The sequence below is a fragment of the Oryctolagus cuniculus genome, chromosome 6, assembly GCF_964237555.1.
Source record: "Oryctolagus cuniculus chromosome 6, mOryCun1.1, whole genome shotgun sequence".
NCBI lineage: Eukaryota > Metazoa > Chordata > Mammalia > Lagomorpha > Leporidae > Oryctolagus > Oryctolagus cuniculus.
The window spans coordinates 167,916,028-168,439,755 of NC_091437.1; the positions used below are offsets into that span (position 1 = coordinate 167,916,028).

General features: G+C 61.2%; 37 protein-coding genes, 2 long non-coding RNA genes, 1 other non-coding gene and 1 pseudogene across 103 annotated transcripts; 18 read left to right on the forward strand and 23 right to left on the reverse strand.

Annotated features, from left to right (window-relative positions):
* The first annotated feature begins 6,382 nt into the window (after nucleotides 1-6,382).
* CYC1 (cytochrome c1) lies at nucleotides 6,383-8,601 on the forward strand. The gene is made up of 7 exons (XM_051831303.2): nucleotides 6,383-6,564; nucleotides 7,077-7,273; nucleotides 7,358-7,484; nucleotides 7,570-7,727; nucleotides 7,810-7,970; nucleotides 8,110-8,210; nucleotides 8,297-8,601. Exons 1-7 carry the CDS (start codon nucleotides 6,436-6,438, stop codon nucleotides 8,399-8,401), a joined length of 978 nt encoding a protein of 325 aa, XP_051687263.1. The 5' UTR covers nucleotides 6,383-6,435; the 3' UTR covers nucleotides 8,402-8,601.
* A 378-nt stretch (nucleotides 8,602-8,979) lies between these two features.
* On the reverse strand, nucleotides 8,980-15,329 carry SHARPIN (SHANK associated RH domain interactor). 4 transcript variants are annotated; one of them, XM_070075664.1, is made up of 9 exons: nucleotides 14,784-15,252; nucleotides 14,416-14,590; nucleotides 10,989-11,126; nucleotides 10,770-10,911; nucleotides 10,562-10,670; nucleotides 10,337-10,490; nucleotides 10,143-10,261; nucleotides 9,913-10,040; nucleotides 8,980-9,844 (listed from the first exon to the last, which is right to left on the reverse strand). In XM_070075664.1, the coding sequence occupies exons 1-8, from the start codon at nucleotides 14,982-14,984 to the stop codon at nucleotides 9,924-9,926; spliced, it is 1,155 nt and encodes a 384-aa protein (XP_069931765.1). In that variant the 5' UTR covers nucleotides 14,985-15,252; the 3' UTR covers nucleotides 8,980-9,844; nucleotides 9,913-9,923. The 4 variants fall into 4 exon arrangements, with proteins under 4 accessions (XP_069931765.1, XP_051687267.2, XP_069931764.1 ...); XM_051831307.2 differs by having other exon boundaries at nucleotides 8,980-9,406; nucleotides 14,784-15,251; XM_070075663.1 differs by lacking the exon at nucleotides 14,416-14,590 and having other exon boundaries at nucleotides 8,980-9,406; nucleotides 14,591-15,329.
* LOC138850033 (SUMO-interacting motif-containing protein 1-like) lies at nucleotides 11,079-14,388 on the reverse strand. Its single transcript, XM_070075730.1, has 3 exons — nucleotides 14,383-14,388; nucleotides 14,026-14,299; nucleotides 11,079-13,866 (listed from the first exon to the last, which is right to left on the reverse strand). The coding sequence occupies exons 1-3, from the start codon at nucleotides 14,386-14,388 to the stop codon at nucleotides 13,205-13,207; spliced, it is 942 nt and encodes a 313-aa protein (XP_069931831.1). The 3' UTR covers nucleotides 11,079-13,204.
* A 233-nt stretch (nucleotides 15,330-15,562) lies between the features above and the next one.
* MAF1 (MAF1 homolog, negative regulator of RNA polymerase III) lies at nucleotides 15,563-18,230 on the forward strand. 2 transcript variants are annotated; one of them, XM_051831305.2, is made up of 8 exons: nucleotides 15,563-15,922; nucleotides 16,466-16,587; nucleotides 16,681-16,809; nucleotides 16,916-17,081; nucleotides 17,171-17,292; nucleotides 17,369-17,488; nucleotides 17,566-17,682; nucleotides 17,808-18,230. In XM_051831305.2, exons 2-8 carry the CDS (start codon nucleotides 16,505-16,507, stop codon nucleotides 17,827-17,829), a joined length of 759 nt encoding a protein of 252 aa, XP_051687265.1. In that variant the 5' UTR covers nucleotides 15,563-15,922; nucleotides 16,466-16,504; the 3' UTR covers nucleotides 17,830-18,230. The 2 variants fall into 2 exon arrangements, with proteins under 2 accessions (XP_051687265.1, XP_051687266.1); XM_051831306.2 differs by having other exon boundaries at nucleotides 16,470-16,587.
* A 120-nt stretch (nucleotides 18,231-18,350) lies between these two features.
* Nucleotides 18,351-29,876, forward strand: WDR97 (WD repeat domain 97). Of its 4 annotated transcripts, none has more exons than XR_007913494.2 (26): nucleotides 18,351-18,486; nucleotides 18,557-18,693; nucleotides 18,802-19,430; nucleotides 19,546-19,667; nucleotides 19,786-20,485; nucleotides 20,566-20,708; nucleotides 20,797-21,033; nucleotides 21,106-21,196; nucleotides 21,334-21,466; nucleotides 21,558-21,679; nucleotides 21,877-21,937; nucleotides 22,107-22,256; nucleotides 22,344-22,565; nucleotides 22,641-22,763; nucleotides 22,845-22,928; nucleotides 23,523-23,654; nucleotides 23,747-24,061; nucleotides 24,186-24,380; nucleotides 24,458-24,655; nucleotides 24,744-24,865; nucleotides 24,935-25,097; nucleotides 25,336-25,781; nucleotides 25,861-25,925; nucleotides 26,010-26,098; nucleotides 29,134-29,202; nucleotides 29,306-29,876. XR_007913494.2 is itself a non-coding variant. In XM_051831215.2 (26 exons), exons 1-26 carry the CDS (start codon nucleotides 18,357-18,359, stop codon nucleotides 29,428-29,430), a joined length of 5,100 nt encoding a protein of 1,699 aa, XP_051687175.2. In that variant the 5' UTR covers nucleotides 18,351-18,356; the 3' UTR covers nucleotides 29,431-29,876. The 4 variants fall into 4 exon arrangements, 3 of the variants coding, with proteins under 3 accessions (XP_051687175.2, XP_051687176.2, XP_051687178.2); XM_051831215.2 differs by having other exon boundaries at nucleotides 29,037-29,202; XM_051831216.2 differs by lacking the exons at nucleotides 29,134-29,202; nucleotides 29,306-29,876 and having other exon boundaries at nucleotides 26,010-26,391.
* A 7,032-nt stretch (nucleotides 29,877-36,908) lies between these two features.
* On the forward strand, nucleotides 36,909-38,991 carry HGH1 (HGH1 homolog). 2 transcript variants are annotated; one of them, XM_008253451.4, is made up of 6 exons: nucleotides 36,909-37,564; nucleotides 37,641-37,741; nucleotides 37,840-37,938; nucleotides 38,134-38,225; nucleotides 38,307-38,429; nucleotides 38,503-38,991. In XM_008253451.4, the coding sequence occupies exons 1-6, from the start codon at nucleotides 36,963-36,965 to the stop codon at nucleotides 38,641-38,643; spliced, it is 1,158 nt and encodes a 385-aa protein (XP_008251673.3). In that variant the 5' UTR covers nucleotides 36,909-36,962; the 3' UTR covers nucleotides 38,644-38,991. The 2 variants fall into 2 exon arrangements, with proteins under 2 accessions (XP_008251673.3, XP_051687160.1); XM_051831200.2 differs by having other exon boundaries at nucleotides 38,134-38,429.
* Nucleotides 37,121-43,645, reverse strand: LOC127486936 (uncharacterized). The gene is made up of 2 exons (XR_011389372.1): nucleotides 42,860-43,645; nucleotides 37,121-42,747 (listed from the first exon to the last, which is right to left on the reverse strand). It is a non-coding gene; the product is annotated as an uncharacterized protein (transcript).
* Nucleotides 43,502-118,246, forward strand: MROH1 (maestro heat like repeat family member 1). Of its 7 annotated transcripts, none has more exons than XM_051831188.2 (44): nucleotides 43,502-43,611; nucleotides 56,868-56,954; nucleotides 59,264-59,333; nucleotides 61,093-61,238; nucleotides 65,049-65,180; nucleotides 65,359-65,521; nucleotides 67,676-67,774; nucleotides 77,207-77,358; nucleotides 77,838-77,978; nucleotides 78,284-78,376; nucleotides 82,860-82,938; nucleotides 83,664-83,777; nucleotides 89,256-89,329; nucleotides 90,627-90,749; nucleotides 96,387-96,485; nucleotides 96,778-96,922; nucleotides 97,003-97,043; nucleotides 97,294-97,435; nucleotides 97,705-97,757; nucleotides 98,035-98,142; nucleotides 98,390-98,509; nucleotides 98,741-98,863; nucleotides 99,528-99,674; nucleotides 99,765-99,791; nucleotides 100,436-100,558; nucleotides 100,676-100,755; nucleotides 100,910-101,024; nucleotides 101,131-101,226; nucleotides 101,486-101,590; nucleotides 102,422-102,557; nucleotides 102,640-102,752; nucleotides 104,118-104,270; nucleotides 111,601-111,755; nucleotides 113,914-114,079; nucleotides 114,344-114,534; nucleotides 115,818-115,955; nucleotides 116,172-116,286; nucleotides 116,500-116,646; nucleotides 116,721-116,909; nucleotides 117,048-117,203; nucleotides 117,280-117,414; nucleotides 117,532-117,634; nucleotides 117,704-117,769; nucleotides 118,091-118,246. In XM_051831188.2, the coding sequence occupies exons 3-44, from the start codon at nucleotides 59,312-59,314 to the stop codon at nucleotides 118,174-118,176; spliced, it is 4,911 nt and encodes a 1,636-aa protein (XP_051687148.2). In that variant the 5' UTR covers nucleotides 43,502-43,611; nucleotides 56,868-56,954; nucleotides 59,264-59,311; the 3' UTR covers nucleotides 118,177-118,246. The 7 variants fall into 7 exon arrangements, with proteins under 7 accessions (XP_051687148.2, XP_051687149.2, XP_051687152.2 ...); XM_051831185.2 differs by having other exon boundaries at nucleotides 43,503-43,611; nucleotides 114,344-114,528; nucleotides 115,812-115,955; XM_051831186.2 differs by lacking the exon at nucleotides 43,502-43,611 and adding an exon at nucleotides 43,754-44,031 and having other exon boundaries at nucleotides 114,344-114,528; nucleotides 115,812-115,955.
* Nucleotides 118,247-118,300: 54 nt separating this feature from the next.
* On the reverse strand, nucleotides 118,301-138,734 carry BOP1 (BOP1 ribosomal biogenesis factor). The gene is made up of 16 exons (XM_051831194.2): nucleotides 138,602-138,734; nucleotides 137,507-137,677; nucleotides 129,591-129,668; nucleotides 121,172-121,326; nucleotides 120,984-121,101; nucleotides 120,744-120,845; nucleotides 120,455-120,667; nucleotides 120,207-120,368; nucleotides 120,059-120,139; nucleotides 119,919-119,988; nucleotides 119,706-119,838; nucleotides 119,451-119,631; nucleotides 119,081-119,369; nucleotides 118,768-118,852; nucleotides 118,574-118,681; nucleotides 118,301-118,493 (listed from the first exon to the last, which is right to left on the reverse strand). Exons 1-16 carry the CDS (start codon nucleotides 138,701-138,703, stop codon nucleotides 118,340-118,342), a joined length of 2,202 nt encoding a protein of 733 aa, XP_051687154.2. The 5' UTR covers nucleotides 138,704-138,734; the 3' UTR covers nucleotides 118,301-118,339.
* SCX (scleraxis bHLH transcription factor) lies at nucleotides 122,547-124,171 on the forward strand. The gene is made up of 2 exons (XM_051831203.2): nucleotides 122,547-123,255; nucleotides 123,865-124,171. The coding sequence occupies exons 1-2, from the start codon at nucleotides 122,710-122,712 to the stop codon at nucleotides 123,901-123,903; spliced, it is 585 nt and encodes a 194-aa protein (XP_051687163.1). The 5' UTR covers nucleotides 122,547-122,709; the 3' UTR covers nucleotides 123,904-124,171.
* Nucleotides 138,735-138,901: 167 nt separating the features above from the next.
* Nucleotides 138,902-156,666, forward strand: HSF1 (heat shock transcription factor 1). 5 transcript variants are annotated; one of them, XM_051831198.2, is made up of 15 exons: nucleotides 138,903-139,206; nucleotides 147,879-147,949; nucleotides 152,147-152,255; nucleotides 152,488-152,624; nucleotides 152,731-152,855; nucleotides 153,692-153,767; nucleotides 153,847-153,908; nucleotides 153,997-154,093; nucleotides 154,182-154,318; nucleotides 154,404-154,673; nucleotides 154,992-155,078; nucleotides 155,642-155,747; nucleotides 155,819-155,884; nucleotides 155,975-156,044; nucleotides 156,143-156,666. In XM_051831198.2, exons 2-15 carry the CDS (start codon nucleotides 147,926-147,928, stop codon nucleotides 156,346-156,348), a joined length of 1,572 nt encoding a protein of 523 aa, XP_051687158.1. In that variant the 5' UTR covers nucleotides 138,903-139,206; nucleotides 147,879-147,925; the 3' UTR covers nucleotides 156,349-156,666. The 5 variants fall into 5 exon arrangements, with proteins under 5 accessions (XP_051687156.1, XP_051687158.1, XP_051687155.1 ...); XM_051831195.2 differs by lacking the exon at nucleotides 147,879-147,949; XM_051831196.2 differs by lacking the exons at nucleotides 147,879-147,949; nucleotides 155,819-155,884 and having other exon boundaries at nucleotides 138,902-139,206.
* Nucleotides 156,667-157,329: 663 nt separating this feature from the next.
* Nucleotides 157,330-165,994, reverse strand: DGAT1 (diacylglycerol O-acyltransferase 1). The gene is made up of 17 exons (XM_051831193.2): nucleotides 165,654-165,994; nucleotides 161,678-161,765; nucleotides 159,851-159,891; nucleotides 159,659-159,744; nucleotides 159,523-159,575; nucleotides 159,293-159,398; nucleotides 159,112-159,213; nucleotides 158,958-159,029; nucleotides 158,759-158,862; nucleotides 158,639-158,677; nucleotides 158,529-158,570; nucleotides 158,416-158,460; nucleotides 158,232-158,344; nucleotides 158,089-158,154; nucleotides 157,922-158,009; nucleotides 157,775-157,837; nucleotides 157,330-157,685 (listed from the first exon to the last, which is right to left on the reverse strand). Exons 1-17 carry the CDS (start codon nucleotides 165,854-165,856, stop codon nucleotides 157,530-157,532), a joined length of 1,467 nt encoding a protein of 488 aa, XP_051687153.1. The 5' UTR covers nucleotides 165,857-165,994; the 3' UTR covers nucleotides 157,330-157,529.
* A 1,475-nt stretch (nucleotides 165,995-167,469) lies between these two features.
* On the reverse strand, nucleotides 167,470-173,272 carry SCRT1 (scratch family transcriptional repressor 1). 2 transcript variants are annotated; one of them, XM_051831201.2, is made up of 2 exons: nucleotides 172,350-173,272; nucleotides 167,470-170,780 (listed from the first exon to the last, which is right to left on the reverse strand). In XM_051831201.2, exons 1-2 carry the CDS (start codon nucleotides 172,462-172,464, stop codon nucleotides 169,840-169,842), a joined length of 1,056 nt encoding a protein of 351 aa, XP_051687161.1. In that variant the 5' UTR covers nucleotides 172,465-173,272; the 3' UTR covers nucleotides 167,470-169,839. The 2 variants fall into 2 exon arrangements, with proteins under 2 accessions (XP_051687161.1, XP_069931777.1); XM_070075676.1 differs by lacking the exon at nucleotides 172,350-173,272 and adding an exon at nucleotides 171,576-172,190.
* Nucleotides 173,273-179,304: 6,032 nt separating this feature from the next.
* Nucleotides 179,305-180,938, reverse strand: TMEM249 (transmembrane protein 249). The gene is made up of 6 exons (XM_008254024.2): nucleotides 180,909-180,938; nucleotides 180,436-180,736; nucleotides 180,253-180,347; nucleotides 179,979-180,174; nucleotides 179,708-179,793; nucleotides 179,305-179,589 (listed from the first exon to the last, which is right to left on the reverse strand). The coding sequence occupies exons 1-6, from the start codon at nucleotides 180,936-180,938 to the stop codon at nucleotides 179,407-179,409; spliced, it is 891 nt and encodes a 296-aa protein (XP_008252246.2). The 3' UTR covers nucleotides 179,305-179,406.
* A 162-nt stretch (nucleotides 180,939-181,100) lies between these two features.
* Nucleotides 181,101-183,552, reverse strand: FBXL6 (F-box and leucine rich repeat protein 6). 3 transcript variants are annotated; one of them, XM_051831179.2, is made up of 9 exons: nucleotides 183,201-183,552; nucleotides 182,965-183,123; nucleotides 182,780-182,843; nucleotides 182,515-182,646; nucleotides 182,333-182,440; nucleotides 182,145-182,258; nucleotides 181,765-181,996; nucleotides 181,426-181,672; nucleotides 181,101-181,296 (listed from the first exon to the last, which is right to left on the reverse strand). In XM_051831179.2, exons 1-9 carry the CDS (start codon nucleotides 183,536-183,538, stop codon nucleotides 181,146-181,148), a joined length of 1,545 nt encoding a protein of 514 aa, XP_051687139.2. In that variant the 5' UTR covers nucleotides 183,539-183,552; the 3' UTR covers nucleotides 181,101-181,145. The 3 variants fall into 3 exon arrangements, with proteins under 3 accessions (XP_051687139.2, XP_069931775.1, XP_069931774.1); XM_070075674.1 differs by having other exon boundaries at nucleotides 181,765-182,030; XM_070075673.1 differs by having other exon boundaries at nucleotides 181,765-182,030; nucleotides 182,515-182,667; nucleotides 183,201-183,538.
* Nucleotides 183,553-183,624: 72 nt separating this feature from the next.
* Nucleotides 183,625-185,889, forward strand: SLC52A2 (solute carrier family 52 member 2). Its single transcript, XM_051831180.2, has 4 exons — nucleotides 183,625-184,237; nucleotides 184,335-185,196; nucleotides 185,277-185,400; nucleotides 185,487-185,889. The coding sequence occupies exons 1-4, from the start codon at nucleotides 184,108-184,110 to the stop codon at nucleotides 185,697-185,699; spliced, it is 1,329 nt and encodes a 442-aa protein (XP_051687140.1). The 5' UTR covers nucleotides 183,625-184,107; the 3' UTR covers nucleotides 185,700-185,889.
* Nucleotides 185,890-193,831: 7,942 nt separating this feature from the next.
* ADCK5 (aarF domain containing kinase 5) lies at nucleotides 193,832-203,658 on the forward strand. Of its 5 annotated transcripts, none has more exons than XM_070075667.1 (15): nucleotides 193,832-193,923; nucleotides 197,617-197,720; nucleotides 198,723-198,872; nucleotides 201,173-201,248; nucleotides 201,352-201,552; nucleotides 201,637-201,777; nucleotides 201,849-201,962; nucleotides 202,047-202,178; nucleotides 202,250-202,333; nucleotides 202,414-202,495; nucleotides 202,564-202,642; nucleotides 202,716-202,807; nucleotides 202,888-203,140; nucleotides 203,219-203,335; nucleotides 203,421-203,658. In XM_070075667.1, the coding sequence occupies exons 1-15, from the start codon at nucleotides 193,912-193,914 to the stop codon at nucleotides 203,524-203,526; spliced, it is 1,743 nt and encodes a 580-aa protein (XP_069931768.1). In that variant the 5' UTR covers nucleotides 193,832-193,911; the 3' UTR covers nucleotides 203,527-203,658. The 5 variants fall into 5 exon arrangements, with proteins under 5 accessions (XP_069931768.1, XP_069931771.1, XP_069931770.1 ...); XM_070075670.1 differs by having other exon boundaries at nucleotides 193,868-193,923; nucleotides 201,357-201,552; XM_070075669.1 differs by lacking the exon at nucleotides 193,832-193,923 and adding an exon at nucleotides 194,272-194,560.
* Nucleotides 203,650-215,267, reverse strand: CPSF1 (cleavage and polyadenylation specific factor 1). Of its 2 annotated transcripts, none has more exons than XM_051828727.2 (37): nucleotides 215,030-215,267; nucleotides 212,646-212,673; nucleotides 212,435-212,568; nucleotides 212,281-212,361; nucleotides 211,674-211,825; nucleotides 211,139-211,285; nucleotides 210,920-211,059; nucleotides 210,724-210,834; nucleotides 210,552-210,645; nucleotides 210,161-210,248; nucleotides 209,987-210,094; nucleotides 209,858-209,909; nucleotides 209,686-209,780; nucleotides 209,546-209,620; nucleotides 209,392-209,472; nucleotides 209,224-209,313; nucleotides 209,021-209,131; nucleotides 208,163-208,304; nucleotides 207,775-207,953; nucleotides 207,561-207,697; nucleotides 207,321-207,495; nucleotides 206,999-207,208; nucleotides 206,824-206,913; nucleotides 206,601-206,744; nucleotides 206,375-206,527; nucleotides 205,825-205,941; nucleotides 205,637-205,727; nucleotides 205,484-205,568; nucleotides 205,271-205,412; nucleotides 205,044-205,196; nucleotides 204,792-204,968; nucleotides 204,619-204,685; nucleotides 204,502-204,549; nucleotides 204,266-204,421; nucleotides 204,055-204,184; nucleotides 203,841-203,979; nucleotides 203,650-203,761 (listed from the first exon to the last, which is right to left on the reverse strand). In XM_051828727.2, the coding sequence occupies exons 1-37, from the start codon at nucleotides 215,171-215,173 to the stop codon at nucleotides 203,714-203,716; spliced, it is 4,314 nt and encodes a 1,437-aa protein (XP_051684687.1). In that variant the 5' UTR covers nucleotides 215,174-215,267; the 3' UTR covers nucleotides 203,650-203,713. The 2 variants fall into 2 exon arrangements, with proteins under 2 accessions (XP_051684687.1, XP_051684688.1); XM_051828728.2 differs by lacking the exon at nucleotides 215,030-215,267 and adding an exon at nucleotides 214,712-214,838.
* Nucleotides 215,268-216,897: 1,630 nt separating this feature from the next.
* SLC39A4 (solute carrier family 39 member 4) lies at nucleotides 216,898-221,301 on the reverse strand. The gene is made up of 12 exons (XM_051828702.2): nucleotides 220,431-221,301; nucleotides 219,825-220,097; nucleotides 219,350-219,545; nucleotides 219,146-219,273; nucleotides 218,891-219,062; nucleotides 218,598-218,770; nucleotides 218,345-218,515; nucleotides 218,142-218,267; nucleotides 217,979-218,033; nucleotides 217,740-217,892; nucleotides 217,471-217,658; nucleotides 216,898-217,385 (listed from the first exon to the last, which is right to left on the reverse strand). The coding sequence occupies exons 1-12, from the start codon at nucleotides 220,779-220,781 to the stop codon at nucleotides 217,257-217,259; spliced, it is 2,115 nt and encodes a 704-aa protein (XP_051684662.2). The 5' UTR covers nucleotides 220,782-221,301; the 3' UTR covers nucleotides 216,898-217,256.
* A 3,930-nt stretch (nucleotides 221,302-225,231) lies between these two features.
* Nucleotides 225,232-228,855, reverse strand: VPS28 (VPS28 subunit of ESCRT-I). Of its 5 annotated transcripts, none has more exons than XM_051828721.2 (10): nucleotides 228,709-228,855; nucleotides 228,110-228,179; nucleotides 227,818-227,846; nucleotides 227,682-227,719; nucleotides 226,583-226,672; nucleotides 226,220-226,325; nucleotides 226,033-226,134; nucleotides 225,729-225,782; nucleotides 225,561-225,652; nucleotides 225,232-225,477 (listed from the first exon to the last, which is right to left on the reverse strand). In XM_051828721.2, exons 2-10 carry the CDS (start codon nucleotides 228,144-228,146, stop codon nucleotides 225,360-225,362), a joined length of 666 nt encoding a protein of 221 aa, XP_051684681.1. In that variant the 5' UTR covers nucleotides 228,147-228,179; nucleotides 228,709-228,855; the 3' UTR covers nucleotides 225,232-225,359. The 5 variants fall into 5 exon arrangements, with proteins under 5 accessions (XP_051684681.1, XP_069931787.1, XP_051684683.1 ...); XM_070075686.1 differs by having other exon boundaries at nucleotides 226,583-226,683; nucleotides 228,709-228,839; XM_051828723.2 differs by lacking the exon at nucleotides 226,033-226,134 and having other exon boundaries at nucleotides 228,709-228,843.
* A 77-nt stretch (nucleotides 228,856-228,932) lies between these two features.
* TONSL (tonsoku like, DNA repair protein) lies at nucleotides 228,933-238,984 on the reverse strand. 2 transcript variants are annotated; one of them, XM_051828693.2, is made up of 26 exons: nucleotides 238,473-238,984; nucleotides 238,286-238,381; nucleotides 238,067-238,209; nucleotides 237,671-237,854; nucleotides 237,427-237,556; nucleotides 237,164-237,335; nucleotides 236,960-237,074; nucleotides 236,465-236,610; nucleotides 236,230-236,382; nucleotides 235,903-236,028; nucleotides 235,598-235,781; nucleotides 234,616-234,695; nucleotides 234,448-234,537; nucleotides 234,040-234,112; nucleotides 233,789-233,952; nucleotides 233,553-233,673; nucleotides 232,768-233,450; nucleotides 232,595-232,671; nucleotides 232,096-232,246; nucleotides 231,544-231,622; nucleotides 230,954-231,255; nucleotides 230,662-230,833; nucleotides 230,370-230,545; nucleotides 230,113-230,186; nucleotides 229,714-229,847; nucleotides 228,933-229,152 (listed from the first exon to the last, which is right to left on the reverse strand). In XM_051828693.2, the coding sequence occupies exons 1-26, from the start codon at nucleotides 238,495-238,497 to the stop codon at nucleotides 228,974-228,976; spliced, it is 4,029 nt and encodes a 1,342-aa protein (XP_051684653.2). In that variant the 5' UTR covers nucleotides 238,498-238,984; the 3' UTR covers nucleotides 228,933-228,973. The 2 variants fall into 2 exon arrangements, with proteins under 2 accessions (XP_051684653.2, XP_051684651.2); XM_051828691.2 differs by having other exon boundaries at nucleotides 232,096-232,249.
* Nucleotides 238,985-240,718: 1,734 nt separating this feature from the next.
* On the reverse strand, nucleotides 240,719-250,654 carry ZFTRAF1 (zinc finger TRAF-type containing 1). The gene is made up of 4 exons (XM_051828714.2): nucleotides 250,067-250,654; nucleotides 244,938-245,176; nucleotides 244,357-244,568; nucleotides 240,719-242,978 (listed from the first exon to the last, which is right to left on the reverse strand). Exons 1-4 carry the CDS (start codon nucleotides 250,436-250,438, stop codon nucleotides 242,587-242,589), a joined length of 1,215 nt encoding a protein of 404 aa, XP_051684674.1. The 5' UTR covers nucleotides 250,439-250,654; the 3' UTR covers nucleotides 240,719-242,586.
* Nucleotides 242,985-244,184, reverse strand: LOC138850034 (collagen alpha-1(I) chain-like; annotated as a pseudogene).
* Nucleotides 250,655-251,359: 705 nt separating the features above from the next.
* TMEM276 (transmembrane protein 276) lies at nucleotides 251,360-252,663 on the reverse strand. Its single transcript, XM_051828719.2, has 2 exons — nucleotides 252,228-252,663; nucleotides 251,360-252,098 (listed from the first exon to the last, which is right to left on the reverse strand). The coding sequence occupies exons 1-2, from the start codon at nucleotides 252,324-252,326 to the stop codon at nucleotides 251,610-251,612; spliced, it is 588 nt and encodes a 195-aa protein (XP_051684679.2). The 5' UTR covers nucleotides 252,327-252,663; the 3' UTR covers nucleotides 251,360-251,609.
* A 198-nt stretch (nucleotides 252,664-252,861) lies between these two features.
* Nucleotides 252,862-259,201, forward strand: KIFC2 (kinesin family member C2). 2 transcript variants are annotated; one of them, XM_070075677.1, is made up of 17 exons: nucleotides 252,862-253,293; nucleotides 253,451-253,532; nucleotides 253,628-253,779; nucleotides 253,867-254,005; nucleotides 254,132-254,235; nucleotides 254,402-254,530; nucleotides 254,762-254,839; nucleotides 254,934-255,048; nucleotides 255,120-255,229; nucleotides 255,608-255,716; nucleotides 255,797-255,954; nucleotides 257,244-257,348; nucleotides 257,431-257,552; nucleotides 257,636-257,759; nucleotides 257,849-257,969; nucleotides 258,058-258,314; nucleotides 258,389-259,201. In XM_070075677.1, exons 1-17 carry the CDS (start codon nucleotides 253,201-253,203, stop codon nucleotides 258,626-258,628), a joined length of 2,238 nt encoding a protein of 745 aa, XP_069931778.1. In that variant the 5' UTR covers nucleotides 252,862-253,200; the 3' UTR covers nucleotides 258,629-259,201. The 2 variants fall into 2 exon arrangements, with proteins under 2 accessions (XP_069931778.1, XP_051684661.2); XM_051828701.2 differs by having other exon boundaries at nucleotides 252,863-253,293; nucleotides 254,090-254,235.
* A 106-nt stretch (nucleotides 259,202-259,307) lies between these two features.
* Nucleotides 259,308-262,500, reverse strand: FOXH1 (forkhead box H1). Its single transcript, XM_008253676.4, has 3 exons — nucleotides 260,521-262,500; nucleotides 260,267-260,371; nucleotides 259,308-260,161 (listed from the first exon to the last, which is right to left on the reverse strand). Exons 1-3 carry the CDS (start codon nucleotides 260,677-260,679, stop codon nucleotides 259,319-259,321), a joined length of 1,107 nt encoding a protein of 368 aa, XP_008251898.4. The 5' UTR covers nucleotides 260,680-262,500; the 3' UTR covers nucleotides 259,308-259,318.
* Nucleotides 262,501-262,547: 47 nt separating this feature from the next.
* Nucleotides 262,548-283,906, forward strand: PPP1R16A (protein phosphatase 1 regulatory subunit 16A). Of its 4 annotated transcripts, none has more exons than XM_051828703.2 (11): nucleotides 262,548-262,704; nucleotides 279,857-280,755; nucleotides 281,303-281,373; nucleotides 281,455-281,600; nucleotides 282,187-282,290; nucleotides 282,368-282,492; nucleotides 282,576-282,701; nucleotides 282,782-282,857; nucleotides 282,927-283,056; nucleotides 283,145-283,295; nucleotides 283,405-283,906. In XM_051828703.2, exons 2-11 carry the CDS (start codon nucleotides 280,497-280,499, stop codon nucleotides 283,792-283,794), a joined length of 1,578 nt encoding a protein of 525 aa, XP_051684663.2. In that variant the 5' UTR covers nucleotides 262,548-262,704; nucleotides 279,857-280,496; the 3' UTR covers nucleotides 283,795-283,906. The 4 variants fall into 4 exon arrangements, with proteins under 4 accessions (XP_051684663.2, XP_051684664.2, XP_069931783.1 ...); XM_051828704.2 differs by having other exon boundaries at nucleotides 279,857-280,595; XM_070075682.1 differs by lacking the exon at nucleotides 262,548-262,704 and adding an exon at nucleotides 279,328-279,350.
* A 140-nt stretch (nucleotides 283,907-284,046) lies between these two features.
* Nucleotides 284,047-288,196, forward strand: GPT (glutamic--pyruvic transaminase). 4 transcript variants are annotated; one of them, XM_051828705.2, is made up of 12 exons: nucleotides 284,047-285,320; nucleotides 285,695-285,860; nucleotides 285,972-286,061; nucleotides 286,143-286,251; nucleotides 286,346-286,479; nucleotides 286,576-286,819; nucleotides 286,950-287,029; nucleotides 287,101-287,237; nucleotides 287,315-287,489; nucleotides 287,579-287,734; nucleotides 287,819-287,931; nucleotides 288,020-288,196. In XM_051828705.2, exons 1-12 carry the CDS (start codon nucleotides 285,277-285,279, stop codon nucleotides 288,108-288,110), a joined length of 1,539 nt encoding a protein of 512 aa, XP_051684665.2. In that variant the 5' UTR covers nucleotides 284,047-285,276; the 3' UTR covers nucleotides 288,111-288,196. The 4 variants fall into 4 exon arrangements, with proteins under 4 accessions (XP_051684665.2, XP_051684666.2, XP_069931784.1 ...); XM_051828706.2 differs by having other exon boundaries at nucleotides 284,047-284,841; XM_070075683.1 differs by lacking the exon at nucleotides 286,143-286,251.
* Nucleotides 288,197-288,352: 156 nt separating this feature from the next.
* MFSD3 (major facilitator superfamily domain containing 3) lies at nucleotides 288,353-291,513 on the forward strand. The gene is made up of 5 exons (XM_051828713.2): nucleotides 288,353-290,606; nucleotides 290,684-290,831; nucleotides 290,918-291,042; nucleotides 291,110-291,219; nucleotides 291,296-291,513. Exons 1-5 carry the CDS (start codon nucleotides 289,916-289,918, stop codon nucleotides 291,467-291,469), a joined length of 1,248 nt encoding a protein of 415 aa, XP_051684673.1. The 5' UTR covers nucleotides 288,353-289,915; the 3' UTR covers nucleotides 291,470-291,513.
* RECQL4 (RecQ like helicase 4) lies at nucleotides 291,108-297,249 on the reverse strand. The gene is made up of 22 exons (XM_070075689.1): nucleotides 297,007-297,249; nucleotides 296,908-296,941; nucleotides 296,724-296,821; nucleotides 296,381-296,566; nucleotides 295,663-296,289; nucleotides 295,443-295,590; nucleotides 295,261-295,359; nucleotides 295,073-295,165; nucleotides 294,897-294,989; nucleotides 294,689-294,825; nucleotides 294,405-294,488; nucleotides 294,155-294,337; nucleotides 293,901-294,080; nucleotides 293,691-293,832; nucleotides 293,354-293,604; nucleotides 292,995-293,286; nucleotides 292,789-292,918; nucleotides 292,531-292,700; nucleotides 292,275-292,455; nucleotides 292,044-292,203; nucleotides 291,820-291,928; nucleotides 291,108-291,737 (listed from the first exon to the last, which is right to left on the reverse strand). The coding sequence occupies exons 1-22, from the start codon at nucleotides 297,247-297,249 to the stop codon at nucleotides 291,613-291,615; spliced, it is 3,765 nt and encodes a 1,254-aa protein (XP_069931790.1). The 3' UTR covers nucleotides 291,108-291,612.
* Nucleotides 297,250-297,253: 4 nt separating this feature from the next.
* LRRC14 (leucine rich repeat containing 14) lies at nucleotides 297,254-300,395 on the forward strand. The gene is made up of 4 exons (XM_051828707.2): nucleotides 297,254-297,332; nucleotides 298,448-298,800; nucleotides 298,890-299,474; nucleotides 299,564-300,395. The coding sequence occupies exons 2-4, from the start codon at nucleotides 298,472-298,474 to the stop codon at nucleotides 300,129-300,131; spliced, it is 1,482 nt and encodes a 493-aa protein (XP_051684667.2). The 5' UTR covers nucleotides 297,254-297,332; nucleotides 298,448-298,471; the 3' UTR covers nucleotides 300,132-300,395.
* A 131-nt stretch (nucleotides 300,396-300,526) lies between these two features.
* Nucleotides 300,527-303,601, reverse strand: LRRC24 (leucine rich repeat containing 24). 5 transcript variants are annotated; one of them, XM_051828709.2, is made up of 5 exons: nucleotides 303,469-303,601; nucleotides 302,310-302,641; nucleotides 301,918-302,196; nucleotides 301,633-301,801; nucleotides 300,527-301,471 (listed from the first exon to the last, which is right to left on the reverse strand). In XM_051828709.2, exons 2-5 carry the CDS (start codon nucleotides 302,499-302,501, stop codon nucleotides 300,573-300,575), a joined length of 1,539 nt encoding a protein of 512 aa, XP_051684669.2. In that variant the 5' UTR covers nucleotides 302,502-302,641; nucleotides 303,469-303,601; the 3' UTR covers nucleotides 300,527-300,572. The 5 variants fall into 5 exon arrangements, with proteins under 5 accessions (XP_051684669.2, XP_051684670.2, XP_051684668.2 ...); XM_051828710.2 differs by having other exon boundaries at nucleotides 302,310-302,564; nucleotides 303,469-303,600; XM_051828708.2 differs by having other exon boundaries at nucleotides 302,310-302,677; nucleotides 303,469-303,600.
* On the reverse strand, nucleotides 303,158-304,838 carry C6H8orf82 (chromosome 6 C8orf82 homolog). Its single transcript, XM_051828720.2, has 3 exons — nucleotides 304,555-304,838; nucleotides 304,315-304,363; nucleotides 303,158-304,231 (listed from the first exon to the last, which is right to left on the reverse strand). Exons 1-3 carry the CDS (start codon nucleotides 304,726-304,728, stop codon nucleotides 303,786-303,788), a joined length of 669 nt encoding a protein of 222 aa, XP_051684680.2. The 5' UTR covers nucleotides 304,729-304,838; the 3' UTR covers nucleotides 303,158-303,785.
* Nucleotides 304,839-304,900: 62 nt separating this feature from the next.
* On the reverse strand, nucleotides 304,901-373,171 carry ARHGAP39 (Rho GTPase activating protein 39). Of its 3 annotated transcripts, XM_051828697.2 has the most exons (13): nucleotides 372,974-373,171; nucleotides 341,940-342,017; nucleotides 339,725-339,862; nucleotides 333,313-333,744; nucleotides 319,943-320,023; nucleotides 317,384-318,722; nucleotides 315,914-316,475; nucleotides 308,732-308,824; nucleotides 306,792-306,865; nucleotides 306,146-306,345; nucleotides 305,752-305,843; nucleotides 305,351-305,520; nucleotides 304,901-305,283 (listed from the first exon to the last, which is right to left on the reverse strand). In XM_051828697.2, exons 3-13 carry the CDS (start codon nucleotides 339,802-339,804, stop codon nucleotides 305,089-305,091), a joined length of 3,318 nt encoding a protein of 1,105 aa, XP_051684657.2. In that variant the 5' UTR covers nucleotides 339,805-339,862; nucleotides 341,940-342,017; nucleotides 372,974-373,171; the 3' UTR covers nucleotides 304,901-305,088. The 3 variants fall into 3 exon arrangements, with proteins under 3 accessions (XP_051684657.2, XP_051684656.2, XP_051684658.2); XM_051828696.2 differs by lacking the exon at nucleotides 341,940-342,017; XM_051828698.2 differs by lacking the exons at nucleotides 308,732-308,824; nucleotides 341,940-342,017.
* A 57-nt stretch (nucleotides 373,172-373,228) lies between these two features.
* LOC103346185 (uncharacterized) lies at nucleotides 373,229-389,158 on the forward strand. Of its 4 annotated transcripts, XR_011389375.1 has the most exons (5): nucleotides 374,321-374,643; nucleotides 375,464-375,733; nucleotides 376,675-377,430; nucleotides 379,146-382,967; nucleotides 385,486-389,158. It is a non-coding gene; the product is annotated as an uncharacterized lncRNA (long non-coding RNA). The 4 variants fall into 4 exon arrangements; XR_011389376.1 differs by lacking the exons at nucleotides 374,321-374,643; nucleotides 385,486-389,158 and adding an exon at nucleotides 373,229-373,395 and having other exon boundaries at nucleotides 379,146-385,468; XR_011389374.1 differs by lacking the exon at nucleotides 385,486-389,158 and having other exon boundaries at nucleotides 374,328-374,643; nucleotides 379,146-385,468.
* On the reverse strand, nucleotides 378,081-410,419 carry ZNF251 (zinc finger protein 251). Of its 4 annotated transcripts, none has more exons than XR_011389373.1 (4): nucleotides 410,126-410,355; nucleotides 409,809-409,919; nucleotides 386,643-389,177; nucleotides 378,081-380,797 (listed from the first exon to the last, which is right to left on the reverse strand). XR_011389373.1 is itself a non-coding variant. In XM_070075678.1 (4 exons), exons 2-4 carry the CDS (start codon nucleotides 410,250-410,252, stop codon nucleotides 387,538-387,540), a joined length of 1,878 nt encoding a protein of 625 aa, XP_069931779.1. In that variant the 5' UTR covers nucleotides 410,253-410,286; nucleotides 410,404-410,419; the 3' UTR covers nucleotides 385,648-387,537. The 4 variants fall into 4 exon arrangements, 3 of the variants coding, with proteins under 3 accessions (XP_069931779.1, XP_069931780.1, XP_069931781.1); XM_070075678.1 differs by lacking the exon at nucleotides 378,081-380,797 and adding an exon at nucleotides 410,404-410,419 and having other exon boundaries at nucleotides 385,648-389,177; nucleotides 410,126-410,286; XM_070075679.1 differs by lacking the exon at nucleotides 378,081-380,797 and having other exon boundaries at nucleotides 385,648-386,889; nucleotides 387,537-389,177.
* A 30,504-nt stretch (nucleotides 410,420-440,923) lies between these two features.
* On the forward strand, nucleotides 440,924-442,581 carry COMMD5 (COMM domain containing 5). Its single transcript, XM_002723470.5, has 2 exons — nucleotides 440,924-441,077; nucleotides 441,690-442,581. The coding sequence occupies exon 2, from the start codon at nucleotides 441,747-441,749 to the stop codon at nucleotides 442,404-442,406; it is 660 nt and encodes a 219-aa protein (XP_002723516.2). The 5' UTR covers nucleotides 440,924-441,077; nucleotides 441,690-441,746; the 3' UTR covers nucleotides 442,407-442,581.
* Nucleotides 442,582-452,828: 10,247 nt separating this feature from the next.
* On the reverse strand, nucleotides 452,829-469,998 carry ZNF7 (zinc finger protein 7). Of its 12 annotated transcripts, none has more exons than XM_070075691.1 (5): nucleotides 469,766-469,837; nucleotides 468,591-468,631; nucleotides 468,075-468,201; nucleotides 461,916-462,029; nucleotides 452,829-457,071 (listed from the first exon to the last, which is right to left on the reverse strand). In XM_070075691.1, the coding sequence occupies exons 2-5, from the start codon at nucleotides 468,591-468,593 to the stop codon at nucleotides 455,255-455,257; spliced, it is 2,061 nt and encodes a 686-aa protein (XP_069931792.1). In that variant the 5' UTR covers nucleotides 468,594-468,631; nucleotides 469,766-469,837; the 3' UTR covers nucleotides 452,829-455,254. The 12 variants fall into 12 exon arrangements, with proteins under 12 accessions (XP_069931792.1, XP_008250139.1, XP_008250138.3 ...); XM_008251917.4 differs by having other exon boundaries at nucleotides 461,916-462,032; XM_008251916.4 differs by having other exon boundaries at nucleotides 468,075-468,234; nucleotides 469,766-469,826.
* A 7,620-nt stretch (nucleotides 469,999-477,618) lies between these two features.
* LOC138849998 (uncharacterized) lies at nucleotides 477,619-481,751 on the reverse strand. Its single transcript, XR_011389380.1, has 2 exons — nucleotides 481,237-481,751; nucleotides 477,619-479,699 (listed from the first exon to the last, which is right to left on the reverse strand). It is a non-coding gene; the product is annotated as an uncharacterized lncRNA (long non-coding RNA).
* A 15,076-nt stretch (nucleotides 481,752-496,827) lies between these two features.
* RPL8 (ribosomal protein L8) lies at nucleotides 496,828-500,574 on the forward strand. Its single transcript, XM_002723469.5, has 6 exons — nucleotides 496,828-497,835; nucleotides 498,020-498,167; nucleotides 498,239-498,380; nucleotides 498,461-498,679; nucleotides 500,128-500,243; nucleotides 500,381-500,574. Exons 2-6 carry the CDS (start codon nucleotides 498,030-498,032, stop codon nucleotides 500,537-500,539), a joined length of 774 nt encoding a protein of 257 aa, XP_002723515.1. The 5' UTR covers nucleotides 496,828-497,835; nucleotides 498,020-498,029; the 3' UTR covers nucleotides 500,540-500,574.
* Nucleotides 500,575-502,137: 1,563 nt separating this feature from the next.
* On the forward strand, nucleotides 502,138-519,803 carry ZNF34 (zinc finger protein 34). Of its 3 annotated transcripts, XM_008251911.4 has the most exons (6): nucleotides 502,138-502,469; nucleotides 509,085-509,137; nucleotides 511,290-511,394; nucleotides 511,548-511,674; nucleotides 512,004-512,126; nucleotides 514,609-519,803. In XM_008251911.4, exons 3-6 carry the CDS (start codon nucleotides 511,362-511,364, stop codon nucleotides 515,997-515,999), a joined length of 1,674 nt encoding a protein of 557 aa, XP_008250133.2. In that variant the 5' UTR covers nucleotides 502,138-502,469; nucleotides 509,085-509,137; nucleotides 511,290-511,361; the 3' UTR covers nucleotides 516,000-519,803. The 3 variants fall into 3 exon arrangements, with proteins under 3 accessions (XP_008250133.2, XP_051685498.2, XP_069931805.1); XM_051829538.2 differs by lacking the exon at nucleotides 509,085-509,137 and having other exon boundaries at nucleotides 502,267-502,469; XM_070075704.1 differs by lacking the exons at nucleotides 502,138-502,469; nucleotides 509,085-509,137; nucleotides 511,290-511,394; nucleotides 511,548-511,674; nucleotides 512,004-512,126 and adding an exon at nucleotides 512,134-513,451.
* Nucleotides 519,804-523,728: the final 3,925 nt, after the last annotated feature.

Below are 523,728 nucleotides of genomic sequence, written 5' to 3' on the forward strand. Positions count from 1 at the left end.
GCTGGACTGGGGGACCGGGCTGCAGCCCCCGTAGATGACATGGTCTGTCACTGCTGGACTGGGGGACCGGGCCGCAGCCAGAGCCTGCAGGAGGTGCAGGACAGGACCACAGCGCTGCACGTGGGCAGAGGTGCTCACAGCCCAGCCGGCACTGGAGCACAGGGGACGGCAGGGAGAGGCTGACGCAGAGACCTGCTTTGTGAAATGCTGTGTGTTTGAAAGGCGGAGAGAGGATCTGTGTCCACTGATTTACTCTCCAGATGGTGGCACCAGCGTCCCTGGGCCGTGCTGGAGCCTGGAGTCGGGACACCATCCCCGTCTCCCAGGTGGGTAAGAGCAGCTCAAGCGCCTGGCACCGGGTCCACGGCTCCCCGGGAGCGCTAGCAGGGACAGACCGCAGTGCTGGAAGGGGTGCAGGCAGGGCCAGCGTCGAGGCGCAGCAGTGCTGATTCAAGTCCTGGCTGCTCCCTGCTAGGCGCCGTGGCTCGAGCGCTTGGCCCCTGCCCCCCCCCCCCCCCCCCCCCCGCAGGGGAGACAGGATGAAGCGCCAGTTCTCCGCTGTGGCTGGAGAAGCCAAAGCGATTGTTAGAGTTGGCCTAGGGGCAGCGTCCAGTGCCGTGTCCAAGTGCTGTGATGAGGGAGGGCACCTGCCCTGTCCCGGGCCCTGCTGCCTCCTGGTGGGGCTTGGCTCCCCATGGCAGGGTCCAGGGCCTCGGGAGCTTTGTGTGTTTGTTTAAATTCTCAGTTTTGTTCTAACTTGTCCTTTTTACTTTTTTTTTAAAGACCATTTGAGAGGCAGAGTCATAGAGAGAGACAGAAAAGTCTGCCATTGGCTGGTTCACCCCCCAAGTGGCCGCAACAGCCGGAGCTGAGCCAATCAACAGCCAGGAACTTCTTGAAGTTTTCGTTTTACGTACAAAGAGCTAGCATGATTTTCATGTTGTTAATGTCTTTGAGGAAGCGGTTCTCGGAACATCATTTAGTCCAACTTAATGAAGTCTGAAGCCTTCCCACACGGAAGGGAGCTCGTGGCACTGGGACGGTAGCTAGGTCGGCCTGCGCTGGCTGCTCGTCTGGCAGGAGCTCTGCACGGTTGAGCGCGTGGGCCCCTGTGACGCGGCGGCCTCACCAGCCTGCCCGTGTTCACCTGCCGTCCCGGGGCTGGGACTTGGGTCACGTTCTGTGACGAGCATTTCCCTGACCCAGCTGCCTCCCACACGAGGAGCACGTCCCAGCTGTCAGTCAGGCCTGGAACCTGGGCTGCTGTGTGGGAAACAGTTGTAGTTTTGGTCTTTTGTTTGTTTTTGGTTGATTTGAAAGGTAGAGAGGTAGGGAAAGAAAGAGCTTCCATGCATGGCTTGCTCCCCAAGTACTGACAGGCAGGCAGGGCCAGGGCAGGATGAAGGCAAGAGCCAGACTTCCAGCTGGGTCTCCCGTGTGGGTGGCAGGGACTTGGGCCAGGGGCCAGCGCTGTGGTGTAGCGGGTAAAGCCGCCACCTGCAGTGCCGGCATCCCATATGGGCGCCGGTTCAAGTCCCGGCTGCTCCTCTCTGATCCTGCTCTCTGCTGTGGCTTGGGAAAGCAGTAGAAGATGGCCCAAGTGCTTGGGCCCCTGCACCTGCATGGGAGACCCGGAAGAAGCTCCTGGCTCCTGGCTTCAGATTGGCACAGCCCCAACCGTTGCGGCCAAGTGGGGAGTGAACCAGCAGATGGAAGACCTTTCTGTCTCTCCCTCTCTCTGTGGCTCTACCTCTCAAATAAATAAAATCTTTTAAAAAAATTCAAAAGACTTAGACCAATACCCCACTCCCAGGCTTACTAGTAGGAAGCTGCATTGGAAGCACGGGGTAGCTGGGAACAGCAATGTCCTGCTGCCTTGGAAAGTCTGATGTCTTTTCACGGTGTTAAGCTGATTCTCTGTGACCCAGTAAATTAGCTCCAGGGTGGGGCGTGGACATCCCCAAGCAGAGGCTCAGTCTGTGCCGCAGTCCGAGTGCCTCCCAGGACAGGCATCTTCACCTGTCCTGAGCGGGGCTTTGGTGGTAACAAAGCGTAATTCAGGGAGTCAATACGTGGGAGAAACTCTGGGAGAGCACCCGTTCTGAGCATGCCTGCAGAGTATCTCGTTTGCTCCCCAAATGCCCACAATAGCCAGGGTAGTGCCAGGCCAGCCAGGAGCCAGTCCTGCTCTCAGGATGCACATGGGTAGGAGCTGGAATCCAGCGCTCGCTGTGGGATGCGGGGACTTGAACCAGGCCTCGCTGTGGGATGCAGGGACTTGAACCAGCGCTCACTGTGGGATGCGGAGACTTGAACCAGCCCTCGCTGTGGGACGCGCGTGTCCCGGGTGGTAACCGCTGCAGCACACCCCTGTCCAAAGCCCCAGGTTAGACCTGAGCACTGGCCACCTCACATGGAGGCGGCCCAGGTCTGCTGTGGCCCTCGGGGCGGATTCCAGCTGCTGCCCGGCTGCTCAGCACACCGCTGCCCCACCCCACAGTAATCTGCTTCCCGGCTCCCGGGTAGCCTGCTCTGTGCCGGGCTGCTCCACTCGGCAGTTCTCAAGGCTCGTCGAGCTGTAGCAGGCTGAGGACGGGTTCGCGCACCTCGTGGGTGTCTGCCCGCTCCTCAGCTCTGGCTGTCAGTGCTGCTAGAAGATTCACGAACAAGTGTGTGGGGCGCACTTTCAGTTCTGGAGTGGATTTACTGGGTCACAGAGAATCAGCTTAACACCGTGAAGACATCAGACTTTCCAAGGCAGCAGGACATTGCTGTTCCCGGCAGACACATGAGGGTCCCAGGCTGCCCGTGTGTCCTAGCACTGGTCACTCCCCGGCTGCCCGTGTGTCCTAGCACTGGTCACTCCCTGGCTATCCGTGTGCCCCAGCACTGGTCACTCCCAGGCTGCCCGTGTGTCCCCAGCACCGGCCACTCCCAGGCTGTCCGTGTCCCCTCCAGCACTGGTCACTCCCATTCTGTCCATGTGTCCTAGCACTGGCCACTCCCAGGCTGTCCATGTCCCCTCCAGCACTGGTCACTCCCAGGCTGTCTGCCCAGCACTGGTCATTCCCAGGCTGTCCGTGTGTCCCAGCACTGGTCACTCCCAGGCTGTCCATGTGTCCCCAGCACCGGCCACTCCCATTCTGTCCATGTGTGTCCTATCACTGGTCACTCCCATTCTGTCCGTGTGTCCCCAGCACTGGTCACTCCCAGGCTGTCCGTGTGTCCTAGCACTGGCCACTCCCATTCTGTCCGTGTCCCCTCCAGCACTGGTCACTCCCAGGCTGTTCGTGTGTCCTAGCACTGGCCACTCCCATTCTGTCCGTGTGTCCTAGCACTGGTCACTCCCTGGCTATCTGTGTGTCCTAGCACTGGTCACTCCCAGGCTGTCCATGTGTCCCCAGCACTGGCCACTCCCAGGCTGTCCGTGTCCCCTCCAGCACTGGTCACTCCCTGGCTATCCGTGTGTCCTAACACTGGTCACTCCCAGGCTGTCCATGTGTCCCCAGCACTGGTCACTCCCAGGCTGTCCATGTGTCCCCAGCACTGGCCACTCCCAGGCTGTCCGTGTGCTCCCAGCACTGGTCACTCCCAGGCTGTCCGTGTGCTCCCAGCACTGGTCACTCCCAGGCTGTCCATGTGTCCCCAGCACTGGCCACTCCCAGGCTGTCCATGTGTCCCCAGCACTGGCCACTCCCAGGCTGTCCGTGTGCTCCCAGCACTGGTCACTCCCAGGCTGTCCATGTGTCCCCAGCACTGGCCACTCCCAGGCTGTCCGTGTGTCCCCAGCCCTGGTCACTCCCAGGCTGCCCATGTGTCCTAGCACTGGTCACTCCCCGGCTGTCCATGTGTCCTAGCACTGGTCACTCCCAGGCTGTCCGTGTGTCCTAGCACTGGTCACTCCCAGGCTGTCCATGTGTCCTAGCACTGGTCACTCCCCGGCTGTCCATGTGTCCTAGCACTGGTCACTCCCAGGCTGTCCGTGTGCCCCAGCACTGGTCACTCCCATTCTGTCCGTGTCCCCTCCAGCACTGGTCACTCCCAGGCTGTCCGTGTGCCCCAGCACTGGTCACTCCCAGGCTGTCCGTGTGTCCCCAGCACTGGCCACTCCGACTGTTTCTGTGCCGAGTGTGCACCTCACACCAGGGCTGTTGCGGACTTCGCAATATGACGTCTCCCGGTCTGTGAACCTACCCATTTTTCTCGTTAGTTTCTTCCCATCGCCAGTGTATGTATGCGTTTTTATTTACTGTGGATACTGGACCACTTTTTTTTTTTTAACAACTTAGATTTTTTATTGACTTTATTGATTTAAAAGGCAATGGTCAGGGCTGGGCGAGACACACACCAAGATCCTGAACTTTCTTCTGATTCTAGTAACACTGAATTAATTCCAACAGAATCACAAGAACTTGCTGCTCCGTCATGTCTGCCCCTCCCTCCCCGCCGTTGTCACCAATGCACCCTCACACATTCTGTACCATCCAGATGGGCCTCTGTGGTTTTTTCACAGATGTTTATTTTCTTCTAAAAGATTTATTAGTCTGAAAGGCAGAGCACCAGAGAGGGGGAGACACACACACAGAGTTCCTCCGTCTGCTGGTTCAGTCCCCAAACGCGCACAACAGGCGCAAGCCGGGAACCGAGCTCCGTCAGGTGTCACTGGAGTGGAGCAGAGCAGCGGGGACGGACCCGCTGGGATAGGGGAGGCTGGCACTGCGAGCCACGGCTTAGCCCCTGTGCCACAGTGCCAGCCTACACGGATCAGGTGGGGGAGAACTGGAAACGGAAATGCATTCGTGCTGCTGTGTGTGGTGGTCGCTTCTCTCCAACAACGTGTGATGCGTCCGGGCACGTAGGTGAATGTTCATAAACCTTGGCATTGTTTCTTTAAATAGTCTCCTCCCCTCCCCCTCCCCCCTCTGCACGTCCTGTGTCCTGCAGCTCGCGGGCGCTGTTCCTCCTCCCCTCCACGTCCCTTCCTCGGACCAGACGACCTGGCTGACCTAACTTCCTTTCGCTGGTTCTTTTCAATCTGCCAGTAATCGTGTCCCTTTGTACTTCTCAGCTCCAGGCTCTGTCTAGTACACACTCTCTCCCGTTTATTTGAAAGGCAGAGATACAGGGATGGAGCTGGTTGGCTCCCAGTGGCCATCCAGCCCGACCTGAAGCCGGGAGCCGGGAGCTTCATCAGGTCCGGTGGGTGCAGGGGCTCCAGCACTCGGGCCATCTGCTGCTGCTTTCCCAGGACGGCAGAGAGCTGGAGCCTCCGGGACTCGAACCAGCACCACACGGAGGCTCAGCCCACTGCACAGCGCCAGCCCCCACCTTGCTCTCCCAGGCACACCAGCGGGAGCTGGAGCCGAGCGCCGGTCTGGGCTGGGGGCGCTGCAGGCAGGGCTTCCCCAGGCCCCTGTTCTGAGCAACAGTCTAAGCAGCTTGGCAGTGCTTGGGGGATGCCCAAGGCCGCCGTAGGAGACAGCCTGCCAGGCAACCTCACCGAGTGGTCCCCGGGCAGGTCACGGAGAGGGAGAGGAGAGGCAGTGGGGACCCCAGGCGGGACCTGGAGAGAGGCAGCGGGAACCCTGGGCGGGACGCGGAGCGAGGCTCGGGCCGTTCTGGACACGACAGCCTCAGCACAGCCCGGCGGCGTCTTTTTTTTTTTTTTTTTTTTTTGCCAGACAGAGTTAGACAGTGAGAGAGAGACAGAGAGAGAGGTCTTCCACCCGCTGCTTCACTTCCCAATTGGCCACAACTGCCGGATCCCGAGCCAGGAGCTTCCTCCAGGTCTCCCACGTGGGTGCAGGGGCCCAAGCACTTGGTCATCTTCCCCTGCTTTCCCAGGGCACAGCAGGGAGCTGGCTCGGAAGTGGAGCAGCCGGGACTCGAACCGGTGCCCACACAGGATGCCGGCAGTGCAGGCGGAGGCTTTACCCGCTACTCCACAGCGCCGGCCCTCCGCGATTCCTGCGTCCTTGTCCGTGCGGGCTCCTGGGCTTGGCGGTCAGCTGGCCGTGGACAAAGTCCCGCCGATGCCCGGGGCGCCCCCGACAGCCGAGTGGCCACCCCGCGTCCGCAGCCGGCGGGGACGCTCCGAGCAGCTGCAGAGCCGCAGCCCGTCCAGCGCCGCGGCCTCGGGGTCCACCGGACAGAGGCGGTCGTGCCGGGTCTCGCTTTCCTGGGCCCCGGCCGCGCAAGGGTCAAGGGGCGTTGTCACAGCAACAGGGGACGCCACGGCGTGCGCCCACCCTCCAGTTTCCTAGACGACCGAGGAGCCCGGGGAGGCGGAGCCGTCGGCCCTGACGGACAGATCCCGGCCCGCCCACCTGCGTCGCGGTCAGCCCCGCAGCCCCGCCTCGCGGGATCTCGCGAGGTTTGAGCTCGCGTGGCGCCGCAGGGGCCGACGGTTCGGCGGCCGCGCTGCAGAGGGCCAAGATGGCGGCGGCGGCGGCCTCGCTTCGCGGAGCGGTGCTGGGCCCGCGGGGCGCGGGTCTCCCGGGCGCGCGTGCCCGGGGCCTGCTCTGCGGCGCGCGGCCCGCGCAGCTCCCGCTGCGGACGCCTCAGGTGAGCGCTGGCCGGGGCCTCGGCCGCCGCGCGGCTCCGCATCCCGGTGAAGGTCACGGCGGGGAGGCTCCGGGCGCGCGCCGGGGCGGGCATCAGGGGGCGCAGCCTGGCTCCCAGCGCCCCCGGCCCGGCCCGGCCCCTGCCGCCCGCCGACTTTGGCGCCCGCGAGCCGGGCCGGGCGCCGCCTCTTCCCTCCGGCGAGGCGCCCGGTCCGAGCGTGGGGGCGGCGGGCGGGCTCGCTGCCGGGCGGGCTGGGGGCTTCCTCCGAGGGGGCGCCCTGGGCGGCTCCCGCCGCCGGCTGTGCAGACGGGGCTCGCGTCCCTAAGTGACCCCAGCCTGACCTCGGCCAGCTGCTGTGACCTTGGCCTGCCCCGGGATCTCTGGTCGCCTCGGCCGGACCCCCAGCTCGGAGCCGAATCGCGGCCTGGGGGTTAGCAGCGGCGGGGGCCGGGCGTCCCGGGGAGGGCGTCGGTGCCCTGCTGTCCGGCAGGCGCTGAGCGGAGCTCTTGCAGGCAGTGTCCTTGTCGTCGAAGGCTGGCGCTTCCCGCGGCCGAAAGGTGATGCTGTCCGCGCTGGGCGTGCTGGCGGCAGGGGGTGCGGGGCTGGCCGTGGCTCTGCACTCGGCCGTGAGCGCCACTGACCTGGAGCTGCATCCCCCCAGCTTCCCGTGGTCTCACCGCGGCCTGCTGTCTTCCTTGGACCACACCAGGTGTGCGGCAGGCGGGCTGGGGTGCTCTCTGGGCGGACCGAGGCGGCGGGCTCTGGCGCCCCTAACGCTCTCCCCCCTCTCCAGCATCCGGAGGGGCTTCCAGGTGTACAAGCAGGTGTGCTCGTCCTGCCACAGCATGGACTACGTGGCCTACCGCCACCTGGTGGGCGTGTGCTACACGGAGGAGGAAGCCAAGGCGCTGGCCGAGGAGGTGTGGGGCCGGGCGGGGGCCGGGCGGGGGCCGGGCGGGGGCCGGGGCCGGGCGGCCGCAGGGTAGTGACAGCTGTCGGCGGCAGGTGGAGGTCCAGGACGGCCCCAACGAGGACGGGGAGATGTTCACGCGGCCCGGGAAGCTGTCGGACTACTTCCCCAAGCCGTACCCCAACCCCGAGGCTGCCAGAGCCGCCAACAACGGAGCCTTGCCCCCCGACCTCAGCTACATCGTGCGCGCCAGGTCTGGGGGTGCTCGCGGGGGCCGGGGGGGGGGCGGGAGTGCGGCCCCGCGCGGTGGCTGAGCAGCTGCGGTCTGGTTCCAGGCACGGCGGGGAGGACTACGTCTTCTCCTTGCTCACGGGCTACTGCGAGCCGCCCACGGGGGTGTCGCTGAGAGAAGGCCTCTACTTCAACCCCTACTTCCCTGGCCAGGCCATCGGCATGGCCCCGCCCATCTACACGGAAGTCCTGGAGTTTGACGACGGTGAGACCCCCTCCCCAACCCCAGGGGGCACCCCGTGGGCTCCCTGGCTGGGCATTCCGGAGCCATTCGTGCTCTGGGACGTGTCAGGGCTGGGGCAGCAGCTCCCAAGGATAACTCCCACCACTTGTCCTTGGCCTAGGCACCCCGGCCACCATGTCCCAGGTAGCCAAGGACGTGTGCACCTTCCTGCGCTGGGCGTCTGAGCCGGAACACGACCACCGCAAACGCATGGGGCTCAAGGTGAAAGGGCGGAGCCAGGGCCGCGGTGGGGGGCCGCGGAGGGGCCAGGCGCTCCCCTCCCTCCCCTGAGCCCGCTCTCTCCGCAGATGTTGATGATGGTGGGCTTGCTGCTGCCCCTCTTGTACGCCATGAAGCGGCACAAGTGGTCAGTCCTCAAGAGTCGGAAGCTGGCATATCGGCCACCCAAGTGACCTGTCCGGTGTGTGCTTGTCATCTTGCCTGAAGAGGCCCTCGGGCCCAGGAGCTGTCCCCAGCCTGAGGAGGCTTCAGCTGGCCCCCCCGGCCACGCCCTCTTCATCTGGGACAAGAGGGGAGGGGCGGGAGACCAGGGTGCAGCCTGGGGTCCTCGCGTCAGCCCCGTCACGGGAATAAATTAAAACTTGTCAGCGTATTCGATGGCGCTGTTCTGTGAAAGGCCTCTGTCCTCACAGGGCACTCTGGGACGAGACCGCCCCACCAGAGCTCCCAGGATGCCTTGGGCCCTGCGGCCAGCCCCGCCCTCCACCGGGTGGTACCTGGGTGGGTATGGGAGTGGGAGGGAGTGGCAGTATGTAGCAGGGTGGGTGTGCCCTGGCACAGGCTGGCCCTGGTCCAGGAGCCCAGCGACCTGCCAGCAGCAGCAGCCAGACACCGAGGAGCGGGGCCCCTGGGAAGGGTCTGGGGGGCGGGGGGCAGGGAACAGCCAGCCCCCTGCCGCATAAGCCATCAGCAAGAGTGCACTCCAGGGTCCCTTGGTTTCAACTGCACAGCTGTGGGAGGGAACAAGGAGTTTGTTTTTTAGGATTTATTTATGTGACAGAGTTACGCAGAGAGAGAGAGGTCTTCCATCCGCTGGTTCACTCCCCAGTTGGCCGCAATGGCCGGAGCTGTACCGGGGATCGAGGGATTTCTGACAGGACAGTGTCCTGGCCACCATGGCCGCTGGGTGGCCCAGGCCAGACTGCTGTTAGTGGCTGGGTTTAGACAGCAGCACGTCAGTGACAAGGGGGTTGTGTGACCTCAGTGGTAGCACAGGCTTGAAGACACCCCGGGTGGGTGGGCGGGCGGGCTGAGCTCCTCTGGGGTGCCTGCGTCCCGGGTGAAGTCCTGCCTCTGCTTTGCTTCCAGCTTCCGCTGCTCCCGGAAGGCAGGCGTTGGCCCAAGGGCTTGGGGTGCTGCGCCTGACTCTGGCTCTGGCGTGGCACTTGGGGAGGCAGCTGGCAGGCAGAGATCCCTCAGCCTTAAAAACTTTTTATACTCTTACCCGAAAACATCCCAAAGCCCACTGCTGCTGCTGCTGGTCTGTCATCCTGCCTGGAGCAGGAACGAGCGGAAGAGGACGGTGTGCCTAGGGGCCCAGAGGGCCTGCATGGGCGCCCCAGCCCCAGCCCGGTGGTCGGCAGCAGCCAGGGAGGCCCCTGGAGGCCCGGGGTCTGCTCCTCCGGGACTGGGGGCCCACGTCTGGGCTCCAGCAGTGAGGGCCTGCCCTGCCCCTCCTGCAGCTCTGGCTCCTCACACAGGTGGGGAAGGGGACACAGGCGCTGCTAAGTGTTTTTAATGACTGGCTGCGCTCCCTTCCCCCGAACCCCGAGTCTCCATCCCCTGAGAAGTTCACGCAGCAATCCAGGGCCCTGGGCCTTCAAGGACGTTGTCACCTGGGAGGAGAGACCAGTCATTCCTGCTGTGCTGCGGCCCCGCCCCCACCCCACCGCACCCCCAGTACCTGTGGTGGGTCTAGGTGGAGGCTGGGGGCGGGGGGTCCCAAACACAGGGCCGCTGGGTGCTGCACATCTCACAGCCAGGGCGGCTCAGCGCGTTGATGAAGGTGCAGGACGGACAGGGCCAGCCGGGCTGGGGAGGCGGGGACACAGCGGCTGCTTCCTGTTCCTCCCAGTGCCCACAGCTGCCCAGGCTCGGCCCATTCCCACCTTGCCCACTCAGGTCCCTGCCCACCTGAAGAGGGCTGGGGAGGCTGGAGCTGGCCAGCTGAGGAGCCCGGGGCGGCGCCAGTGGCTGAGGACACAAGTGTCCCGTGTCCCCACCTGTCTTCAGGGGGCGCTGAGGGCTGCATCCTGCAACAGGAGGTGGGGCTCAGGGCCGCCCCAGGCTGTAGCCCACCACCCGCCCCACCCACATCAGGGACTGGCCTGGGGCCTCTCGAGGGGCTGAGAGCAGGTAGAGGAAGGCGGGGTCCCCGTCCTGCCGGACGCCGTAGGAGGCCAGGCTGCGCTCAGGCACGCAGAGGCATCGCCCGATGACCCAGCGCTGCACCGCGGGCGGGAAGCCAAACTCCGAGAACACCTAGGAGCAAAGCGTCACGGCTGGGCGTGTCCCCGGGTGGCCTCCCCAGCGGCAGCCCTGGTTGTGCCCACCTGCTCCTGGAGCGCTGCGACGGTGCAGTGGGGGTGCACCTGCAGCGAGACGTGGGCCGAAGACGCCGTGGACGCGGCCGACGCAGCATCCTCGACCGTGACCTGCAGCCTGACCAGAACCAGAATCGGGATGGCCCGGGCCCTCGGGAGGGGCGGGGCTGGGTGACGGGAGGGGCGGGCTGGGTGACAGCGGCGTCTCGGGCCTCACCTGAGCGGACCAGGCGGAAAGCAGGACTCCTGGAGCTGAACGCTGAGGGCCGCGTGATGCTGGGCCAGGGCGGCGGCCGTCTGGGCCGCCCCCTCCTCATCCCCGTCTGCGATGGCCCTGGCCAGGCGTCCTACCAGCTCTTCTGCAGGGCGAGGGAGGACAGCTGTCCCAGCCGGGCACTCGCTGCTCCCCCAACCCTGCCTGGCTTCCTGCCCTTACCTTTCTCCATCAGGGCTCCAGGGCTCCAGGGCGGATCCGCCTCGGGTTGGGGGGCTTTGGGCGCGAGGGCCACAGGGGGACTGGGTGGGGAAACAGGGCACGTCCCTGGGCTCTGGGCTGGGGGTGGGCTGCCACTGCCTGGGAGGAAAGATGGCAATGGGCGGGGCCTCTGGCCAGGCCTTTGTCTTCTCACCTCACCTTCCCAAGTCGTCCCCTGCCTGACCCTTGCGGATGCTAGAAGTGAACTCGTGTGGTCTTTGGGACCTGGACACCTTCAGACCCCTTCTGCTGTTGGGCCCGCGTGCCAGCCCCACTCCACACAGGACGGCCAAAGCTGTCGGGGGCCCCCCTCTCCCCACAGCACTGCACACGCCCGGCCCAGTCCATGGCAGCTCTGGTGGCCTCGGCCCTCCCAGCCGCCAGTGCTGTGCCTGTGCGTCCAGGGCCCTGCAGAGCCCCTTATGGCTCTCGGCCACACGGCTCCTGCCAGGAATCTCGAATCTCACTGGTCTCACCCGCTCAGCAAGGCCCCTTCCAGCTCCCGCGCGCCCATTCTGTTCACAGCTAATGGGAGTTTGTTTACACTCTGTCCTCGATGTCTGCTTCCCTTCTAGTTGGTTTGTTTTAGACTTTATTTATCTGAAAGACAGAGGCAGAGAGAGGGGGCCACAACAGCCAGAGTGTGCCGATCCGAAGCCAGGAGCCAGGAGCTTCTTCCAGGCCTCCCACACGGGTGCAGGGTTCCAAGCACTTGGGCCATCTTCCACTGCTTTCCCAGGCCATAGCAGAGAGCTGGATCAGAACTGGAGTAGCCGGGACTAGAACCGGCGCCCATATGGGACACCGGTACTGCAGGTGCAGCTTTTACCTGCTACACCACAGTGCCTGCCCCCCTTCTAGTTTTTTGACAAGTGTGGGGAGGCAGAGGAAGCTTCAGGAGGGTGGGAGCTTGAGGCCTTATTCATGCTAAAGGGGCATCTGCAAAGACTTATGGTCTTGAGAGAAGTTTGTGTAAAATTTGCATGGATTCAAAAAATTTGGGGTGGGGCTACCACCTACAACACCGGCATCCCACATGCGTGCCAGTTCGCAGCCCAGCTACTCCATTTCTGATCCAGCTCCCTGCTAATGGCCTGGGAAAAGCAGTGGAAGATGGCCCAAGTGCTTGGGCCCCTGCACCCACGTGGGAAACCTGGAGGAGTCTACTAGCTTCAGCCTGGCCCAGTCCTGGCCACTGAAGCCAATGGGGGGCAAACTGGCAGATGGAAGATGGGTATCTCTCTCTCTCCCTCCTCTTTATAACTCTGGCTTTAAGACAAGATTTTATATATATATATGGCCAGCACTGTGGCGTGGCGGGTTACGCTTTGCCTGCGACATCAGCACCCGATGCTAGCACTGGTTCCAGACCAGCGGACCTGGCTCTCTGCTGGATCGGCGGGAGATAGCCAAGGGCTTGGGCCCCTGCACCCATGGGGGAGACCTGGAAGAAGCTCCTGGCTCCGGGCTTCAGCCTGGGACGACCTGTATGGCCATCTAAGGAGTGACCCAGCGGACGGGAGATTCTCTCACTCTGCCTTTCAAATAAACTAAAACAAAAAAAAGATATTTTGTACCAAATAAGCTTCTCTTTTAATTTCAATTTTTCTACGAATTTTTTAGTGCCCTCGTATCTGGTGGGTGACTGACTGCCTGGGCCTCTGGCACATCACTTGTCTGGTCTGCTTTGTGTGTCCTCCTTCCCTCCCTGGTGTACGCCAGGGGCCTGGCCCTCTCCTCTCTCCTGATGATCTTGGATGACTGCTACTCCCAGATGCCTCGGACCAACCCCCTGCCGTCCTCTCACACAGGCCCTCTACCCAGGAACTCTGCACTGCCACTGAAACAGCGGGAACCCAACTCACTTCGCCACCCAATCATCTCACACCCTTCCTCCCCGCCATCTGCACCAGCCAGTACCACACAGGGCCTCACTGAGTCAGAGCAGTGTGAATCTAAGCCGGTCACTCCACCACCCGACACCACCGCGCTCTCCAGGGGACACCCGTCACTCCACCACCCGACACCACCGCGCTCTCCAGGGGACACCCATCACTCCACCACCCTACAGCACTGCGCTCTCCAGGGGACACCTGTCACTCCACCACCTGATACCACCACTGAGGGGACACCCGTCACTCCACCACCAGACACCACCACACTCCAGGGGACACCTGTCACTCCACCACCCGACACCACCACTGAGGGACACCTGTCACTCCACCACCTGACACCACCACACTCCTGGGGACACCTGTCACTCCACCACCCGACACCACCACGCTCCTGGGGACACCTGTCCCTCCACCACCCGACACCACCACACTCCTGGGGACACCTGTCACTCCACCACCCGACACCACCACACTCCAGGGGACACCTGTCCCTCCACCACCCGACACCACCACACTCCTGGGGACACCTGTCCCTCCACCACCCGACACCACCACACTCCAGGGGACACCTGTCACTCCACCACCTGACACCACCACACTCCTGGGGACACCTGTCACTCCACCACCCGACACCACCACGCTCCTGGGGACACCTGTCACTCCACCACCCGACACCACCACACTCCTGGGGACACCTGTCACTCCACCACCCGACACCACCACACTCCTGGGGACACCTGTCACTCCACCACCCGACACCACCACGCTCCTGGGGACACCTGTCCCTCCACCACCCGACACCACCACACTCCTGGGGACACCTGTCACTCCACCACCCGACACCACCACTGAGGGGACACCTGTCACTCCACCACCTGACACCACCACACTCCTGGGGACACCTGTCACTCCACCACCCGACACCACCACACTCCAGGGGACACCTGTCCCTCCACCACCCGACACCACACTGCTGAGGGACACCTGTCACTCACCACCCGACACCACCACACTCCTGGGGACACCTGTCACTCCACCACCCGACACCACCACTGAGGGGACACCTGTCACTCCACCACCCGACACCACCACTGAGGGGACACCTGTCCCTCCACCACCCGACACCACCACACTCCTGGGGACACCTGTCACTCCACCACCCGACACCACCACACTCCAGGGGACACCTGTCCCTCCACCACCCGACACCACCACACTCCAGGGGACACCTGTCCCTCCACCACCCGACACCACCACACTCCTGGGGACACCTGTCCCTCCACCACCCGACACCACACTGCTGAGGGACACTCCACCACGCCCAGGCCCTGTGTGCTCTGCCTCTCCACACCTGCGTGGTTCAGTGCCGCTCAGCCTCTACCTCTGACCCTGTCTCCATCTGCTCCCTCCTGGACCCTCCGCAGGCCCCTGCTGAGGGGAGGGCGGGCCCAGCCCCCCACTCTCATCCGGGGCTGGGAGGCCGGGCCACCTACCATTCTGGCCCTCCATGGCGGCGCCCTGGACCAGGGCTGCCCACCGCTGAGCTTCCTGAGGGTTGAGGAAACGCAGGCTCATGGTGCCCGGCCCTCCTGGGGGGGGCTGCAGCTCATGCTGGCCGGGGCCTCGGACGGTGTAGCAGACGGAGTCCAGGGGCCACTGCCAACTGACCTGAGGAGGAGAGTCCAGGCTCAGGGCCTCCCACCCGGGCCCCGCTCATCACGACGCCGAAGGACCGGAAGTGACAGCGGGAGGCCACCTGCACGGTTCCCTCCTTTCCGCGAGTCGGGACGCGGGTACCCGCACGACCCCCGGGTTCCAGTGAGAAAACACAAACTGGGCAAAGCATGCCGCCCTCACTCACCGCCCCCGGCCCCGCGCCCTGCAGCTCCAGCCTGAAGCGGCCAGGCCGCGCGGGGTCCGCGCTCAGCTGCAGCCTCCGCAGCTGCGCCTCGGCGTCGGGCGCGGCGCCCAGCGGCCTCACGGCGGCGTGCACGGCCAGGAGCGCCGCGGCCGAGCCCGGCTCAGAGGACGCCACCACCGCCCCGCCGGCCGGCGGCGCCATCTCCAGTCCGGCTGGGCCGCGGCGCTCCGAGTCCGCTTCCGGGTGATCGGGCCGCCAAGCGCCCGCACCGGCCAGAAACGCGAGCCGCGGGCCCGGGGTTCCGGGGCGGCCAGCTGACCCGCCCGCTTGGCCTGGCACGCACACGGTCCGGGCGAGGCCAGCGGCCGGTCCGAGGCCTGAGCGGGACAGCCGAGGAGGCTACGTCTGAGCTGGGGGCCGAGGCACCGGCCACAACTGGAAGACAGGGTCGGACGGGCGGGACGCCGGCCTGGCGGCGAGTACCTGCCAGCGCCGCTCCGAACACCTCCCTTCCCACCGGCGCCCGGCAGCCGGGCAGGGGCCCCGCCTACACCGCGCGCTCGCGGGGCCGCGGCCCCTGGGAACTGGGTCGGCGACCCCCTCCCTTCAGGGGCGGAACGGGGGAAGCCGCGACCAATGAGTGCCAGCGAGGAAGGCGGGTTCGTAGGGCCAGGGGAGTGACAGGCAGGTCCTCTAGCCAGTAGCAATGCAAGTAGGACTGAGCGGCGGGCAAGCCCACCAATGGCTATTCGAGCTTTGGATCCCGGAGGCTGGAGCGGGCCATTCACAGGCGTGAGGCCGGGCCTGACGGACGCTTGTTGTTGTCCGGCTGGGGGAGGCGGAGGTCGCTGGTTCGCTCGCTCGCTGGGCCGATCTGTGGCGGTCGGCGGCAGGTCGGTCGCGAGAGCGGGCGCTGTGCAGCGGGGTGAGGCTATGTCGCGGTGGCAACCCGGATGGGCCGGCAGGGCCGGGAGTAACGGGACGTCGCCGCGGAGCTTCCCCCGGATACAGTGCGGCCTGCGCGCGGGCCACGGCGCCGCCCTCCGGTCCTGAGGCGCCCTCGCCGCGCGGAGCCTGTCGCGCCTTCGCACCGTCCCCCGCGCCTAGCGGCCCGGCACGGCCCGGCCCAGCCCAGGCAGGTGGGTGTCCGCCCTGTGCCCCTCAGCCCCCGGCGGCCGCGCCCGGCGCCCGGCGCACTGCCTCCTGGGACTTGAAGTCCGGCCGCGCCGGCGCACTGCCTCCTGGGACTCGGAGTCCCGGCCGCGGCAGGTGCGCCGTGCACGGGGCCGGGGTCTCCACGCCCGCGGGGCTTCTCCCGCTCCCTGCCGGACGGCAGCGCGCAGGAGGGCCCCTTGGCGGGGCCCCTAGGTTCCTGACCGGCGTGCAGGTTCTTGCCTGCGTTGGGGAGCCGCAGCCCGTGGTGGGGGGCCGCGGCTTTTTGTGGATGGGGAGGGAGAAACTGAACCAGCAGCTCCAGGGTGAACAAGACCCCCAGTGGGCTCCCAGCCTGACCCCGGAAATGGCGGGGCAGCGCAGGGGTGTGGCGGAACGGGGGCCGGGGGCTGCCACCCCCGGGCGACGGGACATCCCCGCTGCTCTGGCTGCTCGGAGGCAGGCTGGGGACAGGCCACAGCGGCTCCTCCTAGCGGGAAGGTGTCCATGGCCGCGCCTGCTCGCCCTAGGCAGCACCGGCCCCTCCGGGGCACCGCCCCTCCCAGGACATGAAGCTGCTGGAGAACTCCAGCTTCGAGGCCATCAACTCGCAGCTGACTGTGGAGACCGGGGACGCGCACATCATCGGCAGGTGAGGCCAGCGTCTCCGGGCCCCCGGGCCCCCTGCCCCGGCCCGAGCTGGGCCTGGAGGCCCGGTGCTCCATGGTCCCGCCCGCGCCCCTAGGATCGAGAGCTACTCGTGTAAGATGGCGGGAGACGACAAGCACATGTTCAAGCAGTTCTGCCAGGACGGGCAGCCCCACGTGCTGGAGGCGCTGTCCCCACCCCAGACCTCGGGCCTCAGCCCCAGCAGGTGAGCGGCGCGGGGTGGGGGTAGGGGGCAGCCTGGGACGGAGGCTGGGCGGGGGCTGGGCTGGGGAGCGTGGGACGAGGGTGGGACAAGGCTTTGCCTGTTGCAGGCTGAGCAAGAGCCAAGGAGGTGAGGACGAGGGCCCGCTGAGCGACAAGTGCAGCCGCAAGACCCTCTTCTACCTGATCGCCACGCTCAACGAGTCCTTTAGGCCCGACTACGACTTCAGCACCGCCCGCAGCCACGAGTTCAGCAGGGAGCCCAGCCTGAGCTGGGTGAGGGTCGGGTCCCCCAGGCCGCCCCCGCCCCCGCCGCCCACCCGTGCCGCCCCGGGCCCCCGTCAGCTGTGCTGTGCCCGCCCCAGGTGGTGAACGCCGTCAACTGCAGCCTGTTCTCGGCCGTGCGGGAGGACTTCAGGGCCCTGAAGCCGCAGCTGTGGAACGCGGTGGACGAGGAGATCTGCCTGGCCGAGTGTGACATCTACAGGTGGGCCGGCTGCCCGCAGGTGGGGCCCGTGCCCGCGCCCCGGGGCCTCACGCCGCCCCTCGCCCTCACCCCGCAGCTACAACCCAGACCTGGACTCGGACCCGTTCGGGGAGGACGGCAGCCTCTGGTCCTTCAACTACTTCTTCTACAACAAGCGGCTCAAGCGCATCGTCTTCTTCAGCTGCCGCTCCATCAGGTTGGTCCGCCCGGCCCGGCCCGCGGCAGAGCAGGGGGAGGGGAGGAGGGGCTGAGAGCGCCCCCGTGTCTCCGCAGCGGCTCCACCTACACCCCCTCGGAGGCCGGCCACGAGCTGGACATGGACCTGGGGGAGGAGAGCGGGGGTGGAGGCAGTGAGGCCGCGGCCGAGGAGACCAGTGCCATGGAGGACAGGTGTGTGACGGGGGCTGCGGCTCAGGTCCCCAGGGCCTGGGACGGGTGGGACGGGGGCGGGGGTCCTGTGCCCGGCCTCCTGCGTGGTGGCCCCTCAAGGCTTGCCGTGTGCCGACCTCTGCCAGAGTCCCGGTGATTTGTATGTGACGAGGAGGAGAGCAGAGGCCCCAGCTTCATCCAGCTTCAACCAAGCCTGGACCTGCTCCGCTGAGGGTCCCAGGGCCGTCCCAGCTGCTGGCCAGACCCTGCACTGCCCAAGGCCACTCCTGCCTAGCCCTTTGGCTGCAGCCTGTGGACTCCACTCAGCCACAGGCTCCTGCTGCCCACACAACCGCCACAGGCAGGGGCGGCTGCACCACAGAGTTTATTTTTGTACTTCCTTCTGGGCCGACGGTCGCAGACCCCTGCCAGCGGGACCCAGCGGTCACCGGCTTTGACCTTGGGTGGCCCGTGGCGCCCACCTGTGCCCCCCACCTCGCCCGTCGGGCCGCGTGCACTGAGTGTCACTTCGCTGCAGCTCATTTGTTTCAAATAAAAGTTTGCGTGACTCGGTGTGGACCTCATTGCGGCGCGGGGGCGGGGCCTGCGTGGGGGCGGGGCCTGCGTCCGCTGGAATCCTAGCAACGGCCCCTGCCCGGGCGGCTCCCAGGGCTGTTGGACCCTCGGCTGCCAAGATGGAGGGGGAGGCCCTGGACGCGAGCAACCCTCTATCAGCCGAAGGCGACAGCCTGGTCTTGGACGTGGACCTGTACGACACGGACACCTACGACGTCCCAGACCCCGGGCTGCTCTCAGAAGAGGACGGTGAGGCCCTGCCGGGGAGCGGGGCCCGCGGGGGCTGGGCCCCCGGGCTGACGGCGCCTGCCGCCCACAGAGCTGTACTTCACCGAGCCGGAGCGCAACCTGCAGTTTTTTGCCAGCAACCAGAGGTGGCAAAACCTGACCTTGCGCGCCCGCGCCCGCCAGCTGTGGCTGCTTCTACGCACGGGCCTTCGCGACATCGTGGAGAAGGTGCAGCCTGTCCCAGCGCGTGCGGGGGCCCCCAGCGCAGACTCCCCAAAACCCCGGGCAGCCGCGCTCCTCCCGTCGTGACCGCAGGCCTGCCGTCCCCGCCCGCAGGAAAAGAGGGCCGAGCTGCGCGTGGCGCGCCTGACGCACGGCTTGGAGCCCCTGCGCTGCCTGGAGGTCGCAGCCGGGCCGCGCTCCGTGGCGCTGGACCCCGTGGGAGGACGCTTGGTGGTGCTGGACGGCGAGTGCCGCCTGCACCTGCACAGAAAAGACGGCTGGGCGCAGGGCAAGCTGCTGGCCCCCGTGGCTCTTACGGGGCTGGTGGCCGTGCTGGGCCCTCTGGGTGCGGTGGGCTGCTTTGTAGGCTGGGGTCCCCAGGGGCTGGCCATCCTACGGCCTGACCTCAGTCTGCTATGGCTGAGCAAGCCTGGGGCAGACAGACCGCCGAGCGACGAGACCACTTGCTGCCTGCCGGTGCCCGACCTGGGGCTACTGCTGGTGGCCCAGGCGAGCGGCGGCCTGGCGCTTTGGAAGTTCCGCTCAGGCGGTCGCCGCCTGGTGCCGCGAGGGTCACCCCTGCAGCCACCGGCCGGCCTGGAGGGGCCGCTCCAGCGCCTAGCTCTGTGGCCTGCGCCACCCCACTGCGTCCCGCGCTGTGTGGCCGCCTACGGCTCTGCTGCTCTCACCTTGGACCTTCAGGAGTGGGCGCTAGTGGACGTGCGCCGGGATCTGCACAAAACGTGAGGACGCCTGGGCGCAAGCGGCCGTGAGATGGGGCCTCTGGGGAGAGCCACGGGCGGGGCAGGGGGCGCGCCAGGCACGCACGCCACCACGCCGCATCTCCCGCGCCCACAGCACCATCTCAGACCTGGCGTATTGCGAGGATGCGGAGGTCATGGTGACGGCCTCGCGGGACACCACAGTGAAGGTGTGGGAAGCCGACTGGCAGATCCGGATGGTGTTCGTGGGCCACACAGGTGGGGTGCGGCGTCTCCGCCAGCCCTGGCCAGGCTTTGCTGCACTCGCCACAGCCAGGCCGACGACGCCCTAACCCTCCGGGCGGATGCGCCCGAGTGACCCGCGCCCCTCCCGCAGGCCCAGTGACTGCTATGACCGTGCTCCCGAACACAACGCTGGTAGTGTCCGCCTCGCAGGACGGCACGCTGCGCACGTGGGACCTGCAGGCGGCGGCGCAAGTGGGCGAAGTGTCTCTGTGCTACTGGTGTCAGGATGCGCTGTCCGCGCGCGTGAACCGCCTGCTGGCCCCGGCTGGCCCCGGCTGGCCCGTGCTGTCGCTGTGCGCCACCGGCGTGGGGCTGTGGTGCCTGCGAGAGCTCCACTCACCGCTGGCACAGCTGCCCGCACCTGTGCTGCACCTGCAGGTGGCGCCCCCGCTGCCCGCGCCTGAATACCCGTCGCTGCCCACGCGCCTCGTGTGTGCGTGCGCGGACGGCTCGGTCTACCTGGTGTCGGCAGTGACCGGGCGCTTAGTGAGCGCACTGCTGCTGGAGCCCGAGGACCTGGCGGCCAGCGTGGCCTACTGCCTGCCCCGCGAGGCACTGTGGCTGCTGACGCGCGCCGGGCACCTGGTGCTCGCCAACGCCGCGCGCTGCCCCATGCGCGTGCTGTACCGCTCGCGCCCGCCGCCGCCCCCGGCGCCGCAGCCCTGCTGCCTGCACCTTTACAGCCACCTCACGGACCCCAGAGCCGCGTTCGCCTCCTGGGAGGCCGTGCGCGAGCGCGGGGGCGAGCCGCGCCACAGCGCCGCGTCCTGGGCCTGGAAGAACAAGAACCGGTGGGCGCCGGAGCTGGCCTGAGGGCTGGGAGGGCGGCCGGGGACCGGGCCCGCGCCAACACGCCCTGTGGCCACCGCAGGTACCTGCTGGTGGTCGGGTACTCGGACGGCTCGCTGTCGGTCCTCGAAGGGCCCACGTCCAAGGCCGCCTTCCACACGGAGGCACACAGCCCGGGCCCGGTCACAGCCATCGCATCCACCTGCAGCAGCATCGTGACTTCCGGTCAGTCCCTGCTGTCCCGCCCCAGGGCGGGTCTTGGCCTGGGAGACCCCCGGGGGCCCAGCCCCGGCTCCCGACACCCGTCCCACAGGCGGAGACCTGACGGTGAAGATGTGGCGCGTCTTCCCCTACGCCGAAGAGAGCCTGAGCCTGCTGCGGACTTTCTCCTGTTGCCACCCCGGCGCCTGGCTCTGCGCGCTGGGCAGACGCATCACCGTGGGCTTCGAGGCCCCGGAGAGCGCCACCTACGGCCTGGTGCAGTTCGGCCTGGGCAGTGAGCGGCGCTGCGACCACCGGCCCCAGGATGACCCCCTGGACCACATCACGGGTGAGGGCGCGAGCCAGTGGCCAGGCCTGGGCCGCCGTGCTGGCCTGCGTGCTGACCTGGAGCCCCCCGCAGGCCTGTGCTGCTGCCCCACACTCAAGCTCTACGCCTGCTCCAGCCTGGACTGCACCGTCCGCATCTGGACCGCCGACAACCGCCTGCTGCGGTGGGCAGGGCGCGGGGCCGGGCTGGGGCGTCCGGGTGGAGCACAGCTGCTGGGCTCCACTGGGGGGGCAGGTCCCGGCCCTGCTGCTGCCTCAGTTTCCCTCTCTGACTGGACTCTGGCCCCTGGGCACCCTGCAGGCTCCTGCAGCTGGGCGGTGCCCCGCAGGCCCTGGCCTTTTGCAGCAACAGTGGAGACCTGGTGCTGGCGCTGGGCTCCCACCTCTGCCTGGTGTCCCACAAGCTGTACCTGCCCACGTCCTACCTGGTTAAGGTGTGCGGGGAGGGAGGAGTTGACAGGGGGGCTGCTGCAGGTACTTGTCCCCCACCCAGGCCAGGAATCTGGGTTTCTCGCCCCTGTTCAGAAGCTGTGCATGAAGGAACCTGACGTGGTGGACGACCCCCCGCTGCCACTGACCAGCAAGGAGCTGCTGACTTCCGCCCAGCTGCAAAGGCTCGCTACCCTGCACGGGGTGGCCAGCCTCAGGTCTGCCCGCGGCTCTGCCCGGCCCTCCTGGAGGCTCCCCCCAGCCCTGTGGGGGCAGGAGCTGTGTGCCCCCAGCACCAGGGCCCCTCGGGGCTGGCTGCGAGCCAGCCCAGCCCAGTCCCTGCACCTCGCTTGCTCCTCCCCCCGCCCCGGGATGCCCCCAGCACCCATCCCCCTCTGCCTGTCCCTGTCTGCAGTGTGGCCTTGACCTTCGTCCGTCACCAGTCATCAGTGCCCCAGGAGCCGGTGTTGAAGGAGGTGGGGTGGGCCCTAAGACCCCTGACTCCCCAGGGCCCAGCTGTGACCCCTGCCCAGGCTTAGGCCACAACCCTTGGTCCCTGGGGCTGGCCCTGGGTCCTGGCACGTGCCCGGGTAGCTGTGGGCCAGGCTCGAGAGAGGACAGTCTGACCCCTGTCCACCTCCTCAGGACTTGGAGCCCCTCGTGGCCCGGGACAGAGACCTAAAGCAGCTGAGGCTGGGGCTGGTGGTCCCTGAAGCCCCGCCCCCACTTTCCAGGCAGCAGCGCCAGGACGCCTTTGACCGTTACCTCCGTTTGATCCACAGCCCCGGCCTGCTGGTGGGTGTGGGGCCACCTCCAGCCACCCCTGACCCGGGGCTTCCCTCTGCCCCGAGACAACTCAGCCCGCCTGCTCTGTCACCCCAGGACTTCCAGTCTGCAAGGGCATCCCAGGAGTGGGCCACTGCGGCCTTCGGCCTGGAGAGAGAGGCCGGGGACACTGTGTCGCCCAGCGCCAGTGTCCAGACAGCGCCAACAGCTCTGCCCCCACAGGCCCTGGAAGCCCGGGCCCGGCGCTTCGCCCGCCCTCCCCGAGTCGCCCTGCCCCTGCTACCCACCCAGCACAAGGTGCACAGCAAGGTGTCCCAGGTGAGGCCCCGCCACTCCCCACCCAGCCTGACCCCGCGCCGGCCTCCCTGCCCCGTGACTCTTGTGTTGTCCCAGCTTCTAGTCCGCTCCTCCCTGAGCTACGAGCTGGGCCTCGGGCTGGACATGCTGCTGGAGTCGGAGCAGGTCCGGCGGGAGATGACCGTGGGCCCTGACTCACTGTCCTACCTGCAGCACAGGGTAAGGGGCCTGGCGGGTGAAGGTACCCGGGGCGTCGGGGGCCGCGCTGTGTGCTGAGCCCGTTCCAATCCCCCTCCCCAGATCCCACTGCTGCTGAGGCGACGGCCCAGGGAGCCCCTGTCCAAGCTCAGGGGCTTCTTTCCTGCCACCCCATACCCCCACAAGGTGAGGCCAGGACCCCCTCTGCCACACAGCTTCCTGTCCCTGTCTGGCCCGCCTTCGGCCCAGCTCAGGAGCCTGCACCAGAGTCTGGGGGCTGCCAGCAGGAGCCTCCGCTGGCTGGGTGTGGGCATCCCCTTCGGCTCCTCCTGGGTGACCTGAGGCCCCACCCTTCAGGGGAGCAAGGCTGAGCGGAGCTGGCCCTCCAAACCCGCCAGGCTCCTGGGCAGGCCTCGGCGCCTCTCCTGCACCTGCCTGGGGCATGACTGGCCCTTCCCTGGGAGGGGACCACTGTCCGCTCCTGCCCTGCCCCCACCAGCCATGGTTCTGAGACTTCCCCCTTCCAGGGCTCAGGGCTGAACCCTGCGGGGGGGACTCTCAGAACCAGCACCCGCTGGCCCCACAGGACTCTGTCTTCATGTACCACAGCTGACGGCACACTGACGCCCCTCCACCTGGCCTGCCTGTCTATGGGCTGACGGGGGGGGGGGGCACTTTGGCTGGTGGAGCTGGACTGGGGGCTGAGTGGGGTCGTGTGGGTGACTAGCGTGGGCTGGGGGACCTCGGGGCCTCAGCCCACCCTCCTCTGCCTGCCCCCAGGGCTGCCCGCTGCCCATCAGCTTCCCAGGTTTTGTGCCCAACTCCATGCTGCTGCAGCAGATGTGGCTGCCTGCCGAGGTCAGCTGCCTGGGATCCCTGGCCCAGCTCGCCTCCCGGTTCCGGAGACGCAAGGCAAGGGGCAGGGCGGGGGGCTCGCCGGCCCGGGGAGGGCTCTGCCGTGCCCACCGCCCGACGGACGCCGCCTCTCGCCCTCGGCTTTGCAGCCAGGTGGGAGCCGCGGCGACGACCTGTGGCTGCATCACCCCCGGCGGTCCAGCGCCAGGTGGAAGGGGCGGTGGCTGCAGTGGCTGCGCGGGAAGGCCAGGGCCAAGGAGGAGGAGGAGGAGGAGGAGAAGGTGGTGATTTTTCTGGAGGAGGATGAGGAAGAGAAACCGGAGGAGGAGGAAGAAGGGGAGGAGGAGGAGGAGGAGGAGGAGGAGGAGGAGGAGGACTTGAGAGTGGTGTGCTCCTCGGCGACCCTGAGCCCACAGAGGCTGTGCTCTGAGCAGCGGCTGGAGTCCTTGGAGCCCAAGCTTTCGGTACAGGCCCCAGGCTGCCACGGGAGGCGTGGGTTCGGTACAGGCCCCAGGCTGCCACGGGAGGCGTGGGTTCGGCATCCCCGGCGCCAAGAAATGGGGCCTGCAGCGACCCTGCCTCCCCCAGAGCACCGCAGAGCTGACCCCGGAAGCCCTGAGCTCCCAGCAGACCACCAGGACCAAGACGGGCGCCTACCCTCAGTCCCAGTACCCCCGCACCCGCACACTGTGGGAGGAGCGCTACGGGCACCTGCCCAAGTTTCTGCACTTCTTCGTCAGCCAGAACTGGTTCAAAAAGCTGTTCCCCGTCATCACCCTAGAGGTAGGAGGAGCCCGGGATGGGTGGGCAGCAAGGCTGGGGCGGGGCACGAGCTGGGGCCCAGCACGCCCCCACCGCAGGCGTATCCAGAGATGGGCACTGTGGAGGGACTGGCCTCGGTGCTGCTGGACATGCTGCCCACGTCCTCCTGGGCAGACCGCGTGCACATGCTGCACGCTCTGCTGACCCTGCTGCCGGACCTGGGCCACGGCCTCCGCAGCCAGCTGCGGGACCTCCTCCTGCATCTGCTTAACTTGGACCAGCCCCCCAGCTTCCAGGTGACCGCAGGGCTCGCCACGCCCCCAGCCTGCCCCGCCCCAGGCCCCCTCCTCCTCCAACCGCAGCCCGGCTTCCGGCTTCGCCCAGGACCCCACTCAGAAGCAGTTCGTGATGCTGGCACTGCAGCTGCTGCTGGCCTGCTTCCTGGAGTCGAACGACACGGTGCTGGAGCTCATGTCCTACTTCCTCTACTCGCCAGACCCCTGCCGGTGCGTCCCGCCCCCGCCCCCCCCCCCAGCCCTGCCCGGGCCCTGCCGTACCACCTGTCCTTGCCCCAGGCCAGAACTCAAGAAGCTGATGGACAGGCTGGGCCTGCAAGACCCGCAGGGCTTCCTGTTCAAGGAGATGCTGACCTGGGTCCAGGGTGCCCAGCTCAGCTCCAAGTCCACGCTGCGCACACTGTGCTGTCAGAAGCTGGAGGGCATGATCCAGCAGCTGCAGGTCCTGCTCACCCCCCTCCCAGGCTCCTCCAGGACGTGGGGGCAGAGCTGGGGGGGGTGGCACAGGCGCTGCCCGTCCAGGGCATCCTTCAGGATCTCCCTGGGCAGCTGCAAGCCTGCGGCGGGGGGGGGGGGGGGGGGTGCGGGGCGGGGCGGCTTAGAGGCAGGGAGGCGCGGTCAGGGGGTCAGGGGCGGGGCACCCATCCCCGCAGCTCTGAGCGCTTCTCCGATTCCTGCAGACAAGAATCACGAAGGCGCAGGGGGCCAGGCCAGAGCCCTCAGCGCCCCCCACTCCTCCCAAGGAGGCCCCCTTGAAGGCTGCGCCGCCGGTGTCCCCCGTGCCCTGGCGGCACCTCCTGGAGCCGCCCTTGCCGGCGGGTGCGGGTGCGGGTGCGGAGCTGCAGGCCCAGCCGGTGCGCAGCCGGTGGACCAAGCGCGCGCTCTCCGAGACGCTGCAGAACTTCTGCGGGACGCCCAGGCCCAGCTGGCGCTCGCCCGCGTCCCCGGCGCTGCCGGAGAGGCCGCAGCTGCCCCACGGGCAGATGCTGGACCTCGGCTGCATCGACGCGCTCAACTACTTCTGCGAGCAGCAGCGGGCGCAGCAGCTCATCCTGCTCTGGGAGGAGGCGCAGCGCCTGCGCTCGCCCGAGCCCAACACCGTGGTGCGGCCGCCGCACGACCGCAGGTGCGGGGCGCGGCCCGGGCGGCGGGGGCGGGCGGCCACGGGGCCGGCCCGGCTGACCGGCTGCCCCCGCCGTCCCCAGGCGCTGCCCCATCCTCCGGCTCCAGGAGGCCGAGGTCCACAGCTCCGAGGAGCGGCCGCCGAGGGGTGAGTGCGCGGGGCGGAGGCGGGACCGCCACCCCCACCCTCATGCCTGCCGGCACCCTCACCGCCCTGCCCCTGCCCCCGCAGGCCGGATGCCCCCCGCGCTCCGCACTGGCCGCACCCGCCCCCTCGACGGCTCCATCCGGGCGCTGAAGCTGCCGCTGCCGCGGGTGGAGGTACAGCCGTTCCCGGCGGGGTGGCCACAGCCCGCACGCCCGCGGTGCCCGCTGCCCCTGCAGCCCGGGCTGCAGCGCTACTTCGTGCCGGGGCGCGCAGACCCGGACGGCCTGGGCTGACCGCCTGGCCGACCCCTGCCTGCCCCCTCGCGTCTGGAATAAAGCCCAGGGCCACAGCCAGCAGATGGGGCGTTGCCTCCACCTTTGCGGCCCGGGCTCGGGGTGGGTGGCCTGGCGGGGAGGCAGGCAGCTCCAGGGCTGCCAGGGTCACGCCCGTGGCTGGATGTCAGTGGGAGAGGCTGGCTGTGGGGAGGGGTCACCGGGCGGGCCAGGGGAGGCAGCAGGTGTGTGTGGGGTAGGCGGCAGCTGGCTGCGTCTTGGGCACTCTCCCAGCAGTCCCTGGAGATGGGTGCTGTTGTGGGGTACAGGGTCACACACGCCTTCTGAGGGGACCCCCAAGACTGCACGCACACCTTGGGTGCCCTGCCTTGGGCTCTCAGCAGTGACTTCCTGTAAATTTCCTGCCTCTGGCTATGGTTAGGGGCCTGCTCCTTCCCTGTGGGCCTCAAGCCCACCGCCAGGTGAGCTGACCCCACCCCCACCGCGCCTCCCTGTTCCGGGATGAGAGCAAACCCTTTCTAAGGTATGGCACAGGCAAGCACAGCAAGTTTGAAACATCACACACCCACAAAGCAGTCATAAAGGAAACAATGTATCTACACAGGAATTTTTAATTTTTTATTTCTTTTTCTTTTTCTTTTCTTTTTTTTTTTTTTTTGACAGGCAGAGTGGACAGTGAGAGAGACAGAAAGGTCTTCCTTTGCCGTTGGTTCACCTTCCAATGGCCGCCGCGGCCGGCGCACCGCGCTGATCCGATGGCAGGAGCCAGGTGTTTCTCCTGGTCTCCCATGGGGTGCAGGGCCCAAGGACCTGGGCCATCCTCCACTGCACTCCCGGGCCACAGCAGGGAGCTGGCCTGGAAGAGGGGCAACCGGGACAGAATCCGGTGCCCCGACCAGGACTAGAACCGGGTGTGCCGGCCCCGCAAGGCGGAGGATTAGCCTATTGAGCCATGGCGTTGGCGGAATTTTTAATTTTTAAAAATTTATTTATTTATTTACTTTTGGACAGGCAGAGTGGACATTGAGATAGAGAGAGAGACAGAGAGAAAGGTCTTCCTTTCCGTTGGTTCACCCCTCAATGGCCACTGCGGCTGGTGCGCTGCGGCCGGCGCACTGTGCTGATCCGAAGCCAGGAGCCAGGTGCTTCCTCCTGGTCTCCCCTGCAGGTGCAGGGCCCAAGCACCTGGGCCTTCCTCCACTGCACTCCTGGGCCACAGCAGAGAGCTGGACTGGAAGAGGAGCAACTGGGACAGAATCCGGCACCCTAACTGGGACTAGAACCCCGGGTGCCAGCGCCGCAGGCGGAGGATTAGCCTAGTGAGCATTAAGGGAGTAGGAAGGGGGGCTCTGCCATCCGTCCAGAGCGAGTAGGCAGTCCCGCAGTTGACAGCAAAACCCACACAGCCCTGAAGGAAAACGCACAAGAAGTCCAAGAGGCACATGGAAACATTACAGACACATCAGGGCCCACGCTGTGGCCTAGTGGGCTAAGCCTCCGCCTGTGGCGCTAGCATCCCATATGAGCTCCACTTCCAATCCAGTGCCCTGCTAATGCGCCTGGGAAAGCAGCAGATGATGGCCCAAGTGCTTGGGCCCCTGCACCCACGTGGGAGACCTGGAAGAAGCTCCTGGCCTGGGATCGGCCCAGCTCCAGCTGTTGCAGCCATCTGGGTAGTGAACCAGTAGATGGAAGACCTCTCTCTCTCTCTGTAACGCTGTCTCTCAGATTTATTTGTTTGTTTGAGAGGCAGAGTTACAGAGAAGCAGAGCCTGAGCCGATCCCAAGCCAAGAGCTTCTTCTGGGTCTCCCACGTGGGTGCAGGGGCCCAAGCACTTGGACCATCTTCTGCTACTTTCCCAGGTGCATTAGCAAGGAGTGGGATCAGAAGAGGAGCAGGTGGGACTCGAACCAGCACCCATATGGGATGCCGGCACTGCAGGCGGTGGCTTTACCTTCCGTGCTACAGCTCAGGCCCCAGTGAATGAAACATTAAAAAAAAGACAGACCCGGGCCGGCGCCGCGGCTCACTAGGCTAATCCTCCGCCTAGCGGCGCCGGCACACAGGGTTCTAGTCCCGGTCGGGGCACCGGATTCTGTCCCGGTTGCCCCTCTTCCAAGCCAGCCCTCTGCTGTGGCCAGGGAGTGCAGTGGAGGATGGCCCAGGTGCTTGGGCCCTGCACCCCATGGGAGACCAGGAAAAGCACCTGGCTCCTGGCTCCTGCCATCGGATCAGCGCGGTGCGCCGGCCGCAGCGCGCCAGCCGCGGCGGCCATTGGAGGGTGAACCAACGGCAAAGGAAGACCTTTCTTTTTGTCTCTCTCTCTCACTGTCCACTCTGCCTGTCAAGAAAAAATAAAAAAAAAATAAAAAAAATAAAAATAAAAAAAAAAAAAGACAGACCCATGTCTGGGTGTACACACACGTGCACACACGCACACGTGCACACACACATACACACACATGGCTTCACCCTCAGCAACTGAGAACCGCTGTGACAAACGGCCATTGCTCACTGGGCTGCCTACACGTGAGAACCTGAGACTCACCAGGCTGGAGGCCTGCCGTGGGCTCGCAGTCTCTGCACGGGTGGGGCAGCCCAGGAGGTCGGAAGTGACCCCGCCGTCACTCGGGAGAAATGCATCAGGCTCCGCCAACAAGACTGCAAATCAGCCTCAAAGTAGCGCCCCAGGGTGTGGGTTAAGGCACCACCTGGGACACCCACACCCCGTCCTGCAGTGCCCGATACTACGGGGCTACCAGGCTGGGCTGAGGTCAGGGGCCAGGAACTCAACCACCTCTCCCCCATGGCTGGCAGGAGCCCAGCTCCTGGGGCCGGCACCGGCTGGCTCCGAGCTGGAGTCGGGAGTGCACTGGTCGTCCTAACCGCGAGACTAAATCCCGCTCCTCCCCAGACTTCCTGAAGTACCCTTGCAGAGCCTCGTGTTCCACTTCTAGAACATTCTCGAAACAACAGTGTGCAGGTGAGAATAGATGGCCAGGGCGCAGGATGGGACGGGGGGTCCTGCACGAGGGGAGCTCTATGACCAGCTTTTTAAAGGGATCCATTTCCTCATTTGAACGCAGAGCGACAGAGCGAGGAGGAGCAGGGACAGAGCTTTCCCACCCGCTGGTTCACTTGGGCCATCACTGCTGCCTGCCAGGATGTGCGTTGTCAGGACGCTGCGTCCGGAGCAGTAGCTGGGACCTGAACCCCTGCTCTCCCAACATGGGACACAGGCCTCCCAAGCAGCGACTTAACTGCTGAGCCAATGGCCACACACCAGAGGCTGCGATCTGCCCATCTGTCTTGGGACTCTGGGGGGTGCCCGTCCTGGTGACCACATGGTGGTACTATATATAGGCCTCCCATGGCATCAAAGCAAGCATGGGCCTGTGGGAGCCAGAGGGCCTGACCTGCACATCTTGGGCGCAAACAAAAGTGCCCACCAGAGGGCGCCATTTGCCCAGATTGTCCGCCTGGCGCCCCCTTTTCCTCCCTTTCGGTGGGACACAAGGTCAGGTCTGGATGAGACCATAAAGTGCCCGCCCAAGGGGCCACCCTGGGCAAGTGCCAGTTCTGGGAGTTTGTGGGGGCTCTCCTGGGCATTTGTGCCCTTGATGTAAAAGAATTAAATAATTACATCCGCCTGTTAAAGGGGTTTATGCAACGTGCAATCCACAAGGCAGGACAGGCCCTTGGCCTAGTGGTGAAGGTGCCTGCGTCGCGTGTGGGAGTGCCTGGGCTGGCGTCCCAGCCCTGCTCCCGACTCCAGCTTCCTGCTGTGTGAACCCTGGGAGGCGCTGGTGATGGCTCAAGCACCTGGATCCCTGACACCCAGGTGGGAGACCTGGGTGGAGTTCCCAGCCCTGGCTGTTGTGGGCATGTGGGGACTGAACTGGAGTGTAGTTTATCCGCTTCTTCATCTCTGTGCTCTGATACCCATCCATCCGTCCAAGAAACAAGTGGTCAAAATGACCCTTCGAGGTCTCAAACCAGCGATGTCAGCCCTCTCGGCCCACGGCCCTCTTCGTAAAGGCTCACTTCTGAACACTGTTCCTCTGGGGATCACGTTATCACGTTTCCGAGACTGTGTTGCTCAAACCACAGACGTTACCAAGAGGCCCCCAGGAAGGAGGCAACAACCCGCACAGCCGTGCGCCCGTGCACCGAGTCGAACCTGTGCTTGAAAACCTGAGACCCCGCTGGGTTTGCCACGAGGTTCTACCCGGGAGAGTCGAGGGAGCCCTCCCCCAGGCCCCCTGAAGTCACCCTCACGCCGGTCCAGGCAGCCGTGACGCCGAGGAGTGAGAACACAGCGCCAGTAGGCGGGGTTCTCAGGGGCACCGGGCCGGCTGAAGTCACTCAGCGTGGGCCAGGTGTGCCCTGTCCAGGTGGGCTAGATGGCATGTGCAGCCACAGCCGGCGGGATGTCCCCCGTGTCACTCTTGGTGAAAGGCAAGACCACACGGCTGAGTCTGTGTGGGGCATCCATGCCTGCCACTGTGGCCACCCCGCTCCCCACAAAGCAGGCTCTGGGGATCTGGGCAGAGGGGCTGACTGCAAGCCACGGCGCGTGCCATCCCGTGTACCTGATCCTTGAGAGCCGAAGACGCCCTGTTTCCAGGTGCCCAGGAATCTGTGGCATCTGGGCCCCTGCCATGGCCCTGTACCGACCTCAGCTCCAGCTCCTGCAAGGGCCCAGGCTCCCCGCTCCCCAGGCTGCAGCTGTCCACGTGCGGTTGTGCCAGCAACCATGAGGATGTGCTTGAAAACCAGGTCCACCTTTGCTCTGCCTCTGACAACTGGCTGGGAGGACTCTCCAAGAGCCATGCTCACAGAGGCTGCCCCCCAACTTACTGGTACCTTAAGACCCTGTGGGGCTCAGCCTCTCACCTGTCATCTCCGCTGGCAACCAGCACAGCCGCACACATCTAAACTGCACAAAGGTCAGCCAACACTGGTTCCGAAACAGAAGCACAGGATGCATGCCCCGCCCCCTTCACATCCCATAGTTAGGAACTTACCCTGCCGTGGCTCAACCCAGCTGCACCTGCCACTCAATACAACCCCACCTGTGCTCAACCCAGACCCTCCCCCACTCAACCCAGCCCCCCTACACTCAGCCCAGCCCCCCCACTCAACCCAGCCTTAACTACTCAGCCCAGCCTCCCCTCAACCCAGTCCCCCACTCAACCCAGTCCCCCACTCAACCCAGCCCCCCCACTCAACCCAGCCTTAACTACACTCAGCCCAGCCCCCCCACTCCACCCAGCCCCCCCCTCAACCCAGCCCCCCTACACTCAACCAAGTTTCCCTACACTCAACCCAGCCCCCCTACACTCAGCTCAGCCCCCCTACACTGAACCCAGCCCCCCTACACTCAGCCCAGTCCCTCCTACACTCAGCCCAGTCCCCCCACACTCAGCCCAGCCTTACCCAATACTCCACTCAACCTCAACCAACACTGAATGAAAGGAACTAGAATCAAGAGTCCATTACAATATTCCTTTATACAGGGTTTAGAAAATTCAAACTGACCTATAATGACAGAAAACATGTCAGTGTTTGCTAAGAAATGGGAGAGGGAGAGAGGGGAGAAGTAGGGTTACAAAGGAATGTGTGGAGCCTTTGGGGTGACAGGTGCCTCTGTTCTCTTGATGGGGATGGCAGTTTTATGGGGAGATATATATGTATATATATAAAATATCAAACCCAACAAAGTGTATATTTTACTTTTTAAAAACATTTATTTATTTACTTGAAAGAGTCGGTGACAGAGAAAGGGAGGGCACAGAGATCTATCTGCTGGTTCATTGCCCAGATGGCTGCAACAGGCAGGCTTGTGCGGGCCAAAGCCAAGAGCCAGGATCCTCACCCATGAGGGTGGCAGGGGCCCAAGCACTCGGGCCATTAGGTGCTGCCTCCCAGGCACATTCGCAGGAAGCCGAGACTCCAACCAGGCCCTCCAGAGTGGGATGTGGGTGCCTGAGCACCTGCTCGCCTGCTGCACGCAGCACCAGCCCCTGTGCGCTTGAAATACGCGCATTTCTAGTGTGTGCTAAGTGTCTCTCGGGAAAGCTGCAAGAAACCTCAACATTCACTGTAGGGACTGTTGATAGAATTTGACACGGTTATAAAGGACAAACTATATAAATACCAACCGCACTGCTTCATGCAAGCAACAATGAGAAAATGGAATCTTTATTTTTAGATTTTTATTTATTTGAAAAGCAGGTGACAGAGAGAATTTTCCATCTGCTGCTTCATTCCCCCAAACGGCCACAAAGGCTCGGGCTGGTCCATCCGGGTCTCCCCAAGCGCTTGGGCCCTCTGCTACAGGGTCCGGCTTAACCTCCTGTATCACAACACCCGCCCCTGTGTTTATGCTATTTGCTTATTTGAGAGATAAATAAATAGAGCTCCCGCTCGCTGGTTTATGCGAAATACTGTTGTGGTCAGAGCTGAGCCAAGGCTCAAGCCAGGAGCCTGAAACAAAGTGCAGGTCTCTGAGTTGGGCAGCAGGAAACCAAGTGTGAGAGACACCGCCGCCGGCCGCAGGCCAGGAGCCTGGCGCAGCAGGTGTCCAGGGACTCCAGCACGGGAGGCAGGCGTCTTAGCTGCCAGGCTAAACACTCGCTCCCAGAAGATGACGGTTAATAAGCATTTTAGAACACACTGATAACAGCATCACAAACACCAGGTATCCAGGAAGTAATTCAGGTGAAGACATGCAAGATGGAAACAAGGCATGTTAAAAAAACCTTCCTGGCCGGCGCCGCGGCTCACTAGGCTAATCCTCCGCCTGAGGCACCAGCACACCAGGTTCTAGTCCCGGTCGGGGTGCCGGATTCTGTCCCGGTGGCTCCTCTTCCAGGCCAGCTCTCTGCTGTGGCCTGGGAAGGCAGTGGAGGATGGCCCAAGTGCTTGGGTCCCTGCACCCGCGTGGGAGACTGGGAGGAGGCACCTGGCTCCTGCTTCGGATTGGCGCAGTGCCAGCCGTGGCGGCCATTAGGGGAGTGAACCGGCGGAGGGGAGACCTTTCTCTCTGTCTCTCTCTCTCTCTCTCTCTAACTCTGCCTGTCAAAAAATAAATTAAAAAAAAGAAAAGAAAAGAAACCTCTCACTGGAAGCATAAAATCCAACATCACAGCACGTGCATCAGGGCCGGTGCCGTGGGGCATCGGCAGGAAGCTGGGACTGGGAGCCTGAGCCAGGAATTGAGCCCAGTCCCTCCAGTGTGGGACACGGGTAACCTAACCACAAGCGCCCGCTCCCCAGTTTACACATTTGTTTTTAAAGGCAGAGTGACGGCGAGGCGGGGGAGACAGAGAGCCCTTCTATCCATTCGGTTCGCTCCCCAAATGCTTGGCTGTGACGGTCAGCACTGGGTCACGATGAAGCCAGGAGCCTGGAACTCCATCCAGGTCTCCCAAGGGGGTGGCAGGGGCCCAGGGACCTGCACCATCTCCCACTGCTTCTCCAGGACCTTAGAAGGGAACTGGATCGGCAGCGGAGCAGCCGGGACTCGGACGTCGCTTGTCCCTGTCCAGATGCAGCTCGCTCCACTGTGCCCATCGTTGGCCCCAGTTTAGAAGTTAGATGCTCTTAGTCGCAATTCTGGAATTGGGTGACGCTCCAACGTGCAGAGATTGGCTCTTAGGGATAAAAGCGCAGAAGAAGGGGCCGGTGTAGTGGCACAGTAGGTTAAGCTGCTGCCTCTGACACCGGCATTCCCTATTGGCACCGGTTCGAGTCCTGGCCGCTCCACTTCTGATCTAGCTCCCTTCTGATGCACCTGGGAAAGCAGCGGATGATGGCCCAAGCACTTAGGCCCCTGCCCTGGAAGGAGCTCCTGGCTCTTGGCTTCCGTCTTAGCCCGGCGCTGGCTGTGGTGGCCATTTGGCAAGTGAACCAGCAGACGGAAGATCTGTGTGCAGCACTGCCTTTCAAGTGGAAGGAAAGCAGAGGCAGAACAAGAAGAGATGGGCTCTCTTGAAGTCACTCTCCGTGTAAAGCTAAAAACAGAGGGGACCCGTGAAGGCTTCCGGCTACATCGCCCGGGCAGAAGCTGGAGGAGCAAAGAGGGCAAACGTCTCTAACAGTAAGGCCCCTCTGAACACCCCCACTCCTGACGTGGGCCCACCCGCGAGCAGCGCCTCGCGAGCTGACCACGTCTCGGTGGGCCCTGTCTCCCAACACTGCTGCACTGGGCCTGGGATGGAGTTTGGGTTTGGGGGGCACCTTCAAACCATGGCCCATGCGGCAGGAGTTTGGGGTCCGCTCGGTGTTATGCTAAAGCCACACACACACACACACACACACGCTGCCCTGGGGAAGGCGTTAGCTCCGGAGCTGGCTCCCCGACTTCAACCTCCTGCCGTGTGTTGCTGCTTTTTGTTTCTTGTTGCTGAAGCTGAGCTGAGGTCTCTCTCTGGAGAGAGGGCTCCAGGAGAGGTGGCTGTGGGTGTTCACAGCATCGGCTCCTCCTCCATGCCGGGATGGCCCAGTGTGTAGGTGTCCAGCCCTGAGCGGGGGGTCCTCGCTCAGGAAGCTTGTTTGTACAGGAGACGCCATTGGGTCTCTTGTCCGGCCACTCTGGAGAGGGCCCTGGCCGGCAGGAAGCAGGAAGGAAAGCTTGGGGGTGGGGGTCAGGTGAGACGCGGGGGTGCCACTCCATGGAGCACAGCAAGTGACAGGTCCAGAGAGGACAGGGCGGCTGCCTCCCTGGGCCAGTGGGAAGGGGGGCTCAGCCAGCTGGTGTGGGAGGAGACAGAGAGAGATGCCATCTCCTGGCTCCCTCAGATGTCCACAACAGCCGGGGCTGGGCCAGGCTGGGCCAGGAGCCAGGAACGCGGTGGCAGAGACCCAACACCTGGGCTGTCACTGCTGCCTCCCAGGGTGTGCGCTGGCAGGAAGCTGGAACCTGGAGCCGGGCACTCCCAGTCCTGGCCTGAACCACCGTTTCGTATTTGAAAAGCAAAGCCTGCACTTGCCGTCTTAGCTCGGCTGCTACATGAAGACACCGCAGACCGGGGGGGTTCGGACCACAGAGGTCTCCTCATGGTTCTGGAGCCTGGAGACCCCAGGTGTGGCTCCGGGGAGGGCGCCCAGCTCCCTGTGTCCTCCGGTGGAGCCAGGGCCAGCGGGCACTCTGGTGCACGTGTGCAGAGACCCCGGCCCTGTGTGTGGCCTCTCAACCTTGATCTGGAAGGCCAGTCCCGCTAGGGCCTGGACCCCAGCGTTTGCTCCATCCACAGCACCCACCAACGGTATCTCCGGCTGCCTGCTCCCTGTCCACCGGCTTGTGACGACCTCTGAGGTCCTTGGTCTGTGGATTAGTCTGTTCCGGAAGTGTCTTATAGACGGGATCGCACAAGATGCGGTCTCTGTGACTTGCTCCATTTGCTGACTGCTGACTGGGGGGCACATCCACCTAGGGCATCAGGAGCCCGCCGCCTCTTACAGCGCAGTGAGACCCCTACCAAGGGCCCACCCTCCCCCGGTGGACGTTTGGGCTGTCCCCACCTTCTGGCTGCCGTGGGTAATGCAGCCTGCACACACAGGTTTCTCCCACCCGTACCCAGGAGCAGAGAGCTGGGTTGTCACTTCTCTGTTTAACTTTTTGAAGAACTGACACTGTTTTCCATGGCGGCCACGCCTTTTAAATATTATTTATGTATTTGCGTTTTTATTTATTTCACCACTCCCTGAACGACCTCAACAGCCCGGACTGGGCCGGTGGAAGCGGGAGCCAGGAACTCCGTCCAGGTCTCCGGCGGGGTGGCAGGGACCCAAGCACTTGGCCACCATCTGGTGCCTCCCACCGTGTGCATTATCAGCGTGGGACATAAAGCCGCCTCCCACCCCCGCCCCCGCCCAGGATGGACACAGAAGCCTGAAGAAGGCAGGGCCAGCGGCGTTTACTGAGTGACCAGCAGGTGGAAGCAGCCGCCCAGCCTCCTTTATCCCTGCCAGAGGTCACTCACTGGGTGAGCAACGTGCGAGGCATGCCAAGTGTGTGTGGACACGGGGTGGGCACTGCCGGGCAGACCTGGGGCAGGGCAGGGAGTCACGTCGGGCCGGCACCAGGGCTCCGGGAACTGAGACGCAAGAGCAGTGTGCACCAGGCATCCGGCGGTTTGATGACAGAACCGCGGAGGGTCACAGGACAGGAAGGGCCGCAGGGTTTGCCCACAACTGACCTACTTCCGGTGTGCAACCTTGCATCCTGCGCGCTACCACGGCTGCACCGCGGCCAGGTCCTGTGGAAACGCGCCACGACAGTTGTGGGTCTGGCACCAATAACATGCGCTGTGTCTCACTTTCCAACCTGGCCAGCAGCTGCCCGCAGTGCCGAGCTGGACCTGCCTTGAGGCCCTCGGCGTCCCGGACAGGTGCCGGAAGACCCCACGCAGGGAAGGGCCTTCCTTGCCCCCGCGTCCGCCCAGGAGGGCACGCTTGGTGCTCGGCCTGAGCGGCCTGGGAGCGGGGACCCGGCGGGCCCGACACCAGCAGAGCCCGCAGCCAGCGACCCTGCAGACGTGCCAGTCACGCGCACCCGGCGCCCACAATGCCGCGCGCCCCGGCCCCGCCCCGGCCCCGCCCCGGCCCCGCCCCGGCCCCGCCCCGGCCCCGCCCCGGCCCCGCCCCAGCGTGGAGTCCGCGGCCTCGGATTGGCCTCCGCGACTTCCGTCTCCGCGGCGGGTGGGGCCGGCTCCTCGCGGCGTGCTGGCCGTGGCCATGGGGGAGACCGGCGCGAGTGGGGCGGGTGAGCGCGCGCCGGGACGGCCCGAAGCGCAGGCGGAGGCGGCCGAGCTGCTGCCCTTCCTGGCGCCGGGTGCCCGGGCCGACCTGCAGGCGGCGGCGGTGCGGCACGTGCTGGCTCTGACCGGCTCCGAGCCGGGCCGCTCGCTGCTGGCCGGGCAGGCGGCGCTGCTGCGGGCGCTGGTCCAGCTGGCGGGCGCCCCGGCCCCGGCCCCCGCCCGCGACGCGGCGCGCGCACTCGTGAACCTGGCTGCCGACCCCGGCCTGCACGAGCCGCTGCTGGCGGCCGACCCCGGGCTGCCGGCCCGCCTGCTCGGCCTCGCCCTGGACCCGCAGTGGCCCTGGGCCGACGAGGCGGCCGCCGCACTGGCCAACTTGAGCCGCGAGCCCGCGCCGTGCGCCGCGTTGTCAGAGGCGCTGGCGAGCGCCGACCCCGAGGGCTCGGGCCTGGAGCGGATAGTGCGCGCCTTGTGCACCCCCGGCTACAACGCGCGCGCACCCTTGCACTACCTGGGGCCGCTGCTCTCCAACCTCAGCCAGCGGCCGGCGGCGCGCGCCTTCCTGCTGGACCCCGACAGGTGAAACCCAGGGCGCGCGTGCGGGCCGGAGCGGGTGGAAGGGTACAGGGCCGCAACGAGAGATCCCTCCCTGCAGGTGCGTGGTGCAGCGGCTGCTGCCTCTTACCCAGCATCCGGACTCCTCGGTGCGCAGGGGCGGTGTGGTGGGGACGCTGCGGAACTGCTGCTTCGAGCACCGTGAGTGATGGGGAGGGCGGCTGGGGCGTTGGCGGCGCGGAGAATGTACTCGGCGGAGGCGGGGCGCTCGGGGCCGACCCCTGTCCCTGCCCCCCCAGGACACCACGAGTGGCTGCTTGGTCCCGAGGTGGACATCCTCCCCTTCCTGTTGCTGCCTCTGGCCGGGCCTGAGGATTTCTCCGAGGAAGAGATGGACCGTGAGTGGCTTGGGTGGACGTGTGGGGTTCGGCTGGCAGGAGGGAACCCACCAGGGAAGTCGCAGGAGAAGGTGTCCCAGTCCCAGGCCCCTTCTGAAACCTTGCAGGGAGCTGAGCACGGATGGGGCTGAAGTGGGCAGAGCCTGGCCCCGCCACCCAGCTCAGGGACCCAGGGGCTCCCACCTTCACCGCTAGGGCTGCCCGTGGACCTGCAGTACCTGCCGCCCGACAAGCAGCGGGAGCCTGATGCCGACATCCGCAAGATGCTGGTGGAAGCCATCATGCTGGTGCGTGGGGGTCCTGCCGTGGCTGTGCCGCCCCGGCACACGAGCACAGTGACATCTGGGCACCCCCTCCCCTCCCCTCAGCTGACAGCCACCGCACCTGGCCGGAAGCTGGTGCGGGACCAGGGAGCCTACCTGATCCTCCGAGAGCTGCACAGCTGGGAGCCGGAGCCCGCCGTGCAGGCAGCTTGTGAGAAGCTCATTCAGGTAGGTGCGGGGCCGCAGAGGCTGGGACGGGGTGCCCACCGCTGGCCAGCGGCTCACTGCCCCCCCCCCCCAGGTGCTCATCGGGGATGAGCCGGAGCGAGGCATGGAAAACCTGCTGGAGGTCCAGGTGCCTGAGGACGTGGAACGGCGGCTGCAGCAGCTGGACCGTGAGGAGCAGGAGCAGCTGCAGCGGGAGCGGGCCCCTGCGTCCTGAGCCAGCCGCAGGCCCACCTCGGCCACGAGTTCCTGAGGAGGCCTGCTGTGGCCTGGCGGCCCCTCCAGTCCTGCTGCTCAGAGGCTGCAGAGTGGAGGGCAGCCCTGTGCCCTGTGCTGCCAGCGAGAGTACAGGTTGCTCTGCGTGGTTCCAGGGAGCGTGGGGACGAGGAGGAAGTGGGGAGCAGGGGGGGTGGAAAAAACACATATTGGTGCCCCCCCGTGGGGGAGCAAGGTGGGGACGGCCGCGCACCCAGCCGTGGGCTCTCCAGTGGAAGCAGCGTGGCTGCGGCAGCCCCACGGGATCATGGGTGAAATAAATCATGGTTTTCAAGTTCTTGCTGTAGAACCTCTGAGAATGGGAGAGATCTGTGTTTTGTTTCTTAAGACTGATTGAGTTGATAGGCAGAGTGACAGGAAGAGACAGAGACAAAGAGATCTTCCATCCGTTGATTCGCTCCCCAGATGTCCATAACTGGGCTGGGGCTGGGCCAGCTGGAGCCGGGAGCCTGGGACTCCATCTGGGCCTCCCACGTGGGTGCCAGGTGCCCAAGAACTTGGGCTGTCATCCATTGCCTCCCTGGGGCGCACGCTAGCAGGAAGCTGGATCTGACGCGGAGCGGCCGGACTGCAACCAGACTCTAGGAGATGGGACGTCAGCATCCCAAGCCGTGGCCTGACCTGCGCCACAGCCAGCCCCAGGACAGATGTAGTCTGAGGACTAAGGAGGGTAAGACCGGTTTGGGAAGAGCACCTGTCGGAGTGATCCGAGGACACGAGGTGTGCTGAGACTGAAGCCAGAACCCCGAACTTAGGGCAGAGCTTGGGTGGTGTCCTTCGTGCTTACGGAAAGCTGACGGGGCCCATCCCAAGGAATCAGCAACTCCTGGAGAGGAGGGCCGAGCCCGTGAAGACGAGGCCCGGAGCTGCAGGTCGTCCACGTCCGCTCGCGAGGGAAAGGGTGACCTTAGCTGCCCGTGACCGGAGAGGGCCGGCAGCCGCAGCCCTGGCCTGAGCCGGTGCGCCCGGTCACCCTCTGCTGGGCGCTCCTGCTCCTGGGCTCCCGTGGGGTGACCCCGCCCCCGCACAGTACTTCTGTGGCTGCCACGCCCTGAAGGCTGTCACGGTGGCTCTCACCCCAGGGTGCTCTTCCCAAGCCTCTGGGCAGAGGGCTTCCTGCCTGTGCCCACCCTGGCCCTGCGGAGCGGGCTCAGCTCGTCCTTGGGGCGTTCTCAGCTCCTCATTTGAGAACCTCCAAGATGTGTGGCCCAGCGTTCTCCCTGCACTGGAGCTGACGCTCTCCAGCTCCAAGACCTCTGCACCGCCTGCTGCACAAACAAGCACTCTGGCTCGCACTGCCCGCCTGTCCTCCGTGGACCCCGTGGGGCCCAGGCGAGTTGCTGATGTCCGGCATGCCTGCAGGTGTTCACCCAAGGCTGGCTGGTGCCGGGGCCCCAGCCTAGCAGCGCCTGCATCTTGCCTGGGGCAGGCAGTGCTGCCTGTGGGCTGCCCCGTGCCTGGGGACGCCACAGCTGCAGAACTGGCCACAGGGATCCCAGGTCCACAGCGTGCTGCCATCCAGGGGCAGGGACGCTGGGAGCTCTGGGAAGCCATGCAGCAGGGGCCAGGTGGTGCTGAGGGCCTGGCAGAGGAGCACCCAGTGCTGCGTGGCTGCCCGCTGCAGGCCCGGGCTTGTCGGGGCAGGTCCTGGCTGCAGCCTCCTGCCCTCTCCCTGTGCCCCCGGTGCCCTGGCCTGTGCCCATCACTGGCAGTTGCTGGCAGCTCACCTGGGACAGTGCAGAGCTCCGGCTGCAGCATGTGGGAGCCGCTGTCTTTTCTTGACTTCAAGTTGGGCGTGTGGGCCGATTTTCCCAGCCTGGGCAGGGCAGATGCCACATCGGGCTTCCCTGTGTCCACCCCACAGGCGACCCTTCCTGGGGCCTGGGTCTTAGCTGGTCTGCTCCCTGTTGTACATGCACGCATGAGGCTCTTGGGGGCTCAGCAGTGAGTTCTCAAGCCCTGTGTAGCTGGCAAAGCCAGTGTCTGCATAGGGAGGGCAGGGGTGTGGGGTCATGGAGTGTGTGATGGCAAGCGTGCTGCGGGGCGGGGGCAGGGGGTCTTGCCCAGGACCAGAGTGGAGGTGACAGTTGGGGTGGGCTTGGGGGCTCAGTGGTTGGCGTCAGAAGCCCTGGCCATCCGGCACTCACACTAAGGCTCCTCTGTGGGGAGCGAGGAGGGCCTAGCCTGGGCTCAAGTGGTCAGCCAGGTGGCTCTCTCCATGTGGCAGTAGCAGGACAGCGGTGGGCTGGTGTGGTGTTGTGTCCAGCAGGTCTCCCTGGGTTGCCCACTCCGGCACAGGTTGGATCGCTGGCTGCTCTGTACCTGCCAGACCCCCGCCCACCTACCTGCTGTCACGTGAGCGGCTGGGCCATGGGTGTGCCGGGACAGTTGCCCTGAGACTAAGGGCCAATGGGAGGTCCCAGGTCTGGGGCGGTGGCAGGTGTAGTGAGGATTGGCCTCGGGGTGTGTGCACGCATGGGACGGGCTGTGTTGAAGCCACTGCCTGCCATGTTCAGGAGTTGGTAGGTGCTGGTGAATGATCTCTTCACCGGGCAGGGACTTGCAGAAGGAATCCACAGGGGCATTGGCTGTGGACAGCATTGTGACGGCCAGCTGGGGGAGGTGATGTCGGTCACATGCAGGCCACAGCCCCTTGGGCTGCCTGTTCTCTGCACATCCGTGACTTCTGTAGGGGCACTGCTGGGCAGTGTTGACCACCTTCCCCTGCCTCCTGTCCCGTGGGAACAGGGACTGGAGGAGCTGGGGGTGGCGGGAAGATACCTGAGCGGTTCGGCACAGCGAACCCCCGCCCCATCCAGCTGTGGCACTCGGGTTGCACCGCGTGCTCGCGTGTGTGTAGGCAAGGGACACCTCGGGAAGGCACAGCGCTGGTCTTCGAGGCTGGCAGCTGTGGTCCCTGCATTGCCACAGCCGGTCTGTGACGGTGCCCTGGTCTAACTCGCGCCTGCCACTGTCTTTCACAGAGGGCAGGGTCCAGGTGGCCTGCAGCCCCCGCGAGGGCACGGGAGCTTGGCTGAGGCCCGGCTTGCTTCGAGAGCTGCTTCCCCTGCCAGGCAGCGGGGGCTGGGTCAGGGAACAGGCTCTGGAAAGTGGGGGCAGATTCTAGAAGGCTCTGGAGCTGCACCTGCGTCACCCCCTCAGATCTGGGGTGTGTGTCCTCCGGCTCTCCGGGACCTGCCTGCTCTGAAGACCCCTCGAGGGGCCAGCCCAGCCCTGTGTGGGGCCCACTGTCGGGGTGGAGACTCCGGGCGACCCCCCACAGCAATCCTGCCCCCTTGGCAGAACACACTGGAGGTGCCCATCACCTGGACCCATCATCCTCGCATCCAGTCTCAGACGCACGAAAACAGTGCCTCGCAGGTGATGGGATTCAGGCCCAGGCCCAGACGTGTGCTCCCTGCACAGGCGCTGAGGGCCTGCAGGGAGACGGGCGGGCTGTGGTGTGGCCTAGGCACAGGCGCACGCGCGCACACACACACACACACACACAGAGTTTCATCCCTGCTGGGCCGCAGCCTGTTGGTGCAAGACTTGTGTTTCTTGTTCCGTTGCGCAATCACGGCCCTAACCGGCAAGCTGCGGTCCCGAGGGCGGGCTCACTGGTCTGTGGCTGACCAGGGCCGAGGTGAAGAGCCGCTCCCTGTTCAGGAGATGCAAGCATCTGATTTTACGTGGGACTGGTCACTCGGGCATTCCAAGGGGCGAGGCTGGTGGAAGCTGCTGCCTGTGGACCCAGAGCAGCCCGGGGACGCCAGAGTCCAGCTCTCACCTTTGCAGGTGACACAGAGCGTCCTGCTGGAGCCCTGGGGGCACAGCGTGGGCTCAGGCCTGCCCCTCAGAGGCCAGCTCTTGGGAGGGGTGGTTGGTGTTGACGTGAAGCTGTGATGTTTGCTGGCCACTGCGGCTGGGCAGGGGCTCGCTGGGCGTTGGCCACGGCGAAGGAACCCTCCACGGGCCTCCCGCTCCTGTTTGCCCTGGCAGTGTCCCGTCTGTCCCTCCAACACAAAGGCTCAGGCCGCTGGGGCTGGGGGAGAAGCACACCCCCCCGGTGCTGTTCCGCTGCCATCCCGGCCCAGGGTTTCCAAGGCGCCCACTCGGCAGCCTGCAATCCCCACCCACCCCGTGCAGGGCCGCACCTGCGCTTGACCCGCACTGCCCGGCCTCGGATGCAGCGCTGCCCACAGCTTCCTGGTTCTCCAACGGCTCTCTTCATTTGACCTCTTGAACACCTCTTTCCGACGCCTGTCCCAAAGCAGACGGCCCAGACGGCCGGGCCCCGCAGCGCGCGACGTGAGCGGCCATCTGTCTCGCACCCCGGGGCTCCGCCTGCCCTCGAGTTTGGGGCCTCCACGCAGGGTGTGGACAGGCCTGCGGGTGACCCACCGACTTTGCGTGTTTGTTGGGTGTCGCATGTGTGTGTTAACGTCCTGGAGGGTGTACCTGGACAGGTGTTTGCGAGCAGAGCTGCACTCAGTGCTATCCGGCGCGTGGAGGACGCCGTCCGGGCGCGGGCGTCCGCAGGGAGCGGTGTGCGTCTCACCGCGACACGAAAGCATGCTGTCCAGCTGGGGGCCGGCGCCGGCGCCTGCGCAGCAACAGTCAGGTGCGCCGGTCACGGGGAGGCGGGGGCGGGACCGAGTGCGAAGCGGAGTCTGCGCAGTCCGCGGTCGCGGGGGCGGGGCAGGAGGCGGAGCGAGCCTGAAGGACGTGCCTCCAGCCAGTGAACGCAGCCATCGCGTGGGGGCGTGGCCGGGCCGCCGCGCGCCAGGTCGCGGTTGGCCAGAGGGCGGCGGGGGTGGGCACGGCGAGCTCGGCTCCGCCCGCGCCGGGTGGCTGCGGCGGCTGAGGCGGCGGCGGCGGCGGCTGAGGCGGCGGCGGCCCCCCTCAGGTAGGCGGTGAGCTGAGCTGCGCCTTCCGCGGCGCGGGGGACGCGTCTGTGAGGAAGCCTGGGCGGGAGGGCCCGGCGCCCGCCCCGGCCGAGTGTGCCCCGCGCCCCGCTGTCCCGACCCCGCCGCGTCCCACCCGGAAGAGACCCGCGCGGCGCGGCCGTCCGCGTCCCTGGCCCCGTGCTGCGCCACGGGGTCCCGAGGGCCTGGCTGGGGAGCCGCGCCCACGCCGTGCTCTCCCCGCGTTGCGCGGCGGGGCCGCCGCGAGGGGCGCGGGCAGGGTCCGCGCACAGCCGGCCGGCTCGGAGTTCGGATCCCGCTCGTCCTGCAGCGTCCGCGTAGCTGTCGTGCGGGGCCCGGCTGGAGGAGAGCGCTCCGTTCTCCCCACTCGCTGGACGGACCCCAAACTCACGTGCAACGAGGTCTGCGCACAGGGCTTGCAGGAGGGGCAGAGGGCACTGGGTCGGGGACCTGGGCGTGTGACCCTGGAGGCAGGTGGCCCCGCGCACCGTGGTGTAGCAGAGGGACGAGGTGTGCGAAGGGCGGGAGCTTCGTCGAGGACTGTTGGGTCTGAGTGGTGGTGACCATCCGGAGGGGGATGCTCGGAGCGCCTGGGCTCTCTGGGAGCCACTGGCTGTGACTGGCTCCCCGGTCGGCCCTGTTGGCCGGGGGCCTGTGTTCTGGGCTGGGTGGGCCCACGGCTCCGTCTCTGGGTTCCAGAGAGGCCCAGGTGGTCAGCAGTCCCAGGCCGCCGACCCTCTCCCAGGCTGAGCTGCCCGGGGTGAAAGGCGTCGTCTCTCAGCACGACTCACACGGCTCCATCGCCTGCCGCTTCTCCCAGGAGCCCCTGGCCAGTGCTCGGAGAATGCTGGCTGCTGGACCTCATGCAAACCTGCTTGTAAACGGCTGGAGGAGCTCCTTGTTGTGCGCGGCTTTGCAGCCTGATTTCGCCAGAGGAGGCGCGGTCTCGGGCCAGTGGGCAGCGAGCAGCAGGCCTGGTTTCCTGGGTCACCAGCCCACATTTTTCTGGGGACTCCGGAAGCTGATTTTCTCTGGCTCGTGGAGCAGCTGGGAGAGTCCCTTGTGCTCTGTGTGTGGGTGAACCCCCCCCCCCCCCCGCATACACTGGACCCTCCGGGCTGCCCGTCAGTGCCTCTAGGCCTGGTGCTTGGCCCACCCCGCTTCCCACACCCACCTGACCCCTTCGGGCTCAGTGCAGGCTGTAACACTTGTGGCAGAGAGCCTCACGCAGGGACGGTGGGCCTGGGACGTCTGGAGGGCATTTCCTAGCTGCGGAACAAGGAGGCAGCAGCTTCTCTGTTCGGGTAACGTGAGTTCTGTCTACTACCACCTTCTCCCGTTAGGTTTTCTTTTTTTAATTTAACCGGATCCTGACTTGTTCTTGGGCTGTTTCCTCTAGTACCACGTTCATTATTTTCTGTGCACCACTGGTGTGGACAGGGGCAGGAAGTGGAGGTTGGCTTATTCGGGCTCCAGGTAGCTGCTCCCCAAGCCCCAGCGCCAGCACCCAGCACCCAGCACCAGGCAGCTGTGTCTGAGGCGCAAAGCTTGGCTGCCCGGCCCTGCCCTGAGTCACAGCGTGGGGCTGGAGGTGCTGAGTCACGGTTTATAGACGCTGGAGCGGGAGGTGCCACACCTGCTCCAGGCTGTGCAGGAGCACACGCTGGGGGCCGCTGGGCATCTGGCTCTGGCACTCAGTCCCTGTGACCTCTGGGCCTCATCACCCATGACTCTGGAGAGGCAGGAGACCGTACCTGCTCATCCTGAGGGCTGGCCAGCACAGCCATCTTGTGTCTGTGAGAATTCATGTGCGACCTTTGTCCTCCTTCTTTGTCTTAGTTGCACATTAATATTACGCAAGTTAGCCTATTGTCATATTGTAACTTGCCCTTGTGGTGTCTTTTTCTTCTATAGTTATTTAATTTATGTCAGGGGAACACATCTCACGTATTTCCTAGATACAGATTGAGGAGCATTAGTGGTACTTCCCTCCTGCCCATGCTCCCACCCTCTTTCCTCCCTTATTCTTTCTTATCATTTAAAACACGATTTATTTATTTGTTTGAAAGAATTGCAGAGAGGCAGAGAGAGAGAGGTCTTCCATCTGCTGGTTCACTCCCTAGTTGGCTGCAGGGGTTGGCATGGTGCCAATCTGAAGACAGGAGCCAGGAGCTTCTTCCGTGTCTTCCTCGTGGGTGCAGGGGCCCAAGCACTTGGCCATCTTCTACTGCTTTCCTAGGCCATAGCAGGGAGCTGGATCAGAAGTGGAGCAGCCGGGACTCAAACCAATGCCCATATGGGATGCCGGCACTGCAGGCGGTGGGTTTACCTGCTATGCCACAGAGCTGGCCACTCTTTCTTATAATTTTTATAATGACATATTTTATTTGATAGTAATAAGCTTAACCCTCCACTAAATAAAGAGTTCAACAAATAGTAAGAAGGAAAAAAAAATAAAAACCACTGTTCTTCAACAGTAGAGACAAGGGCTGTAAACAATCATTGAATCTCAGAATGTCAATATGTGTTATTTTTTTGTACTCTGTTACAACAAATCAGGGAAAACATGATATTTATTTGGGGGCTGGTATAAACCACTAAGTACAATCGTTTCCAGTTGCATCCATTTTGTTGTAAAAGACAGGACATCATTATGTTTTATGGCTGAGTAGTATTCCATTGTGTGTTTGTATCAGTTTCTTTATCCAGTCATTGGTTGGTGGACATCTGAGTCGATTCCTTATCTGAGCTATTTTGAATTCAGCTGCAGTAAACTTGGGGGAACAGATCACTCTTTCATACGCATCATGATTTCCTTTCGTCTGGGTAAATTCCCAGGAGTGGGTGGCTGGGTCATACGGTACCTCTGTTTTCAGATTTCTGAGGAGTGTCCACACTGTCTTCCACAGTGGTTGCACCAGTTTACATTCCCACCAACAGTGGATTAGTGCACCTTTTCCCCCACATCCTCGCCAGCATTTGTTGTTTGTTGATTTCTGTATGAGAGCCATTCTAACTGGGGTGAGGTGGAACCTCATTGTTTTGTGTTGCACTTCCTTCGATGGCTAGTGATCCTGAACATTTTTTCATGTGTCTGTTGGCCATTTGAATTTCATCTTTTGAAAAATGTCTGTTCAAGTCCTTTGACAATTGCTTAACTAGATTATTTCTGTTGTTGTTGTTGTATTTCTTGAATTCTTTGTAGGTTGTGGATATTAATCCTTTATCAGTTGCATGGTTTGCAAATATGTTCTCTCATTCTGTCGGTTGCCTCTTCACCTTGTTGAGTGTTTCCTTTGCAGTGCAGAAGTTTCTCAGCTTAATGTAATTCCACTTGTCAATTTTGAGTTTGATTGCCTGTGCTTCTGGAGTCTTTTCCAAGAAGTCTTTGCCTATGCCAATGTCTTTTTTTTTTAAAGATTTATTTATTTATCAGGGAGAAAGTTCTTCCATCCACTGGTTCACTCCCCAAATGGCTGCAGTGGCCAGAGCTGGGCCAATCCAGAGCCAGGAGCTTCTTATGGTTCTCCCATATGGGTGCAGGGCCCAAGCACTTGGGCTATTTTCCACTGTTTTCCCAGGCCATCAGCAGGGAGCTGGATTGGAAATGGAACAGCTGGGACTTGAACTGGAGCCTGTGTGGGTTGCCGGTGTCTCAGGTGGAGGCTTACCTTACCACAGTGGTGGACCTAAAAGTAGAGCACTGGGACTTGAGCCAGCGCTGGTATGGGACACTGGCATCTCATGCAGTGGTTTAACCTGCCGTGCCACAATGCCAGCTATGCCAATGTCTTGCAGAGTTCCCCCAATATTCTCCTCTAGTAATTTGATTGTATCAGGTCATCGATTTAGATCCTTGATCCATTGTGAGTTGATTTTTGTATAAAGTGTAAGGTGGGGGTCCTGTTTCATACTTCTGCCTACAGAGACCCAGTTTTCCCAGCATCACTTGTTGAAGAGACCGTCCTTGCTCCAGGGATTGGTTGAGCTCTTTGTCAAAGATAAGTTAGTTATAGATGCCTGGATTGATTTGTGCAGTTTCTTTTCTGTTCTGTTGGTCTACATGTCTGCTTTTGTGTCAGTAACAGGAAGATTTTTCCATTTTTTTCTGTGTCTCTTTTAATGTTTTCTTTTTTTTTTTTAATTTTTTTTTTTTTTTGACAGGCAGAGTGGACAGTGAGAGAGAGAGACAGAGAGAAAGGTCTTCCTTTTTGCCGTTGGTTCACCCTCCAATGGCCGCCGCAGCCGGCGCACCGCGCTGATCCGCTGATCCAATGGCAGGAGCCAGGTGCTTCTCCTGGTCTCCCATGGGGTGCAGGGCCCAAGCACTTGGGCCATCCTCCACCGCACTCCCTGGCCACAGCAGAGAGCTGGCCTGGAAGAGGGGCAACCGGGACAGAATCCGGCACCCTGACCGGGACTAGAACCCGATGTGCCAGCGCCGCAAGGCGGAGAGGATTAGCCTAGTGAGCCGCGGCACCGGCTTTTTTAATGTTTTCATTGTAGACATTGTTCACCTCCTTAGTTACATTGATTTCCAAGTATTTAAAAACTTTTATAGCTATTGTGATATTACAAGTTCTTTCTCAGTCATGGCATTGTCTTTGTATACAAAGGCCATTGATTTTTGTGTGTTGATTTTATATCCTGCATCTTTACCCAGCTCTTCTTTGAGTTCCAGTAGTCTCTTAGTGGAGTCTTTCGGTTCCCCTATGTATAGAATCATGTCATCTACAAACAGGGATAGTTTGACTTTCTCCTTTCCAATTTGTATCCCTTTGATGTCTTTTTCTTGCCTAATGGCTTTGGCTGAAACTTCCAGAACTGTATTGAATAGCAGTGGTGAAAGTGGGCATCTTTGGTTCTGGATCTTAGTGGAAATGCTTCCAACTTTACCCCATTCAGTATGATGCTGGCTGTGGGTTGTTATATAGTGCCTTCATTGTATTGAGGATTGTTCTTTCTATACCCAATTTGCTTAAGAGTTTTTATCATGAAAGGATGTTTTAGTTTATCAATGCTATCTCAATCTATTGAGATAATAATTTGGTTTTTGTTCTTCGGTTTGTTTTTCTCTTTAAAGATTTATTTATTTATTTAGAGAGGCAGAGTTACGGACAATGAGAAGTCTTCCACTCGATGACTCACTCCCCAAATGGCTGCAACAGCCAGGGCTGGGTCATTCTGGAGCCAGGAGCCAGGAGCTTCTTCCGGATCTCCCATGTGGGTGCAGGGGTCTGTTGCTTTTCTCAGGAGCAGTAGCAGGGAGCTAGATTGGAAATGGAGCAGATGGGACTCGGACTGGCGCCCTTACGGGACGCTGGCATTGCAGGTGGAAGCTTGACTTTCTGTGCCACAGTGCTGGACTCTGCTGTTGGTTTTTAAGGATGTATTTATTTATCTGAAAGAGAGAGAAAGGGAGAGACAGATCCTCTGTCTGCTGGTTTAGTTCCCATATGTCTGCAATGGCCACTGCTGGGCCAAGCCAAAGACAAGAGCTAGGAGTTTTCTCTAGGTCTCCCACATGGGTGACAAGGGCCCAAACACTTGGGACATTTTCCGCTGCCTTTCCCAGGCCACCAGCAGGGAGCTAGACTGGAAGTGGATCAGCCAGGACTGATAGGGGATGCAGGTGTTGTAGGTGGTGGCTTTACCCACTATGCCACAACCCTGGTCGCTTTTTTCTAGGTCCTTGAGATGCATTGATAAATCATTTATTTGATGTATTTGCAATTTCTTGATGTAGGCACCAGTTATTATAAACTTCCCTCTTAAGACTGCTTTTACTGTATCCTGTAAGTTTTGATATGTTGTGTTGTCATCTTCATTTGTTTACAGGAAATTTTTGCTTTCCCCTTTGATTTCTTCTGTAACCCACTGTTCATTCAGGAGTGTGTGGTTTAGTCTCCATGTGTTTGTATATTTTCTAGAGTTTCTTAAGTTGTTAATTTCCAGCTTCATTCCATTGTGGTCAGAAAAGATACAGGGTATGATTTCAATTTTTTTTTTAATTTTCTGAGACTACATTATGGCCTAGCATATGGTCTATCCTGGAGAAGTTCCCTGTACTGATTAAAAGAATGTATATTCTACAACTGTGGGAAGAAATGTTCTGTAGATATCAGTTAGGTCCATTTGGTCCATAGTGTAGATTAGCTCTGTTTCTTGGTTGATTTGCTGTCTATTTGATCTGTCCATTGAGGAAAGTGGGGGTGTTGGAGTCCCCCATTACTGTTGGATTCTGTGTCTCTCTTAGATCCATGAACATAGGTTTTAAACAGCCAGGCACCCTAGCATTGAGTGCGTATACATTTACTATAGTCACATCTTCCTGTTGACTTGATCCCTTAATCATTACATAATGCCCTTCTTTGTGTCTTTTAACAGTTTCTGTGTTAAAATCTATTTTGTCTGATATTAGAATGGCTACCCCTGCTCATATTGCTTTCCATTAGCATGGAATATCTTTCTTTATCCTTTGATTTTAAGTCTGTATCTTTGTTGGTGAGGCATATTTCTTGTAGGCAGCAGATAGATGGGTCTTTTTTTTTTTTTTTTAAAGATTTATTCATTTATTTGAAAGGCAGAGTTGGAGAGAGGTCTTCCATCTACTGGTTCACTCCCCAGATGGTTGCGATGGTTGGAGTTGGGCCGATCAGAAGCCAGGAGCCAGGAGCTTCTTCCTGGTCTCTCAGGCAGGTGCAGGGGCCTAAGGACTTGGACAGTCTCCTGCTCTCCCAGGCCGCAGCAGAGAGCTGGATTGGAAGTGGAGCATCCGGGACAGGAACTAGCACCCACATAGGATGCCGGCATTGCAGACGACGGCTTTACCCTCTGTGCCACAGTGCAGGCCCCAGTGGATCTTGTTTTTTAATCCATTCAGCTAATCTGTATCTTTTAATTGGAGGATTTAGGGTATTTTCATCCAAGGTTATTATTGGTGTGGAACTTTCTCTAGGATAGACCATAATAATAACTTATGGGATACATAGACCGAGTAATGATTTGGTCTACCATTCTATTAATGCTTCTATTGTTTGCTTTGGGTTTCCTTTTTCCTTTTACTAGATTTTCTGCCTTCACATTCTTTCATAATTATGACTATTGTTCTCTGTTTCATCCTGCAGAATTATTTGTTGGGGCAGTGCTGTAGCGTAGAAAGTTAAGCCTCTGCCTGTAGCACCAGCATCCCATGTGGGTGCTGGTTTGAGTCCCAGCTGCTCCACTTCCAATCCAGCCTCCTGCTAATGCACCTGGGAAAGCATTGGAAGACGGCCCAAGTGCTTGGGCCCCTGCACATGTGGGAGGCCCAGAAGAAGCTCTTGGCTCCTGGCTTCCATCTGGCCCAGCCCCAGCCATAGCAGCCATTTGGGGAGTGACCAGTGGATCAAAGAACTCTCTTTCCTTCTCTCTCTCTCTGCCTTTCAAATAAATACATAAATAAATCTTTTAAAAATCACTTGTTGTGAGGAGCTTGCTGGAGGAAGGAGTGTGGTGCCCAGGCTTCAGAGCACACCCCAAATAAGCGCACACAACCAGCATACATCCCAGTACACACACCCCAACACACACACACACTCCAACACACAAAAAAGAAAAAAAATATAGAAAAGGAATCATTTGTAAGGCTTGACAAATGGTGACAAATTATTTGAACTGTCTGTTTTTAAGATCTTTAGATCACCTTCACTTATTAGTGAGAGCTTTGCTGGGCACAGCATTCTGGGTTAACAGTTCCTCGTAGGACTTGGACTGTATCTCCGTTCTCTCCTAGCCTGTAGGGTTTCTCTGATAAGCCAGTTGCTAGTCTCATTGGGGCTCCTCTGAGGGAACCTGGCATTGAGAATTTGCTGTGGAAGGTTTGGCTGAGGTGTGTTGTGTTGAGATCCTTTCTGGCCCAGCAGGACCGTGTGCTGCCTGCCTCCCTTCTCCAGCTCAGGGCCGTCTCCTGCTGCTACTTCACTGCATCGGCCTTCTGGTCCGTCCTCTCTCTCCACACCTCCAGGAACTCCTGAGACACGTTTGGTCACTTGATAGCTCCCGTAAATCTTGAGCACTGTTTTCTTTTTCTGATTTTTTGTCTGAGATATTTCCAAGGATTTGTCTTCCACCCGGATATTCTTTCTTCTGTTGTGTTGCTGAGGCTTCCAGTGTACTTTCTGTTTGACATACTGAGTTATTCTTTTCTAATATTTCTGTTTGATGTGCCTTCAGTATCTCAATTGCTCGGCAAAATTTTTCATCCATATAGTGTATGGATTTCCTTATCTCATGAATTGGTTTCTCTGTGTTTCTGAGTAATTTTGTGGTCATTCGTTTGAGTTCATCCCAGGCATTTCACCAGCCTCTTTGTCTTCACACTCTGATTTGGAGCGCTATGCTGCTTTTGGGGAGTCATGCTGTCTGCCTTGTTTCTTGTGTTTCTGCATTTATTCTTAGGCGTTCGTGGAAACACTTGTTGGATTTCTCCTCTAATGGGTTTTGTCCTTGAACTGTGCCTCTGTGGCTTAGTGGAGTGTCTGCGCCTTCAGTGGGTTTCGGGGCACGTGTGGGTGGGGCCAGGGAGCTCTGGTCGGTCTTGAGGATGGGGTGAGAACTCCAGGGGGCAGATCTGCTCTGTTGTCAGCGGGCGTGAAGGAATGATCCTGCCTGTTGGCCTCACCTCCTCTTTCTGAGGTGATGCATGCCGGGGTTAGCCCAGGGTGGGTGCAGCCCCCCACCCACACAGGTGCATACACTGCACAAAGGATCGGGGTGGGTCTCTGTGAGCACGGAGCCCTCTGCAGTGACCCTCGGCGGTCAGGAGCTCTGAGCCTCTGATGCCAGACACAGTGACTGCCCGGAGAGCCAGCTACTCCCCACACTCACAGAATCGCCACAGTCAGCCTGCAGAGGATCCACTGGCAGCCCTGTGGGCCTCCCTCATCCACGGAGGGAGCAGAGACATTCCCAGAGCCCTCTGCCTGTGGGCGCACCTCCTTGGCAGTGAGCCCCAGAGCCTGTGATAGGCTGAGGGGACGGTGGCTCCTCACAGTCCTGAGTGGATGCCCAGCCCCTGCCAACCCTCTAAGCCAGACTCAAAGTCAGCAGGGAGCGTGGATTTCCCCTCTGGCAAAACCCCCGGTCACGCTGCAGCCTCTATTGGCGTCGAGATGGCACCCATGTCGGGGGCGGGGGGAAAGAAACGTGTGTTCCCCTCACTGGATTGGGGGTACCCTGCCCCCCACGAGGGCTCCAGGCCAGACTCAAAGTCAGCGTGGTCTGCAGGTTCTCCCTCAGGCAGGATCCCCCCTGGCACGGGCCGCCCTGACTGCTCCCCTGCTCAGAAACCCCAGCTGCGGGAGATGGTGTCCCCACTCACTGCCACGCGTCTGCTCTGCCCACGCCGCTCCCGTGCCGTCCTCTCTCTTCCGTGGAGCTCCCACCGCAGGCTCCTGTCCAGCTGTCCCTGGAATGCGCTTCCTCCCTTCCTTCTGCTGTCTTTTCCCTTTTTTTTTTTTTTTTTTTTTTTGACAGGCAGAGTGGACAGTGAGAGAGAGAGACAGAGAGAAAGGTCTTCCTTTGCAGTTGGTTCACCCTCCAATGGCCGCCGCGGCCGGTGCGCTGCAGCCGGCGCACCGTGCTGATCCGAAGGCAGGAGCCAGGTGCTTCTCCTGGTCTCCCATGGGGTGCAGGACCCAAGCACTTGGGCCATCCTCCACTGCACTCCCGGGCCACAGCAGAGAGCTGGCCTGGAAGAGGGGCAACTGGGACAGAATCCGGTGCCCCAACCGGGACTAGAACCCGGTGTGCTGGCGCCGCAAGGCGGAGGATTAGCCTAGTGAGCCACAGCGCCAGCTTCCCTTTTCTTTTTTAAAAATGCTTTTTAAATTTGATGACAGTTGTATGTATTTATGGTGTACAACATGTTTTGAAATATGGATAAAAGGGAGCTTCAAAAAGTTTATAGAAAAACACAATTAAAAAAGAATGGAGGGGCCGGTGCTTTGGCGCAGTGGGTTAATCCTGTGCCTGTAGCGCCGGCATCCTGTATGGTGCTGGTTCGAGTCCTGGCTGCTCCTCTTCCGGTCCAGCTCTCTACTAAGGCCTGGGAAAGCAGCAGAAGACGGCCCAAGTGCTTGGGTCCCTGCAAATGCACAGGTCACTCCCCAGATGCTGGTTCAGCCCCCAGATGCCTGCAGCTGCCAGAGCTGGGCTGTGGTCGAAGCCAAGAACAGGAGCCCAGTGCAGTTTCCCACGTGGGTGCAGGGCCCCGACCACCTGAGCCGTCACGGCTGCCTCCCAGGGTGCACAGCAGCAGGAAGCTAGAATCAAGAGTGGAGCCTGAAGCAAACCTAGGCACCCTGGCCAGGACTGAGCAAGGCTGAAGCCGGGAGCTTCATCCAGGCCTACCACATGGGTGGCAGGGGCCCAAGCTCTGGGCCATCTTCTCTTGCTTTTCCCAGGCCCTTATCAGGGAGCTGGATGGGAAGTGGAGCAGCCGGGACGTGAACTGGTGCCCACATGGGATGTAGGTGTTGTAGGCAGCAGCTTTATCTGCTATACCACAACGCTGGACCCATCTCTCGTTCTCAAACTGGTGGATTTGCCACATTTATCTTTATTGTTATTGCTGATCCACATGGATTTGTGGGTTGATTTTCAGCCCTTTGCTCTGTGCTCTGTGTTTGGCTTCTATCACTGTTTTCTCGTTCTCTCTCCCTTCCCTAGCTGTACCCAGAAAGAGAAGGATATGTGAAGAATGACTCCCATGACTCCAATGACTTCCAGCCTGCCACATGGAAGTACCTGGTCCCTGCCACCACATGGGCGACTTGGAAGCAGCTCCAGACCCCCTAGCTTTGGGCAGGCCCAGCCCTGGCCCCTGTGGGTGTCTGGATAGTGAACCAGTGACTGGAGATCTCTGTTTCTGTCTCTGTGTCTCTGCCTTCTAAGTAAAATGAAAATAAAGAAATCAAACATTGATCATGAACTACCTGGAGCCTAATTGCTTTAATTATCTCGGTTGAGTTCTATTCTTGTGGCTTGGGAAGCGGTATATATTCTGTCACAGAATGGAGTTTCTGTAACCACTTCGTAGCTCAAGTTGGTTGACAGTGGTTTTTATTGTTTTTTTTTTTTTTAAAGATTTATTTAGTTGAAATAAGTAAATAATTTATTTATTTCAGAGTTATAGAGAGGCAGAGGCAGAGAGAGCGAGCGCGAGATCTTCCGTCCACTGTTTGATTCCCCAGATGGCTGCAGTGGCTATAGCTGAGCTGATCTAAGGCCAGGAGGGGGGGGAGGACTTGGGCCATCTTCCACTGCTTTCCCAGGTCATAGCAGAGAGCTGGATCAGAAGTGGAGCAGCTGGGACTCGAACCAGCGCCCACATGGGATGCCAGCACTGCAGGTGGTGGCTTTACCCACCACAACACAGCACTGGCCCCAACAGTGTTCTTACAGATTTTCTGTCTATTTTTTCTGTCAATCATGGAGAGGTGTTAGAATCTCCATTATAATTTGGATTTGTCTGTTTTCTCTCATTTATATTAGAGTTGGCTTTGTAGATTTTGAAGCTCTGTTGTTAGGGGATAAATGTTTAGGATTGCTATGTTTGGGAAACCTGTTTCGTCCAGTGTAGTTTCCACAACTTTCCATGACTAATGTTAGCCCTGTTTTTCTTTCCTCATTCTTTGACTAAGCACATTCAGCCGTTCCGTCATTTCTTAGATGTATGAATTGTAGTTACTCTAACTGTCTAGACGTTATCTCCCGATTCCTTCTTCTGCGTCGTTTCCAGGTCAGTTTGTATCGATTGAGCCAGCCTCATTGTAAGTTGAAATTTCTTGCTTCTTTGCATCTAGAAATCTTTTTTTTAAGATTCATTTTATTTTTATTTGGAAGGCAGAGTAACAGAGAAATCTTCCATCTGCTAACTCACTCCCCAGTTGGCCCCAGTGTTAGGGCGAGGCCAGACCAAAGCCCGGAGCCAGAGCTTCATCTGGTCCCCCTATGTGGGTGACAGGCCCAAGCACCTGGGCCATTTTCTGCTGCTTTCCAGGCTCATCAGCAGGGAGCTGGGACTTGAATAGGAACACTGATGAGAGATGCGGGCATCGCAGGTGGGGCCTACCCCACTGTGCCACTGTGCAGGCCGGGCCTGGACCTGTGACTGGACCCAGGGGCTGCCCTCTTGCCGTGTTGATACAGACGTTACCACCTCGTCAGTCTTGAGCTCTGTGCTGCTGCGATGCCAGGTGACTCGGGCACGCCTCCTGGTGCCTTGGCTGCCGGGAGCGGGCACGCCTCCTGGTGCCTTGGCTGCCGGGAGCGGGCACGCCTCCTGGTGCCTTGGCTGCCGGGAGCGGGCGTGGTTCCTGGTGCCTTGGCTGCCGGGAGCGGGCGTGGTTCCTGGCTGAGTGGAACTGCAGATGCCGCTGCTGCCAGCCCCTTCTGGTGGCCCTTTCCCCAGTCCTGGCCAGTTTCTTCTCACATGTGGCCCTTGCATCGCTCTAGCAAATCACCACAAACCTCTCTAAGTTCTCGGGGTGAGCAGCCTGATGTGGCGTTCACCCGGCTGCCGTCCTCCAGCCGTCTGCCGGCTCTAGTGCTCTGGTGCTGCTCCTGCTCTTCAGTTCGTTTGCGGATTTTGGTTCTTGGCTTCTGTGGGACCAAAGTCCAGCTTCAGTTTCCCTGTCCCAGAGCCGCCTCCGTCTTCACAGCCGGCTGCAGTGGATGGAGTCCTCCCTCTGCCTCGCTTCACTTTAAAGGTTATTTATTTATGTGAAAGGCAGAGTTACAGAGAGGCAGAGAGAGAGATCCGTCAATTGCTCTTCCATCCACTGCCTCACTCCCCAAATAGCTGCAGCGACCAGGGCTGAGCCAGGCCCACGCCAGGCCCACGCCAGGCCCAAGCCAGGAGCCAGGGGCTTCTTCCAGGTCTCCCACGTGGGTGCAGGGGCCAGAGGACTTGGGCCGTCTTCCGCCTCTTTCCCAGGCACGTTGGCACGGAGCTGGATCAGAAACGGAGCAGTGTCTCCACCTGGTGCCCATATGGGATGCCAGCGCTGCAGGCAGAGGCTCAGCCCGCCCGACCACAGGGAGGCCTGGCCCTGGAGACACATGCTGTGCCGGCTCCTGGTGTCTGCCAGACTCCCTTCCCTGCTGGCAGCCACTTGACCCTTCGCCCTTCCTGCCTCCTGGCGGTGCGCTCAGAGGGTGCGCGTTCACGTCTGGTTTCTCTTGCTGCTTGCAGATGCTCCTCAGGAAGAAAGAGGCCATGTGTTTCCAAGCCAGGGCGCTCCCTCTGCCTGCAGTCTCCTGAGACTCCTGCCGGCCTCGGGTTTGTCCATTTTTCTTTCCTGTTGATTGTGCTCGTGTGGGCTCTATCTTATTTACTTATTCTTTAAAATATTGATTTAATTATTTGAAAGGGAGCGTGAGAGACAGAGAGAGAGAGCTCTTCCATCTGCTGGTTCACTCCCCAAATGACAGCAATAGCCAGGGCTGGGCCAGGCCAAAGTCGGGAGCTAGGAATTCCCTCTGGCTCTCCAGCAGAAGTGGCAGGGGCCAAGCACTTGGGCTTTCTTCCCCTGTTTCCCAGGCACATTGGCAGGGGCTGGATCAGGAGCAGAGCAGCTGGGACTCGTACCAGTGCTTTGATACGGGATGCTGGCATTGCAGGCGACAGCTTAGCTCGCCGCGCCACAATGCTGGCCCCATGGGCTGCTATTTCAAAACCTGTCACCCTAGAAAGTGGGTTAAAGCTCCAGCCTGCAGAGCCGGCATCCCATATGGGTGCCAGTTCGAGTCCTGGCTATTCTACTTCCGATCCAGCTCCCTGCTGATGTACAGGGGAAAGCAGTAGAAGATGGCCTAAGTCCTTGGGCCCCTACGCCCACATGGGAGACCTGAAAGAAGCTCCTGGCTTCAGATCAGCTCAACTGTGGCCATTGCAGTCATTTGGACAGTGAACCAGCAGATGGAAGACCTCTCTCTCCCTCTGGCTCTACCTCGCTATAACTCCTGTCTTTCAAATAAATAAATTTATTTGCATGACACAGCTGCAGAGAGAGATTCGTCTTCCATCCGTTGGTTTATTCCCTAGATGGTCTCAATAGTCTGGGCTGAGCCAGGCCAATACCAGAAGCTTCATCTGGGTCTCCACGTGGGTGCAGGGGCCCAAGAGCTTGGGCCATCTTCTGCTGCTTTCCCCAGGCCATTAGCAGGGAGCTGGATCAGTAGTGTAACGAGCCGGCGCCGCGGCTCACTAGGCTAATCCTCCGCCTTGCTGCGCCGGCACACCGGTTTCTAGTCCCGGTCGGGGCACCGGATTCTGTCCCAGTTGCCCCTCTTCCAGGCCAGCTCTCTGCTGTGGCCCGGGAGTGCAGTGGAGCATGGCCCAAGTGCTTGGGCCCTGCACCCCATGGGAGACCAGGAGAAGCACCTGGCTCCTGCCTTCGGATCAGCGTGGTGCGCCGGCCACGGCGGCCATTGGAGGGTGAACCAACGGCAAAGGAAGACCTTTCTCTCTGTCTCTCTCTCTCACTGTCCACTCTGCCTGTCCAAAAAAAAAAAAAAAAAAGTGTAACGGGGGCTGCAGCTGTGGTGTGGCGGGTAAGGCTGACGTCTGCAGCGCTGGCATCCCATATGGGCGTTGGTTCGCGTCCCAGCTGCTCCACTTGTGATCCAGTTCTCTGCTATGGTCTGGGAAAGCAGCAGAAGATGGCCCACGTCCCTGGGCTCCTGTAACTGTGTGGAGACCTGGAGGAAGCTCCTGGTTCCTGGCTCCTGGCTTCAGGCACAGCTCTGGCTGTTGTGGCCATCTGGGGAGTGAACCAGTGGGTGGCAGACCTCTCTCTCTCTGCCTCTTTGTAACTCTGCTTTTCAAATAAATAAATAAATCTTTAAAAAGAAATGAAAAGGAAATGGAGCAGCCAGGACATGAACTGATGCCCGTGTGGGATGCCGGTGTTGCAGGTGGCGGCTTTACCTGCTGTACCTCACTGGGCTTTTGGATGTGGGCGGATGCTTGAGATGAGTCTGCCTTCCTGGCCTGGATTCTTACTCCCTAACTCCCAGGATTTGCATGACCTCTCACCCTGCCTGTCCCCCTCACCCCCAGCTCAGGGTGGGCGCTGTGTCTTCCCATTTTCCTGATGTTTTAGGGAGGAGTGATGGCAGAGAGGTGATGCAGAGGTTGAAGGAACTGTCAGAGAATGGAGGACGCAGGAGTCAGTGAAGCCAGCCTCCTTGTCGGGGCAGGGTGCAGGGTGCAGGGTGCAGGGGTGGGGGACCCTGACAGGGCCTGGGCGCGTGCCCACAGGCAGAGGCAGAGGCAGAGGGCTGTGTGTGTTGATGCCTGTCTGCGGGAGGCACTCCGAGGTGTTCACAGGGTGAGCAGGGAGCTGCTTGTCTAGGCTGACGGTGGTGGACAAGCCCTGCTGGCCAGTTCACGGGCAGGGCTGCCAGGTGCTGAGGGACAGAGCAGAGCCGGAGTCTGAGGAGAAGGGGTCCTTTCCCCTCGAACAGCTCAACTGAAATGTGGCAGAGAGATTTCCCGTAGAAGAAATTCACGTTCCACAGGAAGTAGTAACTTTTGGAAGAATTAGGTGTTGTGGGGGCTCATGGATGAATGTTTTGTTATTCTAGGTTGGAGAAGCTGCCCCGTCCCCACTGGGTGAAGCCAGGACCTCAGAAATGACCGAGTCCTATGTGAAGAGTGAGTGTGCGGTGTGGGCGGGACCCAAGTGCCTCCAGGCCCCCACAGATGGGGCTGCCCCTTGCTGGGGCCGGTGGGATTGACTCGGCTCTGGGATGCCTGGCGTCCCCATCAGGGCTCTGAGCCTGCCGGGTTCTGGTGTAGAGCAGCCACGGTGCCAGGCAGCTGTGGCTTGAAGGAGTCTGTCTTGAAGAAGCTGCTTTCTCCAGTAAGCAAAGTGCTGTCTCAGGCCATTTGGATTGCTGTAATGAAATGCCGTAGACGGGGCGGTTTACAGACTGACTTACAGAAGGAGAATGGCAGAGAGAGGCAGAGACCGATTTGCTGTCTGCTCGTTCACTCTTGAAATGCCCACGACAGCTGGGCCTTGGTCAGGCCAAGGCAGGACCTCCATCCATGGGAGGCGGATCCATCATCTGCTGCCTTCCAGGGTGTGCATGAGCAGGAGCTGGGCCAGAAGTGGAGCAGCTGGGACTCAAACCAGACACTCGCACACGAGCTACAGCAAACGCCTGCTCCCGCGGGGCCCGCCGTGGAGTGAAGTCCAGCGTGTGCACTCCGAAGGGGGCCAGCATTCAGGCTGTGTCGGGCTGGTCCGGAACAGCCGCTGAAGCCGAGCACACAGCTTTTCCTTCGGGCTCGGCCCGACCGCTCTGAATGGGAGGGGTCCTTGGGTCGCTGTGCCTTCCCCGCCTTGACGCAGCCTTGGCATGGAGCTGGTGCCTGCCTCACTGGCCCTGCCTCCCCCACAAAGTCCCACAGCCCCCCTGAGGTGGAAACCCCCCACATGCTCCACCTCCTCCCTCCTGTGCCGCGCCTGGGGGTTCTGTCGGTGCCACTGCGGCACAGCTGAGGCTGAGGGCCACTGAGAGACCTGAGGAGTCTGGGTGCAGGCAAGGGCTGGGCAGAGGAGAGGCGGGAGCATGCACTGCCCACAGATGGCCCGAGCCGTGTGAGGGCCCGAGATCAGCGGGAGGGCCCTGCATGGAGGGGTGGGTGCAGACCACAGGACGGGCCAGCTTTGTTAAACTTAGATATGAGTGGATCTCCTTAATTTGGGCGGCCTATTTGCTGAACTATTAAGTGTGGAGGTGGGGGCTGTTCAGATGCAATGTCCTGCTCATGGCGGACTCCTGCTGGTGGAGCAGAGGGCGTGGCCAGCCCCGCAGGGTCTTGTCTCTGCCTGGGGCAGTGCTTATGGCTGGCTGAGGCCTGGCCTGGCCTGTGAGCACTGCCTTCTTTCAGTGTCGTGAGGCAGGGTCTGGCTTTATTCCTTCCTTGCTCTCCGTGGGTTCTGCTCGTTAGGTGCCTGTCCACCCCCAGGTGACACAGTATGAGATGGAGATGTCCACACCTGTCCTGGGACGTGAGGGGTGTGGTCCTGCACATGGACCCTGAGGAACCTGTCCGGCCGAGCCCAGCCGGGCAGTGAGCCCAAGGCCTCATGATCATGACTGGCAGAACCTCTTGTGTGGGGAGGGCAGCTGGGCCTGTCTTCTGAAGGCCTAACCCATGTATCCCAGGCAGGCAGCGGCCCCTGGTGCTCCCGACCCCAAGGGGTGGCAGGCAGGCACACTGTGCGTAGCTGCAGGTGCCAGTAGGCATGGCCGTTCTGTGGGGTGGCCCTAAGGCTTCGGGCGTGGTGCCGGAATGTGCCACCCCACACGGGGCCCCAGGCTGACGGCATCTGCCTGGGGTGGCAGTTTGCCACAGTAAAGAGGCTGCTGGACCGCGTTTGGTGACAGGCTTGTTTCCACAGAGCTGTCCTATCCCCTGCTGGAGGCTGTCACGGACAAGGACCCCGCTGTGCAGGAGCAGGTGTGCAGGGCCCTGTGCTCCCTTGGGGAGGTGCGGCCGGGGGAGATGCTGCGTGCCTGTGAGGAGTTCCTGCGGCACCGGGACAAGGTATGTCTGCCTGCCCGGATGGGGACACCCTCGGGGCACCCTGTGCTGGGCCTTCCTGGCTTGGGGGCGCACAGCCCGGTCGGAAGCAGTGGGCTGCATGTGTGCTGGCTGTTGGCAGAGAGCTGCCCCTGGGCTCCCTCAAGGTCTGGCGTCTCAGGATAGAGGGCCCCCTCGTCCTGTGCCTGGAGTGTGACTGTGCCCCAACAGGCTCACTGGCCTGTCTGGAGACTGGCCATCCCCACTGCAGCTCTGGGGCTGGTGAGCAGGGGCTGCCTGCCATTCCCTTTGCTCCAGGTGGCGGACCAAGCTCCTGCCCCAGGGAGGGAAGGTTGTCTCTGTCCCCTTGGTGCCGGTGTCTGGGAAGACTTAGCAGGGCCGTGGAGAGCTGGTCTGAGGTTTCAGGCTGCATTGCCCCCAAGGCGGGAGCTGCCCCGGGGAGGGGGCTCTGGAGCGCACTGTCCGCCCCCTGCGTTGCTAACTTGGCAGAATTGTGAGATGGGTATGCTCCCTCTGCCCGCGGGTGTCAGGTTGCCGGTTCAAGCCCCCGTGGGAGTGAGCGACTCAGCTGTTGCAGCTCACTGGACTTCTGCCTCTGCTGGGCCTTGGCAGAGCCTGAAATTGTTGGGTTCTTGTTTCTCTTGGTGCAGGGTTTTGTAGTCTCAGAGGCCCCTCATTCTTTTTGTTTTATTTGATATTTTGATATGTAAAAGGGGGCCTCATCAGGTGAGTGTTTCTCCAGGAAATGGCCTGGTTCCGAGAGGATACCTAGAACTGTGCTATGGTCTGGTTCCGAGAGGATACCTAGAACTGTGCTGTGGCCTGGTGAGGCCGCCTGTGCTTTCTCCCCCTGGGCATGGGGGGCTGTGCTTTCTCTCCCTGGGCATGGGGGGCCATCCTTACTCCCCCTGGGCATGGGGGGCCATCCTTACTCCCCCTGGGCATGGGGGGCCATCCTTACTCCCCTGGGCATGGGGGGCTGTGCTTACTCCCCTGGGCATGGGGGGCCGTCCTTACTCCCCTGGACATGGTGGGCTGTCCTTACTCCCCCTGGGCATGGGGGGGCCGTCCTTACTCCCCTGGGCATGGGGGGCTGTCCTTACTCCCCCTGGGCATGGGGGGCCATCCTTACTCCCCTGGGCATGGGGGGCCATCCTTACTCCCCTGGGCATGGGGGGCCATCCTTACTCCCCTGGGCATGGGGGGCTGTCCTTACTCCCCCTGGGCATGGGGGGCCATCCTTACTCCCCTGGGCATGGGGGGCTGTCCTTACTCCCCCTGGGCATGGGGGGCCGTCCTTACTCCCCTGGACATGGTGGGCTGTCCTTACTCCCCCTGCAGTGGGTTTGTGGTTCCAACAGGACAGTGGCTGGAGGTTGATGGCAGTGTGCTGTCTGCAAGGTGCATATGTGTGTAGTGCGTGTGCAGTGTGGTGTGTGTGTGTGCCTGTAGGTGACTCCTGCAGACTCTCTGGGCTCACCCTTCCTTGGGTGGCTGAAAGGCTCCCTTGCCCTTGACAGACGCTGGGGCTGACCCTGCTGTTAGAGGAAGTCACCAGAACGCACCACAGATAACAAGAGACTGTTACGTTTAGTAATTTGTAGCCAAAAATGTTTAAGATGTTTACTTGTTTTTATTAATTTGAAAAGCAGAGCGACAGAGATAGAGACGCAGAGACAGAGATCTTGCGTCTGCTGGCTCACTTTCCAGATGCCCGCAGCAGTGGCAGCTGGGCCAAGCTGAAGCCAGGGGCCAGGAACTCCATTTGGGTCTCCCAGGTGGGTGGCAGGGGTGCGTGTACTTGAGCCACCATCACTTGCTGCCTCCCCGGGTGTGGGGTGTGTGTTAGCAGGAAGCTGGAGTCCGGGCAGAGCCGGGGAGTGGACTCAGGCACTGCAGTGGGTTGCAGTTGTGTCCGTTCACGTCCTAGGCCAGATGCCCACTCCTGCAGCGGAGCATAAGTGTGCTTCATCGTGTGTGCCGCTTCCTGGTTTGTGTCTGATTTTGCCTCTTTTCTAACGGTTTTAGCTGCTTTTTTTTTTTTTTTTTCAAGATTCATTTATTTATTTGAGAGGCAGAGTTACTGACAGAGAGAGAGTCTTCCATCCTCTGGTTCACTCCCCAAATGGCCACAACAGCTGGAGCTGGATGATCCGAAGCCAGGAGCCAGGGTGCAGGGGCACAAGCAGTAGGGCCATCTTCCACTGCTTTCCCAGGCCATTAGCGAAGTGGAGCAGCTGGGACTCGAACTGGCGCCCACATCCCATGACAGACAAAGGCTTAACCTGCTACACCACAGCCCTGGCCCCCATTTAGCTTATTAAAATGGCTTCAAAGTAAAACGACTTTCCCATCAGTGGCCGGATGTGTACATGTTTTGAGTCGGGAGCTCTGCTCCTCCGGGGTGGACGCCTCGTCTGTCTCCTGTCAGCCACTTGCAGGTGTGGGCACAAGACCCTCGGCCTTGCTGGTGTGTGTGTGTGTTCCTGGCTGCCCTGTCTGGCTGCGTCTGCATAGACAACACGCGTGTTTCAGGCCTGCAGCATCCTGCTCTGAGGACCGGGATGCTGGGAGCGACTCCGTCCAGCGTTCAGGGCACACGGGTGCTTTCTAGGAGTCGGCTCCTGTCTGGCAGCTGAGCACAAACCTGGAGGCCCACGACGTTGCAGAAGTGAGGAATGACTTACTAGCTAACTTAGAAGTGCAAACAAGTGGCCCCCAGGAAGGAAGGCAGGTGCCGGCTGGCTGGCTGACTGCGCCTCAGGAGATGGCCTTCAGGGCCAAAGGGTCTCACGCGGAGCAGACCACCCAGAACTGAAGCTCCCCGGGGAAACTGGCAGTGTGTGTGAACTCTCAGCGTCCCTGGGGTGCTCGTGATACACACGGGCTCATCTCTGGGAAAGTCACGGCCCCTCCGCAGCCCCATATCTGTCTCTGCAGTGCTGGGACACTCACAGTCCCCCAAGTTCCAGACGGTGGCCACTGCTCCATAACCCACCCAGCCGTGTGGGCAGCAGCCACAGTCAGGCCAAGTCTGTGTCTGTTAAGTGACCCCGTGCCAACTCCCTTCCAGTGGTGTCTAAGCAAAACCAAGCCTTTCCTGGCTGGCTGACTGCCATTTCTCTTCCCAAAGCTGTCTTGTGACTGTCGCCTGCAAGCCTGCTTAACTTCAGTTCACCCGGGAAACCTTGTTTCTCCCCCACGGGGCTGGGCTGATGTGTCCGTCCCCGCTGTGCGGGCAGTGTTCTGCGGACATGAGCCGTCTCCCGTGGCAGCTGCTCTCGGGAGGAGTGCCGGGGATGTCACTCAGGCTAACTGGGTGTCTCCAGTGGCAGACACCCGGTGCCCTGTTTGGGACTGGGCAGTGGCAGCTCTGATGTGTGCTGTGGCTGGTCCTGGCTGTCCAGTGGTGTGGCCAGCCCATGCCGTTGTCCCCTGTGCTTATTTGAGACAAAAACTGTGCTGGAGTGGCCTGGTGTAGGAGGAAGAGGGGGCAGGACTGTGTGCGGGGTCAGCCGAGGGCCGGAGGAGGCGTGGCTGATGGATGGGGGTCGTGTTTCATGTTGGAGTCTGGTGCCTGGAGCTTGTCACAGCCTGGGGTGGGGCCTTGGAGCCCAGGTTGGGGAGCAGGGGCCTGGGAGCTCCAGCTGGGCTGCTTGCTGCCCGTCACATGCAGAAGACTGGACGTGCCCTCTCCTGTGTAGGGGCAGGGGGGTGGCCTTGTGTGGGCGGACCCCTGTAGCGCAGCTCTGGGCACACGGAGTCTGGGTGTGCTGCTGCACGCCCCACAGCCTTCCCCGCTGCCCTCCTCAGTTGGCGCACCCATACCGCGCGATGGTCCTGAGGGTTATGGAGACGGTCCTGAGCAGTCACACCTGCAGGCTGGACAAGGACACGGCCAGCGCTGTCCTCCTCCTGGCCTCCAGCGAGATGACCAAGACCAAGGTGCGTGGGCTCGGCCCTGCTCGGGAGGGCGGCTTCCTTTCTGGGCCTTGCTGCCCCGGGTGTTAGGAGTGGGTTGTGTCCGGCTGAGGTCTCGTGCCTACAGCTTTCCCCGGGGGACACTGGAGACAGGCTCGTTCTGCCACCTGTGCGAGAAGTTCTCCCTCTGGGTCTTGGGCAGGAGCTGTTCTCTGAGTGGCAGCAGGCGGCGAGCAGCGTGCTGGTGGCCGTGGGGAAGCACTGCATCAACCCCGTGATGGAGGAGCTGCTGAGCCAGTTCCAGCCGGGGGTCCTGCCGCACCCCCTCGTGCTGCAGACGCTGGCCGGCCTCGCTGTGTCCAACGGTAGGTGGTGGCCTGGCCCGCTCTGTGCTCTGGCCTCATGGCCCAGCTCCTGTGCCTGCACCCGCCTCGGGCTGTCAGGAGCTCAGGCCATGTAGGGGCTGTGTGTGTGTGCTGGGCGGTGGGGGCTGTGTGTGTGTGTGCTGGGCGGTGGGGGCTGTGTGTGTGTGCTGAGCGGTGGGGGCTGTGTGTGTGTGTGTGCTGAGCGGTGGGGGCTGTGTGTGTGTGCTGAGCGGTGGGGGCTGTGTGTGTGTGTGTGCTGGGCGGTGGGGGCTGTGTGTGTGTGTGCTGAGCGGTGGGGGCTGTGTGTGTCCCTGTGCTGAGTGGTGGGGGCTGTGTGTGTGTGCTGGGCGGTGGGGGCTGTGTGTGTGTGTGCTGAGTGGTGGGGGCTGTGTGTGTGTGTGCTGAGTGGTGGGGGCTGTGTGTGTCCCTGTGCTGAGTGGTGGGGGCTGTGTGTGTGTGTGCTGAGCGGTAGGGGCTGTGTGTGTGTGTGCTGAGCGGTGGGGGCTGTGTGTGTGTGTGCTGGGCGGTGAGGGCTGTGTGTGTGTGTGCTGGGCGGTGAGGGCTGTGTGTGTGTGTGCTGGGCGGTGGGGGCTGTGTGTGTGTGTGCTGGGCGGTGGGGGCTGTGTGTGTGTGTGTGCTGGGCGGTGGGGGCTGTGTGTGTGTGTGTGCTGGGCGGTGGGGGCTGTGTGTGTGTGTGTGCTGGGCGGTGGGGGCTGTGTGTGTGTGTGCTGAGCGGTGGGGGCTGTGTGTGTGTGTGTGCTGAGTGGTGGGGGCTGTGTGTGTGTGTGCTGGGCGGTGGGGGCTGTGTGTGTGTGTGCTGAGTGGTGGGGGCTGTGTGTGTCCTGTGCTGAGTGGTGGGGGCTGTGTGTGTCCTGTGTGGAGCTGTGGGGACTGTGTGTGTCCTGTGCTGAGTGGTGGGGGCTGTGTGTGTCCTGTGCTGAGTGGTGGGGGCTGTGTGTGTCCTGTGCGGAGCGGTGGGGGCTGTGTGTGTCCTGTGCTGAGTGATGGGGACTGTGTGTGTGTGTGCTGAGTGGTGGGGGCTGTGTGTGTCCTGTGCTGAGTGGTGGGGGCTGTGTGTGTCCTGTGCTGAGCGGTGGGGACTGTGTGTGTCCTGTGCTGAGCGGTGGGGACTGTGTGTGTCCTGTGCTGAGCGGTGGGGACTGTGTGTGTCCTGTGCTGAGCGGTGGGGGCTGTGTGTGTCCTGTGCTGAGCGGTGGGGGCTGTGTGTGTCCTGTGCTGAGCGGTGGGGGCTGTGTGTGTCCTGTGCTGAGCGGTGGGGACTGTGTGTGTCCTGTGCTGAGCGGTGGGGGCTGTGTGTGTCCTGTGCTGAGCGGTGGGGGCTGTGTGTGTCCTGTGCTGAGTGGTGGGGGCTGTGTGTGTGTGTGTCCTGTGCTGAGTGGTGGGGGCTGTGTGTGTCCTGTGCTGAGCGGTGGGGACTGTGTGTGTCCTGTGCTGAGCGGTGGGGACTGTGTGTGTCCTGTGCTGAGCGGTGGGGGCTGTGTGTGTGTGTGCTGAGCGGTGGGGGCTGTGTGTGTCCTGTGCTGAGTGGTGAGGGCTGTGTGTGTGTGTGCTGAGTGGTGGGGGCTGTGTGTGTGTGTGCTGAGTGGTGGGGGCTGTGTGTGTCCTGTGCTGAGCGGTGGGGGCTGTGTGTGTCCTGTGCGGAGCGGTGGGGACTGTGTGTGTCCTGTGCTGAGTGGTGGGGACTGTGTGTGTCCTGTGCTGAGCGGTGGGGGCTGTGTGTGTCCTGTGCTGAGTGGTGGGGGCTGTGTGTGTCCTGTGCTGAGTAGTGGGGACTGTGTGTGTCCTGTGTGGAGCTGTGGGGACTGTGTGTGTCCTGTGCGGAGCGGTGGGGGCTGTGTGTGTCCTGTGCTGAGTGGTGGGGACTGTGTGTGTCCTGTGCTGAGCGGTGGGGACTGTGTGTGTCCTGTGCTGAGTGGTGGGGGCTGTGTGTGTCCTGTGCTGAGCGGTGGGGGCTGTGTGTGTGTGTGCTGAGTGGTGGGGGCTGTGTGTGTGTGTGCTGGGCGGTGGGGGCTGTGTGTGTCCTGTGCGGAGCGGTGGGGGCTGTGTGTGTCCTGTGCTGAGTGGTGGGGGCTGTGCTCGCTCTGCTGAGCGCTGGGGGCTATGATGCCACCCTGAGCACCCTCTGCCCCACAGTGTTCGGCACCGTCCCTTTCCTGCCGTCCGTGCTGAGCACCATGCTGCCCATGCTGGGGATGGCCAGGCAGGACACCATGCGGGCTGTGCTCTGCTGCGGTAAGATGGTTGGTACGGCTGCACCTGTCTGCCCTGTGTCTCGGGGCTGCTGTGGGACCTGGCTGACGTGCCGCTGTCAGCTGGCACAGGTCCTTGGGGCTGCAGGGAGGCAGGCAGGAGCCAGAGGGAGGGCCTTGGCTGAGCTGCTCCTGGGGGCTGGGTGGGCCTGCCCTTGTGTTGCAGCCTGTGCCCTCGCTGCTTCTCTGTGCTGCTGAGATCCTCACACCAAGGGTCTGTAGTGACCTGGACACGGGTAGGAGGACACATCCTTAAATCACAGCTTTGCACGTCTGTTCTGTTCTCCATGCTGCTGCTTGCAGAGTGGCCTCTCCCTGGGCATCTCAGAGCAGCCAGAGGGGTGCTCCCTGCTCTCAAACCTGTGTCTGATCAGGCCGTAGGAGTGGCTTGGGCATGGCCTCTGGGAACATGGTGTTCCTGTAGGGAGCTGCGCTAACTTAGCCAAAGTTGGAGACCCTGGACGCTGTGGGCCTGGGGACCCAGCCACCCTTGGTAGCAGCCTTGAAGCCCCTGCAAGACTGCAGCTCTGGAACCTGGTGGGCAGGGCACCTGTGTCATTCCAGGCTCCCAGGAGGCAGCAGCTCCTTAAATGTTGACCCCTTGTTGACCGCTGGCCCTCCCAGGATTGGGATGTCCGGGCTTTTCCCCTGGTGGGTTGTCGTCACAGCAGGCAGGGCCTGGTGCCCAGGGGCATGGTTTGGTGGGGAAGGACATGGTGACGGAGTGAGGAATACGTTTTACATGTTGGGCCCATTCCTGGTGACTTTGGGTCTGGGGTCCTGGGGCTCTTAGGGCCCTGCCTCCCGTGCATCCGCAGAGCCCTGCCACTCCTTGCAGCCCCTGGCCTCCTGTCTCCTTGCCCAGCTTCTTCATGCTTTCATTTCTGGGGTTTTCCTTCCTGCCTGGGGACGAGGCCTCTGGCTGAGCTGATGCAGACCTCACTTCCTGATGTTTGAGGCTGAGATTTGACACAGGGTCCCAGAGAACCACACGCTGAGCTGGGGTGGAGAGAGGGCCTCGGGGGTGCCTGCATGGCGTGGGCTGTGGGTAAACCTTCCCGACGTGAAAGCATGGCAGGGAGAGCGTAGGACAGGGCCTTGTCCAGGTGGCGGCGACCAGGGACCGTGACGGCTGCTGGGTCTGTGCTGAGCTCACCCTGTGTCACCCCTATGGTGCTGAGAGCCACGACCCCAGGTCTTGCAGCTGCCACAGCCCTGGTGCTGTGGTTCCTCTCCTCCAGTCTCTGCCGTGGGGGTGAGGCCACTCCCCACGTGAAGGGAGGCTTCACTGGCAGTCAGTGAGTGGCACGGGGCAGCCTTGTGTGCACCGCTGGACGTGCCATGCAGGGGAATGGGCACAGCCTGACACTGCCCAGGAGTACAGCAGGGGCAGCGGTCTTCCTGGCACCCCGCATTGCCTGCATAGGAAGGCAGCCTCAGAAGAGACAAAGATGGACTCAGGGTGCAGTATGTCCAGGAAGAAGAAGACGGCCAAAAGAGAGCCGTGACTGAGGCTCCAGGGAGAAGACAGCCGAGAGAGCTGTGACCGAGGTCCCCAGGAGAAGACAGCCGAGAGAGAGCTGTGACCTAGGTCCCCAGGAGAAGACAGCCGAGAGAGCTGTGACCGAGACCCCAGGAGAAGACAGCCGAGAGAGAGCCGTGACCGAGGTCCCCAGGGAGAAGACAGCCGAGAGAGCCGTGACCGAGGTCCCCAGGAGAAGACAGCCGAGAGAGAGCTGTGACCGAGGTCCCCAGGAGAAGACAGCCGAGAGAGCTGTGACCGAGACCCCAGGAGAAGACAGCCGAGAGAGCTGTGACCGAGACCCCAGGAGAAGACAGCCGAGAGAGCCGTGACCGAGGTCCCCAGGGAGAAGACAGTCGAGAGAGCCGTGACCGAGGTCCCCAGGGAGAAGACGGCCGAGAGAGCCGTGACCGAGACCCCAGGAGAAGACAGCCGAGAGAGAGCTGTGACCGAGACCCCAGGAGAAGACAGCCGAGAGAGCCGTGACTGAGGTCCCCAGGAGAAGACAGCCGAGAGAGAGCCGTGACCGAGGCCCCAGGAGAAGACAGCCGAGAGAGAGCCGTGACCGAGGTCCCCAGGAGAAGACAGCCGAGAGAGAGCCGTGACCGAGGCCCCAGGAGAAGACAGCCGAGAGAGAGCCGTGACCGAGGTCCCCAGGAGAAGACAGCCGAGAGAGAGCCGTGACCGAGGCCCCAGGAGAAGACAGCCGAGAGAGAGCCGTGACCGAGGCCCCAGGAGAAGACGGCCGAGAGAGAGCTGTGACCGAGACCCCAGGGAGAAGACAGCCGAGAGAGCCGTGACCGAGGCCCCAGGAGAAGACAGCCAAGAGAGCCGTGACCGAGGTCCCCGGGAGATGCGAGGAGATGGTGGATCCGTGAAGCAGGCATGTTGTCGCGAGGAAGCCACATCCAGAGAGTACAGCGGAGCTTTGAGAGTGAAGTCATGGTGATAGAAATAAAAACCACAGCCGGCACCGCAGCTCACTAGGCTAATCCTCCGCCTGCAGCGCCGGCACACCGGGTTCTAGTCCCGGTCGGGGCGCCAGATTCTGTCCTGGTTGCTCCTCTTCCAGTCCAGCTCTCTGCTGTGGCTTGGGAGTGCAGTGGAGGATGGCCCAAGTGCTTGGGCCCTGCACCCGCATGGAAGACCAGGAGAAGCACCTGGCTCCTGGCTTCGGATCAGCGTGGTAGGCCGCAGCGTACCAGCCGCAGTGGCCATTGGGGGGCGAACCAACGGAAAAGGAAGACCTTTCTCTCTGTCTCTCTCTCTCTCTCTCACTGTCCACTCTGCCTGTCAAAAAAAAAAAAAAAAAAAAAAAAAAAAAAAAAAGAAAGAAAGAAAGGAAAAAACACAATAGAGTTGAGGAAAGAGTAGAAATCTTCCGCAAAACAGCCACAATGCAAAAGTGGCAGAGAAGACAGAGAGAATTAGCATGTTGGGGCACGGAACCAGGACCCCGGTACCAGGCACCTTAGAAAGAGCCGACAGTGGTTGTGAGTCTGCCCAGGAGGCTGGACAGGCAGATCCTCTGGGGGCACGCAGGGTGTTCTTGTGGGGAAGATGGTCGAGGAGGAGGGTGAGGGGCGGGTGGCCTGTGGGCAGCTCTGGCAGCAGTGCCACGCAGGCCTCTCCAGCCTGGAGGGGAGCCCACCCCAAGCACCTTGCGAGTGTCAGGGTGGAATAAAGACTTTAGGGAAAGCAAGCCTCAAGACAAACCTCCAGCCATGCTTCCCGGAGGTGAATGGAGGATGTGTTCCACCATGACACTGCTCTGACCATGTGGGCACCCAAGAGACTGGGGGACAGCAGGCGCCTGGGCCTCTTGGAGGAGGTGCAGGCCCAGGACAAGTGGCTGCTGCTGTCTTCCCCTTGGGGAGGGGGGCTGTGTTTGTAATGGAGAACCAGGCAGATACACACAGGAGATGACCCCTAACTCACGCCCAGCAAAGCTGTGCAGGAAGGAGAACTGGGGCGAGGAGACAGGGGAGACTCCTGCCTGGCCACCCTGGAAAGGGCCACTCGGGGTGGGCAGGGCCATGCAGATGAGGCACGGAGAGGATAGGGGTCCGAGCCAGCACCTGTCTGCTTGCAGCGTGCTGGGGAGGGAGGGTGAGAACCCTCCCTTAACCTTTGTGTGACTCGGATGAAGGTGAGGAGCAGCCTGTTACCTTGAGAACCCTTCCTGCTGCAGGACACCCAGAAATGCCAATGGGCTTGCCGTCCGTCCTGCGGCTGGGAACGGGAGGCAGGCGTGGGAGACAGGCACGGCCCATCTTCCGCGAGAGGGTGACGAGGGGACGCCCTTGGTGCCAAGGGCCCTGGGAAGTGGGTTTTCTTCTGTTGTTTTCCCCGCTGAGGTTGTGTAACTGCCTGGCTTTCAGCTAGGTGTCGCTGCGGTCTACACCTCCTGTTGAGGCACAGGCTTGAGTCAGCAGCTCACTGGTTCCCTGCAGTGAGGATCTCAGCCTGGGCCTGGGGCCGTGTCAGTTACAGCCAGAAATCCCGCAGCAGCAGAGTAGGATTAGAGCAGAAGACAGCGTATCTGATGTTCATGAGGTCACAGCGTAGCAGCAGAGGGGTGGGCGCGGCACCACCTGGGGCACCGTATCCCCTATCTGAGTCTGGGTTCCAGCCCCAGCTGCTGCACTTCTGCCAGTGCGCCCTGGGAGGCAGCAGATGATGGCCCAAGCACTTGAATCCCACCACCCAAGTGGGAGACCTGGATGGAGGTCCTGGCTCCTGGCTTAGGCCTTGCCTAGTGCTGGTGGTTGTGGGCATTTTGGGAATGAACCATGGGGGGAAGATTCATTCTCTCTCTCTCTCTCTCTCTCTCTGCCTTTCAAGTAAAAGTAAACAGTTCTTAAAGATGGAGAAAAAAAAAAAAACAAAACAGGGTAAGGAAGCAAAAGCAGGAACAAGTTGGGAGAAATTGTGTTTCTGTGCCCTTGAGGCCGGTTTGGAGAGGGACAGGTAGAGCGTTTAGACAGGAAGCCGGTGCTCTCCATGAAGGGCGGAGGGTTGGCCACTTGGAGAAGCTGGGCCTGGAGCTGAGGACTGCCCAGCGCTGCTCTGAGTGGGCTGAGCTTTGGGGACTGCAGGAGCAGCGTGAAGGAAGGGCTGAGGGGAGGGGCAGGGCTTAGAGTGGCTGCTTGCTCCAGAAAGCAAAGGAGGTGACTGAGCAGTTGTCCACAGCTGGGTGCATCCTCTGAGGTCATGGGTGCCAGGAAGCAGCTGCTGGGAAGGCTGTGCCCTGTCGGGCCCCAGGGGCCACCTCCCACACCGACCCGTCCAGCTGAAGCCAGGAGCCTGCAACCGCCAGAGGGGGAGGCAGAGGAGGCAGGAGTGGCTGGGGCAGAGCCGATTCCAGGAGCCCACATTGCAGGGTGGAGTGTGACCCGCTGTGTGGGGCACATACGCCAGCACGGCAGTAGCAGCTGTTGATCACCTGTGCATGGCCAGGGCTTTCCAGGGAGCCGCTACAGCCTGGAGTCCAGTGTTTCTCTCTGCAGCCCCCCCCACCACCACCACCACACAGATGGACAGGCGGCTCTTGTTCTGGCCATGGTGCCTCGGAGCTGTGCCCGCTGTGTGGTCGGTGAGCCACCCAGGCCTTGCTGGAGCAGGGTTCTCCCTTGTTATTATTGACAGTGCTGCTGCTGGTCGTCCCTCCTGCCCTGACTGGAACGGGGCAGAAAATGGACAGACAGACATCTGGGAAAATATAACACTGCACTCGCTTCGGCAGCCACGTCCTAAAACTGCAGTGTCAGAGAGATGAGTGTGGGCCTGTGCAGAGATGGTGTGCAGATGCCTGGGCGTCCTCGTGTTCTGAGGCAGGGTCAGGCGCGCTTCCCCGAGGATCCACACCCCTCAGAAGTGTTGAGGGCATCAGCAGGGTCAGAGAGCGAAGAGAAACACGAAGCAGCCAGTAGTCCCCACCTGACCCTGTCACCCAGGGGCTCCCCACCTGACCCTGTCACCCAGGGGCTCCCCACCTGACCCTGTCACCCAGGGGCTCCCCACCTGACCCTGTCACCCAGGGGCTCCCCCAGGCCCTGTCACCCAGGGGCTCCCACCTGACCCTGTCACCCAGGGGCTCCCCCCAGGCCCTGTCACCCAGGGGCTCCCCACCTGACCCTGTCACCCAGGGGCTCCCCCCAGGCCCTGTCACCCAGGGGCTCCCCACCTGACCCTGTCACCCATGGGCTCCCCACCTGACCCTGTCACCCAGGGGCTCCCCCAGGCCCTGTCACCCAGGGGCTCCCACCTGACCCTGTCACCCAGGGGCTCCCCCAGGCCCTGTCACCCAGGGGCTCCCCCCAGGCCCTGTCACCCAGGGGCTCCCACCTGACCCTGTCACCCCGGGGCTCCCCACCTGACCCTGTCACCCAGGGGCTCCCCCCAGGCCCTGTTACCCAAGGGCTCCCACCTGACCCTGTCACCCAGGGCCAAATTCATTCATTTATTCCTTCCTTCCTTCCTTTTTTTTTTTTTTTTTTAAGATTGATTTATTTGCAAGCAGAAATACAGAGAGGTGGAGGAAGAGAGGTCTTGCACCTGACAGTTCACTCCCCAAATGCCCATTGCTGGGACTGGGCTGATCTGAAGCCAGGAACTTCCTCCAGGTCTCTCACGTGGGTACAGAGGCCCACAGCACTTGGGCCATCTTCTACTGCTCTCCCAGGGCATAGCAGAGAGCTGGATGGGAAGTGGAGCAGCGGGGACTAGAACTAGCACCGGATGGGATGCCAGCGCTGCAGGCGGCAGTTTTACCTGCTATGCCACAGTGCCCACCCCACCAAATTCTCTCTATGAGCTGGGTAGTGCCTTCACACTGAGAGGACACACAATACACCCCCTCCAGCCACGCACTGTGCCGCTCCCAGGGCGGGGGTGCCTTTGGATGCCTGTGTCCGTCTGTAGCCTGTGATGTGTTGGTTCAGTCCCCAAACCCGGGAACATGGAGATTAGCATCCCTGGTGACGACGAGGCCCAGGGACAGAGTCACAGCTGACATGGAGCTGAGATGTGTCCCATCTGGGTCAGTGCCGGCAGGTGCAGAAGAAACCTGCAGACCCACTTCTGTGGCTGTTGATTCTGAATCCATCGTAAATACAAGTGAGTGGGCGTCTGTTACAGGATAAGAAAAACAGAGTTAGCTCAGCCCAAAGAGAGCCCCTTGTCCCGGAGAGCTCTGCGGTCCGGCAGTGTCGCAGCACCACATGTGCTCTTTCCACTTAACACCAGAACCCTGAGAACATGCAGCGAAAGCGCATCCGCAGCTTAGCGTGGGGGCTGAGCTCCAGGTGAGCCAGTGGGAGTGGGGCAGGCTGGCCCCGGGGGCACAGGTGCTGAAAACCCTGAGGGCCTGGCTGCCGGGCAGCAGAACTGCCCGTGGCGTTGAAGGCATTTTGTCCTGCAGACCAGAAGCAGGGGGGGTTGGCTTGGCCTTGCACGTGAGCTGGTCGTGGGAACACCTGGTGCTGTTCTGTGTCCCACCTGTGAGCTCGGCAGTTCTCTGTTTACACCTGGGGAGACAGAGGCCCGGAGAGGTAAGTGGCCCACGTGGAGTCACGTGCATCGCTCGCCTGTCCGGAAGCCGTTAGTGCCCCGCCTGGAGTCGGGAGAGGGGCAGGAGGCCCGATGGCAGCGTCCTTGGGCAGCAGTTGCTGGAGCTCAGTAGCCCAGGAGGACCACAGCAAACCAGACTTTTGTGGTCTCTAAAACGTCCAGCACATTCTACAAACCGCCAAGGTGATGAGTGACAGCAGCAGAGTGCTGCTGGAGCGTCAGGGCGGGCTGCCTGCGCCCTAGAGAGCAGCCCCCGAGCTGGTGGCCTCTGCATCAGTGAGTGGCGGCCAGGTCCCAGGGAGAGTTCCACAGCCCCTCTACCGATGGCTGCCAGCCCCTGGGAGGCTGTGGCCCTGAGGGCAGAGCGGCAGAGCTGCAGAGCCGGCCCGGCCCTTGTGCAGGCAGCGTGGAGCAGTGGAGATGGGTGTCGGGGTGAGGCTTCTGGGCCTGGCAGGGTGCAGAACACAGCTGTGGGTTCAGGAGGGGTCAGGGTCCCCTTCAGTGAGCTGGATGTCGGGGGCTGTGGAAGGGAGAGGGTGAGACGGATGTGAGACGGGTGAGCCTGGGCACTGTCAGTGGCAGCCACCGTGTGGTTCTCTGTTGGAAGTGATTTTTTTCTTAATATTTACGTAATAGAGAAAAGAGGTTGGTCTTCCATCTACTGTTTACCCTCTAAAGGCCAAAATGGCTGATGCTGGGCCAGGCCAAATCCAGGAGCCCAGGACTCTATCTGGGTCTCCCCTTGGCAGGGGCCCACGTCCTTGAGCCGTCACCTGCTGCCTTCTAGGGTGTGTGTTAGCAGGAAGCTGGCTTGGAAGCGGTTCTGGCGCCCATGTGGGACTTTGGCACCATGCACGGCAGCACAGCCGCGCCACCACGGTGACCCCTGAAGCTTCTCAAGGGAAAGGAAGTGCAGATCCAGCGTACAGATGCGTGCCGTGCACGTCGAGGCTTGAGGAGCTGTGCTCATCAGGAGATGCTGTGAAGATTAGAGGGTACCACTGCTTTATGAGGTGTGGGAAGGCCTAGCTGTGGCTGTGAAGAAGTGGACGGCAAGGAGGCTCAGTCCCATGCCCCAGGTCATAGCCAGGATTGCAAACCCTCCAAGAAGAAGGGGAAGACGACCCAGAGGACGCAGAGGAAGAATGCAGCCCCGGGGTCAGGCGGTTGGGCGTGGGCAGGAGGGGCGGCGCTTGGCCAGTCTGGACAGCACTGGGTTGTCGGACTCGAAGTGGCGGCTGAGGTTTGCACCAGGAGCCCACAGCCCCAGCTGTTGGGACCCACCATGCCCGCTGCTTTGTGGAGCACATGGACCCTGCCTGGTGTCCTGAGCACCCATTTGCGCCCCGGGAGGTCTCGGGAGGCCTGATCCAGGCATGCGGCACCTCCTGGCTGCTCCTGTCCTGCTGCGCTTCCTTCCGCAGCTCCTCTGACTGCACCCTCAGGGCGGTGCAGGAGGGTCCTGCCTCAGTCACTCCCTTTGGGGTCCTCTTTCTTCCCTTGACCCAGGGCCCAGCCCCACCAGCCACTTCCAGATCTGCACCTACCCACCACCAAGTTTTGAACTCCAGGCCCCAGACTTCCCACCTAGATGGCCACGGCCACTTGAAGCTCAGGTGGACGTAAGGAGAGCCCTGGCCCTGGCCCTGGCCCTGTCCACTCCTGGCTGCGTGCCCAGTCAGCCCCCAGGCAGGGGCCAAGTCCCCTTCTCCAGCCCCGTGTGCTGGGGTTCTGGAGTTCACAGGCCACCGCTGTGCCCCTTCGTCTCCCCTACCTGGGGCCACACTCTGCACTGTCCCTGCATAGCTGCCCTTGGGAAGTGTGTTGAGGGGCATAGTGCCTCCTGCTGGCGCTATGGCCAGGGGCCGCTGCGGGAGGGCTGCCCTGATCAACCACGGGTGCAGCTCAAATAGCAGACCCTTGGTCCGTAGGGGCCTGGGGCCGTGTGTGGACCCGGCTGGTTCTTGTGTGCTCAGAGGGACGATCTGCTCCTGCCCCAGCTCCTGGGCGTGGCTGTCCCCCCTTGGCACCCTTGGTGGGCCCCCCACCCCAGTCTCTGCCTCTGCCGTGTGCCTGCCTCTGTGCCTGCTCCCTTTCTTCTGTTGGGTTGGGGCCTCCACTGTTCTGCCGTGGCCTCTGACGAGCAGTTTCATCTGCAGCCGGTCCATTGTCACCTAAAGTCCCTCTCAGGTTCTGGAGTGATGTGGGATTGGGGGCTGAGCTCACCTGGTGTGGTGCTGGAGTCTGCTTGGCCGGTGTGCCAGGGTGGGCAGCAGTACCACCCGCAGGGCGTCAGGTGAGTCTCTCCATGGGCCGTTGCAGCCCTGCAGCGCTTCAGCGAGAGTGCCCTGGAATACCTTGCCAACCTGGACCAGGCCCCAGACCCCACGGTCAGGAAGGACACCTTCGCCGCTGACCTCTCCAGTGCCTATGACATTCTCTTCCACCACTGGCTGCAGAGTCGAGAAGCCAAGGTACAGCCCCTGGGCCTGCCAGGAGCCTGGACCTGGTCCTGACCTGGCTGCCCACCTTGAGGGCCCCTCTGCCTCCGTGGGCTCTGGGAAAGGGCGTGGGGAAGTTGTCTGTCTACACCTGTTGTCGGGTGCTCTCCGTCTCCTGTGCCCTGCCCACAGTTGGTGCTCGGGGCTGGCGGACCTCTGCGGGGCCACACCTTTGCTCAGCCTCACCTGTGAGTGGTCCAGCCTGCGGTGCAGCTTGTCCTCCTCTCCTTGGGGGCACGTGTTCCTGAAGCCCTGGCACTGAGACGCCCCTCTGGCCCCAGGCCCCAGGCCCCAGTGCTCCCAGAGCCAGCACTGAACATCCCATGCCTCTGAGCTGGCTGCCAGCCCCCTGACCAGGGCCACTTCACAGCTGTACTCGGACCGCAGCTGCTGTGCTGGCCTGGTGCTGGGTGATGGGGAGCAGCACCGGTGCCCTGTCACTGTCTCCTCAGCTCCGGCTCGCGGTGGTAGAGGCTCTGGGGCCCATGAGCCACCTGCTGCCCGGGGATAAGCTGGAGGAGCAACTCCCCAAACTCCTGCCTGGGGTCCTCGCCCTCTACAAGAAGCATGCAGAAGCTTTCCACGTGTCCAAGGTACCCACCGGCCAGGCAGTCCTCAAGGACCCCCCTCAAACTGGCCTCCCCTGGGGGTGGCCTCGGTGCTCTGTTGGGATGCAGAACTGGGCTGTGAAGGACCGGGCCTCTCCCAGCCCTGCGCTGGATATGGGAACTCTAGGACGTCTGGCCCAGAGCCCCAGCTGTAAACGCCAGATGAGGAGGCCGAGCTTGCCCTTGAGGCTCAGGGCAGGGCCTGTGCCCCCTGGATCTCTTGTGCCTGGGGTCTTGGTTGACCGCATGATCTGGAGGTGAACTCACAGCCCCTCTCCTGCCCTGAGCAGAGCCTGGGCCAGATCCTAGAGGCGGCCGTGAGTGTGGGCAGCCGCTCACTGGAGGTCCAGCTCGACACCCTCCTGGCCGCTCTGCACGCACAGGTAGGCTTGGGGGTGCTGGGGGCAGGTGTCGATCGGGTGGGTGGCTCTGCCATGCAGGGCTGGGGAGTGGGTGTCTTTGAGAGCTGCTAGGGTGAGGACCTTGGAGACGTGGCCACACTCAGGGCCTGCCCAGCAGTGATGCATGCAGGTGGTAGAGGCAGCTGGGCAGGTGCTGAAGGCCACCAAGGTGCTCTTGGAGAGAGCTCAGGTGACTGCTGTGTAGGGGCAGGCAAGAGAGTCCCTCAGGGCCTGAGCAGAGGCCCAGGGATGCTGTGAGCTAGAGCCAGCAGAGTGGCCACAGGGAGGTGGGGGCAGGGGAAGTGCCGTGAGGAGTTGGTCGGTTGGACACCTGACAGAGGCCTGCGGTCGGCTGGTGAGTGCCATGTGTGGAGGACACCTGTGACCTAGGGGTGGGGACTTGAGTCCCTGGGACTTTCTGGGAGAGACAGGACAGGAGGCAAGAGAGCAAGAGCTGAGTCTCTCCCAGGAGACCCTGCAAAAGAAGCAAGGAAGTGGACCTTCAAGTCTCCGCTCCGTCCCCCACCCTTGGGCTCCTCGGGGAGGGCAGTGAGCAGAGGTATTCAGAAGCAGGTGCAGCCCCTGTCAGAGTGCCTGGCTCTGCCTCCCGCAGGTGACGGCACAGGCAGCTGGGGCTCTGCCGACCACATGCGGTACTTGAACGGAGTTTGTGGCCTGGCCCAGCCCCAGCTGTTGTGGGCATTTGGGGAGTGAACGAGAGATCTCTGTCTGTCTCTGTCTGTCTCTGCATCTGTCTCTGCCTTTCAAATAAAATGAAAAATTTTTAAATTACCTTTAAAAGTAAATTAAAATTGTATAAAAGGGTAGAGTCCTAGAAAAATAAACAGTGTCAGCATTGATAGAAGTAGAGAACTTGAATAAATCTTCTAAAACCTTCCTTTAAAAAAAATATTTATTTGAAAGGTAGAGTTACAGAGAGGAGAGGCAGAGAGAGAGAGAGGTCTTCATCCAGTGGTTCATTCCCCAAACAGCCACAATGGCTGGAGCTGGGCCAATCCGAAGCCAGGAGCCAGGAGCTTCCTCTGGGTCTCCCACGTGGGTGCAGGGGCCCAAGGACTTGGGTCATCTTCCACTGCTTTCCCAGACCTTAGCAGAGAGTTGGATTGAAAGTGGAGCATCCAGGACTTGAACCAGTGCCCACGTGGGATGCTGGCTGAAGGTGACGATTTTACCTGCTACGCCACAGCACCGGCCCCAAAGACCTCCGTGCTCTGAGTCTGGGCTCTACCCAGATCTAGGGTAGCAGTTCTGTCTGGAGCTGAGAGTTGTGTGAGGCAGAATGGGATCCCAGGTCCAGACAAGAACATGCAGGAGGATGCCCGTGTCCTGGCAGATGCAGCGTAGTTATCAAAATTCCCGGGGGGTGGGCTCGGTCCAGGAACAGAAGACCCGTCTGTCGTCATGTGCCTCGCTCGTCACATGGCAGTCAGGTCACATGAGGCTGGCATGTGCAGTGCGTCAGGCTGTGGCCTGCAGCACCACTATCCCACATTGGAGTGCCGGATTGTGTCCCAGCTTCTCCACTTCCAACCCCTGTTCCTGCAAATGCTCCTGGGAAAACAGCGGTTAACGGCCCAGGTACTTGGGCCCCTGCCACCCGCATGCAAGACCCAGGTGGAGCTCCTGGGTCTTGACTTCGGCCTGGCCCAGCCTGGCTGTAACGGCCATTTGGGGAGTGAACCAGCAGATGAAAAATCTCTGTCTCTACCTGTGTCTCTTCTCTCTTTGTTACTCTGCCTTTCAAATAAATAAGTAGGTTTTTTTTTTTTTTAAGATGTATTTATTTATTTGAAAGGCAGAGATAGAGAGAGACAGAGAGGTCTTCCACTGGTTCACTCCCCAAATGGCCTCAGTGGCTAGAGCTGGGCTGATCTGTAGCCAGGAGCAAGGAGCTTCTCCTGGGTCTCCCACGTGGGTGCGGGGGTCCAAGGACTTGGGCCATCTTCTGCTTTTCGAGGCCATAGCAGAAAGCTGGATCAGAAGTGGAGCAGCTGGGACTTGAACTGGCACCCATATGGGATGCTGGCACTGCGGGTGGTAGCTTTACCCGCTATGCCACAGCACCAGCCCCAAATAAGTACATCTTAAAAAAGCAAAAAGAAATCATTTGCATTCAGTTGATGCAGAAAAAAACTTTTTTTTAAAGATGTACTTATTAATTGAAAGGCAGAGTGACACACAGAGGTTTTATCCGCTGGTTCATTCCCCAGTGGCATCAGCTGGCCAGGCCCAGGCCAAACCAGGAGCCTGGAACTCCATCAGGGCTCCCACGTGGGTGCGGGGCCCAGGTCCTTGGGCCATCACCTGCTACCTTTCCAGGCGCATTAGCAGGAACATTGATTGGAAGTGGAGTAGCCTAGACTCGAGGTTGTACTTGGGAATTAACCAAGAAGGCCCACAACCTCTGTGGGGAAGCTGACAGTTCAGAAAATGCAACACCAAGACAAGGTGAGAAGTGCGACCCTCTGAAGCGAGCACGACAGGTGAGGGCGCTCACCACCCTGAGTGACCAGGACAGGTCCCACCTCCAGCTCCAGTCCGACTGTGCTGCTGCACCCTCCGGAGCTCGCCTGTCTGGGTCCCTGCCACCCATCTGAGGTTGCTGGCTCCTGGCTCTGGCCTGGCCTAGCCCCAACTCTTACAGGCATTTGGGGATGAACCAGCTGATGGGAGGTATCTCTCTCTCTGTCTCTCTGTCTCTCTGATACTCTGACTTCCAAATAAATAAAAACTTTTTTGAAAAGTTATTTCCTATTTGACATCTATGCCTGTCATTTTTCTGGTGGGCTTTGGGCTTTCGTGGTGTTAATGGGTAGCAGTTCTTCCCAACCTCATACTACATAAGAGGTCTCCTAAGAGTTCATGGAAAATGCATATTATTGGAAAACTACAAATGCAACAGCCAGGGCTGAGCCAGGCCAGCGCAGGAGCCAAGAATTCCATCCAGATCGCCCGTGGGGTGCGTGGGGTGGGTGGAGCCCAAGCTCTTAGCCACCACCTGCTGCCTGTGTGCATTAGCAGGAAGTGGAGTCAGCGCGGGAGCGGGGACGGAGCCAGCATCTCAGCTGGTCCTGTCTGCTGCCCGTGACTCCACTGTGCCTGTTTGTACTGTGCAGAACTGACTGTTGTGTCCATCATGTATCTTTGCATATGAAGTGTATGTGCATATGTACGTATGTATATATATATATAAAGATTTATTCATTTGGAAGTCAGAGTTAGAGAGATCTGCCATCCATTGGTTCATTCCCCCAGTGGCCACAATGGCCAGGTTGGACCACCCAAAGCCAGAGCCAGGAGCTTCCTCCAGGTCTCCCACATGGGTGCAGGGGCCCAAGCACTTGAGCCATCTTCCACTGCTTTCCCAGGCCATCAGCAGAGAGCTGGCTCAGAGGTGGAGCAGCTGGGACTAGAGCTGGCGCCCATATGGGATGCCGGCGCTGCAGGCGGAGGCTTAGCCTACTACCCCACAGTGCCAGCTGCCTCCTTTGTCCTTTACGTCACAGCCAGGTTTGTCCTATGTGGAAAACCTTTGAAGTGCAGCGACTGCTTTTCAAGTTCTCCCAGTTAATTTACGTGGGGGAGGGTCCAGCTTGATCCTTTTGGACTTGTGACCGTTTGCGTCTGGCATCTGCGCTGCGGCAGCCTCAGCCACGAGTGTCACCATGCAGTCGCAGGCTGCTCCCCCAGGCGGTCTGGCTCAGGGTTCCAGGGCTGCAGTCTCGCCCAGGTTGTGCCAGCTGAAGGCTCCCCTGGGGCTGCAGGACCACTGTGGTCAGCGTTGGACGTTACAGGGGAGCAACGCGGCCCCCTGAGCCTAGAGGTCAGCACTGTGTGCTTGCCCAGCATCCTAAGTTCCAGCAGGCCCCAGGCAGGGGCGCCCCGCTGTGCCCACTCTTCTGTCTCCAGGCAGGGGCGCCCCGCTGTGCGCACTCTCCTGCCTCACGGGGGGCCCTGCGGAGTCCCGGCCCCCGACAGTGTCCTTTGCCAGGAGGCCGAGGTGTGAGCTGGCACCTGGAGGCATCACCGAGGTGCGGTGGAGCTCACTGCCTGGCTTTTGCCTTCCACCCGTGCCACTTTGTGCCTTGGAAGGCCTGGCCTGCGGTGTTTTGGTTCCAGTCTCTGGCCTGTGGCTGGGAGCGTGTGTCTGGGCGGGAACGCTCGCCTTTCTAGTAAGAATTTGTTCTGCTGCTGGCAGAAGTGGTGCAAGCGGACAGGCCAGGTGTCCATGCACTGATGTGTCCACCTGTCTCCCTCCTCATCCCCAGCTGCTGCGGGTGGGCTGTCCCTGGCACACCTTGGGTGACGCAGGGCCAGTGCATCCTGAGCTAGGCCTGGCCATCCCTGCTTCTGGCTGAGAAGGGCCTGGAGGGTGGTCTGTGGCCCTGGGCCCTGGGCCCCGTCGCTGGGCTCAGGGTGACTGTGCCGCCTCCTGCCTGGGCAGATCTGTGTGCCCGTGGAGTCCTCCAGCCCCCTGGTGCAGAGCAACCAGAAGGAGGTGCTGCGCTGCTTCACTGTGCTGGGTAAGCAGACACGCGTGGGCCATGCTGCCGCCCAGGCTCCGCCCTGCCCTGTCACACCCACACCCGGGAGTGGCGCTGTGGTCAGCATGGGCCTTACACAGCCTCGTCTAGTGGCGCTGTCCTCATGTGCTTCATGGGACACACGGAGGTGTGAGGTCTGTCACTCTGTCTCCCTGGAGCTGTCCCCCTCCCCCATATCTCAGCATCTGCCTCTGCTCGTGCACCTCAAGACTGGGGTCCCCTAGGAGCCTGGAGGGGGAGGTGGTGGGGAGGCTGATCTCTTCCGGGCCAGGGGGTGGGAGGATGGCCAGCCTGGTGTCCAGGTGGAGCAGGGTAACTGTCAGTGACTCTGGTTCATCGCCAGAAGGGTCCCACTGCAGGGCCTGGCACGCAAGGCTGCAGCTGGGCTGCTTTGGCCCCTTGTGGGCTGGGGGTCCAAGCAGTCAGGAGTCAGCCCACCCTGCTGCAGAGTGGCCAAGGGGCAGGAGGCGGCCTCGCATGCCCTGGTGCGGCTGCCCCTGCTGGGCCTCGGCCTCCCCTTGGATGGGATCCATCAGGCAGCTGCAGCTCCCCACGGGCCACACGCGGCTCTTCACTGGCCTGGGCCCCTTGCGTGCAGGGAAGGGACACAGACCCTGACTCCAGGGCTGGAAGGTCCAGGCATTGTGCAAGCAGCGAAGGAGACGGCATCGCGAATGGCGCCTGATGCGTGCTTTGCTCTCTAGCCTGCTGCTCGCCTGACCGCCTGCTGGCCTTCCTGCTGCCTAAGCTGGACACCAACAACGAGAGGCTCCGTGTGGGCAGTCTGCAGATCCTGAGGCACGTCATCAACTCGGCGGGTGAGTGTCCCTTGCCTCAGGCAGCCAGTGCGCCCGTGCCCTTGCAGGAACAGGGCTGAGGAAGGCACACTGCGCACCTTTCAGCTGAACAGTAGCGTTCCTGCTTTGAATATTTAGAGTTTCCAACTTTACATCTTGCAAGACTCCAGCCTTTCTGAAAAGGTACAAGAATAGTTCCTTTGTGCGCCGTACCAGGTGCAGCTCGCAGACTTGTGCCCCACTCAGCCGCACCCGCGACCGCTCCCAGCACGGGCTGGCCAGCCGGCTGGTGTGTTCAGCCGCACCCGCGACAGCTCCCAGCACACTGCTCCCAGCACGGGCTGGCCAGCCGGCTGGTGTGTTCAGCCGCACCCGCGACAGCTCCCAGCACACTGCTCCCAGCACGGGCTGGCCAGCCGGCTGGTGTGTTCAGCCGCACCCGCGACAGCTCCCAGCACACTGCTCCCAGCACGGGCTGGCCAGCCGGCTGGTGTGTTCAGCCGCACCCGTGACGGCTCCCAGCACACTGCTCCCAGCACGGGCTGGCCAGCCGGCTGGTGTGTTCAGCCGCACCCGCGACGGCGCCCCGGCACACCGCTCCCAGCAAGGCTGGCCAGCCGGCTGGTGTGTTCAGCCGCACCCGCGACGGCTCCCCGGCACACCGCTCGCAGCACGGGCTGGCTGGTGTCTGGTGTGTTCGTCTCTTGGTTTGCAGGTGCCGTCCCCGCCTGTTCCCGCCCCACTAGGTGGAAGGGTTCCCAGTTCCTTCTCTCAAGGCTGGTGCAGTGGGCCAGTAGTAAGCTTGTGTAGTCTCACCCCGTCCTGTCACAGGGTCAGGGCACAGGAGCTGTGGCCACCTTGGGCCCATGACCTGCTCTTGAGCGTCCTGCGAACTAAGCAGCTGTTACCGTTTCAGAGTACGTGACAGCAACCACCTGTGGCCGCAAGGCCTAGGCACTCTTTGTGGCCACTTAGGGAGCACGTGTGCTGGCCCTGACCTGCGTGGTGTGCTCTCTGGACTCAGGGCCGTGGAGGGAGAGATGAAGGCAGTGTGGGAGCAGCTTGAGAGGGGCAGGCACCGGGGGCCATGGCCGTCTGCATTGGAACCAAAGCGTCAGAACAGCTGTGCTTGCCCCGCCAGAGACAGCCTGAGGCCGGTGGTTGGGCCGCCCAGTGCAAGGCAGTGGAGGGTCAGCGCCTGAGACTTCTGCGCCTGGATGGACTGCCTCTGCTCTGCGCTTCCTAGGGGAGGGGGCATCTGAGACAGAGGGGGGGCAGCCAGACAGGAGGGCAAGCTGTTCCCGCCCGCAGCATTGCCTCGGCCCCCGGAACCCTGGGACAGAGGTGCCCTGTGTGTGTGTGTGTGTCTTTTTTTAAGATTTATTTCATTTATTTTCAAATCAGGGTGACAGAGATATTCCGTGTGCTGGTTTACTCCCCAGGGGGCTGCAGCACGTGGGGCTGGCTCAAGCCAAAACCAGGAGCCTGGTGCTGTGTCCAGGTCTCCCACACAGATGGCAGGGATCCAAGCACGTGGGCCGTCTTTTTTTTTTTTTTTTTTTTTTTTTGACAGGCAGAGTTAGAGAGAGAGACAGAGAGAAAGGTCTTCCTTCCGCTGCTTCACCCCCAAAATGGCTGCTACAGTCGGAGCGCTGCGCCAATCCGAAGCCAGGAGCCAGGTGCTTCCTCCTGGTCTCCCATGCCGGTGCAGGGCCCAAGCACTTGGGCCATCCTCCACTGCCCTCCCGGGCCACAGCAGAGAGCTGGACTAGAAGAGGAACAACCGGGACAGAACCCGGCGCCCCAACCAGGACTAGAACCTGGGGTGCCGGTGCCACAGGCGGAGGATTAGCCAAGTGAGCCGCGGCGCCGGCTGGGCCTTCTTCGGCAGCTTTCCTAGGCACATGATCAGAGAGCTGGGTTGGAGGCAGAGCGCATGGCTCTGATACGGATGCCAGCATTCAGCTGGCGGCTTAGCCCACCGCACCGCAGTGCCGGCCTGAGGGTCCATTTCACAGAGGAGGTGAGTGGTGTGCCTGGACTCTCCATGTCCCTAGCCAGGCGGCCCTTTCTCTTGGCTCTGAATGGTCTCCTGCTCTCAGAAGCTGCTCGGTCTTTAGCTGTGGTTCACTTTTCCCTTTGAGTTCTTTTCTCCTGGGGCCCGTGTTGTGGCATAGCGTGTTAAGCCTCTGCCTGTGATGCCGGCACCTCCACTTCTGGTCCAGCTCCCTGCTAATGCACCTGGAGAGCAGCAGCAGATGGCCCAGGTGCTTGGGCCGCTGCATCCACATGGGAGACCCAAAAGAAGCTCCTGGCTCCTGGCTTCAGCCTGGCCCAGCCGTGGCCATGCAGGCATTTGGGGAGTGAACCAGCAAATCGAAGATCTCTCTCTCTCTCTCTCTCTCTCTCTCTCTGTGACTCTGCCTTTTAAATAAAACAAATCTTTAAAAAAAAAATAAAAGGCGAAAGTCTAGAGTTCCATCTATGTCTCCCACGCACGGGGGAGCCAAGCACGTGGGGTGTCTTGTGCCGCTTTCCCAGGCATACTAGCCAGGGAGTATAACTGTTATAGCTGAGGGACCCTCCGGACTTGCTCTGTCCACAATGAAGTGCAAGGAGAGGCACAAAGCGAGGAGGCAGTTTTTAGCAGAGTGTTAGGTGAACAGGCAGGTGGCAGCCAAGCGGCTCAGCGAGAGGAGCCTTCTGCAGCCGGAAGGCCTTTCTGAAGGGGCAGAGGGAAGACTCCTGGGACAGCAGGTGGTCTGGGGTCTCACACTCTCGGTCCTCTGAGACACGTGTCCGTCGTGTGCTGAGCTCATCCTGCCTTCCCACCTCCTGCTCCCCCCGGTGGTCAGTCTCTGGTCCCAGGTGTGTGAGCTGTGGGGTGAGCCAGTGCCTCCGTCGTGCTGGTAGCCTTGGGCTCGTTAGCTTACAATCACAGGTTTTTCTCTTTTACCCTGTCCATCTCCAATCTTCAGGCTTTTCTCGTTCACCTGCCCTGTTTAGGTTTTGCCAAGTGTATCTCTTGAGTGCACGCCCTCGTGCTGCTTACAACCCAGGGGCTGCCCCGTCCTTTGCCGTCCGCCTGGGTCTGACCTAACCTTGCTTGCTTTCTCCTGCCTATATGAGCTGGACCGGAAGTGGAGCTGCTGGGATGGCGTGCCAGCCAGCGTCACAGCAGTGGGCTGGCCCGCGGGCCACACGCTGGGCCCCATGCTGCCTTCTTCGGGTCCTGCTCCCTGTCACTGTCCAGTAGCCCCTACACTGAATACCTCCCCAGACTGGAGGCCCTGCCTCTGGCCCGTGTTGTGTTGTTAAGGACACGGCAGGTGGTTGGCTTTGACACAGACTTGAGTGAATGACAGATTGCAAGTAAAATACAGCCTGTGTCCAGCGCCACACCTGCAGGACAAGGTGGCACCTTTCTGTGTGTGTGTGTGTGGGGGGGGGTGTTTCTCTTGCGTCTCTGTGTTTTGAACCTCAGGGCCAGGGGCTGGACGGGTGTGAGTCCTTGACCGGGTGCAGCTGTGTTCTGCTGAGCCCTGGGCCCTTGTGGCCCTCGTCTCCTCCTCTGCCGGGCACGTGCCTAGGGCTCATCTCCGTTTTCCTACTGGGGTGTTGATATTCTTCTCTTTTTCATAGCCTTTTACTAGGAAATGCAAACTGTGATCCCAGGACACACGCGTGTGGTTTAGGAGGGCGCAGCAGTGCTGCCTGCCGCCTGCAGGGCCACGCCCCGTTTCCAGTCGACTCTACGGCGAGGGGGCGGGGCTCATGGGTTTCTGACCCTGGTGTGAGTGGAGTGGCGGGCAGCAGCTTCTGTATGGGATAGGTGTTCCTGGCCCTGCCCAGGGCGCGGGCTACATTCCTCCCCCCGCAGGACTCGGTTCTCTCTAGAACTGTGCTGCTTTTTTTTTTTTTTTTCCCCCTATATACAGGTTCAGGAACAGTGACATCCCCACCCCACCCTCCGTCCTGCCCAGCTCTCACCCTTCCTCCTCCTCCCTCTCCCAATCCCACTCAGTTTTTACAAAGATCTGTATTCAGTTTACTTTATACTCATAAGGTTAACCCTACACTCAGTATGAAGACAAAGCCCTGCTCCTCAACAGTCGAGACGAGGGCTGTAAACAATCATGGAGTCTCAGAATGTCCGTTTCTCTCCAACACGTTGCATTCCAGGTACTCTGTTAGTTACCACAGCTGGGGAAGCGTACAGCGTCTGTCTGTCTGGGCCTGGCGTGTTCCACTGGTTGTAGCCATCTCCTTGCGAAAGGCAGGATTTCGTTTCTGCCTGCAGCTGAGTAGCATTCCACAGTGTATGTCTACCGGAATTCATTGTGTCCAGTCATCAGTGATGGACATCTGGGTTGATTCCATATCTTAGCTATTGTGCATTGAGCTGTAGTGAACTTGGAGGTCCAGATAACTCTGTCCCTCTTTTTTTTTTTTTTTTTTTTTTTTTTTTTTTTGACAGGCAGAGTGGACAGTGAGAGAGAGAGAGACAGAGAGAAAGGTCTTCCTTTTGCCGTTGGTTCACCCTCCAATGGCCACCGTGGCCGGCGCACCGCGCTGATCCGATGGCAGGAGCCAGGAGCCAGGTACTTTTCCTGGTCTCCCATGGGGTGCAGGGCCCAAGCACCTGGGCCATCCTCCACTGCACTCCCTGGCCACAGCAGAGAGCTGGCCTGGAAGAGGGGCAACCGGGACAGAATCCAGCGCCCCGACCGGGACTAGAACCCGGTGTGCCGGCGCCGCTAGGCGGAGGATTAGCCTAGTGAGCCGCGGCGCCGGCCTCTGTCCCTCTTTTTGCTGTGGGTTTATCCAGGCTTTGTCTTGGCCTTGGCCTAGGGGAGGGTCTGTAGGTGGGGCATCGGGGGCGGGGCATGGGAAGGGCGGGTTGGTGGGCTAGGCAGAGCCTGGTGGGCTGCAGGCCTGGATTGGCTGCGTGGGCTCCGCCTTTGGCTGCTCCCAGACCTGGCGGTTCCCTGAGTGACGTCGGGGTCTTTGCCATACCTGTCGGTGGCACTGCCCCTGTGCCACAGAGGGCACTGTGCTGTGCTCTGGGCCTTGTCTTTAGTAACCTCGGAACTGCTTTTTGATGGACGTATGTTGTCCCCACTTGAGCGTCAGGCAGTGAAGAAGACTTGTATTTCCAGTTCTTGGGGGCTCACAGACCGCCTGGGAGCTGAGAACTGGACACTGGAGCCCCCAGTCACAGTGGTCAGGTGGAGCGCTCCCTCGGAGACTCCCAGAGCCGTGTCTGAACCTGGGCTGCCTGGCTCAGGCCGTCTCTTACCTGCCTCCCCAAACTGCCAACTTTCCAGCCTTTTCATTGGGTAAAATAATGTCTTTGGGGGCCGTAGTTTGGCCCCAGAGAGAAGTGGGTGTGCTCCTGCCCCCACCATCCTCCTCTGCTCGGAGGCCAGGAGGCAGGCCCCGGAGTGTGCCGGGACAGGCGCTGGCTCGGGCGCTGAGACATCTCTCTGTTTCTTGCAGCTGCTCAGATGGAAGCTAACAAGCCGTTCATTCTCTCTTCCATGAGGCTCCCTCTTCTTGACACCAACAACAAGGTAAAGCAGGCAGGTCCCCGGAGCTGCAGCAGGAGCCGCAGCAGGGAGCGGCCTGGGGGGACCTGAAGCCCCTGCCCCTTTCCAGCCGGCAGCCAGCCCAGGATGGGACCCTGTAGTGTGTGTGGCCAGAGCAGCCGACCCCAGGCACCGCCCTGGGTTCCTGACTCACTGGAAACGGGGCACTGCTGACTTCGGCAAAGGCATATGATGAAAGCTGCCTCCTGAGGAGGGTGCCAGACTGTCCGGCAGGCTCCGGGGCGCAGGTCCTGCCTTGCAGCCACCCTGCCCCACCACACAGAGCAGCCCTGTACCAGGGCTCTTGTCATGTGACCTGGTGACCTCTGGAGGCAGGGCTGACGCCATGTTGCCTGAAGCTCCCACCCACATCACTGATAGACCACCTGGTCAGTGCCCAGACCCCAGGCAGGACTTCCAGGAGCCAACGGCAGAGACCAGACCCATCTCTGGGAAGGTGGGCCCTTGACCGCATCCTGGTTACAGGGGCTGCTGCCTTCACAGGAGGCCGCCTCAGCCTCCATGCTGGTCCTGGCTTGTTCCTTGAGACCGTGTGGGGGAGTCTCACTGTGTTTCCCCAAGAGCTTCTCGAACGGACCCCACACCAGCTGTGGCAGGGTCCCCCTTCACATTCGGCGTGTGCTCTCCTGGCATGCCCCAAGTCCCGCAGCTCATCCCAGGGACCTGGCCCAGGCCCAGCGGCCAGCTGCTTGCTCCCTATGGGCCCATCGCCCATGCTGCAGAGTAGGAGGGTCCAAGGAGGCCCCTGACCTCAGGTCTCTGGGAAGCATCATTGGATGCAGGAAGGGAGCAGGCTCTGTGCAGCAGGGGTCACAGTCCTGACTCCAGGAAGGGGTGACTGCAGCCGTCTTGGACTGGACGTGCTGACTGGGAAGTCCGACTGTTGGAGGAACAGCTGCAGGCCAGGGTCTGCCACCTGAAGGGATTGGTGTCCCACAAGAGAAGCCGGTTCTGAGGATGCCGCCCCACAGAAGCTGTGGCCAGTACTGGACGGAGGGCAGGGCAGTGGGGGTGGGGCCTTCCTAGAGTTGGGGGTGAAACTTGGTGGAAGAGGACGCAGGAAGGAGAGGAGTGAGACACGGCGGCTCGTGGGGAGCTGGCGTCGGGACAGCCTTCCCTGGCAGACCGAGTCACCTACACACCGGCAGGAACGCCACTGGTGGGGCGCTCAGAGAGCCTCCAGCACCAAGGGACCAAGAAGACGGCAGGTGCGGGTGGTCTCCATCTGCGGCCCTCGCTGATTCCCCTTGGTTCTGGGCAGGTGAAGCGGGCTGTGGTGCAGGTGATCAGCGCCATGGCCCACCACGGCTACCTGGAGCAGCCTGGAGGCGAGGCAATGATTGAGTACATCGTGCAGCAGTGCGCTCTGCCCCCCGAGCAGGAGGTAAGGGGCTGCCCCGTCACCCGGTCACCCGCCGCCTCTGAGCAGGGGCCTTGTTGGAGCCGGGGCTGTGTGCCAGGGCGCCCTCTGGTGTCTGAAACAAGGTCTGCACCACGTACATCCACCTGGCTGCTCCCAGGACGCAGAAAGCAGAGGCAGAAGACAGGGCGTGGTCTCTCTGGGTCTTTTCTCTATAACGTTCCTAAGTAAATGCTGATCTCTCCTTGAAGATCAAAGCAGAGGTGGTAGACAGCAGTCTGGGCACCACCTCGAGCTGCTGCCTCGGAGCCTGCTAGCGGGTGTGTCAGTGCTCGGCTGGGGCTGACGGCTCGGTCAGCTCAGCAGAGGCGTGGCCTCTTCTCGGACGCTCGTGAGCGACCCAGGAGCTGGCGGTACAGGGTAAAGCCCACTTGGTCTGGCTGTCCCCAGTCTGGCTGTGGGTGGTGTTAGCCCGTGTCTCGCAGGGATACTCTTGTCATCATCAAGTGAATCTGGTTCCCTCCGCTCATTTCTGGAAGAGTTGGTGGAAAATTGACATCATTTCTCCTTACACACTTGGCAGAGTTCCTGAGAGGAGCCCCTTGGGGCCTGTGGGGGGTCTGGGTTGGGGGAGTTCCATCATGAATTCCCCCCTTTGATGGACAGGACTATCGGGGGGTCTGTTTCTCCTGTGTAAGCCTTGGCAGTGGATCTCGGGGCCGAGGGTCGTGTTGGGACCCAGAAAATGTCCTCCCGGCTGTGGCGTGTGGAAGGCCCGCTGTGTGCCTTCTTGCCGCTGTGAGACACAGGCACACGGATGGGCCCTGCTGGGGGAAGGCTTTGGGCGGCTGGTCAAGGCTACCTCCAAGGTCCCAGCCTCGCAGTAGGAAAGCAGGCGTAGTGCCGCAGGCGCCCGGATGACCTGGTCGCTAGGGATGCTCCAGTATTGAGGTGCTGTCCTGTGGAATGCTGTAGGCGTTAAGGAAGGTGGACGCAGGCTTTTCAAAATATTAAACGGGGGGTGGTGTTGAGCCAAGTGGTTGAGATGCCTGTGTCCCATGTGCTAGTACCTGGGTACAATACCTGGATCTGGCTCTTTTTTAAATTTATTTATTTATTTGACAGGTAGAGTTATAGACAGAGAGAGACAGAGAGAAAGGTCTTCCTTCCGTTGGTTCACTCCCCAAATGACCGCTACAGTCGGAACTGCACCAATCCAAAGCCAGGAGCCAGGTGCTTCTTCCTGGTCTCCCATGGGGTGCAGGGGCCCAAGCACTTGGGCCATCCTCCCCTGCCCTCCCGGGCCACAGCAGAGAGCTGGCCTGGAAGAGGAGCAGCTGGGACTAGAACCTGGCGCCCACATGAGATGTTGGTGCCGCAGGCGGAGGATTAAACCAAGTGAGCCACGGTGCCGGCCCCTGGATCTGATCTGGCTCTTGACTCTAGCTTGCTTCCTGCCAGTGCAGACCCTGAGAGGCAGCGGTGATGTGGAAAGTGACTGGGTCCCTGCCACATACCTGGGAGACCTGGATGGAGTTCTGAGCTCCCAGCTTTGTGCCCCTCCCACCCTGGCCCCTTTAGGCATTTGCCTAGAATGGAAGACGGGAGTGGAGAGAGGATCCCGGGATGTTCTCGCACTCACGTTCCTAGCAGTGTTAGTCACAGTAGCTGAGGGGGGCAATCCTGGAGGGAGGGGCGGGTGAGCAGAGCGGGCCCTGCTCTCAGCCCCGCTGCCATGTGTGTGAACCCGAGGCCGCTGTGCCCAGGGAAGCCAGCCAGTTGCGAGAGGACAGACGCTGGTTCCACTGGAATGGGCCCTACAGTGGTCAGGCCCCCACGGACAGGAAGTGGAAGGGGCGGGGAACAGGGAGTCAGAGTTGAGTGCGAGCCGAGTTTCAGTTTGGGAGACAGGAGACTCTGGAAGACAGTGGTGGTGAGGGTTGCGCGGCACTGTGGGTGCACCTAACACAGCTGAGCTGATCATTTGAAAGTTGTTGAGATGTGAATTTTGTGTTCTGTGGATTTTGCCGTGGCTAGAAACAAAAGTCCAAGTTTGCAGAGAACAACCAGGGAGCAGCCCCCGGCCGCCGCGGCCCTTCCCCGTGGGTGCATCACTCCAGCAATGCGGCGAGCCAGGAGGTGGGGAGTGTGCGGTGCGTCCTCCAGCTTTGCTCTGGCTGTTCTGGGTCCCCTGGATTCTCACAGGGATTTATCCTAGGGTCAGCTTGTCCATGTCTACAAAGGAGCCAGCTGGGGCGCTGATAGCCAGTGCTTCTGTCTTAGCAGCGCTGGGTCTCCAGACCACGGCTGGGGTGTGCTCCCAGTTGTGTAGGTCGCTGGTTCCTGCTGACCGGGTTTGGCTTTCCCAGTGCAGCTCTGAGCCTCTTTGTTCATGTGCTCAGGAGCACTGCGTCGTCTTGGCGCTGTTCTTAACGGGGTAGTCTTAATTTAGCTGCACTTTGTGATCGCGCCTGTGGAGAAGTACGGTGCAGTGCTTTGTCCGTGTTCTTCTGTGCCTGCAGCCTGATGGATTCGCCTGCTGGTTCTGATCGATTGTCAGTGGGTTTTCTGCAGACGAGATCATGTCTTCTGCAAACAGAGGCGCCTTTTCCAGTTTGGGTGCCCTTTGTTTAGTTTTCTTGGCAAAGTGCCATGACCAGAACCCCCATGTGAGGTTGGACCAGGGGGTTAGAGGCCCCCTGGCCTCAATCTTTCACCACTCAGTGTGGCACGTGCTGTGAGCGCTTCAGCCGATGAGATTGTTCTTTCTGCTCCTGCATGAAGGGTGTTGAATTTTTAAAATAGATTTATTTATTTTATTTGAAAGGCAGAGTTACAGAGAAAGAGAGAGAGAGATCTTCCACCTGCTGGAGCTGAGCTGATCTGAAGCCAGGAGCCAGGAGCTTCTTCCAGGTCTCCCACATGGGTGCAGGGGCCCAAGGACTTGGGCCATTGTCCACTGCTTTCCCAGGCACATTAGCAGGGAGCTGGATTGGAAGTGGAGCAGTCAGGTCTCAAACCGGCATCCATATGGGATGCCGGCACTGCAGGTGGTGGCTTTACCTGCTATACCACAGAGACACAGAGAGAAGTCTTCCATCTGCTGGTTAACTTCACAGATGGCCACAACGGCCAGAGCTGGGCTGATCCAAAGCCAAGACCTTCTTCTGGGTCTCCCACATGGGTACAGGGACCCAAACACTTGGGCCATCTTCCTCTGTTTTCCCAGGCCATAGCAGAGAGCTGGATCAGAAGTGGAGCAGCTAGGATTCGAACTGGTGCCCATATGGGATGCACTGGCCCTGGGCATCAAATTTTACAAATTTTACAGTGTGCTCATTAAGATGAACATGTGGTGGGCAGTTTGTTGTTTTTAGATTTTGTGTATTTTTTTTAAAAGATTTATTTATTTATTTGAAAGAGAGGCAGAGAGAGAGAGAGAGAGGTCTTCCATCTGCTGGTTCACTCCCCAATTGGCAGCAATGGACAGAGCTGTGCTGATCCAAAGCCAGGAGCCAGGAGTTTCCTCTGGTTCTTCCCATGCGGGTGCAGGGGCCCAAGGACTTGGGTCATCTTCTGCTCTCCCAGGCCATAGCAGAGAGCTAGATTGGAAGTGGACAGCTGGGTCTTGAATCAGTGCCCATTTGGGATGTCAGCACTGCAGACGGCAACTTTACCCACTACGTCTCAGCACCAGCCCCTCGTGTATTTGAAAGGCAGAGGGAGAGGGAGAAACAGAGAGCTTCCATCCATTGGTTCACTTCCAAAATGGCAGAGCAACCGGGCCTGGGCAGGCCAAAGCCAGGAACCCAGAACTCCATCCTGAGTCTCCCACTTTACGGGCAGGGACCCAAGTAGCTAGGCCATCTTCTTCCACTGCTTTCCCAGGTGTATTAGCAGGGAGATGATTGGAAGTGGAGCTGCTGGGGCTCAAACCAGGGTTCCAATGCAGAATGCCTCTGTCACAAGCTACAGCTTAACCCACCGTGCAACAAGGCTGGCCTTAAGCATGTGGTTTTTGTTATCGATGCTAGTGCTACAGTATATTTCAGTAAAGATTTTCCACTGTTAAACCAACCTTGCATTCCCAGGTGAGTCCAGCTTAGTCATGATAAAGAATCCTTTTGTATGTATTGTTGGATTCAGTTTGCTGGTATTTCGTTGAGGATTTCCATGGCTATATTGGTCTGTAGTTTTCTTGTTATATCTTTTATATGCTTCATATATTTTATATACATACACCTGTGAATGCACATTGCTTTCCTAACTCATTTGAGAGAAAAAGATTATATTGAAATTCACAGAGGGGGGAGAGAGAGACCATCTATCTCCTGGTTTACTCCTCAAGTACCTGCAAAAGCTGGGGCTGGGCCAGGCTCGAGCCAGGAGCCAGGGGCCCTGTCAGGCTCTCCCATGTGGTGTAGGGACCCAGGTGCCTGAGCTGTCACTGCTGCCCCCAGGGTGCACATTAGCAGGGAGCTGGGAATCCAGCCCAGGCTCCGGTACTGGACCTGGGAATCCCAAGCGGTAGCTTCACCATCGTGCCAGACACCGCCCCTGCTTGGTTTCTTCGTTAAGGTAACTCAAGTCATTTAAAATCATCTTGGAGCGTCTCCAGGCAGACAGGTGCTGTGACTATCGTAGAGTGGAAGGTGCGCTGCGTTGTGACACTGGATCTGGCCAGAGTGTGTTGAGATACTCTTGTTTTGCCTAATGGTCAGTCTTTTTAAAGTTGTCTGTGGGGCTGTCGCTCGTTTGGTGCAGTAGTCAATCACCATGACCCCAATCTGAGCTCTGCTCCCGTTCCTGCTTCCTGCCTATGTGCACCCTGGGGGGCAGCGGTCAGCGATGGCTCAAGTGGCTGAGTCCTTGCCACCCTCATAGGAGACCCGGATTCTAGGTCCTGGGTCCTGACTTTGGCCTGGCCCAGCTGTCTGTTGTGGGCATTTGGGAAAAGAACCAGCAGATACAAGATCCATGGGTCAATCTCTCTCCCTCTGTCTCTCTGCCTTATAATTAAAATGACAATAAATAAAAACATAAAAATAATGTCTGTGCATGTTCGGTATAAAATTCTGTCTATATTTTTAGAACTTCCTTTGAACATTTAAGGTCTTCACTATTTTTCTTTTCTACTTTTGCTTTCTCGTAGAGGCATTGAGAGTCTCCTGTAATCCTTGTACTTTGCCACTGTCTCCTGTCCCTCAGTTTTGCTCTGTGGTTTCAGGCATGAATGGAGGCTCCCCAGGGAGCCTTGCGGTGTCCCCAGATCCAGAGAGCAGCAGGCACCCCAGGGAACAGCCGCAGGTGTGCCCAGGCTGCCGAGGTCGTGGTATTGCCTTGATGGAATAAGTATGACCATGATTTCCACAGAGGTGGTTTCACTTCTGCCCGTGGTAGGTTGCACAGCTCTGTCCCTGCAGAGCCGCTCTTTAAGTGGGATCAGTGCATCACAGGGAAAGTCTAATTTTCTTTTCTTTTGGAAATGAGCGCTTAGCCAGGTGAACCTGTCTTCGTGGGTGATTGTAGCACAGTACCCCCTGTCTGTTCCCATATGTGGGGCTGGCCAGGCCCTGCCTTGCCCCGTGCAGCTGAGTCTGCACACCCGAAACCTGCAGCTGTGGCGCTGTGGTGCATGTGCGGCTGCCTTGTCCCCCACAGCTGGACCCTGGCTCTGCGGATGCCCCGGCCGACAGTGTGCGGGCAGTCAGCGTGCGCACCCTCTACCTGGTCAGCACCACCGTGGACAGGATGAGCGACGTGAGTGAGCAGGGCCGCCCGACCCCACTGCTGCGGCTCAGCAGGGCTCTTCCAGCTCGAGGCCGCTGCCCCGCTGCATGGGAGGTTTCCCGCCCTGCCCTCCTGGGCAGCAGTTGAACAGTGCTGTGGGCAGTGGCCAGGGGTGCCTGGAGGCTGCCTTGGCTGCAGCAGGACGAGCAAAGGGTCTGCCCGGGTCACTCCCACCTCCCTGGTCCCCTGGAGCGTGCCAGGAGTGCTGCAGCCTCCTGTGGAAGCTGCCGCGTGCAGCCTGCGCCCCGTCCTCTGCTCCCAGGTTCTCTGGCCGCACCTGCTCCAGTTCCTCACCCCTGTCCGCTTCACCGGGGCCCTGACTCCCCTCTGCAGAAGCCTTGTGCATCTGGCCCTGAAGAGGCAGGAGGCGGGGGCCGATGCCTTCCTCATCCAGTTCGATGCCCACGGTGGGTACACAGGATGCCCCGCCCACTCCTGCGGGCCGTCCTGGGGGCTGAGTGACGGTTTCTTCGTTTCTTTCCTGCAGTGAACCTCCCGTCTCCCTATGCCATCACCACGAGACTCCTGGTAAGCGCCATCTCTCTACAGCTCGCCGGGCTGGGGAACAGACTCAGGCTAACTGCACCCCCGCCCTCTGAAGACCTCTGGGGAGGAGGGGCTCTCCTCGCTGTCTCCCGCCCCATCTCTGTGGCCCTTGCTGCCTTTTTGGTGCAGAGCCGCCTGGCCGGTGCTCAGGGCAGGGTCTCCCTCTGCCCCCGGGTGGCCGTTGAGGCCCTGGGAGCTCCATGCTCAGACCCTGTTCTCCCTACCTCCCCAGGCTGTGTCTTGCAACCCCTACCTGGGGGATGGGCGTGGGGTGGCCTCACTGCGCCTCCTGCACGTGCTGCACCCCAACATCCACCCTCTGCTGGGTCAGTACTGGGAGAGTGCCGTGCCCCTGCTGCTGAAGCACCTGGACGGTGAGGCCCGGGGCCAGGGGCCACGGCTGGGGGAGGGCTGCTGCCAGGGGAGCCTGCTCTGGGGTCACTGTCACCGGTAGCATCAGGGCTTGGCAGGGGTGACAAGAAAGGGTCTGGGCTGGACGGTGGCTCCTTCCTGGAGCCACCTGGAGCAGATGGATGCGGGGTTGGCCGCCACTGGGTCCTCGCTAGGAGCCCTGAAGTGGGGTGGGGCCTGAGCCAGGAGAGGTGCTGGGCTCTGAGGACCCCGCGGGCGACTGTGGTTTCAGAACACACGGAGGAGACTCTGTCCCCGAAGGAGTGGGAGGCGAGGCTGCTGATGGTGAGATGGGCGGGCCGGTCCTAGGCACTGAGACGTCTTCTGTGTTCCGTGGTGGGAGAGGGGCCGGGGGTGGCACAGGCCAGGACCTGCGCCTTCCAGGGCCATGGGGCGGCCCCAGCCCCGTGGTGCCGCTGCACTGAGCCTCTGGCAGCCAAGGCCAGATTCCAGGCCTGTGAGCCACCTGGCCGTGGGAGCCTTTCTCCCACCCGCCCGCCGCCCGCTGCCTCAGCTCAGGCCAAGCGCTCGGGCTCCTGAGCCCCACGGTGTCCTCGTCCAGTTTCTGCAGGACACTCTGGCTGTTGTTTCTGACAACACGTGGATTTGCCAGCTGAGCCTGGAGATGTGCAAACAGCTGCCCTGCTACAATGGTGCGCCCCGGGAGAAGGTGAGAGCCGCCTGCAGAGGGCTGGCAGGGTCCTGAGGCCCCGAATGCCTGCGGCTCGCACCCGTCCCTCGCTGTCCGCTCTCGGCAGAGCCTGGGAGAAGGCCCGGGCGCCTCCTCCCGTGCCTGATGGCTGGGAGATGGGGAGCCCAGCACTTGCCTGGTCCGTGCTCCCTGCAGCTCCACATCAGGCTGGCAGGATGGCACCCAGGAGCAGCCGTGGCAGCACCGCGTTCTCTGTCTGTTGCAGAACTTCTTGTATAAGTGCATAGGAGCCACCCTGCGTGCTGCTTCAAGTAGGGAGGTGGTGAGGAAGCACCTGCGTGAGCTGCTGGAGACGGCCAGATACCAGGAGGAGGCAGAGCACGAGGTGCCACCCCCGCCCGCCGGCCCGCGTGTGTGCGTGGCATCCCCGTGTGTGCATAGCACACGTCTACATGCGTGCTGTGGACATAGGTGTATGTGCATAGCGCTGTGTGGCTGCACCTGTGAGCTGTACCGTCTACATACATGTGTGTGTGCAGTGTGTGTGCTCCCCCTGTACACAGGTGAAGGCGCGTCCTCCTGGCCCGGCTGTGAGTGCACCTGTGTATCTTCCCAGGGCCTCGCCTGTTGCTTTGGAATCTGTGCCGTTTCCCACCTCGAGGACACCCTGGCCCAGCTGGAGGACTTCGTCAGGTCAGATATGTCTCGGAAGTCCATCGGCATTTTCAACATATTTAAGGTATAGGGACCATGTTGGACCCTGGGCTGGGAGGGCCGTCCTGTCAGCCCCTGCACTCCATCCGGTGGCCCTGAGGGCTGGGGGTCCTGCCCTTCGCAAGCTTGCACTGGGGCAGGAAGCCACGTCAAGCTCCTGGGGCCCTTCTGGCTCCCTACAGCCCTCCTGGGGGCGTGGGCCGTCACCCAGCTGAAGGGGCAGCAGGACCTCCCAGAGGCAAACCCTGGCGGGGCTGGGGGCCGGGAAGGGAAGGGCCACCTGCTGCCCTCTGGTGGCCGGCAGGGGCTGTGTTCTGAGTTAGGGAAGGTGTGGATGCCCAGACGGCAGCGGTGGTGCCTGCTTCCTCTTAGGTGACTCTCAGGGCTGCCCCGGGCGTGCAGAGGTGGGACAGGCTTGAGGGCAGAGGGCTGCTGGGAGCCACGCACCGTGGCCCAATTTCCCCTGTCTCTTGGTCCCCTGGGGGCCTGTGCCTGGCCAGCCGTCCTCCTGCCGTCCCTACACCATCCTCAGGGACACAGGCCTCTGGCTCGGTCCTAACTCTGCCATTGCCGGCTGGCTCTGGCCCCTTTTCTGAGAAAACTTCAAGATGTTGGGAGCTTGTGGGTCTGTGTCCAAGGCTCCCTTTCGGTGAGTCAAGTGAGTTCCTGCCACTACCTCTGCCCGCCAGGATCGAAGCGAGAGTGAGGCGGACAGGGTGAGGAGTGCGCTGGTGCTGTGCTACGGGCACGTGGCCTCGCAGGCCCCCCGTGAGCTGCTGCTGGCCAAGGTGGAGTCCGACATCCTCCGGAACATGTTCCAGGTCTTCAGCACCAAGGTGGGCACCATGGCTGCGTGGGGCGGGCAGGCGAGGGGCCTGCCGACAGCAGTGTCTCACGTCTTACTGCTTCCACTTTCTGTCACTCAGGTTCTGGGAATAAAGATAGAGAGCAAGGTACAGTGGGGACGGAGCGGGCTCTTCCTCACTGTCTCCTCTGCCTGGCTCAGACTCGCTGGGGCTCCTGGGCGCAGGCCCTGAGCGGGACTGGGGAGCGGGGAGGCATCGGCATCTCCTGGCAGCCGGATCCTGGGCTTGCACCCCAGGGGGGCCGAGCCCCAGGCAGTCCAGGGACAGGCTCTGCTCCCTGCTGCTGTCGGGCGCTGCCCCTGTTTGGACCCCTCCTGGCCCCCCTGAGGCCCAGCCCCAACCTCACTAACCTTCTCCAGCACTAACCGACGAGTTGGTTGGGCACCTTTTGAAGAGCAGACTCTTCTGTGTCTTGCAGGGTGGCTGGGAGGGTGATCTTTGGCCCTCCATGCCCTCAGGACCCTGCCCGACCCCTTCTCCAGGGCCTGCAGGTGGGGAGCAGCCATCCAGGGCCCCTGGCCGTGGACATGGCATCTGCCCTGTGGCCTGTCTGCCCAGGACTGACATGGGGCCCTGGGCTCCACCTTGGAGAGCCAGGAAGAAGGGGGGACGTTGGCTGTGCGGGGAAGAGAGGCGTGTCCACAGCCTGTGCTGGTGGCCACCGCCCAGGGGCTGAACCACCCTGGGGCAGGTGTTGGCGGCCCCTGCAGCCCCTGTGGCTGTGCCCTCAGGACCCCACCCTGAAGCAGTGCCTGGTCCAGGGCCTGTGCATGGTGAGCCAGGCTATTCACAGCAGCGTGCAGGCCGACAGCTTCCAGTTCTCCAAAAAGGCAGAGCTGGTGGCGCAGCTGATGGTGAGTGCTGGGGGGCGGGGGTGGGGGCCACCACAGCCGTGGGAGGAGGGGAAGGGGCCAAACAGGGAGGAAAGCTGGAACCCCCCCATGGGCTGAGTCCCGCGGCTGCCTCCCCAGGAGTTCATCAGGGCAGAGCCCCCAGACTCCCTGAGAACACCCATTCGGAACACAGCCATGCTTACCTGTGCCTGCCTGGTGTATCCTTCCTGTGTGTGCCCGTGTATGTGTGTGCACATGCCTGTGGGGGGCAGCCTTGGACCTGGAGCACACTGAGCACGTGGCCCCTGTGCTGTGCACATGGGCTCAGAGGTGTGCGGGGGTCTCTGCGGGAGACCTTAACCTGCTGCTCAGCTCCCTGGAGCCGGCACTGGAGGAGCAGGCTCAGGCAGACGTGGTCCACGGCTGCCTGCACAGTGTCATGGCCCTGCCGCCGGAGCCCCAGGAGGAGGGTGCTGACTGCCAGGAGGTATGGCTGTGGGTCCTCACCAAGGGCCAGCGTCTGCACGGGCAGCGGGAATGCCTTGTGGGCGGCAGGGTCACCGAGGGGGCTGGCAGCCTGGCTCTGCTTCCAGCTCCTGTATCTGGACACCATGCGTGCCCTGGAGAACTTGCTGACGAGCCTGCTGCGGAGAAACATGACGCCCCAGGGCCTGCAGGTCATGGTCGAGGTGTGTCGGGGCCTCTGCTGGGGGCGGGGCCTGGTGACCGGCTGCTCGCCTGTCTTCCTGTCCTCTCTTCCCATGGGGGCACCACGATGCCCCTTGCCGATGTGGGGAGCAGGGCATTGTGGACCGAGTGATGGGCAGGCCCTGGCCTTGAAGCCACACAGGTGCCCTGCTTGGCCCTGCAGCCTGGGAAAGGTGGCCTGGCGGGCGGCCTCTGGGGTTGCCCCGAGCCAGCACCTGTGTGAAGCCCCCTCTCCCCCAGCACCTGAGCCCGTGGATCAAGTCCCCGAGGGCCCATGAGCGGGCACGTGCACTCACCCTGAGCGCCAGCCTGCTGCGCTACTTCCTGGAGCACCTGCGTGTCAGCGTGAGTCCCCGGGCCCGGCTTTCTGGCTGCCTTCTGCGGCAGTGTTGCCCCCCCCCCCCCCCCCCCGGTTGAGAGGTGGGTTGAGGAGTTTCTCAGGCTCGGCACAGAGTTGAGCCAGGTGGTCCCAGGCCTGCAGAGCCCCGGCTGAGGGCACTGCTGGGACTGGGTTCCAGAAACACCCGCCCGTGAGATGCTGGACTTTGTCCTTTGCCAGATTATTGCAGGCTTTTTCCCGGCGGCAGAGCTCTCATCCTCTGGTGTGTTTCTGGAAGCCGCTCCTGTGCATGCGAGCGGGGCTCTCCCTCCCGCTGGAGCCTCTGAGTCCCGCGCGCGAGTGCCCTCACTGAGGGCAGCGGTGCCTCCCTCCCATCAGGCTGCTTTGGGCAGAGGCCAGGTTTCTCCCAGACAAGGGCAGCAGGGTTAAGAGCCTGTGCTGGCTGAGGGCCACTTCCCTGGGGGCCCAGTGGGAGTGGAGGGGCAGGGCCCTGGGCAGTGGGAGGCGAAGAGGGCAGGGGAAGGATCAGGTGCAGGGAGGTGGGCCCGGGCCAGTCCACAGGGGAGTGACCTTCCGGGGCACATGCAAGGGCGTCGGCCACGCGGTGCCTGCGTGGCTGTCCTTGTGTGTCCCGCCCCCGGCGGCCATTCGGGGCTGGCTCTCCGTCTGCGCACACCAGCGCTCCAGCAGCACCGTGTGGACTGGATGCCAGGGCTGAGCTGAGGATGCGCTGGGCCGCGGGTCTGGGGAGAAGGAACTCACCACACAGGGCCGTGTGACGCCGGGGGCCCAGGGCTTGGGTGCAGGCTCCTGGCCCCACGCCGGTCTTCCCCCAGGCCTTGGTGCCCTTCCACAACCTGGGCCTCCTTGTCGGCCTCTTCTCGCCACGATGCGCAGACCTGTGGCCTGCCAGCCGCCAGGAGGCTGTGGACTGCGTGCACTCCCTGCTCTATCTCCAGCTGGCCTATGAGGGTGCGGTCTTGGGGGGGGCCGGGAGGGATGAGGTGTGGAGCTGGGGCCCCTCAGCCTGACCCCTGTTCCTGCCTCACCCCAGGCTTCTCTCGAGACCACCAGGATGACGTGGCGGAGCAGCTCCCCCCACTCAAAGACGGCCTTGTGCACCCAGACCCTGCCACCCTCTTCCACAGCTGCCACAGCATAGCCCAGGTGCCTGCCCGCACGACAGAGCGGGGGAGGGCTGTGCCGGGCTGGGAGGGCCTCCCGCAGCCTCTGCACTTGCCCTCATTGGAGCCATCCCGTCTGGCGCTGGCCCTGTGTCCTGTGCCTGCCGGCCCTGGTTCTCTGCCTGGTGAGGCCTGGCCGTCACCAGCCCGCACACTGCAGATGTGGGTCCCTGGAGCAGACTCGGAACCATGGTGCCAGTGTCGGTGCGCACAGGCCGCCTGTGCTGCTGCCTGCCTGCCTGCCTGAGAGCCACGGGGGCTGTGGGGGCACCAGGCCAGGTAAGTGGGGAGCAGCAGGTGCTTCTCCCACTGCAGTGTGGGAGGCGGCCCCGTGGCTCCCCGCTGCCTTCCCTGGGCCCCAGGCTGGCCCTGAGCTGTCCTGCCCCCCAGGCCCAGTAAGGCCCAAGATTCCTTTCTCCCAGGCCCCCCTAAGGGCCACGAGAAGTCAGGACATGGCTGCACTCCCGTTTGGGAGTAGCCCCTGGGGTCTTGAGGCGTTGTCTCCAGCAGAGGACAGAGGGAGGAAGGGGTCCCCTGGGTTGGGGGCTCAGCCCTGGGGAGCAGAGACCACCCGGGGCCAGTCAGGCTCGGGTGGGACTTGGTCGTCTTGGGGTCAGGCCTCAGTTGCCTCCACCTTCCCTTGGCTCCACACTGCCACGGTTGCTGGAACTCCTGGCCCTTCGCTGCTTTGTCCCTTGCCGACCTGGTCGTCTTGGGGTCAGGCCTCAGTTGCCTCCACCTTCCCTTGGCTCCACACTGCCACGTTTGCTTGAACTCCTGGCCCTTCTCTGCTTTGTCCCTTGCCGACCTGGTCGTCTTGGGGTCAGGCCTCAGTTGCCTCCACCTTCCCTTGGCTCCACACTGCCACGTTTGCTTGAACTCCTGGCCCTTCTCTGCTTTGTCCCTTGCCGACCTGGTCGTCTTGGGGTCAGGCCTCAGTTGCCTCCACCTTCCCTTGGCTCCACACTGCCACGTTTGCTTGAACTCCTGGCCCTTCTCTGCTTTGTCCCTTGCCGACCTGGTCGTCTTGGGGTCAGGCCTCAGTTGCCTCCACCTTCCCTTGGCTCCACACTGCCACGTTTGCTTGAACTCCTGGCCCTTCGCTGCTTTGTCCCTTGCTGACCTGGAGGAGAGCCAGGGCCCCCGTGGTGGCACAGGCTGCTGAGCGGCCTCCTCCTTGTTCTGGAGAGTTCCAAGGTGGCTGCACAGGGCCTCCCCCAGCTCGCCCTGCTCAGGAGGGGCCCTGGGAGGGCACCTCAGCTGCCCAGTGCTTCTCCAGGAGTGCCAGCCCGAGGTTGGAGGGCCACACGGGGCGCGTCTGACGGTGCCCCCCTCTCCGCTCACCTAGATCATTGCCAAGCGCCTCCCACCAGACCAGCTCATCAGCCTCTTGCTGACCATGTTCGAGGGCCTGGGAGACCCGGACAAGAACTGCTCTCGAGCCGCCACGGTCATGATCAACTGCCTGCTGCAGGAGCGGGGCAGCGCGCTGTTGGAGAAGGTGAGGGCGGGGCGGGCGGGACCCGGATGGGGCCAGGCTGGGGGCGCTGTTGGAGGTGGGGCCGGGGCGGGGTCAGAGAGGGGCGGTGCCCTGCTGGAGGTGAGGGCGGGGCCAGGCTGTGGCAGGGCAGTGCAGTGCTGGAGGTGAGGGCAGGGCCAGGGATGGGGAGGGGCCAGGCTGGGGCGGAGCAGCACGCTGTTGGAGGTGGGGCCGGGGCGGGGTCAGAGCGGGGCGGTGCCCTGCTGGAGGTGAGGGCGGGGCCAGGCTGGGGCAGGGCAGTGCACTGCTGGAGGTGAGGGCGGGGCCAGGCTGGGGCAGGGCTGTGCACTACTGGAGGTGAGGGCGGGGCCAGGCTGGGGCAGGGCGGTGCACTGCTGGAGGTGAGGGCGGGGCCAGGCTGGGGCAGGGCGGTGTACTACTGGAGGTGAGGGTGGGGCCAGGCTGGAACAGGGAGGTGTACTACTGGAGGTGAGGGCGGGGCCAGGCTGGGGCAGGGAGGTGTACTACTGGAGGTGAGGGTGGGGCCAGGCTGGGGCAGGGCTGTGCACTACTGGAGGTGAGGGCGGGGCCAGGCTGGGGCAGGGCGGTGCACTGCTGGAGGTGAGGGCGGGGCCAGGCTGGGACAGGGCTGTGTACTACTGGAGGTGAGGGCGGGGCCAGGCTGGGGCAGGGCTGTGCACTACTGGAGGTGAGGGTGGGGCCAGGCTGGAACAGGGAGGTGTACTACTGGAGGTGAGGGCGGGGCCAGGCTGGGACAGGGCTGTGTACTACTGGAGGTGAGGGCGGGGCCAGGCTGGGGCAGTGCACTGCTGGAGGTGAGGGCGGGGCCAGGCTGGGGCGGGGCAGGGCACTGCTGGAGGTGAGGGCGGGGCCAGGCTGGGGCAGGGCTGTGCACTACTGGAGGTGAGGGTGGGGCCAGGCTGGGGCAGGGCGGTGCACTGCTGGAGGTGAGGGCGGGGCCAGGCTGGGGCAGGGCAGTGCACTGCTGGAGGTGAGGGCGGGGCCAGGCTGGGGCAGGGCGGTGCACTGCTGGAGGTGAGGCCGGGGCCAGGCTGGGGCAGGGCACTGCTGGAGGTGAGAGCGGGGCCAGGCTGGGGCAGGGCGGTGTACTACTGGAGGTGAGGGCGGGGCCAGGCTGGGACAGGGCACTGCTGGAGGTGAGGGCGGGGCCAGGCTGGGGCAGGGCTGTGCACTACTGGAGGTGAGGGCGGGGCCAGGCTGGGACAGGGAGGTGTACTACTGGAGGTGAGGGCGGGGCCAGGCTGGGGCAGGGCAGTGCACTACTGGAGGTGAGGCCAGGGCCAGGCTGGGGCAGGGCAGGGCACTGCTGGAGGTGAGGGTGGGGCCAGGCTGGGGCAGGGCTGTGCACTGCTGGAGGTGAGGGCGGGGCCAGGCTGGGGCGGGGCAGTGCACTGCTGGAGGTGAGGGCAGGGCCAGGCTGGGGCAGGGCACTGCTGGAGGTGAGGGCGGGGCCAGGCTGGGGCAGGGCACTGCTGGAGGTGAGGGCGGGGCCAGGCTGGGGCAGGGCGGTGTACTACTGGAGGTGAGGGCGGGGCCAGGCTGGGACAGGGCAGTGCACTACTGGAGGTGAGGCCAGGGCCAGGCTGGGGCGGGGCAGGGCACTGCTGGAGGTGAGGGTGGGGCCAGGCTGGGACAGGGCGGTGTACTACTGGAGGTGAGGGCGGGGCCAGGCTGGGGCAGGGCAGTGCACTGCTGGAGGTGAGGGTGGGGCCAGGCTGGGGCAGGGCGGTGCACTGCTGGAGGTGAGGGCGGGGCCAGGCTGGGGCAGGGCAGTGCACTGCTGGAGGTGAGGGTGGGGCCAGGCTGGGACAGGGCGGTGTACTACTGGAGGTGAGGGCGGGGCCAGGCTGGGACAGGGCAGTGCACTACTGGAGGTGAGGCCAGGGCCAGGCTGGGGCGGGGCAGGGCACTGCTGGAGGTGAGGGCGGGGCCAGGCTGGGGCAGGGCAGTGCACTGCTGGAGGTGAGGGTGGGGCCAGGCTGGGGCAGGGCGGTGCACTGCTGGAGGTGAGGGCGGGGCCAGGCTGGGGCAGGGCAGTGCACTGCTGGAGGTGAGGGTGGGGCCAGGCTGGGGCAGGGCTGTGCACTGCTGGAGGTGAGGGCGGGGCCAGGCTGGGGCGGGGCAGTGCACTGCTGGAGGTGAGGGCGGGGCCGGGGATGGGGCGGGGCCAGGCTGGGGCGGGGCAGGGCACTGCTGGAGGTGAGGGCGGGGCCGGGCTGGGACAAAGTGGCTGTGCACCTACACCTGGCCGCCCCCAATATGACCTTTGTTGCTCTGCCCTCTCTCCTGTGGGCCAGTTAAGGACAAATATTTGTGTTAATCCGAAGACAGATTCGTCAAAACCAGCCATGCCTAGAATCACAGGGAAGAGCAGTCCAGAGGGAGCACTGGGAGTGGGCCGTGGCTCTGGCTGAGCTGGGCTCACGGGGCTGTCCCACCTGCCTCTTCTGGGCTGACTTGCGTGTCTCTGTGCCCAGCACCTTCCAGTCTGCTGGGCACCCGTGGGCCAGGTGGCTACTAGAATGCAGCTGGAGGGTTTGGGCTTGGCCCGTTTCCCTGGGGGGGTGTTGAAGCCAAGACTTTGGGCAGAGAAGCGGAGGCGTTGGAGTTGGCGCAGACAGCCACGGCAGAGCCTCCTGCCAGCTCCCAGGCCTCACCCCAGCTGCTGCCCTGTATCACAGGCGAGGGGAGCTGGTGTGTGGGTGCAGGGTGGGCTTAGTGCCCTTCTGCTTCTCGGCTGGGTGTGTGGGTCACTGACCCGGGCTGTGTCCCACTGCCCTTCCTGCAGCCTCAGTGAGGTCTTGGGCACGTCCCAGCTGGCCGTCAGGCAGAGGCCCCGAGGGCCCACCCGGGCACCGTGGCCAGGTTCAGCTTGCACTTCTCTGCCGACGGCGCATCTGCGCCTCCTTGGCAGTCTTCCACGGGGACCCCTTAGAGCAAGGCTCACGTGTGTGTTGGTTTTGGGGAGCTTTGTACCTTTCGGGTACAGGTCATCTGTTGGGTTTGTATGTTGCACACATTGTCCTAGGGAGGGGTGTGTCCAGCAGGAGCCCCGAGCAGGGGAGCCTGTGTGTGTCGTAGTGTCTGTGCCATCATGGGCAGGTGAAAGAGACTGGCGGGGGAGGGGGGGAGGCCACAATCGAGACAGCTGGCTTAGCAGGCTGAGGGGCTCTCCAGGTCAGATGGAGGGCTGGGCGGGGCTGGGAGGGGTGGCCGCTGGGCGTTGCGTGTGGTCCCAGGTGTGTGGACCACGCTTTGTTATCCGTCACACGTGGGCATATCCCCAGAAGCGAGATTGTGGAGTCATGAGGTGATTCTATGTTTAAATTTATTTTAATAGGTTTTTTTTTTTTTTTTTTTTTTTTTTGCATAGTGAGAGGGAGAGACAGGAAGAGAAATCTTCTACCCGCTAGTTCAGTCCCCAAATGACTGCAACGGCCAGGGTGAAGTCAGGAGCCAGGCGCTCCATCCGGGTCTCCCACATGGGTGGCAGGGGCCCAAGCACTTGGTCTGCCTTCTGCTGCCTCCCCAGGCAGGTGAGCAGGGAACTGGGCTGGAAGTGGAGCAGCTGGGACTGGAGCTGGAGCTCGGATGTGGGCTGCTGGCATGGCAGCTGGTGGGTCACGTGCACCACGCAGCCGGTCCACGTTTCTGAGGAAGCGCCCAGCTGCTTTCCCCCGTGGCGCACAGGCGTCCACGTCACTCTCCGCCTGCTCTCAGTGGCAGTCCTGACACTGCAAGGTGCTGTCTCCTTGTGGTTCTCTGGGCTTTTTTTTTCTCTCCCATTTGTATGTCTTCTCTGTTCAAGTTCTTTGCCCTTTAAAAACTACTAGTTAACAGGAAGGGAGACAGGCAGAGAAAGCTCCAGTCTGCTGGTAAACGCTCCCAAATGCATACAACAGCTGGGGCTGGGCCAGGTTGAAGCCAGGAGCCAGGAACTCCATCCAGGTCTCGCGTGTGGGTGGCAGGGACCCGACAGGGAGCCATTACTGCTGCCTTCCAGGAGGCGGGAGCCAGAGCCAGACTTCAGACCCAGGTGCCCTGAAGGGTGCTGGGTGTCTTCATGGGTACCTTTACTGGCATCCTAACTCTGAGGCCAAATTCCCACCCTTGCCCATTTGTTTTTTAAATTTGTTTGAAAATCAGAGATACAGAGAGAGAGAGAACCACCATCTGCTGGTTCACTCCCCAGATGGCCACGGTGGCCAGGGCTGGGCCCGGCTGAAGCCAGGAGCTTCATCCGGGTCTCCTACATGGGTGGCAGGGGTTCAAGCACTTGGGCCACCTTCTCCTGCTTTTCCTAGGCCATTAACAGGAAGCCTGATTGGAAGTGGAGCAGCTGGGATGTGAACCGGTGCCCAGATGGGATGCCGATGTTGTAGGCAGCAGCTCTGCCGGCTACACCACAGCTCCACCGGCTGTGCCACAATGCGTGCCCCTTGTGCCCATTTTTAAATCAGATTATTGGGGCAGATGCTGTGGCGTAGCGGGTAAAGCCGCCGCCTGCAGTGCCCGCATCCCATATGGGCGCCGGTTCTAGTCCTGGCTGCTCCACTTCTAATCCAGCTCTCTGCTGTGGCCTGGGAAAGCAGGGGAAGATGGCCCGAGTCCTTGGGCCCCTGCGTCCATGTGGGAGACCCAGAAGAAGCTCCTGGCTCCTGGCTTCGGATCAGCGCATCTCCAGGCATCGCAGCCATTTGGGGAGTGAACCAGCGGATGGAAGACCTCTCTCTCTCTCTCTCTGCCTCTCCTTCTCTGTGTAAGTGACTTTCAAATAAATAATAATAAATAAATATATATATATAAATCAGATTATTTAATGTTTTTGTTGTTGAGTTGTCAGAATTTTTTAAGATTTGTTTATTTGAAAGAGAGAAAGAGAGTGAGAGATCCTGCCGGCCCTCTCGGGCATCTTCTGACAGCAGCCCCCTTCACTCCCCAGATGGCCACAATGGCCTGGGCTGGGCCAGGACAAAGCCAGGATCCAGGAGCTTCGTCCGGGTCTTCCCTGTGGGCACAGCAGCCCCAGCACTTGGGCCGCCTTCCTCTGCTTTCCTAGGCGCATTAGCTGGGAGCTGGATTGGAAGTGGAGCAGACGAGACTTGAACCGGTGCCCCTTTGGGGTGCTGGCGTCACAGGCAGCAGCTTCACCCGCTGCACCACAGCCCTGGCCCCCAGAATGCTCCGTGCATTTTGCACAGTAGACGCTGTTGGAGTGGCGACTTGCTAAGGTAGTCTCCTTTTATCCGTGGACTTTTCAGCATGGATTGTCTTATGCACAAAAGGTTTTCGGTCAAACAGCTCTTCATTTGTGTTTTTCTTTGGCTGTGTTGTTGCATCACGTCTGAGAGATCATTGCCTGGTCGACTGTCACGAAACTTCCCTGTTGTCTTCTGGGAATGTTGCAACTCTGGGCCCATTGTTGGTAAAGCGGATGTCCCCCTGGGCACAGCGCCCTGGGCAGGCTGCCTCCTCCAGCCCAGGTTTGCCCCCGTGCCCTGGGGTCCCAGGAGCCTCCCCCTCTGCGGGGTCCTCGCAGCCATGAGTTTCCTGGCGCTGATGCAGAAAACCTGGTCCTGTGCCAGCCTGAGCCCCGCCCACAGGGTGATCACGGCAGAACATGGTGCAGGCCCTGGTGTCGCCGGAGCTGCCGAGTGGGGAGGGGTCTTCATGGGTCGAACAGGATGTGCAGGTGAAACTAAGGGAAGAAGAGGCGCCACTTGAAATCGACAGGCAGAAGCGGGGGTGCAGCCCCCGTGGAAGCAGCCTGGAGGGTGTTTCAGATGGCTGGGCCCAGAGCAGCCCCCAGCACGGCGCACGCCACACACAGACTGCAGTGCAGAGCCTGCAGTCCACTGGGGGGAACGCGTCCGTCCACTGGTCTGCAAGAAAATGTGCCCCTTGATGGGCACTTGGCACGCGGTCGAGCTGCTGCCTGGGACACCCGCAGTCCACCGTGGACTGCCTGGCTTCACGTCGCAGCCGCACTCCGGCCTCGACTTCTGCCAGTGCATCCCGGGAGGCAGCAGTTGACAGCCCAAGGATGGGAGGCCCAGAGGAAGTCCCTGGCTCCTGGCTTTGTCCTGGCCCAACCTTGGCTGTTGCAGGCATTTGGGAAGTGATCAGTGGATGCAAGACCTCATTCCCTGTCTGCCTTTCAAATAAGTTCAAAAAGAAGCAAAGGATGGGTTCCATCATGCAGCCCGTGGACACACAACAGAACATACATGCCCATAGACAGGAGCGCAGCATGGAGTGAGCTGGTGAGCGTGTGAACCGTGGAAGCATCACACTCCTGAAAGAAGCCAGCCCAAAGGCCATCACTCCCAGAAGAGCAGCCCATGTGGGCAGGAAGGGGGTCCGAGGTCAGAGGGGAGGGGTGAGGGAAGGCTCCAGCCCTCGGGGGCCGCTGCCGAGACCCCTGAGCTGCGTGCTTGACCGTGTGCCTGACTCCATCCCAGGGAAGCCCCAGGAGCACACCGTGCCGAGGGCAGGGCATGCCAGGTGCTGAGCCTAGAAGAGCCTGGAAGGTGTGGCGGCGCTGAGTGCAGAGCCCGCAGTGTAGCTGCCCCTGTGAGGGAGGCCTTCCCGAAAGCTGGGAGAGCGGGAAGCAGCTGGAGGAGCACAGTCCAGAGACTGGCCAACAGGGAGGGGGTGCAGGTGGAGCAAGGAGATGAGCCCAGGACTGGGGCTGCGCATGCGGCCGTGCTGTGCCCTGAGCGGGGGTCAGCAGCTCTCTGTTCCCGGCCTGCCCTGAGCGGGCAGTGGTGATGCAGGAGCTGCCCGCAGCCGCCTGCCAGTGGCTCCCTGCGCCGGCACGCGCGGACCTGGCCCTGCTGGCTGTGCCGTCTGCTGTGGCACTCAGCGCGGCCCTGTTTACCACGCCGGTCCTGTCTCGGGTTCCTGGCTGCCCAGGCCGTCTGGTGGGTCCTGTGGCCATGTCCAGGAAGTTTGGCATCAGCTCTTGCCTGAGAATGCGTGGTAGGTGGAGCCCCAGTCTGCCGCCGTCCCCAGGGGTGAGGCGAGTGTGCGCCCACCTTGGGCCGTGCTCAGTGGAGACTCCGGGCCAGTGCCTTGGGCACAGGGACCCAGTAATGAGGTGGTGTCCAGAATGAAGCCATTGGGGTCCCACAGCAGAGGGCTCCCTGCCCACTGCCCACGTCCTCTGCCCTTCCGTCACTGCTGTCAGGCAGGTGTGTCGTCCTCTGCCCCACCCTGCCGTCTCCAAGACTGGCCTGGAGACTGGTGCCCCGTCTCCATCCGGGTGCCTCCTGGCGCCCGGGCCTGAGCACCGCTGTCTTGTCCGCAGGTCCCCGAGATCGTGAGCGTGCTGCGTTGCAAGCTGCGGGAGACGCAGGAGGAGCACGTCCTGCCGGCCGCCCAGCACAGCGTGTACCTGCTGGCCACCCAGCACTGCGCCGCCGTGGTGTCCAGCCTCCTGGGCAGCCCCTTGCCCTTTGACAGGTACCAGCGCTGCGAGCTGTGTGCGTCCCCACGGCTGCTTGCTGCCCCCGCCGCATGACGGCGTCTCCCCAGAGGGCAGTGCCTGCTCCCGCCAGCACCCCTGGGGCTGCACGGGGAGCTCAGCATTTGGGGCGCCTGCCCTGCCCTGGCCCCGTAGCGTGGGTTCCTGCAGGCTTGGGGACCGTGCTGTCGGGGCGTCCCTCGGAAGGCACTGTTTTCACTCGATGGTGCCTTTTACATCAAGGTGCGCGTGCCTGGTGCCCCTCCCCTGTTGCCATGGCTTCTGGCCTGCTTGCTTCTCTGTGCCTGTGTGTCCCACGGGCTGTTTCCAGAAGCCCTGCCCTGTGCCTGGTCCTCCCATGGTCCCCTTGAACTGGATGAAGTCCAGCTTGTCTCAGACTAGACAGGGGTCCTGAGACCTCTCAGCTGATGTTCACTGGTGCCCGCATCTGTTAGCTTTCTTAAAAAGAATTGTTTGATTTATTTGAAAGGTAGAGAGAGTGAAGTCTTCCATCTGCTGGTCATTGCCCAGATGGCTGCAGTAGCCAGGGCTGGCCCAGGCCAAAGCCAGGAGCTTCATCCAGGTGTCCCTCGTGGGTGCAGGGGCCCAAGCATGTGGGCCGTCTTTCACTGCTTTCCCAGGCTCGTTAGCAGAGAGCTGGATCCATAGTGGAGCAGCCAGGACTCGAACCAGCACCCGTATGGGATGCTGGCGCTGCACGTGGCGGCTCTACCCGCTACGCCACAGCACCGGCCCTGGAGCCTACCTTTGGGAGGCCCCTCCAGCTGCTGTCACCAGAGGTATTAATCCGGTCTTGAGCTTTGTGTCAGTGCTGCCCAGTATTTTTTCTTTGTAAAGATTTGGTGGTTTGAATGGCAGAATTAGAGATGAATTTCCATCCTCTGGTACACTTCCCAAATGGCCACAGTAGCCAGGGCCAGGCTGAAGCCAGGAGCCTGGGACTCCATCCTAGGACACTCGGGCCACCTTCCGCTGGTTCCCAGGCGCATCAGCAGGGAGCCGACGACCTGGCGCCCTGGCTGTGGTGGAGACCCAGGCGGTGCTGCAGGGCTACTCTGCTCCACCCGTTTCTGTTCTGTGTGCGCGCCTGGGAGGAGATGCCAGGTGTTGTACACGCAGGGAGGAGACCAGAGTGACAGCAAGGGGCACGGGATGCAGATCCGTGTTCACAGCCACCACCACCACCCCCCCGCAGCCCTGGGGTCGCCGTGGTCTGCAGAGCTCAGACCGTTCCCTGGCCCTGCCCTGGGCACAGGTGCTGCCAGGCAGAGCCCACCCTCCCACTGTCTGGGCCTGGGCCCGGAGGCCACGCCCCTCACTGCTGCGGCCCTGGTGGCCACTGTGCCTGCAGGGGGTCACTTGTGTCCGCCCAGCCTGTAACTCACTTGGCATTCAGCACGGGTCTCGGGTGGTCCTCTTCCCCTGCTCTCGAGAGCCAGCTTTGCCCCTGGTGCCCGGCTCTCCCTGGAGACACCCACTGTCCGCCCCCCATAATCTGCTATGCCTTCCGGTTTCCACCATGTTCTGTGCTGGGTTCTGGGAGTTGTCTCCCAGTTCAGTTTCTCTTCTGTATCCAGGCTGCCGTTTCTCTGAGGCAGAGAGACAGGAACCACTGTCCACTCTGCAGATACCCGCAACAGCCAGGGCCAAAGCCTGGAGCTGGGGCAGTCAGTCCAAGCATCTGAGCACTGCGGGCCCAACGCTGGGGAGCTGGTGGGAGGAGCAGAGCTGGGACTGGAACCCAGGCACTGAGCTAGACAGCTGTCTCCAGGCCTCGCTCCCGTGGTAGCTCAAGGCTGGCGGCCAGCGTGGCTGCTCGGCGGTCCCCAAGGCCTCAGCTGCACCCCTCTTGCACAGGCCTCCTGCATGCCTGCTTCTTTCTGGGCTGCTCTGGGCCAGGCATGGACGCTGCTTCCTCCAGGGGCCCCTCCCAGCCCCTGTGTCCCAGCCCTGCTCCCCTAGGGCCCTGGGGTCAGAGGCAAGGGAGCTCGGACCTGAGGTCAGGAGTCCACCTTCCGCCCAGCTGGGGCTGAGTCTGAGCCCTCCAGGGCCATGGCTGAGGGGGCAGAGACAGTCGGGCCTTGGGGTACCGTGGTCAGTGGTGGCTCAAGGCCCCTCCCCTCCCTCCTGCTTCAGCCACACCTGTGCCTTGTGGCGGGCACTGGCTGTGGAGCCCAGCCTCAGCGCCCAGGTCCTGAGACTGCTCCTGGACAAGATGAGCAAGGACGTGCCCTTCAAGGAGAGCCGGACCTTCCTGCCAGGCACCGCCCCTGACCGTGTGGCCACACTGCTGCCCCTTGCGGTAAGTAGGGGCTGCACTGGGGCACGGGAGCCTCGGCTCACAAGGCCCTCACGGGTGTTGGCCCCAGGGGTGGCCACTTTCACTTTATCCTGCGGAAGAAAACTAAACGCAGCTTGGCAAGGCCCTAAAGCAGCTGTGAGGGCTTCCTTGGAACAGATGTCCCCCATCCCCGCCCGAGGCCGTGACCTCGACTGCCCACGGTGTGCTGGCCAAGGGCTCTTGGATGGTCGGGGGGCTGCAGCCCAGCCCTGCGGTGCCCCCCAGGCCACCTGCGCGCTCCGTGAGGTCGTGTCCGCCCCAGCGTCAGCGCCCGCGGTGCTGGAGCTCTACCCACAGCTGTTTGCGGCCCTCCTGCTGCGGGTCAGCAGCACCGTGGGTGTCCAGCTGCCTCGGAACCTGCAGGCCAAGGAGAGGAGGGGCGCCGGTACGGCTCCAGGGAGCCTCGAGCCCTGCAGGTAACAGGGTCCTTCCTTCCACTCCCAGTGCGGATGGACACATGTGGGTGCGGCGTGCACGCGTGGCCAACACGCTCTGGATGGGAGACTGGGGGGAGCGGCTCTGGAAGGAAGCCATCCACAGAGTGGCCTGGGTGTGCCACACATGGCCGTGGTGCCTCCACCTCTGCGAGGGGCTCCACGCCTTCCCCTGGGGACCTCGTGGTCCCCGCCAGATGCGCCCTGGGTTCTGGTCCAGGAGGCTGGCGGCCAGGCCGGGCCGCCTCCCAAACCTCAGGCCCTGACCTCTTTGGCCACCCCTGGGTTGCATGGTGGCACTTCAGGGCCCCTCCTGGCTTCCACAGGCCTAACAGTGACAGCTGGGGCTGCTGGCTCTGGGTTTGGGTGGGCCCTTTGGCCACCCCACGTGGCACTGCCTTGCCCCAGGACTGGCTCAAACCCCAGCAAAGGTTAGTGCCAGGACCGACCCAGCCTTGTGCAGACTGAGTGGGGGGCCGCTGTCCTGTGGAAGCCCATGGGTCTTTGGCTGGGCTCCCTGTCTCGCCCTTAGGGGGAACCCTGCTGTCCAGTCCCCATAGGGGCTGGTGCAGTTCTCCCCTCCACTGGCATCATGGGCCTCATGTGATCTGCTGTCCAGTGTCTCTCGCAGGGGTTGGGGTGTGTTAGAGTGTCGGATGTGGAGGGCTAGTGTGGGCAGTGCTACCCTGGGAGGCCACTGGGGCTCCCAGACCCCTCGGGCCACTTGGCTCCTGCAACCTATTCGCCCGCACTCAGGCCTTCTCCCCAGGGGTCAGCTCTTCCACTCACTCCACGGTGGGCTGAGGACTAGACCTGGACATCAGCAGGCTGGCCAGGGCCCAGTATGTGAGGTGGCCACCGCTGGTGTGGGCAGCTCGACAGGGACAGAGAACCCAGACTTCTCTGAGGGGCCTTACCCGCACCACAAGTGCGCATGTGCACACACCCCTGAGGCCGGGCCACAGGGCATGCCTCCCACCCACCCCAGCCAGTCACCCGCCTGGCAGCTGCACCCAACACTGGGGAGGGGGTGTGGGCCCAGCCACTGTCAGACTAAAGGTGGGCACGCTTGGGGGATGGGACCCTGCAGGCACCCCCAGCCAGGACCAGTGCTGTGCCTGCAGTCGCAGGGCTCCAGGCCGTGTGGCTGAACGGCTCCTCCCCTTGGTGCTGGCTGGCTGGCCTGGCTCCGGGGTCTCTGCCCTGGGTGGGGTTGCACCTGGTCAGCCACTTCCCCTTGGCCACCGAGCCCCGTGCACCTGCAGCTCTGCGGTGGACGCCCTGCGGGCCGTGCTGCTCCGAGCGGGCAGCGAGGACGTGGAGCAGTGTGTGGAGCTGGAGGGAGGCTGGGCGCTGCTCAGCGCTTCCGCAGGGCACGAGGAGGGGGTCACCCGGCTGGCCAGGTAAGCGGCTGCAGCGCTGGCGGGGGCCCATGGGGCACTGTGGGGCTGGGCTGCTGGAGACCGGGGGACCCAGGGAGCAGCGGGCTCCAGCTTCCTGCAGCTGGGGGAGTGGGGGGGGGGGGTTAGCCTAGTGGGCAGGCTGGGAGGCGGAAGTACCCCGTAGACCCCCTCCGGGTGGGGAGCACCTGCAGCCCCCACACCTCTTGGCCTCCCCAGTGCCATGGCCAAGCACGCAGGCCCCCGGCTGCCCCTGGTGATGAAGTCCCTGGCATGCATGCAGGGCAGCCTGTACGAGGTGCAGCGGGTCACCTCCACCGCCTTCCTGGCCGAGGTAGGACCCTCGTGGGCCGTCCCTCCCCCACAGCCTCCCAGACCCTCCCTTCGCTGCGCCTGGACTGCTGGCCCCAAGCTCTGCCAGGCACCTTCTGAGGTTCCTTTGGTGGCCAGTGCTCCACCCCCGGGGGCCGACCTGGAGGCCCAGGCTGCCCTCGGCCAGCTGTCCGGGGGTGGGGGCACCCAGTGGACACGGCGCCTCTGCCCCCAGCTGCTGAGGAGCAGCGTGGCGGACGACCTGACGCTCCTCGAGTCGCTGCTGGACAGCCTGGCAGCCAGGCAGCAGGACCCCTGTGCCGGTGTGCGGCGGCTGGTGCTCCGCGGGATGTCCAACGTCGCCTCGGGCTCCCCTGACAAGGTGACGCGGGGGCCCAGCGGTGGGCTCGGGGTGGCCCCCGCGGGCAGCCTGTGCCAGAGTGTGGGGGTCTCCAGGTGCGGGCTCACGGCCCCCAGCTGCTCACAGCCATGGTCGGCGGGCTGGACGACGGGGACCACGCACACAGCCCGGTTGCCCTGGAGGCCATGGCGGGCCTGGCGCGGCTGGTGGAGCTGGTGGAGGCGCGGGAGCTGCGCGCCGTGCTGCTGCACGTGGCCATCCGGACCCGGCCCTTCTTCGACAGCGTACGCAGCCCTGAGCCCCTCCCCCGTGCGCCGCACACCCCGAAGAGGGACCCCGGCTGCCCCACCGGCTCGCCAGCCTTGCCCACCCCTAGGCAGAGGCAGGAGGGTGGGCACCCCGAGTGATGGCCACACCCGCAGGACAAGACGGAGTTCCGGACCGCGTCCATCCGCCTCTTCGGCCACCTCAATAAGGCGTGCCACGGGGCCTGCGAGGACGTCTTCCTGGACCAGGTGGTGGGTGGGCTGGCGCCCCTCCTGCTGCACCTGCAGGACCCTCAAGCCCCGGTGGCTGGTGTGAGTGGCTGGGGGGGAGAGGGGCCTCGGGCTGGGGGGCTGGGCCCGGGGCCGGGGCTGAGCGCATGCGCCACAGGCCTGCAGGTTCGCTCTGCGCATGTGCGCCCGCAACCTGGAGTGCGAGGAGCTGGAGAACGTCTTCCGGCAGCACCTGCAGGAGGGGCGCGGCCTGCACTTCGGGGAGTTCCTCAACGCCGCCTGCCGGCCCCTGGTGAGGCGGGGCGGGGCGGGCCGGGCCGGGCCGGGCCGGGCCGGGCCGGGCCGGGCCGGGCCGACCCCGCTCGCGTGCCCAAGCCCGGCAGGGCTGACCCCGCTCCCGCTCCCGCAGATGCGCGGCTTCCCGGACCTGCTGGGTCGCCTGGTGAGCACGAGCCTGTTCTACTTCAAGAGCAGCTGGGAGGGCGTGCGCGCTGCAGCCCCGATGTTCACAGGTGGGCGCCCAGCCCCGCCCCGCCCCGCCCCGGTGCCCGCCCCCGCGCCTAACCCCGCCCCGCCCGCAGGGTTCCTGGTGCTGCATGCCGAGCGCGAGTACCTCCCGCAGGTGGACCTGGAGCAGCTCCTGGCGGGTGAGCCCCCTGCCCGACCTTCGCCCCCCTCCCCCCCCCCACCGAGTCCCCAACCTGCCTGGCCCGGCTGACCCCGTGGGCGCCCACGGGGACCAAGCGATTTTCCTGGATTTCAGGATTTTTTCCCTGTCACTGGTGACCTCATCGTCTCTAGTAATTCACGGAAACTTCTTAACTGTTCCAAAAGAGCTTAAAAAACACTAAAAAAGGAAAAACTATCTTTCCGTTGGCTCCTCGGCCCTCCCCGCAGAGGCCTGTCAGGAGGGCGGTGGGCGAGGCCCCGCCGCAGGCCCCGCACAGCACGGCCTCTCCCCTCCCCAGCGCTGCGGCTGCTGCTCCAGGACCCTGCCCCCCGCGTGCGGGCGAGCGCCGCCGAGACGCTGGGCCGCCTGGGGAAGTTCGCCTGAGCCCGGGCACCGCGGGAGCGCGCGCTGTGCCCACCCTGTTCTGCAATAAAGCGCTGCCCTCGGCGGGTGACGCGTGCCCCGTTCTGCAACGCTCGGCGCCGTGGCGGGAGGAACGAGGCAGGGCGGCAGGCACACGGCTGTATTGACCCGCGCCCGCCGCGGCCTAGGTGAAGAGGCGGACCGTGCCGTCCGCGCCCGCCGAGAACACCCAGGGCTGAGTGGGGTGGAAGGCGACGTCCAGCACGCCCAGGTCCCGGCTCAGCGCGTGGCCCTTCAGCACCTTCACGGGCACCAGCAGCGGGTTCTGCAGCAGGTCGCTGTGGGGAGGAGGGGCTCGCTGCAGACCGGGCCGGCGCGGGGGGCGCGGGCGCGCGGGCGGGCGGGGCTCGGCACTCACTTGTACACCATGCCGTGGCACACGATGACGCTGCCGTCGTCGGAGCCGGATGCGAAGAGCGGGTACCGGGAGTGGAAGGCCACGGCCCGCAGGGCCTTCTTGTGGTGCCTGCGAGGGCGGGGCTGCTCAGGCGCAGGCGCGGGACGGGCCCAGCAGGCGCGCCCCACTGGCCGCGCCCCACTCGCCCGCCTCACCTCAGCACTTTGTAGGGCTTGGTGGAAAGGTCCAGGTCGAACCACACCAGCTTGCTGTCGTAGCTGCCACAGATGACGTTGTCCCCTGGGGGCCGGGACCCGCAGGGTGAGCGCTCCACCAGCAGGGCGCACACCCCAGGGGGCAGACACACCGCTCCCCTCACCCCAGGGGGTGCACACCCCCACACCGCTCACCCCAGGGTGCGCACACACACCTCTCCCCTCACCCCAGGGTGTGCACACACACCTCTCCCCTCACCCCAGGGGGCACACCCCCACACCCTCACCCGCAGGGGCACCCCCACACCCTCACCTGCAGGGTGCACAGCCATGCTGGACACCCACTTGCAGTTGGGCATCAGCTTCTTGGTGAGCTCCTGCCGCAGCAGGTGGTAGACGCGGACGCTGCGCTGGGAAGCCACCAGCAGGAAGGGCCGGCTGGGGTGGAAGGCCACACGCTGCACCTGCCCGTGGCTCCGGCGGAATGGACTCTGGCTGCGGCGCCGGCTCAGCTGGTGGAGCAGCACCTGGGTGTGGCCTGGGGTGGCCAGCACCACAGCCAAGTAGTCCCCACGTGCGTGCCACGTCACCTGTGTCACTGGCTGCAGGAAGACAGGGCTGGTGGCCGCGGGCTGGGGCCGGCACCCCCACCACACTCCCTCCCCGCCCCTGGCGCCCCACACCTTGTCGTGGCAGATGCGCAGCCGCAGGCCCCACTGGCGCTCCTCCTCGGAGACCTCCAGCCAGCGGGCGGGCTGCACGGCCGGCTCCTCGGCCGGGGAGAAGGCGCCCAGCAGCTGGTCCGTGCTGCCCACCACCAGCCGATCTCCCAGTAGCGGGTTCAGCAGCAGCACGCAGTCCTCCCTGGGGGCGGGGGCGGGGCCGGCCTTCAGCACTGCCCTCCCCTCCCAGCCCCCCCCCAGGACCTGCCCACTCACGTGGCTGCAGCCACCAGGCAGATGGTGGGGTTGGGGTTCCAGGCGACGCTCCTGACCACACCCCCCACAGACACGGTCCTCATGCAGCGGGCAGTGGCCACCTCCCAGAGCCGCAGCGAGCCATCGTCCGAGCCTGGACCGGCAGAGGGGTCCTCAGCACCCAGCCCTCCCACCCTGCCACCCGACGCGGGGCTGTCCCCGCCACAGGCCCACCTGAAGCCAGCCACTGGCCCCCCGGGGAGACGCTGAGGCAGCGGACGAGGTCGCTGTGGCCCCTGTACACCTGCAGAGGAGGGGCCGTGAGCACAGACCTGCGGCTGCTGGGAGCCCCGGCCGTCACCGCCCCCACTCACCAGGGCCTGGCACGTGGGGAAAGGCTGCAGGTCCCTCGGCCGGGGCAGTTTAGGGATCAGGTCTTCAGGGTCCACGTTCACCTGGGAGACAGGCACCCGATCATTGTGGCCCCCGCCCAGAGACGCCCCCCGGGCGCCCCCCACGCACCCTCATCTTGCGCTGCCGGGGGCACAGGTACAGGTCGAGGCAGCGCTCGAAGCGCTCGTGGATGAAGCGGCCGTAGGAAGGCACGGCCCGGAGGCTGGGGAACTTGCGGGGCAGGAAGCTGAGCCTCCGCTCACCGGGCTCCTGCTGCTCCCACGTCAGGCGCTGTGCAGACAGGAGACAGGGTTGGGGGCACAGGTGGACGGGGCAGAGGGTGCAGCCCAGGCGCCCCCCCCCCCCGACAGGCTCACCTCCTCCTCGCTGAGCAGGTACTCGGGAGGGGGGTTGTAGGACTCAGCATGGCCGGGCAGCGCCAGCTTGGGTGCCGGCACGTGCATCTTGTGGCGCCCCAGCACGGCGTTGGGGTCCTCCTGCGCCCACAGATCGTAGAAGCTGGGGGTGGGGTCCCGGGGCCGGCGAGGCTGAATCCAGCCCATCTTGATGGCATGCACCATGCGGGAGACCTGCAGAGGGGGCTGGGTGAGGGTGGGCAGGGCAGGGCGGGCCGGGGGCCGGGGCCGGGGCCGGGGCCGCTCGCACCTTCTCCTTCTCCACCAGGGAGGGGATGAAGCTGCGTTTGTCTGCCGGGCGGTTGGTCACTGGGTGGATCATGACGTCCCCGCTGAAGAAGTCCACAGCCGGCTGGGGAGACGGGCACAGGCGTTTGAGCTCGGGACTTGCGCCCCCCACCCCGGGCCAGCTGCTGCCGCCTACCTCATAGGGGTCGGAGCCCAGGTCCGGGACTTGCGCCCCCCACCCAGGCCAGCTGCTGCCACCTACCTCATAGGGGTCGAAGCTCATGTCCCCAAACTGGCCCCTCTGCAGCCGCCGCACGAGGGCCACCTGCTCGTCCGTCAGCCGCACGTCTCGTCCTGTCAGCCGGTCCTGCACGGTGCGCCTGGGGGGCTTCCAGTCAGAGACCCTCCAGCCTGCAGGCCCAGCCCCTGCCGGCAGGCCCCTCTGCTTACCAATAGTCGGGGTCGTCCATCTTATCCAGGAACTGGTCCAGCTCATCCCGCGTCCGCAGGGGCTTGTAGATGCGCCTGCCGTCCAGGTCGTAGCCCACGTGGGGGAAGTCGGCGTACCACTCCAGGGGCACGTTGCCCACGGTGTTCCGGATATCCTGCGGCCACCAGCCACAGCGGCATCAGCACCTGACCACGTACCCTTCCCCTGGCCCTGGGGTCTGACGTGGCACTGTGGCCGGCGCTGCCCCCCCCCCCCGGCGCCGGAGCTGCACCTTCACATTTTCCACTGAAGTGGTGCCAACCCCAGAGCTCCCCCCGCCTCGGATTCCTTGGCCAGGGCTCTGGGCAGCCACAGACAGGGATGACCTCATCGCCCGTGGGCTCCCTCCCCTGGCAGGGGCCTGAGGAAGAAGTGGGCAGCTACAAGGCAGGGAGCAGGGGAGACCCCACCGGCCTACTCCACAGGGAGCCCGAGGCCACTGCGTTCTGCCAGGAGGTGGCCGGTGCCCCCAGCCGCCTCCCTGGGGTGGGCCCTGCAACCACATTCCCGGACACATTCCTGGTTGCAGCCCCTGCCAGCCACCACCCTCACTCCTCCCAGCATGGGCACTGCTGCCCAGGCGGCCACTTCCTGCAACAGTAGTGCGAAGGGGGAGGGCAGCCCCTCTGAGGCCGTCGGGGACCCCAGGGCTCAGCCCCCATGCACCCCTCGCAGAGAATGTCCTTCCCTCTCCCCTGGGGCAGGAGCCTGCAGCACCCTCCATGGCTCCGGGGCCCCACCCAGAGCAGACAGACCCCGGGAGTGCATGTGTATTCCAAGGGGGCTGGCCCGGCCCAGGCGGGTGGGGAAGGGTCTGTGACGTGGGAAGCAGAAAGGAGAGGGGCAGTGAGTTCTAGGAAGCCGGGGCTGGCCCGGCCCGCAGGGGCAGGTGCAATACAGGCTGTGCCCGCCCCCCAGGCTCGAGCCTCTGGGCTGCAGCCGCCAGGGCTGGGGCCGAATCCCTCCCCTTCGTCGTGGCAGAAGGCCTGAGTGCCCAGGCAGGGGGAGACAGGCAGGCCGGGTGCGGCCAGGGCCTGGATCAGGGCAGCTGTGCTAGCTCTGTGGGGCCGGGGTCCTCATGGACCCTCCCCCGCCCCCGGGGGGAGGGGGGAGGGGCAGGCGCTGCGCCGTCTTGGGGACTCCCACCTCCCCCCACCTGGAGACTGGAAGGCGCCCCCAAGACCTGCGCCCCAGAAGTGTGGCCTCGGGGAGGCACAGGGACAGCGGCCCCGCCGGCCTCCAGGGGCTGGGGGAGGGGCGGGGCGGGGCGGGCGGCCGGCGCGGGGGAGGGGCCCTGCCGCTATAAAGGCGCGGCTCACCGCCCCGCTCCAGCCCGGGACGCACGTGTGCGCGCGGCCCGGCAGCCGCCACCGCGGGGCGCAGCCGAGACCCCGCGCCTCCCCGGCCCCGGGCGGCCCGCGAGGCCCGCGGCGGCCGCAGGCGGCGGCATGCGCGGCGCGCGGCGGAGCTGACGCCGGCCCCCGGCCCAGCCCTCGCCATGCTGCGCTCGGCGCCGCCGGGCCGCTACCTGTACCCCGAGGTGAGCCCGCTGTCGGAGGACGAGGACCGCGGCAGCGAGAGCTCGGGATCCGACGAGAAACCCTGCCGCGTGCACGCGGCGCGCTGCGGCCTCCAGGGCACCCGGCGCAGGCCCGGGGGCCGGCGGGCAGGGGCCGGCGGGCCGGGGGCCGGGGGCCGGCCGGGCCGCGAGCCCCGGCAGCGGCACACGGCGAACGCGCGCGAGCGGGACCGCACCAACAGCGTGAACACGGCCTTCACGGCGCTGCGCACGCTCATCCCCACCGAGCCGGCCGACCGCAAGCTGTCCAAGATCGAGACGCTGCGCCTGGCCTCCAGCTACATCTCGCACCTGGGCAACGTGCTGCTGGCCGGCGAGGCCTGCGGCGACGGGCAGCCGTGCCACGCGGGGCCTGCCTTCTTCCACGCAGCGCGCGCGGGCAGCCCGCCGCCCCCCGCTCGCGACGCCGAGAACGCGCAGCCCAAACAGATCTGCACCTTCTGCCTGAGCAGCCAGAGGAAGCTGGTGAGCGCGGCGGGGGCCTGGCAGGTGCCCGCGGCCGGGGAGGGCGGGCAGGGCAGGTCGGCGGGTCCTGGGGACCTGCAGACGGAGGGCTGAGGGAGGACGAGGGGCCGGGCCCTGCAATTCAGCTGCCTCCCCAGGGCGAGCCGTCCTGCAGTGAGCGAGCGGCTGGAAGCAGCCCTCCCGGCCCCACGGGAAGGGGCTGCCCACACCCCACAGCCCTGTGGCCATCGGCTTGGGTGCCCAGGGCACCTGCCGGCCCTGCCCCCCGACGCCAGGGCCTGCAGGGGGGGCAGCGGGGTGGGCTGCAGGGCACCGGGAGCCCTGGGGGCTGGGGCCCACTGTGATTTACGGCCCCTGCTGTGCTTGGTGGCACCGGAAAAGCAGGGTGAGTGGGGAGCAATCCCCGCTTCCTCTCCAGACAGCGCGCGAGCTCCTGGGGCCCGAACATCTGGGAAATTTAATTTTACAATTTCGGCTGCAGCAACGTGCTCCCCTCCCCAGAACGCACAGGGGAAGCTGGGAGCCTGGCAGGGGTGGTCAGCGCCAAGCTGAAGGCCTGGGCTAGTGCTGGGCCCCTGCCCAGGCCTGACCCCTCCCTGCCCTCCGCAGAGCAAGGACCGAGACAGGAAGACTGCGATACGGAGTTAGGAGGAGGGCGCAGCAGCACGGGGGACCCTGGCGATCCTCAGCCTGGACCTGCCCCTGGCTCTGAGCGGGGCCGATGGACAGATGGACAGATGGACAGACAGCACTGGCGGCAGCACTCAGAGCGGCTCCAGCACCTGCCCAGGCCCACAGAACTTCCTGCCGTGGCCTCCGACCTGGGCTTGCCTCGGGGGCGACATGCTGCCTGTCTTTGATATAATATAAAGTCTGGAAATTTTGTATAAGTAAAAATGAAACCGTATCTTCCAAACGTGGAGGCCGATTGTCCACTTCAGCTGACACCCACACTCCAGCCCGGGCGGTGGGACTGTTTTCTGATGAGGCCGCTCACCTTCCCTCCCTGGGCTGCCCACCAGGAGCCTCGTGTGTGTTAGAGGGACAGCGCGCCTGCCCCCGCCGGCCCGAGGCCACAGCCTGCGGCGTGCGCAGATGTGGGTCGCCCTAGTGCAGCCCCGCTCCCCTGCCTGGACAAGCCAGACCTGGAGACACCGCATGGGTCCACTGCTGAGGAAGGGCCCACAGCCCCCAACCCCCGCAAAACCCCACCCACCCGCCCACGAGGCCGTCCATCGGCCCCCTCCACGCTGGGCACAGCTGGCCGACCGTTAAAATCCTGCAGGTGACGATTACAGTTTAGTGCCGTCAGTTCAGCGGGCAGAGCGGAGAAGAAAGGGCCACCTCCCCCACCGCCCCACAGGGCCAGCGGCCCGACTTCCGGCAGGGTGGGCGGGCGGGGCCTGGCCCAGGGCACCAGGTGCGGGCGGCCGCTGGCCTGGGCCTTCCCCACCGGCACCAGACAATGGCACCTCCCCCAGGCTCCAGGGGAGACCAGGTGCTGAGGCCCACGTGGGCATCCTCGCAGGGCAGGGCCACAGCTGCCCGCTCTGCAGGGACGGGCTCCAGGGACCCTTGGGCAGGAAGTGGTGCTGTAATTTTGGAGGAAATTCTCCAAGCCAGAGCCATTAGGGCTGGAGGGCTGTGTCCAATCTGATAGAAATATAACAGGACAAAAAGTCACGGCGGCAGCTTTCGTTCAGAGAGAAACCCAACCCCAAATTTCCTCTCCTTAATCCTGCAGGAGCCTCCAGCTGGCCGAGGCTGGGGGTGGGGGGCGCAGTCGCTGCAGGAGCCCCCGCCCTTCGGGAAGCCAGGACCTGGGGGGTGTGGGGCTCGTTCTCAGGGCCTGCACGGCACCCTCCCAGGAAGCAAGGTCACTGGGTGCGACACAGGGCAGGGCGCAGCCCAGCCCTGGTCCTGTGGCCTGGTCACCCTACTCCCCTGCCTGGACAAGCCCTATCTGGAGACTGCATAGACCCAGGGACCCTGGCCACCTCCCCTTATCCACCGGCCCTGCACACGCCAGGGCAGGCGCTAACCATGGGACACCCACTTCGAGGTTCAGAACTGCCCCAGGAGTGTGCCTGGAACAGAGGGAGATGGGGTCACGAGCCAACTCCGGGGTGTCCAAGGCGGCTGGGTCAGAGGGGACAGGGACAAAACAGCCCCTGGGCCGGCAGGATCCCCAGGCGCCTGGCTGGTCGGGCGCGGCACGCGCTGGCCGAGCCCTCCGCCGCAGGGCCTGACTCCGACAGGCTGCAGCTTGGCCAGCCGCAGGCCTGGGCAGCCGGCCCGGCAGCTCCCCGAGCTGCACCGGTAGCAGCAGCAGCAGCGGGCCGAGGCCTCAGCCAACAGGAGGAGGGAGGGCGGGAGGAGCACTCCGTCACCCTCACTGCTCCAGAAATTCAAACCAGACCGGGGGCGGTGTGGGCCGGCCCCTGCCCCGAGGTCCCAGCGCACCCCCGAGGCTGCTCACAGCCCATGGCCAGGGGGTGGCAGGTGCACCCCGCCCACCCCAGCCCCCACTTCCCCAGCCAGAAAGCTGCGGGACAAAGACCCAGGGCCCCCTCTGCGTGTGCCCCACGGAGGCAGCTGGGAAGGGGGGCCCAGCAGGCGCCCTGCTGCCGGGTGGGACTGGAAACGCTGGGCCCAGCCTCGGCTGTCAGCCCCCTGTCCCCAGCCTGGGGAGCCGGCTGCTGGCGGCAGCACGTGATCCGTCACCAGGCGGCCGGCACCCCAGGCCGGCAGCCCCGCCCTGCTCAGCACCTGCGGGCTGCCAGGAAACACATGTGACCCCTGCAGGTCAGGCACCACACTCCAGAGCCCAGGCCCGGCTGGCCGAGGGCACCCACAGGCCCAGAACCGGAACCCCCCGGGAGCCGCTGGCCCCAAGGACGGCCTGTGGGCCGGGCCGGGCCGAGCAGCCCCCCCCGCCCTGCACAGGACACCGCAGCCGCTGCGGGGTCGGCTGGGATTTTTCCGCTTCAGGAGCCCCCTCCCCCTCCCCCTCCCCAAAGTGGCTGCAGCTGTCAGGACCACAGATTGGAACTGCAGGTACGGGGCTGGCCGGCTGCCCACCTCCCTCCCGTGTCTGTCTGCGAGAGAGGAAGCCGGCCCACCTCTGGAATCCTTCACTCTCTCCTCGTTCTGCCGCTCCCACCTGTCCCCCGGGAGCTGGGGGTCAGCCGCCCTCGCTCTGTCTCTCTCCTCCCCAGCCCCTCTCCGATTACAATGGGGCAGTGTTCAGTGCGCGGTGCTCGCCGGCTCCCCCGCACCAGACCCCGCCTGTCTCGGACACCACCGGGCCTTCCTGCGCCGCCTCCTCCTCGGGGTGGGTGTTTTATCTCTGTCAGTGTGCTCAGGTGGGGAGGGGCTGCCCGCCGGCCTCACCTGCTGCCTCGGACCGACCGGCTCCGGGAACCTCCCCCCGGACGCCCCTCAAGAGGCCACCCCCAGCCCAATCTGGGGCCATCGGGCAGGTCGGCCTCCTGCGAGGGCCCCCACCCCCGTCACCTCCACGGGGCCTGCGGCGTGGGGGGGGGCCCAGGATCAGGCAGGGGATTCCAGAAGCTACAGTCCTCAGCTCAGCCCCGGCGGCTCTGTGCCCCACGAGCTGAGTGGCGGCGCCTGCTCCCAGCCTCTCCCCAGGCAGCCGCTGCTCCTGCTCAGCTCAGCTCCAGGGACCTCCAAGCACTAGCCTTCGCCTGCTGGTCCCACAGGCCTGCCCTGCCACGGCAAAGCCCTCCTCCTGGGGAGCCCTGCCCCGCCCCCAGCAAGGATGAGGGCAGCTCCGAAGGCCACCAGGCCATTAGGGCCGCACAGGGCACTCAGCGACCCTCAGCACAGTGGACGACCCCTACCCTGCCCTTCCAAGGGGAGCGCCCTGGCTGGCAGTCGGCCGCACAGCACGCCACCAGCCGAGGGCGACGGTGGTGCTGGGCACAGGAGCGGACTCGGGCCAAGAGCACAGAGCGGTCACAGCTGCAAAGGCCCACTCACGCCCAGCGGCCACGGGCGAGGCCCCACAGCCAGCAGTGGGAAAGAACCAGACCGGAGGGCCAGGATGAGCCCGTCCAGCTACCCCGTCCGAGACAGGCACGCAGGCTGGCCGGGGTGGACGGCCGCCAGGGCGGTCTGCAGGCCGCGCACCCTCCACACACGGGGCGGGGAGCGCTGCTCGCTCCTGCTGGAAACCTGAGCCGCCAGGCGCTGCTGCCAGCAGCGACGCAAGCGAGTGAGTGTGCGGGGCGGCGGCCAGGACGCGGGCGGGCGGGCGGGGGCGGGGGCCCGGAGGAGCCGGAGGCCGCCAGCGCTGGAGGCAGCTGCCGGTTCAGTAGCTGGGAGAAGCCATTAACGGCGTTTGGCGAGAGAGCAGAGGGGATCGCGGGCTCTGGATGCAGACAGGCCGGGCCGCGTCCCTGCGGGAGCCGAGTTACAGCCCGGGCGGAGTGAGGGGCAGGGGGTGGGGTGTGGCAGGCCAGCCCCGGCCCCACAGAGGTCTCCCAGGGCCTGAAGGCAGGCCAGCCCCTCAGCGGCGCCCAGGGCCTCTCAGCCCGGCACGCTGGCCGCTCTCCACCTGCGCGGCCTCAGTTTCTCCCAGCTGCCCCACAGAAGCAGGAGGGGCCGCTGCGCCCCGGGCCCGCCCCTCCCCCAGCCCACCTCCCCGGGCGGCTGGATGAGATCACGTCTGTGACGCCTGGGTGCTGTGGGGAGGGCTGGGGGCGGGGCGGCCGCAGCGCAGCCGCTCCTGGGGGCTCCCGCTCCGCACAGCCAGGACACCCCCAACCCCTGCTCTGCCTGGAGTCTGGGGGAGAGAGTGAGGGGGCCTAGTGCATGGGGGACCACTGCTCCTCGAGGGGCTGGGCAGGTTGAGGAGTCCGGTAAGGGGTGCCCAAAGCAAGTCCCTCTGGATCCAGGCTCTGGGTGGGGGCTGGAGAGGAGGAGACCAAGGAGGGGTCCTGGCAGCCCCCCACCCCCAGCAGGGCCCACCCCTGCCTGGGGCCCCGGCTAGCACCCTCGGGGGCACCACCGCTCAGTCTGCCTGGCCAGGCCCCCTCCAGGACCCTGTGAGAAGGGGCTTCAGCCCCTCAGCCTTGGAGGGCACCTGCCGACCCAGGACCCCCCCCCCCCCGGGCAGGAGCTTGGGGCAGCTTAGGGGGGCCAAGTTCTCACGAGGGTGAGGGGACCTGGCGCGACCTCCGGGTGGGGGAACCGGCAGGCGCCCCACACAGACCTCGCAGGAAGGGACGCGTCCCTGCTCTGCCGCCCCCTCGAGCCGCTGGCCGGCTGTGCTGGCAGAAGCTCCCGGGCGGGCACCTCTGCTCCCGCGCTGTCACTCAGCCCTACAGATGGGATAGTCATCACGGCCGGCTCCTCCCGCACGGCAGGGTCTTCCCGGGCCTGGCCCCTGGCGGCCCCTGGCGAGGAGCGCCTCCCTGTGGGCAGGCAGGCCCCGCCCTGGCCTCTGCGCTCCACTTACAATCACCATCGATTTCTCAAAATACCAAATATAAAAAGTAGCCGACAGGATGTGGCTGCCGACAGCCAGAGCCCCTGGGGGGGAGGGGAGACGGGCCGGGAGCCGCGCTGCGTGGCCCCCCTCGCCGAGCGCGCCCGCTGCTCCGGCCAGGAAACCAATTTATTTTGTTTTGTCTCTGTTCTCCGGATCGGGCGGGCGGCCAAGGCTCCCCCAGCCGCTGCCAAGACAGCGCGGGGAGGGGAGGAAGCCCAACTGGGGAGGGGCGTGTGTCCCCAGGCCCGGGGACAGCCCCGACAGGCAGGCAGAGCGGCCAGGCAGAGCGGCCGAGGCCTCAGCCTGCGAGTTCTCAGAACCAGGGCGCACGCCAGCCCCTCGGCCTCCTGGGCCACAGCTCCCCGGGGGGCAGACCCAGCCTGCCGTCCACAGCGCGGGCTCCTCCAGGGAGGAACTCCCACTCTGGTCCCTCCTGGGCGAGGACCCCTGGAGCTCTAGGGGAGGCCCGCACTGGGGATGCCAGGGAGAGAGCGTGGAGCCGCCGCCCTGCCCCAGGCTGCCCAGGCACCGCTCCTGGCCGCCCCAGCCTCTCCACGCCAACCAGAGGCACTTGGGGCCCAGGCTGTACTCTCTGCGAAGATGCCCCGGGGCCCCAGGGTCCTCCCCCAACCCCGGGGCCCCAGACCACGCCCAGCCTCCCCCGCAACCTTGGCCATGACACAAGCAGACCCCAAAATGGCTCTTCCAGACGGGAACAGGGAGCCACGCCAAGACGCACACACAGGCCCCGCACTCTCCTCTGCCCCAGGGCAGCACAGCCCGCACAGCCCCCACAGCCCCCACACCCGGCCTGGCCCACCTCCTCATCAGAGCTGTCTTCCGCATATTCGTCTCCGCTATGCGTCCTTGCCTCTGTCTTCAGGCCAGGGGTGCCAGGCTGTGGAGAGAGGCGCACGGTCACTTCAGGGGACTTGGCGGGGGGGACCTCGGGCAGATCCCAGGCCCAGGGTCCTGGCACAAGCCTGAGGACACCTCTCTCTGTGAGCCTCCGCAGCCCCACCCCAGACCCCCAGGTCCTCACCCACCCTTGCCATCGGGGCCTCGGGGGAACACCCTCTGAGAAGCACTGACGCACAGACCCCCAGAGCCACCAGCAGGGGACTCAAGCCCCCTACTCCTGGCCGCCCTACCCCCTACTGATGTCAAAACCAGCTGTGGGGGGTAGAGGTCCTCGCAGTCACCGCTGTTGCAGGGGCCACAGCCGCCTGCCCACCCTCAGGTGGCCTGGCCAGCACCAGCAGCTGCGGTGAGCCACGTCCATCCCAGCTGGCCAAGGCCCAGGGAGATGCCCTGAACCCTCAGAATGCCACGGGCGGCAGCAGGGCCCAATCCCAGCCCCTGGGCTGACCCCGTCTCGCCAGGTCAGAGCGTGGGCGTTTGCGACCGGATCAAGTTTGCTGGCGGAACCAGGCCTGATGGGGAAAACAGGCCCCTCACCCGGGGCAGGAGGCGCTCGGGAGCAGCAGCCCCGCGTGAGGGCACCCCCGCCCAGGGCCCCCTCCCCCGACCCAGGCAGCAGCCAAGGCCCAGCTCTTCCTCGGGCCTGTTTTTCCCCTCAGGAGGAAGAGGATGGGGGCTAAGTTCTTCTGCAGGCCAGGAACCAGGGATTCGGTTTCCACGTCTCCCCGCTCCCCGCTCCCCGCCGGTCAGCACGGGAGCGGGGGCCGTGGCGGGGGAGCCCAACTCCTGCCCCTGCCAGGGCACACAGCCCCTCCCCAACACCTGAGAGGCCCCAGGCCCAGGGCAGATAGACTCCAGGCCCAGAGGAGGCTCCCAGAGGCTACAGCCCTGGCTGCCAGCTGGGCTCTGGCCTCTCGGTCTGCCCTGGGGTGGCTTGGGGAAGATGCTGTCAGCCAGGCGCTGGGAGCCGCAAGCCACGGCCACAGGGTCCTTGCTGGCCCCGGGAAAGGAGAGGCACCCCAATGACGGGGCCAAAGCCCCCTACCAATGTGCTCCATAGGGGGCACCCGGGGCTCTGGGGCAGCTGCAGGGCACTCAGTGTCCACCAGAGGGCAGCAGCACAGCTCCGGGACTGGCCCTTCCTGTCCCAAGGGCGAGGCTTTGCAGGTGAGCACTGGACGTTTTTGAAAGTAAAACATACGAGACCAAGAGGAGTGCTCCTGGTCAGACACAGGGAGGCTGGGGTCACCCCTGCTGGGAGCTGTGGAGGGAGCCCACGGGCAGGGCCTGGCTCCGGGCCCTCAGCAGTGCAGAGTGGGGGGATTCCTGGGGGGACTCCGGGTGCTGCTTTGTCTCCTTCTTTAGTTTATTCGAAAGGCAGAGCAAGAGGGAGAGAACTCATCCACTGGTTCACCCCCAAAAGCTGGCAACTGCCAGAGCTGGACCAGGCCGAAGCCCCACGTGGGTCCTCCCAGGGTGGCCACAGCAGGTGTCTGGGACTGAACCGGGCACTCTGGTCCAGGCTGCGGGCCCCCCAGGCAGGGTCTGAAGGACCACACCAAGCCCCCACCCCGGGGCTCAGAGTTCTGTCAGCAGACCCTGGGCCAGGCATCAGGCAGGCACACGTGGCTGCACGAGGGCGAGTCAGGACACCACCGTTCACAGGGCCGGGTGGCATCAGCAGCAGGCAGTGGGGCTCCAGGACACAGGGCAGAGGCTGCACTGACCATGAAGGACGGGGCGACCGTGCCAGGAGCTGAGCAGCAACCCAGCACCACCACGCGGGCGCCGGTTCGAGTCCCAGCTGCTCCACTTCCTATCCAGCTCTCTGCTGTGGCCTGGGAAAGCAGCGGAAGATGCCCAAGTGCTTGGGCCCTGGATCTGCATGGGAGACCCGGAAGCAGCTCCTGGCTCCTGACTTCGGATCGGCCCAGCTCCAGCCATCGCAGCCATTTGGGGAGTGAACCAGCAGCTGAAGACCTAACTCTGCCTCTCAAATAAATACAATAAATCTAAAAATGAGAAGAAGACAAGAGATGCCCACCAAGGAGCAGGCGAGGCACTCCCAGGACCCTGTCGGGGCTGCGCCTGACTTCTTGCCTGTCCTCCCTGTAAGTGACCCAGAGCAGCAGACGGGCAGCAGCCCGGCCACCTCCCACACAGGCAAACACACACACACACACACACGCATACACACATGCACGCATGCACAATACACACATGTACAGACACACAATACACACACATGCACGCACGCACAATACACACGTACACACACAATACAGACACGCATACACACATGCACTCACGCACAATACACACATGTACACACGCACACACAATACACAGACACGCATACACACATGCACGCACGCACAATACACACAACACACAGAGACACACATACACACATGCACAATACACACATGTACAGACACACAATAGACACATACACACATGCACGCATGCACAATACACACATGTACAGACACACATATATACACACAATACACACAGACACGCATACACACATGCACGCACGCACAATACACACGCACATACACAATACACAGACACGCATACACACATGCACGCACGCACAATACACACATAATACACAGACTCACATACACACATGCACAATACACACATGTACAGACACACATACACACAATACACAGACACGCATACACACATGCACACACGCACAATACACACGTACACACAATACACAGACACACATACACACATGCACAATACACACATGTACAGACACACACAATACACATAGACACGCATACACACATGCACACACTCATACGCACAACACACATGCATCCACACAAATGCATTCACAAACACACGAGCACACACACACAGGTCCAAGGGGCCGTGGGCTGGTGGCAACCGAGCCAGGCTCTGACACGTCCAGGAAGGGACGCTGTGGCCGCGGAAGCACAGCCAACCCTTGACGCTGCCCTCCAGAGGCCTCGACCCTCACCCCAAATTCCCACTGCAAAGCCACAGGGCCGTGAAAGACCTGGGTCCACACTGCAAGGTCCACACAGCTCCGCCCGGCATCCTACAAGCTTATGCCAAGCCCGGCTCCCTCCAGGGGCACAGACAGACATCCTGTGGCCACCAGACCATTAGAGGACAGGCCCCAGCTCTCGCACCTGGGACCCTCCCAAGCCCCACAACACAGCCTGTGGGCGGGGAGCAGACACAATGGCCCTGTGGGGTGCCTGAACCCCGATCCTCCAGAGGCAGAGCGCGGTCGGATGCTGCCTGCAGCCCGTGCACCCACGCCATCGAGACCGGCCCCCGCTCCCACGGCAGGGCCCTGGGAAACGCGAGCGGCCTCACGCCAGCCAAGTGCTGCCTGGCATTTTCTCACCCTCCAAAGTGAGCAAAGGCCCTACTGCAAACAAGACAAGGTAAGCACCAGCAAAGGAAAACCGACCAAAATGGGCACGAAGGGAGGAAGGGCCGCGGTGGGTGGGGGTGGGGGCCTGGCTGGACAGGCAGGAAGGGGGCTGGGGAGGCCGGGGGCACTGCGCTCACCAGGGTGCCTGGCAGACAGCAGTGGGTGCTAGGAGCGGAGGCAGAGGGCACAGCCCTGCAGTGAAGCACACAGGAGGAGACTCTGGGGCCTGCCCGGTGGGGCAGGGGCTGCCTTCCCGACACCACCACAAAAGCCCTCAGTGGCAGCTCAGGTCCCTCTGTGAGAACACGGGCCCTGCCACAAACCCAGCGCCAGGCACCACCATGGCCAGACAGCGGCTAAGGCCTGGGTGACCCCGTGACACCGGGCAGACACAGCCAGAGCTCCCGGGTGGGGCCGCAGACCCAACGACAGGGACGCCAGCTCTCCTGGGCTCAGCAGCAGTCCGCGGGCAAAGGTGCAGTCGGCCCGAACAAGAGGAGACACGGGGTCCGCGCCTCGGTGGGAAGAAGCAGGAGAGAACCGGGACAGAGCCAGGAAGGGCTCCCGGGGGAGGGCTCCAAGCAGAATCCCAGTACAGCTGAGCGTGGCTGGCACAGCGGCCCCGGGTCCGAGTCAGCCCCTGGTGCTCTGCGGAGGGGACACCACGCCCCAGCAGACGCTGGCGTGGCAGGTGCAAGCTATGCTGAACCGGGTCTTCCAGAAACAGGGACCGGTGCCTTGGTCCTCTGAGGACCGGGCTAAGGCCCCGGCCTGCAGCGCTGGCATTCCATATGGACGCCAGTTCGAGTCCCGGCTGCTTTACTTCCAATCCAGCTCCCTGCTAATGCACCTAGGAAAGCAGTGGAAGACGGCCCATGTGCTTGGGCCCCTGCACCCACGTTAGAGACCTGGAGGAAGCTCCTGGCTCCTGGTCAGCTCAGCTCTGACCATTGCAGTCATTTGGGGAGTGAACCAGCGGATGGAAGACCTCTCTCTCTCTCTCTGACTCTACCTAACTCTTTCAAATAAATATAATAAATCTTTAAAAAAAAATGTACATTTGCCCTTGGACCTGGGGACTCTTTATTTGAGAAACAGAGAGAGCTCCCACACAGCGACTCACTCCCCGAATGCCCACAGGCCAGGCTGGGCTGGGCCAAAGCCAGGATCCCGGAACTCCATGCAGGTCTCCCACACACGTAAGCCATCCAGAGACAGAACTAGCAGGCAGCCAGAGCCAGCAGCGGAGCCGGCCTGGCCAAGGCCAGGGAAAACCGCGAGAGACGGCTCAAGTGGAGACCAGGACGGAGCTGCAGGCTCCTGGCTTTGGTTTGTCTCATCTGCGGAGTGAAGCAGCAGATGGCGCTCTCTCTGGCTCTTCCTCTCTCTCTGTGACTCTGCCATTCAAGTAAGAATCCAACCCCAGCAACGCCATCGCTGCCAGCGTGTCCTAGCTGGACCAGGGTGCTGACCCAGGGCCTGCCACCCTCCTTGGAATGCAGTCACGCCTCGCTGCTCGCCTCCCACAGAGCCACCAAACCTCAAGGTATAAAGAGAGGCTCCGACACAAGAACGCCCGAGAAACAGACCTACGAGCCGGAGACGGGGCTGGCAGGCCGGGGACATGGGGACCCCTCCCCTCGCAAGCCCCGCAGGAGCTCCTGAGCACCCCTGGCATCCCTACAGCGTCTCATGCACGTGTCCCTGCTGCACGCGTGTGGTGGACACACACGTGTCAATGCTAAGGACCAAGGTGGGGGGCAAGCCGCTGGGCTGGGCGGGCCGGGGTCATCCCACCGACTGCTGCCACAGGTGTGGACGGAGCCTCCCCCTCCCCTGGCCAAGCAGCCTGCTGAGCACGAGGGAGCCGGACCTGGGGACAGGACTCCTGGAAGGCACCCAGCAGCCAGGCAGTCCCTCGTCTCTGCACTGGCACTGGGCTCCGCTGGTCTGGACGTGCAGCCACACTGCCCCGCCCACCCACGCCCTCCTGGCTTCCCACTCATCCGCAGCAGGAACTGGCAGAGCCTGCAGATGGGCCAGAGTGGACCCCAGAGACACAGCAGCGGGCATGCGCTAGGTGGACAGACAGGAGCACCAGGCAGCAGCAGAAAACCACGTGACTGGACCGGCGCTACGCCACAGCCTGTGACAACAGCATCCCACGTGGTGTCAGTTCAAATCCCGGCTGCTCCACTTCCGATCCAGCTCCCTAATAGCCTGGGAAAGCAGCAGCGATGACCCAAGTACTTGGGCCCCTGCACCCACGTGGGAGACCCGGAGGAAGCTCCTGGCTTTGGCCTGGCCCAGCCTGGCCCACACGGCCACCTGGGGACTGAACCAGCAGTAGGAAGATCTGTATGTGTGTGTGTCTCTCTCTCTGTAACTCTGCCTTTCAAATAAATAAGTCATTTTTTAAAAGGTTTTATTTATTTGAAAGGCAGAGTTACAGAGAGAAAGACAGAGAGAGGCCTTCCATCCGCTGGTTCACTCCCCAAATGGCCACAACAGCCAGGACCGGGCCAGCCCGAAACCAGCAGCCAGGAGCTTCCTCCAGGTCCCCCACGCTGGAGGAGGAGACCAAGCACTTGGGACATTTTCTGTTGCTTCTCCCAGGAGCACTAGCAGGGAGCTGGAGCGCAAATGCAGCAGCCGGGACTTGAACCAACACCCACGTGGGATGCCAGTGCCACAGGTGGTAGCTTAGCCTGCTGTGCCACAGCACCGGCCCCAGTGAATCTCTCAAAAAAAAAAAACTCCTTAACTCAGCAACCCTGGTTAAGAACCAGCCCCGGGGGACAAGACAGCAGGAGCGCAGGGACAGCAGGGGGCTGGGGGCGCTGTCACCCAAGAGGAGCGCCCACAGCGGTGTGGCCGTGGCCAGCAGAACCCAGAGAGCTTTCCACCACACAGCGGAGACACAGGGCGGGCACTGAGCGCAGAAGCTGTCACTGGGCTCCGGCGGCAGCCAGGGCCCCCCACCCCTCATGGGGAAAGGCTACAGGTGAGCAGGCTTACCCCAGGGGCCCACGCAGAACCTGACAGAGCTGCTCCCGGGGCCGCAGGCCAGCGTCCTGCCTCCACACCTGAGACACTGGAGCTGTCCCAAAGGACCAACCCCAACGGGTGGGCTCTCCACCTTGAGGGGGCAGGAGCACCCACCGCAGCGCTCACGTCCGCCCAGTCTCTGCCAGGCGAGCTCACAGCTGATCACAATGCGACAAACCACGGGCCACACGCCCAAACCAGCACCTTCTCTCTGCACTAGTGTTTTCGGGAGTTGTTGGGTTGTTTTTTTTTTGTTTGTTTTTTTTTTTTGTTTTTTTTTTTTTTTTTTTTTACAGGCAGAGTGGACAGAGAGAGACAGAGAGAAAGGTCTTCCTTTGCCGTTGGTTCACCCTCCAATGGCCACTGCAGTTGGCTGCGCGGCGCACCGTGCTGATCCAAAGCCAGGAGCCAGGTGCTTCTCCTGGTCTCCCATGCGGGTGCAGGGCCCAAGCACTTGGGCCATCCTCCACTGCACTCCCTGGCCACAGCAGAGAGCTGGCCTGGAAGAGGGGCAACCGGGACAGAATCCGGTGCCCCGACCAGGACTAGAACCCGGGGTGCCGGCGCCGCAGGCGGAGGATTAGCCTAGTGAGCCGCGGCGCCAGCCTAGTGTTTTCTGTTTTTAAGAGTTTATGGGGGGGGCCGGCGCTGTGACACAGTGGGTGAAAGCCATGGTCTGAGCGCCGGCATCCCATATGGGCACCATTTCAAGTCCCAGCTGCTCCTCTTCCGATCCAGCCCTGTGTCATGGCCTGGGAAAGCAGTAGAAGATGCCCAAGTGCTTGGGCCACTCCACCTGCGCGGGAGACCCGGATGGAGCTCCTGGCTCCTGGCCTCAGTGAACCAGAAGGTGGAAGATCTCTCTGTCTCTCCCTCTCTTTACTGTTTCATGTAATAAACTTTTAAAAAATAAAAACTCGAGTTTTAATGAATGCAACCTTAAATCTGATTATTTTTAAAAATTATTTATTTTCATTTACTCGAAAGGCAGAGTGACAGAGAGACTTCCCTTCCGCCGGCTCACTCCCCGGATGCCCGCAGCCCCAGGGTTTGGCCACAGCAAAGGCTGCTGGGATGCGCTAGCGTGAGCAGCTGGACCTGAGGCGGAGAAGCGGGGCTCCCCAGGACGGGCGGCTGCAACACCACCCCGCCCACACACAGCTCTGGGCTTCCAGCGAGCGAGGTGTCACCAGCGGCTTCCCGCGCACTTCACCGCACACAGACCCAGCCCGCGCCGCCGGCACCTGCACCGCCCCCGTCTCACGGCCCAGCAGCAGGCACAAGGCCAGGGCCCGGGGCCTGCTCGGCCTCTCCGGGGCAGTTCCTGCTGCTCACCCCACCTGGCCCTCCTCCGCGTCCTCGGCGCTGGCTCCATCCGCGCCCTCTCCCTCATCCTCATCCTCGCTGCTGTCGCTGCCAGAGTCTTCCAGGCCTGAGAACAGGCTCTCCTCGCTGTCCGAGAGGCCGGAGTCGCTGCCGTGGCCGGGGTCAGGGTCGCAGCCGGGAGAAGCCTGAGAGGAAGCACAGGTTGGTGGGCGTCTCCCCAGCAGGTGCCCCCTCAGGCCCCCACCTCCTCCGCAGCGGCCCGCCCACCTAGGCCCCCACTGACGGCATGGCCACCCGCTGTCACCTGCTGTTAACAGGGCCAGCTCTAGGCGCCAGCAAAACCGCACTCCGACGCCGGTAACAGGAAGGTTGGGCCCTGCGGGAGAAACGGAAGCGGGCCCGGGAGCACCCAGGCTAGACGCCTCCTCCTCCAGGCAGCCCGGGACCAGCACCACGACGCCGCAGGGCGCCTGCCACCGCGGCACAACCGCGCACTCTTCCCGCAGGCAGCACAACCAGAGCCGAGCCCACCCCACGCCCGGGCACACGGGAAGGCGACCCCGCGGGAGCATCACCCGCGGCACGGCAGGAGTGCGGGGCCGGTGCGGGCAGCCCGGCCACGGCACTGCCCAAGACAAAGGGGGCGGCCTCTGCGCCCCAGGCCCGAGCGCGCCTCCCGCCACCCAGCGCGGGGGTCTACCGCACCGCCGAGGCCCCCGCCGCGGCGCAGGGAGCTCAGCTCTGCATCGCCCCCACGCATACAACGCGCCCCGCGCGGGACCCGGGGGTGAGCCGTGGGCGCAAGCACAAACCCTCCAGCGCCGGGACGCACAAATGGCGTCGAGGCGGGAGCCAGGGCCGCCTCCGGCCCCTTCGCGTCTCTTTCCTTCGCGGGCCAACGGCCCCAGCGCCCCCACTACGAGCCTCCTCCGCTGGGGAGGCCGCGGAGACGCCTGCAGCAGACGACACCCACATGCCCCAAGGCCGATGCCCAGCACACGGGAAAAGCGCCCAGCCCCGCGAGCCCTCCGCCGACGCCAGCCCCAGCAGCCTCGCGCCACGTGCACGTCCAGCCGGAACCAGACGCACCCCCGCCGTCCCCCGGTCACCTCCTCCGGCTCGGGCTCCCGCTCCTGCCCGGGATCCAGCCGCCGCTTCCCCGGCCGCAGTGCCAGCGCCACGGCGCGCCCAGCACCCTGCACGCCCGCCATGCTCCGCCGGCCGCTTCCGGCAGAACCTCGCAGCCGCATGCGCCTGCGGGCCCGGGACCGCCCCGCCGGCCCTGATTGGTGATTGGTCGGAGAAGGGGCGGGGCCTCACTTGCGCAGGCGCGAGGCGCGCGCAGGTGCGCAGGCGCGTTCCGGGGAGGGGCGGGGCCGGCACGCACAGGCGCGCAGGCGCACGCCAGGGCCGCGGCGGGCGGGGCGCCGGCGGGAGCGCGCCCGGCGCAAGATGGCGGCGGCCATGCGAGGCCCTGGAGTTGCGTGTGCGCAGCGGGCGGCGGCGCGGCCCGGGAGACAGGCGCGGCGACGGCGCTAGCCCTGCCCTCGGCCCCTCCTCACGGCCACTCCCTCCGCCTTTCCCGGCGTCGCCCGACATGGACCTTTCCGTGGGCCCCGGCGCGGCGGGGCCCAGCAACGTCCCGGCCTTCCTGACCAAGCTGTGGACCCTCGTGAGCGACCCCGACACCGACGCGCTCATCTGCTGGAGCCCGGTGAGGGCCCGCGGGGGCGGGGAGCGCCGGGGGCCCGGGGCCTGGGCGGGGGCCGGGGAGGCGGGCCGGCGGGGCGGCCGGAGGAGGGCACGGCCCGGGCCCGGCGCTGCAGGCCCGCTCTCCGCCGCGCAGGCCGTGTGTGGGCCGAGGCCCGGGACCTCGGGGAGTGACCCCCGGCTCCTCTGCGCGCGTTCTCCGCCTCCTGCCTCCTGAGCCCGCAGGAAGTGTTCTTGGCCGGGCAGGGCCCGGACCTCGCGGGCCCTCTGAGGGGTCCTGCGCGCGGACGCTCCGGGAGCGGCCACGGCCCCCTTGCTGTCTTGCTTATTGGGTCGGGAGGCGGCTGGGGAAGCGGGTGCGCCACTCTGGGCTTGGAGTGGGAAAGGCCCCACCACCTGTGGCCCTGCCGGCGCGTGGTCCCTGCGGGCCACCGGGACCCGACACACAGCTGACGGCGACCCCAGACCAAGCCCTGGCTTCACAGCGGAAGGCGGCGCTGCCCCAGGCTGGCTGCCTGGGCACAGTGGTGCTCTGGTCACCTTGGCCCGGAGGACACCCACGCAGGGCCCGTAGCCTCTGCAGGGTCACTGCCCAGAGTCCAGCTCGCCAAGCGTTGGGGAGGGTCTGAAATCCACGCCCGAGGGCCTTCTGCTCCTCCCCGAAGAGCCGGGGCTGCCTGTCAGCAGGGGTGGGGTGGGTGGAGAGCGCGGCCTGTGTGGGGCCCGGTGTAGCCCCTGCACTTGCCTGCCCTGGCCTGAGATCCGGACTCCTGTCAGCCACAGGCGTGGGGAGGACGGGGCAGTGAGTCACCACCCAGAGGGTCTGTGGGGGCAGGGATGCTGGCTCCGCGCCCTCCCGGGCAAATCCTCCTCCAGTTCAGGCTGCCCGAGGCAGCCAGGGCCCCCCCCCCCCACACACACACCGGCCCAAACCCCTGGGCGGGTCTGCTGGGCGCAGCAGTCAGACTCTGGGGGGCCTGGGGGCAGGGGGACACGCAGGCCCCAGTAGCCAGGTTGCTGGGCGCGAGGTCGGGGTTCCAGGTGGGTCTGTGCACCTCGCCGCAGGCCTCCCACCGCTTCCCAAAGAGGCAGAGGGGGCCGAGGACCCGGGTGAACAGGTGGCTCCACACTTGGGGCATGAGGCCGGTCCCTCAGCCCCGCTGCCTGCTCCTGGTGCCGGGGCCTTGCAGGGCTGAGGGCCAGCTCCGAGCTCCCAGCCCAAATGTGCGTGAGCAGTGGAGGCCGGGCGCGGCCGGGACGGAGCCCACCTCTGACCGACCGGAGTCCTGAGAGGGTGGAAGGCAGTTTACAAAGCGGCCTGGGTGTGGGGTTGCAGACTTTGCCGGTGCAGGTGGGCGTGTCCTGACCCGGAGGCGGCAGCGCCCTGCAGGGCTGGCTGGGGAGGTTGCCAGGAGAGCGCTGCCCCTGCTGAGCACCTCCCTGGCCTCTTTGGGAGGAGGCTGTGCTGTCCGCCAGGTCTGCTGGGGGCAGGGCGACACCCAGATGAGGGGTTTGGGAAGCGAGCCCCCCCCCTGCTGTGCTGAGCCAGGTGGGCTGGTTCCCAGCAGGCCCTGAGGCACAGGGCGAGGGCGCCCCACAGTGGCCGTCACAGGCCCTCTCATGGGTCCCCTTCAGGTGGGCGGGGGGGCGGGGGGTGCTCAGCACGGTGAGGCGGGAGATGGTAAAGACAAGTCTGGGCTCTTGCCCAGGCCGGCCAGCGTCACTCCCGGGAGGGAGGCAGTAGGGCCCCAGCACACCTGCCTCACAGTCAGGATTCAGAGGGTCCCGCCCCCTGGAGCGGGCGGGTGGAGGGACGGATGGACGGACGAGACAGGTTCTGCACTGTCTTCCTGTCCCTGGGGCCAAGGCAGGTAGGGCTCAGTGAGGACAGGCAAGGGGGTTAGAGCAGCGCCGGTGTTTGCTCCCAGCCCCTCAGTGAGGGGAGGGGCCGGCAGACAGCTCCCACAAGGCCCACGGGCCCCAGAGCCTGCTCCTTGGATGCAGGCTTCTTGGAGGCCTGGCAGGAGGAGGAGCCTCATGGGGGACGGGACGTTGGCCCCCAAATGTGTGCTGGTGCCCAGCAGCCCTGCTTCTCCCTTCTGGCCTCGTTGGTCCTGGGTGAGCAGAGAATTGTCTGGGCTGCATGACCCCGCGGGCCCAGGGCAGAGGGTCCCAGCCAGCCTGGGCAGGGTGAGAGCCAAGCTAGGACTGGGGAGGGGCTCCAGGAGTCGGCCCTCCTCTCTGCCCCACAGCTCCTGGCTACCCCACGGCTCCCTCGCCCCACGCGAGCCATGCATGTGCATCTGGGCTTGGGAGCAGAGCACACGCTGCACGCAGGTCTTGGCTGGGCAGGGTGACTGACGGGCCTGCCGTGGCCAGGACACAGCCTGGGCCTGAGGAGGGGTCCCGTGAGAGGCAGTGGCCAGCAGCCCTTGTGGCTCGTGGAGCCCTTTGAGGAAGGAAGCCACACGTCCCTTCTCCACGTGCAGCGTGCATGCACACAGGCCCCCAGCTCAGTGAGACGCGGCGTGTCCCAGCTGCCCTTCCAGCCGGTCAGCAGGCTGGAGTTGGCTGTGGTCAGCAGAGGAGGGGCCTGGGTGGGGCGTCCCTGAATTAACCCTCGAGTGTCAGGGCGCGTCTCATGATGCTGGGATGTTAGGAATCAGCGGGGCCGCAGCCAGCCACGTTGTCGCCCTTGGGAAGGCCCTCTTCAGAGTCCCGGGCAGAAAGGGGGGGCCAGGCCGAGCCCCGGCTTGGAGGGAATCAGCCGCTGGGGCTGTGCCAGGCTGGTGTGCACCTGGGAAGCCAGAGCGGGAGCAGCGTGACAGGAGGCGGCTGTGAGGGCCCGGAAGAACTCCTGCGCCCAGAGAGACCCGTCCGCAGCGGGAGACCCGGACTGGCCGGAAGGGCGTGAGTGAGGGTGGAGAGTGCGCTGTGCGCTGCAGGACGTAGAGCAGGAACAGGAGACGGGCGGAAAGTCGCGCGCTGGAGCGCGTCCCCAGCAGAGTGGCGAGTTCTGCGAGTGGACGGCCCCTCGAGGAGGCGTGGGGCCAGCGGACTTGCTCCCAGGGAGCGATGGTGTGCGTGGCAGCTGCCTGTGCCGTCCACTTCAGCTCCGTGCTCTGCCTCCTGAAAACACGGATGACCGCGCTCATCACGAGAAAACATCAACAAGTCCAGACTGAAGGGCAGCCTGCAGGATAACTGACCAGCCCCCTCGGAGCCGTGAGGCTCCCTGAAAGCTGGCAGGGTCTGAAAGCACGTGGAGTGGACACGGGAGATCACAGCAGGGGCCTGCAGGACTCCAGGTGCTGTCCTCCCAGCTTTTCTGGAATCTTGCACAGGCTGTGCCAGTCCCTGGAGTGATCAGCAGAGCCTCACCGCACTGTGACCCAGGAGAGAGGGAGACGGGAGCCTCACCTCACTGTGACCCAGAAGAGAGGGAGACGGGGGCCTCACCTCACCCTGGACCCAGGAGAGAGGGAGACGGGGGCCTCACCTCACTGTGACCCAGGAGAGAGGGAGACGGGGGCCTCACCTCACCCTGGACCCAGGAGAGAGGGAGACGGGGGCCTCACCTCACCCTGGACCCAGGAGAGAGGGAGACGGGGGCCGCACCTCACTGTGACCCAGGAGAGAGGGAGACGGGGGCCTCACCTCACCCTGGACCCAGGAGAGAGGGAGACGGGGGCCTCACCTCACTGTGACCCAGGAGAGAGGGAGACGGGGGCCTCACCTCACTGACCCAGGAGAGAGGGAGACGGGGGCCTCACCTCACCCTGGACCCAGGAGAGAGGGAGACGGGGGCCGCACCTCACCCTGGACCCAGGAGAGAGGGAGACGGGGGCCTCACCTCACTGTGACCCAGGAGAGAGGGAGACGGGGGCCTCACCTCACCCTGGACCCAGGAGAGAGGGAGACGGGGGCCGCACCTCACCCTGGACCCCGGAGAGAGGGAGACGGGGGCCTCACCTCACCCTGGACCCAGGAGAGAGGGAGACGGGGGCCGCACCTCACCCTGGACCCAGGAGAGAGGGAGACGGGGGCCGCACCTCACCCTGGACCCAGGAGAGAGGGAGACGGGGGCCGCACCTCACCCTGGACCCCGGAGAGAGGGAGACGGGGGCCTCACCTCACTGTGACCCAGGAGAGAGGGAGACGGGGGCCGCACCTCACCCTGGACCCAGGAGAGAGGGAGACGGGGGCCGCACCTCACCCTGGACCCCGGAGAGAGGGAGACGGGGGCCTCACCTCACCCTGGACCCAGGAGAGAGGGAGACGGGGGCCGCACCTCACCCTGGACCCAGGAGAGAGGGAGACGGGGGCCGCACCTCACCCTGGACCCCGGAGAGAGGGAGACGGGGGCCTCACCTCACCCTGGACCCAGGAGAGAGGGAGACGGGGGCCGCACCTCACCCTGGACCCCGGAGAGAGGGAGACGGGGGCCTCACCTCACCCTGGACCCAGGAGAGAGGGAGACGGGGGCCGCACCTCACCCTGGACCCAGGAGAGAGGGAGACGGGGGCCGCACCTCACCCTGGACCCCGGAGAGAGGGAGACGGGGGCCTCACCTCACCCTGGACCCAGGAGAGAGGGAGACGGGGGCCGCACCTCACCCTGGACCCAGGAGAGAGGGAGACGGGGGCCGCACCTCACCCTGGACCCCGGAGAGAGGGAGACGGGGGCCGCACCTCACCCTGGACCCAGGAGAGAGGGAGACGGGGGCCTCACCTCACCCTGGACCCAGGAGAGAGGGAGACGGGGGCCGCACCTCACCCTGGACCCAGGAGAGAGGGAGACGGGGGCCGCACCTCACCCTGGACCCCGGAGAGAGGGAGACGGGGGCCGCACCTCACCCTGGACCCAGGAGAGAGGGAGACGGGGGCCGCACCTCACCCTGGACCCAGGAGAGAGGGAGACGGGGGCCGCACCTCACCCTGGACCCCGGAGAGAGGGAGACGGGGGCCTCACCTCACCCTGGACCCAGGAGAGAGGGAGACGGGGGCCGCACCTCACCCTGGACCCAGGAGAGAGGGAGACGGGGGCCGCACCTCACCCTGGACCCCGGAGAGAGGGAGACGGGGGCCGCACCTCACCCTGGACCCCGGAGAGAGGGAGACGGGGGCCTCACCTCACTGTGACCCAGGAGAGAGGGAGACGGGGGCCGCACCTCACCCTGGACCCAGGAGAGAGGGAGACGGGGGCCGCACCTCACCCTGGACCCCGGAGAGAGGGAGACGGGGGCCGCACCTCACCCTGGACCCAGGAGAGAGGGAGACGGGGGCCGCACCTCACCCTGGACCCCGGAGAGAGGGAGACGGGGGCCTCACCTCACTGTGACCCAGGAGAGAGGGAGACGGGGGCCGCACCTCACCCTGGACCCAGGAGAGAGGGAGACGGGGGCCGCACCTCACCCTGGACCCCGGAGAGAGGGAGACGGGGGCCTCACCTCACCCTGGACCCAGGAGAGAGGGAGACGGGGGCCGCACCTCACCCTGGACCCAGGAGAGAGGGAGACGGGGGCCGCACCTCACCCTGGACCCCGGAGAGAGGGAGACGGGGGCCTCACCTCACCCTGGACCCAGGAGAGAGGGAGACGGGGGCCGCACCTCACCCTGGACCCCGGAGAGAGGGAGACGGGGGCCTCACCTCACCCTGGACCCAGGAGAGAGGGAGACGGGGGCCGCACCTCACCCTGGACCCAGGAGAGAGGGAGACGGGGGCCGCACCTCACCCTGGACCCCGGAGAGAGGGAGACGGGGGCCTCACCTCACCCTGGACCCAGGAGAGAGGGAGACGGGGGCCGCACCTCACCCTGGACCCAGGAGAGAGGGAGACGGGGGCCGCACCTCACCCTGGACCCCGGAGAGAGGGAGACGGGGGCCGCACCTCACCCTGGACCCAGGAGAGAGGGAGACGGGGGCCGCACCTCACCCTGGACCCAGGAGAGAGGGAGACGGGGGCCGCACCTCACCCTGGACCCCGGAGAGAGGGAGACGGGGGCCTCACCTCACCCTGGACCCAGGAGAGAGGGAGACGGGGGCCGCACCTCACCCTGGACCCAGGAGAGAGGGAGACGGGGGCCGCACCTCACCCTGGACCCCGGAGAGAGGGAGACGGGGGCCGCACCTCACCCTGGACCCCGGAGAGAGGGAGACGGGGGCCTCACCTCACTGTGACCCAGGAGAGAGGGAGACGGGGGCCTCACCTCACCCTGGACCCAGGAGAGAGGGAGACGGGGGCCTCACCTCACCCTGGACCCAGGAGAGAGGGAGACGGGGGCCTCACCTCACCCTGGACCCAGGAGAGAGGGAGACGGGGGCCTCACCTCACCCTGGACCCAGGAGAGAGGGAGACGGGGGCCTCACCTCACCCTGGACCCAGGAGAGAGGGAGACGGGGGCCTCACCTCACTGTGACCCAGGAGAGAGGGAGACGGGGGTGCATAGAAGTCATGGGGGGTGGTGACGCCACCTGCAATGCCAGCATCCCACATGGGTGCCAGTTCACATCCCGGCTGCTCCTCTTCCCATCCAGCTCCCTACTGATGTCTGGGAAAACAGCTGGAGATGGCCCAAGTGCTTGGGCCCCTGCACCTACGTGGGAGACCTGGAAGAAGCTCCTGGCTCCTGGTTTCACCCTGCCCCAGCTCCGGCCATTACAGCCATTTGGAGATGAAGCAGCGGATGGAAGATCCCTCTCTCCATCTCTGTCTCTCTCTGTAACTGCCTTTCAGACAGATAAATGAGTCTTATTTTAGGAAAAAAAGATGACAAAAAGTTTCCCCAAACTTTTGAAAAGCTGCCACCCCGTACATCTGTGAATATGGATGAGCGTCAAGCAGAATAAGAACAGAGAAAACCAAGCCCAGGCACATCACAGTCGAGTGTCTGAAAAGACCAATGAGGAGAAAAACTAAAACAGCCAGAAAAAAAGGAAGAACTGCCCGCGGCAGGCGCCACACCCGCGCAGAGGCGGCAGTGCCGGCGTCCACGCAGGGAGCTGGCCACATTGCCCACAGCTCACACCTAGCCGCGGCACAGAACTGAAGGCTTCCCCAGGACTGGACGGAGGGCCGGCTGGTCACGAACGGGAGGCGTGGGCAGTCCCAGAGGCCCGCCCAGCCTCTCCATTAAACTTTGCTTCCATGCTTAACAATAAGAAACAACAAGTCCCAGAGGGTCTCTGAAAAGCAGAGGCCGTAAGAGAAGATCCACGGATAAAGCGGGTTGTGTTTCTGTGAACCAGCACCGAGCTACTGAAAGTGCAGGCAGGAAGTCATCCGCCGCCCTGTGCCAGCAGCCTCCAAGCTGGACTGCTTAGAGCCACAGACATCTGTTATCTCGGGTTCTTAGAGTCCTGGGCTGCTTGTGGCTCAAGGTTTCACACAAAGTTGGCACCATCTTCAGCAAGAAGGGCTGCCTCGGGGCTCGCTCCACAGGCTGCCGGCCAGCCCAGTTCTTCCCTGGCCGCTGGCCAGGAGCTCCGCTTCTTCCTGCGTGGGCCCTGGAGCTGCCGTGGCAGCAGCCTCTGCGAGCCTGCCTCTAGGGCGCGGCGGGCTGCCCCGCGGAGGGAGCAGCGGCCCAGAGGCCATCTGTGGGCTGCCTGGCAGGAAGCCTTTACCCGCTTCACACGCCGAAGACGCAATTGCAGACAGTGTCGGAAGACTTACAGTGTGACTGCAAGCCGCAGTGGTATACTGTGCCGGCAGGACAGCGGTGCTGGCCAAGTGTGGACACACCAGTAACTGGAAGAGGCACGAGGCAGACTCGGACATCGGAGCGCCTCTGATTTTCCACAAAGGGGCCAGGGTCACAGTGTGCAGGGCAGCGTCAACAGTGTGTGGAGGACAGTGTCACGGTGTACGGGGAGCACTGTACTCAAGCACAGGTGGAGGGCGGCGGCGCGGTGTGAGGGGAGCGGCGTCATGGCGTGAGGGGAGCGGCGGTGCGGTGTGTGGGCGCGGTGTAGAGAACAGTGGCTCGCTGTGCGGGCGCCGTGTGTCAGGCCCAGGTGCAGGACTGGGTGGCAGAGCTCGCCTCGCACCTCGGGCCGGGCGCGGGCTGGAATGGAGCCGAGCTCTAGGCTGGAGAACACCTTTTGCCCTTGAGTGACTTGGGAACCAGGAAGCATGAAGTAGGGAAAGTGAGGACCACTTGCAGCTTGTAAGGCAGCCTCTTCTTTCTTTTTTTTTTTTTTAAAGGAAAATATTTTTTACTTTTCAAAGGCCCACAACACCCGAGGCTGGGCACGGCCAAAGCCCACGTCTGGAGCTCCGTGTGGGTTTCCCACGCGGCTGGCAGGCACCCAGCTGCTTGCCAGCGCTGCTGTGTGCGTTAGCAGGAATCCGGGGTGGGAACAGAGCCGCGACTCAGACCAGAGGCTCCCATCGTGGGTGCCCCAGGCAGCATCTGCAACAGCCGTGCCAGTCAGCTGCCCCGAGGCACCCCGAGAAGACCCACAGGCAGCGTGGCGGTGGGCGTTAGGGAGAGGCTGAACCTCGCACACCAGGCGTGGGCGGTGACTGCACCCCGACCTGTTACTGAGTGCAGGTGGGCCAGCCGTGTTGGGAAGGTTTGCTGGTTTCCTGTGGAAGTTGGGCAGGCCTTTACACATGGCCCAGCGATTAGCCGGCAAGTCTTGGTGGAGATAAGTGGGGAAAACCGTGTCCTTTCAGAGGCCACGCGGAAACGGGCGTGACACTGCTCACAGCAGCCAGTGGGGATGCCCGCCAAGACCCATCCACTGGTGAGTGGCCGGTCAACAGCAAGGCAGTGGTGTGCGGGCATCTGGGCAGTGGGCAGTGAGTGCAGGCATCTGGGCGGTGGGCGGTGATGTCTGGGCGGTGGGCGGTGATGTCTGGGCGGTGGGCGGTGAGTACGGGCGTCTGGGTGGTGGGCGGTGATGTCTGGGCGGTGGGCGGTGATGTCTGGGCGGTGGGCGGTGATGTCTGGGCGGTGGGAGTGATGTCTGGGCGGTGGGCGGTGATGTCTGGGCGGTGGGCGGTGATGTCTGGGCGGTGGGCAGTGGGAGTGATGTCTGGGCGGTGGGCGGTGGTGTCTGGGCGGTGGGCGGTGATGTCTGGGCGGTGGGAGTGATGTCTGGGCGGTGGGAGTGATGTCTGGGCGGTGGGCGGTAGTGTCTGGGCGGTGGGCGGTGGGAGTGATGTCTGGGCGGTGGGCGGTGGGAGTGATGTCTGGGCGGTGGGCGGTGATGTCTGGGCGGTGGGCGGTGATGTCTGGGCAGTGGGCGGTGATGTCTGGGCAGTGGGCAGTGAGTGCGGGCGGCGGGGCAGCAAGAGCAGCGGAGCAGACGCATCCCGGGTCGGTGCTAGCCTGGGTCCCAGCTGCACTTGCGTACCCATACCCCGTAGCAGGGGTGCCCGCTAATGGGCACCCCGGGAATGGCCCACGCACTTGAGTTCCAGGCTCCTGATTTTGAAAGAGGGGCCAGCGGTGTGGGTGGAAGGTTAAGCCTCCACCTGCAGTGCCAGCCTCCCATGGTCCAGCGCCCTGCTAGATCACCTGGGAAAGCAGGAGATGCCCAAGTGCTTGGGCCCTGCACCCACACGGGAGACCCTGAGGAAGCTCCTGGCTCTGGCCCTGCCCAGCCCTAGCTGTTGTAGTCATTTGGAGAGTAAACCAGCAGTCAGAAGATCCCTCCCTCCCTCTCAAATAAATACATATTTAAAAATAAAGAGGCCGGCACCGCGGCTCACTAGGCTAATCCTCCGCCTTGCAGCGCCGGCACACCAGGTTCTAGTCCCGGTCGGGGTTCCGGATTCTGTCCCGGTTGCCCCTCTTCCAGGCCAGCTCTCTGCTGTGGCCCGGGAGTGCAGTGGAGGATGGCCCAAGTGCTTGGGTCCTGCACCCCATGGGAGACCAGGATAAGTACCTGGCTCCTGCCTTCGGATCAGCACAGTGCGCCAGCTGCAGCGGCCATTGGGGGATGAACCAACAGCAAAGAAAGACCTTTCTCTCTGTCTCTTTCTCTCTCACTGTCCACTCTGCCTGTCAAAAAAATAAATAAATAAAAATAGATAAATAGAAACAACCATTCTTTTAAAAGAAGGAAGGAAGAAACAAGACTTGGGGAAGGATGAGTTCAAGGACCCATGCCATCTCCCCCGTTCCTGCTGGCTCAGAACTGCTGCGGCCCCTCTGCGTAGACTGCGATCCTGGCACCGCCTCGCCTCAGCCCTGCAGCCTCGTGCCCTCCCCACACCCGATGTCTGGGTTTTTTCCAGAATGCACTTTAAAAAAAAAAAAGTTTCCTTATTTTCATCTACTTGGAAGGTACAGCAGTAGAGAGAGAGAGCTTCTCTCCACCAGTTTACTGCCCAAATGCCCCCAACAGCCGGGGCTGAGCCAGACGAAGCCAGGAGCCCAGAGCTCCATCCGGGTCTCCCCCGTGAGTGGCAGCGCGCCCAGGTGCGTTAGGAAGCTGCGTGGAACTGGAGCTGGTGCCCGGAGGCGGGCTTCACCTCTCAGGTCCTGGGCCCAAGCCCACGTCAGCCTCCCGTCCCCGCCGTCTCCTGAGGCTCTGTCCAGCTCTGGGCCGGGTGGACAGCCCGGCTGGAGGAGGCAGCGGGCCCAGAGCCTCTCTCCTCGTGTCAGGCTCACGGCTGTGAGGGTTCTGTGAAGTAGTGCGATGGGTCACCGGATTCCAGGCATCGCTCTGAGTTAGAGCACAGAGCCCCAGGGACAGAGGGAAGGGGTGCAGTCACCCGCCGAGCAGAGGAGGGAGCTTCAGGCTGCCGCTGCTCCGTGACGTCCTCGGGCCCGAGTCTTGGGCAGGAGCCCTTCATCTGCAGGTCTGCAGGATGCCGTGGGGGGCCCCAGTGCACCCCCGCTGTGGCCGGAGACTGCGTCTGCACGCATGTGGATTCGCACCCTAGGTGAAGTGGGCCAGGTCCTCGCAAGCCAGCTGCCCAGCGCCCACGACGCTTAAACGGGTTAGGTCCCTGGTATGAGCCTCACGTCAAGGAAATCCTCAGCCCCAGCAGGCTCTGCTGGCAGATCCGCTCCCCAGGTGGCCCGGGCCAGAGCCAGGAGCCTGTCCCCCACTCTGCCAGGCAAGTCAGCAGGGCGCTGGGCCCTGCATGGAGCGGCCGGGACTTGGCCCCGCGCTTCTGTGGGTGCAGTGTCCCAGGTGGCAGCTTAGCCCGCTGCACCAAGCGCCAGCTCCTGCGTGGGGGACTTTCTGTTCTGCTTTTCTTTTTTTTAAGATTTATTTTTTATTTACTTGAGAGCCACAGAGAGAGAGAGAGAGGTCTTCCATCTGCTGGTTCACTCCTCAGATGGCCGCCACAGCCAGAGCTGCAAGCCAAGAGCTTCTTCCAGGTCTCCCGCATGGGTGCCGGGGCTCAAGGACTTGGGCCATCCTCTACTGCTTTCCCAGCTGGACCGGAGGTGGAGCAGCTGGGACCTGAGCCGACGCCCATACGGGATGCCGGCACTGCAGGCGGCGGCTCTACCCACCCCTTCTCGCTTGCTTGCTTGCTGGAAACTGGCTGTTGCTGGGCCTGATGGGGCGGCTCTGGAGATGAGACAGTGAGACATCCTCCCTGGAGTTGTGGTCGCTGATTCTGTGCAGCCCCGCGCTGCGTCCTGTGGCCCAGGCAGGGTCTGAGGAAGGGGCTTCGCCTCTCACAGCTCTGATCATCTGACCTCCTCGGCTCCCTTGTAGGAGAGGGCGTGGTCTCGGTGCTGGGGCCCGCCAGCCTCGGGCTTTCCTGGGAGCCTCTCCACACCTCCTTCCCTGCCTGCCTCCTCGGAGCCCGCAAGGTTTCCAGTGCACGCCCTGGGTACCTGCCCTGGCGTCCAGGCCCCCGTAGGTGTCTGGAGCCTCTCCTTGTCTCCTGCCTGCCTCCTCTGCTTGGTGCTCTGTCTCCCCCAGCAAGCTTTGTTGACAGCTGCCTCTGGGGGCAGGCGTGCGGCCTAGAGGCTCAGACACCTCCATCCCATGGCAGAGGCTCTGGCGCCTGACCCCAGCTTCCTGCTAGCGTGAACGGTGGGAGGCCACTGCCCACCTGGGAGACCTGGCTTGAGCTCCTGTCACCTGGTCTCCGCCAGCTCGCGGCAAGCATTTGGGGGTGAATCAGCAGATGGGACAGCTGTCTCTGCCTCTGTCGTCTGGATGCTGCCGTAGACCTGCCCTGGGGGAGCCCCTGTGCAATGGGACAGGCAGCAGAGACGCGCCCCAGCCCCACCTGCCATGCCCAGCTGCAGGGGTGGAGGGAGGCTCGCTGCTGTCGCTGGGGAAGAAGTGTCCCCTCCGCAAGTTGGATTCTGGGGGCGTCGGCCGCGGGGCTCTCCCTGCTGCTTCGGGTCCCTTCCTCCGTCTCTTGCACGCCCCTTGCCGTGTCGTTTTCCTTCTCTCTGGAGTTCAAAAGCAGCTCCAGTTCCTGTCCAGAACCACAGGCCCTTGGTTCTTCCCGGTCCCTGCCTGCTCCTGCTCCCCACTGTGTGGACTCTGCCCCGTCGGAGCCCCCACAGCTGCTCCCAGCACAGACGCTGTGCCAGACCTTCCTCCTGGTGCCTGGGCTGCGCTCAGGAGGACAGAGGGGCAGCGCACCCCGCCACCGTCTGTGCCAGGGGCTGGGGCTGCGTTCCCTCCCCTCCGACGGGAATCGGGCTTGCTCAGTGCCGGCCCCCAGCACGTGGGCCTGAAGGTGTGGCTCTTCTCATCCCAGGTGGGGCCTGGGTGAGGGCCCCGTTTCTGGCCACACGGCCCGGTGCCTCACATCATGGGGCATGTACAGTGCATATGTGTCTGCCGGTCCCCGGGAGACGGTTCCTCCTCCTGCCGTACCCCTCCCCCCGAGCCCCTCCATAGCCCCACCCCATGGGGTGGGAGGGCGCATCACAGAGCTGGCGGGGAAGGGCTGCAGCCATGCTGCCTGGCCCATGCTGCCACGTGTGACCACCCCGTGTCTCCTGCCAGAGCGGCAACAGCTTCCACGTGTTCGACCAGGGCCAGTTTGCCAAGGAGGTGCTGCCCAAGTACTTCAAGCACAGCAACATGGCCAGCTTCGTGCGGCAGCTCAACATGTGTGAGTGCCTGCCGGGCCCCGGCCAAAGGACGGACTCTGGGTTGACCAGTGCAGGATGTGAAGGCCAGCAGCCCGGGCTGGGGGGGAGGTCCCTTCCTGGGGGAAGGGTCCTTGTGGGAGGGGCCGGAGCCAGGAGCTGGGAGACCACAGGGTGCCCCCTAGCCAAGACCGCCAGGCTGCGCCCCAGTCTGGCCTATGGCCTCAGGCAGACCTGCTGCCGCCTCCTGTGCAGACGGCTTCCGGAAGGTGGTGCGCATCGAGCAGGGCGGCCTGGTCAAGCCCGAGAGGGACGACACCGAGTTCCAGCACCCGTGCTTCCTGCGTGGCCAGGAGCAGCTGCTCGAGAACATCAAGAGGAAAGTGACCAGCGTGAGTCACTCCCGCGCGGCCCGCACCCCCCCCTGGGCCCGGGCCTTCCCCTCTCCCCGGGGACCTGGCTGGGGCCGCCTGTGACGCCCCCTCCCCCGGGACCCAGGCCTCCACCCTGAAGAGCGAGGACATCAAGGTGCGTCAGGACAGCGTCACGAAGCTGCTGACGGACGTGCAGCTCATGAAGGGGCGGCAGGAGTGCATGGACTCCAAGCTCCTGGCCATGAAGCAGTAGGTCGCCACGTGCTGCGGGAGCGGCGGGTGGGAAGAGGGGGTCCCGTGCCGGGGTCCACGTGTCCGCCCCACCCGCACCCTCCATGCAGAACCCTCTTCACTGCCCAGGAGGGACAGCCACCTGCTCCTGGCCGCCCTGGGGCACTCCCAGCGCACCTGCAGTGCCTCCACCGCAGGCCTAAGGCAGGGAACTCTGCCCCTGCCGGGGGTCCGGTCACTCCGGTTACGGTTGTGGCCCCCTCCTCAACAAGGACCCCAGAGTCCTGGGAAAGCCCTAGCTGGGGGCCTGCCACACAGGTTGCACCTGGGACACTGAGGCAAGGCCACCTAGGACGACGGCCAGCGTGGGTCTCGTCTCATCCGCCTCTATCCAGCAGCTCCCTGGTGCGAGTTAAGGAGGGCCCAAGAGCGGGGGCGCCCCAGCACAGGGCAGCGGTGGAGCTCCCTGTAGGCAGTGTGGAGGGGCCCCGGGCTCCAGGGCCCCACATTTGGGCCCAGCAGAAGCGACTAACTTTGTGTTACCTGGAGATAGCCCAGGTGCACTTGACCTTCCAGGTCCCAGACACATCTCTGGAGGCCCTGAGGGCAGGAGTGCACCCAGCCCGCTCACCTGCCATGTCTCGTGGCAGCTCTTCCCTGGCCCACGTGGCCACTGGGCCACTCCTGGGCCTCAGGTGCCGGGTGTTCCTGGAACCTGGCCCCCAGCCCTTCTGGGGGCAGGATTGGTGCCAGGTGCCTGGGGTACACTTGTGCACTTGAGTGCTGTGGAGCAGGGCGGGTGGTACAGGCCCCGTGGGCTCCCCACACCGGTGACACAGCCCTGTGTGTTGCAGCGAGAACGAGGCCCTGTGGCGGGAGGTGGCCAGCCTGCGGCAGAAGCACGCCCAGCAGCAGAAAGTTGTCAACAAGGTGGGGGCAGGGCCAGCAGCTCCCCTCCCCCCCCATGGTCCTCCCACAGACCAGGCTGACGGAGCCCTCCCCCCTACAGCTCATTCAGTTCCTGATCTCGCTGGTGCAGTCCAACCGGATCCTGGGGGTGAAGAGAAAGATGTGAGACGCTGGGGTCCCTGCCCCCCGCACTCCGGCCCTGGGCCACTCAAGGCCTCGGGAGGCAGCTAACCCCACCCCTTCCCTGCAGCCCGCTGATGCTGAATGACGGCAGCTCTGCACATTCCATGCCCAAGTACGGCCGGCAGTACTCCCTGGAGCACGTCCCCGGTGCCGGCCCCTATGCGGTGAGCGCCGGGGGCCTGGCGACACGGCCAGGTGGGATGGGTGCCGCCAGGGGACGTGTGACGTGCAGCCGCCGGCTTCTGGTTGCAGGCCCCGGCCCCGGCCTACAGCGGCTCCAGCCTCTACGCGGCAGACGCCGTCGCCAGCTCCGGGCCCATCATCTCCGACATCACTGAGCTGGCCCCCTCCAGCCCCCTGGGCTCCTCAGGCGTGAGCGCAGATGAGAGGTGGGGCTCTGTGGGCCCAAGGCAGGGCTGTGGGGAGGTGGGACCAGCAGGGCTCCTGCTGACGCGGCGCCACCCCACCGTCCAGGCCTCTATCCAGCAGCTCCCTGGTGCGAGTTAAGGAGGAGCCCCCGAGCCCACCTCGGAGCCCTCGGGTGGAGGAGGCGAGTCCCGGGTGCCCGTCGTCTGTGGACACCCCCTTGTCCCCGACCACCTTCATCGACTCCATCCTGCGGGAGAGCGAACCCGCCCCCACAGCCGCCTCAGCCTCAGCCCTCCCGGACGCAGGGGGTCGCCCCCCCTCGCCCTCACCCCGCTCCGCCCCCGAGAAGTGCCTCAGCGTAGCCTGCCTGGACAAGTGAGTGCCACTCCCACCCCACTCCTGGAGGGCTGGGCCCAGGGTGGGCAACGAGGCTGGACTCGCGGCTGAGCCTCAGGCTTCCAGGGGCGAGAGGGACAGGCCTGGCTCCCACCAGACTTCGGGCTGGGGGAGGTTGGGGGGCCCGCACAGCTCCCAGAGCCGCTGGCACCGCAGGGCACCCCTGGCAGAGCACCCTGGGAGCACCTGCTCTCCAGCTCTTTGCCCCGCCCCGCCCCAGCCGCGGAGTGCGAGGACCGCGGGCGCAGCCTGCCGGCCCCCGCCTGCAATGGGGGCTCTTGTCTTTGTATCTTGCAGTGTGGCTCGCGCTCCACAGATGTCTGGGGTCGCCCGCCTCTTCCCCTGCCCCTCCTCCTCCTCTCTGCATGGCCGAGTCCAGCCAGGGTTAGCGCTGCCCCCTCTGGGGAGGGAGGAGGGCTCCGCCAGACCTCGGGCCCCTCCCCCAGCCTGGGTGCGGCACTAGGCCCTGCCTGGTGCGGGGGGCCGCCCCGGCGCTGCATCTTCACTGTCTTGGACCGGGGTTGGGCCCCAGCCTGGCCCTGTGGCTGGCGAAAGCAGGGTGCAGGCTTCTGTGCTGGCCCAGCCAGCCCACCCATGCCACAGGGACCCAGGGCTTCCTCAGCCACGGCCTCGCAGCAACTCTGGGGTGGAGCCGACACGGCCCCACGGCCCCACAGGTCCCTCCTCATCACCTTCCAAACGCAGTGGTGACACCGTCGGCCTGATAACACTCTTGAGCTACCATCACACTTCTAGACAAGACACCCCCCAGCCAGCTACTGTCTCGGCCCAGCCCAAGTCTCCCATCTCCTAGCTCTCCGCGCCCCCACCCAGCCTCTGCTGGGCACCCTGCGGGGGTGTGGTCATGGGGAGCCCCTCTCCCCCAGGAGCACATTTGGGCAGGGAAGCTGGGGCGCTGGTTCACCTGCCCACTCACCCCGGGCCAGGAACGAGCTCAGTGACCACTTGGATGCCATGGACTCCAATCTGGATAACCTGCAGACCATGCTAACCAGTCACGGCTTCAGCGTGGACACCAGCGCCCTGCTGGACGTGAGTCCTGCCCCACCCCGCCCCCTGCCCCCTCCCCAGCTGGGCCCTGACTTCCCTCCCTCCTCCCGCAGCTGTTCAGCCCCTCGGTGACGCTGCCTGACATGAACCTGCCTGACCTTGACAACAGCCTGGCCAGTGTGCGTAGGCGGGCAGGAGGGAGGGGGCAGGTGCAAGAACCAGCAGGGACCCTCACAATGTCCCTCCCACAACACCCCATCCCCCCACAGATCCAGGAGCTCCTGTCTCCCCAGGAGCCCCCCAGGCCTCTCGAGGCAGAGAACAGCAGCCCGGACTCAGGTGAGCTGAGACTCGGCTCCACACCAACCGCAGCCCCCATCCCTGCCCCCTGCCCCCTGCCCCCTGCCCACCACCACCCTGCCTTGTCCCCCACACAGGAAAGCAGCTGGTCCACTACACAGCGCAGCCCCTGCTCCTGCTGGACCCGGACGCCGTGGACACAGGGAGCAGCGAGCTGCCCGTGCTCTTCGAGCTGGGGGAAGGCTCCTACTTCTCCGAAGGGGACGACTACTCAGACGACCCCACCATATCCCTGCTGACAGGCTCCGAGCCCCCCAAAGCCAAGGACCCTGCCGTCTCCTAGAGGCCCTGGGGGGAGCTGGGCCACCCAGGGCCTGCCCACCGCCACCCCCAGTGCAGGGCTGGGCTCGGGGCAGCTGGACAGGCGCTTGGGGTGGGCAGTGCCTCCAGGCAGGAGCCAGAGTTGCCTTTGCCCCTTCCCGGCGTCCAGGGGTTTGGCTGGAGCTTTACAGCCAACTTGGACTGGCCTGCGGCTTGCTCAGAGGTGTATTTTGGTTTTTACATGAGGGTACCCCTCCCCTTCCAGACACAGACGCACAGGTGGACAGACGGAGACGAGACAGGCAGCGATGCTGTATAAATGGACGGGCTCTAGGCTGCAGCCTCTGTGTGCTTCCTGCCCCTGGTGGCGAGGCGGGCGGGCTACAGTGAGGACGGGCATGGGAGGGCCTTCTCGCATGTGTCAGGTGGGCACCCACGGCGCTGCTCCAGAGCCCGGGGCGAGGCCCCAGCTCCCCGTCAGGCTGTGCGCAGGGGAGTTGGGTCTGGGAGCCCCACAGCTGCTCCCATCCTGGCAGGCCCAGGACACTGGCCACTGGGAGATGCCGCCTCCCCCAGGACAGCAGAGGTGTGGGCCGTGCAGCGGGACTGCCCACCACCAAGATGGCTGCACAGCAATCAGAAACCCACCGTGCCCAGGGAAGGCAGGAATGGGCCCCACAGCCACCCCTACCACCAAGGCCTCTGCCACAACATGGCTTCCTCTGCGGCCCACAGGGCCCAGGGCCATGGTGGCGCCTCAGGACCAATCACACAGTGCTGCTGGGCCATGGGCAAGCCTACAGCTCCTGGGCTGCCTGCTTGAGGCCCCGTCCCAAGACCTCTGCCAGGTGAAAGCAGCCTCAGGCCTGCAGGGCCCCACCCTGGTAGGCCAGTGCCGCCCACGCCCATGTGGACACTCAAGGTGGCTGCAGCGGGAAGTGGGACCCCCCTCCCTCTGTCCAGCAGCAGCCCTGGCCACACCCCCAACCCCAGCAGGCAGAGGTCACTGTGGGCAGCACTTTATTGACCACCTGGGCCAGGGTAGCTACCCTCACCCTGAGGGCAGCCGAGGAGGCCCCATGGGGGCAGAAGCCTTCCCAGGGCAGGAGGGGCGGGCAGGCGGCCCCTCCCGGCACTTGAGGCCCAGCAGGGCAGGCGAGCTCTGGCTGTGGACAGTGAGGAGAGGCTGGGTCCTGGGAACCCTCAGGCCCCAGCGCTCGGGGCCTCGTGGTTGAGCACATAGTAGTCATGGACGTACATGAGGACGGCCACCGGCTGCCCGATGATGAGCGTCAGCCACACGGCTGCGTTGCCGTAGTTGCCCCGGAAGAAACGGCCCACGATCCAGGCCAGCGGGACCTGGGGACACAAGGGCTGCGTCACGGGGACACGGCCCCAGGGTTGGCTGTTCCAGGTCCCAGAAGCAAAGTGGGCCAGAGGGAGCTCACCTGTGCCATCATGCCGGTGAACGCCCAGAGGCGGAACATGCGCAGGGGGATGCTCACCAGGTACTGGGTGGGGAAGGAGGGCGTCAGTGTCCGCCAGGGCCAGACCCTGGCCCAGGGCTGCGGTGGGGCACCCCGAGGAGCACTGACCTCGTGGAAGAAGGCCGAGGCCAGGAACACCCCCGTCCTGGCCACCCACCTGCTGCTGCCCTGCCGCAGCATTGGTTTGTAGAAGTGCCTGCGGGGAGGGAGGCCGTGGGACGGGGTGGGGGGGGGTGGGGGGGGTCCGAGCCTGCCCCACGCCCACGCCCAGCTACCTGCTGCACCACTTGTGCACAGGGATGTTCCAATTCTGCCAGAAGTAGGTGACAGACTCCGAGTTCCTGGAGGTGAGAACGAGGCTGCTGGAGCACGTGCAGCCCCTAAGCCCCGCCCCCAGAGCCACCCCAAGGCCACCCACCACCAGTCCCGGTAGAACTGTCGGTCTCCGAATCGCATGAGCTCCCCCACGGCGTTGAGGCAGGAATGGAAGAGCCAGTAGAAGAAGATGAGCCAGATGAGATGGTTGGGGACCTGCAAGGAGAAGGGGCTCCAGGCTCCAGAAAGCCCACCTGCCGCCCACCCGCCCCACCCGCCCCACTCACCGCCAGCTTCAGCAGCCGTTCAACGATGCGGGAGTAATCCATGTCCTGCCAGGAGAAAGGCTCCCTCAGCACGCGGCCGCCCCCACCCCAGTCCCCGGAGCCCGCCCGCTCACCTTGAAGGGCTTCATGGAGTTCCGGATGGTGGGGACCATCCACTGCAAAGGGAGACACAGGTCAGCTCAGGCTGGCTGGGCCCCCGCCCCCCAGGCCCAGGCCCACGTACCTGCTGGATCAGCCCCACCTGCAGCTGCGTGAAGAAGAGCTGGAGGAGGAACCAGACAGCGCCTGAGCCCCAGTCCAGGGGGTCTGCCAGCCCGGGGAGCCACCCTGCCCCCCGCCTCACCATCTCCAGGAGCCGGCGCAGCAGGAAGCGCTTCCGGATGCGTGGGGAGCGGGGGAAGTTGAGCTCATAACACAGAGTGGGGGCGAAAAGGAAGTAGTAGAGATCTGGGGTGAAAGGGGGAGGCGGGGGCTGGCACCCTCACAGGCCTGGCCCGCCCTGGCCAGGCCCCACCCAGGCCCCACCGCCCCCAAGCCCTCACCACGGTAGGTCAGGTTGTCGGGGTAGCTCACGGTGCACTGGCCTGCGGCCCCAATGGCCTTCCCTGCAGAGACTGCAAACGGGCCAGAGTAGGCCATGGCTGCCCCGCCCCCGCCCCTGCCCCCGCGGGCAGCCCCCGCCCCCGCGGCCCTCACCAGCCTTGGCCCTGCGCTGGCGGCACCACAGGTTCACATCTCGGTAGGAGAAGAGCTTGAGGAAGAGGATGGTGTGCACCGACAGCGCCAGCACGGAGCCCACTGTGGAGAGGCAGGCTCAGTCTGGTGCCAGAGGCGACTCCGGAGCAAGGCTGGCCCGAGCCGGGTGGGGCAGGCGCACCTGGGGTGATGGACTCCACCAGTAAGGCCACAGCCGCAGGGAAGCAGAGAACGGTGGCCAGGTTGGCCACGTGCAGCAGCAGCCCCACGGGCTCCGTCAGGGCACCCTGGGGTGGAGACGGCGCGCTCAGCCAGAGCTGCCTCTAGGAGAGGGCTGGCTAGCCAGTGAGGAGTGCCACGCCGAGGGCCGAGGGCCAAGGGCCGTGGGAGGCGAGGACAGGCCCTGCTTACCACTGCCAGGCGTTTCTCAACCTGGAACGCAGCCACGGCAAAGACATTGGCCACTGAGGACAGAAGCACCACAGGGCGGGCTCAGGGCACAGTGGGCCCAGTCCCCGCCCGAGGCCCTCCTTGGAGCCCAGCTCACCAATGACCAGGCACGGGGCGGGCCAGCTGTAGGGGTCCTTCAGGAACAAAGACACCACCTGGATGGGGTCCACCAGGATGCCATACCTGGGGGCAGGGGATGGGGGCCTGAGTAGCTGGGGGCAAGGCCTGGGCTGGGGTGGAACCTGAGCGGGAGTGAGGAGGAGGCCTGTGGGCCTGGAAGGGTACTCACTTGATAAGGTTTTCCAGGAACAACCGTGCATTGCTCAGGATCTGAAAGACAGGAGGGCCCAGTGCGGGCAGTCCTGGCACAGCTCCTGGGCAGCAGCCTGGCTCCTGTCTAGCCTCCATGCCAAGCTCTGGGGCCCACTACCCACCTCACCCCAACCACTCCACCACAGGGGCAGAGAAGACACCAAGAGAAACCGCAGAACCAGGCACCAGCTGCCTGGAGCCACGGCCAGCAGCACAGTGACCACCCGCCCCAAAGCACACGCCAGAGCCTGCCCACCAGCCAGGCCAATCCCAAGTGTCCAGCCTGTGGCAAGAGACTGCGGCAGGGAGGTGCAGTCCTAGGGGTGGGAGAAAGATACTGGCCAGAGCTATGAGGCGCAGGGGCCTGGGCCTGGAGCTCTCCGAGCCCCAGTGTGGCTTCTAAGATCTGAACCACAGCAGAGACTGCAGGCTCGAGCCTGGGGCCAGGCCCTGGCCTCCCTTGACCCCATCTCACAGGTACTCTGGCGAGCCGGGCCCTGATGCCACTGACCTGTCTGCCCAGAGCTCAACTCTGCGCAACAGAATTGACAAGGACTGCGGAGGAGCCACACACGCTGGGGTCAGGGGGCCCTGCCTGGGGGGGCCCACGGAAGGCAGGGGCCGGCGCTGTGGCATAGCAGTTAAAGCCACCACCTGCAGCGCCGGCATCCCATATGGGCACCAGTTCCAGTCCCAGCTGCTCCACTTCTGATCCAGCTCTCTGCTATGGCCTGGGAAAGCAGCAGAAGATGGCCTAAGCCGTTGGGCCCCTGCACCTGCATGGGAGACCTGGAAGAAGCTCCTGGCTCCTGGCTTTGGATCAGCACAGCTCCAGCTATTGCAGCCAGTTGGGGAGTGAACCATCGGATGGAAGACCTCTCTCTGTCTCTCTCTCTGCCTCCTTCTCTCTGTGTGTTAACTCTTTCAAATAAATAAATCTTTAAAAAAAAAAAAAAAAAAAGAGGGTCCCGGGTGTTGTGGGAGAGCAGACAGTGCTGCCCAGGCTACCCCAGAGCCCCTGCTCGGGCCCGAGAGCCAGCCTGGCCAGAATGGACACACCATCTGTGGAAGCCAGGCTGCACTGGGCTTCCTGTGGCCTGCCTGGCCAGCTTCTCAACCATCAGGCCATCTCTGGGCCGAGGATGCTGGGGCCCTCCCAGGGCAGCTGGCAGGGAGTGTGGGCATGCGCGGAGCAGTCACAGAGGCCCAAGAGCTCCTCCAGGTGAGGACCGCAGGTCTCAGCCACATGGGCTGTGCGCGGTAGCCACTGGTCCCAGACAGGCCTGTGCGCCCCGACCTGCTCCACAGGCTGCCCCTTTGAGCCCGGACTCCAATGCTCCGGAGTGCACCAGGTCTGGTATGTAGTACAGGTGTCCATCAGTTCCTCCCTACAAACTCCTGGGACCCAAAGAGAGAGAGGCTGGCCAGGAGGCCTGGAGGGCTTCCGCCCCCGAGGGTCACACGGCAAGGCACAGGGACATTCACCAGCTCCCAGAGAGGCCTCGTGGCCCAGAGCGCCGCCTGGCCGTCCCCTTACCCTGAAAGCCCACAGCAGCCCAGGCGGCCACAAGGGAGCCTTGGGCCCTCAGGGCAGTTCACAGCACAGAGGCCTGGAGCCCTGGGCACACCGCTCGCCCTCCCTCGCCCAGCGTGAGCCCCTCTGGTCACTGCAGGGACTACCCCTGTGCGGCCCCCACTGCCCCAGCCTCCTCAGGGCAGCGTCAGGTCTCACGTGTCCCAACCCACGGTCCTGCACCTGGGGACACAGCCTGTGCCCAGGCAGACGTCAGCTGGCCCTACTCACCAGCATCACCACACACCAGTTCAGGATGCCACGGTAGTTGCTGAAGCCACTGTCAGAGCTGAACAGTGAGTCCTGCAGGCGGTGGCATCTGGTGAGCGACAGGCACCTGGTGAGCCGCGTGGGCAGGGCAGGGCAGGGCCCCAAACCAGGATCCACCCCCCCCCCCCCCGCAGCCCATTTACAGATGGGCAGAGAAGCCGGCGAGCCCACCGCAGCCACAGGGCGGGCGGCGGCAAAGCTCTTGGAGGCCTGCCCTGCAGGCAGCAGGAAGGAGCAGGTCACGGGCAGAGGCCCAGGCACCTGTCCCGGGCTGCCCAGGCTTCCGTGCGCTTGGGTGCCCGAAAGCAGGAGGCCACACCTCACTCTCCAGGGGCACTCGGGCCACAGAAGTCCACTCTGGGGGTCTGTGGGCTCACCTGGCACCACTTAGCACTGCAGGGACGGGGGCTGAGGCTCAAGTCCACCCCGCTCAGCTGGCCCAACGTGCCAACAAAACCTCCCCACTCGGCCACACGTTGGGACCGAGGCAAGGGCCAGCCCAGCGCCCAGCTTGACACAGCTTCCTGGATGCAGGAGCACCACCCATGTGCTTACGTGTCCTCTCCCTGAGCTCGGGGCAGGCCCCCAGTGAAGGCCTCCATCAGTGCCGGGGTGGACACCTGGCCCAACAGAGAGGCCACTTGGGTGGCTGGGGCAAGGTCCTGACCCAGCCCCTGGCAAGCTCAGAGCGGCAGCAGCTGCACCCCACTCTCCCTCCAGGCAGCCCCGGGCCACGTTGAGCAAGGCCCGGGTTTTGTAAGAGGCCACACGGCCTCCCCTCCTCCCCTCCCTCCCACAAGCACCCGGTGCTGCTGCCTCCAGGCGCCCCTCTCCACACAGCCCTGCGCCCACCCGGCCCCCAGCAGCACAGAGATCGCACACCCACCTGCCCACCTCGGGCTGCAGCACCAGGGCAGGCAGCTCGGCCTGAGCTTCCCCTGCACACACCACGCACACACCAGCTCCTTCTGCACCTGAGCCCCACCCCCAGAGCCCAGCAGCACGGGCTGGGCAGGGCAGCCTTCGCGCTCGCGCTCACGCGCGCGCCCACTTGCTGTTGCCAGAGAACCACCGAGCTTCCCGCGCCACTCCTGAGCACGGCTGTTCCACACCGCGACCACCACCGAGATGGCTGTGGCCATCTCCCACGTCACCCCTGCTTCGCTTGCTGGGCCCTCCCCAGGCCCCCCCTGCACACGCCCAGGCCCCTCCAGGGCTCCTCACCAGCCCTGCCCCTAGCACCCCTCCGTTCTCAGCCCGGCTGCCCTCCCCACCAACATGCCCGAGGCCCTGTCCCCAACGTCCACAGAACTGCAGGATTGCCAGTGCAGCCAGTGGCAAGTGGGCTAGAGGGCAAGCCACAGGGAGACGCGGACCGGGCAGCTGTGCAGAGCCATCTTTCCCACCCTCTCACCCACTGGACAGCCTGCCCGCGCTTCTGTGCCTTGCAGCTGTCTCTCACCCACTCCCCAGCCGAGCCCCTTCTAACCCCTCCCCCACCCAGGCAGCACAGGCGGCAGACACACACACGGCTCTACTTCCAAGTCGGGCCTCACCTGCAGACCACACGGTCCAGCCCCAGGGCCAAGCAGAGCGAGGACGGGGCAGAGGGCCAGCTCCCCCTGCTGCCACCCCACAGCCCTGGAGTGCGGGGCTCACTGCACCCCGGCACCCACGGGGCTGCGGAGCCTGGCAGGCCACAGGCTGAGCAGGGACGGTGCTCTCACCTTGCCACAGGGCAGAAGTGAGCTCATGCCCAGCGCCTGACCGGGCTGCCCAGGCCAAGGAGAGCAGGAAGTGAGGAGGGGGAGGCAGGCGCTCACAGAGCGACCAGGAAGGGAGAGAGGAAGAGCAGCCACAGGCCCGGAGAGAAGGGACACAGACGGCGAGCTGAGCCCACAGAGAGGGCTGCCCCGCCAGCAGCCCCGAGCCCTGTGCAGCCCAGGTCTGAGTGACAGGCACACGGAGCCACAGGTCACCCCAGGTCTGGGGGCAGGCACAGAGACACAGGTCACCCCCAGGTCTGAGGGACAGGCACAGAGACACAGGTCACCCCAGGTCTGAGGGGCAGAGACACAGGTCACCCCCAGGTCTGAGGGACAGACACACAGGTCACCCCCAGGTCTGAGGGACAGGCACAGAGACACAGGTCACCCCCAGGTCTGAGGGACAGGCACAGAGGCACAGGTCACCCCAGGTCTGGGGGGCAGGCACAGAGACACAGGTCACCCCCAGGTCTGAGGGGCAGGCACAGAGACACAGGTCACCCCCAGGTCTGAGGGGCAGGCACAGAGACACAGGTCACCTCCAGGTCTGAGGGGCAGGCAGAGACACAGGTCATCCCAGGTCTGAGACACAGGCACAGAGACACAGGTCACCCCCAGGTCTGGGGGCAGGCACAGAGACACAGGTCATCCCAGGTCTGAGGGACAGGCAGAGACACAGGTCATCCCAGGTCTGGGGGGCAGGCAGTGACACAGGTCACCCTCAGGTCTAGGGGGCAGGCAGAGACACAGGTCACCCCAGGTCTGAGGGGCAGAGACACAGGTCACCCCCAGGTCTGAGGGACAGGCACAGAGGCACAGGTCACCCCAGGTCTGGGGGGCAGGCACAGAGACACAGGTCACCCCAGGTCTGAGACACAGGCACAGACACAGGTCACCCCCAGGTCTGAGGGGCAGGCACAGAGACACAGGTCACCCCCAGGTCTGAGGGGCAGGCAGAGACACAGGTCACCCCAGGTCTGAGACACAGGCACAGAGACACAGGTCACCCCCAGGTCTGGGGGCAGGCACAGAGGCACAGGTCACCCCCAGGTCTGAGCCACAGGCACAGAGACACAGGTCACCCCAGGTCTGAGGGGCAGAGACACAGGTCACCCCCAGGTCTGGGGGGCAGAGACACAGGTCACCCCCAGGTCTGGGGGCAGGCACAGAGACACAGGTCACTCTCAGGTCTGGGGGCAGGCACAGAGACACAGGTCACTCTCAGGTCTGGGGGCAGGCAGAGACACAGGTCATCCCAGGTTTGGGGGGCAGGCAGTGACACAGGTCACCCTCAGGTCTAGGGGGCAGGCAGAGACACAGGTCACCCCAGGTCTGGGGACAGGCAGAGACACAGGTCACCCCAGGTCTGGGGACAGGCAGAGACACAGGTGCTGGGACCCAGGAGCGGCGGCTTCCCCAGCAGGCCCAGCTCTGCCCGGGAGACCAGACGGGGACAGGGACCGGGCTCTGCTGGCTCTCGCACTCGCCTTGCCCCAGCCCACACCAGGACACAGCAAAGGCTCACTGGCCAGTGCCCAGCTGGACGTGGCTGCCCCCTGCCAGGCCCGGGGCCCCATCTCACACAGAGGCCCCGCAGCACCCCTCCCAGAATCCACACCCCCTCTCGGGCAGGCCCCGCCCAGGGGAAGCTGCACCCCTCTCGGGAGGCCCCCCGCCCCCGGCGCCTTCGTGGCCGCCTCGGCGACCTTTGTCCACACTGCTCCGCGGGGTTATCTTATCTCCCCGGTGAGCCGTGAGCACCCCACGGGCAGGCTACAGCGCCCACTTCCTCCTGGCCCCCCGGCTGCCCCGAGGACCCTGGGCCACATGACGGCAGCGCCAAGAGCCTGAGGGTGCCAAAGGGCCAGAGCCCGGGCCGTCGGTCCTCCCTGGCGGCCCGGGCAGCAGGACGCGCGCCCCTCCCGCCCTCAGAGCAGGGCCCCCTCCCGGGCAGCCCCGAGACGCCCCCTATCCCGGCAGCTGCGGGTCCAGCCACGGGGGCGGGGGAGCCAAGCGCGAGGCCGGCCCCTCCGCGGGCCTCCGCACCTGAGGATGCGCTCCGCGCCACCTGGCCGGCCACCTGGGTGACCTTGGCAGGTGACCCTCCCCCGCCAAGCCCGGCCTCTCCCCGCGGGGCGCACCCGGCGGGCTGGGGTCGGGCGCGCGGCTACCTCAGCTCCCAGTGGCCGTCGCCCACGTCGGCGTCCGCGTCCTTGTCCGGGGCCGGCGTGTCTCCCGCGGCGCCCACGTCCGGGCCCGCCGCCCCGTTCCGCACCTCCTCTTCCGCCGCCGCAGGCCCGCCGCCGGCCTGGCCCGAGGGCCGCGAACCGGTCCTCCGGCGCCGGGAGCCGCCCGCGCCGCCGCGGTCGCCCATGGCCTCCGCCCGCACCCTGCGGCCCCCTCGTCGTGGCCCTCCGGGCTCGCAGCGCCCGAGGCCCGCGGCCCCGCCTCCGGACCCTCGGCAACGGCCGCCGCCGCCCCCTGCCGGCCGCCGTAGCCCGCCCGCGTCGCGCGCTTCCGGCGACGACCCGCGGCACCGTCGCCTCCGACCGCGCGCGCCTGCTGGGCAGGCCGCGCGCGCGCCCATTTGTAGCCCGCGGCCGGCGTGGGCGGAGCCCGCGGGCGCGCGCGGCGCACCCTGGGAGTTGTAGTCGCGGCGCGGCGGCGAGCGAGGGGCGCGCGCGGGGCCGCGGCGGTCCGGCGAGGCGGCCGAGGACCTACGGCGTCCGCGGGGCGGGCCCGACAGCCGAACCTCTCGCCCGCGGTTGTAAACGCTGCCACGTGCGGCGGGCGTGGCAGACGACGCCCCCGCTCTGCGCCTGGGGCTCCGGGGAGAGAGCGCGGAGCACGGCGGCCACGCCGGGCCGAGCGGTCGGGTCCCCCCGCAGGGGCTGGCCAGCGGCAGTGCGGGGCCGCTTTGGAGGCGGCTGTGTGCGTCCACGTCCCAGCTCCGAGCCGCCAGCATGACAGTGGCCGCGGGAGTTGGGCGACCGGAGCCGGGGCCACTGGGGAGGAAGGTCCGGCTGGGCCAAGGGCCGAGACAGCGGGAAGGCCAGGCGGTGACCACCAGCGAGAGGAGCCCCACCGCCACCGCGGGGAGAGGAGGGCGGTGGGGCAGGTGAAGCCTGTGGTGTCCTGGCCAGGACAGGTCTGTCTGCTGGGAAGTTACAGGGCAGAGGGTGAGGCCCCACCAGGGGGTCCTGCCGTCCTGGTGGAATGGAGCAGGTGGGGGGGGGTGCCAGCCTGTGGCTTCACCTGTGGCTCCTCCTGGCCTTCGGCGAGGTGGGCTCAGACTCCTGCAGCTAGGCGGCATGAGAGGGAGGGTCTGCAGGAGAGCTGGGCCCCGGGCAGCGGCAGGGGTGCCTTCACCCTGCAGGCTGTCCCACTGGCTGTGCGCTCCAGAAGGGGGCACTCACCCCTGCAAAGCCGCCTCTGCTGCAGACCTGGCCCCGGCCCCCTCCCCATGCCGCTGGCTGTGGGCAGCTGCGCTGGCCCCTGCAGGGCTGGCCTGGTAGGAACTCCCAAGCCCCAAGACTGAGGGCTCTCTCCGCTCAGGCCTGCCTACCTTCTCGCCAGGCTCTGTGGCTGGGCAGGATGTCCCTGGCCCTCTGCCCTTCCCGTCCACCACAGCCTGGTCCTCGCCTCCTTGACTCTGTGCAGGGTTCTGGGTGGCCCCGGGCCCAGCCATGCTTGCAGGTGGTTGGTGTGTGGGGTGGGGGAGCACTGCTCTGGAGTCTGGGGTCGGGGCGAGGGCTGCAGACTGCAGGCAGAGGCCAGACTTCAAACCCTCTTCAGTCCTGGGTCTTCCACCAGCACCCCCGGCTCTCAGGTCTGCCCGGCTGGTGACGCTGTCCAGGGAGGACAAAGGCGCCTCAGGCCGGGGGACCTCCCCCTCCCAGATGCAGCGCCCAGCCTTGCAAGGGGCCAGCCCGCAGACCCTCCCCTGCAGCCGGCCCAGCCCAGGACACACCAGCGTGAGGCTCCGAGTTCTATCAAGAGTGGCATTTATTCTCCTTGTGGAGGTGCGGCGCTCCGGGGAGCTGGTGCTATTGTGCTTAGGAAGGAGGTCTGTCCGTCCGTCCGTCTGTCCGGCCGGCCCAGCCCCAAACGGGGGCGGAAGAGGGGCCGGCCCGAGTAAAAATCCCGGCGTGCTCCGGGTGGGAATCTGTACAAGGCGGCGGGGCGCAGGCGGGGGTGGGGGCGGGGCGGGCCGGCGGCCACGGCCCCCACCGAGGGCCCCGCACCTCGGGCCCTACTTGTAGAATAGTACAAAACAGGTGCTAGCTAAACGTTCCTTCTACCTGAATTCGCTAAGTCGGTTATTGTGCTGCTTCGTTATGGGGGCGGGAGGGGGCCCATGGCTTTCCACGGCGGCGGGGTGTGCGGAGAAGCGGGGGCTCCGGGCGGCCCACGGCCCTCGGGCCTTCTCCTCAGGTAGGTAGACAGGAGAGTGGGATGGGGGCGCCTGTGCACGCGACTGCGCGCGGCGCAGGCGGGCAGGGCCGGGCTGTGCGGGCACCGCGCCTGGCGAGGGAGGGGGTTCGGGATGTGGGCACCGCGATGCCGGACCTGCCCCTGTGGGCACAACCGAACCTGGGGCTGGGCGCGTCAAGCACTCAAGAGTGCGCCTTGCCTCGCGAAGGGCCCTGGCGCAGGCTGGACTCGCAGGGCCACGCGGGCGATCGTCCTGCCTGAGCAGAGAACGCGAGGCCCAGATCAAAGGCAGAGCCGGAAAAGGCCCCCGGACGAGAGGAGGGGCGTCTGGGCCCGGGACCCCGGCCTCCCTCTGCATCTGCGCGCGTCCCTCGCCCCGCGGGAGCCGCTGGGCCTCCGCGGTGGTCCTGCACTTCCCCGCAGGCCGCCGGGTGCCTGGCGCCCAGCAGGTGCCCACTGAGCGGTCGGTGAGTGATGGGCGACTGAAGGCGGGGTCTTGGGTGCAACCGCCCCGCCCCTCCGGGGCCGAGACCCCCGCCGGGCTCTGCCGTGGGAGGGGGCGGGGAAGGGGGTAGAAAGTCCGCGCGGCCGGCCCCGCGCAGCATCCCTGATCTAGGGGCCTATGGGGCGGGGCGGGGTGGGGCGGGGATACCTGATTCTCAAGAACTAGAGGCGGCGGCAGCTTCGCATGCAGTGCGCATTATTGCTCTATAGTCGGCGTCGGACTAACTAGGGGGCCAGGGGAGCGGGCAGCCCCGGGAAGGGTCGGGAGGAGGGGTGGGGCTGCATGCAGTGACGTCACAAAGGCGGCGGCCAATGGGGCGGGCCCTTGGGGCGGAGTCGCCGCCGAGGCTTTGGCATAGACGGGCGAAAGTTGGCAACCGAGTGGGGCGGGGTCCGAGGCTCCCCCGGGACCGAGCCCGAGCCCGGCTAGGGGTGGGGACACTGATCCTGGACTCCCGAGTCCCCAGCGTCGGCGGGGAGGATTAGGGGGTGGGGGATCCGGCGCCCCCTCCCTGACCCGAGTGCAATCCGTTCATAAATAAAACTAATACAGGAAGGAGCCCCGACGCGTCCGCAACCCCTCGCAGCGAATACAGAGGTGTGTGGAGGGCAGAGCCGCGCCCGCCTGCCGGGCCCGGAATCCGTCCTCCAACACCACCTAGCGCCGCGGGTGCGCGGGACGGGGCCCCGGGGCGGGGCGGGGGTCTCAGGGGGTCGGTGAGTCCATGCGATTCGATATGCGTCATTATTATTCCGTGTGGAGGACAGAGCCCCGGGAGCTGGGCTGGAAGAATTCGGATTTCGCAGAGGATGCGAGGAGGGTGAGGGTGGGAGGGCGGCTCGGACCGGGCCCCCCCGAAGGGGCCCGAGGGAGAGCAGCGCTGCCGTCAGCCCCGGCCCCGGCCCCCGGAGCGGGCAGCGGCGCCTCCGCAGGCCGCGCCCGCGCCCGCCCCTCCGCCAGCCCGCTGCCGCGAGGAACCGACGCCCCGGACGTGTGGGCCGAAGGCCCGGCCCTGGAAGGCTTGGGAAGGGGTGGGGAAGACCTGAGTCTCGCGACGCGATCCAGAGGCGCAGAGGAGGGAGCAGGGGGGCGCGCCCGCCCCCCGCCCCAATCTTCGGAGACCCAGCTCGGAGCTGAGGTTCGGTTCTGGGTCTCGGCGACCCTATTGCTGGGAGGAAGCCTGGGGCACCCTGGAGGGGAGGGGAGCGGGTTCGGGGTGGGTCTCCCCTCGGGACCCTATTGCTTGAAGGGGCTGGCAAGGCCCCCGGCGGGCGGGGCAGGGTGGGGCCGGCCCCCTCCCCCTATTGCTGTGAGGAGGGGCCCGCCCTCCGGCCCCTCCACCCGGACGCCGGCGGAGACTTCCCTGGGGGAGGCCCCGTATTGCTGAGCGCCGAGCGGGCTGGCGCAGGCCCTCCGCCCTAGGCCTGCACGGGGCCGAGCTGCGGCGGCGCGGGGGCCGCGGGGCCGCCGGCCGCGCCACCCTTGAAGCAGGCGGACTCGTAGTGCTTGTTGAGATAGGACTTGAGCGCGAAGCTCTTCTTGCAACGCTTGCACTGGAAGTGTTTGAAGGCGGAGTGCGTCTGCATGTGCGCGCGCAGGTTGGAGCGGTCGGCGAAGGCTTTGCCGCAGTGCGCGCAGCCGAAGGGCTTCTCGCCCGTGTGCGAGCGCATGTGGCCCTGCAGCAGCCAGGGCCGCGAGAAGGCCTTGCCGCACACGCCGCACTTGTGGCGCAGGTCGTGCGTGAGCAGGTGCATGGCCATGGCCGGCATGGACACGTACACCTTGCCACACGTCGGGCAGCGCCGCGCCAGCTGGCTGTCCAGGCTGCGGTGCGTCTGCTTGTGGCGGCTCAGGTTCGACGACGTGGCGTACGTCTTGCCGCACTCGCCGCACGCGTGCCGGCCACCGGCACCCGCGGGCCCTGGCCCCGCGCGAGCTTCGGGGCCCGCCCCCGCGCGCGCGCCGCCCCGGCCCCCTGCCCCCGAGCCCGAGCCCCGCGCGCCCGCCCCGCCTCCGCCTCCGGTGTCGCCGTCGCCGTCGGGGGCCGCGGCCGTGGAGGGGGCGGCGGCGGCGGCGGCGGCGGCGGCGGCGGCCTTGCGGCGCGAGCGCCCGTCGGTGATGAAGAAGGCGTCGGCCGCGTAGCCCTCGCTGACGGCCGCGTCGCCGTTGATGTAGCCGCCCGCAGCGGTGGCCAGCTCAGGGCGCGGGGTGGGCGGCGGCGCCGAGCCCGCGGCCGCGGGGCCCAGCTCTCCCCGCACGGCCGCCGCGTACATGGGCTCCGGGGACGGCCCTTTGAGCAGCGCCGCCTCGGCGTCGCCATCGTAGACGGACGCAGGCCCCACGTAGTCGCTGAGGTATCCTGCGGACCGAGGCGGACACACGGACAGGGGGCGGGAGGGGCACAGGGAGGACAGAGCGGGGACGAACCGGGAGGAAGACAAAGAAGGGGCCGGGGGACCGCGGGGCAGGCGGGATGGAGACAGCGGGGAGGGAGGGGAGAGCACAGGCGAGGATGAGTCGGGCCCGGCCGCGCTCCGCCCCCGCCGCCCGGCGCCCCGCCCCCGCTGGGGGAGGAGGGAGGCGCAGCTCGGGGCGCGGCCGCCCCCCTTCCGCGGAGCCTCAAGGTCAGGGGGGAGGGGCGGCGCCTCCCTCTCCCGCCTCCCCTCCCCTCCCCCTCCCCCTCGGGTTCTCCCCACTTCAGCAGTTTTCCCTGATTATGCAACACACTGCAGACCTGCGGCGCACAAAGCCGGGGCCGCCGCTCCGGGGTCCCCGCAGGCTCTTCCCGGTGCCCCGCCTTGGTACTGCCCCCCAGCGAGCCCCAGAGACGGGCTCCCCGCTCCGGCTCCTCCGGCGCGCCCCCCCACCTGGCTGGGCTTGACCCCCACCCACGCCGGCAGTGGTGCCTCCATGGCTCCACACGCCTTTCCTGGGCTGCTCCTCGGGTTCCTGCTCTGCTCTCTGCTAGCCTCTTCCTCCCACCCCCTAGCCTCTGCAGGGGCCATTCCCAGGCCAGAGACACTGCGGTGAGCACAGCGCCCAGGTGTCCACCATGGGACACCTTCAGAGAGACACAGCCTCGGGAAGGCAGCACAATTCGTGCCGGAACCCAGAGCACAAGATGGATCTTACAAGCTCAAAATCACAAGCGCACCTCTCAGGAGGGGGTTGTGTCCCCGCTTTGGTCCTCCCTGGAGTCCCCGGCTGGCTAGGCCACCCACTCGTGCAGGGTCACATATGCAGCCACCTGGACACTCTCAGTCACATGGTGCACACTGGCCCCAGAGTCACATGGTCCCATGGAGTGGCACACAAGCAGGCACACACTCACACAGGGTCACACACTGACAGTCACATGGTCACACGCAGTCACATGGGCCCACACAGGCTCCCACTCCTGCAGGTCGCACTTGCCCTGCCGCCAGGCTGCTGGCACTCCCTGCACCCCAGCTCCCATGCGAACAGTTGTCCTTGAACTTGGGCACCCTGGCACAGAGAGCCTCCCCTGCCCGCAGCTTCCTCCCCCTGACCCTGGCTTCAGGGAAGGCCCTGGCACTGCAGCTCCTGCCCTGACAGGTGGGCGGCCCCTGGAACCCCTGCCTGCTCCCTAGCAGGGGTCCTGGGAGCACAGGAAGAGGGCAATGGGTCCAGGATTGGGGTGTGGGCCCGCACGTGCAGTGTCAGCAGGTGGCCGGCATTGGTGGCGGCCTGCCTCCTGGTTCTCACCCATCTCCTCCACCTCCTCCCCTCCCAGCCAGGCCGGGTCCCCATGCCCTGCTGCGGTCCAGGCTTGGCCACAGCCCCTCGGTGGCTCTGGTTCCCTGGGGCCTCTTCGCCCCCCCCCCCGACCTTGCCCTTCCACCCCCCACGCTCGGGCCCTCTACCCCTCGCAGCAACGCCCTGGGCCTGCACCCCAATCGGCTCGCACCTTTATCGTGCAGTCGCACGCCGAGGTCGCCGCGGGCACGCCCGTAGGAGCTCTCGAGGTCTGCCGAAGAGAACGTGTCAAGTTTGACCTTCTTGACCAGGAAGGACCTGGGCATGATTCCTGCGGAGCCGGGGCTCGGGGGGACTGCGGCCGCGGCGGGGCCCCGTCACCATCCGAGGAGCGGCGGAGGCGGCTCGGGTCCCCCCTCCGGCCGCTGGATGCTGCCGCGCCAGTGCCAGTCCGCTCGCCGCCCGCTTCCTGCCCTGCGCCGCCGCCGCTGCGCCTCCCGGCCGCTCTCCTCCGTCCTCCGCTCCGCTCCGCTCTCCTCTTCCTTCTTTCCTTCCTTCCTTCCTTCCCTCCTCTGGTCCCGGCTTCCCAGCCCGCAGTGCCGCCCCTGGACAGGCGGGGGAGGAGGCTGGGGGGGGCGGGGAGGGGGGAGCGGCTCCGTCCCGGGCCCGTAGGCTGCGAGTGGGTGCAGGGCTGCGGCCCCTCGCCCTCCCCCCCGCCGCCGTGGCCGAGCCTCAGTCAGCGGTCCCCCATGCCCCCGGGGGCGGCGGCGCCGGACCGGGACAACGCGGCGGCTGCAGCGGCGGCGGGGGCGCCGGCGTCTTCAGCACCGCGGCCAGCGCCGGCCCGGGCAGCACCGCGGCCAGCGCCCGGGCGCGCTCGGCCGGCGCGGGTGGAGAGGGGCGGGCCGAGGGGGCTCGGCCGCCGGGCGGGGGTCCTCGGCGGGGGTCTCGGGGAGGCTTGCTTTATTGTTCTGCAGCCCGAGCGGTGGTGGTGGCGGCGGCGGCGGCGGCGGCGGGCGGGGGGCGGGGGTCCTGGGGGGAGGGGAGCGCAGGGAGGGCGGGCCGAGGGAGGGGGAGGGACGGGGCTCCGGGGGCGGGGCTCGGCTCTCGGACAGCTCCCGCCCGGCCTCCGAGCTCGCAGCCGCCTCTGCCTGCGGCCCGGCCCAGCCTCCGGCTTTTAAAGCCCTCGAGCGGGGGGGAGGGGGAGGCAGGGGAGGGGAAGAGGCCGGCGGAAATGGCTGCGCTGGGCCGGTCCTCGGCCAGGGTCTCCTGGGAGGGGTCTCGGGGATGCCTCGGCCTCTGCGTGTTGGGGGGAGGGTCCCCCGCGCGGCTCGGGAACGGCTACCCCGCGGTCGGCGGCATTGCCGGGCGGGTGGGAGAGGTGGAGGTAGGGCCTGGGACCTATTCGCCCGGGGCTTGGGGTCATGTAGGGAGGGACGCGGGCGCACCCAGCTCGGGTCAGCCTGCCTCGCCCGGGGCCTGGACGCGCGGGGCTGCGGGGGAGAGCGGGGGCGGCGCCAGACTGGGGAGCGAGTGCTGAGGCAGCGAAAGCGGGTGTGCAGGCGCGGCGCGTGCCCGGCGACCCCGCAGTGTGCGGGTGCCGCGTGTGCGCCCTGTGCCGCAGTGTCTCCGGCCACCCCGTCACCCGGGCTGACCCCGAGCATGCCCGGGGGGCCTCCCCTCCCTGCCTCTCGCCCCTGCGGCGGATGCGGAGCGCTGCGGCCCAGCGAGCGTCCGGCGTGGAGACAGCGAGGGGACGCGGTGCCCCGCTCCAGAATTTTTACTTCGTGGGTGGTTTTTCGCCCTTCCGCGGGGCTGCAGCTCCCCCCGGCGGCCCCGCAACCAGGCGCATAACCTTCCTGCGGCCGCCCGCGCGGAGTTTGCAGCCCCCATGACGTCAGGACCGGCGGCCAATGGCGCGCGCGGGGCGCAGGGGCTCGGGGCCGCACAATGGCCGCGCGCGGTGCATATGTCCCCAATTAGGGCCCGGCGCCGCCATTGTCCCCTCGCCGCCCCCGCCCGGTCCTTTGGGTCTCCACGGTCCGGGCGCGTGCCCACGCCGCCCGCGGTTCCCGGGGCCGAGGTTGCTCAGCGGTTCCGGGCGTGTCCCAGCGCGGCGGAGCCGGGAGCGCGGCCAAGCGGGGGCGCGCGCGCTCGTCGAGCTGCGCGCGGTGACCTTGTGCTGGGCGCAGGGCGGCCGGGAGCGCGCGGAGGCTGGGAGCGCACGGGGCGTGCGGGCGCTGCTTAGCGTCCAACCCGCACGGATCCCGCGCCTCGTCCCTCGCTGCGCCGCCCACAGCCGCCGCCGAGCCACGGCGGGGCGAGCGATCCGACCCGGCTTAGGCGCGCGGCGGAGACCAGGGGCCGCCCCGTGCCCGACCCGGCGCCGGCATGGGCGCTCCCGGGAGCCGAGAGGGCACTGCCGCCCCCCTATCGCGGAGCCACAGCCGGCGAGGCTCGCGGGGGCGGGGCAGGGGTCCCCTCGGGGTGGGGGGTGACGATGCTCGTCCGTCCGAGGCGCAGCCGGAGTCGCAGGGCCAATTAGCATTTTGATTGCGGGACTTGGGGGGCCCAGCTGGACCAAGGCCTAATTACCTGGCAGGCCCTCGGGGCGCCTGCGGGACGTGCCCGGCGCGATGCCCTCGCCCGGCGCCCACCGCCTGCTCGCAGACACGGAGTTCCCTCCCACACTTTCCCACCTCTCCGCTCCTCCCCCCTTCTGCATTTCGTTGTCTGGAGCCCCATTTTTCCATCGCCTGTCTCTCCGCCCTCCATCCCCTGGCCCCCCAGTGTCCTTGGTGCAGGAAGCTCCAGTGCCGGCACACCTGTGTCCCGCAGCCAGGCGCTCCCAAGGGAACCATTCCCGCGGTCCTTGCTCGAGCTCGGGTGGATCCTGCAGCCCCTGGGTCACCCGGCAGGGAAGGGCAGCTGGGCCCAGGCCTTGGCCATCAGTCTGGGCCCTCCTGGGTACCGAGCACACATGCGGCCCCAGCACAAGGACTTGGCCCTCCGGCGTGGCCTCCCTTGGAACACTGGCCCCCACCCCCAGCCACATGGGAAGGTCCAGCCGGAAGGCTCTGGGGAAGGACCGGCGACCGTCCGTCCGATTTGGGGCGGTTTCAGCTCCCCGCCAGAGGCTGTCCCGAGTCTCCCAGGCTGGGGACTGAAGGGCTCAGTGAAGTCAGGGCCCCCAGCCAAAGCCGCGTTGGTGATGCTGGGGCCTGCCTGGCCATGCCTATGCACCGCCCTGCTGCTGGCCTCCAACCTTGCACAGCTAGGGAGCACTCCTGCCTCGGGCTGCACAACCCTGATGAGAGGCCTGGCTGGAGGGTGGGTCCCCCTGCTGCAGCCCCCCTCCCCAGGGTCATGTTCTGGTCACCTGTGGTGATGGGCAGAGGCGGGGGTGCTGCACCATGTGTGGTGGGGGTCATGACTGGCAGAGATGGGTTCGGGGTACATGGCGGGCGGAGGACAAGGTCATTGGCAGGAAGAGAGACCAGGGAGTGGAAGGATGCCATGCCGGGACAGCAAGAGCTGACACGGAGGGAGGCTGGCGTGGCCAGGGACTCTCCCAGCAGGGACCCTTCTGGAGAAGGGATGGAGGGTGAGTGGCCAGCTTCCAGGCCAGGGACAGACGTGGAAGCCGCCTGCTGAGAGGGGAGAACAAGGGGCAGGGAGGACATGGGGGCCACTGCGGGGCCAGCGACCGGCCAGGACTGTGTGCTAGGAGCAGCCAACTGTGTCTTGCTCTGTTCAGACCGCCCAGGCAGAGCACCGAGCAGCAGATGGCGTCTCACAGTCCAGTTGTGGGGGCACTGGCAGGTCCGGGTACACCTCACTGTGTCGTCACCTGGCCAATGGGAGCTGCCTGGGGTCTGGAATTCCAAGGGGACTGACCCCACCCCAGAGAGTTCCTCCCCCACTCCCCAGCCCCCCACCCTCACAGCCTCCCATGGATCATCAGGGCCACACACAGGAACGTCAGACCACAGATGCCGAGGGCACCGTTCCAAGGGTTTGAAAATCACGGGAGAAACCCTCAGAACAGGGTACCAGGGTGGCTGGGAGGCCGAGGGCGCAGGCCGGGCCACTGCTTCATCGTGGAGGAGCTGAGCTCACCTCCACAGCAGGGCAGGAGGCAGTACAAGAGCCGGATCTGTCTTCCTACGTGACACAACCGGGAACAGGCAGGCGGTTACCTTGGTGGCTAAGAGGTTGGTTCAGACGTCCACATGCAGGGGCTGGCACTGTGGCACCAGGCCTGTGACGCCCGCATGCTATGTGAGTGCCCGTCCCGGCTGCTCCGCTCCTGATTGAGCTGCCTGCTAATCCTGGGAAGCAGGAGATGTACGTGGGCCCCTGCCATGCCACATGGGAGACACGGATGGAGCTCCAGGCTCTGATTTTTGGCAGAATCTTGATGTTCATGTTGCTGAAAACTATGAGGCCGTGTTCCACAGCCCCTCGCAGCTACACAGAGGGTTTCCTTCTGGGATCTCGGACACATTCCACTGCAGTACAGGGGCTCTGCCTTGAAGAGATTTGTATGAATTTTTTTATTAAAATACTTATTTGAAAGGTGGAGTTACAGAGAAGGATAGGGAGGGAGAGAGGGAGGTCTTTCATCCACTGGCTCACTCCCCAAATGGTTGCAATGGCCAGGACTGCACAGGCTGAAGCCAGCAGCCAGAAGCTCCCTCCTGGTCTCTCACGTGGGTGCAGGGGACCAAGCACTTGGGCTGTCTTCTGCTGCTTTCCTACGCTGTAGCAGGGAGCTGGATGGGAAGTGGAGCAGCTGGGACATGAACTGGTCCCCACATGGGTGCCAGCATTGCAGGTGGAGGCTTAACCCATTACATCACAATGCCAGCTCTACTGCCCCCACTTTTTTTTTTTTTTTTAAGATTTATTTATTTGATAGAGTTGAGAGAGACAGATCTTCCATCCACTGGTTTCCTCCCCAAATGGTCACAATGGCTGGATCTGAGCCGGTGTGAAGCCAGGAGCCAGGAGCTTCTTCAGGGTCTCACATAGGTGCAGGGGCCCAAACACTTGGTCCATCCTCCACTGCTTTCCCAGATCATAGCAGGAAGCTGGATTGGAAGAGGAGCAGCCAGAAAATGAACTGGTGCCCCCACATTTTAGTGGGAAATGTCCACTGAGGACGTTCCCCCCACTCCATTAGCACTTGCATGTGTACATGTGCCGCACCTGGCCTGACACACGTGCTGCAGGCCAGACTGGAAACCAGGCTGGGGACTGCTCCCTCCGGCACACGCTGGTGGCTTGTGGGACGCACATGGGCACCTTAGGAACAGTTAACTTTATACACATACGATTAACTCTACGAAGTAAGAGTTCAACAAATTGTATGAAAAAAAAAAAAAGCTGTTCTCAGCAGTTGAGACGAGGACTATTCAGTCACCGCCTCTCAGAGTGTCAGTGTCCCTTCTACAGATGGCTTCTGGGGGCTCCATCAGCGCTCACAGGTCAGGGAGAATGTGTGGCGTTTGTCCTTTGGGACTGGCTTATTTCACTAAGTGTGTTTTCCAGATTTTCCCATTTTGTTGCAAATGACAAGATTTCATTTTCTTAACCTCTGTGTAGTATTCCATAGTGTACAATCCCCTGCCTTCTTTCTGGGAAGCAGCAGAAGGTGGCCCAACTCCAGACTGGCTTCAGCCTGGCCCTTGCAACCACTGGCCATTTGGGGACCAGCAGATGAAAGACCTCTCTCTGTCACTCTGCCTTTCAAATAAATTAAAAATAATAAAAAGGAAACGGACAAGAGGGCCTCCCTCCTGCTGCTGCCAGGTCCCCTACCCCTACACTCCTGCCACGCGCTCCGCGCTCCCTGCGGCCCCGCCCACAGCCCACACCTGGTTCCACCCCACCACCAAGTGGCCAGGGACATCTCAGGGACTTGGGCTTTAGGGAGCTTCTTGGTGGTGATGGCTCTGGCCCTGGGCTTCCTGTGCACCACTGGCCGGGGTGGCTTAGTGACTCACGAGGCGTGGTCTCACCCAGAGCTGCTTCACCAGGCTCCCTGTTCAGACAGGCCCCGTGCTGTGTTAAATCTTTTTTAAAAATTATTTTCATTTCATCTGAAAGGCAGACACACACAGACAAGGCAAGAGAGAGCTTCTCCCTGCTCATCCTCAGACGCCCTCAACAGCCAGCTAGATCAGGGGGAAGCCAGGAACCTGTCACTCCACCTGTGTCTCTTGCGTGGGTGTCAGGGGCCGGGGCCCAGGTGTCTGAGCCTCCCAGGGTGCTCATCAGCAGGAAGCTGGGTGGGAGCCTAAGCCAGATCCCAGTTGTGTCTGAACCGCCTGCCCCCATCCTGTTGCTTCTTTAAGATTTTGATTATTTATTGGAAAGGCAGAGCTACAGAGAGGGGAGCTCTTCCATCTGCTGGTTCACTCCCCAAGTGGCTGCAACCAGCAGCCAGGGCTGGGCCAGGCCAAAGCAGGAGCCCTGAGCTCCACCCAGGTCACTCATATGCATGGCCTGAGCCCAGGCACTGGGCCATCCTCTCCTGTCCCCCCAGGAGCATTAGCAAGGAGCTGGATGGGAGGTGGAGCAGCCAGGACTCCAACCAGCGCCCACATGGGATGCCGGTGCTGCAGGCGGCGGCTTTACTGGTTGGGCCGCAGCACCGGCCCCCTGTGCTGGTTTTAATGTTCTGCTGTTGTCATCCTGGAATTCTCCAGAACTTTGCAGTGAGGGCTCCACATTTGCAGCCAGTGCTGGTTCTGGGGATGTTCGCTGGATAACGTCTGCAGACGTGCTGACCAGGACAGCCATGTGGGCCGTGGTGGGCACTGCTCCACCCAGCCCCCTACTTTCTCATCTCCCACCAGGTGGCCTCCACGGCTGCAGCGCGAGAGGCCAGGGCTCTGGGGCCAGGGGGACACAGCCAGGCCATGAGCAGGCCCCGTGCCCGCTGCCCAGGGTGGGCAGCAGCGACTCGCCCTTGGCCGGTCCAGGATTCATCCCCAGGCCCCCAGCCTGTCTTCCCACTCTGCCGCACCCCACCGCTGGTTGCACTGGGAACAGGTACGGGACCCGCTGGGCAGCCACTGAGCCTTCTCTTTAAGGGGTGTTCCACCGCCACCCGGTCTCGAAACCCCAGCGCCCCTGCCCTCAGAGACCACGACCCGGCGGCAGAGGGCCAGAGGCAGCTTTATTCCGAGCAGGGCCGGTGGGTCCACGCGGGGCGGGGGACTGAGGGCAGAGGGGGCGGGGCGCGGGCCCTAGGGCGGCCCCTAGGCCTCGGTCGTCGCCTGGCGCGGCGGGGGATACATATGGGGTTTGCGCTGCCCCAAGCCCGGGCTGAAGGCGCCCCCCAGCGGCCAGTGGCGGACCACGTGCCGGTAGGACGTGACCAGGTAGTCGAAGTAGTTGATGTTGAGTTTCCGAGCGATGTGACGGCCCAGGTACTCCATTTGCTGAGGGAGTGGGCGGCGGTGGGCTCTGCGCCTCACCGGGCCAACGGCCCGCCCCGGGCCCGCCCCACCGGAGCGCCCTGGACCTGGACCGCGGGGCGGCGTCCACAGCGGGACCCACCTCGTAGCGCTCCGACAGCTGCACCAGCACCAGCGGCTCCAGTTTGTGGCCGCACAGGACGAGCCGGAAGAAGCACCTCCCATAGGCTGGCGGGGGACGGGGTGGGCTCAGCCTCGGGTCCCCGGGCGCGGCCTCCTGGGCGGGGTGGGTGAAGGGGGTGCTCCGAGGGTGGGGCGGGCCTCGAGAGAGCGGGTCACCCCGGGGCTGAGGGCCATCACGTGCCGTCCCCCCAACCCCCGGCCCTGCCCGCCCCCGCCCGCCTGAGCGTCACCATCGGAGCTGAGAGCCAGGCGCACGTAGATGAGGTTCATCGGACCCTGGCACACGGTGCGGCCCCGGATGGAGAAGTGGTAGAGGCCGTGCGTGTGATTCAGCACCAGGCGGCGCCGCGGCAGCGACGAGACCAGGAGCCACAGCCCCACGCCCACGCCGAAGGCGGGGAAGCCCCAGGTCTCCTGCTTGCGCACCTGCGGGCGCCGCGGGGCCACGTGAGCACGCCAGGCCTTGGCACCGGGCCGGCCCTGGGCGCGCACCTGCCGGCCTACCTGCCTGACGAAGTCCAAGCTGACGAGCGCGAGGCAGACGACGAAGAGCAGCGCGCCCTTCCACAGCGTGTCCAGGTAGTACTGCAGCACGAAGACTGCGGGCCGAGGGCGGTGGTGAGGACCCGGGGGCCCTGCCCGCGCCCGGCCGCCCCGTGTGCCGCCCCGGGCCCGCCCCGCGCGCACCGCCCGGCTGCTGCTGCGTGAAGGGGTAGAAGCTGTTGCTCTTGAGGCACTTGGCCAGGTGCCGCTCGGTGCAGAAACCCAGCCGCCAGAGCTGGAAGTGTTTGCCGCCCGAGGTCGTGGGCAGGCCGCTGGCCTGGCCCTCGTGGGTCTGCGTGGGACGGCGGCGGTCAGCCGGGCGCCGGCCACGGTCCCCGCGCCCCTCCCACAGCCCAGCAGCGCCCCAACCTCCAGGGTTGCGGTCCAGGGACCAGCGGTGAGTCAGTGTGGACACAGGGGCCGGGCCAGGCAGGCCGTGCGAGTTCTAGAAGTTCTGGGCGGCGGGTTCTAGAATGGCCTCTCTGTTGCTCTCTCCCACGTGGAGGCCCCTGGGTCAGGCCGGGCCGTGGCCGTTCCCCTCCCTACCAGCCCCTGCCCTGGCGAGATCTCCTGGCACAGGCTCACGTGGAGGTGGCCTAAGTGGGATGAGGGGGGACCCACTGGCCGAGGCCCCTCCCTGATGCCATGGCTGTGTGGGTCCCACAGCTCCCGTTCCCCGCAGTGTCCCCTGCGGTGGGACACACACACCCCTGAGCCGCTGGGAGCAGTGGGGTCCTTGGCCACCCCACCCCCACAACGCAGGCTGCAGCAGGCAGGGGTCCACTCTCCCCCCAAGGACCACACAGAGCTCCTAAAAAACATTTATTGTAACAAAACAGGAAAGGGGGCAGTTCCTAGCTGGGGGGCGGGGTGCTGGTGAGCAGCTGCTCCAGACACCACTGGACTTCCGCCTGGCCGCGGTAGGCCCGCTTCAGGCCCCTGGGGAGGCAGCGGCAGGACTCCAGGTTCAGGTACAGCAGACCCGGGCAGCTGGTGATGACAGCGCTGTGGACACAGAGAGCCCTCTGCCTGTGCTCTGCCCCTGGGCCGCCCAGGCCCAGCACCGAGGCCAGCCCACGGTGGACACAGAGGCAGGCAGGACCAGCTCCAAGGGGCCGAGGGAGGGGTGCTGACCTGACTGTGCTGGGAGTGACCCGGGTGCCCCTGAGGTTGAGAGAACACAGGGCCGGGTGTGGGCCCCCAGGGGTGCCCGAGAAGGCAGCTAGGGCCTGCTCCAGGTCCTTCTCGCTGAATCCCTGGCCGCTCAAGTCCAGCTCCCGCAGGGTGTGGCACCACTTGTGGGTCAGCAGGGGGCTGCCCTCCTTGGCTAGGGTCAGCCGGTCTGACAGGCCATACAGGCCCAGGTGCAGCTGCTCCAGCTCTGAGGGGAGGGGCGTGAGTGTGAGCGTGAGCGGCAGGCTGGGCCAGCGTCCCCGGCCCCGCCCACCCGGCCGCTGCCCAGGGAAGGCTGACCCTGACACGGCAGGTCGTGCAGGCCCGCAGGCGTGATTCGGGCACAGCCGCGGAGGTCCAGCAGGCGCAGGTTGGGGGAGCCATGGAGCAGGCGGCCCAAGACCGCGTTGCTCACGAAGTTGCAGGTGGAGCTGGCCAGGCAGAGCTCCTCCAGGCCAGGGAAGCCGGGCCCGGGGGCCGCCCCCCGCGCAGAGGGCTTGGGCAGCCACACGAGATTCAGCAGCCGGAGCACCTGGGGCGGGGTCGAGGCTGCAGGCGGGGCGGGGCTGGGGGCGGGGCGGGGCGCAGGCTGCAGGCGGGGCGGGCTCAGGCTGCAGGCGGGGCGGGGGCGAGGCTCAGGCCGCAGGCGGGGCGGGGCCGGGGGCGGGGGCGGCAGGTACCTGCAGCTGGGGGCAGCCTGTCTGCAGGGCCTCCACCGGGAGCTGCAGGGGAGTGCTGTTGGGGCTGATGCCCGTGCTCACCTCCAGCACCTGGAGCTGGGGGCAGCAGCTGCCCTGCACGGTCGGGGAAAACACAGGGTCAGTGGCCTGGCATCTGACCCAGCTCCCGCCCGAAGCCGCCGACGTACCAGCAGCGCGCCCAGGATGGCTGTCGTCTGGGAGCTGTAGGTCAGCCACAGCCTGCGCATGCGGGGTCCTGCCTCCTCCAGAAAGCTCACCACAGCCGCGGACTCCACCTGGGACCCAGCACAGGGGCACCGGTCACCCGGGCCAGGTGGCCTCAGCGCCCCCTGGGGGACTCGGGGCTCACCACGGAGTGCTGCAGGTCCAGGCTGTGGAGCTGGTGGCAGGCTCTGGCCAGCGTGACCAGGGCGTCAGCAGTCACCCCGTGGCAGTCTGAAAGCTTGAGGAAGGTGAGCCGCGGGCAGTGCTCGCCGACCAGCTGCGGGGACACGGAGGCCAGCTGGGAGGCGGGCCTTGCCCGTGCAGCCCTGTCCTGGGCGCAGGCGGCTGCAAGAGGCCACAAGGAGCGAGCCCCAGGCAGGGTCCGGCGGGTTCCGCAGCCCGGGGCTCACCTTCAGCACGGGCTGCACCTGAGACTTCCAGTGGATGAGGGTCAGCCTCTGCAGCTGTGAGAACCTGGGCGACAGCAGAGGCCGAGCTGCGCCAGCCCCCCCCCGCCCTCCCCCGCGCCGGGACACGGAGGGCCCGGGGGCGTCGGCACCCCCGCTCGTGGGGCGGCCAGCGGGGAGCCCCTCACCGGCTGGGCATGAGCCACTCCAGGGAAGCGAGGAGCTTCTTCTCCGCCTTGACTCCGCTCTTGGCAGGGCGGCCGGCCAGCGGCGGCGCCAGGGTCACCGCGCGCCAGAGCGCAGGATGCGAGGCGGCCTCGTGCCAGCGGCGGCACACGCGCGCGGCCCTGCGGGCACAGGACGGCTGCGGGCGCCCGGCCTTCCGCGGGCTCGCCCCGCCCCGGGCGGCCGGGCCCAGGCCTACCTGCCCAGGAACGGCAGGGGCCCGTCAGCCGCCACCAGCAGCCCGAAAACCTGCACCAGGATTTCCAGGGGAATGCGGTCCCCCCAGCCCAAGTCGGGCCCCGGCGCGGGCGCCGGCTGCGGCTCGGGTCTGGGCCGCGCCCTGGGATGGGCAGCGGCCTCGCGGGGCCCCGGGCCGGGCAGCACGAGCAGCATGCTGTCCGCCTGCAGCAGGTGGCACTCGGAGCCGCGCGGCGCCAGCCGGTCCCACCACCAGTCCTCGGCCGAGCGGGCCCGCGCCCAGGCCCCGCGCGCGCACCGCGCCCGGCGCCGCGCTCGCCGGGCCGCCCCGGGCGCCATGAGCAAGCGCACCCCTCTGCGGGGCGGAAGGGGCGGGGCCGCGGCGGAAGAGGCGAGACCACGCGCCTGCTCGCCGACGGCGACTTCCGGGGGCGGGCTTCCGGTCGGGGCGCGCGCGCGGGGGGCGGGCCGGCCGTCGGAGTACCCCGGGAGCGGCGCGTGAGTTCGAGTCCCCGCTCCGGCCGGCCCGCTCTGGCTGCTGCGGGCTCTGGCCGGGGGCGGGGGACAAGCGGCGGGAAGCCCTCCCACGCGGAAAGACCTTGGGGCGGGGACTCGCGCCGCTGCCACGCCCCCCCAGCCGGCCGGGCAGCTGCGGGCCTGCGCTCGGCAGGAGCCGTCGGGCGGTGTGCGGCGCAGAGCGCACCCCTGCCGGAGCCCGTCCACGGCGCGGGGCCTGGACCACAGGACCTTCGGCCCCCGGGGGGGCCCTGCCCAGCGCACGGTAGTCCCTCCCCCGCCCCGCCCCGCCGGCGTCCGCTTCCTCCCCGCAGGAAGAGGCGTCCCGCTGCCCGCCGAGCCCACGCGCGCTCGGTCCGACGTGGGGAACGAGCCTGCCGGACTCGGGCCGGATGGCGGCGCCCCCGCTGGGCCGCCTGGTGCTGACCCACCTGCTGGTGGCCCTCTTCGGCATGGGCTCGTGGGCGGCCGTCAACGGGGTCTGGGTGGAGCTGCCCGTGGTGGTGAAGGACCTGCCCGAGGGTGAGTGGCGCAGGGGTGCTGGAGCCGGGCCCGGGCTGCCTCGCCTGGTGCCTGTGCGGGCCCCTGACGCGGCCTCTCCCCCCCCCCCCCCCCGCAGGCTGGAGCCTCCCCTCCTACCTGTCCGTGCTGGTGGCGCTGGGGAACCTGGGCCTGCTGGTGGTGACGGCGTGGAGGCGGCTGGCCCCGGGCAAGGGCGAGCGGATACCCATCCGGGTGGTGCAGGCGCTGAGCGTGGCGGCCACGGCGCTGCTGGCCCCTCTGTGGCACCATGTGGCCCCCGTGGGGGGGCAGCAGCACTCCGTGGCCTTCCTGACGCTGGCCTTGCTGCTGGCCATGGCCTGCTGCGCCTCCAACGTCACTTTCCTGCCCTTCCTGAGCCACCTGCCGCCCCCCTTCCTGCGGTCCTTCTTCCTGGGCCAGGGCCTCAGTGCCCTGCTGCCCTGCGTGCTGGCCCTGGTGCAGGGCGTGGGCCGGCTCGAGTGCCTGCCGGCCCCGGCGAACGGCACGCCGGGGCCCCCCGTCAACTTCCCCGAGCGGTTTTCAGCCAGCACCTTCTTCTGGATGCTGACTGCCCTCCTGGTCACCTCGGCCGCCGCCTTCCAGGGCCTCCTGCAGCTGCTGCCGCCCTCGCCCTCCGCCCCCGCGGGGGGCTCCGGCCCTGGCCTGCAGGTGGGAGCCCCGGGGACCGAGGAGGAGGCCTCGCCGTTGCAGGAACCGCCAGGCCAGGCGGCAGGCACCCCTGCCAGCCCGGAGCCCGAGGCCCGCCGGCTGCTGTCGGCCCGCACCGCCTGCCTGCTGGGCCTGCTGGCCGCCACCAACGCGCTGACCAACGGCGTGCTGCCCTCAGTACAGAGCTTCTCCTCCCTGCCTTACGGGCGCCTGGCCTACCACCTGGCCGTGGTGCTGGGCAGCGCCGCAAACCCCCTCGCCTGCTTCTTGGCCATGGGCGTGCTGTGCAGGTGTGCGAGGGCGGGAGGAGCGGAGGGCCGGGGGCCGGTCCTGGCGCGGCCAGCCCTGAGTCTCCACTCTTTCCCCGCAGGTCCCTGGCAGGCCTGGGTGGTCTCTCGCTGCTGGGTGTGCTCCTTGGGGCCTACCTGATGGCGCTGGCGATCCTGAGCCCCTGCCCCCCGCTGGTGGGCACCTCTGCCGGGGTGGTTCTCGTGGTGAGCGTGGCGGGGGTATGAGAGGGAGGGCCGGCTGCCCCGGGCAGGGACGGCTGGCACTCAGGAGGCTGCCGCGTCTCCCTCAGGTGCTGTCGTGGGTGCTGTGTGCCGGCGTGTTCTCCTACGTGAAGGTGGCCGTCAGCTCCCTGCTGCACGGTGGGGGGCGGCAAGCCCTGCTGGCGGCCGGCGTGGCCATCCAGCTGGGCTCCCTGCTCGGGGCTGTCACCATGTTCCCGCCCACCAGCATCTACCGCGTGTTCCGCAGCGGGCAAGACTGCGTGGACCTGTGTGGGCCCTGAGCCTGGGCAGGCAGGGGCCTCGCTCCCACCCGTCTTCACCTCAAGGCTGCAGGCACTCGGGCAAGCTGGACGCACCTGCACACTCCACAGGACACCCTGCGCTGCGGGGTAGGGACCAGAGAGCCGGGTTGAGCCGTGGGCTTGATCCTGGACGGCGGTGGGGTTTGTACAATAAAGTATGTCTGCGTGGTGGGTTGGCGTCGTTGGTGTGAGCCCCTCTCCTGGGCAGGCAGCCCGGCCTTCACACACGCCTCTGAGCCCAGGACATCCACCCCCACTGCCTCTCGGAGCTGCATGAGGGTGGGCAGAGGCCAGCTCCTGGGGCCCACTCGGGCTGCAGGCTCTGGAGGGCGAGGGCCGCGTGGGGCGGCTTCAGCATGGGGTCTGCCCAGCGTGCGCCCCTCCAGGATCGCCGGGTGGGTGGGGCCGCTGCTCCTGTCTGTGCCTTCCTGGGGGCGGTTCGGGGTTCCTGCTCCTCTGGGGACCCTTCAGCCTGAGAGCGTTGCCCCTCCTGAGCCGCCAGCTCTGGTCCGGCTCCGCACCCTTCACTCGGGCGGATGTGGAGGGAGCTCCGTTGCCCCCGGTGCTGGGCAGTCTGGGCCTTGCTCCTTGGTGTCTGCAGGGAACAGGGCGTCAGCCTGGACCTTGGGCCGTTGGGGCCAGGCCGGCGGCGTGGAGGGGCTGCACCTGCCCTGTGAGGAGGCAGGAGACAGCCTGGCGTCGGGGCCTTCCCCACAGGCAGGTCCCACCCTGGACTGGGCCAGGCCTGCACCTGCACGGGGGCAGAGCCCTCCCCCCAGGGTGTCCGCTGCATGAGGAGGTCCCTTCCCTTTGGCGGTGGGGCCAGCCGGCTGCCTTGGGGTGGTCGGAGGGCAAGGACAAGGCTGGCGGGGTCGGCGGTGCCTTCCTCCCAGGCCAGCGCCTGTCCTTGGGCTGCTGGGCCACCCTCAGCTCCTTCCTGTTTTCTTTCCCCTTGGCCTGTGATCAGAGGCCTCTCAGGCCTGTGCATGCGTGTGCATGTGTGTGTGTGCACGCACACGGGGGGCCCGGGGCGGTGGGTGGAGGAAGAAGGCCCTGCCTGGCCCTGCTGCAGAGAGGGGCAGGTGGCCCCAAGCCCCCAGGGTGGAGGCTGACAATCTGAGGAAGCCGCTGCCCTTTGAATCCAGGCCTTGCTGCTGGCGCCGCAGGCACAGGGCAGAGGTCAGTGGACCAGGGGAGGAAGACGACTTGGAGGCACCGGGCGTCCTGGAGGGCGTTGCCTGTGCCACCATCAAGAGGTGAGGGGAGGGCCAGCCAAGTCGTGGCTGCTGACCGGGCTGAGAGGTGAGAGGTAGGACCTTCGCCTCCCTCCTTCCCGGGGTTGTCAGCCCACCAGAGCCAGGTGTGCAGTGCCTGGGGGGAGAGTGGCCTCGTCCTGCACTTGGTCCACCCAGGACTCTGTTGGCGGCTTAGGGACGGGGCCCCTGGGCTCCGTGGACCTCAAAGGACCTCTCCTAGGCCGCAGGTGTAGCCGGGGTGGGGGCAGGTACAGGTCCCCAGCAGTGAAGGAGTCGGCCCTTCTGTCCCCCAGCCCACCCTGGGAAAGCTGCCCGGCCTGCTGCGGCTCCAAGAGCCAGCCTGGTCAGTTCTTGGCGTGGTCCTTGTGGTACATTGGTCACAGCACCTCTTCCTGCCCACAGCGACTGGAAAGGGGGCGATGACCCCCGTGGAGCTCACGGCAGTCCATCGTGGGAGCTGTGTGCCCAGAGCGAGGCCAGCGCGGACAGCGGAGCCAAACCCGAACGCACAACCTCGACGTCGTCTTCAGGGCTGCGGGGCTCCAGCTGTGCCGAAGCCAGGTCCCCTTGGTGTGGGATCCCCAGGGCCCCAGCCCCCATGCTTCGGCCCAGCGCCCACAGTTCTGACGTTCTGGGGCGCCTGGTTCTGTTCTCCAAGGCCCAGCCCCCACTTGGGTCCCCCTGTTTGCTTCATCACCAGAAATGCAGGTCTCGTGCTCCGGGGGAGGTAGCAGGGAGGGCCCCAGCGCTCGGGCTGCTGCCCACGTGGGACCTGGGCTAATCCCTGGCTCCCCGTTGACCTGGCCCAGCCCTCGTGGTTGTGGGCCTTGAGGAGTGAACCAGCAGATCGGAGCCCGGTCTCGCTCCCTGCCTTACAGAGCCGTGACTTGGCCGGCTCTTCTGCCCTCAGGTGTGGTGGAGGCCGGGCCGGCAGGTGTGCCCGGCACCCTTTGCCAGCCCACCCTGGGGCTTTTATCTGTGTGGTGTGGCTGAGGGGGGGCCTGCCCCCGCCCCGTCCGTATCCCTCTGCGGCAGGGGAGCAAGCCAGGGAAGCACTCAATGGGGGGGGGGGGTCACAGCATACGGGGGGTCGCTAAGACAATGATTAACTCCCCTTGGCAAGCGAGGGAGAGGGGGCTGTGTCAAAGGTCGCTGAGGAGGACAGGAGGGGCCCTGGGGGTCACAGACAGAAGCCCACCCACATTTACTTTAGGATGGGGGGGCAGGACCTCGACGGGGATGGAGCTGGACGTGCAGAGGGCAGGACCTGGACAAGGGGTAGCTGCGGGACGGAGCTGGACGTGCAGGAGGCCCGACCAGGACGGGGCGGGGCAGCTGAGGGACGGAGCTGGACCTCAATGAGGGGGTGCGGCTGGAGGACGGGGCAGGACGTGCAGGGACAGGACCTGGATGGGGGCAGCTGGAGGACGGGGCTGGACGTGCAGGGACAGGACCTGGATGGGGGGCAGCTGGAGGACGGGGCTGGACATGCAGGGGCAGGACCTGGATGGGGGGCAGCTGAGGGATGGAGCTGGACCTCAATGAGGGGGTGCGGCTGGAGGACGGGGCAGGACATGCAGGGGGCAGGACCTCGACGGGGGGGGGCAAGCTGGTGGCGGCTGTGGCCGTGAGGGGTGCGCACCCTGGCGGGGAGGGGGGTGTGCCCTGCAGTGAGCTGAGTTCCCCACCTAAGGAACTCCTTCCTCTAAGCCTGAGGACGAGTCGTGCGCCCTGGAGATGCCGTTGGCCTCTTGCATCAGTGGGCACCAGCCTGCCTCTGCCCGGCCCCACTTCCATGAGCCCAAGGAACGGCGTCCCTGCTTCTCCCCACAGCAGGAGCTACGGTGTAGCTTGTCAGTCAGGGATTTGCCACTCTGTCTACAATGTGGTAGTAGTTAAGGAGTTTTTTTAAAGATTATTTATTTGAAAGGCAGTTACAGGGAAAGACAGAAGAGGTCTTCCATCTGCTGGTTCACTCTCCAATGGCCACAAAGGCCAGAGCTGGGGCAGCCAGGAGCTTCCTCCAGGTCTCCCACGTGGGTGCAGGGGCCCGAGCACGTGAGCATCGTCCACTGCTTTCCCCAAGTGCATTAACAGGAGCAGGATCGGAGTGGAGCAGGCAGGACTCCAGCCCATACCTGCTTGGGATGCGGGTATCGCTGGTGGCAGCTGAACTCCTACCACCGTGCTGGTCCTGATGTTTTGTACTTTTTTCTTTTAAAATATTTATTTAAAAGTTGGAGTTAGAGAGGTCTTCCATCAGCTGGTTCACTCCCCAGTTGACCACAACAGCCAGAACTGCGCTGGTCCGAAGCCAGGAGCCAGGTGCTTCTTCCTGGTCTCCCACGTGGGTGCAGGGGCCCAAGGACGTAGGCCATCTTCTGCTGCTTTCCCAGGCCACAGCAGAGAGCTGGATCAGAAGTGGAGCAGCCGGGACTAGAACCGGCGCCCATATGTGATGCTGCTACTGTATCTGCTACACCACAGTGCTGGCCCCTGTATTGTACTTTTTAATCGAAAAAAGGAACCATGGGGCTGGCGCCGTGGCTCACTAGGCTAATCCTCTGCCTGCGGCGCCGGCACACTGGGTTCTAGTCCCGGTCGAGTCACTGGATTCTGTCCTGGTTGCTATTCCAGGCCAGCTCTCTGCTGTGTCCCGGGAGAGCAGTGGAGGATAGCCCAAGTGCTCGGGCCCTGCACCCCATGGGAGACCAGGAGAAGCACCTGGCTCCTGGCTTCGGATCAGCGTGGTGCGCCGGCCGTAGTGGCCACTCTGGGGTGAACCAACGGAAAAGGAAGACCTTTCTCTCTGTCTCTCTCACTGTCCACTCTGCATGTCAAAAGAAAAAACAAAAACCAACCATGGGATCAGCAGTGAAGACACTAAACACTGGTGCATCCAGTGGAAAAGCAAGCTTGGGGTCCAGATCAGCTTGTTCTGGGCCCACGGTCCCGCGCCCCGTTGCCCCGATGGCGTCAGATGAGCCCTCGTGCGCCGGCCCCTTCTCAAGCAGGTGACTCTGGTCCTGGGAGCGTCCCTGGCTGTCTCCTGTGGAAAGCCAGCCGCACACCTGCTGCTTTTAAGGTCGATTTATTTGGAAGGCAGAACACGAGACCAAGGAGATCTTGCATCCACTGGCTCACTCCCCAGAGGCTCTCAACAGCCAGGGCTGGGCCAGGCCGAAGCCAGGAGCCAAGGACCCCATCCGGTCTCCCGCGTGGGAGTGGGGTTCCGGGCCATCACCTGGCCTTGCTGGATCTGCAGTGGAGCAGGGCGTGGTCCGAGGTGGCTCGCGCCCAGGAGAGGATGGCTGAAGAAAGTGGAGATAGTGTAGCTGCAGGGAAGAGTTAGGGAGACAGCGGAGGGAGCCGCTGAGGTTGGAGGGGCGCGGGGGGCCGGCGTGGGGGGCCGGCGCGGGGGGCCTGGGTGCCCGTGGCGCCCGTGGCTCGGGCTCCACAGCTGACAGCCTACACACCAGCGCTGCAAAGTGAGCTTTCTACTAAAAAAAAACAATCCTCCGCCTGCAGTGCCATGTCCCACGTGGGCACGTTTCTAGTCCCGGCTGCTCCTCTTCCAGTCCAGCGCTCTAGTGTGGCCTGGGAAAGCAGGGGAGGATGGCCCACGTCCTCGGGCCCTGCACCTGTGAGGGAGACTGGGAAGAAACTCCTGGCTCCTGGCTTCGGATCAGCTCAGCTCCAGCCATTGCACCATTTGGGGAGTGAACCAATGATGGAAGACTTTTCTTTCTGTCTCACCCTTCCACTGTAACTCTGCCTCTCAAATAAATAAGTAAATAAAGAAGTAGAGCAGCCGGGACGTAGACGGCAGTCTGATCTCGGAGGCCAGCCTCACCAGCGGCAGCCCCTCTGCTCTGCTAACCGCGGATCTTGGCCTTCGCTTGGGAGCTGATCGTGAGAACTTTCTGTAGTTGATGAGTTAACTGCCCTGGCCACACTGTTGGGGTTTCCGGAGGCTGCCGGCACAACTCACTACGACTGGCTGGGGCGAGGATTGGCACAGTGGTTAGGGCACCTCTTGGGGTGTCTGCCTCCCGTATCCGGGTCCCTGGGTTCGAGTCCTGCTCCATTTCCCAGCCAGCTTCCTGCCAGTGCACACCCTGGGAGGCAGAAGTGATGGCTCAAGTAGCTGGGCCCCTGCACCCACGTGGGAGACCCGGATGGAGGCCCTGGCCCAGACCCGACTGTGTCAGGTATTTGGGGAGTGAGCCAGCAGATGGAAGACCTCCCTCCCCCCACCCCGCTCTAATTCTGCCTTTCGAGTAAATAAAACCTGATCTGAGCCTCCAGGCTGGCCTTGGGCGTGTGCCCTGGGACTTCTTTCCTTTCCTGGCAGCTTTGGAGGCCAAAGGGACTGGGGACATGGGAGCAGGGGACTGGTGGGGCTGGGGGGAGCAGAAGCGGAGGCCACCTGTTACCTGGGAGAGGGGTTCCCGTGCCCCCAGCCCAGCAACCCCAACTTGGGAGATGAACCACCAGGGCTGGGCGTGGGGCAGGGCCCCAGCCAGAGCCGGGTTCTCTCCCCGAGATGGGGCAGAGTTCACTGCTTGGCTCCTCCGCTGCTCTGCCCTGGATTCCCGGCAGGGGCGAGGCCTCCAGCTGCCCCTCGCTGGAGCTGGCAGCCAGGGCAGCAGGTGCCCAGCCCTCCAGGGGAGCGGCTCTCTGTGCTCCCATCGGCTATGCCCTTGGGCCTGAGCGTGTCAGGACCTCCTGAACCTGTCCCATGACTGTGAGGTTATGGGGGAGCTCAGATGTGTACACCTGGGAACATTCCAGAAAGTCTGGCCCTCCCGGGGGCTCCGGTGCCTTGGTGGAGCCCTGGCCCGGATGTGGGGGCCGAGAGCTAGGGGACAAGAGGCCCCTCTGCTGAGCGGGCAGGTGAGGACCTCTGCCTGCGTCCGGCCAGCTGGGCGTTCACCCCCACTGCCCAGGGACCTCACACAGGCGGCCGCAGTGAGGAGCCCTGGCAGAGGAGAAGGGGCTGTGTGGATCTCGGGGGCCAAAGCGCCCATTCCCCGCCAGGTGGCGCCTCTAGGCCAGGCCCCAGAGACCTCTTGGGCTCAACAAGGGAGTCTGTCGCTCCTTGGTGGTCTCTCTGGGCCAGAAGGTGTGGCAGGATCGGCCCTGGCCGCCGATCGAGGGGTCTGCACGGGAGGCGCTGCCCAGGGCCCTGGGCTCTCCCCGTCACGGCTCCCAGCAGGTGCAGCGGCGAGCAGCCGGGGGTGTGGCAGGCTGTGCTGTCCCCGAGGGTGCTGAGCGAGGGGACGGACATGCGGGCCATGTGCTGGGGGCCGGGCCTTTTGTGGGCTACTCTCCTGGTCCCTCCGTGTCACAGGCAGGAGGCCTCTCAGCATGGAAGGCGGCACAGCAGGCCGGGCGCCCGGGCAGTACAGCCAGGACACGGCCACCGTGGAAATGGCAGTGCAGGTCTCCCCAAGGCTGGCGGGAGTGTGGGAGCTGCCCCGCCAGGGCCGGCTGTGCAAGCCCCCACGTGGCAGCCTTGGCAGGCCGCAGCCTCCCTGTCTCCCAGCCCCGGCCGACCCCGCTGCCCCACCATAGTCTCACTCCCAGGCTTCCCTCCCCCGAGGTCTCCCCTGAGGCCACTTCCCTGCGGCCCTGGCCTGGTTCTCACCCAACCTGCTTGGAAAAAAGTGTGGACAGCCAGGTGCTAGACGGGGAGGGGCTGAGGCTGTGGGCTGCACTGCCCCCCCTCCCCCCAACTTGTGCAATGGAAAACCCCGGCCCCTGTGTTGGCCGGAAAAAACCATCCCGCAATGACCTTCACCTCACTGAAGGTCACCACTGCTGACGCTCATGCACCCTGCATGAACCCCTCTTAACAAAGAGTATTTATTTGAAAGGCCAGGTGACACACAGAGAGGGAAAGACAGGTCTTCCACCCACTGGTTCACTCCCCAAATGGCCCTGATGGTCAGGACTGGGCCAGGCCAAAGCCAGGAGCCTGAAGTTCGGTCCTGGCCGCCGTGTGGGTGCAGGAACCCAAGCACTTGGACCGCCTTCCACTGCTTTCCCGGGCGCATTAGCAGGAAGCCGGTCAGCAGCAGAGCGGCCGGGACTCGAACTGGTGCCCGTTTGGGATGGAGCCAGGCTGCCTCCCAGCAGGTGCATGGCAGAGCGGCTCTGGTCCCTGGACGCCCCCCCCCCCCGCCTTGGGCTGGTGCACCTTGAGCGCTCCTGCCAGCCCCGCGCCCTGTCTCATGGGGCAGCCCTTCCAGGGCCCAGGAAGCAGTGGTGCTGGCCTCCCCACTGCCTGGCTTCTGCCTGACCCCAGGCCTTTGCCACCCACCTCTGCTCGGACCTTCCTGGGCCTGCTCCCCTGGCGCGTGAGCTCTCGGTGGGGCCGGGTGCCCCGATGGTAGCCTCCATCCCGAGCCACAGCCAGAGTGAGCCCAGTGGCCACTCCAGAACAGCTGTGCTGCAGGAAGACCCACTGGACAGTGCCCGGTGGTGGCAGAGGCCCGGGGAGAGGGAGGCGGGCCAGGGCAGGCTGGGCCTGCGGCCTCTGGCTCCTTGCTCCTGCTCAAGCCGAAAGCTGGACTCACCCCGACAGAACACAAGGACCCGACTAGGGGCTTAGCTTGTGAGTTATAGCCTCCCTTTGGAGAGAGACCTGGGGAGGAGCCCCCAGCCCTCCACACCTCGCACCAGCTGCTGCTTGCCGTAGCCCCTACCGCGGCGTCGTGTTCCGGCGGTGAGCACAGGACTCGAACCTGTGCTCCAGGGAGTGCATGCAGGTGCCGAGGCTGGGCCGCCGGTGACCGCCAGGGGGCACCGCTGCGCCGCAGGGCCAGACGAGCAAGGCCGCCCGGCCGTGAGCCCCGCCTACCGGGGGGCGGGGCGCGCGTGCGCACTGCGCCCACGCGAGGCGGCTCGGGCGGGAGCGCGGCGCTCGGGAGATGTGGCGACCGGTGAGGACCTGGGGCGCCCCGGCTCCTCGGGGGCCCCCACGGCGCTCGGACCCCCCGGGACCCGCGACCCGCGACCCGATGCGCGTGGGGGAGGCTGGGATGCGCGGCTGGGAGCTCCGCGCCCGGGGACGGGCACTCGGCGGCCGCGGCCGTCCTGCCCCCGGGGTCGCGCGGGGCCCTCGCGGGGGTCAGCGGCGGCGGATGAGCCGCTGGGCCCTGGCGGGGCCGCGGGTGGTGTGGCGGCGCCGGGGTCCTGCTGGGGAGCTGGGTCCGAGGCCTCCTCCTGGCCGCCTGGTAGCCCGCGGCCGCGCCCCGCTGGGAACTGCAAACCTCTGGGAAAGGGGTGTGCCTGCCTCTGCGGGCGGACTGCGCACGCGCCGGGCAGCCCAGGCGGCGCGGGGGGCCAGCGGGGGGTCTTCCTCGCGCTGTCCTGTGCCGCAGTGGCCGTGCGTGGGGCCCCGGGAGGTCTGGCTGCAGGCTTGGCCCCACGTGGCCTCTGGGTCTTGGGGGACGTCTCCTGTGGGAGGGGAGTTGGTGGTGCTTTGGCGAGGTGGCGCAGCCCTGCTGGGGACTCCGCACAGGTCAGCGGAAGACCTCGTGTCCAGGGCCAGCCTGCTGCCCTCCGCGCCTGGGGCAGGTGAGCGCCGTGCCTTGCGGGGCACCGAGCACCCACCGCCTCTGTTCCTGGGTGCCTGCGAGGGGCAGGACAGCGGGTGCTAGGGCGGCGGGGCCCAGGCCTCGAGGCCGTCAGAGCGGGTAGGGCGGCGGGGCCCAGGCTCGAGGCCGTCAGCGGGAAGGGGCAGGACAGCCCGTGCTAGGGCGGCGGGGCCCAGGCCTCGAGGCCGTCAGAGTGGGTAGGGCGGCGGGGCCCAGGCTCGAGGCCGTCAGCGGGAAGGGGCAGGACAGCCCGTGCTAGGGCGGCGGGGCCCAGGCCTCGAGGCCGTCAGCGGGAAGGGGCAGGGCCCCCGGAGCTCCGGCCTTGCTGTTCTGGGAAACCTGGGGCCGCTGGTTGGGCCTCCCTGCTCTGTGGCGCCTTCTTATTCTGGAACATTCTGTGTGCCGGGCGCTGTGTGCCCTGAGCCTTGGCTGTCCCCACGCCCCCAGCCCTGCAGGTGCCAGGGGCCGGGCACAGAGACAGGCTCAGGCGTCGCTGAGAGATGACTCAACTTGGGGATCTCTGTGCAAGGACTGTGCGAGCGGCTGTAGATTCCAGCCACGGCTGCCCCTCGGGCAGGGCCTCGGCTCTTCCTGCCACCCCCTTTGGGGTGACCGTCGGACGCTGTAGAAGGCAGTCGGCCGGGGTGTCGCGGCCGTGCGGCACGTGAGAACACGCACGTGCGAGTCCCGAGTGCGCTCCCCAATCCGGGCCGTCGGGGTCCCTGTCCCGCACACACAGCTGCTGAGAGTGGGCAGCGTCTTACTCCCTGCCCCTCCCCCGGGCCATCCGGGTGCTCGGGCTGGGCTCCCTGAAGGGGCTGTGCTGGCGCCGCAGGGCCCCTGCCCAGGGCCTGGGACGGCAGAGCCGGTGCCCGCCTTCCACTGCTTCCTTGCTGGACTCAGCCTCGGGGCTGTCTGCCCTGCTCCCCCTTGTTCCCTTCTGCACGCTGACGTTTCTGTCCGCTCAGGCCGGCTTGCTGTCTTCCCGGGCCCCGCAGGGGCAGCTGTGCCTGTGCTGAGCCCCTGCACACGTGGGCAGAGCTGCTGCAGACGGGCGCGCACTGGAATCGCCTGCCTTCTGGTCCGGGCCAAACAGGCCACCTCCGTCCTCCCCCTTCTCTCTCTCTCTCTCTTAGATTGTTTGCTTAGTTGAAAGGCAGAACTAGAGGAAGAGGCAGAGCGGGAGAGGTTTCCGTCTGCTGGTTCACTCCCCAAGCGGCTGCATCGGCCGGGACTGGGCTAGGCTGAAGCCAGCAGCCAGGAGCTCTGTCCGGGTCTCCCACGTGGGTGCAGGGGCCCAGGCACTTGGTCAACAGGGAGCTGCGGGAGTGGAGCAGCCGGGACTGGAACTGGCGCCCACAGGGGATGCTGGCACTGCGGGCGGCGGCTTAATGTGCCGTATCACAGCACCAGCCCCGGACCTCTTAAATTTGAAAGAGGGAGAGAATCTTGCAGCCGCTGGTTCACTCCCTGAGCGGTGGCAGCAGCCGGGGCTGGGCCGGGAACTCTGCTGGGTGTGCATCAGCAGGGAGCTGCCGTCGGGGCCCCGCCGTGCCAGGTGCCCAGCCCTGCGCGTTTGCGTCTGTGTTGTCATCGGGCCACTCAGAGATCAACCCTTGACCAAGCAAGGCCTGGAAGCACCGGTCCTGGCCACGGTCGGCCGTGCCCGCCGCCCTGGGTCTGCCCCGGTCCTCAGCCGACCCCAGGGCTTCCCTTTTTCTGAGAAACTGCAGATGTTTACAGAGGTGGCGCTGCCGAGTGGGTGCCTGGTGCTGTATCTGCGGGGCTGCTCTCAGGGTCACTGATAACCCAGGACCAGCACAGGGCCGCGCTGCTGGCTGGCGTCCATCCTTGCTCATGGGCGTAGGGCTCCCGAGACCGGAATACGCCCCCCGCGCCTCTGGGCGCCTTGTCCTGAATCCACTTGGCCTTGTCTCCCAATGTTCCTTTCCTTGGCTGTGGCTTTGCCCCCCCCCCCCCCCCCCCCGCCCAGCTTGTGCCTGCTCCTGGCCTGGCCGCCCAGCCGGAGCCCCTGCCGGGTCTGTTCCTCTCCGGCGAGGAAGCCGGTGCCCCTGTCTTCCGCAGCACCCCCCCCCCCCGCCCCACCATCTTCAGTTCTGTTCCAGGCACTCAGGCCGTCTCCTGCCTCCAGACTTGCCACGGTGCTCTCACTGCGGCTCCTGGGTGCACACAGGGCCTGTCTGAGGGGCTGGTTGGCGGGCGAGCGTGTGCGTGTGTGCACCTGTGTGTGCGCGCACGTGTGTGTGTGTGTGTGTGTGTGGAAGTGGCAGCCAGCGCAGGGCTGAGGAGGTGGGAGGGAGTTTGGGGTGTCTGTCCCCGCCGTGGTCGCCGTGGCAGGTGCTCCACACAGGCGTCCTGGCTCCGGAGGCCCCCGGGGTGGCGGGCGGCTGCCCCCCACCCCGTCTGCCTCTGGTTCTCCCTGAGAGGCGGTGCTGGCTGTGTGTGGCCTTGCGCGGTCCCGGGGCGGCGGGTCATGGCCGCGCCCGGCTTTTGCACTGCTCTGCAGTCCTTGGGCCGTGTGCAGGGCTGTGTGCTCAGCTCGGGGTGGCGTGCAGGGGCGGCTGCTGCTTTGGTCCATCAGTGCCCTGAGTCCTTTCTCTCCTGCGCACTGCTGGGCAGCTTGTGGTCGACAGGCAGAGAGGGAAAGACAGCTCCCACCTGCTGGCTCGCTTCCCAGGTGCCCGCGGCGCTCGGGCTGGGTCGGGCCTCAGCCCAGGCCTCGCGCGGGCGGCAGGAATCTAACCACTGGAGCCCTTACCAGGGCGTGCGTCAGGACGCTGGAGTCCGAGCTGGAGCTGGGACTCGAACCCGTGCCCTCACGGCTGTGCCCAGCACCCGTCCCTCGATGAGGGTTTTCGGGACCTCTGGGGCCCGGGCTGAGCTGCGTGGACTTCCTGTGGCTGAGGGTGCGGCCGCCTCTCCACTCTCCGTCGGGGGCCGGCTGGCTCTGCTGGGCCGCGGCAGGGCCCCCAGGGAGTGTCCCTGCTCGCCAGCCCAGCCTCTGCTGTCTTGCAGCTGCGACTCTGCCGCTTCCACTCTGCCCTGCTGCAGGGCAGGGAGAAGGCCTGGCCGCCCCCCGCTGCCCGCTTCCAGAAGAGCTTCAGGAGCCCCCCTGCAAGGTAGGGGCCCCCACCTGGGCGGGGAGGGCCATGGGTCACGGCGGGGGCAGCGGGCTCCCAGCTCCAGGAGAGGCTGGGCCAAGGCCCCAGGCCATGGTGGCGGACAGGCCAGGTGTGTGCAGCAGCGAGATGGTCTGATGGGGAGGGCAGCTGAGTCCTGCCCCAAGCTCTGTGCGTGACGGCAGGAGAGACCCCGAGATGGGAACTCGAGGCTGGGAACGGGGGGTGGGCACGGGGAGGCCCTGCCCTGTTTCCTGGTTTGTTTTTTTGAGACTTGGTCACTTATTTGAAAGGCAGAGTTACAGAGGGAGAGACAGAGGTCTTCCATCTGCTGGTTCACTGCAGACGGCCCAGGCTGGGCCAGGCCAAAGCCAAGAGCTCCACTGGGTCTCCCACGTGGGTGCAGGGGCCCAAGCACTAGGGCCATCCTCTGCTGCTTTCCCAGGACACAGCAGAGAGCTGGATTGGAAGTAGAGTGGCCAGGACTCGAACCAGCACCCATAGGGGATGCTGGCACTGCAGGCCGTGGCTTTAACCCGCTGTGCCACAGCGCTGGCCCTGGCTTTTTTTTTTTTTAAGAAAATTATTTGCAAGCAGAGAGAGAGCGTCCATCCACTGGTTCGCTCCTCAGTGCCTGCAACAGCCAGGAGCCCAGACAGACGCCACCGGTCTCCCGCATGGGGGCAGGGCCCAAGCGCTTGGACCAGCTCCTGCTGCCCCCAGGTGCACTGACAGAAGCAGAGGAGCTGGGACTTGAACCAGGCACTCTGATGTGGGCGGCCAGCGTCCCAGGTGGCCGCCTCGCAGCCAAGCCAAGCACTACCCCTGCTGCAGCACTGGTGGCCTCCGCCATCCCAGCCTGCAGCCGTGGCTGGACACTGGGCTGGTGGCCAGCGGTGCCCACCCTCTGCTCTCCCATGAGCACCGCCCCGGAAGGCGTGGCGTGGGGCTGAGAACAGGCCTGTGGAGGGCAGGCGCAGCAGAGCCGTTCTCTGTGCCCAGGGCCCTGCGGCGCACGTCCCTGTGGAGGAGGGCGCTGTCCGGCACCGCGGTGGCCGTGCCCCTGCTCCTCGGCGTCCGCTACTTCACCTCCGAGCCTCGCGAGAGGAGGCGCATGCGGCTCACCGTGGACGGCATCGGCCGCTTCGGCAGGTAGGTGGCCCGTGGCCTGGCCCCTGCGAGCCCCTCCTGGGGTTGGGGGTTCTGGGAACGCGTGGGGAGGAGCTGACGGATGGGGCACAGGTGACGCAGGCAAGAGGCTGGCAGGTGAGGGCCCCCCGGGCTGGCACCAGCTGCACAGCCCCTCCCCCAGACCAGCCCTGGCCTGTGCAGGGGGCACCTCCTCCTCACCCATGCTGCTGGACAGGCAGTGTCCACACACACAGGTGTCCACATGGGGACAGGCAGTGTCCACACACACAGGTGACCACATGGCGACAGGCAGTGTCCACACGTGGGGACAGGCAGTGTCCACACACACACAGGTGTCCACATGGGAACAAGCAGTGTCCACACACACAGGTGACCACATGGGGACAGGCAGTGTCCACACTCACACAGGTGTCCACATAGGGACAGTGTCTACACTCACACAGGTGTCCACATGGGAACAAGCAGTGTCCACACTCACACAGGTGTCCACATGGGGACAGGCAGTGTCCACACTCACACAGGTGTCCACATGGGGACAGGCAGTGTCCACACTCACACAGGTGTCCACATAGGGACAGTGTCTACACTCACACAGGTGACCACATGGGGACAGTGTCTACACTCACACAGGTGACCACATGGGGACAGGCAGTGTCCACACGTGGGGATAGATGGTGTTCACACACACACACACACACACACACACACACACACAGTGTCCACGTGGGGATATGGGGATAGGCAGTGTCCACACACAGATTGGGACCAGGAGGGGGGGTCCTGCCTGTGGGCCTGCTCTGGGCTCTGGTCCCCAGAGCTGTCCAGTGTCCTTCCTCTCCCAGGTCAGAACCTGGGGGTGGGAGAGCTGCTGGCGCTGCTGCTTTTGGTCACCTCCGGCCCCTGGTTCTGAGGGGAACCTCAGGTTGGGTGGAGGGATTGACCGCCAGGGGAGGCCGTGGCACTGCTGCGCCCTGCAGCCTCCCTGGCCCAGGCTGGGCTGACTTCCGGGGTTGGGGGCAGGCAGAGCTCCCGCCTACTGGTTCACCCGGAGACTGGCTAAGGCCAGGAGCCCCCTGGATCCTCCAAGGCAGGAGGCAGGGCCAGGGCCAGCGCGAGGCCCTCCGACACGGGCTGTGGGTGGCTTCCCTGCCAGCCTTGATGTCTGTCCCCTGCAGGGCCCCGGGCCCCCAGGTTTTCAGACACGCAGAGGCTTAGCTGGGATTCACTCTAGGGGCAGCCACAGGCGTGAGGAAGCGTGGGCCCCTGGGCCTGCGGCCTCTGGGAAGGACCGGCCCTGCCTGCCCCTCCGCCAGTCAGCTTGCCCGGGCGTCCCAGGCGTCCCAGGCGTCCGTGTCCCTGCAATGCTGGGTCCTGTCTGCTTCCACAGCCCGCTAAGCAGGCGCCTGAGCTGGGGCTGCAGAGCACCCTGAACCCGGCTTCCCGGGCAGCTGCAGGGCTGTGGCACACCCCTGGCTGAGCAGGAGCCCAAGGAAGGAGTGAGGCGGGGAGGGTCAGGGTCGGCTCCCACATGAGGGGGTGGCAGCGTTTGGCCATAGGAGAGCAGAGGGCAGAACAGCAGCCACCCGGCCTCCCTGCCTCAGAAGCCTGATCTTCCTCTCAGGATTTCTGTATTTGAGGGGAGACGGAGGGGTCATCCATCTGCTGGCTCACCCCCCAAATGGCTGGAGCAGCCAGAGCTGCGCTGATCAGGAGCCAGGACCTCCCTCTGGGTCTCCCATGCAGGTGCAGGGGCCCGAGCACTTGGGTCGTCCTCTGCTGCTCGCCCAGGCGCCTCGGCAGGGAGCCGGACGGGAAGTGAGCGGTCGATGGGTGGGTCCCTGGCAGGGGTGCTGCAGGAAACTGATCTGTTCCCTCGTGCCCTTCCATCATCCCCTGGAGTCCCTCGTGGCCGCTCAGGTCTGGGGGCCTCCCTGGACGTGTCACCCGGCTGTCTCTCTCCGACACACACTGCTTGTGTACTTGCTGGGCTGCTCAGCCAGTGTAGACACAGCGGGCTGTCCTGTCGCTGGACTCATTCCCACCCCCTGCTTTTCCCGGACCTGACACGTGGCCAGTGAGTCCTACACCTGCAGCCCCTCAGCCCCTGGTGCGCCTTCCTGGGAGCCACCGTGGTTCCCACACCCTCCTCCCGTCTGCCCTGACCACGGTTCTGCAGGATCCCGGTGGCCTGCAGGCCTGCCCGCGGTGTGAGCACTGGGGCCCCGCCCTGCACCTCTGCAGCCTCCCCCACAGGCTCCTGGGGGAGGGGGAGAGGCTCAGAGGCGCCCCCCTGCCCGCAGGTCTCTGAGGATCGGCCTGCTCATCTCCCTGGACTACTGGTGGTGCACGAACGTTGTTCTGCGAGGGGTGGAGGAGGTTTGTGCTGGTGCCCCAGGCCCACGAGGGGCACCCTGGAGGCGGTGGGTGCTGGGACCGGGGCACAGCGCCTGCACCCATCCTGCACTCTGCCTGTGGTCAGAACAGCCCGGTCTACGTGGAAGTGATGTCAGCATGTCACCAGCGTGCTGCCGACGCGCTTGTGGCCGGCGCCATCAGCAACGGGGGCCTGTACGTGAAGCTGGGCCAGGGGCTGTGCTCCTTCAACCACCTGCTGCCGCCCGAGTACATCCGGACCCTGCGCGTGCTGGAGGACAGGGCCCTCAGCCGGGGCTTCCGAGAGGTGAGCCGGCCCCCGGGCAAGGATGGGGGCGGGGCGGCCCTCCCACCATGACCCCACAGCGCTGCACGCACCCGCTCCTGCCAGGTGGACGAACTGTTCCTTGAAGACTTCCAGGCCCTGCCCAGCGAGCTCTTCCAAGAGTTTGACTACCAGCCCATAGCGGCCGCCAGCCTGGCCCAGGTGCACCGAGCCCAGCTGCAGGATGGCACCACCGTGGCCGTGAAGGTGTGTGGGGCTGGGGTAGCCTGGGCGCCCAGCCTGTCCGGGGCCGGGTCCCAGCTGGCCCGTCTGCACAGGTGCAGTACATCGACCTGCAGGACCGGTTTGAGGGGGACGTGCACACGCTGGAGCTGCTGCTGCGCCTGGTGGAGCTCATGCACCCCAGCTTCGGCTTCAGCTGGGTCCTGCAGGTGACGCCGCCCGGGGCAGCCCGCTCGGGTGGGGCAGGGCCACGCCCCCAGCCCTGGCCTTCTGACCCTGTGTGTGGCCCCCAGGACCTGAAGGGGACCCTGGCACAGGAGCTGGACTTCGAGAACGAGGGCCGGAACGCTGAGCGCTGTGCCCGCGAGCTGGGGCACTTCCGCTACGTCGTGGTCCCCCGGGTGCACTGGGATAAGTGCAGCAAGGTGGGCGGGGCTGGCCCCTCCCCGGGTGGGGCCCCAGGGCCCGAGATGCTCAGCCTCTCACTCGCCCCCAGCGCGTGCTGACGGCCGACTTCTGTGAGGGCTGCAAGGTGAACGACCTGGAAGCCATCCAGTGCCAGGGGCTGGCGGTTGCGGACGTGAGTGCCATGTGCGTGGGGGTGGGGTGGCTGGCTGCAGGGAGCTGCCACAGGCGCCGCAAGCACCCGCCCCTCCCCAGATAGCGGAGAAGCTGACCCGGGCGTTTGCGGAGCAGATATTCTACACCGGCTTCATCCACTCGGACCCGCACCCTGGCAACGGTAGGACGTCCCCAGGGAGGGCCGGGAGTGGGGGCGGCATGGCACGAGCCCACACGCTGTGCCCCTAGTGCTGGTGCGCAAGGGCCCGGACGGGACGGCCGAGCTGGTGCTGCTGGACCACGGGCTCTACCAGTTCCTGGACGAGAAGTAAGCTGGGGGGCGGGCAGGCCTGTCCCGGGGCGTCCTGCCCAGCGCTGGGCTCACGGCCGGGCCCCCGCAGGCACCGCGCGGCCCTGTGCCAGCTGTGGCGGGCCATCATCCTGAGGGACGACGCTGCCATGAGGGAGCACGCGGCCACCCTGGGGGTGCAAGGTGAGGGCGGCTCCGGGCCGGGGCGGGCGGGCAGGGGCGCACCCCAGGGCCGCCCGTCAGCCGCCCCTGCCCGCCCCCAGACTACCTGCTGTTCTCCGAGATGCTCATGCAGCGGCCGGTGCGCCTGGGGCAGCTGTGGGGCTCCCACCTGCTGAGCCGCCGGGAGGCGGCCTACATGCAGGCCATGGCGCGCCAGCACTTCGGGCGCATCATGGCGGTGCTGCGCGCGCTGCCCCGGCCCATGCTGCTCGTGCTGCGCAACGTCAACACCGTGCGGGCCGTGCACGCCGCCCTGGGCAGCCCCGTGGACCGCTACTTCCTCATGGCCAGGAGGTGCGTGACGGGCCGCGGGGCGCGCGGGCACGGGCAGGAGGGCGCGCGGGCAGCGGGGCTCACGCTCGTGTCTGGCAGCGCCGTCCGGGCCTGGAGCCGCATGGCCGGTGCCGCACACCAGGGCCTCCGCAGCAGCAGCTTCCTGCGCCGCGTCAGGGTGTTCTGGGAGATGCTCAAGTTCGAAGTAGCCTTGAGGTGGGCAGACTCGGGGGGCTGGTGGGGGCGGGCAGGGCCTTGCCCCCACCAGCCAGTGACCACCCTGCCCCTGCCCCTGCCCCAGGCTGGAGATGCTGGCCATGCGGCTCACCACCCTCCTGATTCGAGCCCTGGTGCACCTGGGCCTCATGCCCCCAACAGAGGAGCTGTACCAAGCCCTGGAGACCTAGGCCCTGGGGCCCCACGACCACAGAGCTGCCCATCCAGCCTCGGGTCCCCGGGGCCCACCCCACCGATGCCCCACAGCCGGGACACTGGGCTCTGTGTCCAGACGCAAGCAATGACCACTCTGCTCAAGCCAATCTGTCTGTGTTTTGTACAAAAGGGGGTGGGAGGCAGTGTGGCGGTGTCAGAGGGCTAGAAGTGGGCGGTGACGCGGTCTGTCTCCAGCAGGTCGTCCAGGATCTACAGGGAGAGGGGGTGGGTCAGCGTGGCCTGGGTGTGGGGTGCCGGGGCGGGGGGGCGGGGGGCGGGCGGCACTCACGATGTCGGGCGTGGTGCCGATCTTCTTGGCCAGCTCGCCGCGCTCCATGGTGCTGAGGTACAGGTAGCGGCTGAGCAGCTCTCCATCCAGGACATTCCGCACGGCGTTCTGCAGGGTGCGCCGGTCCACGTGCAGCATCCTGGGGGCAGGGGGGGGCCGGGTCAGCGGGGGAGGGGTCAGCTGGGTGGCAGGGCTGGGGAGGGGCAGCACTCACCGGAAGGCGCGTGGGTTCAGGCCCGCGTGGTGGGGCAGCATGGTGGTCAGTGCGTTCTGCAGCATCAGCAGCCGCCGGTACGTCTTCTCCTGCATGGGCAGCAGGAGCCCGATGCCGCCGTCCAGTGTGGCTGGGGGGTTGGGGGAGGGCGTGAGTGAAGCCAACTGCCCCGGCGTCCCCACGGTCCAGCCACAGCCGCCCCCGTGCTCACCGAACCACGTGATGTGCTTGTTCTCCCACATGACCGATTTCTTGCTCGGCCCGTCGGCCGCCCCTCGGCACGGCGTCCTCCAGAAGGTGTTGACGTGGGCACCCACATGGAAGTCAGCCCGGCGCAGGAGGCGCATGCCCCCAAAGCTCTCCTTGGCTGGCCAGAGACCCCTCGGGTCACTGCCTGCCCAGCCCCGCCCCGCCCCGCCCTCCCCGGGAGACCCATGGCCTGCTCACCTTCCGGGAGGTACATGTATACCATGAGGTTGCGGTCTCGGTCAGACACTGCGGGGCAGGCCCAGTTAGTTCCAGCCGAGCCCCGTGTTGGCTCAGCCCCCAGGCCCCGACACTCACCCAGGAAGCCCAGCTGGGCGTTGTCCACCATGAAGTCCACGCTGTACACCTCAAGGGGCTTAGCGTCCTGTGGGGGAGAGGAGAGGTGTCAGCCCCAGCCGGGGGCTGCCACTTGCCCCTGCCAAGCCCCATGCACACAGGGCAGGAGGCTGAGCCCCCGCAGCCCCACGCACCCGGGACACGAGGCTGAGTGTCTTGCTCTCCTCCTGGTAGCGCAGCAGCGAGATGCTCTTCATGACGTCGGCAGCCAGGATGAAGTTCTTGACGCTGATCATCTGGTGGATGTACAGCTGGGTGTCGATGAAGGCCATGCCGGTCAGCTCGCTGGCCCGCAGGCTCCACAGGAAGATCTGTGGACACGGGGGTGGGGGTGAGCGGGCGGCAGATAGGGGGGCAGGGCGGGGGGCTGGGGCATGGGGACTCACCTTCTGGCCGATGGCGGACACCAGGTGACCGTTGCAGTGGCACAGAGCGGTCACTGGCCCCTTCTGCTCCTTTTCATACAGGACCTTGAACTTGTTCTTGGTCAAGGGCTGGCCAGGCTCAGGCACCACCTCGATCACATCCATGATGAGGATCTGCAGGGCAGAGGAAGTGTGGGTGGCGCAGGGGCGGCCGGGCGCCGTGGTGAGCCCTGGACCCTGGGCCTTACCCGCCCGCGACACGTGACCTCCTCGCCCTGCATGAGGCAGGTCCCCGCGGCCACGTAGCCCTTGAGGCCCGACACGGTCTCCTCGCTGCGCAGCGACACTGTCTTCATGCAGGTCACGTGCTCCCACTCCTCCAGCTCGATCCTGGGGAGGGGGTGGTCAGGAGGCCAGGCCGCCCAGCCAGGCCCTCCCACCCCGCCCAGGCCCAGCCTCACCTGGCGTTGGGAATGGCCTCCCAGCTGACCGGGGAGATGAGCTGGATGGAGAAGGCCTCTTGCTGTGGGTGGACGTATCGGTCATCTGTGGGGACACGCTGAGGTCAGGGGTGGGGCTGTGCCCAGCACAGGGGTCCCCTGAGCAGGACCCACCTCTCTCGATGGTCTCAAACTCCTTCTCCTCGCCTGTCATGCGTGGGATGCGGGTACACGGGGTGTTGGTGCTGGTGGCCACAGCGTACACCTGGCAACCAGCGGGTGCCACAGGTCAGGAGGAAGGGGCGGGGCAGGGCACGCAGACTGCAGTTCCCTGGGGGAGAAGGGCGGGGCAGGGCACAGACCTTGGACTCCACGTGGTAGGCCACGTAGTGGGCTGTGCAGCGCAGTGGGATCTTCCTGACGGGCCAGGGGGCGTCGTAGGACAGGTAGGCAGGCAGGACGCTGATCCTCAGCTCTCCCTGGGGCGGGTGGGTGGAGGGGTCAGCCGAGCCTGGCCCTTGGCCCAGGAGACCTACAGGGTGCTGCACGCAGGCGGTGGCCTGGGCACCTCAGCTTCTGCTGAGTCTGCTGAGTCCACCCTCAGGGACTCCCCTACGGCTGGAGACAGGCCCTGCCGGGGGCAGCCACAGACTGGGCACGCCCAGGACTGCAGACCGTCCACTGCCCTGGGAAGCACTCACCTTGGTGGCCCCAGCTCGCGGAGGGTGCATGCCCCCGACACACAGCCCCGAGGAAGGGCTCCTCCGGCTAGGGCTGTTGGGCCCACGTCCTGCACCCCTCCCCACGTTAAGCTCCGGATACCACCCCTTGGGCCGCACCAACCTGCACAAGGTCACCCCTGGCCCCAGCACAGCTAAGGGTCCTCGTTCTGGGGGCCCAGGGCCACTCTACCTGTCTGTTGAAGTAGAGGAAGCCACGGGGGCAGTTGACATTGTGGAACGGGGCGAAGGAGTCGATGGGGCCATCAATGCCCATGGGGTGCAGCCGCAGGGCCCCCCGAGCCGTCACCAGCAGCCAGTGCGGGGAGGGGCCGCAGATGAACACCTGGAGGCAGGGGTGTGAGCATGCATGGAGGCCCCGCCCCGCCCCGCCCCGCCCCAGGAAGGCGCCAGCCTACCCCCGAGTAGCCATAGATGTCCTCAAAGTAGCGGAAGCGAGCCACGCGGCCGCGCGCCCCCGGCCCCTCCTCGCTGCTGCCGCCTTCCGCCTTCTTCTTGGACGGCTTCGGCTTCTTCTCCCGGAAATTGATGTTGTGGGGGACCTGGGGGCAGGCACTGTGAAGGCCCCGCTGGCCCCGCCCCCAGCCCCCAGCGCCCCCCAGGCTCTCCCACCCCTAGCACCTTCTTGAACCGGACTTTGAGGTTGCCCTGGCCAAGCTGTGAGTCGTGGGGGAAGGCCTCGTAGATGAGCAGCTCCTGGTCCACGTGCACCTGCAGGGAGGGGCTGTGCCGAGTGCTGTGCGTGTTGGGGGCGGGGCGGGGCGGCGCGGGGGGGGGGGGGGGGGCTCGCACTCACCAGCAGGTAGGGCCTGCTCTGGCGGCTCCCCAGGGCCACCAGCAGCACCTCCTTGACCAGGGGCAGCTCCCCTTGGCGCGTGGCCTCCTCCTTGCGGGCCTCAGGGCCTTGGGTGGTGGGCTGTCCAAAGGAGCTGTCCACCAGGACCCGCTGCCCCACAGGGAAGTTCTTCACCAGGAACACCAGCCGCCAGTCGGGGAGCTGGTAGATCTGAGGGAGCGAACAGCAGTGGTGGAGGCAGGAGGGGCGCCCTGCTGCGTGCTAGGAAGCACCCCTCCTCCGTGACCCCCCCCGCCCCACCCCGCGCTCGGGCCCCACCCACCTCCATGGTGCCGTTCTCCCGCACCAGCAGGCACCAGTGCGTGGGCTCGGCGCGGAAGGGTGCGGGGTCCCGGTCGGCGGGAGGCTGGCTACTCCTGCGGGCCTCCTCCTTGCTGGGGCTGAAGAGGGAGCCCGAGTCGCCGTACAGCATCTCCTCCTCGTCGTCCACTGTGGGGCTGGGGGCAGCAGGTGGTCACAGGCTGCCCGGGAACCCGACGCCCTGCCCCCAGCACCTGCTCACCTGGTCTCCGAGCCCAGGCCCTCGGCCTCCATGCTGCTCCGGCCGCCCAGCTCGTCGCGGGCCCCACCCAGGCGGCTCTCGGTGGTGAACATGCCACTGACGTCCCGGTACAGGCACAGCGCGATCACCTTGGACTGCTGCGGGGAGCAGGCGGGGCTCAGTCTCGGGCGGGGACACGGGTTGGGGGAGACGGCAGGGCGGGGTGGGGGCCTACATGGTGCAGCGGGGGCTTGTGCAGCGCCAGGCGGTGGTGGCGGCCCCCGTAGGAGTCGCTCTTGAGCAGGAACATGGTGACGTGGCCCTCGGCACTCATGATGACCACGTAGGGGTCGGCCACGGCACACTGCACGATGGGGGCGCCCAGGTCCACCGGGATGAAGTGCAGCTGGTTCACTGCGGGCACAGCGCAGCGGCCGGCTGTCAGCACACGCCCGCTCCGCGGGACCCAGCGACCCCTGGGCTGCCAGCTCAGGGCAGCGGGCCGGCTGTCAGCACACGCCCGCTCTGCGGGACCCAGCGACCCCCTGGGCTGCCAGCCAGGGCGGCAGGCACAGCTGTCAGCACACGCCCGCTCCGCGGGACCCAGCGGCCGCCCACCCCACCTCCTTCCAGCAGGCGGATGCCCAGCGGCGACACTTGGACTATGTAGCGGTTGTCCCCGATGTTTCCGGCAAACACCGTGGGGCCCTGTGTGGCAAAGCCGCTGGTGTCCAGCTCCATGATCTCCTGGCCCGTCTGCAGGATCTGGGGGCGACAGTGGGAGGTGAACCCTCCCCCCCCCCCCACACACAGGGGACCCTGCCCTCCGTGATCTCCTGGCCCGTCTGCAGGATCTGGGGGTGACAGTGGGAGGTGAACCCTCCCCCCCCCCACACACACACAGGGGACCCTGCCCTCCGTGATCTCCTGGCCTGTCTGCAGGATCTGGGGGTGACAGTGGGAGGTGAACCCCCCCCCCCACACACACACAGGGGACCCTGCCCTCCGTGATCTCCTGGCCCGTCTGCAGGATCTGGGGGTGACAATGGGAGGTGAACCCTCCCCCCCCCCACACACACACAGGGGACCCTGCCCTCCGTGATCTCCTGGCCCCTCTGCAGGATCTGGGGGTGACAGTGGGAGGTGAACCCTCCTCCCCCCCCACACACACACAGGGGACCCTGCCCTCCGTGATCTCCTGGCCCGTCTGCAGGATCTGGGGGTGACAGTGGGAGGTGAACCCTCCCCCCACACACACACACTCACAGGGGACCCTGCCCTCCGTGATCTCCTGGCCCGTCTGCAGGATCTGGGGGCGACAGTGGGAGGTGAACCCTCCCCCCCACACACACACACACAGGGGACCCTGCCCTCCGTGATCTCCTGGCCCCTCTGCAGGATCTGGGGGCGACAGTGGGAGGTGAACCCTCCCCCCCCCCGCACACACACACAGGGGACCCTGCCCAGGCCCCACCCCTCACCATGGTGGAGTCTTCTCGACTCAGAATGAGGAAGCCGTGTCGGCGCCCGTCGTCCTCTGCCTCGGGGGTCCCCGCCTCCTGCTCCGAGCCCTCCCCCTTGGGGGTGTCTTCCTGCAGAGGCAGTCGGGGAGCAGGACGCTCAGGGCAGGGCAGGTGTGTGCTCCTGCGTGCCTGGCGCCTCCTCACAGCCCGGCCCCCTCTACCTCCTCCTTGTGCACAGGTGCGATGACCGTCCACATGTCGTAGCAGCCAGGAAGTTCGAAGGTTGTCACCACTTGGGGCCGGATACTCTTCTGGAATGAAGGGAGGGAGAGGCTGGGAGGGTCAGCCCAGCCAGCTGTCACCACGGACGCGCCCGCTGCCCTACACACCTGCAGCACGGAGAGAGCCCCGTTCTTTCCGTAGCCAGAGCACACCACGACCTCCAGGTCCGGCTCAGGGCTGTTCTGAAACTGAACAGGGTGGGTGTGAGCGCCCCCTCCCCAACCCGGGCACCCCAGCCGCCCCCACCCCAGCCCCAGGCACCTCTTCAGAGAGGAAGGCGGGCTCGCCCATGGCGGCGTTGGCACAGGGCCCGATGTTGAGGATGCTGTCACACACCTGCGGGCACACAAGTCAGCTGGGCTGGCGGGGGCAGCCCTCCCCGCCGCCACCCCGAGTCTCACCTCAAACGAGTAGGTGGCCAGCTGCGTGCCCGACTGGGCCTCGCTGCCGTACACCTCGATCTCGTCCACCTCGTCCTGCGGTACCGACTTGCTCCCTGCAGCACAGAGCCCGTCTGAGCGCAGCTGGGCCACTCGGCCCCTCCCCACGCAGCCACCGCCCCGGGACCCTCACCTGACCAGCCCACGGTGGCGTCCACTCGCTTCTTCTTGGAGGGAGGCTCTTCCTGTGAGGCAGGAGGGGGCGGTGAGTGGCCCCAGGCACAAGACAAGGGGAAGCCACCCAGCAGGCCCGGGCACCCACCTTGTCTGCACTGGCCGGGGGCTCCTGCAGCTTCTCCGTGTACTTGAGGAGGAGGGAGTTGCCCAGGCGAGAGCCCAGGAACAGGTACCCGGGCTCCATGGTGACCATCTGAAAGGGGGGCAGGTGAGGGCAGGGCCGTGCTGCACCAGGGCCACCCCTGCAGCCCCAACTCACACTGGTGGTGAGGACGCTGGCAGCCGCCTTGTCGAAGTGGAAGGCACGGACACTGCGCATGCCGTCGGTGACCAGGGTTAGCACGTAGCTGCGGGAGGAGGGCGCTGAGAGGGGGCGGGGCCCTGGGGGGACGGGGGACTGGGGGGCCCTGCGGGGGTAGGGGGTGCACACTATCGGAGACCAGGGTCAGCACGTAGCTGCGGGAAGAGGGCGCTGAGAGGGGGTGGGGCCATGGAGGGAAGGGGGACTGGGGGGCCCTGTGGGGGTAGGGGGTGCACACTATTGGAGACCAGGGTCAGCACGTAGCTGTGGGAGGAGGGCGCTGAGAGGGGGCAGGGGCCCTGGGGGGATGGGGGCACTGGGGCAGGCAGGGATGGGGCAGGGGGCTCACATCTCGCCACCCTTGAGGGAGATGACCATCTTGTCATAGGAGATGAAGGCGGCCTGGGCGCAGTCCAGGGTGATGCGCACCCCCTCCTGGGTGCCTGTTGGGGGAAGTGAGACCGGGCAGACCCGCCCCGCCCCCACCAGCTGCCCGCACACCCCCAGGCCCCCACACTTACGCAGTGGGAAGGCAGTGGTGCCCGCGGTGAGGCTGTTGAGGGCGACGCCATACGGGGGGACGCTCTGATTCAGGTACAGCAGCGAGTTGACGGCAAAGATCACCACGCCACCTGAGGGAGGGCCGAGGCTGGGGGCTGGGCTCCTGCCCCACTGCCCCACCCCAGCACCCACCTCCGCCCAGCCCAGGGCCCTCACCTATGGGCTTGGGCACGGCCAGGGCCTGGGTGCAGTCGAAGGGCAGACTGGTCAGGGACCAGATGACGGGGTGCACCTTCTGCGTGATGTTCAGGGAGATGGCCACGATGGAGCAGGTGTCCTGCCTCACGGCCACGCGCCTGGGCCGACAGGCCAGTCAGCGGGGCCGGGCCGGGCCTCCCTAGGCGAGCTCCCACCCCCAGCCAGAAGGGGGCTCACCCAGGCCAGGTCTGGTTGGGCTCAAACAGGATGAGCAGGGTGGGCTCGTAGTAGCCGTGCAGGAACTGCAGGTCCACAATGTTCAGCAGCTTCTCGTCCAGCGCCCGCACGTCGATGATGTAGCTCGGCAGGAAGCTGGACCTCTGCCTGGGGGGGAGGGCTTCAGCGGGGCACCTGGGCCACAGCGCCCCCACGCCCTACGCACACGGCTGCCCGGCACTCACTCCCCCCCGCGCCCTGCCCGGCACTCACCCCCTGCCCCGCGTGCCCTACCCGGCACTCATCCCCCCCCCCCCCCCCCCGCCCCGCACCCTACCCAGCACTCACACACACACACACACACCCCCCGCGCCCTACCCGGCACTCACCCTCCCCCCCCCAACGCCCTACGCACACGGCTGCCCGGCACTCACCCCCCCCCCCGCACCCTACCTGGCACTCACCCCCCCCCCACCCCGCACCCTACCTGGCACTCACCCCCCCCGCACCCTCCCCGGCACTCACCCTCCCCCACCGCGCCCTACCCCGCACTCACCCTTCCCCCACCAGCCCCTCGTGCTCCTCGGCCAAGCTCTCCCTGCGGAAGGGCAGCACCACCAGCCGCGTGCCGTAGATGAGCATGGCCGCGCAGCGCCCGTCAGGGTCCACCCGCACGTGTGGCGTGTGCACATTCTGCACGAACCCGTCCTGCAGGGGCAGCGCATCAGCCCGGGAGTAGGGAGCAGGGGCGTCAGCCGGGCCCAGGGGGTAGGGAGCAGGGGCATCAGCCAAGGAGTAGGGAGCAGGGGCGTCAGCCGGGCCCAGGGGGAAGGGAGCAGGGGCGTCAGCCGGGCCCAGGGGGTAGGGGGCAGGGGCATCAGCCCAGGGGGTAGGGAGCAGGGGCGTCAGCCGGGCCCAGGGGGTAGGGGGCAGGGGCATCAGCCCGGGAGTAGGGGGCAGGGGTGTCAGCTGGGCCCAGGGGGTAGGGAGCAGGGGCATCAGCCCGGGAGTAGGGAGCAGGGGCATCAGCCCAGGAGTAGGGGGCAGGGGCGTCAGCTGGGCTCAGGGGGAAGGGAGCAGGGACGCCAGCCAAGGGGTAGGGGGCAGGGGCGCCAGCCAGGCCTGGGGCACCTGGGCAGCACAGTGGGCAGAGGGGCCCCTACCCGCAGCTCGGGCTCCTCGAAGTAGTGTAGGGACAGGGTCTTCAGGTCGTGGGTTCCCGGGTCGTACTCCACCACCGACAGCTGCAGGGAGAGCATGCCCGTGGCCTGCCTGCCCGCCCCGCTGGCCAGGCCCCACCCCAGGCCCAGCGCTCACCTTAGCATCCTTGAAGCTGAGCAGCAGGGCGTCCCGCTTGGCCCCCGCCAGCTGCACACTGGCCATGGACATGACATTGCCGAAGAAGGAGAAGGAGGCCACCAGCTCCAGCCGCTCCCGGTGGGCCTTCCCCTCTGCGCAGGGGCGGTGTGTCCAGGTCTCAGCCAGGTGCCCCGACCACCCCCCGCCCTCAGGGGCACCCTACACTCACCTGTGCTCCTGTCATTCTTGGTCTGAGCCTAGAGGAAGGACAGAGGGCAGCAAGGGGTCACTCATCCCCTCGCCCCAGGGGGGCCCCACCCCTGCCGCCCCAGCACCTGCACCACGGGTCTCAGCATGGGCCCAGGCGCCGTGACCATTAGAAAGGAGGACTCCTCCAGTCTCGCTGTGCTGGACACCAGCTGACCGAGCCTGGCCCACTCCCTGGAGGCGCCCTCCCAGGCCGTGACAACCACAGCCCTGAGCGCCAGAGAAGCCAAACCATGATGCCGCCAGGAAAACCAAGTGAGCTCACGCCTGGCCTGGCCGGCCCCCCCAGGCCCAGGGCAGTGACAGGACCCACTACAGCCCCACCCAGGCCCCTGTCTTGTGAAGAACCCTGGGTCTACAGAGCAGTGTGGGTGCTGCCTCTGGGGGTGCACCAGCTCCCCACCCCCACAGTGGACTGCGGCCAGCCAGACCTCCGCTGCCCCTCCCGCAGGGCCCAGGCCAGGCTGCTTCCTGGGTAGTGCCATCCACACGGTACCAGGCTTGGGGACAACAGGAGTGGCCTCTGAGGTGCAGCGCAGCTGAGACAGCCGCAGAACAGGCCTACCCCCCGACACAGAGCAGCTCCACCGGCTCTGCTGCCTGCTGCCCGGGACAGCGTGCGGGTGAGCGGGAAGCAGAGCGCTTGCCCCAGGGGGCGGGACCCTGAACAGTAGCCACACAGCCAACCTCCCCCGATTCCTGACCCTCAGACTCTAAACCACAGTCTGAGTTCGGGGTCACCGGTTACACCCCAAACAGTGACACAAGTCCAGACAGTGGCCCGAGCCCCGCCTCCCCACATGCCAGTCTCTCCTCAGGGTGCCCCACCACCTCTGAGGCTCCAGCCAGCGAAGGCTCTGACCCAGGGCCAGTGCCCGGCCAGCCCAGCCCCTGCGCCTCTGCTCTCCCCTCCTCGCTCCCTCTGCCTCCAGGACCTCTGCCCCACACCCGGGACCCTTGCCTCCCAAGGAGGCTTTAGCACGGCCCTGGCTCCCTACTCCCCACCCTGCCTGTCGAGCTCCCCGGGATGGGGGGGCCTGGTGCTCGCCAGCGTCTCCCCGGACGCCTGCCCACGGCAAGCGCTCAGTACACGCCGAGCAGACAGGAATGGGCTCCAGTGGGCTGTGACCTCGCATAGCAGAAATCCGATTACACGACAAGGTCTGACCCCATTAGAAAGGGCAAAGTCTTCCAGGCAGCTCAGACGCACGATGCCCTCACCTGCCCCCGTGTCTGCAAGAAGCCCTCTCCAGCTTTTTTTTTTTTTTTTTTGACAGGCAGAGTGGACAGTGAGAGAGAGAGACAGAGAGAAAGGTCTTCCTTTGCCATTGATTCACCCTCCAATGGCCGCCGCAGCCGGTGCGCTGTGGCCGGTGCAGCGCACTGATCCGAAGGCAGGAGCCAGGTGCTTCTCCTGGTCTCCCATGGGGTGCAGGGCCCAAGCACTTGGACCATCCTCCACTGCACTCCCGGGCCACAGCAGAGAGCTGGCCTGGAAGAGGGGCAACCGGGACAGAATCCGGCGCCCCGACCGGGACTAGAACCCGGTGTGCCAGCGCCGCAAGGCGGAGGATTAGCCTAGTGAGCCGCGGCGCCGGCCCCTCTCCAGCTTTTTACTTCTCTCCATTTCAAAAGCAGAGCAACAGAGGGAGGTGGGGGAGGTGGCAGGTTATCTCCCACCCCCCTAGTACAACCCCCAGACACCCGGAGCCCAGTCCAGGCGCACCCTGCCCGCCACATCCCCGCAGATGGAGACTCTGCCCTTGAAGCCACGTGCCGAGCTCACGGAGGCGGGAGGCGAGCTTGCTTTTGGGACGGGCTGGGTTCAGAGCTCTCACGACGCGCCCTGGCACAGCCGTGCGTGTCCCACTCAACGCACGCGCGCTCAGTCTCCGCCGCCTTCTCTGCACCCTCAGCTCGCCCTGAGCACGGGCTGCTCCCGCCCGGGCGCCCGCATCCCCTCCAGGAGCCGCCGGCCCGACCCCAGCGTGCCGCGAAGGCGCAGGGGGGCCCGGCCCCGCCACCCACGTGGGCGGCCGAGGCGAGCTCCAGGCTCCCGACCCCGGGGGCCGCCGGCATCTGGGAGGCGGCGGGCGGGAGTTCTCTCTCCCTACGTCAACTTAAAGGGAAATAAAATTGAAAACAGCTGGGAAGCTGCCGCCTTCCGCGAGGAGCCTCCGGGGCCTGCGGCTCCCCCGCCACACGCTCCCTGCACTTCGGTGCGGGCCCGCCGTCCTCCCCCGGCGCTGAGGGCCCCGGCGGGCCGGGTGCGGACGCGCGCGTCCAGGCGGCGCGGGTGCGGGCGCGGGTGCGGGCGCGGGCGCCGGCGCGGCTCGGCCGGCCTACCTCGGCGTCGCGGTTCAGGCGGTACACGTAGAGCTGCGAGGTGCCGGCCACCACGAGGTTGCGCTCGCTGTTGTTGAAGAAGTTGCAGTACATGCAGAACTCGAGGCCGGTGGGCGGGTGCGCCTGCTTGTACACAGCGTACATGGCGGCGGGAGCGCACGGCCCGCGCGCGAGCGCCGCCCGCCCACCCGGCCGTTGCAGCCGACCACCGGGGGACCCGGGACGCCGGCGGACTCGGTCCGGCCTCACCCGGAAGCCCCGCGCCGAGGTTCCGGGCTCTTGCGCGGCGCGAGCGGCGACAGCGGCCCCTGGCGGCCGGGGGTGGCGGCTCCGTCTCGCTCGGCGCCCCCAGCCCTGAGGGCCGGCTGCTGGGGTTACCCAAGGCGCCCCCAGGGATGCTGAGTGCCAGCTCCCGGTGCTGCTGGGACCCAGCACCCTGACCTGGACAAGTGAAGCCGGAACGTGCAGGTGGCGGATGACGGCCTCTGGCGTGGTCAGGCAGGTGGCGTCCCCTGAGCTGCACCCGAGACACCCACCCCCCCGCCACACAGTCCTGGATCCTGTGTGCTGAGACTTTTTTTTAAAGATTTTTTTTTTGTATTTATTTATTTGAAAGGCAGAGTTACAGAGAGGCAGAGGCAGAGGCAGAGAGAGAGAGAGAGAGGTTTCTTCCATCCACTGGTTCACTCCCCAAATGGCAGATCTGAAGCCAGGAGCCAGGTGCTTCTTCTGGGTCTCCCACACAGGTGCAGGGACTCAAGCACTTGGGCCATCTTCTGCTGCTTTCCCAGGCCATAGCAGAGAGCTGGATCGGAAGTGGAGCAGCTGGGACTCGAACTGGTGCCCATATGGGATGCTGGCACTGCAGGTGGCTTTACCCGCTTTGCCACAGCGCCAGCCCCAGGTTTTGTTTTCCTAAGACTTATGTATCTATGAATGGCAGAGTTACAGAGAGAGAGAGAGAATATCTCCCATCCACTGGGTTTTCCCTGAATTGCTCAGGCTGGGCCAGGCAGAAGCCAGGAGCCAGGAGTGCCATCCCAGTCTCGAACGTGGGTGGCAGGGATCCGAGCACTTGGGCCATCGCCTTAGCAGGGAGCTGGAGCAGCATGGGCAGCGGAGCCGCACTCTGGCACGGGAAGCCGGTGTCACAAGCAGCGGCTTAACCTGCACGACAGCGCCAGCTCCCTGGAGAAGACGGAATAGCACCCGTCTTCTGCACCGGGTTCCAGCCGCCCTGGGGGCCTGGCACAATGTCTTTCCTGCTCCCGCGCGCGAGGTACTGAGCGGAAAACAGGTGTGATCTGGTGCCCCGGGGCCCCGTCCCCCTCTGCTCTCTCCACCCGCCTTTCTGATGCCAGGAGAACTCCTGTGATGCTAGAGCCTTGGCAGCCGTGTTGGGCCACGAGCAGCTGCTCATGCGTTGCACGGTGCACATCAAAGGACATGGCGAAGCCCTGACCCGGCACCTCAGAATGTGGCTGTTTGCAAACGGGACGGTGACAGATGGCACGAGTTAAGGTGAGGCCACCGGCAGTGGGGTGGGGCCAGAAATCCGGGACGGATGAGTGGAATCCTTTCCAAGGCTGGCGCCCCGCTGACCTGCTGCCGCACGCCCGACAACCCTGAGCACCCAGGCGCCCTCCAAGGGAGCGAGCCCCACCCACCGGCACCCTGGCCCTCACGCAGCCTCCAGAGCTGCGAGCAGCGACTCTGTTGCTTGTGGCCAGCCGGAGGCCGGGGGCCCCCTTGGCCGACTCGCCTGGCCACCTGCAGGCCTGGTGTCCACTGCAGCCCTCGTCCAGGGGGCCAGGCCGGTGAGTCGCGGGGGAGCTGGTGCTGCCCGTGGTGCTGGCCAGAGTGGGGCTGGGCTCCAAAGCAGAGTTTCTTTATTGAGGCTGGGGCTGGGGCACAGCGGGGGGGGGGGGGGGGGCGCTTGCAGGCCAGGGACTTTTCAGCCGCCCGGGGCTCAAAGTTGCCAGGGTGCCAGAGACCAAACCGGCACAAGGCAGTAAGGCAGGGCTGGGGCCAGAGACCGGGCGGGGGGGCAGGGCATGGACACAGCGCAGGGCCGCGGCCTGAGACCGGGCAGGGGGCAGGGCCAGGGACTGGAGACGGGGCAGGGACACAGGGCTAGGCCGCGCCGGAGACCGGGCAGGGGGCAGGGCCAGGGACGAGACGGGGCAGGGACACAGGGCCGGGCCGCGCCGGAGACCGGGCGGGGGTCTCAGAGGGTTATGTGGTCCTCGTACAGCGAGAGCAGCAGCAGGACGGTCCAGCCGCCCAGCAGGCCCACGTTGTGCAGCAGGAAGAGGAGCCAGGGCCTCTTGTCCCTGACGTTCAGCATGGCCGGGAGCTGAGGAGGAGCGGGCGCGGGCTCAGCAGCCAGCCCTTCAGCCGCCCGGTGCCCAGGGCGGCCCCTTCCCGGCCACCTCCCTGACCATGTCACAGAGCGCCACGTAGAGGAAGAGGCCGGTGGCCACCGCCAGGATCCAGGCCTCGCTCTCCTCGCCGACTCCCACCGCGAGCGCCACGTAGAGTCCCACGAAGGCCGTGACGGCCGAGGCCAGGTTCAGCAGCAGCGCGCGGCGCACGGACAGCCCGGAGTGCAGCAAGGCCGCGAAGTCCCCTGAGGGGGCGGGGTCGTGAGAGAGCCCCGCCCGCCGCCGGCCCCGCCCCGCCCGCCGCCCCGCCCCGCCCCGCCGCTCACCCAGCTCGTGGGGCAGCTCGTGGCAGAACACGGCCAGCGAGGTGGCCAGCCCCGTCTTCCAGGAGGATGCGAAGGCGGCGCCCACGGCCAGCCCGTCGGCAAAGTTGTGCACTGCGTCGCCCAGCGTGATCAGATAGGGCAGCAGCCTGAGCCCTGCGGGGCGGCGGACACGGTCGTGCGGGCCTGGCCCCAGCCCCAGCCCTGCGTCCTGGGCCTGCCCCGCCCCCCTCAGGCCTCACCTGGATTCGGCCTCCGTGGCTCCGTGTTCAGCAGTTCCGGGCTGTCCTCCACTACCTGGGAGAAGGATTGAGGGGGCAGGGGAGGGAAGGGGAGCTGCTGAGGGCCTTGGGCAGGGGTCTGGTCCCCGCAAGCAGGGTGGGGGGCCGCAGGGGTCCCACTCACCAGGTCGGCGCGGGAACCCTCATGGGGCTGCTTGGGCTGCCGGAGCTGGTTGGGGGCCAGCTGCAGGGACACGCCGTGGCTGTGGCCGCCGTGGCCATGGCTGCAGGGTGCATCCTTTTCCGGGTCCTGTGGGGGACGGCGGCTCAGGTCCTGTGGAGCCCCTCCCCCCAACCTGTGAGGTCCAGTGCCTGCCAGGGCCTGACCTCGGGGTCCCTGGGCAGCAAGAGGTTGAAGAGATTCTCGAACAGGAAGAAGGCGTAGAGGCCGCCGAGCACAGCCAGGAGGCGCCAGGTGGGCTCCGAGCCGACACCATCCCCGCTGTCCGTGTGGCCGTGAGCGTGGTCCCCCTCGCCGTGCGTGTGCAGGCCCAGCACCTGGGGAGCAGGGGGCGCTGGGCTGGGAGAGAGGCTGGGGCGGCGTCCCGGGGTGGGGGCGCGGGGGTGGGGGCGGGCAGACCTTGGGCGTCAGGTGCAGGAGGGCGTCGCCGGTGAGCGCGCCCACGGCCAAGCTCAGGAAGGTCTGCAGCACGTAGTGGGTGGCCACGCTGCAGTGGGTGCAGCTCAGCAGCAGGAGGCCGAAGACCGCACACAGGCAGATGATCAGGGTGGCCAGGGAGCCGTACAGGTACTCTGGGGAGCAGGGCCGCGTGAGGGGGCGCGCATGGCTGGCCCCTCACCCCTGCCCCTCCTCTGGGACAACCGGCACCCTGGGGCACCCTGGGGCACGGCGGCGGCCGGGCGGGCACTCACGCTCGCTCTGGCTGAGCTGGTCCTTGGTGGAGGTGGTGGTCTGGGGGCTGCAGGCCCCGCTCAGCTGCTGCTGGAGCAGGGCAGGGCTCAGCTGGGCCCAGCCCTCCGGGCTCACCCCTTCCTGCTCCGACAGCCCGTACACGGCCATCACGTCCCTGGCACTCAGGCACGCCTGCGGGGTGGGGGGAGACAGCGATCAGGGCCTTAGCATCCCCGTGGGTGCCCATCTGCCCCCCGGGGCCCCAGGCCACTCACCACGTCCCACTCGTGGGAGCTGCTGTTGAGGGCACCAGGCTCCTGGGGGCCGGCCGCCCTGCCCAGACTCCTGTGGTCACTGTGGGCCTCAGCACCCAGCCCCAGCGTGTGCATCAGCGTCTCCAGCTCTGGCAGGGAGGCCAGAGTCAGCGCCGGCCGCCGGCTCCGGCCCCGCCTCGCCCTCCCGAGGGACCCGGGTCTCACCGGCCAGGGTGAGGTTGGGCGCCTCGCCACTGTGGTGCTGGAACACAAACTCCACGAAGTACTGGGGGTCCGGCATGGCGCGGAAGCAGGACCCGCTCCTGGCGTGGTCCAGCAGGGCGGCCAGGGCCGCGCCAGGGCTGCCGGGGGCCCCTGCCCCCACCGCCTCCTCCAGCAGCTGAGGGACACCCGTGCAGGCCTGGGGGAGGAGATGGCCTCAGCCTCCCCCGGCGCCTGGGCTGGCCGCCTGCCCTGGCACCCCGGGTCTCCCCCACCAGCCCCTCCCTTGGCGTCCGCTCCTGTGAGCCCTCTCCTCCCAGGAGCTGCCAGTGAACACCACCTTGGACCCCAGCCCCCCGCCACCTCCCCGGCGTGCCCCAGGTGCCCTGTGTGGCCACAGCCAGGACCCCCAGGCGGCCCCTCCACTGGCCGTCGGCCCTTCTCATCCATTCTGTACCAGGCCTGCCCATGCCCTGACCTCCTCCCCAGTGGCCTGGCGGTCAATGGGGTCCTCGATCCTCCGCAGCAGCCGGCTCAGGCCCGCGGTCAGGGCCCCGGGGCCCTCGAGCTGGGCCAGGAGTCCATCGGCGCGGGCGGCCCAGCGGCCAGCCCGGATGTCGGCACAGGTGCCCTCCGGGTTGCTCAGGAAGAGGGCGGCTGCTGCGCTGAGGCGGGCGATGTGCCGGGACTCCAGGGCCCGCCCCGGTGCCTCGGGCTCGCCCAGGGCCAGGGCATCCTCCACAGACGGGCACTGTGGGCAGAGGGTGGGCAGGGGCCAGGCCGGGCTGTGGGTCTGTGTGCAAGGAGCTGCAGCACCCCCTCAGGGCACACAGTGGTCCCCACCCCGGGAGTCCACACCGCATGGCCGTCTTAGGCCGGCGGATTGTTGTGTGCACACAGGGCGTCCCTGGCTGGGCTCCCCGTCTCCAGCTTTCCCCAGGAGCCACCACCAGTTTGATGGCCCCTGGATTCCTGGGCGCCCGAGGCCCGCCTCCTGGAGTTTGCCCGGGCCCTCTGCTGCGGCACACAGGGTGGAGCAGGCGGGAAGGGGCTGGGGCCGGGGGCCGTCGGGTGGGGCAGTTACCTTTCCACACGGCCCGCCGCAGTGCACACGGGCCGCTAGCGTATTTAACAAGCCGCCCAGCGCCTCCCGGTCCAGAGCGCCCTGGCTGGAGGTGAGTAGGTTCAGCAGACGGGGGTGCTGGGCCGCCGAGGCCACCGCCACCAGCAGGGCCAGGAGCAGCCCCGGCCGGAGGCAGGCCGGGGACGCCGGGACCGCCATCGTCGGCCTGCTGCTCAGCGCCTTCTGGAGGCTGTGGGTGTCTGGGTCACTGGGGCTGCCTGGGGCCAGGCTGGGGCTGGGCCTTGGGAGACCTCTCCCAGGTATTGGCTGCAGGGCTCTGTGATTGGCTGCTGGAGGCGCCGGATTAGCCATTCCAGTAGCAGGTCCTCCCTGGGGCTGCCGTGGAGCCTCAGATGTGTCTGGTGAGACCGGGTCTCTTCCCTGCAGGTGGGTGGCCTTGGCACCTGCTCCCCCACCTGCCACCCCCAGAGGCAGCTGGTGGGGCCACCCCTCTGCTCCCCAAGGGAGTTGCCTTGGGACCCCGGCGGCTGGCCCCAAGCTGGGGTCCTGGGACGGAGGTGGTAGATGCCACGCGATCACACGCGGCCCCAGGCCCCTTGCTTCACCCCCTTCCTACTGCCCCCAGCGCTGGTGGCCTAGGAAGCCCCTGTGCCCTCAGGAGCCCCCGTTAGGATGGGCGTGGGGAAGCCTCTCCCTAGGTGCTGGGCTGGGGTCTCCCGGGCAAATGCTGCCTGCTGAGTCATGCTCCCCCGCCCAAGTCTCCAGGAACCAGCCAGAGACCCAGCACAAACAGGAAGGGGAGCCGGGGACCTTGGCCTGGCCGCTCTCTGGTTGGGAGCACCTGGGTCAGGAGGTCAGGGCCGGTCCTGAGCTCCAGGCCCAGGGAGGGTTCCCAGCCCTGCCCCTCCGGGCCAGCTTCCTGGCCTTTGAACCCCTCAGCCTTATCTCTGCCTGCTGGGCTCAAAGCACTGCTGGGCCCTCCCTCTGGTGTCCCACCAAGCTCTGACCCTGAGCCCTGCCTTTGGCGTGTGGCTGGGTGGGGAGCTGTAGCCTGAGGCTGGAGGACTCTGCCCCTGCTCTCCACCCAGGTCAGGTGCTTCTCCCCTCTGCCCCATCCACACATGCTGAAGCCTGATGCCCTCAGGCCAAGGACACCTCTGTGACCTCTGAGCCCCAAGGATCTGGGAGGCAACTAGTGACTTGGAGGCACTGGGACTGTAGAATCAGAATCAAAATGGAGTGAGCGTGGCTAAAAGCTAACTGTAGATCTCTTGCTTCTGTACATATTAGCTTTGCTTGCTAACGACTAAGGGTGTCTCTTGTGAAGCCGGTGGGGGCCGGTGCCGTGGCGCAATAGGTTAATCCTCCGCCTGCGGCGCCGGCATCCCGTGTGGGTGTCGGCTTTCGTCCCGGTTGCTCCTCTTCCAGGCCAGCTCTCTGCTGTGACCCGGGAGTGCAGTGGAGGATGGCCCAAGTGCTTGGGCCCTGCACCCACATGGGAGACCAGGAGAAGCACCTGGCTCCTGGCTTCGGATAGGCGCAGTTCCAGCCGTTGCGGCCATTTGGGGAGTGAACCAATGGATGGAAGACCTTTATCTCTGTCTCTCTCACTGTCAAGTAAATAAATAAAATCCTTTAAGCCGGCGCCGCGGCTCACTAGGCTAATCCTCCGCCTAGCGGCGCCGGCACACCGGGTTCTAGTCCCGGTCGGGGCGCCGGATTCTGTCCCGGTTGCCCCTCTTCCAGGCCAGCCCTCTGCTGTGGCCAGGGAGTGCAGTGGAGGATGGCCCAAGTGCTTGGGCCCTGCACCCCATGGGAGACCAGGAGAAGCACCTGGCTCCTGGCTCCTGCCATCGGATCAGCGCGGTGCGCTGGCCGCAGTGCGCCGGCCGCAGTGCGCCAGCCGCGGCGGCCATTGGAGGGTGAACCAACGGCAAAGGAAGACCTTTCTCTCTGTCTCTCTCTCTCACTGTCCACTCTGCCTGTCAAAAAAAAAAAAATCCTTTAAAAGAAAGAGACTATGTGGGCCCAAATTTCCAGGAACTAGGTTGAAATGTGCCCTCACTGTTACCTTACAACCGTATCTTGGATCTGTTATTGGGTTTGTCATTGTTAGCTGTTATCTTACAGCCATATTCTGGCTTTCCTTTTTATTGTTCACTGCATACCAGGGGCCCAGTTCGAAATTGTGAGCCCAGTGGACAGAATACTATACAGAGCTGTGTAACCTGCTGTTAAGGGGTAAGGAGTGCCGGTCCCGATCGGTTACCCTGCCTCTCATTTGCTTCTCATTTTCAATAAAATTCGTGTGTGACTGTCACTGGTTTTTGTAGTTCTCTATTTTAGCTGACCAGTGGATGCAACAGGACGAGGGCAGCCCGCAGGGAGCTGTGGCGGCTCTGTGCTCCACCACAGTGGACAGAGGCTGGGCCACACTGCTTGGGAGCTATCAGCTTCTGGTCAAAGGTCTCGGCCATCCCAGTCTCTGGGCCAAGGGGCAGAGCTGCCTGAGCTGAGCCACTGGAGGTCTCCCCACAGGGGGCTCAGAGCAGCCTGGGGGCTTCCTTGTTCCTGACTCAGGAGCGCACACACGCGCACACACACACACACACACACCCCGCTTCTTGCAGCCTTGCCCTGTTGCCCCAAGAGCAGCGGCAGCTCGGTGTCTGGTGTCTGTCTGCTCCCGTCTGAGACCAAACACCCAGCTCCAGGCAGCACCCCTGGGGGTGGGCGTCACCAGCCTTAAAGAGGAAGGGGATTCTGACCCCTGCTACCTGGTGGGGAGCCTGGAGGATGCCGGTTCTGTGATGGGTTGGTCCTGGTGGGGTGGAAGAGAAGGGGGGGCTCTCCCTAAGAGGGTGCAAGCTGCTGCCCCAGTTTATCCCTAGCAAGGTCCAAGTGCTGGAGCCCACTGCACGCTTTTCCCCAAAAGCTGCCTTTAGGGAGCTTCCAGTTTTCTCCTGAGAATAGCCAGGGCGTGACATTCCACCCTCTGAGCTCCCAGGCTACTGTGAAAACAAGCCACCTCCCTCGGCCGGGCAGGGCCAGTAAGATTCCAAGTCAGGGCCTCAGAATTGCACTTAAACCCCACTACCACCAGCCCGTCTAGGAGCCCCTCCCAGCGGCTTGGGCAGGAAGTCTCTGACTTAAATAAATGTTGCTTTTCTCTCTGCCCTGTCCTCGTGGAAGTTCTTCCATGACACAGAGACCCGAGTGGCCTGTGTTAGGAAGAGTTACGATTGGTGCCTCCTCCCATGGGACTCCATAAATGCTAGGAGGAGGTGCAGAATAGGACTCTACAGCCAGGCCGCATTTATTCAGAGAAAACAAACTTGTAGCGGTGGGTGACCAGCTGCTGGCCGACCCCCAGGGGCTGCGGTGGGGGTGGGGCAGGGTCTGAAGGCAGTAGTGTGTGAGATCCAAGGGCCGGGAATACATCCCAATGTTCATGGGTAATGAGTGGGACCGGCTGAGGCTCCTGTCTCTTTCATCCACCTTTCTCCGAGACAGCCACACGGACAGGACACGGAAGGGCCAGTGCCCGAGACAGAGGTGGCAGCGGGGCAGCCTGCCTCGGCTTGTGCTTAATGCCACTGAGCTGTTCACATGCTCTATCACAAGCAGACATTCAACAGGGATCCAGACCGCCTTCCCTGCCAGCTGCCCTTCCGACAGCAGGACGGGGCACCCATGTGGCCCCTCCCCCTCTGACACGGGCACCTGGGACCACACCCACGCACCTTCCTCTTCTTGCCCTGGGCTCTGTGCTGGGCCTCTACCCGTGTTCAGCTGTGTTCCCACTGCCCAGGGTGCTGTCTGTGGCCGTGGTATACTTTTGCAGGCTTCTGCCCTGGGTCCTGAGCCTGTGCCCTGTACAACTCCCTCTGAGCTCTCCTCAAATGCCCAGTCCTCCACGTCCAGTGCCCCTGGGCCCTGACAGGCGTCTTGTTGGGTCACATGCGGCAGTGTGCGCCCGTCATGGGCGGGATCTCCCCGCAGCCTGTCCTGTTCCCATCTCGCAGTGCCACTGCCTTCCCTCACTGGCCCACCCTGCTGAGGGCAACACATGGCCTCTGTGTCTGTCTCCACCTGCCCCACGGCTGTGATCTGTGTGTCTCCACCTGCCCCACGGTGTGGGCAGCCACAGGTAGTCACTCCCTTTGTTTACACTTAAACATGTGAATGGAGACTTCCCGGCACAGACAACTGGGCTAGGGAGATTCCGGGAAGAGGCAGGAAGAACCTAAACCTTTCACAAGAGATGATACAGATAATCAGTCACACCTGTAACCTTCATTTATCACCTAAGTGTTTTTATTGTAACCTTAAGAGCCGTTTTGATATGTAAATCTTTTGTGCTCCTTCTTGTAAACAACTGGTCATGTTTCAATACTACTGGATTTATTCAATAAACGAGCCTTGATCAGGACTTGTCTTGGCTCCATTCTTTGCGTCCTTGTCCCCGCATTCCCACTCTCTGTTTCAGGAAGACCCAGTTCATTGTGCCGCAGGCCGGCATACCACGGCTGTGATCTGTGTGTCTCCACCTGCCCCACAGCTGTGATCTGTGTGTCTGTCTCCACCTGCCCCACTGAGGCCAGGTGTGGCTCCTGCAGCGCCCCTGGGTGCGGTGCCCCCAGAACTCCACAGGCAGGTGAGACAGCCGTGGGCGCAGTGCTGTGCCCAGGGCTCTCAGGTGTGCCTCCTGCCTGAGACTCCGAGGGCACCCAACTCAGGCGGAGGCTTCTCCCCGGCCTTTGAGCTCACAGGACCCCAGCAGGCAACACACACAGCAGGCTGAGGGGTGAGCCGCCCGCAGCGGGAGGGACACAGCGTCTTTATTGTGGGGCAGGGTCTCTGGGGTCCTGGTACCACACACAGACAGGGCACGAGGCGCGGGAACCACCACGGGGACACAGGGCGGGCTCAGGCGTGCAGGAAGCGGTTGAAGGCGTTGTAGGCCGACTCCAGGTCAAAGAGCATCTGGCGCACCTGGGAGTCGTCCAGCTCGTCGGAGGCCGACATGCCGCTCAGCGTCTGCAGCCTGGGGAGGCACAGTGCCCGGCGGGGCGGGTGTCGGCGGGCTGCCGGGGCGCCGGGCAGCTGGGCCGGGCTGAGGGCACTCACCACTGGCTGACCGTCTGGCGGCCCTCGAAGTCGGCGGGCAGGTGGCTCATGCGGTGCATCGTCTCCATCAGCTCCCGCAGGTCAGGCTGAATCTGCGGTGCAGGCGTGCAGGCGGCAGCTCGGCCCTGCCCCCTCCCGGCCCCCTGCCAGGGCAGCCCCGCCCCGCACCTCATCCATGGCGCGGATCTCCAGGCGCAGCTTGTCCATGACGGTGATGAAGAGCTGCGGCGGGCGGGCGCATGAGGCTCCCAGGGCCGCCCCGGGTGGGGAGACCTCTGCAGCCCGCCCGGGGCCCTGCTGGCCTCACTGAGCCCTGCACCCTGCGCCCTGCCTGGGGCCGTGGGTGCGGCAGGTCCTGGCTGCCCAGAGAACCGGGGGACCCCACACGGGAGACTAGTGTGCGCGCCCCTCGTGGGCAGCGGGGCGCATCAGAGCCCCTGGACACGGCCCACCTCCCGGCTCTGCCACCCACCGAGACGACGTCGGCAATGCAGCGGTTCAGGTTGCCCTTATCGTCCTTGATGGTGATGGGCCTGTCCTCTCTGATCCTCTCCATGGCCAGCGGGCAGTCCAGCTGGGGGTGGGGCGGAGGTGGGTGCTGGGCCTCCTGGGGCCCCACCCCCACCCTCCCGCGTGTGGGGCCGCGCTGGCTCACTCACACGGAACTTGCGGCAGAACTCCTCGATGGAGCTGATTTCTGAGCCCTGAACCTGCCGGAAGGCGGCTTTGTACTGGACCAGGAGCCGGGAGCAGGCTGCGGTGTACCTAGGGGGAGGCCAGCCCTCGGGTCCTGGGCAGCCGGTCTGGGCGCCAGCTCACTGGACGCCGCCCCAGCTGCGACACAGACCGGCTGCCCCCAGCCTCCCAGGAGCCCACTGCCCACTCCCAGCTGGGACGGCTCCAAGGCACCAGTGTCGGGAGCACCGGGGCGGTGGTGATGCGCGCCTGCAGCCTCACTGAGCGCCCTGCTCCCGAGGCTGAGCACAGCACCACGGCACACGGGCGACAGCCGGCGGACTCACTCGTTGGGGGTGACACAATCCTTGATGTAAGCTTTCTCCAGGGCCTGCATCGTCTTCACCACCGCAAACAGCTCCGCCATGTTGTCATACCTGCGCACGACCTGCCCATCAGACCGCAGGGCGGGGTGGGGACAGAGGCCTCCAGAGCCCAGCACCCAGCCCCTGCCTGGGGGCCGCCTCCCTCACCCCATCCCTGCCCGTGTCCTCCAAGGTCCCCTGTGAGTGGACGTGGGCAGGCCAGGCAGGCATGGGGGTGCTGGGCAGCCGGGGTGGACGTGGGCAGGCATGGGGGTGCTGGGCAGCCGGGGTGGACGTGGGCAGGCCAAGCAGGCATGGGGGTGCTGGGCAGCCGAGGTGGACGTGGGCAGGCGTGGGGGTGCTGGGCAGCCGGGGTGGACGTGGGCAGGCCAAGCAGGCGTGGGGGTGCTGGGCAGCCGGGGTGGACGTGGGCAGGCGTGGGGGGTGCTGGGCAGCCGGGGTGGACGTGGGCAGGCGTGGGGGGTGCTGGGCAGCTGGGGTGGACGTGGGCAGGCCAGGCAGGCATGGGGGGTGCTGGGCAGCCAGGGTGGACGTGGGCAGGCGTGGGGGGTGCTGGGCAGCCGGGGTGGACGTGGGCAGGCATGGGGGTGCTGGGCAGCCGGGGTGGACGTGGGCAGGCCAGGCAGGCATGGGGGCGCTGGGCAGCCGGGGTGGACGTGGGCAGGCGTGGGGGGTGCTGGGCAGCCGGGGTGGACGTGGGCAGGCCAGGCAGGCATGGGGGTGCTGGGCAGCCGAGGTGGACGTGGGCAGGCATGGGGGTGCTGGGCAGCCGGGGTGGACATGGGCAGGCGTGGGGGGTGCTGGGCAGCCGGGGTGGACGTGGGCAGGCGTGGGGGTGCTGGGCAGCCGGGGTGGACGTGGGCAGGCGTGGGGGGTGCTGGGCAGCCGGGGTGGACGTGGGCAGGCGTGGGGGTGCTGGGCAGCCGGGGTGGACGTGGGCAGGCCAAGCAGGCATGGGGGTGCTGGGCAGCCGGGGTGGACGTGGGCAGGCGTGGGGGGTGCTGGGCAGCCGGGGTGGACGTGGGGAGGCCAGGCAGGCATGGGGGTGGTGTTGACTCACTTCTCCCGCTCCCGGGCATTCTTGTACAGCTTCACTTCCTGTCAGGAGAGCAGGCCGTGTGTAGCTGGCCTCGCCGCCAGGCCACACGAGCATGTGCTGCTGGCCAGCGTGGGCCAGGTGACCGTCCCCTACTCACCTCGTACAGCTCTGGCTTGTTCCCAGGGGCTGCAACAGAGCAGGAGAGAGCTGGCCACAGTGCTGACCCCACCCCTTCTTGGCACCCTCCCCAAGGCCCCCGGGGAGCTGGAGGGCCACGCCCACCCCGACATCAGTTTGAGAAGGGCACGTGCTAAACCTGGCCCACCTGTACCTTGCTCCCAGCTCCATGATGTGACGCCAGAAGCTCGTTACGCACTGTGACCTTTCCCCCAGTGTCCCCAAAACTGAGCGAGTGGCAGGGGTGCCCTACGGGTCCTCGGGACACTCACCTCCCAAGCCCGGAGTGGTGGGGACCCCGTGGAACATCCTTGCAGGCTCTGGCAGCCACAGCCCTGAGACCTGGGGAGCACAGCCTGTGACAACTCGGGAGACCCCAGGAGCCCGGCCCTGTGGCCCCGGCCCCCACGAGGAGCCCCCAGCAAGCACGCAGAGTGCTGCTGACAGGTGAGGGGGACAGGGAACCGGGGGGGGGGGGGGGGCGGTGGCAGCGAAGCAGGAACCGGGAAGGAAGGGGCCCGCCCAGTGAGGGAGGCGGAGCCGGCGGGCAGGGTCAGTCCAGACGTGGTGTGGTTGTGAAGCCCCCGGACCGGGGCAACACCACAAAGGAATCAAGAATGCCAGCCGCGTCCCCCGGCAGAGGTGAAAGGCCAGATGAGACGCGGCGCCCACACCGCGGGGGCACGGGGGTCCACATCGCCGGCCCAAGCGCGCTCGGCCAGGCCGCCTCGGGCCCTGGCCCGGTGCCGGGAGGACACGATTCCCACAGGCCTGGCGCCAGTCGGGGTCTGCCCGAGATGGGCGGCGCGCGCCCAGCAGTCAGCTCTCCCCCGGGTCGCCGGCCCCTTCCCGCCGCCCCAGTCCCGGGTACCTGGGCGGGATGCGCGAGTCGCCGAGATGGCGCCGGGCGGGGCTCTCCAATCGACTGCTCGGAACTCCCCGGCCTACGCCTGCGCGCCGACACCGACCGCCCCGAGCGGCAACTCGGCGCTCGCCATCTTGCGCCTGCGCGCTGCCCGCCCCGGCCCTCCCCCTGCCTCGGCGCGGGTCCGTGTGCGCCTGCGCGCCCGCCCCCTCCTCAGACAACCAGGCAGGCCGGCTTCAGCAGCGTTTATTGGGGGCTTGGGGGCGGGGGGTCAAAGGCGCCGGAAGAAGAGCTTGCGGCCGCGAAGCAGCGCGCCGGCGCCGGGCCGGAGCTGCAGCACGGCGTCGCGGTCCTCGGCGCGGAGCTGGCGGCTGCACAGTCGAAGCTCCCGCAGCCGCGCGCCGATGCGGTCCCAGAGGCCGGCGCCCAGGGGTCCCTGCACGGCACAGCCTAGGGGGAAGGGCGGCCTCAGTCCCGCGGGACCCCGGGAAGGGGCTCAGCCCGTCCACGTCCTCAGCCTCCCCCTGCAGGAAGCAGACACACGGGGCGCCCGCAGATGTGCGCGCGAGGGTGCAGGTGCAGCCTGCCTGGGGGGGGGGGGGGCGCTTTCCTGGAGACGCAGTCTGAACGCAGGGGCTCCCTGTGCACACCTACTTCCAGCCCTTGTCCCTGGAGGGCACCGCCTGGCCCCTGTGCAGACCCCAGCCGGCCATCCCGGGGTGCCTGCCGCTGGCCAGTTCATGCAGTGTGCCCCCAGACAGCTCCAGCGGCGGCGCACAGGCTGGGTCGGGCCACGCGGCGCAGGGAGGCCCAGAGCAGACCCCACCGGAAGTGGGAGCCTGTGCCACCCTCACCTCGGGCTCTCTCTCCTGCCCACCATGGACAGCTGAGGGCCAAGCTGGGCGGGCCGGCCAGCATCCCCTCTGCGGCACACCCCCGGCTGACCCCCACCCGGCCTCGGGGAGGGGGGATTCTGGCAGCTGGGGCGGCCGGGGCCACGCCGGGCCTCACCTGACAGTCCCAGAAAGCCGAGGCCTTGGGGCCGCTCCCGGAGGGCGTCGAGGAGCGCCTCCAGGCTGCTGCGGCTGATGGCAGGGTTGGCAGACAGGTCCAGGGAGACAAGCGAGGGGCAGACGGGGAGACAGCTGGGGAGATGGGGAAGAAGGGCAGGGTTAGCGCCCCAGCCGAGCTCGGCAGCAGGCACTCCCGGGCTGGCAGGCCCGGGCACCTCCTGGTGCTCCCAAGAGCCAGAGTGGGGGCCCTCGTGCAGGCCCTGCAGAGGGTGACAAGCTCTGGGAGCCCTGGGAGGGCGACGCCTGGGGGCGGGGCCGGCACTGCTCAGTGCCCCCCCCCCCCCAGCTCCTCGGACCTCACCTTGGGACCAGGGGCACGGGCGGGGCGGGGTGCTACCTGCTGAGGTCCCTCACAGCCTTGTCTCCCAGGTGGTTTGCAGGCAGGCTCAGGTGGGCCAGCACACAGCCCTCCTGCACACAAGCAGAGGCCGCACACCCTGAGCCAGAGGGCAGATGAAGAGCCCTCAGGAGTGTGGGGACCCAGGGCCTTGGCACCTGGGCTGTCCCGAACCCCACCCTCCCTCTACCCAGGTGAGCCCAGCTGTGGGAGCCGAGCCCAGGATGGCGGCCTGGCAGGTCCCGCCCTCCTCGTACCTGGGTCAGGTATCTGAGCACAGGCTCCATGAGGCCCAGGTCACTCTTGCTGGCTGCCACGGAGCCGAGCTCCAAGCGCAGGAGGGAGTGGGCTGGCAGGCTGTGCAGGGCCCTGGCGAGGGCGGGGGTGCCCAAGGCATTGTAGGACAGCGACAGGGTCTCCAGGCACGTGGCATCTGCACCAGGGCCAGAACCACTGTCAGGACAGCACCCGACCCCCAGAGCCCAGGGGCCAGCACTCACACACCTTCCTCTGCCTAGAGTGGCAGGCCCAGCCCTCGGGTCAGCTCACCCCGAAAGGCACTTCCCAGGGCTTCCTGGTGGCTCAGAAGGAAGCCGGGGCCGAAGCCGCAGGCCTGCAGGCGCAGGGTGCTGAGTGCGGGGCAAGCCTGCAGGAGGAGGGCCAGTGCCTGGCCACAGCCGTCCCCCAGCGGGTTCATGCTTAAGTCCAGTTCCTCCAAGTTCTGTGAAAGACAGGAGGCAGGGCCTGGGCTCCTGAAAGTCCCGTGGGCTGGGCCTCCCTCAGGGGTCCCCTTGCACGGGGCCTGCCTGACCGCGCAGCTGATGCTGGCCACCACCTTTACCTGCAGCACAGCCTGGCCTGGGAGGCCTGTGGCGAGATGGCGCAGGCCTTCAGGGCCCAGGTGGTTGGAGGACAGGTCGAGGAGGACCAGGCCGGGCATGGTGCCCAGTGCAGCCAGCAGCTCGGCGGCACACCCGTCCCCCAGCCGGTTCCCTGCCAGCCGCAGCTCCCGGAGTGCTGTGTGGAGCTTGAGGGCCCGCAGGAGGGGCGTGAGCTGGGCCGGGCGCAGGGCCAGGGAGCAGGCACTGAACGAGGGGCCTGAGTCCTGGCGCTCCACAGCCTGCAGCACCTGCGGGTGCTCCTCTGGGGGGAGGTATGGGCTCAGCGGGGCCAGAGCCCGGGAGGCCACTCCCACAGCGGGGTGTCAGCCCCCCGACAAGCTTCCTGGCCAGCCCATGGCTCAACGTATCCCACTCTTCCCACCAACAGCTGACAGCTCGTGGCTGTCTTCCTGGCTCACCTCCCCCACCCCCGACACAGAACCCATCAGACTCTAGGCCAGGGAGGGGTACCCATACCCCGGACCGCAGACCTCGGGCTGGCCCCCTCGGCCCACCCTTCACCTGCAAATCTGGGTTCCTGGGCCCTCACCTTGCCCCAGGCTCTGGCAGGCCCGACGGTAGCGGTCGGCCAGCGGGGGGAGGTCCCATGAGCTGACTTCAGCCAGCACCTGGAAGTCACCGTGAGTGAGCGAGCGAGCGGCCTGCGGGGCCTCACGTGGGGACCCTGGGCCGGGACCCCGCTCACGTGGGGACCCTGGGCCGGGACCCCGCTCACGTGGGGCCCTGGGGCCGGGACCCCGCTCACGTGGGGCCCTGGGGCCGGGACCCCGCTCACGGGGGTACCCTGGGCCGGGACCCCGCTCACGTGGGGACCCTGGGGCGGGACCCCGCTCACGTGGGGACCCTGGGCCGGGATGGGGACCCTGGGCCGGGATGGGGACCCTGGGCTGGGACCCCGCTCACGGGGGGACCCTGGGCCGGGACCCCGCTCACGTGGGGCCCTGGGGCCGGGACCCCGCTCACGTGGGGACCCTGGCCGGGACCCCCGCTCCCGTGGGGACCCTGGGCTGGGACCCCGCTCCCGTGGGGACCCTGGGCTGGGACCCCGCTCACGGGGGGACCCTGGCCGGGACCCCCTCACCTCATCGTTGCTCTGCAGCACATCAGGGATGGGGTCTTGCGGGGCCAGCAGGGCCCCCTCCTTTTGAAGGGTGAGCCTGGGCAGCAGGCCGCAGGTCTGGTAGTAGCGCTGGGCGGCCTGCTCGGCCAGCCAGGCCACCGGAGGGGCCTCACTGCTGCAGGACGGGGGCACACTGAGCCCAGGGTCCTGCACCCCTGCCCAGGGCCCACGGCTCCCATAGCTCCCCCCCCACCGGCCATCTCCCTGACAGCCGCCCCCCCGCCCCCCCGCAGCACAGCACACGGCCAGCTCCTCTGGTCACTCCTGGGCCACAGGGCCGGCCCTCACCACTCCTGGGACCCAGGCTGGGTTTGCACCAGGCTCCGGCCCCCAGGCCAGGCTGCTTGAGCTCAGAGCCCATGTCACATGTCCTACTCCCCCTGCTGCTGGCTGCCCAGGCATGGTGCTGCACAGGTTGGCAGAGGCGGCCAAGCACGGGGCAGAGCAAGTGAGGCCTTACCTGTGTGGGACAGGGATGAGGAAGAGATTATCCTGAACTCGAACCCGGACCCTGAGGGGAAGGGGCGGTACTGGACCCTAGGCAGGTGTGGGAGGGGGAGTCAGGAAAGGTGGAGGCCTCAGCCCCACCTGCCCCAAGCTGGGAGCTGGCTGCGCTCCACACCATGTGCTCACCGAGGGTGGGCCCGAGGCCCTGGGGGTGCTGGGGCTCCTTGGAGGCTCTGCAGCCAGGCCGCTGTCCCCTGCGCTCCTGGGGGCACCCCAGCCCTCAGGACAGGCTGGGCGGGTCTGCTGGGCCTGGGGCCTGGTAGGGCACTCCTCACTGTCCTGGCCCGCGGCACTGGGCCTTCTGCTGTCCCCATTGCCCTGGGGGCGGGCTGGGCGGCCGCTCTGCCGGCTGGGGGCTTGGGGTATGTCCTGCTCCAGCCAGTCCCCGGCCAGGTACTCCTCCTCAGGGATGAGTGCGGCCCGGGAGGTGGGAGCTCTGCCCAGGCCCCGAGAGCCAGACCCCAGGCGGTGGCTCTGGGCGCTGCCCACGCCGCGGATGGCCGCCTGGTAGGCTGCCCTGCCAGCACTCGCGGCAGCCGCCTCCGAGGGAGAGTGCCGGGGCCTCTTGTGAGACGGCCAGGGGTGACCAGAGCCGTCCTCGTCCTCCGAGCTGCTGCTGCTGGCCACCCAGTGCCTGCTCCTCCGAGGCCTGGCTGCCGCTGGAGAGACCCTGACGTGGGCCTGGGAGGCCTCTGCAGGTCCAGGGGTTCGAGAGGGTGGCTCCGGGCAGGGGCTTGAGGGAGGAGACGTCTCAGGGTCAAACAAACGGTTGCTGGGCACCGTCCGGGAGGCCTGGGCGCTGTGGGCAGCTGGGGAGAGAGCAGTCGTGAGGGGCAGCCCCACCCCACCCCGTCCCGCCGCCTCTGCGGCCCTAGGTGTGCTCCCGGGGCCTGGGGGAGGGGCCCGCCTGCCTCGGGCCGCGGTCGCCTGCAGCAGCCGCTCCATGGCCCCCGCCTTCTGCCGCGTCTCCAGGTCGAGCTCTTTGCAGTACAGCTTCACCCACTCCTGCAGCGTCTCCAGTGGACTGTGGCCCTGCACGGCACCTGGTGAGCAGGAGCACAGCGCCCCAGCCCCTGCTCCGCCCCCGCCCGGCCCCTGCTCCGCCCCCGCCCGGCCCCTGCTCCGCCCCCGCCCGGCCCCTGCTCACCTTCTTGGTCCGGAGGGTAACGGACGCGCCCCGCTCGATGAGCAGCTCGGCCACCTCGAAGTGGCCGCAGTTGAGGGCATCATGCAGGGGCGTGATGCCCTCGCAGCCCTGGCCGCCTGGGTCATCCACTGCGGCCCCGTGCTCCAGCAGGAAGCGGACGATGTCTGTGGACAGGCGGGATGCAAGTCCGTGCCCAGGGCCCTCCTCAGACCCCGCCCCGCCCCGCCAGCCCCCACCTGCCGCTCACTCACCCAGGTGCCCATGGTTGCAGGCCTCGTGCAGAGGTGTCCAGCCACAGTAGTCCCGAGGGTTCACAGGGTGGCCCTGTGTCAGGGACAGCAAGGAGCCTGCCCGGCACATCCCACAGCCTGGCCCTGGCCCGTCTTGCAGCCCCCATGGGCCCTCTGTGGCCCTGCCCTGCACTCTCCTGCCACAGCCCAGGTCTCGCCCGCGAGGAAGGCATGCCTGCCCCCCGAAGCCGGCCTCCCACCCCTTGTGGAAAGACACGCCCGGTCGGGGGCAGGCAGGGCCGGTCCTCACCCTGGCCTGGTCAGTGCTGGCTGCCTTAGACTGTTCCAACACCAGGGAGACCCTGCCCAAACCCACAGCTGCCTCGCAGTGGCTCGGGCCCAGTAGCCTGCCCCAGGGGGCCGGCCCACCTGCCTCACGAGGTCCTGGACACGGCGCAGCTGGCCTTCGATGCAGGCCCGATGCAGCAGGGTCTCCCCCATGTCGTTGCGCCGGTTCCACTGTGGGTACAGGCAGAGGCGTGAGGGGCAGGGCTGCTGAGCTGAGGGGCGGGGTGGGACGGGGGAGCACACCCTCACCTTGTCCACCTTCCGCCGGCCCAGGCAGCCCTGCAGCTCCTCGTCCTCTAGCTGCTGGGACAGGCCGTCAGCATCATCCTCTGGAACAGAGCCCAGCCCACAGCCCCACGTCAGCCTGCACGGGGTGAGAGGCCCCCCCTTCACCTCGGCTCCCCAGCCTTGTGAGCCGGGGCGGCAGCCAGAGAGGGTGGACTTGGGCAGGTAGTCCCGGGGCTCCTCAGCCCAGCCCACGTCTCAGCACACCCCTGGCCCTGCTGGCAGGCCCTCTCCCAGAGAACTGTACCCTGACCCCATCCACTAGTGTGCTGGTCTCTTGCCCCGGCCCTGTAGGTCAGTTTCCTCCAGCCCAAACTGTCCCCTGTCCCTCACCTGGGAGGACCCAGGTCACTCCCTTCAGCCTGGCACACCCTCGGCTCCCAGCCACCCAAGCTCCGCCTTCTCCCTGCCCATCCTGGCTGGTCCAGCCCTCTCCACACCGTCCTCGCTCATGGCTCCTTGCTGGTCCCAGGCCCTGCCCCCCTCCCCACCCTCCCCTGGCGACCCCTGCTCACACCCACCCGCTTCCTCCTCCAAGGCACAGTTGCCTGGGGCCTGCTCCAGGTTCTGGAGGCCGCCCCAGGTATGCCATGGCCTTCCCTGACTCCACACCCCAAGCCACTCTCAGGTCCAGCAGGGCCCCACATCCACCTGTGTGGCTGACCGTACCAGCCTGGGGAGGACTCAGGGATGTGCTGGGCTGCTGTGTGATACACCCTGCCTGGCCTCGCCTGGACGGCACATAGCCCTCAAACACACCACTGGCCCCCGGTTGATGTGCAAGAAGCCCCCAATGCCAGCCCCTCCAGGAAGGGCCGGCCTGCTCCCCTGCCCACTTCCAGGGAAGCAAGGGGCACAGCCCAGAGCAGGCTCCCTGGGGGCACAGCACCAGCTCTCAGCAGGGCCAGGGAGAACATGCCAGGCGCAGCTGCACGGCGGCCCTCACCGCTCTCCGAGAGCTCCGGCTCGCTGGCCTCCAAGGCCTCGCTGGCTTCCTCCTCCTCCTCCTCCTCCTCCTCCTCCTCCTCCTCTTCAGGCACACAGAGCTCCTGCAGTCGGATTTCAGTGCCGTGGGCCTCCTGCGGCTGCAGCCTCAGCTGCACAGCGTGGAGGTGCCGCAGAACCTGCCTCTGGGGAGCAGCGGGGAGTCCGGTTTCAGAGGCCCCTCTCAGGGCTGGGCCAGAGGGTGCAGAGCAGAGGCTGGGTTTGCTGGGGGCCTGGGGAGGGCGGGCACGGTGTGGGCTCCTGCACCTGCAGCTGGCACTGCTGGGCCTGCTGGGCACAGCTGAGGGCCTTCTCGAAGCAGGGGGCCAGCAGCTCGTACGCGGCGCCGGCCTCCTCACGGGACAGCGCAATGTTGAACCAGGTCTGGGCCTCCTGGGCAGGAGGAAGGAGGGAGTCAGAGGCTTTGGCCGCCACGGCCAGCGGGCCGCCGCCACGGGCCGCTTCCCCACATGCCCCAGTTGTGCCCAACTAACTGCTCGAGGCCAGCAGTCCAGGCGGGCACTGGCCGTCCACGCACACCCCTCGAGGCGGCTGTGGACGACCTGCACCCTGGGCGGCGGGCAGGGGCGTCACCTCCAGGGCGTTGCCATGGCGCAGCCTCAGCTCCTCTCGGTAGTGGTGCTCGGCCTGGCGGTGCTGCTTCATGTCTCCCAGGGTGGTGGCCAGCGACACGTGGATGACGGCCAGCTCGGGCCCCGGCCTCTGCAGCAGCTCAGCGAGATGCAGCTAGGGGGCCCGAGCAGTGAGGCGGGGGCCGCCTCCCTGGCCGGGCCCCTCTGTACCTGCCCTCAAGCCAGGGGCCACGTACCTGCTTCTGGTATGCCTCAGCCGCCCTGGGGAAGTCGCCTGCCTTGGAGAACAGGTCCCCCAGCTGCTCACAGACGGCCATGGCGCCTTGAGGGTCACTGCCCTCGGCTTCCTCCAGCTGCTGCTGCAGCCGGACCACCGCTAACACTGCCAGAAAGGGTCTCGTGAGGGGGGCATGCCACGCCTCCACCTGCCTGCCGACAAGGGGGTGGTAGGAACCCGAACCCGTCTCAAGGGGTCGTCTTAGGGTTAGAGGTAACACACGGAGCAGTCCGAGACGGCGCCTGAGCGCTGAGACCCACGCTGCGCCGCCACCTGTTCTGACCCACAGTCCTCAGTGAAGGCGAGGCCAGGTTCCCGCCACCCTCCAGGGCGACACAGACTCGAGAAAGAAGGGGTCTCCTCCCAACGAGGACCCGTCCCTTGGGTTGGAAGAGACCCCACACGGAAGCTGCCACTTCCCCACGGACACGCGCACCCCCCCCCCCCGCCTCACCATACTTGAGGCTCTGGCAGACGGCCGTCCTCTGCAGAGGCTTCTGGGAGCCCAGCCTGTAGGCCTTCTTCAGGGCTCGTTTGGCAGCCAAAAAATCCCCCAGGTCTTGGAGGATCTGAGGAGCAGCAGGAGAGGCTGAGAGGCTGGCAGACGCCCGGGGCCCAGCCCGCCCAGGCCGAGCCCAGGGCCGGGGGCAGCGGGTACCTGTGAGACCACCACGCAGCACTCGCTCTCCATGAACCGCTTCTTCATGACGCGCGCACACTCCCGGGCCCCCTCCAGGCAGCGCATGGCCTGGGAGTGCTGCCCTCCACGCCAGTGGATGGTTCCCAGGTTGTAGCGGGCACGGAACAGATCCTCATACAAGTGGTTCTGCCTGTGGGCACAGGCGTGACGGGCGCTCAGGGTGGGCACACCCAGCCAGTCCCAGCCCTGCCCTCCCCGCAGGGCGCGTGTGCGGGTCTCACTCAGCAAGGAAGATGCTCTTCTTGAAGTAGTCGTTGCACAGGGCCGTCTGCTGCAGGCTCTCAAAGGTGAGGCCCAGGTTGAGGTAGAGCCTGGTCCTCATCTCGCTCAGCTCCCGCTGAGTCAGCACCCCTGGAAGACGCCCGCCCCGTGCTCACTGCCTCCCCTCCCCCCAGCTGCTCCCCCCACTCCTCCAAGGCCGCCCCACCGTGGGAGGCAGCACGGCCGCAGCCGAGGTGGACCCACCTTCCAGCTTCTCGTCCACGATAGCCAAGCTCTTCTCAAAGGCCGCCTGCGCCTGCAGCAAGGCCTCCCTCGACTGGGAGTGGTCGTGGACGTCCAGGTGCGTGCGGCCTATGGTGGCCCAGGCCCGCTGCAGCTCGGTGTGGTTGGACAGGGAACCAGCCAGCTCCAGGTAGCGGTGCTGGTGCTGGCGTGGACAGAAACCGTTGCTGGGCGCTCACCCCACCCAGCGCAGAGCGGGCCAGGCCGGGCCGGCTCCTTCTGTCCCGCAGCATCAGGGCAGAGGGGCGCCAGGGACCCCGCCGCGGGCGCGACCCCCGGGAACCACACTTCCGCCCACGGCTTCTGCTCCCAGGAACCGCGCGGGCCCTCGGCTCCCTAGGCGGAGGCGCCGCGCACCTGCAGGGCAGCCGCGAAGTCCTCCAGCTCCGCCAGGCGCTCCCCGATCTTGCGGTGCGCCACCGCGCAGCCCAGGCTGTCGCCCGCGCCCTCCAGGAGCTGCAGCTCTCGCCGGTGCTGCTCCAGCGCCTCTGCGTAGCGGCCTGCGGGGAGGACACCGCACGATCGTCGTCAGGGCCGCCCGGCCGCCCCGCAGACCCGCCGCCCGCCCGCGCTCACCATGGCCGGCCAGCAGCTCCCCCAGCTGGTGGCAGCAGGCGGCCTCCTCACGCAGCTGCCCGCTCCTCTGGGCCTTGGCCTGGGCCTTGCTCAGCTCTGCGGGGAACAGGGAGGCGGGGAGCTGAGCCTCCGCCCGGGGCCCCGTCCCTCCTCCACGCCCCGGGCACTCGGGCCCCGCGGGACTCACGACGAAGCTCGCGCTCCAGGCTCATACTCCGCTCGCCGCCGCCGCCGCCGCCGCCGGCTCGGACTTCCCGCGCGGCGCCCACGGCCCCGCCCCCTCGCCGTCGCGCTTGCTCGGCCCCGCCCCCTCACCGTCGCGCTTGCTCGGCCCCGCCCCTGAATGTGCGCGTGCGCGGGCTGGCGGCGCAGAGCGTTCTGGGAAGCGTAGTCCGCCCGCCTGAGGCATTCTGGGAGTGGCCGTCTGCCTGGCTGGGGCGGCTCGGGAGGGTGGACGCCTTCCCCTCGCGGCCGCCGGGTGCTGGACAGTCCACCTCACGACCCGCTGCGGACGCCGTACTTCCTGTTGAAATGGGGGCGCGCACAGAAGGCCTGCTTTCACAAGCAGCTATGTAGCTGAAAGGCAGAGACGAACCCCTTCTGCTGGCTCGCTCCGCCGGTGCCGGCACAGGCCGGGGGCCGGAGCTCGTCCGGGTGTCCCGCGCCTGGCCGGACCCGCCGCCTCCCAGGGTGCGCATCAGCAGGGAGCGGAACTGGAACCCGCGCGCCCCCGTGCGGGGCGCAGGCGGCTCTCCGGGGCCAGCGCCCGCCCGGCTCGCACCCCCGCCCCTGGGCACTGTTGTGGGAAGGGGCGAGTGTGTTTTGCAATACTGCTTGCCCGAGCGATTCCAAGGCGGTGTTTTGTGTTGAGAAGCAAGCCGGCCATGGAGGCCCCAGCCCCTCCGCGCAATCAGACCTGCCTGCTTGAATGCCTGGCTCCTGCCCACGCGGGCGGTGACCTCCAGCCCGCGACAAGGTCACGGCCATAAAACTGTCACTGCTCGGTCTCACCCGCACCTGTCACCGTGACACTTCCAGCTTCCAGAAGAGGGTGGGGGGGTACTCGAGCTCCACCCCTCCTGGCACTGGGGCATCTGAGACTTGTTGGAAGGAGTTGACAGAGAGAGGGACATCTCCCTCTCCGGTTCACTCCCCAGAGGGCTGTGACGGCCAGGGCCGGGCCAGGCGGAAGGCAGGGGCTTCCTCCAGGATTTCCACCTGGGTGCGGGGGCCTTGGGCCAGCCTCCACTTAGGCCAGGCTTCCTCAGGCCGTGAGCAGGGAGCTGCATCAGAAGGGGAGCAGCTGGGACCCTGACGGGCAGCGGCTTCTCCGGCCCCCGCGCTCTCCCTGAGCGTGCTGGTGTGTCTGGCCCCCGTGGCTCTCCCCGAGCGTGCCGGTGTGTCCACGCTGTGTGTAAATCTGGTCCCTTGGCTAGCTTCTGCCTGCGTCTCATCCTCTAGTTCTTGGTGTCTGAGATAACATGGACACCGCCATCCATGACACTGTGGCCCTGGCATCTCACCTGCACCTGTCTGGAATCCCGTGACTGGGGTTGCTCGGGGCCTCAGCCCCTGTGCTGCACCATGTGGGTGCTCACGGCCACCTCGGAACGTGCCTTTGGGGTCGCAGCTGGTGCAGAGTCCACTGATGCGGCTGCACCCTCGTGGGTGGCCCACGCAGACCCAGTGAGGGGAACCTCCCAGCTGTGTATACAGGGTGTGGGGTGAGACTTGGAGGCTGGAGGCTGCTGCCCTCAATGCCAGCATATCACAGCGCTGGCTTGAGTCTTGACCGCTCTGCTTCCGACCCAGCTCTCTGCGAAGGCACCAGAAGATGGACTGAGTACAGGAGCCCTGCCACCCACGTGGGAGACCTGGGTGCAGTTCCTGGCTCCTGGCTTGAGCCTAGCCTAACCCCGACCATGGTGGCCACTTGGGGAGTGAACTGGAAGATGGGAGGTCTTGCTCTCCCTCCCTTTCTCCCTCCCTCCCTAACTTGACCTTTGGAATAAAATAATCTTAAGAAAGCAACAGCCACCAGGACTCGGAAGCCTGCATCGCTGCCCACTTGCGCACTTGCGCAGCTGTGAAGCTGGAGGGCCCGGGATGGGCTGGGGAGCAGGCACTGAGGCACAGACCAGCTGAGAGTGGGGGCTGGGAACTACGGCTCAGTGGGCAGGGTGCCGCCACCCCTGCACTGCTGGGAGACCACGTCCTCCGTGCCCTGCAGCCCTGGCCTCCGGGGACGCCTCTCCCCTCTGTCCACCGCCTGTGTGTGAGGCACTGGCAGGGCTGTCTTCTGGTGAGGAAGCGAGATGAAACACCGTTTGGGATGCTTCTAAAACTACAGGAGCACACAGAAAATACCCAAAAAACACCCAGGCCACAAAAGTGACAGGGACATCATTCCAACAGAGGTAAAACACATCCTGCTCCACACTGTAAAAACCACGTTTATTATTTGTGTAAGTAAATGCCTCACTTCGGGTGAACCGAGGGAAGTGGCGCTCACAGCGCGGAGGGAGAGGCCCTCACGCTCTGCCCTCAGGTGATGTGGGGTCCTGGAGACACAGCAGGGCCGTGGCCCCCCAGGGTGACGATGCTGCACAGGGGTTTGAGGCGTCAGCCCCGGGGGGCGGGGGGGGGGTGCTCAGCTGCTGCGGCGAGCGCTGCTCAGGGGACGGGGCCACCCGGGTCCTCCCAGCTCCCCAGACACACCACGGGTGCCTGGGTGCTGCCCTTGGGCCGACCCCTCCCGTTCCCATTCCAGGACAGAGGCAGGGGCGCAGGGTTCAGCCTGCCCTGGGTCTCCTTCCTCCTGGTGGCCTCCAGGCACTCCTACAGCCCTAACAGCCCAACCTGTTCCAGGGACCCCGCCCTCTGCTGAAATCCGCATTTCACACAGCAGCACAGGCCCACCCCAGCCCCAGCCCTCACACCACCGCTTTGCAACTCAGCGGTGTCCACGCTCCCAATGCGTGCACCACGGCCGTGTGCCCTGATGCCCACGAAGGCCTGGGCTCCTGAGCTGGCTGCCTCCTGGGCTGGACACTGGGCAGGGCAGCCAGGCAGTGGGGCTCCCCTGGTTGTACGGGAGCCAAGGCTGTGCTGCGGCAGCTGAAAACCCAGCACAGGGCCTTCCTGCCCCTGGACGGCCAGACTGCCTTGCAGGACTGGCAGCTCTCACGCCCACACGCTGGGTGGCAGCAGAAGCCCAAACAGCTCTGGGAACTCACATGTATGGGGCAGGAGGGCCCAGACCTGCTCAGGAAAACAGGGGACCCCCAGCCCACAGCTCCGTCCCGTCCTCCTGAGGCCAGGGGAGGGAATGCCCCAGGTCAGCAGGGCCACTGTGTCCTGCTCAGTTCCGTGGACACAGGGTAGTGGGGAGCCAGGCCCAGCAGCACGCAAGAGGCAGGGTCCGGCAGGCTTGGCAGGGCACAGGAAATGGGTTCTTTGGTATCGAAGCGAGGAAAAGCCATCACACGAGAGCCACATCTTCACGAAGCGTGGCCGGCACAGCTCTGCTCTGCCCTCCCCTCCGGGCAGGGCCCCTTTCTCGCTGTGAGGCCCAAACAGTGGCCCTGCTCCCGGCCCCCACGCAGCCGTCAGAGGGCAGAGCTGGCGGAGTCCCCGCTGGAGAGGGGCCCCGGATGCAGGGCCAGCGTAGGGGGAGCAGCCCTGGTGCTCTCTCCACAACCAGGAATGCTGGGCCCTCACGGCGGGGCCCTCACAGTCCAGTGTGTTTCTCGTGGGAAGACACAGAATCCCACCCTGCCTTCCAAAACTGTGCTGAGCCCTGGTGGTAGCTGACACCTGCCTCCCTGGGGACCCTGCCTGGCTTTTCCTGCCCGGATCTCAAGTGTTGCGGGAGGCGACGTCTCCAGGTCTCTCCTGGGCCGGGGGGCACATACAGGTGCAGCGGCAGGGACGGGGTGCCCTCTGACCCAGGCCGCAGCAAAGCCCCCACACTGTGCGCTCAGAGCCACGCCTTCCCCTCGAACAAAACAGAAAGTAGGAAACAAGGCTGCCTTTTTAATTGCAATCAAATATGCCGTCTGAAGCCAGCGGGGCCCTCTGAGCCCAGTGGGGTCTCGTGCAGGGGCCGCAGCAGGCAGCGCCGCCTCGGGGCTCTCAGCTCCTGGCACCCGTCCGAGCCCCGTGTGCCCAGCGCGCCGCCTCCTCCGCGGTCAGCCGGGCCTCCGGCCGCCCCGGGAGCAGGGGAGGGCCGGGGCGAGGACCCCGCGGCGCAGGCATGCAGACCTCGCCAGCGTGCGTCCGAGGCGGTCGCGCCGCCCGCCCTACTTCTGGATCTGGAACAGGAAGAGCCGCAGGTTGATGTTCTTGGCGGCCAGCAGCTTGTTGCACTCCACGGAGTCGATGATGGGCAGCGGCACGTAGTCCGTCTCGTTGCTCTCGTTGGTGAAGACGAAGTGGTAGATGACGGGGCTGATCCGCACGTCGTCGTAGGGGCCCTTGAGCAGCAGGAACGAGCACTCCAGGGGCGCCGTGACCTTGCTTTTGAGCAGCAGCTGGAAAGACAGCGTGCGCCTGCACGACAGGTTGGGGTTGCGCTCCGAGTCGTTCACGCGAGCCTTCAGCACCCAGGTCTGGCTCAGCACCGTGAACCGCGGCGTCTCGTAGTACAGGCGCGTGATGAAGTCGTCCGTGCGGTACGGCCGGAACTGGACCTCTGCGGAGACAGACAGGGCCGGGGGGCGCCGGCCGTCAGCGGGGGCGGGGCAGCGCGGCGGCGCCCTCCCCGGCCGGGCCCGGGCGGCTCGGCCGGGGAGGAAGGCCACTTACCCGGACGCAGCGTGCTCTACTTGTCACAAGGCAAGTCAAACGCCATAATGGCAAATGGAGGCCCACAAGCTTTGGGGGAACAACTACGAACAGAACCGACACGAGTTAGTGGGAGAGGCTCTGGCGCGGGCCTCCCTCCTCTCCCCAGGCCCCGCCCCGCGGGGGCGGGGTAAGCAGACACACAGACAGGAGGCGGTTCTGAGAACAAGTGCTTTTTATTGGTTCCGATACAGAGCTGCCAGAGGAGCTGGCTGGCAGGCGGGCGTGCGGCACGCAGGCCCCGCCAGGGGCGCAGCACCCCGTCCGCAGGCGTCGGGCTGCCGCAGGCTCCGCCCAGCTGTCTGGGGCTGTCCGGCGGCAGGCAGCCCGCTTTCACAGAGTCCTCTCGTGCCGCCCACTGCCTGGGCCGGCGAGTCCCTCCGTGGAGGCGTGGGCTCCCTGGCGACCAGTCCTTCCTGCAGGCAGGGGGGCTTCCCACCTGGCCACTGCCGCAGCCAAGTGCTGCAGCCCACCCAGACCCCCAGGGCCTGGCCTGGACCATCGGTGCCACAGCACCCTCCAGGACAGCCACGGCTGCTACCAACCAGGGCCACGGCTCCGTGCCGCTGGGGCCCACTGGGCCCTTCGCCTCTCGGGCCCGCTCAGGCCCACAGCTAGCCACGGTGCAGACAGCGTGGCGTGACCGGCCGCCCGTGGCCACCCCGGGCACTCCGAGCTGGCTGCCTGGCGAGGGCCGAGCAGTGGAGGGATGGAGTCTCCCCGAGCGGCCCCAGCGTCAACGGCTGCTTCTCGCTGTTCTCTGCACCAGGCTCTGCCTGGCTGCTGTTTCCCGGCATGTTCAAAGGTGGTGGCCATGGCCCGGAGAGCCACGAGATCCAGCGGGCCTGGCCTGGTCCAGCCTGCCCGTCTGTGGCATCCACTCAGTTCTACAGTCTGAGCTCGGTGCCCTCGGCTTGCTCTGGAACCCCTTCCCCAGCTTCTTGCTGGCCACAGGAGGCCCTGCGGCCACTGCAATGGCCGCCCAGGGACGGGACCCGGGTTGGACCAAGCACTCGTCTTGTTCCCGCCCCCGGGCCCGAGACACACCCCTTCCTGATCAGACCCGGAAAGGCCCAGACCCCAGCTGGGGACGGGTGGGAGGCGCTGCCGTGAGCCACTGGGGCGTGCCCTGGTCCTGCCTGGCCCCTCAGCCCCCTCTCCAGCAGCTCGTCCAGAGGCTGGCCCCGCGGCGCGGCCCCGCGCGGCGTGCGGCGGCGGGCGCTCACCTGTGTAGCCGATCTTCTCGAAGCTGAGCAGGCTGAAGATGCTGTTGTAGAGCTGCATCTCCTTGCGGTGGCTCTGGTCCATCTCGTCCAGGATCTCCATCAGCTCGTTGCCGGTCTTGGTGGGGTGGGCACACGCAGCCTCGTGCACCGTCAGCTCGTGGAAGGGGCCGTGCCAGGGGCAGCCGATGCGCTTGTACTTGCACTGTGTCACCCTGGGGGGGCGGGCACAGTGCTCAGGGCCTGCGTCCCTGGCAGGCCGCTGCATCCCAATCCCGCCCATGAGGGGGCACTCAGTGGTGATCCGGGTTCCTCGTCAAAGGGGGGAAGAGATGGACAGACGGGGGCCAGCAGACACTGACCCCACACAGCCTCGTTCCGGGAGAGGCCTGGTGGCTGGGCCCCTCTGGCTGAGTGGCCACCATGTCCCAGACCCACGACCAGAGAACACCCCGGAGGGCGAGGGTCCCGTCCAGACAGCCTGCTGTGCGGCCTCGTGCCCCCCCGCCAGGGGCCTGCAGGGCGGTACCCAAGGCCCAGCCCTGCCCACACCAGGGCGCTGGCCCTCCCCGGCCGGCAGTTACCTGTCCTGGCATTCCTCTTTCTGGTGCCTCTCCAGGAGGGAGCGGGGAAACTGGCGCAGGCAGAAGCCACACTCTGCGGGCAGCTCGCTCACGGCTTTCTCCACGGCCAGGTTCCGGCAGCAGAGGCTCTTACTGATCTCACAACGACAGTTGGGGCAGGTGGCCTGCTCCTCCTTCAGCCGGGCATCTGCTAGTAGGTGGATAAAACAGCCAGCGCACATCAAGTGACCGTTAGTACACTGCGAAGAAGGAAAGGGAGATGGAGCTCACAGGCCTGTGGCACTCGCGCTGCCCGCGCCCGGCAGGGACAGGGGCAGGCAGCCATCCCGAGGGGCTCCCGCTGGTGAGGAGTGCGTCCTCCCCAGGCTGCAGACAGCTGCACAGGAGGGCCCCGAGACAGCCACCACTCCAGCTGGGCAGGCCGACGGGGGTGGTCCCCCACACCAGGCCCCCGATTTTGGTGCCTACAGAAAAATGCCCAGGGCATTAGCTGCCCAGCGGGGGATGGACACTCCCTCCCCAGCTGAGGCAGGCACGCTCACCCTGGCTCTTAGAGGCTGTGCAGGCTTGTCCTGTGCACTCCAGCCCCGTGTGGTGTCACATTCGAGAGGGCAGCTGCCACCCAGGTAGGGGGTCGGCCACCTGTAGGGCCATCCCAGAGTGGGGAGGCAGAGAGCTGGGGCAGACAGGAGGCTACACTGGGCTAGGACGAGAGCAGGAGGGAGTTGGCACGGCAGGAGCCAGGCCCCTCCTGACATTTGGTGCCACTGAGACGATGAACCACGGGGCTGACAGTATGGGATGGGAGTCGAGAGAGGACAAGAGACCTCAAGACAGCTGCCCAGCTGGGGCTGAGAACTCGGGGCAGGCTCAGGGCTGAGCAGGCAGCTGCCCAGGGGGCTGGAGAACTCGGGGCAGGCTCAGGGCTGAGTGGTCAGCTGCCCAGGGGGCTGGAGAACTTGGGGCAGGCTCAGGGCTGAGTGGTCAGCTGCCCAGGGGGCTGGAGAACTTGGGGCAGGCTCAGGGCTGAGTGGTCAGCTGCCCAGGGGGCTGGAGAACTTGGGGCAGGCTCAGGGCTGAGTGGTCAGCTGCCCAGGGGGCTAGAGAACTTGGGGCAGGCTCAGGGCTGAGTGGTCAGCTGCCCAGCTGGAGCTGGGGAACTCAGGGCAGGCTCAGGGCTGAGTGGTCAGCTGCCCAGGGGGCTAGAGAACTCAGGGCAGGCTCAGGGCTTCTGGGCTGACAGGGATGTGCTTCCCCTGGGAGACTCCATGGCCAGCGCGGTGGCCTCTAGAAAAGCTGCTGTGCTACAAGCTTCCTCTGGGGCCAGGATCCTTGAGTGGGTGCAGCCCAGCAGAGGGGCCCGCCCAGGCCCAGGCTGTGTCTCTGCACGGGCGTGTTGGGGAGGGGCTGCTCACAGGGCCAGCCACGCATGCACAGCAGGGTCCCTGGGAAACCCTGCAGCACAACGCCCCAGGCCCAGGGGGTGGTGAGGACTGACGTGAAGGAAGGCCTCGCCTGTGGCAGGCATACCCACACCACCACTGAGGTTATCGTTTGAATCTCATCAAGAGTGAGCTGGCTGGGCTCAGTCTGGAGGAATGGGGCCCAGCAGGGGCTACCCAGGGGCAGCCTTGCACACTCAGCTGGTCTTGGCAGAGTGGCGACAGGCGGCGGCCTGCCCACAGCAGGAGCAAGGTGGGAACTGTCCTGTTCTGTCCATGCCTGAGGCATTGGTGGTGAGTGGACTGCTGGCTGGCTACCATGCTGCCCAGGGAGGCAGCGTTGGTGGCCACTGTTCAGCGGAGGAAAGCCCAAGTATAACTCAAAAGTGAGGCCGAAGCCACACAGCACCAGCCAGTGCCCCCCCCCCCCCACCACCAGGAAGCTCCATGGGCACCGGCACCAAGACCCCCTCAGAGCCTGGGGCTCCCACAGTAGCCCCTGCTGAGGCCACCTGGCCCTGGGCCCTGGAGGGTTTCCAAGCAGGGCTGGGGCTCCCGAGTTCCACCCATCCAAACCTACCTAGCTTTTCCTCCTGCTCTGGGCAGCCCAGATTCAGGACAGAGGGGCAGGGAGAGGTGTGGTTACTGGCCCTCCGGTCCTGCCGTGCAGCTGTGGGTTGCACGGTGAGCCATCACCTGTCTGGGGCCCAGCCCACAGGCAGCCCCCACCCGTTGTCAGGAGACTCTGGGGACTGTCCACAGCAGGGCGGTCATCAGGCTCCAGAGCCTTCCTTACCATCTGACCCAACGTGCAGATGGGCCTGGACAGGGCAACTGCACCCTGGGCCTCAGCAGCAGCCGGCCAGGAGCTGGGCCCTGGAGGACCCCACACAGTGGCGGGCAGCACAGGGGCTCCCAGGACAGATGCTTGGAGCCCCGCCCACGAGCACCCTTCGTGGGGCCTCACGGTGACAGGTGGAGGGACGGCAGGCATGGCAGTGAGGCGCTGCACCTGGCAGGTTCAGCATCGCCACCAGCTCCGTGGTCACCACGCCAGAACGTGTCACGGCTCCACCTCCCGGAGCACAGCCACCCCCAGCGGCCTCGGCCTGCTGCAGGAGCCTCGTGTGCCCAGCCCGTCTCACCAGGCTCCGCTGGAGCTCGTCTGTCTGGGTGGAAGGGGAGCTGGGCGCGTGGCCGGGCTCGAGGGGGCAGCTGTCCCCCCACCCCGGGCCTCAGGACACCAGCTCTCCCAACTTCCGGCTCAGCAGCAGCCGCACCTCGTCCTCTCCTGCTGGGGGCTGCTGCCAGGCCCAGGCCAGCCACAGGCCCCCGTCCTCGGGGCCTCCCAGGGTGGCCTGTGGGTCGAGAGGCCCAGGCCAGCTGCTGCTGTCAGGCGTGGTCCCCGACAGCAGGCTCGCCCCAGCACCGCTCTCAGGAGCCTTTCCTGCTCCTCCTGCGGTGTCCTGTGCTGCCCCCTGGAGCTGCGGAGGGGCCTCAAGGCTCCCCGCTCCTGGGCAGGGGGCTCCCAGGAACGCACACCCCACTGCCCGTCAGGCAGCCGCTGCCCAGCGCTGAGGCCCAGGGGCAGGAGGGAGGCTGCTGAGCAGGGGTGCTGGCTTGGCTGGGCCTCCTCAGGTGGGGGCTCAGGCAGACGCGACAGACACTGCAGGGCCCAGGGCTCGGAACAGACACGAGGGGCCCACAGCCCATGACTGGACAGAGGCCTCTGCCACATGCTAGCCTCAAGAGGGCCCTGTGAGGAGTGGGAACAACCTGGGGTCCTTTCCTCCTGATGTCAACTTGTGCAAAGGATCAGAGCCAGGAACAAGACGCTCTCGCTGCCCTCAGCCAGAGCTCCGTCCACAGCAGGCACCAGCACGGGCTGTCCACCTGCCCAGCTTGACTGCCCTTCCATCCCCGCTGCTGCCCACCTGGGTGCACACTCAACTCCAGAAGGCGGCCCCTCCCCCAGGACACACCCAGCATCAAAACCAGCACCTGCTGACGCCTGGGCCGGCCCCAGCCCTTGCCATGCCGAGGCTCGGGGCACAACTTGTGGTGACCTCAGACTCAGAGAACAGGTGGGGAGCCCATGACCAGGCTCACCAGCACCCGGCTTTCCTGGCAGTGCCGGGTGTCTGCTGGCCAGATGACACGCTCTTGAGTGACCGTGCACCGGCCAGCTCCAGAGGCCCAGGGAGTCTCTCCCCGCACCCAGGGCTTAGCACAGCCACCTGCTGCCTCTCCTCAGCCCAGAGCTGGACACGGAGCCAGCCCTGACCCGAGCCATGTGTTCTGCTGGGGTCAGGCAGAACAGCGCCAGCAGCAGCGCAGAACGTGCCGCAGGCCTGAAAGCGGCCCACCAGAGCCACTGGAGGACGAAGGGGCTGTGCCCGAGTGGGCCCCTGACCAGGGCCTTGCAGGAGGCACCGTGAGTGCACGGGGCGGCAGACCAGACCTGCGCATGCACGGCACCCTCCAGGGTCAGTGCACACAGCAGGGAGCTGCGAGGCAAGTGAACCCCACAGCACTCGGGGGCACCGGCAGGCCCCTCCCACACCACACAGCCCATCTGCCAGCAGCCAAGGTAAGGTCCAACACTGGCCCAAGGGCTCCCCCACAACCACACATTCCAGAGGTGTCTCCAGGCTTCTAGAAACGTGAGAGAAACAACTGTGCTCCTCAGGTGCAGGTGTCGCCAGGGAGCGTGCGGGCTGGCGGCAGAGCCCAAGTTCTGGTCAGCAAGCAAAGTGCTGAGCAGGGCCCTGCTGTGCCAGGCTCCGAAGAGCAGCGCTCTGGCCAGCAGCACAGCTCTGGTTCTCGGGGGTGGTGCGGACCAGGAGCCAGCACTCTGGTTCTTCTGGTGCAGCCTGCTCACTGGAGAGGGACTAGGAGACCCTAGGTGTTCGCGGGAACTCCCACCCCAGATCCTGGACGCTCACGCAAGGCCCAGGAAAAGCTCTTCCACACACAACGTCGTGGGCAAGCAAGCTCCATCGGCGGCTGGGAGAAGCCTGCCCCGAGCTGGCCCCACCTGACCTCCAGGAGGATGCAAGCCACAGCTCCACAAGCGGCCTCCTGTCAGAACAGGGAGGCCTCGGGAGCCAGAGGCTGGGGACGCGCGAGGAAACAAGGCTCCTTGTTCCCACAAGTGCAAAAAAAAAGTGACTTGCAACCTGCTCACTTTCCAGGGGCACTTGAGATTTGAGGCGCAGAGACACACGAGGGGTCCACCAGAGGTGGGCCCCAGCTACCCCGCAGGGGCAGGTGAGGTCTTCAAGTGGGGAGGGGGGCGGACAGCTGGAGAGGTAGCCAGAGCTTGCTGAAGGAGGCGAAGGGACAAGCGAGCGGCAGCCCCCTCCCTTCTTGCCGGACAGAGCCAAGGGGACTCTCCCCCCAGAGCTCCGAGGACACGGGGGTGTGGCTGCACGGAGCACCGAGGAGCAGCGCTGGGGGAGACACGACCTGCAGCCCTGGAGCTGGGGCGGGGGCGGGCAGGGGGGCTGCCGAGGGTGGGCTGGAGAAGGAGGCGTCCGAGCAGGAGGGGAGGGGTCGGAGTGGGAATTGAGCCGGTTCCCGGGGAGGGCGGCCCCGCGGAGTCCGGGTAGGCGCTGCGGCCCCTCGGGCCAGGAGCGCAGAGCCGGCCCGCGGCGGGGCCAGCAGGGGTCGGGCCGGCGGCCCTACCTGGTACACGGAGGCCTTGGGCAGGTCCAGGCACACGGTGCAGCACAGCACCGAGTAGAGCCGCTCCTCCAGCTTCCCGCTGCCCGCCGCCGCTGCCGCCGCCGCCGCCTCGGCCGCCTCGGCCGCCCGCAGCCGCTTCTTGGGCGGCGCGTCGGGGTCGCCGGCCGCCTCCTGCAGCTGCCGGGCGCCGGCCAGGCCCGCCTCGTCCGGGAGCCCGGGCCCTGCCGCCTCGCCCAGCGCCGCCGCCGGCCCCGCAGCCGCCCCGACCCCAGCCCCGACCCCGACTCCGACCCCGACGCCGACCCCGGCCGGCACGGCGCCAGCGGGCCCCGCGGCCGGGCCGCCCCCGCCGGCCTCCTCGGCGCCGGACATCGCGGCCGGCCGGCCCGGCGGGCGGGTGCCGGCGCGCTCCTGCGGCTGGAAGTTAGGGGCGCCGCGCGCTCCCGCCGCTTCTCGCCGCCGCCGCGACCCCGCAGCCCGCTGCTGCGCCGCCGCTCAGAGGGTCCAGCCCGCGCGTCGTCCCGCAGCCGCCTCGGCCACCGACCCCAGCGCGGCCGCCATCTTTGTTTTCGCCGTGCACCCCCCCGCCACCGCCCCCTCGTCCTCCCCGTCACGTGAGCTCGCGCATAGCCAATAGGAGTGCCGCTAGGGGCGAGACGGCGCGGCGGCCTGCGCCAATGGGCGGGCGAGGACGCCGGAGGGCCCACCCCCTGCAGGACGCGGGCAGGAAGGAGGCGGGGCCGGGGCGGCCCGCGGAGGGGAAGCCCACGCGGGGGCGACGCGGCGCCCGCACCCGCTCCCCGCCCCACGTCGGGGTGTGCCCTAGCCATTGTTTCCCGAGACCCGCGCCTTCGCCCCGGGGTCTGAGCTTGCTGGCTGCAGTGGAAGGGCGCGCAGTGAACACCCCGCTGACCACCGCGCCCTGCCGTGTGCGGGACCGGATAGGCTTGCAGAGATGCGGGCGGAGAGACCCCGCCCGAACCGAACCCTCTGTCCTGCCCGACCGCGTCCCCGAACCCCGGGCTTGAGGCGGAGGCGGGGTCGCCGGGGAGAGGAAGGGCCCCGGGTGGCGGCGGAGCCAGCGCGGCCTCCCTGTGCCCTTGCCCCAGGCATCAGCCCGTGAAGGTCACTGCCCCGAGGGCCCCCTGCCAGGTCCGGCAAGGATACCTGGGCCCGCGCGCGTCCCAGGATCGCAGGGCCCCTGGTGGCAAAGCTGCGAGTGGGCGGCGGGGGCGGGGCGGGGGAGGCGCGGTGCTGGTCCGGGACTTCCAAGCATGGGCAGATCCCGCAGTCTTGCAATTCCTAAGGTTTATTGTTGACGGAGCCTCTTTCTAGACGCACGACTGTGTCCAGTCCAGCCCGGAACCAGGTCTTCTCCTCCCCGCCCCCCCCCCCCAAAGTGGCCGGGTCTCTAACCCTGACCTCTGGCCTGGGCAAGACCCCGCAAGTATCCGGAGCGGGGACAGTGCCCAGACTCGGCCCGGGGCCTGTTAGCCCGTGGCAAGCCCACTCCGGGAGGAAAGAGCCTGGCTGTGTCCAGCAGTCACTCCCACTGCAGGCGCTGCGTGCGCAAGGCCCGGCAGTAGGCCCAGCTGCCTGCAGCCAGGGTCCAGCGGCAGACGTCCTCCTTGGGCAGCGGCAGCGGCAGGCTGTCCTCCTCCAGCCGGCTCAGGAGGCCTGCGGCGCCCAGCATGGCGCCCCCCCACATCCCGTAGGTGTTGGCCGTGAATACGGCCACGATGAGGATGGTCACTGCGACCACCAGCAGCACGGCCTGGCCGGCCACGGAGCAGCCTTCAGCGCCGAGGTGGTCTCCGGCCACCGCCAGCACCATGCCTGCCCCCAGCAGCAGGTTGGCAGAGGAGCGGTCCCCGTTCACCCAGTGGAAGTCGAAGGCCAGGAGGGGTAGGCCGATGACTGTGGCCACCCAGGCTCCGGCGAGGCAGTCTTCGCGCGCGCCCGCCCCTGGAGCCAGCGTGGTGGTGGCCGCCAAGGCCTGCAGCAGGAAGCCGGCAGCTGCCCCTCGACTTGCCTGTCAACACAGGGGAGGGAAGACACGTGGGGGAGGGGCTAGAGGCTGACCCCCCGCCCGCCGCGCGCTCTGGGCCCCGGGGTGGGGTGGGGGGCTGAGGATCCGTCTCTGCCCGGCCTGGGTACTCACCTGGGCGGAGCTCGCGGCTGCGTGCAGAGACACCAGTCCCAGCGCCAGGTGGGACAGCGCCGCGCCCCAGCCCTCCCCCGGCTTGGGGCTGGGGGCCATGGCAGCTGGGGCGGCGCAGCTCAAGAAGGCGGGAAGGGGGTCTGACGCCCGGAGCCCGCGGGACCCCGGGACAGGTGCAGCACTGAACTTCGTGGAGTCCCGACACCACCGGACACACGAGTGGGCAAGAGCTGAGCGCGGCCGCGGGGAGCGAGCCGGCGCTGGTCCTCGCGGCGGCGGCCTGGCCGGGCGCTGGCCGAGGCGCGTCCGCCGAGCCCGGCCCGTTGGCAGCGGCGGCGCAGGCGTGAAGCGGCTGCCGTGCGCGGATCCCCGGCCGCGCGCGGAGTCAGGCCACGGCGGGTCCCGGCCGCCACCAGCGAGAGGGGCGGGGGCTAGAGAGGCCGGTGGGCGGGGCATCCACGGAGGGGCAGGGCCGAGCTACTGTGCGGGCCTTCGGCGTGGGCGGGGCGTGGGCGGGGCCCTGGCCGTGCGGACCTCCGGAGGGGCGGGGCTGCGGGGCGTGGGCGGGGCCTCCCTGGTTTGCCCGGAGCGCCGCGGGACCCGGGCCCGGCGGGTCTCGGCGGGGAGGGGGGCGGGGCTGCAGGCGGGTCTCGCGTGTGCGCGGGGTGGGGAGTGCCGCTCGAAGGAGCAGGTGCAGAAGCCGGGAGTGCGCTCCGCCCAGGTTATCCGCGACGCGCGAGTGGCTGCGCGGGGAGAGACCGCGAGGAGGGGCGGGCGCTCCCGGGTGCGGCCGCGGGACCCCTGTTTGTGGGACCGCGGCCCCCGCGCCCGCGCCGCCGAGCGTCCTCCGCCCGAGGGAGCGGGGCCGTGGGGGCGGCCGCCGCGAGCATGCGCACGGGCGCTGCGGCGGGCGGTGCGGGGCGCGGGGACGCGGGGCGGCGCGAAGCGGGGCCCTCTGCCGCCCCGCGCTCCCATGTACGCCTTCTACTCGCTGCTCATCTACATCTTCTACAGCCTCTTCCGCAGGGATGGAGGGGCGGCGGCGGCCGCCGGGGACCCCGGCCAGGTGAGCGGGGCTGGGCTGGCCCCGCACGAGAGCGGGTGGGGGCGCCCTGCGCGGCCCTGGCTGCGGTGACCGCCGCTGGCCCGGGTCGCGTCCGGAGGGGAAGGGCCTGGCAGGCTGCGTGCGCCCTGCCCAGCGCGACCCCTGATGCCCCGATCAGAGAGACAGCCGCAAGCCCGCGGGTCGCCGTCGCCCTGAGCAGCTCGCGCCGGAGTTGTGGGCCGAGCTGACCGGCCTGGCCGGTAGGTGGAGCCGGGGCGCCGTGGGGCGCGGGCGCGGGGCCCACCCACCAGCCCGGGTGCGGGAGGCCAACCCGCCCCCCTGCGCTGGCTTGCAGGCTGCGAGGAGTCTGAGGATGAGCCGGAAGTGGGCGCGGAGCGCCGCGGGGCCGCCGTATCCCTGGAGGAGGCGCTCACGCGCCTGGCGGAGTTCCTTTCTGTCCAGCTGGGGGCGGGAGAGAGCTGCGGGACTGCTCCGGACCTGGGCCAGGTGAGCCGGGCCGGAGGGCGGTGCCTCCCTGGTCCCTGCGAGCCAGCCCCGCCCGGTGTCCTCGGCCCGAATCGCATGTCCTCGCAGCCCGGCGAGCTGCCCCCGCTGCTGACCGTGACCAGTCAGCTCTTGGCCCTTCTGGCTTGGATTCGGAGCCCCCGAGCAAGGCGGGCCTTCCTGCAGGGGACTCAGCCGGCCTCCTGCGTGCAGCCGCTGCCTCCAGATGGTGGGTAAGGGGGTTGCGGGGTGAAACGGGCGTCCTGGGACCCGACCGGAGACTTGCGTCCTAACCAGGCGCACCCCGCGCCAGGACCCCTGCCTGCTCAAGAAGACCCTTCCGACCTCACCCCAGGCCCCGGGGAGGCGGCCAAGGGTGAGGCCCTGGGGCAGCAGCCCCTGCAGCTGGAGGAGGACCAGCGAGCCTGGCAGCGCCTGGAGCAGCTCGTCCTGGGACAGGTGAGGGGGGGGGGCGGCGCAGGAAGGGGGCTGGAGGACGGAGCTCCACCCTGTCACCTCCCGACCTCCCCGCTGGAACAGCTGCCAGGAGGGGGCTTGGGGAGGCTGCAGGGTGGCAGCGCCGGGAGAAGGTGTGTGCTTTCCTGAGGGCTTCGCTCTCCGCCAGGGGGCGACAGACTCAGAGAAAAGAGTGCAGCATCTCACCCTGGAGAACGAGGCCCTGAAACAGAGCCTGAGCCTCACCCGGGACCTCCTGCGGCACTGGGGCGCCGGCCCACCAGCCAGGGCCCCACAGGTACCTTGCCTCTTAGCTGCGGATGGCCCTGTGTCCGGGGCTCCAACAGGCGCCTGCCCCAAGCCTTCTCCGGACGTTCCGCTGAAGCAGGCGCTGCCTGGCCTCCAGGGTTCTGGGGCCCCTCCCTGACTGACCTCAGGAGGCCACGGGGCCTCGTGTGCAGCTGGGAGGCCTGGCCCGGGCTTTGCCCGTCTCCCCTGTGAAGTTCCACCTGGCTCCCCGCTTCCGCAGGAGGAGGCAGAGGCGCTGGGGGAGCTGCAGGGCCGGCTACAAGAGGCCCAGCACACCACCGAGGCCCTCCGCGTCCAGGTGGGCGTGGGGCTGGGGGCCGGGGCTGTGGAGGGGGTCTGAGGCAGGGCCCGGCCAGAGCCTGCTTCCTCAGTGACAGGGCTGGGGTGGGCAGCTGGGGGTGCAGGAGGCGCAGCTGCAGGGGCTCCGAGCCGCCCTCCAGCAGCTCCAGCAGGAGGCGGAGCAGAACTGCCGACAGGAGCTGCGGCAGGTGCACGCGCAGCTGGCGGGTAAGTGCCCGGCCGGGCGGGTGGGGCCGTGACCCTCGGGGAGACCCTTCCCGACAGCCTGCCCCTTGCAGGACTTCGGGCACGGATGGCCGGTCTGCGTCAGGGCTGTGGGGACCTCAGAGGACTGGTCAGCACCTTTACCCAGAGCTGTCAGGGTTCACTGAGTGAAGCTCAAGGCCAGGTCAGGACCTCTCCCCACCAGGCAGCCCGGTCATGGCTCTCCCAGCCCTGGGGGGTAGGCCGTGGGGTGGGGGCAGCCTCAGCATAGCCTGGGGGGTGTGGGCTCCTTTGTCCTGTGCAAAGTGGGTAGAGGGAGAGTCCCACAGAGGGCTACCAGGAACCTGCAGGAGACAGGTGCCGTCGTGTCCCGTCCCGTGAGCTCTGGGCGCGATCCTGGGCCGACTGAGTGATGCCCCAGGGGCCCAAAGCCACCACAACTTGGGGATGACCACACCTGCGTGGCCCACGGTAGCATCATGTTGCTCTCAGGGTCCTGCACCCCACCCCACCCCGACTCCCTGGCCGCCTGGCCCTGCCTTCCTCACACCTGTTTCCTCAGGTAACCTGGGCCCTGGGGGCACTGTCGGCCAGCGAAGCTGGGACTCCGCTCCCCGAGGGGCAGCAGGGCCCCCCAGCTAGATGCCCAGGGCGCCTCCTGGAGCTGAGGGGTATGGCCTGCTCGGGAGCGGCTGGGCGGGCGGGCAGGCTGGAGGAAGCGGAGCCTGAGCTCCAGTGGTCTCCACCACAGGGAACATCCGGCTGCTGTGTCGCCTGAGGCCAGGGACGCCTTCCAGCCTGGTGAGCGTGGAACCCGGGCGCAGGGGCACGGTCACCACCTGCTACCGAGGGCGCCAGCGTTGCTTCCGCCTGGACTGGGTCTTCGCTCCCGACGCCAGCCAGGAGGAGGTGAGGACCACCTGTGTGTCTTCCATCCTGAGTCCCCTGGAGGCCGGAGGAAACTCTGGCTTCCCAGTCCCTGTCCCTCTGCCCACCTGGAGGAGGAAGAGGCGGGGCCCCAGCAGGGAGGGGGGGTCCTGGGGAGGGCTGTGCTTTCTTCCTGGAAGCCAAGGAAACGGGCACCGGGTGGCAGTTCTGGCTTACGCACAGCCGGACACAGTGTAGGGCCTGGCCTCGTGGCGAGCACCAGGTCTGCCCAGCCGTGGGGGCAGCCTCTCCATCTGTACCCAGACCTGAGCGCTGTGGCTCCTGCGGCAAAGGAGATGACCTCAGGGCTAGGAGGGGCGTGGGCAGGGGACGGAGCTGGTGGTCGTGCAGACCCGGCTCTGCTGCCAGCTGGCCTCACAGGGACAGCATGATGGCAGTGCCCGGTGAGTGGCTGGGGGCCACCGCTGGGTCCTTTCTCACTCTCCCTGGCCCTGCACAAGGCCCCTCACCTGCATTCCCCACTTCTGCCCCCCTGACCAGCACTCCCAGGGCCGCTCTGTCCGGTCATTTAGATTCTGGCTGAGCGCAAGCAGAGCTGGCAACTCCCCAGTCACTGGGACCTCAATGCACCGCAGACGCTGCTGGTGCTGCCCACTGGCCAACAGTGCGACTGCTCTAGCTCTGCCCGCTCCCCACCCCCCATTACCCTTGCAGCCTCTGGGGCCCAGGCTCCAGGAGCCACCATCCCCCACACCCAGGGCCTTTGCTAGGTGCGACCTCTCTGCCAAGCCCAGGAGCCCTTGTAGGTGCACTGCACGCCTTCCCCCTGCCTCACCGAGGGAGGCCTAAGCAAGGCACACACAGGGACAACCTGTGTCCAGCCCCAGCCTCTGAGAGGTAGAGTTACAGACAGTGAGAGAGGGAGAGACAGAAAGGTCTTCCGTCTGTTGGTTCACTCCCCCAAATGGCTGCAACAGCCGGAGCTGTGCAGATCTGAAGCCAGGAGCCAGGTGCTTCTTCCAGGTCTCCTATATGGGTGCAGGGGCCCAAGGACGTAGGCCATCTACTACTGCTTTCCCAGGCCACAGCAGAGAGCTGGATTGGAAGGGCAGCAGCCGGGACTAGAACCGACGCCCATATGGGATGCCGGTGCCGCAGGCGGAGGATTAACCTACTGTGCCACAGCCTGGGGTTAGGGGACTTTTGCAAATACCTCCCCCACCCTGCCCTGGTCCCTGGAGTCAGCATCCCACCCCCCACCCCCAAGGTGGAAGGGGCTTGGGACACGGCTCCCTGCTGTCCTGCCCTAGGTCTTCAGGGAGCTGGAGCCAGCCGTGCTGTCCTGTCTCCGAGGCTACAGCGTCTGCATCTTCACCTACGGACAGACCGGGGCAGGGAAGACCTACAGCATGGAGGTGGGGTGCAGGAAGGCCTCAGGGCTGTAGGTGGCTCCAGGGGCCGGGCTGGGAGCCCACCATTGTGCCCACCCATCCCCAGGGCCCACCCGAGGACCCGGGCATAGCTCCTAGGGCGCTGCAATCGCTGTTCCGGGAGATGGGGGCTGCAGGGCGGCACCGTGTGACCCTCAGCATGGTGGAGATCTACAACGAGGCCGTCAGGTCAGCAGTGGGCAGCGCCTGGCCCGGGCCCCGCGGCCACCGGATGACCTCTGCAGCCAAGCCCCACCCCCCTTTCTCACCAGGGACCTCCTGGCCCCTGGGCCCCCGGAGCGCCTGGCAGTGAGGCAGGGCCCGGCGGGTCAGGGAGGGGTGCAGGTGGCCGGCCTCACCCACTGGGACGTGCCCAACCTGGACACGCTACACCAGGTACGGCTGTCCCGCAGGCCTCTGCCCCGCGGTTCCGCCCGAGCGGCGAGCACCCGCACCCAGGGCAGCCCTGTTGCTCCGCGCTCCAGATGCTGAGCCTGGGGAGGAGCAACCGGGCCACCGCCGCCACAGCCATGAACCAGCACAGCTCCCGCTCGCACGCCCTGGTGACGCTGACCCTGTCTCCACCGCGGGCCCCGGGCACCACAGGTACCACGCGGGTCCCTGAGCCCCTGCGGGGTGTGCGGCGCCCTGGAGGCACCGCCTCCCTCCACGCCGGCCGCGCTCGCCCCTGCAGGCACGCTGCACCTGGTGGACCTGGCGGGGTCCGAGCGCGCGTGGAGGGCGGGAGCGGCCGGCGCACACCAGGCAGGCCCGGAGGGTGCTCGGAGGCTGCGGGAGGCCCGGACTATCAACCGCTCGCTGCTGGCGCTCGGGGGCGTGATGGCTGCACTGCGGGCTCGCAGGCCACACGTGCCCTTCCGCGACTCGCAGCTCACTCGCCTGCTGCAACCGGCGCTCGGTCCCGGGACCACAGCGGTGCTGCTACTGCAGGTGGGCGGAGGCGGGCGCGGGGCGGTGGTCCGTGCACAGGGCGGAGCCTGCCACCCACGACGCTCGCCCCGCAGATCTCCACGCGGCCGGAGGACCTCGGGGAGACTGTGTGTTCGCTCAAGTTCGCCGAGAGGGTGGGTCAGGTGGAGCTGGGGCCGGCCCGGCGCCGCAGGACCCCGCGCTCGGGGACACCCTCTTCCCTCGGCAGTGGGACGCCGCCCACGCCCACGCCCACGCCGCCGTCCGCGGGCAGCCCTCCCAGCCCCAGCCGCAGCCCCGCCCTGACGCCCCCAGAGGGTCGCAGCCTAGCCTGAAGGTCTGGGGCTGCACCTCTGCAGGCAGAGGCAGCAGGAAAGCCCCAGACCCCACCCCTCTCCCAAGGCACCACCTCTTTGCTGTCTGGGGGCCTCCAGAGCTGCCCCAGCCCTGGCCAAGTGTTGTCTGTCGATGGGGAGGGGCAGCCACTAGGCCACAGACCCTCGGCTCCCTCCTTATCACCATTTGTCCTTATCAGCACAGCAGGGGTGCCCAGACCTGGCCAAGTGGTTGCCCAAGTCCCCGACCCTGCCCCCAAGTCAGACTTGGTATGAAAATGCTGTAAAATTCCTTTACTATCCCCTGCTCCCACCACGGAGGATCCAGTGTTTATTCCCTACCCGCTGTCCCCAAAAAGGTGCTCCCCTTTCCAGACAGGGTCCAGCACTGGATTCTCCCTCCCCCAGCCCGAGGCCAGTGTGGGCAGTGATGGATGGTTGGGTTGGGGTGGGGGAAGATGGGACCAGGAATGGCTGCCGAGTCGAGCCCTGCCCTCCCAGCCGCGGGGGTGTGCCCAGCTGGGGGCACAGCCCTGGGAGGTGCAGCCTAATAAACACGATCGGCTCAGCAAGGTCGGTGCCTCCTGTCTCCAGGCTGCTGTGGCGGCAGACCCCCTCAGAGCTTTGGTTCTGGGCCCTGGAGCTGGTGGGGGCGGGCGGGAGGGAGAGGCGGCCCCGGCCTCCGTAGCCTCACAAGCTGTACCAGGACAGAAGCCAGCCCGGGGCGGCACCAGCCAGGTCCTGAGGGCGGCTGACCCACACGTCGTAGATGTTCTTGTTGGGCGGGACCCCCTGGAAGAGAGCGTCCAGGTCCCAGAGCAGCCCCGGGGGCCCCTGGGATTCAGGGGCCACACCCCAGTAAGCTGGGCTGGTCGAGGGTGGGCACTGGGGACAGGAGGTGGGTGGCAGTGAGGCCAAGGGCATGACCACGTTGGGAGTGTAAATGGGCAGGTAGGAGGTGGGCAGCTGCCCCCACAGTGAGGCCCTGTGTCCCCCTGTGGGCAGCCCCGTGGGATCTGGGGTTCCTGGCAGTAAGTGGACCGGCCAGGGCCTGGGCTCTGGGGTAGTGAGGGGAGAGGGGCGGATGTCTGTGCCCTGGGACACTGCCCCCTCCACTCTTGTGGGCTTGGGGAGGGGCTGGTGGGGCCACAGGGGCCTCTCAGAGGAGGGCAGGGATGGGGTATGCACTGCCTCCCCCTCACTGCTCCTGGAGCCTGCGCCTGCCGGGGTTGGGCTGCCCTGCCCGGCCCTTCTGGGCTGCTGCGGCCAGGGCGGCCCCTCCCCGGGGTTCCCCAGCAGGGATTTGATGCTGAAGCCTTCGCTGGCCGGTGGCGGCGGGCTGGGTGGCCGGTAGGGCCGGCCGTGAAGCACATAGGGGCCCAGGTCCTTGGCGAAGGCTCTGTGCGCACCCCTGTTCTGCCAGCGCCGGCACAGGGCCGTGTTCTGCAGCCGCAACGCGTCGGCCGGGATCAGGCTCACGTCGACCGCCCAGAAGTTGCCCTTGGCCTGGGGCTTCGCAGGGTCCTTGGGCACCTGGAAGGGGGTGGGTGGGCAGGCTTCGTGAGGCCTGGGGACCCTGAGGCTCCGGCCTTCTGTGCCCGCCCCCCCCCCGCAGGGCGTTGCCCGTCGCTCTCCCACCTTGCGGAAGCAGGGGTTGGAGGAAAGGTTGTGGCGGATGGAGTCCTTCCAGCCCTCGTAGTCGTCCCTGAAGAAGGGGAACGCGGCCTGCACTTGGTGGATGATCTGCAACCAGAGGGAGGGAGGCCGCTGAGCCTGGGGCATGGGCAGCGACCCCTTCCCCACAGCCGGGCTTGGGGGCGACCAGGATGGCCCCGGGGCAGGGGGCTGTAGCCAGAGCTGCCTGCAGGTTGGTGGTGGAGGGGGCGTCTCACCTGGGCCAGCTTCAGCCGGCGGGCGGGTGCGGCCTGGATAACCAAGGCGATCATGGCCAAGTAGGTGTAGGGGGGCTTGTCATGCCGCAGGTACCTCTTCTTCCTCCTCTTGGGGCGCTCGGAGGGCGACTCTGCCTGGGAGTCCCTGCAGGGCCCCATGGGTGGGAGGGCGAGGGCGCGGGTCCGGGCCGGGCCTGCTGGAGGGCTCCGCGTGGAGGGACAGAGTGGCGAAGGTGGGCCGGGGCCTGGGGCCGGCGGGGGGCAGGCGGGCCAGGCCCTTTATCATTCGGATGGAAGGGGGAGGGGAGGGAGGAAGACGCCGTGGGGGAGGGGAGCATGCCGAGGCTGCTACAATTAGCAAGTTTCGGTTAATCTGGAAGGGAGGGGCAGAGAGTATTTCAGTGGGGACTTCGGACAGGCGACCCCCTGAAGGGTCAGCCCCTCCCCCTGGGCGAGGAGCTGGCAGGAAGAGCCCTGGGTAGGGGCCGTGGCCCGCCTCCCCTGTGCCCAGGCCAGGCCTCAGGTGCCCGTCCAACAGGTGGGGACAGCTTTGCCCATGCAGGCTTCCTGGAAGGCACAGGGCCAGGGCCCCCTGGAGTTCCAGCCAGAGCAGCTTATCTGACCAGAGTCACCATCAGGAGGGCTTCCTGGGGCAAGGCCACCGAGGCACCCCCCCACCCCCAGGAGCGGAAAAGGGGGCCCTCAGCCTCTCCTCCCTGGCCATCTGGTTTGTAGCTCTGCCCCTGAGTCAGCCAAGGCCTGTGTGCCCACCCCGTGGGGAGCAGGGGCTGAGTGTGCCCTGGGGGTGCCTCACGGCTCCTGCCGGGCCCTTCATGGGGGTCAGCCCTTCCCCGGCCATGGCCGACTGGCTGGCTGCCCCCTCGGCACTCCTGTTGGGGCCCTCTGCCTCCTGTTTCTTGTGCTCCACGTAGGGGGTTAGTGCCTGTGGCTTCTGAACCCGCTATGTCAGCAGAGATGTTCTCTCTTTGATTTGAAAAGCAGACACAAAGGGACACGTTTCATCTGCTGGCTTACTCCCCGGTCGGTTGGACAGGTGAGGCTGGGCCAGGAGAGGCCAGGAGCCACAGGGAGGTGGCAGGAACCCAGCCGCCAGCGCCATGCGGCACCTGGGGCCTCCAGGGAGCGCCTTAGGAAGCTGGGGTGGAAAGTGGGGGCTCTCCAACACGGCACGTGCGTGTCCCCAGTGAGAGCTAACCACTGCTCTAAAGCCTGCCCCTCCTTACTGGCCTTTTTTAAAATTATTTTTAAGGACTGATTTATTTATTGGAAAGGCAGGTACACAGACACACACGTCCTCCACCTGCTGGCTCACTCCCCCAGATGTCCACAGTGGCGGGGCTGCTCCCCGGGAGCTCCATCCAGGTCTGCTCCGTGGGTGCAGGGGTCCAGGCACTCGGCCATCTTGTGCTGCTTTCCCCGGGACACTGTCAGGGAGCGGGATCCCCGTGGGGTGAGGCTCCCGTGGGACGCCCTGGGGCCTCCCTTGCTGCCAGGATGATCCCGAGTGCCGGCGGGGTTCCCAGTGCCGGCCTGGACCTCTCTCTCTTGCACATGCTGCTTCCTCCACCCGCGCAAGCAGGCACGTGCGGGGAACTCCCGCCTTCCTCGGGACCCCACACGCGGCGGCGGGACACCCATACCCCATGCCGGAGTTCCTAGCTCCGGCCCCCGACCCAGCTTCCTGCAGGTGCGCACCCCGTGCAGCCGCAGTGATGGGTCCCCGCCACCCACGTGGGAGACCCGGGAGGCTTTGCTCGGGCCTCCGTCTCTTGCTGGCTCTGTGGGTCTCTCAAAGAAAATGAAATCGAGTAAGCTAAAAACATCTAAAAAGTCCAGCTCACATGGATGATCACCCGACCGGAGGGCCGGGCCACAGCGACACCATCGACCCACGCCTGGCCCTCGCCAGTCCCGGGGCACGCCCCGCCCCTCCCGAGCGCGCCTCCCGCCCCGCCCCGCCCCGCCCCGCCCCGGCGGCCCAGGCCCCGCCCCGCCTCCCATGGGGCACCGCGGCTTCCGGCTCTGGGCCGCGCGGGCCGGAAGTGTAGCGTTGCCATGGCGAAGGCCGGGCGCGGGGCCCGCCCCCGCGGCACCGAGGAGAGCGAGCTGCTGACCGCCCTGCGAGGGAGATGAGACGCGGGCAGCTGCCGGCGCGAGAGCGAGGTGAGGCGCAGAGCTCCGGGACCTGCGGCGGCACGGGGCCGAGGGCCAGGGATCGGGGGCCGGGCGGGGCCCCTGCCCGGGCAGGAGGCGGCCGAGCCGGACCCAGGTGGGGGCGCTGGGGAGATGGGTCTGGCGGGCCCCGCCTGTGGAGGCCGCCGCGAGGGCGCTGCTTCTGTCCGAGTGTGAGGTGGGTCTGGGCCCTCGGTCGTGGAGGTCAGCTGGGCTTGCCTTGCCCGGACTTGCTGTGCCTGCGGCCTGCGGCCGGCCCTGTGGGCCGGAGCCGGGGCGTGGGCGCAGAGGGGAGGTGGCGCGAGCCAGCGCCGGCCCCGCGCTCTCCGTCGCCTCTGAGTCTTACCTGGACGCGGGGCCGCGCGCTCTGGCGGGGCAGGGTCCTGCCCGCAGCACCTGGCCCTCTGGTGCCACCCTGCCCGCAGCACCCTGGCCCTCTGGTGCCACCCTGCCCGCAGCACCTGGCCCTCTGGTACCACCCTGCCCGCAGCACCCTGGCCCTCTGGTGCCGCCCTGCCCGCAGCACCTGGCCCTCTGGCGCCGCCCTGCCCGCAGCACCCTGGCCCTCTGGCGCCGCCCTGCCCGCAGCACCTGGCCCTCTGGTGCCACCCTGCCCGCAGCACCTGGCCCACTGGTGCCGCCCTGCCCGCAGCACCTGGCCCTCTGGTGCCGCCCTGCCCGCAGCACCTGGCCCTCTGGTACCGCCCTGCCCGCAGCACCCTGGCCCTCTGGTGCCACCCTGCCCGCAGCACCTGGCCCACTGGTGCCACCCTGCCCGCAGCACCCTGGCCCTCTGGTGCCGCCCTGCCCGCAGCACCTGGCCCACTGGTGCCGCCCTGCCCGCAGCACCCTAACCCTCTGGTGCCACCCTGCCCGCAGCACCCTGGCCCTCTGGTGCCACCCTGCCCGCAGCACCTGGCCCTCTTGTGCCGCCCTGCCCGCAGCACCTGGCCCTCTGGTGCCACCCTGCCCGCAGCACCTGGCCCTCTGGTGCCGCCCTGCCCGCAGCACCTGGCCCTCTGGTGCCACCCTGCCCGCAGCACCTGGCCCTCTTGTGCCGCCCTGCCCGCAGCACCTGGCCCACTGGTGCCACCCTGCCCGCAGCACCTGGCCCTCTGGTGCCACCCTGCCCGCAGCACCTGGCCCACTGGTGCCACCCTGCCCGCAGCACCCTGGCCCTCTGGTGCCGCCCTGCCCGCAGCACCTGGCCCTCTGGTGCCGCCCTGCCCGCAGCACCTGGCCCTCTGGTGCCGCCCTGCCCGCAGCACCCTGGCCCTCTGGTGCCGCCCTGCCCGCAGCACCTGGCCCTCTGGTGCCGCCCTGCCCGCAGCACCTGGCCCTCTGGTGCCGCCCTGCCCGCAGCACTCTGGCCCTCTGGCGCCGCCCTGCCCGCAGCACCCTGGCCCTCTGGTACCACCTTGCCCGCAGCACCTGGCCCTCTGGTGCCACCCTGCCCGCAGCACCTGGCCCTCTGGTGCCCATCAGAGAGTCGGCGCTGCCCTGGCCCAGCGTGGGCCCGTTTCCTGAGGGGGCTGCCTGTGGGGACCTCCCGGTCCCTCACTGTGACGGGTGTCCAGGGCTCCCAGGTGTCAGCTGCCTGCCCCTGCCTCAGGCCCCCTGCCCAGTCTTGCTCAGAGCTGGGGTGGAGCGGGGAGTTCCTCCCCTCCGCCGATGCCCCGCTGGACGTCCACTCTGCCGGCTTTGATTGGCCCGTCTTGGCCTCATCCCTCACCTGTCCCCACAGGGCTGCCTGGGCCAGCAGACGCCTAGCTAGGGGACGTGGGCATCTTTGGGCCGCACCTTGGGCTCTGTCCCAGGGACTCCGGGAGCTCTGGGCGGCGTCGCGGGCCACTTCCTGTGATGTCTGCACTGCAGGACCCTCAGGAAGCTCCATCTCGGGTGACCCCCTGCCTGTGGCCAGAGCAAGATGTCTGGCTGTTTGTTTACCTCCAGGGACTTTGGGAGCCTCCCCTGAGCGTCCCTGGCCCAGCTGTGTGCAGGTGGGGCGAGAGCCTGGCCAGGTACAGGCCGGCCCTGTGTCCCGGTCTCCTGGGAGCTGCTCTGCACACTCAGCAGGTGGTCAGCTGCTGGCTGTCCTGGGGTCAGCACTGGGTGAGGTCTGAGGGTCAGCAGGGGAGCCCGCAGTAAAGGGCTCGTGGCCCAGCGAGTACAGCCTCTGCCTGCGGCGCGGGTTCCAGTCCCGGCTGCTCCGCTTCTGATCCAGCTCCCTGCTAGTGGCCTGGGAAAGCAGCAGCAGATGGCCCATGTGGGAGACCTGGAAGAAGCTCCTGGCTTCGGCCTGGCCCAGCCCCAGCCACTGCGGTCACTGGGGAGTCTGTCTCTCCTCCTCTCTAACTCTGCCTTTCAAATAAACTTTTAAAAAACTGTATATATTTATAAGAATGTTGAAATAGGGTGCAGAGACATGAGTGACAGGAGCCGCCACGTGCCCTCGGGTACTAGAAGGTGACGGGAGGAACAGGTGATGACGATGGCACCAAGTAGGCAGACGGGAAAAGTTTTCAGCTTTGCCGGTCAGGTGGCTTCCTCAGAAGACCACCTCGCGTTGCGTTGTGGAGCGCAGCATGGCAGGCGATACAGACGAGCTGTTTCAACAAAACTGCAGTGTTTGCGAGCACTCAAATGTGAACTCCGTACCCCGTGCTGTGCCAGGGAGCGTTGTCCTGTTACTTTTTCTTCTTGTAGAGAGGGTGCTGAGGGTGGAGGGACCTGACCTGGCCCTGGCTCACTGCTGCTGCAAGCCCCTGGCCTCCCCAGGGGCCCAGTGTGGGAGCCAGAAGGCACACCGGGTTCAGAGGTGGGGGCAGCACTCTTGGGTTATAGTCTTTTATTTTTAAAAATTTTTAAAAAGATTTATTTATTTATTTGAAAGTCAGAGTTACACAGAGAGGAGAGGCAGAAAGAGAGAGAGAGAGAGAGAGAGAGAGGTCTTCCATCTGCTGGTTCACTCCTCAGATGGCCACAATGGCCAGAGCTGCGCCGATCTGAAGCCAGGAGCCAGGAGCTTCTTCCAGGTCTCCCACGTGGGTGCAGGGGCCCAAGGACTTGGGTCATGCTCTGCTGCTTTCACAGGCCATGGTAGAGAGCTGGATCGGAAGAGGAGCAGCCGGGACTTGAACCTCTGCCCATATGGGATGCCTGCACTTCAGGCCAGGGCTTTAACCCAGTGTGCCACAGCACCAGCCCCTCTTTTCTTTATTTTTTAAGGATTTATTTTCTCTTATTCTTTGGAAAGGTAGAGCTACAGAGAGGAAGAGAGAGAGAGAGAGAGAGAGAGAGAGAGATCTTCCATCCTGTGGTTCACTCTCCTGACTGCAACAGTCAGGTCTGGGTGAGTCCAAGACCAGGAGCTGGGAGCTTCCTCCAGGTCTCCCACGTGGGTGCAGGGTCTCCAAGCACTGGGGCCATCTTCTGCTGCTCTCCCAGCAGAGGGGAGGTGGCGCGAGCCAGCGCCGGCCCCGCGCTCCATCAGCAGGGAGCTGGGTTGGAAGTGGAGCAGCCAGGACTCAAACTGTGCCCATGTGGGCTGCTGGCATGGCAGGCAGCGGCTTTACCGGCTGTGCCACAGTACCCCCTCCCCCGCAGTCGGTGTTGTGGAGGTTGAGGTGGCAGTGGCTCGTGCGTGTCCGCTTGTTCCTGCTGGTGTGGCAGTGTGCTGAGTGCATACATCTGTGTCCTGTGCCAGGAGCGCACGTGTGGATGGGCAGTCCACAAGTCCGCATGTGAAGCATCTTTGGTTCTCTTGGGTAGTGGGCACGGGCCACTCTGAGAGGCCTGTCCTTGTCCTCCCAGCACTTGTCTCCTTGACAGGACGGCCACCTTTCAGGCCTTGTTCTCGGGGGTGTCTGTTGTAGCTCGTTGTGGTTGTAACTTGTGTTAACTTGAGCATCTTTTTTTTTTTTTTAAGATTTATTTATTTATTTGAAAGAGAGTTACACAGAGAGAGGAGAGGCAGAGAGAGAGAGAGGTCTTCCATCTGATGGGTCACTCCCCAACTGGCCACAACAGCCGGAGCTGAGCCGATCTGAAGCCAGGAGCCAGGAGCTTCTTCTGGGTCTCCCACAGGGGCGCAGGGGCCCAAGGACCTGGGCCATCTTCTACTGCTGCCCCAGGCCACCGCAGAGAGCTGGATGGGAAGTAGAACAGCCAGTTTCGAACCGGCACCCATGCACTTCAGGCCAGGGCGTTAGCCCACTGCGCCACAGTGCTGGCCCCAATTTGAGCATCTTTTTTGGCGTTTATTCTGTTGGCTGCTTGTGTATTTTATTTTGTGAAGTGTCCAAATTTTTTCCTCAACAAATGGGTTGCTTATCAGATTTTCAGAGTTCACAGAGCCAATGTTGTATTGCAAGCTAAGCCTCTGCCTGCAGCATGGACATCCCATGTGGTCACCAGTTCAAGTCCCGGCTGCTCCTCGTCTGATCCAGCTCCCTGCTAATGCACCTGGAAAAGCAGTGGAGGACGGCCCAAGTGCTCGGGCCCCTGCACTCATGTAGGAGACCGAGAAGAAGCTCCTGGCTCAGGATCGGCCCAGTTCCAGGTGTTGCAGCCATTTGGGGAGTGAGCCTGTGGATTGAGGACCTCTCTCTCTCTGCCTCTGTGTAACTCTGCCTTTTAAATAAATAAATAAATCTTTTTTTTTTTTAAAGATTTATTTATTTTATTTGAAAGTCATAGTTACACACACAGAGAGAGAGGGAGAAGCAGAGAGAGAGAGAGAGAGAAAATCTTCCATCTGCTGGTTCAGTCCCCAAATGGCCGCCAAGGCCGGAGCTGCACTGATCCGGAGCCAGGAGCCAGGAGCTTCTTCCAGGTCTCCCACATGGGTGCAGGGGCCCAAGGACTTGGGCCATCTTCCCCTGCTTTCCCAGGCCATAGCAGAGAGCTGGATCAGAAGTGGAGCAGCCGGGTCTCGAACCGGCGCCCATATGGGATGCCGGCACTGCAGGTGGCAGCTTTACCCGCTACACCACAGCGCAGGCCCCAAATAAATAAATCTTTTTTTTTTAATTTTATTTATTTATTTTTATTTTTTTTAACAGGCAGAGTGGACAGTGAGAGAGGTCTTCCTTTGCCGTTGGTTCACCCTCCAATGGCCGCCGCGGCCGGCGCGCTGTGGCCGGCGCACCGCGCTGATCCGATGGCAGGAGCCAGGAGCCAGGTGCTTTTCCTGGTCTCCCATGGGGTGCAGGGCCCAAGCACCTGGGCCATCCTCCACTGCACTCCCTGGCCACAGCAGAGAGCTGGCCTGGAAGAGGGGCAACCGGGACAGAATCCGGCGCCCCGACCGGGACTAGAACCCGGTGTGCCGGCGCCGCAAGGCGGAGGATTAGCCTAGTGAGCTGCGGCGCCGGCCAAATAAATAAATCTTAAAAACACAAGTGATACTGGCATGTTTCCTTATCTCTTACAGCTTTGTTAATGTACCTATTTGTTCTCATAATCCTCTTGTGAACTCCTAAGTATTTTGTGTGTGTTTTTTTTTTTTAAGATTTATTTATTTATTTGAAAGGCTGGGGGGGAGGGGTCTTCAATCCGCTCGTTTACCCCCAAAGCCACGTCAATCTGGAGCCAGGAGCCGGGAGCTTCTTCTGGGTCTCCCACATGGGCACAGGGGCCCAAGGACTTCTGCTGCTTTCCCAGGCCATAGCAGAGAGCTGGATCGGAAGAGGAGCAGCTGGGACTCGAACTGCCTCCCATGTGGGATGCCGACACTGTAGGCAGCGGCTTTACCTGCTATACCACAGCAGCGGCCCCTCGACTCCTCTAAGTATGTACCCGCTACGCCACGGCGCCGGCCCTGACTCCTCTAAGTATGTACCCGCTACGCCAGGCGCCGGGCCCCGACTCCTCTAAGTATGTACCCGCTACGCCAGGTGCCGGGCCCCGACTCCTCTAAGTATGTACCCGCTACGCCAGGGCGCCGGGCCCCGACTCCTCTAAGCATTTACCCGCTACGCCACGGCGCCGGGCCCCGACTCCTCTAAGTATGTACCCGCTACGCCACGGCGCCGGCCCTGACTCCTCTAAGTATGTACCCGCTACGCCAGGCGCCGGGCCCCGACTCCTCTAAGCATTTACCCGCTACGCCAGGTGCCGGGCCCCGACTCCTCTAAGCATTTACCCGCTACGCCACGGCGCCGGGCCCCGACTCCTCTAAGTATTTACCCGCTACGCCACGGCGCCGGGCCCCGACTCCTCTAAGCATTTACCCGCTACGCCAGGCGCCGGGCCCCGACTCCTCTAAGCATTTACCCGCTACGCCACGGCGCCGGGCCCCGACTCCTCTAAGCATTTACCCGCTACGCCAGGGCGCCGGGCCCTGACCCCTCTAAGCATTTACCCGCTACGCCAGGCGCCGGGCCCCGACTCCTCTAAGCATTTACCCGCTACGCCAGGCGCCGGGCCCCGACTCCTCTAAGTATTTACCCGCTACGCCAGGCGCCGGGCCCCGACTCCTCTAAGCATTTACCCGCTACGCCAGGCGCCGGGCCCGACTCCTAAGCATTTTCTGTGCATGCAATCGTGTCTTCTGCGGCTGAGGAGCCGTGTCCTCCTTGCCGGCCTCTGACTTCCTGCTTCGTGCCCTGGCGGTCCGGTTCCGCAGTGCTGAGTCGGAGGGTGAGGCCGAGCTTGTGGCACTGACTCTCCCCCCGAAGCATATGCAGCCACTCAGGCACAGAGACCCCCGAGGGGCCTGCCCTGGGGACGGAGAACCATGGCACCCAGACGCGGGCCTCGCTGGCTTTCCCTTCAGTCTCTGCATCCCCACAGACCCCTTGAGCTTGCAGACGATCAGCCACGGGAGGGTGTGCCAGAGAAGCCGCCTCGCGCCCCTGCCCCGTGGCAAGCCAGTGTCTCCGGAGTTCTTGGAGCTGCTCAGGCAGATGACTGGGGCCCAGGGTGGGAGTGTGAGAGCCCCACGTGTGGCTGGCCGGGCAGCAGCATGGGTAACAGCCAGGGGTGCTGTGCCTCACCCTGAGGGACTTGTGGGCCCTGAGCCCCTGCCTGTGGGGTCTGGTGCCCCCTCCAGGCAGACGGTGGCTGAGTCCAGCTGGCGTCTGTGCTGCAGACAGAAGGATTGGTCACGCTGGTGGGGGACACTGTGCACCCTCAGGTCAGGGCATCTTCTATGTGCGTGTGGGGTGTGTTTCCTTTCTTAAGGTTTATTTATTTATTTGAAAGGCAGAGTTAAAGAGACAAGGAGAGAGAGAGAGAGAGATCTTGCGTCTGCTGGTTCACTCTCTAAATGGCTGTAACGGCCAGGGCTGGGCCAGGCAGGAGCCAGGATCCGGGAGCGTCTTGCGGGTCTCCCACGCGGGTGCAGGGCCCAAGCACTTGGGCCGTCTGCTGCTTTCCCAGGTGCGTTAGCAGGCAGCTGTGCACTCGCCCTGCGTTTCCCCTCCCCCACCTCTGGTGACTTCTGCCTGTGTCCCCTCAGTGCCTGTCTGATACGTGTCTGTCTTTTCTGTCTGATGTGCTTGTAGCATGTGGCAGAACTGCATGCCTCTGGGGGCTGTGTGTGGGCTGTCCCCACCTTGCAGCCGCCGTGGGTGGTGCGCAGTGCTGCTTCCCAGTCTCCCTCCCGTGGGGTCTTCCGTGTGGGGGCTGCTCCCCCGGGTGGTCTGGATCAGGGTCTCTGAGGCCATAGTCACACTGTCAGCCCTGGCTGTGCCAACCGAAGGCTCCCCCGCGTCCGAGACGGCTCAGGGCTGTGGCTGCCGCCCAGAACCCACCCAAGTGTCCTGAGACTTGGTGGCTACTTCCTGCTCCCAGAGAGGGCTGAGAGGATGCTGCCGTGCCTTGGCATCAGGTGCCAACCCTCCTGCCGTACTAGACTGTGCGTGGGGCAGAGTCCAGCCCTCACGGATGGGCCAGCCCCTGCACTCCGAAGTATTGACCCGCTACGCCTCTTAAAGGGAGGCTGTCACGGGACCTCCGAGGCCACTGCATCGCACCAGGCGTGCACGTGGCACCAAGTGCCGTGGCTTTAGAAGATAGCTGAGTGGGGACCGCGCTGTGGCACAGTAGATAAAGGCGACACCAGCATCCCTTATGGGCGCTGGTTCAAGTCCAGCTGCTCCACTTCCCATCCAGCTCCCTGCTAATGCACCTGGGAGGGCAGCGGAAGATGGCCAATGCTCAGGCCCCTGCACCCACGTGGGAGACCTGAAGAAGCTCCTGGCTCCTGACTCCAGCCTGGCCCAGCCCCGGCTGTGGCAGCCATTTGGGGAGTGAGCCAGCAGATGGGAAACTTCTCTCTCTGACTTTCTTTTTTTTTTTTTTTTTTTTTTTTTTTTTTTTTTTTTTTTTTTTTTTTTTTTTGACAGGCAGAGTGGACAGTGAGAGAGAGAGACAGAGAGAAAGGTCTTCCTTTTGCCGTTGGTTCACCCTCCAATGGCTGCCACGGCCGGCGCGCTGCGGCCGGCGCACCGCACTGATCCGATGGCAGGAGCCAGGAGCCAGGTGCTTTTCCTGGTCTCCCATGGGGTGCAGGGCCCAAGCACTTGGGCCATCCTCCACTGCACTCCCTGGCCACAGCAGAGGGCTGGCCTGGAAGAGGGGCAACCGGGACAGAATCCGGCGCCCCAACCGGGACTAGAACCCGGTGTGCCGGCGCCGCTAGGCGGAGGATTAGCCTAGTGAGCCGCGGCGCCGGCCTCTCTCTGACTTTCAAATAAATAAATACATTTTTAAAAAAGAAGATAATAGAGGAAATTCTTTGGAAAGGTGCCTCACCTCCTTGATGCTCAGACAAGCAAATGGAAACCACAGGGAGATACCCCTAACCTGTGTGGTGCTGGCACGGGACACGTGTCCCTACAGACGTAAATGGGGGAGTTCAGATGGCTGCATCCACGGTGGAAGGCTGTTTTGTTTCGTTTTAAAGATTTATTTATTTTATTTGAAAGAGTTGCTTTTAGAGGAGAGACGAGAGAGACAGAGAGAGAGAGAGAGGTCTTCCATCCAGTGGTTCACTCCCCCCAAGTGGCTGCAATGTCTGGGGCTCAGCCAGGAAGAGCCAGGAGCCAGGAGCTTCCCCTGGGTCTCCCACGTGGGTGCAGAGCCCCAAGGACCTGAGCCGTCCACTGCCCTCCCAGGTGCACCAGCAGGGAGCGGGATCAGAAGTGAAGCACCTGGGATGCTAACTGGCGCCCACACGGCCGCTGGCACTGCAGGCGGCAGCCCCAGAAGGCTGCTGGGGTACTCACTGGGCACCAGGACTCAAGGGCAGGACATCCTAGCCCTGGCCCAAGCAGGAAGTGCCCTGGTGTCCGTCCCAGGTAGGGGTGTGAGTAAGGAGAGCCATCGTCAGTTCCTGGGAGGAGACTCAGGAGCCCATGAGCAGGTGAGGGAGAGAACGGGGTGATTCCTGCTGCGGGAGGTGGGGCCTTCACCTCTGAGCTCTGGGAGAGCCATAAGAAAACCAGGGTGGGACTGCTGTCCTGCGGTGTGGGCAGGGATCTCGGTGTGGGGTGTGGGGAGGGGTTGCTGACATCGGCTGGGTGAGGGTCCTGGTGTGGGCTGGGCAGTGGCCTGCAGGTGGTCTGTGTGCTGGTCTCGCAGTGTTGTGTGGGAGGCACTGTGTGTGTCTGTGGCCTGTGTCACAGTGACAGGGATGTTAAGGGGGCAGTGCTGATACACTGGGGGAATTCGGGGTGCCTGTCCTGCACCTACAGAGGCCAGGCTCCCAGGGCTGATGTGTGGTCACCTGGCCAGACTTCTGGGACAGGCCTTTGTGGTGGGGGCACAGGGCAGTGAGGAGCTTGGGCCATCTCCAGGGCTGACGTCAACCATCCACACGGGGGCACTAGAGGGTGCCCGTGCCTGTGCTCTTGCCCCTCGACCTGCAGGGTCTCTTCCCTCCACCTGTTCAGATGGGCTGTGTGGGGCGTCCCCAGGGAGCCTGTGCTCCTGGCGCCTGGGGCACGGCCCCTTCTGCTGTCCTTGGGCCTTGTTCCTCATCCACTGCAGGGCCGTTCCATCTTGGGCCCAGCTCCCCTCCCGAGGGTTGCCTCCTGCCCAACAGTGGTTCTTGGTGGTGGAAAGTTGTGTGTCACACCGTGGCTTGCGTGGTCACTCTGCGGAGGTGGCCGTGGACTCATGGGAGCAGTGAAGATGGCCCGAGTGCTTGGCCCCTGGCACCCATGTGGGAGAGCAGATGGAGTCCTGGTTTTGGCCTGGCTCCGACCTGGCTGTCGTGGCCATTTCAAGGATGAGCCAGCAGCAAGAGCCCTCTGTCTGTCTCTTTGCCTTTCAAAATACATGAATGAATACTTTGTTCTGAAAGCAGAATTAGGGCTGGCTTTGGCACCGTGTAGGTCGCCCCTTGGGGGTCCTGTATCCTCCACAGAGTCCACAGTTCTGTCCTCACTGCTCTGCTTCCCGCTGGCGCACACCCTGGGAGGCAGCCGCGGCTGGTTCTGGGAGCTGGGTCCCTGCTGGCCGCGGGGGTGTCTGGGAGCTGGGTCCCTGCTGGCCGCGGGGGAGGCGCAGATTCGGTTCCAGGTTCCCTGCTTTGGCCTGGCCCAGCCCCAGCTGCTTTGGGTTTGGGAAGTGAACTGGGAAAGAAGCTCCCTCTCTGTGTCTCTGCCTCTCAACATGAGCTCCAACAGTTCAAGGCAGTGTGTAGGTGATGATTCCAGCCATGTACGGGGGCCTGGAATTCCGCCACGTCCTATGTTACAACTGCAGGGAGAGACGCTACACAGTCTTCCGAATCAGAAAGCGGAAGTCCCAGGAGCCAGAGCAGAGCCCAAGGCAGAGGCCTGGGGACTCCGTGTAACCCTGGTTAAACTGCCCTTGTCAGCTGGGAGAGGAGCGGCAGCACCACGCCCTGGAGCACGGCTCCCAGGGAGCGGAGTGTGGCCGTCCTCCCTGGGGTGTCTTCCCTGTGTACTGAGGCTGTCCGTCCTCCCTGGGGTGTCCTCCCTGTGTACTGAGGCTGTGCCGTCCTCCCTGGGGTGTCTTCCCTGTGTACTGAGGCTGTCCGTCCTCCCTGGGGTGTCTTCCCTGAGTACTGAGGCTGTGCCGTCCTCCCTGGGGTGTCTTCCCTGTGTACTCTCTTTCTCTGCGTCTCCTCTCTGTGTAACTTAGACTTTCAAATAAATAAATACATTTAAAAAAAACAGAAAGGGGTTAGCCACGTCCCTGAGATGGTACAGCACGCGGACGCAGTGGTCAGGCCGTCCTGTGAAGTGCGGGTGCATCTTGTACCTTTTGCTGCCTAGAACACAGCTTTGAGCTTTTATGATTCTGCAGACCATTTTCTAAAATGCACAAAATGTGGTGCGGTCCTAATCCAAGTTAGGGATTTATAGAGCCCTGCGACTATAGCATCCTTTTGTTTCCACATCTTTGTATGGTATTTTATCACCTAAGATTTTCTACAACCTTTGGTTGTGTAGCACTTTCTCAAGAGCTCTGTCAGTATCAATACAAAATAATTTTTTTTTTGACAGGCAGAGTGGACAGTGAGAGAGAGACAGAGAGAAAGGTCTTCCTTTGCCGTTGGTTCATCCTCCAATGGCCGCTGCCGCTGGCACACCGCACTGATCCGAAGCCAGGAGCCACGTGCTTCTCCTGGTCTCCCATGCAGGTGCAGGGCCCAAGCACTTGGGCCATCCTCCACTGCACTCCCGGGCCACAACAGAGAGCTGGCCTGGAAGAGGGGCAACCGGGACAGAATCCAGTGCCCCGACCGGGACTAGAACCCGGGGTGCCGGCGCCGCAGGTGGAGGATTAACCTATTGAGCCGCAGCGCCGGCCAACAAAGTAATTTTTAAAATGATTTAATAGGTATTCATGTAGGTGGCAGGGACCCACACACTCGGGCCGTATTCTGCTGCCTTCCTGTGTGCATTAGCAGAGAGCTGGACTCTGATGTGTGATGTTGGCATTGCTGGTGGTGGCTTGACCCACTGTGCCACGAGGCCAGCCCCTCGATTGATGTTTGCTGTTGCTTCAGTTTTTTTTTTTTTTTTTTTGATTTATTTCATTTATTTGAAAGGCAGAGTTACAGAGAGAAAGACAAAGATCTTCCTACAGCTGGTTCACTCCCTAATGGCTGTAACAGCCAGGTCGAAGCCAGGAGCTTCATCCAGGTGGGTGCAGGGGCCCAAAGACCTGGGGCATTTTCCACTGCTTTCTGAGGTGCATTAGCAGGGAGCTGGGTTGGAAGTGGAGCAGCTGGATCTCAAACTGGTGCCCATATGGGATGCAGGCGGCGGCTTTACCCGCTACGCCATAGCACCGGCCCTCTTCTGTTTTTACCAGAATCCGTGTTGCTCTGGGAGGGACTCTACTCAAGCACTTGACCATCTTCACTGCTTTTCCAGGTGCATTAACAGGGAGCTGGATCTGAGGTGGAGCAGCGGGGGCTTGAACTGCCGCTCCAGCCTGGGCTTAGCCTGCTGTGCCATGACGCTGGCCTCTGCGTGTTCTTGATTAACTGCCTGGCTGCTTTCCCGATGGCTGTCCTGGCCTGCACCCCACCAGCAGCAAGTGGGTCTCTCTGGGTCCCCGCCTGGCCTGGAGGGGTGGCATGGGCCTCTTCGCTTCGTGCCTGTTGGCCTCCTTAGTGGAGTGCCCTTCGTATCCTTGACCGTGCTCCAGTGGATGTCGGTTGTTATTAGAACGGGGGAGAGTCCAGACCCAATGCTCTCCTGTATGGTTGGAGGAACCGATCACCCTGGCTGTCCTGCTGCCTCTTGGAGTCGGAAACCAGAGCTGGAACCTCAGGCACAGGCGTGTTGAGGCAGGGTGTGCGTTCCCAGGGGGCCTGGAGCTGCCGCACACCTGCAAGGCTCCTCCGGGGCTGGGCTTGCTTCCTCGACACTCGTGGTCTCCAGGGTGTGTCTGTGATGTCTTAGGGGCTGTCTGGAGTGCAGAGGGAGCGAGGGGCCCCTGCCTGCCTCTGCCTCTTGGGTCACCTCCTGGGCCTGTCCCCGGCTGGCCTCCCCTCTCATCTTCCGCCTGCTCCTCAGTCCAGCGCGCTTGCTTTGGGGTGTGCAGGCCACAGTTCCTGCAAGGAGGTTTCGCAGGGTCTGATCACATGTATCCTTGTTCCAAGAGCCTCCTGTGGTCCGGGTGGCCTGCTAGGCAGGAGATTCTGTGTGCTCCCCCGGGTGTCAGGGCCTCACACACTCCCTTGTACGTGCTTGCTTTTCCAGGGTCTGACCTAAGGTCATCTGCTGGCCCCAAGCAACCCTGGCTCTGGACAGTTGCTTCCCAGGGCTCCCGGTTGGACAACCCTGAGGGCCCCTCTGCCCTGTCCCCACTTCCTTGTGTGTGGTTTTTTTCTTTTCAAAGATTGTTTTATTTGAAAGGCAGAGAGTGAGGGAGAGAAGACAGGGGTCTTCCATCTGCTGGTTCACGCCCAGATGGCTATAGTGGCCAGGTCTGGTCCAGGCTGAAGCCAGGAGCTTTATCTGGGTCTCTTGGGCCCAAGCACTTGGGCTATCTTCTGCTGCTTTTCCCAGGCTATTAACAGGGAGCTGGATCAGAAGTGGAGCAGCCAGGACTCAAATAGGTGCCCATATGGGATGCCAGTGTTGCGGGAGGTGCCTTACCCGCTACACCACAACACTTACCCCCCCACACACCAGGTGCTTTTAAAATTATATTTTCATTTTATTTGAAAGGCAAAAAAGTCGTCTGTTGGTTCACTCCCAAATTCCTGTAACACAGCTGGACCAGAGTCAGGAGCTGGGATCTCCGCTGGGTCTTGTATGGAGGTGGCAGGGACTCACGTACTGGAGCTGTCACCTGCTGCCTCCCAGGGTGCACATTAGCAGGACTTGCACTGGCACCCGCGTATAGGACGCCCATGTTCTGGTCGGCAGCTTCACGGCTGTACCACGTGCCAGGCGCCTGCTTAATTGAATCGTTTGTTTTTAAGATTTATTTGAAAGGCAGACGACAGAGAGAACATGCACTTCTGTCCGCTGATTTTCTCCCTAAATGCTTGCAACAGCTGAAGCCAGGACCGCAGAGCTCCATCCTGAGTTCTCACGTGGATGCAGGGGCCCAAGGACTTGGAGCCTCGTCCCCTGCTTTCCCAGGTGCCTTAGCGGGAAGCTGGACTGGAAGTGAGGCAGCCGGGGCTTGGACCAGTGTTCTGATGTGGGATGTGGGCGCCCCCAGTGGTGGCCTAACCCCCTGTGCTGCAGTGCCCATCAGGCCTGTCTGGTGAGACCCTTGGTGGACATTTAGGGCATTTCCAGTGTTTTGTCATGGACGCGGCGCTGGCATCGAGTGGCCAGAGGGTATTCCAGGTGTCATGTGTGGATGGAGCTGGAGGGCCCCCCCGGGGCAGGCCTGGCCGGAGCCACAGTGGTGAGGGTCCTGCACCAGCTCCCTGAGCGGCCGCCACCCTGCCTCCTGGGCCGCAGAGCTGCAACGCCACACGTGTCTGAGGTCCCTGGGCCTCTTGCCTCTTGAGTGGACCATGCAGACCACAGGGAGTCCTGGCCCTGAGCTTATCCATGCCTTGGCTGGGCTGCGTCGTGCCTGCCTGTCCTCAGACACACGCAGGAGGCTGAGATTCCGAGTGTATCCTCAGCAGACCTGCTGGTTAGTGAGGAGACAGGCTGGGCCAAAGAGCGCCCCGGAGCCCAGCCACCCCCCTTGCCGGACACTGCTGTTCCTGTCAGGGACATGAGTGGCGGAGTGTTTAGTGGTGATGGGAGAGGGATGGCTAGCAGTTGGCTGCAGGCGCCTCCTGTCTAGCCCTTCAGACTGTCTGGGAATGGTGACCCTGGTGGGAGGTCAGATGCTGGGCCTTGCTGGTGAGGCCTAGTGCGTGCCCTGTTTCCCTGTGTAGAGGAGGGTGGGGCTGCAGCTGCTCCCGGTGCAAGGCGAGGTGTGTCTGTCCTGGGGCTGCTGAAGGCCACTGGCCCTGCGTGCAGACGGAGGGCACGGCCAGAGCCTTTCAGCGTCGCACGCGCGCGACTTGCCTGGGCTCAGAGCTGAGGCGTGGAAGACATGGGCCAGATCCTGCCTGTGCAGCATTGCGGGGGTCTCTGGGGGCCGGTGGGGGAGCTGCCTGTGCACTCGCCGGGTGCCGGGACTGTGGCCACCGACGGGGCCTCCCGGCTCTGTGCTGTGGGTGTCTGTCTTGCGGCTGGGAAGCCATCCTTGGTGAAGTGCGGGCAGCAAGGTTCAGGTAGGCATGAGGTGGTTTGGCTGTCCTGTCCCCGCTGGGGCTGGCCCTGGTCAGCGAGGCCAGGCAGGCCGAGTTTGGGGAAGTGGATGTGTTGTGGGAAGCTGGGCCCTGATGCCCAGGACAGTCTTGTTCCTGCCTGGGCCTGCCTGGGCCCCTTTGCCGTTCGAGCAGGCAGTGGGCCCCAGAGCGGGGCAGGGGCCTGCGCAGGTTTGTGTACAGTGTGCTTTCGGGCCGCTCCGCCAGGAGTCCCAGAGTCTCGGTGCTGCCTCTAGCGTCTCACAGGTGCCTTCCAGTGTGGAGGCCAGAGCACAGTGGGGGCTGTGCCTCGGGTGCTGTGTGCGGGTGCTCCATGTGGGTGCTCTGCGGGGGGGGTGCTCTGTGTGTGGGTGCTCCATGGGGGGTGCTCTGTGTGGGGGTGCTCCATGGAGGGTGCTCCTGGGGGGTGCTCTGTGTGGGGGTGCTCCATGGAGGGTGCTCTGTGTGGGGGTGCTCCATGGGGGGTGCTCTGTGTGGGGGTGCTCCATGGGGGGTGCTCTGTGTACAGGGTGTTCATGGGGGTGCTCCATGTGGGGGTGCTCCATGGAGGGTGCTCCATGGGGGGTGCTCTGTGTGGGGGTGCTCCATGGGGGATGCTCTGTGTGGGGGTGCTCCATGGGGGGTGCTCTGTGTACAGGGTGTTCATGGGGGTGCTCCGTGTGGGGGTGCTCCATGGAGGGTGCTCCATGGAGGGTGCTCTGTGTGGGGGTGCTCCATGGGGGGGTGCTCCGTGTGGGGGTGCTCTGTATGGGGGTGCTCTGTGCAGGTGCTCCATGTATGGGGTGCTCCGTGTGTGGGTGCTCCATGGAGGGTGTTCCATGTACAGGGTGCTCCATGGAGGGTGCTCATGGGGGGTGCTCCGTGTGGGGGTGCTCCATGGGGGGTGCTCTGTATGGGGTGCTCTGTGCGGGTGCTCCATGTATGGGGTGCTCCGTGTGTGGGTGCTCCATGGAGGGTGTTCCATGTACAGGGTGCTCCATGGAGGGTGCTCTGTGTGATGGTTGTGAAGTCCTGTTCTTCCCCAGCTTGGCCAGCGGTGGGGGCTGGGCAGGGGCAGCGTGCCCTGCTTTGGGCCTGGGCTCTCCCTGGGAGGGGTAGGGCGTGGGGGCTGCCATCCAGGTGGCTTCCCTGGCAGGCCCAAAGCCACCAACAGCTGCGAGGTGGAAGTCCCACCCTGCCAGCCTGTGGGGAGGAGGGGTGTGCTGTGGGCGGCGGCAGGGCGGGCACCTGTGCTGGGTGGGTCTCTGGTGTGACAGCAGGCCTGCAGAGCCCAGCAGGGTGTGGGCTCCGGGGTGGGGCAGGGGCGCACCTCACGTGGCACAGGGTGGGGCAGCGGCCTTGCTGGCCCAATCCCGAGAGCCTCTGAGACCAGCCTTGTGGAGGGGACCAGGTGTCGGCAGGTTGCACCTGTCAGGTGAGCTCTCAGGTAAACTGGGGCACCTGAGCAGGACGGACTGGCCTGGGACAGGCCCCTCCCTGGAGGAAGGGGGCATTCGCTGTGACCCCTGCCTGCTCCCCTGGTAGGCCTACATGGGCAGCCCAGTCACCATGCCCTGGACCTCTACTGTAGCCCCTCGTGGAGAAAGCATTGACTGGCCTGGTGAGGAAGACAGCAGATGCCAGACAGCGAGGGCCAGGGTGCTGGTCAGGGCGGGCTGAGGCCGGGAGGCTCCTGGCCAGGGAGGAGCTTGCCCAGTCCCAGGCAGGCCTGGCTCTGGAGGGAGGGTGGCCTCGTGGGGAGGTGTGTGGCTGGGCTCTCTCAGCTGCACAGCCCTTCTGGAGAGAAGGTGGGGGAGCGCGAGAGGCCCCTCCCTCGGCCCTCTGCTGTGGTGGGGGGCAGGTGGGGCACGCAGGTGGGCTTCACCCGGAGCTGGGCCCTGGGCGCAGCCCTCATTCGCTCCCTCGTCCTTTGCTTCTCAGGTGTGTGCGGCTGCTGCGGGGACGGCTCTGCTGAGGACGGCGCAGCGGGCCCACCTGTGCCCAGGAGCCTGACTTCCTGGCTCTGCGGCCACGCCTCCCCACTAGGACTGTTGCACTGACTGTGGGAGGCAGGCCCGAGAGGCAGGCGCTGACCACGGCTGCTGCCGGATTCCAGCCAGGCTCCAGAGGCTCTCGGGCTCATTGCCGATGGGCCCTGCCCTGCTTCCTGCCCGGCACGGTGCCAGGAAGCTGGGACTTCGTTATCTGGGCAATTAGCTTGAGACCCTGGACTGCGGCTGGCCAGGTCTTGGGGCTGTGCACCCTGACCCCAAGAGGACGGCAAGGTGCCGCCCTGCACAGGCCCTGCAGGTTGATCAGTTGACGGGCAGGCCGGGCTGGGGGGCGGCTGCGGGCGCCTCCCCCGTGCTGTTGGGGCTGTGCCCCCAAGGCTGCCGGTTCCTGGTCACAGTGTGGGGTCTTCCCGACCCAGCCTTGCTGGGGCAGAGGGCACCAAGCCTTGGCAAGGGGATGCCCTCAAGGGTGCCCGTGCAGCCAGCTGCCCCACCCCTCAGGCCTGGCCTGGCCCCTGGGCCCCCTACTTTGGTGCCCCACGCAGCCCCGTGGGCAGGCAGCCCGCGCCATGGCCGAGCACCTGGAGCTGCTGGCGGAGATGCCGCTGGTGGGCAGGATGAGCACCCAGGAGCGGCTGAAGCACGCCCAGAAGCGCCGAGCCCAGCAGGTGAAGATGTGGGCCCAGGCAGAGAAGGAGGCCCCGGGCAGGAAGGGGCCGGGGGAGCAGCCACGGGAAGAGACGGCCGGCCAGGGGCCCCGGAAGCGGGTCCTCTTCCCTCCCAGTGTGGCCCTGCTGGAGGCCGCTGCCCGGAATGACCTGGAGGAGGGTGAGTGTGGTGGAGCTTCAGGGCCGTGCAGTCTGTGGGCGGCCACTCCTGCCCGTCTGAGAGTGGCCCGGCTGCCTCGGCCGTGGGTGCCCCGAGTGTGTGCCGGCCCACGCAGAGGTCCTGTGCTGAGGCAGCCGAGTTGCTGGCGGCAAGGGCACAGGTTGGGCCGTGGGAGCCTGCAGGAGACCCTTGTGCTTGGCTCGGCTGGGTGCGGGGTGGGGGCCACGATGCCCAGGACAGTCTTGTTCCTGCCCGCGCTGGGAGGCGGGGTGAGGAGGTGCTGGGGATGGGCCCCAGGCCGGGCAACGAGGTTCCGAAGGCTCTGGGTGCTGCCTGCACCCGCAGAAGGAGCTGGGGGCAGGGAGCCAGGCGTGGGCTTGTGGGCAGGCTGCTGCACGGCAGGGCCCCTGGGCTCTGAGGGGCAGGAGGGGGATGGGCACGGTGCTCCTGGGCCTGAGTCGGCGCCTCTGCTGTCCTGCTGTCCTCCCCTTCCCGCTCCCCTGGGGCCTGAGCAGGCACTGCCTGACGCCACGTCCCCTTCCTGCAGTCCAGCAGCTCCTCAGCCGCGGGGTCAGCCCTGACCTGGCCAACGAGGACGGCCTGACGGCGCTGCACCAGGTAGCGTGTGGTGGGTGTGGGCGGCGTGCTGGGTGGGGCGGGTGCTGGGCCGTGCGCGCCGCTCAGGCTCCCCACGTGCAGTGCTGCATCGACGACTTCGGCGAGATGGTGCAGCAGCTCCTGGAGGCGGGGGCCGACGTCAACGCCTGCGACAGCGAGTGCTGGACGCCCCTGCATGCCGCGGCCACCTGCGGCCACCTGCACCTGGTGGAGCTGCTCATCGCCCGGTAGGGCCCACGGCTCTCCCCGGCACCCTGGGGAGTCGGGATGGGTCTTGCGTCTGTGGAGAGATGCTGCTGTGGGGGCATTGGTGAGCAGGCAGGTGGGAAGGGACACCTGGGCACAGTGAGGCTTTGGCTCTTCGCCAGGGTCCACGCCCCTCCAGTAGGACAGACTCGGGGCTTAGGTCTCCTGGGAGTGCTCCAGGCCAGGGTGGGCGGGCGTGTGGCGGGCGGCAGCCCCCGTCACTCAGGGCCTCTGTGGGGAGGGGTGCACCAGGTGCTCGTCAGGCAGTGCTGGCTCTGCCCCCCATGCACACGGGCCTTCCAGCAGAACCAGGGCCCGCTCCCCAACAGCTTTGTAGTCCGGTGTCTTGACTCCTGCACCCCTCAGCAGGTGGGCCACGTCCCCTGCTTCTGGGGACCTGGAGCCCAGGTGGAGACTGCAGGGTGGGCTGTGTGGCTTCGCGCCAGGGTGGGTGCAGGCAGAGGGGAGCCGGAGATCTCCAGAGGCAGCCCTCCCCTGGGCCTGGGGGAGGGGCCTGGTTTTGTGGACGAGGGTCCCAGGACCAGCAGCCGCTCCGTCCCCCTGCAGTGGCGCCGATCTCCTGGCCGTCAACGCGGATGGGAACATGCCCTACGACCTGTGCGAAGACGAGCGGACGCTGGACTGCCTGGAGACTGCCATGGCCAGCCGTGGTGGGTGCACGTGGTGGTCCCCGTGCCTGGGGACGGGGGGTCCTGGGGACGCCCCCTCTGAGCCTGATGCCCCACAGGCATCACCCAGGAGGGCATTGAGGAGGCCCGGGCGGTGCCGGAGCTGCGGGTGCTGGAGGACATTCGGAGCTTGCTGCGGGCTGGGGCCAGCCTCGATGGGCCTGTGGACCATGGGGCCACGCTGGTGAGGACCCAGCCGCCTGAGTGGGGGTGGGGTGGGGGGGCCTGCCGGAGGGGCCAGGACTCAGCACTGGGTCTTGCCTGTAGCTGCACGTCGCGGCCGCCAACGGGTTCAGCGAGGCAGCCGCTCTGCTGTTGGAGCATGGAGCCAGCCTGCACGCCCAGGACCGCGACGGCTGGGAGCCACTGCACGCCGCGGCCTACTGGGGCCAGGTGGGTGCTGCGGCTGGGGGCGGGGGGCGGGGGGCACGCCCTGCTGCAGACCCCTCAGCAGCCCGGCTGGTGGCCCACAGGTGCACCTGGTGGAGCTGCTTGTGGCGCACGGGGCCGACCTGAATGCGAAGTCCCTGCTGGATGAGACGCCCCTGGGTGAGCTGGGGCTGCCTGTACCTGGCAGGGGGACGGGCGGGCTCCCGTGACACCGTGCCTTCTCCGCAGACGTGTGCGGCGACGAGGAGGTGCGGGCCAAGCTGCTGGAGCTGAAGCACAAGCACGACGCCCTCCTGCGCTCCCAGGGCCGCCAGCGCTCCCTGCTGCGCCGGCGCACGTCCAGCGCAGGCAGCCGCGGGTGAGTGTGTGGGCTGCCGGCCGGCAGGCAGGGCCCGGCAGGGGCTCAGGCCGAGTAACCCTCCCTTCCCCTGCCCTCCTGCGAGCAGGAAGGTGGTGAGGAGGGTGAGCCTCACGCAGCGCACCGACATGTACCGCAAGGAGCACGCGCAAGAGGCCGTGGTGTGGCAGCAGCCGGCGCCGCCGCAGGACGACGAGGACCGCCGGGCGGACGCTGAGCTCCAGCCAGCGCCCTTGGAGGTGAGCGTCCCCCGGGCAGGCCCGGCAGACGGCCTGGGCTGCGGCCTGACGGCAGGGGCCCTGCCACCCCCAGCGAAGGCCTCTCCTGACAGCTCGGCCCCGCCCACAGGACAACCCCGAGGTGCTCCGGCCACACAACGGCCGAGTAGGGGGCTCTCCAGGGGGCCACCTGTACTCCAAGCGGCTGGACCGGAGCGTCTCCTACCAGCTCAGCCCTCTGGAGAACAGCACGCCGGAGGCCCCGGCCCGGGACAAGGCCCACCACACCCTGGCAGAGCTGAAGCGCCAGCGAGCGGCCGCCAAGCTACAGCGTCCTCCAGCCGCCGGGCCCGAGGCCCCGGAGGCCCCGGAGCCCCCGGAGCACAGCCCGCCTGCTGACACTGAGAGCCCCCACCCCGACTGTGGCGTCGGGGCCTGCGGGGACCCGCCCCTGCTCAGGCTCACCGCCCCCTTGGAGGAGGCCCCTGTGGAGAAGAGGCCGTGCTGCCTGCTCATGTGAGGGCTGCCTGCCCTGGCTGCCGGCGCCCGGGACGGACCTGGCCAGCCATGCCCAGGGCTTCTGGCTGCAGAGACTATGCTGGGATTCTGATAAAGGGCTGCTTGGCCACGGAGCCTTGTTGTGTGTCTCACCTGGGCCACCGTCCCCACAGTGGGAGCAGGTGTGCTGCTCAGCTGGGCACGCCCGTCCCAACGAGCTCGGGAAGCCTGTGGGTGCGTGCCGGGGCCCGCACGTGGCAGTCCCGGCGCTCTGGGAGGGGCCCACAGCCCTGTGCAGGAAGCCTCAGTGCTCCCCTCCTGAGTCCTGCCTTCCGGAAGGAGCAGGGCGCTTTGGGGGGCCACTCCTTGGGGACCAAGGCTGAGGGTGGCCGTGCCAGGGGGCGGAGACCCCAGCCTGGAAGGGGAGGTGGTTTTCCCAGGACTGCTGGGCCCGAGCCAGAGGGGCAGAGCAGGCACAAGGCTGGCATTGCACACTTCCCTGGGGGAGGGGGCGGGTCCGTCGTCGCTGGCGTGTCGCCCTGATCCTGGCTGCCAGCTTCCGCCTGGGGTGGGACAGGGGACAGGCAGTTGGCCACTTGGGCTCCAAGCTGGCTGGGCACAGTGTGCCAGAGTGAGAGGGGCCCCTAAGGGGTCTCAAGAGGGAGGGCTGAGGGCACTGCCAGTTCATGTCCATGGCGGTAGCTTTGCACACCCGCCGGTGCCGGGGGGCATGGGTGTGAGCTACTGGCCTCTCCCCCCGTCCCCTGCTGGGCACTGACTGGGTCAGCCCAGTGTCCTGAGGGCCCGCCCTTCTCCTGGCACAGTGGTTGGAGAGCTGCTGTCCTTAGGTCTGGGGGAGGGCCAGGAGCTGGCTGCCGGTTAAATTTAGTGTGTGGGGCGGTACAGCTGCCCAAGGTCCACCTGCCTCGAGGCTGCCACTTGGGCCGCACTGCCGGGAGGCGGGCAGGGGCTGGCTCTGCCTGGGGCTGGGCCACGTTAACCTGTGCTCCAGCCCGAGGGCCAGCTCTGCACGGGGAGGCTGTGGTGGCGGCAGGGCGGAAAGGTGCAGGTGAGAGACAGGTGGGCCAGCCCCGCAGGGAGGGATCCTGACGGCCTCTCTCCGCCGGCTCCAGGCGCCGGCCTCCTGACCCTGCTGACCCTCCTGTCAGGCGCCTGGCTGTGCCATCCTGGCTGTGCCCTGGGCCTCTGGAGGTGGGGCTCCGAGGACCTATCCCGGCAGCTTCCTGCGCGCTCCACCAATCAGGGGCAGGAGAAGGGAAACTTGGGTCACCTCTGGCCCCGGGTGTGGCCCCAAGGGCAGCCCCAGGGTGGAGGCCCCGGCGCTCCAGGCCCTTGCAGTGCTGCCTGGGGGACCAAGGTCCAACCCTGTGCTCCTGCAGCCTCTGGTGTGGCTGCCAGCTCCTCACCCCCTCCCCCAGTGCCCCCAGGATTCCTAAGGCTTGGCTCAGTTACCTAGGAGACGGGTCTGCTGGCCCCAGCAAAGATGGGGTTGCCAAGAGGACTAGGCCTCGGCCGGGCCCTGCTGGGGTAAACCTCCATCCTCCCTGGACCCGCTGGGCCCGGCCCCCACCCCTCAGCTGTGGCTCCTCGGCTGTCCCTACCCCCCATGTGGGTCTCCTGCTCCCCTGCCCCGGGGATGCGGGGCGGGCACTGGGCCTGGCGCCAAGCCCCGCCTGCCACCTCACCCACTCCCTCTGGCTCCCTGGGGCAGAACTGCGCCCTGGCGGATGGGGTGGGGCCAGGCAGCCCCAGCCCCTTCAGCCGGGCTCCAGCAGAGTGGGCGCCCCTGCCAGGCTCCCACCCTCCCAGTCCTGGCCTGCGGAGCCTGTCAGACAGCCGCCACTCTACCCACTTCTTGGTCCTGCTGCCTTCTGAGCTGCCTTCCCACCTGGTCTGAGCAGAACCATGGCCTTGAGAGCAGGTGACCAGAGCAAGGTCGCAAGATGTGGGCTGAAGGAGAAGGTGCTGACGCTGGACACCATGAACCCCTGTGTGCGGAAGGTGGAGTACGCCGTGCGCGGCCCCATAGTGCTGCGCGCCTTGGAGCTGGAGCAGGAGCTGCGCCAGGTACGGTCCTGGGCCCCCGCTGCTGTGCTGGCGGCGCCTGGGCCCCAGGCTCGGCCCGGCCCAGGGGTGCACGGGGCTGTGGGGTCCGACCTGCCTGCTTCCCGCTCCCAGGGTGTGAAGAAGCCCTTCACCGAGGTGATCCGCGCCAACATCGGCGATGCGCAGGCTATGGGTCAGAAACCCATCACCTTCCTGCGCCAGGTGAGGCTGCTGTGCGGCCGCTGCCCCCGCCCGCTTGCCCGCCCTGCGCCCTGCGCCCGCGCTCAGCGCCTGTCCTCCCAGGTGCTGGCCCTGTGTGTCAACCCCGACCTCCTGAGCAGCCCTGACTTCCCCGCTGACGCCAAGAGGAGGGCAGAGCGCATCCTGCAGGCGTGCGGGGGCCACAGCCTGGGTGAGGGCTGGTGCCGCAGGGCGGTCTGGGCGGGCAGGTTGCGGGGCCTTGGCCACCCTCACGGGCCTCTGCGTCTCGCCCCGGCCCGGTCCAGGAGCCTACAGCATCAGCTCTGGCATCCAGCTGATCCGCGAGGACGTGGCCCGGTACATCGAGAGGCGCGATGGAGGCATCCCCGCCAACCCCAGCAACATCTTCCTGTCCACGGGCGCCAGCGACGCCATCGTGGTGGGTCAGGCCAGGGGGACACGCGCGGGCGACCCGGGGCAGGGCGTGGGTGCGGCCCGGGGCCCGCCAACCCCGCCTTCTCCCCTGTGCCCGCAGACGGTGCTGAAGTTGCTGGTGGCCGGCGAGGGCCGCACGCGCACGGGCGTGCTCATCCCCATCCCGCAGTACCCGCTCTACTCGGCCGCGCTGGCCGAGCTGAACGCGGTGCAGGTGGACTACTATCTGGACGAGGAGCGAGCCTGGGCGCTCGACGTGGCCGAGCTGCGGCGCGCGCTGCGCCAGGCTCGTGACCGCTGCTGCCCGCGCGCGCTCTGCGTCATCAACCCTGGCAACCCCACCGGTGCGCCCCGCCCGCCCTGACGTGCGCCCTGCCCCGCACGCCCAGTCTCTCCTCGCTCCGGCCCGGCCCGGCCCGGCCCCGACATGCGCCCTGGGCTGACCCTGCGCGCGCTGTTTCCCCCGCACCCCAGGGCAGGTGCAGACCCGCGAATGCATCGAGGCGGTGATCCGCTTCGCCTTCGAGGAGCGGCTCTTCCTGATGGCTGATGAGGTGCGGGCGGCAGCGAGAGCCCGGGGAGGGTGGGCTGGCCGCGGCCCCGCGTGACGCCCGCCGCCCCGCAGGTGTACCAGGACAACGTGTATGCCGAGGGCTCGCAGTTCCACTCGTTCAAGAAGGTGCTGGCGGAGCTGGGGCCGCCGTACGCGACGCAGCAGGAGCTGGCCTCTTTCCACTCGGCCTCCAAGGGCTACATGGGCGAGTGCGTGCGGGCCCGCCGGGGGTGTGGGCCGCGCCCCAGCTCAGCCGCCCTCCTCGACGCCCGCCCTCGCCCCGCAGGTGCGGGTTCCGCGGTGGCTACGTCGAGGTGGTGAACATGGACCCCGCAGTCCAGCAGCAAATGCTGAAGCTCATGAGCGTGCGGCTGTGCCCCCCGGTGCCGGGCCAGGCCCTGCTGGACATGGTGGTCAGCCCGCCTGAGCCCTCCGACCCCTCCTTCGCGCAGTTCCAGGCGGTGAGCGGGCGGGGGCAGCAGGCGGGGGTCGGGAAGACGCCGTGCCCCCCGGCCTGCTGCGCTGACCGTGGGTCCCTCCGCGGCCGCAGGAAAAGCAGGCGGTGCTGGCCGAGCTGGCGGCCAAGGCCAAGCTCACCGAGCAGGTCTTCAACCAGGCTCCGGGCATTCGCTGCAACCCGGTGCAGGGCGCCATGTACTCTTTCCCGCGCATGCAGCTGCCCCCGCGCGCCGTGCAGCGCGCCCAGGTGGGCCGGGGCCGGGCAGGGGCGGGGCTGGGCGGGGCGGGGGGAGGCCGAGGCCCTGCCCCTGACCCGCACTGGCCTCCCCAGGAGCTGGGCGTGGCCCCCGACATGTTCTTCTGCCTGCGCCTGCTGGAGGAGACCGGTATCTGCGTGGTGCCTGGGAGCGGCTTTGGGCAGCGGGAAGGCACCTACCACTTCCGGTGAGGCCCTGACTCTTCCCCGTGCCCCCGCCACCCCCCCCCCCCGCCTCGCCTCGCCCCGCCCCGCCGCTGACGCCGCCCCTTTCAGGATGACCATCCTGCCCCCCATGGACAAGCTGCGGCTGCTGCTGGAGAAGCTGAGCCAGTTCTACGCCAAGTTCACCCGGGAGTACTCTTGAGGGGCCCGGCCGCACTGGCCGCCTGGGGGCTGGGCACCTGTCCTGTGGGTCCCCAATAAAGCACGCGGCAGCCTGGCCCTTCGGAAGCTGTGTGGACGGCTCTGCGTTGTCCATCCTGCCTGTCTCCGGCCCGCGGCGGCCACCTGCCCTCCTGGGCTGGGTCTCCATCGTGGCCTCACATGAAAACCAGATGCCCAGTGAGGGGTGCACAGGCAGTGGTGCGAGACCCCCGGGCAGCACAGCCATTTCCTGAGGGAGACGCAGGTGTGCCGGCCTGCCACCTGCACCACGGGTGCCCCACGTCTGCATCATCTGGCTCATGTGTCATGCTTGTCACATCTGTATCGTGTGTGTGTTTGCCTCGTCCTGCCATCTGCATGATGTGTGCCTCACGTCTACCTCATGTCTCCTGTTTGTGGCATGTCTGTCCCATGTGTGCCTCAACTCTGGCAGCAGAGAAGTTGGCTGGACAGGGTGGCCAACCTGACAGGGACTTGACTTGCCTATATATATATAGTTTACTTTATTTTTTATTTTTTTGACAGGCAGAGTGGACAGTGAGAGAGAGACAGAGAGAAAGGTCTTTGCCGTTGGTTCACCCCCAGTGGCTGCTGCGGCCGGCACACTGCGCTGATCCGATGGCAGGAGCCAGGAGCCAGGTGCTTCTCCTGGTCTCCCATGGGGTGCGGGGCCCAAGCACTTGGGCCATCCTCCACTGCACTCCCTGGCCACAGCAGAGAGCTGGCCTGGAAGAGGGGCAACCGGGACAGAATCTGGCGCCCAGTATTTATATATTTTTGAAAGGTAGAATTACAGAGAGGGAGACAGAAGTCTTCTGTTCCCTTGTTCACTCCCCCAATGGCTGGAGTTGGGCTGATCCAAAGCCAGGCGCTCCATCTGGGTCTCCCCTGTGGCTGCAGCCCCACCCCCCCGCACTTGGGCCATCTTCACGGCTTTCCCAGGTGCATCAGCAGGGAGCTGGATCCAAAGTGGAACAGCTGGGACTCGAACCCGCGTCCATATGGGATAAAGAGCTGCAGGCAGCAGCTTCACTGGCTACACAGCGTCAGCCCCTTGGCTTGCCTCTTAACTAGAGCAACAGTGGTGGGCCCCACCTGGGGGGGCCGCAGGGGAAGCCCCCCAGCATCTGAGCAGGCTTGTCCTGGGGAGGGGCAGGCCTGTCCTCACCCTGGGACACAGGTGGGGGCCTACTGTGTGCAGGGACTTGGTCCCCACTGAGGGAGGGCACGTGGGCCAAGGACACGCCTGGAGGACAGAAGACCTGGTCAGCGCTCCAGCAGGGGCTGGGCTGGCTCGCAGCCTGGCGGGGGCGGGGGCTCGGGCTCCACCGCCATCCTGGCCGGCACAGCCTGGGCAGCAGGGGCTGCAGGGGTGCCCCGTCGGCTGGGCTGGCCAGGCGCGTCCGGCCTTGTGGCGGGACACAGGAGAGCGCCGTGGGCAGCACCCTCACCTTTCCCGCAGGCCCCTCCCTTCATCCCTGTGACCACTACCTCCGGGAGGGGCTAGAGCCACGAGCGCGGCCGCCGACCCCACGGGCTGCGGCGGGCAAGGACACGAGGGAGGACCTCCGGGCTGATTGTGCAGGGCCTCCACGTACGCGGGCTGGGCGGTGATCTCGCGGCGCCGGCCCCGCCCCCAGCCGCTTCCGGAAGCCGCGCAAGGCTTGCCGGGAGTCGCAGGCGCTCCTGAGCCGGCTCGCGTCCTTCCGGTCCCCGACGCCCCCGGCCCCAGCCCAGACCCCCATGCAGGTGTGACCCGACCAAGCCGATGGGCCCGGCCCGACCATGCGGGGGAAGCTGCTGCTTCTGGCCGGTCTCTACCTGGTGCAGGGCCTGCCCTACGGGCTCCAGTCCGGCCTGCTGCCCATCCTGCTGCGGGCCCGCGGCCTGTCGCTGACGCGCGTGGGGCTAGCCAAGGCACTGTACGCACCGTGGCTGTTCAAGCTGGCGTGGGCCCCGCTGGTGGACAGGCGGGGCTCCCCGCGGGCCTGGCTGGCGCTCAGCACGGCCGCCCTAGGCCTGGTGTGTGGGCTGCTGGCTGCCCTGCCTCCTGCCCAAGACGGCCAGGCTGCGATGCCCATCCCTGTGGCCGGGCTGCTGCTGTTACTGAACCTGGCCGCGGCGGTGCAGGACGTGGCCCTGGACACACTGGCCGTGCAGCTCCTGGAGCCCACGGAGCTGGGGCCCGGCAACACCGTGCAGGTGGTCGCCTACAAGCTGGGGGCGGCACTGGCGGGGGGCGGGCTGCTCGCCCTCCTGCCCACGCTGTCCTGGCCGCCGCTCTTTCTGCTCCTGGCTGCCACCTACTGGCTGGCCGCTGCCCTGGCATGGGCAGCCCCAGCCATCCGCCAGCGGCCGCCGCCGCCTCAGCTCGCAGAGCCACACCCCCTTGGGAAAGCCCCCCATCTCCTGCAGGGCTTGCTGGCTGTGCCTGGGACCATGTGGACGGCAGGTTTTGTGTCCACCTACAAGCTGGGTGAGTGAAGCCTCAAGTCAGGCGGCAGCACGGCTCCCTGTGGGGTGTGGGCTGCTGCAGCTCAGGGTCTCCCGCAGGCGAGCAGGGCGCCGGCAGCCTGCTGCCCCTCCTCCTGCTGGACCGCGGCGCCTCCGCCCCCGAGCTGGGGCTCTGGAACGGCGTGGGCGCCGTGGCCTGCTCCATCGCTGGCTCTGCCCTGGCCGGGGCCCTGCTAGCCAGACACTGGTGAGCGCCCTGGACAGCCCCCCCACCCCCGCCACCTGCTCCCCACCCCCCAGTGGCTCCATGTCCCCACCCCCGCCCCGTCCCAGGCGGCCGCTGCCCCTGCTGAGGTCACTGCTGCGGCTCCGCCTCGGGGGCCTGGCCTGCCAGACCGTCCTGCTCTTCCACTTGGACTCCCCAGATGCCAGCGTGGGCCCTGCCTCCGTCCTGAGAGGTAAGGGGCTGGCCTCGGGGAGGGAGGGCTGGGAGCCTGGGCCCTGTGACCAGTCCCCCCCCCCCAGGTGCAGCCTTGCTGAGTCTGTGCCTGCAGCACTTCCTGGGGGGCCTGGTCACCACCGTCACCTTCACCGTGATGATGCGCTGCAGTCAGCGGGCGCCCAGGGCCCTGCAGGTGAGGGCGTGAGGTGGGGGCGCCCGGGGCCGCTGGCTGGGCAGCTGTGCAGGCTCTGACCCCGCCCCCACCACAGGCCACGCACTACAGCCTCCTGGCCACGCTGGAGCTGCTCGGGAAGCTGCTGCTGGGGGCCCTGTCTGGAGCCCTGGCCGACGGCCTGGGCCTGCGGCTCTGCTTCTCTCTGCTGCTCGCACTGTCGGCCCTGCCCCTGCTGGACCTTGGCCTGGCCCCCAGCACGCTGGCCTGAGCCAATAAAGCAGGGCGTGCCGTGGCCCGAGTGCTGTGTCTGGACGTGTTGGGTGCCTTTTATTCTGCACTTTGCAGCCTGCCTGTCCACCCGCCCCCGTGCTTGTCCATGCTGTGTGCTGTGCCCCCCCCCCCCCCCGGCAGTCAGCGGCACGGCGGCAGGAGCTCCTCTGTGGCCAGGCGCACCAGCCCGTGGAAGTCCAGGTGCAGATACTTCCTCCAGAAGCGCTGGTCCTGCCCGTACACCTGGGCGGGGTAGCAGGGGCTTCCTGCAAGGGAGGAGCGTGCGGAGCTGAGCTGGGGGCCGCCTCCGCCCCAGCCCCCGGCCCTAGGCTGGCCCTGCGCCCTCACCGATGCCGTGGAAGATGCGGGCCAGGGTCCTGCCCGAGAACCTCTCCTCGGGCCGCAGGGACAGGAGCAGGCGGATGTCGCGGCGGATCTGCTCCTCCCAGTCCTGCAGCTGCGGGCGGGCGGGCACGTCAGTCTCCCCAGGCCCCCTGGCACCGTGGCTCACACAGCCAAGGCCCTGGGTGGCCTGGGGAACCTGGAGCCAGGCTCACCCAATCTGGACTCACTCTGGCCTGCCCCAGCTCCGGTGCCTGCTGGTCCTCAAGTCCCAGCTCCTCGGCCTCTCCCCCTTCTTCCTCAAAGTAGCGGCCGAGCAGGGCCTTGAGCCGGGCGCTGCGCTCCTCGTCCACCTGCTCCAGGCAGGGCCCGCAGCTGGGGAAGGCCACGCTGCAGAGACAAGCCTGTCAGAACCGGGCTGCACAGCTGGCCCGTCCCCAGCTCTGGCCACTCTCTCCCACCTGCGAAAGGCCTGGAAGGTCTGGCACAGGCGAGCCAGGGCCTTGCGCTCACGGGCCTGCACACAGCCATACAGGAAGTCGCAGATCTGGTCCAAGTCCTCCGCCCTCAGGTCGCCGGGGCTCCGCAGGTGGAAGGCCGGCTCCTTGAACTCCACCAGCACACCTGTGCCCCTGGGTGCACCTGCCAAAAGCGCAGCGTCCCAAGCTGGCAGGCAGCAGGGCCTGGGCTGGGCTGGGCTGGGGGGGCTGGGCTCACCTCTCCTGGACTCTGGGTCCCACTGCAGCTGGCGGAGAGCCCGCTGCACAGAGGCCAGCTCCCAGCCGCTCGCGTCCACCAGCTCCAGCATGTCCAACTCCACAGAACTGCGGCTGTGCCTGGGGTCCTCAGGTGACCACTGGGCGAAGTGTGCAGCCAGAGGGGGACACCTGTGCCCGGGGTGGGGGGTGGGAGCACACATCAGACCAGCAGCCCCTTCCTCTGTCCCCGTCCCCAGCCTGGGGGGGGGGTGCTCACCTATGGGCAAGGGCCTGGAGCTGAGCGGGGCCCCCAGGGCAGCGCAGATGGCAGCGGGTGTGGGCGGCGGGCAGCAGCTCCAGCCAGTGCCGAGGGTGCAGCTCCAGGTAACACAGCAGAGTCTCTATGGCTAGGGCCAGAGCAGGGCTCAGGGCACACAGGATGGGGCCCTCCTCACACCCCAGGCCCTCCTCCGGGTCCCTCACCCTCCTCCGGCATGTCCAGTGCCTGCACTGTCTGCTGTGCTGGGAGCAGCCGCTCGTGACCAGAGCAGGCTCTCCTGCCGGACGCGGGGGCTGCCTGCTGGCCGTGGTGCCGCTGGGCCTCCTGGGAGGGGGGGCCTGCCGCGGGCCTCTCGCCGCCCACACCTCCCTCCTGGGCTGGGAGCAGCTGGGAGCAGGTGCAGGGCGCAAACGCCCACTGCACCAGCTTCTTCACGGCCAGGAAGTCCGTGCCGTCAGCGTGCACGTGTCTGCGCAGCTCCCGGAGGTCTTCACCCTGCAGGGGACAGTCGTGAGGAGCGGCCAGGGTGGCGGACACCCCCGCGGCCAGGAGGGGGACCAACCTGGGGCTGCAGGAAGAGGTGGCAGTGGGCAGGCTGCCCGTCACGCCCAGCCCGGCCCACGGCCTGCACGTAGCTCTCGACGCTCGGGGGCAGCCCCAGGTGCAGCACGGCCCGCACATCCGGCCGGTCCAGCCCCATCCCGAAGGCCACCGTGGCCACCACCACGCGCAGCTGGCCCTGCATGAACGCCCGCTGCACGCGCCGCCGCTCCTGGCTCAGCATGCCGGCGTGGTAGGCTTGGGCCACGGCCTCTGGAGAAGGCAGACAGGCAGCCGCTGGCACGAAGGCATGGGTGCCCAGGCGGAGTCCTCAGGGGCCCCAGCCCTGCCTGCCTCACCTGCGGGCCCCAGGCCCGGAGCCCCACGCAGGCAGGTTCGCAGGAGCGCGGCGATCCGCTCCGTGTCCTCGCGCCGGATGCAGTACACGATGATGGAATCCAGCGCCCGGAAGCGCTCGCCCTGCAGTAGCGTCACCACAGCCTGCCGAGGGGCAGTGTCAGAGCGGCCGCCTGCAGGGGCCCCGGGGCCCCTGGGCTGTGCACACCCACCTGCTCGGGGTCCCTGTCCATGGACACGGAGAGATGCAGATTCGGGGGGATGGCAACCGGCCCGCCGAGGCCCAGCTCCTCAGCCACGCCCAGGTGCTGGGCCACGTCACGGGCAGTGCTCCGTGTGGCGGTGGCTGTGAGGCCCAGGAAACAGCGCACGCCCATGCGTTCCCGAAGCACCTGTGCCAGAGGTGGGTCACTGAGCCCAGGTGGGCCCTGGTCCGCTCACCCACCCAGACCCGTCCGCGGCTCACCTTGCAGACGCGCAGGTAGCAGGGCCGGAAGTTGTGGGACCACTGGGACAGGCAGTGAGCCTCGTCGATGCACGCGAAGGCCACAGGAGGCAGCTGGGCGGCCAGGGGGAGGCCGGCAGGGCCCCCGGCCCCCACCAGTGCTTCGGGGGACAGCATCAGCACATGCACCTGGGCTGCGCGCACCTGAAGCCGACACAGTCAGGCGCGACCCGGGTGCCTGCCCACCGCTCCCCTTACACGAGGCGCCTACCTTTTGCAGGACAGACTCCCGCTGCTTCCTGGTCATGCCCGAGTGGAGGCAGGCTGCCCTGAGACACGGGGGCAGGCCTGACACCTGCAGATGGGGGCACAAGGCTCTCACGGGCCCCCCGTCCTCCCAGAGCCGCCTTGGGGACAGCACTGCTCCCTCGGGGGTGGACTCCCACAGGGCCAAGGCCAGCTGGGACCCTTGCAGCTCCTGTTGGGGGGTGTGGGTTTGGAGAGGAGTAGAAGCCCCTCGCTGGCGACGTGTGCTGAGGGGTGTGGCTCACGCACCTGGTCATCCATGAGTGACAGCAGGGGAGAGACCACCAGGGTGAGGCAGGGACTACGCCGGGCGAACAGCAGGGCCGGGAGCTGGTAGCACAGGGACTTGCCGGCCCCTGTGGGCAGCACCAGCAGGGTGGAGATGCCTGGGCAGACGAGGCCAGCAGTGAGGCTGCCGGCCTGAGCCCCTGCCCCAGCCGCCCGCGACCGTGCTCACCAGACAGGATCCGCATGACTGCATGCTCCTGCCCAGGGCGGAAGGCTCGGTGACCCAGCTCCTCCAGGGCCTGGAACACCTCAGCCGGCGTCTCTGTGGATATGCGTGCCGGTCACCACAACCTGCGTCGCCCCGGCTCCTCGGGAGGGGCTCTGGGGCAGGGGACACGTGCTTACCGGTCACCTGCCCCGAGGGCCCCGGGGGATAGAGTGGCAGCACGGCGGGAGGCACCTGCGGCTCAGGCTCCGCAGGTTTTGCGTCCTCGTCACCTGGGAGCCACACAGGAGGGAGCTGTGTCGTTGTGTGGGAGACCCCCCGATGGGCTGAGGTCACTCCAGTCACTGCGCACAGCTGCCCAACCCACCTGGGAACGGGCACTGGGCAGCTCGAGTCCTCCGGGCCACTTCCTCCACAGTGAGAGCAGGTGGGACTTCCTCCTTCCCCTGGAGGGCTGGGGCAGGGCCTGTGCCAGGTGGAGACCTGTAGGGCCTTTGGCTTGGGCCGCAAGTGCCCCCCAAAGCAGCACCGAGTGTCAGCCCAACTCACCCCCCGGTGTCGAGGCCTCAGCGGGCTGGGGGCACTGAGACATCCAGTGGCCGAACTGCCCACACCGGAAGCAGGAGTCCTTGGCTGCAGAGCTGGGCCTCCCCCCACCAAAACACTCCCCTTTCTTCTGCCACTTCTGCTTCCGAGCCTGGAGAGGGGCCAGCAGGGAGGTCACAGCGGGGAGAGACGGAGGAGGGGACGCCCGCCCTGCCCGGCTCACCTGCTCGCGGAGCCTCCTGCCACGGAGGGCTGCGGCCCGCACGTGGCACTTCCGCTTCATGCTGAGCCGGACGTAGTTGCCCCTGTCCCGGACGCCCGGCCTGGGGGGGGCCCGCGGGGCAGCCGTGCCCTCCGCCTCCCCTGTCCAGGCTGCTGCGGCCCCGGCCCCCTCAGAGCGGGGGCCCCCTTGACAGCCACCCTGCTGAGCCTGGGCCGGGCCACCCCCAGGCTCCTCGCTGGGCCGGGGGCTGCCTGTGTCAGCCTGGGCCGTCTGCGGGGCTGCAGCCTCTGGCCCCTGTGAAGGTGCCTCAGAGGCAGCGCTGGGGTCAGGGCCAGCCTGCTCGCCCGAGGTCAGAGCTTGCAGGCCAGGCCTGCAGCGCTCGGGGGCCCCCTGGGGATCTGGGCCCCCACTGTGGCACCGCTGCAGCCAGCCAGGGTCCAGGGAGCCCAGCCGCAGCCTCAGAGACGCCCGAAGCTGCTGCAGCCGGCCTGGCCCTGGCGGGGGAGGCTCCTCGCGGACTTCCTCTGGAGAGGTGGGGGCAGCCGCTGGGCCGGGCAGCTGCGGCGCAGGCTCGTCAGGGCTGGGTTTTGGTGGAGGCCGGAGTCTGCGGCCAGGGGCGGGCCCAGCCTGGGGGAGGGAGGATGGACAATAAGCAGGCCCTCGGTGGGCCCCTAACAGCCAGGCAGGGCCCCAAGCCCCGTGCAGGAGATGCGCCCACCGGTGAGAGCTGCGAGGGAGGCTGCCCCTGGCCACTGGGCCGGCCCATCCCGCCCCTCAGCTGCAGGTTGGTCTTGAGCCTCTTCCCGTAGTCCTGCCCAGGCTCCTGGCTCCGCCCTGGGGCAGGCTGGGAGCTCGGGGCCACAGCCCGATTCAGGTGGGGGCCCCAGCAGCTGGACTCCGGGGCCTGCAGGAGGAGACAGGGGCGCGGGGCAGGGCAAGGGCTGGCTGGCGTGGGGGCCGCAGGTGGCCCACCGCCCCCCGGCCGGTTCTGTGTCCCAGGAGCCGCGTCTAGGCTGCGGCCACACAGCCGACAGGGAGGCTGGGTGACGGGGCTTGGGTACCTCCTCGGCCGCCGCAGGGGGCGACTGCGCGGAAGTGCGGGGCTCGCCGCCGGCCTGGCTCTGGGCCTTCTTCAAGACGCGGTACCGCCTGTAGAGCGCTGCGCGGGCGGGCAGGGGCCGAGGTTAGGGTGCGGCGCGGGGCCTCGGCCCCGGGGCCCGCCGCTCCCGGCGCCCGCACGCTCACCGCGGATCTCCTCGGACGCCGCCGCCACGTCCTCCTGCGGGAGAAGCGCGTCAGCCACGGCGTCGCGCCCGCAGCCCCCGGCCCCTCGGCGACCCGCACCTGGCCGGGCCGCCTCCCGTGCTGCCGCCAGAAGGCGCGCTCCCACTCCTGCAGCCGCATCCGCAGCCCCCGCAGCCCCTCCATGGCGCGCGCCGGCCGGGCCCCCGCGCCCCGCGAATCTCCCGCGGCCAGGGCGACATCCGGCCGCTGGCCAATGGGGGCGCTCGGCGGGGCCGGGAGGCGGTCGCTGGGCGGGATCAGCCAATCCACCGGGAGCCGGCCAATGGGCGGTGCCTGCGTCATCGCGGCGCGCCACGGCGCGGGGCGGGTCGCGGCAGAAGGCTGAGGCGGGGCCGGCGGCGGCGGCGGCGGCGGCTGTGGGGCCGGTGAGCGCGGGCTGCCGTGCGGGGTTCGGAGCGGGGCGGCGCGTGCCCCGGGCCCTGCTTGGCCGCGAGGGGCGTGGCGGAGGCCCTCGGGGAGTCCTGTCTGGGCCGCGCGGCGGCCGACGCTCCGAGTCCTGGGCCGGGGCCGGGCATCCAGGCGCTGCGGCTGCGGGCAGGGAAGGCTCCAGCGGCCCCCGGCGTCCGACAGGGCGGCCGTGGACCCCGGCTGGCGGCGCTCCGGTCCAGAGGAGCAGGCTCTGCCGGGGAGGCGGGGGTGGGGAGCGCCTCCCGCACTGTCCTGGGCCCCGAGGAGCCGGGCGGGGCGTCTCGCCGGGACGGAGCGGCCTCGGAGCCCGGCGTTCGCCCCGGCCTCTCTGTTTCTTTCGTGACAGGGGCGCGGGGGTCCCGTCAGTGAGGCACGAGCCGTCCTCGCGAGATTTGATCACGAGCAGAGCCGGGCTGAGGGTGGGCTCCCGCGGGACCCGGTGCCTGTTTGTTGGTGGGCAGGGCGCCGGGGCCAGAGCGCCCTCCTCCCGCTGCCGCGAGCCCCACGCGTGGGGTGACCTTGGGCAGGGCCCGGGCCTTGGCTTTCCAGCCTACGGAGGTGCCTGGCGCAGGTGTCCTGTGGGCTCGGCCCGGGTGCCACCGTGGCAGCTGTGTGTCTGGCCTGAATCTCGCAGACTTAGGCCTTGGCCTCCACGCTGGTTCCCCTGGGAAGAGAGAAATGTGTGGACACGTGGCGAGGACTTTGCAAGGCGGGAGCATTGGGGTCTCCGTGCCTGGTGACACCGCGTGGAGGTTCATAGCCGCGTCATGCGGGCTCGTGGTGCTCTGGGCCTCGGCCCTCCTGCCCGCCCTGGTGCTTGCTGCTCTCCCTGTGCCTCGTGGAGCCCACGGGCCTCTCCCCCGATGCCCGCGAAGGCCAGGGGGAGGGGCTTCTGTGCTGTAGGCTTGCGAGTGCCCATGGCGGTGGGGGCGGGGTCCCGGTGTGTGCAGGGCCCGGCCCGCGCCAGGCCCCTGGTGGCCGCTCCCGCTAGCTGCTGACTTCACCGGGCCTGGTGTCGGGAGGGGACAGCCGGCCTGCAGCTTCGCCTTCCCCACTAAGGCCTCTCCTGCAGGTGGCACCTGCCGGGCCCGGCGCCATGCACACACTCGTGTTCCTGAGCACGCGGCAGGTGCTCCAGTGCCAGCCGGCTGCCTGCCAGGCCCTGCCGCTGCTGCCGCGCGAGCTGTTCCCCCTGCTGTTCAAGGTGGCCTTCATGGACAGGAAGACGGCCGTGCTGCGCGAGCTGGTGCGCTGCTGGCCTTTCCCGCTGCTCAGCTTCCAGCAGCTGCTGCAGGAGTGCGCCCACTGCAGCCGCGCCCTGCTGCAGGAGCGGCCCAGCACCGAGAGCATGCAGGCCGTCATCCTGGGGCTGACCGCCCGGCTGCGCGCCCCCGAGGCTGGCGCCGGCACACAGCCCCTCTGCAGGTAGGCTTGCTGGGGCAGGGGCGGGCACCTTGCTGTGGCCCCGAGTGGCTGCCGGGGGTGTGAGCACTGCTCTCACCCCCCACCCCCAGGAAGCACGTGCTGCGGGTGCTGGACATGACGGGCCTCCTGGACGACGGCGTGGAGCAGGACCCCGGCACCATGAGCATGTGGGACTGCACCGCGGCCGTGGCCCGCACGTGCATCGCCCAGCAGCACGGTGGGGCTGCGCAGCCGGGGCCGGCCCCCGTGCCCGTGGAGGTGCGTGTGGACCTGCGGGTGAACCGGGCCTCCTATGCGTTCCTGCGGGAGGCGCTGCGCAGCAGCGTGGGCAGCCCGCTGAGGCTGTGCTGCCGGGACCTGCGGGCGGAGGACCTGCCCATGCGCAACACCGTGGCCCTGCTGCAGCTCCTGGACGCGGGCTGCCTGCGCCGCGTGGACCTGCGCTTCAACAACCTGGGCCTCCGCGGCCTGTCCGTCATCATCCCGCACGTGGCCCGCTTCCAGCAGCTGGCCAGTCTGCGGCTGCACTACGTGCACGGGGACTCGCGGCAGCCTTCCGTGGACGGCGAGGACAACTTCCGCTACTTCCTGGCCCAGATGGGCCGCTTCGCCTGCCTGCGGGAGCTCAGCATGGGCTCCTCCCTGCTCTCCGGGAGGCTGGACCAGCTGCTCAGGTGAGCAGGCCCCGCCCCCCGCGCTCTCCCCGGGCCCTGCGGTGACCCCTCCGTGGCCTGTGACCCCTCCGTGGCCCGTGTCCCCGCAGCACGCTGCAGTGCCCCCTGGAGAGCCTGGAGCTGGCCTTCTGCGCCCTGTTGCCTGAGGACCTGCGCTTCTTGGCACGGAGCCCCCACGCCGCCCACCTGAAGAAGCTGGACCTGAGTGGCAACGACCTGTCCGGCAGCCAGCTGGCCCCCTTCCAAGGCCTGCTGCAGGCGGCCGCGCCCACGCTGCTGCACCTCGAGCTGACCGAGTGCCAGCTGGCCGACCCTCAGCTGCTGGCCACGCTCCCCGTTCTGACCCGCTGTGCCAACCTCCGCTACCTCGGCCTCTATGGCAACCCGCTGTCCATGGCTGGCCTCAAGGAGCTGCTGCGGGACTCGGCCGGGCAGGCCGAGCTGCGCACCGTGGTGCACCCCTTCCCCGTGGACTGCTACGAGGGCCTGCCCTGGCCGCCGCCGGCCTCCGTGCTGCTGGAGGCCTCCATCAATGAGGAGAAGTTTGCCCGCGTGGAAGCCGAGCTACACCAGCTGCTGGTGGCCTCGGGCCGCGCCCACGTGCTCTGGACCACAGACATCTACGGGCGCCTGGCCGCGGACTACTTCAGCCTATGACCGCTGGGCTCGGGGAGAGGCCGGCTGGTGCCATGGCTGCCATGGCTGGGGCCATGAGGCAGAGGCGCTGGTCTCAGGCGCTGCGGGGTCGGCCTTGCTCCTGGGTGCACCCGCTCCCTAATTGGCTGACCCGTGGGCCCCAGGGCCGGGCCTGGCCGTTCTAGGGCCCTGGACCCCTCGGAACTCCTGGCCCCAGCTGTGCGCAAACTCCGTGGGCTTTGGGCGGGCGGATGTCACCGAGGTCCAAGAGCGCAGTGTCTGGAACTCGCATTTGTGGCTGTCCTTTTGTGCCTCGTGGAGAGTGACCGCCCCCCTGCTGTCGCCCTCCGCACGGCCGCCCCTTCCCCTGGCTGGACCAGCGCAGCGCCCTCGCCCCACACACGGCCAGGCGCTCGTTACGGCTTCCACCTTTACTGAGCGAGCGTGCGCCGGGGCGCGCGCTCAGCAGCGGAGCTCGTAGGTGCGGCGGGGCCCGGGCGCCGCCTCCTCGGCCGGGCCGGCGAAGAGCGGCTTGGAGCGGTCGATGACGAACATCGCGTGCCCGCGCTCGCCGCGGAGCTCTTCCAGCTGCGCGAAGCTGCAGGGCCCGTCCGAGTAGTCGTTGACGAACAGCGCGCCCTCGCCCGGCGGCCCCGCGGCCTTTTTGCGCCGGCGCCGGCGGCGGCAGATCATGGCGGCCAGCAGCAGCGCCGTGAGCGCCAGCAGCGCTATGGCCGCCGCCACGGCCGTCTGCGTGGCCAGGCCCAGCGCACGGAAGGCCATGCTGCCCGCCTCGGGCGGCGGCTCGCGGCCGGTGGGGCGCGCGGGGGCGGGCGGAGGGGCCGCGGGCCGCGGAGGCTGCGGCCGGGACGCGTTGACCAGCAGGCGGAAGGGCATTCGGGCGGCGCCGCCGGCATTGGCGGCCTCGCACTCGTACCGGCCGGCGTGCGCCAGCGTGATGTTGGTCAGCAGCAGCACGCCGCTGCCCGTGTCTGGCACCGCGCCCGCGCCCGGCTCCGTGCCGTCCACCCGCGCCTGCGCCTGCGCCTGCGCCTGCGGCAGGGCCTCGCGCGACAGGGGTGCCTTCCGCCAGGTCACCAGGGGCTGCGGGTAGCCCGAGGCCTGGCAGGCGACGCGCAGGTCCTCCCCCAGGTTGGCCGTGAGCTCCAGCGGCTCCACGTGCACAGAGGGTGGGATGCAGACGAGGCTGTTGCCCGACACGTCGAGGAGGCTCCGGAGCGCCAGGCGCGGGGGCTCGGCACACACGACCCTCTTGTCCCTGGGGCCGAGCAGCCGCCGGCCGCCCGCCTTGATCCACGCGCCCAGCCAGTGCAGGGCACAGTCGCAGCGCCACGGGTTCTCTGCGGGCAGAGCAGGACCGACGCTGAGACCCGCCCTGGGAATGCGCCCCCATCCTGATGGCCCCCCAAAGCCCGAGCCCCTCAGTGCTCAACCAGCCCTGCGACTCCTCCCTCTGCGGGCAGGCAGCCATGGCACGGACCCTCGGACCCAGGACACGCACCTGTGAGGCGCAGGACTTGAAGGCTTGCCAGGGGCTGCAGCGTCTCGCGGCTAATGGTGCCCAGCTGGTTCCTGCTGAGGTCCAGCAGGGCCAGCGAGGACAGCCCGGCCAGGGCCTGGTCCTCCAGCAGCTCAATGCTGTTTTCTTGCAGGTGCAGCTCCTGCAGTCGCTGAAACAGGAACAAGGCTCTGGGAGCCGGTCCCCGACCCGCAGCCCGGGGGCGCCGGGCTCTGGCCGGACCCGCAGCCCGGGGGGCGGGGCGCTGGTTTGGACGCTGGCGCTCACCGGCAGGTGCAAAAAGGTGAAGTCCACGAGGCGCGCCAGCTGGTTGCCGGCCAGGTAGAGGACGCGTAGCTGGGCCAAGCCCACGAAGGCGCCGCCGCGCAGGCCCCGCAGGCGGTTGCGGGTGAGCGCCAGTTCCAGCAGGCAGGGCTGCGCGCGGAAGGCGCCGGCCTCGAGGGCGCGCAGGCTGTTGTTGTGCAGGTAAAGGCGGCGCAGCGCGGCGAGCGGCGCCAGGGCGCCCGGCTCCAGGCGCGTGATGCTGTTGTCCTGCAGGAACAGTGTCTGCGGGCCGGGCGCGCCGCTCACCGCGCTGTGGGCGGCGCCCGTCCCCGCACCCCGTGGGCACTCCCGGCTCCACCCCAGCTCCAGGGCCGGCGGCCGCACGCGGTGCCCACCTGCGTCCCCGGGGGGATTCCGGGCGGCACGACGCGCAGCCGCAGGGCGCCGCACTCCACCGTGGCGCTGTAACAGCGGCAGGCGGCCGGGCAGCCGGCGGCGCGGGGCGGGAGCCTGCACGGCGGCAGCAGCAGCAGCGCCAGCAGCGCCAGCGCCCCCGGGGCCATGTCCCAGAGGCCGGCGGGGACCATGCAGTGCGCGGGGTTTCCGCAGCGCGGCCGGTCCGACTCGGGAAGTGACGTCAGCTCCAGAAACTGATGAATAAACGCCCTCACAAAGATGCGGGGATGTGGCTTGGGGGGGAGCACTCCGTCCTGGCCGTGCGGGGCCCCTGGCGGGTGGCGGGCGTACAGCTACTGCAGGAGGACTGGGATGGGGAGGGGGCTGTGGTCCTCGCCCTGAGGTCGGGCTCCAGCCCCCAAGTCCCTCACGGGGTGGGCGTGGCCTGCCCTCCGGGGAGGAGTGGGCGTGGCTGCGCCGGCGGCCGTAGCACACCTGTGCCCGGCGAAGGTGGGTGGGGCTTGTCCTCAGGTAACTCGTAGGGGCACCCGGGCTGGGGCAGTCCGGGGAGCCAGTCCCTCGGACACGAGCCTCCCTGGCCGGCGCGTGGGAAAGCGGGGTCCCGGGGAAGCCCGGGTCAGCCCGGGTCTGAGCGCCCTGGGGCCGCCTCCTGAGCGGGCTCTGCGATTGGAGCAGCGTTTTATGGCCTGCGGAGCGCAGCCCGCGAACCCGGGACTCCGAAGACGCACGGATTCAGTGCGGGCGCGCGGCGCCTACCGCGAAGGCGGGCGCTGTCGCCCGCACGCCGTGCGTGCCGCTCACGCCACTGAAAGCACCGGAGATGAGGTCAGCGCGCAGCGAAGTTTAATGGAGCTGCTCCGGCTCGGATACGGCGGCTTCCCCGTGACCAGGGTGTGCGGGCCCGGCCTCCAGCAGCGAAGCTCACGCAGGGGAGGCCCTCGCGTTGCGGGAACGCGAGGGGCGGGGCGTCGCGCGCGGACCCCGCGCCTCCCTGGAGCGCAGTGCGGGAGATGCGCCGTCCTCCTTCCCTGGCCCCGACCCCCACGGCCACCCGCCCCGCCAGGCCCAGGGAGGGCGTGGCCTCCGCGGCCCCGCTCCCGCCCCGCGCCCGGTGACCTTGGGTCGCGAGCCCCTCACCTGACGCTCCGGCAGCCGGCGGCTCCCCGCGGCGCTCGGGCGGCCCGCGCACGCGCGCCGGATCCGCGCCGCTCGTCCGGGGCTGACGTCGCGGGCACGGGCCAATCCCTGGGCGCTCCAGGCGGGCGCGGGGGGCCGGGCGGCGCGGGCGCGGGGAGAGGGGCGCCGCCGGGCTGCGGGGCTGCGGGGCTGCGGCGGCACCACGGACAGCTCCGGCGGGATTGGGGCGGGGCGCGCCTCCGCGGCGCACGCGCGCTGGGAAAGCAGTCGGGGGCGGGGGGGCGCGGGGCGGAGGCGCCGGGGCCGCGGGGGTCCTCCTAGGCGGGCGGGTCGGCGAGCAGCAGCGGGGCCAGGTCCATGGTGAGGGCGAGGCGGCGGCCTTGCCAGTGGATGTGCGAGGGCGCGGCGGGGGCGCCGGGCGCGGTCTCGAAGGCGGCGCTGAGCTCCTGGGCCAGCGCGGAGCGCACCAGCCCCACGCCGCCCGCGCGCTCGGGCGCGGGGTGGTACAGGCGCCCGTTGGCCGCCAGGGGCAGCAAGCGCGCCGGCTCGAAGGGCACGGTCAGCGCCTCACCCCCGCCGCAGTAGGACAGGCGCGCGGGCCCGCGGCCCGGAGCCAGCAGGTGCGTGAAGACCACGGGCCGGTCGTCGCAGCGCAGGAAGTTGCGCTCGCGGCCGCAGGGCGACAGGAAGGGGAAGGCGGCCTCGTAGCGCCCGCTGCGGTTGGGTCTCAGGCGGGAGAAGAAGGTGACCAGGAACTGCGGGTCTGGGAGGACAGGGGCGCGTTCGCTCAGCACGCGGGCCCGGGCTGCGGGCCTGCGGCGGGGCGCGGCGGGGGCGCGGCGGTACCTTTGAAGCAGGTGGTGAAGTTCTTCATTTTGGAATCGTCCAGGAAGAGCTGCGGAGGGACGGGCCGCGGCCACGCGCGTTACAGCCGGGAACCGCACCTACGCCGCAGCCTGGCCGGCCGCGCTCCGTGCCCTGGGCCCCGCCCGCAGGTGTGTGGCCAGCAGTGCCGCCTCCTCCGCGAAGGCCGCCCGGCCCGCCTCCCGCCGACGGAGACGCGGCCCCGACCCCGACCCCGCGCACCTGCCCCTGGTGATCCACGTAGTAGAAGTACTCGCGCGTGCGCGGCTCGGGGCTCTGGCCCTGCGTGTAGGAGGCGCCCCCGTCCCTGCTGCAAGCCCCGGCCCCTCGTGACTGCGCCTGCACCCGCGCCCAGCTCCAGGCCACGGCCCGCAGCGCCCCGCACGGCGGCCACATCCTCCCTCCACGCCGGAAGCGGCCGCAGATCCCGCGAGGGCGGTGTCGCGCGAGCGCAGGTCCCCGCGCGCTTGGCCCGGCGCTCTCCGTTCCGCGGCGGCCGCGTTCCCGCCCCGCCCGCCCGCCGCCGCCGCCGCCGCCGCGCGAGTCCCGAAGGAAGGCGAGGAGCGCGGGCGAGTGCGGCCGCTTTATTCACTCCGCGGGCCTCGGCTCCATGCGTCGGGCGAGCCCGGGCCAGCGCGGAGTCCTTGGTTAATAAATAAAGGCTCGACTCTAAAAATCCGCGTAGAAAAGGCGGGGGCGCGGGGCCGCCCGCGTCGCGCGGCTGCGGGCCCGGAAGGCACTTCCCCGCGGCCGGCGCTACAGCACGCCCTCCATGAAGCCGGTGTCCAGGTGCTGGATGAGCACGCGCAGGAAGGACATCTCCTTGCGCGTGTTCTCGAAGATGACGCGCGGGTCGTCGGAGCGGCAGCGCAGGCAGTTGGGCGCCATCACCATGGCCAGGTTGCTCACGTCCATCTTGGTGGCCGCCACGTTGGCCGGCTGCGCGAACACCTGTGGGGAGCCGAGGGTGGGCCGGGGCCGTGCGGGCGCGCGCGTGCGCGGCGGGGCCCCCGCGTACCTGCAGGAATCGGATGAGGTAGCAGAGCACCATGCGGTTGATGCGGGGCAGCGCGTGCACCACGGCCACGGCGGCCTCGGGGCTCTCGTAGTGCGCGATGCACTGGTCGTAGAACTCGTGCGGGATCAGGGGCTCCTCCAGCTCCCGGTACCACAGCTTCAGCAGCGACGCTGCGGGCACAGCGAGCTCAGCGGGGCGGGGAAGCGTGCAGGGGTGGCTGGGCCGGGGCCAGGAGGGGTCCGCAGTGGGCAGGGGCTCCTGGCGCTAGGGGTGGGGGTGGAAGGAGGCCTGGAGATGCGGCCACACGAGAGGGAGTGGACAGAGGCCTCGGCCACGTGGCTGGCTAAGCTCTGGGGTTCTCGGACCACTGTGGGTCTTGCCGCTGGGTGGCTGGGGCTCACCGGGGACGTGGGGGTCCTCCAGGCCGGTGGGCACCTTCCACTGGTCCACCTGCAGCTTCAGGGCGTTCACCTCGTCGATGTCCCCGGGGACCCTGGCAGCACGAGGTCGCAGTGCAGGTCAGCTGGCCTCCAGGCCCCCACCCCTGCTTGGGCCCTCTGCAGGGCCACCCCTGCAGGCTTCTGCCCCCTGGTCCAGTGGGGTCAACCCCTGGCCACAGGCGGGAACTGTGCTTGGCTGCTCCCCCAGACCCTGCCCCTGGCCGGCTGTGCTGCCCTCAGGACCAGTGCCCTGCACTGCCTCCCGTGGCCTGCCGGGTCCTCATGGCCCCCCTTCCTTCTGCAGTGCGGCAGGGCCACAGAAGCAGCCCCACCCCAGCCAGGGACGCTGCAGCACCTGAAAATGCCCTCGGTCTGGTCACCGTTGAGTGCCAGCACCTCCTCGGAGAGCCGCGTCTGCACCCAGGGCAGCTGCCGGTCAGGGTAGCGCTCCTTCTGCATGCTCAGGACCTCCTGCAGGGCGCTGCCGAACATGGACGGGCTGAACACCGCATTCTTGGCGTGCCGGATCTCCTCCACGTTGGGTTTCTTCAGCCCCTGTGGACAAAGCACAGCCCCCCACGTCCCAGGTGCTTGCCCTTGGCTCAGCTGCCTCCCTGTGAACCCCAGGCTTCTGCCCAACCAGAGCCAGGAGCAGCCCCAGCTTCCTGGCCGAGTCCCCGCAGCCTTCCTGCAGGGCCAGCCCAAGGCTGCAAGTGGCCCTCTGGTCACGGGTCGGGGGTGGCCAGTCCTGCAGGGCCAGCCTGGCACGTCAGGCTAGCTGCCCTGGGCCGGGAAGGCAGTGGGGCAGGTGCTGAGGGGGGCTGGCTGCTGCGGTGCCAGGGCCGTCAGGCCGGGATCCAGCTCTGGGGCTGTTGCGTGTCGAGATGCGGGAGCCGTGTGCGCTGTGGGGCGTGGGGTGGGGAGGCCTTGGCCATTGGTCCCCAGGGACAGAGCTTTTCTGCGCCTTTGGGCACGTGCCCCCCTCCCCAGCCCTGCTGTACCTTCTTGGCGCCCGTCAGGGCCGCCTTCTGCAGCTTGTGGTAGCAGTACTTGGCGTAGGTGCTGATTGCCACCCCTGGAAAGAAGGGGCGCGGGTCAGCCTGGGTGGACACACCCCGCTCCAGGGCTGAGGCCAGGGTGGCTTCCCCACTTCCGGAGGGTCCCCCTCTGCCCGGCCACCCACCCTCCTGTGCCCAGGCAGGCAGGGGAAGGGCCGAGACTGCCCCAGGCACCTCCCTGGCAGGAGCATGGAGCGCATAGCACAGCACGCCAAACTCTGCAGTCCAGGGCTGCCCGGGGAGGTGCCCACCGCCTCCTGAGGGCCGCAGGCGGCCAGCAGAGGACCCAGCCTCCTTTCTCAAGGGAGGGGCTTTCTGAGGCTCAGCCCCCACCCACAGCAGGGCTCTAAGGTGGCCTTGGAGCCTGCACCTGTGGGCTCACGAACCTGAGGCCGAGGCCCTCCAGGCGCCGGGGGTGGGGGGGGAGGGGAGCTGGGGACAGCCCTCCTGGGTGGGTCCTGGGTGCGGGTGGCACCTTCGGGGCTTGGGCAGGGAAGGTGAGGAAAGTGGGCACTGTCCCAGGCCAGGGGACACCTGGGATGGACCCTGTGCTTCCAGGCAACAGCCGCGCCCCCTCGGGCCCTGCCGGGCGTCTGGACTCCCATGGGACCCGGACCATCTGCCCTGGAAGGGAAGCAGGTTCTCGTGGGTGTCTGCAGGGACACAGATGTCTTAGTCCAGCAGAGCATTTCCGTATCTAATGAAGAGGTTCTGGGCTCTCAGAATGGTCTTGGCCAAGCTGCAGCAGGTCCTGGGAGAAGACCCTGGTTCTAGCCTCAGCCAGGTTAGGATGCAGAGCCCAGAACCTCTGCCATGTGCAAACCTGGCCCCTCTGGGCACCCTTGAGGCTCCCTCGCTTCTCCACAATGGATGGCACTTAACCCAACGGGACCCAGACCACTCCCTGGCCGCCCTGAGCCTGTGTGACGCAGGCATGGCCGGGACTCTCGGTCACTCGGCCTGTGCCTATGGGCGTGCTGGCCCTGTTGGTGTGGGGACAGGGACACCATGGGTCTCACCGGGAACCATGAAGCCCTGACTCAGCAGACAGTGGGCACCCATGGGTGTCTGAGCACCCGAGGTGGGAGCTCTGCTCAGAGCGCACCTCCCTGACCTGGCCTCTCCAGGCTCGCTGGCCCTCGCCTGACCCACCAGCGGCAGAAAAGCCCAGAGGGGCCAGTGCCATCAGCACAAGGCAAAGGCCACTGGGTCTCTGGGTGCGGGCCCTGCCGAGGCCGGTACCACTCTCCATTCCCTCCCTGGCACACTTGGGCTGCTGTGTTCTACTTGGCCCCATCCCAGGCCCATGGGGAGGACTCCTGGACAGCTGGCACGAGCCAGCCAGGCAGGCAGGAGCCTGAGCTGGGTGATGACACCTGCGTCTGGGGTGAGGACCAGGCCCCGCCTCTGCAGCTGCCCACCCACGTGGACCGCGCCTGCAGGCCCTCGACCTGGGGCTGGGCCCCCACAGAGGGGCTTCCCAGAGTAAGGGGGGCGAAGCCAAGAGGGTGGGGAAGAGCTGGTGGCAGGGAGGACAGCGGGGAACCCCAGGGTGCCTCAGGGGCTGGGGCTGGGGGAGGGAGGAGACAGCAATGGGGCCAAGGTGTGGGCAGGGGAGAGCCCGGAGCTGGTGGCTGCAGGACGCCCCTCACCCTCCTCAGCGGTGAGCCCAGCGAGCCTCGCTTGGGGCCTACCTGGGACCGCCAGGGAAGGAGCGCGGAGGCCCCGCCTCTCCAGGAGCCTCCTCCCCGCTCAGGAGGCCGCGGGGCTGAGTTAGTGTCCCACCCCCAGCCCAGAAGCGGTTAGAGAACAGGCGGCCAGGCGGCCGAGGCTGGAGAGCAGAGCTGGCGGAGGCAGCACCCAGGGCTGGGCAGAGACCCTACCATCCGGCTCTTCAACATAAGGCTTGGGTTTCTTTCTCAATTTGGACTTCTTCTTAGCATTCCTTTCCAGGAGCTCTCTCATGTGCTGTGTCACTGGGGAGCAAACACAACGGTGAAGGCCGCGGAACACAATGCCAGGGACAAGCGCCGGTGCGGCCCCTGCACCTGCCAAGAGCTGACACGCCGGGGGCAGGGGCACACAGGGCTGTGTGAGGTGCCAGGTCCTCCTGAGTACTGTGTGACCCGACCGCGGATCTCCCCAGGCCGGAGTGGGCAGGGTGGAGGGTCGCAGGTGTGGGCTCCCAGGCCGGGAAGGTGTTCACCTGCCGGGAGGCCGCGGTGCAGACCTCCAGGGCCCTGTGCTGCACCCAGTCCGGCCCACGCCGAGGCTGGGAGTTAGCTCCCTGGCCGACCGCACCACCTGTTCCAGCCACGTCAGGATGGACTCGGGCCCTCTCGGTCATCAGCTCTGCCCTCGGCGACTTCCCCTAACGGCACTCGCCGTCTCCGCCGCCTCTAGCACTCTCCACACGAAAACCGAAAAGCAGAAAGCGAAGTTTGGAGCTGGCGCTGTGGTGCAGCGAGCTCAGCCGGCACCTGAGTCGCTACATCTCGTAAGGGCAACGATTCCAGCCCCAGCTGCTCCACTTGCGATCCAGCTCCCTGTTAATACGCCCAGCAAAGCAGTGGAAGATGCCCAAGTGCTTGGGCCCCTGCATCCTGTGGGAGACCTGGAAGAAGCTTCTGGCTCCCCAATTCAGCCTGGCCCAGCCCTGGTCATTGCAGCCACTTGGGGGAATGAACCAGCGGACGGAAGACCTCTCTGTCTCTCCTCCCTGTAACTCTGCCTTCAAATCAATACATAAATCTTGAGAAAAATTTAAAAGTTTTATGTATTCATATATCTGAAGGCAAAGTGACACAGAAGGATGCAGGGTGGGGATGAAGAGAGTCATCTTCATTGGCTGGTTTACTCTGCAAACAACAGGGCTGGGCCGAGCCAAAGCCAGGAGCCTGGAACTCCGTCTGGGTCTCTCCCAGGGATGGCAGGGGCCCAAGCACCTGAGCAATCCTCCGGTGCCTTCCCGTCGCCAACAGGGAGCTGGGTCAGAAGCAGAGCAGATGGGACTTGAAGCAGCACTCACGTGGGACGCTGTAAGTGGCTTAATCTGCACCACCTTCCCGACACTGTGCACACGCCCTGCACCAGCCCCTCACCAGCCGTTTCTCAAGGGCTGTCTCCACCGAAGGCCTGGGTGTCGGCAGTCCTTGCCTCTGGGTCTGCTCAGCTGGGGCAGGAGACAGACGTGGCCGTCAACACCGTGTGTATATTTCTACATGCAGCTGTATGTATCTATATGTACTTTCTAGAAGACTTATCTAGAGCGACAGGGACGGAGAGAATCTTCCACCTGCTGATTCACTCACCAAGTGTTTCAACAACCCATCATCGTCTGTCACGTGGGTGGCAGGGACCCAAGTCTTGGGGCCATCACCAGTGCCTTCCCAGGCGCTGCAGCTGGAAGCCGGATTGGAGGTGAGGCGGCAGGACTGAGAGCAGCGCTCCAGCATGGGAGTCCCAGGCCACTGTGCCACAATGCCCACCCTCCATCTGTACTTTTAAAAATTATTTTCCTTTTATTTGAATGGGAGACAGACAAAGACAGAGATAGAGACATATGGATCTTCCATTGCTGGTTCACTCCTCAACTGGCTGCAACAGCCAGATGTGGGTCAGGCTGAAGCCAGGAGCCACGAACTCCATCCAGGTCTCCCACATGGGTGGCAGGAACCCAAGTACTTGAGCCATCATCTGCATCTCCCAAGTGCATTAGCAGGAAGCTGGACTGGAAGCAGAGGTGGGATTTGATCCCAGCATCCCAGATGGTGGCTTACACACCTGCACCCAGTCAGGACCCCTTTTACCGTTCATGACTTAAGGGCCTGCCAGGACCTCCAGGGGCCGTGGAGCAGATGTGGTGACACTGGAGGGCCTTGCTTGTTCCTCATGTGGAGGGGAAAGTGCTCAGGTTTCTCACCCTTAAGGATGATGTCAGCTACACACACACACACGTTTTTAACTGTGATAAAACATTCGCTATTTCTAAAGTACAACCCAGTGGCATTAACTTCATTCACAATGCTATCCAAGCATCACCACACTCCCAACTTCTGCCTGAAGTCAAACTCTGATCCACTCAGCAGCATCCCCATTCCCCACCCCCAGCCCACTTGCTGCCTCTGCGGATCTGCCTGTGCTGGGAGCAGGCAGAATCATGCATTTGTCCCGTGAGCACATTTTCAAGTCCATCCATGCTGTCGCAGGTGTTAGTCTTGCTGTGTTCACGGATGAGCAACGTTCCATTGCAGGGATCCGCCATGTTCTGTCCACGCGTTCACTTGCTGTGGACACTTGGGTAAGTTCTGCCTTTGGCTCTGTGTACAGTGTGCGAATACTGGTGTCCAGGCACCTGCTTGAGCACCTGCGTCCAGTTCTTGAGCACTGCAGGTTGTCTGGGCCTCTCTTAGCAGAGTATATGGTTCCCTTCTACTCCTCATTTGTCTGGAGTTTGCCAAGCGTGGAATGTTGAATCTGTCAAATGCTTTTTTTTTTTTTTTAAGGTATTTATTTATTTGAAAGGCAGAGTTACAGAGAGGCAGAGGCGGAGAGAGAGAGAGAGTCAGTCTTCCCTCCACTGGTTCACTCCCCAGATGGCCGCAACAGCTGGAGCTGCGCTAATCTGAAGACAGGAGCCAGGAGCTTCTTCCAGGTCTCCCACACAGGTGCAGGGGCCCAAGAAGTTAGGCCATCTTCCACTGCTTTCCCAGGCCACAGCAGAGATCTGGATTGGAAGTGAGCAGTCGGGACTCAAACCGGCCCCTATATAGGATGCCAGCACTGCAGGCGGCAGCTTTTCCGCTGTACCACAGCACCGGCCCCAGATGCTTTCTCTACACCTGTGGTGATGACCATGTGGCTTGTTTACTTTAAGGGTATAGTGTTTTACATTGATTGGTATTAAAACCCAAACAACCTTGCACTTCTTGAATAAACTCTACGCCGTGAAGGTGCCCTGGCCCTGCCATGTTGGATCCAGGCTGCTCCCCATCCGTGTCCGTGCCGTTCTGCTTTGCTCCGCCCTCTCCCACCTCGGGTGTGGGTTCAGTCGGGAAGGACTCCCTCCCCTTCAGTTCTGGATTTCCCAGAGCCCATCTGGGCCTGGAGCTTCCTGTTGGAGAAGGCTTTAGAGCCCAAGCCCCAGCTCTTCAATGGGAGCGTGCCTGTTCAGCCATGCTTCTTCCCATGAAGTATGGGCGCTCAGGAGTTTGTGTGTCGTCCTGGCGCAGGGGCCATGCTCCTCTCCTCCACGTGGGTCCAGTGTCAGAGCTGCCCAGGTGCGCGCAGGCACCTGCCTCTGACGGACTGATGTTCCGCACCGCATCCTAGGGAACTTGTCTGTCTCGACGCTGACAGATACACCCCTTGTCCCCCAGCACCACGGAGCCTGCACTCTGTGGTGCTGTGAGCTCTCAACCATCTTCGTTGTCCATGACAGTACGGATGAGGGCATTTTTAAAAAATATTTATTTATTTATTTGAAAGTCAGAGTTACACACAGAGAGGAGGAGAGAGAGAGACAGAGACACAGAGAGAGGTCTTCCATCTGCTGGTTCTCTCCCCATTTGGCTGCAGTGGCTGGGGCTGGGCAGATCCGAAGCCAGGAGTTTCTTCTGGGTCTCCCACCTGGGTGCAGAGGCCCAAGCACTTGGGCCATCTTTTACTGCTTTCCCAGGCCATGACAGAGAGCTGGACTGGAAGTAGAGCAGTCGGGTCTTAAACCAGTGCCCACATGGGATGCCGGCACTGCGGACGGTGGCTTTGCCCGCTGCACCACAGCGCCAGCCCCATGGATGAGTTTATAAGTTGCAGCGGCTCTCTGGAAGCTCTTGCTTCATCCATGTTGTCCCTGGTTTTCTGTTTTTTTTTTTTTTTCATTAATTTCTACTCTGACCCTCATGATTTTCCTTCTTCTGTTTGTTTATTTTTGTAAAAATTTATTTACTTGAGAGGCAGAGTCACAGACAAAGGAGACAGAGAGAGAGAGAGAGAGAGAGAGGAGGGAGGGAGATCTTCCATCTGCTGGTTCACTCCCCAAATGGACGCGACGGCTGGAGATGAGCTCATACAAAGCCAGGAGCTTCCTCCAAGTCTCCCAAGCGGGTGCAGGGGCCCAAGCACTTGGGCCATCTTCCACTGCTCTCCCAGGCCACAGCAGAGAGCGGGATCAGAAGTGGGACAGCCGGGACTAGAACTGGAGCCCACACAGGATGCCGGCGCCACAGGTGGAGGCTTAGCCTGCTATGCCACAGCACTGGCCCCCAGAGTTTACTTTTCTTAAAACAGTTTCTGGGGTGGGCGTTTGATCCAGCAGTAAAGATGCTCCCATTATCTGAGTGCCTGGGTTCAGATCCTGGCTCCGCATCCGACTGACGTGCATCCTGGGAGGTGGCTGGTGATGACTCGAGTGCCCGGACCCCTGTCCTCCGGGTGGGAGACCCAGACGGAGCTCCTGGCTCCGGGCGCCTGGGGAGTGAGCTAGCGACGGGAGAGCTCTGCATCCGCCTCTCCAAGACAGAAAAATGCGTAGAAGCTGCTCGGCAGAGGCGGAGGCTGATCTCACTGCTCCGCCCGACAGACATCGGGTGCTGGAGATGTCCCTGTCAGAGACGCTGGGGTGCAGCTCAGCCTTCACTTCTCAGCACTGCCCTGACCCGTGGCTGCTCACTGGATGTCCTGAGTTTTCCAACACTTCGGGATCTCCTGACACCTCCGTGTCACCGATGCTAAACTTCCGGTGATTCACGCTCACAGCACGTACCGAGACTCGTCTCACCGCCCTGCTGATGCAGCTCGGTTCAAGCCCAGACGGTCCGGACGCACTCCGCACTGTGCAGACCTGGAGGAAGCCCCTCCCACTCCTCACTGCGGGGCCGCTCCTGTGCCGCGTTTGCCGGCGCATTCTCCACCCGCCCAGGCAGCTTCCACCACTGTCACGTGTTTTTCTGATTAGAAAACAGGCCTTCTTCCTTTTCCGTTTTTCTGCCTTTGTGTTTTAAGTGTGGCAGCATAAACACAAGACTGAATTTGCCATGCTAGCCACTTCTAAGGGAGCAGTTCACTGGCACTGAGTGCGACCGTTACCACCAGCCACCTCCAGGAGATCCGTGTCCCGAGCTGGGCGTCGTGTGCGCTGGGCACCAGCTCCCCATGCCTGCCCGGCCCCCCTGGGTGCCTCACAGTCGTGGTCTCCCTGTGACTGGCTTCCCTCACCCAGCTCGATGCCTCAAATGCAGCTGTGCTGTGCAGCTCGGGCAGGCCCTCCTCCCTCTCCAGCTGGGCAGCATCCCACTGCATGCTGGCGCTGGGCTTTGCCAGCGTGCACCTGTCCTTTTGGACACAGTGAACAGCCACCCACACAGGGGACAGGTATCCAGGACTGCTGGACCCCGGGTACTCCATCAGTTACCAAGGAACTGTCACACCACACTCCAGAATGGCCGCACCATTTCACCCCTCCTGAGAGGACTTTTGCCTTCATGACTGGTCATCAAGAGCAGACGCGCATGCTCACTGGGCATCTCCGGGCGGGAGCATCGAAGGCTGACGGGGGGCAAGGCTCCAGGCCCCCAGCCTCCCAGCTCTGGCACGTGTGGGAGAAGGCAGTCGGCTGTGTCCACAGCCGAGCCTCCCTCCGTGTCCCTACTGGGGCCTGTTGAAAGAGGTCCTGGGAGAAGCTGGGAGGCTCCTTGGGGCCAATATGTATGAGACACAGCCTAGCTGGGACGGGGCTCCCCATGGCACCCTGGTCTTACATGGTGGGGGCCACAGCTCAGGGTGAGGTGCCTGCCCTGCCCACACGCCTCACACTTCCGGGCTGCAGCTTCCTCTCGGGAATGACTGTGCTGCCGAACTGGGCTGCCGGCGGCTGCAGCACCCATATTCCTGACCGACGTCTCGTACCTGGAAGGCGGTGTTGCCAGGATAAGAGCTGGCTGGGGGGCAGGGTGGGGCATGGGGCTTGTCTGAGAAGGAACTCGGTCTCAGGGCTGGAGGAGGTGTGGCCACCTCAGAGGCCCAGCCCACACGGTGCTGTCAGATCACCTGTGGCTGCCTGGGGGACTAGAAGCCGAGGCCTCAGGCTGAACCCAACTGGGCAGCTCCACCTGCAGCCCCTGGGGCAGGGCTCTGTGACCTTCAGCAGCGTCCTGAGCCCCCCCCCCCCGCCCATGGCACGGATCCCTGTTCCGTGCAAGGCAGGCCCTGGATGAGAGATGCTAGGACAAGAGCATGCAGGTCTCTGAGTGAGCCTAAGAGGGGCCGACAGCACCAGCTCCCATGACGCCCTGTCCTGTGGGAAGGGCCCAGGGAGCCTCCGGCCTTTGGCTGTGCATACCCATCCCCTGGTCACCTTTGCCAGGCTGGACTCTGCCTCCTGTGCCAGTCTGGGGCGCATCCAGATGTGGCTTCCGTGGCTGTGCCCACAAGCACCCTGAGTGCGCTGCAGACAGGCCGGCCCAGCAGACTCTCAGGGTGCCCGCGGCCGTGCTGTGCGCAGTGGGGACGCAGGTCCACAGCCTTCAGTTCAAGGCACGTTTCAGGCCCCTTCGGAAGCCAAGGAGGTGAACCACGAAGTCAGTCTGCGTGCAGCCAGGGAAGGTCCAAGGAAACCGGGCACTGGCTCGCCGAGGCCCCTGCTCGGCACCCCAAGCCCTTGTCTCTGCTGGATGGCATGTATCTGGGGAGTGGGCTGCAGAGCTGCCCCCGACGTGGCTGAAGTGCTGGACGCACCTCTGTCAGACCAGTGCCCTGCAGCCTCCTGCCCCAAGCCTGGGCTGAGGAGAGGCCCAGCCAGGCCCTGTGGGCTTCGGCCTGGGGTTCAGGCTGCGCGGGCACCACGGCCCAGCCAGGCACCTGTGCCTGTGTGTGTCCAGGCGTGGCTTCCGTGGCTGAGCCCTGCAGACACCCGTGACAGTGCTGTGCTCACAGGCCCAGCCCAGGGCTCTGATGGGGACAGCTCCGTCACCACAGACCCGGAGCGTGCACTCTTGGAGCTCTCTCCATGGCCCTTCCCGTGGCCGGCGGCGGAGCAGGGGGTGCCCCGGGCCGTGAGCAGGCCTTACCTTTCGTGTCGTTGACGGGATCCATGTGCCGGTAGATGTAGCCCTCCAAGTAGGAGTGGAACTTGGGCGTGGGCGGGAAGAAGGCCAGGCAGATGGCCATGAGCTCCCAGCCCCGGGCCAGGCTCTCGAGGCGGAAGTTCTCGGTGGTCTGCCGGCACAGCTGGATGTACAGCTCGTCCCGCAGGCCCTGCACGCTCCAGCCCTTGGTGGCGATCTCCAGCGCCACGTGCAGCGGGTCCGCCTTGGCCCGCCGGTCGCCCATGTACATCTGGATCAGCTTGAAGACCTCACAGGCCTCCTTCTTCACGTGCCGGTCGCTGGTCACGATCATGGGCTTCTTGATGGACTCGCTGCTCCAGGCCAGCATGTTGGCGATGGACACCTTCCGGCGGAACAGGCCCTGCGTGTGCCTGTTGAAGTGCTCGCAGGCCCAGTTCTGGATGTCGGTTTCCGAGGACGGCTTGCGGAGCGCGAAGGTGGGGAAGACGCAGCTGGAGCTGGGCACCACACTGCGGTTCTGCCGGCTGCTCTCAGACTGGGCACAGGCACCGAGGTCCTCGGACTGAGAAGGACACACGAGACCGGGCCGTCAGGGCCGGGCAGCCAGGTGACTAACCACGGGCTGCCTGAGGGGGAGGCCCGGCTATGGGGTCAGGTAACCCAGGCAGTGAGGGTGATGGGCAAGGACGGACAGAGGGCGGGAGGGGGCAGCCTTCCCTGGGCGCCCCGAGGTGGAGCTGCTGCTGCTCCGCCACCCGCCATGGAAATGCCAGGCGTCCAGTTTAGGTCGGAAGCTGCAACTCCCAGGGGCCAGCCTGGTGTCTGACCCCCAAGGGCCCCTCTTCTCTGTCATCCACGTGACCCAGGGCTGACCTGAGGCTGGTCCTTTGTCCAACCCTTGCTGGGGCTCAGGGCTCGTCCCCTGGAAGCTGAGTGTGGCTTTCCCTCTGCTCCCTCACCTGGGCCATCACCCTCTCTGTCCCAAGTGATGAGCCCACAACAGAAAGCAAAGCCATGGGGTGGGGGTAGGGGCTCAGGACGCTGCTGCGGGTCGCAGAGCCCTGCCCCAGGGGCTGCAGGTGGAGCTGCCCAGTCCAGCTCCAGGGTCACTGTAGGGACCGAGCCGAGGTGAGCCCCACCCTTCGCCCTGGCACCTCTCCAGGAGGAAGAGCCTGTGGGTGCCCAGCTGCTAGGCACAGGTGCAGGTGCCACCGGGAGGCCTTGGCTGGGCTCCTGCTCAAGGGAACGGAGTCACCACTGCCCTTAGCTGCCCGGGCCTCCTCCACGCTCCAGCCCCCAGCTCCCAGATGGCCAGAGGCTAAGGACATCCCATCGTGTCACGGAGCCCCCAGGGCCTCAGGCTCAGAGGAGGCGTGGACGTGGCACTCGCGGTCGGGCATCCCTGGGGCCTGCCCAGCCCGCGTGCTGACTTGGGGGCTCTCAGCCCGGCCCTGGGCCCCCGGTGCCCACCTGTGAGGGGTGGAGGTAAGGCTCCGGGGAGGCCAGGTTCGTCTGCACGGAGATGCTCTTCTCCAGCAGGATCTGGGGGAAGCCGAGCTTCTCGAAGGTGCCCCTCTTCCAGTGCTTGCTCTCCTGCTGTGCCAGGGCCTCGTCCTCGCTGAAGGCACGCACCACGGGCCCCGGCATGGGCAGGGGCACAGCCCCGTCGCTCTCGTAGCCTGAGCCGTCCTGCTGCGAGTCCCAGCTGCTCCTCTGCTTCATGTGGAAGTGGGCCTGCTGCGCCTCCCAGGCCAGCCGCGCCTGCGCCAGGAAGGGCTCTGTGGCACCCCGCACACCCTCCGCCTCGCCCTCCGCCCGCTTCATCTGGGCCAGGCCCGGGGCGTGCTCCCCTGCCAGGGGCTGCTCGCTGAGCAGGTCCCCAGGGCCCTCGGCGGAGGCAGCACTGGGGGCCTGGCCCAGGGAGGGCTTTCTGCTCTTCCTTTTGCGTGTGCCCGGGGAGTAGCCCGTTGAGGACATGGTGTCCTGCTGGCTGGACCAGGACATGGCGTCCTCCTGAGCCCGAGGCAGCGGTGTGGACGGCTGCCCGTGGCGGGGCTCGGACCCCTCCATGGTGCTGTAGTCTCCGGATCGGACCCCCAGGCGCTGGTCCCTCAGCAGGCAGGGGCTGGGCTGCAGGGAGAAAGAGCCACCACCAGGGTTCGGGGCGTACTTGTGCCGGGGGCCTGCACGCAGCTTGGGGCTGGCGCTGGCCTGCTCCACGTACACCAGCTGCCGCACGTACTCCTTGCCCGCAGGGCTGTACTCCAGGCTCATGAAGCGCTCGGGGCACTTCTGCTTGGTGAGCACCAGCTGCTGGCAGGGCGAGGTGGGTGCCTGCCTGGACGCGGGCAGGAGGGGGCGGGGCTTGCGGCCGGGGGACCTCTGCGGGGAGCTGGCCTGGTGGCTGCCGCCGGTCTCGTACTGCATGTCCATGGGAGGCTCGTCATAGATGGGGGCCTGGTACTCCACTGGGGGCTCCTCGTAGAGGGGGGGCTCATAGCCATAGCGCGGGGAGGAGGGCTGTGAGTCGCTGGAGGGCTTCCGGGGCTGGGTCAGCAGCGGGGAGCAGCTGCCCGCGAGCTCGGCCCTCTTCAGGAAGGGGGACGGCCTCCTCTCGGGGAAGAAGACGGTGCCGTCCGCGTCCGGGCTGAACGTCTGCAGGCTGCCCGAGGGCCTGCGGGAGCGCGCCCCAGCCTGGCTGTCGGAGGGGCAGCCGTTGCCCTGGGCGGCGAGGAAGCTGGGCTCCCGGTCAGCGACCTTGATGAGCACGCGCTCCTTGGTGCCCGAGTTCCAGCGCAGCGAAGAGGTCCTGCCGGGGTGCAGACAGCCAGTCAGCGGGAGTCCTCGGGGTGCTCTCGCCGGGCACTGGGACTGTCCCCGGGGCAGTGTGGCCCTGACCTGCTGCCCCTCACACAGCTGCTGTCTCAGCCTTGCTCCTGCCCCTGGAGGTGGCTCTCAGAGCTGCTGCCACCAGAGAACTGGCAGCTGCTCTCCTAGGGACTGGGCACCCACCCCTGCTGCGGCCTCCCTCCTGGCCCGAAGCCTGCGCGCCGTCCCGGAATGCAGGTGAGCCCCGCAGGGCGCAGCGTCAGCATCAGGGGCTGCCTCTCCTGCAACGCTGCCTGCCGTCCTCGTCTCCACGCCCCCCGGCAGGCCCCAGAGGCCACTCCGCCCCATCAGGCCGTGTGTGCCCACGGCGCTGGGTGACCCTGACGCTGGCTGCACTACGGTGGACGGGAACGCCCACACCACTCCATTCCACTCCACAGCGGCCCGGGTCAGCACACGGCCATGCCTCCATCCCCGCAGACCTCGACCCTGAGGTCCACTTCCTGCCTCTCTGGCCTGACAGAAACTCCTGGCACTAGCCAGCACTCCTTTCAGTCAGTTTCCCCTCCTCTGGGAATCTAGATGGAGCCCCACCCACGGGGCCCACGGCGTTCTCCGGCCTCTGCACGCAGAGTGGACACCTTCCAAATTACAAACTGTCTACTCAGCTGTGCATAGGCTGTGCCCACACCCACTGCAGGCTGCACCACAGCCCGAGTTTGCCCAGAGTTCTGGGGGCAGAGCGGTAGGTGCCAGCACCCTGAGCATGTCCGCCGGGCCAGCCTCGCCACCGTCAGCTGGTATGAGATTCCACTGGGAAAGCTCGGGAATCCAGAGATGAGGGTCACCTTTAACCCCTGGCTACAGGGCCTGGGACACCATCAACACGCTTCTGTCTGGAATCAAAGGCGGCACGGGACTCAGGGTCACCTGCAGCTCCTCACCAGCGCCCCCACAGCCAGACTGGGCCTGGCAAGCGCTCAGGAGTCCCAGGACCTTGCTTCTACACCAGGGGCCGAGGGAAGTGTCACCAGCTCCACAGACCTAAACCGGGCAGTGAGCTGGGCCTGGCCCCTGGCCACAGCCTTTCCTCAAGGGCTGGACACTGCACCACTGGGGGCTCCTGCAGGTGCCTCAGCGCCGACCCACATGGCTCCGCCCTCCGAGCAGCAGCAGGGGCACCTGTGACGCGGGTGCTACCTGTAGTGGAGGAGCTGGCCGTCTGTGCCGTAATCCCGGCAAGCTTCATAGTCCTTCTCGAGGAATACGCCTGGTGAAGAGCTGAAACAACACAATGAAAAAAAGACACAGATGCAGCAGCAGGAATTCAAAATAACCAGCCCTTCCCTGACACCCCAGAAGGCAGGGCTGGGGCGGCGCCGTGGAGGGGCAGGTTAGGCCGTCACTGGCAACGCTGGGATCCCCTTGGCTCTGGTACAGCTCCCGGATAATGTACTGGGAAGGCAGTGGGTGATGGCCCAGGGACTTAGGTTCTTGCCACCCAGTTGGGAGACCCTGATGGAGTTCCTGGGTGCGGCCTGGCCCAGCCCTGGCTACCGCAGCCATCTGGGGAGTGTACCAGCAGATGGGAGTTCTCTAGTCTCTTCCCCTTTCAGATAAATAAATCTTACAGAGGGGGCACAGGGTTGCCGTTTAGTTTTCCCAGGAGCAACAGGGGTCCTCACACCTGCCCACGAGCTGTTCCTGCTGTCGGTTCAAACAGGAGCGCCGCTGCAGCCCCAGGCCCAGGCCTTCCAGCAGGCACAGTGTCGAGGGCACAGCCACGGGGCTGTGAGCGTCACAGTTCCCCAGACGGCGGCGTGGGCTACTCGGGGAGGGTGGCTTGGCGCACAGTATGTGTGGAGGGAAAGCTGGCGGGCGGGCAATCACCCTGACAGACATTCAAAAGGCAGGTGAGCCAGCTGCCACCTGCTCACCGCGAGGAACTCGACGTGACCCGGGCAAGGGCTTCCCGCACTGAGCAGCGCAGGCATGGCCAGCAGGTCGGGGCCAGGCACCTGCTCACACCTCCAGGGGACGAGATCGGGGGGTGCTCGCCAGCACAGCACAAGGAAACGGAGAGAGAGGTGGACTTGAAAGACAGAGATGGAACTGTTGCTAGTTGTCAGCCTGGAAAACCGAGAAGCAATCAGCTCGACAGCTGCTATTCGAGCTGAGACGAGCGGCCACGCCTCACGCCCTGGCTTCTGTCCTTCCAGCAGCAGCCAGAAACCACGCTCACCTGCACAGCAGCAGGAGGCCAAGCCACGTGCGTGTGCGTGCACGACCAGCGCAGAGGCATGCGGGGCCCGAGCACAGGCCCGAGTCACCCAGCAGACTCCAGCAGGAGTGTGTCTGAACAGAGTCCCGCACGTGCTCCGCACCGAGCACGCTGCGCCAGCTGAGACTGGACGGAAGAGGACAGGGGCCGGCGCTGTGGTGCAGGGGGTGAAGTCTCCGCTGCAGCTCCAGCCACTGCAGCCAGCTGGGGAGTGAAGCAGCGGGTGGAAGACCTCTCCCCTCCCTGCCTCTCCCTCTCTCTGTCTATAACTCTACCTCTCAAATAAAGAAATAATTTTTTTTAAAGAATAGTTCAATACAAGCTCAAGAAATAACTACTTTAAAAACACGAAGGGGCCTCTGAGAGGGACCAGGTCGGCCTAGAGTGACACGAGTCAGCACTTCGGGGCGCAGAAGGCTGGAGCGAGAGCTGCCGTGTGCAGCGGCTCTGTCCCCACCGGCACTCAGGCCAGCTCACATGGCTCCGCCTGCTGGTTGGTCAGCGTGGGGGATGGCCCACAGGGAGTCCCCTCTTTTCTGTCACCAGGGCCCTCATGAGAAGCCGAGCACAGGCTGGTTCCAGGCTCCAGGACTCTCAGAACCAGGAGGCGTAAATCTCTTTTCCTTGACATGACCCAGCCTCAGGCATTCTGTTACAGCCACACAGGCAGGCTGAGAATTGCGGAAAACACAAACCTGTCAGAATATTGTAGCAGAACACACTTAAAAAAAAGACATGCCTTTCAAATACAATGCCTCAGAATTACAGAGAGGCAGAGGCAGAGGCAGAGAGAGGGAAAAAGAGAGAAGAGGGAGAGAGAGTATCTTCCACCTGCTGCTTCACTCCCCAGGTGGCCACAATGGCTGGGGCTGGGCCAGGCTGAAGCAGGAGCCGGGAGCTTCTTCCACGTGTCTCCCATGTGGGTGCAGGGGCCCAAGGACTTGAGGCCTCTTCCGCTGATTTTCCCAAGTGCATTAGCAGGGAGCTGGATCAGCAGTGGAGCCCGCATGGGTTGCTGGCACTGCAGGCCGAGGTTTTAGCTACCGCATCACAGTGGGGACCCCCGGGCTCCACTCTCGATTCCAGCTGCCTGCTAATGTGCACCCAGAAGGGCTGCAGTGACGGCTCACGTGTCTGGGTACTGGCCAATGACAGGGGAGACCCCAACAGAGTTCTGGGCTCCTGGCTTGGGCCTGGCCCACCCAGGCTGCTGCGGGTATTTAGGGAGTGAACTAGCAGAGGGAGGATCTCTCTCCACTTGTCTCTTTGCCTTTCAAATAAAAAAAAAAAAAATCATACCACCGATGTTAAAAAAAAAAAAAAACAGCTTTCCAATAAAGTGTTTTTTTTTTTTTTTTAAACCACTAATTTATTTGAAAGCCACTATGGAAGAGTTTGGAGATTCCTCAGAAACCTGAATATAGTCTTACCACACAACCCAGCCATCCCACTCCTGGGAATTTACCCAAAGGAAATTAAATTGGCAAATAAAAGAGCTATTTGCACCTCAATGTTTATTGCAGCTCAATTCACAATAGCTAAGACCTGGAACCAACCTAAATGCCCATCAACAGAAGACTGGATAAAGAAATTATGGAACATGTACTCTATAGAATACTATACAGCAGTAAAAAAAAAAATGAAATCTGGTCAGTTGCAACAAAATGGAGGAATCTGGAGAACACCCTGCTGAGTGAGATAAGCCCGTCCCAAAGGGACAAATATCCTATGTGCTCCCTGATCTGTGACCACTGAGCACCTGAGAGGAAGCCTGCAGAAGTGAACCAGACACTGAGAAACAGCGACTTGATAGCCCTTGTCCTGACTGTCGAGGAACAACTTACTACTTTATTCCTTTTAGTATTTTTTTTTAGTTCTACTTAATACCATTGGTTGATCCCTGTTAAATATAGAGTGGGAATAAGAGAAGGAGGAGATGTACCGTTCGGCACATGCTCACTCTGACTTACCCCTAATGGTAGAGCTGGGAACGTGCCAGGGGATTCCAAATCAATCCCATCAAGGTGGCATGTACCAATGCCCTCTTACTAGTCAAAGTGATCCGTTTCAGTTCAGAATTGATCATAATGATAGGATTAAGTGTCAAAGGGATCACATAAACAGGACTAGTGTCTGCTAATAATAACTGATAGAATTAAAAAGGAGAGCACGATCCAACATGGGAAGTGGGATACACAGCAGACTCAGAATGGCAGATGCCCTAAACAGCACTCTGGCCTCAGAATCAGCCCTTAAGGCATTTGGATCTAGCTAAAAAGCCCATGAGAGTTTCTCGGTCATGGAAAGCCAAGACACTGCGGCAAAAAATGACCTTAATGAAAGATCTCTGTGAATGAGATCCCGGTGAAAAGAAGGGGCCTTCAAAGAAGGAGGTACCATTCTCTGAAGGGAGGAGAGAACTTCCACTGTGATTATGGCTTTGTCTAAATAAGGTCAGAGTTTGTGAGCTCAAGAGCCTTCCATAGCCTTGGTAGCTCATGACAAGAGCCTCGGGTGATTACTGACATCATAAATAAGACTGTCAATTGTTAAATCAACAACAGGAGTCACTGTGCACTTACTCCCCATGTAGGAGCTCTGTCCTTAATGTGTTGAACTAAGAGAATTAACGGTAAAACTAGTGCTCAAACAGTACTTTATACTTCGTGTATCTGTGTGGATGCAAACTGATGGAATCTTTACTTAGTATAAACCAAGTTGATCTTTTGCATAAAAGATAATTACAAATGAATCTTAATGAAGAATGGGATGGGAGAGGGAGTAGGAGATGGGATAGTTTGTGGGTGGGAGGGTGGTTATGAGGGGAAAAGCCGCTATTATCCAAAAGTTGTACTTTCAAAATTTATGTTTATTAAATGAAAGTTTTCTAAAAAAAGATTTATTTATTTTATTTGAAATGCAGAGTTACAGAGAGAAAAGGAGAGACAGAGAGAGGTCTTCCATCCTCTGGTTCACTTGCTAAATGGCAATGGCTGGAGCTGAGCCAATCCAAAGCCAGGAGCTTCTTTTGGGTCTCCCACGTGGGTGCAGGGGCCCAAGCACTTGGGCCATCTTCTACTGCCCTCCCAGGCCACAGCAGAGAGCTGGATGGGAAGTGGAGCAGCCAGGACTCAAACCAGCACCCATGTGGGATGCCAGCACTGCAGGCAGTGGCTTTACCAGCTACACCAAAGCGCTGGCCCCCAGTGTTTGTTTGTTTGTTTGTTTGTTTTTAATTTATTTTGAAAGACAGTTACAGAGAGAGGTAGAGCCAGAGAAAGATCTTCCATTCCACTGGTTCTCTGTGTGTGTGTGCCTATGTGTGTGTGCGGATGTGTGTCTGCGTCTATGTGTCTCTCCCTGTGTCTGTCTCTGTATGTCTGTGTGTGTGGATGTGTGTGTCTGTCCCTGCTTTGTGCATCTCTGTGTTAGAATGTTTTAAATAAATATATCTTAAGATTTATTTATTAATGCGAAAGAGTTACAAAGAGAAAGAGGTCAGTCTTCCATTTACTGGTTCACGCCCATGATGGCTACAACTGCAGGGCTGGGCCACGCAGAATCAGGAGTCAGGAGCTTCACCCAGGTCTCCCACGAGGGGGCCAAGCAGAATCAGGAGTCAGGAGCTTCACCCAGGTCTCCCACGAGGGGGCCAAGCAGAATCAGGAGTTAGGAGCTTCACCCAGGTCTCCCATGAGGGGCCCAAGCAGAATCAGGAGTCAGGAGCTTCACCCAGGTCTCCCATGAGGGGCCCAAGCAGAATCAGGAGTCAGGAGCTTCACCCAGGTCTCCCACGAGGGCGCAGGGGCCCAAGCAGAATCAGGAGTCAGGAGCTTCACCCAGGTCTCCCACGAGGGTGCAGGGGCCCAAGCAGAATCAGGAGTTAGGAGCTTCACCCAGGTCTCCCACGAGGGCGCAGGGGCCCAAGCAGAATCAGGAGTCAGGAGCTTCACCCAGGTCTCCCACGAGGGGACCAAGCAGAATCAGGAGTTAGGAGCTTCACCCAGGTCTCCCACGAGGGGCCCAAGCAGAATCAGGAGTCAGGAGCTTCACCCAGGTCTCCCACGAGGGCACAGGGGCCCAAGCAGAATCAGGAGTCAGGAGCTTCACCCAGGTCTCCCACGAGGGGCCCACGCAGAATCAGGAGTTAGGAGCTTCACCCAGGTCTCCCACGAGGGGGCCAAGCAGAATCAGGAGTTAGGAGCTTCACCCAGGTCTCCCACGAGGGGGCCAAGCAGAATCAGGAGTTAGGAGCTTCACCCAGGTCTCCCACGAGGGGGCCAAGCAGAATCAGGAGTTAGGAGCTTCACCCAGGTCTCCCACGAGGGCGCAGGGGCCCAAGCAGAATCAGGAGTTAGGAGCTTCACCCAGGTCTCCCACGAGGGCGCAGGGCCCAAGCAGAATCAGGAGTTAGGAGCTTCACCCAGGTCTCCCACGAGGGGGCCAAGCAGAATCAGGAGTTAGGAGCTTCACCCAGGTCTCCCACGAGGGGACCAAGCAGAATCAGGAGTTAGGAGCTTCACCCAGGTCTCCCACGAGGGGCCCAAGCAGAATCAGGAGTCAGGAGCTTCACCCAGGTCTCCCACGAGGGTGCAGGGGCCCAAGCAGAATCAGGAGTCAGGAGCTTCACCCAGGTCTCCCACGAGGGGGCCAAGCAGAATCAGGAGTTAGGAGCTTCACCCAGGTCTCCCACGAGGGGGCCAAGCAGAATCAGGAGTTAGGAGCTTCACCCAGGTCTCCCACGAGGGCGCAGGGGCCCAAGCAGAATCAGGAGTCAGGAGCTTCACCCAGGTCTCCCACGAGGGCGCAGGGGCCCAAGCAGAATCAGGAGTTAGGAGCTTCACCCAGGTCTCCCACGAGGGCGCAGGGGCCCAAGCAGAATCAGGAGTTAGGAGCTTCACCCAGGTCTCCCACGAGGGCGCAGGGGCCCAAGCAGAATCAGGAGTTAGGAGCTTCACCCAGGTCTCCCACGAGGGCGCAGGGGCCCAAGCAGAATCAGGAGTTAGGAGCTTCACCCAGGTCTCCCACGAGGGGGCCAAGCAGAATCAGGAGTTAGGCGCTTCACCCAGGTCTCCCACGAGGGCGCAGGGGCCCACGCACCTGGGGCATCTTTTGCTGCTCTCAGGCTGTAAGGTCACTGGATCGGAAGTGGGTTCAGCCAGGACATGAACCAGCGCCCACAAGGATGCTGGCACCACAGGCAGCGGTTTTACCTGCTTTGCCACAGCGCTGGCCTCGATACATTAAATTTTAAAGCCTGTGGTCACTGTGTCTTTCATTGCAGTGACTCTGCCCTGAGTTATGAAAACAGCCAAGTTCAAAGGCTTGGGGCTCGGTCACAGTGAGAAGCCAAGCAGCCTGGTTGTCCTCGCTCACCACTCAGCCCGCATAGTTTCTCGTGGGCTGTTCTGAAGCCGGGAGAAGACTGGAATTTTCTGAGTGAGAAAACCTCCAAGCACTGCATGGCTTCGGAAACGACTGTTCTTGCACACTTGATGTTTCTTAGTGAACTGAACCTGAAGTTACAAGGCAGGCAGTGTCTTATACACAGAACTCACACGCAGTGGAGAGATGGCTGTGACAAGTGGCGTCTGACCACACGCGTGTCGGCACTCACACGCAGTGGAGAGATGGCTGTGACAAGTGGCGTCTGACCACACGCGTGTCGGCACTCACACGCAGTGGAGATGGCTGTGACAAGTGGCGTCTGACCACACGCGTGTCGGCACTCACACGCAGTGGACCCATAAGGTGAGAGGTCCCTGCTCCCACTCCCAGCTGCAGGCATGCTTTCTAGAATTTCCCACTCTGATGTGAGCGTAAGTGTGAAGGAGACCCGTCCCTGAGTCTGTTCAGCAGTGAGGGGCTACCAGCTGCCAAGCTGCGGTGGCGAGGGGTTAACCTGGGGATGGACATGGGGCACAGCAGGGGAGACACCACCTGGGACGCCCACATCCCCTGTCAGAGCGCTGGTTCAAGTCCCAGCTCCACTTCCAACTCCAGCTCCCTGCTAATGCACCCTGGGCGGCAGCCGTGACGGCTAAGGACTTGGGCCCCTGCACCCACATGGGAGACCCGGGTGGAGCTCCTGGCTCCTGGCTTCCGCCTGGCCCAGCCCCAGATGCTGGGGGCATTTGGGAAGCGGCTCAGCAAGCACAGATCTCTCTTTGTCCCCGCTTCTCAAGGAAAATTTAAAAGCACTGAGAATAGAACTTTTTTTTTTTTAAAGATTTATTTATTTACTTCAGAAGCAGAGTTAACAGAGGGATCCTCCATCCGCTGGGTCACCCCCAAAACGCCGGCAACAGCCATCACTGGGTCAGGCTGAAGCCAGGAGCCAGGCGCTCCATCCAGGTAGGGCCCTGGACTCGGGCCACCTTCCGCTGCCTTACCAGGTGCGTTAGTGTTGCTGTGGATTCGTTCTGAGAGGAGGGGTGTGGTGGGGGCCAGAGGCGCGGAGTCACCACACAGACCCTGCACATTAGCAGGAAGCTGGACTGGAAGTGGAACGGCCAGGACTTGAAGCAGTCCTGCAATCTGAGGGGTCGGCACTGCAAGTCGTGGCTTCGCCTGTGGCACCACAATGCCCGCCCACGTCGTGAGTGACGCCGGACACCTTGCAGCTGGTCTGATGGCAGGGGCACCCTCTGCAGGAGCAGGTTCCCCTCAAATCCAGTGCCACTTATTCCTGCGGGATGAGGCATGCGGCAAAAACTCAGGCAACCGAACCTCACCAGAGCTGACACAGGGTGGGATGAGTGACGAAGGCTGCACTCCACGCTTGAGAGCTGGGAAGGCTAACATGCAAAGGAGACACAGGAAAGAGCAGGTTCCAGATCAAGGTCTAGAGACAAATACTGGAAACATCTGGGGACTGGTGCTCCACTTCTGACCCAGCTCCCTGCTGTGGCCTGGGAAAGCAGTGGAGGATGCCCAAGTGCGTGGGTTCCGGCACCTGCGTGGGAGACCTGGAGGAAGCTCCTGGCTCCTGGCTTCAGATCGGCTCAGCTCTGGCTGTGGCAGCCATCTGGGGAGGGAACTAGCGGATAGAAGATCTCTCTCTCTCTGTATCTCCCTCCCCCAACCCTCTCTCTGCCTTTCAAATAAGTAAATAAATCTTACAAAAAACACATGGTCAGGAGCTCCTGAAGAACAGAGGCTGTGGAGGAGACCTCAGCAGGTTGACCGTCCAACAAGAACCAGAGCTGCAGCCCGGAGGCCGGCGTCCGAGAGGGGCACGGCTGTGGGCCGGGGGTGCGGGAGGGGCCGAGAGTAAAACACCTGCAGGGGAAGGGACTCAGCATCCCCTAAGCTGGGGGAGGCCTGCGCACAACAAGGGGGGCTGCCCCCCAGCCTGGCCGCTACCTCCCCGCAGCCTGTTGGCTTGGTTCACCTGAGGGAGCAGCAGAAAGATACATTGTCTGAGGAACACAGCAATCCTGGGGAGCCGGAGGTGAGGGCGCTGCCAGGGTGTGTGTGTGTGTGTGTGTGTGTGTGTGTGAAGTCTTACTACTATTTACATCTCTTTCAAACGTAACTGACTGCTTAAAGCAGCAGTGAGTCTGAGCTGAGACACTCCTGACACCAGCGACAGCTGTCTGGGAGGAGAGAGGGGAACTGAGTGGTGGGAGGGGTGCAGGGTTGCTGGGAGGACACCACTCATCCACACCGCAGCCCCCAGACGAGTTACGGTCAGGCCCGGAATCCAACAGGGAGAGACCGGCTGGAGTACAAAGATGTGGACGTCGCCCAGAAGCAGACTGAAAGAGGGAACCAGGAACGATGAACAGATAGGACAAACAAAAACAGCAAAATGGCAGATCTGAACCCAGCCGCACGTAACTGCGTTCCACGGTACCGGCCTAAGCCCCCCAGTACAAGGGCAGGGCCTTGGTGTGGGCACTTTGCCTGGTGGCTGAGGTGTCGTCGGGGTCTGACCCTCAGCTGCTCGCGTGCAGGCTGGGCGGCAGTGGAGTCCCGGCCATCGCAGGCCTCTGGGGAGTCCACCAGCAGACGGGAGGCCTCTGCTCTCTGTAGGAAAAACCAGGATACGGACACACACAGAGGTGGGGAGACTGAGCGCGGGCGCCATGCTGACCTGGACTCCGGAGAAGAGAGCTACAGACAGCTGCTCCGAGCTGCCCACACCTGTGGCTTCCCACGGGGCAGGGCCAGGGAGGGAAAGCCAGCACCCCTCACAGTCCCTGAACTCACTGCCCTTTCATCTCGGGGAACAAGGCCAGAAACAAAACTAAGCCTCAGGCGGGCGTTTGGTGCGGTGGTTGAGGCCACATTCGGGCCTGGGACCGGTCTCGGCTCTGCTCCTGACTCAGGCTCCTGGGTCCCTGCTACCCACGGTCCTCTGGCCTGGCCTGGCCCAGTGCTGGCCATTGTGGCCACTGGGGAGTGAACCAGCAGATGGAAGACCTCTCGCTCGCTCGCTCTCTCTTTCTGTGTAACTCTGACTTTCAAAACAAATAAATACATCTTTTAAAAAAAATCCCCTACAGATCTGACAGAGAGGGGAGCAGTGGAGGGGAGGCCTCAGAGCAGAGACGCCGAGACAGCTTTCCCCAGTGTATCTGCAAATTCATGTAAAACAGACCACAGAGAGCTTTTATAACATTTGATTCAGGACACAGACAACCTGAATGCTGTTGTGGTAAGCATTAAAGAAACCACGTCAGGACCTAAGATCTGCCCGGCAGCCCAGGGCCAGGCGAGACCTCAGAGGCCAATACAGCGGAGAGGGCGCCGCTCAGCCGACAGCAAAAACGCCCTGGGCGAGACTGGCAGCTTGAATCTATTTATTTATTTATTTTTTTGACAGGCAGAGTGGACAGTGAGAGAGACAGAGAGAAAGGTCTTCCTTTGCCGTTGGTTCACCCTCCAATGGCCGCCGCGGCTGGCGCACTGTGGCCGGCGCACCGCGCTGATCTGAAGGCAGGAGCCAGGTACTTATCCTGGTCTCCCATGGGGTGCAGGGCCCAAGGACTTGGGCCATCCTCCACTGCACTCCCTGGCCACAGCAGAGAGCTGGCCTGGAAGAGAGGTAACCGGGACAGAATCTGGTGCCCCGACCGGGACTAGAATCCCGTGTGCCGGCGCCGCAAGGCGGAAGATTAGCCTAGTGAGCCGCGGCGCCGGCCAGCTTGAATCTATTTTAAAACACAAACTGCGGAGTAAGCCTCCCCAGGGCTGCCACGCAGAGCACCTGGCTGGACTTCCTCCCTCACAGCCTGGGGGTGGGGTCCAGCGAGCCGTCCCTCTGGGCTGATTCCTCAGGACCCCTGTGGCGTGTGACGTCCCCTCGACCAGGTCCTCCAGCACAGACCCTGTGTCTAGGGGACGCGCGTCCATGGGGGCTGGGGGCTCAGCTTCGGCCCTGTTCTGAGGGACCCGATGCAGCCCGCAACATGGTATCCGCACAGTTCATGAGGCAGGCTTGGTAAAACCTTGCTACCCTGAGGCGGTGCCTGTGGGGGAGATGGCAGGGCCAGGCTCAGCGCCAGGAGAAGCCCGAGCTGCTGGTCCTCCCGCTCACTCAGCCTCGTCCGTCAAGTGCTCCCGGTGTCACAGGCAACTGTGGAGGGACCTTCAGGGCCAAGATGGCGCAGCCCAAGTGTGAGAGCAAGACCAACGTGAGAACCCACCCGCAGCAACCAGCAAAACGACTTAACACAGACGTAACTGCTAGCGCCACGAAGTCCACAAAATCCCTGGAAACAAACCCCGGGACCTGTGGGAGTCCACGTGGGAGGAACACGCAGCACCCGGTCAGGGGAGACTTCCGTCAGAAGCCGCCACCTCCCCACACCAATCCGCAGCTCCACACGTTCTGTGAATCCTGGTCCCAGTCAGCCCACCTCGCCACAGAGCTCCTGCACATGCGTGAGAGGGCGGGACCTGCGTGGGCAGAGCAGAGAGCAGCCCGGCCCGCAGGCCAGCTGGAGGGCGGGAACGCGTGTGGGAGACAGCAGTGCAGAAAGAAGCCCAGCCCTCACCTAGTCCGACAGAGCAGTCGAAGCCAAGCAAGAGCTCAAGGCCATCGGTGCCCTGGCAGCCAACCAGGGACCCCCACGCGGGCCAGGCTCAGCCACGACAGCCCTGCCTCACGGCTTCATCGGCCACAGGAGACACTACGGCCACTTTCCCACGGAGCGCCCTTGCGATCTCGCCTCCCCGAGCAGCCGAGCCCACCGTTGCAGGCCCTGGCCCCGGAGGCCTGACCTGGGTGTGGCTCGGCTCCTCCGCACGTGCACACAGCTGCCGCTGGGATCACGAGGCTCCCCCAAGGACCGCTCAGCGCAGGGAAAACAGCCCACCAGGCAGCACACCCACGGCCAGACGGGAGGGAAACGCACCCGGCCCGTGCAGGGGCCGCTTCCGACCAACTGCAACAGCCCCCAGGAAGGGAAAAGACCAAGAGCACTGAGAGAACACCCACAGCTCATACCACCTCGAGGTTAGACTAGCCTGCCGCCAGAGGCCAGCAGCAGGACGAGGGCGCCCATGTCCAGCACGGGCCTGGGTCCTGGCTGTGCACTGAGCAGACAGAGACAAACACAGGCACCTACAGCACAGGGCTGAGCCCGCGTGCGGAGGACCCCAGAGGACACAGGAAGCCCCCAGGGCTCCACAGATGCCAGAGCACAGGGTATCAAAAAACCCACCCACAGTAGCGTCTGAAAGAGTCAACAGGATTACATTAACGAGGGAGGCAAAAGACTGGTTTACCGGCTGGCGCTGCGGCTCACTAGGCTAATCCTCCGCCTAGTGGCTCCGGCACACCAGGTTCTAGTCCTGGTTGGGGCGCCAGATTCTGTCCCGGTTGCCCCTCTTCCAGGCCAGCTCTCTGCTGTGGCCAGGGAGTGCAGTGGAGGATGGCCCAAGTCCTTGGGCTCTGCACCCTCATGGGAGACCAGGAGAAGCACCTGGCTCCTGGCTTCGGATCAGCGCGATGCGCCGGCCGCATCGCACCGGCTGTGGCGGCCATTGGAGGGTGAACCAACGGCAAAAAGGAAGACCTTTCTCTCTGTCTCTCTCTCTCTCACTGTCCACTCTGCCTGTCAAAAAAAAAAAAAAAAAAAAAAAAAAAAAAAGAAAGAAAGAAAGAAAGGCAGAGTGATGGGAGACATCCACACACACACACACACACACACACACACACACAGAGATTGTGCGTCCACTGATTCATTCCCCTCATGGCCACAAGAGCCAGGGCCGGGCCAGGCTGCAGCCAGGAACGCCAGGGAGAGCCAGAGGGGCCCAAGCGCTCAGATCACAGCTTGTTCTGCCTTCTCAGGCTGTCAGCAGGAGCCAGGCAGCAAGCAGAGCAGCTGGGACTTGAACCACCGCTCATACGGGATGCTGATGTTGCAAGCGGGGCCAGACCCTGCTGCACCCCAGCACCGGCCCCAACCTTCAGTCCTGAAGAACTCACTCTTTCCGGCTTCGAAACTTACTGCAGGTATTGCACAAAAGCACGGGCAAAGGAAAATCTGACAAACGCGGCTTCATCCAAATTAAAGCCCGCACCGCAACGCTACCATCAAAGGAAAGGACCTCTGCAGGCCGTCTGCGTGGAGAGGGACTTGTCTCCGGAACACGCAGCTCAGCGGCAGACGAGCCCAGCAGCCTTCTGTGACGGCGACACAAATCCGCCAGCAAGCCCCAGACGCGCTCAGAGGCAGCGATGGCTGAGCAAATGCGAGCCAAAGCAGCCGGTCAGAACAGAACAGCACCACCCTGGAGGCGCAGGAGGCCGTCCCCAGGGAAGCAGGCTGGGCCTCCCGCCTCCAGCCAGCCCAGCCCCAGGGCCTCGTCCCCCACCTCCCTGCAGCCCCGCAGCCTGCACCCCCTGCCTGCTCCTGGGCGGTCCAAGGCTGGGCCCCTGCCATCCACATGCGAGACCCAGGTGGAGCTCCAGGCTCTGGCTTCGGCCTGGCCCAGCCGTGGCTGCTGCAGCCACCGGGGGAGTGAGCCAGTGAGTCTCTATCCCTCTGTCTTTAATAAATAAAACCCCTGGGCTTAGACCCACCAGTCCGTCCTGCCCACGGAGGGCCCAGGGTCCGAGTAGAGTGTGACTGCTCTCCCAGCACTCACTGTCCCCAGTGAAGCCAGCTGGCCTCGCACCCGGTCAGGGGCGGCCTCTGCTGGGGCCCGTCCCTAGGCCCCGCCGCACAGGTTCCTGCGCATCTTCCCAGCGCGCACTACGGCGGGCCCTGCAGTCCACAGGTCTCTCCTGCCTGCAGACGGCCCCGCCCTCACCCGCCCCGCCCCGCCTCACCTGCCGCTCTCCTCCTTCACCGCCGCGAAGGCGCCCTGCTGGGCCCGGCCCGCCCTGGACAGCTCCTGCGGCCGGTCTGCGTCCTCAGGCTCCAGGGAGGAGCTCGTGCTGCCCTCGCGGCTGACGCTGCTGCCGCGGCCCGGGCTGCTGTCGGCGGAGGCGCGCGGGGACTCCGTGTTCTGCTTCAGCGTCTGCAGCTTGGCCAGCGGGATGATGTCGCAGTTCTGCGGCCGGTGCCACACGGTGCGCTGCGAGCTGGCGTTGTAGTAGTAGAAGCGCGACGTGTTGGGGTCGAAGAGCTCCCACCACTGGTTGTCGCTCGTGCGCTTGATGCGCACGCCGGCCGGCGGGTCCCACACGCACTCCCCCGAGACCAGGTTGGCGTACATGCGCTCCCGCGTCCGCGGCTCGATGATCTCCACCCACTCGAGCCTGCGGGACAGGGTGGTGATGTCCTGCGGGCACCGCCCCCAAGCCCTTCTTCGTAGCCAACACACCCTGGGCTGGGGGCAGGTGGCGTCCCCCACGTGGAAGACCCCCCTACTGTGGGCATCTGGGGAGGGAACTAGCAGATGAGAGATCTTGCTCTGTAGGTCTCTGCCTTTCACATACACAAAACTTAATAACTTGGAAAACAATGTCGATTAAGGGCGCCCTGAACAAGGGGACAGTAGGCCTGGTCCTCACCATCCCTGGGCTGGGCAGGGGTTGTTTCCCGGGGGGAACCGGCACTAATCCTGGGTGCCGAGAGAAGGGGCGGGGTCCTGGCCTGGGAAGACCAGTCTCACGTCCAGCTTTTTCTCTCAGGATCAGTCCTACCCGGAGAAACCAGGCCAGGAAACAGACACTGAAAATGGCCCACATGGGCAGTGCCTCCCTCTGGCTGAACCAAGGCACAGCAGGTCATGGAGTGGACAGCAGAGGTCAGGAGCTGAGTGAATCTGGGACCACGCAGGGCGCTCTGAGTCCCAAGATGGGCCTTGGCCAGGTGTGGCTGGGCTGAGGCCTGCCCTGTGGACACCCATCACTGGCCCTGGAAGGCTGCTGATGGCATCCCATGACCTTGCAGGGGCTCCAGCGTGGATGCCTGGGCTTGCTCGGGCTCAGACCTGCTCCCCTTCCTCTGAGTGGGGCCAGGTGCCCAGACCCCAGACCCAGGGAACACCCAAGGCCTGGGGGGGCTTGGAGTACAGGGCATGGGGCAGCTCATGCAGCTGTGCACATGCAAGGCACACACACGTCCACCCCCGTGGCCTGGGGACGCTCCCCTTCTTGGTGCCAGTCAGCAACATCGGGCAGCCCAGGGGCCTGCGAGGGGGGCTCTGTTGAGGCCTTGGCTCTTCCAGAAGTCTCCAGGAAGTGGGAGGGGCAGGTGCTGAGGACAGAAGCACCGGGGACCGTGCACATCCAGGCGTGGGTGTCTGCCCCGCCTCCCAGTGTGTCCCCCGCAGCTGGCTGCCCAGCTGCACTCATTCCACGTCCATCCCACTCATCAGCCACCGTCCACGGCCCAGACCCCGAGTGCCACCCCCTCAGGGGATCTCTCTCTGGTCATGCTGAAAACCAGCTCAGCTGGACAGGTGTTCGGGGGACACCAGAGACACAAAGGACACAGGGCTCACGGAGCAGGGCTCCGCCTGGGTCCTCTGTCAGCAGCATCCTCACCCACCAGGCCGCTCTCACCACGGAGGCAGAGAGAACTTCCACACCTGGCACCGGGCCTCGCGTCCCCACGCCTCACCCTGGCCAGGCTCGCTTCATGTTCAAGCCCTTGGCCTTCCTGGGTCCTGGAATAGCCAGGCAGGCCTGGGGAGTGAGGCCGGAGGCTGGCCCAGGTGGACGGCCCCTGTGCTCTGTCTCTGTGGCCCCAGCACAGCAGTGACAGCCGTGGCCATGAGCACTAGAGCAGGCTTCAGAGGAGCTGCGCCGCTGACGGAGGGGTGAGCAGGATGAGCCTTCACCCAGCTGAGGACGGCCGTGCGCAGGGGCCCCAAGCAGGCATCTGCGGCAGAGACCGGGGAGGCCGCTGTGGTCCAGAAACACAGCTGGGGGCGGGGAGGTGGACTCTGGGCTTTGCTGGGTCTGGAGTCAGACTCCGCACGGACACTGCCTGGACACGCAGCTGAGGCCAGTGTGGTGAGAGCAGGGTGCCCAGGGCCACAGCCTGGACTCATCTGTGGACCAGGGTGGGGTAGGGGCAGACAGCCGCCCTCGCCCTCGCCCCTACTACGACAGATCGCACTGATATTCCCCAAGGAACTCCTGTGGGCAGAGCGGCTCAGAAAAGCCCTGGGAGAGGCAGCAGCGACCATCACGTTGAAAAGGTGGCTTCACAGAGACGTGCAGGCAGGTTTCTCTGCAGGGAAACTGCACTTTCCTCATTTTCCGTGTGCCCTGGGTGTGGGGGGCAGGACGCCCCAGGTACCTCCTGGGGTCACCGGGCTGGCGTGGACAGCACCTCAGGACAGGAGCAGCAGAGTGGGGGTGGAGCAGGGGTTTCTGTGTGGGCTCTGGACCCTGACGCAACTCTGCAAAGAAACTAAAACCCAACAAACTGCACACCTTCAAGGGTAAAATTATGCTATGTGAAGAAATAAAATAAAATAAAATAAAATAAAATAAAATAAAATAAAAGGGAAGGGAAGGGAAGGGAAGGGAAAGGGAAAGGGAAAGGAAAAGGAAAAAGAAAGACTGGCATTACAGGGGAGCCCCGCAGGTGGGTCAGCTGGGCAGGAGTGTCCACCACTGGGTGAGGCGTCCTGGAAAGGAGGGTGTCCAGGCACGTGGGCTTGTACCATCTGGACAGGTATGTGGCTGCCACCGAGATCCACCACAGCTGGGGCATGCTCTGTGGCACGCGGGCTGCCTGGCTGTCCCCCAGGCCCACCCTCCCTCTGGGCCCAGGCACTCAGCACGGCCCCAACATGTCCAGCCCAGGATGCCCCGTGGCCGCTGCTCTCCTCGGGTGGGGCAAGCTGACCCAGTCTCCCCACCCCCAGTCACGATGTCGGCATCTCACGTTCAGTCTGTGGCTGCCCAGCACCTAAGTGGCCTGTGGGGCTGAGGAAGCCCCTGTCCCAGACCAATGCCTGCAGACTCCCCTCCCCCCACGGATGCTCAGGGCGCCAGAAACCAAACCTGCCTCTAAGACCAAGAGCAGCTGCCTGAGAGCGAGGCCACACGGCAGGAAGCCCTGGAGAACCCAGGGAGAGGAAGGCAGCCGTGTCCTGGCCACATGTCCCTCCTGGTGGGGGCCGCTGTGCCCACCTCTAATCAAGACCCTGCATGAGCGCCCAGCTGATGCTCTTTGGCGGGGTGAAAAAATGAGCAAATGAGAAAATACAGGAAGTGATGCACCAGGTGCGGTGCGCACCACCAGGGAGGCCAAGGCGGCGCGGGGCCCCCTTCCCACTGGCCAGGGCCACTCTGCATCCTGGGACAGAGGGCCCGTGCCTGCTCACTAAGGATCAGGGTCAAATGACCATGGCCTTCCACACCCATTGGGTCAGCAGCCCACCCCCACTGACTGTCTCCTCTAAGGCCTGGCCGAGGGACCTCCCCCCACACTGTAGCACACACGTCCTGACCCTGCTGCTGACACGGGGAAGGGTGAGGTGGGCTTCTCTCCCGCGAGCTCCCTCCAGATTCACCACTCATCGTGGTGCCCCACCTCCTTGAAGGTACAGATCCATGTCCGTGAGGGGCATTCTGTCCCACTGGGAGACCCGGAAGAAGCTCCTGGCTTCGGATTGGCACAGCTCTGGCTGTTGTGGCCAACAGGGAAGTGAACCAACAGACAGAAGACCTCTCTCTCTCTCTGCCTCTCCTCTTTCTGTGTAACTCTTTCAAGTAAATAAACAAATTTTTTAAAAAATAAAAACACTCAATCTGCATCTCAGTGACTGTTTTAACTACAACAAAGCAGGAAACAGGAAGAACCAAGCCAAGTAACCTAGGAGACGACAGCCGGGCACTGGTGCCCGGGCCTGAGTAGCCGATCGACCTCCTAGTCCCACGGGCTCCGGGGCCAAGAAGCAAGGCCGCGGAGCAGCAGTGGCTTGCTCGGGGCCCAGGCCCTGTCTTCCCTCAGAAGAAACCAGGGCTCCTCGGGACGACTTCAGGGACAGCACGGTACTGAGCGACCCGGCGTGGGAATGAAGCTACCAAAGTGAGCAGAGCCGCGAAGGCTGCTCCTGCCGGGAGGGAACACGGCTCCCGGGAAAGCAGGTGGAGCCGGGCCGGGCCAGTGCCCGCGGGGAGGGAGGGGCCGCCTGTGCAGGCCTCCAGTGAGGACCTGCCACACAAACCCCGCCAAGGGATGCTCTGCCTCCGCACGGGCGACCGTGAGCTTGCGAGTGCCTGTGCCGTGAGACAGAAAGGCAGCCTAACCCAGGTGTAAGAGATGAGGAGACCTGCTAGCAGAGGCAACGCGGGACTGGGTGCCGTGCAGGGAATGCCCTGGAGAGCAGTGGGGAATCGGCTGGCACCAGCAGGCGGGGCAGGAAGAGCAGCCGACACCTGTGGGACACGCACTACATGGGACAGGCACTCAGACACGGGACATGCACTACACGGGACAGGCACTCAGACACAGGACAGGCAGACATGGGACATGTGCTACACGGGACAGGCAGACACGGGACATGCACTACACGGGACAGGCACTCAGACACGGGACATGCACTACATGGGACACACACTACATGGGACAGGCACTCAGACACGGGACAGGCAGACATGGGACACGCACTACACGGGACAGGCACTCAGACACGGGACAGGCACTACACGGGACATGCACTCAGACACGGGACATGCACTACACGGGACACACACTACACGGGACAGGCACTCAGACACGGGACAGGCAGACATGGGACACACACTACACGGGACAGGCAGACACGGGACATGTACTACACGGGACAGGCACTCAGACATGGGACATGCACTACATGGGACACACACTACACGGGACAGGCACTCAGACACGGGACAGGCAGACATGGGACACACACTACACGGGACAGGCAGACACGGGACACGCACTACACGGGACAGGCACTCAGACACGGGACACGCACTACACGGGACACACACTACACGGGACAGGCAAACACGGCACATGCACTACACGGGACAGGCACTCAGACACGGGACAGGCACTACACGGGACAGGCAGACACGGGACACACACTACACGGGACAAGAACTCAGACACGGGACATGCACTACATGGGACACACACTACACAGGACAGGCACTCAGACACGGGGCAGGCACTACACGGGACAGGCACTCAGACATGGGACATGTTACACGGGACAGGCAGACATGGGACATGTGCTACACGGGACAGGCAGACACGGGACATGCACTACACGGGACAGGCACTCAGACATGGGACATGTGTTACATGGGACAGGCAGACATGGGACATGTGCTACATGGGACATGCAGACACGGGACATGCACTACACGGGACAGGCACTCAGACACGGGACAGGCAGACATGGGACACACACTACACGGGACAGGCAGACATGGGACATGTGCTACACGGGACAGGCAGACATGGGACAGGCACTCAGACATGCACTACATGGGACATGGACTACACGGGACAAGCAGACACGGGACATGTGCTACATGGGACACACACTCCATGGGAAGGTAGACACGGGACATGCACTACATGGGACACATACTACATGGGACACACACTGAGACACGGGACACCTACTACACGGGACATGCAGTACATGGGACATGCACTCAGACATAGGACACACACTGAGACACGGGACACGCACTCAGACGTGGGACACACACTCAGACGCGGGACACACACTCAGACACGGGACACGCACTCAGACGTGAGACACGCACTCAGACACGGGACACGCACTCAAACACGGGACACGCACTCAGACACTGGACACGCACTCAGACATGGGACACGCACTCAGAGCGGCCACACGCGGTGGCCTGTGATGACAGAGGTGAAGGCAGTGGCAGTGACCTGGGCAAGTGCACACAAGACCTCGGGCCAACTCTTGGTCTTGTGGATTTCTGTAAGCAGAGCCGCCTTCAGATGAGAAGCCAAAAACCGAGAGTGATAGGCGATGGCCTCCTGGTGCTGGAACCAACCAGCACAGGGGCTTGAGGGCTGGGCTGACCCCCGGGGGAGGCCCAACTGGGAGAGGAGAGGGGGACGTGCCAGGCTCCAGAGCGATCTCGCAGGCAGCGCAGCAGCGAGAGCAGGCTGCTGGGGCTGAGCTGAGGGCTGGGCGTCCACCCAGAGCAAGGAGCTCCCATCACAGGTGCAGGCCCACTGCTGGCCACACCCCACCCAGTGCCTCACACATGGCGAACAGGAAGGACCCCCAGCCCCGCACCCTCCCGTCCTCACCTAGTGCTCGACCCTGAAACCCGGGATTCCTGCCCGTCCACATTGTGGCTCCGGCACTCGTAGTCCTGTGCCTGGGACATGGCCGTCTGCTCCGCAGGTGCAGGATGCCAGCAGGCGGTCAGGCGGGAAGGCACTGCCCTGCAAGACACAAGTGTGCGGTTATAGCCCAGGCCGCCCCTCGGGGTGCACCTCCTGCCACAGCCAGACCATCCCAGCGCGGGGCTGTCGCGGGCACAGCGGGTATCCTGGCCCGGGAGGGGTCAAGGACACCGGTGCAGCAATCCGGGAGGTCCCGAGTTCCTGCACAGGCACTTCGTGCATGACCCACGGACAGACTGGGCCTCTTCAAAACAGCTCAGTGTTGTCCAGATGAATATGGGGGAGGGGATGATCCCTGACCTCTACATAAAACTTAATTATTCATCTATTTGAAAGGCAGAGAGAAAGAGTTAAAGAAATATCTCCCATCCAATGGTTCACTCTGTAAATGCCCACAACAGCAGTGGCTGGGCCAGGTCAAAGTCAGCCAGGAACTCCTCCAGGTCTCCCATACAGGTGCAGGGGCCCAGGCATTTGGGCAGTCTTGTACTGCTCTCCCAGGTGCCTTAGCAGGGAGCTGGATTGGAAGCGGAGAAGCCAGGACTCGAACCGGCGCCCGACAGGATGCTAGCATTGCAGGCTGTGGCTTTACCTGCTATGCCACAGTGTTGGCCCCATAACTTAATTCTTGAAAACTTATATTGGCCGGCGCCGCGGCTCACTAGGCTAATCCTCCACCTGCGGCGCTGGCACACCGGGTTCTAGTCCTGGTCAGGGTGCTGGATTCTGTCCCGGTTCCCGGTTGCCCCTCTTCCAGGCCAGTTCTCTGCTGCGTCCTGGGAGTGCAGTGGAAGATGGCCTAAGTGCTTGGGCCCTGCACCCACATGGGAGACCAGGAGAAGCACCTGGCTCCTGGCTTCGGATCAGCGCGGTGCGCCGGCCGCAGCGGCCACTGAGGGGTGAACCAACGGAAAAGGAAGACCTTTCTCTCTCTCTCTGTCCACTCTGCCTGTCAAAAAAAAAAAAAAAAAAAAAAAAAAAAAAAAGAAAAGAAAAGAAAGAAAGAAAGAAAACTTATATTGTGTGTAATCTGAGATAGGACCACACCCAAGACTCACAAATAACTGCTACAAATAAATCAGAAAAACAGATCACACCGTGAGAGAATGAACAAGACTTGAACACACTTTACACACCCATGAAATGCGCCCGGCATCGCCTGACCTGGGGGAATGCTGGTCAGAGCAGGTGAGAGCAGCACAGGTAACAGACGCCGGGCAGCAGGAGGGGCCAGGTGTGGCCCCAGTTATGGGGACACGGTGGACAGTGGCCGCCCGGCTCCATCTCACAAAGCTCCAAACTGCCTTCTGCCCTGAGATGGACCTCGGCCGGCTGCACCACCGCCCGTGCGTCTCACACCCAGCACGGGGCCCTCACAAGGAGTCCAACCACACTGACTGGACTCAGGGAGGTGGGGCGGTGCCCGCCTGCGCTGTGCTCACAGCTGAGGACCCGCTCCGGTCCTGGCTCCAGGCCCCACCCTCTCCGCCCCCGGAGAGCCACACAACCACTTAGATGCTGGGGACTGCCGCCAGTGCTAGTTTCAAAATGAAGCTACAGGACTTCCACCATCTCGCCTGTCTGAAAGAAAGCTGAGCCGTCTGCAGCAAGAGCGGCACCCCATTCTCCACCTGCCGGTCTCCCCTTTCAGACCGGCACGGAGAGCCAGTGCGGACCCCATGTCTCGATGACACCCACACGGCCTGGACTCAGACCAAGTAGTGTCAGTCAGTCATTCTTGAGGTTGTTTTATTTAGTTCCCATCTTTTGCATTTCCATATGGAGTCCAGAATCCACTTCTCAATTTCTTTGTTTTTAAAGGTTTGTTTATTTACTTGAAAGTCAGAGTTACAGAGAGAGAGAGACATAGAGTGAGAGAGAGGTCTTCCATCCACTGGTTCACTTCCCAGTTGGCTGCAATTGCAGGAATTGTGACGATCTGAAGCCAGGAGCCAGGAGCTTCTTCTGGGTCTCCCATGTGGGTGCAGGGGCCCAAGCACTTGGGCATCTTCTACTGCTTTCCCAGGTCACAGCAGAGAGCGGGAATGGAAGTGGAGCGGCCGGGAGTTGAATCGGCACCCACACGGGATGCCGGCGCTGCAGGGGGTGGCTTTACCTGCTCCGCCACAGCGCCGGCCCCACTTCTGTTTCTACAGAACGGCTTGCTGGGATCTTGACGGCAGTCGTGTTGAATCTATGGTCAACACGGAGGAAGACGAATGAGTTCTCACCCACAAACACTGCATCTCTCCACCCACTTAGGTCTACCTTCAGCAACGTTTTGTAATTTCTAGTGTAAAAATATCACAATTATTTAGGTAAATTTATCCATAGGGGCTGGCGCCGTGGCTCACTCGGTTAATCCTCTGCCTGCGGCACTGGCATCCCATATTAGCGCTGGATTCTGTCCCGGTTGCTCCTCTTCCAGTCCAGCTCTCTGCTGTGGCCTGAGAGGGCAGCGGAGGACGGCCCAAGTCCTTGGGCCCCTGCACCCGCGTGGGAGACCAGGAGGAAGCACCTGGCTCCTGGCTTCGGATCGGCGCAGCTCCTGCCGTAGCGGCCATTAGGGGGTGAACCAATGGAGGGAAGACCTTTCTGCCTCTCTCTCACTGCCTAACACTATCTGTCAAATAAATTTAAAAAATTATCCATAATTATTTCATATTTAAAAAGATTTGCTTGAAAGCCACAGTGACAGAGATGGAGAATGACAGAGTGAGCTTCCCTCTACTGGTTCATTCCCCAAATGGCAGAAACAGCCAGGCTGAAGCCAGAAGCCTGGAACTCCATCTGGGTCTCCCATGTGGGAGCAGGGCCCAAGGACTCGGGCATCCTCCACTGCTTTCCCAGGCCACAGCAGGGAGCTGGACCGCAAGTGGAGCAGGTGGGACTAGAACTCAGATCAGTGCTGTCTTGGGATGCCGGCATGTCAGCAGCAGCTGAGCCCACTGTGCCACACCACCAGCCTCTCAGGACATTTTCCATGTGACTGGTGGCTTCTATCCCTGGCCTGTTCCAACAAGGGCCAGCGAGCAGGGAACTGGCAGCACGTGTCACACAGGAGGGGACGGGTGGCAGAGGCAGTGCCTCCAAAGGCCTGAGTTGTGTCCGGTGTCGGCTTGCCGGCTGGGGCAGCTCAACAGAAGCCGAGTCCCAGGAACGAGACCTGCTTTTGGCTCACAGACCCTGGAGGGCGGTGCTGCCACAGGGAGCGCCCCATTTCACCCCTCAGGCGTCTGGATCTTACAGACCAAGGTGGGGCCCCTCGGCCTCGAATCTTCAGCTGTGGCTCCCCGGCCTCAGCAGAAGCCCTGCTGTGCCCCAGCTCCACTCCTCTTCCACCCCCACACCCCCTCCCCCGTCGGCCACGGCCACGCTGCAGATCCCGTTTCCCATCGCGTTCCAAGGAGGGAGCCAGATGAGCAAGTCTTTCCGCGCCCGCACTTCCAGGGGCCCGAGTGCCCCTCTCAATGCCGCTGTTGAGAGTCTTCCAAGTTCTGAACAATGGGCTATCTCACGCTCCAAAGGTCGGCTGTGAGCGCCTCAGCCAGCGGGCGGGACGGGCGCTCCTGCTTCTCCCCCCTCCGGAGCTTCCTCTCCAAAGACCACGGAGGTGCTCAGATCTACAGGTCACGGGTTCAACCGGACACGTGCAGGCTGACTCTGGGACGGGCGACCCCCTGGGGACACGTGGGCAGCAGGACCTGGCGCCATGACCCAGCAAACAATGTGGTGCAGCACCTGCTTGAACTTCTCCACAAGCTGCTGTGTACAGGGTCACCAAGGCTCAGCACCGCACCTGCTGCCTCCCGAGGTGGCTCAAGGCCAGACGCACCAGGGGCTCAGGGCTCCTCTGCCACGGGCCTGCCCAGCGCTGAAGGCCAGCACAACCGCGGCCTTTCACACGAGACCCCTGTCTCGGCCCAGGTACCGGGCAGTCACACAGGCGTGATCAGACAGCGCTGCTCCACACAGCACCACACTGACAGGCATGATCAGAGAGCTCTCCTCCACACGGCACCACGCACTCACACAGGCGTGATCAAACACAGCCCTCCTCCACATGGCATCACACACATATACACGTGTGATCCAACAGCACTCACATGGCACCGCACACTCACACACATGTGATCACACAGTGCTGCTCCACACAGCACCACACTCACACATGGCACCACACATACACACAGTGTGATCAGAGACAGCCCTCCACACGGCACCAGACACACACGTGTGATCACAGTGCTCCTCAGGCCCAGTCAGAGCTGCTGAAAGCCCGACGGGATGGAGCTGACGGGGCTGGAGCAGAGCTGTGCCTGGCCCTGTGCTTCCCAGCAGAGCCCTGTGCACGGGGTTCAAAGTCTCCTCCCAGGACAAGGGAAGGGAATGTTCTGACAGCAGCCCCCACCACATGCCTCAGAGGGTCTGAGCTCTGGTCTGCCCCACGCCTCCCCTCACACGGCCAGGCAGGCCCCCAGCGGGGCAGTCCCTTCTCCCGCTTCCCTGCGCGTGGGCGCGAGGCCCCAGATTCCAGCCTCCCACGAGCAGTTCTGAACAGAGGACGCTCTGTGCTGGCTCCCAGTGGGGCCGTGTGGAGAACGAGCCGGAACGAGCCCCGGAAGCAACCGCTCACGGTGCCAGACCCGGGTCTCTGAGCCACTGGCTGCACAGCCTCACCTGCTGCACGGGCGCCTCCCTGCCCGTCTCGTGTGTGTGTAGAGGAGGGCGTGTGTGTGTGCACGTGTAGTGCCATGTGGAGAAGGGCTGTGCCTGATCACGCGTGTGTGTGGTGCTGTGTGGAGGAGTGTGTATCTGATCACGCGCGCCTGTGTCTGGTGCTGTCTGATGGGCTGGCCACCCCTCTCAGGACCCGTGGCCCCAGGCCAGGTCTCAGACCACACCAGGCCCAGCATGCCCCCCTCATTCTGCACCTGTAAACTGCAGGCAGTGGGCAAGACAAGGGGCTGTGAGAATGTCCAGTGGGGACCCATGTGGCTGAGAAGAAGCTGATGTGACGGGTGCTGTGGTGTAGCAGGTACAGCCTCTGCTTGTAGCGCCCGCACCCCACACGGGGGCCGGTTCAAATCCCAGCTGCTCCACTTCCCATCCAACTCCCTGCTGATGCACCTGGGAAAGCAGCAGGAGATGGCCCAAGTCCCTGGGCCCTTGCGCTGACGTGGGAGACCTGGGTGAAGCTCCTGGCTTTAGCCCTGCCCAGCCCCGGCCATTGTGCCTATTTGGGGAGTGAACCAGTAGGTGGAAGACCTCTCTTTCTCTCTCCTTTTTCTCTTTCAAATAAACATTAAAAAACAAAACAAAACACCTGAGGCCTGGTAAGCCCCGAATGAGAAAGGAAGAGCAGTCTGCAGACGGGGGTTGGGGGCATCGCAGGACAGCGCCAGTGTCCCCCACTGTCAAGGCCTGCTCTGGGACAGGGCCCCCGTCTGAGCGGCTACTCAGCGTGAAGCCCAGCAGGCGGCCATAGCACCCTGCAGTGGGAATGAACTGAGGCTGTCCAGTGGGGCTGGGTCTGGGGGCCCCTCGGACGCAGGTGCAATGTCTCCACAAGCAGGCCGCCAGCTGTGACGGGAAAGCGCCTCCCCCACTAACAGCTTCTCGCGCTGCCTGGGCGACCTTGCAGCTTTAGATCTCACCTCCAGGTGGGGGCAGTCTCCCACCCAGAGCCGGCAGGGGAAGGGGCCGCGTCCTGGGGGGGGGGGCGTCGGAGCGGCTCCAGGAGACCTGGCTGCCTGGGTGACCTTGTGGTTTAGATCTGTCACCCAGAGCTGGCAGAGGAGGGGGCTGAGCCCTCTCCAGGAGACCCCCGCTACCTCCATGAGCCCCGCTCCTGTCCCATGGGCACCCCCACCAGAATGACCCAATGAACAGACAGCGATGCCAGACAAGCCCAGGACACTGCCTCAAGGCCAGCGTCCTTCTCGGCACTCCCTGCTCTCCTCTCCACCACACGCTTTCCTGTCCCCTGCCCATCAGAGTCTCTTTTCTGTCAAATAAAAGGTTGCTGGCTTCTTATTTCTACGCCGAGCTGAGGGAAAGCAGCCACGGGACTTGCTCCAGCAACTGGAGCTGCGGCCGTCCTGCAGGGCTCGACCTCTGAAGCCCCACGCACTTCGCCATCCCCCCAGGCTTTAGGCCAAAGACGCTCCTCAGACGCAAAGCCTGCTGCTTCCCGGCAGAGGGAAAGACCCCAGGATCACAGTGAGAACAGCGAGGCCCCCAGGATTCTGCTGGGGGCTCTGGGGTGAGGAGGGGGCCTGGGACGGAGGCAGGGCTTCGGGAACGCAGAAAGATGGGTGCCCGTGATTGACCAGGGCTCCTCTTCAGTGTTTCACAAGGGAAAAACCAGAGTGTTTGGCAAAAACGTGATGGGGTTGGTTCAGCCAGGACACAGGAGTGCTCAGTCTTTCTCGCAAGGGCCGAGGAATTAAACGATGCGCAAGTGCCCCTGGTTACAGACTGAGGGCTGCCAAGTGAGGGACCCAGGGCTGAGGCCAACCACCAAGGCCACCAATCACTGCAGGAAGAGCTGGCGGCGGCAGCCGCTGGTACCCACCCACAGGATACGGGAAGGCGAGGAGGAAAACACGGACCAGATCCAGGCTCACATGCAGCTGTGGCCGGCTCAGGGGGGAGCTGAGAAAGCCACTGACAGCCTGAGACACGCTGGGTGCCCCCGGTCAGCAGTGTCGGGGACCACCTGTCAGAGGCAAGGCCAAGGCAAAACACAAGTGGCAGGGACCCCCAGAGCCAACAGCTGGGTGGACAGGGCGTTCCAGAAGAGCTGCAGTTGATCTGTGAGAGCTCCCATGGGCCCAGCAACAACTGGACATCAATGTTGTGAACACCTGCACCCGGGAGAGTAACAAACTCCATAGCTTTGGCCAGCTCTTTAGTGCAGGGCAAACAAGCACTACTCCAGATAAAGGTTTATAAAAAACAAACTGCTGAAACCTACTGGTCGAGTTGGCAAGAAAGAGCAGAACTTCAGAGGGCAAAGCTGTGATAAAGGAGGAACCCCCAGAAATGTGGGAGCCACTCGCCGTGGGCTGGCCGTGGGAGACCTGGCCTCAGGCTTCGCACCCGTGAGACACCAGAGTCGCAGGCGGCGGCTTTACCCGCTGCAGCTGCAATGCCGGCGCCTGGTCTAGATGTTAACCAACTCCAAGGAACAGATCCAGGAGACTTTAAGGGGAACTCAAAAGGGGGCCGGAGTCCCACCGTGAGGGACTGCAAGAAACCCCAGTGGAGCCTCTCTGGCCCCAAGTAAGACAGAGACAAGCAGTGACCTGGCGCAGGCCAAGACACCCAGGGTTAGAACCAAAGTGTCTGGAGCCGGCTCTGTGGCACAGCAGGTAAAGCCGCCGCGTGCAGTGCCAGCCTCCCATACGGGCGCCAGTTCAAGTCTTGGCTGCTCCACTTCCAATCCAGCTCTCTGCTATGGCCTGGGAAAGCAGTGGAAGATGGCCCAGGTCCTTGGGCCCCTGCACCCACATGGGAGACCCAGAAGAAGCTCCTGGCTTCGGATTGGCTCAGCTTCAGCTGTTGCATCCAACTGGGGAGTAAACCAGCGGATGGAAGATCTTTCTCTCTCCCCTTCTCTCTGCCTCTCCTCTGTGTAACTCTTTCGAATAAATCAATAATAATAATAATAAAAAGAACCAAAGTGTCCACATCTATGCTGTTTGTGGGAGGACAAAAACACAGATCAATTTTAGGTGTGGGGGCCAGCTCTGTGGCACAGCAGGTAAAGCCACTGTCTGCAACACTGGCCTCCCACAGGGGCACCTGTTTGAACCCCAGCTGCTCCACTTCCAATCCAGCTCCCTGATAACGTGCCTGAGAAAGCAGTGGAAGATGGCCCAAGTGTTTGGGCCCCTGCACCCACGTGGGGCACCCGGATGAAACTCCTGGCTTTGGCCTGGCCCAGCCCTGGCTGTTGCATCCATCAGGGAATGACCAGTGGATGGAAGGTCTCTTTCTCTGTCTTTTCCTCTCTAACTCTGAATTTCAAATAAATAAGTAAATATTTAAAAAAACCTTTTAGACGTTGATAAATTAATTCTGGATGTTAAAATATCCAGGGCAAACACTATGGAATTTGAATGAATAACTTCCAATCTAGGAGGAGAGAAAAAGAAAGAAAACATAATAACCAACCCAAAAGTAGTTAAGAAAGATAGGCCACCAGCCACTGCCACTTGAATTCCAGTTCCAGATAGCGTGCAGCAGCCGACGGCCCATGAGCGTGAGTGGGGCCAGCGCTGCGGCGCAGCGGTTCGAGCTGGCGTCCCACAACTGAGTGCCAGTTGGAGTCCTGGCCGCACCACTGCTGATTCAGCTCCCTGCTCATGTGCCCGAGAAGTCCTCGGGCCCCTGCCGCTCACGTGGAGACCAGGATGGAGCTCCAGGCTCCTGGCTTCAGCATGGCCCAGCTCTGGCTGTTGGGGAGTGAACCAGAAGACGAAGCTCTCTCTCCGTCTCTCCCTCCCTGTCACTCTTCTTTTTGAATAAATAAATGAATCTTTAAAAAAATGACAGGTTGTCAGAAAAGATTATTTATGTTTAATTTGAAAGAGAGACAGAGATCTTCTGTCTACTGGTTCACACCCCAGATGCCCACAACAGCCAGGGCCCAGCGAGGCTGAAGTCGGAAATCCGGAGCCCAGGGGCAAGGACCCAGGTACCTGGGCCGTCACCTGCTGCCTCCCAGAGCGCACACTAGAGTTGGAGGCGGAGCTGGGACCTGAACCCAGGCACTCAGGTATGAGACGCAGGTGTCCCGAGCAGCCGGCAAACACACACCCTTGTCGGAAAGCGTCCAAGTTCCAGATGCGTGCTTTGTAAGGGTCGAAACTCTGGGTCGAAGGTGGAGAATGAGCTGGCGACTCCATCGGGGCTGGCACTCGGACCCCCGTGGTAAACCTAACGAGGGCCCATGGCCAGACACATGGCCTCACGGTGGGGAAGCAAGCTGGACAGGAGTGGGGAGACAAAGGGTCCAGCATCCATGAGGGCAGAGAGGACCACACAACAGCCAGACCTTGTCTCGGGCTGCAGACACTACACCAGGAACAGAAAACACTGACTCTTTCAGCCACCGTGGAACATTCTGGACCTGACCACATGCCAGGGCAAAGAGCAAGTTCCCAACAAATGTCAAAGGAGTGACCCAGGCAGGCGGGCAGCCAGCACGGACAGCGGCCACGGAGACGCTGACTCAGTAAGAGCGAGAACTCGGATGCTGGGGCGCTCAGAACTCCGTGAAACCCCGAAGAAGGAAAAGAGGTGTGCACTCCAGACTGACAGCTCCAGGCACGGCACGCGGCCAGTGCCAGGGTGGACAGGCCCGGGTCTGCACGTGCGCACAGACGGAGGGGCTTGGCACAGCCCACAAGGAAGTGCTGACCCGCCTGGCTCCTGGCTTCACATCAGCCCAGCCCAAATGTGATCATTTGGGGAGTAAACCAGCAAACGGAAGACCTCTCTCTCTAACTCGGACTTTCAAATAAATAAAATAAATGTTTAAAAAAAGAGCGAGAGACGTGTTCATCGTGCTGCAAAAAACTCTTAGCAGTTTTTCATAATACGCATCTTCTGTTTCTTTTTCAAGATCTCCTTGTACGTGTGGATTTCAAAACGATTTACAATCACAATAAATTGATCTTTTAATTCCATGGTTGCAGGTGTCCTGGGAAACAGGGCACCGCTGTGAACCACACTGCTCTCCTCATGCACCCGGCTGCTCCTGCGCCAAGGGCTTCCCTGTCCACCCCTGCTCACCAGGCACTCTTCTCCCAGTTCTGTCTCCTGACTCTCAGCTGAGTCCAGTGAATTCACACACTCTCTCAGTTGTGTAAAACCAGACACTTAAACTTGGTTGAAAAATTTTTAAAAAGGTATATTTATTTATTTATTTATTTGAAAGGCAGAGTTACAGAGAGGCAGAGGCAGAGAGAGAGAGAGAGAGAGAGAGAGAAATCTTCCATCCGCTGGTTCACTCCCCAGTTGGTGCAACAGCTGGAGCCGAGCTGATCTGAAGCCAGGAGCCAGGAGCTTCTTCTGGGTCTCTCACGCAAGTGCAGGGGCCCAAGCACTTGGGCCATCTTCTTCTGCTTTCCCAGGCCACAGCAGAGAGCTGGATCGGAAGTGAAGCAGCCGGGACTTGAACTGGTGCCAATACAGGATGCCGGCACTACAGCTTTACCAGCTACGCCACAGCGCTGGCCCCTCACGTGGTGTCTTAACTGCTGTGGCAACACTGCCCCTTCTTGCACTCTGTAATAGTCCCTGGTGCCTCCAAGTGCAGACTGGAGTGTTCCGCTCTCCTCACTGCCAGCACACAGCCATTTCCCCGTCGGCCCTCCAGCATCCGGAGCGTCAGTGCCACTGCACCCAGCCTGTGGCTGTGCTGCTGTTCATTTGGCAGGTGTTTGGGAGAGAGTGAAACGCACGAGTGCCTCCAATCTGCTTTCTTCAAAAATTGCCTTCAGCAGTGGCACCTGGCAAAGTGGATGAGACACCCCGATCTGCATCAGAGCGTCTAGATTTGAGTTCAGCTCCACTTCTGATCCAGCTTCCTGCTACTGCACACCCTGGGAGGAGCACGTGATGGCCCAAGGACTAGGGGTCCTGCCACCACGTGGGAGACTGGGTGGAGTTCCAGGGTCCTGGCTTCACTAGCTGTTGTGGGCATTTGGGAACTGAACCAACAGATGGACGATCTGTCACACTGCCTTTCAAATAAACACAAATAAATAAATAAAAACTACCTCCAGCATAAAAACATTAAACTAGACTCCAGAAAAAAATCTGAATTAGTTTAAATTTCATTTCTACCACATAAATTCTTTCCGTGAATAAAGAAGTAGCATCTGCACCATCAGCTGTTAGCGCTGCTCACACCACAAACCCAGGCACACCCACATCTCCCTGGCAGATGTCCCACTTCGGCTAGGCCCACAGACTGAGACTCTCACAGTCTGCACTCCATCTACGGCTGAATTCTGAAACCTTCATGGGCATTTTAATGAAACGATGTGCAGAGAAAGCCACACCACGGCCACGGGCACCAGCAGACAGTGCTGAGACCACAAAGGCCTGGCAGGGCTGCACAAGGCGTCCACACAGGAACACGGCGCCTTAAAAGTGATGGTTCACAGGTTGTTGTGATCTATTTTGCAAAAATGTTTATGTATTTTCATCTTACTTGAAAGCAGAGAGAGAAAGACAAAGAGACATCTTCCATCTGCTGGTGTGCTCCCCGAATGCTAAGAACAGCCAGCGCTGGGTCAGGCTGAAGCCAGGAGCCTGGAACTCAATCTGGGGCTCCCACGTGGACAGCAGGCACCCAAGTCCTCAAGCCGGTACCTGCTCCTACCCGTGTGCACAGAAGCAGGAAGCCAGGCAGCCAGGACTCGAGCCAGGCACTCTGATGTAGGTGGGATGCAGTGGTCCTAAGTGGTGCCTTACCCACAGCACCAAACACCCACCCTGACCATTTGTTGTCCTAGGAAAGCCAGAGCTGGGCAGATCCAAGGCCAGGAGCCAGGAGCTTCTTCCAGGTCTCCCAACCGGATGCAGGAGCCCAAGCACTTGGGCCATTTTCTACTGCTTTCCCAGCCCAACAGCAGGGAGATGGATGGAAAGCGGAGCAGCCAGGACAGAACCGGGGCCCACATGAGATATCTGCATTGCGGGTGGCAGCTTTTCCCCCTACGCCACAGGGCCAGCCGCCAGCTTCACTTCTGGTTCCTCTCTGCTAATGTGCACCCTGGGGGACAGCAGGGGGCTCAAGCACTTGGGTCCCTCTATTCAGATGGGGGACTGGATTGAGTTCCAGGCTCCTGGCTCTGGCCTGGCCCAGCCCCAACTGTTGTGGGCATTTGGGGAGTGATCCAGTGGATGACTCTTGTCCATATGGCTCTCTGCCCTTCAAATAAAAAATTTAAAGTTTTTAAAAAATTAAACTTTTGGCCGGCGCCGCAGCTCAATAGGCTAATCCTCCGCCTAGTGGCGCCGACACACCAGGTTCTAGTCCCGGTTGGGGCGCCGGATTCTGTCCCGGTTGCTCCTCTTCCAGGCCAGCTCTCTGCTGTGGCCAGGGAGTGCAGTGGAGGATGGCCCAGGTGCTTGGGTCCTGCACCCCATGGGAGACCAGGAGAAGCACCTGGCTTCGCCATAGGATCAGCACGGTGTGCCGGCCGCAGTGCGCTGGCCGCGGCGGCCATTGGAGGTGAACCAACGGCAAAGGAAGACCTTTCTGTCTCTCTCTCACTGTCCACTCTGCCTGTCAAAAAAAAAAAAAAAAAAAAAAAAAATTAAACTTTTGATTTCATACTGTTGTCAATTTTAACATCTCCAAATGTCCTGTTCTAGCTGTTTTCATTTCTTTTTTAAAAAATATTTATTCATTTGAAAGTCAGAGTTACACAGAGAGAGGCGAGGCGGGGTGAGGGGGGGAGGGGGAGGTCTTCCATCCGATAGTTCACTCACCAATTGGCTGCAATGGCTGGAGCTGTGCCGATCCGAAGCCAGGAGCCAGAAGCTTCCTCCGTGTCTCCCATGTGGGTGCAGGGGCCCAAGGACCTGGGCCACCCTCTACTGCTTTCCCAGGCCAAAGCATAGAGCTGGATTGGAAGTGGAGCAGCCGGGCCTTGAACTGACGCCCATGTGGGATGCCGGTGATCGATTGAGGCCAGGTGTTAGCCCGCTGCGCCGCAGCGCCGGCCCCTAGCCGCTTTCATTTCATCAGACCCAGCACACAGAAATGTACACTATGGTGAGCCCATTCTTTGTCTACACTGGCACTGTTCTTGTTTTTCCTTTCTCATACGAGTTAATTTCACACTCAACTAGATAGCTTTATCTCAGTAATCTCTGCATCCATCCAATTATGTATAAAAATTCAGACTACGAGTCTCTTAACAAGGCTGTTTACTCTGAGGCATTAGCGAGATCTGTGGGCGATGGAGACACCCCCATGAGGCGGCGTGCTGTCTCCACACGTCTGGGGCTCCCTTGGGAGAGCACCAGTGGGACCAGAGGTTTCCACCGAGGTGTGTCCGAGAGGCTCTGAGGTCCTGTCTGTGGCAGCACACAGGCAGGAGAGGGCGGTGTGGACGCATGGGCTGCAGGCTGATGAGCCCACTGCAAGCTGGAAACACACACCCACACCCCAGGTTTCTATCAAAAGCAGATTCAAGGACCCCAGGACCCTGGGCTTTGAAAACTCTCCTGCGGTCTGGTGCCACAAAGCATCCACCGCACTGCTCTACTGAACATTCCCACGGTGCCAGAGGAGTCAGAGCACCTGTGCATCAGGCTCTGTATAAAACAAAAAAACAGACACCTCTTATTTAATTAAAATTCATTAAGCAACAACGGACTTTGCTTACCTGGCGGACTAGGAAGTCAAGCATTCTTAGACGGTAACATGGATTAGCAAAGACAACCTGCAGTCACCCTCTCCCACTTGAACCAAATAAAAACCTTTTTTAAAGATGTATTTATTGTTTCAAATGTGGAGTTACACAGAGAGGGAGAGACACAGATGTCCACCTGCTGGTTCACTCCCCAGATGGCCACAACAGCAGGAGCCAGGAGCTTCCTCCAGGTCTCCCACGCGGGTGCAGGGCTACAAGTGGGGAGCTGCAATGGAAGTGAGCAGCCAGGACGTGAACAGGCGCCCACCTGGGACGCTGTGTCACAGGCAGCAGCTTCATTCGCTCTGCCACAACGTCCGCCCTCAAATAAAATTCTTTTATGCAGTAAAAAAAAAAAAATCCTAAGATGAAATTTCACTTAGGAGTGAAGGCCCTGCTGGTTAAGACAGGGACAGCTAGCTCAACCCCAGGCTGGAGTGCCTGGCTTGGAGGCCTGGCTCCGCTTCAGATTCCAGGTCCCTGCTGCTGCACGGCCGGGAGGCAGCAGTGCCAGCTCAAGTACCTGTGCGCCTGCCACACGGGCGGGAGATCCGGATGGAGGTCCCAGCTACTGGATGCTGCCTGGCCATCCCCAGCTGCTGTGCACATCTGGAGAGTGAACCACCACATGGGAGACCTCTGTCTGCCTTTCAAATAAATATTTAGAGGAGAAATCCATTTAATACACCTGACTGACCACACGTAGTAGCTTAGCAACACAGTGGTGCCAGCTCTTCTCACCGTGACTGGGGCGCTCTCTGCTGCCCAGTTCACACGACAGCACCAGGCACATACTGGCAACCCCAGAGTCACCACTCAAAGCAGTTTCTACGGGGGCACACTACTTCTGTGGACCAGTGTAGGTCAGGGACTGTGAGCTGCACGCCGGATCTACTGGGTGGGAACAAGAAAGCAAAGAGGGAAGTGAGTGACACCTGTCCCCTGACCATTATAGCCTGGATGATGAGCATAACCTAGGCCCGACATCCACAACCAGATTCCACATCTGTGACCAGTCTACACAGACCCCACACAGTGACCAGCCTACACAGACCTTGCATGTGTGACCAGTCTACACAGACCCCACACGTATGACCAGACTACACAGACCCCATGCCCAGGACTAGTCTACACAGACCTCACACGGATGACCTCACATCTGTGACGAGTCTACTCAGACCCCACACCCAGGACCAGGTGGTCACATCCACCAGGACCTAGTGCCTGTGAGGTCAGAAGCAGTTTCGGTCCCTACAGCCTGTCCCCAAGGTGTGCACCCAGCATTGCAGCCGAGCCCTGGGACCCAGCTGTGTGGTGGCTGAGCCCAGGCCTCCCGGTTGTTCAAGAGCCTGCTGCTGCCACCGCCACCCCACCCCTGGCATCCAGCAGCACACAGAGGAATGGAACGTGGCAGAACCACACCCCGGCCACTGAACTGAACGTGGCAGATGGCTGTGGTTTGACTGCTCAAATGTGTAGTCTGTCTGGTGGTAACAGAAAACCACCGCACACATCTCACTGCTCCCGAGGGCTTACGCTGCCACTCGGTTTTGTTTCTCCTGTACAAGGGAACCTCTGCTGGCAGCCTGCAACCACGCTGGCCGGTGCCACATTCAACATCCCGGGTGGCCACTTCGCCTGGCGGTACAGCCGCCATGTGCCACAGCAGAGCGCCTGGCTCCAGTGCACAGCTCCTGGTCCTGACTCCAGCTCTCTGCTAATGAGCACTCTGGAAGTGGCCCAAGCAGGTAGGTCCCTGCCACCCACGTGGGAGGTGGAGGTCCGAGCTGGAGAGAGCTCTTGCTCCTAGCCTTGGCCCTGGCCTGGCCTGGCTGTGGTGGGCACCTGGGCAGTGAACCAGCAGATGGCACATCTCTTTGTTTGCGTCTCAAATTAATAAATTATTTTTTAAATATTAAAAAAAGACCCCAGATAGTGCTTCCTCGGTCAATCAGCTCCTCCAACTCCTTGTCCCCACCTGGTCTACACCAATTCCACGCCCACTAACACCTGACCCTTGGCAGGACAGGCTGCAACCCGCCCACGTGGACTACCACCGGCTCTCGAGCCCAGACGCTCAGCACGAAACAAGTGCTGAGTCTGGCTGAAGGGCCAACGTTTCTGAGATGCAACACGCAAGTCACATGTGACAGGAGAAACAAATGGTGACCCAGACCACCAGAACCCAAAACTCACACTTCAAAACTGTCCACTAAGAAGCAAAACAGCAAGCTGCAGACAGGAGAACTCTCAGGAGTCACATAGCTGATAAAGAACCGTAACTACAACACACGAAGAGCTCACACAACTCAGTCACGAGAAGAGGGACCAACAAATCAAAGCCAGGGAAAGGGGCCGGCACTGGTGCAGCAGGTGAAGCCACTGCGTATGACACCGGCACACCACCAGAGCGCAGTGCTAGTCCACCTGCCCCACTTCTGATCCAGATTCCTGCTAATGTGTCTAGGAAGGCAGCGGACGATGGCCAAAGTGGTGGCCCTGCACCCACATGGGAGATTGGTGGCACTCTAAGCTCTGGGCTTCTGCCTGGCTGCTGGGGTCAACTGGGAAGCAAACAGGCAAATGAAGATGCTTTGCTCTCTGTCATTGTGCCTCCAATTAAATTAAAGTTAAAACGAGCAAATACAGCAACGAGGCAAAGCTTTCCCAGCCAGTGCTGAGTGAAGGGCATCGCTCAGGACAATGGACGCAAACTCAGCAAGACCAGGGGCAAGAGAGCCCCAGGCCAAGTGGGAGCACCACTGGTGCTGCAACTGGCCCCTGCTGCACAAACTCCACGCCCTGAGGCCCCGAGTGTGGTCTACAATCACCCCAGGAGCCCTGATGACCCTGGCACAGAGGCCCTCACTGGCCTGGCCCACAAAGAGGGGGCCAAGCTGACTCTGAGGAAGAAGACATCTTAAATAAGGAACAACAAAAGAGTGTGCAAACGAACTCTGAAGAGAGGGCTGGCGCTGCAGCTCACTAGGCTAATCCTCCGCCTGTGGCGCCGGCACACCGGGTTCTAGTCCCGGTCGGGGCGCCGGATTCTGTCCCGGTTGCTCCCCTTCCAGGCCAGCTCTCTGCTGTGGCCAGGGAGTGCAGTGGAGGATGGCCCGGGTCCTTGGGCCCTGCACCTGCATGGGAGACCAGGAGAAGCACCTGGCTCCTGGCTGCGGATTGGCGCAGTGTGGCAGCCGCAACGCACCAGCCTTAGCGGCCATCTGGGGGGTGAACCAACGGATAAAGGAAGACCTTTCTCTCCGTCTCTCTCTCTAACTCTGCCTGAGGACGGACGGACGGACGGACGGAAGGAAGGAAGGAATCTGAAGAGAGAAAGGCCAGACCAGCAGACTTCTGGAGGAGTACGAAGCAGGGTGGGCTTCCTGGACACACCAAGCCCAGGCCAGCAGGCCGAGCAGATGCCGGGAACTGAGTTCTATCAAGGCCTGGAACAGCAGGTAACTCCCTCCCTCCTGGCTTAGCTCGCCTAGCAAGGTATTCCCAGGGGTGAGACTTGGCCTAGAGGTCCAGATGCCCACCCTCCTGCCTTCAACCTCCTGCCAGTGCACGCCCTGGCAGTGCGGGTGGTTCAAGTAACTGGGTTCTCGCCACTCGTATGGGAAACCTGGATTGCGTTTCCGGCTCCCAGTGTCAAGTCGGCTGATCTTTGGCCAGTGGGTGCGTTTGGGAAATGAACAGTGGATGGCAGCTCTCTCTTTTTCTGCCTCTCACATAAGTTTTTAAAAATCTTTTGAAAAAGCTATTTTTCATTTTATGTCCTACCAAAAAAATAATAGCAAAACAAACCAAAAATCCTGAGCAAAGGATCTGCATTAACATTTCCAGAGAAGAGACACGGCTGGACACGGCAGTGGAGACGCTCCGTGTCGAGGTCCAGGGGCTACCAGATCCCACAGCACAGCCCCAGCACGGCTGTGCACAGCAGGAGCCCTCACGGCCAGCGAGAAACCAAAGCACAAAAATCACTTTGGAAAACAGCTCAGCAGTTTCTCTAGAAGTTAAATCTGCCACACAACCAGCCAACAGCACTCCTGGGAGTCCACTCAAGGGAAGGGACACATGCTCGCCTGGGCACGGGTGTCAGTCTGGGCTCCAGCAAGGAGAGGCGGGAGGTCAGAGCCCACATCGGTGCGATTCCTTTCACAGGGAACAGCCAGAAAAGGCAACTCTGCAGGCAGACAGCGGCAGCTGAAGCGCCGAGGAGCCGGTGAGCAGATGACCCTGACGGTGATGATGGCTGAGCCAAGTGAGGTCCTGCACATAAACTGTACCTCAGCAGACGCTCCAACAGCACAGAACAGTTTCTGCCACGCGTTCTGGGCCCCATGCCCCTTGCTGCTGCAAGCGAGGTCCCCACAGTCGCCCGGAGGGAGCTGTCGGCGGGATCCACTGCACACCATCTCAAGCATGTCCCACCCTGACTCCACACCTGGCCTGGCCCTGACTCGAGATGCTGCAGGGACCAATCCCCCACCCACACCTTCACCCACACCTGCCGCCTCCCCAGAGCTCCACTCCACCCAGTGGATTCCGCCCCAGAGTCATCAGATGTCACCAACTCAGCACCACCAACTCGCACTCCGTCCCCACGCGGCAGGTGACAGGAGGACCGCGGCCAGCAGGGGCACTCAGCATGCCACGTTGTTGGCCAAGTGTCCGCCATTATCCCTGTTTTACAATAAAGAAGCATCAAGGAGAGCATACCCAGTTTGCCCGTGGATGAACAGGCCCCGAGCAGCAGCCCAGCTCAGTGCCCGGCAAGGATCCAGGACGTGCGGCTGTTCCTGCCGCCCAGCCCCACCCCAGAGGGCCCCAGGTGACAGGGCCCACACCAGTAGCCTGCACTGCCTCCAGCCCATGTTCCCTGAGCACGCTGCACCACGCTGTCATTCCCTCACCCCAAACCCTTCTGTCTGCTCGACATCACGACCCGGATGCTGACCACACAGTGGGCCACCCAGCTCCCCCCCCACGTCATGACCGCAGAAGGCCCTCCCTCAGTTGTCCTCGCGCGGCCCTCTCTGCCGCAGGAGGCCTCACGCCTGGCTCCAGCCTCATCTGCACCGGAGCCCGTTCTCTGGGGCTCCGGCGCCTCTGGGATCTCAGGCTCACGTGCAGCACATCCGACCTGCACTCCACGCTTCAGCCACGTTACTCCACCTGAACTCTACCAGGAACTCTCAACCAGTTAGCTTCAGAATATGCCCAGGGTCAGTGCTGCGGCACAGCCGGATAAGCCACACCTGCCCCACCAGCAGCCCATGTGGGTGTTGGTTCCAGTCCTGGCTGCTCCACTGCTGGTCCAGCTGCCTGCTAATGTCCTGGGAAAGCAGTGGAGGACGGCCCGAGTGTTTGGCTCCCTGCATCTGTGTGGGAGACCTAGAAGAAGCTCCTGGCTTCAGACTGGTCCAGCTCCGGCTGTCACAGCCATTTGGGGAGTGAGCCAGTGGATGGCTGCAACTCTGCCTTCCAAATAAATAGATCTTTAAAAGAAAAAAAATCTAAAGAATGTTAAGATAAATGAAGAAAATAAAAATTAAGACCATTCCCAGATTCCAGAATCTGTTGGCTCCAAGATGACCACCCTGGTGGACCCCTTGTCTGGGCAGCAGCAGTGAGCTCCTAACTCCCAGTGTCACCCCATGCCCCAGTCTATTGGCCACAGCAGCCACCAGGGTCCTTGTGAAACAGGGGCAGTGGCCCATCCCCCCAGCCCACACTGCCCTCCTCCTGCTGTCCCCCCCAGCCCACACTGCCCTCCTCCTGCTGTCCCCCCCAGCCCACACTGCCCTCCTCCTGCTGTCCCCAGCCCACACTGCCCTCCTGCTGTCCCTGTCCCCCAGCCCACACTGCCCTCCTCCTGTTGTCCCCCAGCCCACACTGCCCTCCTCCTGCTGTCCCTGTCCCCCAGCCCACACTGCCCTCCTGTCCCCCAGCCCACACTGCCCTCCTCCTGCTGTCCCCCAGCCCACACTGCCCTCCTCCTGCTGTCCCCCAGCCCACACTGCCCTCCTGCTGTCCCCCAGCCCACACTGCCCTCCTCCTGCTATCCCCCCCAGCCCACACTGCCCTCCTGCTATCCCCCCCAGCCCACACTGCCCTCCTGCTGTCCCCCAGCCCACACTGCCCTCCTCCTGCTATCCCCCCCAGCCCACACTGCCCTCCTCCTGCTGTCCCCCCAGCCCACACTGCCCTCCTCCTGCTGTCCCCCAGCCCACACTGCCCTCCTGCTGTCCCCCAGCCCACACTGCCCTCCTCCTGCTGTCCCCCCCAGCCCACACTGCCCTCCTCCTGTTGTCCCCCACAGCCCACACTGCCCTCCTCCTGCTGTCCCCCAGCCCACACTGCCCTCCTGCTATCCCCCAGCCCACACTGCCCTCCTCCTGCTGTCCCCCCCAGCCCACACTGCCCTCCTCCTGCTGTCCCCCCCAGCCCACACTGCCCTCCTCCTGCTGTCCCCAGCCCACACTGCCCTCCTGCTGTCCCTGTCCCCCAGCCCACACTGCCCTCCTCCTGTTGTCCCCCAGCCCACACTGCCCTCCTCCTGCTGTCTCCCAGCCCACACTGCCCTCCTCCTGCTGTCCCTGTCCCCAGCCCACACTGCCCTCCTCCTGCTGTCCCCCAGCCCACACTGCCCTCCTCCTGCTGTCCCCAGCCCACACTGCCCTCCTCCTGCTGTCCCCCAGCCCACACTGCCCTCCTGCTGTCTGCAGCTCTGGACAGCGCCCAGCACCACGGCTCCTTTCCCTGACAGATGGTTCCACCGTTCCAGCTCTGCTCACATGCCTGGGCTGTCAGAGAGGCCGCCTCCACCAGGCTGGCCCCGGGCAGGGCCTCGGCCTGTCTCCCCCAGCACGCAGAGCAGCTTCTCAGTCAACAGTGGGACTGCTCACAGGCAAATGTGCTGAGACTCCCGGGCTTGACCGCTGGCCGTCCACTGCCGTGTGCTCTCTGCTGCCTCGGTTTCCTCATCCAGTGAGTCGCCCAGAGCGTCCAGAACATGGGCTCCAGCAGGAGCAGGCCACGTTCGTCTCCCGGCTCTTGCTCCTGACACGCAGCAAACACCAGAGAACGCTTCGCTCTCCGGAAACCCGCTGATGGGACGGACGCTTGTCTACATCTTATTTTCTCCAGAAAGGACTTTGTAATGCACGCATGAAAATTTTTCAAATGTATAATCTGTACTGCAGGCTGGTGCCGCGGCTCAATAGGCTAATCCTCCACCTGCGGCGCCGGCACACAGGGTTCTAGTCCCGGTCGGGGCGCCGGATTCTGTCCCGGTTGCCCCTCTTCCAGGCCAGCTCTCTGCTGTGGCCAGGGAGTGCAGTGGAGGATGGCCCAAGTGCTTGGGTCCTGCACCCCATGGGAAACCAGGAGAAGCACCTGGTTCCTGGCTTCGGATCAGCATGGTGAACCAATGGCAAAGGAAGACCTTTCTCTCTCTCTCTCACTGTCCACTCTGCCTGTCAAAAAATAAAAATAAAAAAATAATAATCTATATTGCTCTTTAGAACCATCAACCAAATGGGGAAAGGACACACACACAGTCGAGCCCCGGCCAGAGTGCGCGTCCAGGTCTGCTGGCTGCCTGGACACGCTGGGGGAGGGCGGAGGGCTCTGCGCTGTGCTCCCTCACTGCCTTCAAATTTGGAACATCTGTTCAAATATCTAAGAGAAAATGAAAAAAAAAATGTAAAATACTCACTAGCAATAAAAAATCTGAAAATAAAATTAAAAAACAATTCCATTTATAACATCAAAAAAATTTTAGGAATAAGTTTAACAAAAGACGGGCCAGACTTCACCTCGAGAGCCTATAAGGCAGGGACCAGTGCTGTGGCACAGGAAGCTAAGCCACCACCCATGATGCAGGCACCCTCCATGACAGCGCCAGTTCAAGCCTTGGAGCTCTGCTTCCAATCCAGCTCCCTACTAACCCTCCTGGGAAGGCAGTGACGATGGCCCAAGGGCCTGGACCCCTGCCACCGGGAAGGAGACCCAGACAGAGCTCTGGGCTCCTGGCTGCAGCCTGGACCAGCCCCGGCCACTGAGGTCATTTGGGGAGTGAACCGGCAGATGAAAGATCTCTCTTTTCCTATCACCCCTCTGCTTTTCAAATAAATAAATAAATCTATAAATACTACAAAAATTGACGAAGTAAATTAAAAACAACCTAAATAAATGGTAAGACATCACCTGCTCATGAAATAAAAAGCTTTACTGAGAAAGCAAAATACTCCATATTAATTTAAAGATTCAGCAGATCCCTATTAAATGAGCTTTTTTTTTTTAACGGAAACTGGGTGATCCAGAAATTAATTTGGAAGTTTGAGACCCAGAGTAGCCGTAGCACTCTCAACAGAGTGGGAGAGCACGTGGCCTGACTCGCTGTGAAGCCACAAAAGGCGGCCACGGGCGAGAGGCGAGAGAGAAGCCCTCCAGCTGCTGGGTCAGGCGTTTTCCACGAGGCCGGAGGTCTCTGCTGTCCCATGGACACCTGCAGAGGAAGGGAGTCAGACTCTCCCCAGCACCATTTGCAAAAAGTAGCTCAAAACGGACCACATGCCTAAGGCGACAATATACAAAGATCGACACCACAAAGGGACTTCAGAAAGGAAGTGAAAAATGGAACTAAAAGATGAGCTTATTTTGCTGCAAAATTGTGAAGTCCGTGCATACAAAGGGTCTTCAAACTTTCATGACAACTGTGCATTATGAAAAAACCATGCATGGGTTCAAACATGTTCATGTCAGAACAAATTCATCTTTTAATTTCATTTTCCACAAACTTTCCAAAGCGCCCCCGTAAATAAAGACACAAGATCACCAGTTGCTACAGGGACGAGCATGAGCCGCAAGGGCCGGCACGCTCTGGAAGCTTCCTGTCTCTGGGAACAGAGAGGCAGGGATCCCACAGGTCTGCAGCCTACAAGCTCAAGCCCTCAGATGCAGACAAGACCCCAGCAACAGGGAAACACCTGTGTCCAGCCGTGAAGGGCGTCATGGAAGCGCAAGGACCACCACCACACCACAGGCACCCAACCAGGTACACCTCGTATGAAAGCAACCACACATGGGGCCAGGGATGTGGTGTAGCGGGTAAAGCTGTTGCCTGTGGTGCCAGCATCCCACATGGGCACCGGTTCGAGACTCGGCTGCACCACTTCTGATCCAGCTCCCTGCTGTGGCCTGGGAGAGCAGGGGAAGATGGCCAAGTGCTTGGCCCCTGCACCCGCGTGGGGGACCTGGAGGAAGCACCTTGCTTTGGATGGAGCTGTGCCGTTGCGGCCCACTGGGGAGTGAGCCAGCGGATGGAGACCTCTCTCTAACTGCAGCTCTCAAATAAATAAATAGATCTTTTAGAAGAAAGAAGCCACACAAATGCAGCTCGGGGACCAGCCGCCGGGAAACTAAATGATTACTAGGTGGCAGCTGTATTTATCATGGGACAACATTTGTAGCTTGCAGCACAAGCACTATGTAAAGGTAAAACTTCATATTTTGAAATTATTTATTTATTTGAGAGAGACCTCTCCTATCTGTTGGTTTACTCCCCAAATGCTTCCAACAGCTGGGCCTGGGCCAGGCCAAAGCCAGGAGCCAGCAGCTCCATCTGGGTCCCCCAGGTGGGTGGCAGGGACCCGACCACCTGAGGCATCACTGCCTCCCAGGGTGTGCATCAGCTGGGATGTGGAATCGGGAGAAGATCCAGGGCTCAAACACAGGCACTCCCAGAAGGGGTGTGTGCATCATTCCCGGAGTCTGCCGTGGCCTGGGAAAGCGGTGGAAGATGGCTCAAGTGCCTGGGCCCCTGCACCCGCGTGGGAGACCAGAAAGAAGCTCCTGGCTCTGGATGGGCGCAGCTCTGGCCGTTGACGCCATTTAGGGAGTGAACCAGTGGAAGGAAGACCTTTCTCTCTGTCTCTCCCGCTCACTGTCTGTAACTCTACCTCTCAAATACATAAAATCTTAAAAAAAGAAAGAAAGAAAGAAAGAAAAAAGAACATGTGAACACTGCAAACTCAACTAAGTAAAAAGGAAGATAATAAAAGTGGGGGAAGACTCAACAAAACAGACACAGACATGAACCCCACACCCGCGCCCAGTGGGAGAGATGAGCAAAACCAAAGGCCAGTTTTGCGACAAGAGGAGGATGCACTTGAGGCAGAACCAGCTCCAGTCACGGCTGAGAGGACAGCGGGAGGCGGGCCGCGGGCCGGCAGCTCCACTCGCGCCCCAGCCAGACAGCGGGAGGCGGGCCGCGGGCCGGCAGCTCCACTCGCGCCCCAGCCAGAGCCTGGGCTGAGTCCTGGCTCCACTCTCGTTCCAGCCGCTGGCCAGCAGCAGGTGAAGGGCCAGGTACTTGGGACCCTGACCCCGAGGGGAGACCCAGATGCAGTTCCTGGCTCCTGGCTTCAGCCTGACACGGCTGTGGCTATTTGGGGAGTGAACGGAAGCAGACAGAAGACGTCTCTCTCTTCCTTTCAAACCAACAAGAAATACAGAAATTTTGTTGTTGTTTATGGGATGCAGGCATCCAAGCAGTGTCTTTTTTTTTTCTTTTTAAAGATTTATTTAATTATTTTAAAGGCAGAGTTACAGAGAGGCAGAGGCGGAACGAGAGCTCTTCCATGGGCTGGTTCACTCCCCAAATGGCTGCAATGGCCAGGACTGGGCTGATCTGAAGCCAGGACCCAGGAGCTACTTCTGGGTCCCCCATGAGGGTTCGGAGCCCCAAGTACTTGGACTATCTTCAGCTGCCTTCCCAGGCACATGAGCAGGGAGCCAGACTGGAAGTGGAGCAGTCGGGACTTGAACAGGGATGGGATGCTGACTGCAGGCGGTGGCTGCACCTGCTATGCCACAGCACCAGTCCCCAAAAAATAATTTTTTTTTTTTTTGACAGGCAGAGTGGATAGTGAGAGAGAGACAGAGAGAAAGGTCTTCCTTTTTGCCGTTGGTTCACCCTCCAATGGCCGCCGCGCTGCGACCGGCACATTGCGCTGATCCGAATCCAGGAGCCAGGTACTTCTCCTGGTCTCCCATGGGGTGCAGGGCCCAAAGACTTGGGCCATCCTCCACTGCACTCCCTGGCCATAACAGAGAGCTGGCCTGGAAGAGGGGCAACCGGGACAGAATCCGGTGCCCTGACTGGGACTAGAACCCGGTGTGCCGGCACCACAAGGCAGAGGATTAGCCTATTGAGCCATGGCGCCGGCCAAAAATAAATCTTAAAAAAAAAAAAAAAAAAAAAAAAAAGGCTTGCACACACTTAAGCAACTATTGTTGCTTAAAAAGTGGAAACGACCCAGGTGTCTGCATGGAAGAATGGGACAACAAATCAGGGCTTTTATTTTTTATTTTAGTTAATAAAATTTTATTTTTCCAAATGTACAATTCACTAGACCTGGTCAGGCAGGGTCACCAGTGGCGATGGCATCTCCATCCTTGCTGTCTCTGGTGTGAGTTAACTGGGCTCTGTGCTTTGAAGCCAGTTTGAGAAATCCTTTACTGAGGAGCTCTGGAAGGCGGCCCCGGCCTGGGCCCCGCAGCTCCAGCCACTCAGGGACCACAGCCAGAGTCAGGAGCTGTGAGTGTCCACAGCGGCTTGTCAGACAGAACCAGGTTACACAGCTTGTCCCACACTCTGCCCACACATCTTCTGTTGGCCTCCAAAGCTGTGCACGGGGCCTTTACCTTTCTTTCTTTCTTAAGTATTTTTTAAAATTTACTTATTTGAGAGGTAGAGTTACGACAGAGGTCTTCCATCTGCTGGCTCACTCCCTAAACAGTTGCAATGGCTGGAGCTGAGCGGCTTTGGAGCCAGGAGCCAGGAGCTTCTTTCCCAAGGACTTGGGCCTTCTGCTGCTTTCCCAGGTGCATTAGCAGAGTTGAATCAGACGTGAAGCAGCCAAGACCTGAACCAGTACCCACATGGGATGCAGGTGCCACAGGCAAAGGCTCAGTCCACCTGCGCCACGGTGCCAGCCCCGTCTTGTGATAAATATATACATACTTTTTAATTTATGTGACAGAGTTACAGAGAAAGGCAGACAGAGAGAGAGGTCTTCCATCTGCTCGGTCACTCCCCAAATGGCTGCAACAGCTGGATCTGAAGCCAGGAGATTCTTCCGGGTCTCCCACACGGGTGCAGAGACCCAAGGACTTGGGCCACCTTCCACTGTTTTCCCAGGCCACAGCAGAGGGCTGGACTGGAAGTGGAGCAGCCAGGACTGAAATGGGATGCCGGTACTGCAGGCTGGGGCTTTAGCCCACTGTACCACAGTGCCGGCCCCATCCTTGTCTTCCTTGGTGACTCGCTGGCGCCTGTCTCTTGATGTCCTCGGGCAGCAGGGCAAGGTGCAGAGCACAACAGAGACCATCTCAGCCTTGCCAGATGTTGGACAAAGAGAAAACAGGGCGTGGAGTCCTGGGAAGCAGCCTCAGCACCTGAGACTGGGTGCCTGTACCAGCGGCTCACGACACCCCCGCCCCGCCCCACCAATCTCTCTACAGCCAGCCCACCGAGCCCCAGGACGACCCCTGCTCCAAGGGTACTGTGTTTGCATTTCTCATCTCTTAGGCCAGGTCACGACACAGAAGCCTGGGCGATGCTTCAGAAAGACACAGTGGGCCGGCGCCGCGGCTCACTAGGCTAATCCTCCGCCTCGTGGCGCCGGCACACCGGGTTCTAGTCCCGGTCGGGGCGCCGGATTCTGTCCCGGTTGCCCCTCTTCCAGGCCAGCTCTCTGCTGTGGCCAGGGAGTACAGTGGAGGATGGCCCAAGTGCTTGGGCCCTGCACCCCATGGGAGACCAGGATAAGTACCTGGCTCCTGCCATTGGATCAGCGCGGTGCGCCGGCCGCAGCGGCCATTGGAGGGTGAACCAACGGCAAAGGAAGACCTTTCTCTCTCTCTCACTGTCCGCTCTGCCTGTCAAAAAAAAAAAAAAAAAAAAAAAAAGAAAGACACAGTGTCTCAGGCCAGCCCTCGGCCCAGCCTGGCCGCCTCCCTACCACTCTCCTGTGTCCCTGAAGCTCTGCCCTCCAGCTGCCCAGGGCTGCCCTGTGAGCTCGTCTCCCCCAAGGCCCTGAACTGCTTGCTCTCAGCCTGGTGCCGGTCCTACAGAGCACACACCAGACTCAGGTCTAAGAGGCAGGGGTCTCACCCTGCATGCCAGCCCCTAGCACTGGCACTCCCGCAGTGATCATGAGCAGTTGGGAAAGGCAGTTCCAAGGTGCACCCTCCTCCCAGACTCCCAGGAGGGACTGTGGCGTTGCCACCGGCTCCCAGTGCCAGGCATGCTCACCGCAGCCTGTAAGCTTCAGAGCCGTGAAATGATGCCCCTGCTGAGTGACTCGCGCCTGTGAGGGCCCGACTCGTCTGCGGCTGCACCTGGGACTCTGATGGAGCCTCTGCCCCCCCCCCCCCCCCCCGCCGTGCAGGGTGGGCACCAGGCAGCAGCCTGGAGTTGATAAACGATTTAGCGCTTAAAACACATCAGAAGGCATGAATGGGGTCTTTGTGTAAGTTCTGGGGTTTTCTGAAAAGCAAGTGAACAGAAAAAGCTGGAGCCAGGAAGCTGCAAAACACCTTTTTTTGTTTTTCAAAAGTTATCTTACTTACTTGAAAAGGAGAGTAATGGAGAATCTTCCACCTGCCAATTTACTGCCCAGGGGGCCAGAAAGCCAGGGCTGGGCCAGATGGCAGCCAGGAGCTTCGTCTGGTCTCTCACACGGGGGCAGGGACCTAAGCACTTGAGCCATCCTCTGCTGCTTTCTTAGGCCGTTAGCAGGGAGCTAGATGGGAAGTGGAGTGGCCAGGACTTGAACCAACACCTCTACCTGCTAGGCCACAGCGCCGGCCCCACCTCTCTTCTCACCTGTGTCCCGAGTCACAGGTGGGACTTCAGCTGCAAAACGCCTCCCGCTGGAGAGACAGGCCACGTTCTTCATGTTGCAGGCAGCACACGGCCCTCCAGGCTCCAGGACATACGCCATCTGGGTCCTGCCTCACGCTGCCCCTTCCTCCCGGGGTGCACTCGTCTGGGGCCTGGGCAGCAGCCCTCCAGGCCCAGCTGCCAGCACCACGCCTCCTGACCCCTAAGAGTCTGCCTAGGACCCCAGGCACACTGCCACCACTGCACATCCACTCCAGAGCCACCTCCACAGGTCTGGCCTGTCTCCATCTCCAGGGTGCTTGATGGGCAGGTGGCTGGCCCACGGCGGATGACAGGGGACTGGGAGTGGGATGAGGTGTCTGGGTCCAGCACACACAGAACCAGGCAGAGCCAAACCAATGGAGGTGGGATCTGTCCCCAAGAGCTCCATGCAAGAGCTGTGCCTTTCCTGGACCCAGGCGGCCTGTTCCAGACGCATTCTGTGGTTCCTGCACTTCCTGTGAAGGTCCCACGCGAGGGCCTCTGGGCCTGCGGCGTTATCCCCACCCAGTTTCTAGGAACCAGAGGCCACTTTTCAGAAGCAGCAGGAATTTTCATAGCAAACTGAATCCAAGTCCAACACCACCGCCATTATCCTCCAGCTTTGTCCAAGCTGCCGACGCGCCCTGTCGGCACGCAGTCCAGCACCTCAGGGACCTGAGACCGTGGGCTGCCCGACTGCCGCTGAGACACCCCGGCAGCAGGCCCGGGGACGAGAGACACCGCCCACAGCTCCGCCACCAGGAAATCCAGGCCCTGTCCCCGCTGAGCCTCCACTGGAGAAGGCGGGAAAGGCGGGAGGAGCACGGCACAGTACAGAGAGGGGCGGACGGAGGCTCCTGTCCGCGCCCGGTGCCGCGGCCGCTCTCCTGTGCACACCTGTGCACACGGCGCTCCTCGTCTGAGCCCAGCCTGTACGCGGGTGTGCTGTGCCGGAGACGGCAGTTTGGCACAGCACCGTGCCCCTTCCCAGTGCCTGGCTCAGGTCCCAGCTCCACTCCCGACTCCAGCTTCCTGCTGTGTGAACCCTGGGAGGCAGTGGTGAGGGCTCAAGCACCTGGACCCTGCCGCCCTTGTGGGAGACCTGGAGTAAGTTCCTGGCTCCCCTGTGGCCTCTGAGCCCTGGCTGCCATGAGTACTGGGAGTAAACCAGAGGATGTGAGCTCTCTCACTGCCTCTCAAATAAACACATTTTTTAAAAAATACATAAAATTTGGCCGGCGCCGGCACACCAGGTTCTAGTCCCGGTCGGGGCGCTGGATTCTGTCCCGGTTGCCCCTCTTCCAGGCCAGCTCTCTGCTGTGGCCCGGGAGTGCAGTGGAGGATGGCCCAAGTGCCTGGGCCCTGCACCCCATGGGAGACCAGGAAAAGCACCTGGCTCCTGCCATCGGATCAGCGCGGTGCACTGGCTGCGGCGGCCATTGGAGGGTGAACCAACGGCAAAGGAAGACCTTTCTCTCTGTCTCTCTCTCACTGTCCACTCTGCCTCTCAAAAATAAATAAATAAATAAATAAATAAATAAAATTTAATAGTTTTAGCATACTCACAGATATGTGCAATATTCATTACAGTGAATTTCAGGGCATTTTCATTCCCATTCCTCTTAGCTGTCACCCCCCAGCCCTGGGAAACCACAAATGTGCTTCTCTCCATGCAGGTCCTGTTCTGGACGCTTCATATAAACCTATCAGTGCAGTGTGTTCCTGGCTACTTTTACTCAGCGTAATATTTTCAAGGTCACTCATATTTCAGCATAAATCAGTAACTTCGTTTTTTCGTTTTGTTTTTATTTGAGGCAGTGTGACAGACAGGGTGGGGGAGGGGGGAACAAGCTCCCCAAATCAAATGCCTGCAATAACTGGGGCTGGGCCAAGGCTGGAGCCAGGAGCTCAGAATGCAGCCGCGGTCGCCCACAGGGGCGGCAGAACGAATCATTTGAGCCATCACCACTGCCGCCCAGCGTCTGCATTAGTGGGAAGCTGGACTCAGGAGCCGGAGCACGGAGTGAAATCCAGGTACTCCCACGTGGGATGAGGGCATCGAACTGTTAGCTAAACCCGTCTCAACTTTTTGTTTTGTTTTGTTTTGTTTTTTTGAAAGTCAGAGTTACACAGACAGAAGGAAAGGCAGAGAGAGAGAGAGAGACAGAGAGAGGGAGGGAGGGAGGGGTCTTCCATCCGCTGGTTCACTCCCCAGTTGGCTACAATGGCTGGAGCTGTGCTGATCCAAAGCCAGGGGCCAGGAGCAGGTGCAGGGGCCCAAGGACTTGGGCATCTTCTGCTGCTTTCCCAGGCCACAGCAGGGAGCTGGTTCGGAAGGGGAGCAGCCGGGACTCCAACAGGCACCCATATGGGATGCTGGCACTCAGGTGGCAGCTTTACCTGCTACGCCACAGCGCTGGCCCCTCAACTTACTTATTTTTATTGCCAAACGATATTCTGTTATATGGCTACAGCACATTCACTACTGATAGACACCTGGGTGCTGTCACTCCTCAGTCACTGCACGCTGCGAACACGCGTGGACAGGCCTCTGTGCGGCGTGTTTCCTGGACAGTCTTACTCAGGAGAACACACAAAAGGTGAGCCAATTCCCAGCTGAGAACGCCCTTGCATCTGCCTACCGTGCTGTCTGGAGTACAGATGGGTGGTGTGGAGACAGATGAAGAAAGAAGTGCAGAGTCAAAGACACTGGCAGTCAGGAGCGAGCCCCGTTCCTGGGCGGGTCCCACAGGCACCCACGACACTGCTCCTGAGGCCCCCGGCGCAGCAGCCATCCGGGGGGCCGGCTGGACAAACTTCATCCCCCCATTCAGGGCCAGACAAGGAAGCCACGGCACAGAATCACCAGGAAGTGTGCCGATGCGGAAGGGCCTCACAAACATGGCTGGAAAGGCAAGGTTCAGAAACTGCCACAGCGCAAGCTTGCCTGGCTGGTTACAACGCGGCTTTCCCAGAGGATACCAGGGAAGCCAGGCTCCCAGGGAGAGGCCTGAGGGGTGGGCCCTGCCGCACCCTCTGTTCTTCTGAACCGTGTGGCCACGTTATCAGCTCATAAACACTGAAGCCTTTAAGGAAGCAGAAATAGAAGAGAACCCTTTGAGAACGGAAAAACAAACAAACAAACAAACAAAAACAAAAAAACAAAAAAAACAAAAAAACAACTGCACTCAAGAAAGCCAGGAGGCTGGCACTGTGGTGTAGCAGGTAGAGCTGCTGCCTGCAGCCTCCCATATGGGTACTGGTTCAAGTCCCAGCTGCTCCACTTCCAATCCAGCTCTCTGCTGTGGCCTGGGAAAGCAGTAGAAGACGGCCCAAGTCCTTGGGCCCCTGCACCTGTGTGGGAGACCTGGAAAAAGCCCCTGGCTCCGGATCAGCGCAGCTCCTGCTGTTGCGGACATCTGAGGAGTGAACCAGTGCATAGAAGACTATTCTCTCTCTGCCTCTCCTTCTCTCTGTGTGTGTGTGTAACTCAGACTTTCAAATAAATAAAAAGCAAGCAAGCAAGCCAGGGAGGAGAGGCCCTGGGTAGCTGGAAACAACCAATGTGGAGGAAATCAGTAGATGGGGAGTCCTGCCCACAGTGTCGATCACTCCCTGTGCAGGCAACTCCTCCCTGAGGCCAAGGCCGAGCCAGGGTCGGGGAGCTCAGAGACCCACAGGGGCAAGAGCATGCTCCTGGGCTCCTTACAGAACGTCCACGACACTAGAGGGACACACGAGACCCACAGCCCACGGCCACAGTCAGTGGACAGGCTGCTGAAGCGAGGCCGTCTGCTGTGGGGAAGCCGCCGCCTGCAGTGCCAGCACCCCACATGGGTGCTGGTTCGAGTCCCAGCTGTTCCACTTCTGATCCAGCTCCCTGCTAATGAGCCTGGGAAAGCAGCAGATGCCTATGGGCACGGGCCCCTGCACCCGCGTGGGAGACCTGGAAGAAGCTCCTGGCTCTTGGTTTCAGGTTGGCTCAGCTCTGGGCATTGCAGCCATTTGGGGAGTGAACCGGCAGATGGAAGACCTCTGTCTCTACCTCTCTGTAACTCTTTCAAATAAATAAAATAAATCTTTAAAAAAAAATAAACAGAACGTATTTCAAGAAAACTTGTTTCTGGTAGCACTGGAGTCAACAGGCCACATGTGCTGAGCTGTGACTGAGCTGTCAAGGACATGCCACGTCTCCACGCGGCAAGCCCTGAACAAGAGGGGACCAGACCCGAGGAGGTTAAGTCTGTTCGCTTCCCGCAGTTTAGCTAGGCAGGTGTCACGGTGTCACAGCCTATCCGAGCTCTCCCTTCCTGCCGGCCGCGTCCTGGATGTCACAGGACAGCACCGCGAAGCCCGCGGCCTGGGCAGCTCACTGCACACGGGGGCAAGCTTCGTCTCTCCATTCACAGCTCCCTGACCCAGGACGCCGGGCCCTCAGGCCCCGGGGGCGCTCCCCAGAACAGGTCATACACGCAGCACACTCTTCAGTTCGGTCCAGATCTGTCCCTCCCCCAGGTCTGAATACAGAGCCGCAAGGTTCGGGTTCGCACGGCACCGGGATGGAACCAGTGAGCCCCCCCGCTCCCCGCAGCACCCTGGCCGGCCGACCTTGGCGGCTGTAGCCATTCCTAACTTTTTAAAGCGCAACCCTCTACAAGTCGCGAGTCCCGCAACACCTCTGGGACGACATCACGAGGGTTCCCAAGGCAGGGACGTCGCCCAAGACCGCAAAGCCGGCGACCAGGAGTCACGCCTCGGCGGCAGGCGTCCATCGGCCCGGCGTAGGCGCTGGGCACCTGCTACCACGCCGCCGCCCAGCCGCACACCTTGCGCTCGGGCCGCGCGGGAGCCGCCGCAGGAACCACCTGCTGTTTACCGGCGGCGCCCGGGACGCGGCGTCCAGCCCCCGCCCCCGCTTCCAAAGACAAATGTCGGCATTGTCTGCGCCGGGGGAGGAACGCGAAGCCTGCAACTGTGGGTTCTCTGCAGAGGTCATTGGAGGTTTGGCGGGGCCCGCACGCCGCCCGAGAGGGAGGGGCCTCCCGCATTTCTGCCGCTGAAGGCTGCGCAGCGCGCACAGCAGCTGCTGCGGGAGCGGCACGGAACACACCCACAGCTGCCGCGCCCCGCGCCGGCTGCGCGCTCGGAAAGGAAGGCGTCCCGGGCCTCCGGCGCACGTGCCTCGCCCGCGGCCGCTGCGGACCCCACCGGGGGACCCCGGCGCCAGAGCCCCCAGCCCGCGCCTGCCGCAGGGCACGCGGCGCCGGCGCCGGCCGCGACCCCGACCCCGAGCGGCGGGTAGCCGGGCCCAGAGACGCCCCTCGGAGCCCCGGGCCCCGGACAAAGCCCTGCGCGGGTGGGCAGTGCGCGTCCAGCGCCCGCACGGCCCGCCCCGCCCCGGGTCGCCCTTCAGGTCGCCCGCGCCGGCCCCACCCGCTGCCCCCGCGACCGGACCGCGCCCCCGGCCGCCTCAGGAGGGGACACCGAGCGCTCACACGCACTCTGGGCCCGGCGAGCCCGCACCCCAGTCCGGCCCCTCGGCCCGTGCCCTGCCCCCTTACGGCTTCGGCCCCCGGCGCCCCGGCGCCCCGGCCCCCGCTCCCGCGGCCCGGCCGCAGCCCCGCCCCGCACCCTCGGTCTCGGAGGGCCCGGGTTCTCTCGCGCCCGGGCCGGGGGCCCTCACTGAGGCCGGGCCGGGGCCGCAGCGCCGGCCTCTCCGCCATCTTCCTGGCCCGCGCCGCCCACCGCCCGCGCTCTCACCCGCCGGCTGTGCGCGGGCTGCGCCGCCACAGCCTTTCATTCCGGCCCGCGCACCGCGCCCCTCGCGTGAACTGCCGCGCGGTCCTCCGACCGCTGCCGCCGCCGCCGCCGCTGCCAACAGCTCGCACTGCCCGTGTCCGCCGCCGCCGCCGCCGCCGCCGCCGCCGGCCCAGTGCGCGGCGACCGCGCGTCCTCCCGTCACCAAGCGCAACCCCCCGCCTCCGGCTCCGCCCCCGCGCCGGCGCCGGCCCGCCGCCAGGTGGCGCGGCGCGCGGGGCTCAGTGCGCCGGCGCCGCGCACGGCATGCTGGGACCGGGAGTCCCGCTCGGAGCGCGCGCGGCACGCCGGGAACGCCCCGAGGTTTCGGCGCGCAGCGGTTAACGCTGGCCGCGTCCTGGGGGGTCGTGTGTGGTTTTGCCGACGTAAGTCACGGGCTGACTGAATCCGAGCCCGCACCTCCGCTCGGCGTCCCTGCCTTCCCGGCTTTGTGTCTGGGTCGCCGGTGTCCTCGGTGACCCCCAGCCGCCGCCCCGCGGCCCCCCAGAGCCGGCTCAGGCTCCCTTGAGGAAATCCGGCCCGGGTGGGCTCCCGGCTCTCCCCGCTGACCCGGGCCCAGTCCGGGCAGGCGTGATTCCCCCACCTTTAGAGATTTATTGATTTGGAAGGCAGAGTGACGGGGCCGAGGCAGGAGCGAGATCGATCTTGCATCCGCTGGGTCACTCCCCGGATGACCACAACGGCTGGGCCAGGCCGAAGCCAGGGGCCCAGAACTCAGCCGGCGACTTCCCAGATGAGACCGAAACTGACCGCCAGGGCCCCACTTCACGCACTTGCAAACGGATCGAGGACGTACAAAGCAGCAGGGTGGCGGGAGTAATGTGGAATAGGGCGCGTTGGGAAAGGGGTAGGGCCTCCATCGAGGAGGGGCCCAGGCTCGGCTGACCTGCTGCCTGGACACCCTGCCAGGCCGCGGGCCACCAGCCACACCATCGAGCAGGGACCCCTTTCCTTCCCTGACCGTGAGCCCCAAAGCCAGGGCCGCGAAGACCCAGCCACTAGGCCCGGGCACCAGCCTCGGGCCGGGCCAGGCTCGCCCAACCGACGTTCGTGGCCCTGGCTTCAGGGTCCTGGGCAGGACACTCCCGCCGCCGACCACTGGCGCCAGAGCAGCGCAGAGACGGAGGCCAAGCACCCCTAAAGGGGGTCCCGCTGCGCCGAGCCGCCCGCTCCCCAACCCAACCTCCGCTCGGGCCGCGCCCTCCCCTGGCCCCGCCCTCCCGCCGGGGCCCCGCCCCTCGGCCCCGCCCTGCCCCACCCCGAGCGGCCCCCGCCGGCGTAGAGTCACGCCCAGGCCCCACCCAAAGCAGCCCGGACGGCCCACAGCCACGCCCCTCTGCTCTGCCCCGCCCAATGTCGATTGGCCTCTGCCGGCATGTAGCCACGCCCATCTACCACGCCCACGTAGAGCCACGCCCTCGGCTCCTCCCACTCGATCTGCTTGGTCCAGCCGAGAGCCACGCCTCTGCCGGTCACCGCCTCAGGGCGCGGATGTGGCCTGAGCGGCTCCCGCCGCGCGCCTCGCCGCCCTGCAGGGCTCAGGGCCGCGTCCCCGCAGGCCTGGCTGTGGGCGTCGGGAACTCGCACGGTGCAGCCCTTCGTAGCCGTCGCAGGTGTGCGTTCAGGACGCGGTGCTGGCCGCCCATCGCGTGCTGTGCCCGCGCCGCCGTCCGCCGCTGCGGGGAGCGAGCCGAGCCTTTGCGGCTGCGGGACGTTGCGGGCGCGCCACGCCGAGCTCGGGACGTCGGCGGGGTTCCCCAGGCGCACGTCCTCGCCCTTGCGTGGCCTCGTTGGGCAGGGGTCTGAGTGTGCGAGCTGTTCGCGTGGGGACGCGGGGCTCCGGTGCGGGGCCCCGCGCGCCGTCACTGTTCAGGTGTTCGCCGACGGCCGCCGTTCGCGCTCTCCCCAGCCCGCGGGGTTGAGCGTCTGAAACGTGCGTCCCGCCTTGCGCCCGTCCTCTTTTTTTTATTTTATTTTATTTATTTATTTTTTTTTTTGACAGGCAGAGTGGACAGTGAGAGAGAGAGACAGAGAGAAAGGTCTTCCTTTGCCGTTGGTTCACCCTCCAATGGCCGCCGCGGCCGGCGCACCGCGCTGATCCGATGGCAGGAGCCAGGTGCTTTTCCTGGTCTCCCATGGGGTGCAGCCATCCTCCACTGCACTCCCTGGCCACAGCAGAGGGCTGGCCTGGAAGAGGGGCAACCGGGACAGAATCCGGCGCCCCGACCGGGACTAGAACCCGGTGTGCCGGCGCCGCTAGGCGGAGGATTAGCCTAGTGAGCCGCGGCGCCGGCCTGCGCCCGTCCTCTGACGTCACTGCCCCCCTCCGTGGTCATTCCCGCACTCCGTTGCTTTTCCACGGCAGTGCCCCGCGCAGCCATGCCCGGTGTCCCCGAGCGCTCTTCTTTTAAGATTGATTTATTTCATCGGCAGAGTTACAGAGGGGAGAGGAGAGAGAGCGTCCGTCCACTGGGCAGCTCCCCAGATGGCCATGACCCGGGAGCCCAGAGCTGCGCCTGCCGCCAGCGCGGGTGCGGGGCCGGACGCGGGGCCTTCAGCGAGAGCGGGACAGGAAGTGGAGTGGCCAGGACTCGACCCCGAGCCAAGTGCTCCCCCAGAGCTCTTCTGCGCTCCGTGTCCACTCCATGTCCATTTGAGCCTGGACGATCGCGGAGAGACTGGGCTGGCGACCCCGCGTCACAGGTGAGAGCGTGTTGGAGGAGGCGGGTGGTGCGTGGCGACCCTGCGTCACAGGTGGGTGCGTGACGGAGGAGGCGGGCGGGGTGTGGTGACCCTGCGTCACAGGTGGGTGCGTGACCATGTAGGCGGGCGGTGCGTAGTGACCCCGCGTCACAAGTGGATGCGTGACGGAGGAGGCTGCGGGGCGTGGTGCCCTCGCCTGGCTGCCCGCAGAGGAGGCTTTGCTGTCCACGCGCTCCCCGGTTGTTGTCCGGGACCTGAGCGGCTGTTCCGTGGCCGTGGGGACGCGCGACAAGCGCGCGGGCTTGGAGAATGGGTTCCGCGCTGTCCCGGCTGGGAGGCCTCCCAGCCGGGAAGCACAGTCCTGCGCTTCCGCCCAGTGTTCGTTGCCCCGGCATGTTTACAACCCCCATTTTCTACCCTGGTGCAATACACAGGACCATGAATTTGCCATCGTAGCCACTTCCCGTGTCCGTTCCTAACGTGGCGCCTTCCCTCTCCAGCTGTCCTGCAGCGCCGAGCACGCGCCCTCCTTCCCGGGAGTGCCTCGCCCCGCTGTGCTGGGGTGGCCTAACCCCATCACCGGGGTGACCCCTCAGGGTCCTGAGCCAGCAGGTGCTGCCGGACTCCCCGGGCCTGCCTGCCGGTCCGCGGTACCATCAGGGCATCTCAGGGCAGATGGGGGCGATGCTACCCGACGGACCCTGGGGGTCTGGGGACCCCCGTGGCCGTGACGACAGGGTTCGGGTGCTACTGCGAGCTGCCCAACGCCTGCAGAAACACGGGACAGCCCCCCACTCACTGAACCCCAACGGGGCAGCTGAGAACCCGTGGTGAAGCCCACTCACATTTTGTGCTCAGTGTCCGTGTGCGGAGTCAGCCGCTGCGTGCACAGAAAGTGCTCCTGCCCAGAACAGTCACTTGGGCTGTCTCCACCGTTGCAGGAAGTCCCGGGGACAACGCCAGATGTCACCTGCGGTCCAGGGACCCGCAGATTGGAAGAAGTTGCAGGCATGCTTTGTGCAGCGAGCAGTCGGGGGTGCCTACTGCTTCTATCCAGAGCTGTGCGCGGATGCCACGCGGGAGGGATCCTCATTGCCTGTTCTTTGATGGGGAGAGACAGGCAGGCTCATGGCTCAGAGGTGTCCTGTGGTCGGACCCACAGTCGGCTTCAGCAGCTGACCGTCCACTCGGACTTGCCGTTAGTCCCGTGCTCGGCAGCCCGGCCTCCCGTCTGCACCTTCAGAGCCCCAGGCCACACTCCTGAGTGGGACGGCAGTGCTACCTTTCTCCCCCACCAGAGGATTAAACTTCCTGCCTCCTTCATCCTCAAACCTTGTCCTGGTCATTTGGATGTGGCACCGTTAACAAGGACGAACTTTCAGTAGCACCAGGTCACAGTCGGACCTTCGAAAGACTGCAAGGTCCAAGGAGGAGGGAAGAACGGGGGTGGAGGTACCCCCCCATCACCCCCACCCCAGCGAGCCAGCCGGGGACATGCAACCCCAAGGGCTGGTCTTGCCCACATCCTAGAGCCACCCTGTGGATCTAGCTGGAGTCCCGCCGAGCACTGCTGGCCAGGTGGTGAGTCTGGCTGACTGGCAGCCCCTGGCACAGGGCTTCCCCATAGACATAGGCTGCTGGGGTAGCCAAGAGAACATCGACAGCCCTGTGAAGTCCGCAGAGCAGCATGTAGGAAGGTGGGTCAGGGTCCTGGGAGGCATGGTCTAAGGGGAAAGGGTGAGGCTTGTGTGGGTGGGGTGGGGTCACTGGGTGTGGTCTAAGGTGAGGGGTGGGGCCCATGAGGGTGGGGCGTGGTCACTGGGTGTAAGGGGAGGGGTGGAGGCGTGGTCACTGGGCATGGCTGCAGGGCATTGTCTAGCTAGGGTGTGGGGTTTCCCAGGACAACGGCAGTGAGCCTGCAGGGAGGTGCCAGTTCCTCCTCACTGGACACATTCTCAGCCCTGCCTGCCTCCTGACACATCCAGGAGCTCAGTGGTTATGTCTGGGGATGGCCCCAGCACAAAGTGAACAGGAAGAGAGGCGAGCTCACTCTGATGCACTTGTCCCATCAGGGGGTGCCAGGGAGCCTCTGCCTCTCGCCTCACATCCAGTGCCGTGGGCCATGCCTGCCCTACATCACACTGTGCGGGGGGAGCAGGGCCCGGCTCTGGCTGGCAGACCGCCCCCACCCCGTATCAGTGGCTCCATGTGCCATGGAGAGGTGAACCCAGCAGGCACCTGCAAGCTGAGGATGCGGCTGTCCCCGTGGGTCCCCTGACGGCAGGTTCCGGCCTCTTCCCACCGTCTCCCGCCTCCACTTTACTCTCTGCAGGAAGCCAGGGCAACCTTTTCTGTTTTCAACCACTTTTAATGAGAAATTTTTAAACCCACAGAAAAGCTAGACTCCTGCAGTGAATACCATGAACTCCATCACACCTGAGAAAACTAATAGCTCTCCAGCCTCAGTCCCGCGACCTGGGCCCTCACATCTCCCCTTTCCCCGTCTCACGTGGTCTCAGGATTCTGGAAACACTGCTGTAAGACATTTTAGGGGCAGCTGTCTGTTCTGCCCACAGGCTGACCAGTCCCTCTGCGGTGCCCAGGGAGGGGACCTCTGAGGCGGCAGTGGTGATCAGAACTGAAGGCTAGGGGCCGGCACTGTGGCGTAGCGGGTAAAGCCATGTGGGCGCCGGTGTGAGTCCCGGCTGCTCCGATGCTGATCTGGCTCTCTGCTGTGACCTGGGAAAGCAGCAGAAGATGGCCCAAGCCCTTGGGCCCCTGCACCCACATGGGAGACCTGGAGAAGCTCCTGGCTTCGCATCAGCACAGCTCCAGCTGTTGCAGCCATCGGGGGAGTGAACCTGTGGATGGAAGCTCTCTCTCTCTCTGCCTCTGCCTCTCTGTAACTCTGCCTTTCAAATAGATAAATATATCTTAAAAAAAAAAAAACCTGGAGGATGGACAGGTGTTGCCTGGAGAGGACACACAGGCAAACTCCAGTCAAAGCAGAGGACCCAATGCCCGGGCAGCAGCCTAGAGAGGGAGGGGCTGAGGGCAGGTGGCAGAGTGCTGTGAGCTGAAACTGGGAACAGGGCAGCAGGGGACTCGGAAGATGGCCAGGAGGCTGTACCAAAGCTGGCCCTGGGCTCCATGGGTGACTGGCAGGTCAGGGAGGCACTTGGGGGATAGGAAGCAGGTGCTGGGGGGTGGGACTGCAAGGGTGGTGGTGATGGGAGGTGGGGAGAGGGGCCAAGCCAGGACCAGCTTCCTGGCCAAGGGGCAAGGATGGACAGTCACCACCAGCCGGGTGCCCCTGGGAGGAGAAAGTGCAGACCAGGGCATCACTGCCCCAGGGGCTGCCCGGCTCCCGCAAACGCTAAAGCTGAATGCCTTTCCTCCCATCCTGATGCAGCTGCAGGTTCAGCACGGAGAGGGAAAACCAAGTCAGACCGCGGAGCGATTCCCAGGACGTGCAGTTGTTCCGTGGACCCCAGGGTGTGACTCAGCTGCCCGCTCCAGGCATGGACTTGAGGTGCCTTAGGGAGGCGAGTAAGCTGGCTCCTGGTGTGGTCCTGCTGGTGAGGAGCCAGGGCAGTGGACGGACCGCCAGGGGTGTGTGCTGGAGAGGAACGGTGGAGAGAGGTGGCACAGACGGGACAGGGCAGATGGTGCTGCCAGGTGTGGGGACATCACACCCTCGGAATGCAAGAAGGGAGTGCAGTGTCACCTTGAAACCTGAGCTCCGGCTTCCTTGAAGCCCAGGGGCGGGTGTACTTCACGCTGACTGGCCAAGGCTCCTCCCTACACAGCCGGGCTCCCAAGGGTGTGGGGCTGAGCCTGCAGGCACCCTCTCGAGCCCCAAGCTTGCTGACCTTCCGCGGTGGGAGTGGGTGCCCAGCAGGCCCCTAGCTCTGAGGACAGAGTCGTCTTCTCTGAGCCAAGTCTGCCATGCTGGCTGCCCCTCCACTGAGCAGAGCAGGGTGCAGGGCCCTGGGGGAGACCCACGGACTCGAAGGCTCGGTATTTCCACAGTCACGCTTTCTCTTGCCCACCCTCCCCAACATCTGCCTGGAAAGCCAGGTGTGCACACCGAGCCCCTTCCCGGAACCTCGGTCAATATGGGTCTACCCCTCGGGCAGCGGGTGCCCGGGATTCCAGAACACAGAGATCCTGAGTGCAGCTCATGTTGTAGCGATGGTGTTGGTGAGTTCCAGGAGCCTGCTGAGAGGGATGGCAGGCCTCACGCCTGCCATCAGCAATCAGGAGGCCCTGGACGCTCCAGGAGCAGAGCCCCAGGACCTGCCCCGCCGCCCCCGATGGACTCAGTGGTTCCTCCCACCCCCCGCAGCTGCCCCTCTTCTTCAAAGACCCCTTTTGCTGGCTCCTTGGAAGGAACAGCACACGTGTGACCCAGAGACCACTCTTCCCCCAAGACCGCGGTTTCTCTCACCAACGCTTGTCTCTGATGAGTTGGCTGCCCGGCGGCGAGCAGCAGGGGCCTGACGATCTTGTCCAGTAACAGGAGGAGGGCCAGCACTGGGCCCCGACAAGGAGCACTTCCCTGGGCATGATGCTGGAGAGACCCCACACCCTGCAGGCTAGGGGTGAGCGGCCAGTGTCCAGCTCTGAGCTACAGCAGGGGGAAATGCCGCGGGCCATGGCCCTGCCAACAGTGCTCTGGACGGCTGAGTGACGAGGCCATGGCCCGCGGCATGGGTGGCTGGGTGACCGCTGGCTGTCCCGTGCAGCTCCCTGCCTGCAGTGGCACTCTGTGTGCTGCCCAGGTGGACGGACAGCTGTTTTCCACCAGTGACCAGGCTCCCAGCTGGTGAACGGATGAGCGGAGAGTTCAAGGCACAAACAGAAGTTCACATCGCGCTGAGATCTGGAACTTGCCGCCAGCAAGGGCCCCCCTCCCGTGCTTTCACGCGTCCGTTCACGGGTGTGCCCGGGTGTCGCCTGTGCAGGCTTCTTCCAGGCGCCAGAGTCCAGAGCAAGCCACTCCCGGCCTTGTCTCCCTGGGGTTTCCTCTTTGAAGAGATCACCTGTAGCTGCTTCTCAAACCTGAAAGCCAGACTGGTGTCAGTCCCACCTGTGTGTGTGCGCGGTCCAGAGCCAGGAGCCCGTTGCAGATGGCTTGCAGTTAGTTCATACCTCCCCGAAGTAATTAGTATTTAAATAATACACACCTTACGGTCATTAAAGCAGAATTAAAAATAAAGGGTTGTAACAGTCCTGGAGAACAAGGGAACTTGAGTAATGGGAGTTTGTTGTTTACACGAATCAGTGTTGCAAGTTTGGTGTTAGACCCCCCCCTAAGGGGAGGGAGTGACGCTTGGGGAGCCGGACTGCGAAATGCACCCTCCAGCCAACGTTCGCCCGCCACCAGGCAGTGGCATGAGCTGAATCCAGCACAGCCTCTGCTTCAGAGACCTCCCCTTGAGAATAGAGATGAGCAGACAGGTCCACACCCGGTCCCAGAGGAAGGAGTAAGCTGTTGCTTCAAGTGTTAAAAGGGGGCTTGGGGGTGCCACGGCATGGCAGGGGAAGCTGCCGCCTGTGCTGCTGACATCCCATACAGGCGCCAGTTTGTGTCCTGGCTGCTCCGCTTCTGATCCAGCTCTCGCTAATGGCCTGGGTAAAGCAGCAAAAGATGGCCCAGGTCCTTGGGTCCTGCCACCTATGTGGGAGACCTGGAAGAACCTCCTGGCTCCTGGCTTTGACCTGGCTGTGGTGGCCATCTGGGGAGTAAAACAGTGGGTGGAATCAATCAATCTCCCTCTCTCTCCCTCTCCTTCTCTGTAACTCTGGCTTTCAAATAAATAAATTTTAAAAAGAGAAAAAGCAAGGGGGACAGACAATTTGGAAATAGAGATGCTTGCCTCCTACGCTGGAGAACCTGGCTCTGGCTGCTGACTCCTGCTGTCTGGGAAGGCGCAATGCCGGCACTTGGGCTCCTGCCACCTACATGGGAAACCTGGGCTGAGTTCCCAGCTCCTGCCTTGGCCCTGCCCCTGCCATTTCAGGGCATCTGGAGACTGAAGCAGAGGATGAAGTGCCCCTGCCTCCCGGTTCTCTCTTCCTCTGTATTACTCTGTCTCTGAAGTAAAAAAATAAATAAATAAAAAGGATGAGAGAGTGGATCTGAGTCCTGCTCACAACTCCATGCTCCTCATAGGGAAACTGTCTATCATAGCAGGGAGCCAGGGCAGGTGTTGGCACACACAGGGGCTCCACGGGCTGCTGGCCTGCTCCCTGTGTCTGTAAGTGATGATGCCAATGCCTGGCCCCAGCATGTGCTTGTGAGTGGCAGGTGGTGTCAGTACCCAAGGGCAACAGCACCTCTGTGAACTGAGTGCCCAGGAGGGTACCTGTGGCCCTCAGTTGTTGACAAGGAACAAGAGGTTTGGTGCAGCAGCTGAAGCAGCCCACACCAGAGTGCCTGAGCCCGAGTTCTGCTCCACTGTTGATCCCAGCTTCCTCCGAATGTGCACCCCGGCAGGCGGCACGTAGCAGCTTACATGGTCGGATCCCTGCCAGCCTATGAAAGACCCACATTGAGTTCTGGGCTCCTGGCTTCACCTGGCCCAGCCCTGGCTGCTGCCGGCATTTGGGGAGGACCATTGCCTGGGAGGTCTGCCTGTCTGCTTTCAAGACCCAGGTTCTGGCTGCTCTTGGACGCACACCTGTTGAAAGATCTGCAAGCACAGCCATCCAGAAGCAATCCCGGGATAACAAGAGTCCTTTCTCCTCCCCTGATCCCGCAGCTCTCATCCTCCGAGGGTGCTTGGCGACACTGCGTCCAGATGCCCCAACAGGCTCACTTTCGAGGCGCTTCTCCATGTCCTCACAAACCCAAGACGCTGGTTCTGCAGCAGCCCAGACCTTCGGAAGGCACTGTGGCACGAGGTCACCAAGTCTCTGTGGGTGGCCCCGTGGGTCCTCAGTCTGAGGCCACAGTGGGGGAAGGGTGCGTGTCGGAGGCCACCGGGTCAGAGCGTGCGGGTGGGGGGGGCACCACGAGGACCTCTGGTGTCCTGGGAGAGGGAGCTGTTTTCATCTACCTGTGAGCTTCACGAGCAGAGCACAGCCTCACATTTACACAGAGTGTGTTCATGACACTGCGTACCCTCCCCACGTCTAAAGCATCTGTTCCCTGTCACACGCTGGAGACGACAAGGAGCACAGGACAAAGGCCCCGCTGGCACAGACGGCCCAGCACCCTGTGAACGAGGTGAGACGTGACTTGACCCACCGGTGCAGAGGAGCGGCACAGTTCTGCTCTCTGAAGGGTGGGCTTCCAGGGCACAGGCGTTTGCATCCCTTGTGAGAGAGAACAGGCTGGGGCGGTCAGACACTTCCCTGAGGCAGAGGGAGGTGGGAACTGTGGTGAGCTGTCCCCTCATTTCAGTCAGAGTTACAGAGAGAGGAAGACAGAGCTCTTCCTTCTACTAGTTCCCTCCCCAGATGGCCTTGGTTGGGGCTGGGCCAGGCTGAAGCCAGGATCCTGCGATGCCACCCAGGTTTCTCACGTGAGTGGCAGGGGCCCAAGCACTTGGGTCATCCTCTGCTGTCTCCTAGGCACATCTGCAGGGAACAGGATTGGAAGTGGAGCAGCTGGGATTGAACCAGCACTGATAGGGATGTCAGCATCACAGACAGCTTAACCCGCTGCACCACAAAGCCAGTCCCACCCCAGTGATTTTTTTTTTTTTTTGACAGGCAGAGTGGACAGTGAGAGAGAGAGAGAGAGAGAGAGAGAGAGAGAGAGAAAGGTCTTTCTTTGCCGTTAGTTCACCCTCCAATGGTCGCCGGGGCCGGTGCACCGCACTGATCCGAAGGCAGGAGCCAGGTGCTTCTCCTGGTCTCCCATGGGGTGCAGGGCCCAAGCACTTGGGCCATCCTCCACTGCACTCCCTGGCCACAGCAGAGAGCTGGCCTGGAAGAGGGGCAACCGGGACAGAATCCGGTGTGCCGGCGCCGCTAGGCGGAGGATTAGCCTAGTGAGCCGCGGTGCTGGCTCCACCCCAGTGATTTTTCAAAATACTCAGTAGAGTTCTTTAAATACAACCTTATTGATCAAATCATAGCCAACAGAGAAGTACAAATAAAAACATACGACCACATCTCCACTAAAATGGCTAGAATTAAAAAAGACATCTATTTGAAAGGCAGAGTTACAGAGAGAAATCTTCCATTCACTGGTTCACTCCCCAGATGACCACAATGGCCTAAGCTGAGCCAATCCAAAGCCAGGAGCCAGAAGCTTCTTCCAGGTCTCCCACACAAGTGCAGGGGCCCAAGCACTTGGACCATACTCCACTGCTTTCCCAGGCACAGCTGGATCAGAAGTGGAGCAGCTGGAACTTGAACCAGTGCCCATATGGGATGCTGGTGCCACTGGCAGCAGCTTAACTCGCTACACCACAGTATCGGCCCCATGGCTAGAATATTTTTTAAAAATTTGTTTTATCTATTTGAAAGAGTGATAGAGGAAGAGACAGAGATCTTCCATCTGCTAGTTCACTCCCCAAGTGGCTGGGTCAGGCGAAGCCAGGAGCCAGGAACTCCATCCAGGTCTCCCACGTGGGTGACAGGGACACAGCACTTGACTCGTCATCTTCTTGCTTCCCAAGCACATTAGCAGGGAGCTGGATCAGAACCAGAGCAACCAGGGCTTAAACTGGCACTCTGATACGGGATGCTGGTGTTGTAAACGGCAGCTGAACTCACTGAGCCATAACACCAGCCCCAGACAGAATTTTTTTTTAATTTATTCATTTATTTGAAAGGCAATGTCACAGAGAGGCAGAGAGAGAGATCTTCCATCCGCTGCTGGTTCACTCTCCAGATGGCTGCATCGGCCACAGCTGTGCTGATCCGAAGCCAGGATCCAGGAACTTCTTCCAGGTCTCCCACACTGGTGCAGGGGCCCAAGGACTTGGGTCATCTTCTACTGCTTTCCCAGGCCATAGCAGAGGACTGGATTGGAAGTCGAATAGTCAGGACCCGAACCGGTGCCCATATGGGATGCCGGCACTGCAGGTGGTGGCTTTTTTACCCACTACACCACAGCACCAGCCCCCAGAATTTTTTTTTTTTAAGTTAAAATACCAGGGCCAGGGGCCAGTGCCATGGCTCACTTGGTTAATCCTCCACCTGAAGCGCCAGCCGGGTTCTAGTCCCAGCTGCTCCTCTTCCTGTCCAGCTCTCTGCTGTGGCCCAGGAAGGCAGTGGAGGATGGCCCAAGTCCTTGGGCCCCTGCACCTGCATGGGAGACCAGGAAGAAGCACCTGATTCCTGGCTTCAGATCGGTGCAGTGCCAGCCGCAGTGGCCATTTGGGGAGTAAACCAGCAGAAGGAAGACCTTTCTCTCTGTCTCTCTGTCTATAACTCTGTCAAATAAATTTTATACACACACAAACACACACACCAGGACCAGCATCATGTAAAACCACCTCCTGTAATGCTGGCATCCCATATTGGCACTGGTTCGAGTCCCAGCTGCTTCACTTCCAATCCAGCTCCCTGCTGTGGCCTGGGAAAGCAGTGGAGGATGAGCCAAGTGCTTGGGCCCCTGTACCCACATGGGAGACCTGTATGAAGTTCTTAAATCCTGGCTCTTGACTTTGGCCTGATCCAGCCCTGGCTGATGTGGCCATCTGAGGAGTGAGGTGGAAGACCCCTCTCTCTGACTCTTCCAAATAAATAAAGCTTTTTTTTTTTTTTTTTTTTTTTTTTTTTTTTTTAAGAAAACAAAAATACCAAGATCTACACCCTCACACCATGCCTTTGGGAATGTAACCTGGCAAAAACACTTGGGAAGAGTTTGGCAGTTTCCTAAGAAGCAAAGCCCAGCAATCTCATGCCTAGCTATGCATCAAAGAGAACACAGAACACAAAGCAACCTGTGGTTCAATGTTTTTAGCAGCTTTATTCATAGCTGGCCAGACAGCCTGTAGAGGTGCATGGGTAAACAAACTGGGCATCCATACCATGGAAAGCCACTGAGCAATGTAAGAGTGACAGCTGAAGGGACGGTGCTGTGACGTAGCAGGTCACACCCCAGCCTGTGGCACTGGATTGCATCCCGGCTGCTCTACATCCAACCCAGCTCTTGGATGTAGCCTGGGAAAGCACTGGAAGGTGGCCCAAGTGCTTGGGCCCCTGCACCCACATGGGAGACCTGGAAGAAGCTCCTGGCTCCTGGCTTCAGATTAGCCCAGCTCCAGCTGTTGTGGCCATTTGGGGAGTGAACCAGCAGAAGGAAGACCTTTCTCTCTCTCTCTGCCTCTCTGTAACTCTGCCTTTCAAAAAAATTTTTTTAAAGTGATATGTTGAGACACACAATTGAGAAAGGTGCTGGAGAGAAACAGCTACACAAAGCATGACTCTGGAAATGGACAAAGAATTCTGGGTGGAGATGGATGCTGCACCATGTGACTGATGATGGTTAACACACAACTGTATTGTCAAAACCCATGGAATTTCACAGTAAAAAGAGTGAATTTTACTCTATTAAAATTGCATCTCAAAAAATAAATAAATAAATTGTATCTCAATTAACCTGATTCTTAAAACTCTTACCATGGGCAGGCACTTGGCATAGAGGTTAAGATGCCCCTTAGGGTGCCCATGTCCCATGTTTGAGCGCCTGGGTCTAGACCCCAGCTCTGCCCAGAGTGCTCCTCCCTGCTCATGTGTTGGAGGGCAGCAGGTGATGGCCTGAGTAGGAGGGTCCACAGCACCCACGTGGCAGACCTGGATTGCATTCTGGGTCCTGGCTTCAGCCTGGCCCAGCCCAGGCTATCGTGAGCATTTGGAGAATGAACCAGCGCATGGAAGATCTCTGCCTGCTTGTCTCTGCCTTCACATAAAGACATAAATTGAAAATTTAAAAATCTCTGACCAGTAACTGAAAATACACAGAAGTGGAGCGACACAGCAGTGCCTGCTCTACTGGCCCGAAATTCCCTCCTCCGTGGACTGCAGAGATCCTCAGACCAAACCAACTTTCACTTCACAGGTGCAAGACTCAGGGCTCCAAGTGAGGGAGGGCTCCCCGCTGTGGCTGCTCTGGGGCGGTGACCCAGCCCGTCTTGAGGGAGGAGAAAAAGCCCGCAGCTGCCCAAAGGGCCCAGGTCCTCAGCGCCACCCTGGAAACAGATGTGGGACAGCTACAGGTCTGGGCATAGAAGGGGAGAGGTAAGAGGGGACGTGTCAGGTGGCAGCCTGAACTGGGTGGACCTTCCATGCCCGCTGTTCATCCTGGCAACTGGGACACAGCACCTGGGAGAGAACTCATGTGGCCTTTGCCACATGCTCATTCCCAAGTTTAACGGCATCAGCTGTAGCCAAGCTGCATCCTTTGCTCTGCTAGTTGTACTCAGACTCCTCATTCAACTTTTCAGGGATCTAATGTCATGTGACTCAGGCCATGGTGCCTGCTGGGTAACCCTGGCACTCTCTCAGAATCCTGTGGCAAAAACCACATCATTAAGAGTCCACTAAGCATCCTGTGCCAGGCACTGACCCTGGATCACCTAGTAACTATTGCCTGAATAAAGGAGCACCCCAGCTGGCCAGCAATGACCTCTGTCTGGTTGACGCAGGGAGCCTCTCCTCCCGCCTCTCATCCTGTTTCTGCCAAGGTCCCTGATAAACTGAACTCTGTGTAGTGCTCGACTTGTCTGCCGCCAGCAGCCAGTTCTCACATACAGGGATTTCCTGAAACAAACTCTGATTCTCTCATCCCACCCAACATAAAATGAACGAATGCAAAGTCATTTCCCACACTTCTCACATTAAAAATGTCTGTCTTGGAAAATCTTTCTGATGTGAATAAAATATCTTTCAGATCCATCGTCTGAAGGGGCTTTATCTCCAAGGTGAATCTGCTGATGCTGAGTAAGGGTTGAGGCCACACTGAGGCTGTGTCCACACTCTGGACGTGTACAGGGTTTCCTCCCAGAGTGGATTTTTTCATCTCCAGTGGGTGCTGGGGTGGAACTGAAGGTTTTTCCAAGCTCATTATTGCCAAACTGTTCCTTGCTGGTATGAACTGTCCAGTGCAGAACAAGGCTTGCCCCATGGTTGCCAGCTCTGCCACACCGGCCCCCAGCAGGAACTCGTCTCTGAGGGGCAGGGCTGGAGCCATGAGCGCAGGTGGGCCCACACTGCCGGCACTTGCGTGGGGTCCCTCTGTGAACCCTCTGATGCTGCGTGAGGGTGGACCTCCGGCTGAAGGCCTTCCCACAGTCACCACAGCGGTAGGGTTTCTCTCCAGTGTGGATGCGCTGGTGCAAGGTGAGCTGGGAGCTCTGGCTGAAGGCTTTGCCACACTCAGCGCACTGGTAGGGCTTCTCCCCAGTGTGCACCCTGCGGTGCTGAACGAGAGTGGAGCTCCGACTGAAGGCCCTGCCACACTCAGTGCACACATAGGGCTTCTCTCCAGTGTGGATCCTCACGTGCTCAGTGAGGTGGGAGTTGAAGCCGAAGGCCCTGCCACACTCAGTGCACACATAGGGCTTCTCTCCAGTGTGCACCCTGTGATGGAGGAAAAGGCTTGAGCTCTGGCTGAAGGCCTTCCCACACTGACTGCATTTATGGGGCTTCTCGCCCGTGTGGATCCTCTGATGCTGAATCAGGCTGGAGCTTCGGCTGAAGGCTTTCCCACAGTGACTGCACTCATGGGGCTTCTCGCCTGTGTGGGTCCTCTGATGCTGAGTCAGCTGGGGGCTCTGGCTGAAGCCTTTCCCACACTCATTACACTTGTAAGGTTTCTTTCCTGTGTGGATGATACGATGCTGAATGAGAGAAGAGCTTCGACTGAAGGCTTTCCCACATTCATTACACCCAAAAGGTTTTTCTCCTGTGTGGATTCTCTGATGCAGCAGGAGGTGGGAATTAAGCCCAAAAGTCTTCCCACATTCGTCACATTTAAATGGTTTCTGTCCCGTGTGAACGTGATGGTGCAAGGTGAGGCTGGAGCTGTGGGTGAAGGCTCGACCACACTGACCACATGTGTAAGGCTTTTCCCCAGTGTGGCGCCTCTGATGTCTCCGCAGGTCTGAATTGTACTTGAAGGTCTTGCTGCATATATCACACTTAAAGGCTCTCTCTCCTAGTTTATTTCTTTGAAGTCTTACAGCATTTTGGCTCAAGTTCAAGTCTTTATCAACTGCAGCACACTCCTGCGTCCTTTCTCCTGGAGCTCTCCCCATACAAGTGCCAGACTTTCCTCTGAAAACTCTTTTGTGAAGATGAGGTTTCTTCACACTCCTCCCAGGACAATCTCCCAGCTTGCGGCCCCAAGCTTCCCGAAACTCACTGGTGCATGAATTAGCCCTTGAGAATCTTCTTGATATAAATTCTGGGTTTTCTACTTCTTCAGAGCATTGCTGGTTTAGCACTGACAGTTCCTTCTTAGTCCCAACCTCAGAATCTGTTAAAAAAACATAAATGAATTACTACCATCCACCAGGGATAATATTCACAGTGTGTCAAAGCTCCCATAAGTTATTATACAAAAGGCAGACGCTCCAAAAAAAAAAAAATGCGACAGGCAGAATTCAGAAGAAAAGAGCCAGTCAACCAGATAAAACATCTTCCAAGATTAAGGCAGGCATGTGCAGAGGTCAAGCCACACGTGTGATGCCTGGACCCCAGACCGGGCGCCTGTCGGAGTCCCAGCTCCTCTGCTTCTAGTTCAGCTTCCTGAGAACGCTCCTGGCAGGCGGCAGACGCAGCAGCAAGTGCTTCAGGGGAATGAACCAGCAAATGGAAGATCTTTCTCTCTGCCTTTTACGTGGATGAAAATAAACACTTAAAATATTCATTATCTAGTATCAAATAAATGGAAATTAAAACAAATTGTGATTTTCTTAGCTATTAAATTAGCAAATCAATCTGCACAACAAATATTTAGGAGCAGGCACAGTCAAGGTAAGGGACCCGGCAGAGTGGTAGTCCTGAACTCACAGGGCTGATGTTCTGTTCTGGAAGGCGGAGAGTGAAGTAAGAAACATGTGAATGAGCAGGAGGAACCCCATGCCCTGGAAGCGATCAGGAGCTGCGTCATGGCTCCAGTCCCGTCCACAAGACCGGAGGAGTGCAGCAGGAGGTGAGCATGAGCTGGGGCTGAGGAGCAGTTGAGCAGTGGAGACACAAAGGCCTGCGTGAGACCCAGCAGACTCCAGCTCAAGAATTAGAGCTTTAGAATTATAACAGGGGAGAGGCGGGGCCTGGGGAGAGGACATGAGGGGCACAAAAGAGAAGGATTTTACGCTGAACAGAAAACAATGCATGGCTCTGATGACAACTACCACGCACCATCAGCAAGACTCTAAAGGCAAAACTGACACCAGGTACCAAAAGAATGAACACACCACACACTCTGTCTACAAAAGTACGTGCTGGGATTTTATCCCAAGTACACAGTTCATAGGCACAAAAAATAAATAAATAAAATAAAATAAATGACCACTCTGACAGCCATTGAGAGCTCTGTTTAATTGGGGGAAACAAGAAAGAACTCAAATGTCAAAAAAAAACCACACACACACACAAGAAAAACAGAAGACTGTTTAAAACAATTACAGACTGCTTCTGTAATGGAATACCTTTCTGCCAACAGTTATATAATGGAAGAGTATATAAGCCAATGAAAAGTCTACTGTATGAGCTGAAGAATCAGGCTCCAAAATTAGATGTATACATAAACCAACTTTTATTGAAAAAATATATATATTTAGGATAGGTGTTATTTATTCCTTCAATGTTTGGTGTAAGTTGGTGAAGCCATCTGGGCTTAGCAGTCCCTCTGAGGAAAGATGATTAAATTACCACATGCACTTCGACACTTAAGCACAATGCACTAACTTGTTCATATGTCAGTCTTGATAAATCATATTTCTCCACCTTACCTTCATGTTCACATTTTTTGGCATAAATGTGTTCAAAATATCTTTCTGGAATGGTCAATAGTACCTGCATCACTGTCTGCTTTCCTCATGCTTGTTACTTGTTCCTTCTCTTATTCTTTCTTTAAATGATTGATTTTATGTATTTGTCTGAAAGGCAGAGTGGTAGAAAAAGTGACAGGGGGAGGGCTAGCAGGGAACAGATCTCCCACCTGCTGGCTCACTCCTGACATGTTCTCAACAGCCAGGGCTGAGCTAGGCTAACCCAGGAGCCAGGAACTCCGCCTGGGTCTCCCATGGGATGGCAGCGACCCAAGTGCGTGTCCATCGCGTGTGCTGTCTTCCATGATGCTGGATCAGGAGCAGGCACTCCCAGCTGGGATGTGAGTACCCTAAGCAGGAGTTACCAGCTGCACCACACGCCTGCCGCTTTACATTGTTAACTGAAGAAAGTGTGCTTGGGCCTCTGTGGTGGCGCCCATGCTGGAGCACCACTTCAAGTCCTGGCTGCTGTTTCCCATCCAGCTCCCTGGTAATGCTCCTGGGAAGGCAGTGGAGATGGCCAAAGTGCTTGGGCCTCTGCAACCCATGTGGGAGACCCAGATGGAGTTCTAGGGTCCTAGCTTTGGCCTGGCTGTTGTAGCTATTTGGGGAGTGAACCAGAGGATGGAAGATCTCTCTCTCTCCCTCTTCTCTGTCACACTGCCTTTCAAATAAGACAAGACAGAAAGACAGACAGACAGACAGAGGAAGGAAGGAGGGAGGGAGGGAAGGAGGGAAGGAGGAAAGAAGGAAGGCAGGCCTTTAAACATTTAAGATTAGGAAAGAGGGCCAGAGCTGTGGCGTAGCGAGTAAAGCCACAGCCTATGGCTGCTCCACTTCCAATGCAGGTCACTGCTAATGCACCTGGGAAAGCAGCAGAAGATGGCCCAAGTTCTTGGGCCCTTGCACCCTCATGGGAAACCTGGAAGAAGTTCTTGGGTCCTGGCTTCAGATTGGCTCAGCTCTGGCAGCTGCAGAGTTTTGGGGAGTGAACCAGCATATGGAAGATGTCGGTCTCTCTCTCTCTCTCTCTGACTCTGCCTTTCAAATAAATAAATAATTTAAAAAAAATCAGAAACAGTCCCTGTGAAACTGTAACATTTGTCACCACTGAAGATGGATTAAAAAAAAAAAAGATAGGAAAGAAGAGAAGTATGAAGAAGCATAATCAGGACCATAAGACAAATGCCTGGTTTCCGTGGAAACCCTCACAAAACTGCCCCTGACAGAAGAGTGAGTGGGAGCACCATGTGCTGCAGCAGAGCTCTCCGGGGGCACGAAAGTGTGGCCGTCCTCCCTGGGGTGTCTTCCCTGTGTACTGAGGCTATGCCGTCCTCCCTGGGGTGTCTTCCCTGTGTACTGAGGCTGTGCTGACCTCCCTGGGGTGTCTTCCCTGTGTACTGAGGCTGTCCGTCCTCCCTGGGGTGTCTTCCCTGTGTACTGAGGCTGTCCGTCCTCCCTGGGGTGTCTTCCCTGTGTACTGAGGCTGTGCCATCCTCCCTGGGGTGTCCTCCCTGTGTACTGAGGCTGTCCGTCCTCCCTGGGGTGTCTTCCCTGTGTACTGAGGCTGTCCGTCCTCCCTGGGGTGTCTTCCCTGTGTACTGAGGCTGTGCTGACCTCCCTGGGGTGTCTTCCCTGTGTACTGAGGCTGTGCTGACCTCCCTGGGGTGTCTTCCCAGGTGTGTTGCTGCTACAGCTGTGGCTGACGGTCTCAGAGCACTTCCTCATCAGCTGACTTTAGCACTCTGTGGTCTTCCAGAAACCAATAGAATGCCTTGAGCATTCAAAAAACTTGATGTCTTGACCTTTGCTCTTGTTTGACCCTGTTGATTGGACCGAGTCCATCTCTGAATAGCCACTTACTTGATTGTGCTTAGTCTTTAGGATTGTACTGGAAAACTACATGCTATGGTTTGAATATTTGGCCCCAAAACTCATGTGGAAGCTTAAACTTTGGGGCTGGTATTGTGCACAGCAGGGTAAGCTGCTATCTGTAATGCTGGCATCCAATATGAGCACAGGTTTGAATCCCAGCTGCTCCACTTCTGGTCCAGCTCTCTGCTAATATGCCTGGAGAAACAACACAAAATGGCTCAAGTGGGTAGGCCTCTTCCATTCATGTGGGACCCCTGACTGGAGTTCCAGGCTACTGGCTTTCAGCCTGGCCCAGCCCCAACTTTTGAGACCATTTTGGGAGTAACCAGCAGGTGAAAGATCTGTCTCTCCAGTTAATTCTTCCTTTCAAATAATTTATTTTTTTTAAACAAGAAGCTTAAACTCCAAAGTCACAAATTGATGGTATTAGGAGGGTGACTGGCATTTGGAGGTGAGGCCTCTAGGAGGTGACCCGATCTGAACAGGTCAGCAAGTGGAGGCTTCGTGGCTGACCCTGCTGGTTTTATAAGGAGACAGATTTAGGCAGACTTGCATGCTCCACACCATACCGCTGGGTAGGAAGGTAGACATTAGCCTCTGTATGGAAGAGGACTGTAGAAAAGTAGGAAGTTCCTGTGTTTGCATGAGGGAAGAACCCATGAAGCCAGCAAAAGTCTTGCCAGTGTCCAGTATCCTTGTAGGGGATCCCAGCTCTGCTCTGGGGCCACTTCACAGGAATCTTCCCAACCACAAGATGGGCATGGGGTGGAGCAGGGATGGGGCTGAGGGTGCTATCTGGCCCAATGACACTGGGTTGAGCTCCACACCCAGAGAGCCTCCCACCCTGCAATGTTCCAGATGAACGGGGGTTGGGGACGAGGAATGGTGGGCCCATGCCCACCTCTGACTGTCCTGCGGGTCAGTTCTTTGTTGCGATGCCCTCCTGGCTGGCCAGTGTGTTCTCGTCACTGAACACTGTGATCTTGCTTACTGCCAATCGTGCTCACGACTACAGTGTTTTTCTCATGGGCAGACCAGAGCCTCTGTTCCAGCCATCTCTGGTAACTGAGACTCTGCCAGAGAGAATGCTGGCACTGGAGGGTGAACGAATGGCGCCCACCTGATCCGGAGCTGTGAGCCTCCAGAATGTGAGACAAAAAGTACCAATTTCCATGTAAAATTAGGCTGCCGCAGGCATTTTGTTATTGTGACAAAACCTGAGTAATACAGAAAACTGCTGAGGATGGGATTGCTACTATAACTACTCCTAGAAATGGAGAGGCGGGCCGGCACCGCGGCTCACTCGGCTAATCCTCCGCCTGTGGCACCAGCACCCCGGATTCTAGTCCCGGTTGGGGCGCCGGATTCTGTCCCGGCTGCTCCTCTTCCAGGCCAGCTCTCTGCTGTGGCCAGGGAGTGCAGTGGAGGATGGCCCAGGTGCTTGGGCCCTGCACCCACATGGGAGACCAGGAGGAAGCACCTGGTTCCTGGCTTCGGATAGGCGCAGTGCGCCGGCCGGGAGAACCATTTGGGGAGTGAACCAACAGCAAAAGGAAGACCTTTCTCTCTCTCTCTCTCTCTCACTGTCTAACTCCGCCTGTCAAAAAAAGAAAAAGAAAAAGAAAAGAAATGGAGAGGCAACTTTGAAAATAACTAGTGGGCACATGTCGGGTGCTTGGAGGATCAGGCTAGGAAGATGCGATCAACAGGGCATTCCCAGTGCTCAGGCAGGCAGGCAGAGATCAGGAACAAAGCTGGAGCCTGGACAGATGAGTGGTCATGACCAGGGCGCTCAGGCAGTTGCTGCTGGAAATGGGCTAATGACGCTCTTGTTGCAGTGTGAGGAGGAGCCTGGAGGAACAGCATGCACACCCTGGAGCCTGTGGGTGCTGAGTTTACAGGTGATGAGCTGAGACCATCCAGCAACAGAGCACTGACGCAGCTCCGTGGCTGCTTTAGCTGCACAGTGGGACCTGGGTGCAGAGGCATGTGGATCCTGCTCTTCATTCATAAAGATGCTAAACAAGTATCTAGCAGAGTGAGCATTAAACAGTCCTCCAACAGTGGCTGTCTTTCCCTTTCTCTGTATCCTCTTTGATTTCTTTCATCAAAATTTTATAATTTCCAGTGTAGAAACAGTTGATTGCTGCGGCTAGACTTACTCATATGTTATTTATTTAGTTATTTATTTACTCAATATTTTGTAACTACTGGAAATGGGATTGCTTCCTTGATTTTTTTCAGATAATTTGCTACTGGTATATAGCAATATTATTGATTGTTGCACACCAACTTTGTATCTTGCAACTTTGCTGAATTCATTTATTAGTTCTAACAATATTTTGGTGGTATCTTCGGAATTTTCTATATATAAGATTATGTCATGTGCAAAAAGTTACTATTTGACTTCTTTCTTCCCATTTGGGTGCCCATTATTTCTCTTCCAGAATTGCTCTAGATAAAACTCCAAGTACCACGTTGAATACAAGAGGGGAGAGTGGACATCCTTAATACTGAAAGCAATTTACAGGTTCAGAGCTATCTCTGTCAAACAGCACTGAAAATTGGGCAGCACTAAAAGATATCCCAAATAGCCAAAGGCATGTTGAACAAGAAGAACAGAGCGGGAACAATCGCACTGTTTGATTTAAAATATAGTTCAGGGTGGGCACCTGGTGCAGTGCTTCAGACGCTGCCTTGGACACCTGCGTCCCACGTCAGAGTGCCCGAGCCAAGTCTCAGCTGCTCTGCTTCCAATCCAGCTTCCTACTAATGTGCACCTGGGAGACAACAAGTGATGGCTCCCATATGGGAGACCTGGAATGAGTTCCTGGCTAATGGCTTTGGCCTGGCCAGACCCTGCTGTTGCAGGCATTTGGGGAGTAAACCCACAAATGCAAGATCTCTCTCCCTTTCAAATAGAAACGAAAATAAAAATTTAGAAAAACTATAAGGCTATGATACTTCAAACAATGTAGTATTATTTTTTTTTTTTTTTTGACAGGCAGAGTGGACAGTGAGAGAGAGAGACAGAGAGAAAGGTCTTCCTTTGCCGTTGGTTCACCCTCCAATGGCCGCCGCGGCTGGCGCGCTGCAGCGGCGCACCGCGCTGATCCGATGGCAGGAGCCAGGAGCCAGGTGCTTTTCCTGGTCTCCCATGGGGTGCAGGGCCCAAGCACTTGGGCCATCCTCCACTGCACTCCCTGGCCACGGCAGAGAGCTGGCCTGGAAGAGGGGCAACTGGGACAGAATCCGGCGCCCCGACTGGGACTAGAACCCGGTGTGCCGGCGCCGCTAGGCGGAGGATTAGCCTAGTGAGCCGCGGCGCCGGCCACAATGTAGTATTTTTATAATAGACATATGGAGCAATGGACTAGAACAGAGACCGTTTGTGTAAACCTACATATCTAATGTCAACTGATTTTTTGATAAAGGTGTGAAGAACATGCACTGGAAAAAGAACAGTCTTTTAAATACATGGTGCTGGGGAAACTGGGTATCACACTAATAGAACGAAACTAGACCCATATCTCTCACAATGCACAAGAATCAACTGAAAAGGGGTCACAGACCTAAATGTAAAGCCTGAAACTTTAAAACTAGTACAAGAAAACAGGAGATACTTCAGAACACTGGAATGGGTAAGGAATTTCTGGATCAAGTCTCAAAAATATAGCAAAGGCATAGACAAACATGATTATGTCAAACTAAAGAGCTTCCACACAACAAAGGAAACAGTAAAGAGATAACTACAGAACAGGAGAAAAATTAGCAAGTGACACATCTGACACATCTAACAAAGGATTAACAGCTGAACATATAAGAAACTCAAACAACTCAACAGAAGGAAGGAAGGAAGGGAAGGAGGGAGGAAGGGAGGGAGGGAGAGAGGGAGTGGGAGGGAGGAAGGGAGGGAGGGATCGGGGAAGGAGGAAGGGAGGGGGGAGAGAGGGAGTGGGAGGGAGGAAGGGAGGGAGGGATTGGGGAAGGAGGAAGGGAGGGGGGAGGGAGGGAAGGAGAGAGGAAGGGAAGGGGAGGGAGGGAGGGAGGGAGAGAGGAAAGGAGGGAGGGGGGAAGGTGGAAGGAAGGAAGGGGGTAGGAAGAAGGAAGGAAGGGAGGGAGGGGGAGGGAGGGGGGGAGGGAGGGGGGAAGAAAAAGGCCTAAATCATGCAATTTAAACATGGTCAGTAGATCTAAACAGATACTTCTCAAAGGAAGACATACAACCCACCAATGGGTATATGAAAAAATGGTCAAAATCACTACGCACCAGGGAAGCCAACCCACAAGGAGATACTGCCCCACAAAAGAGAACCGTGCTGGTGGAGATGCGGAGAAGCTGGTGGGAACGTAAGGACAACCACTGTGAGACCCAGCAATTCCACTCATGGGCATCTGCAGAAGGGAAGCGAAATCTGTACTCACAACAGCCCAGCGATGGAAACACCCGACGTGTCTGTCTGTGGTGGAATGAGAAGGCCATGCCAAGATGGCCGCTGGCAACAGAGCCTGCCTGGCAACAGGCTGTGATTGGGTGGCTTCAGAAACCACATGGCAACGAAGCCTGCCTGGCAACAGGCTATGATTGGTTAGGTCATAAACCGCCCCTTGACCAGATTGGCTGCCTCAGCTATATAAGCTGCTGTACCAACTGAATAAACAAGTCTGCCCTGCTTTCACCCAACTCCCGGGGTCTGTATGGTGACTCCGTGCCTCTTGCAGCCACCATGCTCCTCCTCTCAGAACGAATCTAACTCAACATCCACCAGTACTCACAACAGCCCAGCAATGGAAACACCCAACGTGTCCATCAGTACTCACAACAGCACAGCGATGGAAACACCCAGCATGTCCATCAGCTGATGCACACATGAAGTGAACATGCTACATATGCACAATGGGACACTTCCTACTCTGTCACTGGCTAAGCAGGAATGGACTGGAAGTCACTATTAAGTAAATAAGCCAAGCACAGAAACAAATATCCCATGATGTCACTCGTATCTGAAACCTTCAAAAATTGACCTCATGGAAGTTGGGACTATAATGATGGTTGCCAGAGGCTGGGGAGGGAGGGGGAGAGCTGGATGCAAACAGGCTGATTGACAGACATGCTGGTGACCTGGCACACAGCAGTGTTACTATAGATAATGATAAATCATGTATATTTTTATTCAAAAAAAAAAAAAAACTGGAAGCAAGGACTTTGTGAAGGTTTTCACCAGAAAGAAATCTTAAATGTCTGAGATATATTTACCCTAATTAAACATTATACAGTGAATAATGTGTAATATATAGAAACAGCACAAAGTACATTTAAATGTACTATTTTTATGTCTCAATTAAAATATATTAAATGCAAGAAAAATATAAAGAATAGAACTACACATCAGTCAGGTGAAAACCAGACTTAATGAGCAATGTGGACAGCAGCAGGATAAAGATCAATTACAGGGCCGGCGCCGCGGCTCACTAGGCTAATCCTCCACCTGCGGCGCCGGCACCCTGGGTTCTAGTCCCGGTTGGGGCGCCGGATTGTGTCCTGGTTGTTCCTCTTCCTGTCCACCTCTCTGCTGTGGCCCAGGAAGGCAGTGGAGGATGGCCTGAGTGCTTGGGCCCTGCACCTGCATGGGAGACCAGGAGGAAACACCTGGCTCCTGGCTTTGGATCAGCGCAGCGCGCCAGCTGCAGCAGCCATTTGGGGGGTGAACCAATGGCAAGGAAGACCTTTCTCTCTCTCACTGTCTAACTTTTCCTGTCAAACAAACAAACAAAACATGCACCAGCCCTTCATCAAAACCAGGAATGAAGCAGGGGAGGAGGGGAGCATTTATTCACTGCAGTAGAGATGCTACCTGACATGGCGGCATCCCATATCAGAGTGCCTGGGTTCGAATCTCGGCTCCACTCACAATTCCAAGTATTTAGGTCCCTGACACCCAAGTGAGAGACCCAGATGGAGTTACTGGTTCTGGGTTTGGCCTCACCCAGACTCAGCTGCTGCAGGCATTTGGGAACCAGCAGATAAGAGATTGTTTTGTCTGTCTCTCAAGCTTTCAAATAAATAAAATTGTTCAAAAATAAAGAGGGGCTGGCATTATGGTGTAGATGGAAAAAGCCACCATCTTTGATGCCAGCAAGCCATATGGGCACTGGTTCGAGCCCTAGCTGCTCCACTTCTGATTCAGTTCCAGGCTAACGTGCCTGAGAAAGCAGCAGAGGATGGCCAAGCACTTGGTCCCCTGCACCCACAAGGGAGACCTGGATGCAGTTCCAGGCTCGCAGTTTCAGTCTGGGCCAGCCCAAGGCGTTGTCACCACTTGAGAAGTGAACCAGTAGATGGAAGATCTCTGCATCACTCTGCCATTCAAATAAATCAATCAATTCTGGGGCAGTCATTGTGGCATAGTGGGTAAAGCCACCCCATGCAACACCAGCATCCCACATGGGTGCCAGTCAGAGCCCCAGGTGTGCCACTTCTGATCCAACTCCCTGACAATATCCCTGGGAAAGCAGCAGAATATGGCCCAAGTCCTTGGGCCCCTGCACCCATGTGGGAGACCTGGATGAAGCTCCTGGCTCCTGGCTTCAGCCTGGCCCAGCCCTGGCCACTGAAACCATTTAGGGAGTGAGCTAGTGGATGGGAGATCTGTCTCTCCCTTTCGCTGTAATTCTGACTTCCAAATAGATAAATCTTTAAAAAAAAAAAAAAAAAAAAAAAGAAGAAGAAGAGTATTGCGATTGAAAAATAGGAGAAATGCAAATCACTTTAAGATAATATGCTTTATTTTGTAAAGAGCACTTTTGGGTTCATGTATCAAGCAGGTGGTACCAAGATCCCCACAGGTACATAAGCTCTCCCAGAATTTGCTTCCTCCTGTGCGGCATGTGTTGCAGAGAATGAGGTAGTACTGACCATCCCCACCTGGTTCACATCGGAGTTCACTCTTGGCGTTGTGCATTCTCAGGACCTGGACACACGCTCTCCTGTGGCAACGCCCGGGTCAGTTCCCAGCCCAGATTCTCCATGCTGTGTCAGTGATCCCTCACTGCTCTCCTGGGTAGACACTGATCTTTTCCCTGTCTCCATAGCTTTGCCCTTTCCAGTGCCCTATAGTCCGAATCATAACGTATGCAGCTTGTCAGATTGGTTTCTTTTTCTTAGCAATGTGCTCTCAAGAGTTGTGTCTTTCTATGACTTGATAGCTCACTTTTAGCCCTGAATATCATTTCATTGTGTGGGTGACCAGTTTTATTCACCCATTCATCTACTGAAGGGCATGTCAGTCGCTTCCAAGTTTGGGCAACTATGAAAAGGCCCTACAAACATCTGTACACAGGTTTTTGTGTGGACATAAAATAGCCAGAGTGCAACTGCTGAGTCATATTATACGAATTTGCCTAGTTTTGTAGGACACTGCTAAATGTTCAAAGTGGGTGCTTCCTTTTGCATTTCCACCAATGGTGAATGAGAGATCCTGCTGCTCCCCATCCTTGCCATCACTGGGGTGGACATTGGCCATTCTAGCAGGTGTGTAGTGGGGCCAGTGCTGTGGCATAGGGTAAACCTCCACCTGTGGTGCCAGCATGCCATATGGGCACCAGTTCAAGTCCTGGCTGCTCCCCTTCTGATCCAGCTCTCCACTAATGGCCTGGGAAAGCAGAAGATGGCCCAACTGCTTGGGCCCCTGCATCCATGTGGGAGACCTGGACAAAGCTCTTGGATTCAGATACACCCAGCTCCAGCCATTGTGGCCATTTGGGAACTGAACCAGTGGACGAAAGACCTCTCTGTCTTTCCCTCTATCTGTGACTCTGTCTCTCAAATAAAACTTCTAAAATTTCTTTAAATTAAAAAAATAGAGGGGCTGGTGCTGCGGCGCAGTGGGTTAACACCCTGGCCTGAAGCGCCAGAACCCAATATTGGTGCCGGTTCTAGTCCCGGGTTCTCCTCTTCTAATCAAGCTCCCTGCTATGGCCTGGGAAAGCAGTGGAAGATGGCCCAAGTCCTTGGGCCCCTGCACCCGCATGGGAGACCTGGAAGAAGTTCCTGGCTCCTGGCTTTGGATGGGTGCAGCTCCAGCCGTTGCGGCCAATTGGGGAGTGAACCAGCAGATGGAAGACTCTTCTCTCTCTCTCCCTCTCCTCTCTGTGTAACTCTGACTTTCAAATAAACAAATACATCTTAAAAAAAAATAGAAAGTTCATTGTTCTTTTACTCTGCAATTTCTTAGTGGCACACGGTGCACGTTTTCATATGCTTACCTGTCATCTACGTATCTTCTTCAGTCAGGTGTCCATTTAGGCCTTTCCACTATCTTCTAACCAGAGTGCTCATTTTCTTATTTTTGATTTTTTAAGAGTTTTTATGTTTTGGATAGCATTTATCAGATGTGCCCTTTGCAAGTATTTTCTCCCATTCTACAGACTATCTCCTCATTCTCTTGATGTTGCCTTTAGCAGAACAGAAACTTGTCAACTATTTCTTTCATGGATCATGCTTTTATATCTAAAAATTCATCATCAAAACCAAGGTCACTCAAACTTCCTGCTATGTTATCACCTAGGAGCTTTACAGGTTTGTGTTTTACATTTAGGTCTATGCTTCGCCATGCTACATTCAGAACTCTTAGCCACCAATGTCATCAGGAGATAGTGCCTTTGAGGGGTCTTGAGAGTCGGTCCTTGTGATGGAACTGCTGCACATCAGAGGTATCAGAAACCTTGTTGTTCTCCTCTCAGCCAAGTACAGAAGAAGGCAGCATCTGTAAGCCAGGAACAGGCACTCACCAGAAAATGACATGCTGGCATTATGACCTCAGTGTTCAGAGCTGTGAGAAAACAAGTTTCTGCTGTTTCAGCACCCAGCTTGCCATTTTGTTACAAAAGTAGACTATGTCACTGCAGACTAAGACACAATGAGTAAACTTTTCAAAGGGAGTCCAGATTATTTATTTTTTGCATGTAGATGTCCAGCACCATTAGTTGAAAACTGTCCTTTCTCTAGGCAAATGCCTTTGCTCTCTTAGCAAACATCAGTTGATTACTGATAAGAGAACTACAAACAGCTCGAGGAAAAACAGAATTCCCAGATAAACCTTACAGGAAACAGGTTAAGACACTAGCACCCACACTGGAGTGCCTTAGTTCAATTCCCATTTCCTAACACTGGTTTTCTGCTGATGCTGGGAGGCAGCAGTGATACTCACACACCACTGGGTTGTGACACAAGTCAGAGACCTGGACTATTCCTGCATATTCGCTCCAGCATGGCCCAGCCCAGGCTGTTGCAGACTGTGTGTGTGTGTACGTGCGTATCCATACTTGTCTCTCAAATATAATAATAATTTCAACAGATGTTTACTGCAGTGCAAAAACAATTTTGAAACTCATTAATAATTTTTTCATAACACACATTTTCCATGAACTTTTCTTTTTGGACAGAGTTAGGCAGTGAGAGGGAGAGAGAGAGAGAGAGAAAGGTCTTCCTTTCCGTTGGTTCACTCCCCAAATGGCCGCTACAGCCGGTGCGCCGATCTGAAGCCAGGAGCCAGGTGCTTTCTCCTGGTCTCCCATGCAGGTGCAGGGGCCCAAGTACTTGGGCCATTCTCCACTGCCCTCCTGGGCCACAGCAGAGAGCTGGACTGTAAGAGGAGCAATCGGGACAGAATCCGGCGCCCCAACCGGGACTAGAACCCAGGATGCCGGCGCCACAGGCAAAGGATTAGCCAAGTGAACCGTGGTGCCGGCCTTCCATGAACTTTTAAAAGACTGTATGTGTTGGGGTTAGTGCTGTGGCACAGGTTAATCCTCCACATGTGGTGCTGGCATCCAAAATGGGCACAGGTTCGAGTCCCAAATGCTCCTCTTCCAATCCAGCTCTTTGCTATGGCCAGGGAAAGCAGTGGAAGATGGCCCAAGTCCTTGGGCTTCTGAACCCATGTGGGAGACCTGGAGGAAGCTCCTGGCTTCCGATCAGCCCAGCTCCGGCTGTTGTGGCCATTTGGGGAATGAACCAGCAGGTGGAAGACCTTTCACTCAAGTTTCTCCCTCTCACTGTCTTTAACTCTACCTCTCAATTAAATACATAAAAATCTTTACCCCCCCCCCAAAGACTACATGTGGGCTTATCCTGGGCCTCTCTATTCTGCTTCATGAGCTGTCTTGATCATGTAGCTTTTTACGTTGTGAAATTTGGCAGAGCAAGTTCTTCAATACTGAATTTATTATTCTGTACTATATTTATTCTTTTCTAAAAAAAGTTATTTGAAAGGCAGAGTTAGAGTTGAGAGAGAGAATCTTCTATCTGCTGGTCCATGCCACAATGGCCAGGACTGGGACAGTCTGAAGCCAAGGCTCCTGGAACTCCATCTGGGTCTTCCATGTTGGGGGGCCAGGGTTCAAGTACTTGGGTCATCATTCACTGTCTTCCCAGGCATATTATCAGGGAGCTGGATCAAAAGTGGAGCTAGCCGGCGCCGCAGCTCACTACGCTAATCCTCCGCCTTGCGGCGCCAGCACACCAGGTTCTAGTCCTGGTCGGGGTGCCGGATTCTGTCCCAGTTGCCCCTCTTCCAGGCCAGCCCTCTGCTGTGGCCAGGGAGGGCAGTGGAGGATGGCCCAAGTCCTTGGGCCCTGCACCCGCATGGGAGACCAGGAGAACCACCTGGCTCCTGGCTTCAGATCAGCGCCATGCGCCGGCTGCAGCACACCGGCCATGGCGGCCATTGGAGGGTAAACCAACGGCAAAAGGAAGACCTTTCTCTCTGTCTCTCTCACTGTCCACTCTGCCTGTCAAAAAAAAAAAAAAATCTAGTCCTTTTCCTCATACAAGCTTTGTACATATTCTGTTAGATTTATACATAAGCATTTACTATTAGAGGTTCTAATATAAATATATTTTAATTTCAAGTTCCACTTCTCTGTTGCTGGTATAAAGGGAAGTGACTGACTTTTGTAAATTAGTCTTGTCTCCTTGCCATAAGCATTTATTTGTTCCAGAAATCTTTTTGACTCATTCAGATGTTCCACATACACAATCATGGTATCTGTAAACACTGCTATTTCCTTCTTCCCAGATGTATACCATTTATTGTTTTTTCTTGTCTTGTTGCATTAGCTAGGACTTACAAGGCAGTGGTGGGCTGACATCCTTGTTTTGTACCTGACCTTAGATGGAAAGCTCCAAGTCTTTCACATCAAGTACAATATTTTTTTTTTAATTGTTTAAAAATTTATTTACTTGAAAGGCAAAGTTAGAGAGAGGCAGAGGCAGAGAGGTCAGTCTTCCATTAGCTGGTCACAATGGCCAGAGCTCGGATGATCCAAAGCCAGGAGCCTGGAGCTTCTTCTTGGTCTCCCATGTGGGTGCAGGGGCAAAGCTTTTGGGCATCCTCTGTTGCTCTCCCAGGCACACTGGCAGAGAGCTGGATATGAAGCGGAGCAGCCAGGACTTGAACCAGTTCCTGTATGGGATGCCGGTAGTGAAGGTGGCAGGTTCACCTGCTATTCCATAGCATTGGCCCCCAAGTACAACGTTTGCTGTAGTTTCTGGTAGATGTTCTTTACTAAGTGAAGAAAGTTCCTCTGTGTTCTTAATCTGTTGAATTTTTAATCATGAATGGATGTTAGATTTTGTCAATTTTTTTTCTGTACCAACTGATGTTGTGGATTGCATTCATTTCTGAATGCTGAACCATCCTTGCATACCTGAGATAAATCCCACTTGGTCCAAGTATATAATTATTTTTATTCATTGTTGGATCAGATTTGCTCATCTTTTGTTGAGGATTTTTCCATCTGTTGATCAGGAGAAATGTTTGTGATTTTCTCTTCTTATAATACCTTTTTTTGGACTTGATGCTATAGTAATACTAGCTTTGCAGAATAAGATATTAAGTATTCCATCTATTTTCTGGAAGAGATCGTAGAGAACTGATATAATTTCTTCCTCAAGCCTTAGGTGGAATTGAGCCAGGTGGATTTGTACTGGATGACTATTAACTTCTTGAAAAAAAAAAATATTTATTTGAAAGGTAGAATGATAGAGTCGGACACAGAGAGGGAGGGAATAGAAGGGGAGGGCAGGCAGTGGGAGAGATAAGAGATCTTCCATCCACTGGTTCGCTTCCCAGTTGACTACAACAGCCAAGAACTAGATCAAAAGTGGAGCAGTCAGGACTCAAACTGATGCCAGCCCTGCATTTTTTGTTTTTGTTTTCAAGATTTATTTATTTATTTGAAAGGCAAAGCCACAGAGAGGCAGAGGCAAAGGCAGGGAGAGAGATTTTCCATTTGCTGGCCCACTCCCCAGATGGCCTCAAAGGCCAATGCTGTGCCCATCTGAAGCCAGGAGCCTTCCCAAAGTCCCCCAAGCTGTTATAGGGGGCCAAGGACCTGGGTCATTCTCCACTGCCTTCTCAGGCCACAGCACAGAGCTGGAATGGAAGTGGAGCATCCGGGATATGAACTGGTACTCACATGGGATGCCAGCACTGCAGGCTGTGGTTTTACCCACTATGCCACAGCACCAGCCCCTTTGTATGTGTTTTTGTAACTAAAGCAGGTTTCTTATAGAAAAGAAATACTTGGGATGCCAGCACTGTGGCATAGTGAGTAAAGCCTTCAGTGCCAGCATCCCATATGGGGCCAGTTTGAGTCCCGACTGTTCCACTTCCGATCCAGCTCTCTGCTATGCCCTGGGAAAATAGTAGATGGCCCGAGTGTGTGGGCCTCTGCACCTGCATGGGAGACCCAGAAGCTCCTGGCTCCTGGCTTCAGATAGGCCCAGCTCCGGCCACTGTGGCCACTTGGGGAGTGAACTAACAGAGGATCTCTCCCTTCCCTCTCTCTGCCTCTGTAATTCCGCCTTTCAAATAAATAAATACATTTTTAAAAAAAGGAACCAGAAATGAAGAAAAGTTTAAAAAAATTGGGTTTTGCTTTTTGACCCACTTTTACAATCTCTGTTGTTTAACTGGTGTGTAACTATTTAGACCACTGGCATTTAAAGAGATGAGTGATGCTGTTGAGTTAATATTACATCTGTTACTGCTTTCTATTTATTACCCTTGTTCTTTTTTTCTGTGTTTCTCTTCCACACTTCTCTTACCTTTTGTGATTTTTTTTTTGACAGGCAGAATTAGACAGTGAGAGACAGAAAGGTCCTCCCTCCTTTGGTTCACCCCCTAAAACGGCTGGCGCGCCGCACAGATCCAAAGTCAGGAGCCAGGCGCCTCCTCCTGGTCTCCCATACAGGTACAGGGCCCAAGCACTTGGGCCATCCTCCACTGCCCTCCCAGGCCACAGCAGAGAGCTGGACTGGAAGAGGGGCAACCGGGACAGAATCCGGCACCCCAACTGGGACTAGAACCTGGGGTGCTGGCACCGCAGGCGTAGGATTAGCCAAGTGAGCCGCTGCGCGACCACCTTTTGTGATTTCAATTGAGCATTATGTAGGATTCCATTTTGTCTCCTCTTTTAGTGTAAGTCAAACTTTACTTTTCAACTTTTAGTGGCTGCAACCCAATGTACAACTAACCCAAGTCCACCTTCAAATAACGTGATCTATAAAGCCCTATCCAGTCTATCAATGAGCCCCACAAAGCTATTCTTCATTTGTTGCAATGCTGCTTTTTTATCTCTAGCACTTTTTACTCCTAGAATTTCAATCTCTCTGCTTGTATTATAAATATTTTTAGATGTTATCTGCTTTTTTTTAATTGAAGCCTTTGGCAAATTAACCATAGCCTTAAAAATTCCTGGTCTGATAGCTCTAACATTCCTGCCATATCGAATTCTGGTTCTGATGGTCTTTCAGTCTCTTCAAATTGGATTCTTTTGTCACTTAGTATGCCTTATAATTTTCTGTTGATAGGCAGAGATGATGCACTAGGTGGAAGGAACTGCAGGAAATATGCCTTTAGTGATACTGTGTTCAGATGTAGGGGCAGGAAAACATTCTCTCAGTATGACCAGATCCCAGCTTTTCCTAAGCCTGACTGCAAACATCACACAGGTTTCTTAGCCCCTTTCCCAAGGTGAGACAGGGTGGTTCCAGGGGAGGTGGTTGGGTATTTCCCTTCCCTCAGGTAGGCAGACTCTGATGAAACCCCAGTAGGTTAAGCTCTGATACAAGAACGTTTTCTGAGGGCAGACCCTGCTAAGAACAGAATGCTCGGGTTTATTTCAGGATAGTCCCTTTTGCTTCCCCTGCCAGAAGCATGAAGGGTACTTTTCTTTGATACTCACTGTGGGGTTCTGGTTGAGTCCCTGGAGGTAAAACTGACAAAAGTAGTAGACCCATATGACAGTCTCTTGAAGCTTTGAACACTCAGCGTTGTCCACACTGAATATCCAGCAATTCATCAGTTCAGGTTTTCCTAGCCAGGCCCTGGTTCCCTGGAAGGTTTTTGTTCCTAAGTTGTGATTCCTCTTATCTACCTCTCTGCTTGACCCCTTTTGGAGGCATGGTTTTCCCTGTGAACTCACTTCTCAGACTATGTTAAGAGTTGTTCAACTTCATGCTTGTTGTCAGGACACAGTGGCAACTTCTAAGCTCCTTACATGCAGATAAAAAAAGACTATGTTTTATCCCTTTTCCCTTTGAATTGTTTATAAATTATATTCAGATGATACTCAACTTACCATTGTTCAACTTATGGTTTTTTCAACTTGACAATGATGCAGAAGTGATACACGTTCAACAGAGACCATACTTAAGGTTTTGAATTTTGGTCTCTTCCCAGGCTACCACTGTGATATGACACATTCTGTCATGATGAAGGGCAGCAGCAGCAAGCCCAGCTCCCAGGTGAACAACCAATACTCCACAGTGGACTGTGTTGCAAAGCTGTGATGCTCAGGAGGTTCGATGTACTCAGTGCATTTTCAACCTACAATGGATTTATAAGGATGTAGTCCCACAAGTTGTGGTGCATCTATAACTTTTTTTTTTTTTTAAAGATTTATTCATTCATCTGAAAGTCAGAGTTACACAGAGAGGAAATGCAGAGAGAGAGGTCTTCAGTCCGATGGCCCACTCCCCAGTTGGCCACAACAGCCGGAGCTGTGCCGATCCGAAGCCAGGAGCCTCCTCCGGGTCTCCCACGCGGGCACAGGGGCCCAAGGACCTGGGCCATCCTCCACTGCTTTCCCAGGCCATAGCAGAGAGCTGTATCAGAAGTGGAACAGCCGGGACTTGAACCGGTGCCCATATGGGATGCCGGTGCTTCAGACCAGGGCGTTAACCCGCTGCATCACAGCGCCGGCCCTCTATAACTGTTTAAAACTAAAATTATAACATTTTCTTGTGTAGTTTAGAGATGCATTTACATGTAGTACATTAACAACCATAACCTAAAGGATGGGAGGAATGATTACAAGATTTCTGGTGAAGTACAACATAAAGGCAAGAAAGTGGAAGACAGGAGTTTAAAACACCAAGAGAAGTTATGTGTAAAATAAAAACAAGTGTCTTTGAGCCACACCAAGTTACATTAAACCTTAATGGCAATTAAAAGGCAAGGATTGTCAGAATGCATAAAAAAGTGAGATTTAATTGCATTCTATCCACAAGAGATTCACTTTGAGTTTAAAGGCCCAGGTTTAAATTTACAAGATGAAAAAGATACACCATGCTAACAGTAAATTTAATAAGAATAGAGATGGGCTGGCATTGTGGCTTAGCAGGTAAAGCCGTCGCCTGTGATACCAGCATCCGTATGGATGCTGGTTCATGTCCTGGCTGCTCCACTTCCAATCCAGCTCCCTGCTAATGTGCCTGGGAAAGCAGTGGAAGATGGTCTAAGTGATTGGGCCTCTGCCACCCACATGAGAAACCAGGAAGAAGCTCCGGACTCCTGGCTTTGGCTTGGCTCAGCCCTAGCCGTTGTGGCCGTTTGGGGATTGAACCAGCAGATTAAATTCTCTCTCACTGTAACTCTGCCTTCCAAATAAATAAATAAAGGATGGAGAAGCTATGTTAGTATTAGAGAAAATAGACTTCAACACAAAATGTATTACCAGAGATAAAGACAGGTCCTCTTATCTCTGATAATGATACTTAGGAACGTGAATGAGCCAATAACAGCTTCAAAAGTCATAAAGCAGACACTGAAAAAGGGAGAGGATAATCTCACATACTTTTGTATTTTAACAGTCTCCCTCTGCAACTTAAACTAGATGAAAAAGCAGCAAAGACACAGGAGATCTGGAAAACACCATCAACTGCCTTGAGACAGCTGATATTTATATACCATATGATGGCAGAATACCCCTTTTTTTTTAAGTGGACATGGTATATTTCCCAGGAGAGGCCATATTTGGGGTCCTAAAACAAGAGCCAATAAATGTGAAAACCATGAAATCAGAGTATGTTCTCTGACCACACTGAAATTAAGTGGCAAATTAATAATAATAAGATAATTAGAAAAATACCAACTTCTAAATAGCATCAGAGATGAAAACTACAAGAAAAATTAGGTAATATTTTGAATTCAATATTAATGAATATACAATATGTTAAGAACTGGTAAGGTGCACTTAAAGCTATACCTGGAAAAATAACTTCATAAATTTAAATATCTATAAGAAGAAATATATCAACATCTACCTATAGAAACCAAAGGCTTAAAAAAAAAAACACTTTGTACACAAAATTGGGATCTATAATTCACAAGAGCCTTTCTTCAGAAACTTCTAGAAGACAATCTCCAGCCAACCAAGACATAATGGAGACATCTTCGGGGACTTCACTGCAGAGGTAAAGTAATAATGAAGGTGGTAACATGAGCGATGAAGGGGTATACGCTCTGACAGTACAGCAACAATACACTCAACAAATACCTGGGCCAGACATGAAAAGTTGGAGCACATAGTAGAATACTGACTTCTCAGTGGCTGGGAGTCAAATATGAAACGAAGCAGTAGAAGCAGATTCAATAGAATGCAGGTTCGCACTCAACACAATACTACAAGACTGAGGGGCGAAGAGGAGGTGAAGGAGAGAAAGGACATGGGAGAGAACCAATGGCTGCCATCAAAAGGAAAGGAGTATGTTACATTAAAACTGAAGGTCATGACTAGAAATACTGATTAGGAAAACTATGGCTGTGTCAGTCTGAGACCGCTCTTGGAACCGGCGAGGGTTGTGGGCTCTGCCACCCAACTGAGCCCTCCTCGGAGCCTCTGAGGGCAGGGCTGGGAGGCCCCCGGGCTGGCCTCCCACCCACTCTCACCTGTCCAGCAGCTCAAGAACTCTGGATCCTCAGCACCCACAAGGTCCAGGACCCACAGCTCCTCCCCTTGCTCCAGCTGGGAGATCAGCTCCGGCTTAGGCACAGGGAATCCTGCGAAGGCGAGGACGCTGCGTGAGCTGGTGTGGCCTGGGGAGCTGCGACTGGGCACTGCCCCCAGGGGCTTCCAGGCGCGTGCACTGGTCAGGGGCTGAGAGGCCCGCCTCCCCCGGGGACTTCACTCAGCACCCGCGGAGTGTGCAGACACCAGGCTGGAATCTGAGGTCCACAGAACCCGAGCGGACCCCCGCGAGCCTCACCCAGGGAGGCCACGTTCCCGTAGTTCTCCAGCATCACGTCTCTGTACAGCGCCCGCTGCTGGGGCCCCAGCCGCTGCCTCTCGGCCGGGGAGAAGTACACAGCCACATCCTGGAAGGTCAGCGGCATCTCCTCCGGACGCCGGGCCTCGCGTCCGCCCGCGGAGCTCGGCCGGCGGCGGGGGCGGCCCGCTGAGCTCGGCCGGCGGGGGCGGCCCGGTGAGCTCGGCCGGCGGCGGGGGCGGCCAGGTGAGCTCGGCCCGCGGCGGGGGCGGCCCGGTGAGCTCGGCCGGCGGGGGCGGCCAGGTGAGCTCGGCCCGCGGTGGGGCCAGGTGAGCTCGGCCCGCGGGGGCGGCCCGGTGAGCTCGGCCCGCGGGGGCGGCCAGGTGAGCTCGGCCGGCGGAGGGGCCAGGTGAGCTCGGCCGGCGGGGGCGGCCCGTTGAGCTCGGCCGGCGGGGGCGGCCCGGTGAGCTCGGCCGGCGGGGGCGGCCCGGTGAGCTCGGCCCGCGGTGGGGCCAGGTGAGCTCGGCCGGCGGGGGCGGCCCGGTGAGCTCGGCCCGCGGGGGCCAGCGGCGAAGCCCTCAGGAGACAGCGGCTCGGGCCCGGGGCCGGCCGAGCCACGGCCCTCGGAGGGGCCCGAAGCGGGCGCCGCGCGCCCTCCGGGTCCTGCGGGCCTGCCCGACCCCGTGCCCCGCGGCTCGCCCCGGCCGCCCTGCGGGGAAGAGCGCGGCCCGCAGGCCCCGGCCGCCACAGCCTCACCTCAGCTTTCCGGCCGAGCGGGACCCGCCGAGGGGGTGGGGCCGCGCGCGCACCACCGCGCCCGCGCAGACGGCCGGAAATGGGTCTGGAGCCCCGCCCGCGCACTTCCGGGGCCTGCCCGCCGGCTGCGGTTTAACAGGGCCTGGCTCTCGCCCCCTCTCGCCCCCTCTCGCCCCCTCTCGCCCCCTCTCGCCCCCTCTCGCCCCCTCTCGCCCCCTCTCGCCCCCTCTCGCTCCCTCTCGCTCTCCTTCTCTCTCCTTCTCCCTTCTTCGCCCCTTCCCTCCGGTCTGTCCGGTTTCCCCACCAATAAACGCTTCACCTTGTTGTACCTGAGCGAGTGCAAACAAGGGAGCCCCACATTGATAAAATCTCACGGTCCTTTATTGCCACCGATGGAGAGTGGGCTCATGTCCTAAAGAACTCTCGACCCCGAAGCCCAAAGCAACAGGGTTCATTTTATTTGACAGGCAGCGTTAGTGAGAGAAAGGTCTTCCTTTTTCCATTGGTTCACCCCCAAAATGGCCACCATGGCTGGCGCGCTGCACCAATCTGAAGCCAGGAGCCAGGTGCTTCCTCCTGGTCTCCCATGTGGGTGCAGGGCCCAAGGACTTGGGCCATCCTCCACTGCACTCCTGGGCCACAGCAGAGAGCTGGCCTGGAAGAGGGGCAACCGGGACTAGAACCCGGCGCCCATATGGGATGCCGGTGCTGCAGGTGGAGGATTAACCAAGTGAGCCATGGCACAGGCCCCAGCAACAGGGTTTATAAAGGCAAAAACCACAAAATCAGGAGGGGAATACATGGTTACCAGGGTCAAGCTGACCTAAAACCTATGCAAAACTAATATCAAATATAATTTTGATAATACCAGTTACAATCTTAACAGTTTCAATTATGATCTTGACATTAATCCAGGTATTAGTTTAAATCATATGTAGGACATAGACAAATTACATTTTTATCATTAACGCAGGTGCAGCCTAGGCTTCCAAGCTTAAGCAATCATGCTAGGGGGTTTCTGTGCTCTGCCAAGTGGGATGCAGCTTGCCAGGTGTGATGTGGTGGACTGCTCTTGTCCGAGTGTCTTAGATCATAGTTTCAGACCAGAGTCTCACGGTGGGCGGGGGTGCTTTCTCAAGATGGCGTCTCAGGTGCTCCAAAATGGAGTCTCTCCTGTCAAGGTGTTACTTCACCCTTACTCCGGAGTTTGGTGTGCTTCGTGGCAGCCTTACGCTGGACCTGTGTTGGGGTCCAGAGAGAGGATGACCACCTGGGGGTCTCTTACATTGCGGAAATTTGGAAAACACTAGGCTGCTTGTAGAGGGGGAGCCTTTTGTACAATGGAGGGACACACTGGTGCATGGTCCCCACCAGTGCGATGCTGTGCCACCATCCCGACCTCTGAGGAGCTCAGAGAGAGTGGTGCCTGGGAGACAGGAGGAAGAGTAGGAGCCAGGATGGCGTCCACCACAGGGTGGCTGCTGTGCGAGGCAGGGTTAAACCCATCAGAAAGGTCCATGAGGGCAGGGACTGAGGCTGGGTCCCTTCCTGCTGACCACAAACCCCACAGCAGGGGTCCTGGAAGTACGTGCCACACATTGGCCAAGGCATATTCGTTTTGTTTTTCAAATCTTCTAAGGTGGGTGTATGATCCCTGTGCAGGCATTCCTGGCTGATGTCCCTCCTACTTCCGGGGTGCCGACTTTTCCAGGGGTTCCATCAGCCGTGAACACAAGGATGTAGATCATTTATTTCTGACAGCTACAGAAAAGTCAGCGTGATCAGCAACCTGTGTCTTCAGACCACAGCACAACCCGAACCAGCCAGGCAGGGTGGCAGCTGAGTGCCAGCCCCTTGAGGGGCAGGGTGGAAATTTTCAGAGTTAGCATAAGCCAGGGGTGTTGGTGGTCAGTGACGGTGGAGTCCCCTAAAGCTGGACTCCCCTTGTTTCCAGAGGAGTCTCAGGACATTGTGCCAAAGTCCCGCACAGGCTGTGCCTACTCCTCAATCCACAGTTTGCGTGGGAACCCAAGGCCCTGACATCAGAGGCAACAAACCTTCTCCCTTGCCCTGGCTGCCTAACGTACCAACAGCCCATAATAGTCACTTGCCTGCCTATCGCATAGTAACTTGCTATCCCATGATTGTTGTCTTTGGTAAAAACAAATTAAGAGAGAAAAATCTGAGTTATCTTTACAGGGTCCCTGATAAAACTCTACAGAACCGGCTGAAGCTGACCTTGTAACTGGAGCTCCCACAGATGGACTGAAGCTGACCCAAGAGTTGCCTGTGGCTGTGTGTGTGTGTGTGTGTGTGTGTGTGTGTGTGTAACAGATCTCCAGTGAGGTTTCAGCAGCCATCCTTGAACACACAAGGTGTATAAAGTCAGGATTTGTCAAAGCTTGTACTCGGGGACTTTCCTACCCTTGTTCTCTGTACCACCGTGTTCTGTCACTTTGTTTCACCCACTTGCACCCAATGACCCTAACTCCATAAATTTCAACCCCTTTCAAAATGAGGAGATGGATTTGTGCTTTCATGTGACCTGTAGTTAATCACGAATGTTGTTTTTCTCAGGAGTTCACTGTTTTTATAACAGTGATGGTGTGTGCATGATAATACTAGTTGTTATGAATTGAGTAGGATTTGTCTCCCCAAAACTCACGCAGATGTTTAAACTCTGATGTCTTCATGGTTGATGGATTAAAGCTGGATATTTGATCCCGGGTGGCAGCTTCGAGGCAGGCTAGTGGGGGTCTTTGGGAGCATGCCCTCGGAGGTTGGTCTCCCAGAAGGTTTGATTTTTTGAACTCCAGGTTAGCCTCGGCATTCTCTTTGTTGCTGCTTCACCATGTGGCTGTACCTCCGCGCCTCCATCAGACAGCAGACTGTGGGGTCGCCCCATCCTGTAACCTCCACTGTGAGCTGAAATAAGCCTTTTTTCCCTGCAGAATGTGTGTCTCAGTGTGAGCTTGTACCCAGCCCCACCTGTGATGGCAAGGCCCCCCTCTGTGTATCCACTTCCCCTAAGACAAAAGACATGCATCCCCCTCTGCTCAAGGAGTCCTGGCTTTGAAAACGACTCCTTATTTGCTCCTTATGGTCTTATGGTCCTTATGGTCTCCTTATTTGCTGCCAGTAAATAAGTGACTTGTTCTGTGTGCTCCTAGGAGCGGTTTGGGTTTCTGTCCACCAAGAAGCTGCCCCACAGTTTGGGTAGGAGGTAGTGCTGGACACAGTGGGCTCTTCGTCCTTCTTGAAACTGCGTTTTTCTTGCCAGTGATGCCGCAGTCTCTGCGGTGATTAGCTTCACATGAGAATTCCCCACTTAAAACGTTTTGGCCCCATGCATTTCCTTTGTTCCAAACCTATATTAACAACTGTCTTCTCAACGTGTCTGCTGGGAACCGGCAGCCAAAGCATGCAGCAGGCGAGGAGGGACAGTGGGTGGGAGCCGGGACGGACGCTTGTTCCCATGCCTCACACCGTGCATACTGGGAACTACAGGCAGGCAGTTGCAGGCCCTCCTCTCCACTGCACCCTCTGGAGTTGTGGCAGGAAAACCGACACCAAAGGGACCCAGTTTCCCCAATTCCTGGTAACAATTTCAACCTCAAGGTGTATCATTTTACAAAGAGAAAAATTATAATCTTTCCTTAATCAACTGAGAGGCCAAGTGGGGCACAGGTAGTTCCTCACTTAGTTGATTAAAGGACACAGAAAAGCACAATAAGCAAAGGCACTGTGTGAAAACAGAGGGACAACAGGTGAAAGAACATGACTCGGGAACAGACCACAGCAACGAACCAAACACGGTGCACCCATGGATGGAACTGTGCAAGTGTCCTGGATAGCCGCTGGCAGATGCAGACGCTGTCGCGGCGTTGGCAAGCGTGTGACGGGCTCCGCAGTCCAGCAGATGCAGCCCAGACGTGGTCTGAAGACGTTGGCATTTACTGTCCTCCTAGTTGTGTTGGCTCAGTGTCCAGATGTATACCTTGGAGGGAGAAGTCCTGAGCCCAAACAATTTCATTTCCCATGTAGCTGTCAGCCAGAATGAAGCAAGTGGCTCCAGGCTGTTAGCCAGTCCTTTGGCTCAGTGACAGCTGTGTCGCGAGAAAACGCAGGCAAAGCTTAGTCATACTGGGACTCATAATTAAAATACTAATGTCGCTCCCCCTCTTCGTGGAGGAGCAACACAGGACCCTGCGCTGTTCTTTCGTCTGCTCGGCCCTCCCCGGGTTTGCTGCTGGTTCTTCCCGGGTTTCGGCACCATTATGTCGCTCCCCCTCTTCGTGGAGGAGCAACACAGGACCCTGCGCTGTTCTTTCGTCTGCTCGGCCCTCCCCGGGTTTGCTGCTGGTTCTTCCCGGGTTGGCTACTATCCCTTCCACCTCCGTGGAAGGGCAGTTCCCCCTGGCCACATTCCCCACTTCCGCAGGGGAGCGGCACACCGCCGGCCGGCTTTTCTCGGGGGCTGCACGGGTGTTCCTTCAGCTAGATGTTCCCCTTAGATGTTCCCGATGCATGCCGTCTCTCTCCTCCTTTATAGTCCTCCTCCGCCAATCCCAACTCGGCTGCCCACACGCCGAGTACGCTGCTCTCCTCCAATCAGGAGCAAGTCCTACAGTTTATTAGTTGAACTGGAGGCAGCTGTGCGGAAGCTGTTTACTTCTCTCCCAGCGCCATATTGTGGGAGAGCAGATGCATAGAATAAGTCCTAATTCGAGTAACTTAGTCTAGTCCGGATTGCTCCCCACAACTAATTTGCTTAGACTCACAGAAATATGCAGATAACGACGCCTGTGAGGCAGGTAGAGTCCTTGCTTTTTTTTTTTTTTTTTTTTTTTTTTTTTTGACAGGCAGAGTGCACAGTGAGAGAGAGAGACAGAGAGAAAGGTCTTCTTCTGCCGTTGGTTCACCCTCCAATGGCCACCCTGGCCAGTGCACTGTGCTGATCCGAAGCCAGGAGCCAGGTGCTTCCTCCTGGTCTCCCATGCGGGTGCAGGGCCCAAGGACTTGGGCCATCCTCCACTGCACTCCCGGGCCACAGCAGAGAGCTGGCCTGGAAGAGGGGCAACCGAGACAGAATCCAGCGCCCCGACCGGGACTAGAACCCGGTGTGCCGGCGCCGCTAGGTGGAGGATTAGCCTAGTGAGCCGCGGCGCCGGCCGAGTCCTTGCATTTCTAATCTCTAAGCACAAAACACCAGCATTCAGGTAGCTGCAGATCTGTGAGTATAAAATCATTAAGAATCAAGAGAGGTGGTGGAAAAGGAGAGCCAGGGAGCCACAGAAACCCGTATGGGCAAGCCAGCCGATGTATGGGGTCAGCCGGAGAGGGTCTTGGCCGATGGTAGAGACCTCCCCCATCCTCCCCACCCCCCAACACAGGGCAGTGGCATGTCAGGAAAAGTCTGGAGACCCCTGTGGCTGGAGGATGGGGAAAAGAATGGCACATGTGGCCAGCACCGCAGCTCACTAGGCTAATCCTCTGCCTGCGGTGCCGGCACACCGGGTTCTAGTCCTGGTCGGGGCGCTGGATTCTGTCCTGGTCACTCCTCTTCCAGTCCAGCTCTCTGCTGTGGCCAGGGAGTGCAGTGGAGGATGGCCCAAGTCCTTGGGCCCTGCACCCCATGGGAGACCAGGAGAAGCACCTGGCTCCTGGCTTCGGATCAGTGTGGTGCGCTGGTCACAGCGGCCATTGGGGGGTGAACCAACAGCAGAAGAAGACCTTTCTCTGTCTCTCTCTCACTGTCCACTCTGCCTGTCAAAAAAAAAAAAAAAAAGAATGGCACATATGAGCTTGGAGGTGGGACCCTGCAAGCCACAGCACGATTTTGCGGATCATCCTGGGGCCACAGAACACCACTAATGGGTTCTTACAGGGTTTGCTTTTAAGAAGCCCTTTGACTGCTCTCTGGGACTGCTGAAGCAATTGGAGAAGTGGTAAAGGCCACATTAGCATGGCTACAAAAAAGGAAAGAGAAGGGGGTGGGCAGGGCAGCAAAAGAGAAGAAAGGCAGTGGCCAAGCTGGAAGTGACCCCGGAGGTCTGGGCCCACAGTGGGCCCCTCAGGCCCCACACCACAGAGCAAGGGCACAGGTGTTTGTAACATTCGCAGGAGAGATGCAGAACTTGCACAAGTCAATGAGATAAAGACAAACTGAAAAGTTTCCAACAGAAAAAAAAGGGGCAAAAATAGCGACTTCTCAAAACAGAAAGCCACACACAGAAATGCCTGACAGTGATGAAAGTGCGGATGGAGAACTTGTGATTCTTCACATTTGGCAGAAATGTGAACTGGAATCACTTGCAGGAGAACATTGCACATCTGCCCTGGAATCAGAATCCCACTTTGGAGAGTTTCCTTTGTGGGTTCACGAAGAGACATGCGAGAGAGGTTGTAGCAACGGCTGTAAATCCTATCAGAAACGGGAATGGCTCAGTCGTCGCACAGGCAGGGGAGCAGCCCAGGGCCAACCTGCATGTGTGAGGACCTCGCATGCTCTCGAGTGATCTGCCAGCTTGCGAAGTTCTTGGCACTGGAGTTTGAGGGTGTGCATGGGTCTGTTCATGAGGGTGTTGATGGGTCTGGTCCTGGGCCTGGTGGCCATTGTGTTGGTAGCCCCCGACAGTAGCACCACTCAAGTTGCAAACATGGTGCCATTTCTCTCACAGAGATGGCAGAGCCCTGCGCTAGATGCTGGCAGGCAAGAAATAGTTCTACAGAGTACATTTCTTCCTAACTTAAAAAAGGGGAAATTGAAATGCATGTAAATACATTTTTGTTCATCTTTACAAAAACGCAGGAAGAAAGGTCCAGGGACTGTTGAAACGGCAGCCAATAGAGGACGGGCTGAGCAGAGGGCAGGTTGGGAGGGCAGGCTTTGGCTCAGAGGGTAACTTATGATTTGTTTTCTCTTCACCCCTACGTAACATATGCATTCCAAAAAATCAAGGAAAGGAAAAAAAGCAAACCCTAACACGGAACCCAAGTAGAAATAAATGTGCCAAACCATATATACAGGGGAAAAATGTCCTAAGAGTATATCTATCCCTAGTGGTGTGTATCTGTGGGGAATTGGTCTGGGATCCCTCTGCAGATGCCAAAATCCACAGATGCTGCAGTCTCTCGTGTGAAGCAGCCATGGCATTGGCATATAACCTGTGGGGAGCAACTCGGACTAGACTGTTACTGGAATTAAGACTTATTCTATGCATCTGCTCTCCCACAATGTGGCGCTGAGAAGGGAGTAACAACTTCTATGCAGCTGCCTCTCGCCAACTTGAGTGATGACCTGCAGGAGCTGATCCTGCTCCTGATTGGAGGAGAGCAGCGTACTCGGCGTGTGGGTAGCAGAGTTGGGATTGGTGGAAGAGGACTATAAAGGAGGAGAGAGACAACATGCACCGGGAACATCTGAAGGAACACCTGAGCAGCCCCCGAGAGAGCCGGCCGGGGGTGTGCCACTCCCCCGCCGAAGTGGGGAAAGTGGCAGGGGGAACCACCCTTCCACGGAGATGGAAGGGTTGGTAGTCAACCCGGGAAGAACCAGCAGCAAACCCGGGAAGGGCCGAGCAGACGAAAGAACAGCGCAGGGTCCTGTGTCGTTCCTCCACGAAGAGGGGGAGCGACATAATGGTGCCGTGACTTGGATATGAAGCCTAGGCAGGGTTCAGTGTCGCTCCTCCATGAAGAGGGGGAGCGACATAATGGTGCCGTGACTCGGATAGGAAACCTAGGAGGGGAGAAACGGGAAGAAGTGGGAAAATACCGGAGAGAGAGACTAGCAAAGAGCCTAGGGAAAAGCCGGACGGAAAAGGTGCCGGAAGAAGCTATCGAAAGCCTAGGCATAGACTCGGATATGGACTGTGGGAAAGAAGTTAGGATTGAAAGTGAAAGCAAGAAGAAACTTAGACTCAGATACGGACTGCAGGTTAAAAGTGAAAGTGAAACCTAGAAGAAACTTAGACTCGGATATGGACTGTGGGGAGAAGCCAGGAGAAATGAGAGGGGAATATTGTTGGAAGAGAAGTTAGGAAACATACCTGGTAGAGAAATATGTTACGGAAAATGAAGCCGCGGGGGCAGGCTGAGGCGGAGACGTAAGCTAGATTGGGATTCGTCAAGTCAGCCCGGGGAGCAAAAGGCGAAAATCTGGAACCAGAGGCGGAGACGTGGGCCAGGTTGGAATCCGTCAGATTAGCCCAGGGAGCAAAAGACGGGAAGCCAAACCGTAAGGCGGAAACGTAGGCTAGGTTGGATTTCGCCAGGTTAGCCCGGGGAACTTAGACTGAAAACCAAGAAGCGGAAACGTAAGCTAGGTTGTGTGATTCGCGGAAGCTGCCGCGCAGAGAGAGCGCGTGGGGCACAAGTGGGGAGAGCGCACGGGGCGCGAATAGGAAACGTGGGGCTAGCGCGAGGCCGTGGTGCGGGCGCGAAGGGCGCAGAGACCTCAGAGTGCGCGCGAAGCTGGGAAGCCGCCACGGGGCAAGGCACCGAGAAGCAGCCTCGGGGCGGGCGCTAGGAAGCCGCGGGGATAAGAGAAACAGAAGTTTAGAAGTAAAATGAGAGAAATAGGAATGCTGGCAGATAGAAGTAAAATAGGAGAGAGAGGAATGCCCGGAGATAGAGAAATAGAGAAAAATAAGGCCTCCCCACAACACAGCAATGAGAGAGCTTGGATTCGGTCTGCCTGATTAGTAAGACGATAAGCACCTGTGTGCGGCTGCAGGTCACCGAAGACAGGCACGTTATCAACACCAATAAGTCTCCCCACAAGACGGCAATGAGAGGGCTTGGATCGGTTTGCCTGGTTGGTAGGGCTTGTAAGCACCTGCAGGCAGTTCTAGCAGAGCAGAGCATGCACTGCAGGGCACCGAACACAGGCACGCATCAGCGCCTAAAAACCTCCTCACAACATGGCGAAGAGAGGACCCGGATTCGGTTTGCCTGATTGGTAGGGCTTGTAAGCACCTGTGGGCAACTCTAGCAAGCAGAGCAGAGTGTGTGCCACGGGGCACCGAAGACAGGCGCGTATCAACGCCAAAAATAAAAAGAAAGGGGGAATTGTGGGAGCAACTCGGACTAGACTGTTACTGGAATTAAGACTTATTCTATGCATCTGCTCTCCCACAATATGGCGCTGAGAAGGGAGTAACAACTTCTACGCAGCTGCCTCTCGCCAACTTGAGTGATGACCTGCAGGAGTTGATCCTGCTCCTGATTGGAGGAGAGCAGCGTACTCAGCGTGTGGGTAGCAGAGTTGGGATTGGTGGAAGAGGACTATAAAGGAGGAGAGAGACAACATGCACCGGGAACATCTGAAGGAACACCTGAGCAGCCCCCGAGAGAGCCGGCCGGGGGTGTGCCACTCCCCCGCCGAAGTGGGGAAAGTGGCAGGGGGAACCGCCCTTCCACGGAGATGGAAGGGTTGGTAGTCAACCCGGGAAGAACCAGCAGCAAACCCGGGAAGGGCCGAGCAGACGAAAGAACAGCGCAGGGTCCTGTGTCGTTCCTCCACGAAGAGGGGGAGCGACATAATGGTGCCGTGACTCGGATATGAAGCCTAGGCAGGGTTCAGTGTCGCTCCTCCACGAAGAGGGGGAGCGACAATAACCTATGCAAGTCCTCCTGTGTGCTTTATTATTTTTTTTAATTACAGAGAGGCAGACAGAGCACGTACCCATAAGCTGATTTCCCCCTCAAAATTCTAGTGTGTGGAGCTGGGCCAGATTAAAGCCAGGAGCCAGGAACTCAATCCAGGTCTCCCACATGGGTAGCAGGAGCCCAACTACTTGAGCCATCATTGCTGCCTTAATGCAGGGTCTGCATTAGCAGGATTCTAGAATGCAGAGTTGGTGCTGGAACCCGACTAGGGACTCTGACACAGGACACAGGTGTCCTAACTAATAAGTCACTCAGCCCTGTATTTAGTCATCTTTACCTAATTTCTTTAAAAAATTTTTTTTGGATTATATTTTTGGAAGGCAGAGTTAGGGGGGAGGGAGAGAGAGAGAGCACGCGCGCTACCATCTGCTGGTTCGCTCTCCAAATGGCTGCAATGGCTGGGGGTAGGCCAGGCTGAAGCCGGGCGCCAAGAGCTTATTCAGATTCTCTCACAGGGGTAGCAGGGGCCCAAACACTTGGGCCATCTCCTGCTGCTTTCCAAGGTGCATTAGAAGGGAGCTGGATCAGAAGTCGAGCAGCCAGGAGTAGGGTCTGTGCACATATGGGTTGTTGGCATCACAGGCAGAGGCTTAATGCACTACACCACAACGCCAGCCCCAGGTTACCTAATTCTGTATTAACACAATATAAATGCTATGTAAATAGTTGTATTGCTTGGGGAATAATGACAAAAAATGTACATGTCTGATACAGATGGAATTTTGTTTTCTAAAACTTTTCATCTGCCATTGATTGCACCCACAGATATGGAAGGGCCAAGCATACAGAGGATGGAGGACAAATTAAACTGCATTGTGAGGAATCATCAGACACACACAGAATTGGCCACTTGGTGGCTTTTCAAAATGTCTGTCATGGAGATCAGACGCAGAAGAGGACTGCCCCGGATTAAAAGATATGAAAAGGAACAACCAGATTCAGGGCCTGGACTGTGATTGCTGATCGTCGATCAGAAACCTTTTGTATCAGATGTTCTGGCGACATGGGGGAAAGTTGAATTCGGGCTGGCTATTAAATGAGATTAGAGAATGTTTGTTAGAAGGTGCGCTGGGGCTGGCGCTGTGGCGTAGCAGGTAAAGCCGTCGCCTGCAGTGCCAGCATCTCAAATGGGCGCTGGTTTGAGTCCCAGCTGCTCCACTTCTGATCCAGCTCTCTGCTATGGCCTGGGAAAGCAGTACAAGATGGCCCAAATGCTCAAGCCCCTGCCCCCATGTGGGAGACCTGGAAGAAGCTCCTGGATCCTGGCTTCAGATCTGTGCAGCTCCAGCCTTTGCGGCCGATTGGGGGTGAACCAGCAGATGGAAGACCTCTCTCTCTCTCTCTACCTCTCCTTCTCTCTCTGTGTAACTCAAATAAATAAATCTTTGAAAAGAAGAAGAGGAGGAGGAGGAGGAGGAGGAGGAGGAAGAAGAACGTGTGCTTATGTGGAGTGGCAGCCTTGACAAACACAAGCTGAAATATTTAGGGGATTTGTCATGACAGCTGCCAGTTGCAAACGCACAGTCAGAAACCGTTGAGAACAGGACAGAAGGTGAGACTTAGCTTTGTCGTTAATTCATCCACATCCCGATGGGAGGGCCTGGGATCCATCCCTGGCTCCGGCTCCTGACTCCCAACTCTCAGCAGTACACCTTCTGGAAGGCTGCAGGGGACGACCCAGATTGAGTTCCTCGCTCTGGCTTCAGCCACAGCAGGAGAGCTATTCTGGGTATCTGCGGAGTGACCTGGCAGATGGGAGCTCTGTGTGTCTCTCTGCCTCTCAAAGACATAACAAATAAAATTTTATTTTTCAAAGATTTATTTGACAGAGATCAGAAGGGAAGAAGCACACATACCAGATGCATTTTCCATTTTCGCCTGTTTACTCCCCAAATGACCACAACAGTCAGGCAGAAGCCTTGAGCCAGGAACTCCACTCTTGCCTCTCACGTGGATGACAGGGGCCCAGAGTCACCTTCCACCAGCTTCCCAGGCACGTTAGCAGAGAGCTAGGTTGGAAGCAGAGCAGAGAGAACCCTGGTTTCGTTCCAGTGTTGGGTAGTAGGGCTAAGTATCTGGTCCTTCCCCCAGAGCTGTGGGACAGTCAGGCCACACTAGATTTGTTTCTTCTAGTTAGGACTTGGGAGGGATCAAGGTTTGTAACAAAACTACGCCTGGATTTGTTTTTCCTTTTCCTTTTTACATTTTAAAATCTACCACCTTTTTGTTAATTTTATTTGAAAGGCAGAATGACAGAGAGGGAGAGACAAAAGAAGAACCCTTCCATCCACTGGTTCCCTCCCCAGATGGCTGTAACAGCCAGGTCTGGGCCAGGCTGCAGGCAGGAGCCCAGCCCACGAGGCACCTTCCCCTGCCTTCCCTCCCCAGGAGAATTAGCGGGAGCTAGATGAGAAGCAGGAGAGCCAGGACTCGAACCGGCACTCCAGTAGGTATGCAGGCATCGCAGGAGGCTGTTTAACCTGCTGCCCCACAGCACCCACCCCTTTCGACACTTCCTGAAGTCCATCAGTTTAATCCGCCTTGGTGAGTGTCTCAGCGTGATCTCTCATAGTGCCTTGTAGTTGTCACCATCCTGACCCAGTGAGTAACCCCCTTCCTGCCCTTTCACAGTGTGCCCTGTGGGGATGTCCTGAGTGCATGGGGGGCCTGAGCAACTGCAGGGAAGGGGCTGGCTCCCTCACTTCCCTCTGTCCCACAGCTGCAAAGAATTCCCTCCACTTTTCCAAGACAGGCAGCAGGGTTAATGTGCAAGCTGGGATGAGAAGGAGAGTAAGCCACACATTGTGCGGGAATTATAGCCTATGGGTATAATTACACAGTGCTTTTTTCCCTTGGAGTATTTTTTTCTAACCTCGAACTCATTTTATCTTCATTATTCCTGTGAAGTAGGGAGCACAAGTATGAGCGGAGGTTGGGTGCTCAACTTTTAGGCCAGTGACTGAGGTTGAGGTTAGACTTGGGGACATCAGTCCACTGCTCTGAGACACGGCCCTGGTCTGTTAACTGAGAAGGTCTGTGCTGCCCACCTCACAGAGTCGCTGTGAGGGTCAAGTGGGAATGTATGTGAAAGATCTGTAAATGGTAAAGCACTGGAAAATTAAGCAATAAAAATAAGAAAAGCACAGAGCCGAATGAGAGAGAGGAAAGAGGGCAGGGGAAATCCCTGGAACACAAAGGATGTCCTGGGCAACTGGGAAGCCAGCTTGGGATCTTTGAGGGGTGGGAGGGGCAAGCACTCCAAAGGGAGCACTTGGTGGCAAGGCCTGCCCAGGGCTAGAAGGGGAGGGAGGTCCTTGGGTTTTGGAGTCACTCGGGTGGGAAACTTCTGGGGCGGGACTCACTTCTCACTCTCAGCGCCTCTGCCTCAGCCATTCTCGGGCTCCTTAGAGCCCTGACTGCTGTCTCTCTTCTCTCCACTTTGCCTGTCTTTTACATTTTTAGTCCTGAGAACTTGCAGCTTGCAAGTCCCACCTCTCCCCACCCCGTCCTTTGGTGGCGTATTAACTGCCTCTATCATGATCACCTTCCGTCTCGCATCCTCCCGGGAGACTGGAAATCAGTTTTGCTTCTTGAACTCTTCTGTGAAGCCGTTATCCTCTTCTACAACTCCTGCACGATAAGTGGCTGCATTTCTGCTTTCCACTCCCAGACTCCTTACTGTGGATGGGAATGAGCCATTCTCTAGAAAAGAAGATTTCCCATGTGGCCACACATGGGGCCTAGAAGCATTCCTTCAGGATTTCTCACCACCACCTGGAAAAGAAAACAGTGTGGAAGCCTGCCCTGGAGGAAGGCTTTCGCGAAGTTACGTATCCTGTGTAGAAATGCTCATGTGGGATTTAATGACTTTGGAGAGAACTTCAGCTGGAACTCAAATCTCATTACAGGTCACAAATGTTCTACAGAAAACAAAGCCATAAATGCAATAAATGTAGCCACAATTTAAATACAATTCCAATGTTATTCCACACCAGCAAATTAACATGGGAAAGAATCCTGCGGATGTCATGAATGTGGTAAAGATTTTAGTCAAAGTTCACATCTTGGGGAATCACACTGGAGAAAATATACATAAATGTAATAAATGTTTGAAAGCCTTTAGCTGCGGCTCACTGTATATTCAACACCAGGTAATCCATAGTGGAAAGAAACATTAGGGATGTAATGAATATGGGAAAGCCTTCAGTTTTTTTTTAAGATTTATTTTATCTGTTTGAAAGTCAGTGTTACAGAGAGAGAGAGAAAAATCATCCATCTGCTGGTTCACTCTCCAAACAGCCACAACAGCCAGGGCAGGCCAAAGCCAGGAACCAGGAGCTGCTTCCAGGTCTCCCACGTGGGTGCAGGGCCCCAAGCACTTGGGCCATCTTCTACTGCTTTCCCAGGTGTATTAGCAGGGAGCTGGCTTGGAAGTGGAGCAGCTGGGACTCAAATCAGCGCCCATATGGGATGTCAGCATTCCTGGTAGTGCCTTAACCTGCTGTGCTATGCCACAGTGTTGTCCCCAGCCTTTGGTCTTAACTCTCAACGGACCCCAGAGAACTCACTGGAGAGAAGCCATTTTAGTGTAAAGAATGTGGAGAATCCTTTAGGCAGAAGTGCAGATATTTAGTATCAGATCAGAAAATAACCCTATAGCTCTGATAACTGGAATGACCTTTAATAACCCTATAGCTCTGACACATGTAGAGTGACCTTTATAAGACACTGCAACGTACTCTACATCGAGTAAGAGACTGGAGAGAGACCCCTTGAACGCCATGACTGCTCAGTCAGAGAGCTTTCCTTGGCAGACTTCGGAGAATTCATACAGAAGAGAGACCCTACAAATGTGGAATGTGGGAAACTTTCATTAAAAATGCACATCTTATTTCACATGAGGGAATTCATACCAGAGAGAAACCGTACCGATGTAAAGGGCATGGGAAGCGTTTAGTCAGAGCTCCACCCGATACCAGAGTGAAGCCCTGCACGTGGAACTAATGTGGGCGATTCTCCCTCACGTCTTATTCACACCGGAGAGAAACCCCGTAAGTGTAACAAGGCTGTTAGGGCTTTTCTGTTGCAGCTCAGTTGTTGTTTTACAGCAGAGAACTCACTTGGAGAAGAACCATGTAAGTGCCGGGAGGCGAAGGCTCGCTGGACGCACACACCTCACTGAGCGCTGACGAACTCATCCTGGAGAAAGCACTGTGAACGCGACGTGCCCGAGCTTTCGGCACAGCTCACGCCTCCCTGAGCGTCAGAGCACCACAGGGGAGCGGGCCCACAGAGGTGACACGTGTGGGAGAACCTTCAACCAGAGTTCCCAACTCCACACTGGAGGATTTGTACGGGAGAGAAACCACAGACATGCAATGAATGTGGAAAAGCTTCCCGTCAGAATCCCCAAGTTAAACTGCATCAGAGAATTCACACTGGAGAGAAAACCAAAAATGGGATAAATGCGGTAATGTGTCAGAGTTCACTACTCAGTAGACGTGGGAGAGTTCGCACTGGAAAAAGACCCTCCAAGCGTAATGAATGTGGAAAAGCCTCGTCAGAATTCATATGGAATTCTACATCCAGGAAATCATGCTGATTTTTTTATTTTTTTTAACAGGCAGCGTGGACAGTGAGAGAGAGAGACAGAGAGAAAGGTCTTCCTTTGCCGTTGGTTCACCCTCCAATGGCCGCCGCAGCCGGCGCACCACGCTGATCCGATGGCAGGAGCCAGGTACTTCTCCTGGTCTCCCATGGGGTGCAGGGCCCAAGCACTTGGGCCATCCTCCACTGCACTCCCTGGCCACAGCAGAGGGCTGGCCTGGAAGAGGGGCAACCGGGACAGAATCCGGCGCCCTGACCGGGACTAGAACCCGGTGTGCCGGCGCCGCAGGCAGAGGATTAGCCTAGTGAGCCGCGGCGCCGGCCACCACTGATGTTTTTGAACTTTATTAAATTTCAATAAAGTCATTCTGGAAAGGAGTTCTATGTACATAATGAGATGTCGACAGCCTCCAGTTGTGATCCACATGTCATCTTTTTTATTTATTTATTTATTTTTATTTTTGACAGGCAGAGTGCACAGTGAGAGAGAGAGAGAGAGAAAGGTCTTCTTCTGCCGTTGGTTCACCCTCCAATGGCCACCGCGGCCGGCGTGCTGTGGCCGGCACATTGCGCTGATCCGAAGGCAGGAGCCAGGTGCTTCTCCTGGTCTCCCATGGGGTGCAGGGCCCAAGCACCTGGGCCATCCTCCACTGCACTCCCTGGCCACAGCAGAGAGCTGGCCTGGAAGAGGGGCAACCGGGACAGAATCCAGCGCCCTGACTGGGACTAGAACCCAGAGGCGCCGCAGGCGGAGGATTAGCCTAGTGAGCCGCGGCACCGGCCCACATGTCATCTTACAACCACAGTTCATTCTGGAGGAGCTGTGTGGCTATCACCTTCGGATACTGCATGCACAGGGATTGCCACTGATTTAATTGCATGTATCCATGAGCTTTATGAAGTGCACTCAAATGTCTGTCTAAATCTTGTCCTATGCAAATCTGGAACACCAGCTCTGAGTACAACTTCGATGTTGACATTCTAACCCATGACTCAAACACTGGTTGATGGCTCTAGCAGAAAGCAAGTCACAAGGCTTATGGACAGGTGTGGTGCCCTGCGCTCCACAGAAGTAATTAGCAGGCCATCAGAAGCAGGGCCTGGGCAATAAGTTAAAACTCTAGCCCAGGGGCTGGCACTGTGGCATAGCAGATAAAGCCGCCGCCTGCAGTGCCAGCATCCCATATGGGCACTGGTTCAAGTCTCAGCTGTTCCACTTCTGATCCAGCTCTCTGCTATGGCCTGGGAAAGCAGTAGAAGGTGGCCCAAGGCGTGCTGGGTTGGTCCTCCGCCTGCGGCACTGGCATCCCATGTGGGCGCTGGTTCTAGTCCCTGCTGCTCTTCTTCCGGTCCAGCTCTCTGCTGTGGCCTGGGAAGGCTGTGGAGGATGGCCCGGGTGCTTGGGCCCCTGCACGCGCATGGGAGACCGGCAGGAGGCACCTGGCTCCTGGCTTTGGATGGGCGCAGCTCCGTCTGTTGCGACCATTTGGGGAGTGAACCAGCGGCAGGAGGACCTTTCTCTCTGTCTTCCTCTCCTCTCACTGTCTGTAATTCTACCTATAAAAAAGAAGAAGAAGAAGGAGGAGGAGGAGGAAGGGGGAAGGGGGAAGGGGGAAGGGGGAAGGAAGAAGGCCCAAGTCCTTGGGCCCATGCATCCATGTGGGAGACTGAGGAAAAAGTTCCCGGCTCCTGGCTTTGGATCGGCACAGCGACCATCTGGTAAGTGAACCAGCAGATGAAAGACTTCTCCGTCTCTCTGCTTCTGCCTCTGTAACTCTGCCTTTCAAATAAACTAATAAATCTAAAAGAGAAAAAAACTCTAGCCCAGGGATAGGTGTAACAGGATTCTAGAGACCCAAGGGACAAGGACTCTTGAGTGTTGTCAGGAGAATCAGGTGTTAACTGGAGATGGAGCTCAGAACAAAATGAAGAGGGAAGTATGCAGTGGGGAAGCTTTGGTGAGGAACTGGCAGTTCCCAGGAGTGAAATGGTTCCTTTCTAGCAGATGAGGTACAATGAATGATGGCAAAAGTTGGTTAAGTTGGAAAAGATGGTTACTTTTTTTATTAAAGATTTTTATTTATTTACTTATTTGAAAATCAGAGTTACACAGAGAAAGGAGAGGCAGAGAGAGAAAGAGAAGTCTTCCATCTGCTGGTTCACTCCCCAGATGGACACAACGGCTGGAGCTGCACTGATCTGAAGCCAGGAGCCAGGAGCTTCTTCCGGGTCTCCCACACTGGTGCAGGGGCCCAAGCAGTTGGGTCATGTTCCACTGCTTCCCCAGGCCACGGCCAGGGAGCTGGATGGGAGCTGGAGCAGTCAGGAACTGAAGCAGTGCCCACGTCGGGTCCCGGCGTCAGAGCAGCTTTGCCTGCTGCGCCACAGCACTGGCCCCATGTGTTCCTTCTACTGGGAATCAATGCCATAAAGCAGGCTCACGTTTCACAGCGTGTCCAGGCGGTGCCCGCCTGTTCAGAGTCTGCTGACCTGGTGCTTCTGCTGAGTCCCCACCAGCCGAGCAACCAGGAGACACTGTGACACACACCACAGCGCAGCGTGAGTGAGCCTGCTGCCTCGGGGCTCTGCAGCGTGGGGTTTCAGCCTGTGTGCAAGCAGTCCACGCCTCAGAGTGGAGCCGACAGGCTCGGGGAAGGCCAGCTCATACCTTCCACTGATAGGCATCCATCCCTGTGAGGACGGGAGGGGCTGCAGGCACTTGGGCACTCAGAGGGCACAGCTGCCAGCAGCCTCGGTAAGGTAAGAGGGTCATGCCCTGAGGCTAGGTGGAGTCTTCTGTCACCGTGGTCACCTCTCCCTTGTACTTACCATATTAGTTCCAAGTGGCTGGTTAGGAAAGCTGGCTAGGGGCTGGTGTTGTGGCATAGTGGGCAAAGCTGCCACCTGCAGTGCCGGCATTCCAATGGCTGCTCCACTTCTAATCCAGCTCCCTGCCAATAGCCTGGGAAACCAGTGGAAGATGGCCCAGGTGCTTGGGCCCCTGCATCCATGTGGGATACATGGAAGAACCTCCTGGCTCTTGGCTCCTGGCTTCAGCCTGGCCCAGCCCCAGCCATTACAGCCACTGGGAGAGTGAGCCAGCAGATGGAGGATCTCTTTCTCCTCTCTCTGTAAGTCTGCCTCTCAAATAAATATGTCTTTGGGGGGGGGGAGTTGAATGAGCAGAAAAAAAAATTTAAAAGCATACAGCAGTTTTGTTAGGAACATGCATGTGAGAAGACAGCAGGGGGTAACCGGAGGGTGCCCCAAGCCTGACACCCAAGGGGGAGAGGGGTGGAGGAGCCTCACAGGCTGCCGTGAGGTCACTTCCTGCTTGTGTCCAACGTGGTGCGGATCTGTGCCACGGCTCGTGGTTTTCCTTAGATCACTTGATAAGTGATAACTCCTGTTTTATTCACATTTGCAGTGACACTGCACTGGGTGGTGTTGTGATGTCTGTGAGCGTCCCGCTCCTGATCCCACTGAGACCCCCTCGCTCAGCAGCCATGGATTTTCTTCCTGAGTCATTCTGTGCTGGTCGCTGTGGCAGGCTGAGGATGGGCACCGACCCTCTGACATTTCTTCCATCGACAGTGGCCTCTGTCTCCTCCTCTGGACTGGGCAGGCTCTGTGACCGACCAAGCGAGTCAGGAGCACCTGAGAGATGGTCTCTGACACAGCTGCCAGCAATCACCAAACATCAAGGTCCTGGAGTGGCTCTGACGCAGTGGCTAAGACACTTCTGGGGAGATGCTATGTGGTGTACAATATATAAATATATGTAATTTTATATAATATATAGGCTATATATGTATAATCTGCTTCTGCCACTGTCAGTCTGCCTTTCAAATAAAATGAAAATAAATAAATAAATAAAATTTATATTAAAAACCATCCTGGGACAGAGGGCCCATTCTAGATTGGAGGGTCTGAGTGAGGACAACTGGGCAGATTACAGCCCTGGGCTGGGGCCCTAGCTCAGGGGACACTGAGAAGGCAGTGGCAGCCCCTGAGTGTGGTCCCTGGAAGGAAGTGGACTTCTGCAGTCTTTTATCCAAGTTTGGGTTGCTTTAGGCAAAACTAACTTACAAATGTAGATGGGAGGGGCCAGCTCCTTGGCCCAGTAGGTTAATCCTCCACCTGTGGTGCCGGCATCCCATATGGGTGCTGGTTCTAGTCCTGGCTGCCCCGCTTCAAAATCTAGCTCTCTGCTATGGCCCGAGAAAGCAGTAGAAGATAGCCCGAGTCCTTAGGCCCTGCACCCACATGGGGGACCAGGAAGAAGCACCTGGCTCCTGGCTTTGGATTGGCGCAGCTCTGGCTATTGCAGCCATCTGGGGAGTGAACCAGTGGAAGGAAGACCTTTCTCTCTCTCCCTCTAATTGTAACTCTACCTTTCAAATAAATAAATACAATCTAAAATAAAACGTACATGGGATAACCAGCATCTTGTCAAGTGCCAGGCTCTCAGGCCCTTGGGTGGGCCTGTCCTTGCAGCCCCCGCCCAGTCCTGGACACAGTGGGTCTCTCATGTACCTGTCTCCCAGATGCTGACGCTCTCCTTCTGCTTCATTATTTTAAAAAGGAAGTAAAGCCTTAAAGATGCAGTCTCTTGAAATTTCTCAGGTCTATTCCCTTGAAAGTGTCCTTCTTTGGGGCTGGCGCTGTGGTGTAATGGGCTAAGCCGTCGCCTGCGGTGCCAGCATCCCATGTGGGTGCCACTTCAAGGCCAGGCTGCTCCACTTCTGACCCAGCTCTCTGCTGTGGCCTGGGAAAGCAGCAGAAGATGGCCCAAGTGCTTGGGCCCCTGCACCCACGTGGGAGACCTGGAAGAAGCTCCTGGCTCCTGGCTTCAGATCAACCCAGCTGCAGGTGTTGTAGCCATCTGGGGAGTGAGCCAGCGGAAGAAAGCTCTCTCTCTCTCTCTCTCTCTCTCTCTCTGCCTCTCAAATAAATAAATCTTAAAAAAAAAAAAAAGCACCTGGAAATCAGGAATTTGTGGGAGTTGAAGCCTGGCTTTTGGCTGGAGGTGGCACAGATTTAGTGCCTGGAAGGCGGTAGGTCTCAGGCCTGCCCACCAAGAGGTCAACAGACAGAATGAGTTGATTCAAGAGAAGAAAGATAACTTTTAAAACTGATTGCTGAAGTAAAGACAAAAAGCAGAAACTGGAAGTGCCTGGAACAAGCATCCGGGATCCTAAGGAAGGATGTTCCAGGAAGGAGGACACTGCTTCCGCTGCCACCAACCCACGCGCGGAGGGTGGGAAGCCTGCAGACGTCTGCGGACTGTGTAACAGTCGACGTGGACTGGAAATTCGAAAAGTGTGAGGTGAGAAATTGCAGTTTATTTTCACTGATATTGAACCTAAGCATCCTGAGAGCCCGTTTTTGGTTTCTTTGTGTCTAAACGAAGCAGGACTGTGCAGTGGGAGACGGTGCTCCTCAGCTCGAGCGCTTGCGGGTCTAGGAGAATGAGGAAGACCAGCAGTGTTCAGCTCTTCTTGCCAAGGTTCGGGAAGCTTTGACTGCAATGGTTTATACTTAATATGTAAATAGCATATTGAAACAAGTTTTGTTTTTTTCTATCATGTATATCTTTTTAAAAATAATTCTCATCTAATATCTGCACACATTTTAGATTTTTGTAATGTTTTTGTGTGGTATAGAGGAAAGCAAAATATCTCTCTAGAATATGCCACTTTGGCATAAATATCTTTGAAACGATGACAAGAGCAAACTCCGTCAGAAAGGCTTTCTGCCTTCCCCTGGTTTGCCTCAAAACAGGACATAAATTTATGAAGGTGTCTCCCTCTCCCCACACCTCTCTCTCAATGGAGATAATTCTCACCAGCTCAGATATGGCTACCAATGGACGCTGCAGACAAATGTTTTTCCCTTAGTTTGCTTCTTTTTTTTTTTTTTTAAGATTTGTTTGTTGGGGCCTGCTGTGCTGGCATCCCACATGGGCACAGGATTCTGTCCCGGTTGCTCCTCTTCCAGTTCAGCTCTCTGCTGTGGCCCGGGAAGGCAGTGGAGGATGGCCCAAGTGCTTGGGCCCTGCACCCCATGGGAGACCAGGAGGAAGCACCTGGCTCCTGGCTTCGGATCGGTGCAGGGCCAGCCGTGGTGGCCATTTGGGGAGTGAACCAATGGAAGGAAGACCTTTCTCTCTGTCTCTGTCTCTAACACTACCTGTCAAATTAAAAAAAAAAAGGATTTGTTTATTCTTAAGTCAGAGTAACAGAGAGGGAGAGAGAGAGAGAGAGGTCTTCATCCGATGGTTCACTCTCCAACTGGCCGCAACGGCCGGAGCTGAGCTGGTCCGAAGCCAGGAGCCAGGAGCTTCTTCTGGGTCTCCCACGTGCGTACAGGGGCCCAAGGACTTGGGCCATCTTCTCTGCTTTCCCAGGCCACAGCAGAGTTAGTTTACTTCTTATATGTGTCCCTTCTTCACGGTTCCTCCTTCTGGAAGCCTAAGACTGCCTTCTCTTGTGTTGCCACTTCCCTGACGTATTGCTCTGTACTGATACAACGTAAGCCATAGTTCCCGGCCACCGCTTTGAGTTACCCTTCACTGAGGTTTCCCTTACATGATGTGCGGCACACGTGCCAGCAAACTGGCTACTTCTGCTCCTGTTAATCCTTCTTTCATTACAGGGTCTGTTACAGCTACGAACTTGTCAGGGTTGAGAGGAAATTATTACTCCCCGATAGTTTTTGCAGTTCAGGCAGGAATTTCTGGGACATTCCAGGCATCCTGATCCTGAGAAACGGGATTCTGGCAGAAGCCAGAAGAGAAGGCATTCGTGCCAAAGGCAGCCTTCCCAGATTTCCCTGCGCAGTGTGGCGGATCCCAGCAAGAGAAGCAGCGCAGAACTTTGCCTTGTTCTTTTCCTTTCCAGTTGGGACTGGCAGAAGAAAAACAATTGGAGAAAACTGAATTTGTGACTCCTGCGGATTTGGTTCGGGTACACATTGGTTATTGATTTTTAGCCTCTTAGAGGTGGACTTTTTTTTCCTATGTCTTTTGTGTCATTTGTCAACCCATCTGTCTTGTCATCCTAAATATAGGACACCTATAAAACTTAAATTGAGCAATAAATATACCACTTATGAAAAAAGCACCCTACCGCTCTATGATTTTTATTTCTTTTTACGATTTATTTTATTTATTTGAAAGACAGAGTTACGGAAAGGGGTAGAGACAGAGGTTTTCCATCTGCTGGTTCACTCCCCAGATGGCCGCGATGGCCAGAGCTGAGCCATCTGAAGCCAGGAGCCTCCTCCCGGTCTCCCACACGGGTACAGGGGTTCAAGGACCTGGGTCACCCTCTGCTGCTTTCCCAGGTGCATTAGCAAGCACCTGTGTTGGAAATAGAGTAGCCAGGACTTGAACCGGTGCCCACAGGGATGCTGGTGATGCAGGCCGGGGCTTTAACCCTCTGCACCACAGTGCCTGCCCCTCCATGATTTTTAAACTTTTTCTGTACAGGTATAATCTTTATAAAATGCTATTTTGTTGTTTTAACATTTTACCTATGCAGTTAGGCACACGCGTGTACACGGATGCACCCTGGGTCAACTTTGTCTCACTAGTGGGAGACCCCGTGTGTACGAATATACGCATGCTTCTCTTTTCCATTGCTGATGACACAGAGCTGTTTCCAGGCTCTTGCTTCCACGGGACACTGCAGTGAGCACCTATACGAGGCGGAGCGCCCGTGGGCGGGCCTCGCAGTGAGCAATGGCGTCACTGGGTGTGCCAGGCTGGAACTCGATGGGGATGGCCGTGCTGTCCCCTCTGCCCCAGCAATCCAGCATCACGTTCCCACCGGCAGCTCCGAACCTTTTCCGTTTCTTGCCGTGCAAGTGTGTTTCCATCAGGCTCTCCCAGCTCCACTGCCCTGGCCTCCCTTCCCTGCCCTAGCCCGGGGTTTATTCCAGGGCAGGGGCAGGGAGGTGGGCCCACATAGGTGCTTGGGAACCCAGCGTCATGCACTACCCGGTCACCTTCTGTGTCTCTGCTCACATGCCCAGCAGCGGCACTGAAGCCACCCAGGAGCCCCTCTTCACCTGCTGCAGGGATATATTAATTTTAGACTCACAGAGGAAGCTTCTAGCTGCAGCATCATTTGCTGCGGGACTTCGGGCAAGTTCTCTGGCATCCCTCAGCCTCATCTGCAAGTGCTGCCCGTGGGATGAGACTGCTGTCCACCTCTCCGGCCATTATGGGGATGCACTGCTGGGAAAGACCTTACCTGCCCCTGTAACATACCACAGCGGTCTTCTGTATAAGACATGTGCCTATGTGCTCATAACTACCTGCGGGTTCAAGGTGAACCACCCAGGATTGACGGCTCCCGTTGCTAACATGCTTTTTCATGCATCTTTTTTTCTGACAGGCAGTTAGACAGTGAGAGAGACAGAGAAAAAGGTCTTCCTTCCATTGCTTCACCCCCAAATGGCCGCCACGGCCAGCGCACTGCGCCGATCCGAAACCAGGAGCCAGGTGCTTCCTCCTGGTCTCCCGTGCGGGTGCAGGGCCCAAGCAGTTGGGCCACAGCAGAGAGCTGGACTGGAAGAGGAGCAACCTAGACAGAATCTGGCGCCCCAACTGGGACTAGAACCTGGGGTGCCGGCGGCAGAGGACTGGCCAAGTGAGCCGCAGCGCCAGCCTTCACGCATCTTTTTAACTATTTGTTTATTTGATAGCAGTGACAGAGAGAGGGGGGAGTTATTCCAACTGCTGGTTCATTCCCCCAAATGGTCACAGTGACCTGTGGTGGGCTACACCAAAACCAGGAGCCAAGAGCTTCATCTGGCTCTCCCATGTGGGTGCAGGGGTCCAAGCACTTGGGCTGCCCTCACTGCTTTTCCCAGGCACATTAGCAGGGAGCTGTATCAGAAGTGGAGCAGCCGGGACTCCAACTCATGCTCACGCAGGATGCCCGTGTCCCAGGCAGTGGCTTTACACATCACCCCAATGCCGGCCCCTCTCCTTGTGTCTTTTGGAGCAGCGTAGGGTGACCCTAACCACCACCAGCTCTCTAAACAGCTGCCAGCACACCCTTCTCTCGTTCTCCCTTTCACGAGTGTGGAAAGGGTATTAGTGGAAACAGTAGGTGCCCTCACATGCTGAGGGCCCAGAAAGAGTGAAGGCAGTCTCCCCCTCGCACAGGTGTGCCATGCACAGAACGGTGTGGTTCAGGAGGAAGGTCCCTGTGGTCTGGGAGGGTGGGGTGGTGGAGATCACAATCCACACAACTTACATACTGTCGCTCCCCCATTCTCGGAGGAACGACACAGGACCCTGCGCTGTTCTTTCGTCTGCTCGGCCCTCCCCGGGTTTGCTGCTGGTCCTTCCCGGGTTGGCTGCCGACCCCTCCACCTCCGTGGAAGGGCGGTTCCCCCTGCCACTTTCCCCGCTTCCGCCGGGGAGCGGCACACCCCCGGCCGGCTCTCTCGGGGGCTGCTCAGGTGTTCCTTCAGATAGATGTTCCTGGTGCATGTTGTCTCTCTCCTCCTTTATAGTCCTCTTCCACCAATCCCAACTCTGCTGCCCACACGCCGAGTACACTGCTCTCCTCCAATCAGGAGCAGGATCAGCTCCTGCAGCTTATCAGTCAAATTGGTGAGAGGCAGCTGCGTAGAGGTTGTTTCCTCCTCTCCCAGCGCCATATTGTGGGAGAGCAGATGCATAGAATTAGTCTTAATTCCAGTAACCTAGTCTAGTCTCAGTTGCTCCCCACACATATGAAGCATATTTTCACACAAAAACTTTTAAATCAAAGCATATTTTTATAATAAGCATTTTCCACGAACTGTTTAAAGTACCATTATACAAGGGTATTTTGAAATATTCTTAGAAAATGGAATTAAAGGCCAGCGCCACGGCTCACTAGGCTAATCCTCCGCCTAGCGGCGCCGGCACACCGGGTTCTAGTCCCGGTCGGGGCGCCGGATTCTGTCCCGGTTGCCCCTCTTCCAGGCCAGCCCTCTGCTGTGGCCAGGGAGTGCAGTGGAGGATGGCCCAGGTGCTTGGGCCCTGCACCCCATGGGAGACCAGGAAAAGCACCTGGCTCCTGGCTCCTGCCATCGGATCAGCGCGGTGCGCCGGCCGCAGCGCGCCGGCCGCGGTGGCCATTGGAGGGTGAACCAACGGCAAAAGGAAGACCTTTCTCTCTGTCTCTCTCTCTCACTGTCCACTCTGCCTGTCAAAAAAAAAAAAAAAAAAGGAATTAAAAGGCCGGCGCTGCGGCTCAATAGGCTAATCCTCTGCCTGCGGCACCGGCACACCGGGTTCTAGTCCCGGTCGGGGCGCCGGATTCTGTCCCGGTTGCCCCTCTTCCAGGCCAGCCCTCTGCTGTGGCCAGGGAGTGCAGTGGAGGATGGCCCAAGTCCTTGGGCCCTGCACCCCATGGGAGACCAGGAGAAGCCCCTGGCTCCTGCCTTCGGATCAGCGCGGTGTGCTGGCCACAGCAGCCACTGGAGGGTGAACCAACGGCAAAAGGAAGACCTTTCTCTCTGTCTCTCTCTCTCACTGTCCACTCTGCCTGTCAAAAAATAAAAAATAAAATAAAAAATTAAAATGTAATTAAAAGATAAAAATTAAAAGATAAACATTGGGGCCAGCATTGCAGCATAGCAGGTTAAGTCACCTGCGAAGTTGGCATCCTGTATGGGCACTGGTTCGAGTCTCTGCTGCTCCACGTCCAATCCAGCTCCCTGCTAATGCACCTGGGAAGACAGCAGTGCTGACTCAAGCCGCTGGATTCCTACCAACCGCATGGGACACCTGGACTGGGTTCCTGGCTTCTGGCTCTGGCCAGCTGTTCCAGGCATTTAGGAGTGAGCCCATGAGTGGAAGTTTTTTTTCCATCTCTGTTCCTCTGTCTCTCAGATAAAAAAGGGACTGATGCTGTGGGTTAAGCCACAGCCTGTGATGCCAGCATCCCATGAGTACCAGTTCGAGTTCTGGCTGCTCCATTTTTGATCCAGCTCCCTGCTAATGTGCCTTGGAAAGCAGCAAAAGTTGGCACTGCCCTTGGGAAACTCAGGTGGAGCTCCAGGCTATTGGCTTTGGCCTGACCCAGCCCTGGGTGTTGTGGCCATTTGGGGAGTGAATCAGTAAATGGAAGACCTCTTTCTTGCTCTTTCTCTCTGTAAATCTTCCTTTCAAATACAAAAACTACTCTTAAAACTCATTCAATGCAATAATAAAATGCAAAGCCACACAATAAATAAGGGAAAAATCTGAACAAACCATTTACAGAGAAGATTCGTGAGTGTCCAATGAGCACATGAAAAAGTACACAGTATCACTGGTCATCAGGGAAAACCAGAGACAAACCACCATCAGCTCACCAGAATGGACCACGTTCAAAGTCTGGCAGTGCCAAAAGTTGGCAGGGATGCAGAGCACCTGGAAATCCTCGGTGCTCTGATGCAAGTATTAGGTGGCACAACCAGTTCTGAATCATAGGCAGCACATGCCTATTCTGACCCTACACCCAAGAGAAATGAGCACATGCGTATAGAAGACTTGAATTTGAATGTTATTTACAACAGGTAAATTCTGAAACACCTCAGATATTTATCCATATAAGAACGAACAAACTATGCTGAATTCAAACTACTGTGCTATAAAATGAAACAAACACCCAATAGCAGGCACTTGAGTCATCAGATATTATGCTGAGAGTGGTATCTCCCAAGAGATCACAATGTGTGTTCCTATGTCCTAGCTCAGGCTGCCATAACAATGCCACACACCTGCTGGCTTGAACAACACAAGCTTATTTTCTCACAGGTCTGGAGAAGGCCAAGGCCAAGGTGCCGGCAGGTTTGGTTTCTTCTGGGGCCCCTTCTTGCTGGGTCCTCACACCATCTCCTAAGGACCCCAGGCAGTCGGTGTTACCCACACAATGGCCGCATTTTTACCTACTCACCCTTTTAATCATCTATATCCAAATGCAGTCACATTCTGAGGTGTGGGAATTGGAGTTTCAGTGTGTGAATTTTGGAGGACTTTGCTGGACATTTTCTATCCCTATTGGCCTTGAATATATGGTCTTTTGTGTCTTGCTTTTTCAGGTTGTACAATGTTTTCAACATCCATTCATGTTTTGGCGTATCAGTATTCCATTTCTATTTATTGCTTAATAGCGTCCCATTGTACAGAAATAGTGAAATATGAGGGTTACTTCAAAATTTTCATGGATAACAAAAACAAAAGATAAATTTTAGGGGCCAACGCTGTGACGCCACCATCGCATATGGGTGCCGATTTGAGTCCCAGCTGTCCTACCTATCTAGCTCCCTGCTACTGCACCTGGGAGAGCAGTGCAAGATGTCCCAAGAGTTTGGGCCCCTGCACCCAGGAGGGAGATTCAGAAGCAGCTCCCGGATTCTGGCTTCAGATCAGCCCAGCTCTGGCCATTACAGCCATTTGGGGAGTGAACCTGCAGATGAAAGATTCTCTCTGTAACTCTGCCCCTCAGATAAATAAACAAACCCTAAAAAAATCAATTTTAGTGCAAAAGAATTGGAATCCGAGGCTGGGCCAGCACTATGGCATAGCCGGTAAAGCCGCCACCTGCAATGCTGGCATCCATCTGGGCAACAGTTCGAGTCCCGGCTGCTTCACTTCCAATCCAGCTCCCTGCTAATACACCTGGGAAAGCGGTGGAAGATGGCTCAAGTCCTTGGGCCCCTGCACCCACGTGGGAGACCTGGAAGAAGCACCTAGCTCCTGACTTCATATCCGCTCTGCTCCGATTCTTGTGGCCATTTGGGGAGTGAACCAGTGGATGGAAGATCTCTCTCTGCCTCTGTCTCTCTAACTCTGCCTTTCAAATAAATAAATAAATTTTCTTAAAACTTCTTATCTTTTGGGGGCCGGAGCCTTGGCTCACTTGGCTAATCCTCTGCCTGAGGTGCCAGCATCCCATATGGGCACTGGGTTCTAATCCCGGTTGCTCCTCTTCCAGTCCAACTCTCTGCTGTGGCCCTGGAGGGCAGTGGAGGATGGCCCAAGTGCTTGGTCCCTGCACCCGCATGGGAGACCAGGAGAAGCACCTGGCTCCTGGCTCCGCAGGTGGAGGATTAGCCTAGTGAGCCATGGCACCGGCCGCTCCTGGCTCCTAGCTTCGGATCGGCCCATCTCTGGCTGTTGCGGCCATCTGGGGAGTGAACCAGCAGATGGAAGACCTCTCTCTCTCTCTCCCTCTCTGTAATTTTATCTTTCTAATGAATAAGTAATACTTTAAAAACAAATAAACAAACAAAAAAACCAGCGAGACTTTGAGGTCAAGTTAGGAGTCTTTATTAGCCAGCCCGGAGAAGACAGCAGTGAGTTGTGGGGGGGGGGGGGGGGGCTTAAAGGCAAAACCACATTCTGTTATCAGCAGTTAATGGCACAGGCTTGGTGAGCGAGAGGTTAGCAATCAGCAATAACACCTGTTCCCGCTGACGTCATGGCTGGCGCCAGGTGTCCGGCATCTGATGTCCTCCGGTACCAAAGGTTTCCTTAATGTTCACTCAACACGACCCACAGACTTTGACTTGACTTTGTCTCGTTTTAAATTTTTAAAACACCCCCCTTGTCACAGTCGCAAATATTTCTAACTTTTTAAGACAATCCTCTTCCACTGTAGCCACGCCCGTCTGCTCGCCCACCAGCAGTGTAGGAGTGTTTAATCTGTCCACACGCTGTTCATCACTAGCTATTGTCTCTATTGCAACGGCGTGAGATGGCACTTCCTGGCGACTGCAGTCTCCGTTTTTTAACAACCAACGGTTCTGAACATCTTGTGTACTCACTAGCCATGCTATGCTCCCTGATTAAACGTCTAGTCATCTTGTTTGCCCATTTAGTCAACTGAGTTGTCTGCCTTTCCTGTCGAGGTTTTTGTGAAAAGCTGTATTAAGGTTCACACCCACACATCCCACTCATCTGAAGGGTCGGCTCGGGCCAGGATGCTGTGTGGTGCAGTGGGTTACGGCGGCACCCGCGGCTCAGCGGTCCTGGCAGCCTGGCGGTGGCCAGCTCCCGCTACCACACCTGGGAAGGCAGAGGACGCAGGCCCGAGTGCCCGGGTGCCTGCCGGCACGTGGAGGCCCCGGTGGCGTCCCTGGTTCCGGTTCTGCCTGGCCCAGCCCTAGCTATTGTGGCCTCTGGGAAGCAAACCGGAGGATGAAAACGCTCTGAAACAAAGAAACCTTGAGAAAGAAGGGTAGGAGTCCGTGGCTTTGGTCTATCGCAGCAGCTTTTAAACGACAGTAAGGCATTAACTAAAGCTTACTGAAGCCACTGCTTGGGACTGGGCCTGCGCTGGGCCCCAGCGGTCACCCGAGGGCCAGCTGTCCCAGAGGACGGGCGCCCTGGCGGCTCACTGCTGGTCAGCCTGGGCAGGGGGCTGGGCCGCCCAAGGAGAGCGCCGGGCCGCCCCAGCGGGGCCCGGCCCAGTCCCCAAGCCCGCCTCAGTGGCTTACACAGCGCTTTCCAAGGTAACACTCGCGCTGGTCAGGAGGCTGCCCCATCCCCGCCCCCGGGCCAGCCCGCGGCCCCTGCGCTGCCTGAGGGGACGCGCGCAGGTGGCCCAGGCTCAGCGGCCACCTCGGAGACGGACGGAACACGCGACTTCCGGGTCGCTTCCAAAGACACAGAGCGACCCGAGACCCAGGACCAGGCCGCAGGAGGCCGCCGACCGCCCAGAGCGCGGGCAGCCCGGACGGCGGGGGCGGGGCCTGGCGCGGCTTCGGCTCCGCCCCCCGGGCCCGCGGGCCAAGAGAGCGGGGCCTCCCGGATTCCTAGAGCGGCCGGGAAGTGCAGCGGCGCTTCCGGGAGCCAGGCCCAGCTTCCGGCCGCCGCCGCGCCCTCGCCCCACGGTGGAGCCGCTTGGGCCGCTTGTGCCAGGTGCGGGGGCTCGTGGGGCCGCGCGGGCGGGGCTGCGCTGGGCGCTGTGGGGTCTCCCTGGGCCGGGGGCTGGGCGCCGGCAGCTTATCCGCGGGAGGAGCGGCAGCCGAGAGTGGATCCCGCTGTCCGGGGGCGCACGGCGGGGCCGACTTGGCCTTCTCGGGCAGTGTGGCCGAAGGCGAGCCCGCGCCCAGGCCGCTCTGGGGGGAGCCGAGCCTCCGGGGATCGGCTGGCGGGTGCTCTGGGGTTCCCGACCGAGGGCGCGCGTGCCCGCGGTGCTGCGCGCTGCTCGCTGCGCCGGGGTCCGACCCCTCCCGCTGGCGAAGGCAGCAGGGCCTTCCGAGCACCCGGCCTGGTCTGCTCCTGACCCGGGTAGCGTGTGCGGAAGGCGAGGCGTTGGCTCCCGCTGTTCCGAGGAGTGAGGGTGAATGCCGAGGCCGCCGCTCATGAGGAGGGCTCACTCGTGCTCCCCCCACCCCCAGTCCTGTGCGACCTGCAGGGGCCACGTCCCTAGCACGCGTCACGGTGACTCGTCCGTGGCGCACTCGGACACCGCCATCGGCCCTCTTCTGCCCCCAGGACCTGGGAATCACTGGTCTCTCCCTCCCCCAGGCAGCCGCAGCTGGGACCTCCCCTCTGGGCCGGCTGACCCCGGAGGAGGAAGCAGAGATGTCTGCCTTGGGGGCCGCAGCTCCGTACCTGCATCACCCTGGCCAAGTCAGTTTCCTGGGGTCCCAGCCCCCCGCGGAGGTGGCAGCCATGGCCCGGCTCCTGGGAGACCTGGACAGGAGCACTTTCAGGAGGCTGCTGAAGCTCGTGGTCGGCAGCCTGCAGGGGGAGGACTGCCGGGAGGCTGTGCAGCGCCTCCGGGCCAGCGCCGACCTGCCGGAGGAGCGGCTGGCCGCCCTGCTCGGGGGCACGCACACGCTGCTCCAGCAGGCCCTCCGGCTGCCGCCCGCCAGCCTGAAGCCTGACTCCTTCAGGGACCAGCTGCAGGAGCTCAGCATTCCCCAGGACCTGGCCGGGGACTTGGCCAGCGCGGTGTTCGGGAGCCCGCGGCCCCTCCTCGACGCCGTCGCCCAGCAGCGAGGGGCCTGGCTGCCCCACATGACCGACTTCCGGTGGCGGGTGGACGTAGCGATCTCCACCAGCGCGCTGGCCCGCTCTCTGCAGCCAAGTGTCCTGGTGCAGCTGAGTCTTTCTGATGGGTCCAAACACCGGTTCGAGGTCCCCGTGGCCAAGTTCCAGGAGCTGCGATACAGTGTGGCCCTGGCGCTGAAAGAGATGGCGGCGCTGGAGAAGAGGTGTGAGCGCAAGCTGCAGGACTGACCCTCGCCGCACAGCTCAGCTGGGCAGACGCTACAGAGGGTGCCAAAAGGCAGCTCAGCGGCAGTGAGCGCATGGCATTGTGCAGTTTTGTGTTTCATGGAAAAAGACAACTGTGTCTTATCTGGAAGCAAAGCAGCCATTAAAAGCATGTTTCCTAGGTGGGCGCTAAACTGCACCCTCCCCTGTCCCTGGCCAGTGGTCTTTGCTGCCAGGGATGGCTGCGGTGGTCAGGTCAGGGCCCTGCAGATGCCACGAGGTTGCCAAGCCTGGCCCCACATAACATCCGGGCTCAGCTTGCATGCGTTTGTGAATCCTCCGTTGCAGTCCGGAGGTTGTCGCGCTTCTGTCCCAGATCCTGGTCCGTGCGGAGCTGACACCAGTGGGTTTGGAGGAGAAGAAACGTCACAGCGTGGAAGGGGGCTGCTCACCTTGTCCGGTGCTAGCAAGTGGTGCGCTAGGGCTAAGTGGTGGGATGCAGGTTTCAGGGGAGGTGGTTGTGGGGTGGTCACGTTTGGGGGTGTGGTGTCTGAGCAAGCATGCGAAGGAGGTGAGGGAGCAGACGGCCCAAGGGGACCTCACTTGGGCAGAGGGAACGGCCGTGTAAGAGCTGCCGCTGGAGGCTGGCCAGTGTGGGCCCCCGTGGCTGTGGCCGGGCGGGAGGCACAGCAGCCAGGGCCCGGAGGCCTCTGTGAGAACAGGGGCTGAATTCTGAGTGAAGCAGAGGAGGGGCGTGACCTGGCTGCTGCCTGGGAGCAGCATGTAGGGGCGCGGGGGAGCCCCTCAGAGGGGCGGTGGGGGGGTTGGTGGTGGCTGGAGAGGGGCGGCTGCGTGGCCTCTGCAGCCTCCCGCCTAACTCCAGGGCCTCGGTGCTTCGCCCGCTGCAGTATCCCTCAGCGGGCTCTGGAGACCCTGGTCCAGGTCTGGGCTGTGCTCTGCCAGGAACAGCTCACAAGCCTCCAGGTAAACGGATCCGAGCCGCAGCAACTTCTGAGAACAGCAGATGGGCTTTGTGTCTGTCCTGGAAGCCCAGCTGGTGCCAGGCCACATTACCAGCACAGGCTGTCTGCAGGTTGATTGGCCCTCGCCGTCTCCGATAGGTGTGGGCCAAGAGTACAGAAAGGAGGCCACCGCCGAGGGCTGGCAGCTGCCCAGGAAGACGGCTGTGGACTGAGCTGGGGGCCGAGCCCTGGCTCAGCTGGAGAGCGCACGGCTGCCTGGTGCCTCTCAGCCTCAGTGTGGTTCTTGGACCCTGCCTGCCCCTGGGTACCCAGCCACCCCCTGCCGGCACCGGGGGAAATGCGCCCCAGCTCTGCAGGGGTGTTCTGCACCACAGCCTCGTGTTCCACAACCACGAACCGTGCTTAGCGGCCATGTATTTGATTTACCTGGAAAGAACCTGAAAAAGCAAATCTGTTTTTTTCCTTGATCACTGGAAGATTTATTTATTTATTTTGACAGGCAGAGTTAGACAGTGAGAGAGAGAGACAGAGAGAAAGGTCTTCCTTTCCGTTGGTTCACCCCCCAATGGCCGCTGCGGCTGGTGCGCTGCGGCCTACCACGCTGATCCAAAGCCATGAGCCAGGTGCTTCCTCCTGGTCTCCTGTGCAGGTGCAGGGCCCAAGCACTTGGGCCATCCTCCACTGCACTCCCGGGCCACAGCAGAGAGCTGGACTGGAAGAGGAGCTACCAGGACAGAATCTGGCGCCCCAAATGGAACTAGAACCCGGGGTGCCGGCGCCGCAGACGGAGGATTAGCATAGTGAGCCGCGGTGCCAGCCTGGAAGATTTATTTCTGCAACAGTAAAAGGCCTTCACATACCAATTTCCATATATTTCCCTGCTTGAAATTATAAACATCTCGGACATCTTATTCCTACAATAGTTAAACATGTACAAGGCCACTCCAATGCCAACTTTTTTATTTTTAACTGTTTTTTTAGTTTTTAACAGATTCAACACATAGACAGGTCTATAAAGATATTCCCCTCGTTCCTTCTTTCTCCCACCCCCTTCCCCTCCAGGTAAAACAATTTGTATTTATTTATTTGAAAGGCAGAGTGGCAGCAGCAGAGGAGTGGGGATGTTGGTAGAGACCTTGGATTCACTGGTTCACGCTCCAAGTATCTGACAGCCAGGGCTGGACAAGGACAAAGCCAGGAACTGGGATCTCCATCTCTTGGGCAGGAACCCATGTCCTGGGCCATCACCCATGGACTCCAGGCACATGAGCAGGAAGCTGGATTGGAAGTGGAGTAACTGCGACTTGACAACAGTGTTGCCTGCTGCACCATACCCCCACCCCAATAATCAAAAAGTCTTTTTGGGGCCAGTGTTGTGGCATAGCAGGTAAAGCCACTGCCTGCAGTGCTGGTATCCCCCGTGGGTGCCAGTTTGAGTCCCAGCTGTTCCACTGCTGATCTGGCTCTCTGCTATGACATGGGGAAGCAGTAGAAGATGGTCCAAGTCCTTGGGCTCTTGCACTCCCATGGGAGACTTGGAAGAATCTCCTGGTTTTGAATTGGCTCAGTGTCGCTCCCCCTCTTCGTGGAGGAACGACACAGGACCCTGCGCTGTTCTTCTGTCTGCTCGGCCCTCCCCGGGTTTGCTGCTGGTCCTTCCCGGGTTGGCTACCATCCCTTCCACCTCCGTGGAAGGGCGGTTCCCCCTGCCACCTTCCCCACTTCCGCGGGGGAGCGGCACACTGCCGGCCGGCTCTCTCGGGGGCTGCTCAGGTGTTCCTTCAGGTAGATGTTCCCCCTAAATGTTCCTGGTGCATGTTGTCTCTCTCCTCCTTTATAGTCCTCTTCCACCAATCCCAACTCTGCTACCCACACGCCGAGTACGCTGCTCTCCTCCAATCAGGAGCAGGTCCTGCTGTTTATTGGTTGAACTGGAGGCAGCTGTGTAGAAGTTCTTACTCCCTTCTCAGCGCCATATTGTGGGAGAGCAGATGCATAGAATAAGTCCTAATTCCAGTAACTTAGTCTAGTCCGGGTTGCTCCCCACAGATCCCCCTTTCTTTTTATTTTTTGGCGTTGATACGCGCCTGTCTTCGGTGCCCCGCGGCGCACACTCTGCTCTGCTTGCTAGAGTTGCCCACAGGTGCTTACAAGTCCTATCAATCAGGCAAACCGAATCCGGGTCCTCTCTTCGCCATGTTGTGAGGAGGTTTTTAGGCGCTGATGCGTGCCTGTGTTCGGTGCCCTGCAGCGCATGCTCTACTCTGCTAGAACTGCCTGCAGGTGCTTACAAGTCCTAGCAATCAGGCAAACTGAATCCAAGCCTTCTCATTGCCGTATTGTGGGGAGACTTATTGGTGTTGATTCGTGCCTATCTTCGGTGACCTGCAGCTCATACTCTGGTCGAGCTGCCTGCTGGTGCTTACCGCCTTACTAATCAGGCAGACCGAGTCCAAGCCTTCTCATTGCGGTGTTGTGGGGAAGACTTATTGATGATAATTCGTGCCTGTCTTCGGTGACCTGCGGCGCATAAGCTGCTAGCCGCCCGCAGGTGCTTATCGTCCTAATCAGGCAGACCGAATCCAAGCTCTCTCATTGCTGTGTTGTGGGGAGGCCTTATTTTTTCTCTATTTCCCTATCTCCGGGCATTCCTATTTCTCCTATTTTACTTCTATCTACCAGCATTCCTATTTCTCTCATTTTACTTCTAAACTTCTGTTTCTCTTATCCCTGCGGCTTCCCGGCGCCCGCCCCGAGGCTGCTTCTCGGCGGCTTCCCGGCTCTGAGCCGCTTCAGCCCGCGCTTCTCCCATCTGCGCGGCTTCCCGACTTTGCGCGGCTTGGCTTCGCGCGCTCCGCGGTCTCCACGCCCTTCGCGTCCGCACCACGGCCTCGCACCAGCCCCGCGTTCCCTATCTATTCACGCCCCGTGCTCTCTCTGCACGCGGCAGCTTCCGCGAGTCACACAGCGTAGCTTACATCTCCGCCACTAGCATTCAATCCAAGTTCCCCGGACTAACCTGGCGAATTCCAACCTGGCGGCCCACGTCTCTGCCTCTGGTTCCAGATCTTCGCCTCTTGCTCCCCGGGGTGACTTGAAGAATTCCAAGCTGGCTTACGTCTCCGCCTCGGCCTGCACTCGCGGCTTCATCCTCCCTAACATATTTTTCTACCCGGTATGTTTCCCTAAGTTTTCTTCCAACAATATTCCTCCCTCATTTCTCCTGGCCTCTCCCCACAGTCCGTATCCAAGTCTAAGTTTCTTATAGGTTTCACTTTCACTTTCAACCTGCAGTCCGTATCTGAGTCTAAGTTTCTTCTTGCTTTCACTTTAAATCCTAACTTCTTTCCCACAGTCCGTATCCGAGTCTATGCCTAGGCTTTCAATAGCTTCTTCTGGCACCTTTTCCGTCCGGCTTTCCCCTAGGCTCTTCTAGTCTCTCTCTCCGGTATTTTCCTGCTTCTTCCCGTTTCTTCCCTCCTAAGTTTCCTATCCGAGTCACGGCACCATTATGTCGCTCCCCCTCTTCGTGGAGGAACGACACTAAACCCTGCCTAGGCTTCACATCCGAGTCACGGCACCATTATGTCGCTCCCCCTCTTCGTGGAGGAACGACACAGGACCCTGCGCTGTTCTTCTGTCTGCTCGGCCCTCCCCGGGTTTGCTGCTGGTTCTTCCCGGGTTGGCTACCGTCCCTTCCACCTCCGTGGAAGGGCGGTTCCCCCTGCCGCATTCCCCACTTCCGCGGGGGAGCGGCACACCGCCGGCCGGCTCTCTCGGGGGCTGCACAGGTGTTCCCCTTAGATGTTCCTGGTGCATGTTGTCTCTCTCCTCCTTTATAGTCCTCTTCCGCCAATCCCAACTCTGCTACCCACACGCCGAGTATGCTGCTCTCCTCCAATCAGGAGCAGGTCCTGCTATTTATTGGTTGAACTGGAGGCAGCTGTGTAGAAGTTCTTACTCCCTTCTCAGCGCCATATTGTGGGAGAGCAGATGCATAGAATAAGTCCTAATTCCAGTAACTTAGTCTAGTCCGGGTTGCTCCCCACAGCTCAGCTCTGGTTGTTGCGGCCATTTGAGGAGTGAACAGGCGGATGGAAGACTCTCCCTCTCTCTCTCCCCCTCTCCCGCCATAACTCTGCCTTTCAAGTAAATATTTTTTAAAAAGGATCCTTTTGCCTGTATATAGCCATGAAACATCTTTTTAAATTGTATTTATTTGAAAGGCAGAGTGACCAAAAAAAAAAAGATGGGGAAAGAAATCTGCATTACTGATTCACTCCGCAAATACCCACAGAAGCCCGGACTGGGCCAGGTCAAAGCCACAACTCCATCCCGGTCTCCCAGCAGGTGGTCAGAACCCAAGTCTTGAACCATCATCTGCTGCCTCCCAGGCCATTAGCAGGAAGCTGAATGGGACATGGAGGCGGGACTCGACGCCAGGCGCTCCAGTGTGGGTTGCAGGTATCCCAAATAGAGGCTTAACCCACTGTGCCACACACCCACCCTCACCAAAATCACTCTGACCTCTTTCCAGACTTTACAAGATTTATTTTTTTATTTGGAAGAGTTAGAGGGAGAGACAGTGCTTTCATCCGCTGGTTCACTCCCAAGATGGCCACAAGGGCCAGCACTGGCCCAGTCTGAGGTCAGGAGCTGGGGGCTTCATCTGGGTCTCCCATGAGGGTGGCAGGAGCCTAAACACTTTTCCCAGGCCATTAGCAGGGAGCTGGATCAGGAGTAGAACAGCCAGTCCGTGAACTGACACCTGTGTGGGAAGCTGGCGTCACAGGCAGCGGCTTTACCTGTTCTACCTCACCAGTAGCTCTTTCAGATTCGATGCTTCTGTTGTGAGTCTGTGTGTCTTCATGTATTAGCACATCTCCGTTCGTTGAACTTTCTGTGTGACACTGCTGTTCAATGGTTGTAAAACTACCCTCAAGACCACTAGCCACTCCTTATATTAGTGGGCTTCTGTGTGTTTTCTTTTTTAACTACTACAAATCACAGTGATGTTAGTGGTCAGCACATTTTCTATATTCAGACTGTTTAGAAGTAGGAACAGGGTAGTGTCAACATTTTCAAGGCTTTTTACACCTTCCATCTCGGGGGCCAGCGCTGTGGTGCAAGTGGGTTGATGCCCTGGCCTAAAGTGCCAGACCCGGCTGCTCCACTTCTGACCCAGCTCTCTGCCAGGGCCTGGGGAAGCAGTGGAAGATGACACAAGTCCTTGGGCCCCTGCACCCGCATGGGAGACCCGGAAAAAGCTCCTGGCTCCCTTCCATTTCTCTTTAGGTGTCTCTTGAACGCCCCCTAAAGGCCATAGCCCAGCATTGCAACTTCAGGTGTTAACTGAGTTCCTGTCTGGCCACCTCTGTGAGCACTTCTTGTGCGTTAACACTCTTTTTTAAATATTTTATTTATTTACTTGAGAAGTAGAATTACAGACAAAGAGAGGGAGAGACAGAAATTTTTTTTTTTTTTTTTTTTTTTTTTTTTACGGGCAGAGTGGACAGTGAGAGAGACAGACAGACAGGTCTTCCTTTGCCATTGGCTCACCCTCCAATGGCCACCGCGACCGGCACACCGCGCTGATCTGAAGCCAGGAGCCAGGTGTTTCTCCTGGTCTTCCCATGCGGGTGCAGGGCCCAAGCACTTGGGCCATCCTCCACTGCCTTCCCAGGCCATAGCAGAGAGCTGGCCTGGAAGAGGGGCAACCGGGACAGAATCCGGCGCCCTGACCAGGACTAGAACGCGGTGTGCCGGGGCTGCAAGGCAGAGGATTAGCCTATTGAGCTGCGGTGCCGGCCCGACAGAAATGTCTTACATCCACTGGTTCACTCCCCAAATGGCCGCAACACATGGAGCTGGCCCCATCTGAGGCCAGGAGCCAGGAGCTTCTCCTGGTCTCCCATGTGGGTGCAGGGGCCTAAGGACTTGGGCCGTCTCCCAATGCTTTCCCAGGCCACAGCAGAGATCTGGATCAGAAGAGGAGCAGCTGGGTCTCGAACAGGCGCCCATATGGGATGCCAGCACCACAGGTGGATGCTTAGTTCACTGTGCCACAGTGCCGGCCCTGTGTGTTAAATCATTTAACTCAGAGTAAGGCACAGGGCGGGCCCTTTTCTCCTCACCTGGCAAGGCTTCCTTCTGTCCCAGTGACTTTGCTTGTGGCCCACATTTGTGATTGTGGAGAGTGGAAGGAGACAGTGCCAGCCCAGAGGAGGCCTTCGGAGGTACCAGTTGTCTCTGCTCACCCTCTGGTGCCTGGAGCTGAACCTGTGTACAAACTTGGAGCCAGAAATATGCTGAAAGTAGAGAGCCACCGAGACTCTGGCTTCCGTGTGCAGATTATCATTATCACAGCAACATTTGTCCAGTGTGACTGAGACAGAGTCTGAGCCTGGCCTGGGCGTCTCCCCATGCAGGCACCCTGTGGGCCCCGTGGGCGACTTGGACTGGAACACTGCGGTTCTCAATTATGCAGTGAGGAAGAAGCTGCCTCATGGGCCTTCCTAGTATTGACTGTTTTTTTTTTAGAAAAAGATTTACTAGGGGCTGGTGCTATGGCATAGCGGGTAAAGCTGCCATCTGCAGTGTTGGCATCTCATGTGGATGCTGGTTCGAGTCCCCACTGCTCCACTGCCGATCCAGCTCTCTGCTGTGGCCTGGGAAAGCAGTGGAGGATGGCCCAAGTCCTTGGGCCCCTGCACCCACGTGGGAGACCTGGAGGAAGCTCCTGGCTCTTGGCTTTACATCAGAGCAGCTCCGGCCGTTGCAGCCAGTTGGGGAGTGAACCAGTGGATGGAACCCCCACCCCCCACCGCCACCTCTCCTTCCCTCTCTAACTCTTTCAAATCAATCAATCTTAAAAATTTTACTGAGGCAGGTGCTGTGGCGTAGCAGGTAAAAGCCACTGCCTGCAGTGCCGGTATGCCATTTGGGTGCTAGTTCAAGAACGGCTGCTCCACTTCCCATCCAGCTCTCTGCTGTGGCCTGGGATAGCAGTAGAAGATGGCCCAAGTCCTTGGGCCCCTGCACCCACGTGGGAGACCAGGAAGAGGCTCCTGGCTCCTGGCTTTGGATTGGTGCAGCTCTGGCCATTGTGGCCAACTAAGGAGTGAACCAGCAGGTAGAAGACCTCTCTCTCTGTGTAACTCTGACTTTCGAGTAAATAAATCAATCTTTAAAAAACAAAAAAAGATTTACTTATTTGGAAGTCACAGAGAGGGAGAAAGATTCCATCCACTAGTCCACACCCTAAATGGCAGCAACTGCTGGGGCTGGGCAAGACTGGAGTCAGGAGCCAAGAACCACACCCAGGTCTCCCACGTGGGTGGGAGGTATCTTCCATCTGCTGCTTTGCAGATGCATTAGCAGGGAGCTGGATCAGAAGTGGAGCAGCTGGGACTCGCACTGGACTCTGACACGGGGTGTGCGTGTCCCGAGGGGCGGCTTCACCAGCTGTTCCACACGTCTGTAGCCCTAGAAGCTACATGAGCAGCGCTCACTCATGGTAATCCACGAAGACACAGATACAGTGTAAATACGGGTTCTGGAAAGGCAGAGCCGAGATGTAGGCACAGGGACGCCGGCAGGCACACGGCCACCACCTGTCCCTAGGGAGAACAGAGCTGCCACTTGGAAACTACCCCAAGCTTGCACAGACCTCACAGGTAAAGGTCGTTCCACTTCACAGAGGGGCAAGCTGAGTTGCATGTGTCGTCCTGGGGGTCAGCAGGGGTGTCTGCCCGCTGGCTGGGGACTGCCCCTCACTTCTGGATGCTCCAGCACTGTTCTTGGTGTTTCCTATTCCAGCCAGCATGTCCTCCTCCCTCCAGACTCCACCCTGAGGACCTGAGAGGGATCGGTAGGTTCCGGAAGTGGCCCAGGCTCCCTCGAGGGCACACGCTTGTAGCTGTCTGCTCAGTCCTGTCTCCCCCTTGCTGGGTTCCAGGTCCTGGACTCACCAGCCCGCCACAGAAGGCAATGTGTGTGCCTTTCTGCCATCAGCCGGGACCACAGCAGCCCCTTCCCCTCCTTCCTCAGGAGACCTGGTCCTGCTTGGACTTGCTGGCCTGGCCCCTCTGCTTCCCAAGCTGCCTTCAGTCCTTAGGTTGAACTTTTGGTGTCTCTGGGGTTGGAGATTCTGGGTTTGTTCCAGTTCACTCTGTTGTAGACTCCAGGACAGCTGGCCTTGTCCCTTGTCCATCTTTCCCACCACACCCCGATTTACTTATTTGAAAGGCAGAATTAGAGGGAGTGCACACTAGCTTCCATGTGCTGGTTCACTTCCCAAATGGCTATGAATGTCTCAAGGGACCAGGCAGATACAGGTGTTGTGTGGTGTCCAAGACACACATAGGAAAAGTGGAAACCAAACTAAAGTGCCCATCAGGGCTCCTGCAGCTGCACAGCCCCAGTGCCAGAGAGCAGGGGATGGCGCAAGCAGGATCCAGTGGAAGCTGACAGGACCCAGCTGGACTGGATCCTCCTAGCTGTGGAGCAGGCCTGGAGGTCCAGGGGCCACCTCTTTCACCCACTGCCTCTAACTTACTTTATCTAAGCGTCCTACCAACAGTTACTTCATGAATGGTAACATTTGTGTCATGTGCCACAAACTGTTTTCAACCAATTAAAAACCATTCTTAGCTCCATGGCCAAACAGTAAGAGGTGGCAGGTGCAGGTAGTTGGTGACTGCCCTGATCCTGCCTGGCTGAGATGGTGCTGATACTGTGGCTGGGAGGCCTCCCCATCCTCCTCTACGTGCAGTCTCCCCGACCAGGCCTGAGATGCCAGGGCAACTGGCCGTGTCCCTTGTCCAGCCCTCCCCCCCCCCCCCCATTTATTTATTTGAAAGGCACAATTAGAGAGCGCTAGCTTCCATGCACTGGTTCACTTCCTAAATGGTCACAACAGCTGGGGTTGGGCCAGGCCGAAGCCAGGAGTCTGGAACTCCATCCAGGTCTCCCACACAGGTGCAGGGGCCCGAGTAGGCCATCATCTGCAGCTTTCCCAAGCACATTATCAGGGAAGTGGAGCAGTCAGGACTTGAACTGGCGCTCATACTGGATGCCAGCATTACAGGCAACAGCTCAACCCACTGTGCCACATCGCCGGCCCTGTGGCCCTCTCCATCTTCGTCCCCAGGGCTTACACAAGGCCTTGCAGAGAAGACGCTGGCATCTGGCTTTGTTAGCCTTAGTCAGTCCCCTGTGGAAACTTTTTGCTGGAGGAGTTTCTCTTCGGTGTCCTGACCCAGATGCATGGATGCTCCGAGTGCATCATTCACTCAGCAGCCATCTCTGGGGACCTGATGTGAGCCACACTCTGGGAAATGGGGATACACAAGCCAGCCAGGCCCTGCCTTTCGCTGTTCATTTGCGAAGCTTCCAGGGAGCACAAAATTGTTCCAATTCACGGCTAAGTCGATTATCAGTCTGAATTTGAAAACAGAAGCAATTTCAGGCCAAAGTTACAGGTTTATTAACTGAAATAGAAATCCAAATCTTTTTGAAGTTCCTCTGAAATACACTTCTGAAAATTCTCTGAGTTTACTGATATATGGACTGGAGCTGACACGGAGCTTGAAAGAATACACAACTGCAGTACCTCACAGTGCCTGTGAGAACGCCTCACCCTGGTGTTCATTCCACTGGGATCTGAAACAGACCCGCGCAGCACTGACACCCCGGGCTCACGGCACACACACGTCACACACCTCTTTCACGCGGATGCAGCCGGAGAACTCCTCGTCCCATTCTTGTCCAGACCGACTTCACAGAATCGACCACACGGCTTCGCTCTCAGTCACGTGGGCGGATTCAGGAGAACAAACCCCTGAGAGGAAAAAGAATTCCCCTGCAGCTGGAGGGCATGAAGCTTCTTCCGAGCGCAACATGAGGCAGGCAGTGTGGAGGGCTGGTGCCGCGGCAGAGGCCGGCCTGTAAATAGGTGTGGCTTTGCTCCACCAAAACCCTGCTCTGAGGTTTAGTGGAATTTTCAAATGTCACAAAATGGTGTTTTGTTGTCTTTGTTTTTTTGTCGTCCTCTCCCCTGCCCCCAGCCATTGAGAAACACCGAAAACACCCTCAGTTCTTGGACCACACAACGCATGCAGCAAGGCCCCAAGTTTGCCAGCCCCTGTTTTAGGGCTGTCAGGAGCTGAGAACCATTTCAAACGTCAGGCCTTGCCCTTCTTGGTCGGTTGCAGTGGGAGGAAGGCAAGCAGAACAGAGCCTGGAAGTTCCCTAACTCCATATAATCGACCACTCCTCCCCCTGACCATTAGCCAGGAAGTGAGCAGGAGCAGCTACTAGGGACCAAAATGGCCTTATGAGGCCGTAGACCGAGAACACTCTGGTCCTGTCACTGGGTAACCCACACAGCCTAAAGCTTTACTTTGCAGCCCACTAGAGGAGACATCTCACACCGTCCTAGATGTGGAGGTGACTGTCTGAGCCCATGACTTGCCGAACCCCCTCCCGCTCCACAGCAGCCCTCACAGGTTGAGGACATCACACACCTCTGCAGCGTCCCTGTAACTCTTCCACTGACCCCTTCAGAGAAAGCTCTGAACAGTGGGTGGCTGAAGGGATGAGATGAAAGCTACTGCAGTGGGCGCAGATCTCACAGCTGTGAGACTGCTGTAGGTGGAGACGAGGTGGTGGTTCTTTGTCCCTAGAGTGGACAGTCTGGGTGCAGTTGTGGGGTCTGATCCCCACCTGTAGGCTGCGAAGACACAATCTTATGGGCACAACCACCCTGAACTCTGCTGTGCCCAACAGACACCAACAGTGAGAGCTCCTGGCCACACACGGGCCTGTACTTGCTTCAACTGGACCGATTCATAAAGTGCCTGGGCCATAGCTCCCTCTGGTTACACACTTGCTCACGGACAACACCATGAAGTTTCTCTCCATTGGGGATGGGTCTTTCTGGCTCAAATACTGTACTGTAACTAACCAGCAGACATCAAAGACCAGCAGGTCTCACATGGGTCCCGATGACTACTGTCCACTGGCATAGTCCACAGCTAAAGACCAGGACACCAGCAACAGGGCCAAGGCCAGCACTGTAGGTCTCACCCTGCAAAGCAGAGCTTGGGGATGATGGCCTTACATGCTCCAGGACAGTGTCAGATGGGTACAACCTGAGCCTGTCAGATTAGCCAGAGCAGCCTCGCATGACCAGGAAAGCACTGGGGGCAGCAGGCACAGGAGGTGGGGTTGGGACTGGACCACATACATGGCGGGGAGGGGGGGCACGTGAAGTCACCCACAGTACTACTCCCTGCCAGGCAGTGTGATGTGCTCCCATACACACGTTCTTCCAGTTACCCTACAATTTCATGTTTTCAGATAAGCACACAGGCCCTGGGCCTCAGGTGTCCCTGACTCCAGTGACAACAGTGGCACTTCCCCAGCCTGCCCCTTCCCTGGGCTGCTCTTCTGGAAAGAGTAGGTGGAGGGCGTACGGGTTAGGGAGGGATCCTAGACATCCTCTGACATGAGCCACACGTTTCCTACTGTGGGAGCCAGCCTGGGACTGGCCCTCTGAGGAAAACATCCTGCGGAACTATGAACTCACTCAGCGCTGCAGGGCTCACAGGGCCTTTCACACGCTTCCCCCTCGGCTGCAGGGCCTTGGGGTGTCCCCCAGGGACTCAGAACTACAGGTGGCACCGGGTTGGAGACATGGGCTTCATCCAATGGGTTAGTTAGCGTCAGACATTCCAGCAAATAAACAGTTTGCATGAAGGTCAATACTCTTTCTCAACAGTGCAATTCTGAATCGCTCCTGATACTCTAAACTGTCAGTACAAAGGATCTCATATAAAACCGTAAGTTAAGGCTGTAGTTTTATTCACATTTATACAGGCAAATGGCTTATCCCACGTGGATTTTCTGATGCTGAGTAAGCCTTGAGCTCCGATTAAAAGCTTTGCCACAGTCATTGCACTTGTAGGGCTTCTCCCCAGTGTGGATTCTTTGATGTATAATCAGGTGTGAACGCCACCGGAATATTTTCTCACAGTCATCACACTGATGCAGTTTCTTCACAGTGTTAACTTTCTTACGGCTCACAAAAGTGGACCCTTCCAGTGTGTTCCCGTATTCATAGTACCACTGGGCTCTTGTGTGTATTCTCTGGTGTTCAATGAGATAGGAGCTCCGGCTGAAGGCTTTCCCACACTCACTACACTCATAGGGCTTCACTCCCGCGTGAATGATCTGGTGTTGGAAGAGGGTGGAGTTCTGACTGAAGGCTTTTCCACATTCGTTGCATTTATAGGGTCTCTCTCCAGTGTGAACCCTCTGATGTATTGTGAGTTGTGTGCTCATACTGAAGGCTTTTCCACACTGCAGGCATTCATAGGGCTTCTCTCCCTTATGGATCCTCTGATGGTAAATGAGGCTGGAGCTCTGGCTGAAGGCTTTGCCACAGTCATTACAAACGTAAGGTTTCTCTCCAGTGTGGATTCGCTGATGCTGAATGAGGTGTGAGCCCTGGACAAAGCCTTTTCCACACTCGTCACACTTAAATGGCTTTTCTCCAGTGTGAGTTCTCTGATGACGAATAAGCCGTGAGCTACAACCAAAGGCTTTTGTACACTTGTTGCATTTATAAGGTTTCTCTCCAGTGTGGATCAGCTGATGCTGACTAAGGCGAGAGATCCATCTAAAGGCTTTCCCACACTCATCACACTTAAACGGCTTCTCCACAGAGTGAATTCTCTGATGTGTAACTGGGCTTGGACTGTCTGAAGTCCTTGGGATCTGAGATTTCTCCCCAGTGTGCATCCTCTGATGCTGAGCCAGAGTTGAGCTCTGGCTAAAGGCCTTCCCACACTCCTTGCACTGGTAGGGCCTCTCTCCGGTGTGAGTTCTCTGGTGTCTGACCAGCTGTGACTGCTGACTGAAGGCTTTCCCACACTCGGGACAACCATAGGGCCTCTCTCCTGTGTGAATCCTCTGATGGTGGATGAGGCTTGAGCTCTGGCCAAAGGCCTTTCCACACTCCTCACACCTGTAGGGCTTCTCTCCTGTATGAATTCTTTGATGCTGAATAAGTTTTGAGCTCAGTCGGAAGGCTTTTCCACACTCAATGCATTTAAACGGTTTCTCTCCAGTGTGGATTCTCTGATGCTGATTAAGCTGCGAGCACAGCCTGAAGACTTTCCCACACTCCTCACACTCATACGGCTTCTCTCCATGGCAGCCACCTGGATGCTTTCCCTGCAGGCAGGCAGGGAGAGTCTTCTGGCACTCCTGACATCTGCTGGGTTTCTTCTGCATGTCGACTTCCCAGGGCAGAGCAGCATCTGGGGTGTGCCCGAATCCTCGGCCACATGCTTCGCATCTCTGCAGCGCTCCTTCTGCTCTCTCTCTCTGACTGTTGCCAGGCTGACAATCCATGCCACTGCCCACCAGCTCCTTACATCCCCGGGCAGCGTCTGTGGTGAGGGTCTCAGGAGCCTCAGAGCCCTTGCTTGGACAGTTTTTCTGGATGCGGGAGCTCCTCACTCTCAGGCCAAGGCTGTGCGGATGACTCTCTGACCAGACCTCAGAATCACAAGTGTCTCCATAACCAAGACCTCGAGAAAAACCCTGTGGGAGAGCTCTGACCATCGTTACGCTGGATTCTGGTTTTGGAGTGACTGTACTCCCACAGGCCTGTTCGTAGTCAGTCCTCTTCCTAGAATCTGAAACAAGCAGAAAATAAAAATGCTTCTTAGGTCCTGCGCTCAGAGAGATGACAGTGACCGTGGGGAGGCCATCACTTCCCAAGACAAGCTGCAGTGAGCACTGTGACACACCCCAAATGTGTGATAGCCGTGATACTTCTCCAAATTTGGTTTCATTCACACAATCAATGATGAAGTACTTGTAGTGTGCTGGGCAGAGCGCCAAGAGCTACACACCCCAAGAGCAGAGAGGGCCATCGTGCGGGGCTCTGGCGCAAGGCAGAGTCCACGAGAAGCAAAACGAGACCAGGCAGAGCCTCAGAGGGTGGGACCAGGCTGAGAGCAGCAGGCGTCTGAACTGAACGGCAGGAATGCGTGAGACTGAGGCTGAAGAGCAGCTGAGAGCTTCCCGGGGCTCTCAGCAGACAGCTGGCTGCCCAGGCGATTCGCAGCTGCTCCCTGCGGCTGTTCCTTGAGCAGGACCCTAGACTTCTCCACTGCCTCCAGCTGTGTCTAAGCCACTCCACCCACTGGCCCACTGGCCCACACTGACTTCTTCCCTGCGGCTGCACATTTCTGGAGGAGTCCACTCACCTCCAAGAGGTCTTTCTGACATCTCCTTTCCCTAATCTCCAAATAAATGCAGGCTTCCTTCCGGAATCCAAACTCTGAAATCCCAGAGAACACAACACCTCTTCTGGGTCCAGACTTCTCGTTAACCATGGTCATGACCACAGTCAGTAACAACTTACCAGATTCTACCCCACAGTGACCCCACATCCCCAATTTCAGCCTCTCAGTTCCTTTTTTTTTTTTTTTTTTTTTTTTGACAAGCAGTTAGACAGTGAGAGAGAGAGAGAGAGAGAGAAAGGTCTTCCTTTTCCATTGGTTCACCCCCAAAATGGCCGCTACGGTGGGCGCGCTGCACCGATCCAAAGCCAGGAGCCAGGTGCTTCCTCCTGGTCTCACATGCAGGTGCAGGGCCCAAGCATTTGGGCCATCCTCCACTGCCTTCCCAGGCCACAGCAGAGAGCTGGACTGGAAGAGGAGCAACCAGGACAGAACCGATGTCCCAACCGGGACTAGAACCTGGGGTGCCGGTGCCACAGGTGGAGGATTAGCCTAGTGAGTCACAGCGCCGGCCAGCCTCTCATTTCCTACCAACTCCTGATGACTGCTGGTGTCTTGAGCTCCTAGTAATTTGCGAAGGATCTTGTCAACCCTGCAGCAAGGAAGGAGCTACCATCTCCTGAGCCTCTTCTATGTATAAGCAAGAATGGTTCCGCAATCACTCTTCCACGACCCAGTGAGTTCAGCAGCATCTGCACCCACTGGGAACAGTTCAGAGGGGAAGCCACCAAGGCCATGAGAGTCAGGAAGCAGCTCAGGTCTGAGCCCCGAGCCCAGACTTTTCACCTTTACTATGCAGCAAGGATGTGCCAAGTAAAAAGACGACACTGACAACTCCAGGCCTGGCCCTCACCTGCACAATCGCACGACCATGGCACATCCGTTTCTCCAACAGGGCTTGCTCGGCCTCCCAAGCCCCTCTCTGCTGTGTGGCTGAGAAAGCAGGACACTGAAACACACCGCATGTACTGCTCTCTGCTGTCTCTGCCTCCAAGGTGGAGGCCCCCGAGGAGAGGCAGGACAGAGCATGGTGCGGTCCTGGCTGCCATGCTGGACACTGCTCAGGGCCTCCTGCTGTGCACTGTGGCTAGGAGCTTGCAGTCAAGGCCACCACTGAGCAAAGAATGAGGGTGCCACAAAGCACTTGGCTGTGCTTGCATTTCTCAGCGCCGGATTTCCTGCGACTATTCTGGGAGAAGTATGGGTTACTTGAGGGACCTGGACGGAGTTCCAGGTTCCTGGATTCTGCCTGGCCATTTGGGGAGTGAATCAGCAGAAGGAAGACCTCTCTCTTTATCTCTCCTTCTCTCTCTGTAACTCTGCTTTTTCAAATAAATAAAATAAGTCTTTAAAAAAATAAACAGGCCGGCGCCGCAGCTCACTTGGCTAATCCTCTGCCTGCAGCGCTGGCACCCCAGGCTCTAGTCCCGGTTGGGGCACCGGATTCTGTCCTGGTTGCTCCTCTTCCAGTCCAGCTCTCTGCTGTGGCCCGGGAAGGCAGTGGAGGATGGCCCAAGTGCTTGGGCCCTGCACCCGCATGGGAGACCAGGAGGAAGCACCTGGCTCCTGGCTTCGGATGGGCGGAGTGCGCCGGCCGTAGCGGCCTTTTTGGGGGTGAACCAACAGAAGGAAGATCTCGCTCTCTCTCTAACTCTGCCTGTCAATAAATAAATAAATTAATTAGGTAAAAAAAAATCAATAAGAAGGCACCATTGTGGTGTAGTGGGTAAAGCCGCTGCCTGCAACACCAACATCCTATACGTGCGCCGGTTCAAGTCCCGGCTGCTCCACTTTCAATCTAGCTCCCTGCTAATGTGCCTGGGAAAGTAGTGGAAGATGGGCCAAGTGCTTGGGCCCCTGCACCAACATGGGAGACCCGGATGAAGCCCCTGGCTTTGGCCTTGCCCAATCGTGGTTGCAGCCATTTGGGGGAGTGAACCAACAAATGGAAGATCTGTCTCCCCCCCCCTCTAATTCTGCCTTTCAAATAAAATCTCCCCTCCACCCTGGAAATATTTTAATGGTGGTTACGTTTTAACTGACCCCCTGATGGCTCTGTCCCTAATCAAGGGGGATCCGGAAGACTCTGAACAGGAAGAGCATAACATGGAGTGGTAGGTCAGTAGAACCAAGGAGGCTGGAGCTATGGCCAAGGGCTCCTGATGACCCTCCTCAAAGCAACACAGCTCTCCCTCCTGCTGCAATGCACACAATATGTTTGAGTGAGGTTTCAAACACAATGTCTCCCCAAACTCATTCAAGAGTGTGAACTCCAAGGACTAACAGCAGAAACTTGGTCCAATTATGATGTTCAGAGGCAGACCTAGGAGGAGGACCCTAGTCACTGGAGGTGCTGCACTTGGAAAGAATTAGTTCTTATGGGGGCCAGAGCTGTGGCATAGTGGGTTAAGCCTCCACCTGTGCTGGCGGCAGTTGGAGTTCCGATCCAGCTCTCTGCTTTAGCCTGAGAAAGCATTAGAAGTTGGCCTAAGTGCTTGGGCCCCTGCACCCGCATGGGAGATCCGGGAGAAGCTCCTGGTTCCTGGCTTCGGATGGGCCCAGCTCTGACCATTGCAGCCATCTGAGGAGTGAACCAGCGGATGGAAGACCTCTCTCTCTGTCTCTCCCTCAGTGTGTGACTCTACCTCTCAAATAAATAAATAAAATCTTTAATAAAAGAGTTCTTTGGGACCCCAGTCTCTCACCTCCATTCTCACACACACTCCTGCTGTGACACCATCCACTGTGAGGTCCTTGTCGAGAGGCCAAACAAATGGGGCCACTGCCCTTGGAATTTCAATCTCCAGAACTCTAAGCCAAAGCAACCTCTTTTTTTTTTTTTTCCCCACAAAGTACCTAGCCTCAGGGATCTCATTATAATAAGAGAGAAAATATACCTGTGTTTAAAAGGATCCCTCTGGCAGACAGTGCTGTGGCACAGTGGGCTAAAGCCCCAGATTGCAGCACCAGCATCCCATATGGGCACCTGTTAAGAGTCCCAACCGTTCCAATGCAGCTCCCTGTAAATGTGCCTGGGAAAGCAGCAGAGGATGGCCCAAGACCTTGGGCCCCTGCACCGACGTGGGAGACCTGGAGGAAGTGCCTGGCTCTGGACTGGTTCAGTTCAGGCCCCTGCGCCATCTGAGGAGTGAACCAATGAATGGAAGATTCTCTCTGTCTCTCCCTCTCTCTGTAACTCTTTCAAATAAATAAAATAAATCTTAAAAAATAAAGAAATAAATAAAAGGATCCCTCTGGGCCCTTCCAAGTGGCCTGGGGATGTATGTACCAAAGAGAAAGCTACAATTCTGCACTGTCCCTCCTGCCTCCAGCTGGCCTTAGGAGAACATGGCATCTGTGAAGACAGGCTCTGCCCTGTTGCAGCAGTGACTGTGAGGACACAACAGTGACAGAAGGTGAATTTCCTTCCTGCTGCTGGGATGCACACAAACCCTGGTGCCTCACTAAAAGGAGCAGCATGGCTACAGAGCAGGCTGAGCAGGGGCAACAGGTGCCCAGAGGGAGCTAATCCTAGGGCAGCAGCCTGCGCCTGGGCTGACTGAGCATTTCCACCCTGAGTCTACACACACCACAGTGCAGCTCACTGGGAAATAGGGGTGCTGCAGAGGTAACCGGGCACGACGGGGCCCCAGGCTGACTTCTAACTGGACACACACAGGAAGGAGGCATTTATGAAGACAGAGCAGAGACTACGAGTGCCACGTCTATAAGCCAAGCAACGCCAAGACTTCCAGAAAACATGATACGCTGGGAGAGGCAAGGAAGGGTCCTTCCTGAGAGCCCTCATGCGGAGTCCCTACGGACACCCCGATTTCAGCCTCTGGCCTCCACCACTGTGAGGTAGCAAACGTCTGCTGTTTCAGCCACCTGGTCACAAGAGTCTACTGCAGCCCTAGAAGCTGACCTGACAGGCTGGGGTCTCCCAGGCCCCAACTTCTGGAAGAGAACCAATGCAGGGAGGAGGGGCTGCTGAGAGCCAGGTTGCTGGATCTAGAGATTTGTATGCCTGCTTAACAAAAGTACTGGTAGCAGAAGTTGAACAGATGTAGGATGATGTGTCCTTGCTTTTCTGCAGGTTGGTCTCTCCCATTCCCCCTCAGTGCCCAGGCATCACAGCCTGGCCGTGTGGACTTGCCCGCTTCCTCACCGGAGGCCGCGTGTGTGGGTCCTCCTCACCCCAGAGCATCTCTGCAGCAGGGCCCAAGCCTCACCTGTCTCGGGGCTCCTTGATGCCTCGGTCTTCTCTGCTCCCTGCAGGTCCAGGACCCATGGCTCCTGTCCCTGCTCCAGCCGGGAGATCAGCTCAGGCTTGAAGACCAGGAATCCTGCTGTGTGGGGGGCAGAACATGAGATGCGGGGAGCATGCTGGGAGGCCTGTGCAGGCCTTAGCCCCCTGCTTTCCAGGAGTAAGGGGCAGTGGGGCTGGAGCACAAGCAGAGCCTCTGCATATGTGCGTCAGAGTACACTGCACCCTGTTCTGTCTCATCTGTCCAGCTCCTGGGGGTGGATATGGAGGGCTCTGGACTCCCATGTGGTCCAGTCACTAAAACTTCTGCAAAGGACAGGACAGCTGTACCCTAGGTAGAAAGAAGCCTCAGTACAAGCCAGCACTTCACTCAGTAGAGCAGAGACACCAAAGAGGCAGGGGTGGTTAAAAAATAAGAGAAAAAAAAAAAACAACAATAAAAACAGGCAAGCAAAGTAGACTTTAAGTCAGAGGGTCTAGGTTACAATCCTCACCCAGGGGTCTCCCAGCCCGGAGTCCCTGTGCAGAGGATCCCTTCTGGGGGAGCCTGGTGTGTGCCCACCTGGCAACCTGCTTCACTGCCAGTCAGTGCAGGGACGAGCATGAGCCGCAAGGGCCGGCACGCTCTGGAAGCTTCCTGTCTCTGGGAACAGAGAGGCAGGGATCCCACAGGTCTGCAGCCTACAAGCTCAAGCCCTCAGATGCAGACAGGACCCCAGCAACAGGGAAACACCTGTGTCCAGCCGTGAAGGGCGTCATGGAAGCGCAAGGACCACCACCACACCACAGGCACCCAACCAGGTACACCTGGTATGGAAGCAACCGCACAAGCGCAGCTCGGGGATGCCAGCCCCGGGGGAACCAAATGATTACTAGATGGCAGCTATGTTTATCATGGGCAAAATTCACAAAATACAGCAGAAGCAGTATGCAAAGATACAATTTTAAAACATATTTACTAGAAACAAGGATAATAAAACACAAATGAGGATAACTATTAAACTCCAGAAGCTGTAAACAAAACAACACAGCCAACCCCAACAAAAGAAACAAAATAATAAAAGTGGGATAGGATTCAACAAAACAGACATACAACAACATCTCTGCCCCCCACCCCACAAAAAAGATCAGCAAAACGAAAGCCCGTTTTGTGAAAAGGCTACTACGGACTCGTGGCAAAAGCCAATCACAACCAACACAGTGACCCTGACCCTACAAATTCTTCCCGAAATTGAAAAGACAGCAAAACCTGCCCAGCTTATTTCATGGAATTTGTATGCCAAATGCCGCTTGTCAAAAACGTCAAAATTATACAAAGACAATAAAAAGAAATATCTAAGTCATTGCTTATGAACAGGCATACAAAAATCCAAAATATACTACTGGCCAGCAGAGTTCAAAACTTATTTGTAAATAAGGTAATTAGGTAATTATTTGTAAACTAGGTAGGGTTTATTCTAGGAGTACTCAAAACATACCAGTTGTAATTTACTACTCTAATTTTAAAAATCGTGTGATTATCTCAATCAATAAGGAACAAGAATTTGAAATTCTTATTTAAAATCAAAAAGAAAACTCAGTCAATCCCTACATGCTTCTGTGGATGCACAGAGCACAACAAGCCTCGGGGGCCCTGTTCAACATCAGGCTGGCCACTGCCAAGGTGAAAAGAGGTGAGGGCTATGGCAGGGAGGGCACGAACTCTCAGTCACTGAGCCCCCTCCTGGAGAACAGGGCAGAATCACCAACTAGCAAAGGGGCTCGACGGAGCCCTCCGAGGCTGGCAGCATTGGTGGGCGGCTGCAGCTATCAGCTGAAGCACAGTCGCCCAAGAGAGATCCACAAAACAACAAGAACCGAAGCTTCAGATGCACAGGGATCACTGCTCCAAAAGGCTCTCAGTGAACTCAAGCCACGCCCAGTGGAAATCCCACTCACCTAATCCAAATCAAGAAGCAGAGAGCTGGCCCACAAGAACGATCAGGGAGGAGACCCGAGCTCAGAAACAAACATTTCACAGGAAGGTGAGACTACTCAGTAGATGATGCTGGTAAAACACCTGTCTCTTGACGAAAAATAAAACAAGATTTTTACTGAACTCCAACAGAAATCTAGGGTCATGACACGAATGAGAAAAAAATTTTTTTTTTTTAATCTTTTTTTTTTTTTTTATATTTTTGACAGGCAGAGTGGACACAGAGAGACAGAGAGAGAAAGGTCTTCCTTTTGCCGTTGGTTCACCCTCCAATGGCCGCCGCTGCAGCCGGCGCACCGCGCTGATCCGATGGCAGGAGCCAGGATCCAGGTGCTTCTCCTGGTCTCCCATGGGGTGCAGGGCCCAAGCACCTGGGCCATCCTCCACTGCACTCCCTGGCCATAGCAGAGAGCTGGCCTGGAAGAGGGGCAACCGGGACAGAATCCGGCACCCCGACCGGGACTAGAACCCGGTGTGCCGGCGCCGCAAGGTGGAGGATTAGCCTATTGAGCCACGGCGCCGGCTCAAATGAGAAAATTAAACTATAAAATCCACAGGAGAAAATGTTGCCTACCTCAATGCTTGGGAGTAGGAAAGAAATTTTAAAATTTCAAAGGCACAGGGCTGGTGCTGTGGCACAGTGGGTTAAAGCCCCAGCCTGCAGTGCAGGCATCCCATATGGGCGCCGGTTCCAGTCCCAGCTATTCCTCTTTTGATCCCGCTCTCTGCTATGACCTGGGAAAGCAATGGAAGATAGCCCAAGTCCTTGGGCCCCTGCACCCATGTGGGAGACCTGGAAGAGGCGCCTGGCTTCAGATCAGCTCAGTTCTGGCCATTGAGGTCATTTGGGGAATAAACCAGCAGATGAAAGACCTCTCTCTCTCTCTCTCTGGCTCTACCTCTCTCTGTAACTCTTCCAAATAAATAAAATAATTCTTTAAAAAAAAAAGCGGGGGGCGGGGGGCTGGCTCCATGGCACAGTAGGTAAATCCTCTGCCTGTGGCGCCAGCATCCCATATGGGTGCCAGTTCTAGTCCCGGTTGCCCCTCTTCCAATCCAGCTCTGGGAAAGCAGAAAATGCCCCAAGTGCTTGGGCCCCTGCACCCGCATGGGAGACTGGGAAGAAGCACCTGGCTCCTGGCTTCAGATCGGTGCAGCTCTGGCCATTGAGGCCATCTGGGGAGTGAACCAAGGACCTTTCTCTCTGTCTCTCCCTCTCACTGCCTGTAACTCTTCCTCCCAAATAAACAAAATCTTTAAAAATAAACAAACAAATAAATTTCAAAGGCACAACTCATAGGCAAAAACTGGAGAATACTAAACTAAAATTTGATGGGAGCACGAGAGAAGCGGAACAGATGTTTACAACACACTAAAGCCTGTGTGGTATTACCATATCTGGAGGATTCCAAGACAGACTGTTTATAACACACTTCCCCGTCTCTAACTTTGGACACAACTTGAACTTAAAATCATCATCAACCAGGTAGTAATGTATCCAGCACCAGTGTGCTCAGTCACATGCCACTACCGCTCGTGTAAACGTGAACACACAGGCACATGCACTACCACCGCCCTTGTCGTGTGTATCTGGTCACATGCCACAACTGCCCGTACACATGTGAGCTCAGCCACAGGCGCCACCACTGCCTGCATACACATGTTCTCCGTCCCATGTACAAACATGAACTCGGCCCCACAATGCTCAGATCATCATTCTGCAGCTGTCACCAGCATCACACAACACATGTTGAGTCTGTTCTTCCCTCTGTCTCAAAACGTTGTCTTAGAACTTGGCACTGGCCGGCGCCGTGGCTCAATAGGCTAATCCTCCACCTTGCGGCGCCGGCACACCGGGTTCTAGTCCCGGTTGGGGCACCGGATTCTGTCCCGGTTGCCCCTCTTCCAGGCCAGCCCTCTGCTGTGGCCAGGGAGTGCAGTGGAGGATGGCCCAGGTGCTTGGGCCCTGCACCCCATGGGAGACCAGGAAAAGCACCTGGATCCTGGCTCCTGCCATCGGATCAGTGCGGTGCGCCGGCTGCAGCGGCGGCCATTGGAGGGTGAACCAACGGCAAAAGGAAGACCTTTCTCTCTGTCTCTCTCTCTCACTGTCCACTCTGCCTGTCAAAAATAAAAAAATAAAAAAAAAAAAAAAAAAAAAAAAAAGAACTTGGCACTGAAGCAAGGAGCTATTGTACAAGCAAAGTGGAAAATGCTGCAGTTGAGACTGAACAAGCAAACACTGTAGCACAGTGGGCTAAGCTGTCTGCCTCCTGGGATGCTGGCATCCCAAATGAGTGTCACTTCAAATCCCAGCTGCTCCACTTCCTGTCCAGATTCCTGCTAATGTGCCAGGAAAGCAGCACATGGCCCAAGTGCTTAGGTGCTTGCCACCCCATGTGGGAGACTGGATGCAGTTCTAGGCTCCTGCCATCAGTCTTGCCCAGCCCTAGCTGTTGTGACCATTTAGGGAGAGAACACGTGGATGGAAGCTCTCTCTCTGTAAATCTGCCTTTCAAATAAATAAATAAATCTCTACAAGAAGCCAACTGCTGGTGGAGGACTGACTGCAATTCCAGTCACTGGCAAGCCAGCAGCTGTGTGCAGAGGGCCTGAGAAAGGGCAGCATGGCAGCACAGCCGGGTGGTCTGTCACTGGCTGCCACATGCCAAGCAAGAAAGCTTCCTGTCAACCTTGATGGATGGACGAAAACCCCACCCATGCGCAGGGGAGGGCTCACAGGCCACCATCACGCACGAAGCGCAGATGTGACTCACTACCGGCTGTGCAAAAAAGAATACCCTAGCCAATTCACCACGTGTCTTTCCCTTTCTATTTCAGTGGCTTATGGTAAACCATGTACAAATGAGTCTAACAGAGCTCTTTAAAGAACATACATTTTGGGGCCAGGGCTGTGGCATACCAGGTTAGATCACTACCTGCAACACTGGCATCCCATTGGGTGCCAGTCTGTATCCTGGCTACTCCACTTCCAATACGGCTCCCTGCTAATGGCCTGGGAAAAGCAGTGGAAGATGGCTCAAGTGCTCGCCCCCTGCCACCCATGTGGGAGACACAGAAGCAGCTCCTAGTTCCTGGCTTCAGCTTGGACCAGTCCTGACCATTGCAGCTGTTTGGAGAGCGAACTAGTGAATAGACCTGACTCTCTCTCTCTCTCTGACTCCACCTTTCAAATAAATAAATATTTAAAATCAAACATAAGTTTAATTTTTGAAATATGCTACAATCAGCAGCATGCCGCCTTTCTTAAAATAATTTACAGATAATAATGGTGCATCTGGTGTGTTAACAACGCACAGCATCTTAGGGTCAATGGAAGCTAATACGAGAAACAACGACACCTGCAATCAACAAAGCAGAGCAACCCCAGGAGGAATGCAGACAGGGCTCTGGGCCTGACTGACAAAACGTCAGAAAGCTCCGGACTCTGCTAGACCAGCCAGGACCAAGGGGCACAGGCCTGGTCCAGCATCCTGAAAAGCAGCTGATTCACCAACTGCGGCCCCCTCCCCACACCAGAAACCTTCCTGAGGGTCCAGGATGCTCACGCACTGTAGTGCTGCAGAGGACATGGGGCCATGGAGAGAGAGTCTGGTTGCAGGAAAGAGAAGTTACACACACACACACACACACACCCTTCCCAAAGCTGCAGTCCAACAACAGAGCACATCCCAGGAGGACATGAAGATGATCAAGAGGCTGGAGTGGCCACCTCTGGTGGAGGCAGGAATGGGAAGACAGGGGCAGGGCAGGATAGGTGAGGAGATGCCCTGACAGCATCTGTACAGCCCCCAGAGGGCACTGCGGCCACCCCTGGCTCTGGCTGACAACCATTTCCTTGGATTCCCCAAGGCAATAATTTCTCCTTTTGTCGAAGTCACCTCAAGTTCGGGTTCTACTTCTCACAACGTAATAGCTCAGGAAGAGGGGCTTTACCAGCTCTGGAATTCTGTCTGCCCTGGAGGCTGAATCGTGACAGGCGTATGCCTGCAGCCAGCCTGGCACTCCCAGATCCAGGGCCCCTGGTCAGCCTGAGCACTCAGCTTCCGTATCCCCCACCACTGACAGAGGCCTGCCTGAGTGGGTGCTGACTGACGACGCGGGTGGGGTCCCCAGGTGCAGCCTCACCTAGTCCGGCCACACTGCTGTGGTTCTCCAGCATCACCTCCCTGTAGAGGGCCCTCTGGCCAGAGTCCAGACACTGCCACTCCTCCCGAGAGAAGTGCACAGCCACATCGCCAAATGTCACCGCCTCCTGAAAGGACACACACCAGCACCCCAGGGACCCCTGGGTGCCAGCCCCATTCTGGCACCACCTCACAGCACGTCTCAGGCAAGTGCAAGGAGGAGTTGGGCGAGACGGTGATGGGCTCTTCTGGCTGTAAAATCCTGAGGCAGGGTAGTTTGGGGGAGAGGGACCCAGTCTACGGTGATCTCACAACCCGCCCCCCTTAGGAGCCTCAGGTGGCTCTGGTCCGAGTGGAGGTTTGCTCACTGCCTTGGGGAGGGAGCAAAGGGGGCTTGCCTGGACCTGGCAAGGGCCACGTAGGAGCTGGGCCCAGGCCCAGCTGGCAGGGCTGACGCCCAAAGCAAGAGGTGAGGTTTCACAGGCTGTGTGGAAAAGGAGGCAGTCGGGCTTCCTACCATGAGGCTGGGTGGGTGGCATCCACAAGTCCTGCCGAGACCTGTTGGCAAGAAGCAAGCATCAGAGGTGGGTGGCAGGCCCCTACTTCCAGGCTAATCAGGGGCCACTGTGCTCTCTGCCCCCCCAACCCAGATGCTCCGCAGCAGGACAAGCGTGGACCCAAGCAGCCATCACACTCGAGTACGTGCCCCCCCAAGCCGGTTTCATCTTTCTGTGCGTGTGTGTGATAGGAGTCACTCCACAAACACCTGTGGAGTGGGTGCCGCGTGCCAGGCACTCAGCTGAGCAGCCAGGGTGCGGCAGTGAGGGCTGAAGGACCCCGCCTGCGTGGTGCGCCTGGTGGGGGAAACAGTTACAACACACACACACAATTATAATTACGATGGTGCTGAGGCACAGAAAACTACGAATGCATTTAAGCTAGGAAGCTCTGATTTAGTTAACGGTCACTTCCTCAGGGCCCGAGGCCAGGGTGAGAGGCCAGCATGAGGATATGGGGTCGAACGCGCCAGTCTGGCTGTCCACAGGCAGCAAGTGGAGGCAGGACAGACTGGAGGTTAGAGACGGGCCGGAATGATGGACTGTAGAATGGACGCGAGTGGACCCAGAAGCCTCTGCCTCCAAGGACATGAACTCCAAAATCCAGTCACGCTCTCCTGTCGCCCGACAGCATCAGCCCCGGGGACATAATCGGAGCTGGGCCGTCCACCACTGAACGACCGACCCCAGGGAGTCTCCCTGTTGGTGGGAAAGGAAGCAGCAGACTTTCTGGGGCAGCGGTTGGCCCTGAAAGCGGCCTGTGTGTGGAATCCCCGCGCCTCCGGCACAGGGAGGGTGGCCCAGGCAGAGACCCCGCAGGAGGGCCCCTGTGGAGCGGGGCAGGCCCTGCGCGGCAGCCAGGATCCAGAAAGACGAAGCGCCTACCCCGCCCAGGGCACAGCTCTCGAGCTGCACGAGGGAGAGGGCCCGGGGAAGCCGGCAGCGCGAGCTCGCCTCAGGCCCCTGACCGGGGCGGCCGCCACGCGGCCGGGTTCGCGGGGCGACCCCGTCCCAGCCAGGTTCCCAAGGCCTCTCCGAGCAAGGGCCGGCAGGCAGTGCGTGCAGGCATCGCGGGGCCGGAGTCCCCGGGGCGCGGGAACCCGGGCAGAGGGGCGCGTGGGGCGCGCGGACTCACCCGCCCAGAAGAGCGCCCGGAGCTCGCCAGCGAGCGGCGGCGCCGGAAACGGACCGCGGCGCCCGCGCCTGCCCCGCCACTTCCGGCCTTTCTGGGCCGCTCGGAGGCTCCACCGTCTCGGTGGCTTCCGGCTCCCCTCCCAGGACCCCGGGGGGATGGGGCGGAGCCGAGCCCCGTGGAGGCGGGGCCGTGGAAGGGGCGGGGCTTGGCCCGGGCATCCTTGGCCTCTCCCGCCGCCCGCGGGCACATGGAAAGAGTGACCCAAATGACCCGCACTGACCCAAATCCCTGGCCCACCGGGTGACACCCTCGAAAACCGAAGGTCAGCTCGCGCCCCACGGCGGGCTGCCCTGGGGGCTGACCCGGCCTCAAGGCCTGCATCCTGTGCCCGCACCGTCTGGTGTCTAGCGCTCAGCCGGCGCCTGCTCAGAGTCCGGGACCAGGCAGGGACAGCCGTGCGAGGTGCTGGACACTGGGCACGAACATCGCACACTCTGTCCCTTGGTTGTAGATGCCTCTTGCCCAGTCATAGCCCCGCTACCCTCCCCTGGCTGTGACTCTGAACACTGCCTGACCTGCTTTACCAAGGGTCAGCAGTTCCTCCCTCTCACAGGACAGCTGCACTAAAGGGAGCAGTGTGCTACTCGGCCTCTGCTGGGTGGACCCGCGGCCCTTCTGTGAGGACGGAAGGACGGGCAGAAAGGGCCTCCTCCACGCCCCCTGCACCTGCTGCCCACCCGACCCAGGCAGTCTGGCTGGGAACTTCCAGGACCAGCTGGCAGTCCAGAGCTCGAGGTGCCCGTGAGGGTGGGCTCAGACGGAGCAGGAGGGGAGCCATGGGCTCCTGTCCCACTGGGTTTCCTAGCACCCAGGGCCAGGAGCCAGGTGCAACCGTGCCGTGCAGGCCACAGAGACGAGGCGTGAGGGACTGGCGTCGCTGGACGGTCAGGGTGGCTGTGCAGCTACAATCTGCTCAGAGGGTGGTGGGGGAGTGGGCTGGCGGGTCTCTGGGGAAGGGGAAGCGGTGGAGGGAGGAGGGAGGACCCCTAGGGAGGATGGGTTGGGATAGCAGAGGCTGGAGAGAGGCCCCAGGGAGAGGGCAGGCTTGGACCCATGGATTCCAGGGGACTCGTGTGACCCCCCCCAAGTGCAGGACACTGGGGTCCCCAGCAATAACAATGAGGGCGACCACAGTCAGCACTTATGAGCACCAACTGTGTGCAGGCACGGAGCCAGTTTCCATGGCTGTAGGAAACCTCCCTGCAGGCTGCTACCCCTTGTACAGGTCAGGAACAGAGGCACAGAGCATTAAGGAATTTGCTCAAAGTCAAATGCTTAGGAAGCGATTCCAGCCCAAATAGTTGGTTTTACACGAGGGGCCAACCAGTAGCTTTCATGTGCTTTGCAAAACCGGGCCAGGAGTCCAGAGCTGGAACCCAGCCAACAGCTGAGGTGCAGCCTTGGTGCTGTGAGAGGGGCCTGAGGTCCTGGCAGCCAGAGCAGGCTGCCTCTGAGCCCAGGCGTCCCGTGTACTTTGCAGCCAGTTCACCTGTGTGTCCCGGTCCTCAGACTTGGGGGCACTCCATCAGAGCTGTGTTCCTGCGATGTGGTGTCTTTGCACCTGCTGGAGCTGGCACACTGCCAGAACACCTCCACACAGACAGCAGTCGGGGCCCAGAGTTTCGTGGCCCCACGGCGTCTCGCCTCCTTGGGGTGAATACACTGGGAGCAAAGGGAGCTCCACAGCTTTGAGCTCGGCCCCTACCCTGGGGTGGAGGTAGAGGAAAAAGCAAACTCTATTCCAGGGGTCCCTGCACCCTGTGGCACACCTGGCCTGGGCCCTGGAGTGTGAGTTCTCTCTGATGGCCATCAGGAATTGGTGGGGGATACACAGCTGTGCCTTTCTGGGTCGAGCCCCTTGGTCACCCTGCCAAGCAGGCTTCTCTGCCTGGGGGCAGGTCCAGATTGCGAGGCCCACCTGGCTGGTCTGAGCCCTGCTCCCAGGCTCTCTCCAACACCCAAGGCCCCTGGACCTGCATCCTCTCTCCCCAAACATCCCTTCCCTTGGGCCTCTGCCTGAGCCCGGGGAAGGCGGAGGTGGTGGACTGTACCTTCTGCCTCTGCCCTGCTGGGCCCCCTGCCCTGTCTGCTGCCCCAGAGTCCACTAGCCGCTGGCTTTGTCCCCTCCCTCCCCACTCTCCAGGTTGAGACCCTGCTTTGCAAGCTCAGGCCTTCGTTGAGCCAGCGGTCACTCTGAGCAAGGGTGGGGCGGGGATGTGGACGCACCAGGGCCTCCCTGGGCCGCCGCCAGACTCCGGGGCAGGCACGGAGCGACGGCACAGCGCCCCGCGCAGCGGCAGCGGGAGCCGCACTGGGAATAGCTGCGTGTCGCCGGCTCCCCACGGGAGCGAGGCCTCCTGGAGTCGTTCGGCCAGAACCTGCCTCCGACCCGGCAGCCGGGGGATGCCCATCTGGGAGAAGCTCTGCAGGTGCCCAGCGCGACGGGAGCTTCGACCGGCGGCCCTACTGGGGTGGCCACAGCGGAAGGTGCTCGAGCTGGAGCCCCCGTCTCGTCTGCCACCAGCGGCCCACATCTGCGCGTGCACTCGGCCCACACCGGGAAGGAAGAACGCGGCCAGGTGAGGTCCGGATTTCGGTCCGGCCCGCCCTCGGTTCTGACCCCGCCCTCGGCCCCCGGCCCCACCACTGACCCATGGCCACGCCTCCTTCCTGGCCCCGCCTGCAGCCCTGACTCCGCCTACTTCCTGACCACGCCTCCTTCTTAGCCCCGACCCCGGTCCCGACCCCCTGGCCACGCTTTCTTCCTGGCCCCGCCCTCGGTCCTGGCCACGCCTCCATTCTGGCCCCGCCTCAGCAGCGAGCGACCCGTCAACTTCCTGTGTCCGCTTGGAAAAAGGGTCGGTGGTCCCCTGAAACTGACTTCCGCTCTCTGCCATTTGTAGCCCGAGCAGGACTTCATTCCGTTCGTGCTGGGTAGTAACCACTCTACCAGGCCGAGACGGTTGAAGTCCATGTGTGCCCCGGCCCGCGGGGTAATCAACTAGGACACGAAGGAGGGCAGACCTGAAGGGAGAGACAAACCAGACACGAGAAGGGAGACCAAGACAGTACTCTGATCAAGGTCTCACTTTATTGGAGAAGGAAGTGGCTTATATAGTACAAGGCAAGAATTGTACAGTGGAGGGTAAGCAGGGGTCATCTCACAACATAGATCAAAGGAATAATTTCACAGGAACCAGCATCAATTTGACAAAGGGAGTTACAGCGAGGTCTTACAGCTACCAGACGTGCTTATCAAGGTACAAGAAAGAGAGCACTGAAGCCAGATGGCCAAGCGCTAACCATATCAGTGAGCTGTACAAATGGAATTTTCTAGTGAATCCTCCTTACAGGAACACAGCTGAAGGTTAGTCTAAACAAAGGCCTATACAGGGAAACCAGCACAGTGGCTCCCAACATCTCCCCCTTCTTTGTATATAGCAAGATGAGGTTACATGTCATTAGTTGTCGCTCCCCCTCTTCGTGGAGGAACGACACAGGACCCTGCGCTGTTCTTTCGTCTGCTCGGCCCTTCCCGGGTTTGCTGCTGGTTCTTCCCGGGTTGGCTACTATCCCTTCCACCTCCGTGGAAGGGCGGTTCCCCCTGCCACATTCCCCACTTCCGCAGGGGAGCGGCACACTGCCGGCCGGCTTTCTCGGGGGCTGCACAGGTGTTCCTTCAGCTAGATGTTCCCCGTAGATGTTCCTGGTGCATGCCGTCTCTCTCCTCCTTTATAGTCCTCCTCCGCCAATCCTAACTCGGCTGCCCACACGCCGAGTACGCTGCTCTCCAATCAGGAGCAAGTCCTACAGTTTATTAGCTGAACTGGAGGCAGCTGTGTGGAAGCTGTTTTCTCCTCTCCCAGCGCCATATTGTGGGAGAGCAGATGCATAGAATAAGTCTTAATTCCAGTAACTCAGTCCAGTCCGGGCTGCTCCCCACAATTAGTGCTATGCCGTCACATTTTTGTGAGCGGTGCTGTTTTTTGTTTTATAATGAAGCAAACGATGGTGCCTGTCTTAGGTTGTGGGTTCCACCTGCACATTCTTACCCATCATCAGAATCCATCGTCATCGATGAATCCCTGTCTTAGGTTGATATGTGCGGCAACCCATCTTACCCATCGTTGACTACCCACTGTCTTATTTTCTGAGGGACTTCCAAGGCCTAGTTAGAAAATACACGAAACACCTGCCGACAAGACAGGCTGTAAGGAGGCTTACAAGAAAGATTACAATCCCCACAAACAGTTCTTTAAGCCAGAATAAATTTGGCAGCCAGGATGTAAGCCAATTGAATAAGCTTTTGGACCCTTTGTCTTGAGTAAAGTGAGAAGCAAGTTCTGTGAGTTTTCGGATTTCACTAGCAATACTAAGAGAATTATCAGTAAGATTAAAACAACACATATTTTTAACTTGATTGCATTTTTTGTGATGTAATAAGAGAAGATAATCAATGGCTGCACTATTATCTAGAATACCTTGCCGTAATACTTGTTGTTTTTCGTTTAATAAAAATAGGGCAGTTGACGAATGATTGATATTTTTTTTAAAGCCAGTTAAATTTAGTAGTGGGGGGTTGTATACCAACTTTAGTGACACTAATGTTGATAAGTTCTGATAACCCACTACCATCGGACCAGCCTGACATTAGGAGAGAGAGGAAACATATAGTCAAATATTAATTATTTTTGATTACAAAGGAGGTTTGGTACAAAGTTTTAAATGATGAATGTCAGTCCATACAGACTGTAGGGAGGTTAGCACAAATTGCAGAACACACGGAAAACATCCCATACAAAGTAGGAAAACCAGTAGCGGTCCAGCCAACATTAATAACCAATGAATCCATTGAAACCCTCCAAATGAATAGTGGGTTAGTAATAAACATATGTTGTATTTTACTCTCAAGTTTATCAATAACAGACTCTATATATGGCAAATTGTTAGTAATGTTAAAACAACATCCCCCTGGAACAGATTTACAGCTTATATGATCTTTTAATAGCAAATAATCGATAGCTTCTCGGTTTAAGAGTACTCCTGAACGAACTTGATCCAATTCTTCAGCTATATTGGATAGCGCAGTAGCAGTGAGATTGATTGTTTTGGTCACCAAACATGTGAGCCTTCGTAGTCCACGATTATTTCCATAAGCCAATCCAGGAACTCCCACTAGCTGTATAGCCATGGTGAAAGCAGGTCTCCAATTAAGATGACATCATCATCACAGTTCTCAGGTAATGAGCGTCACTGTCGTGCCTTTGGAAATACAGATGTTAGCATTGGGGCCACATGGCCCAGTGAGCAGTTGCAAAAATCATTAGGGGCTAACAATGTAAAAGCAAATTGGTTGCATAAAAATACCCATCCCTTAGGAGCCCATGTCCCATACCAGTACCGGATCATGTCCATTCGACTGATTGGTGATAGGATCCCTCCATTTCACCATTGCTCTTTTCGCAGCTGTTTGTGGATGCCAGTGTTGATCAGCTGCAAAACGACCATCTTTATCCAATGTGAAAAAATTTAAAATGAATAAAGCACGTGAGAGCCATTTGTTAGGAGAATGGGCAAGAACTCCAAATCCCCCCTTTTTTATTTTATTAAAGCATTGCTTTAAAGTATTATGTGTATGTTTAACAATGCCTTGACCCTGAGGATTAGAAGGAATGTCAGTAACATGAGATAGAAAAAAGTTACACAAAAATTTTTAAGAGAGGCAGAAATATAGGCAGGTTCATTATCTGTTTTAATTTCCTTTGGAGTTTCTAGGGAAGCAAAAGCTTGTAAGCAACGGGCAACAACATGTCTTGTAGCTTCACCTGTATGTAAGGAAGCAAAAATAAATCCAGAACAAGTATTGATAGACACATGTATATATTTTTGTTTACCAAATTCCATGAAGTGGGTGATATCCATTTGCCATATTTGATTGGGGAATAAATCACGAGGATTAATTTGAAAGTGGGGTAATGGTAACTGGATGGAGCAAGTAGAACAGAATTTTACAATTTGTCGAGCTCGTTCTTGAGTAATATTATGTATTAAGCGTAATGTAGGAGCCCTTAAGTGATGTAAAACGTGATCTTTTGTTGCTGTATCAATAGAATATATGCATAGAGCAGAATCTGCCAAATGGTTACCCTCTACCAAAGGTCCAGGAAGATTGGAATGTGCTCGAATATGACCTATAAAGAAAGGGCAGGTATGCTGCCGAATGACAGTGCAAATGCGAGAAAACGAAGGAGAAGCAGTTGAGGATTTAGGAAGGAATGAACAAGTTTCCAATTGAGGCACCGATAGGAACACATATTTGCTATCGGTGTATATATTAACCGCTACATCCAAAGTAGACTGCAATGCAAGTGCAACAGCAGATAATTCAACTAGCTGTAGAGATGAAAAAGGGGTGTTAATAACTGTACGGTGACCATCACAAATTACAGAAGCTTGACCAGTGTTGGAACCCTCTATATATATCAAGCCAGCATTCTCTAAGGGTTGAAAGCTTGTATTTCGTGGAAATACACAGGAATGATGTCATAAAAATTGTATCACTTTATCTGCTGGATAGTTATTATGAACTTGTCCTGAAAAAGAAGCTAATGCAAGAGGCCAGTCTTCAGTGAAAGACAGGAGCCATATTAGCTGTTTGTTAGTATATGGTTGGTTGACATATACATGTCAGTTTTATTTAAAAAAATTTTTTTTACATTTTAGTCTCCCTTTAGCTATAATCTCAGCTATTGCATTATAATATGGTACAACATTTTTTTAAGGGTAGCCTGTAAATATATCCAAAGTAAAGGGGCCTCTTGCCATAACAGAGCTGTGGGTAAATAATCTGTAATCAAAATAATAAGAATTAAAGGTTGATTATAATCAATGCAAGAAACAAAGCTCTGAGATAAGGCTTGTTGTACCTTTTCCAAGGCTAGGCAAACTGCAGGAGTAAGCACTCGTTGGGAGGTAGGGGAACTGTCTCCCTTTAGGATATCGAATAAAGGTTTAAGGTCTCCTGTTGTGAGGTGGAGATGTGGACGAAGCCAATTAATATCCTCTAGAAGTTTTTGAAAATCATTTAAAGTCTGTAAAGAAGCCAATTGTAAGGTGACTTTCTGTGGAAGTATTTTTCATGGGTACAGTTGGAAGCCTAGATATTGATAAGGATATTGAAGTTGCATTTTCTCAGGGGCATGATAAGACCAAAAGTAGATGATTGCTCTTTCATTACTGTCAGACATTGCATCACCAAAAATTCCTCAGGTCCAGCTCTCAAAATATCATCCATATAGTGTATAATATATAAATTGCTATATTTTTTGCAAATTTTTTGAAGAGCAGCATCAATGAATTGTTGGCACAAAGTAGGGCTATTAGCCATTCTTTGAGGTAAGATCCTCCATTGGCATTTTTGCATAGGTTCTTTAAAATTTACTCATGGAACACTGAAAGCAAATCGGGGACAATCTTCTGGATGTAAAGGTATAGTATAAAAATAATCTTTTGAATCTATTATTGCAATATAAGAGTCCTTTGGAATTGTAGTAGGCAATGGTAAACCTGGTTGTAAAGCCCCCATAATTTCCACAGTAGCATTAACAGCCCTAAGGCCTGGAAGCAATTGCTATCTCCCAGATTTCTTTCTGATAACAAAAATAGGACTATTCCAAGGAGAATTAGAAGGAACTATATGTCCTGCTGTTAATTGTTCTTCCACCAATATCTGTGCAGCATTTATCTTTTCCTGCAGTAAAGGCCACTGATCCACCCACATGGGATTATCTGATTTTTATTTTATTTTAATTTTTGCATGGGGCACAGGCTGACCAGTAGCCATCAAGGGAAACCCAAGCCTCTCTGGTCATGATTGACAGTTAAAGTAACTGGAGATGTGATGCTTTGTTGTTGTTTGCCTAAACCCTTACCTGGCAAATGACCTTGTTGAAGTATGTTAATGGTAACAATCTTACTTGGACTATGCATTAAAGCCCCCATTTGAGTTAGAATATCACGTCTCCATAGATTAACAAGTAATGCAGCCAAAATATAGGGGCGACAGGCTCCAGCATTACCTGATTCATCCTCCCATTGCAGCAATTTGGAACTTTGTGCTAATCTCTGACTCCGACCAATACCTCGCAATTGAGTCATGGTAATTTCCTTTCTCCAATTTGTGGGCCAGCTTGCTGCTGAAATAACAGAGACATCAGCTCCAGTATCTAGGAGACCACTGAATAACTTTTTATTTAGTTTTAAGAAAAATTTGGGTCAGTCCTTAGTTATGGGTTGTATCCAATAAGCATCAGATTTTGATTTTATGTCAAAGAAAATAGACTAATAGTTTTGTAAAAAATTTCTTCTTCCCATAACATTTTGTAACTTTCTCACACTTTCTGTAACTTACTCAAACCTTTTTTATCTTTTTTTTTTCATTCCAGTATAAACCAGCCATTAAGATAAACAATTTTTACAAACCATGTCCTTCCTTTATTTAAAAATCTCTTTTCCTTTTAACTTTCCTTATCAAGAACACACTTTTATACTTGTGACCTTTTACTCAAAGTGATGGTATCCCTGACTGCAGCAGTCAATGGGGGAGTAACTGTTCAATTCCCTGTAATCCGCAGTCATTTTCCATGTTTCATCTGATTTCTTAACAGGCCAAATTATTCCTTTTAGTGGTTATAGGAATCATCACTCCAGCATTAACATAATTTTTTACTGTTTTAGATATTTTCCCATGTCTACCTGGAATTCTGTATTGTTTACACTGAATAACCTTAGTTGGCCCTGGCAGCGGTACAGGAACTTGATATAATTTTTTTACCACTACCTAGCAGTTTGACTCCAAAGGGCAGCATTTTCTGTTTTCCAATTTACATTTATCCTGTACTGCTTTTTTTAATTGCTTACACATGCATCAGTATGCAGATAACAAAGTCCATCCTCACCTCCCCAAAGCCTATAATTCATTCCCCTTTTCTACCGGCACCGATTGCAAAACCTCAATAACTTGTGGAGACTGTGCACTCCGTAACTTGCCATCCCAATTCTCACTCAATCCTGAGCAGAGAGCCCATTCCTTCACCAAAGAGGCCAACTGAGGGTCTTTCCAGCCAGGAACATCACAGGTTACACATGCAACTTCAGTTTTCTTTTTAAAGAAAGGCATTGCTTTGTATACTTGTGAATCCTGCCAACTATGCCAATTTGTGACAGCAAATTATTTTTCAGCTGTCTGCTGTGCACAGACTTAGTTACTTTTAGTTTAATCCGCAAGAAATACGCTGCAAGCCTTGGAGTGCACACTAAAATTATTTACAAGAAAGATGGTAAAGGAGCATAGATTAACAGAATGTTGCAATACACATGGCTCCATTGCTTGAATGATACTATAGCAAGACGGTCCACTGATCCCTGTAGGGAGGGCCTGAGGCTGGCCCCGCTTCCAGTTTCCTGAACTCTGTTCTTTAATGGATTGCCTTCTTTATCAGTTTTGGAGTGACATTCATTGGCCCAATGCCTTCCTCTTTTGCACTGGGGGCAAATCCCAGGAGGAGCCTTATTTTGATTGTTGACTTTTGGACAATTTTTGTACATGTCCCTGCTGCCCACATTTATAGCACCCTCATTATCAGGCATAGCCCTCCTTGTTGATTTTTGTAATGACGTACCATGTAGAGTGGCAGGTCCTGAATGTCCTGTTATTAATTCATTTTGTTAATTTCTTATCAAAGGGACTGTCACAGAACACCTCAGTCACAGTAGCCAATTGATCCATGTTCATATTGTACTTATGTTTTGTAGAATTTACAGCACTGTGGGCATCACTAGGCAATCTTCACACAGCTCCAGAAAAGGATCCATACTGAGAATTAAACATCATTAGTAATCATTACGGGCACATTTAACGTTTAGCTTGACTGCGTGTTCCCCCGGGATGAAACAGCAGCAGCAGAGGCTTGCTCCGGCTCCCCCTTAAAGCCCCCAAGGACAAGGGTGGCTCATTGCCAAGATGTTGGGCAAGCAGTGCGTCCCGTCCCGGATCTTGGCCAGAGAGCCGAGACACGAAGCATGCCCACCTGTTTATTAGAAACATTCCTTTATCCTCCTCCCTGGGAACTGGCCAGGCTCCCAAAGAGCAGGAGAAGGTCATTCGGCAGCAAAGTTACTTGTTTATTAGAGCCAAACCTAGATACAAGCCTCTCCATCCCAAATATCTGTCCTTACATTTGGCCCTAGGGTTGCATTGAGAGGTAGACATAATTAACACATCATAAGAATACAATACAAATTTCTCATACAAGTAATACATCCAGCAATCAAACACAATAATATTCAATGTGTTTTAAGGATAAATTGAAACATATCTGAGGGGGAATTAACCTCTTATTATCTGTAATTATTACATTTTGTAGGTTTGTGGAATCTTAACTATTTGCATATTTTGATTTACATTTTTTTTTTTTTTTGACAGGCAGAGTGGACAGTGAGAGAGAGAGAGACAGAGAGAAAGGTCTTCCTTTGCTGTTGGTTCACCCTCCAATGGCCGCTACGGCCGGTGCACCGCACTGATCTGATGGCAGGAGCCAGGAGCCAGGTGCTTTTCCTGGTCTCCCATGGGGTGCAAGGCCCAAGCACCTGGGCCATCCTCCACTGCACTCCCTGGCCACAGCAGAGGGCTGGACTGGAAGAGGGGCAACCGGGACAGAATCTGGCGCCCCGACCGGGACTAGAACCCGGTGTGCCGGCGCCGCTAGGCGGAGGATTAGCCTAGTGAGCCGCGGCGCCGGCCCTACATTTTTTTGTAAAGCAAACCAAGCATAATCTGTCCAAGCATTCCTATCAATAATAGGGGTAGAGTTAGTACATAATACAAAAACAGAATGGGTAGTCCGGACACTTTGTTACCACAATTCCTCATTTCACATAGTAATGTTAACTTTATAACAGATAACATTTACTTCAAATGAAATATTTAAATGCAAGGTGAAGGCTGTCCAGTGTACACTGATCTATATTTTTTACTCCCAGTGTTTCTTATCCACAACACCCTCTTCAGCAAACCAAGGACTAATTGTTTCAACAGCACTGATAAACTGCTCTACGGTTTGTTTCTTTAACCCTATTCTCTACATCTGTGACAAAGTTTTCACAGCCTTTGTCACGGCTTGCTTTGTTTCTTTAAATGCACATTTAAATCTTTTCCGAGCAAATCCCAATGTTGCTCATTCACGACTCCTTCTGCGAACCAAGGACTGACTATTCCTGTAGCATTAGTGAACTGTTCTATGGCTCGCCTTTTTTAACCCTTGCTCCTCGCGCCTTGAGTGATGCATTTAACCCCTTCACAAAGAGTTCCTGCTTACTTAGTGTTTGTCCCATAGTTTCGTCGCTCTACTTACCCTCGTAGCCTGTATTGCGGACGGGTCAGGATGCAGTGGCTACTATGCAGGTCTTCACTCGCCTTCTCCGGGCCTGTATCACAGATGAATTGTCTGTGGTGTGTGGGGAGCAACTGAGACTACACTAGGTTACTGGAATTAAGACTTATTCTATGCATCTGTTCTCCCACAATATGGCGCTGAGAGGGAGCAAACAACCTCTACGCAGCTGCCTCATCAGTTTGACTGATAAGCTGCAGGAGCTGATCCTGCTCCTGATTGGAGGAGAGCAGTGTGCTCGGCGTGTGGGCAGCAGAGTTGGGATTGGCGGAAGAGGACTATAAAGGAGGAGAGAGACACTACGCACCAGGAACATCTGAGCAGCCCCCGAGAGAGCCGGCTGGCGGTGTGCTGCTCCTCCGCGGAAGCGGGGAAAGTGGCAGGGGTGCCGCCCCTCTGCAGAGGCATGGGGGGGCAGCAGCTAACCCAGGACGGCGTCGTTCCTCTGCGAGTGGGGGAACGGCAGCAAACCCGGGAAGGGCCGAACAGACAAAAGAACAGCGCAGGGTCTAGTGTCGTTCCTCCGTGAGAGGGGAAGCGACATGGTGGCTCTTATGAGATGAGGCGGCAACCTAAATGAAACAGCCGGCTTTTCCAGCGATGTTCAGCTCAATTCCTGTTCCCCATGCCCCACGTTGGGCGTCACTTGCCCCGGCCCGCGGGGTAATCAACTAGGACCTGAGGAGGGCAGACCTGAATGGAGAGACAAACCAGACACGAGAAGGGAGACCAAGACAGTACTCTGATCAAGGTCTCAACTTTATTGGAGAAGGAGGCAGCTTATATAGTACAAGGCAAGAATTGTACAGTTGAGGGTAAGCAGGGGTCATCTCACAACATAGATCAAAGGAATAATTTCACAGGAACCAGTGTGGAGAGCCATTGCACCGTGCCCTAAAGATGGCGCCGGCTCCTTTCTCCTGGAAGGACTGGCGAGAAACAAACAACTCCTAATAAGGAGATGGCTGAGCTCCCTTCCGGCTTCCGCATTGCTGTACCTATCAATCCTTGCCACTTGGCTGCTTTTGATTGGTGTGCTGATGGCTATAAGAGGGATGGGAGAGGGAAGGAGGCGGAAGAAGAAGCTTGTTCAAGGTTCCTGAATAAACTGCTTGAAGAAGAGTTCGGGTTGCGTCTTCCTTGCTGGTCGAGGGACGCGACAACTGGTGACCCGTACGGGGAACCATCTCAAACGTGAACTCAGAACTTCCTGCAGTCAGGGCAGCGCTGGTAAGTCCCCCGGGAAAATAAGGTGGGGATCCGCGATAAGAGCGGGCAGTCCTGCGATAAAAGCGGGAGGGTAGTTCTGCGATTAAAGCAGAGGAAGTTCTGCGACAAAAGCAGAAGGAGCTCTGACCCGTGGCCAGGGAAAGAGCACAATTTTTGACGATGGGTAATTCACAGTCCCATCCAATTTTTCTGGCGCTGAATGCGCTGCTTTGAGAAAACGGTTTGAAACTTAAGCCTAGTACATTGCATAGATTTTTACGTAACTGCGATACCATTGCACCCTGGTATGGGGTTTCGGGAAGCCTTACTATCCCTTCAGGGGACAAACTAGGCAGGGATTTGGATTTTGCATTCGAACAGGGTAATCTCGAAAGGGGAGTGAGACCAATATGGAAGTTAGTGCGAGCATGCCTCGAGGATGAGCAGTGTAGTGAAGCTATTCCGAGCGGTCAAGCTGCCTTGGAGGAGTTTCAGGAAGAGCGCTCCGAGAGAGCTGCCAGTGAAAAAGGGAAAACTTTGAAGGAGAGTCAGAAAAGAACTAGGAAAAAACTGTACCCCAATCTTTCCGAGTTGCGCAGCCCCTCCTTAGTAAGTAGTACTAGTGCAGAAAGTAGCTCAGAAAGCAGCAGTGAGTCTGAAGAGTGTGGCGATAACAAAGAGTCTGGTATAAAGCAAGTACGGGAATTGAATCGGCAAATGAGGATTTCCAAAAATTACAGCCGCTGAGCCATTACCAGGTGCTCCAAATATATTTACGGATGGGTCAAAAACAGGCTGTGGGGTTTATATGGTAGAGGGTAATGACCTGGTATTTCATCAGTTTCAGCCAGGCTCACCTCAAGTTGTGGAATTAAAAATAGTTATTGAAGTCCTTAAGCAGTGCTCTTTTGCCTTTAACTTGTTGTCAGATTCCTTATATGTGGTGAACGCATTAAAGATATTGGAAACCGCAGGACCGATTAAACCTTCTAGCCCAATTGCATCCCTAACGTCAGGTGATTGCTCATTGTCTGGATGCATGGGCCACCTGGGGGAGACCCCAGGTGCTAAAAACTGATAATGGCCCAGCCTATACATCTCAAACCTTTACCACCTTTTGCCAAAAAATGGAGGTTCAACTTGTCCATGGATTGCCGTACAATCCTCAGGGCCAGGGCATAATTGAGCGAGCACACCACACACTGAAAGAATATCTTTTAAAACAAAAAGGGGGACGTGACAGGCCAGGAGAAAGAGAGAGGAAAAATTCCACAGGTATCTTGACCTAGAGAAAAGTCTTAATTCGATAACCCTTTCCAACTTGATGGGTTTTTCTCTTTACAGTTAATAAAAACTTAAGCAATGGGCTCATACGCTGATAATTCTTTTCTGTGCTGCTGTAGCTAACTTATCTAATGAGAGTTTTCATGTGTCTTGAAGGTTTCACATTTTTCTATTGCCAGTATGACTCTTGATTGGAAAAACTGCACCATGAAGCTGTTTACGTTATATCTTTAATGTTTGAGTGATTACCTAACTCTGATTAGATCTAGTCCACAGCCTTGGTTAAATGTACTAATTTTTGACTAAAATGGTTTGACTCTCTGATAGTTTAAATTCTAAACCGAGTCTTTCAACTTTGGGGCTTCCAGTTGGATCCCTGGAACTCTCAAAGGATGGGACTCTAAATTTGTTAAAGTAACAGCTGTTTGAGTCAATTCAAATTATACAAAGTGTATTAAAATGTAGTAAATGATGTCAAATCTATGTTGTATTCATGTTTTTGCTTTTCAGCTAGAGTAGTCTTATAAAAATGAGAGTAAATTCTGTGTATACAAGTCTTTATGTTGTTAACTCAAGTAAGCCAATACAGATTGGTTCAGAAAATTGGGTTAATGCAAACGCCCTTTGGTTCACTTGCTCAGTTTTACATTTACATGTCTTTGATATGCTTTAAACTTGTTTCTCTTAAGGATGAAGATCTTTTCAAAGTTGTAAATATGCACTAGTGACTGTTGCTGCCCAAGTGGTGTTATCCTTATGTTACTTAAAAGCATGGAAATGTAATTTTGACTTTTAATTCAGATAATGGTGTGGTATTCATTAATAGCTCAGTGTTTTAAGTTATCCAGGCATCGGTGCTAAGTAAAATATGGAAAACGTATTATGTGTACTTTTAACATCTTAAATTTGATAAGAGAGACTTTTAAGTTTGCCAGCATGTATTCTCATAGGTTGTCCATACATGATAATTCAAGACTGTAAAAGTAACTACAGGTATAAAGTTTCAGAAGGTGTGAGCAAGTCATGAAAAGTTGTAAAAAGTTTACGATTTTAAAACATTGTTTACAGAGTTTTCTATAAGTTAAATGTTAATGCCAAAATTACACTAACCTAAAGTTGAAGTCTGATCTTCTGTTATAGCAGTGGGATTTTTTAAAATGTGTACTAATGTTAGTAATTATCTGGAAATGGTCTCAATTGTAAATCTTAAAATCTGTTGTTGCAAAAACTGTAACGTCTCTTTTTAACACTACTGTCTGTTAAGTTATGATTGATAAAAAGTATTAAGTCTTAAAAAGTTATGTTAAATATTATGATCAGATCTGGTCTAAAAGTGTTAAAATCGCCCTGACTAAATGTTAAGGAATTCTATTTTGACCAGATACTCTAAGTTCTCTTGGCACCTTTAACAGACTTTCTGAAAATCAAAGTTCTAAATTCTCTGGACTTTTGGTATCTCCAGAGGGCCCCTGGAGATGTCAAAAGATATATCTCTCATCTTGCAGAGATAATAACCAATCGGGCTGTTTAGATTAAAAGTGGTGCCAAGATGTGAAATGATGCTAAACTTCAGCTATAAACGTGTTTCTTTCTAGCTGCTCCAGTCTTTGGCTCAGAAGCCAGATCCTTTAAAGAAAGACTGACAAAGTCTAAGAAGCGTCCCGTGGTCATGATTTGCATCACCTCAATGCCCAAACCTTACGATTAAGATACGGAATCACCCGGGAACAGGCAAGGCAAATTGTAAAATCCTGCCCTTCCTGTGTCACATTTCTCCCGGTCCCTTATTATGGTGTAAATCCTAGAGGTTTTATGCCTAATCAGCTTTGGCAGATGGATGTTACCCATTTTTCTGAATTTGGTAAACTAAAATACATACATGTCTCTTTAGATACATGTTCAGGTTTTGTTTTTGCCACCCCGCAATGCGGCGAGGCTGCCAAACATCTCTCATTGCCTTCAGGCCTTTGCTGTTCTAGGAACCCCTATACAGATAAAAACTGATAATGGCCCAGCGTATACTTCCAACTCTTTTAAGCACTTCTGTACTAACTTCCACATCTCTCATCACCGGGATTCCTTATAATCCCCAGGGACAAGGTATTGTGGAACGAGCACATGCCACATTAAAAAATTATTTACAAAAAATAAAAAGGGGGGAATACGGGACCATGGCATATTCCCCACAAAAATGGCTATCACATGCTCTTTTCATTTTAAATTTTCTAATACTGGATAATCAAGGGAAAACTGCAGCTCATCGTCACTGGCATCCTGAAACCAAAAGACAACAAGTCTATGTGAAGTGGAAAGACCCTCTAACTGCTCAATGGTATGGACCTGACCCTGTTTTAATATGGGGACGTGGACATGTTTCTATATTCTCGATGGTTACCTGAGCGACTGGTGCGGCAAACAGACAATGTCACAAAGCAGCCCCTTGATCTTCATTATGATAACATTGCTGATTGGGATCGTTGCTGCAGCCGTTATAACCGCCATTTCCATTGCAGCTGTGGGCACTACAACAGCTGCTATAGCGCTCACAGGGACAGTTCAAACTGCTAATACCCTGAATAATTTAACGGCCTCCATGGCTGCTGCTTTGGATACTCAGACATCCTTAAATGCACAAATAAAGGGAGGCTTGATGATTGTTAATCAGCGTGTGGATTTGGTACAGGAGCAGGTGGATACTCTCTGGCAGCTTGCTCAGCTAGGATGTGAGTGGAAATTTTCAGGGTTGTGTGTGACCTCTGTTCAGTATGATAACATGACTCAGGCAGCAAACTACTCTAAACGTTGTCTCAGATGCTCTTGCAGAATTGGTCTGCGGAATTTGACTACACCTTGAAGCAACTGTGCCTTGCCGTGGTCACCATCAACTCCACACGTGTGGATGTCTCCTTCGCATCTGGATTGTCATCCTGGATCCGCACAGCCGTCTCCAACCTGAAGGAGTGGGCGGGACTTGGAGCTTTGACGGGGTTGCTGTTACTTGTTGTGTTATTTTGCCTGTGGTGTTTGTGCAGGATGAGGACAGCTCATCGGCGGGAATTGGCCATGATAGCTCAAGCCTTTTATGCCCTTGAGGCTGGACAATCGCCGCAAGCATGGCTGGCCTTTCTTGAATGCTAGGCATGGGTGCAGGGTGCGAGGCAAAGCACTGCAGAGAGAACGAGCCATTATGTTCTCTGGAAGGCAAGTCTGTCTGCATGTGGGTTGGCATCCCAGATCCCACCCCCGCGAAAAGGATGCTGTTCCAGGTGGATGCCTGGCAGTGGGGGACAGACCCCTACCTTCTCCTGTAATCCTTAGATGCCTGGTTCTAAAAAAGGGGGAACTGTGGGGAGCCATTGCACCGTGCCCTAAAGATGGCGCCGGCTCCTTTTTCCCGGAAGGACTGGCGAGAAACAAACAACTCCTAATAAGGAGATGGCTGAGCTCCCTTCCGGCTTCCGCATTGCTGTACCTATCAATCCTTGCCACTTGGCTGCTTTTGATTGGTGTGCTGATGGCTATAAGAGGGATGGGAGAGGGAAGGAGGCGGAAGAAGAAGCTTGTTCAAGGTTCCTGGATAAACTGCTTGAAGAAGAGTTTGGGTTGTGTCTTCCTTGCTGGTCGAGGGACACGACAAACCAGTATCAATTTGACAAAGGGAGTTACAGCGAGGTCTTACAGCTACCAGATGTGCTTATCAAGGTACAAGAAAGAGAGCACTGAAGCCAGATGGCCAAGCGCTAACCATATCAGTGAGCTGTACAAATGGAATTTTCTAGTGAATCCTCCTTACAGGAACACAGCTGAAGGTTAGTTTAAGCAAAGGCCTATACAGGGAAACCAGCACAGTGGCTCCCAACACATGTGTGGGAGGGGTCTTCAGGAAGTGTAGTCTGTGGAGGCCTGTGCGGGAGCCCCGGCAGCCCCTCAGCCCGGCTTCCTGCTAGTGCAGGCAATGACTCTGGCTTTGCCCCATGTGCCATGCCTCTGGCTGCCACGGGCATTTGGGGGGATGCACTAGTGCGTGGGAGTTCCTCTCTCTCTCTGTGTCTCTCCCTCTTTTTAAGATTTATTTATTTGAAATGCAGAGTCAGAGAGAAAGATATTTTCCACATGCTGATTTACTCTCCAAGTGGCTACAACTGTCAGCACTGGGCTGAAGCCAGGAGCCAGAGGCTTCATCTGGGTCTCCCACGCGGGTGCAGGGGCCCAAGCACTTGGGCCATCTTCCACTACTTTTTCCTGGGTGCGTTAGCAGGAAGCTGCTTCGGGAGTGGAGCAGCCAGGATTTGAACCTGTACCCATATGGGATGCTTAACCCACCACACCACAACACTGCCCCCAGAGTTCTCTTTCTGCCCCTCAAAAAAAAAAAAAAAAAAAAAGACTATGCATAGATTTTGATTTTTTGCACCAAAATAAACTTGTCCTAATTCCATTTCCTGAGAACCATTTTGAAGTATTCTTATACTAATGTACATTTTATTTATCCTTTTAAAATTTTTATTTATTTGAAAGTCAGAGTGACTGAAAGAGAAAGATCTTCCATTCCTAATGTCTCCAATAGACAGGGCTGAGCCAGGTTGAAGCCAGGAGTCAAGAACTCCATTTGGGGGCTGGCGCTGTGGCGTAGCAGTTTAAGCTGCTGCCTGCAGTGCTGCCATCCCACATGGGTGCCAGTTGGAGTCCCTGTTGCTCCACTTCGATTCAGCTCCCTGCCAATGCCCCTTGGAAAGCTGCGGAGAATTGCCCAAGCCCTTGGGTCTCTGTACCCACATGGGAGACCTGGAAGAAGCCCCTGGCTCCTGGCTTTGGCTTGGCCCAGTGCTGGCCATTGAGGCCACTTAGAGAGTGAACCAGCAGATGAAGAGCTCTCTCCCTCTCTCTGTATATCCATGCTTTTGAAGTGCATAAAATAAATCTTTTAGAAATTGCAAAATAAAATAAAAAGAACCCCATCTGGGTCTCCCAAGTGGAGGGCAGGAGCCCAGGCGCTTTGGTTGTCTTCTGCTGCTTTCCCAGGGGCATCAGCACGGAGCTGGATTGGGACTCGAACCAGCACAAGCAGCAGCTTCACCCACTGTGTTGCAATGCTGGCCCCTATTTGCCATTGTTGATGGACTAGAAGCCCTAGGAAAGCAGGGGCCATGTCCCCTTTACTCAAAACTCACCCACCAAAAGGCAAAAAAGAAGAAATTTTAAAAGCAAGTTAAAAAGTGATATTTTTCATGTTTAATGAAATGGTTAAAATGTCCCTTCCCATACCTAGCATTCTTGCTGCGGAAAGTCTGCCTCCCAGGGCCGGGGCTGTGCTGTAGCAGGTTAAGCCTCTGCCTGCCGCTCCCTTGCCTGCAAAGGAACGACACTGTTCGCAGCTTATCGGTCTTCAGCAGACTTTTAATGGGAAAATAACAGGGAGAGAGAAAGAATGAAGGGAGGAGAGTGGACAGGAAAGCCCCCTCCTTCCTCAGCACACAGCTTATATACAAAATCTGGCCAATTGCAAGCGGGCTCAAGTCCATGCATGGAACACTCCAATCCGTTGTCTGTTCACGCAGTGTGCACGCGTCCTCGGGCCAATCAGATGAGGTGTCACGCAGCAGGTAGGCTCACCGCGCAGTCCTCGGCGCCATCTTGTTGTTTACAACATTCTCAACTCCTCTGGAAAGTCCCGACCATGGGAAAGCATTGCCCTAACCGAAACTAGCAACATTCGCCTTGTGATAAAGACACAGCAACAGCTATCAGACCGACCTTGACGTGGGGGCTCCATGGCTGCCCATCCCATGGAGCCCCACATCTGCCTGTGGCACCAGCATCCTATATGGGGGCCGGTTCATGTCCCGGTGTTCCATTTCCGATCCAGCTCTCTGCTATGGCCTGGGGAAGCAGCAGAAGATGGCCCAAGTCCTTGGGCCTCTGCACTCATGGGAGACCTGGAAGAAGCTCCTGGCTCCTGGCTTTGGATAGGCCCAGCTCCAGCTGTTGTGGCCATCTTGGGGGTGAAACAGCCCCTGGAAGACCTTTCTCTCTGTCTCTCCCTCTCTTTTTAACTCTGCCTCTCAAAGAAATAAAATCTGAAAGCAAGCAAGCAAGCCTGCCTCCGACCCCAAGGAAGTTATCATGGACCTGAGTGTGTAGAGCCAACTATTACTATGAAAATGTTTTCTTTAAAAAAAAAAAAAAAGTGACGTGGCACCGTGGCTCACTAGGCTAATCCTCCGCCTTGTGGCGCCGGCACACTGGGTTCTAATCCCAGTCAGGGCGCCGGATTCTGCCTCGGTTGCCCCTCTTCCAGGCCAGCTCTCTGCTGTGGCCAGGGAGTGCAGTGGAGGATGGCCCAAGTGCTTGGGCCCTGCACCCCATGGGAGACCAGGATAAGTACCTGGCTCCTGCCATTGGATCAGCGCGGTGCGCCGGCTGCGGCAGCCATTGGAGGGTGAACCAATGGCAAAAGGAAGACCTTTCTCTCTGTCTCTCTCACTGTCTACTCTGCCTGTCAAAAAAAAAAAAAAAAAAAGTGACAGTAATGGAACTGCTAAATAAACCATTGTTCACACAGAGTGGCGGAGGTACAAGGGGTTGCTGTCTGTTGAGTAGGTGCAAATTCTAAGTGCAAACTGAATTCTGAATTCTTTAAATCATCTTTTTTAAAAAAGATTTATTTATTTATTTGAGAGGCAGAGAGAGAGAGAGAGGTCTTCCATCTGCTGGTTCACTCCCCAGATGGCTGCAATGGCTAGAGTTGTGCTGATCTGAAGCCAGGAGCCAGGAGCTTCTTCCAGGTCTCCCACGTGGGTGCAGGGGGCCAAGGACTTGGGCCATCTTCCACTGCTTTCTCAGACCATAGCAGACAGCTGGATCAGAAGTGAAACAGCTGGGACTTCAACCCAAGCCCATATGGGTTGCCCACACTGCATGTGGCAGCTTTACCCTCTATGCCACACCACCGGCCCCTGTAAATCATCTGTATGCATGCCTTAGAGACTATGAACAAATACAAAAATATAAATAGCAACTGTCTCTGGACAGTGAAGTGAACGACAATATAAAAACTTTAAAAAATTTGTGGGGCCGGCATTGTGGTATGGCAGGTAAAGCCACCGCCTGCGGCGCCGGCATCCCATGTGGGTACCTGTTTGTGTCCCTGCTGCTCCACCTCTGATCCAGCACCCTGCTATGGCCTGGGAAAGCAGCAGAGGATGGTCCTAGTTCTTGGGCCCCTGCACCCACATGAGAGACCCAGATGGAGCTCCTGGTTCTTGGCTTTGGCCTGGACTGGCACTGGCTGTTATGGCCATCTGGGGAGTGAACAGGCAGATGGGACACATCTCTCTCTTTCCTTGATTCTCTGTATAATACTTTCCAAACTAATAAATAAATCTATAAAAACAAATAAACATTTATTTGAGAGGCAGAACGACATACAGAGATGTCGCTCCCCCTCTTCATGGAGGAACGACACTAAACGAGGCCTAGGCTTCATATCCGAGTCACGGCACCATTATGTCGCTCCCCTGTCTTCGTGGAGGAGCGACACTAAACCCTGCCTAGGCTTCATATCCGAGTCACGGCACCATTATGTCGCTCCCCCTCTTTGTGGAGGAACGACACTAAGCCCTGCCTAGGCTTCATATCCGAGTCACGGCACCATTATGTTGCTCCCCCTCTTCGTGGAGGAACGACACAGGACCCTGCGCTGTTCTTTTGTCTGCTCGGCCCTCCCCGGGTTTGCTGCTGGTTCTTCCCGGGTTGGCTGCCATCCCTACCACCTCCGTGGAAGGGCGGTTCCCCCTGCCACTTTTCCCCACTTCCGCGGGGGAGCGGCACACCGCCGGCCGGCTCTCTCGGGGGCTGCACAGGTGTTCCTTCAGGTAGATGTTCCCCTTAGATGTTCCTGGTGCATGTTCTCTCTCTCCTCCTTTATAGTCCTCTTCCACCAATCCTAACTCGGCTGCCCACAAGCCGAGTACGCTGCTCTCCTCCAATCAGGAGCAGGATCAGCTCCTGGAGGTCATCACTCAAGTTGGCAAGAGGCAGCTGGGTAGAAGCTGCTTCCTCCTCTCCCAGCGCCATATTGTGGGAGAGCAGATGCATAGAATAAGTCTTAATTCCAGTAACTTAGTCTAGTCCGAGTTGCTCCCCACACAGAGAGAGGAAAAGGGAGAGTGAGCGAGAGCTGGTTTTTTCCCTCCCCACATGAGTGGCAGGAACCACAGTAGCTGTGCCATCACTACTACCTCCGGAACCAGATGTGGGACAGGGGCTTCTCTTAAGATTTGTTTGAAAGGGAGAGTGACACAGAGGGAGAGAGGATGAGGGGGGAAGAGAGAGACCTTCCATACACTGGTTCCCTCCCCAGATGACCACAAAAGGCGGGGCTGGGCTGGGCCTATCCCAGGAGTCAGGAACTCCATCCAGGTCTCCCACATGGGTGCCAGGGAATTAACTATTTGAGCCATTATCTGCTGCTCCAGTAGCAGGATCGGAAGTGGAGCAGCTGGGACTTGAACTGGTGCTTGCATATGGGATGTGCGTGTCCCAAGTAACAGTTTAACTGGTTTCAACACAACACCTATGCTGGGGCAAACGTTTACAAGCTTCTGCATTTTCCAAATACTCCAAAAATAAGTTTATATTTTGGGGAAAAGCATGCAATTAAAAATACGGGGGCTGGTGCTGTGGCACAGTGGCCTAAGTCTCTGCCTGCAATGCTGGGATCTCATACAGGGGTCAGTTCAAGTCCTGGATGCTCCATTTCTGATCCAGCTCCCTGCTGTGGTCTGGGAAAGCAGTAGAAGGTGGCACAAGTCACTGGGCCCCTGCACCCGCGTGGGAGACCTGGAGGAAGCTCCTGGCTCCTGGCTTCTGCCTGGCCCAGTTCTGGTCATTGCGGCAAGTTGGGGAGTGAACCAGTGGATGGAAAACCTCTCTGTTGTCTCTCCTTCTCTCTGTCTGTAACTCTCTCAAGTAAATAAAGTTTTTTTTTTTTTTTAAAGGATGGAGTTGGGCCCTCGGCTGGGCTCTGGGCTGACTCATTCTGGAGAGCCTGTGAGTGTTCTAGGGGCATGGTGGGGTCTCTAGGACTTCTTTATGGCCTGTGGGCCCTCAAGGGCTTTCTCCCCAGAGGCTTCTGGATGCACGTGGGGAGGTTTCCACAGTGAGACCCCTCCACAAACAGGCCTGGTGAGACTGGGTCTGTCCCCGTGGCCACACCTAGCCTGGCCTGGGGCCCCCAAGAGGCGGCCAGGAGTGCCCCTCACTTAGAACATTTAGGGAGCCTGCAGGTCACTTGAGTCCCAGCCTGAGCCTTGACCACTGTAGCCATTCCTGCTACACCCTCACCCTCACCCAGCACACGCCTGCCGGGCCTCCTTGCTACCTGCAGCCCTGTCCCTGGCACATGGGACGTGGGGAAGCAGGAAAGGCAAAACACCCAAGGTTGCCACCCACTGCCTCTCACAGCCTGGCCCTGGCCCCTGGGGAGTCAGCCCTTCTCACCTTCCTCCCTCGTTTCCTTTCTTCTGTTCTGCTTTCTCACCTGAGCCCTGGTTTTAAAGCTCCCTACCTCAGTGACCTGAGCAGTGCGTCTCCGCTTGGCTGTGGTAACCGATCCACAGTGCACACATGGATTGATCCTTGATGCTGCACTGGCGTCGCTCCTGGGTAACCTGAACCCACAGGCAAGGTGTCAGTGAGAAACTTGGCTCTGCTGTGAGGAGCTCCATCCTGCCCACCATGCGAGTCCAGGCCGGGCCCCAGGCCTACACGGAGCTGCAGGAAGCCCAGGTTAGGGTGATGGAGGCAACGACGCACCCTGTCATATGATGACAGCCTGCCCCACCCTGGATGGCACGCTCCCCTGTGCAGGGGCCAGCCGTGGCCCCTCTGTCCTCCTCACTTGCAGAATCAAGGCCCCTGGCTCCCTCTCCCTGCTGGCTTGGCAGGAAGGAAAAGCGGCACACACACCAGAAAGCAGCAGCGCCTGGTGGAAGTCCAGGACGTGCACAGGATGCAGTGTGTCAGGAATGCTCATGGGAGCAGGTGGCCATCTGTGGGGTTGGGGGACTTTGCCCCAGGAAAGCCAGGGCTTGGCCTCAGATGCTCAACAGGAGGGGAAGACACCCAGGGAGCCTCAGCCCCTCCCCAAACCATCACAGGACACTAGGAAAGGAGCCACTGCCCGGGGCTCAGAGGGTGAGGCGGGGCCGTCTCAGCCTCACACAGCCCCAGCACTGAATGGAGACGCACCCGCCCAGCGCGGCCAGTCTCCCGTGGTTTTCCAGCGTCACGTCCCTGCAGGGCACCTGCTGGTCTCTGTCCTCGACCACCACAGCCTCTGCAGCCACACGCTCTGCGTGGCTGAGGCCTAAGGTGGGGAGGCCACATTAGCAACATTCAGGTGGTCAGCCTGGCTCTGAGATGGTCACTGCTGGGTCACTAGGACCCAGCACAAGACGGCCCCCCAACATTCCCTGAGGGAGCAAGTGCAGCTGGGGGGAGAGGGTCCCCAACCCCAGCCTCACCCTCTCCAGGGTCATGAGGGATTTGCGGAAGGAGCCCTGCAGGTAGACGGGGGTGAGCTGTCTTGTGCCTTGGCTCTCAGCTCCCAACACCAGCTGGAGGCAGTGTCTGGAGAGAGCGACTGACCACTCACACCAGGCTGCAAGCCCGTGATCCTAGGAGCTCAGGGACACAACCGCAGGAAACAGTTGGCAGGTGAGGCCACTGTGGGATACAGGCGCATCTGGGGCTCCCCGAGGTGCTCAGGGCTGAGCGGTGGAGCCAGGTGCTAGGCAGTCCTTGGGGGCAGCAGGCAGGCTGAGGGGCACTCACTCACCTGGGGTTGCCATCCCAGGGTGCTGCTGGGGGTGGGGCCCTTAGAAGGACAAGGAGCACCGGAGGAGCCCAGGCTGAGGCCCCTCCCCCTCAGGTAGAGCTCTCCAGATCCAGGATATGGGGGAGGAGGAGCCATCACCACACCACTCACTGCTGCCTCCCCGCCCATCCAGGGAGCTCCTTATTCCCACCCCTTGCTTTCCGGTTGTCCTCAACACTCTGCCCCTGCCCCCCCCCCTCCCCGGGGCACGGGAAGAGCCTGGTCCACAGCAGTGCTTGGTGTGGGCTTGTGAAATGGCTGGAAAGACCCCCGAGTGGCAACTCTGCAGCAGTGAAACCACGTGGTGGGGCAGGGACGGGAGCCTCAGCCCTCGCAGCTGCTTCCTGAAAGCAAGTCCTGGCTCCTCTACATTCCTGACCCAGGCCTGGGAGGTCGTCCTTGGGGTCCTGGGTGGAGTTCCAAGCTCCTACAGCCCTGGCTGCTGTGTGCATTTGGGGAGTGAACCAGCAGACAGAAGACCTCTCTCTCTCTGTGTGTCCCTCTTTCTCTTTGAAATAAAACTTAAAAAAAAATTGTAAGATTTGTATTTATTTGAGAGGTAGAGACCCAGAGTGAGGTTCTCCATCTGCTGGTTCACTCCTCAGATGGCCACAATGGCCGGAGCTGGGCCTTCCTCTGGGTCTCCCATGCGGGTGCAGGGGCCCAAGCACTTGGGCCATCCTCCACTGCTTTCCCAGGCCACAGCAGAGAGCTGGATCGGAAGAGAAGCCACCGGGATTAGAACCGGCATCCATATGGGATGGCGGCACTGCAGGCCGAGGATGAACCTACTTCGCCACAGCATCAGCCCCAAGGAAACTGTAAAAGTTGGACAGCTTCAGAGTTAGGAGACGCTGAGTTAGGCAGGCCTGGCCTGCCGGGCTGACCACGGGCACTGGAGAAGGACTTGCACCAGCGCCAGGCAGGGGTTGCCCCTAACCCCACACCACTGCGGGGCACACCGCAGGGCCCTGTGACTGCCACCGCCGCCCGCAGGAGGGTACCTGATGCTGGTGACGCACGTGAAGATTTTCAAGAGCGTCTTTAAAAGGGAAGACACGAATAATCCAAAAGTAAATTCTAACAGGCAGGGAGAACGTGACTGCAGACGGTGTGCCCAGGCCACCAGCACAAAGCAGGAGCCCCTGTGAGGCGTCTGATCCTGGCGGCAGAGGTGAGGAGACCCCCATCCCGAGTGGCTGCCGTCCCTAGGTGGCCCAGGGCCTCAGGTTGACGTCAACATTGGCAGCACAGAGCTGAGCTGGGGTCTCGTGGGTGGGGTGTGGCCAGGGCTCCGCTCCATCTGGCTAGTCTTGCAGAAGGCTGCACCTAGGGCCTTAGCAGTTACCGCCAGGGCACCCTCATCCCAGGGTCCCACGGGACCATCTTGGGCTCCTCCCAGCCTGTGTGCCAGCCTGCCACCTCCTCAGTCCCATACACCCCTGCCCAGGGCTGACGCAGTCCTGCCTGGAGGACCTTCAGTCCCCGCCTGTCGCTCCCCGTCTTCGTGGAGGAACGACACAGGACCCTGCGCTGTTCTTTCGTCTGCTCGGCCCTCCCCGGGTTTGCTGCTGGTTCTTCCCGGGTTGGCTACCGTCCCTTCCACCTCCGTGGAAGGGCGGTTCCCCCTGGCCACATTCCCCACTTCCGCAGGGGAGCGGCACACCGCCGGCCGGCTTTCTCGGGGGCTGCACAGGTGTTCCTTCAGCTAGATGTTCCCCTTAGATGTTCCTGGTGCATGCCGTCTCTCTCCTCCTTTATAGTCCTCCTCCGCCAATCCCAACTCGGCTGCCCACACGCCGAGTACGCTGCTCTCCTCCAATCAGTAGCAAGTCCTGCAGCTTGTCAAGTTGGTGAGAGGCAGCTGTGCGGAAGCTGTTTACTTCTCTCCCAGTGCCATATTGTGGGAGAGCAGATGCATAGAATAAGTCTTAATTCCAGTAACTCAGTCTAGTCCGGTTTGCTCCCCACAGTGGGAGAGCAGATGCATAGAATAAGTCTTAATTCCAGTAACTCAGTCTAGTCCGGTTTGCTCCCCACAGTGGGAGAGCAGATGCATAGAATAAGTCTTAATTCCAGTAACTCAGTCTAGTCTGGTTTGCTCCCCACACCGCCCCTCCCCTGCCGCCTCTCCGCAGGGCCTCATGTGTTACCAGAAAATGGGTGTCCAGGTTCTTGGTGCTGGGACACACTGGAGTTAAGTTTTTATTAAGCAAGCAAGCAAGCCTTATTCTAAGTGGAAGTACAGGCCCCACAGCTGTACCTTGACGCTGCAACGGTGGGCAGCGGTATCCCCGGGGTGGGGAGGGGCGTCCCATGGAGAAGACGGAAGCTTGCTGGGATTAGGGGCCTGTTCAGATCTGTCGTGGCGATTCTGGGGGAGGTCGCAATCACTGTGATGAGCCTGAGGTTAATCAGGGCGGGGGCGTGGTGACGCCTTGGTGGGGGCAGGGGGACCTCAGCAGGTGGCCACACGGTACCCTTTCCCCTCGTGGTGTCATCTTTGTCTCCGCCCACGGAGGGTCCTACCTGACTGCAGGAGCTGCCCTCCCCCTCACACACCGGGCGCCCCGCACATCAGCGCACGCAGCAGGCAGGGCCGGGCGGGCCTGCCCTTCCCGACCCTCTCCACGTGCACCCCTGACCGCCCCGCGTCCTCCTCGCCCAGCGCCCCCGCTTCACCTGCTGCGAGCCGCGGAGGGGAGGTGCGGGGGTGGGGGCGGGAAGACGCCGCCCGCTTCTCCAGGGGTCCCCGCATCCTAACCGTGACCCCTGTTACCCCTCCGCCCCCGGAGACCAGGACCTCCCGGCCCGCAGGGCCGACCCACGCGTGGACACGCTCTAGGAGCAGCCGTCCTGGCGGGAGGTGGACGTCTGTAGCCGTCTTCCCGCTAGGAAACCACGGCGTTCCCGTGTCGGCCTCCAGCTCCTCCACCTTACGCCGAGGACCCTCCCCCGGTAAGCCTGGAGCCCCGGACCCGCCGGGCGCCGCCTCCACAGCTCCGGGCCGAGCGTCCACACGCACGCACAGCCTGGTAGGCCTCCCTAGTGCGCCGGCGCGGAGACCAGGAGGGACTTCAAGTCCCAGTGTGCACCGCGCCCGGAAGCTGTTGCGGCCCTGGCTCCGCCCCGGAAGATAAGGCGGTGCGCGGCGGCGAGCTTCCTCTTTCGGCCGCGCCTGTGGAAAGGTAGGGTGTGTGAGGTGGTCAGGCCCGGTCGCCATCCGCCGCCATCTGTCCCTTGGGGGCCCTCCCGGGGTCCCGGCCGAGTCTCCTGAGAACGCGCTGGCGTGCCCGGGCGCGGGGGCAGGGGTCCTGAGGCCGGGGTGGGGGGTGCCGGGCCGGCTGGGCACTGACTTTGAAACTCCCGCAGCCGCGTCACCATGGGCCGTGTGATCCGTGGGCAGAGGAAGGGCGCGGGCTCCGTGTTCCGCGCGCACGTGAAGCACCGCAAGGGCGCCGCTCGCCTGCGCGCCGTGGACTTCGCCGAGCGGCACGGCTACATCAAGGGTATCGTGAAGGTAGGGCCGGCCGGCCGGGGGGCGCGGGGCGCCCTGCCCGCACTCGGCACTCACGCCGCTCCGGCCCGCAGGACATCATCCACGACCCGGGGCGCGGCGCGCCCCTGGCCAAGGTGGTCTTCCGGGATCCGTACCGGTTTAAGAAGCGGACGGAGCTGTTCATCGCGGCCGAGGGCATCCACACGGGCCAGTTCGTGTACTGCGGCAAGAAGGGTGAGCCCTCCCTGGGGACGGCGCGGGCGCGGGCGCGCTGCCCGGGGCTGCGCTGACGCCGGGCACCCGCTCCCGTGCAGCCCAGCTCAACATCGGCAATGTCCTCCCCGTGGGCACCATGCCCGAGGGGACGATCGTGTGCTGTCTGGAGGAGAAGCCTGGGGACCGAGGCAAGTTGGCCCGGGCGTCCGGGAACTACGCCACCGTCATCTCCCACAACCCCGAGACCAAGAAGACCCGCGTGAAGCTGCCCTCGGGCTCCAAGAAAGTCATCTCTTCTGCCAACAGAGCTGTGGTCGGTGAGTGCAGCTGAGCCCGCAGCCCGACTGCCTGGTGGCCACCGCTGTGCGGTGGGCGGGACAGCGTCTGTTTCATCGCCCACGCGGGTTGACTGAGGTTGGGACCAAGTTACCTAGAACTTGGCAGATGGTTGTGTGACTCCATTCCAGGGTCTAACAGTTATTTTTTTTCTGGGAAGATAATGGTGACAAGGTCAGGGTTCTGACTTAGTTGAAGACGCTTAATGAGTGAAAAAGCATGAGTCCAGGTTTGTTCATTGTTTGGCAACACTCAGGCCTGCGCAGGTGCTTGTAAAATGAACAATTTATTTGAAAGGTAGAATTACAGAGCAGGGGGCACAGACAGATCTACGTCTGCTGGGCCAGGCTGCAGCCAGGGGTCTCCCACGTCTGGTAGGAGCATCTTCTGCTTTCCCAGGCACATGGCAGGGAGCGCGATTGGAACTGGAGTCCAGGCTGGAACCTGCACTCATGCTATGCTGGTGTCGCGAGTGGCGGCTTCACGTGCTGCACTGCAGTGCTGGCCCCTTCTCTGAAACGGTTTTGCCTTTTTTTTTTTTTTTTTGACAGTGGACAGTGAGAGAGACAGAAAGGTCTTCCTTTTCTGTTGGTTCACCCTCCAATGGTCGCTGCGGCCGGCGCACTGCGCTGATCTGATGGCAGGAGCCAGGTGCTTCTCCTGGTCTCCCATGGGGTGCAGGGCCCAAGCACTTGGGCCATCCTCCACTGCACTCCCTGGCCACAGCAGAGAGCTGGCCTGGAAGAGTGGCAACCAGGACAGAATCCGGCACTCCGACTGGGACTAGAACCCGGTGTGCCGGAGCCACTAGGCGGAGGATTAGTCTAGTGAGCCGTGGCGCCGGCCCTGCTTCGTTTTTTTCCTTTAAAACTTTTTATTTGAAAGGTAGAGTTGGAGAAAGATCTTCCATCCACAGGTTTGCTCCCCAAGTGGCTGCAATGGCTGGAGCTGGGCCAGTTGGAAGCTAGGAGCTTCCGGGTTTCCCATGTGGGCACAGGGGCCCAAGCACTAGGGCCATCCTTTGTTGCTTTCCCAGGCACGTTTGCAGGGAGCTGGATTGGAAGAAGAGCAGCTGGGACTCAAACTGGTGTCCATATGGGATGCCGGCATAACATGTGGCAACTTTACCTGCTGTGACCCCTCTGCAGACTTTAGATCAGTTCGTGTCCTAGGTGGTGTGGGTGAGGGCCTTGGCTCCCCTAAGAACTCAGAAGGTGCAAGGAGCTCCTGGAGCTGGGGGGTGGGGCCTTTGCTTTGGCAGTGCTGTAGGTCCTTACTGGTATGTGTGTGCTGAGAGGGGTTAGCACAGGGCTGGGGTGGGGCGCGAGCACTGGCAGGGCTCAGCCGGGGGGATGCTCTCAGTGACTTGGGCCCTGTGGTGCTGGGAAGCGTGTGATAACACCCCTGAAGTGCCCGGTTTCCCCAACAGGTGTGGTGGCTGGAGGTGGCCGCATTGACAAGCCCATTTTGAAGGCTGGCCGTGCCTACCACAAATATAAGGCAAAGAGGAACTGCTGGCCACGTGTGCGGGGTGTGGCCATGAATGTAAGTAACCCAGAAATAAGGTTGGGTGGGGGTGGACAGTCCTTTCTGGGGGGTGCCCACAGTGGGAGGCGCTGGGTGGTGGTTTGTGTGGCCCCCCAGGTGCAGCCACCTGTGCTAACACTGTTTTCTGCCTGCAGCCTGTGGAACATCCTTTTGGAGGTGGCAACCACCAGCATATAGGCAAACCCTCTACTATCCGCAGGGATGCCCCTGCTGGTCGCAAAGTGGGTCTCATCGCTGCCCGCAGGACAGGGCGCCTCCGTGGAACCAAGACTGTACAGGAGAAAGAGAACTAGGGGTGACGGGCTCAATAAAGTTTGCCCTTCTACCACCTGGCTGTGCACCTCTGCTGTGAGAGGGAAGGCTTCTGGAGCCTCTGGGTTCACAGATAAGGAAACTGGAGTAGACCCCTGGAAGCTTCGAAGGGAGAGTGCCCTGGGCCGGGGCTTCCTCCCGACACAAGGGACCCAGCACGCTGGACCTGTGATCTGTAGTGTGTGCAGTCCTGAGTCTGGTGCCTTGTGTGGCATCCAGGCATGTGTCCCTGGATCACGGCTGAAAGCACACTGCCCTCAGGTGGTGGGGGCTCCCGCAGGTGACAAGCTAGCAGTGGTTCCTGACTTGCTCAGAGAGCTTGGGGTTGGGGTCCTGCTCAGGAGGGTTTGGCCTGGTGCCACCATCCACTCGATCATCTCACCTATGAGCCTTTAGGAGCAGGCTGAAGCTGACATTGCACAGGACTGCATCCCATGGTGGTACTGAGTGAGGGGTCACTGCTGGGCCATTCTTGACATCCAAGCTGATGGTGATGTGATTCTGGGTGTCCAGGTCCCAATCCTGTGCATAATGGGATTGCTGGCCCTTTTGCTGAACACAGATTTTTTTTTTTTAAAGATAACACTGTAAGATTTTGTTTGAGAGGGAGAGCTGAGAGAAAGGTCTTCCACACCCCAATGGCTGCAGTGCCTGGAGCCGTGCTGGTTGGGAGCCAGGATCTGCTTCAGGTCTCACATAGGTGCAGGGGCCCGAGCACTTGGGCCATCTTCCACTGCCTTCCCAAGTCAGTGGAGAGCTGGATCGGAAGTGGAGCACCAGGGACTTGATCTGGCACACATATGGAATGCTGCTGCCACAGGTTGGGGCTTAGCCTGCTATGCCACAGCACTGCCCCTCAGAGATGGGTTCTTCAGGTGCATGTACTGTGGGTGCCAGATCACCTGAGAGCTGGCCTCTGCCTAGAACTGGAGGCACAGGCGCTGGCTGGCACGTGATCCTGACCGGCAGCGAAGCCTGCGGGGAACAGAGGCCCCAGATCTGCACTATCAGTGAAGTGACTCCCAATTGGCTGACCGTGGGAGGGAAGGCGGGTAGACGTCAGGTAGCACAACAAGCAGGCCCTAACCTTAGCCTCAACCTGAGCAGGGCCTGTAGGTAGCTGTGCGGGGTGGCCTGAGGTGGGTGGATGGCAGGAGATTCTGGGGGTGGGGGTGGTGTCAAGTCCTCGCGGTGTGGGCTCACCTGTGGCTGGGCTCCCTGCTGCAACCAGGTTGTTGGGAAGCGACAGAAGGCTGCTCCCAGGCAAGGTGGGTTCCGGAGCTGTGTAGGAATCCAAGGGCCCTTCTCTAGCTTGGACACTGCGCTGCATTTGCAGTGGTCAGGTGTTGGAGGTAGTGGGCTGAACACTCACACACTGGCCAGTAACCTCTTGGCCCTGAGAGGTGTTCCTGCTGCCCGACCTTCGTGCCTTCCTGGCTCACCGGAGAGGGAGTTCTCAGGGTTCCCGGGATTGTGACCCGTGGAGCGGGTCACCCAGTCCGGACGGAGCCTCGGCGTCGTGGCCTCGGACCGCCGCTCGATGGGGCAACCGAGACGCGCAGCCCGCTTCCTAGAGCGGCTGGGGCGCGCGGCCTGGCGTCAGTTCCGGCTCGGCTCTGATTGGCTGGCCGGGCCTGCGGTGGGCGCCGCTGCGGCGAGTGTGGGAGCGGCCGGGGCGCGGGGGACTGCGGCGCCTGCGATCCGTAGCCCCTAGGGTCGTGGACCGGCCGCATTCTCCGCCCTGGGCCCGCCGGGCCCCCCGTCCCCAGGGTCGTGGGCCGGCCGCATTCTCCCCGAGCAGCTCCGCGCCCGTGCCCGCCGCGGCCCCCGGCTCCCCGCTCCCGCTGTCGGCGTCGCCGGGCGCTGGGCCCTGCTCTTCACCGGCCTTCCAAGACTTCGCTCCTCTTCAAGGTCTGAAGCCTGCTTATTTGCCCCATCATCTTGTGCTTTTCGATACGTATTTTAAGAAAATGAGTAAATTTTAAAAGAAAGTACAGACATGAACATCAGCGACTGGGATTGCCAGTTCTCGTTTTGCACTTTTAAGAAATAAAGCGTTGTTGAAGTGAAATCACTCCGTCCTGTTGCTTCCTGACAGCCTCCCTTGGGCTCATCTCGCTTCCACGCGTCATGCGTGGGTGTTGGGCCCATTTTCTCATCCACGGGATGCTCTGTACCTGAGGACGGCGTTGATGTCGCTCGTTCCTTCACTGCGGTGGCCTTGCCCAGCCCTCTGATGGACGTTGAGTCGTTTTTCTTGTTGAAGGTTTAGTACAGTCAAAGCGACAGAGAGGTAGAGACAGGCAGTCAAGCAGTCCGCTGGCTCGTTCTCCAATGGTTGCAATAACCAGGTCTGGACCAGGCCGAAGCCAGAAGCGAGGAACTCCGTCTGGGTCTTGAACCCACGTCCTTTGGCTGTCTCCTGCTGCTTCTCAGGCACATTAGCCAGAAGCTGTATCGGAACCAGAGCAGCCGGGACTCAAACTGCCACTCTGATACTGGTGCTGGTGCCACCCGCTGTCCCACGCCAGCCCCAGGGCTTTTTCTTAGGTAGAGCTGGGCATGGGTGCAGGAGCGAGAATTTCTGTGACACCTGCTTAGAACTGAGTTCCTGATAGGTTTCCCAGGTGACTGCACCCGTTTATCGGGGGCGCTTTTTTGTTTGTTTGTTTTTTAAGATTTGTTTATTGGAAAGGCAGAAATAGAGAGAGAGGGTTTCCATCTGCTGGTTCACTTTCCAAATGGCCACAACGGGCAGGGCTGCGCCAGGCTGAAGCCAGGAGCCTGGAGTGTCTTCTGCTTGGGCCCTTGCACCATCCTCCACTGCCCTCCCAGGTGCATTAGCAGGGAGCTGGATTGGAAGTGGTGCAGCCAGGACTGAACCTGCACCCATGTGGGAGAGGCTTAGCCTGTGCCAGAGTGCCGGCCTCTGTCTTGCACTCTGAAATCTCCATGTTTCCTCATGTTTTCAACATGTCTTACATGTTTTACTTTTCATTTCTTTAATTCTTAATGATACCGAAACTCTTCAGATGTTTGATATCTTTATTTGTGATTTACCAGGCCAAAATTTGCATTCTTTATTTTTTTAAAGATTTATGTGGGGGCTGGTGCTATGGCGGAGTGGGTAAAGCCGCCACCTGCAGCGGCAGCATCCCGTATGGGCGCCGGTTTGAGTCCCAGCTGCTCCACTTCCGATCCAGATCTCTGTTATGGCCTGGGAAAGCAGTAGTAGATGGTCCTTGGGCTCCTGCACCTGTGTGGGAAACCTGGAGGAGGCTCCTGGCTTCAGGCTTTGGATTTGCACAGCTCTGGCCATTGCAGCTATCTGGGGAGTGAACCAGCAGATGGAAGACCTATCTCTTTGTCTTTGCCTCTCTGTAGCTCTGCCTTTCAAATAAATTTAAAAAAATATATTTGTTTATTTGAAAGGATGAGTTAACAGAGAGGCAGAGGCAGAGAGAGAGGTCTTCGACCAGCTGGTTCACTCCCCAGATGGCCACAACGGCTGGAGCTGCACCAGTCTGGGGCCAGGAGCCTCTTCCTGGTCTCTCACACAGGTGCAGGGGCCCAAGGACTACTGCTTTCCCAGGCCACAGCAGAGAGCTGGATTGAAGTGGAGCAGCTGGGACTCAAACCGGCACCTCTTTGGGATGTCAGCACTGCAGGTGGCGGCTTTACCCACTATGCCACAGCACTGGCCCCTGCATTTTTATTTTTGAGTGGCTTTTTTCTTTTTAAGATTCTTTTTATATTCTGCATATTTATCTTTTGTTACATATGTCTGTAAAATCTCTCATTCTGTCACTTTTAATTTTCTGGTATCTGAGGCTTTTTGCAGGGGGCCGGAGTCATTCTTTCCTTGTATTAGACTTTTTGTTTTGTTTGAACATTTAGGTCTCCAGCCTCCCTGAAATATGATTTTCAGTGCAGTGCCATGGAAATCATGGCTCTAGTTTTGCTTCCCTTGGAAACCTGTGTGAACACTGTGCCTCCTCTTCACTGCCACTGACTCTGATTTGTCTGTGCGTCTTCCATCATCCGTTTTCCCATGCTGGCACTTCACTTTTTTTTTTTTTTTTTAAGATTTATTTATTTATTTGAGAGGCAGAGAGAGAGAGCGAGAGAGAGGTCTTCCATCTGCTGGTTCACTCCCCAAATGGTCACAACAGGCCAGGAGCCTGGAGCTTTTTCCAGGTCTCCCAGGTGGGTGCAGGGGCCATTTTCCACTGCTTTCCCAGGTGCATTAGCAGGGAGCTGGATCGGAAGTGGAGCAGCTGGGCTCACACTGGTGCCCATATGAGATGCCCGTGCCACAGGCCAGGGCTTCACCTGCTGTGCCACAGCGCTGGCCGCTGCACTTCACTTTTCGTTTCCGGAGCCTAGGTCTTGATATCTGGTAGGGCACATCCTGCCTCCCTTGTTCCTATTTTGGTGTTGCCCTGGTTAATCAGATCATTCTTTTTTTCTTGTTTATTTGAGGGGCAGACACACACACACACACAGGGAGAAAGGGAGAGGGAGAGAGAGCCCATGTGCTGATCCTGTCTTCAGATGCCTGCAACAGCCTGGGACTGGAGTGAGCGGAAGCCTGGACCTGGGCATGCATTCCAGGTCCACGTGAGGACAGGACTCCAATTACTTGGGTCATTGCCACTGCCTCCTAGGGTCTGTATGAACAGAAAGCTGGAGCTATGTGGAGTGTCAAACCCAAATACTCTGTAGTATGTGGGCATCTTTACTGGTGTCTTAGCTGCTGGGCTAAAGGCCTGCCTCTTGTTATTACTTATTTTTATTACTTCTTTTCACCTTATCTGACGGACAAAGAGAAACAGATCTATGCTTTGGTTTACTTCTGAAATGCCTGTAGCAGCCAGGGCTGGGCCAGCCAAAACTTCATCCAGCTCCCCTGTTGGTGGCAACAGCCCAGGTTCTTGAGTCATCACCTGCTGCCTCCCACGCCCAGTGCACACTAGCAGGAAGCTGGATCAGGACCCAGACCAGGCACTCCAGTCAGGGACTCGGGTGTCCCAAGTGGCTTTTTAACTAGTGCCAAACACCCGTCCTCTGGGTCATTATTTTTTCATATGATTTTTTTTTTAAAAAGATTTTATTTATTTACTTGAGAGGTAGAGTTACAATGAGAGGGAGAGGCAGAGAGAAAGGTTTTCCCTCCGCTGGTTCACTCCCCAAATGCCCGCAACGGCTGGAACTGTGCCAATCCGAAGCCAGGAGCCAGGTGCTTATTCCGGGTCTCCCATGCAGGTGCAGGGGCCCAAGGACTTGGGCCATCCTCCACTGCCTTCCCGGGCCATAGCAGGGAGCTGGATCAGAAGTGGAGCAGAAAGGGCGTGAACCAGCATCCATATGGGATGCCGGTGCTGCAGGCAGAGGATTAAGCTACTGCGCCATGGCGCCGGCCCCTTTTCATATGATATTTTAAAGTCATTTTGGTCAGGTTTCACATGTCCTGTAATTTTTATTCTAATTACCCAGAATAGGTTAATTTGGGGAACACTGATATCTTTATGATGTGTAGTCCCTCTATTTATAAATATGTTTCTCCATAGGTCTTTTTAAAATCCTTCATTGAAGTTTATAGTTTGGTCTGACATATCAGTTATTTATATTTTTTTAAAGATTTATTTACTTTCTTTGAAAGAGTTACAGAGCAGAAGAGAGAAATTTTCCATCCACTGGTTCATTCCCCAAATGGCAGCAACAGCCAGCGCTGAGCCAGGCTGAAGCCAGGAGCTTGGAGCTCCATCAGGGTCTCCCACACGGGGGCAGAGGCCCACGCACTTGGGCATCCCCCACTGCTTTCCCAGGCCACAGCAGGGAGCTGGTCGGAAGTGGAGCAGCGGGACTTGGACTGGTGCCTGCATGGGATGCCGGCATCACAGCCAGCGGCTTAACCCACTACAGCACCGTGCCAGTCCCTGGGTTATTTTTTGTTAGACTTTTTCTTAGTTACTATGTAATTTTTGTAGCTGTTGTAAATGTGGCTTTTGCTTGTTGATTTCTAGTCTATGGAATTGATATTGATTAGTCTGTGTTGACCTTATACGTGCAATGCTGTTGAGCTCATTTTGACAATGAATTGATACTCTTGAATTTTCTATACAGTTCACTTTATCATTCTCTCTTTTTTTAAGATTTATTTATTTATTTGAAAGTCAGAGTTACACAGAGACAAAGAGAGAGAGAGGTCTCCCATCTGCTGGTTCTCTCCCCAATTGGCCACTACGGCCGGTGCTGTGCTGATCAGAAGCCAGAAGCCAGGAACTTCCTCTGGGTCTCCCACGCGGGTGCAGGGGCCCAGGACTTGGGCCATCTTCTACTGCTTTCCCAGGCCACAGCAGAGAGCTGGATCAGAAGTGGAGCAGCTGGGATTCGAACTGGTGCCCATATGGGATGCCAGCGCTGCAGGTGATGGCTTTACCCGCTACACCACAGCGCCGGCCCCTCACGTGGCATCTTAACTGCTGTGCCAGACACATGCCCCCATATGTATATTTTATCATTAACATTTTCTTTTAAATTAAAAACATTATTTAAAATAATTTATTTGAAAATCTGCTAGTTCACTCCCCAGTTGCTTGCAACAGCTGGAACTGGGATAGGCTGAAGTCAGGAACCTAGAGCTCCATCCAGGTCTCCCACAGTCCGTGAGCCATCACCTGCTGCCTCCTAGGGTGCACGTGAGCAGGAAGCTGGGATCAGAAGCAGAGCCAGGGAACCCAGACCCTCTGGTAGGGGCTGTGGGTGTCCCAACCTTTGTCTTAACCACTGAGCCAGAGCCATTCCTCATTAGCATTTTAAAGAACCATTGTGGAGATTAAAAAAAAAAAAATTTTTTTTTAACAGGCAGAGTGGACAGTGAGAGAGAGAGACAGAGAGAAAGGTCTTCCTTTCCATTGGTTCACCCCTCAATGGCCGCTGCGGCTGGTGCGCTGCGGCCAGTGCACTGCGCTGATCTGATGGCAGGAGCCAGGTACTTATCCTGGTCTCCCATGGGGTGCAGGGCCCAAGGACTTGGGCCATCCTCCACTGCCTTCTTGGGCCACAGCAGAGAGGAGCAACCGGGACTAGAACCCAGGGTGCTGGCACCGTAGGCGGAGGATTTAGCCTAGTGAACCGTGGCGCTGGCCAGCAAGTTTTTGTTTCTTTAAATTGTATTTTCTTTATGCTCTTTTCCCCCTTGAATTACTTATTCTCTGCTTGGTTTCCACTTAATGTTTAGGTCACATATTTCCTTCTCTCGTAACATAAGCACATTAAAGCTGCACATTTTCTTTAGGTGCCTTCTTTGGATCCATTTCCACCTGTTTCCATCTGTGTATGTGTGTGAGTGTGTGTTGTGTATGTATGTAGTGCATATGTGTGTATGTTTGTGTATGTGTGTAATATGTGGATACATGTGCAGCATACATATCACATGTGCATATGTACAGTGTGTTATATGTATGCATACATGTGTATGTGTGCAGCATGCATGTTACATATGTGGGTGTGTGTTACATATGTGTGTAGTATATATGTGTGCAGTGTGTATGTTACATATTTGAGTATATGCATAGGTGTGCATTACATCTGTGAGTGTGTATATATGTGTATGCAGCATGTATCTTTATGTATATTTGTGTGTATGTGCAGCTTGTATGTTATATATGTGTATAAGTGTGCATGTGTGCAGCATGCATGTGTATATGCGTGTATGTGTGTACATGTGCAGTGTGCAATGTGCATGTTATATAAGTGGGCATGTGTATGTGTGTACATGTGTATTGTGCAGTGTTATATGTGTGGGTGCGTGTATATGCATGCATGTATGTGTGCATGCACGTGTGTACCTGTGTATGTATGCACTGTGTATTTTTTTTTTGACAGGCAGAGTTAGAGAGAGAGAGACAGAGAGAAAGGTCTTCCTTCCGTTGGTTCACCCCACAAATGGCCGCCACAGCCAGCGCACTGCGCTGATCCGAAGCCAGGAGCCAGGTGCCTCCTCCTGGTCTCCCATGCGGGTGCAGGGGCCCAAGGACTTGGCCCATCCTTCACTGCACTCCTGGGCCACAGCAGAGAGCTGGACTGGAAGAGGAGCAACCGGGACAGAACCAGCGCCCCAACTGGGACTAGAACCCAGGGTGCCGGCGCCGCAGGTGGAGGATTAGCCTAGTGAGCCGCGGCGCCGACCTGCACTGTGTATTTTATATATGTGTATGCTTGTGTCTGTATGTGTGTACATGTGTGTGAATGTATGTTATATATGCGTATGTGTGTATGCGTGTCCGTGTGTATATGTGTGTGTGTGTGTGTGTGTGCACATGTGCTGTTTCCAAGGTGTGTGCAGTTGATCATCTATTGAGTTGTGTTCTCAGGGCTTGCTGACTTTTCTCTGTAAATTTCATACTTCAATTAAAAACATTCAAGGTTCAGAAGAGGTATGTACCACACAGCTTTGTTTTTATTAGCATTTGCCTCATCTGTCTTTTCTATATTCAGCTTTTCTATGCTGTTTGGTTTTAGGACAGATAAGTGTATCGTGTGCATCTTACCACAGAGTCGTGCATACCTGGTGGGTGAGTTCAACTCATTTATTACCATTACTCATCTGTTTGGGTTTGTTTCTATTAGTCTTGTGATTTTTATATTCTATGCATTGTCTTTGCTCTTTGTCTTCTATTGTGTGGATTTTTTTTTCACTTTTATTTGAAAGACAGAGAGACATGAGACAGAAGGACAGAGACTTCCCATGTGCTTGATCACTCCTCAGGTGCTTACAGTTGTCAGGTCTGGGCCGGGTTGAAGCCACAAGCCCAGAACTTAATCTAGGTCTCCCACAGGAGGCAGAGTATCTAGTCCGTGGGCCATCACCTGCTGCCTCCCAGGGTCTGCATTAGCAAGGAAGCTGGAATTGGAAGTGAGCTGAGACTGGAACCCAGGCACCCTGGATTAGGATGCAAAGTCCCAAGCAGCAGCTTAATAGTTGTGCCAAATGCCTGCTCCTATTGTGTGTATTATTTTTCTTTTCTAAGATTTTATTTATTTATTTGAAGGCTGTTACAGAGAGGCAGAGGCAGAGGCAGAGAGAGAGAGAGAGAGGGAGGAGAGATCTTCCATTTGCTGATTCACTTCCCAGATAGAGCTGAGCTGATGTGAAACCAGGAACCAGGAGCTTCTTCCTGATTTCCCACACGAGTGCAGGGGCCCAATGACTTGAGCCATCTTCCACTGCTTTCCCAGGACATAGCAGAAAGCTGGATGGGCAGTGGAGCAGCCAGGACTCAAACTGGCACCCATATGGGATGCTGGCACTGCAGGCGGCGGCTTTATCTGCTATACCACAGTGCCAGCCCCCATTGTGTGTGTTTTAAAAAATTTATTATTTATTGAAAGGCAGAGAGAGGGAGGCACACACACACACTTTCATGTGCTGGTTCATTCCCCAAATGTCTACAGCAGCTGGGGCTGGGCCAGGCTGAAGCCAGGAGCCAGGAGCCAGGAGCTGCATGTGCACCCCAACATGGGTAGCAGGGGCCCAAGTAGTTGTGCTGTCATCCACTGCCTTCCCTGGTACATCAACAGGAAACTGGGTTGAAAGTGCCTCGAGGAGCTGCGACTTGAACTGGCGCTCCGGTCAGAGATTTGGGTGTCCCGAGCGATGGCTTCACCCTCAGCTTCACAGTGCCTGTCCCTAGGAAACCTGCTTTTCTTTTTCTTTTTCTTTTTTTTTAAGATTTATTTTATTTATTTGAAAGACAGTTACAGAGAGAGGTAGATACACACACACACACACACAGAGGTCCTCCATTCACTGGTTCACTCCCCAAATGGCTGCAACGGCCAGAGCTGAGCCGATCTGAAGCCAGGAGCCAGGAGCTTTTTCCAGGTCTCCCACGTGGGTGCAGGGGCCCAACCACTTGGGCCATCTTCTACTGCTTTCCCAGGCCATAGCAGGGAGCTAGATAGGAAGTGGTGCAGCCAGGACTTGAACCACTGCCCATATGGGATGTCAGCATTTTAACCCGCTGTGCCACAGCACCAGCCCCAAAGCCTCTTTTTATTTCTTAGCACCTAACATTTTATCTTTGCTCTTCCATGAAAATGAGTCTCAGCCGGCGCCTTGGCTCAATAGGCTAATCCTCCACCTAGCGGCGCTGGCACACCGGGTTCTAGTCCCGGTCGGGGCGCTGGATTCTGTCCCGGTTGCTCCTCTTCCAGGCCAGCTCTCTGCTGTGGCCCGGGAGTGCAGTGGAGGATGGCCCAAGTGCTTGGGCCCTGCACCCCATGGGAGACCAGGAGAAGTACCTGGCTCCTGCCTTTGGATCAGCGCGGTGCGCCGGCCGCAGCACGCCAGCCGTTGCGGCCATTGGAGTGTGAACCAACGGCAAAAGGAAGACCTTCCTTTCTGTCTCTCTCACTATCCACTCTGCCTGTCAAAAAAAAAAAAAAAAAAAAGAGTCTCGTCATCTACCTGCTGAATGAGACAACACGGGGTACCGGGTGGAGGGTTAATAGATGACTGGCAGGTTGCCTGTCCACAAGGTGGGCAGTGGGGCCGGGGCTGGGGAGGGCAGCCCTAGGTGGGAGGCCAGTGGCGCGAGTCGCGATGGCCAGGGCCCTCGGCCGTTGCAGGGGTGGCAGGCTGGGCCGTTTGTGCAGCACCAAGGGCCCTGAGATTGCAGGACGGGACCTGACGAGGCCTCTCTGTGCCCCTCCCTCTTCCCTCAGCACCAAACGAAGGCTGTGCCCCTCCCTCCTCCCTCAGCACCGAGCGAAGGCTCTCGCCCGCTGCCCCGGGGGATGGCGGCCCTGTTCCCATCTGCCCCGCCCCAGGTGAGTATCTGCCTTTCTGATTTTCCAGGGACTCCACCTGGGGCTTTGCGGGGCAAACCCTGACACCAGAGGAGGGTGACCCTGCATGCCCCTGCCACTGCCCGCTGTGGCCACTCCGGCTCCTCTGGGACTAGTAGGCACCTGTTGTTCCAGGCAGAGGTGACCTTTGAGGATGTGGCTGTCCTCCTTTCCCAGGAGGAGTGGGGCTGTCTGGGCCCTGCTCAGAGGGGCCTGTACCGGGATGTGATGCTGGAGACCTACAAGAACCTGATCTCACTGGGTAAGGCCCACCACTGGGACCCGGCTCCTGGAATACCTCTGGGGACTGACGGCTCAGCAGGAACTGGGCTGGGGGCCTCATCCCTGGGCTCAGAGACATGTGCCCGAGCAGACCTGGTCTCTGAAGAGGAGAGGGTGTGAGGTGCAGGGACGCCCCCGCCCCCCGAGTCAGCCCCCATCCTTGTGACCACCCCTAGCCCAACCTCAGCCCCTGCAGAGGGCATCCGGGGTTCCTACACCACCTTCCTCTCCCCTGCAGCCCCAGAGCAAGATAGCTCTCAGTGCAGCCTTGCGTCCTTGATGCCATCCTCCGGCCCTGTCTCCTTCCAGGAACAGGTCCTGCAGGTCCCAAGCCTGGGCTGATCTCGCAGCTGGAGCGAGGAGACGTGCCATGGGTCCTGGACCTGCGGGGCTCTGTGGGGCAGAAGCGCCCGGGAGCCAGCGGCTCAGTGTGTGAGTGGAACTGTCCCCCTCCCCCACCAGCCCTTGAGCAGTGTTTGGTTACTGACCCGAGACTTGAGTACAGGAGGCCTGAGAGTGGCCTCTGCTGAAGCCCCGGGCAGCTCAGAGGGGAGGTCTGGGAAGGTGGGGTGGGGCGGTGTCACAGAGGAGAATGCCCAGGAGTGTTGCACACAGCCAGTTCCGAGAAGGCTGAGTTGGTGCCAGCTGCAGGCAGAGAAGAGAGATGTGGGCCTGTGGGTCACAGTCGCTCTCTCAGCTGAGGCAGTGCTGACGGTCATCTTCCTGCGTGTTTCTCGTGAGGTCCTAGAGAGGGTCTTCTGGCTCAGAATATCGGAATTTTTCTTTTCTATACAGCTTAGAGAAATTTTACAAAAAAAATCCTCCTGATCGCGATATAGATGATGTCCAGCTCCCCACAAGTCCTAGGCCCTTCGGTTGCTTTCCTGCTGCCCATGGGGTCTTTCTGGTTGCTTGGCCCTTTGGGTGGTCTGTCTGGACTCTTGCACGGCATCTCTTTTATGTTTTATTTATTTTCATTTACTTGCTAGGCAGGGTGACAGAGATAGGGACAGAGGCCATCCGTCTGCTGGTTCACTCCCCGAATGCCTGCAACATCCGAGCTGGGCCAGGCCTAAGCCCGGAGCCTGAGCTCCATCTGTGTCTCTCTCATGGGGTGAGCAAGGTCCGAGCGTTTGAGCCATCGTCTGCTGCTCCCAGGAAAGCTGGATTGGAAGTGGAGAACCTGGCGCTCTGATGTGGGATGCATGCATCACAAGCAGTGGCTTAACCTGCTTCTTAATGCCCACCCCAACAAGGCATCTGTTTTGCTTTGTTTTAAAAATTTATTTGTTGGGACCGGCGCTGTGGCATCGTGGGTTAAGTATCCTCTTGCGGCGCTGGCATCCCATAGGGATGCCGGTTCTATTTCCAGTCCAGCTCCCTGCTAATGCACCTGGGAAGGCAGTGGAAGATGGCTTGAGTGCTTGGGCCCTTGTACCTGCTTGGGGGACCAGGAAGAAGCTCCTGGATTCTGGCTTCGGATTGGCCCAGCTCTGGCCATTGCAGCCGTTTGGGGAGTGAACCAGAGGATGGAAGACCTCTCTCTCTGTCTCTCCCTTACTCTGTCTGTAACTCTGCCTTTCAAATAAAGAAACAAAAGATTTATTTTTTTTATTTGAAAGGCAGAATTAGAGAAGGAAAGATAGAGCGAGAGAGATCTTCCATCCACTCGTGGCTGCAATAGCAGGGTCTGGGCCATGCCACATCCCGGAACCAGGAGCTCCAAGCACTTGGACCATCATCAGCTGCTTTCTCAGGTGTGTTGGTAGGGAGCTAGATTGGAAGTGGAGTACCTGGGACTTGAACTGGCATCCACATGGGATGCAGACATCATAGACAGCAGCTTAACTTGCTGTGTGTGCCACAGCTCCGGCCCCACCAGTGCGTCTTTGGTGAGTGTTGTCACTGTTTACTGGACACCGTCCAGTCTGTGTTGCTGCCAGTGCCCTATCACGCTAATACAGCATAGTTCATTTTTGCTTCTGCTTGTGATGGCCACGTGGCATCTCCAGTCAGGTTGGGCAGGAACTGCTGTCAGTGTTGTGCTTGCTCCCCTGACACACAGAGAAGCCTCTGGTGGGTGGGCTGCCCGGCTGAGAGAGGGGTCGTCAGACGCTGCTCAGCGCCAGCCCACACTGCCGGTCCTCCTGGTTTTCCTGTCGTGGATTGTGGGGTGGGCTTAGACTCACCTGGCTCAGGTGCTTTGTCTGTCAGATGTCCTCTGTGAATTTTGGGGTCCTTCCTTTTTTAAAAAAGATTTATTTATTTATTTTAAAGATTTATTTTATTTATTTGAAAGTCAGAGTTACACAGAGAGAGAAGGAGAAAGAGAGAGAGAGAGAGAGAGAGGTCTTCCATCCACTGGTTCACTCCCCAGATGGCCACAATGGCTGGAGCTGCGCTGATCCGAAGCCAGGAGCCAGGAGCTTCTTCCAGGTCTCCCATGTGGGTGCAGGGGCCCAAGGACTTGGGCCATCTTCTAATGCTTTCCCAGGCCACAGCAGAGAGCTGGATCGGAAGAGGAGCAGCCAGGACAAGAACCGGCGCCCATATGGGATGCCGCTGCTTCAGGCCAGCGCTTTAAGCCACTGCGCCACAGCGCCGGCCCCGGATCCTGCCCTGTTCTGTTTCCCATGAGCTGTGAAGTCTGTGACTTCTGTCCCTTTGGCGTAGCAAGGACAGGTGTCCTGTAGTCCCACACAGGCGGCCAGGGAGAGTGTGAAAGGGGGCTGGTCTGGCTCTGGCACTGCCACGTGACTGTGGCCCTTGGGGAGGTCCTTCAGTCTCTGAGCTGTAGGCTTTCTGCTCTCCACCGCTCCTGGTACTTTTGGAGATGACCCAGCTGGTCAGCAGCCTCTCTGCCTCCCTCCCAGTGCCTGACCAATGACTGCTAGCTTTCTGCTTGTTGTTGCAGCTCGTGGGGCCAGGGCTGCGTATAAGGAGCTGACTTCAGGAGAGACGTTTAACAGGAAAGAACTGGATGGACTCACTCCACGAGGACGGGAGCCAGGAGGGGCCCATGACCATGCCAGAGAGATGGAGCAGGACCTGGACAGACCAGTGGGTCAGAGAGGCCCCATGCCGGTCACACTGCCCGACAAGGAGCATAGCCGGGAATCTGGGGAGAGCCTCGCATTGGGTGCGAGCCCTGTCCTTGGTCAGAGACCTCATCAGTGTGACGTATGTGAGCAGAGTTTTGAACAGAGGTCATACCTCAATAACCATAAGCGTGTACATAGGTCAAAGAAACCAAGTACAGCTCGGGCCCCTGGGGAAGCCATCGGTGCTTGCGTGCTTGTTCAAGATCAGGGACTGCCCGGCGGGAGGAGGCTGCACTGCTGCGGCTGCTGTGGGAAGGCCTTCCGGTACAGCGCCAACCTCGCCAAGCACCAGCGGCTGCACAGCGATGAGAAGCCCTACAAGTGCGGCGAGTGCGGGAAGGCCTTCAGCCAGAGCTGTGAGTTCATCACCCACCGCAGGATGCACTCAGGCGAGGTCCCCTATCGCTGCGAGGAGTGTGGGAAGACGTTCAACCAGAGGCCCAACCTCATGAAGCACCAGAGGATTCACACTGGGGAGAAGCCCTACAAGTGTGACGAGTGCGGGAAGCACTTCAGCGCCTACTCTTCCCTTATCTATCACCAGAGAATCCACACTGGGGAGAAACCCTATAAATGCAACGACTGTGGGAAAGCCTTCAGTGACGGCTCCATTCTCATTCGACATCGCCGGACTCACACTGGAGAGAAGCCGTTTGAGTGTAAGGAATGTGGCAAAGGCTTCACCCAGAGTTCCAACCTTATCCAGCATCAGAGAATTCACACTGGAGAGAAACCCTATAAATGCAACGAATGTGAGAAAGCCTTCATTCAAAAAACCAAGCTTGTTGAACATCAGCGAAGCCACACGGGAGAGAAGCCCTACGAATGCAATGACTGCGGCAAAGTCTTCAGCCAGAGCACACACCTCATCCAGCACCGGAGGATCCACACCGGGGAGAAGCCCTACCGGTGTGAGTGTGGGAAGGCCTTCCACAACAGCTCCAGACTCATTCACCACCAGCGGTCGCACCACGGGGAGAAGCCCTACGAGTGCGGTGAGTGCAAGAAGGCCTTCAGCCAGAGCACGTACCTCATCCAGCACCGGAGGATCCACACGGGGGAGAAGCCCTACAAGTGTGGCGAGTGTGGGAAGGCCTTCCGGCACAGCTCCAACATGTGCCAGCACCAGAGGACCCACCTCAGGAAGGACTTCCCCATGCCACAGGGCCAAAGGGCGTGTCTTCCAGTTAAACAAAACTCTTAACTCAAGAGCAGTGCATGTTCACTTTAGAAAAGCTGCGAGGGGAAAGCAAGCAGAAAAGAGGCTCTTTTAGTCTCCACCTACCAAGATTCTGGGGCTGGCACTGGCACAGCACATTAGCTGCCACCCACAACGTGGGCATCCCAGAGGAGTGTGGGCTCGAGTCTTGGCTGCTCCACTTCCGATCCAGAGGATGGAAGATCTCTGGCTCTCTGTCCCTGTCTCTCTCTGTAACTCTGGCTTTCCAATACCTAAGTGAAATTTTTAAAAAATCAGATTTGTTCAATAGGCTAATCCTCCGCCTAGCGGCGCCGGCACACCGGGTTCTAGTCCCGGTCGGGGCGCCGGATTCTGTCCCGGTTGCCCCTCTTCCAGGCCAGCTCTCTGCTGTGGCCCGGGAGTGCAGTGGAGGATGGCCCAGGTGCTTGGGCCCTGCACCCCATGGGAGACCAGGAAAAGCACCTGGATCCTGGCTCCTGCCATCGGATCAGTGCGGTGCGCCGGCTGCAGCGGCGGCCATTGGAGGGTGAACCAACGGCAAAGGAAGACCTTTCTCTCTCTCTGTCTCTCTCTCTCACTGTCCACTCTGCCTGTCAAAAAAAAAAAAAAAAATCAGATTTTAAAAAAAAAAAAAAAGATTCTTTGCTGCTGAGTTAATGTTTTGTTTTAGACACACTGGGGAATATTTCTAAAAGATGTATTTATTTTTAAAGATTTATTTATTTATTTAATTGAAAGAGTTACACAGAGAGAGAAGGAGAGGCAGAGAGAGAGAGAGAGAGGTTTTCCATCCACTGGTTCACTAGTCGGCTGCAACAGCCGGAGCTGGGACGATCCAGAGCCAGGAGCCAGGAGCTTCTCTGGTCTCCCATGTGGGTGCCATCTTCCACTGCTTTCCCAGGCCACAGCAGGGAGCTGGATCGGAAGAGGAGCAGCCGGGACCCGAACCAGTGCCCATATGGGATGCAGGCACTGCAGGCAGCAGCTTTACCTGCTACACCACAGTGCTGGCTCCCAAGATTTATTTATTACCTGAAAGGCAGAGTGACAGAGCAAGAGGGAGAGTGAGAATGAGACCTTCCATCTACTGGTTCACTCCCCACATGGCTGCAGCAGCTGGGGCTGCACTAGGCTGATGCCAGGAGCCAGAAGCTCCATCCAGGTCTCCCACATGGGCAGGGACTCAGATGCTTGAGCCATCGTCTGGTTCTCTGGTGTATTAGCAGGGAGCTAGGATGGAGGCAGAGTAACTGGGACTCACACGGGCACTCTGATATGGGATGCGGCATCACAAGGGTGGTTTAACCCCTGTACCATGGCGCCCCGCTGGAGAGCCACTGTACTCCTAACATCTGTGCCGTTTCCTCAGTGCAAGAAATTCAAGCTACAGAGAACTCCAATACCGGCATATTTCTACAGTTTCTAAGCAAAAATTGACACTACATCACTCAAACTTGGTTCACAGAGTTGAAAATGCCTTTTTTGTTGTGGGAAAAATCTATATAACAAAATTGACCACTGTAACCAGTGTGGCGTAGAGCACTAAGTACACTCACAGTGCAAATGTAGCTGCCACTGCTCCCGCAATTGTTTTCTTCTCCCAGTCACAAGCTCGGGACCTAGTACGCAGTACCTCCTCCCCTTCCAGTTGCTGGTTCTGAGTTTCCCTTTCCCAGGAACCCCAACTGAGTGTGATCTGTAATACACGTTCTGCGTGTCTGGCTTCGTTCCTCTAGTAATGGAGCCTGAATCAAACTCCATTCTTTTTATGGCTAAATAATATTCCACTCTGAGGACCGTGTGTTCTTGATTGTTGGGCAGTTGGGTGTCTCTGCCTTTGCACGATTGTGAATAATGTTGGCTTGAACATTAGTGTACACGCACTGTATGTGTTTGGGTCCTTTATTATATTTGCTTATTTATTTGAGAGGCAGAGTTACAGATGGAGAGAGAGGTCTTCTATCTGCTGGTTCACTCCCCAGATGGCCACAATGGCTGGAGCTGAGCCATTTCAAAACCGGGATCCAGGAGCTTCCTCTGGGTCTCCCATGTGGGTGCAGGGCACAAGCACTTGCGCCATCCTCCACTGTTTTCCCAGGCCACAGCAGAGAGCTGGATTGGAAATGGAGCAGCCAGGACTTGAACCGGTGCCCATATAGGATGCTGGTGCTGCAGGCCAGGGCTTTATCCAGCTACGCCACAGCGCTGGCCCCTCTTTGCCTATTTTTAAATTGGTTTCTGTGTTTTGTATCGTTGAATTGTAGGGGTTTTTGTTCTGTGTTTTGGGTGTTAGGCCCCTATCAGCTACTTGATTTTCCAGTGCTTTCTCCCGCTTGTGGTCTCATTCCCGTGACCGTGTCCCCGGGGAGCTCCAGTTTCTGTGTTGTTGCCTGCATCTTTGGTGTCATATGTGAAAAACCATTTCTAAAATCCCAGGTGAGGGAGCTGCGTGCTGTCTTTTCATCTGAGTTGATGTCTTACCTGTTGGTCTTTACTCTGAACTAATTTCTGTGTGGTGTAAGTCAGCAGCTGCCAGCGCCTCGGTCCAGATTTATGCTGTGTGAGTAAACCCAGTGTTCCCAGCAACACTCATTAAGTAGACTTCTCTTTCCCAGTTGAACTGTGCGGTAGTCAGCATGGGCGGCCACACAGAACACCAGACTGGGAGGCTCGTGGTTCTGAGGCCTACGGTCCAGCGTGTCTGGTTCCCCGAGGACTCTCCCTGGGCTGCCAGGGCCAGCTGTTGCCCCAGGTCCTCCCTCATGTTGGGGAGAGGGCTCTGGTATCTTCCTCTTAGGAAGGCACCAGCCCTAGTGGGTTAGGCCCCGCCCTTATAGCTTCATTTCCTGTCTCCAAATACATCATGTTGGACGTTAGAGCTTCATGTGGTGTGGGGGAGGGGCACAAACTCATTCCCTGACAAATGGTCTCTGCACCCTTGTTTAAAACCAGTCCCACATTTGTGTGAGGTCTTGTCTGTCTTTACTGAGGGCACTGCCTCATGGCAGAATTTACTCAGGTCTCATGAGACTAGGTCAGTCCTCGTGAGCATGGGTTGTCCAAGGGAGCCAGACGCCTCCCCCGAGCCCCTCCTCACTTCTGCACACACTCTTGCCGTGGTGATCCTGTCTGCCACGGGCCCTCTCCAGAACCAAACATGCTGGCACCATGCTCTTGAGTCTCCACGCCTGTGACCTAAATAAAGTACCAGACTCAGGTGTTCTGTTACAGCAGCACGCAGCGCACTGCGGGGAGACGCTGTGCTGAGAGCGGGGCAACTGGGTAGCTGGAAGAGCTTCCAAGGGTAGGCACAGAAAAGCCTAGAATACCGTGTCAGTGGGGACTTATGCGTGATCCTGGTGAGCGCTTAGAAGGTAACAAGACCTTCAGAGTTACTGGAATGCTGTTGAAAGTGCAGCAAAGCATACCGTCGCAGGGAACTTGGCTCCAAATTGTTTAAGAATGGTGAATATCAGGGCTGGCACTGTGGCGTGGTGGGTGAAGCCACTGCCTGCAAACCCAGCATCCCATATGGGCACTGGTTTGTGTTCTGACTGCTCCAGTTCCAATCCAGTTTCCTGCTAATGGACTGGGAGAAGTAGTGGAAGATGGCCTAAGTGTTTGGGTCCCTGCCACCCACACAGGAGACCAGGATGAAACTCCTGGCTTTGGCCTGGCCCAGCCCTGGCCTTTGTGACCATCTGGGATCTGGGGAATGAAACACAGGATGGAAGATCTCTCCCTCTCTTCCCCCTCTCCCTCCATAACTCTGACTTTCACATAAATAAATCTTAAAAAAAAAAAAAAGGATGAAAAATTAGCAGAAGTTTCTTCGTGGTAAATCCTTCAGGCTGCTGCTTGGTTACTTGGAACTGCTTTTCTCAGACTTGGGCAAAGGGAAGCAGGATGGGAGGCTTGGAAAATTCAGAGCCTGGCCCAGGAGAGAGTGCGTAAGACACCTGTTAGGGTGTTGTGGTAACTGCTAAGGGGATTGCTGTGGGCAAAGAGAGGTCCCAGCTGCCCGTCGGGGCCCAAGGGCACCTCAGAAATCTGCCTCTCCAGTGGCTGGCCGAGAATGTGGGGGAGAGTGATTTCAGGGAACAGCTCCGCGGGGTCCCCACTCTCTGGAAAAGTGCTCTGTTGCTTTGGCCGTGGTTCCCATGGGCCCAGGCATAGCCCAAGCCATAACTGCGAGGCGGGTGAGCAGAGCTCCTGCTGGCATCCACATGACACTGGTTCCACCACGCAGAATGCAGGGGCTATGGGGCCGTGGTGCTTCCACTGAGATTTCACAGGAAAGCCTGGGGAGGCAGACAGAAGCGTGGTGCAGGGGTGGAGCTGGCACGGGTTCTTCCACAGAGTGTCCAGGAGCTGTGGGAGACCCCAGAAAGGCAGAGCATCCGGCAGTGGGCAGTGCACGCCCTGGACTTCACCCTGCATGGACAGACACGTGGACTGAGACCAGCAAAGCCCTGGGGACAGAGCTGTCTGGCTCCTCGAAGGCCCATCCTGTGCACTGGATGCTAGGCTTGGAGCCCTGCCAGGTTTGGTCTTTCTCTTGGTCAATGTCTAGGAATGTTCACCCTGTGCTGTTTCACATTGTGTCTCCAAAGTGTGTAACTTGTTTCTCACTTGCAGGCTCACAACTGGAAGGAGTTGGGCTTGAGTCTCAGATGTGGCTCTGGACTTGGGCTTTCGGGCAGCACGGGAATGAATTAAGACTTGGGGACTTTTGGGAATGGAATGCTTATATTTCTGTGCTCTGAGAAGGACATGAATGTTGGGGGCCTGGAATACACTTGCTGTCGTTTGTCCCCCAGGGATTCCTGGCACTTGAGGAGGTGGAAATGCTATGAGGTAGGGCCTAGAGGAAGGCAGGTGAGTCACGGGGCACCGCCCTCAGAAGAGGTCAAAGTCATGGGGTACAGGAGCCCCACTTCTGCATGCTGTCCACCATGAGGCCTCAGCAGAGCTGAGCTGGTGCCAGTGCAGTGCTATGGAGTCTGCAGAACTGTGAGCTGAATAGATCTCTTTTCTTTATAAAATATCCAGCCTCAGATATTTTGTTATAGGATCAAAAAGACTAACTCACAGTTCCACACTGTTTTGATTAATGTAGCTTTAAAAAAATTATTTATTTATTTGAAAGAGTTACACAGAGAGAGAAGGAGAGGCAGAGAGAGAGAGAGAGAGAGAGAGAGAGAGAGAGAGAGAGGTTTTCCATCCGCTGGTTCACTCCCCAGTTGGCTGCAATGGTGGGAGCTGGGCCAATCCGAAGCCAGGAGCCAGGAGCTCCTTCAGGGTCTCCCACACGGGTGCAGAGACCCAAGGACTTGGGCCATCTTCCACTGCTTTCCCAGGCCACAGCAGAGAGCTGGATCAGAAGTGGAGCAGCCGGGACTCGAACTGGCGCCCACATGGGATGCCGGCCCTGCAGGCCAGGGCTTTAACCTACTGTACCACGGCGCTGGCCCCAACAGGTCATCTTAATGACTATTTACTCCATAGGGCTTGGAATGGCCCCAGGATCACCTAAAGGTGGCTGTGACCGGAATGGCTGTGGTTGTGTCAAGCTGGGGTCCTACAGCATCGTAAGTGGGATTGAAAATGCATTTAGTGGGGCTGGCACTGTGGCACAGCAGGTTAAAGCCGCGGCCTGCAGCGCCAGCATCCCATATGGGCACCGGTCCGAGTCCTGGCTGCTCCACTTCTGATCCAGCTCTCTGCTGTGGCCTGGGAAAGCAGTGGAAGATGGCCCAAGTCCTTGGGCCCCTGCACCCATGTGGGAGACCCTGAAGGAGCTCCTGGCTCCTGGTTTTGGATCAGCTCAGCTCTGGCTGTTGTGGTCATTTGGGCAGTGAACCAGCAGATGGAAGACCTCTCTCTCTGGCTCTACCTCACTCTGTTACTCTTTCAAATAAATAAAATTTCTCTAAAAAAGAGAAGAAAGTGCGTTAGTGCAGCTGCCATGCGCCGGGGCTGAGCAGCACCGGCACTGTGAGCAGCGGCTCCCCGGCCCTTGCGACTGTGCGGCTGAGTACTGACAGCCTGGACAAAGACACACACTGGAAGTGGAAGTGTGTTCTTCTGCATGGGCATCACCTTTGCACCACCATAAAGCTGGAAAACCCTAAGTCAAGCCATTGTAGTTAGGGGTCTTCTGCATGTTATTCCACGGTGACTCATTTTGGAGTCTTTATTTTTTAAAAAAGTTTATTTTCATCTACTTGAAAGGCAGAATGAGACAGACAGACAGATTTTTCATTAGCTGGTTCACTCCCCAAATGCCCACAACAGGCAGCCAGTTAGTCTGCAGCTCTGTCCAGGTCTCCTGCATGGGAGGCAGGGACCCCAGCACTTGGCCATCACCTGCTGCCTCCCAGGATAATAGCAGGAAGCAGGGACAATGGAACTTGAACCAGCCCTGTGATACGGGATGCAGCACCAAAACACCTACCCCTTATTTTAAATTGTGTCTTTAGGAAACCATTCTAAAAACAAATAAGCTTTTAAAGGATGTTTATGTATATATCCAAATGTTTCCCAGAGTGCAGTGTCTCCGCGCTGGCTCTTCGACTCCTGTGTACCTCTTTCTGATTCCCTGAGTTGCTTACTGCCTGCTGGGACGCAGTCACACAGAACAGCGTGGACCTCCTGTGTGGGTGATTGAGCTTCGTAGCAGAGGGCACAACTGCAGCCCTGGCTTAGAAGTGAGCTGGGCCCTGGAGACGCCTTTCTCTGCATTAGTGTCAGTGGAATCTCCTGCCCTGCACTCTCCCTGGCTGTTTGCTAAGACATCAGCTCTGGGGTCTCCATCCCATCAGCTGGGGGAGAGGGTCGTGCTCCCTGGATTGGTGTCACCCAGGGGACTGTGGCCTCTTTGAATGCAGGGGGCCCATGGTGTGAGGGCTGGAGAGGTGGTGCTGGCAGTGTTGGTAGCCATTAGGAGAAATAATAATGATTTAAATAATAAAATGTAAAAACTTCTAAATAAAAAAATCCAAAAGAAGTGTGGAATGTGGCTAAATCAGAGGCAGAATGTGATGTTGGTTGCTACCAAAAGGAAGAGGACCCCAGCAATCATTCTGGCCCTAGAAGGCAGACGACCTCAGGGTACAGTAGGCCAGGTGCCGCCTCTGCTCCTTGGGGTAGAGGAGGAGGTGGAGAGGGTGAGAAAGGGCGGCCCAGGCCTTTTCCCCAGAGAAAGGGGCATGGAGACTGTGAGCCTGCTACTGGATCAGTGCAGTCTGACAGCAAGAACATGTCAAGTATTTTAGAAAGGTTTCTCTGAAGACCCTAGGTTACCGGGGGATGGAACAACCTAGAACCACTTGTACTGGGTAACATCTCATGACACAGAGCCTCAAATAGTCCTCCATATTGAATTTAACTGAACTCTTATGCTCTTCTAATTGGAACATGACTTTGTCTAATTCTTCCACGTGATTAGAAGCTGGTGGGCGAGCACTGTGGCACAGCAGGTTAAGCCACTGCGTACAACACTGGCACCCTGACTTGGAGTGCTGGTGTCTGATCTAGCCAGCTCCCTGCTAATGCGCCTGGGAAAGCACCCGGTGATGGCCAAGTGCTTGAGCTCAAATCTGCATGGGAGACCCAGATGGAGTTCTGGCTCCTGGCTTCCGCCTGGCCCAGCCTCAGCCTTTGTGGCCATTTGGGCAGTGAACTGGCAAGTGGGAGATTCTCTGCTTTTCAAATAAACGAAATCTTAAAA

Excerpts from the sequence above, each read along its gene's own strand:
- CYC1 (XM_051831303.2), top strand. The coding sequence starts at position 6,436 with ATGGCGGCGGCGGCGGCCTCGCTTCGCGGAGCGGTGCTGGGCCCGCGG. Across the intron at positions 6,565-7,076 it reads TCCCGCTGCGGACGCCTCAG|GCAGTGTCCTTGTCGTCGAA; the intron begins GTGAGCGCTGGC and ends GAGCTCTTGCAG. Across the intron at positions 7,485-7,569 it reads CCAAGGCGCTGGCCGAGGAG|GTGGAGGTCCAGGACGGCCC; the intron begins GTGTGGGGCCGG and ends TGTCGGCGGCAG.
- LOC138850033 (XM_070075730.1), bottom strand. Across the intron at positions 13,867-14,025 it reads GTCGGGTGGTGGAGGGACAG|GTGTCCCCTGGAGTGTGGTG; the intron begins GTGTCCCCTCAG and ends GTGGAGGGACAG.
- SHARPIN (XM_070075663.1), bottom strand. The coding sequence starts at position 14,984 with ATGGCGCCGCCGGCCGGCGGGGCGGTGGTGGCGTCCTCTGAGCCGGGC. Across the intron at positions 10,671-10,769 it reads TTTCCGCCTGGTCCGCTCAG|GCTGCAGGTCACGGTCGAGG; the intron begins GTGAGGCCCGAG and ends GGTTCTGGTCAG. Across the intron at positions 10,491-10,561 it reads TCGCAGCGCTCCAGGAGCAG|GTGTTCTCGGAGTTTGGCTT; the intron begins GTGGGCACAACC and ends CTTTGCTCCTAG.
- MAF1 (XM_051831305.2), top strand. The coding sequence starts at position 16,505 with ATGAAGCTGCTGGAGAACTCCAGCTTCGAGGCCATCAACTCGCAGCTG. Across the intron at positions 17,489-17,565 it reads TTCAGCTGCCGCTCCATCAG|CGGCTCCACCTACACCCCCT; the intron begins GTTGGTCCGCCC and ends GTGTCTCCGCAG. Across the intron at positions 17,683-17,807 it reads ACCAGTGCCATGGAGGACAG|AGTCCCGGTGATTTGTATGT; the intron begins GTGTGTGACGGG and ends GACCTCTGCCAG.
- WDR97 (XM_051831215.2), top strand. The coding sequence starts at position 18,357 with ATGGAGGGGGAGGCCCTGGACGCGAGCAACCCTCTATCAGCCGAAGGC. Across the intron at positions 18,487-18,556 it reads GCTGCTCTCAGAAGAGGACG|AGCTGTACTTCACCGAGCCG; the intron begins GTGAGGCCCTGC and ends TGCCGCCCACAG. Across the intron at positions 21,034-21,105 it reads CCCCCTGGACCACATCACGG|GCCTGTGCTGCTGCCCCACA; the intron begins GTGAGGGCGCGA and ends AGCCCCCCGCAG.
- HGH1 (XM_051831200.2), top strand. The coding sequence starts at position 36,963 with ATGGGGGAGACCGGCGCGAGTGGGGCGGGTGAGCGCGCGCCGGGACGG. Across the intron at positions 37,939-38,133 it reads CTCCGAGGAAGAGATGGACC|GGCTGCCCGTGGACCTGCAG; the intron begins GTGAGTGGCTTG and ends CTTCACCGCTAG. Across the intron at positions 38,430-38,502 it reads CTTGTGAGAAGCTCATTCAG|GTGCTCATCGGGGATGAGCC; the intron begins GTAGGTGCGGGG and ends CCCCCCCCCCAG.
- MROH1 (XM_051831188.2), top strand. The coding sequence starts at position 59,312 with ATGACCGAGTCCTATGTGAAGA. Across the intron at positions 97,436-97,704 it reads GCTGCTGAAGCACCTGGACG|AACACACGGAGGAGACTCTG; the intron begins GTGAGGCCCGGG and ends CTGTGGTTTCAG. Across the intron at positions 111,756-113,913 it reads AGCCCCTTGCCCTTTGACAG|CCACACCTGTGCCTTGTGGC; the intron begins GTACCAGCGCTG and ends CTCCTGCTTCAG.
- SCX (XM_051831203.2), top strand. The coding sequence starts at position 122,710 with ATGCTGCGCTCGGCGCCGCCGGGCCGCTACCTGTACCCCGAGGTGAGC. Across the intron at positions 123,256-123,864 it reads TGAGCAGCCAGAGGAAGCTG|AGCAAGGACCGAGACAGGAA; the intron begins GTGAGCGCGGCG and ends TGCCCTCCGCAG.
- BOP1 (XM_051831194.2), bottom strand. The coding sequence starts at position 138,703 with ATGGCGGGCGTGCAGGGTGCTGGGCGCGCCGTGGCGCTGGCACTGCGG. Across the intron at positions 119,989-120,058 it reads TCCCCACGTGCCAGGCCCTG|GTGTACAGGGGCCACAGCGA; the intron begins GTGAGTGGGGGC and ends CCTCCTCTGCAG. Across the intron at positions 119,632-119,705 it reads TGCCTGGTGGCTGCAGCCAC|GGAGGACTGCGTGCTGCTGC; the intron begins GTGAGTGGGCAG and ends CCCCGCCCCCAG.
- HSF1 (XM_051831195.2), top strand. The coding sequence starts at position 139,090 with ATGGACCTTTCCGTGGGCCCCGGCGCGGCGGGGCCCAGCAACGTCCCG. Across the intron at positions 154,094-154,181 it reads CCGGTGCCGGCCCCTATGCG|GCCCCGGCCCCGGCCTACAG; the intron begins GTGAGCGCCGGG and ends TTCTGGTTGCAG. Across the intron at positions 155,885-155,974 it reads TTGACAACAGCCTGGCCAGT|ATCCAGGAGCTCCTGTCTCC; the intron begins GTGCGTAGGCGG and ends ATCCCCCCACAG.
- DGAT1 (XM_051831193.2), bottom strand. The coding sequence starts at position 165,856 with ATGGGCGACCGCGGCGGCGCGGGCGGCTCCCGGCGCCGGAGGACCGGT. Across the intron at positions 159,030-159,111 it reads CCAGCGCAGGGCCAAGGCTG|TCTCTGCAGGGAAGGCCATT; the intron begins GTGAGGGCCGCG and ends GCCCGTTTGCAG. Across the intron at positions 158,155-158,231 it reads CAGTTCTACCGGGACTGGTG|GAACTCGGAGTCTGTCACCT; the intron begins GTGGGTGGCCTT and ends TCTCACCTCCAG.
- SCRT1 (XM_051831201.2), bottom strand. The coding sequence starts at position 172,464 with ATGCCCAGGTCCTTCCTGGTCAAGAAGGTCAAACTTGACACGTTCTCT. Across the intron at positions 170,781-172,349 it reads CGTGCGACTGCACGATAAAG|GATACCTCAGCGACTACGTG; the intron begins GTGCGAGCCGAT and ends CTCGGTCCGCAG.
- TMEM249 (XM_008254024.2), bottom strand. The coding sequence starts at position 180,938 with ATGGCATCAGGGAGGGGCCTCGGCCAGTGG. Across the intron at positions 180,175-180,252 it reads GCTTGGACTTCGTCAGGCAG|GTGCGCAAGCAGGAGACCTG; the intron begins GTAGGCCGGCAG and ends CGGCGCCCGCAG. Across the intron at positions 179,590-179,707 it reads AGCTGTCGGAGCGCTACGAG|CAAATGGAGTACCTGGGCCG; the intron begins GTGGGTCCCGCT and ends CCACTCCCTCAG.
- FBXL6 (XM_070075673.1), bottom strand. The coding sequence starts at position 183,538 with ATGGCGCCCGGGGCGGCCCGGCGAGCGCGGCGCCGGGCGCGGTGCGCG. Across the intron at positions 183,124-183,200 it reads CCCCTGCCGTTCCTGGGCAG|GGCCGCGCGCGTGTGCCGCC; the intron begins GTAGGCCTGGGC and ends CTGTGCCCGCAG. Across the intron at positions 182,031-182,144 it reads CAGGCTGCCCCCAGCTGCAG|CCCCGCCCCGCCTGCAGCCT; the intron begins GTACCTGCCGCC and ends CCCCGCCCCCAG.
- SLC52A2 (XM_051831180.2), top strand. The coding sequence starts at position 184,108 with ATGGCGGCGCCCCCGCTGGGCCGCCTGGTGCTGACCCACCTGCTGGTG. Across the intron at positions 185,197-185,276 it reads GCCATGGGCGTGCTGTGCAG|GTCCCTGGCAGGCCTGGGTG; the intron begins GTGTGCGAGGGC and ends CTTTCCCCGCAG. Across the intron at positions 185,401-185,486 it reads CTGCCGGGGTGGTTCTCGTG|GTGCTGTCGTGGGTGCTGTG; the intron begins GTGAGCGTGGCG and ends CGTCTCCCTCAG.
- ADCK5 (XM_070075667.1), top strand. Across the intron at positions 197,721-198,722 it reads TTCAGGAGCCCCCCTGCAAG|GGCCCTGCGGCGCACGTCCC; the intron begins GTAGGGGCCCCC and ends CTCTGTGCCCAG. Across the intron at positions 202,808-202,887 it reads GGCCACCCTGGGGGTGCAAG|ACTACCTGCTGTTCTCCGAG; the intron begins GTGAGGGCGGCT and ends GCCCGCCCCCAG.
- CPSF1 (XM_051828727.2), bottom strand. The coding sequence starts at position 215,173 with ATGTACGCTGTGTACAAGCAGGCGCACCCGCCCACCGGCCTCGAGTTC. Across the intron at positions 210,835-210,919 it reads GGCCGTGCCCAAGCCCATAG|GTGGCGTGGTGATCTTTGCC; the intron begins GTGAGGGCCCTG and ends GCCCTCCCTCAG. Across the intron at positions 207,698-207,774 it reads ACAAGCCCCCGCTGCACCAT|CAGTCCAAGGTGATCGCGCT; the intron begins GTAGGCCCCCAC and ends TGCTCCCCGCAG.
- SLC39A4 (XM_051828702.2), bottom strand. The coding sequence starts at position 220,781 with ATGGCTAATCCGGCGCCTCCAGCAGCCAATCACAGAGCCCTGCAGCCA. Across the intron at positions 219,274-219,349 it reads GCCCAACCTCACCCTGGCCG|AGCTGGAGACGCTGATGCAC; the intron begins GTGAGACCCGGG and ends CCTCCCTGCCAG. Across the intron at positions 217,659-217,739 it reads CGAGCTGCCCCACGAGCTGG|GGGACTTCGCGGCCTTGCTG; the intron begins GTGAGCGGCGGG and ends CCGCCCCCTCAG.
- VPS28 (XM_051828721.2), bottom strand. The coding sequence starts at position 228,146 with ATGTTCCACGGGGTCCCCACCACTCCGGGCTTGGGAG. Across the intron at positions 227,847-228,109 it reads CACCACTCCGGGCTTGGGAG|CCCCTGGGAACAAGCCAGAG; the intron begins GTGAGTGTCCCG and ends GCTCTGTTGCAG. Across the intron at positions 226,135-226,219 it reads AGTTCTGCCGCAAGTTCCGT|CTGGACTGCCCGCTGGCCAT; the intron begins GTGAGTGAGCCA and ends CCCCACCCCCAG.
- TONSL (XM_051828691.2), bottom strand. The coding sequence starts at position 238,497 with ATGAGCCTGGAGCGCGAGCTTCGTC. Across the intron at positions 236,029-236,229 it reads GCCATGGCAACGCCCTGGAG|GAGGCCCAGACCTGGTTCAA; the intron begins GTGACGCCCCTG and ends CCTCCTGCCCAG. Across the intron at positions 232,250-232,594 it reads CTCATCCCTGTCCCACACAG|CAGTGAGGCCCCTCCGGTGG; the intron begins GTAAGGCCTCAC and ends CCCGTCCTGCAG.
- ZFTRAF1 (XM_051828714.2), bottom strand. The coding sequence starts at position 250,438 with ATGTCCGGCGCCGAGGAGGCCGGCGGGGGCGGCCCGGCCGCGGGGCCC. Across the intron at positions 245,177-250,066 it reads CCAAGGCCTCCGTGTACCAG|TGTACTAACGGTCACTTGAT; the intron begins GTAGGGCCGCCG and ends CCTTCTTCGCAG. Across the intron at positions 242,979-244,356 it reads CGAGAAGATCGGCTACACAG|AGGTCCAGTTCCGGCCGTAC; the intron begins GTGAGCGCCCGC and ends CTGTCTCCGCAG.
- TMEM276 (XM_051828719.2), bottom strand. The coding sequence starts at position 252,326 with ATGGCCCCCAGCCCCAAGCCGGGGGAGGGCTGGGGCGCGGCGCTGTCC. Across the intron at positions 252,099-252,227 it reads CAGCCGCGAGCTCCGCCCAG|GCAAGTCGAGGGGCAGCTGC; the intron begins GTGAGTACCCAG and ends CTGTGTTGACAG.
- KIFC2 (XM_051828701.2), top strand. The coding sequence starts at position 253,201 with ATGTACGCCTTCTACTCGCTGCTCATCTACATCTTCTACAGCCTCTTC. Across the intron at positions 254,531-254,761 it reads CACCAGCCAGGGCCCCACAG|GAGGAGGCAGAGGCGCTGGG; the intron begins GTACCTTGCCTC and ends CCGCTTCCGCAG. Across the intron at positions 254,840-254,933 it reads CCGAGGCCCTCCGCGTCCAG|CTGGGGGTGCAGGAGGCGCA; the intron begins GTGGGCGTGGGG and ends TGGGGTGGGCAG.
- FOXH1 (XM_008253676.4), bottom strand. The coding sequence starts at position 260,679 with ATGGGGCCCTGCAGGGACTCCCAGGCAGAGTCGCCCTCCGAGCGCCCC. Across the intron at positions 260,372-260,520 it reads GCCGGCTGAAGCTGGCCCAG|ATCATCCACCAAGTGCAGGC; the intron begins GTGAGACGCCCC and ends CTCTGGTTGCAG. Across the intron at positions 260,162-260,266 it reads CCAACCCCTGCTTCCGCAAG|GTGCCCAAGGACCCTGCGAA; the intron begins GTGGGAGAGCGA and ends ACCCCCTTCCAG.
- PPP1R16A (XM_051828703.2), top strand. The coding sequence starts at position 280,497 with ATGGCCGAGCACCTGGAGCTGCTGGCGGAGATGCCGCTGGTGGGCAGG. Across the intron at positions 280,756-281,302 it reads CCGGAATGACCTGGAGGAGG|TCCAGCAGCTCCTCAGCCGC; the intron begins GTGAGTGTGGTG and ends CCCTTCCTGCAG. Across the intron at positions 282,702-282,781 it reads CCGCGGCCTACTGGGGCCAG|GTGCACCTGGTGGAGCTGCT; the intron begins GTGGGTGCTGCG and ends GGTGGCCCACAG.
- GPT (XM_051828705.2), top strand. The coding sequence starts at position 285,277 with ATGGGGTTGCCAAGAGGACTAGGCCTCGGCCGGGCCCTGCTGGG. Across the intron at positions 287,490-287,578 it reads CCTTCGCGCAGTTCCAGGCG|GAAAAGCAGGCGGTGCTGGC; the intron begins GTGAGCGGGCGG and ends CCGCGGCCGCAG. Across the intron at positions 287,932-288,019 it reads GAAGGCACCTACCACTTCCG|GATGACCATCCTGCCCCCCA; the intron begins GTGAGGCCCTGA and ends CGCCCCTTTCAG.
- MFSD3 (XM_051828713.2), top strand. The coding sequence starts at position 289,916 with ATGCGGGGGAAGCTGCTGCTTCTGGCCGGTCTCTACCTGGTGCAGGGC. Across the intron at positions 290,607-290,683 it reads TGTGTCCACCTACAAGCTGG|GCGAGCAGGGCGCCGGCAGC; the intron begins GTGAGTGAAGCC and ends GGTCTCCCGCAG. Across the intron at positions 291,043-291,109 it reads CCCTGCCTCCGTCCTGAGAG|GTGCAGCCTTGCTGAGTCTG; the intron begins GTAAGGGGCTGG and ends CCCCCCCCCCAG.
- RECQL4 (XM_070075689.1), bottom strand. The coding sequence starts at position 297,249 with ATGACGCAGGCACCGCCCATTGGCCGGCTCCCGGTGGATTGGCTGATC. Across the intron at positions 296,822-296,907 it reads GGCGTCCGAGGAGATCCGCG|CGCTCTACAGGCGGTACCGC; the intron begins GTGAGCGTGCGG and ends CCGCCCGCGCAG. Across the intron at positions 292,701-292,788 it reads CTCCAGGCCCTTGCCCATAG|GTGTCCCCCTCTGGCTGCAC; the intron begins GTGAGCACCCCC and ends CCCCGGGCACAG.
- LRRC14 (XM_051828707.2), top strand. The coding sequence starts at position 298,472 with ATGCACACACTCGTGTTCCTGAGCACGCGGCAGGTGCTCCAGTGCCAG. Across the intron at positions 298,801-298,889 it reads GGCACACAGCCCCTCTGCAG|GAAGCACGTGCTGCGGGTGC; the intron begins GTAGGCTTGCTG and ends CCCCACCCCCAG. Across the intron at positions 299,475-299,563 it reads AGGCTGGACCAGCTGCTCAG|CACGCTGCAGTGCCCCCTGG; the intron begins GTGAGCAGGCCC and ends GTGTCCCCGCAG.
- LRRC24 (XM_051828709.2), bottom strand. The coding sequence starts at position 302,501 with ATGGTCCCCGCCGGCCTCTGGGACATGGCCCCGGGGGCGCTGGCGCTG. Across the intron at positions 302,197-302,309 it reads GAATCCCCCCGGGGACGCAG|ACACTGTTCCTGCAGGACAA; the intron begins GTGGGCACCGCG and ends CCCGGCCCGCAG. Across the intron at positions 301,802-301,917 it reads TCACCTTTTTGCACCTGCCG|CGACTGCAGGAGCTGCACCT; the intron begins GTGAGCGCCAGC and ends TTCCTGTTTCAG.
- C6H8orf82 (XM_051828720.2), bottom strand. The coding sequence starts at position 304,728 with ATGTGGCCGCCGTGCGGGGCGCTGCGGGCCGTGGCCTGGAGCTGGGCG. Across the intron at positions 304,364-304,554 it reads ACGTGGATCACCAGGGGCAG|CTCTTCCTGGACGATTCCAA; the intron begins GTGCGCGGGGTC and ends GTCCCTCCGCAG. Across the intron at positions 304,232-304,314 it reads CTTCACCACCTGCTTCAAAG|ACCCGCAGTTCCTGGTCACC; the intron begins GTACCGCCGCGC and ends CTGTCCTCCCAG.
- ARHGAP39 (XM_051828696.2), bottom strand. The coding sequence starts at position 339,804 with ATGTCCCAGGCACAGGACTACGAGTGCCGGAGCCACAATGTGGACGGG. Across the intron at positions 320,024-333,312 it reads GTGAAGGAGGAGAGCGGCAG|CTCTTCACCAGGCGTATTCC; the intron begins GTGAGGCGGGGC and ends GTGTTGTTTCAG. Across the intron at positions 305,521-305,751 it reads GGAGGACCCCCACGTCCCCG|CGTCGCTGCTGAAGCTGTGG; the intron begins GTGAGCCCCAGC and ends CTGTGCCCGCAG.
- ZNF251 (XM_070075678.1), bottom strand. The coding sequence starts at position 410,252 with ATGCCGCTGACCTTCCAGGATGTGGCTGTGTACTTCTCCCCGGCCGAG. Across the intron at positions 409,920-410,125 it reads CGGGAACGTGGCCTCCCTGG|GATTCCCTGTGCCTAAGCCG; the intron begins GTGAGGCTCGCG and ends TCGCCTTCGCAG. Across the intron at positions 389,178-409,808 it reads GTTCTTGAGCTGCTGGACAG|ATTCTGAGGTTGGGACTAAG; the intron begins GTGAGAGTGGGT and ends TTTTTTTAACAG.
- COMMD5 (XM_002723470.5), top strand. The coding sequence starts at position 441,747 with ATGTCTGCCTTGGGGGCCGCAGCTCCGTACCTGCATCACCCTGGCCAA.
- ZNF7 (XM_008251919.4), bottom strand. The coding sequence starts at position 469,983 with ATGCCCGGGCCAAGCCCCGCCCCTTCCACGGCCCCGCCTCCACGGGGC. Across the intron at positions 468,632-469,765 it reads CCGGGCGCTCTTCTGGGCGG|GTCTCGGCAGGACTTGTGGA; the intron begins GTGAGTCCGCGC and ends TCTTGCCAACAG. Across the intron at positions 462,033-468,590 it reads GCCACCCACCCAGCCTCATG|CAGGATTCCTGGTCTTCAAG; the intron begins GTAGGAAGCCCG and ends CCCCCCACACAG.
- RPL8 (XM_002723469.5), top strand. The coding sequence starts at position 498,030 with ATGGGCCGTGTGATCCGTGGGCAGAGGAAGGGCGCGGGCTCCGTGTTC. Across the intron at positions 498,168-498,238 it reads ACATCAAGGGTATCGTGAAG|GACATCATCCACGACCCGGG; the intron begins GTAGGGCCGGCC and ends TCCGGCCCGCAG. Across the intron at positions 500,244-500,380 it reads TGCGGGGTGTGGCCATGAAT|CCTGTGGAACATCCTTTTGG; the intron begins GTAAGTAACCCA and ends TTCTGCCTGCAG.
- ZNF34 (XM_008251911.4), top strand. The coding sequence starts at position 511,362 with ATGGCGGCCCTGTTCCCATCTGCCCCGCCCCAG. Across the intron at positions 511,675-512,003 it reads CAAGAACCTGATCTCACTGG|GAACAGGTCCTGCAGGTCCC; the intron begins GTAAGGCCCACC and ends GTCTCCTTCCAG. Across the intron at positions 512,127-514,608 it reads GGGAGCCAGCGGCTCAGTGT|CTCGTGGGGCCAGGGCTGCG; the intron begins GTGAGTGGAACT and ends TTGTTGTTGCAG.